General features: G+C 46.3%; 4 protein-coding genes, 1 long non-coding RNA gene, 1 other non-coding gene and 1 pseudogene across 24 annotated transcripts in view; 4 read left to right on the forward strand and 3 right to left on the reverse strand.

Annotated features, from left to right (window-relative positions):
• Positions 1 to 12,745: 12,745 nt before the first annotated feature.
• On the reverse strand, positions 12,746 to 107,847 carry SV2B (synaptic vesicle glycoprotein 2B). 5 transcript variants are annotated; one of them, XM_028502264.2, is made up of 14 exons: positions 107,672 to 107,847; positions 88,959 to 89,037; positions 55,368 to 56,227; positions 44,696 to 44,876; positions 44,212 to 44,363; positions 39,745 to 39,878; positions 39,487 to 39,576; positions 37,621 to 37,731; positions 36,740 to 36,828; positions 34,209 to 34,373; positions 27,446 to 27,579; positions 24,956 to 25,156; positions 21,179 to 21,338; positions 15,868 to 18,911 (listed from the first exon to the last, which is right to left on the reverse strand). In XM_028502264.2, the coding sequence occupies exons 3-14, from the start codon at positions 55,816 to 55,818 to the stop codon at positions 18,728 to 18,730; spliced, it is 2,052 nt and encodes a 683-aa protein (XP_028358065.1). In that variant the 5' UTR covers positions 55,819 to 56,227; positions 88,959 to 89,037; positions 107,672 to 107,847; the 3' UTR covers positions 15,868 to 18,727. The 5 variants fall into 5 exon arrangements, with proteins under 5 accessions (XP_035869014.1, XP_028358065.1, XP_028358062.1 ...); XM_028502261.2 differs by lacking the exon at positions 107,672 to 107,847 and adding an exon at positions 106,951 to 107,450; XM_028502260.2 differs by lacking the exon at positions 88,959 to 89,037.
• LOC114488703 lies at positions 85,694 to 85,795 on the forward strand. Its single transcript, XR_003683816.1, has one exon. It is a non-coding gene; the product is annotated as a U6 spliceosomal RNA (small nuclear RNA).
• A 45,569-nt stretch (positions 107,848 to 153,416) lies between the features above and the next one.
• Positions 153,417 to 155,032, forward strand: LOC114488657 (annotated as a pseudogene).
• A 12,738-nt stretch (positions 155,033 to 167,770) lies between these two features.
• On the forward strand, positions 167,771 to 391,699 carry AKAP13 (A-kinase anchoring protein 13). Of its 13 annotated transcripts, none has more exons than XM_036013131.1 (38): positions 167,771 to 168,005; positions 224,252 to 224,295; positions 245,027 to 245,174; positions 256,491 to 256,787; positions 264,920 to 265,103; positions 277,242 to 277,440; positions 279,991 to 283,120; positions 286,648 to 286,784; positions 316,547 to 316,622; positions 321,672 to 321,808; positions 325,151 to 325,521; positions 327,647 to 327,700; positions 331,650 to 331,715; positions 333,514 to 333,709; positions 336,146 to 336,254; positions 344,634 to 344,676; positions 345,542 to 345,674; positions 351,904 to 352,078; positions 362,240 to 362,307; positions 364,392 to 364,458; positions 366,372 to 366,507; positions 367,885 to 367,997; positions 368,588 to 368,740; positions 369,329 to 369,579; positions 371,952 to 372,077; positions 372,195 to 372,312; positions 372,939 to 373,187; positions 375,742 to 375,818; positions 376,394 to 376,575; positions 376,694 to 376,776; positions 378,917 to 379,111; positions 379,559 to 379,720; positions 380,282 to 380,352; positions 380,838 to 380,882; positions 383,497 to 383,547; positions 384,250 to 384,699; positions 386,029 to 386,368; positions 387,147 to 391,699. In XM_036013131.1, exons 2-38 carry the CDS (start codon positions 224,263 to 224,265, stop codon positions 387,194 to 387,196), a joined length of 8,475 nt encoding a protein of 2,824 aa, XP_035869024.1. In that variant the 5' UTR covers positions 167,771 to 168,005; positions 224,252 to 224,262; the 3' UTR covers positions 387,197 to 391,699. The 13 variants fall into 13 exon arrangements, with proteins under 13 accessions (XP_035869024.1, XP_035869019.1, XP_035869016.1 ...); XM_036013126.1 differs by having other exon boundaries at positions 167,781 to 168,005; positions 383,500 to 383,547; XM_036013123.1 differs by having other exon boundaries at positions 167,781 to 168,005; positions 368,591 to 368,740.
• LOC118497732 lies at positions 192,246 to 201,737 on the reverse strand. The gene is made up of 3 exons (XR_004900263.1): positions 200,014 to 201,737; positions 195,691 to 195,694; positions 192,246 to 192,256 (listed from the first exon to the last, which is right to left on the reverse strand). It is a non-coding gene; the product is annotated as an uncharacterized LOC118497732 (long non-coding RNA).
• A 3,228-nt stretch (positions 391,700 to 394,927) lies between the features above and the next one.
• Positions 394,928 to 413,071, reverse strand: KLHL25 (kelch like family member 25). 3 transcript variants are annotated; one of them, XM_028502423.2, is made up of 3 exons: positions 412,873 to 413,071; positions 397,891 to 399,690; positions 394,928 to 396,718 (listed from the first exon to the last, which is right to left on the reverse strand). In XM_028502423.2, exon 2 carries the CDS (start codon positions 399,677 to 399,679, stop codon positions 397,910 to 397,912), a length of 1,770 nt encoding a protein of 589 aa, XP_028358224.1. In that variant the 5' UTR covers positions 399,680 to 399,690; positions 412,873 to 413,071; the 3' UTR covers positions 394,928 to 396,718; positions 397,891 to 397,909. The 3 variants fall into 3 exon arrangements, with proteins under 3 accessions (XP_028358224.1, XP_035869027.1, XP_028358223.1); XM_036013134.1 differs by having other exon boundaries at positions 394,928 to 397,754; XM_028502422.2 differs by having other exon boundaries at positions 394,928 to 399,690.
• Positions 413,072 to 562,768: 149,697 nt separating this feature from the next.
• The window catches only part of AGBL1 (ATP/GTP binding protein like 1), a 161,018-nt gene continuing 147,070 nt past the window's right edge, over positions 562,769 to 576,716 (forward strand). The window contains exons 1-6 of the mRNA XM_036013551.1: positions 562,769 to 562,873; positions 567,295 to 567,393; positions 569,283 to 569,346; positions 571,066 to 571,212; positions 573,128 to 573,259; positions 576,560 to 576,653. Coding sequence (XP_035869444.1) covers positions 562,769 to 562,873; positions 567,295 to 567,393; positions 569,283 to 569,346; positions 571,066 to 571,212; positions 573,128 to 573,259; positions 576,560 to 576,653 — 641 coding nt within the window. The remainder of the gene's footprint in view (positions 562,874 to 567,294; positions 567,394 to 569,282; positions 569,347 to 571,065; positions 571,213 to 573,127; positions 573,260 to 576,559; positions 576,654 to 576,716) is intronic.

Here is a 576,716-nt window from a genome sequence, read left to right on the forward strand (position 1 = left end):
GGTGTTCCATTCAATTCTTTGTCCCAATCACCAAGAACCTGGTTCCCTGTGCCCACCTATGACACACAGAGACCTCATCTCACCTCTAGGGACCCAGTCTCACCTCCAAGGGGCCCCAGGCGACTCGCAAGAAAGTACTTCTCAGACCATCCCAACAGAGGTCCCCTTTCCTGCCTGAACCGAGCCCCTGGTTCCACATGGATCCTCTGGAGTCTAATCATGAGATCAGACTCAGCGCCAGCGGCCTGCTGCCCAAACTGTCCTTCGTTGGACTAAACCTGCCCTTCCAGTAGGTGCCACCCGCTGCTCTCCATCCACGCTTAGACCCTCCCTTGTTAGACCAATGCTAGGTCCGGTTCACTGACCGCTTTGAAGTTCAACACAGGAGGAGGTCCAAGATGGCGGCGGCGCCGGAGGACGCTGCGCACCACCGCCCCAGCCGGTAAGCAACACCAAACACACACGAACGTGGGCAGCAATTATTCCTGCGAGACAGCGGAGCCCTGAACAACCAGCCTGGCACAACGAACCAGAGAAAGAGCCGCACAGAGAGGCCTGGGAAGCCGAGGGAGCGGCGGGACCTCTCCGCGCTTGAGGCTGCATTCACGTCCCCTGCCCCAGGCGGGGCGGCCGGATGTCTACCCCAGGGGCCACGGCGTACCTGCAAGGTGGACTCGGCTTGTCCCAGCTACACGGCCTGCAGTCTTTGGCCTCGGACAGAGGGAGCAAGCAGAAGCAACAGGGCGTCACCACAGCCGTGGGCCTACTGCACTGCATGAGCGACAAGGGCGGCGCCCCCTGTCTGGCTGGTGCCCCGGGTGTCCAGAGCGCATGCTCAGCTCCCAGCAGCTTCCCACAACCACCCGCGGAACACGGAGCCACACCGAGGTCGCTCCTACACGGGTCACTTTTAGTGCAGCAAACCAGAGACAGAAATGGCACGGAGAACTCGGGAGACCTCTGGGGTTAGAAAGGCTGCTACTCCCCCTGGTGTACATCCCCTCCACCTCCACAGGGTGGGCAAGGCCTCTATCCAGGTACTCTGGCCTGCATGCAAGGTCACTGGGGTGTGTTTCTGGACACCTGGCCAGAGCGGAGCCCATTTCAGCCTGGACAAAGGGAGCAAGCAGAGCAACAGGTGTTATTACACACACCTGGTCTCCCCGCCTCAAGCCGCTCCTGTTTGGTGGGCCAGTACCCTGGATGACTTAGGCACCTGCCCAGCTCATACTGGCCTGGCAAAACCTCCTGGTACACAGTCTACACAGAGTTAGCTTCTATATAAGGCCACTTTTCCAAGACTGAAAGAGACAGTTATTTTGCCTAATTCATATAAACTAACATAGCAACCAAATAAAATTAAACAGAAAAATATCTCTCCAATGGAGGAATAAGAAAAATCCCCAGGGGAAAAAAATCCCAAGGAAATGGAAAGAAGTAATTGCTTAATAAAGAATTAAAAGAAATAGTCATAAGGATCCTCATCAAACTTGACAGTGGAATAGAGGAATTTAGGGAGAACTTCAACAAAAAGAAAGTACAAGAAAGAACCAAGTAGACCTGAATAATACGATAACTGAAATGTAAGTGAAAAAAACTAAATTAAAGGAATCAATGCTAGATTAGCTAATACAGAAGAAAGGGGCAGCAACCTAGAGATAAACTAGTAGAAATCAACCAATCAGCACAAACAAAAAGAATTTTTAAAAAATGAAGATAGCTTAAGGAGTCTCTGGATTAACATCAATCACTCAAATATTTACATTATAGGGATCCCAAAAGGAGAAGAAACAAAGGAACAGAAACTTTATTTGAAGAAATAATGGCTGAAAACAGTCATAACCTAGGAAAGGAAACAAATCCAGGTGCAAGAAGCACAGAGTTCTAAACAAGATGAACCCAAAGAGACCTACACCTATTGTTGTTAAAATGGCCAGAGTTAAAGATAAAGAGATAATCTTGAAGGAAGCAAGAGAAAAAATGAGTACGTACAAAGGAAACCCTATAAGGCTGGCAGCTAATTTTTTCATCAGCAACTTTATAGGCCAGAAGGGAGTGGCAGAACCTCTTTAAAGAACTGAAAGAGAGGACTCCACAACTAGGATTAATTTACCCAGCAAGAAATTCAAGGAGAGATAGTTTCCTGGACAAACGAAAACTAAAAAAATTTCATCATCACCATTAAATCAGCTTTCCAAGAAATGTTAAAGCGTCTCCTTTGCATAGAAAAGGGAGGGCCAAAACCAGAAATAAGAGTATAGGAAAAAAGGAAAAGTCTCACTGTCAAACCCCAATATTCTATAAAAACAGAAAATCAGACATTTAAAAAGCTATGAAAGATAAAAGAAAATAGCATCACTCTCAAACTATGATAAAGTACAATAAGATGCACAACACAAAAAGATCTAAAATAAGGCATCGATGACAAAGCATGTACGAGGGAGCAAAAATGTAGTGTTTGTAGAATATATTTGAACTTAAATGCCAATCAGCTTAAAATAAACTGCTATAGATAAGAATAATATACATAAACCTCATGATAGCCACCAACCTGAAACCTACAGAGATACACAAAGAACACAGAGAAAGGAACCAAGACAAAATACTGAAAAACAATGGCAAACTACAAGGGAAGAGGATCAATAGAAGAAGAAAGGCACAGAGGACAACTTAAAAACAATGAACAAAAGGACAATAAGTACATACTCATCAATAATCCCTTTCAGTGCAGATAGATTAAATGTTCCAATGAAAATACCTAGGGTGGCTGAATGGATTTTAAAACATGACCTGTCTATATGCCGCTTACAAGAGGCTCACTTCAAATCAAAAGACACAGACTGAAAGTGAAGAGATTGAAAAAGATACCACTTACAAATAGAAATGAAAAGAAAGCAGGAGTAGCAATAATTATGTCAGACAAAAGAAACTTTAAAACAAAAAGAAAGCCCTGGCTGGTGTAGCTCAGTGGATTGAGCGCAGGCCTTGAACCAAAGCATTGCAGGTTTGATTCCCAGCCAGGGCATATGCCTGGGTTGCAGGCCATGGTCCCCAGCAACCACACATTGATGTTTCTCTCTCTCTCTTTCTCCCTCCCTTCCCTCTCTAAAAATAAATAAAATCTTTTTCAGAAAAAGTTCCCAAAAGACAAAGAACATCACGATTATAAAGCAGTCGGTCCAAGAAGGGAATATACAGCTGCCCAAAAGACATATGAAAAGAAGCTCAGTCTCACTAATCAGGGAAATGCAAATCAAAACCACAGTGAGATATTATCACCTGGAACTTCTTAGAACGGCTATCACCAACAAATCAACAAATAACAAGTGCTGGCAGAGGATGTGGAGAACCCCACAAAGGAACCCTTGTGCACTGTTGGTGAGATTGTAAATGAGTGCAGAAAAACAGTGTGGAGATTCTTCAAAAAAATTAAAAATAGAGCTGGCGTACTATTCCACCAATCCCATTTCTGGGTATTTATTAGAAGAAGAAAAAAGGAAGGTCACCAGTTGAAAAAGGTACATGCATCCTTTTGTTCCATTGCGTCATTCCTGATAGTCAAGACAGAGAAGCAACCTAGATGCCCATCAATAGATGAATGGATAAAGAATGTGTGTCTGTACATGCAATGAAATATTATTCTGCAAATAAAAAATAATGAAATTTTACCATTTGTGACAACATGGACAGACTTAGAAGGTGCTATATTAAGTGAAATAAGTCAGATAGAGAAAGAAAAACACCATATAATGTCACTTATATGTAGAATAAAAAATGAATAAGTAAAACATAACAGAAGCAGACTTATAGATATTGCCAAAAGGGATGATAGAAGTAAAAAAAAAAAAGATACACATTTGATCTAAAAAGTAACTAGTACTGTGTGCAGCCCATTCATTCAATAAATACTTGTTTTAAAAAAGATAAGTTTTTGAAATAAATGAGCCAATATGGCTCCTTCACCACATTTACAAAACCATACACTCTGTGCTACGTTGGGCTAAAACATTTTAGACCACAAAATTGACTCAGCAGGACTAGCCCCATGTTCTGTGTGTCATTGTCACTGACAGAATCTGCAGATGGCTTTACTTTTCCTGCCACAGGCACAGTCACACGAATATAACGGGGAGGACTTGATTACTTTTCCAACACACTTGCTGGTCTTCTCAGGGAAGAGAGGATTTACACTCAAGACCTGTCCACCCTGAGAGAATCCTTGGCCATCGCTCAGCAGATTCCGATGCTCTGAAACCAGCAGGACACCAGCCCAGGTAACCGATGCTGAGGCTGAAGGCCTTAAACCTCTCCATGAAATCGTTTACCACCTACAGTCCAGCCAAATGATTAACCATCACCCGGCCACAAAAAGGTACTATTAGAAAACACTGTTAGAAGTGTAAGGCAATGTTTCAATGTAAGAAAACTTAAAACAGCAACATTCAGAATGGCCTAGATACTCTAGACGTAACTGTGAAAAAGTATTTATGCAATAGAATATAATGAGCAACATGAAAGCCATTATTGTACTAGTGTGTTGGGAAAATAACTTTTTTAGTTATTGCATACAGATTTTTTTATTTTCTCATTTTGACCAACACTGTCCAAGAGTTTGAACAAAAAAGAATTGTGTATTTCCTGGCAGCTTTTGTAAAGCAAGGAAGATAACAGCCATTGAATATGTACTACATGCTGAAGGATGCACTACCTACAACATTGCAATTTACCCTCACAACAAACCTACAAAGATGGGTGGTATTATCTCCTTCTTTGAGACAACACAATGTGACTTGCTACAAATGACTGTAATAGACCAAGCTGTGGTTCCAAATCCTTACTCCACCCCCATACTCTTACCCTGTAAGCTTTCGTGCCCCTTTGACCCTGGGTTCAGCTATGTAGTTTGTTTTGGCTGCTGGGATGTTAGCAGGTGGGATGCGAGCAGAGGCTTCTGGAGATGGTCTTGTTCTTCCACTTTGGCCATCACCAGCCTAGTTTTCTGGTTCCAAGAAGGCACAGGAAGCAGAGTGACCTCAGCTGAACTAAGCCAAGATCAGCCTACCCCTTACACACCCAACCCCCATACCGTCCCACAGACACATGAGCTACCTTAACCCTTGGTGTCATATGCTAGTGAGACTTGGGGATTGTTTGTTAGTTAGGTTTAACAGAAACAGTGACTAAGTCAGAACTGAAACTCAGACTTCGCACTCCAAATCCATACTCCTTTTTCTGTGCCAAACTAACTAGCACACAGTCTGAGACTTTTACTAAAAATCACCCTTGATAGATGGGAAATTGGGTTGAGCCAAATGAGATATTAAACAAGGTCATCTTGGGCACCCTTTCCCTTTTCCCATTACAACCTTTCGCACTCAAAATATCCACATTGGGATGGCGCACTCCCTACAAATGACAATGAAGCTTATTAAAACCATTTCAATGCGAGAATTGCCTGAAGTTTTGACATCGGACTGGACATGGCTGGAAATAAATTTTACATCTGAATATCTGCTATTAGGGAAACAAAGTCATACTTGTTAAAGATCTAGCAGAGAAATGATTGGAAAGAGAAATAGCTAAATAAATTGTGGTATGCTCAAACAATGGAATATTATCCCTCTATCTTATATAGAAAAAAGCTCAATATACACATGCATATTTTATTATATTGTCATGACAACAGAGGAAAGTATGGAAGGACACGCACCAGACTGTTGCATTGGTTACCATGGCGGACGGGGAGCACAGGTGTGGGAGAAAGATCACCAGCGTGTAGTTCATACATCTTTATATCGCTCTGCTTGTTACAGCTGTCATACAACTGTGAAGCCATCGTGTCTCTGAATATGTTTTTCTCCTCTCCCCTGGTTCTCCCATTATACATACAGAGTGCACTTGATAGTTGCCTACATTTCTCTGAGACTCCCTTCATTTTTACTCATTCTTTTTTCTATTTCTCATCCTGTGTTGTTTCCTCATTCTTTTTTCTGCCACTTCAACTCTTGAGCCCCTCTAGTGAAGTGTTTATTTCAGTTATTTACTTTGCAATCCCAGAATTTCCACTTGACACTGTGTTATACTTTCGATTCCTGGAGTATTCCCTCTTTCGTGTGACACTGTCACCACACCGTCCTTCACTTCTTTAATCCGGGTTTCCCTCAGTTCTGTGAACGCGTTTGTAATGGCTCTTTTGAAGTCGTTTGCTGTTAAACCTGACATCTGGTCACTCTCACAAGCAGCCTCTGTTGACATCTGCACAGAAGAAGGGAGCCCCCACCTCCCAACCACATTCGTCTGGGACTTACCCTTCACAGCAGATACTTGGTTGCACGATGGGAACCGCTGGAGTCCTGCCCTTCCTGGGAAAAGCCCTCCGACTGGAAGCAAAGAGGGAGCCCTGTGTGCCTGACCGCAGTCATCCGGAGTCTCCACTTTGGTCTTGGTTCAAATGCTACAAACTCTCCCCTTTCTTACCAAATTTTCATGGATTTTCTTGAATGGATCCCCCCTCCCAACACACACACTCATTGTTTGCCCTGAGGGCTATTTCCAAAGGCTTTAAATGGTTGGGTTGGGTTTGTTTTTTTTTTTAAGAATAATATTCACCAGTTTCGCTGGTGAGTGGATCATCAGGTACCTCTTGCTGTCATGCTGAAAGCATCCCATTAACCGGCCTTAACATTGGTAATGCATGAAAATGTCAATGAAAAAGCAAAAGATCGGAGGATATTGTACTCCGAACCTGATTATTTATAAATGTAGAAGCTGAGGCCCAAAGTCAAGGGGCCCGTCCCCACCATCCTTTCTTGTGTCACCTCTCCCCAAGGCTGTGGCGTCCTGGGGAGCCCAGGCAGACCCAGGAAAGGTGTGGCAGGTGCAGAGTAAGGGGAGACATTGAGAACCCTCATGCTGCCCCGCTCACCCTCCCCAGGTCAGCTCCCACAGTGGGGACACCTCATTTATGTGGCCCAGAGACCCCAACACTGCCAGCTACATCAGACATCCCTGCGTAGCCCATTCCCAGGTTTCCTTAGAATTGCTGCCTTTAGTCATTGCCTCTTAAATCTTGTGTTACTAAAGATAACTCTGCTTTGTTTGACAAAAATGCATCTGGAGTACAGGATCTTAAAAAGAGAATCTGCCCAGATGGCAGCGATATTTAAGGAAATACCATTTTCCAGTTTGGGCATCTGTAACCCCCTCTGATTTCATTGCTATGATTTTTTCAAACTCCCTTTCTGTCCGTACAGTTCAAGTTGTCAGGGGAAGTTTCGTGGTGTAGCCATGGTAACCATGAAGCCTCACTACGCTAGTCACCGCCACCCTGCCGCTCATGCACACACATACTTCACACACTTTACCCGCAATCCATAACCCACTCAAACTCCAACAATCATTTATATCCTGAAAATGAGCTTAAAATAACAAATACCAAAGTTGTATGAACCTCCACATGCAGTGTTTTCCTCACTGTGTCTAATTACTATTCACACTGAAGGTAAAAAAAAAAATTGAGATGGCATCCAGGAGCAGGCTGCTTGGAGCGGGGCACTGTCATTGTAACAGACGGGGAGCAAAGCGTCCGTGCCTTCCCCTCTTTGCTAGGAAGGGAGGCTGACTTTGAAGGTGGCTTTAAAAAATCTGCTCATTCACGTTTGTTTTCCCTTTCCTTGCAGTAATAATTATTCTTGGCTAATAATGTTGGTTTTAAAAGCACATAATTAGTACTTCCAACACTATAATTGAATTTCCTGAAATTGAAGACCTGCATTCTGCAACCCAAGTCCCAATTATCTGACCAAGAAGAATTCCCCCTACATTTGCTCTAGTTGGGGCCACACCTGGGGGGGTGTCCAGTGCTCAGGAGAGTGGTGTCGGGGTTGATGAGCAAATCCGCCTGCAGGGGCAGGAGACCACGTCCACAAGCAGGTCTATAAATCATATCTGAAAACCAAGCCCTGGAGAAACTCAGAGTCTTGGATCTGCAGAAGTGTGTAGAATTTTAAATCTTAAAGTCTGTATTTTATGTGAAATCACCTCTGAAGAGCTGAGAGAGTTATCCTTAACCGGGGAGACACCTGACCCAAGCACCGGCCACTCCTCCAAAGCAAAGGATGGAGGAAGCATCCTCACTATTTGTTCTGAGGTCCGCCCCCAGCACCCTGCTCCCCACGGTAAAATGTCTTGTGCGAGAAGCCCTCCCAGTGAGCGAGTCCTATCTGCCTCTCACTCTCAGTGGATTCTTTTCCTAGGGGTAGCCCACAGATAAAGGCTTATGTGAGAGCAGTTGTTTTTTTGTTTGTTTGTTTGGGGGGAAGGGGTGGTAATTCTAGGCACCAAGGGAGAGGGAGAGGCAAAAAGAAGAAGAAACGCTCATGCGAAGACGCATCTGCATTGTCTAACTGGCCCTTACTCTTGGGCCCCTTAATCACATCTGAAATGTGTCTCTGAACCACCTGTCTGGAGCCAGAAAGGGAAAAGCATTGTTCCCTGGGTTCCTGTCCCATATGGGCCCAGGGCCTCTCCCACGGCACATGAGCTGCCCCTATTCCATTTCTGAGTTGAGCATCTGGGAGCTGTTCTTTGGGTGTGGCATGTCAGGTGTCGAAAATGCTCAAGGCAAGTGAGAGGTCCCCGGCATGGGCCTGAGGGAAAGAAGGAGCCATCAGGCCCCACCTGCAGGAAGCCTGTGTGGCGTGAGTGCCACAGCAGCAGTGACTAGAATGAGAGGAGAGGCCAAGAGGGTCTGACGTGGAGCCTCGGGGGTATGCAGTCCACCCATCACAAAGCAACAGTCCAGGCCAGGGGTAAGTGGATGCTGTTCTGAAATCCCCCCGTCATTCCTTAGGTGTGTGGTAGTGAAGATCTGAGTCTCCATTTCTGACTCAGTAATACCGTGTCCCATTTCCCTCTCTAGCATCTCCTCCAACTACTGCACTGTGCTTGATCCCCATCCGTCAGAAACTGCCCACCCCCTCAGGCACGAGTTCTGTCTCCCTTTCATCCAAGATTCTACACCTGTTCTGTCGCCCCCTATTGGAGGAACCAGGATCCTGAACACACTCTCCTTGGTCCCTAGAACTTCTCCTGATGACCTCTTTCTTGCTCTGTGGTCTTTCTGACCACCTGCTGTCCCCTTCTGACCTGGCTTTGTCCCATGTCCTGCCTCCTCCTCCCCAGCTGTGCTCTGCAGTCTCCACCATCTAATTCATTCTCCCTCCCCTCTTCTCTTTCCTTTAGGCTAGCTTCCATGGGGAAAAAAAAAATCCTATATGCAGTATAAATTACATCTGAGAGCTTGACACAAACGCAATATTGATTTTTAAGCAAGATTATATAAATTGTGGATAGTCTATAATTTTGCTTGCCAAATGATAATAGACTGTGAAGTAGAAATTCTTGAATTTGAGGCAGGCCAGAGAAAAAGTAAATACATAATGATCGAATCATGAAAACGTGATTCTAAAGAGTTCTATTGGGGTCTCAGACATTGCCTTCAGACCCAATAAAACCTTAACACCGGCGTTTGGGAAGAGACGTGATTTCTGTGAAACTTCACCCTGTCGTCCTATATATCTTCTGCACATAAGAAGCCCAAATTTCCCTCAGTCAGTCTTTCTGTGGTGCATGGGCTACGTTTGTAAGTTTTCTATATATTTCTAAGGTTCCTATAAACTGGATCACATGTATAGTAATCTTCCATGTTTCTTAAGGTTTTCTCCAGGCTGCTGACGTGGGATTCCTGACCCTATTAAGAGTTTCACCTGGTTGTTTCTGAAAGTTCACAAGGAATACCACTTGTTTGCACATGTGCTTTCCTCAGGTTCTTCTGCCTGCTTCGGTGGTCCCGCCCCCCTTGCATGTTCAGTGCTCCCCCATAAAGCCTTTCCTCAATATGGCCACTGTTAGGGCTGTTGTTCCACTCGCAGTCCCACAGCCTCCACTCCAAGTGCAGGGAGGTGGCCAGTGACCCATCTCTGAGCAATGTCATCTTCCCTCCCCTTCCTTCCTCCAGGCCTGGTGCACACATCTGGTCTCCGTGCTTCTCCAGAATTCTGCCGTGCAGACTAACGCCAGGAAGGTCCACTTCCTGAAACACACAGGACTTACACAGATACATTTCCAGATCCTGCACCCAGCTGTCACTTGTGGTCTCCCTTCTCTGCATGTTCATTGTAGCTGTGGGACGTTCTGGAATGGCACAGTTCCTTCTGGCCAGACTTAGTGTATGTGATTTCTCTGCTACACTTGCTGGTCCCTTTCTACCCATTTGGCTTCAAGCAGAATTATCTGTACTGAATAGATGAAACACTTTTTCCCCCTTAGAACTACAGATTCAGGGAAAGGCAAGGGGCTGGAGAAGCAACCAACATTTACAGACATCAGGCGGCAGAAGAAGACACAGAGAAGCCTCTCACTTGCCTTAGCTTAACCATCAAATAAACGATTGGACCTTGGGAGTGTATGGCTGCAAAACAACCCTCTCTCCTCTCCTTCTCCTGCTCTTTCCCCTCCTCTTCCTCCTTCTCCTCCTGCACATTTTTCTACCCCCTCTCTGTCCTCTTTCTTCTTCTTCTTCTCTCTCTCTCTCTCTCTCTCTCTTCCCCACCCCCCACAAGTCCTGGTCTCTCTGATTACCTTCCTTCACTGGTATCTCCACTGGTGTGGCTAATGAAGTTTCTTGTCACTACCTTGTGGGTATCTCAGTGCAGATCCGGACATAAAACTAAAATTCATCTTCACTACGAGTACTTCCTTTTTTCTTTAAGTTATAGCCCTGAACCCCGATTGCTCTCGCTATGACATGTACAGATCGCCCGCCACTTATCTTCCTCCAGCAGAAGCCACTGGTCAAGAACAAGCAAAGCACGCCCTCTCAAAAGGAAACATAGGTGACATCACATGCATTTTCTTTCTTTCATTCTAGCAGGACTCACACGCAGAAAGTTCTATTTCTGTGTTTTGCTTAGCGTGCCTGTTCCCACTGTGGGAAGTCAAAACCCGGAGGGACCTTACAGCCGTGTGCCCACCTCTTCCATTTTAAAGATGAGGAAAACGGGGGTTAAGCAACCAGCCCAACACCTCACAGCCTTTTCCTAGATCACGCAAGTTAGGCCTGGAGCCAGGAACCTCTGGGTTCCCAAATGAAGCTTCTCCCGATGTATGTGACCGCTGTTCCGTGGGTCAGTTTGCTGGAGAGACTTGCTCCCGTGAGCTTGGCTAGAGCAGTGTATTTAAATACGGTTAAAGTCAGGAGCCATCTTCCCTACCTGGAAGAGTTCAATTTTTGCATAGACCTATTGTAAATATGCAAAGCACCACTCACTTTGGTTTCCTTGTTTATAACACTTAATCTTCACAAATTCCCAGGCACAGCCAGAGGTTTTAACCTACATGCAATTACCCAGCAATGGTAAGGGGTGAGGGACTGGTTAAATAAGCAGGGGTTAAATGCCAGCTGTCTGCCAAGATGGTGCCAGGTGTGTCCACCTGAGCATTTAAAATAAATGTATGCTGAAACGGAATCTAGACAATTGTCCCCAAAGATGAGGAAAGTCTATTTCAGGCGCAAGCCTATAATGATCGTTGAAGGGCATCTTGGGCCCTCCAGCAAATATCTTCTGGAATCATCTCCACATTCAGACGCCTCCTAAAGAATAGCGGGAAAATATTCGATATTTTGCAAAAGCTGTTTCATGTCCCTTGGTGGAAACTGGGGCAGAGGCTAAACTTCCCTGGAGCACAGACCCGTTTTTTCTAAGGTAGCTACTGCCCTCTAGTGTTGTAAATGGAAAGCAAACCCTATGCCTGGTAGATTCTAAATCCAACCTCACCAAGTTTTTCAATTAATGATGCCTCAGCGGCCTTGGTCGGTCCTTGGGAACCACTACCAGACAAGGACGCTGCATTGGGGTTGAGAACTTGTTCTCCCAAGATTTCCATTCAGTGAATTCACACGGCCACACCCATCCCTGTTAAAATACTGAAACGCTTCCATACCAATTGGCAGAAAGCCACTGCCGGAAGTCCCCTGAGTACCTCCACCACCAGTCAAGAACCAGGACCCTCCCCTGAGTCCCCCAGCCCAGGGCTCTCCACCATCCAATAACCAGAGCCTTAATGCTCAACAAAGCAGAGGCCTCCGAGACCCTGCCCCAGGGCCATGGCAGCAGCGTGAGGTCAGCGTTTGGATCAGCCCAGTGATTAAATCTTTAGGATTCGACATTTTAATTCATCTTAAAGAATGGCCCCTCGCCATTCAACTACGGTGTTTATTCATCTTTCTATCCATCATTTATCAAGATTGACATCCCAGATGCTAGGCAAATCACGATGCACAGGAAAAAAGACAAGTTTGTAAGATCATGGTCCTATGGAACTGCCCACGCTTAAGATGGCATTTAATTTAGCTAATATTGTCTCCATGGCCTGGAAACATGAGCAGCCAGTGACTAGCCTACACCCAGCCTTCTCTGGGAGGAAGTTTGGTGGGGTGGGCACGCTGCACTGTTCACCTGGCGATAAAGGGCCAGCTCCACCTCTTAACAGCCTTCATGGTCTCTGGCGAGTTAATCTACCTTTCTATATTTTAGGTTCCCCATCACTAGAGGGAAGAAGTAACATATCACTAAGTTATTCTAAGAATTAAAGAAGGAAGTCTTCAAAAGTCTTTATCAAAGCCCTTGTCGTACAGTAAAAGTTCCCCACAAGTGTTTGCTAGTATTTGGATCACAAAGTATTCAAGGTTAAAATTTTTACTTGCCACTCACCAAACCAAATGTTTCTGCTACTTTCATACACTGAAGTGCAAAGAGGCGTAGCCATCCCACTCTCCAGGGACAGTCAGGTGGAAAAACATGTCAAGGGGCAGGGACACTAGAGCGTGAAAAATATGACGAGAAAACAGAGATTACTTCGGTCACTTCACACTCACCGCATTAGCTTAATCGTGCAGTAGCTGCATTCACTGGGCATGGTGTCATGTACAGGCTCATCCAAACAGCTCCAGGTGGGCCTATGGGCAAGATTAATCCAACCAGTTGTCAAGGCGCTGAAAGCTGGGGAATGGGTCCCTTTGCGAGTCACCTACACACCCCCTTCTCAGCATCTCTTTCCTCTCCGGGCTGGGTGTCAGCCCACTTCATCAACAGCTGTGATATTACAAATGCCTGCCCTCCCTACCAAGTATTCTTTGCAAATCATAGAGCACTTCCCGGGACCACTGTGGAAAGCTGGTGACGTGGTCTTCATCACCTTTGTTTCGAGATAACGCTATGTCATCACTACTACTCAGCCTGGCACATCTGAAAAGCGGCCAGTGTCTCCTGTAGTCAAAGGACTGAGACAGCCCTTTTTGTAGCGGTGATGCTAAAAAAAAACTCAGAACCACTAGTCAAACATTCAGGGAAGACTATGAGTAGTCACCCACATCTGGATTCTTTCCACCGCCCCCCGCAAACAGGCACATCTCTAGGCTCCCCGCCCACCAGAAGGAATAAAACCTCTAACCCCACACAACTGCTCACTGGGACCCAAAAGCCTAGTCTGCACTTTCTGAGTTTACCTTATGGTTTGGGGATAGAAAAAAATTCTAAATATTTATAAGTATAAATCAGTACAGAAAAAAAAGAGCCAGCAAACTTTAAGAAGAGCTCTTCTTAATGCCTCAACCTGCTTTATCTGCTTCACCCATTATGTCCGGAAGAAAGAAGTATGGTAACAAATGATGCAGACACTCTCCTAGTCTGTTCGGTTTGGGAACCTCCAGGACTCAAATGGACCAAAAATCTGGGACCTAAGCTCAAGCAGAAAAATACCCTTAAATCCTCCTCTATTCCTGAAACCTGAAAGGCACAGGTCAGTTATTTTAATATTCGGCCCATTGGAAATGTAGCAGAATCGACACGGCAAATCTGTGTTTATTATACTTATACATATTTCGCACTTTCAAATTTTAAAATATATGTTAGACTTTTATGCCCTATGCGAAAAAGAGCTCGAGTCAGAACTGACTAATCCATGACATGTATTTTAAACAATAAAATAGTTTTCATATCGATCTATATGCTGTGGGGTATATATTTTTTTATTATTACATGTCACACATACCTCCGTCTTCCTTCCCCAAACCATGATTTTTCAGTAGTTGAGCTACCTTTCAAAACCATCTATTAGACTTACTGGATGCCCATGTCTGTTCAGGACGACCCACAAAATACCCTTTTCCTGCATCCCTTGTCACAACCTCAGTTCTGTCACACATCTCAGCCACGTGCTGTCTGTGTCCTGATGGCAAATCTGCAGCTTACAGTTCCATCGTCCCACGGTAAACTACACGGAGTGCAGGTTTCTGCAGGTTTCTGCAAATTGCCCTCATTAAAATCATTAGGATAAATACCTGCGAATGAGCTATTAGCAATCTACTCCAAACTTTTGTTAAAGTTGGGATTTCTTGACTCACCCAGACTGACTCCAAACTGGAAAAAAAAAAAAAGCTAAACCATAAGACACATTTTGAAGAGGTAGAGTTTCATCACTTTCAAATATATTTGCGATTGAAAGAATTTATTTTGCAATTATTCAGGAGAAGCACTTTCATGAATAAGAGTCATTTATAATGGTTCATCGACTGCTTACCAGTTGTTTTTCCGAGCATTTTTAAGCAGTCCTTTGCAAAACAGTCCAAAGTCTAATTTTCCCGGAACGTCATTTTCACTGGCCTTTGTTCCTATCCTACTGAAATCACACATGCTGATTTAGAGAAATCTGAATTCCTGAGATTATATACGTACACGGGAAGTGGGGGGGGGGTGACAATTGATTTTGAGTGGCATGCTCTTCTGAGCCATGGTCACTGTGAATAAGGCCACCACATGAACTGTGGTGGAAGACACCTCCTAAAAGACAATTTGCTTTGTAAAGGAATAGATATTTCTGGTCACTAAAACTATATGATATTTTAATCCACCAGGACCAGAGGTAAATGAAAAGCTAAGCTTGTGTTCTCAGGTGAGATGCTCATCCCCCAGTTCACATCTTGAACGTTCTGAGGGTAGGAACTGCGTTATGGGCCTGCCAAGTAGGTCCCCTGTCCATTCTATAATTAGCACTGACTATAAGCACTCGTATTTCTCCCTTTAACCTCTGTGGATAGCTCTGGCCTCGGTTTCATTTCATCATTCACCTTTTTGGGAACCTCACTGCTGGCGCAAAAGTCATGCATCTAAATTTCCCCACCGTGCCTCTGCAAATGAAACACAATGTCCGTTCTGCGTGTCTCAAAGGCAAAGGCTCTGCGTGATTTATTCCCAAATTGCTCTTAGGGCTGTGAGTAAATACAACGCCGCTACCCACAGAAGCACGAAGCTTCGGTCCACGTGGAAGGAAAAGCACTCAGAGGCAGGGACCTAATATAACACAAGACCCAGGGTAGCCGTTCTGAAAACACGTGTTGGATGAGGTCTAAGTGGACTTGTTGAATGAATGAATACTGATTTTTTCTGGCCCTCCCATTCATTTTAGGTCAACCAATCAAGTGAGGTTTCAGTGACTGGCCTCAGGAAATGGAAGGTGAGGGTTGGTCACATTGTCCCACTCCCCAAAGACTCTGTGGGTGGCCCTGCAGTAGGGTATCAGTGACTGACAACTCAGCTCAGAATTACAGAGAGAGCACAACAAGCCTTGTGACCCACTCCTAGTGCTACGCCTCACTTTGGACACATCGTTTAATCTTTCCAGGTCCCCCTGTGCAAAATAAAGTTAAAGGAAATGATTCTTGATGCTCCTCCTAGCTGATTAGATCGATGTAGGAAACCGGAAGAGATCTTAGCATCTGAAAATAATCTCTAGCCTCAGTTTTTCAAGGTTTGTTTACAATTATTTTTATTATTTTTTAATGAACGAACACAAGGTACCAGGAGACCCTGGGAACGGGGTGACTTGTAACATGACCTTGGGGCTCATGTGCGAAAGGCTTCACAAACTGACACACCCCTTCCACCAATTATTTTCAATAAAACGAAAGATCGAAAATCAGCATCAGAAAAGGACACAATACAGTTAAGACTGTTAAGAGTAACTACTCCCAAACTGGACGTCATAAAATACATCGTGAACTGTGAACAGATTCGCTCAATGAGGGAGAACCTCATTCCTTTACTTCTCCACAGATGCCGTTGGGAGTTCCTCCGGGTAGAACACAAAAGGAAAAAGAGGTGGATGGCCAGGAATGCTGTGCATTACCCCCCTCAATGTCCTGCCACTGAGGCTGCATGTCAAGAAGCATTTATCTCAGCAGGAGTGATGGCATTTGAGAAGGGGGCACATTCCCGTGCCAGATGGCTTTCCGTGGGGAAAGCCCACAGACCACAGGTGGGATGAGAATTGCCCTTGGTTGTGTCGGTGGGTGGTGTGACAAGCCAGGAAGGTAACACGCAAGTTAGCACTTGGAAATCAAAAGGAGCTTACCCTCCCCAAAAATTATCATAGCCACCCCAACACTAACAAAAAATGTATCACGTTTTAGATTTACAAGATCCACCTGCACTAGATACGTAGACTCTTAACTGCTTTGTCAATTCTTTATGCGATAGCTGCTCTTTGAACCAACGTAAGGGACGTAGTCATCCCAGGCTCACACAGCTCTCTTGTGTGAACTAGCCACTATATTTCACATCTTAAGACTGTGGCAGGTATATTACAGCTATATTACATTGGGTCTCTCGTCACTGACATGGCGTTTCTGTCAGGTCGCTTCTATAAAGCACTGAGAGAAACATTAAAACACGGTGGTCTATTTATATATTGGGGGGTATCAGGATGTCAAATCCGAGTAGATGTGTCTTCAATGTACATGGGGAAAAAAGGGGGTAGATAAAGAGGTGAGAGACAAGGAAGCAGAGGAAACATTTCAACCATTAAAACTGATCTCAACTTGAGGGTAGAAAGTTACGGCAGAATTTACTCTCTCCCCCTGTCTGCGTGTTACTCGAGGGAACAACAGAAAGATGGCCTGAAGCTGTGTCGGGACCCAAGCATTTCTCTAAAACTGAGAAGACACTTCAGCAGAGCCATCGTTATTCTGTTTTCGATTTTGGAGACTTCTGGTATGGGCAATGAGGCACCTTTCCGCATTGAGAGTGCCGCTCATCAGCTCAAAGCCTGAGTTCTCACAGGCTGACGGTCACCCGGTCCAGGTAAGTTCACTGCCAGGGTCACAGGTTCCCAGCTCCCTGTCCCTTCCATGCAGAACAATTCTGGTGGATGAAATGTTGATCTTTTTCTACACGGTGAAGACTTCCGCCTGTGGCTGATCCTTGCCAAAGTAGTTAGTCCTAGGTTCCTCCACCTGCCCCCAACTCGTGTTCCAAACTGGACCTCAGGAAAGCGTCTTCCTAGAGCACTCAAGGAAAACACATTTGGCATCCACGAGACTCCCTGCTCCCTTGTCAGTGACATCTGACTCCAAAATCCTGAACCCAGACCCATAGCATAGATTTCCCATGGGACCTGACCATTATAACAAATCTGGGTTGCGTTTTGCTGCCAAAAGGAACAGGAAGAACTTCCACTTTGAAGAACTGCGGCTATACTTCCCCGCCCCTCCCTCCAACCCACACGTTGTCCACCCTGTTGGACTCTCACCGACAAAGACAGCGCCAGAGGCTACTGAACGCTTCTCGGGGTGTTTCGGGGTGAGCGGCAAAGTCAAATGCCAGTACTGCAGACGGTGGAGCGGGGGGTTTCTCAAGTGGTCTGTGTAAGAGGGGAGAGCTCTCCACCTACACGAAGAGAAGTGCCCGGATTAAGTGAGCTGCACAATGGGAGCTTGCGCAGTGCCTCCTCCCCACAGCAAGTTAAATGGCTCTGGGAAATTGTGCTTGCATTTCATTCCAGCAGACCCAGTTTCCCGGGGCCTCACACACCGAGTCCTCCCGAAATATGGCTATAATGCTGGCAAAGATTTGCAGACCCTGTTTCTGCAAATTGAACCCAAATACAGTTATGTACAAAGTTAGTTTACAGAATACCTACCCCATTACGTTTCACTGAATAGATCAAAATAGGAATCAATATCATTCGTAAATTTTATCATCTAATCATCCTGAGAAGCTCAGGACACTTGGTGGGAGGGTAGGAGGTTGCTATAGATAATGCACAGATATTTGGTTTTCTATGTCAGAGTATCTTCGCCGCTATTGGGCCAATTTTCAAATGGAAAATGTGATGGGTGATTTTTTTTTAAATGCAAAAATATATGTGTTTTATACTTCCAGCCCAACATTCACAGGATGGCTCTAACTTCTCGTCAAGTCAATTTGGTAGGCCACTGGGCTCCAAGGACCTTTTTGAAAGAGCTTGAGTGTTCTCAAGCTCTTTTTTTGCATTGCAAGTACGTCCTTGCACCTCACTTGTGGCAATGCACACTCCTTGCTCTCAGCATGTGCACCACTGGAGGGGGGTTAGTTCTCCTCCCCTGCCTTGGGCTGGGGAGACTTGAAACCAAGCACACAGCTCTCTGATTATCAGGGGTGGCCCATGACCCCCCAAATCAGTCACCTGAGTTACAAACATCTTGAAGCTGAAATGGGTCCTAAAACTACGGGTCGCAACATCAGTCTCTCCTCCGGTGCTATCCAAAGTCCTCTGGATGGCGACAGAAGTGTGGACGCATTGAAGGTTCCTGGAAAAGGTTCTTCCAAGGTTGCCTCTCCCTGCAGGTGGCTCACATCAGGACCTGCTCTCGAGTCTCTGGCAGACGAAGGGCAATCAGGCCGCCCCCGACGAGAGAGGTAGCAGCCAGAAGGATGGGGACCACTTTGGTTATCCCAACAAAAGAAGCAAAGATGGTGTTTCCCAGAATGGCTCCAAATTTGCATAATCCATTGAGGATGCCAAAGGCCGTTGCCCTGTAAAAGAAGAAAGCATGTTCTGAAAGACGCCAGCTAGGCTTTGTTCGATGAGTAGGACTGGGTTCTTTCCATTGTTGTGGGCGAAGGTATACTGAAGGTGTGGGAGGGATCTTTTCCCCTTAAATATAAAAGTAATACATTCTCATTTCAGTCAAATTAGAAAATAAAGAGTAACATGAAGATGCAACGATATATAACCTCACCACTAGAAAGCAATCACCGCTATTAACATCGTGGAGTATTCCCTTCAAACTTGTTTCTTTTTCTTTTCAAATATATCCTTTTTTAACATTTTCACGGGTGTTACGGGAGGATTATGAACTGCTGAAAGGGTGAAGGATGATGCAGAAGGTGTAAATGTTCCCCCTACTCTTGACCCTCTTATAAATTAGACACTTATTGTCCCTAAATAGTGTTTCCCTAAGCATAAGATTACATTTCCCAGACTCCTTTGTTGCTGCGTATGGTCATGTGATTAAGTTCCAGCCAATGGGATGTAAGTGAGGACTCCCGAGAAACTTCCTTAGAGGTGTCATGAGTGGGCCTTTTGCCCTCTTCTCTTCCCTCCTTTTTCCTTCCATCCCACTTCCTGGCAGGTACCTGGTGTCACCTTGGACCGTGGTCGAGATCATGAGAAGGAGAATAAGACAGAAAGAGCCTGCAGTGCCTGCTCTGGACGTTTACAGGAAAGGAAAATAAAATATCCACCTTCCTAAGGCTACAGTGTTTGGGGGGCTTCTGTCATCCGTGGCAGAACCTAACCCAAATTACTGTCCCTCAGTCCCACTTCCCAGGGACTGGGACAGTGACCTATTATTGACCTTCTGTCCTTCCTGGACTCCATCTGTGCCCAGACACAATATTCCCACATTCTCCCTCCCCAGCCGAAATAAAATGTTTCTTTCTCAGACCACAAGTTTATTAAGGATGTGGCTAAGTATTTATACTTTAAGTTCTTTTTTACATTTTCTTTTGGGTAACTGTACCACACTCGACCTTTACAATTACTAGCTGCCTTTCTAGTCTTTTGTTTTCAGAATATTCTTCGATGTTTTTACAGTTTTCCCTTTTCCAAATAAGCTCCAGGTTAATTTTTTTTCAAGTTCTTTGGGGTTGAGAGGAGGATTCATACAATTTTGAAGGGGCATTTTTAAGTTAGAGAAAGTCTAAAGAAGATTTGACATTTTCGTAAGATTAAATCTTAGAATTCTATAAGGTATATCCTGACATATATTCAAGTCTTCTTTTATATCTCTCAGTAAAGCTTTATAGTTTTTTTCAGTAAATGCTTCACCTTTCTCATCAGTTTGATTCCCAGATATTTTATGATTTCTGCTGTTATTAAATGGATTTCAATTATAGTTTTAATTTCTTAATGTATTTTAAAGTTTATACATTATCCAGCTTGTTCTATTACTAACCACCTTACTAAGTTGCTTTATTGTTTCTAGTATTTTCTTTAGTTAATTCTCTTGTGGTTATTCCATATAAAATCCCACCCCATGCTAATAACAATCACTTCTCTTCCTCTTATTTTTATTTTTGTAAAACTTAGGAGTTCTTTGGTTCAGGGGGTGGTATGCTGTACTTTTCCATAGCAAACCACATCCCAGTAACTCAGTCACCAATTTAGGGCTTTTTTCCCCCCAGAATTCCATTTGCCTGCTTTCCACACCACTTCACAGTCCTTTTTGACCACAAGTCCCCTTTATGTGCTATTGTTCAAATCCCCACTTCCTCCTCTGTGAAGAGAAATAACTGCTAAGTCAAGGCCTTGCTCCACTGCCTTTAAACCAGGTCTCTTCTCACATGGCTTCTGCAAAATAAAATAAACCCTGGGCAGCCCGTCACACTCTCCGCAAATGCCCCAGACCGCCACGCCTCATCCACCTTTATCTCCCTCCACCTCTCCCCAGTCCTGTGCTTCCCTAGCTCTTCACCTTCTCACTTCATCTCCCGTGGGAAGTTCATTCTCACCTCTTTTTGATGATGTGACACGTATGGTATTGCCCTCTTATTTTCTCTCCTAGACACGGTTTACACTCATCCTTTGCATCTTGCCATTCACTGCATCCTATTAAGCCTTAGGCTACCCACTTCCAGGTCTGTGCCAGCTCCCAGACAGGAAAAACTCAAAATCCTAAGACACTTAGTCCATGGATCTCCAGGAAGATCAAGGTCACCATGGTGCAAGATCGTAGAGCAGGTAGATTTCTAGCTCAAGTCCAAACGAGTGCCAGCGAGCAGCCCAGGGAAGAACTGACCTCTGGTTGGTGGGATACAGCTCCACCGTGATCACGTCCAGCGCATTCCAGGCAGCGATGCTGGTCCCGCAGAAGAGGCACTGCCAGCCGATCATCGCTGACTCGCTATTGCCAAAAAACAGGAAGAAGCAGCAGACCGCCGAGATCAGCATGGAGCCACCTGTGGAGGGAGGTCAAGGGCCAAAAGGAGCATGAAGCCCGTGCCACAGGCAAGGCTGTTCGCCACAGGTCTTGCCCCATCTTCCATCCTCACAGGTACACCTGAAGTGACAGGTTACCATAAGCAAAAGGTCCATCTCTCCACAGAGAGCACAGCTTGCACCCTCACGTGGTACCCCGGCCATGGAATCAGAGCCCTCTGCCTGGGTCACATCACCAGAGTTAGCCTACGGGAAGAACTTCAAAACTGTCACTCTGCATTCCCAGCCCAGAATAACTAGGGACAAGGCAGGGGTGTGGGCTAGTCAGCAGTCTATCATATGCCAAACATTCTTCTATATGCTTGAGACATGTTATTGTATTTAAAAAAGCAAAGTCTTCCTGTGGAACTTACATTCTAGTGACAACATAACTGTAAATGGGCCACAGAAGGCCAACCTGCTTATTCTCCATCTACGCCCATCCCGTCCCACACATCTGCCATTCTCAGCCCCACTCTGTGCCCCGAGGAGGTAAAAAAGCAGGTCCCAAACAACCAGCTGGGGTTTCAGGCAAGAGTCTCCTCCAGGCATCAGGAGCCTGTGGGAGGGAGGACTTCCGGTTGACAAGAAGCCAGAGGGCTGGCCTGGCATTGCTAACAAGTGCCTCCTGGGAGCACCTCCGCGGGGAAACTTGCCCTCACACCTAGCGCTAAGCCCTGCTGGCCAGCTGGGAAATGATAATTGTGCATGTCGATTGTGCTGCTTCTTAGAAGGGGCAGGGCTGTGACCAGGTGGCCTGGTAGCCTTTCCAAAGGGCTAGGAGAAAATTAGAATGCGAGGAGACTGGCATCGGCTGACCCATGTATCACCTGCACTCACGTGTCCCTCAAATGGCCAGCTGTGGGGCCTGGCTTACAAGAAATGCTGACAAATGTTTGTTGAGGACACATATCATCATCAAAGAAGTCAAATGCTAGTCAGGGAACTGACCTTTCCACCATGTAAAGTCTTCCTTTTGCATGTCTTTCTGGCCCACTGTACTTCTGCTCTCATAATTGTTGTTCCTCTTGTGATTGAGAAGTCTAAGTTCAGATCCCAGCCTTACCTGTGTGACCTCGGGACAGTCATTGAACCTCTCTGTGCTGGGTCACTTTCCCCATGTGTAAAATGTTGATAAAAAATAGTACCAACCTCACAGGGCTATTGCGAAGGTTACATGTGTTAACATTCACAAAATGCTTGGAACACAGGCCGACCTATAACAAGCACTTCACAGGTGTTAGTTAAAGGAAATTTCTAGTTCATGCCTGTCTCTCCCAACAGATCATTTGCTCCCAAAGCACAGGGATGCTGTCTGTCTCAATTACTACTGCGTTCCCATCGCTGACTGCACGGCCCGGCAGAGGGTAAGTGCTGCATAAATAAGTGTTTATTGAGTGAATAAATGAGGAGTAGCAGCCTCATCAGAAGAACTTCCCTTCCGTTGTTAACAAGACACTGCTGCTGCCCAGGCAAGGGTGCAGGAGTGTAGGCAGGGCGGAGGACGCTGCGGCAGATCCACAGTGGGATCCGTCTGAGGACCGTGGATGAGGCTATTGGAGAACAGATCACCTGCACCCCACCGAGACAGCCACTGAGCATCCACTATTCACTGAGAACCAAGGACACCAGTTGGTCCATCGCGTGCCACTTAGAACCTCACTAAAGACAGAGGGACACAGAAAGGGCTCTTAACTGGCTTGCCATTTAGTTCCTAACAATCTAGATCAGAAACAAAATACATGCATTAGTAAAAGAGAGCTGAAGAATGAGCACATATTAGTTCTGGATGTCCAGCTTGGGGAGTGTGGCTTTGTTCGGCATTATAGAGATCAAGGATATATGCACGGTGACAAGAAGGGCTTCAGAGGTGAGGAAAGGATGGACATTCTTTCCCTCCCTGCCTGCTTCCTGCACCCAGACTTCCCTCTGCGCCCACGTGGGAAGTGCGGCTGGCCGTGGGAAGTGGGCCACTCTTGTTCACACATGCACCCACCCCACCGATTGTATACATCTCTCTCCAAAGAACTTCCTCAGCTACGCCAGCACCTGACCACAGACTTCACTGTTAGACCCTGGAACCCAGAAAGGCCAGTGACAGAACGGCAAAGAGTCACAGGTCTGCTCTCACACACCTTGTCTCATGGGAGCAAGCGGAGGCATTGGTTGTGACCATGACGAAACAGAAGCTCAGACAAGGAAAGGAAGTGGTGCAGACTCGTAAGGTGAAGGTCGGCCAAGATGGCCAGCTGACTCCCTGCCACGACCTCATGCACGACACCATACTGTAGCACCTTCTGCTAGAAAGCGGGGCACTTCAGACTAATCTAGGAAAGAGGCCATTTTTGCAGGTTCTGGTCAAATTCAGCAGCACTGGTTAAGCGACAACGGTGTGGCAGGCCAGGGGCTGGGCACGGGCAGTACAGGAGTCACCAAGCCCCAGCCTTCCCCCCGTGGGCTTCAGGTCTGACCAGGGCACTGCCTCTAACGGAGCACACGGCTCAATCCGCCATGCCTAAGAGATGACGCCACCCCCACCCTAAGGTCAAAAAAGCTAAAATCACAAGCATTTCTTGTGCTCACCATTCTGAATATTCATGATGCTATGTATAATAATAATTTTCAACAGGAGCCCAACACTGGGAAAAAATTGCCTTCCCATAGAGACCTGGCCGATTTTTTCTTCCCTAACAAAATGTCTATGTGATTTATTCTGTTTCCCTTTGAGCTTCGTTGCTAGGAATCTTGGAATTAATTTTACTGAGCAACTACATCCCTAGGTCAGATCTTACGGCACATTAATCAGTGTGCCGTCTGCTTCCCCACCCCTGGCCCTGACTCACATTCTAATATACATTTCCTCTGGCCCTGGGAGTATACACTTTGCTTCCTGTTCACCTCGGGCGGCATGAGTTTCTGTAATAAACTGCTCCAAATCCTGGCAGAGTAAAGCAAGACACACACGAATATAGCTACCTTTTTTGAGAATCTGCAATGCACCACGTACTACAAGATGCTTTGAACACATCACATTCAATCCTCACAAACACCTACCAGCCAGTTAGGGGTATTCCCGTCTTACAGATAAGAAAACTGAGGCTGGAGAAAGTAAAAGGTCACGTTCAACATCAAACAGCCTGTCGGTGATAGAATTCCTACGCAAGTCCTGCCTGACTCCCAAACCCGAAGTGTTATCACTGTTCAATAATATGCAACCTTTAAAAGCATCAGACAAAACCAATGCTCATGTAAGAAAGAGCATTGTGTATATGTTTCTGGAAATAGCCTTACAAAGCATGTGGAGTGGATATGCTTAATGTCCCTCCCAAAGTGCTAATAAAATAAGCGACTGTCAGACTCGTTCAGTCAGGAAGTGGAGACGAGCCACTGGCCTGAACCGGGACGGAAGCCTCAGACCGCCTCCCTGGAGCCCTGGGATCTGGTCCACGTGCCTCCGTGACTCCGCGCCAGCAGGTTCCATCTTACCTGTGCAGTTTCCTGTGCCAGATCTCTTTAAGACACTGACAAATTCCACTGGACCCTGTAAGTCACCGCCTTGGCCCCCTGGAGAACAGAGGTGGCGTCCCTGCCCACTCACCGATCATCCTGAGCCTTCCCATCCTATCCATGAGCAGGGCAGAGATGATGTTCCCAGGCAGCACGGACAGGCTGCCCAGGAAGCTGACGAGGTAAATCAGGAAGTCGTTATCTTGCTCGAAGTCCATGTGACAGCCCTCCTTCTGCTCCAGAAAGGTCGAGTTGATAAAGCGACAGTTGATGAACTTGTGCTCGTAGAGGTCTGGGGAGAGAAGGAAAGCTCAGGTTCATGGAACGTGGAGGGGCAGTTACGGGGAGTCAGGCAGAGCCAGGATGAAGTTATGCCCCCTTCCAGCAACAGGCTGCACCAGCCTCTGGCAATCGCAGAGTCTCAAAGTCAATGTGGCATTTGCCAAGGGATGAAGCGAGAAACCTCTACCAACGTAATGACCTGTTCCACTTCTGACCAGCGAGGGAAAATGAAACATTCGCCGAGAGGCTTGTTTAAATACATCATCTCTCGAGCCACATACCAGTTCTCCCAGGCTACCCAGCTTACAGAAGCTGAAGGGAGAAGAATTGGGGCCAGACTGAGTCAAACACTCCAGAGCCCATAGGGAAACCTGAACATTCTTCAAAATAGAAATAACTGGGCCAGTGGCTTTCAGGGCGGGATGCAGTGTGCCAGGGCAGGGGAGATAAACAGGGGAGCACAGAGGATTTTTTTAGAACAGCAAAAATGCTCATTAAGATCTGTGATGATGGACACACTATACATTTGTCCAAGCCAACGTTCAACACCAAGTGTGTGATGTGTAACACACACAGAGTTCATAGTGCTGATCTGGACATAGGGCATGTAGTTCAGGGAGAAGACTACAGACTTTAGAGCCAAACTGTTGAGAAACCAGAGATACAGTGTACAACACTAAGAATGAACCTCGTTGTAAACTATGGACTTTGGGTGACAATGATGTGTCAGTGCAGGTTCATCGACTGTAACAAATGTGCCGCTCTGGTGGGGATGTCGACACGGGGGAGGCAAATTCTGGGGGTGGGGGTTTATGGACACCTCTACCTTCTAATTCTGCTGTAAATCTAAAACTTCTCTTAAAAAAAGTCTTAAAAAAATAGAAACCATTTGCTTTGGAATCAGACAGAAGTAGCATTAAATAGGCTCCCAGGAAACCCGGGTTTGGGGCACTGACCTTGTTCAACCGCCCTGAACCTCCACCTACAAAGTTGGAGGAGTACCCCTGTTATCTCCATGGCTTCCCCGCTCTGATGTCTCAGGACTACGACTGTTTGTAGACAAAGTAGCATCATTAAAACTTGAAAGAAGAGCCCTGGCTGGCGTAGCTCAGTGGATTGAGCATGGGCTGTGAACCAAAGCGTCGCAGGTTCGATTCCCAGCCAGGGCACATGCCTGGGTTGCAGGCCATAACCCCCAGCAACTGCACATTGATGTTTCTCTCTCTCTCTCTCTCTCCCTCCCTTCCCTCTCTAAAAAAATAAATAAATAAAATCTTTAAAAAAACTTGAAAGAAGAAAAGATATGCCAGGTTTCCATGATAAATAAGAATGCACAGAATTATTTTTATATTTTTTTAAGTTCTGGCTAAAACAATCATTTCGGAAGGCTAAGTCCTGTGGTAAGATTATTCAGAGACACAGATATGTGGAGACCAGATGTTGTGCCTCTGACGCTGACATCATGGAAGAAAAAGATGTTACATAACCATCCCTCGGTGCTGATGCCAGGGAGAAAGCGCTGATCTGGACATAGTGCATGTAGTTGGGGGTGGTGGGGGGGAGATTACAGACTTTAGAGCCAAACTGTTGAGAAATGAATCCAAGCTCCATCAACTTGTTAGATGTGGCTCTGGGCAAGGGACTTCAGCCCCAGTTTTCCTTAGCTGTAGGATGGAGCTATTGGGACAGTTCTCACTTAAGACAATGGAGGTGAAACCGCTGGTGATGCTCAGTTAGCTTCCTTATACCCCAAGTCCACTTGGTATGATACTAACATATGATGACAGTAGTAAGAATCGCAAGGAGAAAGAGTGGATGGGGTTTTGTGATTTTTTAATCATGGATATCATAAATGGTGTGATTTTAAAATATTATGATCCTTTCACTTCATGCAGGAAGCTTGAAAGTGTGCCATTTTTCTCTTTTCATTTACTGCTGTGATACCATGACTCTTGTATTTGGCCAGTTTCAATGAGGCGAGGTCTCCAAGAAAGCACTTTGTGGATAAAACACAGCCCTCCTGGAATGGCATTTCATCTGTGTCCTACTTCGTTCTAAGGACCATTTGCAGAGAGTATTGGTCTCACTGAGATCAGGACACTCACCCAAAACTCAGATCCCTTGGTGAAGACTGTGCAGATCACCTGTGCCATACCTGGGGCGAGAACCCATCCTAAGTCTCAGCACTTCTCTCTGTGTGAATATTTTACTACTCCTAATGCTTATGGCTGAGTATTTTGGTTCTTAGAGAAGATTAGCCCACCCCCTGACAATCTCCCCAGTCTGTGCTTGTTCTTACCTGTGTTATAAAAGATGGTAGATTCAATGGTGCAGTTTTTGAAATAGGTATCAGTGGATGTAACGTCTTCAAAATAGCACTCGTCAAAGAACGTGTCTTCAAAGAGAACGTGTTTAAAGTACATCTTTGTGAACCTGTGGAAAAGAGGTTTGTGCCCGAGTGATCCATCCAAGAAAAAAGGAGGCTTGAGAGCAAAATGAAACACAGAGAAAGGCAGAAAAAGGAGAGCTGCGGACCAAAACGTACTGAAACACTATTTTTAACCTAGACTAGTTCCCCTTTTCTGAGCTACTGGTTTTGTCAATGAGGAAGGCTTCAGAAGTGTGGAAGTTGGTGTCCAGTGCCGGTGCACTTGGGGCACTGTGCATCGGCCTGGTGGTCCCCAAGGGCAGGCCAATGGACCTTCTGCATTGGAATCATAGAAAGGCGAACACAGTGAAATAAAAACATCGGTAGCATCGCACTTTATGAGGAGTTTTAAAAACCTGCAGGCCCCTCAGCTGGTCTTAGTAAGTTTAAAAGCAATAGATTTGGGAGAATCTTCATTTTTTAAATAGCTGCAACAGAGATGTGGGGAAATAGGCCCTTCCATGCACATCATTAATAGAATATAATTGGTGCCGCCTGTTTGGAAAGCAAACTTTTGCAAAAATTTTCAGGGCGCAATCCCTTTGACCTAAGAATGATCACCTCTAATAATTTATCCTACATGTATTTGCTCATACATTCAAAGAGATACACTGGCAGAGGCTCGTGGCAGCATTTCTTATGACAAGAAGTGACTATGTGATAGATGAGAGGTGGATAGACAGATACCATACAGTGGAACGCCATACGGCCAGTTACAGTTATTAGGTAGCTCTACATATCTTAATATGGAACAATCTTCAAGATGTATTATTAACCAAAAAACATCAAGTGCCATGTAGTGTTCACAGCCTGTGACCTCTCATGGGGAAAGGAAGAATATGAGACACATGCCTCCAAATGCAGGGATGACATCTGGAATGCCACACAAGGAACCGGCAGATGCCATGGCCCTGGGGAGGCTCGATGGGGGTTAAGAGTGAAATAAACCTGCCCTGGCTGGTGTGGCTTAGTAGACTGTGCACCGGCCTATGAACTGAAAGGTCACTGGTTTGATTCCCAGTCAGGGCTCATGCCTGGGTTGCAGGCCAGGTCCCCAGTAGGGGGCATGTCAGAGGCAACCAATCCATGTTTCCCTTTCACATCGATTTGTCTTTCCCACTCTTTCTCCCTCCCTTTCCATCCCTCTAAAGATAAAGAAATAAAATCTTTAAAAAAAAAAGAAAAGAAATAAACCTAATTGGTCATTTGTACCCAGTGTAGGTATTACTTTTTCACTTAAACATATAACATTTAATGGGAGGAAGCACCCAGGTGATTAAAAGGTGCAGCCACATTTGGGAGCCACTGCACTGCTCCAACCCCAGCATAAACTGAAGAGGAAAGAACAATATTGCATTTAAAAAACATGCACTTGAGAAACGTTGACATTGCCTTCCATTGGTTATATGTCCTAAGCTTGGCCAAACTTGTGATCTAGAAAGCTCTGGATATGTTTTCCGATGTGAGCAATTACAATCCATCATGGTACCCGTGGATGATCATTTCGTCTATTCATTTCCATGTTGGGTCTTCAGCACACACTTACTGAGCACAGTACTGTGAGTACAGAGAGGAAAGACATAGGCCCTGCCCTCCAGTGGCACTGGGACGAAAAGCGAACAGGCAACCGTAAGGCAGCAGGACTCATAGTGATAGAAGGAGCACAGGGTGCTGAGGGTCATTGTGCCTTTTCAGGGCCACCAGATAATTCAGTCCAAGACCATATACAATGGCCAGCTCCCTCACCCTTCATGTTATATGTGGTCTGCTCAGAACCCTGACCAGAGCCACTTACCAGTAGCTTCTGAGAAAAGACCTCCCACCCAGAAAAAGGCCTGGGCAAGTGCTTCTCAGAGGTGCCCAGACCACCTGCACCAGAGTAACACGGGAGGCTACTATGGAAGAGGCAGTTTCCTACTGTGCTCTCTTGAACAATAATCCCCAGAGTCCGATACCAGCTGATTATACTTAAAAAAGAATGAAAGTCATTGATCCAGAAAGCCAGATTATCTTGGATAATTTTTATTAGGGTCAAATCTACTACAGACATTAAAAAAGAGACCTCCGAAAGCTGTTACTGACCTCTTTGGATTTCCACAGAAAAACTAATTGGTCGCCTTTTGTTACAGGAAGAGGCCTCTGATTTCAAAATAAATGTAACTTGTACACTGGATGTGTTTACTCAGGAAAACTATTTCTAAAGATTATCTTAGGTCTCTGCCTTTCTTAATATATCATTCTCTTTAATATAGCAATAGACTGCTGATGTGGCCTTCTGTGATATTTTAATATTCTGGCAAAAGGGGGTAGAAAGCAGTGCCATAAATCATAATGCAGACAGACCTTAAAACTTATCTCCAAGTGAGTTATATAAAAAGACAAAGTTACAAAGAAAGAGATAAAAGGAGAGAGGGCCAAGGTCTATTTTATGAGTCTCCATATAAATCACCTCTTCCAATCTCTAAATTATATGCAGAATGGGTCCAAGAGTTTTCATTCAGGACACTTCAAAGGTTGAAAAAAAAAGTTAGTGAAAGTATCATGTGGAACTTTTCTTGTAAGGAAACTGAAGCCATCGACAATCCAAAGTCTAGGGCAGAATATTATTATGAACATCATACTTCTGTTACCCTTCAGCCCAGGGCTTGTCCACCAGATGATCTAAACTATGCCAAAAGTCACATCTATTTAGTCACCTTGATGGCATCACCCTCAAGAAGCTTGGCCTAATGAAAGAAATAAACAAGAAAACTGACCGTTACGATTTAGTGGTCATTGTATCACTATCATAAAGTCACTATATTGCTATAAAGTCACTTCAAAATGGGCACATGTGATCCATTTGAGAAAAACAGGAGATGATTGATTCTGAAGGACAAAAATGAAAGAACCTTCCCTTAATGGTGTAAAGGATGTCAACCAAAACATAGAGTAGATGTTATACGTAAAGGTAAGACACCAAAAGCGCCCCACCGAAGTCGGAATTCCCATTAGCGCTGCTTCTATCCATCCCTGAACTTGACATGAACAAGGCAATACAAGAAGAAGCAAAAAGAATAAAATTATAACGATAAGAAAGGAAGAGATAAAACTAAGTGGAGAGAAATACAGTGTTTAACGATCGGAAGATTCTCCAGTATAAAGATGTCCCCAAATGAATGCAGACATTCCATGTAATTCCAGTCACAACCCCAGCCAGCTGTTTATAATGGAATTTTAGAAACTGGTCCTGAAAATCACACAGAAGAGCGCAGGGGAAAAACCAGCCAAGAAAAACGTTAATCACTCAGTGGAAGAATCTAGTCCTCCTGGAAATACAACTAAACGGGGAGTTATGGCAGATAAGTCAGTGTGGCTTTGCTAGAAGAAAAGACAAACAAACCCATGGAACCAGAGCACAGAAGCCCAATAATACATGTAAAGAAGACTGACATATGATAAAAGCATTATTGCATATCGTTAGGGGAAAGACAGGCAATTTCGTAAATGTTGTAGAGACGACTTGCTATTTGTGTGGAAGGAACAAATTAGTTCCTGTCTTGTGTATACAGGCCGCCTCCAGAAAAATTAAGGACCCAAATGTGTAAAGGCAAGCTTAAAAAGCTTAAAACGTAGATTAAAAGCATGGAAACTGACTCTATGACTTCAAATGTGAAAGATTTCTGAAGAGCCAAAAGGCACAAGCCTTAAAGGGAAAGACAACAAATTTGGCGTTTAAAAGAAATCTGCACGAGCAAGGATTCCATAAAACAGAATTTAGAAAGGAGGTCACAGACGGTCACAGCCGAGGGGAGACTAAGGAGATATGACTGCTAAGTGTGACACGGTGTCCTGGAGGGGCTTCTGGAACGGAAAAAGAAAGTGGGTAAAAATGAAAAGCATCTGAATACAGTATGGACTGTAGTTAATAGTAATGTATTCGTATTGGTGCATTAATTGCAATGCATGTACCATAGTAACATAAGATATTAATAATAAGAAAAACCTAGGTGTGGGGTAGATAGAAACTTTCTGAACTATTTTTGCAATTCTTCTGTGAATCTAAAACTGTCCTGAAATTAAAAGTTTATTTTACAAAAAACAAACCACTGTCAGAAAAATTTTAAATGCATAATTAACTACTGCTTTCTATGCCTAATTTTAAAGAACTCCTTGCTAGAAACTATCCGAAATTCATCTGTTGAAACCTAACACCCAATGTGATGGTGTTAGGAGGCAGGGCCTCTGGGAGGAGATTCGCTCATGAGGCTGGAGCCCTGGTCAATGGGATTAGTGCCCTCATAAGAGAGGCCCCACGGAGGAGTGCCTTGAACTTGGACCTCCACCCTCCAAAACTGGGAGAAAGAAATAAATTTTCATTGTGTGTAAGCCCCTCCATCTGTGGTATTTTGTCATAGTAGCCTGAACAGAGTAAAACATCAAGCAAATTAATATGAAAATGATAATCCAATAAATAAAATAAGCGAGGCCCGTGAACAGGCATGGACATGGAAACTGGAATACCAAATACCCACTAGCTCCAGCTCCTCAGGCCTGGAACCCAGGAGGCGCACATACACACCTCCCACCGCCGGCTCTGCCGTACTGAACCAGGCCTACTACCGCCTCCAGGGAAGTTCTTGGTGGTGCCCCAGTAAATGGAGCTCTTAGCAGTGTGTAACATTTCAGCCTCGTGCGTGAAATCAGCCACTTCTCTTCGAGGTGTGTGTTCGCCTTCTTTCCCTCTCCACTCTCCATGTGCCCTACTGTAGATGCCGTTCCTCATTTAGGATTTAAATCTTACAAATCTAGTTTTCACCCTGAGCTATTCACCCCTGGTCTTCAACGAGAACTTATGAGAGCTTTTCCCCTGCTTTCTGCTGGCCCCTTGTCTTGTGTGACGATTACTCCTTGACATTCGAGCTTCTAACCCTGAGCAGCACACAGCAACTTCCCTTCGAGCTGTGAGGACAATTCGGGATTATCACATTACTTCCTGGGTCCCGAGTTATCACAAACAGGAAGCACATCCACTTGCCTTCCAGGGAGGCTGAAATCCACTACATCCCCTTCTTCTATCCTAACCCTCGTAGAACCCATCCCTGCGAAGCAGAAAATTCTTCCTAAAGGGAGAGGGTAAGTTAATAAATTACTTAGTTAATGCATGCTCTGGGATGAAAAGCTATCCTGTTCTTAATTAACAACAAAAAAAAGGCTGGCCTGACATTTTTGTTCAGGGTTTCAAATACAAACTTTTTCTTTTGTCTTTCTGTCATTTCCCCAAAACAACTCAAGAGTTCTGAAGCAAAAGCAGCCTGAGGATGCAGAGCCACCTGAGGATGCGTGAGATGCACGGGGAGGCTGCAGATGGTGCTTGGGGAGCAGGTCGAAACTCCTCTGTGTGCTTTTGTTCCTTCCCGGGGCCCCACAAGAGGCTGACATTTAGGTTGCAGTCAGATCTCCTTTATTGACCAAATCTCTGGGTCAAGTCGGAAGCCCTTTTTATACAAAGGCATTTCCCCCAAGTGCAACAGTCAATAAAGTAAATAACTTTTATCTAAATTTTAAGTGAGAGAAGTGAGGATAAAAATCAAGGAAGGGATACTGGTAACAAAGGGAAAACTACCCACTCAAGCAGAAGAACATCAATTTCACTTTCCAAAGAGGCTTATGGTTTTCAAAGATGGGGTGCTTTCTCACTGAAGAACAGCAGATGGCAGCATAACTCAGAAAAAGAAACCAGGCTTGTTTATTCCTTACATCAATTTCAAAGGTTCCTCATCTTCCCAGGAGAAAAACACCCTTTTTACTCAACAATTTGCTGGAGGAAAAATTATGGGCTTCAAGTAGTTGTAATTTCAGTATCCACTGGCTAAAAACCAAATATGTGAGCCCTGATTGGTGTGACTCTGTTGGTTGGGAGTCGTCCCGCAAAGCGAAAGGTTGCTGGTTCACTTCCCAGTCGGGCACGTGCCTGGGTTGCGGAACAGGTGCCCCGTTAGGGGCATGTGATAGGCAACCAGTTGATGTTTCTCTCTGAAATCAATGTTCCTCTCTTTCTCCCTCCTTTCCCCTCTCTCTAAAATTAAATGAGTAAATAATCTTTAGCAAAAAAATTTTTTTAAATGTAGGCAAAACTTTTCTAATACTTTACTCATCGTTCCCCCAAAGGACAACACTATGGAGGAAGACAGGCCAGGCTGATCTGTCCTTGAAGGTAACATTGGGTAGAAGAATAACAGAAGATAGTGTCATGTTAGTCTGAAAAAGTGTCCAGAATCAAGGAAAAAGCTCAACAACCAGGCAGTGGGTTGGTTCGGGGACCTCAGCAGCATGAGCTCTGGTGGCATTAAAGGGCCACAGCTCCCTCTGTATCTCTATGAAAGGTGTGAGTCTCAGGGAGGATGATCTGGGTGGCCCTTCACGATGCCTCCATCCTTGGACAGATCAGCTACAGCCAGGAGACCACGCATGAGGGGAGCCAGCCCAAAACACCAAGACAGAGCCACCAGGTGGATTGCTGTGTCTCTGGCAGCCATAAAAATAAGTTCTGCTGCCACCTACTGACTCCTTATTTTTCTGATGGCTCTCTCCCAAGAATGGTCCCCAAGGCCTCTGACCCTGATCTAGGGAAGGTCCATGGTCTCTCACTTACTTATCGTTCACCAGTTTCCCATGTTGGTGAATCTGATTTTCCATCGTGAAGTTGATCGTGGCACCGTACACGTGCTCACCGAAGAACACCTTCATTTTGGACTTGTATTCTTCGTCTTGAAAATACCGGATCATGTCGGGGAACCAAACTGTCAGTCCGTAGTAGCTGGAAGAGAGAAAATAGAGCATTTGAGCAGCTGTATCCCTTCGGCGAGCAGAGTCTGCCTTCCTGATTGGAGGTAGATAACACTCATTTTAAATGGGTTAATGTGGTCCATTGTTAGAAAATCTAATCATATAACATGGCCATATTAAACAGATCAGAGGAAAAAAATCACAGTCATCTCTATAGGTGCAGAAAAGGCATTTGATGAACAGACAACATTTGTTTCTGATAACACTACCCATAGATTAGGAATTGATGGACACTCCCTTAACATGTAAGAAAATACATATCGCAACTCAAAAGGCAAAGTCTTACCAATGGGGAAACACTAAAGACATTCCCACTAATGTCAGAAATGAGACAAGGACACCCATTGTCACCACGACTACTGAACACTATTTGCAGGTCTTAGCCAACTCAGTTAGACAAGAGAAAGAACATAGAAACTAAAAAAGCAAGAGGTAAAACTACTTCTGTTTGTAGATGATATGATTTTATACCAGGAAAGTTCAAGATAATCAACTAAAAAAATGGGCCATTAGACATATAAAAAAGATGCTCAATCCCACTCATAATATACAAAATGCAAATTAAAACTACACTGTGTTACCATTCTCACCTACCAGATTGTCAACACCCCCAAATTTTGCCAAAACATCCTGGTGGTGAGGCTACGGGTAAACAGGTGTCTCTTACACTGCTGAAAAAAGGACAGAATCGTACAATAACATATGGAGGATGATTGGTCAATGTCTAAAAAAACTGCTTATGGATTTACCTCATTTGAATCTATAATCCCTCTCCAGGAATCTATTCCACTGATGAACTCACACGGCACAAAGTAGCCCCAAACACAGTTACTCATGGTGGCACTGTCTGAAAACTCCCCAAGAGTCTAGCAATAAATCCCTGGCTGAAAGAAGTGAGGTACTTTTCTGTGGAGTGCGGTGCACCTGTGCTACACTGCTGTAAAGAGTGAGAAAAATCTCCATGTATTCGTGGGAGAGATCACCAGCATATGTTACGGAGTTCAAAAGCAGATGCAACGATGTGTTTCTCTGAATAAGAAAATGAGGAAGAAATAAGTATACATATTGGCTTAAATCTGCAAAAATAAGCACTGGGATGGTAAATAGGAAATAAAAGATGATTGTGTATAAGAGGCAAAGGGGAATATGTAGAGGTTGTTAGAGCCGAGTTCACTGGTCCAGGAAGTGTGTCTTTGGTCACGGGTGGCTGGCAACAAAGCAATATCACCGATGGGAATGTAAAATCTCCCTGGAAGTTTCTAGTTGATGACAGTAACTTACTGAGTACTTAAGATGTGCCAGAAACTACTGCAGGCACTATAACATACAATTAAACAGCCGCATGCTGCTTGCTGCAAGTGGGCCCCGAACCTTGCGTGGAAAGAAGGGTCACGTTATTTGAAGGTGAATGAAATGACTGAGGTGAGAGCTTGCCGTTTGGGAGAAGAGCCAGCTACTCACCGGTCATATTATATTTCATTTTCCGTATCACAGGGCCCATTATTGCAGAGTTTCCCCATCTTCCCTACTTAACATTCACAGTGGCGCTGATGGCTGCCTCCTCAGCACTCACTCCTGGCTCCTTCTCTGGGACGGGACACTTCATCTTCCATCAACCCTCAAGAAGACTAATGAGGCTGTCAGCTCAGAGGCAAATCCTCATGAGTCTAGAATCACCGGGAAATCACATGCCTTTGCCAGTGATCACTTTAGTCCAGTAATTATCCATTTTTGTTCTTCTTGTGGCACACACAAACTAATTACTAAAATTCTCCGACACACCAAAAAAATATATTTTTCACCAATCTGACCAAAAACATAGGTATAATTTTGATTCATTCACACTAGATAGCCATTGCTGTATTGGCTGTTATCTTTTTTTTTTTTTTAATTTGACATTCTGAGGAATAAGAGATCCATGTCCCTGACTAGATAGTCAGGGGTTCCACATTTTAAAACTTCCTGCTGCACACTGGGTGGACATCGTTGGTTTAGCCCTGGGTGTGTGGCACACGTCTCCTGAGACCTTTGTCACTGTTCAAAAGGGCGGCTCTGCAGACGGTCCTTGTGACAGAACGCCAAGAGGGGCACAGGCCTCTCACACTCACAGTGAGAACCAGCCAGAGGCTGAAACTTCTCCGGCAGCCCAAGGAATTCTTGTTACAAGAGTAAAAAAATTCCTCGTGGCAGACACACCTAGAATGGCTTGCCTGTTACTTGCAGCCCAAAGCATCCAATCTGATACAGACTCCATGAGTCAGAACCAATCATAATCCTCGATTTATGGAGGGGGCACGTGGAGCACAGAGAAGTCGGTGAACGTAAGCGAGAACTTACCTTAAAGCCATGGTGAACCAGACCACGGCCAGAATCAGCGTGTTCATCCGGTAGGGCCCCAGCACACAGTACAGAGCGTTATCCCAGACCTATGATCCACACGGGAGAAGGGCTGTTAAAGGAACCTCATTTCTCAGGCTTTCTAGTGAGTTGTCTAGGGGGTCATGGAGAGAATGGGCAATGATTATCTCCCAGAGTGGCGATTCTGTTCCAAGGAAAGCCTTTTCTCTTCTTACTGGCTGGCCTTGACTTCTAAAAGTCCTATAGCATCTTTCCTGGGAATACAATATTCCATGCATGTGAGTGGGGATTTCAAGGCACTGGACAAGCTTAAGTACTGAGTTCTGCCCCCTGCCTGCAGGAATGGGCTGCTATTGCAAACACTGCCTGACCACACACCCAGGCCATCCAGTCTCGGCAGGCTCTGGCCATCAGCTGCCTCGGTGCACAGCAGCCGACTGACGGGCCTGCAGGAGCCACTGCTCTGCAGAAACGGCCTTGCCCTTCGTGCAGACTTTCTCAGAAACCACTAGCAAACCTCGAGGGGCCATTTATCGCACTCACTCTTGTCTTCCTATGGATTATTTAAAAAGAAGACGCTCGAGAGAGATGTTTACTCAGACTAGACATTTTACCTACATTCAGAATCTCTGCCTTGGAAATGAAGAGCAAAGAGAAGAAACTAAGGTTTACAGAGTTTCCGGCTCACAGCAAGAGAGAGGGGGTCAAGGGGCTCACGCCCAAACATCCCCATGCAGGGCGCCTCTTTTCCATCGCACTGGCTTAGGTTGATGTGGGCGTTCAAGGCTTCTATTCTTCATCCACTGAGGTTACAGGTTTCCATAGACCCCTCCCTATCCACCCCACATCCCCAGTCATACCTGCTTGAATGTGGTCTTGAATCTGACCAGCCAGCGCTGGTACCAAGTTCCCGTTGAACTCTGGATCTCAATGAATTCATCCATTTGCTTGGGAGTTTTGATGTGGGAAACCTGTAAAGCAAAGATGAGCGAGAGAACTTTATCCCCACTTTGTATCAGACCTTTCAATTGTCGGTTAAATGGAACGGACGTTATTAATTCATTGAGGGCGAGAAGTGACCCTGCAGTTTGGTGACTCTTGACCAAAGATGCATGTGGCATCTGGTCGGGGTACTTATCCCACTGTAGTCAAAAATGAATCAGTCTTTTCACTCCATCATGCCTCTGGGACGTTAGTGGGCCATCATTCACTGAATCCCATTTGTATCTGATTTTCTCACAGTAGGGTTGCTGCTGCCTTAAAAGTCACAAGTCTATCCTCAATGGGTGTTAACATCACAGAAGTCTAGAACCTATGCAGGAAGTTGTGTGTGTGTGTGTGTGTGTGTGTGTGTGTGTGTGTGAAATGGGGTTTGCTATGTAGGACATTTTAAAAATACAACAGGATAAGAGAAAGTATGTCTTCCTTCTGTACAGCAAGGGAAACCATCAACAAAATGAAAAGGCAACCTACTAAATGGGAAAAATATTTGCACATCATGTATCTGATAACTAGTTAATATCCAAATACATGAAGAACTCATACAACTCAAAAGCAAAAAAAAAGAACTGATGAAAATGGGCAGAGGATCTAAATAAACATTTTTCCAAAAAAGGACATACAGATAGCCAATAGGCACGGAAAAACGGTGCTCAGCATCACTAATCGTCAGGGAAATGCAAATCAAAATCACAATGAGATATCACCTCACACTGCGACTATTATCAAAAAACAAGAAATAACAAGTGTTGGAGGATGTGGAGACAAGGAGACCCTTGTGCACTGTTGATGGGAACGTAAATTGGTGCGGCCATTGTGGAAAACAGTATGGAGGTTCCTCAAACCATTAACATTAAAACCACCATATGATCCAGCATTCCATTTTGGGTATTGATTCCAATAAAACAAAAACACCGATTCAAAAATATATATGCACCCCCATGTAGGTGGGGGAGTTAATCCGGGAAGGCTTCTGGAGGAAATGGACAAATCCTGGTAACCAACAGGACATCTTCATGGAAACTACCATTTAGTATTGTTTGAACTTCATAAACTAACAAGAAACAAAATTCAGGCTAAAAGCCAATGGGGGTAAGAGATGGGTAACCTGTTGTTTGTGGCCTTGTAGGCTGGGACAACCTTCTTGATTTATAATTTGCAACATTATCTCAAGAGCCGTAAGAACACCCCAGCTGTCACAACCAGTCATTTTATTTCTAGGCATCGACTCTTCAAAAACAAACCCAGAACGTAAAGAAAGGGGAAGGAACCGTTTGTGTAAAAGGCTCACTGCGGCAACATTTATGGTAAGAAGAAAATAAAATGGGAGACATCAATCTCTAACCTTAGGGACATGTTTAGGAAAACTGTGTTGATGCTCTTACTATTAATGTTCATTAAAAGGATGGTTATGAACACTATGAGACAACACATGGAATGCTTATGAGAGCTCTTAAGTACAACGTGTCTGTAAATACATGTAATTATGTTATTCCCACATGAATACAGCTAGCTTCCTTCCCTTGTTGAATAATTATCAGTGCCAAGAGGGATAACCATCAAAATGCAAAGAATTAATTACAATGCAGTGACAAGAATGTCAGGGGTTTTATTCATCTCATGACACATTTTCTGTGATGTGCTTGTATAAAAAATTATTTTTCAGCAAACCAAACCAGGAAAGTGGAGAGGACCCCTCTTGCTGGCACAGGTGGCCACACACTCACCGTGAACACCTTCTCCGGGGTCCCCTTAGCTCTCATGTTGGTGTCATGGACTTGCTTGAGAATCATCCAAGCTTCGTCATGCTTGCCCATCTGGCAAAACCAAGGAAGGAGACGTGAAAAACCCTCTGCTGGTTAGTGCAGATACCGAGTCTGAGGTGAAGGGAGGTGGACTTGTAGTGATGTCCACCTACAGTGTCTACGGGGCAGAGGAAGCAGAGGTGTCTCCTGCTCTCACCTGGGGCGGGAGCACTGGCTCACCTCTAGCAGGAACCGTGGGCTCTCTGGCATGAACCTCAGGGCCACCATGGACACGGTGCAGGGCAGAGCACAGACGATGACGAACACTCTCCAGCTGTGGTAGTGGTAATGGGTGCCCATGCTGAAGCCCCAGCCTGCAGAGAGGAAATCCAAGGATCTCAGACACTATCTTAGGGTGACCTTGAAGCACTGGCTCTCCAACTGCAGGGCACAAGAGCACCCCCTGGAAAGCAGGTTCAAAGGTGGACTTCCTGCTGTGCCCCAAAGCTTGTGATTCCACATCCAGGATAGGCACGGGGAGTCTGCATCCTTCCAAGCCCTGAGTGGGCCTGGGCTGACATTTACAGGCCTTCAGTGAGAGTGTAAACAGAGGCAACATCCCAACTCCTACACAGCCATTGAAATTCAGGTTAACAACCTATTCAATAACAGATGTTCTACCCCCTGTCCAGCACTGCACAGGGCCCAGCCTTATTTTCCCTTATTTTCCCTCTCCGCCCCCTCTCACAGAGAGAGGAGCCTGTGCTCACATGTGTGCACACACCATACACACCCCCACGATGACAATGGGCATCCTTGCCATGATCCCTTGATTTTAGTGGAAATTCCTGGGTCCTGAGACCCCACAGCAGGATCAGATGTCATGGGGTCCTGGCCTCACGGATCCCTTGCTTCATGGGAAGAGGCAGCTGGAGGAAAGCTAGAGCATGGCCTTCTATGACCAAATGTTTCAACAGAGGGTTCCTCTTACTGGGTCAAAGGGCAGAATCAGCTCTAGGTGATCCCAGCACACAGGGTTCATGAACACACTTCCGAAACCATTGTCAGTCATTATATTATTTTTGTTATTTAAAGGAAGCTGAGCTTCTCTTTTCAAATAAATTCTACCATCATTGAAGCAAAGCAGTGACCAGGTCCTATTCTTCTTTCATTATTCAAAGTATTTCCAAAATTCATTTTCAGAAATTGTTTTAAGAATCCACAAAACACTATTTTTTATGTAAAGATGTTATTCACTTTTGGAGAGAGGGGAAGGGAGGGAGAAAAAGAAGGAGAGAAACATCAATGTGTGGTTGCCTCTTACACGCCGTCCACTGGGGACCTACCTAGCCTGCAACCCAGGCATGTGCTCTGATTGGGAATTGAACCAGCAACCCTTCAGTTCATAGGCTGGCACTCTATCCACTGCACCACACTAGACAGGGGCATAAAACATTCTTCAAATATCCTCATGGGTCACAAATTTCCCTTGTTAGGGATCGGTCACATGATGGAAAGAGCCTGGAGTTTTGTAGTCCCACAGATCAGAGTTCAAATTCTGGTTTTCTCACATTGTTATTGCGTGGGTGGGTTTTCACAGCTGTAAAATGCAGGCGATGATTGATGCCTGCTCAGATGTGACGAGTGAGAACACTTCCAGCAGCCAACTCACCTGCTCGCAAGGTAGCTCTGATTTCTTTAGAAATAGCTGCTTGACATTCAGTGCCAAAGATTTCTAGCAAAATAGGTGAATATCAGCAGAGATCAGCAAAAGAACTGGGTTTTTTTTTAACCAAGGTTATAAACTAAAGAGACTGATTTTCTCATGCCACCCAAAGTATCTCTGAAGACCATTCCAGCAGCATTTTTTCAAAAAACAAAACTTTATAAATAAATGTATTGAGTTCTGAAGTTAAGAAGGTAATCATTATTTGACTGTAAAAATCACTATCCCACTGTCTTAAAAAATATCCCACAAGGCCAACTGCAGTGGCCCGCTGAAATCTTGAATTCTCTATTAATAATCCCCACTGTGCTTTGAGTGGTTCGTCTTGCTGTGGACTGCTAGCCAATATCTACTGCTTCTGCAGATACTTCTGACTCTGTCAGTACAACAGAAGGACGAGTCAGAGGGAATCCCAGACGGGGAAAGTGGAGCGGCAGCAGCTTTGACACACGGCACACACGTCATCCAACATTCACCATCAGACCTCTCATACAGAGCGGCTTCCTCTCCCTCCCATCTCGCTGGGGTTGGGTTGTCTGCCTTCATTTTAATTAAGAAGCCCTTCCTTTCTCCTGAGAGTAATACTGGGAAGATTAAAAACCACAGCCATATTTATTACTCACATCCAAAAACTATTCTGGCAGAATTAGAAGCAAAATGGACCAAAGCCATAGGGGCCAATCTCAACAAGATAACAAGGGAAGGGCAGAAGCTCGTGTTTATGAAGTATCCTGTCTCAGAAAGATTTTTATGATAATAAGTTTAAATTATCCCAAATCCAATATCCTTTCATGCCCCTATGGTTTTTATGGTGATTTTAGTAATCTGCACTTACCAGGTTTATGAGGCACATCCTCGGGGCCTTAAATTAATAAAATTAAGTGCTGAACTGCCCCCCTCCGCCTCGATACATGGGACGGCCATTCATTTGGAGACAGATTGCTCTGCTCATTGGTCCTTCAGCCTGCCCCACTTTTCTGTGTCAGGACCTCACCAACAGCTGGTGGAGCTGACTGCAATGAGAATTACTCTTCCATAATATATATACATTTTTTTGCTCCTGAGTTCCCAGAAAAACATTCTGAGTTTTGCAATTCTCTTTCTCAATGACTCAGTCACCCAATTCCTGGGGCCAAGACCTCCCATCACTTCGTTCCTGCAAAAGCAATTAAGCGGGTTGCACAAGCCGTGCACAAACATCAGCCTCCTCTCCGCAGTGACCCCTGCATTCGTCCTGCTATGGGCGTGGGGGGTGCGGTTGAGAGGATTAATGTCTTAGGCGTATTGAGAAATACCGTCAAATGTCTGCTTCGCTGCGGACAAAACATCTGGTCCTGGTAAAAGGAGGCTTAAAATAAATCATCACTCTTGTTTCACTGTGATTCACGTCTACCATACACTTCCAGGATGGGTCTCCCCCAAGGTAACGCCTGTTTCAGTTGAGCCAGATCGTCTAAGAGGCTTGTTTGTTTGTTTGTTTTACTTATTTAACAAAGTGTGTTAAGTGTTTATTATATGCCAGCCCCTGTGCTCAGAATGGGGTGGATGCTATATGTACTCTCATGTGGCTTAGAACTCAGTGAGCAGTCTACATGTTCTAGTGCTGTGGTCCTGCCAAGGACTGACACCACTCACAGTAGCCTATTTTCACACCTCTCCTTTTCTTCCCGTCTTACTCTATTTTCTACTCCCAACACTGCCTCCTATTGACCACCCATTTCCTTCTTTATTCTCACTTCTCTTCCCTCAGCTCTTCGTAAGAGGACTGCATTTTTAAATGCAGGATTTCATACACACATACAGATAAAAATCACAGATTTCATACAGGGATACAAATAAAAATCACCTTGTTCATTCGGGGTAAAATATCTTATCAAGAACCCTGCTCTTGACCAGTAGTGGTCAGTCAGCAGCTATGCAGCCCCTCTGCCATGGGGTCAGCATGCTCCCCATGTAAATGCTTTCATTGCTACCTGTGGATCAGAGACATCTGCCAGACTTTACAGGAAGGAGAAATGTCCACTGCATTACACCACTAAGATTTCAGGGTTTAGAGGGTTATCAAGCTAATGCCCCCAGCTTCATCCTAACTAATAGAAGAGGCATCGTCTACACTAAGACTTCTTTAAAAGTTATAGATGGAGCCTCTGTTAGCTCCGAACACACACAGGGCCACATTTAAAACAAGGACACCAAGAAGGTGAATGAGTAGAGAATGGTCGGTTAGCTTCAGCTACCCTATCCCTCCGCAGGTTCTAAACCACGGCAAAGCCTACACCCATAATCAGTGGTTTTCTGAAAATGACTCTGAAGGAGGCTGGTGGTATTTCTTGTCTGGGATACTGAGAAGTCATACTCAAAATCAAACTGATGCCTTCTCCCTACTTCACTTTTCACAAAACCAACAGTGAAAGTTCACATTGCCAGGTCTCTGCCTAGAAAATCTACTTTTACAATTATCTGGGATAATAAAATTGTCCTGGCTGAATCAGGACCTTGTCTGTAGGGGCTGCTCCACTTCTGTAGTCGTCAAGAGTACTGCAAAGCAGCCGGGGCTGGTGGGGGAGCAACAGGATTCAAGATCATGCCAGCACCATGACCCTGGCCAAAGCACCAGCTTTGTTTGGCTTCTGTTACCTCATCTCTAAGATGGGGTTACCAAAGCCTAACTTGTTGGGGGGTGGAGGGTTGAGGAAATAGGTGAAATCCTTCCAAATAAAAAGAAGAAGGGAAAGGAGAGAATCAGAAAGGAGGAAGGCGTGGGTTGGGAAATGGGGGAACAGGCTGTATTATTTTCTGAAACACAGGTACGGAAATCAGCAATGTGTCTCTAGTGGTGGAAGTTTTTTTTTTTTAGAAAGATTGAATTCATACAGAGGAACTGTGTGAATAAGGGCAATAAGGCTGAGGACAGAGAGTGTCACCGGGAGGCAGTGCCTTTGAAACAAGGCCTCTGGGGCTATTTTGAGCCACATGCTCACCGTAGTGCGGGATGATGCTCCAGGCCATGGCAGAGGCATAGATGCCCCCTGTCATCCAGAAGATGCCCAGCCAACTGAGGTGCTCTCCGCGCTTCTCCCGAGACAAGAATTCGGAGAAATAGGCAAAAACAATGGGCAGAGCTCCTCCAATACTGTAGGGGGAAAATGCCAGAAACAAAGAATCAAATCATACACTGAAAACGGTCATAGCAGAAACCAAGTTGCCTATACCCGACCCTTAGGCTCTGGGGCGAAACAACTGGATGAATTTCAAAGACTGGCCAGGGCAGTGCCAGGTTACATTGACCTTCTGCGCACTGACTTTACAACCTAACGCTTTCGAAGGTTGACTTCAGTCTAGTATCTTGGAAGTCAAACGAGAACCCAGTCCAGGGTTTTCCGGAGGTACCCCTCAGCGCTGGAGTTCCAGGATGGTTGGACCATTGGTCTAGGGGGGTCCAGCTGAAGCTCTGAGACTACATACCCTATGCCCGAGATGAGCCGGCAGAAGAGGAAGGCTCCATAACCCTGCACAAAGGAGGAGAGGGAGGCGAAGGAGGCATTGAGGGCCAGAGACATGCTGAGAACTCGCTTCCTCCCCAGCTTATCGGCCAGGCCCCCCAGGATGAAGGCCCCCGCCATCATTCCCAGGTAGACTATCAGCCCTGTCGGGAAAGAGAGGGGAGAGGGTGGAGAGAGAAGACAAAACATGAGAGACCATGCAGTGTTCTAGAAAACCCGACGCCCCCTTTTATACATCCTAGAAATTCTGTATCACCAACATAAAAGGTGGAATGCAACGGATGTTCGTGGCAAATTAGAAGTTATCTACGACTTCAACTTCTTGGGAATGCTATTCAAAAAGACAGTCTCGCATGTTTATACATCTGCATATATACTATCAAAGGTAACCAGAACTGGGTTTGATGTTTCTTTCTTAAATGCTACACTTCTAGATGCATAACATGCAGAAACAGGAAATGCTGTGATTTCATTTTTAAGTGAGAAAAAGTGTTTTTGCTGCAAATCTCCTTACCTGTGGGATCATATTTAAAGAGACAGGTGCTGGTACAGTTTAGGAAATGTAGTAATTAATATTGCAATAGCTCTGGTCCTAGGTGGGGCACTGGAAACATTAGGGTGAACACTGTGTAAAGCATATGATTGCCGACCACCATGCTGTACGCCTGAAACTAGTACAAAACAATTTCAAATGTAATCTATAATTGAAAACATTTTTAAAAGATTTTATTTATTTACTTTTAGAGAGAGGGGGAGGGAGTCAGAAAGAGAGGGAAAGAAACATCAATGTGTGATTGCCTCTCACACGCCCCCTACTGGGGACCTGGCCCACAACCCAGGCATGTGCCCTGACTGGGAATTGAACTGGTGACCCTTTGGTTTGCAGGCTGGTGCTCAATCCATTGAGCCATACCAGCCAGGGCAAATTTTTTAATTTTTAAAACTGTAAAAAGAGAGAGAGAGAGAGAATGTCCAGGGAGAAGTGGCAAAGTGGGTATGGAGAACACTGGGAAGAAAGAAAATGGTACAAATGAAAAACAACAATTGCCAACAAGACCCACCGCTTTATTAAAACACCCAAATTTTATTAAATATCCAAAAAAGACCTTTCTTAGCTACAGCCAGTTTTCATATTTCTTTCAGGAATGTGGAAGAGAGTAGCAATGAGCTGTTCTTTCTCAAACACATATAACTACTACTTGCCTTAGAATAAAATCAGTTCATTTAAGCTCTCGTATAAAAGTAGGCACTTTGATGGAGTTCCAGTGGAAGCCAGCATCCTTAGAGAGGTGGCAAATCTCCAGGAGCACGTGAATAATTCCTTCCTATTAAATATTGAGCGCTTACCAGTCACCAATGACCGTGCTAAGTATATATGGTATTGACTAAACCCGTGGAGGAAACTTTGCACCATGTCTTTCATGCAGAGAAAATGATGCAAACAAGTTTCCTGAGTAGCCCTGGCCCAGCCTTGACTGCAAATCAAGCAATGAATGCAAATTGTCTTCCACAGAAAGGACCTGCCAATGTTTTATTTATGCAGATGTGTGCCCGGGAGGACCCACAAGGAGCAAAAAACTGCAATGAGCTAGTTCAGCACTTGGAAGGTAGGTCCCCAAAAGGAGAAATTGAACTACGCTGTGCTTTCTCTTCCCAACAACAGATTGGTTTCATTTTATTTATTTTTATTTTTTTATTAAGAGTTCACTCTTAATGTGCAGCATATTCATAGTTTCAGGTGTGCAGTATAATGATTCAATATTTGTTTATATTGTGAAATGGTGACCCAAAGGAGTCTAGTTAACATCCATCACCATACAGAGTTACAGAATTTTCTTTTCTTGTGATGAGACCTCTCAGCAAATTGCAAAAATGCAAAATTGTGTTAACTATGGGCACCATCCTGTACATTACGGCCTCATGACTTATTTATCTTATAACTAGATGTTTGTACCTAGATACTCCCTCCAGCCACCTACGCGCCACTGCCTCTGGCAAACAACATGTGCTTTGCATCTATGAGCTTGGCGTTTTGTTTTGTTTGAAGATTCCACATATAAGTGAAATCACATGGTATTTGTTTTATTCTGCCTGACTTATTACACTTGACAAACATAATGCCCTCAAGGCCCACCAAGTTGTTGCAAATAGCAAAATTTCATTCCGTTATGGCTGAATAATATTCCATTTCTCGAGGGATGAACATTTGGGTTGTTTCAATACCTTGGCTATTGTAAATAATGTTGCAATAAACATGGGGGTGCCATATTTCCTTCTTTTATTTACTTTTTTAGATAAGTTTTTTTAAAGATTTTATTTATTTTTAGAGAGAGGGGAAGGGAAGGAGAAAGAGAGGGACAGAAACATCAATGTGTGGTTGCCTCTTGTATGACCCCTACTGGGGACCTGGCCTGAAACCCAGGCTTGTGCCCTGACTGGGAATCAAACCAGTGACCCTTTGCTTCACAGGTCTGCACTCAATCCACTCACCTATACCAGCCAGGTTCCTTCTTTTATTATTTTATTCCACTAAATGAAAAGAAATGACAACCAGGTATTGTCAAAGATTTTTATAAACTAGGATTTTCTTCACTCACTTGCAATGTAACTCTTCACTCTCTATATTGCTCAAAGTCACAAAATATGCTATTTTCTTTTTCTTTTCAGTATATGATATTACTTCATGAAGTATGCCTGTAAGTCTACACGTATTTACCACATGCCTGTTATTAGGTAGGCAGCCTTTCAGTTACTGGGGATACGATGGGGTGCAAACACAAGGAGATCCCTGCCTTTGTGGAGCTTACATTCTAGCTGAGAGAAAAGAGATAAACAAAGAAGTGAGTAAAATATATAGTAAGTGGGCTACTGGTGTTACAAAAAAGAACACAGGGGAGGGAAACAGGGAGAGCCGGGGTGGAAGGTGGCAACTGAAAATAAGGCGGATCAGGAAGTTTTCACCAAAATGGGGTATGTGGGCCAAACCTACGTGAAGCTGAACATGGGGGTATCTAGGGGAAACCGCCGAGCCTGTGCTCCTGGGGAGGTTTTTCTGCATGCTTGGAGGGCTCACAGTGAGGATTTCCCCCTCTCCCTGTGTCACCAGTTCCTCAGCCCTGAGCTTGGAAGATGTACTGAACCATTTCCCATTATATTAGGTCGCTGACGCTTGTGTTTGAGAAAATGAATCATGATCTGCAAACCCAACTCGTAAAATGTGTCACGCTGTATGGTAATAACCTGGGGATCAGTGTTCCCTGCTACCCTGTGAGTTGATCAGCCCGATCTGGCTCTGACCACCCAGGGTTTCCAACATCTGGTTCCCTGCAGACTGAATCTTGCTCAGTCTGAGCCATCGCGAGTTATGTCTACAGGACGGCCTTACTCACTGAGGAGGGTATCTTAAAACCATCTTCGGCTGCCCTATGATCCATCTCCAGCAAGAAAGTCTGAGTGAACCTTCTAGGCCAGTGGTCCCCAACCTTTTGGGCACCCGGAATTGATTTCATGGATGATGATTTTTCCATGGCCAGGGGTGGGGAGGGGATGGTTTCAGGATGAATCGAGCTCATTACATTCAAGCTCATTCCTGCTATGTGGCCCGGTTCCTAACAGGCTGGGGATCCCTGTTCTAGACCACCAGTTTGCAGTGCCAGCAACAAACACTGTGCCAGCTATTAAGCTACTGTCTCTCAGTCCCACAGCCACCCTTCCAGCCCCTGCTTTGTGTGTGCTTTGCCAGCCACTCCCCGCTAGGCCCTCCACCAGGGGGCACTAGACAGAAGCATAATGGTGAGAGAAGGAAGAAAGGGCCTGTGCTCTCGGTTTCATAAATCTCACAGCAGTCACACTTCCTCACCCCACAGCAACAATGCAGCAGCTGAATCCGGTTAGCAGAATCAGCCACACCCTGCCCTTCTGTCCTCACCCACACCAGCACCAGCCTGCCAGGGCCTGCTCTCCAGAGACCTGAGCTGTAGTTCCCTGAGGCCCCCTTCTCTGAGCTTCTAAGTCATAATAATTCCAATCTCTTCCCTTTATTCTCCCATTCCTAGAGGTGGCAGCAGCTCCCTGCATTCAAGGCCTCAGTAGACTTCAAAAAAAAAAAAGCATTTCAGTTGTCCAGTTAATAATTTTTACATTAAATCTATCTGTTGGAATAATTGGCATGATTTCCATTTCCTGAATACAACCTGACCCATCCAGATACGTAGAGAAATGGATGAATCTTAGAGGTTGGCTCCAAATCCAACCCCTGACCTTAATTGGATGAGGCCGCTGAGCTCCAGAGAAAGGCGGTCACTCTCCCAGCACCTAGCTGCTGGCCCAGGACCCTTATCCATGGCCCTTTGCGTCTCCTGGCTCCAAGCCTGGTGTTTCTCCTCCCAAACCTGACTGGGAGGAACTAGAGAGAACCCAAAATGCTCTTCTCAAAATGCTGTTGCAGAGGACCAGGATATGCTGCCCCAAAATATACCACATGTAAAGGGATTATTTTGAGCCCTGCCCCTAAAAGCAGACTTAAACTCAATCACCGGACTCTTATCAGCCCAGGCACAGCACCAGGAGGAATCTACATAAGAAATTCAGGAAAGCAACTTTATCTTCCATTCGTTTGCCTCATCTGTTTACGTCCCCACAGTCTGCCACCCATGAAGGCCGACAACCTTTTTCCTTTCTCTCTCCAGATGTGTTATTCTCTAGCTATCTGAGCCCAAGTTCTAACCATCCTCCCAGTTGCCCCTGTGCATGCGCGCTGTACCTGTTAATCAACTCTTTTTCTCTTGGTAATCAGTCTTTTGTCAATTTAATTCAAAGGGCCCTCAACCATGGAAACTGGGACACGGAGGGAAGAAGCGTTTCCTCCCCTGAGCCGTCTCTGGAGGCTATGAACAGGGAGAGGGAGCTGAAAAGATGGGCCAGTCCACAGAGAAGAGGAGGGTGAAATCAGCAATGCCTCTGCAATGGCTGGGCTAATAAACTCATTTAAAATCTGTCTTTAGCGAAAGGAATTAAGACAATAACTTTGGAAAATTGGAGTGCAATGGAGTTATCAAAAATTAACATTAGCAGGAAGCAAATGAGGGACTAGGAAAATAAGAAAGCTAGAAAGTGTATCAATTCTTCAGTTCCACTTGTAAAGCTCAGTGGCACAGGGGGGTGAGTTCCCCTAATACTCTTGAGCTTTTTTTAAAAAATATTTTATTTATTTATTTCTAGAGAGGGAAGGGAGGGAGATAGACAGATAGAGAGAGATAAGAGAGAGAGAGAAACATCAATGTGCGGTTGCTGGAGGTTATGGCCCGAAACCCAGGCATGTGCCCTGGCTGGGAATCGAACCTGTGACACTTTGGTTCGCAGCCAGCACTCAATCCACTGAGCTATGCCAGCCAGGGCTCTCCTGACCTTTTTTAAGGAAATTAAAAACCATGGTAGCTACTTGCAGCATAGGGAGGATGGGAATGAGGAGGAGGAGGTGACGTGGTGGGAAGGGCTTTTGACTGGTGACACCACCACAAAGGAAAGGAAGTGCCCATCCCAGGAAGAGGGATGACCCACACGGAAGATGCCCTGGAAGGCAGAGGCTGGTCTGGAGAGACCATCTGAGTCACAGTCCCGCAGGGTGACCACGGGCAACCAGCCCATCCGTCTCCTCTCATCACGGCTCCCGCTTTGTGAAATTCAGATAATGGTGCTCACTTGCAGAGCTCTTACGGTTATATAGGACAGTGGGCTGAGAGTATCTAGCAGGATGCCTGGCATAAAAGTAAATGCACAATTAAGTAAAAGTCACTATTGCTGTTTTAGAATTGGCAGTGGCCTGAGAAAGACACAGGATTAGAAAAATAAAAATAAGTTGGTGGTATTTTAAAATCAAACAAACTATATATTAAAGGAGTTTGAGGAAAGAGGATACAGACCAACGGAAGAAACTTATTTATAGCAGCATGCCTTTTAAATATATCTCCCTCGCTCCTTACCTGACAAAGCCAGATTCCAACAAAAAGCTCTTTTTGACTAAAATATTTTTCAAGTTTTCTCTAACAAGACTTTTTTGGGGAAAAAACTTTTCTAAATTTTTTGCTAACTCTTATTTAGATCTCTTAAATTCCCAGATTAAATGTCACCTCTTGAGAGAGGCATCTGTGATGTTTCAAACTAGGGCTCAAGCGACTTTTCCTATAAAGGACCAGAGAATAAACATTTTACTTGTAAAATGTCTAGTATAGCCCTTGCTGGTGTGGCTCAGTGGATTGAGTGCCAGCCTGTGAACCAAGGGGTCACCGGTTTGGTTCCCAGTCAGGGCACATGCCTGGGCTGTGGGCCAGGTTCCCCAGTGGGGGACCCTCAAGAGGCAACCACACATGGATGTTTCTCTCCCTCCCTTTTTCCCTCCCTTCTCCTCTGACTAAAAACAAATATAATCATTTTTAAAATGTCTAATATAACATGAATGCAAGGTAAGAGTTCCTCAAATTATAGCTCCTGCTGGTGGTAATGTAACCATTACACTTGGCTCTAAGGAAAGGTGACAGAGGCCGGAGCAGGCCCGGGGAAGTGGCTGACTCTCCAGCGTCACTTCCTTTCGTTTCTATGAAGAATCAACATGCGAGGAAATAAACCTTCCGACCTCGGTGCTATACAGTGGCCCACGGTGAACTCGAGTGCCAAGAAGAGGCAACACGGGGCACGGGAGCTGCATCAGGAACTGCAGCTGGGCGTGTGTTTCTTAAGGTCTCTGAGCAGACAGTCCCCCTGTCACACACTTGGGGGTTATCATGCGGACCATCTCACGGGGTCACTTCAAGATCAAATGAGAGCCTCCATGACAACCACTGAAAACCTGTCATGCACCATGCGGATGTAAGCAAGACTTTTGGGTACAATTCCTTGTTTTCTGTTCATGTTGGTCAGAATGTGTGCCAATATCCCCGCCACCTCCACGAAGACAAAAAGGAAGCCGTTTGGGGAGAGCTCCTTCACAGCACAATAAGCAAAAACCCTGACATCTCAGCTGCTCGGAGGGACCCAGGGTTTCTGTGCAAACCACCTACTTCTCTACCTGGCTGCACAACGGAATCACCGGGGAGCTGTTTAAAAAATGCCTGTGGCCACACCTCCCTTAATTATTCAGGCTTAATTACTCGAGAGCAGGGTGTGTGTGTGTGTGTGTGTGTGTGTGTAACAGCTCCTCAGTGCTGTAATGGGCAGGCAGGGTTGAGAACACTCATCTAAAGCAATGGTTCTACGTAGAGGTCATTCTGTGCCCCCGAGGACATTAGCCAATACCCAGAGACATTTTTGGTGTCATAACTGGGAGCTGGATGCTACAGGCATCCAGTGGGAGGCCAGGAAGCCTGCCAAATACCCAACAACAAACAGAACAGGGACCCCAGAGCAAAGAATTATGCAGACCAAAATGTCATTAGTGCATGCTGTTGAGAGAGGCCACACGGAGGACTGGAGTAAAAGAAAGTCAGCAGCCCCAATTGGTGTAGCTCTGTTGGTTGGCCATCATCCCGCAAAGCAAAAGGTCATGGGTTCAATTCCCGGTCGGGGCATGCGCCTGGGTTGCTGGCTTGGTCCCCTGTTGGGGTGTGTGCAAGAGGCAGCTGATTGATGTTTCTCTCACATCAATGTCTTTCTCCCTCTCTTCCTCCTCCCTTACCCTCTCTCTAAAAATAAACAAAATCTTTTTTTTAAGTTAAAAAGAAAGTGGATAGCTGACTGTACTATAGGAAATGGCTCAGGACTATCTCTGGTTCCACCGGCTCTCCAGAGCCTTGTCACTCCCCCATCAAGGCATGGAGTCTATTTCCCTCTCCCTGGAATGCGGAAGGTCTTTATGACAGCCTCAGCAAATGGAATGTACAGGAAATGACACTCCTGACGTATTTACTGAGCACATGTTTTGTGCCCGGCCCTGGAGCACCGAGTGGTCCCTCCGCTCAGGAACTGACACTGTGAATTCAAAGCTAAAGGAAAAGTGGCTCATAAATCAGAGGTTCTGCCCTGATGCTCACCTCGAATTTGCATGTAAAACAATGAAAGAATAATCTTTTGTGACAGCAGAGTAACACATCCATCTCTGAGCAGCTATGCAAATTCAACTCACAATGGGTTCTAATGAACCCACCCAGCTGACATCCTCAGTGTCTTCCACAGACTCCCGTCCCCAGGGTCCCCTGTTAGCTTCTAAATCACGGTCTGAAGCATAGAACTCCCTGTGCCTTCCCACTGCAAATGGTAAGAAAAACTAACAGCCAACAAAATATACTCCAAGTGGAGAGACCCTTCCAGGAAATCAAAATTCTGAATGCAAAAATGGAACTCTCGCCTGCAAGTGGGTTGTCCTGCCTTTGGTCAGCATAAAAACAGGACTAGTCCCCCAGTTCCAGCCCTAAGCAGTATTCTTACAACTATGGGAAGATGTTGGTATTAATTTGCTAAATACAGGCAGAGGATAAAACGGCACTAAAATCCTCTAACCACCACAGTGACTATGAGGGCTACATGAGAAATGCTGGTCTCATGACACCCTTCAATCATCCGCTTCCCCGACCCACTTAGACATTCATTTTGTTGACTACAAGTGGGGCCCCAGTAGTGCACAGAAGTCTATCTTTGCTCAGATGTCCTGCCTCTCCATCTTGGGCCGAGACATACCATCTTCCTGGCAAACGCTGAAAGCAAAATCACACAGATGTGGGCTGTCCAGATTAAGACCGTGTTCCCTTAGCTCCCAGCATTTGCCCTGGGAGACAGTAGAAGCATCAACCAAGCCGCTGCTCTGTTAACGAGGCTGCTGGGCACCAGGGTGGCAGGGAGACCAAGAGGGCATGAAATTGTTACTGACATTGCCAACTGGGACCAACAGGGACCCAGGGTTTCAGTGAGAAGACCACAAAACAAATGAACATCTTGGGAGTGCTTAGATCAATGGGAACAGTTTGTTTTGCATTGGGTTTGGGGGTTTGTTTGGTTTCGAGTCCTTTTAAAAACATCTATTCAAACTTAAAGTCACCTAGCAGAATTTTTTTCAATAATAATTTAAAAACTCTAGTACAGTTCTGCGGAGTTTAAAAACTCTGAGTAACACTCTGCTTCTGAAGTCATTGCTTCTGTTTGTGTATACGTGGTCTCTTTTGTTTTTTCCTACCAGTGGTATCGACACAGTTCTAATCATTTTAAATAGTCCTTATAGTTAAGTAGGAATGGATAAAACCATTTTTAACTCCCCCCCAGGATAATTCTTAATGCAGATTTTTGAAATGTTTCCATCCCAATTTTATTTATACTGACTCACATACTATAGCCTATAGGCTAAATCCTGCCCATGGCCTTTCTCTGTAAAAAAGTATTATTAGAACGCAGTGATGCCCATTTGTTTACATATTGTCTATGGCTGCTTTTGTGCTACAGAAGCAGAGCTGATTAGTGGTGACAGAGACCATCTGGGCCCACAAAGCCTAAAATATTTACTATCTGAGCCTTTGGAAACAATGATTGCCAGCCCTTGCTGGAAAGCAAGCACTGGGGGCCAGAATAGCACAAGGTACTTCATAGTGTGTATCCCTACAGTAATTAAATAAGTCTGTGTGTTAATACCTGCTTGTCCTGCTAGAGATACCTTCTTTGAGAGCAAAGGATTTTATCTAGTTCATTATTTTCTCCCCAGGGGCTAAACACAGAGACTAGCACAGAGGATACAAGTAACAAATATTTGTTGAATGAATAAGCTAAGTTGCTAGAGAGACTTGGAGGTGCTGAGGGCCATTAAGTATGTTTCCATCTTGAGTCGGAACCTGACTCACAGGAAGTTCTCAATAACTGTTGGTTTGCTAAACAATCAAGTGCACAGACTCTACATGCAGAGAATGGATGTGTTTTGCAGGACCATTAATGACCAAGACAAATGCTTGTCTGTGTTATAATGAATCTCTCCCGTGCCACGCTATTGGTGCCCATCCTTTCTCTAACTTCACAAAATCCTCTCTGCTTCAAGCCCTGATAACTGACACTTGGCTCGGAGGGTGCTAGTCTCATCACTGGTTTGCAGAGCTGGTCCTCCCTCCTGCAGAATCCATCTGTGCTTCACGACGTGGTTCCCAAAAGTCTGCAGGGGCTCCGTGGGTGTGCTCAGCCTGGCATTCATCCCCAAGACACACGGGCATTCGGCCCACAAACACTTATACATGAGACAAACCAGGGACAGATCAGATTCTGGAAGGACACACAGAAAAGTACTAAGTGGAAGAGACCCCTGGCCTGCCACTCACAAAATGTATCTGTCACTTGGATATGGAAGATGGTTTAACAGGAAGAAGAGAGAAGTCAGACTCTCAAGGAGGCCACAAGATTTGGAAAAAGAACTATGAGCTTGAGAATCAGACAGACCTGAGTAGAAATCCAAGCTCCGATACTCACCAACTATGTAAACTTGAGCCAATGAATTAATTTCTCTAAGACTAAAAACACCTTCAAGGCAAACTGTGTGGAAAATGATAATGTTGAAAGGGAATGGTGATAGATTTAAGGCGCCTAACAGTGACAGGGGCTATATCATTGCACTGCTCTTTCCCTTTCATATCTCACTGCCACGCAGAGAATGCTCTTCGGAAATTTCCACTTACCAAGCATTCCTTTCTTGGAGCTGGACAGACACATGTCCTTCTCTGCACTCGGCAGGGCAAAGCTCACCACAAACACCTCCACCCCATCGGCCATCAGGGCCAAACCCAACACGAAAAAGAGGGTCCACTGGAAGCGCCCGTGGCCACACTCATCAATGATGGTCTCGTACTGGTGAGCCAGCTGCTCCTCGTCTTCCATCCTTTCGGCCATCAGGTCTGCCCGGCCCCGCAGGCCGTCTTCCCTAGAGGGCGCCATCTTGGTCTTCTTGACCTTGACATCGTCTGGGTGAGGGATGCCTTGGTACTCGCCCTCGTAGATCTCATCCTCCTCATCGTGGCCTTCGGTGACATCACTCTGCGCGTCCTCTTCTGGGTTGGACTCGTTGCCACGATAATAGCCGTCGTTGTGGGCATAGCCCTCGTAGTTGTCCTGGTATCTGTAGTCGTCCATTCCTCGGTGCCGGGACTGCCTGGCTGCCTCTTGAGCTATATCTTGCACACCGTGGGACCGGTTCGGGCTGTTTCAATAACCATCATCCATTTTCTGTGCAGATGTTTAAATGTGGAACTTGTTTGTGTGACTTCCTGGATAGAAGTGACTGACACCTGTGTTTTCTCCCAGTGTCTCTCAAACAGAGCAGAGTTGTGTGAAGGCAACTGAAGAATCCTTTTGCCGTCCGTGTGTATTGGGAATCTTTGGAAATTTTAGAATTCTGCTCGAGTCTCCTTCAGTGACCCAGAGATCTTACGTTGGGAGATGTTGATGAGAAACGGGTCCAGCTGGGTTCCTTGACAAGGCGCCGGCAGGACGCAACAGCTTGCTGGCTGGCCCGACTTGTTCTGTTACAGAAGGTTATACCCTGGGGGTACAGAGAAGGGAGCAAGAAGAGGATTACACACTAACAAAATCCCAGCAAACACTCTGAGAATTAAACAAATATATTTACTAATGCCAGCACTTAGTGTGCAAGGCGTAGGAAACCTCGATGAGACATTTGGGTTTGTAGTAAATGAGTGAGGCTTGAGTCGGTGAGACGAAGAATAAGGGGAGAAAGACGAGGGTCAGCGAGGTCTTTGAAGTGTTGATTTACCCATAAAAGGAGTCAAGTCTTACTTGAGAATAAAACAAAAAGCGGGCAAAGGATTTTTCAGTGCAAGATAATTCAGTGTTGCAGATTTTCTGTTAAAATTTTTCAAGCCTTTGGCAACAATTCAGATTTACCACAGCTCAGCTTCTGTTAGGAAAATGCCAGCTTTTCTGACTCAGTTATAAAGGGGATAGACAATTTTACATCTACAAATGGGTGGCAAAGAAATATCCAGGACCATCTTTCCCAGGGCCCACCTTACATTTAAAACTCAGCCTTGTGTTTTGAGGGGCACTGTGACCTTGTACTTGGGCTTAAATAGGCAGGACCCATTGCTGAAGACCCAGAGCCAGAGAGCTTGGGTGTGAAACTTGATTCTGCCACATAATTGCTGTGTCTTTCTGAACCTCACTTTTCTCATCTCTAAAACAGAGATAACAATAGTACTTAACTCCTAAAGTTGTGCATAAAAGTGGTGGAACAGTGCTAGACCTGCACGATAAATGCTATTTAAACTTTATCATTATGGTTTCTCCTTATATTTCTACTTCCAATTCTGGAAATCAGGACCCAGTGTTGTCAGAGCCAAGACCCCGCATCCCAATTCTAATCATTGGGTTCCCCTGTCGACTCCTGTATGTCCAGTGGCCAGGCACACCTTGCCCTAAACACCTTCCCAGAACCCCAGTTCTCACTAGGTTTGGAGCCACCAATTAATATTGATGACTGTGCTAAGTGTGTCTCATCTCTTATCCCCAATTCTCACAACACGCAGAAGGGGAAGAAAAAGGTATTTCCATCTTTATCTTACAGACAAAGAAACTGTGGTTCAGATTGAGTTAAGTCAAGGCCACAGAGCTAGGTCAAGGTCACAGAGCTAGGTCCAGTGATCCCAAAGTCAGTTTCCTCCATAGTCCCAATGCTTCCCAAATGCTGTTTCAAGGTACTGTCACTTTAGATTACCTGGGAAGCATGCAGAAGGGCTGGTTCAAGCTCAGAAATCCGAGTTTTTCCACGGTTCCCCAAGAGGCCATGAGGCCCAGCCACAGTCCCCCAGGAGTGGAGGCCAGGCTCCTCCTACCTCCCTTGCCCTCCTCCGACTCTCCCTGCTGCCAGACCCTCGGACACAGGTGGATGCTCAGATCTCTTCTTTGGAGCTGCCGGAAACCCAACCCCCAGCAAAATCCACCTGCCAGAGTGTACATATGCCATCAACCTTTACAGGTCCCCTTGTCACACCTCAAGTCTGCCCTGTCATTTCATCAAGCTCGGCAGATGTCACCTGACAACAAGACTGGACACACTTGCACACTTGTCCTTGACATGGCAGCTGGACTCCTCCCCCTGCCCCCAGCACATCCCTGGGTCCCTGCCCAACACCTGCCTGCCTGGCCCTGCTCACCCTCAGTCCTGAAGAGATTCCAGTTCAGACAATCACAATGCATTTGTGAATTCAAATAACATAACTCATTTCTCCCTGTGATATGCCCAAGATCAATGGCCCTCCAATGCAAAGTGGGCCAGAACCACTCAGGATATTGGGAGAACTCGTTAGAAATGCAAATCCTTCCCCCCATCCCCAGCCCCAAAGACTCTGAATCTATAAAGTAGGTCTAGGACACGGAAATCTGCACTTCCCAAAAGCACTGCGAAGAATCCAGCAGACTGCACTGCGAGAAACTGCTGTGAGAGCGAGCAAGAAATACTTACTAAGAACTGATTCCCACTTTATCCTTTTCAATTTTCCATCACCCCCAGTAAATAAATTGTGTTTGACCATGCTGGCCCAAGCCATGTCAGATTAATATTCTAAATCTGTTTTTATTATATCCACTTAGGGACCACAGGAGGACTATAAATCACATGTAAATGGCATGAGAGTTTTGCAGAGAGCTATAAAAAACGGAGAAAGAATGCCAGCTGCCAGAGAACTGGTGTGTTATTTCCATTCGGGGGGCTCTGCGAAAATGTCATGAACCTGAATTAGGAGAGTTGCGGTTCCAAAGGCACTTGAGGGAAATACCACGCAGGGCAAAGGTCCTGGGGACTTGCTCTACAGGAAGAAGTTGATCTTCCTCAAAACTGACACCACTCACCTGCTCCAGTTAAAGACATAGCTGTGAATGTCAGGTGCAGTGGAGGAAGAAGGAATTTCTGCTCAATATTATTGTTATCCTTTCTCTCTCACTGAGAAACACCAAGTTATGTTCTCAGCACTTTCTAGAGCACCAACGATTAATCATTTTCAGTGTTATGAGTTACATGGTGACCACCCCAGGAAGACAAGTTGAAGCCCCTATCCCCAGAACCTCAGAATGGGAACTTATTTAGATAGATATGGGGTCTTGATAGAGGTAATCCAGTTAAGTGAGGTCATTAGGGTGGGCTGTAATCCAAGATGGCTGGTGTCCTTCTAAAAAGGGGAAATTGAAAAGCAGAGACAGACACTAATATAGAGGGGAGATGACGGGAAGACACAGGGAGAACACCATCCACCAGCCAAGGAACGCCTGAGGCTACCAGAAGCTATGAGAGAGGCATGGAAACGATTCTCCCCCACAGACCTCAAAAGGGACCAGCCCTGCTGACATATAGATTTTAGATTGTTAGCCTTCAAAACTGTAGAGATGATACATTTCTGTTGTTTAAGCCACTCAATTTATAGTATGTTGTTATGGCAGCCCCAGAAAACTAATACATTCAACAACATTGAGAACCCTAGAACTTATCAACCAAAGAGCAATAATGACTCATCCAGAGCTTAACTACTCACTGAGTACTTAGGTGAGCATTTGACAAGCAGAATCTTACGTATTCTCATAGCCAACAGGGCAGCAAGGCTATTCTCCCCATTTCACAGATGAAGAAACTGAGGGCTAAGATGTCTCAAGAATGTGCTCAAATTATACAGAGAATTAATCTTAGGATTTGATTTGAAGCCAAGTTCAAAAAAACAAAAAATTAGGGGTGATGTACGATGAAAGAGCCCCAATCTCCCAATCTCTCTTGCCCTTGAGCCAAGGCAAGGTTACAAGCTGAATTCCTGAAGAGCTAAGATTGACATTGAGGTTCTGACTCCCAGGTCACTGTTCACCCAACCTCAACAAACATTCCCCAGGACCATTGGTGATGGAGGCATTGTAACAGACACGACATGGCTTGATCTCCCTTCTCAAGAGAGCTACCTCTCATGAGATAGTAAAACAATACAAAGCATCAAGCAGTAATAAAAAAAGACAATCTTAATCATTAATAATGTTATTTTTCATTCATTGACTACTTGCCTTGTGGCTTGGTTCCAGGCCCTATACCAAGTTTATCATGTGCTTTACATCTTTTAACCTGGACAACAACCCTGGCTGACTCCAGGTTCAAGTGCTGACTCCACAACTTCCTACTACCTGTGTACAAGCTATGGACCCCTTTGGGCCTCAGTTTCCTCATCTGTAAAATGATTATAATGGTACCCACATTGTGGGGTCATTGTGAGGATTCGTTGTGATAATCCATGAAAAGTGCTTATAGCACACTGCCTGGCACAGACAGACATGATCAGTACAAATTTGTACTTATTATCATGTTTCTTATTGGCATTAGCATTATTAGCTGAATGAGTGTTGATTGGTAAAATGTAGCCAGGATCTCAGCTTGAGCCCAAACTTTCTCTGCTTGAGACTTGGGGCCCATCCGGGCTGGGCTGGGGAATCAAGTACAGAGAAAAACAAACTGACATTTAGTTACACGTGAAAACAACTGCCTTTCAAAAATGTTCTAGTGCTAATCTGTTAAGCATTCTCCTCTCTTACATCCTATTAACCTCTGAATCTATGCTATTCGTTTCAAAACCACGGTGTGGTAAACACTTGTTCCTGATTAAATATCACAGAGAACAAAGCTAAAAATAATATTATCATTCAATGATGTAATGTTTCCCAAAAATCTGTTCTGTAAAACAGTAGACCTTTAATAGGCTCACTTAATGGGGGAAAAAAAGAATTCCAAGTTGAAGAAACCTTGGATACTCTATGGCCAATCCTCTGTTGGAGATTTATAATGCACGTTGCTATAGTGAAGACCGTGAGGAGAGCTGAATAAAACCTACTTCGCACCACAATGAGCTACCGCAACACACCCGTCTGAACGGCTGCAATAGAAAGTCAGACAACAGTTACGATGTGAAGAACCAGGACTCTCAGAAGTTGCTGTTAGGAAGGAAAAATGGTTCTGCCACTTTGGAAAACAGTTTGGCAGTTTCTTAAAATGCTAAACATATTGCAAGAGCAACATTAACAAACTGATTAGCCATTGTTTGGTGACTGGATAGTTTTTAGATGTTTAGAATTGTTCCGAGCGACCCCATGGCACTATGCACACGTCTCCATTATCACTTTATATTGTAATTATGTAGGTGTCTCTCTGCCAGAGGATTCCAGCAATTTCAGAATAGCTAAAACAGGGGATTTTTGCTTATTTTTGAATTCCCAGCACCAAACACAGAGTCTTTCAATACAGCAGGTCTGCGAAAATGTTTGCCCAATAAAAGAGGTTAATAGTTATTCAGTGCCTGGCCGAAAGTCAGTCAGAAATGGCCCAGGAGCCGGACCTCCCCTGCCCATGCTGTGTGTAGGCCAACCAGTTTACCGTTGCTTTAAAAGCCTGGTCAGCTGACATCCTGAAGACACCACCTTTCACAAGGAGTCCTTCCCTCTCCCTCCCCACTGGCCTTCTTTGAACATCAAGCTCCCAAATGAGATTGTCCGGTCCGAGGTTTCTAAGGACTGCTTGAGTTATTCATTACCAACTTCCTGACTATAAAATATATCTTAACCACCTGCAGTGCCTCCTGGAATGCACTGCCCGAGGGTTCCGGGTAGGCTCCATCAACCCGTGGGCTGAGAGCACCAGTCTTTTATCCTGGCTGGTACAGGGAGACAGTGTCCCTGAGGCTTCAAGCCATCAGTGGCTGCCCATTAGTACGACATCAGAAGTACGTCTCCCTTCTGAAGGTGCATACGTGATGCATCATTGTGTCGTACGCCTGAAACAAATATAATAGGGTGTGTCAAATATCTTTCATTTTTAAAAAGAGGGGAGGAAAAAAGAAGTACTTCTCTGTTCTTAGCTGAGTCATCTGTTGTGTTAAAAGAGAAATCTAGTTTCCCTGGTGTGAGAAACAATTGATTATTAAATGAGAACCAAACCACGTGATCTTTTTTTGGAGGAAAAAAAATATTTTAACACCGTGTTGAATCTTTTAAATTAATGCCTGCCTTAATTGGAAAGTTCGGGATTACTCTTTGTTTTAAAATACAAAAGCAAGATAATGTATGGAGAAGTTCATCAAAGCATTATTTAGAAAAATCAAAACTGGAAAATAACCCACAAATTCAACCACAGGGGCTAGGTAATAAACGTTAGCATGCTTACACCGTTGAATATTATGGTGAAATAAAAGCCACGGTTTTTTAACTACTTTACTTCTCAAAAAAGAAAATGATCATACTCTAATAGGTAAAAATGCCAGATAAATCATACAAACATTGATCTCATTACACTGTTTCCAAGATGTTATATAAATGTATTTACATTATGCAAGTGTCTCTGGCAGGAGTCTCTGAAATGCTTATTTTCTCCCTCTCTGCTCCTCTGGGTCCCCAAGCCAGGCCAGTGTTGTCCGCAGTGTGGCCCTCACACCACCTGCGGGAGGACCCCTTAGTGCCAGTTCCATACAGATTCTCGGACCCCATTCCACACCTTTGGAAACAGAAAGGGACAGAAATCTGCTTTATTCACAAGCTCTTCAGGTAATACTTGTGCTCACTCAAAGTCAAGAAGCTCTGGCCCATGCTGTTCCTCCTCCAGCAAGCAGTAAACAATTTCTTAGGGATTCAAGAGCAAGGCCAAGGAGGTCCTCAACCAAGTCCTCAGACAAACCAGACTCTTCCAGGAGCTGGGCTAGAAAGAAAGGGACCTGTGCTTTGACTTGTAGGGGTGGTGCCCAAGCCCTGGGGGAGGGGCACTCGTGGGAGGAGAGTGTGAGTTCCCTGAGAGGAGATGGAATGCTGTCCCTATCACAGCAGCACCCTGAATGAGGGACAGCTGTGATGCTCGACAGAGGCTAGTCAGTCACACTGTGGGCCTGGTATCAGCAACAGGGTCCCACCCATAAACAGAATCAAGAATCATTGAGTGGGTCACTGTATTCATCCAAACCAGAGCTGCCCAGCGGATGAGGGCAAGCCTACTCCTGCAGGCAGCACAGAGTAGCAGAGAGGACGAGCAGAATCCCTGTGGCTGCAGCCATGGACTAAGCAGGCACCCCCTCTGTTTGGGGGATGACTTCAGTGGTCTGGTGGAGTGCCGAAGGAGGCCCTGAAAGTGACTGATAGTGGCCATCTTACCAACCCTGCTGCAACTCGATGAAGAAAAATGGGTATTTCTAATGCCTTCATGTGATGTTGTAAAGCAAATTCTTGTCCCCTGTATCCGTGGCACAGACAGATATCAGTTTCGCCACTTCAAGCTTGGATAATCAGTGTAACTTGTTTGACCTTTAGACTTCAGTATCTTCACGTGTAAAATGAGGAGAATGTGGGTTTCTATTCATTGCATTGTTATATAAGAATTAAATGAGGTAATGTGTTTAAAAAGCTTGGTACAGTGCCTATCCCCAAGAAAGAGCTCAATAAAAATAACTAGTATTATAAAATGCACCACAAACTGATAGGCATTTGCATGTACTCACTAACCTCTGTGTTAACGAAAACCAGAGCCAATGAAAGCCTTCCTCTCACCCCACAAACAGCTAATCCGCAGGCTTCTTCGAGGAGAACCGCTGGGTTTTCAGTCCCCGACCCTGCGGGGCCTTGTTCTGAATCCCCTCTGTGCCAAAGAAATAAGGTCCAGAGACCAGCCTTCCACGCCATCCTCAGGTGCTTCTACGCTGCTCACCAACTCCTGCTCACTCATGACTAGCGACAGGACTACTCTCCCCCAACTCACTGTGGGGGACCCCCACTCCCTGAACCTGTTTCTCAGATCTATATGTAATCCATAGTGACCGTACTTCTACTATGTGGGTGTACTGCAATGTCTCCTCCCATCAAAACGGCCCTGTGGGTGTTTCACCTCCTCAGAGTGGGAGCTTGGATGCTGCGGGCGCTACCTGCGAGCACTGTGTCGGAGACTTCGTCCCCTCCTTCAGCAGGTCACAACCTGCGTGTGTTTAAATCAGTATACCGTTTCTGTCTTCTCAGCACAGGTCCCATGGTTGTCCTTGAAATCGTCCTTCTGTTAATTAACCCAGTCCAGTACGTTCCAGTTCCTATCTCCATCTCCTAGTCCCTGGAATCACTCGGCCTCCGGGCTCAACTGACCCTGTGGTCCTCCTCTGCCCCCAACTCTGGTGTATTACATCTCTATAATTAGTCCCTCCTTCTCTCCATCTCACCCCTAATTGAGCTTTGGCAAAGTATAAACTTTGTAATTAAAAAGGGCTAAAATGTTGCCAAGAATGCAGATCTTCGTGAGAGAGCCCAGCATTTTGTACATGTACAGTTCTGGGATCCGCTCCAAATCCTAGAGTAACAGCAAAAGAAATGGGGAAAGGAAAAAAAAAACCTTTATGAGCTTGATTAGGTCCTCCAGAGCTTTCTCACACAATCTCATTTAATCTTCCCAAAGACCTGGGGGGTGGGTTTGGGTGACAGGAGCTCAAGGAGGCCGACAAAAATGCCCAAGGTCACACACCCAGGGAGAGGCAGAGCTGGGTTCAAACCCCGGTCTTTACCGCGCTGCCCCTGCCGAGGTCTCTGGGTTTCCCCACATCACCGAGGAACCTCACACGCTATCTCCGGCTGGCACCTGACGGGCTCAGCTAGCTGGGTGACAGAATTCCTCGACAGGCTTCTTTCCACAGTGCGGCTCTTTCCTGTTGAAATCACTCCTACATATTTGGCCAGGAAAAACATCAAATGATGTCATCATTTAAAAAAAAAAAAAACACCTCTGCGTAAGCCCGCCAAGGCAGTATGCACATGCCACCATGACTGCTGCAGCTGGCTGCCTAGATCGTAAGCAGCTTGCGGGCAGACTGCGTCTCCCACTGGTCTTTGTCCCCCGTGTAGCAGTCGGCAGGGCTCTGCATGGACAGGCACTGAATAGATATGTTACCACAGGAGAAAAATGAACAGAAGATTAGACTCCTGCTCAGCTGAAGCCCAGAGCAGTGGCAACCCCATAACCCATCACAGCATCCTTTGGCTCGTCCTTGGATACGAAAGGGAAGTCTGAGAGAGCTATGTTTTGGAGTATTGAGTGCAATAGAAGGCAGGAGAGCGCCAAACTGGATGACAGGAAGAAGATCGTTTTTCTAAGGCAAGCATTTTCACTGCCCTCCTATTCCTGAATCGCTTTATTACAGAGGGTTGTCATACACAAGGAGGGAGAAAGATTCAGAAGACCCAGCAGGGGCATTTTCATGGGCGCCTCGACCGCTACTAGAATCGCTCTAGAAACAGATGGTACATCCAGCAACAAGCTGCGTGAAGGACACCTCCTGCTCGGGTGTCTCTGGGCTCCACCCCCTGAGCTGCCCGCCGCTGTCACCGGAAGCCCTGAAACCAAATTCACGATGCCTTTCTGTGTTCCTGAATATGCGACTGTCATGAGCAAAATGATGTTTGGAAACTTCCACCTCTGAAAATCAACTAACCCTGGGTTGTTCTCTTTTCAAAGGGAAAAATGATACTTTTCATTAGGAACCACGTAGTAATGATTCCCCCTAGGGATCTAAGGAAAAAAGAGGTACTTTGCAAGCTGTTGTGCGTATAAATAGAAGTGTAGAAACACAACTTTTCTCAACAAGGAGTGGTGTCTGCTGGGGGATTTGAAGCCAGCTGCTCAGACACCAGTGAGTCTCAGCTACACGGAGACCTTAAAGCTGCAGCTGCTTCCACCAGGCTCAGCGACCGCGACCAGACTGTTGGTTCCAGCTGACCCAGCAGACTCGGTGGACATGCCCTATGTTTGCATGAACTGGATGAGTCACTGCCTCATTGGGCACCTGACCAAAGAGGCCACTTTCAGTTTCAGGGACTAGAAGGATTCCCTTACGGAGCCTGTTTTTTGCTCTTGACTCAGGGCGCTTTCCACACAGAGGTTCTTCAGCCTCAGCTTTTGAAATGTTCAGCAGAAAAATGGTTCACAGAAAACCACTTATGGTTCAGTTCCACGTCTCCTAGTTATCACCTGGCCCATGGACTTGCTCCCTTCTCACCCTCTTGGGCCTCTCTGAAAGACATCCCTGAGGCTGGATCGCAATCCTGTGGGAGCGATGTAGCTAAATAAGGGATCCTAACCTTAGAACATCAGATTTTCAAACTTCTAAATTGATCAGAGGTCCCGTTTTCCCTTCTCTGGACATCCCTGACTTTAAACTTGCTCTTTCTGTAAAAGAATCAAGCCAAGAGGAATGATTAAAAAGTACTAGATCTGGCCCTGGCTGGTGTAGCTCAGTGGATTGAGTGCAGGCCTGTGAACCAAAGCATCACCGGTTTGATTCCCAGTCAGGGCACATGCCTGGGTTGCAGGCCATATCCCCAGTATGGGGTGTGCTAGAAGCAACCATACATTGATGTTTCACTCCCTCTCTTTCTCCCTCCCTTCCCATCTCTCTAAAATAAATAAATAAAATCTTTTAAAAAATATTTCTTAAAAAAGTCCTACATCTAATATTTATAACCTCATGAGAGTAATAGTTGGCAAACCAGAAGCCCACACCAGTATCCTATGAAAGAAGCAATCCAGTAAGAAGGTGTGATCCCAAGCATTGACTGAAGCTTACTGTAGTAGGCACTGGCTCGCTGCACCCAGGATTCCACACCCACCCGGACTGAGGCTCTCATTCCCCAGCCGCTGTGAGTGTGGAGTGCTCTGAGTCCTCCCTATAGGCTGCCTGGGACCAAAGGGAGTGGCCTCACCCAAGGCCACATCCTTCCTAGAGCACCACGAAGCCAGTGACTGAGAGATGCAGGGATACAAAGACCAGGCCCCTTGCCCCAACACGGCCAACTCTACTGGGCCTTTCCAGCTCCAGCATCCCCATCCTTCCCCCCGCACCCCATGATGACACTCAGCCCACCTTCTCCCTCAAGCCAATCCTGCATCTCACGTGACACAGGCATGCTCCCAAGGGCACTCATCCTGTGTGTTAATCCCCCTCCGCTTCCCAGGGAATCCACCTGCAACAGGTATTATGTGCCAAGCACTGTCCTCAGCATTTACTTGTACTTAACTCTGAGAGGTAATTACCTTCATTGCCCTTGTTTTACAGATAAAGTGGTGACTCCAAGATTTGAGGCCTGAGATGTTGGAAGGCCGGATTAGCCATGAACTGAGATGAAAAACCCGTGGGTGGAACAGCTTTGGCTAAGATGGAGCATGATGGGAAGATGTGGATTGGTGCAAGTTAGTCTTTATTAGGTGGTAGCATCGGGGAGAGACAGTATTGGCATGTGGTTATGGACACATATTCCATGGCCAGACCACTCGGAGTTCAGTCTCAGCTCTACTACTCTTAGCCGTGTGACCTTGGGCAAGATACTGCACCTCTCTGGGCTTCATTACTCTCATCTATACAATAGGGAGAATATTTATACTTACTTCATATGGTTGCTATGGCACTTAAATGAGTAATATATATATTACTTGTATAAAACTTGAGCTTGACTTAGAAGTGCTTACCACAGTGGTTTTCACGCAATATGCACCATATTAGTGAAAAATAAACACTACACCCTTAATTAAGGTTGATATAAAGAATTCATATACAATATGTAGGGGAGGAAAAAGTTTTCCTAGACCTCTTAGGGTCCCTGGCTTGTCCTGAAAATTAAAATCAAAGGCGGCTAGAGAGGGGGAAAGCATACAAATTTAGTTACTGTAATTTTACGTGACACAGGAGCCTCCATAAGGAAATGAAGACACAGAGAAACAGCTAGAGGATATTCATATTCAAACCTGAGGATATTCATATCAGGTTTGACAAAGAATGGAGGAAAGTGTGGTAAACTGGGGGGAACTGAGCAAGGCTTGTGTGCTGGGATTTTTCCCAGTGTTTGTCCTCAGAGAAAAGAACCCTCCAGTTGTGGGGAGGGCACCTCTCGTATGAGGTTTTTGTGGCCTATTTCAGGGGAAAAGGACAAGGGCCAGAGAAGAGAAGATGTCAGAGTGACCTTCCTGATGCTGCCATTTCTCAAACTCTTTCTGCTTAAAATATTCAACACGCCAAGGAGCCACATTTGGGGACAACGTGTCCCGAACCCCAGCAGGCACATATTGGTGCCCGGGAAGGGTGATTCACTGCATCTAAAGATTCGCTTCCCGGGGGAGGTAAACCTGAGCTTGACTTTGGAAGGTGAACGGGAGGTAGCCAGATGGATAGAGTGGCAGAGAGTCCAAGACAGAGAGGCCCACAGGACCATTTCCCCAAAAATAGAGCCAATAAGTAATAAAAGCCAAACATGAAAGGGTTTTATTGTGTCCATCCTTCTCTCTGATACTGGGGAATCCATGACAGGTCCAAAGAGAAAAGAAAGGCTTTCAATTATCTGTGCAAAATAAATAGACCCCAGTCCAGTCCATCTGACCTTGTCAAGCAGCTGTCTTCCCTGAGTGGTGGGCTCTCACTACTGACCACGGGAAACCCTGTATCGACAGACTGGCATTCCCAAAAGCCGCCCAGCAGTGCCTGCCGATGGCCCTGAAACTTCCTTCCTTACCCTCCAGGAAGAGTGTTCAAAAAGTAATCAACAGGAACTGGCATTTACCTCTCTTCTAATTATATTTGAACAGGCTTCAGGGCCATATGGCTCAATAAATATCCCTGAACGCTCTACCTGACTGTTCTTATCAATTCTGCTGGAGAAATAGCATTTCAAAGGTCAGAAGCTTGACTCTGGCAGGCAGATCAATTCTGCCTGGATCTCAGCGAAATGGGCCACACAGACCGCACACAGAGGTAAGGCACTGACTCCCTCGGCAGGAACCTTGCTGTTCGGTGAATATTAAATATCACAACTTCTATAAACAGTAGAAGAGGCTCAAATTTGTGTGGGATCAAGGCACTTCCTGGATTGTTATGTACTTTAGACACATGAATATGGAAAGTCGGAACCAAAGGTCACACATGGTGAAGAAGAAAGCCAGGCTGTGAGCTGTCAGACCTGCCTGTCTGGCTGGGTCACCCACCCGCAGCCCTCGGCCCACAAGCCCAGCCCCGTCCAGTCCTCAGAGAAAAGCGAACTCAGCCACCAGGCTGCCGCACCAGCCTGAAAGCAGTAAGTCCATTCTTCTTATGATGTGCCCGACCCTGTGCTTGGCTAGAATCCCCATCATCCCCTCCTTGGTCTCCCCTGTAGACTCACCCCGTGGTGACACTTTTACTCATTAACAGTCACAAATGGCACAGCACACATTTTAGTGCAATTTCATGTCAACAAGCCTCTCTAGGCATACCTTGTTCAGCAGGCAAAAAGCATTCCTTGGTATTGAACTACAGAGCAATTCAAAACTTTGCTGATTTTCCCTCTTCTCTATCTCTGGTGTTTATCCAAGGCATATGTGCTGGACACATCTGGGAATGTTCACTGTGGTTTTATTCACAATCACCCCAAAGTGGAGACAACTTGACTGCCCGGAGGCATTATTCCAACTTTATCAAAACAGGAAATGAAGTTCATGAGGTCCAGAGATGGGAGTGGGCCAGCCCAGGGTCACACATGTGCCAGACGGAGCGGAAGGGGGAAACCAAGGATTCCCCATACCATGTGTGTTGTGGTGTCAATGTCTGTCACCCTGAAGTCACTGAGCCAGATTTCCCTGCTTGTCTATCCTAACATGTCTGTGTCCCTGAAACATTGTCTTCTCTCTCACACACAAGACAGTAAACAAAACTGCCCGTGACCGATCCCAGCTGACTTGGCCTAAATTCAATTCTCTCCTCCACTGGCCCAATGCTCCAGCATCCCTGTGCCCTGGCTGGGTTCCTATAAGAAAGAAGCTCTCTGATTGGTCTAGACCCTGAGAGTTAGTTACCTAACACAAGCATGGGCTGCAATTTCCACACGTACACTAAACAAAGAGGGAAAACTTCGTGGGGACTCATGGTTATAATTTAGGTCTGATATATACGTAATCAGGCTGTCTCTGAGATGATAAGCACATTCATTTCATTCACATCTAGCCCAGCCACCCCTTGTGTGGTCATTTTACATGGACTTCACTGGAGAAGTTGTTCTCCTGTTAATGTCAGTGGACAGGTATGAAAGCGGAGTGCTTTTGAGAGCTAGGATGTGAGACAACTTCGAGAAGATGAAAGCTGCTTCTATTCTTTGCTGGCAAGACATCCTTGTGCTTTCCTCACATATTTAGATTTCTTCAAAGGCCTTGAAATGTTTTAAATGCATGGCGGGGGCCCACTCTTGGATCTGCCTCTCCTTGCTTAGGCCTGGCAAGGGAAGTCACCATCTGCTCTGCTCCTAGGAAGAGCAGGGGGCACAGACGGTCTGGGTCTTCCTAGGGGGGTTCCCTGGCTCTGCAGTTGTTTTCATTTTCCTTTTTTTCTTAAAAAATACTCAATTTGGAAAATGTCAGTGAGGGCAGAGCAAAGTTAGCCCAGCCTCCTTGGATATAAGAGGCTAACGGTACATGTCAAGTCAGCAGGCACATTTTCAACAACCCGATGCTGAGGTACCACCATACGGTGGGGCACCAGGCAGGCATGGCAAACACTCCCTAGACAGGTTCCCTTCCCACAGCACCAGCAGGGCTCCTTCCATCTCCCCGCCTTCTCAGGCTCACCTCTCCTGACTCCCCCACTCGTGCACTTTGACGAGCTAAACAGGGCACATTTGCAAACACAGGTGCCTAGGAAGCAGATGCCTCACAGAGTACAAGTGATCACTACATATTAACAGGCAGAAAAAAAAATTAGAGACCAGATTTGTTTCTTTTCTTTCTTTCTTTCTTTCTTTCTTTCTTTCTTTCTTTCTTTCTTTCTTTCTTTCTTTCTTCTTTCTTTCTTTTTTTTGCTTCAGGGAGGAAAAATGGGGGTGAAAATGTTTGATGTCAAAACAGCCACAAGCCTGAAAGTGACAGGTTTGAAGAGGCCAACTCACCGCATCCATCCTGCTGGTCTCCAGCTCCTGCACAGCAGGTACTTGGAAAACAGCACAGCTTGGTTCCTAGCTAGGAATCACACACTAGTCCCTACGGCCCATCCCACAAAAAGAAGCTGCTGAAAGTCAAATATCGATCCACAGCAAGAAAAACTTCCTGTGATTTTTGCAAAATAGAAGAAAATATCACTTGCTTTCCCCTTGTCTTCCTTCCTTTTGTAAAAGGAAAAAAAACCTGCCAAAAATTTTAGAACCATAGTAGGAGCAATTCAGTGACTATTTTCTTACACAGAAACACATCAAGAATGTCACGTGTCCTCACACACAACTTCATTAATGTCTTATCATATCCATTGTACAATACATATTGATATTCTCTCATTTTGTATGAGAAACTTGAAGTTCGGAGAGGCCAAATGTCACTTTTAAGACTGACTGTAGACCTTACCATGGAAACACCAACTCAAGAAGTCATATTTACAAAGACCAGCAGGCCAAGGTCTAGTCAAGAAGGGGGTTGAGAGGAGCTGGGCAAAAGTTTGGTCAAGGAAGGAGTCATTGTCAGTTGAAACTAAAGGAATAAAGCAATATGAACCAAAAGAAATTCAGAGTACCAACTTTAATATCAAACTAGATAGAATTTACAGTACAAATTATTATATGCATAAAGACAACATATACCGATAGAAAACATGCTAGATTAATAAACTATAACGGTCATGAACATAATGCTCTAAATAATACAGTATCAAAATGGTTGATGCACCATTGATAGAACCACCGAGAAGTGGATAAACCAACTGCTGTGCCAGAGATTTTAAAACTTCCTTCCCAGAAAAAAATTAAGCAGACAAAAAAAAGTTGTACTATAGAAGAACTAAGAAAGTTTGTGTGTAGAGGTGTGTTGATACATATGAAACATTTGCAAAAATTTACAGTGTACCAGATCACAACAGAAGCATCAAACATATTAGTTTCTGATTACAAAGTAATAAAATTAAAAATCAACAGTATGCGTCTGAAAAGTAATAAATATTTTGTCTCTGACAGAAAGATGAAATAGAATAGAAAGTTCAAGATACTTGGGACTGAATAAAAGAGAAAGTCCTCAAGTAAGTATAACTATAGATAAACTTAGTTACCAAAAGCCTACAGCAAAGAACAAGATAGTTGTATTAGTAGCAGCAGTAGTTGTTGTTGTTGTTGTAATAGTTGTAGTAGTAGTATGGTATTGTAGTTTTAAATTAAATCCAGATATAGTGAGTCAAAGGTAACCTAACCTTCAGTTTTGTGTTTTTGTTCTTCTTCAAAAGCTCTAAGCATGCAAACACCAGCCTCAAAAGAAATAGTGTGCTTTGTAAAGATGAAAAACCCCAAATCCCAAGTGCTACTTCCTAGTAAAGGAATGTAGAAAATATTAAATTAGATATAATTTACACTCAATAAAAATTATTCAAATCCACTTACCTTTGTAGGAAAGAGAAATTATTTATTGCCACAATTTTAAAAAATCAAATTATTTCAAGATTATCATGTTTTTTCAGCCAATGAAACAGTATTTGAAAGGTATTATCCTACAAGCCACAAGAAGTTTACTTTAAATACTGTGAAATATTTTTAAATGTTGGGTTGTATAACAGAAGGAGGTGCCTTCCAGAAAATAAACCCAGGGTCACTTGTTTCATATGCAACAGAGACTTTCAGCACAATGGACAGCGACCTTTCAAACTGCTGTTTCCTGAGGCTGATGAGCCTTGTCCTCCTATCTGCAGTCAAGTACAAAACTGTGGATTAAACATGAGACTCCGAAATGCATCTTTTACTGAGGAACATCTAAGAGCATTATAGACTTTATTTACCCATGCATAAATCCACTGAGAAATGAGAAAGAAGAATCCACTTGCAAATATGGAGAAATATTTCCTCAAGCAGTCACACCAGATAAATGATTCGCCTCCAACAATATGCCACAAAGTGTAATGTCAGTGTTTTATTTTAATGCCGTGTTCATGCATCCAGGGATAAATGGCTGGGAAATGTTAATACCTGTCAGTTTTTTCTTTAAAATATGCCTTGTGCATGACTCTGGCCTTCTCCCCCACCAATTAATTATAAGAAGAGGGCGTGTTCAAACATCTTTTTCTAATGCAATAAAAGAATAAGTGTACTTTTAAAAGAAAAACAAGCTCCAAAATAAATCTCTTTTGTGTCACTGGTTGATATATCATGTTTCCAAATTAACTGCCTAAGAAAGATGTGTCTCATTCTTTTTAGGTAAGCATCTAGGACCTTTTCACATTTCTATAACTTGTTCAATAACTCTGCTGGTAGGTGTGATGACTTCCTTTTAAAAATTAGAAAACCAGGTCTCAAACAGGTCAGTTGATTTGCTACAGGACGCCTAGCAAGTAGATTGTGGAGCTGGACTTTTACACCAGCTTTGACCAACTCCATATATAAAGCTTTTGCTGTTGACCATGATGCTGCTCCTCTGTGATATGCCTTACAAATAATTTTTGTTCAGTAGTTTATCTCATAATGAAACATAAAGAAATAAATTTAAACTGTATCATTAGTTGTACATACATAATTTTTCTTTTAAAAACTATGTTTATGACAGTGAGTTGCTAAACAGTTCTCCTGAGAACTTGTAGTTACTAGCTATGGATGTAATAAAAGAAATTTGTCCCAGACTTCTTCCACTCCTTATTTCACTGATAAATGTCCAGAGTGGCCAAGGCATATTTTGTAAGAAGACATTAAGTAAGTACTTCTATGCCAAACTAATTCTTATTCAGAGAAGAAAATAGTGTAATAGTCCCTAATAAAGACTCCTCCTATTTCTAATGATGAAGATAGAAGAGAGAGGGGGCTGGGGTCCAAGGACAGCCTCAGACAGGTGGGAGCTTGTCTGAGGAAAGGCCTGGGGACCCCCATTAGGGTTTTAGGACAAAGTGATGATAAAACATGGGTTACCTTCATTGAATGGCTTAGTGGAGATGAGATGGGATCTGGAGCAAAGCCAAGCCACCACAACATGACTTTTGGCAAGTTCCTTAACCTCCCTGAGCTTTAAGTTCCTCACCTGGAAAAAGAGGGTCATGGGCTCTCTGGCAGGGCATTGTGGGAGTACAATGAGTTACTGGCATTAGGGTGGGGATGGGACAAATGCTTGCCAGGGACATCATCCTAGTCACTTTTGCAACTCATCAACTTCACCTTTGAAAATGCTCAGTACTCTTTTCCCCAGAAAACCTTGAAGGACACTGACCTCAGGGTGTGAAGAGCAGAAACGTTTTTGTTTCATTCCATTTATTTACATGTGCTTTTCTGGAAGGAACCAGAATATAAACTCTGGACCAAAGAGACCAGGACTTCTCTTCAGTGTGCGGGAGACAGCGGCACACCTTACCATGTCAAAAGAACTATATCAGGAGCCCTGGCTGGCGTAGCTCAGTGGATTGAGTGCGGGCTGGGAACCAAAGTGTCCCAGGTTCGATTCCCAGCCAGGGTACATTCCTGGGTTGCAGGCCAGAACCTCCAGCAACCGCACATTGATGTCTCTCTCTCTCTCTCTCTCTCTCTCTCTCTCTCTCTCTGTCTCCCTCCCTTCCCTCTCTAAAAATAAATAAATTTTAAAAGAACTATATCAGAAGTCCAAAAAAAAAAGCCCCAGAAATGTACTTCACATTTTTGTGAATTAGAAATGAAAATATATTCAATTTCAAAGAGGTTATATTTTGTTCCCTAAATGTCTTTGAGTTGATAAATTCAACTGGATGGACAGAACATCTGTCCCAGAAGAAAGCTCCAAGGAGAGGATAGAATAAATTCCAATATCATATCTCTTTTAAAATGAATGCAACTTTTATAAATATTTATCTTAAGTGGACTCAAAATAACTGTGTTACATTAACATTAATAGACCAAGTGTGTATGTCTATTCTCTTGGGTACATTGATGCAAAATAGTCTGAGAAATCTCGAGGCACCATGGTGACACTTTGACTTTGAGTTTTTAAGCAAACATTTGAGGGGATGAAAGGCAATTGCTTCTGACTGCTTGAATTCTGAATAAAGTGGTGAAGGTCAGATAGATAAGTTGGATGCCAACGATAAATTGGAACATATGGCTTTGAAGTAACAGATAAGTCATGAGTCAGCACTTTTCAAGCTCACAAAGGAAGAAGCAGCTGACAAGCAATGGAAAAAAAAAAAACAAGCTAAAGAAGAAAGAAATTGGGGAACAGAAAGTCCCGGGGTGATGAATCACAAGCCAATATAGACTCCAATAGCAGGACCTTCAGCAAAATTCTACAAAAAAGAGACATTTTAGAGAGCATTACCAAAGCCAACATCTTCCACCAAGAAATAACTCATACCTATTCATCAAATTTCACAATAGCTGATGTCCATCACTCATGATGCCCAGGTTACGGTATCAATAGGTAGAATTTATTGAAAAGTCACTATGTACCAAGCATTGCACTAAGCATTTTACAAGCATTCCCTAATCCTTGGAGGTGGGAACCACTATTACCACCATTTTTCACAAGAGAAAACAAAAGCTCTGAGAAATTAAACAGCTTGCCTAAGGACACATAGCAAATCAATGGTGGTGCCCAGGTGTGAACCTGGAAATGTGACTCAGAGCCCATACTGTTTTTTTAAAAAAAGACTTTATTTCTTTATTTTTAGAGAGAGAGGACGGGAGGGAGAAAGAGAGGGAGAGAAACATCCATGTGCAGTTGTCCCTCATGCACCCCCTACTGGGGACCTGGCCTGCAACCCAGGCATGTGCCCTGACCAGGAATCGAACTCACAAACCTTTGCTTCACAGTCTGGCTCTCAATCTACTGAGCCACATCAGCCAGGACTGTACTTTCTTCTTTCATTTTGAATACTTACACATCTCAAATGTAAGATTGTCTAGAACCACCTTTATGACCGGCGTGCTGATTTTAAAAATACATTCAAATTAAAAACATACTGGCACTTCAAAATAAACTCAATTAGGAGGACAGGCTTGTATAAAACAGAAGGTTGTTTCTCCTATGACTGATTTAAAGCAAGGATCAGTTCAAGTGCTTTTCTTTTAGAAACCTCTCAAGACAGAAAACCATCCATCTAACCACTGTGGTCAAACACCGGCTTTGCTTCAGGTTCTGCCTTAAAATTAGTACCTAGCATTGTGTCAGGCACATAGTAAGTGCTCAGTTAATGTTAGTTGAGTGTATATAATACATGAATAACTGAATAGAAGGTATCTCAAAAAGCTCAAAAACTAGACGTTCCCATCTCAAGAGTCTCCATTGATGATGATAGCATTGCTGATACTATTCAGGTCACATTCACGAACTTGAGTCTCTTGGAGGCCACTCAGCTTTGGTTATTCTGAGCCACCACGCAGTGCCAAGGCCCAGCTGGGCCACCTCTCACATTCGTGCCACTGACCATCAGGTAAAATGGGCCAGCGCTGAGTCACAGCTGGATAAACAAGTCCAACCGCCTGCTCTGATGGTAGAGGACAGGAGCACCTCTTTGGGGCTTTCATTTTAAGGTGTTCCACTAAATTTTCTTGTCCCTACCACCTTTAAGAATGCCATCTTTGAAGGGGGAAAACCCACAATTCTGCTGTATAGTAGTTAACCACAAACCAGGCCCAGAGAATACAGAACTGTCAAGTTTGGAAATTGTCACAGAGAATTGCCATTCATCTATATATCCAGGTGCCCTAAGATTTCTGCTATTGCTTAATGCTTACTCATTCAACAGCTTCTATTGAGTACCTACTGTGTGCCAGGCACTGAGACAAGGCTGGAGAGGGTTGCTACAGATCCTGCACTCACGGAGTCCCTATTCTAGGCAAGAGAGAGACTACAAATACATAATTGTGTAAAAGCAAAGGAGAAGGCATCATTTGGAGTAACTTACCAAGGACTTTATCTCATCCTCAAAAAAGACTTCTCTAAAGAGGTGGCCTTCAAGATGAGAGCCAAAGGCTGAAAATGAGCTAACCAATAGCTATGATCACCATATAATCCCAGTTCCATACAAATTGGGGTTAAATTACCTAGATGACCGTGGGTATGGCTGGCCTTCACTTGAACTACCCAGGTACTGCAATTTCACTTTCTGTTGTGAACTGGCGAACAATCCAGTGGAGAATCAAAGCAATTGACCAGAAAAACATTTTTGCCTTAATTATAGACAAACTTCATGAATAGTAATTAGACAGGAACTGTATATACAGCTGATTGGGTTCTCCACATCAGCTGGTACACTTACATCCAGTTTTAATATCCAGGTTAAGATCGGACTTGTTGTAGGTCAAAACTTTGAGGCACAGTCCTCCAAAACTCTTCACTCCACATGGCGAATTTCATTATAGGCTGTTTCCTTGCTTGTAAGATGTCATCTAGCTTTCCCCATAGACTCAGTTCCACTGCTGAATCACTTTTATTGCTCTTCACAACCATTTTGCTGTGTAATGGCCCAGACATTCGTCAAAATGACACAGGAAATGAGAGCCCCAGTCCCAAAGCTGTATGAATGTCAATGAGCAAACCGATCAAAGAAGCAAAGAAGACATTCGCTTGTGATTAACAGAAAAACAGAGGGGGAGGAAACTGACTATTTGCCAAGGACAGGAGGGAACACAAATTGAATTTTCTTCCTGGCCTTTGAAAATGTTGACATTTTCATCTGCTCATCATCTCGACATGTCTTATTCTCACAACTTGCTTAACACCCTGGATAAGTGCCTGGGGCCAAAAAACATTATAGCTGCAGTCCCATCGGGACTTGTTTAATTGCTGACATTGTTAAGAAGACACTGTATCTACTTTCATCTTTTATGAAGTATCTAGAACACTTAACATTCACAACATTGTAAACTCATAATGCATAAGAGAGACTTGAGGAATGTGTCTTATCTATCTCTGTAGCCCCATATCCAGCACAGACTTGTCCAAAGTCTTGTTAAATAAAGCCCCCTATAGCTCTTGAACATGAAAGTGACATGCCAAAATGCCCATCATCAGTAGGAAAACTGAGTGGAAATTCCTGGTCTCTGGAGTCGGATGAGGCTTTTGAATCCTGACCTCTGTTTCCTAGTGACATGACCCTGAGCAAATGGCTTAACTTTTCTAAATCTTAGATTCCTCATCTATCAAGTGGAGATAATTATCACCTACATCACAGGGATAAGGTGAGAAGCAAATCGGATCCTGCACATAACATGTCAGCACTTACTAGGAAATAAGAAAACGTTCATTCTCTTTCCTTTGCTTAAAACACACAACATATCAGCGTGTGACATGTCAGTGATATGGAATTTCACTGACATGTCACTGGTGTTTTGTTTATTAGGAGAAGAAAAGTAACAGGGGAGCCGACCATGCTACTTTTGATAACACAAATACTTTATTGGAAAGTTACCCTTTTCCAGACTTGCTTCCTTCATGACAGAACAATGCACTACATATTCACGTGTCTGAAGCATGCACCCCTATAGCAACGTAGCTACAAGGCCAATAGAGGGGACTCTGTATATCCGTGCTCTGAGAGACCCTGTCCCATCATTAGTCTCACCTTCTCTGATGCAGTGAACATGAAGAACTTCCTGGAAATCCACTGTCCCTTGTCATCTGTTTTTGAACTACGGGGTGGGAAAGGTCTCCGCCATCTCCAGATGGAGATGCTGGGTCTCAGCCCACCTTTCCTCTGTTCAGTGTATTCCACTTACGCTGAATCCTACAGTGGAGACACCAGTGACACAAACGGCTTTTTGCTGAGGGACTGGCCAACTCAGGAGTGGCCTGAGCCATCTTTAAATGAGCTACATAGAAACGTCACAGATTTGGAAAGCTATTTTAGAAAAAGCTTCTCTTCCATTATCACTACAGTAAGACTCCATTTGCCCTGAATTAAAATCTCCTCTATGGACTCCTCCCAACACTATAAACTGCCCGAGATGTCCAGCAGTTCAATGCCTGCTGGATCCCGTCTGATGAAGAACACTATTTAATGGGAATCTGAAGGGAAGTAGGATGGCCTTTCATTGCAGTTATCACAATGCGGTATCATCTTGGTATTGATTTGCTCAATTGCTGGCTGCCGGCACTTCTCCACTAGAACACAATGCCCCTTCAAGGAGGCCTCATAGTCATCTCAGTACATTTGGTGGGCAATAATAACTATCAAAATAGCAATACTTATATAACGTTTACTTTGGGCCAGGTACCACCTTTGGTGCTACACATATATTAACCCACTTAATCCTTTGGGGTGGAAATGATTATTATCCTCAGGATCTTACAGATATGAAACCAAGGTACAGAGAAGTTTAGCACATTGCCTAAAGTCACACAGCTAATATGGACTAGAGCTGGGAAAGACTGCCTGAAGTCTGAACTCTTAACTGCTCTGTCCTCCTGCTTCTATTTGTTGGAGGGAGGGCAGGAGACTTATTGGAAGGAGGCACAAAATAGTAGGTTTGGGGATCTTATTTCCAGGCCCTCCTACCTGCTCATGCCTCCCCTCCTTTCCCTCTGTTGTGAAGCTCCCATGTGCCACAGGAAGAAACAAGAAAAGATTCACTGGGGACAGCCATGCCCTGTGAGGGGAGGGACTGGACTTGCACGGTATGACCTGGAGAGGCTGAGCTGTGTCTCCTATCTCTGTGGCACCAGTGCCCAGCTCTGAATGCCTGATGAGGGAGTTCAGACTCTCCCCTACTCCTTCTTTATTTTACTGGGCTGCAACGCACACAGAATGCACTGTGTCCACCACAATGATGCCATGTTAATGCACAGTTTGATGGGTTTGGACATTTAACCGCAATCACAATCACGATCATTAGTATCACCCCCCACAAAGGTTTCCTCATTGCTGAAGATCGTTAAAGTGAAAGAGGGGTGCAATCAGATTGGCATTGTGGGGAGATGATTCAGAGAGGGGGCTGCTCTAGAGGGCCATGATATCTTCTGCTATCTCGGTTTTTGATCCAGGAAGCTACACAGATTCATGAACAGCCAAGCACTCCCTGGAACATTGTTAATTCACAGGTTCCATCAGAATGGCAAAAGAAAAGAGAGCACAAAAAGCAGCACTGGTCTGTGTGGGTTAAGCATAAGGTTTTTCAGAACAGGAAGAGATGCCTCTCACCAAAGCCGCAGCCACCCACGTGCATCACGGGGAGGGATGGTGGCCATTGCAGCCGAATCCGTGTGCTTTATGATTCAGGCACAGCCTCTGAGTCCCACTCCAAGCAAATGCCCTGAGAAAATTAGCTGTCAACTTGACACATGACCCAAACCAGCAGACCAAGGGAGTCGAAATTGTCTGACATCAACTGCAGTCTATTGCACAGGCCTGGGCTGCTGCCAGAGTTGCTGCAGTGGCAGAAGACAGCCTGGTCCAGACATCCAAGACCATCTACACTGCCGGCCTGGTACTCCCACCAGCTCCAAACCCCAGGCACCCAAAATCTCTATGCTCAGAAATAATGATACAAAGCTAGTCTTGTGAATTACTGACAATGTGCTTTATAGCACTCGTTCAAGTGGCATTAAGACCCAGGTCTGAGTGGTTTCTGTAAACAGGCCCTTTCCACTCTGCTCATCATCCTCAAATCCCCACAGAGAGCCTGGAAGAATCTGGGGACCACTCCTTAGTCCCCAGGCCCTGGAAGACTTCATCAAGTGGAATTAGCCGTGTGTTGCTATTCAGTGTGAATGTTTCCCAAAGCCAATTGCTGCATCTGCTGAAGCTCTAGGTAACTTCCATGAAAGCCCATCCTGTTCATCACAGCTTAAGGGAAATCAGTAACCTCCTGTATGTACACATTAATTAACACAGCAGAAATAGGCTTGAGTTAATTACAGTGGCTTCCTCATTTAAAAAAAAAAAAAACACCCGAGAAACAGGCCAGCTGCCAAAGAAGGCTCCGCGTCAGGGAATAAAGCGAGAATAGTGGAGAAAAGCGCCCCCTCTCTCCACTGTGCCTCTGCCTGAAAGTCAGCCTTCTGATGAGAAGCAGAAGGTTTATGGTCAATGCCTTGGAGCTGGCCACGGGCTCAGAAAGCCTCTCTCAGTCCTGTCCACATTACATCTCCCCATGGAAAGGCCCTTTGCCATTAGACAAGCTGTGTGCATCAATTATTAAGAAAGGCTTATATCGAGGGGGAAGGAAAAACTGCATGCCATTTTTCTAGCATTCGACATTTTTTCATTATTTATCACCAGCATCCATCCATTTGGGAAAGAGCGAGACATTGCTCTTTTTAAAAAATCCATGAAAGCTTCAACTTAGGAACTAGAGAGCTATTGGGCAGTGTATTCACCATGGTCAGAAAGTATACACTGACCGCCAAAGTCTCTGAGTTTTCTTTTTCTGCTTGAAACATGCTGAGGAGAAGTATATTGAAGCAAGCTACATTCCCCAAACCATCTCAGTCCTGTGTTTACCCTTCCATTCCCTAAAATAAATACATCAGCCGAGAATCTCATGTTGATCCCTCCAGCTAGTTCCTGCAGGTGTATAAGCATTAGGCGGCTTCATCCAAGTGAGATGTGTGTGGTCTGCCGGCATTGCCAAGAAGTACTCCCGGAGTAAATAACATTTTCATCACAAAGAAAATGTGCAAGCAGACATTCTGTAGCAGCTCAATACTCTACATTCTCCAAGAATGTAATATACACAATGTTGGACCACTCATCACTGCCCCCCATGGACAGAACACTGGGTTTTTTAAGGAACGTAAGACAGGGAAGACGGTGACTCTTTGTCCCATAACAGAATCTTGTGATAGAGGGCACTTTAATGGCAACTATTTCAATAGTCACCAAAGCTGGGTGTGCATTAAAATAGCCTGGGAACATATTTGAAAGGCCTCTGAGACAGGCCTAAGACCCAGGCATCTGAATTTCAACATGTCTTCTCCAAGTGATCCTGATGGACAGCCCAATTTGGGAACCTCTCGCCCAGAACAACATCCCAACCAAGGGGTCCTACAGTCTTTGCCTCAGTGCCAACCCAGACTGTCCCTGGGCAGCACTACCTGTTGGGAACTCCCAGCCACTGGCCCTGCCTGACGTGTAAGGAAGGGAAGCCTCATCTACAGTCAGAAGGCAGCATATCTTTGTTGCTTTCACCTGAGAAACCATATTCAGGAAGAGTCACACTAAGATCCAAACTGCAGGCTATGATAAAGTAACGATACTTGTATATCCTTAACGTTATTTTATCGGAAATGGCTTCATAGCGAATGAGATCGCAATAAGAGCTGAACTAAACACCATTCTAGAATGAATCTTATGGTCCCTATGATGGATATGTTTTGCCTTTACCTTGTCTGTGCTGGGAACTGCCGGTGCACCTGACTGGGCAACGCATGGACTCACCCCTCACATGGACAGGGACTAGGCTTGGGATGCCAAACTGTGAAGATGCTCCTGAAAAGGTCCGGTCTTCCTGAAGAAGGGCATGTCCCTAGTCTGCAAAAGACCCTACATGGCACCAGCAAAAGATCTCACAAAGCTTCAGGCCATTACTGGAATACCTAATTCTTTTTTTTTAATATATTTTATTGATTATGCTATTACAGTTGTCCCATTACCCCCCCCTTCATTCCCCTCCACCCTGCACACCCCCTCCCACCCACATTCCCTCCCCCTTTAGTTCATGTCCATGTGTCATAAGTTCTTTAGTTTCTATATTTCCCATACTATTCTTGCCCTCCCCCTGTCTATTTTCTCCCTACCATCTATGCTACTTATTCTTTGTACCTTTTCCCCCTCTCTCCTCCTCCCACTCCCCTGTTGCTAACCCTCCATGTGATCTCCATTTCTGTGGTTCTGTTCCTGTTCTAGTTGTTTGCTTAGTTTCTTTTTGTTTTTGTTTTAGGTGTGGTTGTTAATAATTGTGAGTTTGCTGTCATTTTACTATACATGTTTTTTATCTTCTTTTTCTTAGATAAGTCCCTTTAACATTTCATAAAATAAGGATTTGGTGATGATGAACTCCTTGAACTTGACCTTATCTGAGAAGCGCTTTATCTGCCCTTCCATTCTAAATGAAAGCCTTGCTGGATAGAGCAATCTTGGATATAGGTCCTTGTCTTTCATGACTTGGAATACTTCTTTCCAGCCCCTTCTTGCCTGTAAGATCTCTTTTGAGAAATCAGCTGACAGTCTGATGGGAAGTCCTTTGTAGGTTACTGTCCCCTTATCTCTTGCTGCTTCTAGGATTCTCTCCTTCATTTTAACCTTGGCTAATGTAATGATGATGTGCCTTGGTATGTTCCTTCTTGGGTCCAACTTCTTTGGGACTCTCTGAGCTTCCTGGACTTCCTGGAAGTCTATTTCCTTTGCCATATTGGGGAAGTTCTCCTTTATTATTTGTTCAAATAACTTTTCCACTTGTTGCTCTTCCTCTTCTCCTTCTGGTACCCCTATAATTTGGATGTTGGAATGTTTAAAGATGTCCTGGAGGTTCCTAAGCCTCTCCTCATTTTTTTGAATTCTTATTTCTTCATCCTTTTCTGATTGTATGTTTTTTTCTTCCTTCCAGTCCACTCCATTGATGTGAGACTCAGCTTTCATTCTTCCATCACTATTGGTTCCCTGTGCATTTTTCTTCATTTCACTTGTTGTAGCCTTCATTTTTTCAACTAATTTACAACCAAAATCAACCAGTTCTGTGAGCATCCTGATCACCAGTGCTTTGAACTGTGCATCTGATAGGTTGGCTATCTCTTGGTCACTTAAAAGTACTGGCTCTGGGGCTTTCATTTGTTCTTCTGTTTGAGCCATCTTTTTTTTTTTCTTTGGTCTGGTTGCTCCTGCTATGTATGAGGGGCGGAGCCTTAGGTGTTCACCAGGGTGGGGCAACCCAGTTGCTGGGTTGTGATGCTGTCTGTGGGGGTGGGATCCAAGAGGGAACAATGGTGTTTGCTCTGCTCTCCGTGGGACCTCAGTCCCTTCCTCCACTTCCCCAGAGCAAACTGGGCCCCTCTGGTGCCAATTCCTGTGTGGGTGGGCTTGTGCACCCCATGGGACTTTCCAACGACCTCTCCTGTGAGGCTGGGAGTCTCTCTCTGAGCCTCAAACTCCACAGGTGTTTTCAATCAGTGCCCCAAGGCTCTGTTTCCCAGTGCTAGATCCTGGGTTGTGCGCAGTGCCTCACTTCACAATCGCTGCCTCGCTGGGTCTGCTGGTTGCCACCACTCGGCCAGGGTCTGCCGGCTGCCGCTTACATGCCCAGGGTCCGCCCACTGCAGTCTTGCACGCCCAGGATGCCTTATGCACCCGATCCCAATGCTCTCTGCACTGTGACCCGCGCCCGACTGCCCGACTCCGCCCCTCCTACCGGCCTGGATGAACGTGTCTATTTAAATCCCTTGGTTGCCCAACTTCCATACAGTTCAATTTTCTATCAGTTCTGGTTGTTATTCTGTTTCTATATTGTTATTGTCCCTATCTTGGTTGTGCGAGGAGGCACAGTGTATCTACCTATGCCTCCATCTTGGCCGGAAGTGGAATACCTAATTCTGCATCAGCAGTTCCACACTTAAGCTGTGCTTCAGAATCCCCTACAAAATCTACCAAAATTGCAGTTTCTAGAGTCTCAGTGTGGATGTGCTAAAGCAAATTATTTTGGAAATAGGGTGCAAAAAAGGACTATTTTTAAAAAGGTCCCCAGTCCCAGAAGTAGGGTTTAAGAATCACTATGGCCCTGGCTGGTATGGCTCATTTGGTTGGGTGTTGTCCCACAAATCAGAAAGTCACAAGTTCAATTTCCAGTTAGGGCACATGCCTAGGCTATGGGTTTGGTCCCCAGTCAGGGTGCATATAAAAGGCAACCAATCCATGTTTCTCACAGGAATGTTTCTCTTTCTCTCTTTCTCCTTCCTTTCTGCTCTCTCAAAAAATAAATACATAAATAAAAATCCTTTTTTAAAAAAAGTCACCCAGTATTATCCATTAAGAAGGATTTTAACATAATAAAAATGTCTCTTAGCATTTTCTTAAAAATATAGAATGCTTCGCAAGTTTGTATGTCATCTTTTTGCATGAAACCTCCATACTTCTCTCTTTAAAAATAAATGACACCCTGGCTAGCATAGCTCAGTGGATTGAGCGTGGGCTGTGAACCAAAGCATCGCAGGTTCGATTCCCAGTCAGGGCACATGCCTGGGTTGCAGACCACGGCCCCTAGCAACAGCACATTGATGTTTCTCTCTCTCTCTCTCTCCCTCCCTTCCCTCTCTAAAAATAAATAAATAAAATCTTTAAAAATAAATAAATAAATGAGCATGTCCTCAGGTGAAGACAAAAGAAAGAAAGAAAGAAAGAAAGAAAGAAAGAAAGAAAGAAAGAAAGAAAGAAAGAAAGAAAACACTATGATTCTCGCTACTCTTTAGGTACGAAAAGTACCACCCTAATACTTATAGCACTTCTAGCTTCCATCACCATAACAGCTCTATTTTTAAGAAAAGTTGGGGGAAGTGTGGGGAATCTTAGCATTAACATATGTTCATCTAAGACTCTATGGACTTCTGTTTGGTGCCTGTGGCCATTAAGAGAGCAGAGAGACATATGTCTTCGTGTTTGTCAACATCCAGCAAAGGCTATAACGAGCGAGGAATCCGTTCTATTGTGCTTAATACAGAGGTGACCAGCAGTCACCGAGGCAAGTCAGAAACTTGTTTAGGACAAGCGCATGCACGCTCTGGCAGCAGAGGGTGTTTGGGGGCACAGACATACCTGGTGTGTGCCCCAAACCTAGTGTGGTTAATTCAGGAAGCTCAGGGGGGAAAGACTAGATGAACATCAGCCCTGGTCTCTGATTTTTGTTGGAGGTGATCAAGAGAACAGGCAGGAACAGCATAAACGAGCCAGTGCTAGCTCGGGATCAGCTCCAGCCAGGAGTGTGTGAGAACTCAGAGAACTCGGGAGAGGTACACACCTGGGTATGAAGGTGACATTCTTGTCCTGTTTCTCTGGGAGAATCACCAGACCTTTGGCATAGAAAATCTTTACACAAAACGCTAAAAGCTGCGCTCACTTCAGCAGCACATATACTAAAACTGGAACATGCAGAGAAGACGAGCATGGCCACTGCACAAGGATGCTCAAAGCATGATTCATTATAATTGGTTATCCTTTGTCTTCAAGAACAGATATGCTCTGTTCAACCCTCCAGGTATTTCTTCAGGAAGGGTCTAGGATCAGAGCAAACCCGAATGACCCCTTGCAGCACCTTTCTCATCAGAGGAGGCAAAGATGTTCCTGGAGGAGAGGAGGATGAGTGACGAAAAGAAAGTGGCAGAGAGGCATGAGGGGAGTTCCATGTTAAGAAGTGCCTCACTTTGCAAAAAGCCCCGAGGCACATGTGGACCTTTCGGAGCTCAGAGAAAGCCCCCAGGTGTGATTCCCGGGGAAGCTCACTGCAGCCATCCCAGCTTCCAGTGGAACACAAACCTGGGAGAATAAGAGACACCCACACGGAGGTGGAGAAGAGGAACCTGAAGACGCTCTGGCCAGATCTGGTTGCCATGGTGTCAAGCCTTGCCCAGGGACCCTGCAGCCTGCGACTCAAAACAGTAGGGCATGTATTTGCACGCTGCAGAGAACAGCCAGCAAGCGCTCGCCTGCTGGGCAGCAGATGAAAGCCCTGCCTCCTGCCCCCTGGCCTGGCGTCCTTTGCAGACCCTCGAGGGGCTCGGCAAATTGCCATCTGCAGGTTTAAGCAGGAAGTTCAGACTGCTGGAGACATTCTGTTCATGACTGTGTCTGAATAATTTAACACTCCCTCCAGAACAGGCTATCTTAAGAATTTGTCGATTCCCATGCATTTCAGTAGACAACCTCAAAAAAAAAGAGAAAAAAATGGGTGGGGGGTAGAGAGAAGAAGTTCCCACACACATTGTCTGAGTACAGTGGCACGGGAGCTTGGTGGCCCAATGTTACTGCTTTTCCTCTAGAGTCAAAGCCTTGTGCTCACTGGTACATTTAACTCAAGAAGAAATGCTGCCCTTTCATGGCTCATTAGCCCTAAAATTAAGTCTGTGCTGCATGCATGGGACGTGGGAGAAAATGCCCAGTTCTTCCCTGTTCACAGGAGCCCGTTTCCACCATTACCACCTGTTCTGTATGTCACTGTAGGCCAGTCACTTAACTCTTCTGACCCTCAGCTTCTCTACCTGAAAATTGTGAGTGATAGCACAGGCTCCCTCATGGCCTTCTTGTCCCCCACCTGCATTTGAAGTGGTTACGTCCACCGTGGCTCTATGCAGAGCACTTTTCTCGTCTGCCTCTCCTCTGTCTCCCGCATTGTGATGCTCCTCACCAGTCAGTCATTGGTAGCCGCCTCACCGACCAGTCTGACTGTCAAGGTGCCACAGTGCTTGTGTCCAGGTGGCCCTTAACTTTAAGGGAATAGTCCAGTAAGAGGATTTAACCCTTGTCAACCAGTAATGCTTACTTTACTTAATAATGGCCCCAAAGCCATTCACATAATTTTAATACAGTATATGGTCATAATTGTTCTGTTTTACTATTAGTTATTATTGTTAATCTCTTACTGTGCCTAATTTATAAATTAAACTTGACCATGGGTATGTATATATAGGAAAAAAAACATAGTATATTTAGGGTTTGGTACCATACTCAGTTTTAGATACCCACTGGGGGTCTTGGAACGTATCCCCTGCAGATAAGAAGGAACTACTATATTTATTTTGCCAATAACTCTGTGTATTGAAGGCCTAAGACCCTCAGTAGATTCATTGCTGTATATGTCATGCCTGTTAAGTATTTCTGAAATGACTTGACCCCGAGGGTCTCATATATACTGTCACTATGATGGTTGTGCCCCTGTTTGAAAGCGGCAGGACAAAAGGCTCACACCTGACAATATAAGGACCTCACATAACCATCAGGTGATGGGTAGGTGGAGGTTCCAGGCCCTGGGTCACTCCCTACCTGGTCCCCTCACTGGTTCTGACTCTGTGCAGAAAAAACAACAACAACAACAACAAAAAATCACCACTTAGAAGCTGCAAAGTTAGTTTTCAGGGAAGGAACAGAACAGCTTTCGTGTTCTGACACCTCCTCCTGCTCTCCCATCCCACCTTCTCGAAGAACAGCCTCTGAGGATGACTCACTGGTGGGAGAAGATGAAAACAGCTCCTGGAAGGGAGCCGAGGATCCCTGCCAGATAACAGAGCAGGGCTGGTGATGCGATTTTTCCCCAGAGAACAGAAAGGCGGTATCTGCCCAATCTCAGGTTGGATTTGAGCCCTTGGGAGGAACCTGAGAAAGATAAGTGCTCACAGGTGTGGGCTCCTTTTCTTCCCATGAATATGCTCGAATACCTGTGGGTGATTTTCTCTGCAGAGCACCAAATGTCATTATTCACTCCCTCCTCCCAAGACTCCTTACAGTCCATAAGATACGTGTCATTTTAAGGCTTATAATGAGGAAAAGAAGAGCTCAAACAACTACTCCTGAAACTGCTAAGGCTGGCAGAGTTAACATAGAAATCCCGGTAGACCCCTGGGACTACTTCTGTGCCTCAATATGCAGGAGTTAAAATCTGAACTTGGCTTATAAACGCATCGTGCCGGAGCCCAGCAGAATGCTTAGACCAAACGCCTCACTGCTCCTTCCTTTCCACCCACCCCAACTCCCCAAAGGCATCTCAGCTCCCTACCCAATCAGACACCCTTATGGGCTGTTCCTGGGCCCATGCTGTGTCTGTTACACTTCTGGGGTATTTCCTTTCTCTGTCATCCAAGAAGCTATTTGTTCCATAAAAAGAGCTTCTCCCCCTCCCCCACAAACAAGGAGGACAAGGTGGATAATCTGCTTCCTAAACACCTACTGAGCCTTTCTGCCAGAGGATGCTGTAAGACCGGCTGGCCAGGGCTGTGGGCATGCGGGTCCAGAGAACAGAATGCCTTCCCCGCAGCCTCAAACATCAGGCGTGGCCTAATGAGCTTGTTCGGCAACGGCCACAGCAAGGGTGCAGTGCATCTGTTTCCAGCCTGGCCTCTGCTGCTTAGTTAGAACATCCCAGGAATGCTTAAATTCACCTCCCACACTCCCCACACCATCCTGTCTACACTTTTCTCTTTTCTCTCAAAATAAAGCCAGCACCCAGGGCAAGGAAGGGTAGAGAACATCTCATAAGCATCTACCATGTGTCTAGCTCAGAGCTGGACGTTGACATTCACAAGGACACTCCAGGGTACACACAGTCATTATTCCATTGCATAGAAGGAGGAACTGAGGCAAGCTCAGAGAGGTTAAGCAACTTACCCAACATCACACAGCTAATGATTGATGGATCTAGCATTAGAGTCCAACTGTTTCTATTCCAAAGCCCATGCTATGTGACCTAGAGGACAAAGGATCAGAATGAACTGCTCGACTGGAAACTCCTTGAGAACAAGAGCCAAGCCTTAAATGTCTCTCTATTTCCCACAGACTAATCAAAGAAAGGGCCCTCCAGAGGTGATAAAAAGAATGAATGAATGCATTCATAAATGAACAGTGTAATAAAATAAGAGATGTTTCCTTCTTGAGGTGGTTTGTAACCTGATATGCTGATTAAGTTTTATGATAAAACCAAATTCAGAGTGGCACCAGTGACCAAGAAATGTTAGCTTTCGCACGCAGCAGAGAGAGCAATTGGAAAGGAAGCATGGCGTAATGAAACTGTCAGGGCTGCTGGCCAGAATATGCTCCAGCCTCAGATAACTACAACTCAGCCTTTGTGATGCTGAGCTCCCTTGCTTTTCACACAGAGCAATAACACCCTCTTCCTTGACTCACCAAGTGGAGGAAGATCAACTTCAAAAATGACAGTGTGCAGCCCTGGCTGGTGTGCCTCACTGGGTTGCAGCATTGTCCCATGAACCAAAACATCGCAGGTTGGATTCCCAGTCAGGGCACATGCCTGGATTGTGGGTTTGGTCCCCAGTCTGAGTATGTATGAGAGGCAACAGATTGTAGTTTCTCTCTCCATCTCTCTCCCTCCCTTCCCTTCTCTCAAGAATCGGTAAGCATGTCCTCAGGTGAAGATCAAAAAAATTAAAGTGTGCAGCCAACATTAAGCTTCAGTGTAACTAAGGTGGCCCACTGGCCATCATCCTAAAGTGTTCCCAAAGATGTACGCCTTACCTCAGGGAGGATTACTGTGGCCAGCTGAATAACGGCCTCCCAAAGATGCCCATGTCCTAATCCCTTGAACCTGTGACTATGTCATTTTACAAGGCTTGCAGGCATGACTAAGTTAAGAATCTTGAGATGGGAAGACTACGCTGGGTTACCTGAGTGGACCCTCTGTAATCATAAGGATCCTCACAACTAAAAGAAGAAGGTGGGAGGGTCAGAGTCAGAGAGAAATGGAAAATGCTAAGCGGCTGGTTTTGAAGATGGAGAGCAGGGCCGCAAGCCTCGGGATGCAGGTGGCCTCAACCAACTGGACAAGGGGAAGAACAGGTTCCCTCCCAGGGCCTCCTGACAGAGTGTAGCCCTGCTGACACCTGATTTTTAGCCCAGTGAGTCTTATTTGAGCTCGGATCACCAGAACTGTAAGATAACACATGCATGTTCTCTTAAGTAACTAAGTTTATGGTAACTAGCAGCAGCCATAGGAAACAAACTAAGTCCAAGGTCTGGCTCTCCCCCTCAATCAGGTTCCATTACCTAACTCTTCTAGGCTATCAACCAAGGCCACTTGGCTTATCTGCAAGGAGGAATCTACCTGTAAGACAGAATCCCCATTTTGGCGTGACCAGCACCCCTTCTCCCAACAGGCAGACCAGCACGGGAAGCCCACCCACACTCGGAAGGACGCTGATGAACACCTATTGGAGGAAGCAGAGGCAGATGAGTCACCCTGCTCCTGGGCTCCAGCCCAGAGCCCGCAGCATTCATGCCCCACGTGGGCATGATAGGGAACCCAAGACTTGGAAAATTTTAGCTTAAGGTAAAAAGTTATTAAGTCTAGCAAGTGAAGTGCATGTTAAAGTTTTTGTTTCAGAAACTACAGATAAGGCCCTTCCTGGCTCCTGGGAAAACAGCCGACCTCCTGGGGCACTGCTAGGGATTACTGCCTGAGGATAACTGGAGGCATCCGGGCCTGTGTGTTCCAGGGAGAGACAGGCAACCACCCGCCCCAGGAATAGCTAACTGCCCAGGACAGGAATGTTGCAGCTTCTGAATCTCAAAGCCCTCACCGCACCTTGTCTATCGCCAGTGCCCCCACCCGTCCTTCCTGACCCCGCCCCTTATAAAAGGTCTGGCCTGGAAAGAAAAGACAAGATGGTCTGTTAGGGTGTGAACCTACCATCTTCACATATGGTAGGCAATCTGAATAAAGCGCCCATAAAGATTTAATCGCTGTCGTTGCTTATTGGGTTTGGTAGTGACAGGCAGCCTGAATGCCAGTGTCTTTTCCAGTTACAGGCACAGCTTTGTCAAGAGAACCAGCATACCTGAGTCTATTGGCCACAATGCTCTCTCTCAGGCAGATTTTGGAAAGGACTGGCAATGTGGTATTCAAAGAAGTTCTTTTCACTGTGTATACTTGGCTGACCAGCACCTCTTATGGGTGTTAGATGTGCTCTTTCTTTAGAATTGTGACTACTAAAAAAATACTTTTAAAGCACTTAGCATTTAAAGCACTTAGAACACAGGCCCAGCCAAAAGTAGGAAGTCAACTAATGTTAGTTATTATTATCGTCATTATTATTAATATATGCAATCCAGTTATATTCAAGTGTGGTATCCTGGGGCCGTTTTCTCTCATTAAGGTGGTATTATTTTACCACTCTGCTCTTTATGGCCTGGCGTTAAATATCCAGCTTCTCCCTCACCCCTTTCACTGACTGCACAATGGATGATCTGCAGGATCTGTTTCAATAAATCAGCAAATGTGTGTGAAGCCGTGAGTATAGTGCATGGCATAGAATGGAAATGTGCATCAAGTGCTTAAATTCGCACTCATTTCCTCTCCATTACGGGCTGATTTGTGTGCCCCCCCCCCCCAGAATTCATATGCTGAAGTCCTAACCCCCTCCCAGGGCCTCAGAATGTGACTGCATTTGGAGACAGAGCCTTTAAACAGGTGATTGGGGTACATGAGGCTCTCAGGGAGACCCCCAACCCAATCTAACTGATGTCCTTATAGGAAGAGATGAGGACACACAAAGAGACACCAGGGATGTGCGCACACAGAGGGATGACCTTGTAAAGAAGGGTCAATAGGCTGCCATCTACAAGCCAAGGAGAGAGGCCCTAGAGGAAATCAACCTGGTGTCCCTCTGATTTTGGACTTCCAGCCTCCAGAAATGTGAGAACAAACTTCTATGGTCTAAGCCACCTAATAGCTTGGCATCCCCAGAAAACAAATATACTCTCCTTTCAAGAACAGATAATTTTTTTGTACCTCTGAACATCAGAAAGCTGTCGCATGATGGATGCGACTTAAAAGAGGTCTCCTGTCCTTCTGTGGGCCTGAAAAGTCTGTTTTGTGAGGGAAGAGCTCACGTTTTCCCACCAGGACTTGGCCGCTGTACCTGGCACTCGGGAGAGGGTTTCTGGCTTCCTGAGGAAGTGGGTGCATTAGCTTCACAGTCCCCACAAGAGGCCCGCATGCACAGTCGTGCATTAGAGCCTCGCAGAGGAAACACCATTGGCACTGCAGATACAAAAAACTGTAAAATCACAAATGACAGATTCGTGACTTCCCTGAGGGAATAAATAGCAAGAACAGATGGGCCCTGAAACTGGGAGGTTTCATTTAAATGTTAATAAATAACATTTTGATAACTTAATGAACGTGGTAAGAAAAGAATAGCAAACCAGCACCAGCAAGCCAAAACACAGTTTGCCCACCCTGGTGTTGGCCCATAAGGATGATTTTTCCCATAAGGAGGGGCACAAGGTTACATGGCAAAATTATATCCCAAGGATTTACAGCATCCCCTCTGGACTGGCAAAGATGAACACGTTGCGAGGGGTGGCATCCACAGCAATACAACGCACCCCATTTTTCCTGTGCACATCTTCTGGGCCCCACATGGGGCAACAGTCCTTCCAAGGCCCAGGTGATTTCTGGGTAAAGGGGTAACTTACAGACTTGCAGGCGACAGAGAGCAAGGGCACTCAGAGGTCAAAACCATCTCCCCTGGAGACTGCTTGTTCCTGGCCAATCCAGCCTATTCCCAATTACTCTCTCCTCGCTCGTCTCTGGAGACCTTCAGAGGAGACATGCCCAGGAGAGAGAAAATAGCACTGGGCAAGAAGACCGAAGGATCATAGCCGCACACTGACCATGAGACTTCAGATGAGTGACGTAGCCTCTCTGCAAGGTGAGGATAACACGTCCTACCTTGCAGGGATTTGTTGGAAAGAGCAAACAAGGTCCCCTCCTTAGAAAATGGTAGGCAAGTAACTGGCATTCGACAAATGCAAACCACTCCCAGTGGTGCCCCCAAATAGCACAGCGTGCACAGGGGGCCCATCAGTGAACACTGCGTGGCTCTGGGCTTTCTTGGTTATTCCTGGCAAACAAACGCAGGTTCTCTGGTTTTACGGCCCTCCCACACTGTCAGGCTCTCACTTCAATACATCTGCGGGAAAGGACAGGATGAAGAACAGACAAAAGGTTGGAGACGATGAGCCCCAGATGCTAAGTATCTTAACTGGGACATCCAATTTTGTGAAATGACTCAGAGAGACAAAACAAGCAACCAGAAAAGCAGCAGAAAGGACGGAGAGGGAGCCAGGACTGGAGGCGCCGGCTCTGCAGCAAGTGGGCTGGCATGAGCACGCAGGCGACTGGTGCCCCAGAGGCTCACAAGCCAAAAGGCGGAGCAGCCTCAGCCCAGCAGGAGAAAGCTGAGCAGTTCAAAAGGATTCTGAAGGGGAAATTAACCCCAGGTAGCCCTGCGTTCCCACATGATTCCCCAGGAGGATGTCTGGGGATCCCATCTGTGAGCGCCATGAACTGAAGTCTTAACAGAAGGAGAAAGGACATATTGGGTAAACACGTACTCTAAATCAGGCTCTCTTCTTGTCTCACCTGCATCCACAGCATCCCCGGCCTAACGGGAAATAGACCTGTGAAATATGCTTCTAGGACCTGACACAGTGGGCGTTTGCCAAACAGAGACTGTAGAGCAGATACCGGGTACAAAGTCTGTGTAGTCAGACTCCTGGAATCAATGGGAAAGCGTTACATTTAAAATAGGATTCATATAAATAGTTGCTTTCTTGAGGGGGGTGCAGAAGGGAAGGGAGTGGCATAGAGGAACGGATCCCCCTATTGGAATGGAGACCCACGTGGTGCAAGCGAGCTCCTGTCCTGCTATCGTTTGCTTCCATTTTTAAGCCAACGCCTCTCTCTTCCCTTCCAGTAAGTGGGTGCTCCGTGTGGTTCGCCCAGCTGCTGACTCCACCTTCAGCAAGCATAAAAAAATAAATAAATAAAACGGTGAAATTATGAGAGAATATAATAGGCATGAAAGACACAGGTAGAAAGAGATCCCACTCAAGAATTATGGACAACTCTAGAAGGCAAATAAAACGCTAGAAACGAACATGAAGACTGAAGGTTTGCTCTGTCACTGGCTTTCAACCCTTCGCTGCCTATTACGAGCACTGGCAGTTTCTTCGAGAAATTTAATTTCCCAGCCCTCTCCCTAGTGTTTCAGTTTTAAATATTCACTAATTGCACCAATAAATTTGGGTAATTTCAAATTCCCTTGCAAATCCAAGGCTTAGAATAAGTCATAATTTGTGTATTGTATTAGTTTATAACAGCCGGAGCCAGGAGGGAAATTTGTCACTTGCTAAATTCAGGCAGGTCACCAAGTGGCCCAGATGGAACCATGAGAACAAGTGAATTGCAGCGAATTGCTTGCCGTAGCTCTGTACTCGCATCTCAAATGACAGGGTACCTTAGGCACTGCTCACCTTCTTTCCTCACCCACTTTAGCCATTTAATCCCTCCCTGAAAGCAGAGGGATTGTCAAATTGGAAAAAGATGTATCTTTTCAAAGATAGCTCTTACTGCTGGGAAAAGCTCATTCCCTTAGAAATGCCAACCCTTTGCTCCTTGCAACACTTTGCTCTGTGCCAGCATTTTATGTATGTATTCTGGACCCCGCCTTAGTCTAAAAAGTGGAGCAAGTTGGCCGAGCATCCTGCAGAGGATTCCATCTGCTGCCGGCCAGACAGAAGCTGAGGATTAGAAGTAAAAGCCGGAGCCCCAAGGGGATCAGCCAGCATACCCACGCCCCCAGGCCTAGCCTCCTGCAGAGAGAGCTCATCGCCCAGTGCATAAAATCTGTGAGGCCACCAAATAGAGCTGAAGGGAGGAGCGAAGGAGCTATGAGAGGAGCCAGAAGTGGAGGAAAGAAGTAGATGAATTTTGTTTATTCAACCTGGAATGTGTGTGAAGTGTAACAACAACAATGATGCTGCGGCTACTGATGATGATGCTGATGATGATGTCCCTCCTTGGAATTGCTCTGGTTTAGACTGGCCCCTCTGAAGCTGGTGGCTTCTGCATATGCAGTTTTCTGGAGCCGTGTTCAGCCCCACTTTGGTCCCCTCCACTGCTAACTAAAGAACTTCTCAGAGAGGGACCCCTCCAGACCCACCAGCTGTCCATGCATCCAGCCATTTCTTCAGGTAGATGGCCCCCTGTCATGATCCCGCTACTGCTTGAACAGCCCTGGGCTCCTGTTTCTTCCCTATGCTTTATGCTTCCTCTTAGGGAGCCTTCAGCACTTTCCTAAGCTCTCAATGAATGGAACAAAAAGAAATGTTCTTCCCTTGGCACTGTACTGCTGTCCTTCTTTCCCTGATGGTGCAGAATGCTCCATTAAGCCTCTTTTTGCCTGCCAAAATTTCCAGACCAGAGCAGGCACCAGGTTCTACATCTTCATATTCCAAAACTCCAGGGTACGTGTCAGGCCCTCCAAACAGCTCCCTTCCGTAATCCAGTCCATTCTACTAGTATCACAGGGGAGGGGAGTGTCTGCTGGCTTGCAGGTCAGCAAACAGCCAGGTACAAGACACCACCAAGCCCCTCCCTTCGAGCATCCCCAATCTGCACAAGGGAGTCTCTGGTAGTCCCTTCATTTGACTTTGTGGGGAGTGAAAAGTCTTTTACCTCAAGCAAGTACTTCCTGTAGGCCCAGATTCCAAATATTCTCATTTCCCTTTCCATCTGTATACTTATACAGACCTGGGAGCTTGAGTTGAGGGCTCCAAGGCCAGTGTTGTTACCTCTTGCACATTCATGAGGGATCCCTGTTATTTGTGGCTCGCTTTAAAAAACAGAGTGCCTAAGCCTTCTGATTTTCAGATTTACACTCTGAATGTTCATACTCAGACAAGAGAAAAGTCCCACCCTGTTACATAGTTAAGTTGCTTTGACAGATTGAATTATCATTTCCAATTCTTCTCCCCTTATGTAATATGACTATAATCCACATTCCTAGCCATGCAACACTGAAATCTTTCCCATTGTGAGAATATACTTCCCACCTCACTGATGTTGGGTTTGTCCATGTGACTGAACTTGGGCAATGAATGTTAGTAGACATGATGTACATAGAGGCTTTAAATGTGTGAGTACAGTTTAGCATCCTCCATGGCTTCTTGTCATTTACCATGAGAGGAACATGTCCCTAGTAGTAGCCTAGTAGCTGGACAACAGACATGTGGAGTAGACCTGAACCTGATGTACAGCATGAAGAAGAATATCTCCAGTTGACTGTAAAACTCATGAGTGAGATAAATAATGTCCATTGTGGAGCCACTGAGATGTCTGGGGCTGTCTGTTATGCAACATTAGTATTATGCAATAATAGCTAACTAATACACTTCCTATATGCCCAACATTTTGCTAAGCAGTACATTATCTCTATTTATTTATCTTAGCAATTGTATAATATAGAACACTATTAATATTGCCTTTGTTTTACAGATAAAGAAAATGAGGCACAGAGCATTTGAGCACATTTAGTATAAGCTTCTATTCCAATAATCTGACTCCAGAGCCTACAGTCTAACCATCGTGGAACATAAAACATAAGGAGAGAAAGGTGTAGCTCTGTGTTCTTCTGAGTCTGCACTCTGGTGTTGACCTTGAGCGCAGAGCCACAATGATGCTTATGAGCTCCCTACCAACACAAGCTTGGCCAGATCCCAAGAGCTGAGGCCATTTTTCCAGCTCTGTCAGAAAAATGAGACAGGCTTCCCTTCCAGAATGCATGACCCTTCTCTGAACTTTGAGGAGGGGATGCTCCATGGGGAATTCTACCCAAGGAACAAGGCTGCCTTTGTGAAGTGCACTCATCTGACACTCTGCACAGCCTTGCACAGCACACATCATTCTCTGCCTATTTCCATTCTCTCTAAGCAAATATCTCTGGATGTTTCTTTTGAATATTATATTATTTCACAATTGCCAGCTGCTGGGATTATACAAATAACCTGATAATAGCAAAGCAATATGCTGTCCGGTGTTCAAACACACCACACAAAACAGAGCAGCCGACGGTGCCAGTTCTCATTCACAGCCGGCAAATGGAAGCCACCCACGTGCTCCCAGTTTCGAGAGAACAGAGTAGCAGGCAGTTTAGTCCCAAGATGTTTTACTCTTCAGCTTCCAAGATGTTCTGTGCACAGGGAGAATGCGCAAGTCATGTTCTTTGGCAGAACAAACTCATCAATGTAATTCAACAACACACTGGGTTTTTTTTTTAACCGAAGTTGGTACCCGTGATGGGCAGCAATGGGGCTTACAGGTGTCCAAGTTATACACAAGCTTGCAATTCTGAGGGCAAGGACCAGGTCTTCTTTACTTACCACTAACTCCAATGCCTAGCACAGTGGGCAGTGAATAAATATTTGCTGAATAAATCGATGTAAAAGGGATTTAAAGGGAGTGGGGACTCAATCCTTGAACTGTGCATGTTTTAATTCTTAAAATACAAAGTTAGGGCAAGCAAGGCCAGGGTTATGCAAACTGGAAGCCCTTTAAAAATGAAGGAAATATGGAGAGACAGCCAGGCTTAAAAAGTCTTTGACACTCACCAAGAAAGCTAACACTTTGTAATCTTTGCTTCAGCAAGGAAAGCCAGCTCAGTGTGTGTGGTGAACTCTGTGGGCTTTGCCCACCCAGCAAGCATGTCTCCTTCTTTTACTAACAAGTCCCCCATTTTCTGTGAGGGAACCCCTCTTCCCTCACTGCATGTAGGACTCAGAGTGGGGGTGGTCTCAGGCAGGGGTATGTGACCTCAGCTGGGCCACACCAATTTCTCCCATTCGAGAATATGAATCTTGAGCTGAGCACCCAAATCCAGAAAGCGGTTGGGGGACTCAGCCCCTTTGGGGGTGTTTCTAAATAGCCTATTGGTTAGTAAGGGAGCAGACTGGACTTTTGACAGACAGACTGCAGACTTTCCCCAGAACACTCGTGGAATTATCACCAGTCCTGGAGCACTCCCATTGAGTCACAGTTTTGCTTTTTCAGTCCAACGTCTCTCCCTGAACCCTTCACTGGAGACTAGCAAAGAGCAGAGGGAAGAACTCCAAGCTGGAAACAGAGGTTCTGATCACACATCTGCCACAGGAAATAAGTGACCTCCCCTCCACAGTATTAAGGGGCTGGGAGTAAACAGCGACAAAGGAGCCTTGTGTGTTGAATCAATAGAAATTGACCCCTGGAAGCCCTGGGCCTTAGCAACACAAAGCTCACACTGCCAGAGCCAGCGAGGCTTGGAGTTTAAAGCACTTAATCCCCTGGCTAGATGACTCGGACAAAGAGGATTAACCCTCAGACGAGAGTCATCATCCAAATATAGAGCAATCCCCAGCACAGTATTAGAAATGTGAGGCACCCCCACCTTCTTTTGCAAATTTTTTGTTCTGTAACTCTTTTGGTGAGCTGATCGATGAACTCACCAGCACCCAAAGTCAAGGTGCTAGACCCTCTCCGCATCCTTCCACCTTTCTCTGTTCTCCAATCCAGGGCTTCTCTTTTGAAATACGCAGGTATCTTTAAGGCACCCCAAGTTTGGTAAGTAACTAACCATGGAGAACCTACTGTGTGCCAGGGACTGTGTTAGACACCAGAGCTGCAGCGGTAGACAAGACCACACGGTCCCCGCTCTCAGGGAGTTTCAGTCCAGTGGAAAAGCACCTTCGAGTACCATGTACCCTCTAAGCACTAGACAACCATTATCTCTTCAATAAATGCCCCCCAGCAAACCCATAATAAGATCTAGAGAAAGTAGATATTATTATAGCCATTTTACAGATGAGGAAACTAAGGCCACTGTGAAAACCGGAGGCCACCAATCCTGTGATGTGAGAATTGGAGACCAGCACAGCTCCTCGGCCAGAGACTGGCCAGCACCACCCAAAGAAGAAAAAAAACAAACCAGTCACCCATCATGGGGAGTGAGAGGAGACCATAGCTCAGCACCCCACCATTTCCACATTGCTTCTAACCCTTTCTAATCATCTCTCCTATGTTCTTCTTGAGTTTATCTTCTATTACTTTAATTTTTAAGTTACTGCCTTTACATTGCTTTCCTATAGCTTCCCTTTCCTTAAAATTTAATTTTAATGCTTTGCTTGTAAAAAAATAAGTGTTTACATTTAATCCATGGACCTTTCAGTGACTACAGGTGGGATGCATTTACTCCATATTATCATCAGGGTAGGAGTGGGACTGAGTCCTGTGTACCCTTCAAGGCCAAGGTTAGGAGTTCCTGACATTGCCATGACCCCTCCAGCCCACCCCTGGGCCCAGCACTCTGCCCAGGGCGGGCCGTCCCACAAGGCCATTTCCTCCCTCCAAAGCTGCCTGCATGCCAGCTGGGCCCCATTCCTCAGCGCCATCTGCTGCACCCAGGATCAGGAGAGAGGCCATAGTCCGATTCTATGCATGGCAGGAGAGCAGGGGCCGCAGGCTAAACAAAAGCAACCTACCTGGGCCTAGGCTTTGGGAGCCAGCAGGGGAAACCCTACGGGACTTTTCAGAGGAAGCTGTTGAGGGGCCTGGCAGGGCCCTCACATGCCTGTGAAAATGAGTTGTGGATTTCTAAGCATAATAAGCAAGAGGACCCAGTCTCTGATTTCCTGTCCACTCTTGACCTCTACCCTGAGACAACCTGACATTGCTGCAGCCCTGATTTGAGCTCTGATCCTCTCTCTATCATTAACGTACTGCAGGGCCTTAACTACCTTGTTTCCTTCTCTAGATTCAGCTCCCTCCTTTGCTTAGTAAAGAATTTAGATTCCTGCTTTACAAGGTCCTTTCAGCTCTGAAACACTAAGACATTTCAAATAAGTCCTTCCATTGCCTCGAATTTGTTCTAGACCTGAAAAGGAACCTGTCCATGAAGTAATTATGCAAACAAAACCCGCACACTTGGGAATGATGATGGATGGCGCATTTACCCAGGGACATGTTCTGTTCCTTCTCCTTAGCAATACTCATTTGCAGGTTTCTGTCATGGAAAGACCTTGAAAACTTGTACTATCCCTGCTTAGGTGAGTTTTAGAACCCAGGACTTCTGCCAACATATGTATCATCTGGAGTCAACACAGGCAGCTCCCAGCTTGAACAGCCAACTTCCAGACCCAGATACCTGTGATTCATGGAGGCCCCAGAGGTCTGGCAAAGTTACCTTCTCTTGCGTCTATGAAAAGCTGGAAGCACAAGAAATGAGGGTGTGCATTGACTTCTCCTAGGGTACTTTTATCCATGATTTCTCTGGGCCCCAGGCTTCCCATCTATAAAATGGAAATGAGAGAAAGGATGTGGCCTATGTTGATGTTGCTTCTAAAAGAAGTTCAGGTCAACACCATTTCTGAGAGATTACACAGTAACCGCTTAGGGGAGAATTTTCAATTGCCTTTTGGGAAAAAAAAAAAGTTAATAATGCCTGCCACTGTCTCTACTGCCACTCAGGACAGAAGCAAGTACTAACTACTGAAAGGAACAGGAAGTGGGAGGAGCAAGAGTTACAGGAAATAGGAAGAGTTATAAGAAACAGGAAACCAGGACCACAGGCTTCTGTGTGGTGAGTTGAAGGAAGAAATCCACAGTGTAGCTCTTCACTGCTAGAGCAGGAAACATTGTTGAGTGAGCTGTAATCAACAGTCAGGACAGCAAGGGGGATTTAACCTTTGCTGAGGTATTTGAAAGCTCCAAGGGTAAGTTGGGTGGATGCTCTTTGATCTAGAGGAGGCCAGAATAACAGCAAAGGCATGGAAGGGAGGTGGGAACAGAAACTGTTAGCTACTGAGTACCTACTGTGCTGAAGACTTAGCTTATCACTCTCACTTAAACTCTCATTTCTTGTCCAGGCCAGTGAGGAATAACTAGGAAGAGGCTTCAGCAATAGAGCCATCATAAGGGCATTTGTTCATCCATGGAGCCAATATCTATCATGTGCCTGCTATGTTCCTAGAACAGGGAAGACAGCAGACTTTTGCAACAGAAGACACCATGGGGCAGACTGACTCAGAAATTTTCACATAGAATTCCAACAAACCACGGGGCATTGCAGAGCTGAGCTAGTGGGGTTGGCTTGTTGCAGAGAATTGAGGGCTGATTATCATCCACTTGTGTCATTTTGAACATCATGGGCCCCATGCAAATCACCTCAACAGCACTGGTGACATTAAACAGCAGTTGCTCAATTCTTTTTTCACACAGAATCTTTAAGTCCCTCAGTAAGTGTGTTGATCCCTTAATTAACATTTAGACTAACATACTTCCAAGTCCAGGAGCATGAAGGGAACTGAAGAGTACTTGAGTGTTATTACTACCACCATCATAATCATCTTCATCATCATTATCATCATCATCATGACCATCACCTTACAACTGAGGAAACCAAGGCTCAGAGATATTAAAAAACTTATTCACCTTATACATCAATGAAGTAATGAAGTTTGAGTTCAATCCTAGCTCTCTCTGATATCAAACCCACTACTCCACCCTATGCCCCACATGATAGGCCTAGTACCCACACAGAAAAATGGAGGCCAATTTGCCATGTCTCTCATACTTCCTTCTGGGCTTCAATTACGTTTTTCCACTATTGCCCACACACAGAGGAGGCTACTTGCAACTGCCCTCTGCCAATATCATTGCAAACAAAACTCTCGCTCACTGTACTCAGCCACACCACGGAGAGGAAATGAACAACACGTCAAGTCTGAGACTGAAGTCATGCCAGCCCTCCCCTCTTCCTATAAGGCTATATTGCCTACCTCTCTCCTCTCATAAAAGGGAACACATTATGCCAGATACTGTAGATATGCGACTCTTTTTCAGGCAAGCTGAGGGATGATACTCTTCTACTTCACATAAAACCAATTTAAATAAAAGTCTCCCTTTTTTCAAGATCCTTCCTTGCTCCTGCTCAGTCTTAAATTAAGAGCAGTACAATAATAAACCAAGAACATCACACCCCTGAATTTCAGCCACCTCTCTCCAGAGGATTTTGTCTCCTTTTTTATAAGTATGAGCTATTTTTTTGGCTTCCACTCATTTCTCTGTCTTGTCACCACACATTGCTTTCTGTAAGATATAAGTGATTGGAGCCTTCACATTTAAAGTCTGTTTTTAGACCATGAGATCCACAATAAGGTTCCCAAGAGACCTTGGAAAGAAGGGGAATAACTTCAGGGAGTTACATTGTAATATCCACAGAAGCAAAGGTTTGCAGTCCCCTCCAATGATTAAATGGTTCCATTCATTCAGTCAATAAAAACTCATGGCTGGCGTAGCTCAGTGGATTGAGCCCAGTCTGCGAACCAAAGTGTCACAGGTTCGATTCCCAATTAGGGTACATGCCTGGGTTGCAGGCCATGGCCCCCAGCAACCGCACATTGATGTTTCTCTCTCTTTCTCTCTCTTTCTACCTCCCTTCCCTCTCTAAAAATAAATAAATAAAATCTTTTAAAAAATTCATTAAGCACATACTATGCCCCACACAATATTCTGGGCACTGGGCACCCTAGTGAAGCAACAAATAAATATCATTCTGATGATACTCAAATGTATATCTCCTTCATGGGACTGTGGCTTCAAACCTGAACTCACACATACAGATTGGGTGTTCTACTGGAACCCTGTAACTCTTTCTTCTCCATCTCAGTAAAGGGCAACGCATTTCAGTTGCTCAGGTCAAAATATGTAAAGTCATCCTTGACTCCTTTCTTTCTCTTATACCCTAAATCTAACCCATCAGCAAGTCCTATCTTCTCTATCATCAAATATACCCAGAATTTGGCCACTTCTCACCGTCTCAACCACTATTGACCCTGGTCCAAGCTGCCATCAGCTCTCACTTGGAGCACTGCAGTAGCTTCATGATTGATCTCCCTGTATTCACCCTTGACCCCCTAGGGTCTATTCTAAGTTCTAAAACTCAAGTGATCACTATGAAACATAAATCAAGTAATGACAGCCTGTGCTCAGAATTCTCCAATAGCTTCCTGTCTCACTAAGAATAAAAGCCAAAATCTATACAAGGCCCTACCAGCCTCTGTATTACCTAGCTCCCTGCTGATTGTCTGATCTCATCTTCTATCATGCTCCTCCTCTCTCAGTTGCCTCTACATGAGGCTTCTTGCTGTTCTCAGAACATGCCAGTACCTTGCTGCCTCAGAGCCTTTGCACTTACTTCCTCTGCCTGGAAATGTCTTTCCCCCGGATATGCATTATATAAAATGCCCATCCCCAACTCTATCCTACTTCCCTACTCCCTCTCAACCAGACACTCCCCGTCTTCCTTTCTCTCCTTGACGATCTTTCATCACCTGATATTACACATTTACTTGTTTACTCACATATTATTTTTCTCCCCCAACTAACAAGAATGCTTCACAGGGATAGATCATGTTATTTTTTTACTGTTGTATCCCTGCCTTTAGCATGCCTGGCACGTTGAGAACACTCAATAAATATTTGGTGAATGAATGACTATCTAAACATATATATGTCTAAGGTAGGTCAGCCATGGAAACAGAGAAAAGAAAAAGAAGTGCAGGCATTGCCTGTTCAAGCAGAGCCCAGGAAAACAGGAGCCTTAGCCAAGAGGACTTTAAATATTAAGGTCCCTATGGTAGAGAGATTGCAAAAATATCCCCAGTTCTTCCCTTCCCTGGATCCATGTTCTTTATAATGTGACTATGTAGCTCCTCTCATCAAGAAGTGGGGTCTAAGCCCTGGCTGGCCTAGCTCAGTGGATTGAGCACGGGCTGGGAACCAAAGTGTCGCAGGTTCGATTCCCAGTCAGGGTACATGCCTGGGTTGCAGGCCATGACCCCCAGCAACCGCACATTGATGTTTCTCTCTCTCTATCTCCCTCCCTTCCCTCTCTAAAAATAAATAAATAAAATCTTTAAAAAAAGAAAAAGAAGTGGGGTCTACTCCCTACTTCTTCACTCTGAGCTGGCCTTGTGACTTACTTATGTCAGTAGGTAAGGATGAAGTAATCGTGTGCCCGTTACAAGTTCAGGCCTCAAGAGGCCATGTGTCTACTCTCTCTTGGACTCCTGACCTTCCATGTGAACGTGCTGGGATCTCCTTGTGGAGGATGAGAGGCCACATGGAGCAGAGTCGAGTCATCCCAGCTGAGGCCATCTTAAAACAGCCAGCCCTCAGCCACGCCATAACAGACCAAAATCACATGAGCAAACCCAGGTGAGATAAACCAAGCGCAACCCAGACACGTGAGAAAATAAAAAATGGTTGTTGCCTTAAGCCCCTAAGTTTTGGGGTGGTTCGCTCCATGGTCCCATTAGCAAGATCACCCCCAGTGTGTGTGATCAATTCTTAGAGCAGGCATCTAAGCTCTCTCCTCTCAGTACATGTCCATCAACCAAACCTTCTCCTTGTGGTTTAGTTCTCATAAAGGGAAATCTGTGGGAAGAGGGCACACCAGCCATGCCACACAATGTCTCAGCCATTGCAAATCAGTAGACTGGCATGCAGGTGAGCAAGGTCACTGTCATGTGACCCAGAGACAGATCAAGTTTCTGAGGCAGCAAGACTAAAAGCCAAACCTTGGATGGGGGAAAGTCACAGAAGTAAATGTCATCTTCTGAGGTGACTGAGGGGACAACAACCAGCCAGCTACCCTGACCGTGACCCAGCTTCACCACATGCTATTTCACAGAAACTCTGACAGAGTTCTCAAGCACACAGCCCTATTTCTGTCCATGAAGCACTGCAGTAGCCAGCCCCACTGCACCAAGGATGCAGGATCTATCCTGTGGGATGTAGCTCTCAAATCCCAAAACCATGCCGTTTGGAGGAGCAAAGTCTCAAAGGGGCAGAGCAGTGAACTGACCTCCATATCAAGCCTGCAACATAGAAGCCTCAAATAAATCCATCATATTATTTATATAAATGCATCCCGTGGTACACCAAAGGTCTGTGCACTTCCAGTTGATTCCAACCCCTTTCCATAACCATAGAAACTGCTATTGTTCTCAAAGAAAAAGGAGTAGTAACTACTCCTCTTTCTGCAGGACTATTATCTGCAGAAAAGGAAAATATCTGCAAGACTATTCAATAAACTGACCCTTGCTTTCATCGTGGGGGAAAGGAAACAAACATGCCATGAAGGTTCAAAATGCCCAGAATGCTCTTCCTCAGACACCTGCCTGGCTCACTCCCTCACTTCCCCAGGGGTCTGGTCAAATGTCACTTATCAGCAAAGCCTTCCCTGACCAAGCTGCATAAAAAAATAACAATCCTTACCCTGCTCTCTGGCAGTACTCCCAATTCCTTTTACCCTACTTTATTTCTCTCCATTATAATGCATCATCGGCTGATACACTATCTAGTTACTCACTTATTTGTCCATTATCTTACACATACACACAAGTTAAGCTCTTTGAGGGGCTTTATTAATTCAATTCTGTATTCCCCCCTCATAGGACAGTACCTAACACATACTAGGTAGTCAACGAGTGAACTGCCATTTCTTAAGCACCTACTTCTGCCAAGCAATTTATATATGACAATCATCTCACAATGAACACATATTTTTAAATAACTTCTATGTCGTTATTAGAACACCTTTATCGCTAGCTCTATTTTACAGATCAGGAAACCAAAGCTTAAAGAGATGCCAAGTAACTTGTCCAAGACACTCATCTAAGTCTGTCTAATCATCAAAGCCCACACTCCTTGCGGTGGGCCAGGCTGCTTCCCAAACACCTTGATGGTTCTGTGACAAAATGCAATGTGATACACATCTATGGCAAACATGCATGACACTGGATTTTCATCCCCCAGAAAAGATCAGTACTAACAGCTTTAGTTGTCTGTTATTCCACCCACTTAGAGATCAGGTCAGAGCTTTCCTTCTGAACTGGGCTGGTCAGGCAGACAGGTGAGGAACCTGAGGAGGGAAAAGCAGAAGTTCATCTGCTCTGAGACTGCCTCAGAATATTCCAGAATCCCTGCCTGGCATAGGATGTATTCCTCCTTTGGTGTCAGCCTGTGTCCGTGCCTCCTGGGGTCTCGTCACACACTATAAATGACAGCCCTGTTGTGACCTGTAAAGCTCTGCCCACCCGGTGGCAGTGATGTTGGAGGAATGGGAGCGTGATGCGGGTCACTCACAGGCAAGGGGCAAGGGACAAGGGAGGGACCCAGCCCTTACTGAAATCCATGCCCTGTCTCTTCGATGAGGGCTTTACGTCTAAAATAATCACCGCCACAATGAATCCCTGCTTCCTCTCTGCGCGCACCACTCTCTTTTCACACCTGCATTACTGAACTTATCACACTTCCTTATCACAGGTGTTTTTCCCCCACCAGGTGTGAGCTGCTGGGAGTCTGGACTGTGTTCTTTTCACCTCTGCACCCCCCAAGGATTCGTCGGCCTCTAACACATACCAGGTGCCCAGCAAGTATTTGCTGACTCAAGAAAGATGCAGAATGAGCCTGTATTGTTATCTGCTGCATCAGCTGGAGCAAACGGGACGAGTCACCTCTTCCGAAAAGGGCAGGAAGCAGAAACATAGAAGAAACCACTGCAGACTAGAAGAAACACTGAACTGGAGACAATGCCCAATTCTCCCTCATGCACACACACCTCTCATCCCTCACCTGCCACTCCCTCAACCTCAAAGCCACCCACATTTACCTCCCAACAGGCTTTTTTTAAAAAAACAAAAACCTAGCAGGCATTCCCCAGTGCTCCACCCCACCACATCGGAGCCCAAGACGCAGGGAAGTTACCTGTAAACAGAGCTAGTTTGCATCTGTGATTTCTGGTTAAAGGATCGTGTTTCAGCAGCCCGCTGAACCCTGGACAGCAGAGACATCTAATACCCGTCTGCGGAACAAACAGCAGCGCTTCGCTCCTCCCTGGCTGAATGCATTTGCTCGCCTATCCCTGCAGAACAAATCACGTTCTTTTCCTTGCGCTGAAATCCATCTACAGACAAATCCTCTGTGTCCGTAAGAAACCGCTCCCACTCCCGCGGAGGGCGCCTGCACACACAGAAGAAATGCACACTCACAAACCCCAACCCAGAGCCACAGGGTGTTAGAATGTTTCTCATCTGTTCTTCAAGAACAAACCCACAGCAACAACAAATATTCTTATTTGATCTCATAAGAATAGAATAGAAACTAAAAGCGGTGGCTTAGGGAAGCGGAGTTAAAAATATCAGTCGACTAAGTTGCAGAACTGTATATATGGAGCTAACAGTTCACACAGGGTGTTTGAAACAGCCCTTGGAGACGCCACCTTCAGAGAAGCGCGCAGCCCCGGGCGGAGGGCAAGTCCTTGCTTTTCCAAGGTTCTCCCGTCTTTTTTTTTTTTTTTTGCCATTTACTACCAACATTCAGAGGAGCCCCGCGGGTATGTTTCAGCCCCGGGCAGGCGAGCCTGGGAGCCCCTACTCCGCGCCCCCGCAGGTCTGCACGCACTCGAGCGAGCAGCATCATCCCCTACCTAGATGGGAAATCCGGGGGCAAAAATCCTCGGACGGCGGCCACCGAGTGCGGGCAGAGCAGCGTCTTCCCTGGCGATCCCGGCAGAGGCAGCAGACCGCGAGTGTCACACACCTGCAACACGGCGCCCACACCGCCGCTGCCCGCTGCCCGCCCCGCCTGGCGCAGCGCGGCAGCGCGCCCCCGCCACGCCGAGCACAGAGGGCCGGAGGCTCCTGAGGCTCCTGCTCTTCGGGATCAAATCCTAACCCGCTTTCTTCCCGGCCTGGGCACTAAAGAAATTCGCTGCAGCCGGTTCTTTGCTTCTAAATGCCCTTCTGATTCCAGGTGGAGTGTTTGGGACAGCTTGCTGGGAAAGGGACCCGCCAGGGTCCCAGGCTTTGGATTTGCAGACCAGTGAATGTTAGACCTCTTATCCCTCGAGTTTCAAGAATTTCCCTACACAACTTGACTATGGCAGTCACCTCACCTAGGGCGAGGGGATTGCATTCACCAACTCCAAACTAGGACATGTCAGAAGACAGAACTCACATTCCTGGGAAGGAGAATCCTCTGATGGCCCCCATCCACAAAGTATCTTCCATCACAGAAGTAATTAAATTGCTCTGTCCTTGTTACTGCATACGGGAACTGAAAATAACCTACTTGTGGAGTAGAGGGAAGGAGGAAGATATGGAGGGCTTAATGCATTAACCGAATTCCTCCACCTGTCCAACCTTCTAATCCCCTGCCCCCACCTCCACCCACAAACCACCCACAAAAGTGGCCAGCAAATTCAACGGAAAGGATCCTTTTAGGAACAAGGCTCCTCCCAGGAGACAGTGAGAAGCAATGAAGCGACACTAAAATCAGAGGTGAAATCAAACAACGTGCCTCAGGTTCCTGGCCTCCTCCAGGGTATGGAACTACATTCCTTTTCAATAGTGCTGAAATGGAACCAGGTCCTGAGAGACTCTTCCTTGTTCCCCACCCAGCACAACCTACCATCATCATAAGGTCTCCATTTCCACCTCCACGTTCTCTCTACAGTCAGCACACTGCTGGCCCTGTCTTCTGTCCCCTCCCTACTTCCGGCTCCATCACCTCTCACCTGGATCACCTCAAGTCCTTCAACTACTCAGCCTCTAGACTCATTTTCTTAAAATGTCAATGTGATCTTAACTCTTTCCTACCTAAGACTATGCGTTTGCTTCTCAATGCCCTCAGAAAAGGCAAAAGTCTTTTAGCACATCTCATTTAATCGCCAAAGAGCAGGCCCCTGCTGAACCCCACAGCTTCACCTCTCCATCACCATCTTTTCCCCTGTACTCCAAACATTTAACTACTTGCACATGCCTCATTCTCTCACCTTCATGCCTTTGTATACATTGTTCCCCATACCTCCTAGAATGTTCTCTTCCTCCCAATCTTCCTATCCCTCCCCAGTGCCTAATGGTCCTCAGTTGTCCCATCTGTTTCTCCAGGAAGTCCCCCCTCATCCCCACAATAACTGAGATCTCTCTGTTCCATGTGCCTAAAGCCACCACAATTTCCTCTACCAACACACCCAGCACATGTCACTGAAGTTAGTTGACTAATGTCTGTCTTCCTCACTAAAATGTAAGCATGTCTCTCTTATCTGCCAAGTGTGCACAGGATACACAGCATCTAGTATCTACTTGGTCAGTGTACCTTAGTACACCCACCATCCAGATTAATATGTCGAATAGCTCTGTCATTCAGAGGTTTCTTTATGCTCCTTCCCAGGCCATAAGCCCTCACCTCCCAGATGCAACCACTACACACATCTTTTAGCATCATGCTTGTTCTTGGACTATATATAAATGGAATCATACAGTATGTATTCCTTTGTGTATGGTTCCTTTTATTCAAAATAATATCTGTGAGATTCATTCATACTTTTACACAAATCAATAGTTAATTCTATTTTTATTGCTGTATAGCACTTCATTGTCTGAATACAGCAAAATTTATTTATCTCTTCCCTGGAAGTAGAGGTAAATTCTTATTGCTTCCAGTTTTTAGCTGTTAGAATAAACACTGTGAATAGTTAATGGACATATGCATTCTTTTCTCTGGAGTGTATAACTAGGAGTGGAATTGCTAGGTCACAGGGTAAGTGCATGTTTTGTTTTAGTGGCCACTGCCAAAACTTACAGTCCCACCTGCAGTATTTGAGAATTCCAGCTGAAAAAAAAACCCCTGAAAAACCAACAGGTCTTCTTTGATCCACATGAAAAGTGAGGTCACAGGGCAGACCACTACTCCCAAAATTGGAGAGAGAGACAGGCCAATACAGAGAATCACCACTTACCAGAGCAGAATCCCAAGAGTGGAAACCTCCACAGGAACCAGTGCCAGACCAGGAAAACCTAAACTGTGATTGACGACTTGCTGGAGGCTCAGTGTAGACAAGTCTGTGAGATAAAAATTCCAGGAGGACCCAGTTATCAGGGGACCCCCACACTTTCGTAAGTTTTTTTCTTTAGAGGCTCAGCCAAGTACTCACAGGGAAGACGACAAGAAAAATATCCTATGCTTCCAGAAAGTGGAGAAGAAAATGTGGCCATTTTGAAATATGCCAGAGCATTCTACTCTTGCTTACAAAGCCTTGTCTCAAGATAAACTATTTTGTCAAAGCAAAATAACTTATAAGGATTTTGTCATAGCCTAACCAACAATAGGAAAGTGGGGTGGTGCGGGGGGAACTCCAGCCCCTTCCAGTTATCCTGTCCCACATCAGGGGGCAGGGACTGGGAGACACTGGTAAAGTTCATAGCCAAGGATCACAGGCTCACTAACCATAGGACGGCAGAACGGGTCTCCTCCCCCCCGCCACCTCACCACCACATCTTTAAAAGCCTCTTCACTGCAGTTTCTTTTACTCAGTACCTCATGTCCAGCTTTCCACAACAACAAAATTAGAAGGCATAATATTAAAAGGCAAAAGTACAGTTTGAAGAGACAGAACCACACTCATTTATGGCAAGGTGTGGAAATGATCACATTGTGAAGTCAAAACAATTGCGATGCACATGCAACCTCTCCTAGTGGAAAAAGTAGGCAATATGCAAGAACAGATGAATAATGTAAGCAGAGATGGAAATTTTAGGAAAGAATTAAAAAGAAATACTAGAAATTAAAAACACTGTAATAGAAATGAAGAATGTCTTTGAAGGGCTGATTAGTACTTAGTACGCTGGGCATGGTTGAGGGGTGGGGGCGGGAAATCCCTGAGCTTGAGGATATATCAATAGAAACTCACAAAACTGAAAAAGCAAAGAGGAAAAAAAGGCTGAAAGAAAAATAGGGCCCTGGCTGGCATAGCTCAGTGGATTGAGCTCAGGCTGCGAACCAAAGCGTCGCAGGTTCGATTCCTAGTCAGGGCACATGCCTGGGTTGCAGGCCACAGCCCCCAGCAACCGCACATTGATGTTTCTCTCTCTCTCTCTCTCTCTCTCTCTTTCTCCCTCCCTTCCCTCTCTAAAAATAAATAAATAAAATCTTTAAAAAAAAGAAAAAGAAAAATAGGAACAGAATATTCAAGAACTATGGGACAACTACAAAAGGTATAATATGCAAGTAACGGGAATACCCAGAGGAGAAGAGAGAACAAAAGAAATACTCAAAGAAATAATGACTGAGAGTTTTCCCAAATTAATGTCACCAAACCACAGACCCAGGAAGTTCAGAGAACAGGCGAAATAAATACAGGGAAGAATCTACACTTCGCCATGTGGACCCTGCGAAGACAAATTCATTTGAGGTGAACCCCCAAAAGGAACTTATCTGCCGAATTTATCATGGTCCACCCAAAGCCCAAAATGTGTGAGAATGTAGCAGCCATCTGTGGACAGGGTCTTCTTACGTACTCTATGCACCAGGAACAACCTTTGCCCGAATTGTCAGCCTACCACGCTTTCTCCACTCCTTCGCGGTACCTAAATCTTCCACCTTCCACTTAGAGACTGAGCCCCGCCCTGTCCAATCAGAACTGCTCCTTAATGACCAATCAGGAGGCATAACACTGACCAATCAGGACAGCACAATTCGAACCAATCCGAGTGAACTTCGGTACGTGATTTGCATAAATCCAGTGTGGTCAGGCTCCTGGGCGGGAACTTTTCTGACAGGACCCACGCCGCTATTTCTCCCGGAAGCACACCGTCGGTTTCTTCGACCGCCCGATGTGAACACTGTCCCCGGGGCAGAGTTTCTCCTTTTTACTCCAGTGCCTTTCGGACTTGTTTACAGGCACATCGTACGCAAAACGACGGAAAAACGAAACTGAAGAGAACATCTTGAAAGAAGCCCGAGGGTGGAAAACACTTCAACCCGTTCAGGAATGAGGTCTAAACTTCCATGCAACTTCTGCTCAGAAGCCAGGCAAAAAAAAAAGACGGAGGGAAATATTAAAAGTGTTGCGATGGGGAGGGAAAAAAAAAGAAAGAACGAAAAGAGCCAACCTAGCATTCCGTATTCCGAGAAGTTATCGTGCAAAAGTAAAAAACGTATACTTATTTTCAAACAAAAACCAGAGGAAACGTGTTGCCAGTAGACTTACCTTGCAAGAAGTATTTGTGGGAAGTTCTTCGGAGAGAAGGGAACTGCGGGAGCTTCCGGGGTGAAATCCGCACGTGGCGCTGCGCATGGCGGGCAGGGAAGGGACCCAGGCCGGCCACTCCGCGCTGGTCCGTGGCATTGTTGAGACGCGAGGGGACTTACCCACGAGGATTGTCTTAGGCGCCACCGGAGGAGCCGCGCTGCACACCCGCCCGCCGGCATCTGGACCGTTTCTCTGGAGGCCTGAACGGGATCCCGTCACGGGCCCTACTGAGCGTCTCAACCACCCGAGGGTCTCTCCAGGCCGCGCCCGCCCTCAACAAGGACTCCCGCCGTGGGAGCCGTGGGAACGGTGAGCGCGGCGGCGTACAGTCCGAGGGGGCGGGGGGAGGAGATGAGGGGCCTGCCATCATCCGGGTCCAGCTCCATTGTCCGGTCCCGGTCCAGCACGTGGTCCGCCGGCGGCCAGACATTCTGACGTAGGTCAAGAAAGCGAGAGCGTTACAGAAGGAATGAATGAAGGTAAATAAAAGCTTTTTATTTTTCTTATTTTGTATTGATCTTACTGATAACAGCTTGTTAAAAATAACACCAACAAGATAGTTGATTACATATGCTTATTTATTATTATATATAATGCACAAGTATAGATTCAATACATAAGCAATAGCATATATTAGTGTATATATGTATGTAGAAGTTTGCATATGCTTATTTATTATATATAATGCACAAGTATATATTGAATACGTAAGCAATAGCATATATAAGTATAGTATATGTATGTATACGTTTACATATGCTTATTTATTATTATATATAAAGCACAAGTGTATATATATTTAATACATAAGCAATAGCATACATAAGTATAGTATATATATGTATGCACGTATAAGTGAGTTGAATGACAGTAATGATACAAGGGACAGAAGGAAGGAATTAGGAATATTTTGTTATTATAAGATACTTGCACTACCCATGAAGCATTACAGTGTTATTTGAAAATGGACTTGGATTAGCTGGATGTATATTGTAAACTCTACCTAGACTACTAAAAATAGTAAATACAGCCCTGGCTGGTGTAGCTCAGTGGATTGAGCACGGGCTGTGAACCAAAGTGTCGCAGGTTCGATTCCCAGTCAGGGCACATGCCTGGGTTGCAGGCCACAGCCCCCAGCAACTGCACATTGATGTTTCTCTCTCTTTCTCCCTCCCTTCCCTCTCTAAAAATAAGTAAATAAATAAATTTTTTTAAAAATAGCAAATATGTGTGACTGATATTCTATAAAAGAAGAGAAAATTGAAGTATATAAAATGCTCAAAACCACACATGCCAGAAAGAAAAAGGGTGAAAACCAAAAAAGGAACAAAGAACAAGGACAATGCATAGAAAATAAACACAAACATGGTATGTATTAAGTGCAACCCTATTGCTAATCACTTTAAATGTCAATGGTATAAATGCAACAATTAGAGGATAGACATTGACAGAATGTATCAAAAAACAAGTATCAACTCTGTGTTGTCCACAAGAAACCCACTTTAAACATAAAGACACAAATAGATTAAAAGGGATAAATAGATGAGCATACAGGATTTTTAGGGCAGTGAAACTATGTTGTGTGACAGGTGTGTATGGTGGATACGTGTCAATATGCATTTGTCCACACCCATCGAATGTTCAGTATCAAGAGTAGGTGATAATGATATACCAATACAGGCGCACTGATTTTAAGAAATGTACCAGTCTGGTGGAGAGTATTGATCATGGGGGAGGCTATGCACATGTGGGGTTAGAGGATAGATGGGAAATTTGCGAACTTATGAGCTCAATTTTGCTGTAAACCTAAAACTATTCTGAAAACAAAGTCTCTTCAAAAGAGAAAAATGTTTACTTTTAATATCTCTGCATTCTCCAACTTTATTGTTATGAGTATGGTTTCCTCATAGGTAAAGAGAGGTAAAATATGTTGAAATTCTACCATTCCCCTCCCCTTTTTTTTTAAATCGAAGAGGGGGAAAATCAAACTGACCCGTTGGGCTTCTTTCAAACGTTAGGCTTACAAGTCTTGAGTTTTTGATGGTAGTGCTCTCCTGTTCTTGGGCACGGGTTGAACTTGTTTTGCATTAAAAACATTGAAAAGGATTGCAATCGTCCCGTATTTGCATCCAGCTGGGTCTGTGCTCCTAGTCTTCCTACCCTATAACCCAAAAGACAATGATAAGTGTGACTTTGTGGCTCTCTTATGCATAATGCAAAGCTTTATTGATTTCAAAGGAACTGATGCTCTCTAAGTGTTCACAGCAAAGTCAATAGCAAAACATTAATATTTCATGGCTTTGCTGTTCATGTGTTAGGACACTCAGACTGGACTTCCTGAGTCACAGGGAGATGGCAAAGGCAATCGGGGACCACAGAGTCTCCTCTGAAACTGCTGAGTGCAAAGTACTATCTCATTTCATGTATACGGGCCATCAAAGATTCTGAGACATGGGTAAGATACCAAGATGTGTTTTTAGCCAGGAAGCATGTTTCCATGGCAATCATAGTCCTGTGCCTGCCTTTCTTCCTCCATCCAGTGTGTTAAGTCCATACTGTGCCTCTGTGGGCTTTGCCCATCTGCAGTGCAGCTGGGGCCTCAGCTGCTTTATGAGCTGCTAATAATCCTGGAAAGTTAGGCCAAAACCCAGACAATAATGTTCACAGTACTTATCTTGTGATTGCTCGCCATTATTTAAGAACCTGTTTTTAATTTGGAGACATTCATAAAGATTTCACAAGGAAAGTCATTGTTAAATTATTTGTAGCAGCAAAACACTAGGAATTACCTTAATATCCAACAAGAATAGATTTTAAAAGTAAATCATGGTATTTGCACATGCTCCGAAACCATTAAAATTACTCTGGGAGATCACATGATCAGATTATCTTGGAAAAGGAGGCCATACAATGTGATCCTGATTTTAAGTCTAAAAGGTTGAGTGGGTGCTTCAGAGAGCTGTTTTCATGCAGTTGCACCAAAGAGGCGTGACTGCGTCTATCTGACCTCACCACTGCCACTCCAGATGTCCAGAGCCCAGGCTCCAGCTGGGCTCACAACTGTTATTGACCAAAGAAGCAGGGCAGGCCACACAAGATAATTCAGAAGGAGACTAGCAATGTCTTAGGGAACAGATGGACAACACTTGTGCCTGTTGATCAGCGTGCCAGAAATCCACTAGCTGATCTCTGTGGGTGTTCCTAGTGCAATGGTAGGGAGAGAACACCAACTTAGTTCTTTGGCACTGGTAATACAAGTGCTTTCTCATGTGGGATACAGTGGTCAGTAGGGCCTGACACGGCTCCCTCATGGTTCTCCATTACCAGCAACAGATGGTGCTTGCTCAGGCAGAGGCTGGGCAGCAGCTCATCACTGGGTCCCCTCAGTGCTACATAGTCCATTCCTTGGCAAGTGGCTCTTGTCCTCCTAGTGTACTCCCTGACCCTACCCCCCCGGACTGGGGATTCCGCAAAAAGATATCCTAGCTTCGCTTCTTCTTGTCTCTTCTCTTGTTCTCTTCTTCTTCCTTCTCTTTCATCTTTCTCTTCTCTTTCTTCCTCTTCTCCCTTCTCTTTCCTCTCTTCTCCTCTCTTCTCCTCTCTTCTCCCTCTCCTTCTCTTCTCTCTCCTGCTCTTCTCTTCTCTTCTCTCTCTCTCTTCTCTTCACTGAACTATTGGAGCAGGAACTTTCAAGACATTCACATCCCAGATTAACATTAACATTAACAAAACATTAACAAGGCTGTTAATTCTGACATAGGTTGCACAACACAATGTTGAACTTTTAAGAAGTGATGGAGTGAATGGGGCGGGGGGATGAGGAATGACCCCACTATAGAGGACAAGGGAATACAGTGGGGGAAAGTACCTAGAGAATAATATCTTAAAATGTGGATCCTACTATATAAATATGTACATAGAATAATATTGGAGATCTATGTACCCTTAACAATCATTACAATCATTATCTCCATGTAGAGGGATGAGAGATGAGTTTTAGCTTCTGCTGCTATATTTTCAAATTTTCTGCAATTAATATGTATGTGAAAATAGAAATGTATTTTATGTATTAGCTGCCAATGGCAGCCTGTGATGTGAAAAATCATACATAGTCCAAATTAAATTCCTTTAATTGTCTGCTAAAAACAGTATTCACCCCAATTAACTCAATAAAAAAGAAATTGTTGTATATTGAATACTAGACAGCCATTAAAGAGACATATATATTCACAATAAAAATAAAACCTCAACAAATTGTATAGTTAATATGGATGCAGTACATTCTTTGTAAATTATACCTCAATAAAGTTGATTTAAAGAATAAAAGATTTCCAAAGGCTTGAAATGAAATGACCAAAGAGAATTAACATTTTATTGGCAGATAATGATACTTACTGAAAAACAGAAAAAAATGTAATACTGCTGAACACTTGTAAAAAATATTTTAGTTAATACTTCAAAAATCAACATTGTACAGAAGATGGAAAGTAACATAATCACATAAAACATTTTTATCCTTAAATAAATACAGTAGTCAGACATACATTGATCAATACAAGCAGTACTTTCCATGGTATTGAAACAGATATCTATTTCTTCAACAAAGCACCAGATGAGGAAGTCACCTTGTATTTAAAGTCCATGTGCATAAAAAATAAGCACTATAATCACATACTTACAGTTGAATTTGCTCAAGTTGAAGGCATTTATAATACAATTACACCATACTCATAAAAATAAAAAATGGCTATGTTAATTTATGCATATGCTCATTTCATTTCCCATTTAGATTTCACCTAGTTGATATCATGAAGATCATGTTCTGTTCATCTTTTTTTCCCAGTGCCTAGCTTGGAGTAGGATTAAATGGGGAAGTTTTTCTCAAATTTTTCCATGCATGGAGAGCTTAATGCTTGTGCAGCACAAATGTGGACCACTGGGTTTAAGTAGATCAGATGTAATTAGTATTAAATATTACATATGCTTATTAAAAATATTACATATGCTTATTAAAAATTAAGAGGAATAACATTTTATCAGTGACTAATAATTGATGGAGGAGAGAAGATAGAGAATAGAATTGGTAGACAAAAATAAATTATAAAAGTATTTTTGAAGTAATACTAGCATTATTATGTTATAAATGAATAAATATGTTTTTAAATCATAAAAATAAATATTTTAGTCCTGATCAGTGTGACTCAGTTGGTTGGACATCATCCCTCAAAGCAAAAGGTCATCAGTTCAATTCCCGGGCAGGGCACATGCCTGAGTTGTAGTTTCGGTCCTAGTTGGGATGCCTACAAAAGGCAACTGATCGATGTTTCTCTCTCATATTGGTGTTTCCCTCTTTTTCTTTCTACTTTCCCCTTTCTCAAAAAGTAAATTAACTAAAAATAAATGAATAAACATTTAAAAGTAACATGAGTAGAAACATTTTATCAGCTATAGAAATGATATCCTTCATGATCTTTACCAATGTCCCCACATTTGGTTCAGTGTCCTATCGTTTGAGCCATCTGTCAGGTTCTATATCATGTCTTTCTTCCTCTTATAGTTTACTTTCCTTCTCTGTATTGTTACTAAATTCAAAAATCCCAACACAGAGTCCAGATCACCAGGAATGGCAGTAATTGTTTGATGTCTGTTTTATACAAATTTGAGAAATCAAACAGAAAATGAAGTAGTTTCTCTGTGGAAGGTGATAGGTAGGTTTATGGCCTTGATGCTGGTGATGATTTCACAGGTGTATATTTACTCCCAAACTCATTGAACTTTTTACATGTCAATCATATCTCTGAAATGGTTTAAAAAATAACTGTAATTTAATTAAACACATATGAAGTGATTTCTCATTGAATACTACTTGCACTTCCCTTTTGGATCTGACGTTGACCAGCAGTCATATCTGAGGCCAAAGGGTGAATGTTTCTGCTCTGAAGATGACCTTGAATCCAGACCTTTTCATGCTTTCATTGACTATGAATCTAAGAAAGTATCATTTCATGTTCTGTTGGATGAGGATGTGGGTTTTTTCATATATAATGCTGTATCTTGTTTTTCTTCATTTCTTCTCTAACAAGTGAGGAAAATCATTAACTATTGGTAAACAAACTCCCAGCAATCAAACTCTGCACCACAGTTCAGCCTACTGAAGAAATCCTGATATCTTGTCCCAAATGAACATGATAAAAGTACTTTACCTCTTGTAGGAGAACTTAGACCCCTAGACCCCTAGTTTACACTATTTGAGATACTGAGATTTATTAACTAGAGTATAAACAGTATTATAAAAATTAATTTTAATTTAATCCCTTATTCCGGAGATAAACATGTACCATTCCCACCCAAAATACTGTATTCACTGGGGAAAAGCAGTGTTGCCCTAACCTTGTATTTCCCCCATCAGCATGAAAAGATGTTCATGTCGAGGCCACAGCTTGTTCTTATTCAATTTTCAGTATTTCCCTCAATGAGAAATGAAGATTAGGAGGCTTACAGTTAAGTACCAATTATTCTTTGTGAGAAAGCATTTTGTGGTTTGACACTCAAGGGCCACCTCTTTGATTCATGTGACAAAGTTCTTTCTTGCTGTAAATTAGCTGGTGCTCCATCAATATTTTTCCCAATAACCCTACTTAAGTCTCCATCATGGCCCACAAAGTATTATTGATTACATTTTTTAAATCTTTCCTCGTGCAACATGCAATTTCAGGAACAAATAGAATAAAAAAATCATTTTGTGCCTCTTCATATGCATACCTCAGTAATTCCCACTATTCTCCTACAGTAGTCTGAAGGGTGGCCACTCCAAAATATTAATCCCTGGTTGGGGCACTCACAGAAGGCACCCTAACCCCTGAAATTCAGGGAGTTACCTTACCTGATAAAGTTCTGCAGAAGTGATTTGAGATAAGGAGATTATCCTAGATGATTCAGATAGTCTCTAATGCCATCACATGCTTCATTATACATAGTATATCGGGCACTTTACAAATATTTTTATTTATATAATCTTCATAGCACTCAGAGTGGCAGATATTATAATCCCTATAAAGACTCAGAAGATTTAAAATTTGTTCAAGGTCACACAATGACAGAATTGGAATGCCTAAATACATGTACTTGCCACATAAATTCTGCACCCAACACACTGGGTAGCAGTCTCTTAGCTCCAGGCAGAGTTCAGAAGTATCTGTTTATCACGTTTTTCAGTCTCTGCCATCTGCATTTCCCCTTAGCTGCAAGTGAAAAAAGCTCTCCCACCTATTTTATTAAACTGAATATATTAGCATTATTTGAACAGCCATTACCACTAAGAGTTCTGATACAGAGATAGCCTCAGGGGTTATTGACTTGCATAGAGTTCTTTACCTTCTTGCTAAACCATCCCACACTGACATGCTTTTGTGAATTTAATTTTTAATTCCTCTGTCTGTTTTTATTGTTTTCCTGCCTCCTACCTTACTTTTAGATTATAAAATACCACGCACATTTTGCAGATGTTCTTATGTTGGTTTCTAGGGCAACACTATTGACATTTGGGGCCAGATAATTCTTGTTTGGATGGCGGAGTTGGACTGTATAATTTAGGATATGTATCAGTTTCCCTGGTCTCATTTTCTAGATGCCAATGACATCTTCCCCATCCTCCTCAGTCATGACAATCAAAAACATCTCCGGACATTGCCAAATGTCCCCTACTGGAGGAAGAAGAGGCAAAATCACCCCAGTGAGGAACCACTGTTCTAGGTGAACACACACATGCGCACATACTCACTTCTAATTTGTTCCTTCTTACAGTGCTGTTTAAAGGAGGAAACAGCCCCAGGAATATTAAACAAAAACACAGAATTAAATAAGCTCTGAGTGATACTGTGAGAAAACCACTATTAGTAAAATGTGTCAGCTTTAGCCCATAAAATCTGTGACTGTTTTTTTCTTTTTTGCCCAGAGGCCTATTTGATTTTATCTACATTTATATTTCCAGAAAATTCTGAAGAACTGATGTCCTCAAATAAGTGATAAAACAAAAAAATATTTCTACATATGCCACTATGGTGGTCACCTATGCTCTTATCATGTTACTGGAATAGTTCATCTGCAAAGCCAATTATCTATAAATCTCCACTTACCTACAGCAGATAAATTCTACAATGTTTCCATTCTTCCTGAATCAATATTTCTGTTAATAATTTTTAAAAAACTAATTAAAATGTTACTATAGCCCTGGTCAGGTTGCTAAGTTGGTTGGAGCTTTGTCCTATGCACCGAAATGTTGCAGGTTCCATCCCCAGTCCAGGCACCTACTGAAGGCAACTGATCCAAGTTTCTCTCTCTCTCTCTCTCTTCCTCTCTTTGCCTCTTTCTCCCCTCCTCCCATCCCTTCCTCCCTCTCTCTAAAATGAACAATATACTTACATGAGGGTTACAAAAAAATGTTACTGTAAAATTTTATTCCTTCTCATACATTTTCCCATATACCTGTTAGAACTACTTTGAGATAATAATAGTTCATTGATTTTTCTTTGCACAGTTATCTTTACCTGTTCAAATTCTGACTCTCAAATAGGATTGTTCTGAAAATGTCTGTGAGGCAAACAGCATGATGGTCTCCATCATTTAGAAACTTGCTGCCAATGTGCATTTTCAGCTAGTGACAGCAACATTCAAAAAGCATTGATTTCTCTCTCATAAAAACTTTGTCAATTTTTTCCTGCTCTTCAGTTGTCATCTCATTGAAAAATGAAACTACTGGGAGTTCTTTTATATGCCATTGTTTGTACTAGTATTAGGTTGTCTGGGGTCGCTGACCAGGAAACAAATCCTTATCGGTGGTACTGATGGAGGTGCTGTGTCACAGATGCCTGTATTTTCAATTTTATTATGTCAATTTATTCTCGAAATAGCTGAAGCAATTAAAATTCCAACAGTAGTGTTTTAGAAATGCAGCTACATCTTACACACGAGTGTTTAATTATACTAATAACATTTGGAGACACATTACATTTGATGTTCTCTATGATCCATGAGGATTTTTTTCCATTCAAAAAAATTTGGCGATGAATAGATATAGGTCTGTGTACTATGTCAGCACTCTGTCAAGGAGATGCAATGTCTGCCAATGAATGGTTTGTGTAAATTCAAGCAGGAAGCTCCAGTATGCTTGATCTGAATTTCAACCTTCTTCCGCGTTAACTCCAAATGACCTGTTTTTTGCAATTCACTGCTAGTTGGAAAGTGACTTTGATAAGATTATGCAATGAATTTTTATAGAATCCAAACTCACTTATTTGAGTCGTGCGTGTACATGTGGTATACTCATACCTTCGTTCCCAACACAAGAAGTACTTAAATAGAGGTAATCTCTCCAGAAGACTGGAATGAGATACAGCAGCTGCTCTTGGATCACTACATTCCACCTGAGGTGCATGTCTTGTTCCCTAGGATAACTGAGCATTGGACCAGACCAATGGACAGGCAAGGCTGCCTGTTTCAACAGCGACACTGTGTGGCGGAATCAGCAACAACAGTAAAAAATTCTGGACACTGCAGTTTTCCCATTTTTTTCTGCTGGAGACAATAGTATGCAGGAATCACCGAGTACCACTGGTGGGAAAAGGGCTCTTGTGATCACAGAAGAGTGGATAACAGGAAAAGAAAAAATACGTTCTCACTATTAGTGGTATTGGTTAATGGAATGACTTAAGCTAAATATTCAAATGAATGTATATCTCAGACTGCTAGATAATAAGCATGATAACAAAGGCCGAAAACTTTTGTTGAGTATCCTCTATGAGTCAGGCATGTGAGGTACTTTGCATATATCATCTCATTTACTCTTCACATCAAAACCTATAATGCAGGCATTTTTCATTATCTGAGGAAACTGAAAGGTCAGAAAAGTTAAGGAATTTGCCCATTTTGCACTCGCCGTGGTACGATAAAGTGGCTGTTTATACCTAAAACTCTCTACTCCAAAGTCTATGCTCTCTTCCTGTTCCAGACAATAAGGAGAAAATAAAAGAAGCCAATGCCCCCAGGAGGGAAGAAATGAATCTTTTATTATATTCTCTGACCCATGTGGGTATGGAGGGGTCAGGGAAGGTCTAAGAGGTTTGACAGCCCAAGAATTCTCAACTAGTAGCCTTCCTACTAGTTGAGAATTCCAGTTTTTAACATCACTATCTCCAGTCCAAACCTTACAAAATATCAACACATTTTCACCCTCAATTTCTCACTGTGTCTGCTAGAGTGCATCAATAGACAGCATTTTCCTTACTATAATGTGTCACACTGATTGCCTGGGCACAACTTGACTTAATTTACCTTTATGAAATAGGATAGAACTTTATAAAGTACAATAGCTACATTAAATTAATGTGACCCAGCCATCTGCTACAAGCACAAATGTGTGTAGCAATGGAAAGAGTTATCTCTGAGGAAACATTTTATTTTCTATTATCCTCACTAATGGCCCAACATAACTCAATGCAAAGAAATCTCATCCTGATCATCAAAACTCCTCATCTTTACATTTTTGTCCCCAGGAGCTTTCACATGATTAGGTGTATGTTGATCTGGGATCATTTGATTACAAGAAAGAAAAACACAGAAAACTAATTCAGGAGATATTGTGGATTTGCTCTAAAATAATCCTTTCTCAGTTTTCTTCCATGGGGCTATATGAACTTGGAAAGCAACAAGTGTCCAATTTTTTTGTTACAAACATTAATGGAATCCAATGTGTAAGTGTAAAAGGTAAGGTATAGCTAATGAAAATCAGGAGGTGGAAAGAAGAAGAGTGAGAATGTTATACAAAATGGGGGGGAGGGCGAGAAATGACAACATTAGCAGTTAATGGAACAAAAAAAGGTTAAATGACAACAATAGAGGAACAAAAAATGATAGCATAACTATAGGAGGAGAAGGGCACAGGGAAGGTAGAGAGTGGTATGTATTGGTTAGTTAGCTATTTGCTGCATAACAAACTACCCCAATACTCAGTTTAAAACAATCATTTATTATCACTCACCCACATGCAGATGAACTAGAGTTCAGCCAATCTAGGCTGGGTCTGGCTAGATGGCTTTGCTTCTCCCTGAGAGTCTCTAAGTCAACTGGGATGGCTTTGACCCACATTGTTTGTCCTCCTCCTAAGACCAATGGTCAGGTGACGGCTGAAATACAAGACGGCACAGCCTGTTCCACAAACACTTTTCTAACCCCTGTTTGCATCATGTCTCAAACATCTTATTAGCCAAGGGATTTCACATGGCTGAGCCCAAAGTGGAAAAGTGAAGTGTGGAGGTGGGAAGATCTGCAAAGCCTCTATGCCCGGCAATGGGCATAGATATAGAGAAAGGTGAAGGATTGGAACCAATGGGGGGCAGGAAAATTGGGTGGCATCAGAGGCAAACTAAATTCTACCAAAGCAGAAACCAATAGATAATACTCTACTGGATGAGTAGTATAGTGGTACTAGTTTATTATTTGGAGAAGCAAATTAAAACTCATTAACTTTTTAGAGAACCAAAGTTGAAAGAGAGTTGTTTCCTACTGGAGATTGGCATCAAAGTGGAGAGGGGTGGGTTAAGGCTTATAACCCTTTTGTTTGTTGTTTGGATGAACTGAATGGAGCCTTATGCAAACCAAACTGCACATCCTATGAGTCAGGGGAGTGTAGGCCCCTCGTTTGGAGACACAGGACTGTTTAGTGCAGCAAGAGATCATTCATGCAGGAGGATACAACAGGAAACAATACTCTAGATTTTCATAGGGACACGTGTTTGTGTAAACACATAAAAAGATCTGGAAGTATACCACTGACTGGTTGTCTTTAGGGAAAGTAAAAGAGAATTTTAGCTTTCCATAGATATTTGGGCTTTTTAAAACAATATTTATGTATTTATCTAAGCCTATATTTATATATGAATCATGTGTTTAAATGATAAAAGGATGGTGCACTGCATTCTTTGTCTTAACCATGTATGTTAACCCAAACCAACAGTATCTATTCATTTGACATCTACTAAACATCTTAGGTTCTATCTTGGCTCAAGTTCTGTCACATTTCATAGACTTATGAAAATTCCGCCTCCCCCCCCACCGGGAACATCACCTGGATGTGTCTTTGGGGGACATATAATGTGGGAGAATTGTTTCTGGTGCCACCCACACCCTCACCTCCACCCCAACACATTGAATTTTAAGTGCTGAACCTTGAGGAGCCACCAGCCTTCTTCACTGTTGCGCGTGGGTCACCGGCCAGCAGTGACCACGGAACGCTGTGGATGGCTCGCCGAAAACACGTGAGAAAAAAAAACACGCACAGAAACAGACCAGTTTCTGTGGGGAAGTAGGGACGAAATGGCCACCCACCCTAGTGGGGAGGGCCCCGATTTACCATCCATACCTGCTTTTATTGAGCTCATTTTGCATAATAATTCAGGTAAAGTACAGTACTTATCAGGGGGAAGTAAGGAACTATAGAAAACAAGGAACTCTGCCAGTCTGTTTTGAGTCGGGGTCAAAGAGCTGTAAGACTTTGAGGAACAAACTAACTTCCTCCTTGGACCCCTCTCATTCAACTGAGAGCATTCTAAACAAAGAAGGTTTCACAGTAATTTACATGTTCTTTCTTAGGCCTGATCACCCGGGGAATCCGTTCTTTTCAGCACAGAGCTGCACCACCCTGTCATGGTTTCAGGCTTAGCACGGGAACTAAGGCAATAAGGAGATTTTCTCCCAGACGATGAGAACTCAGGCTATGTCAAAGCCGAGGAGCGAGGGTCCGTCACCCTCTTTTGCTGCAGCCCCCCAAGTCCTTCTTTTGGGGGGCCTCCCAAAGTGATCGTGCCTGTCTTAGGTCATTCCCCCCGTGGGGAATCTTACCCGTCTTTGGCTAACCAACCAAGCTTTTTGGGGTTCAGTTATGAATAGAGCAGCAGAAGCAGCATTCCTGCCAGGGAGATAAGCTTTTGTCTCCTTGCTGGCTTACGGTTCCAAGGGCGTTCCCTTAGCCTTAGCCTAGGAGGGGGTTTCAGCTTCTGATACCAGTCAGGGCGGTTCCCAACACTTCACCTTCATGCTATACCTGCCCTGTCCATGCCACCAATGAGCAGTTTAGCTCAGTCCCTCTCGAATTTTTCCTTATTTTAACATGTTTACTGAGAAAAGTGTGGAACTGGAAGTAAAGGTAACTTCAGATCTGACTTGGCCACTTATTTACAGTTTGAAGTCAGCATTTTATTTAAGTGTCTTGTGCTTCTGTTTCCTCATGTGAAAACTAGTAATAATAATAATGATTGTTATTACAGGGCTACAAAATCTCAAAAGGAAATACAAACACTTAAGATAGTCTGCACAAAAAAAATAGAAAGGGATAGTTTGTCTTTGGAAAATATTGAAGATTAGCTGAAAACGGAGGTAGTATGGGTGTAATACTTGTTTCATCGCTTAAGTTATAAAGCTTTTAGGCTTGTCTTCCCTCGATATCTTGCTTTGAGATGCTATGAATGCTTATCCCAGCAGATGGCAGAAGAAAACTGAGTCAAGAAAAAATTGCTTGGGCATTTCAATATGCACTGAACCCAGATGAAGCAGTCACACCTTAATGAGCAGCCTGATAATAGCTCTAGATATTGACTTCACTATCGATATGGAACTTCCCTAACAAAGGCGACCTGAAAAGTCAGGCGATAATCACTGTATCAAAAATACTGTGCCATTAAGATTCACTTATTCAAGAATAGACATTCACTGAGCATCTCCAACTTACTTGAGATGGATGAATAAAAAATATTCCAGAGAGTTCACAGTCTAGCTAAAATCAAACAAGAAATGACAATTTACATTTCACAGGGCTATCCTATAATGACAGCATCACACAAATCTGACTGGCTGCCAGCTTCAGGTTGCCTGCTTTATGCCATCTTTTTGCTATGGCCCCATCTCTCCAGCGTGACTGTATCCACCCAAGTCCAGTTCAACAACCTCCAAGAGAACTCCCTGTAGTCTTACTTATCTCAAGTTCATCCTCAGGGTAATCTGTCTAAAATGCTAAGGTGATTATATTATACACCATCTGCTTATAAAGAGTTAATGGCTCTTCACTGACCTCATAACACCCATTCCCCGATATTCTTTATAAGATCTTTTGTGAGCTGACCTCTACTTTCCTCTCCTGCCTCATCTTTCCCCATCTTCCCTGCCATCTATATATCAATCCAAGAGATTGATTTCCCAAATGCTTTTTCATCCCTTAATGGTCTTTGGCCAAGTTGTCTTCCACTCTACTTAGAATACCTTAAAACTAAAACTCATTCCCTCTGACCAGCTATTTCCCTGAACCTGTCTAACTAGTGTTTATCCTTTAGGTGTCAGATTAGATGTTAGTTAATTTGAGAAACTATCTTTGACAGTACAAGATCGGGTTGGATAATCCTGGGTATTCCACTATACTACTTCCATCTTCCTAGCATTTGCCATATTTCATCCTACTAGGTTTGCATATTTGTCCCTGGCTACTGTAAGCTCCTTGAAGATGAGGACTCTCTTGTTCAATAATCTGTCCCCATTTTGAGGCACACTTCTTGGGACAAGGCAACACGATCAAAATCAATTGAGTATGCATAAATAAATCTGAAAGCACAATAGATACCATCAGGGTATCGTAAGATTTTGGGGGCATGAGATTTTAGGAGAATAGATAGGTCTTTCTGTGTATGCCAGCCACAACCCTTTTCATCAAGAAGTTGCCAGCCACACATGCTCAAGACAAATTTTTGGTGCTGTAGGCCAGGGATATAGAGAAGGTCACCTAATCAATCTTTTCATCTACAGCAAAGAAGGCCTATAAACTTAAAAAATGGTCATTGTTATTATTTTACTTTTCACAGTGCCTTCTTGTGCTATCCCAAGTGATAAAATGCAGATTGATACAATACACATTTATTACCTCACAGTTTTGAGAGATCAGGAATCTAGGTACTGCTTAGTTGGGGTCCTCAGCTTCAGTGCCTCTCACAAGCCAGGAATTAGGTGACCTATGGGGATGAACTCAAGGCTGAGCTGGGGCAGGATGTACTTCCCAACTCATTCAGTGGTTGTTAGCAGTTCCTCACAGGCATTGGACTGGAGGCCTCAGTTCTTTTCTTTGCAGGATGTTGCCCGGAAGCCACCCTTAGTTTCTAGCCATGTGTCCCTCTTTAACACAGCATCTGGTTTCATCAAAGCATGCAAGCTGAGAATGTAAGAGAGAGAACAAGAAAGTGGCAGCAAGTGACAGAGTCCTAAAAGGTAGAAAGGACAGTCTTTTGCAACCTAAACATGGAAGTGATATCCCATAACTTTTGTCATATTCTGTTCATGAGAAGCAGGTCACTAGGTTTAGTCCGAACACAAGAGGAGGAGAGATCACAAAGGAGTAAGTACCGGGAGGTGGGGAACATTGGAGCTATCTTAGGAGTCTTCCCACCACTGGGTCTTACCATGAGTCCAAAAATTCTCTTTCCAGTTTTTCCCAGGAGGCCTAGCAGGACCTCAGGCAAACCAGAGTCCAAATGGCCCCAACTTCTATCCCTCGTTCCACCCAGACCCACTAATTTTTATTTTCCAAAGTTGTTCTACTGTCCTCTAATTGTCACATAATCAAATTTAGCCTGTGCTTTCAGAAAATAAAAATGGCAGGCAGACAAAAGGAAAGCCTGTGTGATGTTAAAGAAGCATTAAGGATGCTGCCAGTTTCCAAAAGAAATTCTACCCTTGGTAAAAATAAAATCCTTATTCTGCTTGTCTAGTGAGCTTGATCCAGAGCCCAACAAAGGGGTATTCCAGCTCACACTCACTGAAACTATGCTGTTTTTCTGAAGGAGTTATCTTGACCCACAGCTGTAGCTCAGCTCCTACAGATGGACTTAAAAAGGAATGACAGTTCTTGGTCCAAAGCAATAAAGAGACAAGTGAGTCATAACAGTCTGGACTCTCTACCAGCATAAGCAATTCCGTGAATCGCCTATAAAAACCCTGCCTTTCTATCCCAAGCCGTTCCAAGTGCCAAAACCTCCCATTCAAGAGTTTTATAACTAGGCCCTGTGCTCTGAAATGTCACTGTTCATAAGAGAGCCTATGACCTCTGGCCATACCCAAGCCCAGAGCCTTCAGTAGAGCATGGTTTGATAGCTATCTGAAGAGAAAAGGGCTTGGGTTTCCTGTCATTTATTTCTATTCTACTTTTAATATGTGGCTTAGCTTCAGGCATTTGCCCTCTGCCCTCCCGGCTTCCAACTTAACCAGAAGTAAAACAGGCCCATGGTCTTGTGCTTTGAGATTTCTTGAAATAACAAGAGTGGTAGCAAATATTCAGAAAGGACTCACTATGTGCCAGGCACTGTTCTAAGATGTTTATGTTGCCAATCCCATGTAGGAGGTTTGTACAGATGAAAAAATGGAAGCACAGAGAAGCAAAGTGACTAACTGACAAAGCCACAGTTAGTAAGGGATTTGAAAGTCTCCAGTACCTCTCCAAAGTACATCTCGTCCACTGTGCAATGACGGAGAATAACATAAGCCCCCAGTGAGAACAAAAAATGAAGTCAGAAATGTGTCTCCTTTTAATGAAGGAGAAACTTTGGAATAAACACGTTAGCTCTAAAAGCACTTTCTTTGTTCAGGTTCTGTGTTAGAAATGCCTTTAATAAGAAGTCTGAATGTACATGCCTTTGAACCAACCCCAAACCATGAGCTGACAAATCAGATTGAATGGAAGGTCCCTTTTAAACGATGATCTGAGATCATTTGGAAACAGCAGATTTATTCTGTTCTCTACTGCTATGAAATGACTTTAGTTAAGAGAGACTTGCTTTACTCACCTTAATTGGAAATCTCTATGTTTTTAAAGTGTGTTTTCATTAATAGAGAAAATTCATAAACTATGACTAGGTCAGAAGATAATGGTAGTTCATAAGTTAGCTGTACAATATATCATTTCAAGCATAACTCAATTTAAAAATTAGTTATTCAAAATAAACTCTAGAGTATTTTCTATGTACGAACAGCTGCTGTAATGAAAACTATCTTTCTTCTTAGTCCATGTCATGTAGGGAATCTAAGACCCTCCCCAGGAAAAGGGGTGGACATGTAAGCACTGTCGCAGTGAGGCCACTCTGTCACCCTAGCCACTGTGATTGCTTCCGGGGTGGTCACATGGCTGTAGCTTGGCCAGTAAGAACCCCAAACTTTTGCTAGAATTAGTGAGAACAAGGTGTTTTTATACTGGGCTTACTAAGCAGGTAAAATACAAGCTGTAGTGGCTCCAGGCCATCACCTTAGGGACGACCTGCCTAGAAAGAAAGCCAATATAGAAGAATGCAGATAGAAACAGATGCCAATAATTTTGTTAGAGCGTTTAGACCCAGCTGTACCTCAATATCCTCCTATGCTTGCGGTTAAGTGAGCCTATTAATCTTTTTGGGCTTAAGTCTGTGGTTGGGGTTTCTGCCCCTTGCATCTTAAAGAGTCCTGACTAGTACAGAGAAATAGGTCAGTTTCCACATCCTGTTCAGTTACTACTGACCACAGCAGGTAGTGTGCAATGACACTCAGGAGAGCTGGGCATTTCAAAGCCACACCCATATCCTGGGAGTGTCTGTTAAAGCAATTCAACAGCTTTGCACACAGCTGGAGCTGACTTAAAGAACTAGGAAGGCCCGCCCTATGGCTGAAGGTCATGTAACACAAGTTAGGCAAAATTACCACATACCTTCCTCTTAGAGGAAATAACCATGATCGAAGTATGGTTATGAGTCAGTAACTGACTATAAGGGCTTTTCCCTCCAGTAATATCTGAATTAAGGCAGAGAGCATAAGCATAGCCCAGCAGTTGGCAAAAAAGTAGCTACATCTTTCTTGATATTTCCAGTGACTCAATTCCTGAGGAACAGGCCCCTGCAAGTTAGGAAGAAAGCTTCCTAGGAGAATTTAATGTTTAAGTAATTGGGAATTTCCTCCTCTCTATCAGTCAGTAATTCTGTCTTAGCTCTTTCATGTTGGGCTCAATGTAACTCAAGCACCCTCTGCAGGAATTCCCAATCTGCTGGACTTTAGGTCCATTTTTATTTCAAAAATGCTATTACTTTATATACGTACAATACATAGAGAAGAGTGTATAAAATGTATATTTATGTACGCTTTAAAATAATAATAAAGCCACAATGCACCCTCCACCTGCACTAAGGAAAATGTTCTGTCATGTGAAAGTCCACTGTGTGCCCCTCCCAACTGCATCTTATTTCCCATCACGTCCCAGAGAATGAATCACTACCCTGACTTTAATGTTAAGCATCCTTTTGCATTTTTTCAAAATGTAGCTGTAATACAAATGTATGTGTCCCTAAACGATATATTATTTCATTTCTAAAACCTCAGTAATAAACACACCCCTAACCATGAAAGGAATGAGCAATATCATGCCTTTTAGATGAAGGCTCCCAGACGAGAAAAGCTGAAGAGTCTCCGGCTCGCAGTCTACCTTCAACTTCCACCCGTTCTGGAGAAGACGGTAGGGCCAGGTCATGCGAGTGAGACCTCAGAAACACAGAGCTTGCCATATTTGGGGCACCAGGCAGAGATGCAGTGTGAGCCAGGCACAGGATGTCCAGTGTTCTAAATGGACCATTGAGTATTTTCTGCTTTGAAACTCGTGATTTATTGCTAGCTCCCGGGAGTTAAGTGTAAACAGGAAAATCTGTGGAGTGAAGTGTCCTCGGCACATCTAAGCAGCAGTGCATCAGTCCTTGGTCAACATAAGCCGAGTTGAGAAACTAGGATAAAACTCAGACACGCTGTTCTCAAGGTGAAAGAAAAGTAAATGGCAAGGGGGAGCTTGCTGATGGCCCCACTCAACCAGTCTCTCAAGTTCACTTCTCCAATCTGCACAGTTGCCCACTGTGCAAGCACAGCTCTCACTCTGGAATCTTCTTTTTCTGTCTTCCACAGAACTCCTCATCTTTTCTGACCAGATCTCCTAATTTCTGTGCCTCATGTCTCTCTTGGTTGGATCCCTCCTTTTGGGTGGGGTACATCCTACTTGAGATGAGCTTCCAGAGAAAGGTTGCACAAGACATAAAGGTTTGGAGACCATATATGCCTAAAAATGTAGTTTTTCAACTCTCCAAGTTAAATGATAGTTTGGGTATAGAATTCTAAAATAGAAATCGTTTTCTTTCAGAATTTTGAAGGCACTGCTCTGTTATCTTCTTGCTTTCAAAGTTGCTGTTGAAAAGTTGAAGCCCGTTTTTGTTCCCAATTCTTTTTATTCACCTTTTTTTTCTCTTTGGAAGCTTGTAGAAATTTCTGTTTGTTACAAGTGTTCTGAAATTTCTCAAAATGTGCCTTGTTGTAAATCTATTTTCATCCATTTTGCTTTACATTCAACAGAAACTTTCAATCTGGCAATTTACATTCTTCAATTCAGGGAAATGTTAAATTATTTCTTTGATGTTTCTGCCCCATTTGTTTTCTCTGTTCTCTCGTTCTGGAAACTCACATTATTTAGCTATTAGATCTCCCGAACTGATCCTTTAATTTTCTTATATTTTTATTCCAGTTTCCATTTCCATATTTTTTATTCTACTTTCTGGATGGTTTCCTTTTCTTCTGTTGAGTCTGTAATTTCCAGAAGCACATTTTTGTCCTCTGAATGTTTCTCTTTTTTTTATAGCCTCTTTTTCAAAGACGGCATGTTTCTCGTAGTCACGGTATGTTCCTCTTTCCTTCTGAGGATTTTAATGACAGGTGGGTTTTTGTTGTTGTTATTTTTTATGCTACTAATTTTGTCTCCCTAGTTTGTCTCTCTGTGTTCAAAGTTGCTATTGTTTATTTATTTGCTTTTTTAAAAAATCTCAATTTATTATGGCAGAAACTTTTCTCATATGTGAAGTACTGTTTTAGTCATCTACTCATAATAACCATTAAGCTGATTGGAAACTGAGCATGTGATAAGCTTTATTGACTTTAAACTTCACTGTAGGATTGTGTGGGTGATACCTTTGGGGGCAAAACCCTGATGTCAGTATCAATAGATCTTTCCTCGTGAGCTGCTCGATTTCTCAAAGAAGAGCTTTCTGATCTCCTGCCCCGGTGTTGGTGGTCTGGGAGCCAACCAGAGGAAGAGGGCAAAAGGTCCCTTCATTCTGAATTTAGTACATATGGTCACTTAATCTCTCTGTTTTGGGTACAGTTTTGGCATAGAAAAGTGCCCACACCTACAAATATGTCTGAAGTACCCCATCCAGAGGCCCCCTGTTCTATCCTTTCAGAGGCTAACCCTGCCGGAGTGGATAAAGGGCAAACCATGGCAGGACAACATGGCTTTCCTGTCTACAGTTTATGGAGTTCAGATTCTTCAGCTACATGTCTATGGCTCTAGTTTATTAGTCCCCACTAACTGCTGGAAAGTTCCACACAAATGCTGAAATGTGGTTGATGTGTTTAAATTCAGGTATCCTCCAAATGCCCTTTGTAGAAACACCCCTACAAACACTGTGAGAAATGCATGTGAATACCCTCTCCAGTTGGGGTGAAAGGGATAGAGAGTCCTTGGCTTTAAGTAAGAAAAGAGAAATCCCTATGTTAAATGCTGTCTTGAAAAAGCTCTCCTTTTACTCAAGTCCATTCCATCAGAAGTTTCCTCCTGTGCTTTCTGCCATTGAAAGGTTTTCCTGTAGTTAAAAAGGTCCACTTGCTGCCTCTCTAGGGATTCCTCTGGCCAGATATTCCATGCCCACATAGCCATGGTGAAAATGTTCATATAAGTCATTTCTTTTTTTGTTTTATTTATTTATTTATTTTAAAAGAATATCTGCTGAATTTTTTTAAAGATTTTATTTATTTATTTTTAGAGAGGGAAGGGAGGGAGAAAGAGAGAGAGAGAGAGAAACATCAATGTGCGGTTGCTAGGGGCCATGGCCTGCAACCCAGGCATGTGCCCTGACTGGGAATCAAACCTGCGATGCTTTGGTTTGCAGCCCGCGCTCAATCCACTGAGCTACACCAGCCAGGGCAAATCATTTCTTTCTAATAACAATAGCCTGTGAATTTAGAAAGGTTAAGTATTGTTGTTATTATTGTCACACCCCTCTTGCAGAAGTGAAAACTTAGGCTCAGAAAGGTTGCACAATTATAAAATGGGTGTCCGACCCACGGCGCAGGATGGCTATGAATTTTGTGTTGGGCGGCCCAACAAAAAATTGTAAATTTACTTCCAACCTTTTTTTTGCTCATTAGTTTTCATTAGTGTTTGTGTATTTAATGTGTGGTCCAAGACAACACTTCTTCCAGTGTGGCTGAGAGATGCCAAAAGGTTGGACACTCCTGTAAGATCAGATCATATGCAACAAGTAAGACCAGCGCTATAACCCACATAGTGTGCCCCCTAAGCACCACTATCCACTATATCACTCTAAATTAAATTAACAGTTACCTTGGGACATATCTACTTAGATTTTCACAGAGCAATTTCAAGTAAGAAAGAACTTATTGACCCTGAACAAAAGTTGAGATCTCGTTTCACTATTTGTGCCTTTGCTGTTATGCAAAAAATATGAGCAGTTCATTTCAAGGATCTGGAGCTCTTGCCCTTGAACTCTAACACTGAAGCCACCATATGATGTGGTAACTGAGTTAACAAGTGAGAACTTATGCACAGTGAGAACTTATTCTGAAGTCAACGATTGTAACTTCACGGCCAAACAGATGCCCCACAGTTTCCACTTTGCTCTATGTGTCAGTCAGACCAGCTTTGTCGTAATGTCTGACTTCTTTGTTTGAACCTAGCATAGTCAGCATGAGAAACAAGTCACAACTGTACTGTCCTTTGAATTGTACTTAATTACAAAGCAATTTATTAGTATTGAAGAAGGACACTCATTTTATGGAGCTTCCAAACCCCTGAGGCTCCCTGAGTTTGACTCTCTAGATTACATCAAAGATGTAATCTGTGCCTGGAAACATCTAGTGAACAGAGCATGTCCCAAAAGCCATGTGTAAAATTACATTTTTGGAATTTGGACTATATTTCCCCATATGGAAATTGTATTGTGCTTTTTAAAGGCATGACTAAATGAAGAAATAAATGGACAAATCAGTTCCCAGGTCAGCACACAAAAGCCTGTGAGGCTTGTTTTTAACCCATAATATGCCTAGAGTATAATGCTAATGTTAATATTTCTGATACATTTGGTCCTGAGCATTAAATGTTGTTCCTATAGGAAGACACATACTCCACATAGAAACACCTCTGATGCCTAAACAAAATAAGGAAGGACCTTTTTGTATGAAGCTTTGTACTAAGAGCAATATGCATTTATTGAGTTCTAGCAGTGTGCTCAAGTAGGTGTAGGGATAGTATGGGGCATAGCTCTCGACCTCTAGCAAGTTAGAATGAGGCCTCATAACCAGTTTCTTGGGGAAGGAAGGGTGTCACCCATGAAATTCCCAAATAAGAGCTATCTCCTTTAAGTACAGAACCTTTATTTATTTGACCTGTATATTTTATCTTTAAAATATTTCTGAAATCTATATTATAAAACATGGTTTAAATATTTCTTGATGATTCTAGGCCAACATTGTAGGTATCTACTTTTAGAATATGAAGTAATGACTACAGGGCATATGGAAGAGTATGTGGATGTTTACCCTACATTAAAGAACCCAAGTCCAGTCTAATTATTTGGGGGGTTTCAGTTGCCACCTTATTTTTGCCTTTATTGTTCCAACTTCACCTCTTCTAAGCTGCTGTTTCTACTCTACTGTGAATTAGAAAATTCATACTTTGTAAGAGGCAGGACTGAAAGAAAACAACTGAGTGAGGGTCTGACTTTCAAAGGAGCTTTAGGGTCTGGCCTTTATTACTTAATTTCTGACAAGCTCCCAGGTAAAGCTGGTCCAGGAATCACACTTTGAAGACTCTTTACAGCTTCCCTGATGAGTCATCTCTACAAATACAGACATTTCTTTCTTTGTTCCAATTACTCTCTGAGTGGGGGCCAGTTTAAAGGCTTCCAAATAAGCCTTCACTTTGAGAGGACGATTGGCCCAATATTCCCAGCCTTTCCTTTCCCCTTCTGGACAAGCCCTTTCAGAACCCTATTTTCATCTTTGGAAATTTTCCAAACATTCAGTATAGGATCATATTCCCTGGCCCTAAATTTGTATCATTTATTTATTTAATGAATGAATAAATAATATATGAACACACTTATGTATTACTCAGCACTCCCCATAAACCAAGAATTACTCATAAACTTTCATATATTTCCCTTAATCCTCACACCCACCTTATGAGCTAGGAATAAATAGCCTCTATTCCAAGCTGAGGAGATTAAATGGCCCACTTATTCAAGGTCATATTTAGTAAATGACATACCTTGGATTCCAACTCAAATCTTCAGATCTCAAGGCCAACATGCTTTCCATTACACCACAGCTACTGACCCATTGAGAACAAACTGAATATTTGGGATATAAGGAAAGAAGGCAAGGCATAGTTTTAAACAAGACAAATCTATGACAAACATAGCGGCCCTTTACCCCACACCCATGCACAAGACAGACAATGTCCTTTCCTGCTGCATATATAATCCTCAGATTCCTCTTCAACCGAGTGTCTCTAGTAGTCAAAACTAATCAGTTGCAATTGGCACAGAGTACAATCCCATATGCTTCAGCTTCACTTATTTGGAAATTTCATTTTGTGGTATCCCACTTAGAAACATTCCACCTATAAAGTGGAAAGTAAGATGTGATTTGAAAAGGCAGATAGATAATGTTGGGGAAGATAGTCATTCAGTAGGACTGGCAGATTATACCTTATCATCAGTCAGTGGTTCTCAACCATTGGCAATTCTGGGTACCAAGGTGGCGTCGGGAAATGCCTGGAGACATTTTTCATTGTCACAACTGGGCGGTGCTACTGGTATCTAATGGGTAGAATCCAAGGATGCTGCTAAACATCCTTCAATGCACAGGACACTTGGCCTGACCCATGGCAAGCAATTAGCCAGCCCAAAATAGCAGTGGTGCCACAGTTCAGAAACCCTGCTGTCACTCACATCACAGGACAAGGAGGGAGCAGCTCATCTCTTTGCAGATACCCGCTGCTTCTCTCATGTTAGTGAAAGAAAGTTGAGGGAACTGAAGCCACTGTTTCTGGTTCACACATATATTGCAGAGGTCACACTGGTTTCGCTTACTTTCCGGCTGCAGGACCCTTCTGTTTTCTTCCTGCCCAGATGACCTGAAGAGCCATAAGATAATAAACATGAACCCTGCCTTTTTTCTCACAGTTTCTTGTCGCTCAAAGCAACAGTAAAGAATATTTAAAAGAAAGGGGAAAGTCAATGTGGGAGGGGAAGGGAAGGCCAGAATCACCAACGAAAACACCCCTCACAGCCGGACTGCCTCTCTGTGGGTGCACACCAACATGAATGCTCACAATCCTTTTCTTCCTACATTTTAACAACCTGAAGACTCTACTTATGGTGTCCAGAGCAGTGGAATTGGCACCACCTGGCATCTCCTTAGAACTGTTAGGTCTCAGACCTCCCTAGGCCTCCTGACTCAAAATCTGCATTTTAAAAAGATCCCCAAGTGATTTGTATGCACATTCATGTTTGAGAAGGCCTGCTCTAGGGTTTCCAAAAGGCAAAATAAAGCTGCAAAGTGAACAGCTGCAAAACAGATGCAAAGCTTAATCACGTGGGTTAACAGATGACTTCTCAGGGGGATTTATGACCCTCTGTGGACGGTAGCTTATAATATAGAAAACAGAAATTTGAAGGGATATGTGCAAAAAGCTAACACCATGTTATATCTTTTGTAATTGTCCTAAAGGGACGCACCTTGGGGTAGTGGAAATATAGTGCCTTGCTCCTAAGTCAGTTTCATGTGTCCAGTGAGTGCTCAAGTGTTTGTTTGTTTGTTTGTTTCAATAGAGAACAAAGGTGGAGTTTATACTGACCTATGAAATCAGAGAAATTAATTTGATCGGTATTTTCAGTACAGCATTTCACAATACTTCAATTTGGTAACAAGGAAAAAAAGAGGCAATATCGTGTTTTTAAATAACCTAGGACATAGGGTAAAATGAATGAGTCAGGTTCAATTTCAGGTCCTCTCTCAACTTACCCAAACTGGCTTGACTTCATATTACATTCATTCCATACAAGGCCCCAGAAGCTGTGTGAAGAACTTCAAGGAAGGCAGAAGCCAGGGCTGCGAACCACTGCCTGAGATTAAGTGTGCAGGCAGCCCCTGATAATTGAGATGGAAAGGGGACAGAGCTGGGGGAGGGGAAGGGAGGGGAGTATTGAGGATCTGGAGGAGAGAGTCAGAGAGACTAAGAAGCTGGGCTCACCAGGGAACCCAACCCAAGCCACAAGGAGGGGGAGGAGGAGAAGGGGCGGGTCCTGTCTGACACACACTTGCAGGACAGACCACACCTCTGCCAGGCCAAGGTTTTCCGAAGAAAATGTAATGCAGTCCCCAGCATCTTTCCCACGGCTAGGCAACTGTGGCCTAGTACAAGATGAACAGTCCCCGAGTGTCAAGACTCAGAAGAGCAGATCTAGGAGAGGCCGCTAGAGGCCGCGCTTGTTCCCCTTAACGGAGGAAACCAAAGGGCCCCGAAGAGATTTGCTGCTGGCTTTGTTCAGCCCCCAACACCGACACTGGATTGTTTCCTAACATCCGCGCGTCCAGCTTGCGACTCTCTGTGGACCAGATTTGGAAGAAATCGACCAAGGCGGGAAATGAAGCAGAGGTTTCCAGAGGCTGTCCAGCTTAAAAGAGAAGCGTTCAGAGGCAGCTGAACTCTTTAGGTCCCTGGACATTTTTAACTGTGGAATGCGGATTCAGATAAAGTCCTGACAAGACAAGCAGGAGAAAGTTGCTCCTAAAATATTCTTGAGAAATTCTGAACCAATGGATCACAATCTCGCCCAGGGCAGGAAAGTCCCAGGGAAGGAAAATCACCCAGCATTTGTAAGCACCTTCCCAGGTGTGCGCTTAGTCCTTTCTACGATCTGTTGTTCAGTGACTTCACAAGCCAGTGGAGCAAGTATAAACTATCCCCATCTCCCTGGTGTGGAAACTGCAACTGGGAGATGTGAAGTAAGTTTTCAGGGCCAGGTGGTAACAAAGTGGCAGAGCTAAGATGCATCTTTCTTTGATTTATTTGTGAATAGATAATAGAGTCACATGTTTCAAAAATCCTAAGGCATAGAAAGGTATATCATTCAAAAGTCTCTTGTCCCCACTGACCCCAAAATACCCAGTTTTCTTCATTTCTCACCTCCTTTGCCACATACACAGGCATTCACCATCATTTGTCCCATGTTGTAAACTTTTAGCATTTCTTTATGCATTTACCAGTTAACAAGAATGTACTTATTTTTCCTTCATTTTTACACAAAATAGTGCATTCTATACATATAGCTCTGTGCCTTGTTTTTTTCACCTAAGATACCTTGTAGATCATTCCATATCAGCACATTAAGAGCTTCCTCATTCTTTTATTTTTATAACTACCCAGTATTCCATTGTACATAGGCATACGATACTTTAATTAACCAGTGCTCTATTGTTGGATATTGGGTTGTTTACAATCTTTTGTTACTATAAACAATGTTACAGTGAATAGCTTTGAACTTACATCATTTTGTACATGCCAGAGCCAGGAGCCACGTCTTTCTAGCTCTAAATAGTTTGTTCCCTTTACTCCAAAGCTAACACAGGACTGGTTATATACGTCAGCTCTGATAGATAAATGGCCATATCTCTGTCTTCCCCTCCCCCCCAATCTTTCTGTTTTCCTTTTCTAGTTATGAAGCCTACTCGTACGTGGAACAGCTACAGAGACTCCGGACAGAGAGTACTTGCCATTTTATCTCTTTCTGTGGTTGCTTCACTTCATTCTTTAAATACCAAGAGTGACTATAACTGGGCCATGCTGGAGATAAAATCTGCAGATGTTGTTCTGCATAAACATGGAATTTCTGCTACCAGTCGGATCACAGTTTCATATGTATGCTAGGGAAGCTCAAACCCAGCATATCATAACCTACACCAGACTTGGATCCTAGCTTAGAACTGGAGAAAGATGAGCTAGAGCAGCCTGTATCTGCAGAAGCCAGCATCTACCTCCATTTCTGGTGGTTGACCTAAGTAACATTAAATGATTGGAGTCAACACATCAGACAGCTGCAGGGAAGTCTACCCTCTGGGAAAGATAAAATGCATCACCCAAGCTTTTATCCTTGTCACCTGTGGTCATTTTCGTCATCTCTTCTATACTTAGATTTTTGGATTCACTCTTCAATATATATTTTTATTTCTCAAAACAGGATTCAGCAATTAGAAAGAATACTTGGTGCATGGGGGGGATGAAAGTCACTTATTTTTTAAGCATGTGATTCCAACTACCATCTGCATGGTTAGCTTAGAGGTTTGTTCACTCTGTTTTGGATGCCGTTCAGTTTAAATCCTCATTCTTGAGCGCTTACTGCACACCAGTCTCTATGTTGATGAATGACAGAAGGCCCAGGTGCTCCTGTCCAAAAGGAGATTCAGACACACACCAAATAGTTTCAGTGCAGAAAAAGAGATAAAGTCAAAGTGATACAAGCTATAATATAGGTACAGAAGTGAGCCCAGGGTCTCATCTAGCTCAGAGAGGGGGTAGAGAGTGGGGGAAGAGAGAAGTGGGGTAGTCAGTTCAGCAAGGCATTTGGGAGAAAATAATGCCGAAGTCAGCCCTGGAGGTGCTCAAGCAGACAAGGCAAAAGGAGAAAGCAGCACAGACAAAGGCCCAGCCTGGGAAAGAGTGTAGGGTGCTCTAACCAAAGGTACCTTATTTTTTAAACACTCAAAAACTTGAATAACAAGCTAGTAGCCCACATGGAGCAAATTTTAAAGAGGAAAACTAAGTAAATTTGAATTTGATTCCACAGTCCTTAAATATTAGCCATTCCTCTGTTCTTCTGTAACAAGCTCACTCCCATCCTTTTCTCCACCCTTGGAAACATATAAAGCAGAGTTCCAGGCAAACCCTTCTCTCTCAACTGCCTCTGCCCTCCTATCTCTTATCTCTGACCCATGGCTGTTTTCTGTTCATCATAAGGAAGACCTGAGTTTGCCTTTTTAAAGTTGCCACCAGTACTCTGAACTGATACAATTCCTGTATCTTTCCTTCCAGCTGTTGACTGTGAAGGGACAAACCAGCCCCTGCTGGCTGGCTCGATTCGTTAGGGCATTGTCCCCATGCGTCAAGGTTGTGGGTTTATTCCCCGGTCAGGGCACATACAGGAATCAACCAATGAGTGTATAGATAAGTGAAACAACAAATTGATGTCTGTCTTCCCTCTTTCAAAAAAAAATCAATGAAAAAAAATAAGACAGGTCAACAGCCTTCTGGAAACTCATACGACAGCACCAGCCCTTTTCCCCCAAGAACGGAGACGCTGGAAAGCTTAAGATGTAATGTGCCAGTGTCATCATCAGAATAATGGCCACCTTGTATCTCCAGGCAAGAGTCTATGTGCCAGATGTGGCTGAGAAACAAATTTATCAGGGACTCTCTTCAAAGGTGATTTTACAATTGGTCTTCCAATAATAAAGCTCCTTAAAGCTCGCTCCTTCAAGGTGTTATCTCCTTTAATCCCCAGACTTCCCTCTGAAAGCCAAAATTCGTGTCTTTGTTTCAAATCCTGGCTCTGCCACCTACTATTTTTATAATGTTGCTGAACCTCAGTTTTTTTTTTAATTTAAATGCTTCTACTTTCAAGCAATTTAAGATGGAAGACCTAATGAAAGTGTTTTCAGTAAAGGTATAAAATAATCATAACACATCATTCCTCCAAAGAACAGAAAGAAAATCTACAGACTGTATTTTTGAGGTATATTTCTTAAACAAGGCTATGAATATAAGAAAAGAATATATGAGAGTAAGCCCAAGTGTTCATTAAGGATATATTTCCTAATGTGGACTGTACCCACTCAGAGCTTCCTGCCTCACCCCCATGCCCATGAAATCATCAGAAAAGGAAAGAAACGCTTGGGCTCTAAGAGCCTGTTCAATTTTAGCTCTAGGTGTGAGGGTCATGGGAAGTGGCAGGTTTTTGAAATGCTGACATGCCGACACTTAAGCACATGGCTGGATCCTGTTATAGCTCAGAGAAAGTGTATAAAGAACTTGGCCCTAGGTGAGATTTCCAAAAATGAAACAATGCTCAGGATGATATAAGCAGTGAAGCTTGGGCATGCAAAGGCTGGGGTTTGAATTGCAGCTTCACACTTGTCAGCCGAGTGACCTTGGGAATGGATGAATAATATATTGTCAGTTTATACCCGATCCCTTTGCTCACCTGTAAAGAGGAGATAACAGCATCCCTTTCACAGCAGGGTTGTGCCGCTCAGCAAACGTCCACACCCTTCTCCCTTGTTGTCAGAGGGCTTCTCCACGTGAGTCTATAGGGACTCCCAACTCAATCCTGAACACCTAGTAAATTGTTGGAAATCCACTTCCATATGTCACTTTGTGTTTTTTTTTCCAGTGATCTGTGTTAGGATTATTTCCGAGCTCTGCACCCTGTGTCTGCCCAGGTAGAAAGAACAGCTCCTACTTATACAGTTTGACCTCAGCTGGCATCCAGAACATGGCCCATGGCAGAGCGGTCACCACCTCATACTCTTTGCTTCCAACCCCCTTTTTGTTTCCAGCAGTGATGGGCTTTCATCTTTCGGGAAAATGCCTCCATCTCCAACTGGGAATACCCACTTCCTTTAGTGCCCATGCCTGGGACTGTCGGTCTCTGTCTATTTCCTACCCCTCCGCCTTTGCTTTCTCTTGCATTTCCTGAGGCGTTTCCCCCTCCTTTCAATGACTTTCTGGATTTCTCATTCGCTTTGTGTTGTTTTTCCTTTGCTGCCTCTTGGGGACCAAGGTTGAAACCCCACTACCCTCTTTTTCCATTGCTCATCCTGCTATTTCTGTTCCCTTGTCCCTTCTCTCAAAGTAAAGCAAGAATGAAGTGCCTTGAATACACATCAAACCACTTGACTGGAGGCATTAAGATTAATAAATATACAACAATAGATAGCAACAATATTTGTATTTTATACAAACTGATACATAAACATAAAATAGAATTATGGAAATTATTAGTATTAAAAACTTCAATAAAATTGCATCTTGATAGAAATAACAAGTGTTGGCGAGGATGTGGAAAAAGGGAACCCTTCTGCCCTGTTGGTGGGAATGTAAATTGATGCAGCCACTTATGGAAACAAAATGTAGGCTCCTCAAAAAAATTAAAAATAGAAGTACCATATCACCCAATAATTCCACTTCTTGGTATTTATCTGAAGAAAACACAAACACTAATTGGAAAAGATAAATGCATACCCATGTTCATTGTAGCATTGTTTACAATAGTCAAGATATGGAAACAATCGAAGTGTTCATCGACAGATGAATGGATAAAGAAAATGTGATATATAAGTATAAATATTATTCAGCCATAAAAAATGAACTCTTCCCTGGCTGGTGTAGCTCAGTGGATTGAGCACGGGCTGGGAACCAAAGTGTCCCAGGTTCGATTCCCAGCCAGGGTACATGCCTGGGTTGCAGGCCATAACCCCCAGCAACCGCACATTGATGTTTCTCTCTCTCTCTATCTCCCCCCCTTCCCTCTCTAAAAATAAATAAATAAAACCTTTAAAAAAAAATGAACTCTTACTGTTTCCAAGGATAGACATCATGTGAGGGCATCATATGAAGTGAAATAAGTGAGACAGAGAAGGAAAATACTGATTTATATGTGAAATCTAAACCAAAAAAAACTAATTTATAGCTACAGAGAACAGAACAGATTGGTGGTTGTCAGAGGTGAGTGTATGGGCATGACTGGAGTGGGTGAAGAGGGACAAAAGGTACAAACTTCTAGTTATAAATAAATAAGTCCTAGGGATGTCATGTACATACAGCATGGTGACTATAGTTGACAACACTGTGTATTTGAAATGCTAAGAGAATAGATCTTAAAAGTCCTCATCACAAGAAAAAAACCTTGTAACTATGACAATAGATATTAACTTGACTTATTGTGGTGATCATTTCTCAATGATCAAGTTGTAAATGTCAAGTCATTTGTAAATATGTAATATTTATATGTAAATATATGTAAATATCAAGTCATTATGTTTTACACCTGAAATATAATTTTATATGTCATTTATTCCTCAACAAAAATTACATCTTCATACAATTTTAAAATAATAAATATATCAATACTATTTTATGACATTTTATACTCACTGATGGTCCAAACCAGTGAACACTTCAAAGAAGCCACGCCCATTTCTGCAGCACATGCCAGGCACCATCCAGAGTGAACGGTTTTCTTGGTCTAGTTCTTAACCGCTTTCTTTATCCGCTTTCTTATGCTTCATTTCATCCAGGTCCAAAGGTCAGGGGCAAGACCACATGCAAGGGAGTGAGGATACAGGAAATAGTATGAGAGCAGACACAAGTGGACTAAACTCAGGATTCAGGGACCAGAACAGAGGAGGTTACGTTCCATTTCTTTTGAATGATCAGAATCTGACCCTTTTGCTTTCATGGTCTAGTAGGTCTCCGAAGTAGCAAGTCTTTCACTTTCTTATCCTCAAGGGCAGGAAGTAAAGGGTGCTAGGTGAAAGTTGCCTCTAATGGGGAACCTGACACCAGTAACAAAACACACATACACAGGCCTCCCTCTTTCCCTTCAGAATCCCCTACACTCTGACCAGGTGGTTGTTCAATTCACCTTGCATCTAAATACTGCCTTATGACAATCTTCTCCTGTAAATAAAGAAAACTATTATTTCTACAGCACATGCCAGGCACCATCTAGAGTGAATAGTTCCCATCTGTTCACATATAGTGCTCTTTACCTTGTCACAGCAGTATGTCATAGCACCGTCATTTTCTGTACAATGCCAGCATAGAAGATCTTGCTCATGGGAAGTACAGGGTAGATGTTTGTGGCTTGTCAACTATGCCCTTCATAAATGACTCTCTGACTTTGCTGAGTTTTGCCTCTCTTCCTTCAGAGAGGGCCTGATAATCTCTGGAGAGGTTGCTAAAGCTTGCAAAAAGAGGAACCAATTAACGAATGCTTTAGGGTTCCTGTAGTCTGAGAGAGAAGAAGGCCTCGTGGCAGAAGCTTTGCTGTAGTATATCCCAGTTTCAGAATGTATCTGCTATCTATCTGGAAGCTGAAAGAAACAAGAAAATAGGAAAGGAGATCAACAAATACTGTCACTACAAAACATTTGCTCAGAAAGGCCTCCTCTCTTATCCTAGAGACCAGAAAGGAAGTAACTCCTCCCTTTGGAAAATAAGACTCCCAGAGCTGGGAGACACCCATGGCCTTGGCCCAAAGCTTGGGAAGGCCTACATGTAGCCTGTGTAGGAGCCCTACGCTAGAGGTGGCCTGTAAATGGTGAAATGGTGAATGGTGGGGGCAGGGGGAGAGGATGAGTGACAATATGAGAGAATTTGAGAGACGTTGTTGTGCCCTACCCACAACATCCTCATGGCACCACAGGTAGCCAGGTCTTGGTGCTAAATTGAGACAGGAGAAAAGTATTCTACTGTAAACAAGTCATTAGCTTCTAAAGAAGCCTGATTTTCCTAGAGAATTGTAATAATAACTACAAACATTTATTAAGTTCTATCTATGTGTAAGACATAGCCATAAATCTTTCCATGTATTACCTCATTTCATCTGTACAACCCTTTAATGTGGATTCTTTTATGATCTTCATGTAAATGAAGAAATTTAACACAGAGAGGTTACATGATTTTCCCAAGGTCAGACAGCTAGCTGGTGGTGGTGAACCTGGGAATGTGGAGGGAGAAACGTAGGGCCTACATGAAGGGAAACTTGGATTGGAATCTTGGCCCCATCATCTATTAGCTGTGTGACCTTTTGCAAGTTCATTAAACTCCCTGAATCACATTTGCCTCATTGGAAAAATCAGGTTAATTGGGCCTACATCATAGGGTTGCTGTAAAAGTTGGATGAGTCTTAGAACTTTGAGTTTCCTGTAGCTGAAGGGCTAGTAATTTGGACCAACCCTTCTGCTTAAAATAATTAAGCATACTGGATAATTTTTCTTTTCATCTTCATAAAAGCATCAAAGAACTGATGAAATAATAATAATAATAATTCTGGGCCTAAACCTAAAAGAAAGCAAGAGCCCAAAGAAGTAAGCAGAGTACCTAAACCACTTTTCCTCTGAAGGCATTTATAATTCTGTATTATCTGATTTATAAGTTTACCAGCAGTTTTGACGGTTTTGATGGAGTCTCAGGACAAGGGGGAGCAGAAGTCAAATCCAGCTGATTGCCAGGATTTCCCCAGGCACTTTTACAAGTACGTGTGAAACAGAAATAAACTGCCCTTCCCACAACATCCCCATGGCACTGCTGGGAGCCAGGTCTTGGTGCTAAACTGAGTCAGGAGAAAAGAAAAGAAAGAAAACCTGTTTTTAGGAGATTATAATCATGGGCCAGCACTTTCACATATTAGCAGCCTAAATCTGCATCACTGGTATGGTTCAAAAACTAAAGCTTTGAATATAAAATGGTACTACATGATGAATATGATGAGAAAATGGGAGAAGAGACACCGACAATTCGGTGGAAGGGCAACAAAGGCGGAACAATTTGCGGAAATGCTCCAAACACCCAAGCACACCTCATTTTACAGGAGTTGTTCTTTCCGTTGTAAGCATCACCATGGTCTCCAGAATTGCATGGCCCAGGTTCAAATCCTGACTCTGCCACTTACCAGCTGGGTGACTTTGGCTAAGTCATTAATCTCTCTGCCCATTTTCCTCCTCTGAAAAATGGGGGTAATTACAAAACCTCCTTGTGGTTTATTGTGAGGATCAGATGAGTTCACAACTACAGAATGTTTAGAGCGGTGTCTGACATACAGGAAGTAATTATATGGTAATCGGGTAGTACTGATGATGATGATAATTTTCTGAAGTGATCATTTCCCCCTTATTTATTTGGAAAGATTATGTTAATCCTTCATGATTTGGCTAAAACATTACCTCCTCTGTCAGGCTTTCTCTGACTCAGTGTAACCACAAAACTTTACACATACGCTTCTCCTGGAGCTCTTATCACAGCCTATGCAATGACTTGTTTGTTTGGTTTTTGTTTTTTTTTTTATCTTTATTTATGGATGAGAGAGAGAGAGAGAGAGAGAAACATAGATTTGTTGCTCCACTTGTTTTGTGCATTCAGTGCTTGATTCTTGTATGTGCCCTGACCCAGGATCAAACCTGCAACCTTGGATTATTGGGACGGCGCTCTAACAAGGTGAGCTACTCAGCCAAGGCCTGCAATGACTTTATGATGTTTCTATCTTCTCCCTGGAGCTATCAGGTACTTGATGGTGGGAACTTAGTCTTATTCATCATTATATTCCCAGTTGCTAATAGAGAGCTTGACACATAATAGATGCTTAATTAATATTTGATGAATATAAAAATGTAATGATGACTTTAACTTGCCTCATGGAATATTTTTTGCCTAGAACATTTTTTTAGTCTCCTGATGTTTATTCTTTATTAAACAAAAAAACCCATAAAACATTGTTCTCTCCCTTGAATTGTTTCTCTGGAATATATGGTAACCTTCCTATGAGCAGCCCCCATTATCTAATCTACGTCATTTCGTTCTGTACAAGATAGAGGTGTCAGGAAAATGACTAAATTTTGATAAAAATGATATTGGCAAACAAGTTGGGCCGATGAGTCATGAGATCAGTGACTGAGAAAAGTTCACAGAATTCTTCCTGCTCAAGTGGGGATGTAGATTTGCATCAGCTTCCTGGTTTGGGTGTATTCATGGTGAAAACACTGAACTCAGGATTAGAAGACTTGGCTTTAGGTGCCCAGATTCACTCTTTATTTGTTACATGAATTTGAACAAAATCAAGACTCCCTAAATTTCACTTGCATCGTCTGTTAAATGGGTTTAATGATACCTACCAGATAGTGATGTTGGGTTGCCAGAAAGACAGAGATTTTCAACCCTTTTCATCCCCTGGCACACATAAACTAATTATTAAAATTCTGCAGCACACTAAAAATATGTTATATTCTTTACCAATGTGACAAAAATTAGGTTTAATTTTGACTTATTCTCTCCGGACAGCTATTGTGTTGGCTGTTGACACTTTTTTGTTGGATGATCTAAGGGAATAGAAGTCAGTGTCCCTGACTAAATGTCAGGTATTGCATATTTAAAAATTGTTGTGACACACCAGTTACAGTTGCGGCAGTAAGGTAATACAAGGCATGTAAAAAAGTTTCTTCATCAATGGTCAAGCTTTAAAAGAATGTAAAAATGGTAGATTATGTTTGCCTATGCTAGAAAATGCCCAGTTATATTCTGGATGGCAGTTCTCACCACTCTGTGGGTGGCTTCTCTCAGAAGAGGCCTATCGATTTTATAAACACAACCAAAGTACTTCACCTGGGAACAGACAATCCTCATGGAATTCAGAGACTCTCTGTTTCAAGACTTTGTCAAATCACTGAGCTTGAGTCCAGAGAAAACAGCCTTGGGGGACCTGTTTGGGAAGCACATAGAAGAGCTCATGCTTTCCCCATGACTTGACTTGCTCTGACACATCCATCCACCATCCCAGGAAGTCGTGGGCAGCCCCAGCTTGGGATCTGAGCAGAGGGAAACCTCTCTGACATGACGTGGACTTGAAAACCAGCTCAGAAGACAAGAGAACAGTGTTGGCCAGAGAGTAAAAAAAATTCTTCCCAACCAGGAAAAATCCAACCATAGGGGTAGGGCGTTAGAAGCTGCAGAGGGTACCTCTGAGTCATTAAAGACCAGACTCCAGTTCCTGGATTTAGTGACATATTTTCTCATCCTCATTATTAATCTGGCTGAACTCTCCCCTGTCCCTTTTAGAAAGCCAGAGACATTTCATAACAGAATGAAGCAATTTTATTTTGGCATTGCTTTTGTCCATTAAGACCATATTCTTCAGCCAGGAAACAAGTTACACATTCGTGAAATTATAAAACACTAGAACTTGGAAGGAATTTAGAGAATGTCAGTTAGAGCTCACGGAAGCTGAGGCCCAGAAATGAAGTGATATGTCCATGGGTGAGAGTGAGTGGGACCAGAACTCAGGTGTCTTCACTCCCAGCTCTGGCCTACAGAACTCCACCCTCTCAGCCTCCCAGCCTTGAGAATCCAGATGCTTCCATTTATCAGCTGCGGTCCAGAGAGAGGGTGGATCTAGGTCATAAATGCAATCTGCTATCCAAACAACCTAGTTCCACTGCCAAGGCAAATCGTTTTGAAACCTCCTACCAAGATAGGCTGCATGACATCATTATCTGTCTGAAGAAAGTTCCGGTTGTCATCTCATTCATTAAAATTACATCAAGGATCAAATATGTTCACCCATCCAGTTCTCTTCCTCACCAAGTCTTCCTCAAGAAGGCTTTTTCTTATGTATAATTTTTTCAAAACTGTCCTAGAGGATAAAGGAGCTGGGTAAGATGCTAAGACTTTGTCGACCATGTTTTTTTATATTCCAGTTTAACTTTTATTTAACATCTGAAGTAAATAAATAAATACATACATACATAAATAAACACTGCTATGTGCCAGGTGCACTCTATTTGGTGTCCCATTTAATCCTCTGATTTAGATACTTTATCTGCAATGTGCAATTGAGGAAGCTGAGGCAGGAGATAACTTTCTCCAGATCACACATTCAGCAAGTGGTGAAGCTGTTGTTGTGTTATTCTGCCTCCAGGAGCCACCTGGTCCATCATGCTGAAGATTATGTGTAGTTTATGTACTTGTATAAACTATATGTATATATTACTTAATGCCTAACAGACATACACATAATGTCCATTTCTAAGCAATACCTTGAAAAAGTAAGTGTACTTTGCATAGCAAAAAAAAAGAGTTAGCATGCACTTAGGCCCCTGTTTCACTGAGTCTTTCCATGAAACTTTCTAATGAAGAATGTTTCAATCATTGAAATCACCATAAAATCAAAGGCAGAAGATTCTTCATTCCAGTGTGCTAGAATCACATCTGGATTTAACTTGAGTTCCAGTGCATTCTGGGCCACATAAACCTGCCCTTTGTACTGTACAGAAAAATAGTATCCCAACATCACCAAACTCCAAACTAGTTTATAACAACAAAACGTTACTATTTAGCCCTGACCGGTGTGTCTCCATTGGTTTGGCATCACCTGAAAAGTGAAAGGTCTCCAGTTTCATCCCTGGTCAGGGTGCATGCCTGGGTTCCGGGTCGGGTCCCTGGTCAGGGTATGTACAAGAAGCAACTGATCAATGTTTCTCTCTCTCTCTCTCTCTCTCCCTCCCTCCCTCCCTTCCCTTCTCTCTAGAGATAAATAAAATCTGTTTCTTAAAAAGTTACTATTTAGTAAGTGATTGCTGTGTGCTAGACACTTATGTGCCTTTTTAAATTAATTACTTCCCAGCAGTCATAGGAGAGAATTACCATTATTAGCATCATCTTTATATTTAGCTAGCTAAATTCCACCCAACAAGTAAGAGACAGAGCCATGCCCATAACTGCCATGCTACGACTTCACCCAGCTGTAGAGAATAGGACAGCATAAGGTTTTCTGTTTAGAAACTAAGACAGGCTTGGGAGACTGAAACTGCAGACCAATGTCCAGAGGCAGGAGCCTCACCTTCAGCGTCCTCTGTCCTCAGCTGTGGAGGTGGCAGATCCAGTGATCTAAGTAGGCTCCAGTAGGAGGTGGCGCCGTGACTTGTTCTGTGGTGCCATGGGGCATCTGAGGGAGTTCCAGTTCTTGTGCAGTGCAGCCCTACCCAGAGAAAAGTAGCCTTGCCACTCTAGAGGAATTGCCAGAAAGTTCACTCATAGATAAAACTACGATAACAGGGATGGTCCCCACCTTGTGTGGACGAGAGTTTCAACTCTCCTACCAACCGGTCAGTCTGCAGAGATGGTTTGAATTTGTTTTTGCTACCAGTGCCAATAGTAACAAGTAATAACACCAGCTTGCGATTGACCTCATTCAATTGCCCAAGAGTCTCTTGACTTATCTCATATCCTCCACACAATGCCTTCCTGGTGTGCAGATGTTGGGGAGGCTACCATCCCACACCAGGAGATTTTTCTTTCCACTTCTGGGCTTCTGCTGAGGCCTCTGCTCCCTGCTAATCTCTGCCTTCAAGAACCTTCCTAACTTTTCACACCCATCTCTGCTCACACCTTCATGATCTACCTTGGCATCTGGCAAACGGGCTATTATTTTGTTCATGAGTGTTTTTTTAAATGGCCTGTTTTGCATGTTTTATTTCCCTTCGTTAAGTCAAGGACAAGGATCATGTCTTTTATTCGTTTGGCTTCCCACCCATAACAGATAGCATTCTCTTCATGCACAACATGTCAGCACACCTTTGTTGACTGACTTTTACTTCCTCTGCTCAGCCTCCAACATAAGGAAGAACATGCATAGGCAAAAAGGAAGGAGAATAAGGCAGAGGTCTGAATTTGCCAGTCTTCCAAAAAAGAGGTAATTCTCTCTGGGAATTCTCATTTGGGTTTCTTGATTGTCAATCAGATGTCACTCAAGCATTGATTACTTTTGAAAACAAGCAGAACTAAGACTCACTGAAGACTTCTAGGCCAACTTCCTTGCATATATTATTTCAATTAATTCTCACAACCATAAATAGCAATACATGTTTTTCTCATTGCAGAGATGAGAAAAACGACTCTAGGATGTTAAGTCATTTTCCCAAGGCCTTCTGGATTCAAAACCCAGCCTAATTCCAAAGCCTGTGGTTTCTCACTCAGCGGTACAGCCCACAGTTCCACCCCAGGGTTTGCTTCCCTATCCTGTCCCTTCCATTCCTTTTCTTTGTACATGACAGTTTTACCTGCAATTTGTATGATGTGGACTCCAAGGGAGATTGATAGTAAACTCATGAGCAAAGGGATCAGGGAAGAGGAAAAATGAAGAAAGTTTTCTGAGCCCTCCACTTATGCCAGGCTGTATGCTAGCTAGCTTCCTTCCACAAGGTTATTTATTTACACTTCTTAATGTATCATCATGCAAATGAGAAAAACAAGGCTCAGAAAGACATATGACTTGCTTACAGTTGCACAACAAGTAAGCGGTGGGGTCAGGATTCAGCCCCAGGACCATCTGATACCAAAGCACAAGCATGGAGCTTCCTAGAAAAAGAGCGGCATTCCACTAACGCAGTAAGCTCTATTTTCAGAATTTAGGACTGTGGCCTTCAAATGTTATCAGGCTCACTGGGTAATTTGTCCGTATGAATGGAACAAGACTCTAAAAGCCATGAACTTTTGACATTGGTGATGTCAGACACTTGTGATGTGGCTCACTGGAGCCCACGGAGGAAACACAGGAGGTCACAGGCCAAAATTACACATCCAGCCATCCTCCAGGGGCTGATTGCCTATGAACATGCTGCTCGTACATTCCGTATGCTGACAGGAGACCCTAGAAACCACCAGTCCCACGGAACAAGCTTCTTCTCCGAAGACAATCTCCGAGGGAGAAACGTGTGCTTAACCATCCTCTGGGAATGGAGCACCCTGAATCAACATTACACACGGTGGATTTTTTAAAAAAGCTTTTAGAGCAGAGTGGTTGTGGAAACTCATTCCTTTCTCCACTCTGCAGTCATTCGTTTCCTTCTGGCAATCCCCTGAATTTCCTCTGAACCCCGCTCTCCCCTGCTGTTGGGAGATTGTTTCTCCTTCTGACTCCCAGAGTAGGTAGGTGACCAGATGCAGCCACTCAGAGCCATATGTCCCTTTCCTGATCACAGTAATGTGTCCAGATGAGCATGCAACCCAAAGACATGCAATGACATGTTTGCCTATAGGTAGAGGGGCACTGTCTTCCCTTCTGTGTTTGAGCCTGGCATGATGTTGGCCTGGAGTCACCTGCAGCCTTTTTACTTCTGTGTAAAGCTAAAAAATAAACTCACCACAGAGGAAAGCAGAGAGAGCCTGGTCTGGACTGAATATCTGTGTCCTCTAAAATGCACGTGTTGAAATCCTAATCCCAATGTGATGCTATTAGCTGGTAGGGACTCTGGGAGGTGATTAGGTCATAAGGGTGGCTCCCTCATCAGCAGAATTTAGTGCCTTTATGAAGGAGACCCTGGAGATCTCTCTCAGTACTCCTGCCATGTAAGGACACAGCGAGAAGACAGCAGGCTAAGAATGAGGAAGCCAGTCCTCATCAGACACTGAATCTGCCAGAGCCCTGATCTTGGACTTCCAGCCTCTGGAACTTGGAGAAACAAATGGTTGCTTTATAAGCCACCCTGTCTATGCTATTTGTTTACACAGCAGCTCACCTGGAGTAAGGCAGACATAAAATGAAGATGCTTGTATCCTAATGACATTTTTTGACCCCTAAATCCAGCCTCGCTTATACTTTTCAATGTCCTGATGTAATAAGTTCCCACTTTTGCTTAAGCCCATTTGTGTCTCTATTGTTGTATCACTTGCAAGAGAAATCATCCTGACACACGGCTTTTCAAGAAAAGTCACTCTCCCTGGAGCCTTTGGGACCTGCCTCAGAGTGAATGACAGTGTGATAAAACTAACCTTTTCACGTCTTTGCTTTAACTGTCACCTCTGCAAGGTCTTTTCTGACCAATGCATTTTCAACTGTGGTTTTCTCAACCCAGGAAGCCTTGTCCCTCTCCCCTGCTATATTTTCCACTTGTTACCATATAATATACCAGTTATTCCGCTTATTTGTTTTGTTTATTATCTGTCTCCCATCCATGAAAAGTAAGTCATAAGAGCAGGGTTTGGGGGGGGGGTCTGTTTTATTCATTACTGTATCCCCATTGCCTACACAGGGCCTGGCCCATGGTAGGAGTTCAGTGAATACTGGCTCAACGAGTAAGTGATTATTTGGATAAGAAGGCATTCCAAATACACTGAAATCTTCCCAGGTTGTTCACAAGAAACAAGTAATTCAGAATGGCTTAAGTGAAGAAGGGGAGAAGAAGTTCAAGAGAGAGATGGACCAGGTGCTGACAGGCCTAACCAAAGTATTTATCCTGAGAGCTACAGGAGCCATTTGAAGGTTGTAAGGAGAAAAGATTTGGGTTTCTTGACAGCGGCTGCCAGGAATACTCTGTTAGGGCTGCTCATCTCCATTCTTGGGACTTGCTCTGGCTGCATTTGGCCCCGGAGCAGCAGCTGTGATTACTGATGGCTGGAAAACAGGGTCTCTCTGGTATGGAATTCAGGCGACTGTAATTACAGATAATGGGACTCAATTTGCCTGTCAGGAATTTGCACAGTTGGCTCTATCAATGGAATTTAAATATTTTACGTCCTGCTTGTGCACCGAAGTCAGACAGCAGAAAGAGCAGAAGTGGCCACAGTTTTCTATCAACTCATAAGTTGGCCTTGGAAGTGGTCCTGGCCCTTCCTCGAGGAGCAGGCTTTCCCTAAGCAAGACCAGTCCCTAACCCCTCTACCCTCCCCCTCCCCTGCCTCATTCTCCTTGCCCAACTCCCTGAAAAGGTTTAGAGTCACTTTTCTCAGGTACCAGGCTTGGGGAGCTAAGGAAGCAGGACCTGCTGCTACAGTGATACTATGCCATTTTTTTGGAGTCCATGGCTAGTTGGAAGAACTGTATCCACCCAGATCTCCCACCCACCCAAGGCTAAACATACCCTTACACTTCAAAGACTGCTGCTAATTTTTCAAAGAAGTGGGGTTTTGTTTTGTTTTGTTTTGGTGCATCTACTTCAAGGATGAAGACCATGACCAGTATTTAGGCTGTCAACATTCCAACATATACCAACATCACTCAGAAGGGGCACACAGTTATTGTGAAGGGCCCCAGCGGCACCCTGCAGAGGGACTTCAATCACATCAATATAGAAGTCATTCTCCTTGGAAAGAAGAAGAGGCTCCATGTTGACACATGGTGGAGAAATGCAAAGGAACTGGCTACTGTTGGCACTATCTGCAGTCTTGTGCGGAACATGTTCAAGGGGGTTATAACAGGCTTCCGTTACGAGATGAGGGCTGTGTATACTCATTTCTGCATCAGTGTTGTAATTCAGGAGGCTGGTTCTCTTGTTGAAATCAGGAATTTCATGGAGGGGAAATACATCCACAGGGTTCGGATAAGGTCAGTATCTCAAGCCCAGAAAGCTGAGTTTCTACTTGAAGGAAATGACATTGAATTTGTATCCAGTTCAGGTGCTTTGATTCAGCAAGCCATGACAACTAAAAACTAGGATATCAGAAAATTTTTGGATGGTACCTATGTTTCTAAAAAGCAAACAGTTCAGCAGGCTGATAAATAAAACCTAAGTTGTTCGGCTGTAGAAACAGCAAGATGCCAGATGATTCCTTGACTTTTTTGTGATATTTTAAAGATGTGGTAGAGGCCACATGTTGAAAAAATTGTCTTGAACATGAATATCTCATCTCTACTTAGGACAATTGTCTTATAAGTTCTTATTTCACTAGTTCATTTGTTCTGTTTTAAACAATTAATATTAGAGAGAGAAAAAGGTAGAGGGAGTGAGTGAGAGAGAAACATCAACTTGTTGTTCCACTTATTTATGCATTCACTGGTTGATTCTTGTATGTGCCCAATCTGGGAATCAAACCCATAACCTTGGATTATTGGGACAAACCTCTAACCATTGGAGCTATCTGGCCAGGGCACTTCTTTTTTTCCTTATGCTCCTTTCTGGTCCAGGGCCAACCAAATTTATTTGCCATTCTGGCTTTGTCTTTGGCTCTTGTTTCATTACTGACTCCTCTATTTATCTATTTAACAAGTACTTATATAGTATTTGGCCCTATATTAAGTAATATTCTGAATGTTTTATGTAATAGTAACTCACTTATCTTCTGTAACAAACATATGTGATAAGCACAGATAAGGAGGTTATGGTTATACCCATGTTACAGATGAGAAAATGAGGCAGACAGTAGTGGAACTCAGACTGGAACCAGGCAGCGTTTCTCCACAGTCTATGCCATACTTCACTTGAACTTTATAAATTCCAACTTGTCTCTTTCTAATATCTAACATAATTTTTTATTAACCACTTTCATTGTTCTAAGCACTTTAGATGGGTGATCTCCTCTAATCTTTAAGACAACCCAAAGAGATAAATGCAGATAACAGAACCAAGTCATAGCCATTTAAGCACCTTGGCCAAAATTATTCCAATAATTAGTGGGACAGCTGCTGAGCACAGAGCCAGACGGAACTCTTCATCCTCTCTCTGTTGCCTGCTCCTCCCCTGTACTGACTGCTTTGGGATTCTCACAGATTGAGTCAGTCCCTGGGACGCAACCACCATGACATTAGACACACCCGGGACCCGCTCAAAGGGAGCATACAACAAACTGCCACAGTCTCACAGGAATGAAATTTAAATGTGCCGTCTACTCTGTAAAGCCACATTCTCACTGCTTCAAGGGGCCACTTAATACAAATAGCTCTAATAAGTACATTTGTCACTTATGAAATGTTTTCTAACATGCCAACCACTTCATATAGAATATTCCTAATCATCATGACAACCCCACAAGATGAGCATTATTATTGCTTATCCACAGATGAGAAATCAGAGGTTCAAAGAGGTTAAATAACCATCACATACTTATTCGGACATGCTGACTTCAAAATCCATACTTTTCTACTGTACTTGGCTTCCTCTCTTGTGAGTCAAATCTAGGACAAGCCTTTCCGAGGGCTTGGAGAAAATATATACAAGGTGGAAGAGGGTTGGTGGAATATTCCTTTTTTTTTCTTCCTTCTTCCCTCCCTGCCTCCTCTCCTCCCTTCTTTCCTTCCTTCCTCTTTTCAATGAAGAAAAATGACACAGCAAGTAACAAAGCTAGCAGAACCCTACTCTTGGCCTCCTGTCATCTTTAAAATCCAAGTTCTACCCATGCACAATTATGACTGCTGACAATAAAATCCCAACCCAGTGTGAATCAGCAGAGAGAAAAAGCAAGAGAGGGCAAGGCTGAGGCTTGGCACTCAGAGTTGGCCCCAAAGTTATGAGTCAGAGAAGTCTCTGAATAACCTTGGGCCAAGTTAATCCCAGGCCAAGGCTTGCCAAGGTACAGCTGGTTTCACAACTCCAGAGGACTGGAATGGACTGCCCTGGAGAGAAAGGGCAGTTCCCCTGGGCCTGAAAGAGATGCACTGGGCAGGTCACTGGAGCTGTGGTAGTTGACTAAACATTATTGGTACCACCATGGCAAAAGACACTCCTACAGTCCCACAGGTAAAAGTGTGCTAACTTAGTTCTGCTCTTCACTGTACCAGGCCCTCAGTAAAAGCGTGTCTAATTCATCCAAAATGGAAGCACAGGTTTATTCAGATTGTTATACAATACCTGCCATGTGAATAGCCAAAAATAAAATGTCATTACAATTGACAGCATGCTATACTAAAAACAAGGCCGTGGGTTTGTAGAGACTTAAGAGAAATGAAAAAGGTTTGCACAAGTTTGTCCTTTGTTCAGGTCCACCTGTCATCTCCATGTCCACTTCTCTTTCTGAATCTGAATTTTGTGAGTAAATCTGGGGTGGAGTGTGTGTGTCAGAGGGTATCAGGAACACCTTGTACTCCAGACAGACCTAGGCTCCTGTAGGTCTCAATAATACCCACTTCTTTCTTTTGAAAGACAGAAATTAGGAAATGTTCACCTTACACAGGCTCTCCTACAGAAAGACAAGGTTGTTGTTAGAATCATAAAGATCTATCAATGAATCCCAACCCTGCTACTTCCTGGATGCACGGATCTTAGGCAGCTCATTCACCTGTAACAAAATCGAAGACTTATACTGGAAAGGTATCGAGAACATTAAATGAGAAAATGCATGTGTAAAGTGTGCCAAACAGTGTTTGACTCACAGTTGATTATATCTGGGCCACCCAATCTCCTGGACTCACCTGTACTTCTTTCTCGCTACCAAGTTCTTTTGAGAGCCCTGGCACTTTCTCTTCTTCCTAACATAGGACTCATTGATCAGAAATGCAATGCAGGGCATTCTGGGATACACTGTGTTCCAGAAACAGAATGGGTAATTCCATTTTTCTCTGATGAAATGAAAATGATAAGCACGCTTTCTGTGTCAGAGACTGAACCAAGAACTGGGGAATATATAAATGAGTTGTGGGTCTCAACTGAGAGAGGGAAGCAGACAAATAGGACTATTGTTGTAAGATCTATAAGGGCAAAAGTAGACTGCTGTGCACACCCCAGAAAGAGTATCTAAATGGGATGCTCAGGAAATTCTCAAAGGGCATGTTTTGCTGGGGAGTAAGGCGTGAGGGACGTGGGGGTAGTTGAGAGCCTGAAAGGCAAGCAGGCAAGCAGGAGTAGACCCAGTGAGGAGGGAGGGTGGAGATCGCCTCTGCCCGTGCACAGAACAACACATTCTCAGGCACAGAGTGCCTAGTCACCATTGGTTCTGACCTGCAGGACCAGAGGGATTGTGGGGGAAGGGGAATCAAAGTAGGTGCTTGGAGGTCAGGGGGAGCTAAGTTATGCAATTTAGGCTTTAACATGAAATGTGCAGAGTCTTTGAAGCAGTCCAGGTGGGAAGGTAACATGGCCAAATTCGCTTTTTAAAATTGCCATGAAAATTTGTGTCCACAGATAGGACTTGTTTTTATGAATTCATGACGCTACCTAATACCTACCCTCACCCCTCCATGGAAAAGAGAAAGTTACATCTTCAAATATTAAAATTGTCAAAGACCCCATGCTGGATGGGTTTAGGTTTCCTTTGTTAGGGGTGAGGGGGCTTGGACTTGAAGAGAAGAATCAACATGACGGTTCAATTGTTTGTCTCTCTTTTCACCCGCAGAACCAAACCTGTGGTTGTCATCATGTGCGCTGGAGCTCTGAAATTTTTACCTGATCTGGGGACAATGATTTTCACTCTGGCAAACAGGTTCTCAGAGGCCTCTCAGGCATGAGAGAGCATGAGGGCTGTAACCCAGCCCTGAAATTTATTAGCAGAAGCAGTGTAGGACTATAAAGCCTTGCTGTTAAGTCACCCTGGTGTTTGCCTTCTATTTCTGGCCCTAACCAAAGCTGTCAGCTTCTCACTTTCAAAAGCATTTCATTTATTTAATTAAAAAGATATTACGATTGTGAAAAGCTTATAGAAGTGCTCTGAAAAACCTGATGACCTCATTTTTTGGTAGCTCCACAACATTTGTGAACATTTGTTTTTAATCACGGACACTTCTTTTGATCAAATTTACTGTCAGGGTTTTGGAGTTTCAAGGGCGCTTTGTCCTACCAATCAGGATCCATTTATCTGAGGCTCTGTCTCTAACCTGAACACACCACGCCCATGTATTATAAAAACCCCACTAAGCCCAGTAACAGGCAAGATCTGGAAAACTGACTTCGAAAGTGGATTAAAAGAGAAAGCCCAAACTTTCTGTGTTGCAATCCTGTATTGCCCTCATTCACCAGAAGACTTTTCTAATATGACATTTGTCTTGGCAGATAAAGTGTCGCATACTAAGCAGGTGATAAGTGGCATAGCTCGATGGAAACATTTGGGAAAGCAAGTCAGAGACAAATGACAAGTTGGAATGTGTAACTGTCAGCACAGACAAGCCAAGGTCCCAACACAAAAGTTATTTTGAAGGCTCCTCTGTGTCTTGGCAGCTCTGCTGAAGCGAGACAGGCCTGGGCTTACATTTAAAATCTGTCTCCTTGTGAGTGTGAGTGTGTGTGCCTGTGTTTTACACAGCTGCTGTCTTTCTGTCACTGAATACTTCAAGTAGAAAACCAGGAGGTAGTGTTATACTTAAATGAAAAGCGAGAGACGAAGATCTTTGAGAGAAAAAGAGAAGTAAAGCAGATTTTCAAATAGACCTGATATCCACGTCAAGAAACTAGCTAAAATTACCCCAGCTACAGAGTGTCTTGTGTCACAGCTTTGTCCTTAATGTATGCTGAGGCCAAGGCCTCTCCACGTGGACCTCCAGTCATAGCTCAGCTGGGAATTATACACCCACTGGGGTCTGCAGGTCAAGATTTAAGTGCATTAACAGAGGGGCTCCTCAAGCTAATGTGACAGAGACCCATCAAATTGAAGCCAGAAAGGGTAAAGAAAACAAAATCATGTAGCTCTTTTATAAACTTCAATGAAGTTCCACAAACTGAGCTGCAGATGTGAAATTTTTGAAAATTTAAGAGACAGAGAAACATTGACTTGCTGTTCATTCCACTTATCTATGCATTCATTGGTTCTTTCTTGTATGTGCCCTGACTGGGGATTGAACTCACAATGCTGGCCAATTGGGATGATGTTCTATCCAACTGAGCTACCCGGCCAGGGCCAGGTGTGAAATCTTAAAAACATTCCTTGATGCCAAAGTTGAGGATGAATAAGTTTCTGCATTTAGGCAATTTTAGCATTTGCAAGGCACTTGCTTTGTGTGAGGGGACATGGATGTGTAGGTGGAGGAAAGAGAGAAGTGCAGGGCCAGCTTTCAGCCTGTATCTTTCATGATTTCCTAAGCTTTGAAGGTCTTGATTTAGAGCTATATCTGACTGTGAGAGCAGCTCTCAAATAAAAGTGAGACAAAAAACTGTCTTCCTGTAAGTTGGTGACTAACCTGACTCCTCCCAAGTTGGGAGCTTCACGGCTGTGATATTCTTGAGCTGGCTTTCAGGCCCTGTGGAATCAGCCAGGAGGAGATGCAATGGGAGGTATATTCTGAGCAAAGGTAAGCACATCAACAGGGTCAGGAGAGACGCCAGAGGACATGTTTTGCCATGTGAAGCTAGAGAATCAAAAGCATTTGCTTTAGTCTGGTTGCTTGGGGCAGGGCAGAGGGAGGTATCAGAGGTCTTATAGGTTGTAACCCACCTGGTAACATTTACTGAAGGGTGGAAATTAGCAAAAGAAATGAATGTGGACTCTGACTGGTGTGGCCCAGTGGATTGAGTGCTGGCCTGCAAACTGAAAGGTCTCAGGTTCAATTCCCAGTGAGGGTACATGCCTGGGTTGTGGACCAGCTCCCCAGTTGGGGGCATGCAAGAGGCAACCAATTGATGTATCTCTCACAAATTGATGTTTCTCTCCTCTTTATCCCTCCCTTCCCCTCTCTCTAAAAATACATAAATAAATCTTAAAAAAAATGAATTTGGGAGAGAAGGTGATTGAGACGAGCATCTGTGGATTTTGCCTTCCTAGCATCCTCCCACCTGCTTCTGTCCACAGTACTTCAGTTTTCCTCCATGAAATACTAATGCACTTTCCAAGAGAAAATGGTTTCACGATCAAACAAGTTTGACAAATATGGAATTGACAAAACTAAGCAGTTTTTTTAATGTAGTACTTCTCAGAGCATTAATATGTGATGATACTATGCACAGCAAGGGAAGGAATATAGAATAAAGGCATTTTTTTTATATTCCCTTAAACAGATAATGCTTTTCTAAAGAACACCTCCAGAAACTAATGTTTCAAGGAAGACAACTTAAAAGAAACTAGTTTAATACGGGCCAAACAAACCCTTGTGTTATGATGTAATATAGAGGATATAGTATTATCGCAAAAAAAAATTAACCTGATTCTACCAGTGATGGACCAACTGGTAGACAAATCTAGGTTGTATAATACAACAAATTACAAGACAATTGACCTAGACTAAGTCAATGTCATGGAAGACCCAAAGAAAAAGAAAAGGAAAAATGATAAGGGAAGCTTTATAATTTGAAGGAGTCTAAAGAGACATTATTAATAAATACAATGCATGGGTCTTCATAAGATCTTCTAGGAGAAAAACAAGCACAGCCCTAAAGATCCTTATTGGGACAAATGGTGACGTTTGCATGTGAACTGTACATTGATTAATAAAAAGTAGGAAAAAATAAGATTCTGTCTCAATCATATTCTAATTGACCAGTTCTTTTCAGAGGTACTTACATATCTGGGAGTTTATATATTGTAAAATAAACAAAAAATTGCTATATTCATTCCATGGATTTAAAAAAAGAAAAAAGAAAGAAAAGCTAGTTTAAGCTGTACTGAAACTGTAGTTATTGGTAACAGTTATGTGCATATAAGGACTTCTGTTCTTTAATATTACAAGCTCCATATAATTTTGGGATAAAATATTGTATTAGAGATGAAAACAAAAATTTTTCAAAATCTGCCCAAGAAAACCCAAGTTTAGGTCTCACATGAGCTGTTGGAGTCCATTTCCATTAAAGAGGGTTTAGGGTTCAAAAAAACATGGTGTTTCTCTAACTCCAGCTTCAGAAACCTACCATTATAAATAATTGGGGATAATTATGAGAGCAGCTGAGTAAACTGGAAAAGGCTGGGCATAAAGAGAAAAGCAATCAGATGAAATGTGCAGTCCTTGAGCCAGCCCATAAATCTCTCCGGAATCAGAGTAACAGCCCCCATCTTCTCCATTGGAACCTCCGCTTAAAGTAAATACGGAGCCCAACCTGACCAAATCAAAAAATAATGTTACCCCCAAAAGTGACTCTGGTTTTCTTTTGCAGTTATTGGGAGGAAGTCTCTGGACTCTTCTACATCCTAAAATTGAGTTCCCTCCACTGCCAACTGAGAAATATGGCAATCACTTATTTTTGAGGTCAGGGTATTTCCTTAATCCTGAGGCTTTGGTGATTCCCTTCCTTTCATCAACCCCACAGCCCCTAACTCTTCTACCATCGGAAATATAATGACTTTAGAAGCCTAATTTGATCCCATGAGCAGACTTAAAGCAAACCTATTATTGGAAAAGGCCATCATGGAGAAAAGCAAGGGTTTCAGAAATTAAATAAATTGTTCCATCACTAAGTGGTACATCTGGCATATATTAATTAAAGGCTAGGGAATCGCTTGAGAGCAGGAGGCTAGGTGGCTGCCATATCTATTGGGGGAGTCAATACATGACAATACATGACAACATGTACTTTTTGTTGGAAATAATCCATTACAGTTGTGGCAGAGTCCATGTTTTCTGATACTTCTCTAGTAGCACTTTTTCTGTATAATCAGATCTATACCTGGACTGTATTTTTTTTATTGTCTGTAAAGTAGGAAGTTGAGGAGAAAGTTAAAGTGGGTGGAGCACTTGCATTGTGCCAAGCAATATGATAAGGGTCATGCACATGTTGTTTTATGTATTTGTCATTGTATGGCTATTAGGTGGGAGTGATCACTTTACCTACAATGAACTTGAGCATCCAGGGTCCAAACCCAGCCCTGGCTACTTTTAGAGCTCTGGTCTTTCTGTCTAGTACCAGAAGAACTTACATCAGAGAGGTTAGGTACTCTGACACCCTAACAGCAAGGACATAAACCAGCATAACCTTTCTGGATGACTGTTTAAAATGAATATACTTCAAGGTCCCTAAACCTGTTAATATTGTCTGATCTGGTGATAATCATGATAATAAATGTCATTTACTATATATTTATCTGTAACTCAGCCTATAATTCTAGTTCTTTTCTTTGACATTGCTTTGTTTGTGCTGCAGAATTTCTGAAACGTATTACAGGAATATATTCTAAACAAGGGATTGGTTTAGCCCTTTACTGAGCATCTACTGTGGATAGGCTGAGCACTCACAATTTTGAATGCAGAAGGAGAGCCCCGGTGAGGGAAGACTTAGCCAGTGTGCTATTCTAAATTGGATTTAGTGTCTTTCCCTTAGTTTTCAACCCTTGGAAGATAAGCTGTGCCAATCAGGTAGCTATGTGATTTGGAGCAGATTACTTAATGAATTACTTTAAGAAGTGGGATAAATAGCACCAGTCCGGGGTTGTAAAAAATGAGTTCATGCAAGTGAAGGAGGCATAGTATGGAAATTACGGCCCCACGTACATGCCGTGGTTCGAAACCAACTCCAAGATAGAGACTGTATCAGAATCAGTGGACCAGATGAGCTGACCTGTATGGCAGCCACCAGTCACATGTGGCTTTTGAGCATTTGGAATATGGCTATTCTGAATTGAGATGTGCTGTCAGTGTCAAATACCCACTGGATTATTTTGAGGACTAGTATGATAAAAAGATTGTAAAATATCTCAATATATTTTGTATGGGTTACATGTTAAAAACATAATAGTTGATGTATATTTCATGAAATAAAATATCCTTAAAATTAATTTTACTTTTTTTTCTTTTTAAATGTGGCTACTAGAAAAATTTAAATCACATATGTGATTCACCATATATTTCTACTGGACAGCATTGGGCTTGACACTGAGGAAGTTTCCCTCTGCCACTTAAGAAGTGAAAACTTCGCTCTGGACTGCAAAACCTCCTACCTGGAGCCAGGTATCTCTTAGAGATTCCTGTCTCCCCCACCCTTATCCTCACCCCCCACTTAAATCCAGGCTAAGTACATGATGCTAGTGTGATCTAAGATGGAAATTTGTTCTCAACAGACTGCTTACATCTTTTGAGGGTTTCTCCTGGCCTCTCGGAATGAACACTGCACTCCTTAGCAAGGCAGTGTAACCTGGCTTTGCCTGCCTTCCTTCAGTTTCACCTGCTACCTGTTTTTCTCCAGTTTCTTGTGTGTATTGCATTTCCAACATAGTCTATATGTTTGCATTTGCTCTTCCTTTTTCTGGAAAGGTCCTCTGCTGCTTGTGTGCACATATACCCAAGGATTCTACACTCCTCCACTGTTCTTTACTGGGTTGTCTTCCAAGACCTACTTTATCTGTCATGTCTTCTGAGATGCTGCCCTTGAACTTTATCCTCTGAGTATGTATCCTCCTCTTTGTGCCCCTAACCCCCTACCTTTCCCATTGTGAGGGGTACTTACATTTCAAATGTCTTGCTGGTTTCTCTGACTGTTTCCCTTACATGACTGTGAGTTCTTTAAAGGCAGGAACCTTGCCCTTTGCCTCTAATGCCAGGACCATCCCTAAGGCCTGGGACACAGAAAACTCTCAAAAGCTTTTTGCTAATTGAATTGAGAAACTGGTCAGGGGACTGACCAGGGCTCATCAGCTCATGGATCATGTATCAGTTAGAACTCTTGTGGATGAAAGTGACAGACACTTCCACTCTGGCTTTATTGGCTTCCTTGATTGAAAAGTCTATGTGTTGTTGTTGAAGCTTCAGGTATTGCTGGATTCAATGGTTCAGTAGGTGTCACCAAAACATTGTTTTTATTTATCTCTCAACCTTTCCACTGTGCTGGCTTTATTTGAAGAGATTCCTTCCTCATGGTAACAAGATGGCTGAGGCCTGGCTGGTGTGGCTCAGTGGACTGAGTGCTGGCCTGAGAACTAAACAGTCAGCAGTTCAATTCCCAGTCAGAGCACATGCCTGGGTTGTAGGCCAGGTCCCCAGTAGGGGTGTACACAAGAGGCGACCACACATTGCTATTTCCCTCTCTTTCTCCCTTCCTTCCCCTCTAAAAACAAATAAATACAATCTTTAAAAAAGATGGCTGAGAAGCATATCCTTGCATGTTCCAGTTAAAAATAAGTCATCTACCTTGAGAGTTCAAACAGAGAGTAGAATTTACTTCTGTTAACCCTGACTGGTCTGTTTGGGGCCTTATGCCCAGCTAATCAACTAATCATTTTTGCCTGTAGATAAGATGAATTGATTGTCCCAGGTGTGGTCATGTGCTGACGCTATGGAATTGGAATTGAGGTCTCAGTAGATTTGACTTCACCCAAGCAAGGGGCTAAAAGTGGAAGCTCCCTTAAAGTAACATCAGGGAACTGTTTGTATCACAAAAGCAATGACATGGTCACTGTCGTGAAGGAAGAGCCTTGGGGCAAATTTGTTCTGATGCTGCTTCTTTTACAAAAGTGGACAGTGTAGGAACCATGGGTCTCCAGAGAAATTTATGTTCTCACAATGGTATTGTTTTTCCTTTGTTTTGGCATTTCCAGGCACTCTCTGTAAAATGGGGTTTATCCTTGTGATATTTTTAGGTACTGTAAGCCATGTATATCAATTAGAGAGATATAAGTCAACTAGAGAGGTAGTTCAGAGATACAAAATCTGTTTGTTAAGGCCCTGGCATCTTTCCTAATTTGTAAACTCACTAAAACTGAGAAATTTACTAAACTCCACATCTCTTTGTGGTGAAATGGGGCACACTGGGTAGAGATATTTGGTGTGCTTTGGAATAACAAGTCTTTAATATCAGGGACCCTCAGTTTGAGGACATCTCATAGTAGCTCTTTCTATACAAATTCATTCATGCAAAACTTAATTGAGCTCCTACTGTTCCTACAGGCACTATGGTAGAGAGAGAGAGAGACCCAACCTGTAAACAAAACAGACTTCAGGGAGCTTACATTATAGAGGGGGAGATAGTCAACTAACACAAAATAAATAAGATACTTTCAGATTGGAATAAATGCTATAAAAAATTGAAAAACGTGAATGAGAGGGACTGAGTGAGAATGGCTTATTTTAGCGAGGCTGGCTGGGGATGTCTTTTCTGAAAAGGGACATCAGAGCTGATGCCTGAATGATGAGAAAGTACCAGCCACGCAGACAGGACTTTCCCAAGGAAGATGAGGACTCAGCTGTCTCAGCTGCTCCTCGAGGTGGGGTCCCAGACCAGCAACACTACCAGCTGGGAGCGGGGGTGTGATAGAAATGGAGACTCCCAGATTCCACTCCAGACCTACTGAGTCAGAATCTACATGTAACAGAATCCCCCCGGTGATTTGTGGGCACAGTAAACCCTGAGAAGTGCTGGACTCTGGACCCTTTCTGCACCCCACTGGAAAGGTATACATTCTGGAATGAGGCAGGAAGCAGAGACCATTGTCAGCAGTCATTAGAAAGATGGCAAGGTAACATTTGCTGCTGCCTCTGTAACAGATCAGCCAGACTCTTAAGAGCACAGTATTATTACAAGTTGGGGTCCAAGCCAATTCTTAGATGAGCTCTCTTATTTTACAGGAGACTGAGGTTCTTCGAGGAGCTCCTTTGTGGCAGAGTTGAGGATCTAGGATTCTAGGAGTCCTCTCTCTCTGTGCCACCTTTTAAATATTGACAAGGACAGGTTAGAGTGAGTGTGGAGGAGGGTGAGCAGCACCATGAGGTGATTGGGAAGACTTCACGTGAAGCACTGGAAATGTTTGGTATTGGTTTTTCATTCTGTGAGGGCGAACTAATAAAATCTCTGTGGGAACCAGGTCCACTTACAGGGAAGCAAATTTCTGCTCAAGGCTAGTATCATTTCTGAGGTTTAGAGCTACTTAAAAATGGAAGTGCCTGGCATACACAGTGAGTATTCACAATACTCCCTTTCAAGTATTCAGTCATTGATTGGTGGGGTGCTTGCGTGGATCAGGGTCTCCAAAATGGCAGTCATTTGCATCTTTGCATTTTTTGGGCCATACCCCATACCACAATTTTTTAAAACCTGATATAAAAGTACATGTATAAGTACATGTAAAGTACACTAATCTTAGGTGTACAGCTGGATGAATTTTCACATGTCTATATTTTTGTTATCCATCATTCAGATCAAAATACAGAACCCTTCTAGCACCGTACCCTGTCAATAACCCCTCTCGCCCCTAAACACTTCAATACTGTTGAAATACATACTTCAATAACTATCAATTTGCAAGTCCTTGAACTGCATAAGAGTTTCCACTTTTCCGTATTTGTCTTTAAGTGGACTCATTTTTTAAAACAACTCTCTATTTGACGAATTAGTTTCTTCCTGTACCAACAGACCACATTTTATTTCTCGAATGCCATCAGATTTCTGAGGTCCTTTGCAACTCGAAGACTGTATGATTTTGTAGTGATTGGGTAGCCTAACGTTCTTGGAATACATTGTCACAATCCTGGTGCGGTTATAGATCCATCCATTCATCCATATACGTAAACAACTTGTTGAATATCCAGCAATGGCTCTACTAGGCACTGGACACAGAGCACACTAAACTCCACCTTCTGATGTTAAGTGGAGGGAAACAGAAGAGTAAATCATTTCAGTAAGTGCGGAGAGTGCAGGTAAGTGCCAGCACACAGACGAACGGCGGTTTCCGGAAGGCGGAGACGAGAGGGTGGGTGGGCATTTTCCAGGGCAGTCCCAGCCAACCACCCAATTTCAATCACTTTGCTATCACTTCGCAGCTGCACAGCAGCGGCGAGCAACCTCAGCTTTCCTTAGCAACCTGTGCGCACCGCCCAGGTGCCTCTCTATTGGTCTCAGGGAGCTTGACGGGCAGCTCTGCTGTGCAATCTCAGCTCTAAACCCTTGGCTCCGCGCTTACTCATGGGAGGGTTTTTCGGCGTTACTGCCCTCCCCTGGTAGCCCGCCCATCCCCGAGCGGCTGGCGGCGCATGCGCGGGGGGACTCTGGCTGTGTGCAGGGGCAGCGCGGAGCCTAAGCAGCTGCTGCGGACAAGCTCCTGGGCTCGGCGGAGACCGCAGTTCTTGCTCCCTGCCTCCGCCGCCGCAGTCTCAAGCCGTCGCCGCCGGGGGAGCGGCCGCCTATTGTCTTTCTCTGCGGCGAAGGTGCGGAGCTGCTCCGAATCCGCCCGAGGGGGATCCCCGGGCGCCGCACGGTGAGAGAGCAACTTAGTTGGTGGAGTTGGGGGAAGTTTTGTGATTTGAGGAGGGGTCGGGCGGGGAGCGCCGGCCCCTCCCCTGCGACTGCTGCTCGGGGCGGGGGAGGGGAAAAGGGACCTCGGGGGCGGGGAGGGGGCGCTGAAGCTGGCCGGCTGGGATGAATGGGCGGTGGCGGAGCGCCTCCGCCCCACCCCCCAGCTCTGCTGCCCCCTCCTCCCGCGGCGTCCCACCTCCCGCATTGTCTGCTTCGTGGCCGCGGCGCGCGGTGCAGGGCCAGCAGCAGCCCAACATTGGGGGCGTTCCATACATCCTTCCAGACCTGAACCCTTAGCCCTACGTTTCCCTCTGCGGCTCCGCAGGGGTCAGGGAGCGTCGGCTGCTCTGTAGGTGCCTCTCGTTCGACCGAGTCTGCTTGCAAGTGCTAGGGACGCGAGGGAGCAGCTCTCTGGGGCGGACTATAAACATGCCCGGCCGCGCCCGCCTTCGGGGGGCGCTTTTGGAGCCCGCTCCCGGGGGGCGCGGCCGGGGATCCCTGCGGCTTGGAGACATGCGGTCGAGGGGATGCCCGTGCAACGGACTCCACAGTATACCGCCTTAAACTGCAGCCTTATTTTGAGACCAACCAAAACTTTTATTTTTTGTCAATATGGCTTACGGACACTTATTTTTCAAAGTCAGCGAGTATGTGAAGAGCTTAAAAACAGTACGGGGAAAACCATCAAAATGTTTTTTCATCAGAAGAAACAATACATATTTTTTAAAATTTTGATTTTTGGAAATAGTTCTTGGATCAAAATGGTTCCATCACATTTACCTTACTGTGAACTTAAGATTCACAGTGCAAGTTGGATTGTATTTCTGGGGTTCATTGTTAGCTTTTGCATTCAGTGAAATTATTTTGAGAGCTTATTGCCCCAGGCATATAGAAATAAAAGAAAAAGCAATGTGCCCTTAAAAAAAAATTCCCTGTCACTTTATTTTCAGAAGAAGCAACTTACTCTGTTTTTCTAGAGCATTGGGTTGCCCAGATCAGGACAAATACATACTGCTGTTTTTGAAAGATGATTTTCTTTTTGAGTTTGTAAAGGAGGTAGGATCAGCTGACATAAATCACTGTTAAGAGTTCCTGTAGTCCTTCCTGGTCTCTCTGAGATTTGCAGACTGCATTAAAGTACAAGCCTTGTTAAGTTTTGAGTGCATGAGTCTGCTGAATTTGGTTTCTGTAGCTTATCATGTGAGAATAATTGTGTTTAAATACTCCAACTGGAACTGGCTTAAATGTCGATCAAATTCGTAGTGGAACAAAATGACTAGGATGGTTAGTATCAGTTGTTACATCCCTCTGCCATCTATAAATTCAAAGAAATTTGAGAGAGAGTGTGTGTGTCGGTTTGCTTTGATTTATTTCTCATGTTAAATGAGTAATATAGAGAAGTGTTCTGGGTTTTTTTGCTTGGTTGGCCTCATTTTGTTTTTAAAAAGCCAACTTTCTTCACCTGACAAAGCCAAAGAAAAATGATGTCCTTATGTCATAAGCATTGTACCTTTTTCTTTAATGCTTATATCAAGTATAATGCATATATCAACAAATAATAAGCATTGTACTTTAGAACTAGAGCAACAAGGTCACTTGCAGGAGTCACAGTCCTTGCTTTTAAGGCTTTCCTGTTTGGTCGTGTGCACCTTGTGCAGGGGGATTGTGGGGCATGAGGCTGACAGGGTTGGAAGGAGCTGTCAGGGAAGGAGAAAATGTAAACACCCACTATTACAACATAAGGTGACAAATAGGCCATTTGCTTTCCTTCTCTCAACTGCGATAGCATGCTGTACATACTTTTGTTTTAGGGTTACTCACACTTGGTTTATTTGCCTAACTAATGGTAACTATGTATGTAGTAGAAGTGAACTCCTCCTCTAGTCTGATTCCACGAGGCTTGTGATGGGGCCTTACTATTTAACTTTGTACCCTCTTTGCCAGGAAGGAATCTTAACACAGTGCAGGTGTTCAGTATGTGTTTGAATTGGGTGAAGTGCTTTGTGCTCACTAGTGCTAGTGCACATAGAACCACTAACTCTGGGGACTTGTCCAAAGTGACAGTTCACTGGCAGGTCTCTGATGGAATTTACTTAACAAAGTTTCTAATTTTTCTTTTTACTCTGTTAATTCTTGAAGAGGTAAGAGGTTTATATAGTGCACTATGGATTTCAAAAAGTGGTTCTGATTTAGAAATTTTGTCCCTGTCTTTTGGTGAAAGGATTAAGATTGCTGGACAAGTTTATTCACACTCTGTGTATTCCTCAGTTTAGAACAGACCTTCTTTGAAGGTAGAGGTAAATTCGAGTTCAAATCCCCATACTTCCACTGACTAGTGTAGCCTTTAGCAGGTCATTTAACTTCTCAAAGCTTGGCTTTTCTGTCATGGCAGGTGTAGTAGCTACTTTACTGTGTTTTTAGGAATAAATGGAATTGTGTGCCTAACATTAAGTGGGTGTCTGCTACCTGGTCGTTGTAATGGTAATAATTTTGATAAAGTTTATATGACTTAAAATGCATTTTTAAAAGTCTGATGCTTTGAGTGTAGGAGTTTAGCTATTTCACAAATAAGGAATCCTGAGAATAGAGTCTTAATTAAATGCAGTTTTTTTTAAGGTGTTACTTGGACTCTGTTAATAGAAACAACTTTTGCTTTTTCAGTCACTTGTTAGTCTTTGAGTGGGACTTGCAGAGCGGCTTGGTTGGGTAGAACTCCGTGCGTTTAGAGCGTTTAGGAAATGGAATGTTTTCAACATTTGTGGTGGAATATCTCCGTTACTTAGATAGCGCCAGCTTTCCTTCCTTATTTTACCTTAGTCTTGAAAAGTAATAGATAGGGATTATGACCACATTTCTCAAACTTGCTTAAGATAAAATTGGAGTGGGGGTTAATATGGTGTTGTTAGTACAATTCATACATGAACAAATCACTCACTTCCCCTTCAATATAACCTTTTTTGAAGGTGCCACCTTTTACGGAAGGAAGCAGTGATTTGAATGAGTCACACCAGCTCAGTTTAGAATATTCAGAAAACCAAATGGAAGCTATACATTCTAGAAATACTAACCTGCAGTGGACATTTTTGTATATTGAGTCTTATATTTCCATTAAGAAGATTTTAAAGATTTTAAAATATATTTTTAAAGATTTTATTTACTTATTTTTTGGTGGGGGGGAAGGGAAGGAGAAAGAGAGGGAGAGAAACATCAATGTGTGGTTGCCTCTCCCACACCCCAACTGGGGACCTGGCTTGCAACCCAGGCATGTGCCCTGATTGGGAGTCGAATTGGTGACCCTTTGGTTTGCAGCCTGCACTCAATCCACTGAGTCACACCAGCCAGGGCCCATTAGTTTTCTTATAACATAAGGATTTTATGTTTTACTTCGTATCTTATAAATGAGGGTTTTTTTAAAACATAAGGTTATCCATTAGTTTTATAAAATAAGGATTTAACTATGAAGGATTATAATAAGCCTTTAAAAATTATATTTGATCACACTCACAGATTGAGGGGGAAAACATTCTTGACAAAGTCAGATGAACAGACTTGGATTTTTGATAATCCCTTTTTGAAAGTTAACATTTACACGAACCTGAGCAGACTTGGTTATTACTGGTCGGGACAGGCGTCCATTCGGAGGCAGCACCCCTTAGTCACTTGCTGTCCGGCCATCCCCCCACTGTGACTGGAGAGAGATGAGGAAGCTGTTAGTGGAAGAAAGTTTGTTTCATCCCTGTGTACTCTCATTTATGGTCTTGTAGTCCAGATCGATTGGGACATAATAAGTAGAAGATGATGGGGAAGGTGGATGTCAGTGTGTTTGTGTGATGTGGGTATGGGTGGGTGGTGAAGGAAAAGGTGTGAGTGATTCATGATTTATATCACTCTGTACGCTCTTCTATTAGAAATCAGCCCTTTTCAATTTTGACTTCGGATTACATCATACACCTGTATTTGTCGATAGCCTCTACCTCCCCAATGGCCAGTTATTCCTGAACAGTTAGGAATTAAAAGAGTATGTCCCACTGTAGTTAATTTGTCTTCTAGACAGCTCAAGATGTCACGTTAGGGAAGAACACCTAGAGGTTATGTAAAGAATTCCACAGGACCCAGGTGATTCTTGATGGTGATGGCTACTAAAAGCACATGATGTGGAGTCACATACCTGACTTCAGATCCAAACTTTATTGGCCATTTGTCCTTGAACAAGCCACTTCATCTGCCTCAGACTTACTATCCTTAGTTATAAAATAAAGTGAACTTAATATTAATCTTGTCTGCTATGTGCTGCTGTTGCGAAAAACACATGGGATAAATCACTGTGCAAATACTGTGTTGTTTTGTAGTTTTATTGGTTGGACACTGGTTTGGATAAAATTCAAATCCTAGTCTAAAAGGGAAAAACATCAGCTAACTTTATTTGGTTTTCTTTAATTATAAAATTAAAATATTATGCAATTTCTATTGACATCCTTCTTGCTTGGATAAATTGATACTTTTTACTTTTGGTGCTTCTCATATTTCCTTTTACAACATATTTTGTCGTGAAATGTTTTGTAGAAACTGTAAAGAAGTTTTAGTTCACAGTGCTTGCTGATAGATCCCAGTTACTGTGAAATCTCAGGAACTGACATTGGACGCCAGTGATTGAAGTCAGGTGAAACCACAATGAACAGTGAGCAAAGCATGCCAGAATATTTCAGAAGAGTATGAAAAAAGATAGTGTAGTTGTGATTCTTTTAAAATTTCAGTTTCCTGGTCCATTGCTGGTATATAGAAATAAGATAGAAGCCCTGGCTGGTGTAGCTCAGTGGATTGAGTGTGGGCTGCGAATCAAAGTGTCACAGGTTCGATTCCCAGTCAGGGCACATGCCTGGGTTTCAGGCCATGGCCCCCAGCAACTGCACACTGATGTTTCTCTCTCTCTCTCTCTCTCTTTCTCTCTTTCTCCCTCCCTTCCCTCTCTAAAAATGGATGAATAAAATCTTAAAAAAAATAAGATAGAATTTTGGATGCCAACGTTGTATCTCACAGCCTTTCTAAACTCACTTTTACAACAGTTCTAAAAGCCTCTTCATAGATTCTTTGGGATTTTTCTATATAGATAATAATATCTTTGACAAATTCAGGCAGTTTGATCTCTTCCTTTGTAGTCTGTATGCCTTTTATTTCTTTCGTGTTTTTTCCCCTTGCTTTATTGAACTGACTAGGCCCCTCCTTATGATGTTGAATAGGAATTTTGAGGGAGGACAGCCTTTCCCGATGAAGGGGAAAACATTCAGTGTTCCACCAATAATATGATGTTATTTATAGTTTGTTTGCTTGTATTTGTAGATGTCCTTTATTAATTTGAGGAAGTTCTGTTCTATTTCTAGTTTGTTGAGAGTTTTCATCATGAATGGTTATTCACTGATGCCACGGTTTTTCTGCATCTTTTGAGATGATTGTATGTTTTTTTCTTTTTTACTCTGTTGATCTGGTGAATTACACTAAGTTTTGGATGCCGAAGTAGCCTTGCTTTCTTGTGATTTCTCAGTTGGCCATGATATAGTCTTTATATATTGTTGGATTTAATCTGCTACTGAATCTTTTTTATTTCTTCCATTTGTCTCCTATTTAGATTCATGTAAAGTTTGTTTTGATCATATGTATAATACTTATCATTTGCTAAAGTCATTGTCTGTTAACCTCATTATTTCTATTTTCATGGGTGATTTTTCTCTCATGGATTACATTTTCTTTCTTCTTTGCATGTCTGTTGATTTCTCATTGGATTCTGGAAATGATGACTTTTAAGCTCAATGTGGGATTTTGTATTCTTTTAAAGCAGGGTTTCTCAACTTTGGTCTTACTGACGTTTTGGGCCAAATTACTCTCTGTTGTGGGGTGCTGTACCAAGCACTGTAGGATGTGTAGCAGCATCCCTCGACCCAGTAGATGCCAGTAGTACCACCCATAGTTGTGACAACCCAACATGACTACAGATAATGCTAGATATCCTGGGGGAGGGGGAGGGGCAGCAAAATCATCTCTGATAAGAATGAGAACCATTGGTTTAAAGAGTATTGGATTTTGTATTGATAGGTTATTCACTTGCTACTTCTGAGACTTATTTAAATAAAAATTGTTTTTAAACCACATATGGCTGTTTATTTCATACAGGGTCTGAGGCTTCGTTTTAAACGTTTCCAGACTGGTCTAGAGTAGCTTGTAGTCTAAGCTTGTTTCACCCCATTACTAAGGACATGAAAGCCTCCTTGGTTTCATTGAAGAACTGGATGTTCTCTGCTCTGACTGGTCAGACTATGAATGTCCCCCAGCCCCATGGGAGCTCTGAGATTGTTTAGCTTACAGTTCTTGGGTCATTCTTTGCCTGCCCTCAGAGATTTTTTACAGTATGCGTGCATGATTTCCTAGTCACTGACTCAAGGAGGCCTCTGTGCTGATTTCTGGAGCGCCTTCATGCAGCTCTCTAGCTTCTGGTACCCTGCAGTTTTTGGATTCCTCTGCCTTCCCAAACTCTTACATCTGATTCTTAATTCTACTAGACTGCCCTGTGCTCATGGGGTCCTCATTGTACCGAGGTCCCGTATGTGCCTGTAGGCTGAGAAAGCTGGTGCAATCGTGGGGCTCCTCTCATCTGTTCCCCTCTGTTAGGGATTGCACTCCTGTTCTGCTGGTTGCCTAGTGTCTTCAAGATGTTGCCTCATATATTTTATCCATTTCCCTAGTTGTTGCAGGGAGGGGTGTGCCAGGATAAATCTGGGTTCAGTTACTTCATCGTGATTGGAAACCGAAGTCCCAATAAAGCAGACTTTCCTGGTGGTGCTGAAAGTCTTGGTACAGGATTCATTAAGTCTTTGGGGGATAAACATCAAAGTAACATTTGTTAAATGCTCTCTGTAGCTTAGCCCTTATTCTCTGGGGATTACCAAAAAAGTAGGTATCTTCCAGTTGAGGAGGTACTCACATAGTACATACATATGATTAATCAAAGATATGAAATGGTCTGATGGTGAACAGAAAGGTCATGGTGGTCTAACATTTCCATATAGGAATGATTTTTATTTTTACATTTTCATGTCTTAGCATACGTGTGAAATTCCATTTTAAGACAGAAAATGTCATTGGGCAGAGTATTGGCTTTTTCAGATGCATTTGGTGACATTTTGCTTTGTGGCTTTGGGTAAGTTCTTTGCCTCTGAAGTTCAGTTTTCTCTTTTGTAAAATGGGCATATGAAACTTGTGGTATGTAGGGTTGCTTGTTACTTGAGTCAGTATATATTTGGGTGCCCTCTGTACATTGGGTGCTGTCTTAGATGGTGGGGATTCAGTGACAAATAACAGGTCGTTGCTGCCATCAAAGAACTGCCGTTCCAGCTAGGGAAGCAGAAAATAAACGAGTGAACAGAGTTTCGGTGATGTCTGGTGGTGATAATTTTAGGAAGACTATGAAGAGTATTGCAGAAATTGGGGGGAGGGTCAGACACAGTGTTTCGGAGGAGAGAGAATTGAGCTGAGATCTGAAGGAAGTGGAGGGACAAGCCACTTGAAGATCCCTGGGTATTCCGAGAAGAAACATCAAGTCCAAAGGGCTTCAGGAGGGAGTATGAATGGGGAGGCTGGTGTGGCTGGGATGCGGTGAGAAAGGAGAACTGAAGGAGATAATGTAGTGTGTGTAGGCAGAAGCCAGTCCAACAGGCTGTTAAGTACGATGGGAAGAACTGAAGGGTTTGAGCAAGGAGCGATTTAGATGTTAAAAGTTTCCCTGGGAGTGTGGAGAGCAGGAGTGGAAACAGGAAGACTAGTCAGAGTTTTTGCAGTAGTAGCCCAGTCTGGAGAAGATGGTGGCATTGTGGGGAAACACTTTGTTACCTTTTATGAGCTGGAAGAAAATGTTTTTTAAACCTCTTTTGATATTTGGTGCACAGAGTGTCCAGGCTGAGAATAGTACCCAGAAACTCTGGATGTGACCTTGCAGTTTGAGAGTTATGTAGGAAAAAAATGAGGCAACGAGGGGAGAAGTAGAGTTCTCACTGTGTATTTGGTCACATGAGGCCCTTGGGGCCCGGCTGAGGTTCTCTCTCTGTTTGAGGATTAAGGATGTATATGGGTCAGTGGACAGGAATGACCTAAGCTTTTGCCTGGGCCCTCCTGCCAAAATGGGGCTGTATGTATGCCGAGAACATAGGATGGTGTGTATTTAAAAGACTTTCCCAGTCCTGACAGACCTTCTGAGACAGGCTCTTTTCTGAAAGGTATTTTCTAGAAAGGGGAGTCACTACACGGAAGAAGAAACTCTTGCTGGGCGCCCACCTGCATATTGTGTGTTCATTTACATTATCCTAATTCCTTACAATGACTGTATACAATAGTATTTCCCCATTTTTGATGAGAAAACTGGGGTGCAGAGATTTTAGTTTGCTTCTCTCAGGTCAGTAAACTGTAATTTTCATCCAAGACTTTGTGACTATCAACATACTCTAGTTTTATTGTATATGCCTTAAGTCACATTTCTCCCCACTGATACAAGTATGTCCAAAACAGCCAGTTCAAAATTCCAGCTTTTTATTGTTTTAAATAGAAAATCACTGCGGTTTGCCCTTAAAGTTTTCCTAGAATTCTTAAAAACCTGAAGGCCTTTTGTGCTTCTCCCTTGAAAGTAGCAGAAACTTGCCAGTATAGAATTGTATTTCCACATACAGGAGCTGTGTAGATCAACATTAATAATTAACATTTACACACTCTTTCACATCTTCAAAGTGTTTTTGCAAACAGTTAATTAGTTCATGTTTAACCTATTTTGGAAGTTGAAAAACCAGTTTTTTAGGTTCATTTTAGCAGTACTGAAGTGTTAGGGGGATAAGAAGTGAGAAAAATGCAGGTACACACCATGCAATATTAAGTATCTTTCTTCAGTTTCCAGCTTTGTGCCTAATCTGGCTTATTACATCAAGCATTTTTGAGGGGACAGGGTGTGTACATTTGCTTCATGCAAACGGGATGGTATTGTGTAGACTGAAAGACAACTGGGTTCAGGGTAACTGTGGAAAGACTTGGGTGACTCAGTGATCTGTACTGCCGCTTTCTTTTCTGTGGCCCCATCAGTGTGAATCGTCCTTTATTAATTCCTGTGGGGGCTTGGAGGGTCAGGAAGTGATTGGCGCAGACTCTTGGCAAAGGAACAGAGTTGTTACACATGCTAATTTCTGGGAAAACATTCTTTTCTTTTTCACTCCTGGTTTAGGAGATAATAACCTGTAACTGAATACTTTGCTAGTTTCCTCACCACCACTTGTCACCTGATGCCATCTCCTCTCCCCTGGACCCCCAGTAAAATGGCTTTTACTTGGCAAGGTTGTGTAGTTGGAAAAGGATTGGGAAGGAGACACTGGTCCCAGTTCAGCTGTGTGACCTTGAGCAAGTTACTGCTTCTCCTCTGCCTTAGAATTCTTTTGTTCTGTGAAATATGTGTTAGTGACTCATTTTGCATTGTATCCCAGAAGGGTGGCTGCAAGAGAATATAAAGCCTATGATCTTGGACAAGAAATGGGACAGAGGAAGTTCTCACATGAGTGAGGATTCCCCAAAGTTGCATCGACTTCTTCCTTCCTACTTTGAAATAACTGATTTATTTTCTTACTGTTGTTGCCAACCACATTACTATACTTTAAACATCTTTCTTTTTCTAATACAGAGCAATAAATAGAACCCTTTAATAAATACTGAGTCTGGGTGACTTCCTGAGACAGGACATGCAGGTTCCTTTTTGTCATTGCGTGTAGCCTGGTCATTCAGAGGAACCTGCTCATGAATCTTGTTCTGACTGACCTTGCCAGAGAAATCTTAGTAAGTGATGGCAGAAAGGAGAAGAATTCTCAGAGCTTGGCATGCATATTTAATTAAATCTTTATCATGAATGGGGATCTGCTCTTTTAATGGGTCCAGCTAGGAATGGCCCTGAACTTTTCCTTTTATCGAGTCTTTCTTTCCCCCCACTTTCCTTCACTTCTTGAAAACCTGAAAACTTAAAAGTGTGATGAGATGGCTTTTGAACCTTTTTGTAACATTAAACACACCCATGTTTTAGCTTTTAATCCTTTTCTATCAAGATTTATGGTAACTTGAATGATTGTTTTACAGCTGACCTTGAATAATGCTGTATGTGAACTATGAATAATTGATAATGACTTACTGAAATGTTAAAAGTCACCCTTTTATACTAAAGGTTGTCTGTAGGAAACATTTATTTACTTTCGAAAAAGAAGACTTTTTTTTTTGCCAGGGTAAATTATGTATATAAATTAGACACGATAGAGGTTTTCTTCTGAAAACACCTAGGTGTTTATGACAGTTATAAGCTACAGAAATAAATGGATTTTTAAATTGAATTTATTGTGGTTACATTGGTTAATACAATTATATAGATTTAAGGGGCACACTCTATAAAACATCATGTGTACACTGTATGGTGTGTTCACCACCCCAGGCCATGTCTCTCTCCATCACCATTTATGCCCCCTGTTCTGTCTCCTGCCTCTCCCTGACCTCCTTTTCCCTCTGGAATCACCATAGTGACCATACTCTTGTCTGTCTACCTATGAGGGTTTGTTTTGTTTTTGCTTAATCCCCTTTAAATGGATTCTTTAAAGATATTATGCCAGCAACTAGCATGAAAGATTGTTTTTCCTGTGTGAATTAGGTGTTTTGGGTCGTACTGTTCTTAGTCACCTCGTTAACTTTTTCATATAGTCTTTCCCCGCTGTCATTTCCTCCCTTTCACTTAACTCAGTGGGATTCATTTGTCACCTTGCTCACTGACTAGGTGTGAGGATAAGTATGTCCGTATTTTCTCCTGGAGCAGCGATTGCCAACCGGTGCACTGCAAGAATGTTTAAAACATGCAGTACCTGACTGTTTAATCAGGGGGCACTGACCTCTTTTCCCTTAGATTGTCAAATAAAAAAATGACAACAGCCAACACAATCCACCTGGTGTGAAGGAATCAAAATTATACCTATTTTTTTTCAGATTGGCAAAAATGTTGTTTTTTGGTGTCCCACAGAATTTTAGTTATGAGTTTGTGTGCCATGAGATGAAAAAGGTTGAAAAAGCTGTCCTACATTATAAATTCCTGGAGGGCAGATTTTTATCTGCTTGTGTGGCTGTGTTCCCAATGCCTGGAGTTGTGCATAGTATGTTAGTTGTTACTTGGGAAATACTTGGATTGATGTATGGCGGAATGAATTTGTGACAAAACTACGTCTAATTAATAGTATACGCATATTATTAGACTGTTAATAAAGTCAATCCTATTGAGAATAAACAGATTTTAGTTTTTTTTCTCCTGGAATCAGTTGCAGTTTGGTTCTGGTGAGTGGAATCATCCCTTCTGGGGAAGAGATTCCCATGTTAAAGGGAAGGTTGGCCAGTGTTGACCAAGTCTGGTGGTAAAATCTCTGTAGCTCTCTTCCTGGTTTTTGTGCTTGGTAACGTAGGTGTCTGTCACTTTACATGTTAACCTGTTCGGCAGCTTCATCACTGATGTATGGGTGATTAATGTGAGAATGTAGGTGTGGCTTGCCTAATTAAAAGAAATGTTTTATAATTTAAAACTTACTCAAAATAGAACAGTAGAACTGATCCCTATATACCCATTACCCAAATTGTAGAAAATCAGTAAGATTTTGCCATTCTCTGCAAGTCATTTTTTAAAAATACTAGTTTTATTGAGATATAATTCATATATGATAAAATGTACCCATTTCACTTTTTTATATTCTTTTTTAAATGATTTTAAAGATTTTATTTTTATTTTATTTTTAGAGAGGGAAGGGAGGGAGAAAGAGAGAGAGAAACATCAAAGTGCAGTTGCTGGGGGCCGTGGCCTGCAACCCAGGCATGTGCCCTGACTGGGAATCGAACCTGCGATGCCTTGATTTGCAGCCTGAGCTCAATCCACTGAGCTACACCAGCCAGGGCTTACATTTCACTTTTTTTTTTTAATCCCACTTTAAGTGCTGTGACTGGGGATCGAACCCACAATCTTGGCATACTAGGGACAGTGTTCCAACTAACTGTGCTATCTGGCCAGGGTTATTCCTACTTCACTTTACTATATTTACTCTGGTTGTCTTGAAAGTCACTACCAACTGCTATCTTCGCAACAGTGATTTTAACATGGCATTTCTACTCCAGTGTAAAATACTGTAAACCAGGAAATGTCTGTAAACCATGGCCTGGTGTGTTTCCAGGGTACGAATCAGACAACTGTAACTCAGAGCAAATGAGTGCTGAGTAGTCTTTTTTCCTTTCAACAGAATCATTACAGGAATAGGACCATAAACCTCATATTAAGCACTTTTATATGAAATTTGAGGTTTCTGTCAAATCAGACATGGAAAATTAAACAAAGCTGCACAAATTACTGATCTGTGCAGTTTTTGAGTTCTTCTGTAAGTTTAGGCTTTTTTTTTTTTTTTCAGATGACTTTCTCTCTTAAATGTTAGTACAAGAATGTTATGATTTATAAAACATTATGTTTGGTTTCATGTCAGTAGATTTTTTCACCTCCCCTTCCTCCCCCCCATAGAATTTAGTGATTTCTTTTTTCCCACTGAGGATCTGTTTTTCTTCTTCAAATGCATTCCTGTTTATCTTGATTTTGGTGAAGAAAATACCTTCAGGTAATTGAATACCTTTATAAATTTTGTATTTCCTTAATAATTCATTCGGCAATGTATATAAAAAATGTTGCTTCCTAATTCAGATCATCATCTTAAAAGCCTTCATGGAAAGCCCCAAGAACAATCGACCCATTGTTTTTCATGGCCCCACTTGTATATATTAAGTCCTAAGCTCATGGATTCTCTGAAATACCACACTTTTTTTCGCCCTCTCTGTGGTAAAGCACTATTTTGGCTGCTTCGCCAAAAGTGCCTGTGGCAGCCTGAAGAGGACCACTTTAATAGTGAGCTCACCGGGATGTGTGCCCGTAAGTGGAGAGTTTTCTGTCCTGCGTCCAAACAAAAGTAATGGTTCATCCGAGTGATACCTCAGGACCCAAAGACGAATTCAGAGGGAATGTTAAAACTGTTCTCTCCCTTCAGCCCCGATCTGATACCTGTTGAAATCTACAGGGACAAGTTCACGGATACAAGAGCTCTCATTTATTGGGGACCTCCGTTGAACTCTGCGTGTTATATCGATCAATTCTCACCTCTGCAGGGTGTTTTTATGATTTTGCCAGAAGAGGAAATGGAGGCTCAAGGAGCTGGAGTAATTAAGTTTAGGTGTCGTTCATCCAGCAAACGTGTAGTGAAGGCCTGCTGTGTGTCCTGCACACTGGGGGGTGTCAGGGATCCGGGGATGGATGGATACAAGTGAGACATGGTCACTGCCCTTGAAGCACTGAGGATTTTGATTTTGATTAATAGGATGGTGACCATAATAATAGGAATGAGTGCCATCAAATTATTGCTTTCTGTGTGCCAAGCTTCGTAGCATGTGCTCTCTATGCACTTATTTTATTTTAATCCCCACAAGACTCCTTAAGAAGTGGGGTCTGTTATTATCCATACCTCACGGATGAGGAGACTGGGACTCCTGGAGGCTGGCTAACTTACTCAGGGTCCCAGAGCATGTGGCAGGACTGCGATTTGAACGTGGGTCTAACTAACTCTAGGGCCCAAGCTCTTTTTTTTTTTTTCACGTGCATCAAGAACATTTCTAGCAACAGCTGAAATAAATCACTGTGTGAAGGGACATCCATTGTGAGTTATTTGGCAGAACTTCATGTAACTTTCAGTTTGCCAGTAGATTTATTTATTTTTATGGTTAACTTTCTACTGTATAATCTCTTATTCTAGAAGTCATCACGTAGTTTTCATGAAAGATGTTTTTTTGGTCATATTTTTATTAGTCCCTCTAGAAATTCAGTAATTACACATATACCAAAAAAAAAAAAGTGCACATAAGAATAAATGACACTACCTAGACTTTTTTGAGTACAATTTTGGATTTTTATCTTCATTCTTGAAAATTTTAGAGGGGTGTGTGTATATTTTATATATATATGCCATCACATTCTATATAATTTTGAGTATGAGATTATAAAACATTTCATGACCATCCCTTTATATGGTATCAAGTAACCTACATAATTATTTTAATAGCTATATAGTATTTTATGTTATGTTTTTGGAATCACCTTCAGTTCACTAATTTTCCTGTTTTTGAATATTAGGTTGTATTTTCTTTCCTTCCCTCCTACCCTCCCTCCCTCTTTCCCTTTTTTCTTTCTGTTGTAATGAACATTGCTGTGATGAACAACTGTATATATAATCTTTTTTTTCCCGATTTACCTCTTTCTCACAGAAATGGAATTGCAAGGGCAAAGGGTGTACATTTCAGCAGCTTCTAATAGATACTGTCTAGTTGCTACAGAAAGCTTATATCCTTTACTCTCCCACTGGTGCAATACGAGTGGCTGTTTACTATTTCTCCATACCTTGAGGAAGTTTTTAAAAATCGAGCATTTTAAAAGGAAGTTTTAAATGCCATACTAGAATTACTGGTAGAGTTGATGGAGTACTGGCCACCAATTACAAATGAAAGAACTCCATATTTATAAAAGAATATGGAGAAACTCATGAAGTGAAGTCACTACTCTTTTTTTAAAAATCTTTTATTGGTTGATTGATTTTTAGACAGAGGGGAGGGAAGGGAGAAAGAGAGGGAGAGAAACATCAATTTGTGAGAAATACATCAATCTGTTGGCTCTTGAATGCCCCGAACTGGGAACCTGGCCTGCAACCCAGGCATGTACCTGGCTGGGAGGGAACCTTTTGGTTCCCAGGCTGGCACTCAATCCACTGAGCCACGTAAGCCAGGGCCAAAGTCACTACTCTTAGTGTTGAAAGGCACATGGAGGAAACTTGCAAATAAAGAGAGTCACTGATGTGTGTTTTTGATCTACACCTGTCAGTCCACATTCACTCCATAGGGAAGTGTTTGAGGTGAGATTTATAGCAAGAAGGTTTCCTTCTACACAGAGTGCTCCATGAGAGATGATCTGTGGCCATTCTCTTGCACATCCAAGTGCATATGAGAAGCTTTTAAAATTAATGTCATTTAATTTAATTATGAACATGCACAATCTATATATGTTCCCCAAATCAGTCATGTGTTGACATTATAGTTTAAATAACTGAGAGAATAAGCCAATTAAACATTGGACTGAACTCTTGACTTGTAAATGTTAATACAGCCAAACATTTTTCCGTGAGCCCAGGATGAGGTCGTTGGTATCAGCTGTGATAGCAATGATTTTCAATAGGGTTATGTTTGTCAAAGTGGTCTGTACTGTAGGTAGGAAGAGGCAGTTGCATAGGAAATTATAAGTCAGACAGGCGGTGGTACACTGTAGTGTCTCTGTTCTGCTGGGCGTTGTTAAGAGTATTATCTTGCAGATCTTGAGTTTGTTCTTGGTTAGAGAAAGAGCTGGTGTAGTACATGAATGTATCACTAGAAGTAGAAGAGGTGATTCATGATGACTATAATAATGTTGTCCTGGACCAGGTAGGTGATCATTCAATTGTGAGAGGACTTTGCGATCCTCTTGGAATGTCCCAGTTTTTTGCGAGGCGTACCTGATCCTTGAACTGTTCACGTTTCATTGATTTATCTGGGCATTACTTTGGTCAGGTAGGAACCCTCTATGTTGTTGTTTGAGAACATCCTCTCTGATTGGCCCAAAGGACCTCTGTTTTGGAAATCAGGTGAGCTCTTTTTTGGAGGGGGCGTGGTCAGGGAAGCTCTTTTATTTACTTTTTCCTGTTATAGCCACATTATTTGGACTTGAACCTCAGAAGTGTGCCATCCTGCTTTCTCACTCTTTCTTCCCTCTGGTAACTTGAGCTATGATCTGTTTGCCAAAGAAGCTAGTCATTTTTATCCCATCATTCTCTTGAGAAACTGCCCTTTTGGAGATACAGAAAATGTAGTAATAACATTTTTAGCAGGTCAAGCAAGAAATAGGATTTCAGCATCTAACATTTCAGAGAATTTTTCTCTTTGAGTGTCATTACATTCTCTTTCCTGTTTTATGAATCTGGACATAAGCATAACAGGCTTGGTATATCAGTGTTAGGAGTTAAATGTTTCCCTGCAGTTATTCTGAGATACATTTGACAAGACTTAATGGGGAGCAAAGTAGTAACAGAATGAATAATGTGAGAGTAATAAGAGAATAAGAAGAAAGTAAGGATGCCATATTAAATTGGAGAGTTGAAACTCACCAACTGTGTTAAAAAATGATAAGGGTAAGTTCTGATGAAAAGCATTTTGTTGCCTAGGACGGAGTTGATTGTTGGTGGTCAGACATGGGGTTAAGATTCAGTCAGTTTGGGTTCTAGACTTAGTTTGATGGTAATGACCTTGGGCAAGTCACTTAGACTCCCTCCACCCCCAGATTCTGCCATCAAAAGTAAAGTGAGTGCATCCACTTTCGTTTATTTGTTTTGCTTAGTCCTCTGCCCCCAAAGGTAGTCTCAAACCCTGAGGTTCATTAGAATTACATTAGGTGCAAAATGGGGTTGGAGAGGGCCTGAGGAAGAGATCAACTTGTCCCCCACAGAGAAGCTCCACTTTTTTTCTGTTTTACTTTTGTGGGTTTCCTGTAATTTTCTTCCTGCGGTGGCCAGAAATCAGTTTGGAAACATCTACACTGAAACATCTTGAAATTGCCTTTCGATGCTAAGATTTGGTGTTAATGAGTTAATGAATACCCACCCGTTGTCTTCGTTTCCGGTGTAATTCTCTCAGGGTCAGGGAAGTACTGACTCAGTTGCAAAGTAACTGTGCAGCACAATGGGTAATTGTGGTGGCGGCTGACTCCTTGGGTGTGTCCTGATGTCAACTGTGTATGCGCCGTTTCTCAACTAAGCTATTAGAAATTAAAGTGCTTTTTATTTCTCCTAATAAAAAGGTAAAAAAATTATAATCCTTGTTTATCAAAACATTTATACCACCTGCTACTTTTTTGGAGCATCTGCCTTGGGGTATTTTAGGTACATGGTCGCACTTAACTCTGGATGGTCTTGTGAAGGAGCTGGAGGTACCTGCCGTAGGTGAGGAAATAGAGGCTTTTCAGCAGCTTCTTCTTGGTTTTGCCCACAGCCTGTCCTAGAGGTCATCTCGTTGTGAAGAAAACATCGCCTGCTTACTGTATGCCAGTAATCTTAATTTTTTAAGTAAAAAATTAATTTTGGTGAAATACACGTAATGAAATTTGCCAACCATCTGAATCATTTTTAAGTGGACAGGTCAGTGGTATTAAGCACGTTCATATTGTTGTGTGACCATCACCATCATCCATCTTCAGAACTGAAACTATGTACCCATTAAACAACACCTACCCCTGGCCCCCGGCCCCCACCCCCCACCATTCTACGAGTACTTTCTTTCTCTAAGAAACTGGCTTTTCTAGGTACCTTATATATGTGCAATCATACAGTGTTTTGTGAGTGGCTTATTTCATTTAGTATAATGTCTTAAAGGTTCATCAGTGTGTCAGACTATCCTTCCCTGTTAAGATGGATAGTATTAACACTGTATGTTATGTGAAGTCTGTCCAGAAGGCATCCAGCCATGTAGTATGAAAAATAGAGTTATTTATTGAAGAAGATAGAAGAGACAAGAAACATTGCACATAGGACAGTGATGCCCCAGTCCCCTTCAAAGTAGGCACCTTGGGACCTCACGCAGTTCTCCCAGTTGCCATCAGCTGCCCAATCGTATTTTCCTGAATCTCATTGATGGTCTGAAATCTGTTCCCTTCCAAAGGTGATTTTTGTTCTGGGAAAAGCCAGAAGTTCCAGGGAACCAAATCTGGACTGTAGTGGGGCTAAATCACCCTGGATGACTTGATGTTTCACCAAAAAACTCTGCACGAGACGTGATGCATGAGTAGGCATGCTGTCATGATAAAGCTGCCAATCACCAGTTGCCCATAGCTGTGGCCTTCTGAATCATCCGAATAGTTTCTGCAGAGGAATGTTTAAGCGTAACACAAAATTTGATGCAAATTCATTGCTCTACTCAGTCATTTTGAAGGTGACGGCCACACAGTACACCTGCTCATTCAGTGGCATCTGCCACCCCCACTGACTAAATACAGTGAAGTCCTCATTGTTCACACATGTGCATTCCAGTCCGCTCTCCTTGCCTTCCAGGTTACACTGATGTCACGCAAACCATTCTGGTTTTATTAACAATGGCCGGACTTTTCCCAGACAGACCTTGTACACCACATTTTGTTTATTCATTCATCTATGGATGGCGACTTGAATGACTTTACCCGCTGGCTGTTGTGAATAATGCTGCTGCAAACATAGGTTTGCAATATCTCTTCAAGTCCTTTCTCTTAATTCTTTGGGATTCTGTTCAGCAAACAGTTGAAACAGCATAATATGGGCAAGGTCCTGAAAGAGCCGGTGACTGTGGGTTCATATAGTAATTCTGTTTTTAAACTTTTTTGAGGAATGACCATATTGTTTTCTAGAGCGCCTACACCATTTTACATTCCCATCAGCAGTGCATAGGAGTCCCAATTTATCCCCGTCCTCTCCAGTATTTGTAATTTTTTAAAGTAGTCATTCTAATGGGGGCGAGGTGGTATCTCATTGTGATTTTAATATACATTTCTCTAATGACTAGTGATATTGAGCACCTTTTCCTGTGTTTATTGGCCATTTGGAAGAGTGCCTGTTGTTCAGCTTCTTTGCCTGTTTTTTAGTTGTGGTGTTTGTACTTTTGTTGAGTTGAAGATGAGCAGAACTTCAGAATAGGCCCTTACAGGGAGTCTACAGGCTTAATTTCTCATAGATTAATTAGTAGTAGGTAATGTAGCATAAATGTAGCTCAGGGTTGGGGAGATTTCTAGGATGGCTTTAGGTCAGAGGCTACTGCTTGTGTTAGTTACCCTTCTTGATTCCATCCAGGGGTGCAGAACTCTTAGATTGTCTGAAAGTATTATTTTGGATCAGAAGGACGTTTTCCCTTTGGGAGAGAAGAAAAGGGAGTGGCCTTGAAGTCATGTGGAAATGTCCAGCACTGTCTGTCTCATCCCAGGCTCTTGGGTTATTCTGCTGAGCGCATTAGGTGACCCAGAAGAAAGCAAGTGTGCAAGCACCAGCCGAGAAAGGGGGCAGCACTTGGCCCCCGACACCTTGCACAGGAGCACAAGTTGCCACAGTTTCATCCCTGGGTGGTGAGAATAGCAGTGCGTGTTGTCAGGCCCTCTTGTTGGGAATCTTCCACGGAACACGCTGCATTCTACTTGGCGCTTTGCTGACCCGGGAGAGCCTCGCAAGTGTTTGTATTTTCAGTGTTCCACGTTCATAAGCAACTTGACCTTCTACTGTTAAGATGGTTTAACATTGTCTTTGCAAACTCGATTTGAAATTACATGCATACCTTTATTTACATTACACATTATACCTCTTTACTGAAGAGTGTGTATATATACATATTTATTATACTTTGTTATAATCATTAAACCGATTATTTTCATCACCTCAGTGGACATGGAAATATGACTACCTGTTTTAGCCCAAAAAGCAGGGAAGGGAGGTGTAATTCTTTTATATTTTGGTCTTGATTTCAGCTTAAGCTTTATTCCCAGATTTCTCTCGGAATTGCTCACCGTGCCGTCAAAACCAGTCTTCCTTTCACTCAGCACTGCAGTGGCTGGTGTATAATTGGAACTTGCCTTTCAGATTTGTACTATGTAAATAGACTTTGACAGGGGGCATATTTAAACTGTTGTAAAGTTGCCTTTCCTTTCTAAAACTGTATTTTGTGGTAGAATTGAATTGCTAATTGTGTGAAGGAGCTTTAAAATGAGGGGAAAACAAAAAAAAACGAGAACTTACAAATAGTTGCACAGTAAAAATATAGAAGAGGAACACCATCATTTTGCTTTTTCTTTCTCTGAAATAGTCAATAGCTTTTATTCCGATGGTAATTAATCAAAAAGATATCCTTACATAAATAGAAATGCAGTGAGATACAGATGGTGATGTGCAGAATGACGTTGGGAAATAGATTTAATACAGATATTACAGGTAGAGAGTTTTCTTTTATTGAGCAATTTGCAAAGAAAGGGAGCTCCAGAACTGGATACACAAGTTGGTGGGCTACATATTTTGTTAATTGTGATGTTAGAATGCCTTATCTTGGTGTGGATGCATTTCCAAGATGAATGGTTAATTTGATTTTGCTTTTTTTCAATGTCTGTCTTTGAGCAAACAGCAAATTGAAAAGATGTCCTCACTCTGAGACTGTTGGTATCTGTTCGAGACTTCCTTCTTTCAGTCTTGCTATTGTGTTTGGGAAGTATGTGACTGGATGCAGTGAAAATGGTCTTGGAGGATGGTCAGTGTTCCCTTTTCTGAAGTCGATGCTCTGCTTGTGTCACGGGAGATGGCAGCCTCATGCTGGGGGAAACCCTGGAATATCAGTGTGACAGGAGGGGCTGTGTGAGGTTTTTTGGTTCTCTTGGGTTGGAGTGTTTCATTTGTTAAGAAACTTGTTAATTTTCCTTTGGTTATAGTCTGCTGAGATTTCACAGAGAAGTGACTTTTTAAAGTGACTTTAAAGAGACATAAGCATATTGATTATTAGTGGCTAAGAAGTGACAGGAGGTTTCAGCACTGTAGTTCACCATGTGTAGTAACTCTTTTCGTGAGCTTAGAATTCATGGATCAAGGCAGATTTGTAAACAGAAGAATGTTGTCAGTATGGTAAATGTCAGTAGAAAGATCTGAACAAAAACATGTGCACAGAGTGAGGTGGAAACAGATGACAGAGCAACAGGATCTGCCATGAGGAGTTGGGGCGGGAAGGACGTTGTGAAACCCTGAGAGCATTAATGAAGAATGGGGTGGGATTACCCTTCTGTAAACTCAGAGTTCGCTGGACTGCCTATTTACGTAAGTGGACACTTAAGAGTTAGTCTAAACAACTCCACTCATTGTGCAGTTTTTGTTTAGCCCTCTACTCTGTGCTTGGGGAAGGAGTTAAAAAAGCTATATATGTGGTCCCACCTGAGTAATTTTAGGGGTGTGCTTTGTGAGCAGCTTGAATAATTGGTTGGAGACTCAGCTATGGGCAGCCAGGTGCTATGGCAGGCTCGTGCCTTTTTCTTCATTGTGTTTATTTTTCCCCCCTCCCTGCTGTTAAGCCACTTGGAAATCATCCATCTCATTAATGTACAGTCATACCTTATGCCTCTCCCCCATAGTGCCCATGGGCATGACTGATAGCCACAATAATTCTGGGGACTCCAGTGGTTAATGAGTATGTCCAAGGTGCTTACTTTCTTCTACAGCTAACTAGTTTTTAGTGGAGAAAAGGAAATTTGAGAGAAGTTGGGTAATTTGCTTTAACTTGCTGGACATGTGAAGTGTCCAATTACATCTATTGCGACTATGGGACTTTTGGTGTATGTTCGAACATTGGAGATGGTGTCAGGGTCATTCGGCAGAAATGAACCCTTCTGAACACCAGTGTGTTCACTCTGCTCCACCCTCACCGAGGCCACAGTTTTCCTCTCCATTAAAAGGTAGTAAATTTAGGCATCCTACACACATGCTCCCTTAAAACTCTATTGTGACCTGAAAGAGGTTCAGTCCACAAAGGGTTCCAAACTTACGGAACTGACATTTGTTATCTGTCATGGGGTTTGATGTGTTAGAGTCGTGGAACTGGGCTGTGCTTCAGTAGGAAATACGGGATTTTGTTCACCTGTCAATTTAACTGCCTTCCTTGGTTCCTTCTCAAAAGAAGATTATTGCTTAACTTGAACTGGTTTTTGCATTAAGTTGTCCTCCTAAGTGTGCTAAGGAACAAAAGGTAATTTTTTCTTGCTTTTTATCGTTTACTGATTGATATTAAAATCTAGACTGATATTGGAAATACTAATATAGTTATCCTAAGTAGGAACCAAGCTTCTTTTGAATATATACCAGGTGAGCTTTCAGTAGTTTTTGGACTTTGACATTGCATACTTTTCAGGTAACTTTTCTTATATGACATAGCTAGCTCCTGACCTCCTTCAGAATGTATCTCTGGTTCCTCCATTTTACCATCAGCAAGATTTTCTAGCATTATGTTCTGGTGAAATAAAGTATTCCACCTCTATATCCCAGTTAGGGAATTAGTTTTAATTATCTCAGCTTTGAACTTGCATTTGTCTTTTCTATCTCAAGAGATGGTCAACTGCTTGCTTTACAAATAGCTGGGCAATGGTCTTCATATTGGATACAAAGATAATTACGCTGTACCTGTTCATTTTTAATTGAATTTATTGGAGTGACATTGGTTAATAAAATTATATAGGTTTCAAGGGTACAGTTCTGTAACACATCCTCTGTATATTGTGTTGTGTGTTCACCACCCAAGTCAAGTCTCTTCCCATCACCATTTACCACCCCCCGCCCTGTACCCACTTCCACTGCCCCCCATCTGCATCCCGTCTTTGAAGTGGGAGGGGTAACAGACTGGGATAAAGGGCCCGGCAATTGTTTGTTTCCCAAGTCATGGGCCAGCTTTTCCAAGAGGCAGTTGTGCAGATAGGTCTTCATAAAAATGAAAGTGACAACAGACTGCATCTTGAGGCAACCACGGCTCTGTAAGAATATTGTTTCAAGAGTTAGACACTCTTAAGCCATCTAGAAATGACGTAAGGATGTGAAAGATGTGTCTTCTTTCTCCCATCCTATTCACTCTTTGCAGCTCCAGAGAGAAAATGAGTTGCGCAGTTTCCCTTCTCATTGCCCTGCTAATAACCCTCAGGCAGTGATACTTAGCAGCAGAATATGACAGGCGCATATGTTTGTCACTGACAGAGTCTTGGTTTAATTAGAGCCTTAGTTGACTTTAATAAGCATATTTTAGTCATGAGTGATATGTGTGTCAGAATTGCTAAATTGATCTTGAATTGCAGCAATACAAGTTGAATGTCAAAAGAAGAGGACATTGATGGCCGGTCGGCGGAGAGGAAGTCCACACCAGATTTGGAGAGTAATGTGTCTAGTCTTGGATTGTCAATTTTCAGAGGCGCATTGATAAACCAATTTGTCTAACTGTTCAGCTGGTACTCCTGAGCACACTTTGAAACCAGAAGCCCCAGCCAGGTTCCCCAGGTGCTTCTGCAGAACCAGCTCACCGTGACTGACTTCAGGCCTTGTTCCTGGCCACATGAGCAAGTCTGGCTTTTTACTACTTTTCCTTAACGTGATTCTCTTGTCTTTCCTACCCACGTAAAGATCACAGTAGCACCTTTTTCTTTCCTAGAAGCCTGCCCTCAGGGCATGGTACCCTTATTTAAAGCTGGGAAGATCAGAAGTTGTGTCTCAGTCTCTTGCAAAGTCAGGCACTGAGCCTCAGTGAGGATGATGTCTCCTTTTTTCCCCAGGGTGGCAAGTAGGTTTCAACGGCCATTTGTGGGTGTGTACCCATGCCATTAAGGTCTTGTTTCTAAAAGGGGCTTCAAAGGTTTATTGGCATTACAAACACTATTTAGCCTCCCTGCAATCTTGCATCTCAGAGATGGGAACTTGAGGGTAGCACAGAGGGCTGGCACACCTACCGGAATGGAAAAACCAACGAACACCTGAGAAAACACACCGTCAAACATGGTGCAAGAACAACCAGTTGCTCTCTTCTACTAGGTGATCATTGTTTTTATTATCTTACATGTTTGCGCTTGAGGAGGAAGGGAACTAATTTTTATTTAACACCCAGGATGTGTCAGCTAGTGAGCCAGATGCTGTATAACTATCTCATTTTTTCTCACTTTACAGTACTATTCTCACTGTAGGGCAAGATGAGGAAACTATGGCACATGAATGAAGTATTGTTACTAGCTAGTGGAACTGGAATTTGAATTCAATTATGTCTTGGCTCAAAAGATCTTGTATGACATTTATTTTATGACCAGAGAAGAGATTGCATTTCTTTTGTTTCAAATGGTCTAACAACCACCAATTCTTTTCTACCTAGTTATTTACTTTCATACTTCTCAGGCCCTTGATCTCTGTTTTCTCTTTTTCCCTAGGGGATTTTCTTGAGCTCTTCATTTCCTTGCATTTCTAACTTAGCATCATGTGCTCCTTCTAGAGTTTCCCCAGATGATCTTCCCCCTTCCTCTCTCCCTCACATGACTGATGGTCCATCTGGGAGCTGTTTTTCAGGTCAGGGAAGAGGAGAGCATGGGAGGTAATTCCCTAAGCTGTTTCTTAGTATTTTGTTTTTATTGGACTAATTTGCTTTACTGGTTGACCATCTACTGGATTGCTCTTGCTGACATGATGTGGTGCTAGGTGGCCAGGGAAATAGTAACCTCTCTTCCGGCCCTCGGGAAATTTCGGAGTTGGTTTGGGAGTTCAAGTATGCACAGTTGGCATTGTGATAAGTGTTACAAGGCCATAGATTTTCTAACCAACCAACTAACCAACACCAACCAAAACCAAACACACTGCTCTCCAGTTAGAGGAGGAGGGGAGCAAACATGCATGAAATTACTCCAAGGAGGCTGGGTGGCTCTCAGCCCTGGCTCGGGATCAGAGTGTCCTGGGGAGCGTCTAATTCGCTAGGTCTGGGGTGGGGCAGGAATCTGGGGTTCTGACCGACACCGGGATTTATGCCATCAAGAAGAGCCTTTTATATTAGTTCTCAGAAGCAGGTTTGTTTTTATCTTCTGAATAAGCCTTTGCATGTTCCCTGGCCTACTGTGAAGTGGCAGCAGTTGAACTTGGAGTGCCTTTGGTCTAGTTCGGTCTGCTCATGTAATCAGTGATCGACTTAAGCAGAATTTCTGATGTGGAAGTAAATTGTCTTTCTGGGCGTTCATTGCAGAACATAGTAAAGTAGACTTCATTTATATGGATATCTTTGTGGGGTAAATTTCTGTGTACCAGGCATCATGCTTGATAGCTTTACACTTCTTAGCATAGTGTTTATAATAAGACCTATGTGAGTGGTACTGTCGTTACCATATTTTGCATATAGGAAAATGAAAGGGTTTTTTTTTTTTAGGCTTAAATTTTTGCCTTAGGTCTTAGAGCTAACATATTAAGGACCCCAAATGCAAATCCATGTCTGCCTTCAGAACCCATCCTTGAACTTTGCTGTGCCAGGACCAGGCCAGAGCTTCAACCGGGTTCTCCTGGTGACACTGAGAGGCAAAGGTCACAGTCAGTGACTAGTCAGTCGGCATTTTTTAGCATCACTGGGGAATGTGACTCTGGGGAATGGAATAACCGTAAGTGTGTTACTTTCCAGATTTTCACACTGACAGTATAGAGGCCCATGCTTAGCCCAGGACAACAGCATTGTTCAGAAGGACATTTGTTATAGATTTAGGAACCAGTGTTTCAGAAAAATCTAAGATACCTCCGGTTTTGCCAGTATAGTGATTAAGAGCATGGGCTGGGAGCTGTTTACATTCATCTCTTAGCTCTGCCAGCTCTGTGGCCCCAGGGAAATAACCTCCCAGTCCTCAGTTTTCTCACCTGTCAAACAAGGATAGTTCCCGGATCTTCCCCAAAGAGAGAGGAGGATGCAGTAAGACAATGTGTAGTACTTAGCAGAGTATTTTCTATTTAGTAAGCTTGAAATGTTGCCTTACTGTTGTGACTCAGTAGGATAGCTATGGCCGTATTTAATTTAAAGCTCATATAGATGCCCTGAGTGGAGGTGGTCAGGCGATGGTGTGCTCGTTACTTTGCCCCTTCGTGTTGAGCAGGCCTGTGTCGGCAGTGCTAAGGTCCGTGTCCAGCCTTTAGGCAATATAAATACACTTTAGAAATATAAAAATTCTAAATTCAGAGATACTTTTAAACATTTCACAGTGGTGTATGTTTCAGAATATTCTTGCTTGTAGGTAATATGAAAGTGCATTAGGTGGTAAGAACATTGATTACCACATTTTCTTAACAGACACGCCTTCGGGTAGATGGGACTTGAAAATACGAGGTGGAGTTGTGTGTGCTTTTGTGTTGTATTTGGTTGTGTGGAGGCAAAGCAAAAGAGATATCACGTGGTAGTTTACGTTCAGAAGGGAGGTTTGGTATAATCCTGCAGATCTGGGGGTTGGTGTATAAAAAAGATGCCTTTAATGTTAAAATGACCTTTAAGAAATAACATTTATTTAACCAAACCCTGTTTTGTTTATTTTTTTTTCTATAATATTTAAACTCATCCTTAGTTTTCAAGAGAAAGTCATTATGGAAAACTTACTGCATAAGGTGGAGGTGGGAAGCCATTTATGTTTTTTAACAAGGGCTCAGAACTGTGCAAAAACTTCTTTATAGGATCTTCTGAATAAATGATTTAATTAGCCATTATTTGTTTTTTGAGATCATGAACACAGACTGTTGGACATCGTTGAGGGGCAGCATGCTTCTGTTATCTGCTGTGGTTGGGTCAGAGAGAGGGCAGTGGAGAGTGCAGTGCGCGGGCCCAGGTGGTTGGAAGCCTGTGGGTGACTTTCTGTGCAGGGGTGTGTGTTCATTACCTTCCCTGCACCAAAAAGTGACCGAGCACCATCCCACCCCCATCCTAAGTTCTTCTGTCTTAACGTTGGTCCTGCACTTTCTACAACCACGGCAGGAATGTCCCCCTCGTTTGGTTGCATCTGGATCAGCGCATAAGCTGGAGCCAACGATTTCTAAGAGTTTTTCCAGGTCTGAGATTTTATGATTCCTTGTTATCATCCGATAGTACTGTAATAATGACTGAAATTAACAGCTGAGTGCTTGAGAAAACATTTCAAAAGTTCTTCAACTGATAGAAATCCCTCTTTTACTGATGGCTTCTGAATATTATTGAGAGGTGGTTGAGCTGAGTGGCTCTCTCCAGCTCTTTCTGGGATCCCGCATTTGTGAATGCTGAATGTTACATACCAGATTAGTTCTTATTTCTTCCTTTTCAGTGGACTGTGTTTATTTGAGCCTAAGAACAATAGAAAGCAGCTCTCTCTTTTAGCTGTCTCAACTCATTCTAACCTCATTCCTAGCTTTGCCTAACTTTATAGTTTGTTTTGGCTGCAAAATTCTGCCCACTTTTTATTCGTTATAAAAATGTATTTTTCCTTTGGTGAGGGGGAAAAATGCAAGGTATCACATACTTATTTTGGATTATCTTTTCCCCCCATTATTTTCCTAACCCCTTGAGCTCTGTTCATGCCTCTGCCAGTCCTCCAAAAAAAAAAAAAAAAGTTGGCTGAGTTTGAGGATAACTGAAACATTTTTTATGTAGGAGTGGTTTGTACAATGTGGGAGGTTTCTACTGAATTCTCTCTGAAGACATCATTCAGTAGCAGTTTACTGGTGATAACAGAGATTACTGTTGATGTCTTCATTATTCCGGGAAAGTTCTAGGTTTAGGAGTCTGTTATGAATTTGGGCTTCAGCAGAGAAACCGGGAAAACCTACTTTGTTATTTGAAAAAGACCTAGGTAAATATAAACCTCATTATATGACTAGATTTTTATTCACTTTGCTTTGCAGAATTGGACTTTATTAAGCTGTTAGAAGGTGGAAAAAAAGGATCTATGACCTGCCAATATTGTCACAGACGGGCCTCTGTCATGCAGAATCCCATTATTCTGAAAGAGCAGAAACTGACAGAGAGGGTCTTTGGGTAGATTTCCAGCAGCTTTGTTTCTCAAGGCTGAACGAATTTGCTACCATATTTTTATAAGTACTAGGGGTGGGGCTATCTCCTTCCCCTGCCCTGCCCAGTTATACAGGTGATAAATAAAATTTGGCAAGTATATAAAAGAGAAAGTAATTACCTATAATCCCATTACCTAGAGATAGTTAACATTTTGGTTTCACTCTAGGCATTTCTCCCTTATATATGGTTTAAGAAATACAGAGTAGAGACCTGGGGAGTGCGATTGATGGTGTAGAGGCTCGTGCTGAGCCTAGGACAACAGCATTGTGTAGAAGGACATTTGTTATAAATTTAGGAAGCTCAATGGCTTGAGCTCAGGGCTGTGAAGCAATGGGTTGCCGGTTTGATTCCCAGTCGTGGCACATGCCTGGGCTGTGGGTCAGATCCCCTTTGGGGGCACCTGAGAAGTAACCATACACACATTGATGTTTCTTTCCCTCTCTCTTGCTCCCCCTTTCCTTCTCTCTAAAAGTAAATAAATTTATATATATATGTTATATATATATATGAAATACATAGTTGAGAAGATTAGATTTATATGCAATTTTTAAAAGAATGTTCTTGTGTTGTACACTTTTTGAAAGTTATTGTAAGGGATAGCATAATTCTATTGCTTGGAGCTGTCAGTGTTAACTACTCTATTAGTAGATATTTAATATTCTTTTCAAAACAAGTTTTCCCCCTCAATTCCATCATTATTTGCATATAATAAACTTATTTGGTTAAAGTTTGGACATTTTCAAGTTTCTTTATACAGATTGTTAAATTTTATCCAAAATGCGTATGACCACTTTATATTTTATGCCTGTCATCCGAGTATAGAATCTTTTGCCACATCTTTGTCCGCAGTGGGCGCTTTCACTTCCCTACCCCTTCCTTGATTTATAGGTGGAAAACTACAGTGAGATTATACCTGTCTCAGAGGGGCTGTGGCTGCCTAGTCAGTGCATGAGCTCCTTGGCCTGTGTTTAGTCTGAACCCAGTTCTGGGACTTCATGACCATCCTTTATAAATATTAGCTAAGCTTCCTAAATACGTGAATGTTTGTGTTAAACCAGATCTGGAGGGCTTTTATAAAAGCCAGGTTGTCATTGATAGTTAAGCAAGCATTTGGAAATCCCCTGTGGAGGAAAAAGAACACCCAACAAAGCTATCCATGTTTATGGTGTTGCCTGCCCATCCTTTATGTATGTAGCAATTACTGTGGCTGGACCAGTTTGTGCCTCCAGAAGAACCAGTCCAGAGCATTCTCACCTTCCCTTCATCAAAGCAGACAGCTGGGTCATCTCCTTCCCATGGCCCTGTCTTTTGACCATCGTGAGCAGATTCTCAGCTAGTTTACAGGTTACAGACTTCTTTAGGCATCTTTAGCTGCATATTTGTTGGCCATATTTCTGTTTTGTAGGTGAAACATTTTCTTAAAGTTTTCTTTTTCTGGGATTTATTTGTGTGCTCTGGAATGCTGCTGTTACTGTGACTGACCTTATTATAAACTCATGGATCCTAACAGGAGGGACCTGACTTGGATAGTGAAGAGATGCAGAGTCTTAAACAAGCAGTTGTCATTACAGGTAACAGAGCTGCTTATGATTCATAGAGAGAAATTGTTCTCTCTGGTGTTGCCACAGTAAGTGTTTTCTTTAACCAGCTACCACTTATCCTGAGGTCAGCCCGGTACCCAAAAGGGAGGGGAGAGTCCAAGCGCTGAGTCACAAAGATGTCACCTGGGTGGCGCATCAAAGCTCCCACACGCTTTCTTCTTCCTAGGAAACTCCTTTCTCACAGCCATTCTATTTTACCAGGAATGCGGTTTGAAGAAGTTTAGCTGTCTCTTGTCCTGGCTTCTAAAAGTGATCATGACCATTCAAAAGCCAAGAAGTAAATCTGGGGATGGATTAGTGTGGTGGAAATGAACAAAAATCTAGAGTGGTTTAAACTCTCTAGTTGGATTTCACTAAAGCAGTTGATGTAGCAGTTATAAGAGCCATATATATATATATATTTTTTTTTTTTAAGTATACTCAATGAAAAATTTTAACATGAAATGTATCACTCATTTTGTCCAAATTATCCAAAATTCAAATCAAGCGTATCAGAGTCTTTATCAGGTTCCTAGCGTTGCTGTGACAAAACTCTACAGAACTGGGTGGGTTGGAACAACAATAATGCATCATCTCGTGGCTTTGGAGATCAGACGTGCAACAAAACCAAGGTGTCCGAAGGCCCCCTTCTCCCTCTTAAACTTGCAGAGGACGAGCCTTCCTGCCCTCCGCTGCCTTGGTGTTCCTCGGCTTGTAGGTGCGTCTCTCCAGGCTCTGCCTTTGTTGTCGCACCGCCACCTTCTCTCGCGGTATTTCTGTATTCTGGATACAAATCTTTTTTTATCGGGTACTTGATTTGCAGATATTTTCTCCTAGTCGCTGGCTTGTCTTTTGCTTTTCTTAATACTGTCTGTCTTCAGTTTTAGCTCTTAATGTTTGTCTGTGATCCACGTTTGGGTTAATTTTTATGTGTGGTGTGAGCTAAGAGGTTTTAAAAAAATTACTTTTATTTTTTTAGCCATGTGACTATCTACTTGTTCTGCTACCATTTGTTGTTCCATTCCTTTAAGCTCTGTTACTACTACCTGTCAGTCTTAGATAATGCTGATGAGCAGCAGCCTGCCTTTTCTGAGTGGGGAGAGTGGGGAGAGTGGAGGGGTGGTCTGGGGTCTTAGCCTTACTGTAGGGAGGCCTTGCCCCATAGTTTGCTTTGTTTAGTTCAGATCCTGTTAAGAAGACATCCACAGGTCTTCAAAAACAATGAGCAGAGTTTTAGCCAGCTTGGATTTAGTTAAGAAATTGCTCTGTTATCTCCTTTTTTTGAGGGTGATTATGAAATCTTATTTGAACACACAGTTCAGGTCAGATAAGCCTAGGACAGTGTAAGCTGACTTAAAAATAGTTCTAACACAAGAATGATGAAGCCCTTCTTAAAACATTTTCTTTTTCCAAACAGTTATTTCTAACCATAAAAGTAAAAGATATTTATTAGAGAAACTTCTTGAAATTACCGAGGCATAAAGGAAAAAAGCTGTCCTTCCCCCATCCCTGCCTTCTTGGCACCGCAGCACTTTGGATTCTGTGGGGCTGGTATCGGGACTCCGGAGAGCACAGTTCCTTGGAACAATATTTGGATTTGCTGATGGATTCAGGCCTGTTTTCCTGTGTGGAAGAGAAAAGGTTAGGTGCTACTATTTGATGAGCATCTATTTTAAGCCAGGACTCATACTTCACAGAGCTCTATGAAGTATTAAAATTGTGTTAAAATTATATTAAAATACTATTTAAAAATTATCCCTCTCTCTAGCCTTCCTACCTCCCCCTTCTCTTTCAGAGGCTTGGGTTAAATAATTTGCCCAATGTCATTCACCCTAGTGAGCAATAATGTGAAAATCTGGGGGGAAACTTAAGGATCTTTTAGTTAAAATGGTTACCCTGGTGTTTTGTTTTTTGTTTTTTAAATGGTTTGAAAGGCTTTAAAAGAAGAAGGGATCAAGTAGTTCTTCTTTTGTTTCTTTTCTGGCTCCTGTGGCCTGGCCTCCCTTTTATTCTCTATAAAATTAGAAGTTCCAAGATCCCCTTATGTCTTGCTCAAATTAAGGATTGTTTCTCTTCTCCTTTCAGTGCTGTACTTGCAACTTTGAGAGCCTTAGTTTTGGCCGAGGTGCGTGTTAGCCAAACAGAAAGGTGAAGGAGAGAGCTGGGGTTCTTTACGAGGAAAAGGCCTTCAATTGGGTTGATTCCATCAGCAATTTTAATGTATTGAACACCAACTAATAGCTAGCTGTGGATTAGTAGGCAAGCCACTCAGTTTCCTCACCTGTGAAATGGACTAGCCCGCCACAAAGAGCTTTCCATGGTGTACCAGCACTCCTAATTTCTTGTTTTAGTGGAACTATGAAATAAAGTGTCTGTGGTATGGTCAGACATATCTGCCATAGGGACCAGTGTTAAAAACCTCTGTCTTCTCCTAAGTACTCCTAAATCATGAAGTCATTTGCGTTGTGTTAGTAGGTAAGAAGAATCAGTTCTAGTGTAGTCTGCCTTCTCTGGGTGGGGGGAGGGGAGAGAGAGAGAGATGGAGAGAGAGAGAAGAAAAGAGATTGTGATCCTGGTGCCTACTTTTCTTCCTCCTTCCTTGGGGAGATGTTTGACAGTGAGGGCCTTCTCGACAGCCAGGACTTCCCCGTTGGTGCCCCCACTTTATCAAACAGCATGACTTATTTCTAATCTGTTGCTTTTGCAGTTGCCATAGTATCCTGTCTTGAAACAGAAAGGTGGCTGATAATAGTTGTATGGACAAGCAAATTTTCTTTTTCTACCTCATTGACATTTGCCAGCAGAAATTTTTTTTTTACCTGATGATTCAGGCCAAGACTTGGGGGTGTAATGAGTGCAGAGGGAGGAGGAGTGTTTGGACTCTGGACAGTTAAAAGAAGAATTCTTTATATTAACCCAACTTACTCTGTTAATCACTAAGCTGTGTTGCTCAGTGATTCAGGGCTTTCCACTTGAGCCAACTACTTGTTATATAAATTGTATTTATTCCTGATGAATGCTTTGTTTCCGCTGAGCACTAGAACTCAGGCTAGAGTAGAGCTTCTTACCACTACACCAAGCCCATTAAAAACAAACAGACAAAACAGAAAACAACCAAAGGTCACGGTTTCCAGTGATTATCCTAACACATTTGGACCAGTTAATCAGCATGCAGAATGATAAAAAGTGGTTTAGGAGGTATGCAGAAGAAACCTGAAAGGGAAATACCAAGTGGCTTATTTTCATCTCTTTTACTTTAATAAGTGCCAACAAACCTTTCTTTGACTTGGTTGCAGAAGAAATCCACACAGGAGTAAGAAGTTGTTTATAGAGGAAAATCTTTACTTTGAATTGATATTTTTGCTTTTCACTTGTTCAGAAAAATTGGGAAGAAAAGCTGTGAGTGGTTGAGTGAAAAGTAACCAACAAAACATAATCCTTTCAGAATATCTAGGTGGGGACTACTGAACCGGTTTTTAATCTTTTTCAGAAGAGGAGGCCACATAGATTACAGTTCAGTTAAGACGCATTGAAGTTAACCCCAGGGTCCCAGCAGTACCTCCTGGTGAGTGGGTTTTGTTCCAGGTGGCCTTCTGCTTTCCCTGTGGGATGTCTTACTTCCCGGCCTCCCGGCTGCTTTGCCCCGGAGTATTCTTTCACCACGAAGAAGACGTTAACTCTTCATATGGTACAGTCATCATAGCTGTTTTTGAAAACTTTTACAGCTGAGGGAGTGAAGGTAGAGAGAATTTGCACAAGGTCATATCTATTGTTTTTCCATTTGATGTCTTGTCTTCTCCTAAAATACATTAAGATTTTATTATTAAACACTTTTTCCCTAAAATATTTAAGACTTTAGAGGACTTATTTTTTCCCCCTCATCTTCCATATGCTTACTCAATCAGAGTCCTTGTCCCCCTGATCTCTTTATGTACTGGGACATTATCTGATCAAACAGTTCTGTGGAATGAACTGCCTTGGGGTTATTTGTGTTTTTTTAGGAGATGGTAGATAATTTTGAGGACTACTCAGCACAGTTGTGGGCCTTGCTTTTGAGGCCGTAGGATACCAAGGGAAGTGGGGATCACTTGGCACTTTGCCACGGAAAGAGCTCCCAGGGAGAGTGGTAGGCTGAGATGGCATCCCTACTAGTCAGCCCAGAGAAAACCGGCCCACATGTTCTAATTTTGGAGACAGAAAGGTAAACTGATTCATCTTAGGATTTTTAGTGGTCATTGAAGGAAGAAGTCTGTTATTTAGGATATTCTGTGCTGAAATATCATCTCATTCTGCTTTATGTGCTTGTCATGGTGAGAATTCACTTAATTGCATCTTCCTTCAGGCTCCCACAGACCGTTACTTACCTTTATTATTTATAGTCCTTACCTATGTGCTGATTTGGGGAGAAAGACCATTAATAAATTTCAATCAGTTAATGAAATTAAGCCAGAGTCGTGGAGAGCCAAACCTTATTTGCATCTGTCTCACTGTAATGCCACCGCACCCGACATTTTTCCTTCTGAGTATTTAGACTTAGTTGTACAAGTGCCATGGTGGGTGAGCAGCCTGCTGTTGCTAGAGGCGTGGTGGCAGCCAGTAATGATGTAGACAGTAATTTGGGGCTGGAGAGTTTGGCCTTATTGTGAAAACACAAGGGGTCCTTCGAAGGCTTCGATCAGAGGATGGCCACACAAGTCATACCCAGATTGTGCAAGAGTAGAACCTTGTGATGGTGTGGAGGCCAGGTTTTGCTCAGAGGCAGGGAGAACCATAGGGAAGCTACAGTCTGAGGGAATGGCCGAGGACTTGGGTGGCAGAGACAGATCAGGAGACACTGTAGAGGTAAAACTCACAGGGTTTGTTGAGGTTAAGGAGAAGGAAACAGTTGCCTGCGAGCGTGAAGTGAGACCGTTAAGGAGGATGCAGGCCAGAGACCGGGCGTGCAGAAGGTGCGGTCGGCGCGGAATGTGTCAAGAGCAGCCTGCATGTAAGTGATAGTTGAAGCCGAAGGAATGGGATGAAAAAATGTAAGTTGCCTGGGTTGCCTGGCCAGGTAAATGCGCCCTTTTCTTCTTCCCCACTCTGCTCAGCTCTTCCTAAAGCTCTGGGCTCTGAAGAAGAGAATTTAATGTAAAATCCGTCGCATCAGGTAGTCATTAGACATTTTCAGAAAGGGTCAAATAAGTGAAAATATTTTACATTGGTAAAACCTTCCATTGCAGCAGTGGAAGGACAGATAGTCAGGGGTTGAATCCCAGTCCAGTCCACCACTGAGCGAGCTACTTCTTAGGGCTCCACTGCCCTTTTCTGTGAGATAAAGGAAACGGGAACTCTCTTATCAGCATTTCCTTTCGGCTTCAGCTTCGATGCTGTCATTCCTAGAAACGGGTCTCAGAAGCTAAGTGTATCCTAGCAGCAAGTATACAAAACAACATTAAAGTGAGATAGTTGGTGTTTTACCATTTTTATCAGGGAATGTTATAATAGCTTGATTATTTAATGCAAGAAAGAAGAGGTTTTGGGAAAGGGTATGGTACTGGGAGCAGAAATCCAGCATGTAACCCATTACAGCCCTCTGGTGTCTGGGGGGACTCCACCTGGTATTTTAGCATGGGGTTTTTGAGGTGTGCCTTCTAAACTGGAATGTGTGATAGTCACTCACCTGTAGCTAAGTTTTACAGTGGTTTTCATGAACACTGTTTTTCTATTGCTCAGCTGGACTTTTTCCAGAAAATTGACTCAAGGGGGAGGTCATTTAGATAGAGTTTTCACCAGTGTGTACTAAATCTGTTAACTAGTATTGGGGATCCGCTGCATGACCATCGTAGAACAGGAAGTCCTGCTGGGAAAAGAGTCAGGCATGCGTGAACCCACGATGCTCACTTTTCCACTCTCAATAAATGGCACCATTGCTGGCCTGTGTCATGCAAGGCAGAACTCTAGAAGCCATCCTTCAAACGCCTTTCTTCCTACTTCCTATAGTTATACATTTATCAGCAAATGTTTTTGCATTTAATATCCTTACTATCTGTTGTCTTCCCCCTTCTTCCATCGTCATCACTCTCACCCCAGCCCTAGCCATATGCCCTTACTTGAATTATTGCCACGCCTTCCAGCTGGAGCCCCTGTATCCAGTTCCTTCCTGCCTTGTTCCCTGTACTGTCCATTAGGTAAATAAGCGATTCTTCTACAATAGAAATGTAATCATGACTCCTACTTTTAAAATAAGGACCAAAATAGTTGATGGGGTCTAGTAGGCCCTAAAATGGTCTGGTCCCTACACTCTTTTCCATCCTCATCTCACAGTATTCCCTCCTGTTCTCTTTTTTTTTTTCCACCATATTTGTTTTCTTTTAATCCTTCATATTCCCCTACTCTCAGGTTTGCTAGGCTCTTTGTACTTGGAAGATTCTTCTCCTTGATTGCTGCTTGTTTCTTCGCTCTCAGCCCAAACAGTCCCTTTCTCAAGGAAGCTTTCCTTTGACTTACCAAACAGGTAAGACTCCTGTTGCCTGTTTCCACAAGACCAGGTAACTCTGCTTTGTAATATTGTTGCGCCTTTGTGTTTATTAGTGTGACTGTTTGATGTTTGTCCCTCAGTGGACTCTAAGCCCTCTGAGAATATAGATGAACCTTCAGAGGACTCAGCATTTTCTCCGCTGCACCTGGTATGTCTCCGAGCACGTGGTAGGAACTCTGATTATATGTTAAATGACTGTGGGCTTTAGGTAATTAGAGGTCACAGAAGTACCACTCTAATATGTATAAAGTACAGAGTTGTGTGACCTGGATAGAAGTAGCTATAATTCTGTAAGGAAGCCAGAAAAATGGAGTTGCTAAATAGTGGGGACTGATGGCATTGAACTTGTGTGTTGGATGTGTTGGATACTGTTATTATAGACCGTGCAAGTTGGTCAAACCCTTGGAAATGCAAGTCAGGTAAATGAGAGTTTTTTTTTTGTTTGGGAGCAAAGTCAAGGCCAAATCAAACAACGTGCGGGAAGACTTGAGCCATAGTTTCCGTGACTTCATTGGCTTTTGTTGTGCTACTTGACAGGACTTTATGTTCTTGATTCTGCTTTCTGAACTGTAAGGAAGGAATGGGGAAAGGGGTAGCCAAAACAAGGGATATGTAGTCAGAAAATGGCAGAGCCTCTGCTTTGCTGTTTAAAATAATAATAAATTAAAAAAGAAAGAGTTCTTCAGTAAAATGGAAAAGGGTATGGACCTTGGTTTGATTCTTAACTCTCTTAACAGCTGTGTTAAGCACACAATTCAATGCCTTTTAGTGTATTCAGAGTTCTGAAACAGTCACCACATTGATTTTACAATTTTATCATCATCACACCTTCCACCCCGAGCCATTATCTTGACATGAGCATTTAATAACTGTTTTATCTTGAATAACTCACCGAAGCTCTCTGAAGCGCAAATTCACTTTTTTTTTTCCATTTGGTCTCTTTTAACAGCTATCAAGAAATTGAGCCATATTATCCCCTTCTTTGACCCAAGAACCTTGATTCATCTTGTTATGGAGGAGAGATTGTTGGCTACCAAAGTCACAGGTCTCATTCTGTGTATGCTAATATGATAGGTGTCCTCTCTCTCCTCTTTGTTCCCTTGGGTGTTTTGATGTAGCAGTGTTGGATTCATTTGTATCCGTATTTCATCTTGGTACCTTTGGCCTCTCGTGTATCTCGTTTCAGCCACTCAGGGATTTTGGATCTTCAGTCTAACTTTCAGTATATTAGAATGCTTAATGGCTCTTAGATAGTCTATCTATGTAATCATTTTGTCATTAGAGATTTCCAGACCTCGATAAAGTGCTTTTCAGTCTCGGACAGAGGTGGGATGGGGAAGAGATGCATTTGCCTATGATGCAAACCTTGTTTCCTGTAGGTGTGCATCAGTTACTCAGTCCACCTTGGTGCTGAAACCATTACAGGGGCAGGGATGGCCGTGCTGGGAGGTGGGGCACAGTCTCCTCCTCCTGCAGCGCTTCCCCAGACTCCTGGAACAGTGCCTGCTTTAGCCCAGAGGGACAGCCTGTGGCTTTAGAAGCACAGAGGGAAGGAAGCATGTGCTGAAGGAGAGAGAATTTTGGTCATACTAAAATCTAAATTTTAGTCATATATCGGAGGCCACCAGATGTCTTCACTTTTGCTCCCAAGAATATAATGGGAGATTTGGAGATCATGGGAGGTGTTTGTTGAAATTTAGACACGCTATCAGTCCAGTGGATGAAAAAAGTTGCTAGGAAAAAAACGGAACTCTTGTGTGTCTTCTTTGTCACTATATGCTGGTTTTCGCTTCTTGCTTCCCTTTCTGGGGCTCACAGACCAGCCGTTCACCAGTTTGTGTCTGATATTCAGATAAACTCAGTTCATTACAGTTTATGGAATCTATTTTTTTTCTTTTTACTGCAAACTAATCTTCCAACTCTTGTTCTAAAATAATCTTTTAGGACTCAGAAAGTATCTCTCTCTGGCCTGTGACAAACTCCTTTCAGTTAGATGTTGGCACTTTCTTCATATCTTGGACTGTTAAAGTTTTCTTTGCTGTTACTTCTTTTAGTTCATGTAGCCTGAAGTTCATTCTCATTGGTGGAAAAGGAGGAAATAAAATAGATAAGGATTTCTTTGATGTACTCTCTTTTGTACACCACCACCTGACCATTAGGTTTTAGATCTTCCTTACTTGTTTTGTCTTGCTTCACACTTAGAAGAATAGAAAAGCCCTTTTTGTAGTCCATGACATTTTTCTAAGCTTTGAGGTCATTTTTGGTGTAAAGAATCATAACCTGCTGCCTTTCCATTCTAAACTAAGTTCTCAGAATCAAAAGTGTTTAATTGTTTAGTCACCCAGATATACACACTGAACATTTTAGTTAAACAGGCCTTTCTGCCTTGGGTTGGACTCTTAATAAGGTGCCAGAGATGAAAACTAATCCTGACCGCTCCTTGTTAATCAGAATCCAAGTGATGAGGACTGCAGTGCCTCAGAGTGTATAGGAAACGTACTGCCCCCACTTTCTGTTTTCTTACGGCTCGGGTTTGCAGCTTGTTGCTGCCAGGGTGAGTCCAGTCACCTCATGGGAAGTTACTGGCTATGAGCTCTTCCGGAGCTCATGAACCTTCCCTGGAAGGTCCACGAGGTTATGGCTCTGGAGAGGTGTATTGCTCATTCCAGTCACCACCTATAACAATAACCGTGATTTATTATCTACAGGGTGCCAGGCACTGACTGTAGCTAAGCTTCTACTTACATTTTCTGCTTAATCCTCCTGAAGGTGTTGTAAGAAAGTATGATCTGCTTTTCTTTCTTTCTTTCTTTTTTTTTTTTTTTTGACTGACCAGGAACCTGAAGCTTAGAGAAGTTAAGTGAATTGCTTCAGAGTCATAGAAATAATTGATATCGGCATTTTAATCAACCTTCACCAATAATTTATCTAAGATAGCAGGAGGCACACCTAGAATTCCAATCTAGGTCTATTTGACCTCGAAAGTGAGTGATTTTTCTCACTGCCATTGTGGGTCTGTTGTGGTGTGGTATTGTGCCAGGTGCTTTAGAGAACAGGAAATTAAAGAAAATACATTCTAGACCTTTAAAGGCTTAAAAAAGAAAAGAGTGGGGAGAGCCCATTAAGAGTGCCTTAGAAGAGAGGACCCTTCATTCTGCTGAGAAGCAGTGGGGCGAAGCTGGTCATCTGTGTTCAGACTCGGAGCCGCAGTAGAAGTGGGTGGGCATTATCTGACTCAGCACCGTGGTGTCTTGTCGTCGTCCCTGACTCCTTTGAGATCGGGACGTCCCTCTGCCTGGACATAGTTCTTTCCTCAGACTTGCCCAGTGCAGGCCTCTGTTGCACGGTAGCAGACAAAATGATCTGCTTTTATGTTAGGCTCTTCCACGTACTATGTCTGCCTTTAATACAGAACTGTAGCCCTGGGTCAAGGATGACTTGGAGTTGTGACTGCATTGTTTCATTTTAGTGAATGCCCTACTTGACCTTTCTAAGTCAACGTGTCATGAAAAGAGATTTGAGTGTTTGCCAGGTAGAAGTAGGTCCCTTCAAGGGGTGAGGCATCTACTTTAAGCAGTTATTGGGGGGGGGACAAACCCACTAACTGTTAAGTATCCCTTCAAAGTAAGTATCCTCCTTATCCTGACTTTTAATAACTTGTGCTTATTATGGAAATTCAAAATATGTAGAAATTAACTCATTATGGGAATTTTAGAACTTGAAGTAGAAAAACAGAAATCACCCAGAATCTCACCTTCCAGGAATAATCACTGAATTTTCAAGCTGTCTGTATATGAATGGGACAGCGAATGTATGGCTTCATCTGAATGGAGATTGGCTGCCATCTGAGAGCCAGAAGTTTGCCCTGTGAGTTCAGTTAACTGCCTGCTAAGGCAAGCAAAAATTAAGATCCTTTGGACGAATAGAGTATAGTCCAGAGTCACCACAATATCCAGGGTACAGTGTACAATTACTCAGATTATGGAGAAACAGGAAAACATGACCCATTCTGAAGATAACACAATGGAAATCGATCCCGGGATGACCAAATTTTGGATTGAACAGATAAGGATTTACTCTATCCTAGTATTTACTATACTCAGCTAGTATTTGCTGTACTCAGGAAGAACTGTTTGTAATGAAAAACTACGCAATTTTGGCACAGAAATGAAAATGTGAAACGAGAAAAATGATCTGAAATAAAATTTTTACAGGATATGCTTAACGGAACTGAGATGACAGGAAAAAAAGAAATCACTGACCTTTTAGATCAATAAAGAATGATCTGATCGGAAGAGAGAGAAGAGATTGAACAACAATGAGCAGAAACCCCAGAGACCTGTGGGGCAGTTTCACAAAGGTCAGCAGTGTACATGTAATTGAAGTTCTAGAGAGAGAAGAGACAGTGAATGGGACAGAAAAAAACTCTTTGAAGGAATTGGGATAAACATTTCCTAAATTTGGTGAAAGAAATCATTACTGTTTGACGTTGTTTATAACGAGAAAAGCGAAAAGGATGAGTGTGGGGCCTGGGAAGACTTGAGGCTCGAATGGCCTACTTTCCCCCAAATGTCTGGTCTTGACAAGCCTGACTGATTTCCACCCCTGTAGTGTTTCTTTCTGGGCCCTACAGATCGCACTGTTATGAGATCGGGAGATTAAGTTGCAGCCAAGACTAAATTGCACAAAATGGTGGAATATGGTGGTTTTTTGAAACGTGCCAGGGCTGGTTTCTTTTGGAGGTCTGCAGCGAACACTGGCCCTTTTTGTGTGTGCTGCTTTTCCCTTTGCCTTTCTTCTTTGCTTTCCTTCCCTGCTACCCTCTTCTTGTTTCTGAGAAAGGGCAAAAAGGAGACTGATGCATTTGAGCTGGACTGGCTACATCAAAGGCAGTGAGTTCTATTGACACCCGAATCAGCTTTGGCAGAGAGCAGCCTCTGGGGAGGCTTTTGTTGGGTCTCTGCCTTTCTCTCCCAGATGATGTTGGTGGCACTGCTGGGAGTCACTTGGCAATGAGTCGTCGTTAATGTGCCTCGGCTGAAACATGGCAGCCAGAGTCCTCTGATTCTGACCTCATCACTTTTACAAATACATGCTTTTACACTGACACACAACTAGTGTGCACTGATGAGGCATGCTGATTGTTAAATACTGTGTATTAGGCTTCATCAGACCAGTGACCATCAATATGTAGACTTCTCCCTTGCCTGTCCCTCCTGTCCCTGTGCCCATCCATGTGTGTGCCCCAGGGTGTGTCCTACGCAGGAGTCAGGGGTCTGGTTACAGAGTCTGGGAAGTAGCACAGTCGAGAGTTAACAAAGAGAGAGCTTTGGAGTCCGGGTGCCTGCAGAGTCTGTCACTCTTGAGCAGGGTGTCCTTATACAAGTTCTTTGAATCCGATGTCCATATATTTGTAGAATGGGGATAATAGCTACTTCCCAGGAGGTTTTGAAGCTTTAAAAAAAAATCTGTATAGTAATAAGCCTTCTACATAATTATTTATTCCTTTGATTTCCTTCTGGTTTCATCATAACCAATTATTTTAGGTCATTTCTAATTGTGCACATGTTGTGTGCCATTCTGTTTCAAGGAATGGATTTTGCAGAGGGAGTTGGAAACTGGTAGTTTCTTATTCATGTATCTTTACAGGGTGAAGAGTGAAGCTCAGAGGTCCCAAGATTGTACATCTAGTGTGTGGTGAGGCCGTTGTTCACCCATATCTGAATGTGAATGAAGCAGTGTCTCCTTGGAGACTTCATAGCCGAGTCTTTAGATTCCCCAGCTCTGGGGTGTTCTTTTTGCTCTTATCTGCACGCTCTCTTTGCTCCTCGCTCTGACCTGGGATAGTGATCAGGGTCTGTAAGGAAGGTTGTGGTGTATGTGTCTGTAGTCTGTCCATCTTGCTTTGTAATTGCTTTGTTTTATGATTTTTCTCTTCAGCTTTGTAGCAGACTTCAAGACTGCTAATTTCCTGTATGAAAAGTCAGTATCCTTTTCAGTCTATGCCATGCAGTGATAGGCTGGCCTACTCCTTATTACAGTTTGTGAAATTTAATATAGTATTGATAAAAACAGTATCATTGCCTTTCACTGCAATTTTGAACATGAAAGACTCTGTGTTCACTGTCTTTAACCTTGGGTACTGGTTTTGAAGCTTGATTATTCCAGATTTTTGTACACATTAGAGGGAAACCATTCTCAGAAGTTCTTGTTTCTTATGTAACAGCAACTCAATGTTGGGAGCAGCAGATTGCAGCTGGCGGATATTAGCCTGTGTTTGTGCAGAAGGGAGTCCATCCCCAGCTGATTCTCAGGCCTGTAAACATTTCCATTTGAATGTGGGTAGGAACATGTTGGTCTGCTGAGTTGCTTTACTTGTTGGCTAACTATGCAGCTGACTTTTCTGTAGGCCACTATCTACTACTTTGGAAAAACAGAATAGGGCACATCCGTAAGTTAGTTTACAACGGTAGGTTTGGGGAGAGATGAAGCAGATGAATAGTCTGCCGAGAGGCCTTGAACAAGCTTACGTCTCTGCCTTCCTCTTCTGCCTTCAGTCTTTTAATTAGTGAAATACTACATCCTCCACCAAGACTTTTCCATTTAAATGAATGAGAAGAACTACTCGTCCTTCTTGTCCTACTGTGTTCAGTCCCCAACTCATGAAGTCACCCTGTCTCGTTTGTGTACCTAAGGTAGCCAGTATTCTGGGTGTGCCATTATGGCGTGTTCGAGATAGGAGGAACTTTCACAACTACGTACAGTCCAGCTCTGTCCATTCACAGTATGAGAGGTCAGGAGCCTCGCTGCAAGCTAGAGGCAGTGATGTAGTAGTTGGAGGTTAAGAGCATGGGTTTTTGAGTCAGATCTGGGTTCACATTTTGGCTCCCGCTATTTACATGTTGTGTGACTTTGTAAAGGTAACTTTAATCATGAACCTCTTCTTTTGTAAATGGATTAATGTGAGGATTAGCAGGTGCCTGGAACAGAGTAAGTGCCAGTGAAGATGATGTTGGTAGTTGATAAGCCGTAAGATGTCAGAACTGTAGAATTAGAGTGTTCACTTTCTGGATGAACCAACGAGAAGAACACCTATTGAGTGAGACAGGAGGCTGCAACTTATCTGTCCGTTAGTTACATGTATATTGTGTGGTTCTCGAGGGATATGAGTTTGGAAAGCCAGGGGGTACATATGTTTACCACCTGGTATGTGTCCAGTGTGTGTTTGAGAAAGAGAGAGTGGTGGGTGGGACATAGTTTTTAAGACGCCCTTGAGTTTCAGAAATGGATTTTTCATGCCAGGAGGCAGCTTGTGACAAGAGGGTGAGATCAGTTGGTATATTTGGAGCTTGTCGCTTATCCTTGCACTCTGTTCTCTGAACATTTTCAGTGTCCCTATTTCTGTACGAGCGGATGAGATAGAAAATGACCAGGTCTCTCCATAGAAATGTCACGTGCCAGGCCAGGGAGGGAGGAGCCCAGGGCAAGGACAACGTGGGATGGAGCCAGCAGGCAGGCTGTAGCCTTCATCTTTGCTTAGCATTTTCCTGTAGTAGTATTGGAGCAGCTGCGTTCTGTTTAAAGCTTCGAGAGCTGACTTCAGAACATGATCTTTAGTTTGGTTGTACCAGCATTTGGGAAGGGGAACAAAGGAAAAGAAAGAGGAATTAGAAATATGTTTTTTAAAACTATGAAAAAAGTTGACCCGTGAATTTTTATCTCATGGGGTAGGGGCTGGGACTGGGTTGGCCTGTGGTTTTTACCATTCTGCTTCCTGCTGATGGAGAGCCAGCCACAAAGACAACTGTTTGGACCCAAACAGTTTGATTGTTGAAAACACCTTTTTCCTCTTAGAGAATTGGTATTTCTGAGGCTTTAACTTGAAACTTCCAAAGTGGTGCTTTATTCAAGTGGGATCTTACTTCCTAAGGATTCGGCTATGGCTGGGCAAGTAAGGAGTAAGGACTCTTGTTTCCTGGTTTCCCATCTTGCATGGCTGTTTTTTTTTTCCTTGTCAGGTGTCCTGAGTGAGGTGTGCCTGTTTACTGGATTGCTGTCAGTGACAGACAAAGCCTTAGCACATCTCTGTGGTGTCTCCGCTGTATCCCAGCAGTGCTGCGCAGAGTTGACCTACAGCAGTTCTTAGAGGCCAGTGCTTGGTTAACTCAGTTTCTGACCGGGGAGAGAGGCCCTAGAGCTAGTAGCAAGGGGTTGGACTTCAGTTCCCTTCTTCCACATTGCTGATGTACAGTGGTCATGGCAGTCCATCCTCTCATCAGTTGGCACTGGATGGTCAAGGTGTGACACAGATTTTTGGAGCAACCTTGGTTCTTCCGTCTTCCAGGTCAGTCTGGATTTTGGCCGTCTTCTAACCATGAATGACTGTCCTACACTGAGCCAACTGTGTGCTGTGTGTAGGGGGTGTTGGGGGCGGTCCAGAGTGGGGCCTATTTAATTTATGTATCGAGTCAGCCAAGATCTCAGCTCTCTGGAGAGTTTATTTGGACTATTTATAGTTTGTTGTTCTGTCCACAGTCTCTGCCTGGAGCACACACTCAAGTATTCATTGAGTTGGATGAGTCCCCTGTATTGCCTTTCATACATCCCTTGTTTGCACGCTTTCTGCCTCTTTCTTCCCCTCCCCTTCCACTTTGAATTGCTTTCTGGATGGCCTGGGCTCTCTTGAAGACACAGGCGCCTGCTTCTCACTGCTGCCCTCACTCCCAGGCAGCAAGACCTGCAAGGGGACAACTTTCCTTGTAGGATAGTGTGCTTGCAGATCTTCATTCTTTTTTCCCTAAATTAAAAAAAATATATATTGTAAAGATTCTCAGGAAAAGTATTCAGTTGAACTGTGCTTTATGACTCTTGGGTCTTTCGACCATACCATGGATTTTATGAGAGCACCTTTTCTGAATTTCGAAGTGATAAAACTTAGAGGAAAGGGTACTGTGTGGTAGAGGTCTGTTTCTCCCTTAAACATGTTACATATTCAGCATCTCATGCACACACACAGTCGTAGGGCCTGTTTCTGCTCTCACCGAAAATGGCAGTCACCGTGCAGGTCTGTTTCGTGCCGTTGATCTCCTCACACACAGCGGGAGGTGCTCAGATGTTTTAAAGCAATGGGTTTGTCTTTCTCATGACAACTTTATTTTTTTTTTTAACTTAGTTCAGCTGGGGAAATTAATTTTCCATCTCTGCATTGTTTGGGACATTATTAAAATATGTGGCCCCCTAAGAGTTTCCTGTTCAGAGGAATTCCGACAGTTTGAAATTCAGGGAGTAATCTCTGAAGTTTCTCGTGCATCAGTTATGTCCAATTCCACAGCAGGTATAGTACCAAATGTTATTTCCAATTCCACAGCAGGTATAGTACCAAATGTAGACTGGCAGTAACTTTTCAATAATTTGATGAAAAACTGCCTTTTTAATCATTCTTTTAAAACCATTCTCAGTGAATTGATCAAGGCAGGAGAAACTGCTGACCATGATTTTTTAAAACCTTGTAGTCTATTTTAAACTCAGGTGAGATCTAATCTTACCCATCATGTTAGTATTGTCGCCACACATTGTGTTTGTTTTGCGAGGCAGTATGTCTGAATTGAAAGTGAATTATCTCTATTAATAGCCAAGCAGAATAAGCCACAGCTCTTGTCAATCACCATTTTCAAAACGCATACAAACGTCCTCTTCTTCCTCTACTGTGTGTGCACTTCTGAGCGTAGCAGGTTCGGGTTCCTGCAGCACCAGCTGGTTGAGAGGTGGAGAAACAGACTGTTTCATTGAAGACAATGTCTCAAAATTCCTGTGACAGAATAACCATTTTAACAATTGAAAACATTGAAACATTTCTGTTATTTGTTTCTAACACCTCTTCTGCCTGCCACTTAGGATAATCTGATAGTGCTTTTGTCCCTTAACGTGTCCAGAAGCTGGGCTGTGTGTCACTGCAGTAATTCCTAAGGGAGTAGCCTCTCCAGGCGCTGGGCTTTGTCCAGGTGAGGTCATCCAGCTCAGGAATGTCCACATTTCTGCCTATATTTAGTCTTTCCGAATGATTTATAATTACTTGGGTTAATCCATTGGGCTGCTTGGTGTTTGGAGGATGAAGGACCTACAAAGGCATGAATTTGGCAGTCTCTTTACCGGATATCTATTTTAACCCCCTCTGAAGTTAATTTACATGAAGCCCAGCTGTGTGTGACTTTTTCTAAACTTAAAGTCTCTTATTCTTATAACCGTAGGGATAAGAGTGTCAGCACTCACTGAAGTTACGGCCTTGCTCTCCTGTGTCGCACCTCCTGGCAGCCTGCAGTTCCGTTTCCTTTGGATAACAGGATACAGCTGGGAGCAAAAGTCTCGCCAGTGGACGAGCCACCATTTGGAGTTTTCTTCTCCACATAGGTCTTTGCAAAGCAGCATAAACCATTTTTGCAGGAAACCACAAGCCTGTGTGTGTTGAACACCAGAGGAGAATTGAAATAACAGGTGCCTGTGTTCCTCTTCCTAGGGACAGCAGCCACCGAGGGTGAGCCTGAGCACAGTGCTGAGCAGCTCCCGGCCTTTCCCTCTGCTCTGAGACTGTCCAGTCAGGTGCCGCTGCGTCCCCCACGCTGGTTCCGGTTCTACCTCTCTGGCCCATTCAGCACGTTGAGGAGGCTGGGTTCTTAATACTTGGCAGGATCCATACCGCCTTTAATAAGCTACTAGATAGATTAAACTTAGACTGACCTCAGACATTTTGATTTTGATTTTTATAGCTGTGGGTCCTTTGCCATCAGACGGTACAGAAGAATGCTGATTATTTTCTGTTTCTGCTGTTCATATCAGTCAGGTATTTCTTTAGTATTTATTGGGCGCCCAGCTTGTGCCAGATGCTGCAGCAGGAGCAGCGGGGGTGTGGAGTGCTAGAGACATCTGCAGTGTGGTGGACTAAAATAAACAAGTTAAGGAGAAAAGGCAGGCACAGAAATAAAAAGAGAAAAAATGTAATACATTATGTGACTTATTACAGGTTGTGTGGGTTAGACTATCAGCAATAATCCTAATGCCCAAATCATCAAGGGTAGACGGCATTGTCATGAACCGAGGGGTGAGGACGGGACTGAGCACGGTGCACGCAGCTCGTGCGCAGAAGCTGGATGGAAGGTGCAGGAGGGGAGCAGAGCGCTAATACAGCTGTGTAGATGATGCCCTAAACACTGGGCACAGACAGCAAAAGGGGGGGTGGGGAGCACGGATGGCTTCTGAGAGTTTGCCAGAGTTGTAGGGCACGTTTAATAGAGCACCGTCTCTGGACGGGGTGGGGTCTGCATTTCCCTCACCAGTACCCTTTCTTTAGAATTAGGGGGCAGCTCAGCAGCTAGGATGGTGCAGGAGACGTGGCAGTTGAATGTGATAGAAGGTTAGTGCTCCTACCAGGCAATAAGAACAGGAACTTACTGAGTATTTTCTTATTGCTTATCACTGTGTTAAGTGGTTTACACACATCTTTTAGTCTTGTTTTTTTCACCCATTTTACGGATGGGAATAAAGCTTGGCACTTAAGTAACTTGTCCCAGGAATTCAGTCAGTTACAACTGAAATCCAAGTCTGTGTCCTTCTCAGAATTATATTGCCATTTTCATTTTTATCTTTACATTTTTCTGCTAAGGCTTGTTAGGAATTCCTAGATGCTAGAAGGTTGTGTGGATTACAAGCTGCATGAGGCCTCCGCAGTCATCTGCTCCTCTGGTGTCTTCATTATTCATCAGTGGCCTGCAGAGAGGCGGTGTAAAATAAATATAATACTGAATTTTTTGCAGGGGAGAGGTGTCGAGCTTAATCTCTAAGATGCACATGTGTGTCTGTGGATGCAGGGTCTGGGCTTAGGGGCCCCAGGGTGCAGGGCTCTCCCACCTTTCAGCTTGGGAGGTTGGAAGCTCTAGAAAAACTAAGATGGGTTAATGTGTCCCCAAAACTGTAACCACGTTTTATTTTTGAGCCTTTCTCTCCCTGTCTTGACTCATGGCAGATCTTAGTGCCATCTCCTAGAACTTCCTAAGGGAAACAGGTTGGTACCCCCCAAAGAGCCTCTCTCAAAGATTGTTTACTACTGCCATCGCTGAGGGGGAACCACAGAATGTAAATAGCACTTAGGAAGGTTGAGTCAGAGGTACTGGTGGAGCATGGGGAGATTTTCTCAAGCTGATAAGGCCCTGGCACTCGAGTCTGCAAGCAGAGGCAGGCCGACTGGCAGTGAGTCCAACTTGGGGAAGAAGGGTGCTGGGGGCACCTCTGAGACCCCTTCTCATTCTAAAGTTCTGTGGCTGATGGGATTTGGCCAGCGTTTAGGATGCGGACCCCAGGGCCTGTGGAAGTTGATTGGCAAGCCAACCTCCCCTCGCAGTACCTCAGGGGAGCTGCAGTGGGGTCCCCGCTGGCCTTACTGTTTGTAACACACAGCAGATCCATTGCTCTCTTTGGGTTTGAGTTCAGGCTGCGTGATTATAGACTTCTTCCGGCGCAGCCTATTGTGAATCTTTGAACCCGGGCTTGTGAAGGGATGAAAATTTGAGCTGAGCTTAAAAAAATGAAAAAAAAAAAAGAAAAGAAAAACAAAGCAGAGATTTGTTGAGCAATGCCATAGCCATTGTTTGGCTGTGATTTCTTTAGGGTAGATCTGTACACAGTGGTTTGTATGTTTTCTTCTGTCTTCCTTCTTTGCCTTCTAAGGCCATGCAGCTTTGAGGTATGTGAATTCACATGGGTGCCTCTTCTGACTCCTCTCCCCGTGTCTCCTGCTTGCGCTTCTCATTCTTCTGTATAGATCTTAACAGTTGGCAAGAAGGGGGCGCTAGAGGGTGGAGGGATTGAGCAAAAAGGAAAAATGACTCATGGAGGTGAACAACAGTGTGGTGCTTGCAGGGGGAAGGGGGCATAAGAGGTTAAGTGGTAACGGAAAAAAAAATACAATTAAAAAACGTAAAACAAATAGCTCACGGTGCTGTGTTGACTCCTGGCATGCCGTTCCTTCTGCATTGTGCTTCTCTTCTTGTGTCCACTTTGCGGAACTTGCCTTGGGGGTGGCCTCTTCCAGTAAGCTCTGCCTGGGCCTCCACCTTCCAGAGAGTTTATTGCTCCTTCCTGATTCCTGTAAAAGTTTTATTATTATATTTGTCATACTGCAATATAACTATCTGTTTACATGTGTGTGTTCCTTATTAAGTTGGTAGGTGCCAGGTGGTATTTATCCCTAAAGCTCAGCAACTAGCTGTGCACATATAGTATTCTTGGGGCTCAGAGCCACAAGGTTACCTAGTGTGAGGCAGATATTATGCACATATGTAAAGAGAAGGAGGGCCACAAAAAAGGTTGTGGTGTACTCTCCTGTTTCAAAGACGGCTCTGAGATGAGTGTAAGAAAGTCAGGTTTCTGATTTTTAAGTTACATTAAATTTCTCTCTGAATTACCATGAGAAGAGTTCTGATTTTTTTATTCCACGATAATTATTTTGATTATTTGCGTGTGTATGTTTGCCCTAAATTTAGGATTGTTCTGCCTGTTGAGTAATCCAGCATTGATAAAGAATAAAGTAAAGAGTGAATGTGATGGTTTATTTTTTTTTAATTTATTTTTACTTTTTTTATTTGCTGTGTTGTTTCCTTTTACTGTCCACGTTGTCCTGTATTATGGGACTCTTCATTCTCTTCCTGTCCTGCCCACCTGCTGGAGGTCCCCCTCCCTGTCTCACCGCACTGGTGACCAGTGCTTTGCTTTTTTCGTGGTGATTAGTGAGTACCATGCCATGTGATCCTGAGACAGAGCAAGACTAACTGTACTGTCAGAGAAACGAGACATGTAATGGGTCTCAGCACCCTTGTTCCCTAAAGTGTGGGCCGGGATTCCAAAGCAGAAACATCGCCAGGTCTGCTCTCCTGACGTGGAGGGGGTGGGGTGGAAAAAGAATCGCTGTTATTTAACAGGGTCTCCAGATGATGCTTAGGTGCACCAATGTTTGAGATTCATGCTAAAGCTCGGTTATTAATTAATGCAGTGTTTTGACAGTTGTTCTCTACCTTTTCATAACCATAAACTTAATCCTGCAGTCCAGCTAGACTTGGAAAAGGTAAAGAAAATGTAGAGCTCAATGAACTGCAGCGATAGCCTGAGGATTATAGAACATTCCAAGCAGATAGGGGTCAAGGGGTGCTCTCCTGAACTACAAAGGAATGGTCTGGTGGTTCAGAGAAAATGCAACTCAGATTTCTTGAGGTGGTCCAGAGTCAGCAGCGGTGATTTTCTTGCTGGTCTTGTCATTCCTGGCCCCAGAGTGCTCCATGGCTGTCGCAACCCCCATGCCATCCTTCACCTGGCCGGAGACCACATGCTTGTCATCTGGCCACTCAGCCTTGGCCGTGCTGGTGAACAACTGGGAACCATTGTGTTGGGTCCGGTGTCTGCCATGGACAGATGCCAGGACCCGTACACTTCAGGGTGAAAATCTCATCATCGAAATGTCTTCCCTTAGATGGACTTGCTGCCCGTGCCACTCTGCTGTGTGAGGTCCCTACGCTGGCACATGAATCCCAGAACAGTTCTGTGAAAGCAGGAACTGTTAAAACCAAATCCTTTCTCCCCTGTGCTCAGAACACAGAAGTTTTCTGCTGTCTTTGGAAGTTTGTCTGCAAACCGCTTGAAGGAGATGTGCCCCAAGGGCCCACCCTTGGCAGTGATGTCAAACACAATGGGGTGACTGTGGTCGGGCAGGAAGCTCTGGTGTGGCTGGGTCTGCAAGGCCTCATGAGTGCAGAAGGAGTCAGACATTCATGAGGCTCCTGCACAGTTTTCTCAGTCCCTTACTTAGGAAATACTTGGTACATGTAGTCTTTTACACTTTCTGTAGAACCTGACCTCTGTCTGCACCAGGAAAGCCTGTTGGCCCTTAGACCCTGCTTTTCCTTCCGTGGTTCAGAATTCCCTGCACACACCCCAACCACTACCTAACTTGCGTACAGCCACCAGCCCAGGCTTCTCAGGAATGAAGGAGTCTTTGGATCCTGTGATTTCCCTGGAGGAACTGCTGAACACTGACTGTTGTACAAGAATTCAGAGTATGCATTGTCATTTTCATGTCAGCCCTCACCCCAAGTGTTTGTGGGTTCCGAAGGATGTATTACAGTGCAGTCTTAGCAGGGTCCCTGGTCGTGGGGATCTGTTTGGAGCACAGTCTGCCATGCAGGTATCCTGTAGGTAAAAATTTTCTGCTTATGTTTGGCTAGATCCTGAACAGCTGCACTCCTCATATTGAGACTGAGGGTGGTGGTAGGGGGTGGTTTGCACATCTTTTTTTTTTGTACATTTGGAAACTCCCCTGTTGTGGATGACAAAAACCATGTCCACTGAAGTGATCGGTTTGTCAGACCTGGACAGCTAGTTCTTAGGAAATGGGTGGAGATTGCCAAGCTAACAGGTCAAGAGAGTTTGCAGTTTGCAGGATAATTACCTGGTACAGTGTTGGGAGCCTTTGATCCCTCCCCCCCCCGTCAAACCATGGACTTTTCATTAATTGTGGAGTTCTTGTTAAAATCTTCTCTAGTATGTGGGTATGGCCAAAGAATAGTGAGTTTGAGACACACATTTTTGTTCTAATTGCCTTTACTTTATTAGCTTTGGGGACCATTAATTGTATATTCAGTTTGCACATGTAGGGAAAAATGTCTTTTTACTCATTTTTTGTTCAGTTGTGATACATTGAATGGCTGAGGACTTAAAACAGATGTGCTGTGCATAATCTTTTCTTCCTGATTACAGACTTCCTATCTGTTCATTGTTTGAATAGTTGTGATTAAGAAACCGATAATTTGGGGATGGAAAATTCCTTGTAATTCCCAGAAATATGTATACTTAACATTTTGGTATTTGTTCCTTCAGATTCTTGCCTGTGATTATTTTGTTATATATTTGAATTGTATTTTACCCACCAAGGTATTTTAGGACAGAAATACGTCTCTGGCGTGCCTGAAGCCTTTCATTTAACCATTTATGGTTTTCAGTGTATTTTACTTGGTAGTCCCCACTAAGACCCAGAAGCTCTGCAAGGGAGAAGAAACTGTGGCTTCTACTCTGTGCCTGGTAGTGTGCTCAGGCATTTCACTTGGATTATCTCTTAGTTTTTCGCCAGCTTCACAGCATAGGCAGGAGTTAACTCTCTCTTTATACACATGACGAGGAAGAAGCAGACAAGTTAAGTGACTTGCTCAAAGTTAATCAGTGAGGAACTTGGGATGCCTACCCACTTAATTAGACTTCTTGTTTAGAAAATATGGTGTAGCACCTTATGCCTTTCCTGTATTGAGAAGTGTTTTTTAATGGAAAATAAATTTTTTGAGATGTATATACCTGTTGAATGAAGACACACTGCTTCCTTGACTTAAAAAGTAGCTTATTGTTTTTTTTTAAAAAAAAAAACAACATTTATTTGTTTTTAGAGAGAAAGGAAGGGAGGGAGAGAAACATGGGTGTGAGAGAGAAACATTGCTTGGTTGCCTTTTGTACACCCCTGACCTGGGACTGAACCTGCAACCCAGGCATGTTCCCTGACTGGGAATAGAACTGGCAGCCTTTTGCTTTGTGGGATGATGCCCAACCAACTAAGCCACATCGGTCAGGGCTAGGTAGCTTGTTAGTTTTTGACCAGAAGTTGGTATTCCATGACCCAATGGCTGAATCTAGCCTTTGTCCTTTTTGGAAGTGTTATTAGAACATGGCCACACCCCTTCATTTACATATTGCAAAAGACTATCTGACCTGCAAAACCTGAAATAATTACCTTCTGACTCTTTATAGAAAATGTTTCTTGACCCTTGCTGTGGACACCAATTTTTATTTAGGTGTGTAATTTTTTTTCCAGACACTTTGGTAGTTGGAAGTGCTTTCTTCTCCCAAACCAGTCAAACTGCCATGTCACTTCATCCCTAAGTTTTTGTGTGATCCTATGCAGTGAATGCATTTCTACATAGTCCTTTGCAGATAGCGTGAATTACAAAAAAATTCCAAAACTTTGCTACTGTTAACCTTTGTAAAGCACTGCACACCCAATGCTGACTAATTCTGGCACACTGCACTCTATGAAAACAGGCCAAAGATAGCTGATATTAAAGTGTAGGTAGAGGTTATAGCCAGTCTTTGCTTCTCTAAGCAGCAGTACCCTGGGACTTCATACACATGGGCATCATGAGGGAATGTAGATTTGTGTAGCTGTGATAGTTGCATTAAAGTTGGGTGAGTCTTGCCCTGGCCAGTGTTGCTCAGTTGGTTGGAGCATTATCCTGTAATCGGAAGGTTGCAGGTTTGATTCCTGGTCAGGACACATACCTGGGTTGAGGGATTGATCTGGGTCCAGGCACATATGGAGGCAACCAACTGATGCTTCTCTCCTGTATCAGTGTTTCTCTCTCTTCCTTCCTCTCTGTCTAAAAAAATTAATAATAAAAGAAAGTCCTTGGGTGAGAATAAAAACAAAGAGAAGAAGGAAATATGGAAACATTTTTTAAAAATTGGGTGAGTCTTCTTTTGACATCAGGTGAATTTGTTGTTTTTATACAACAGTAAGCTATTAAATTTGTATTTTTTGAGCAATTTGAAAAATGTAAAATGTGGGAAGAATAAAAATACTTAATTACTGTGATTGTTACTGTTTCACATCCCTCAGATTTATGACTCCTCAGAGCTCTAGCTGGTTGCTACTGAATGACAGAGTTATGCTTTTAAAAATTTTTTAAAGATTTCATTCATTTATTTTTAGAGAGAAGGGGAGGGAGAAAGAGAAGGAAAGGAGCATTGATGTGTGAGAGAAACATTGATCAGCTTCTCCTTGCACACTCTCAACCAGGGACCTGGCCCACAACCCAGGCATGTGCCCTGACTTGGAATTGAACCGGTGACCTTTTGGTTTGCAGGATGATGCCCAACCTACTGAGCCATACCAGTCAGGGCGACAGATTTATTCTCCCAACAGCCTGCATTGCCAGCACAACAATGACCTGTCCCTTTGACCAGTGTAGAAGGATAGGCACATTGTCATTCCTGTCTAATCCTGATATCAGAACAACTTGCCTGGGTTTAGAGAGTTTACTATTCCAAACTGATCAGGTGGCATCAGCCCTTCCTTAGAGCCACTTGAGTTTCACCAGCTCTTTTGTACAGATGCAGTGGGAGCCACTCAGAGAAGTTGATGCTTGTGGTCCTCACACACATAGTCATCTTAAATTTCTTGGCAAATGAAGAAGCATCAGAGGACCAGTAAGTCACAAGTATGTCTCCATAGATTTCTGCAATCCTTATGGGGATTACCAAGGTTTTAATTCATGTTTCAGTTTCCACTAATATTTCTTCTGCTTGTGATGACAAGAATACTTGAGTTAGTTCAGGCAAATTGGTTCATAAATTTATGGATTTTTTCAGTCCTTTGTCCCAGGCAAGTCTGAACAGGACCTGGAAAGCTGATTAAAAGGCCAGTGAGCACGCTGAGCTTAATTTCAAATTAAATGGATTTTAATGTACTGAAAAACTACTCAAGTGCTTCAATCTCTCTTTTTAATCCATGCTTGAATCTAATGGACTAGAAATACTTATTTTCCTACTACAAGATTTAGTTATTGCTACACTTCTCAAGCTTGACATTCATGGTGCATTTCTGCAGGTGATCTTAACACCTAAGGATGCAAAATTACTAAATGAAGGCAGACGGGAAAGAAAGAGAGCGCTGAGCCAGGAAGTCTGTTACAGTGTGTGGGGTGCACCAGAGAATGACCTGGGGCGGGCGCAAAGGTGGTCTGTCAGTCATTGTGGGTGGGGGAAGCCACCTGGCCGTCAGCATCCTCCTGCCTTGGTCCAGTGGCTCAACATTGAAGCCCACTCATCATTGGGGGTCAGTGGTATAGCAGCCTAGTTATGTTTTTTTTTTCCTAAGTATGTTAACTGCTTTTTAAGTGAGTCCTAATCTCAGACATAAACATCCTGACCATACTGGAAGACCTGTGAAAACTTTAAAATTGAGAGGGTTTTATTCTTTGAATTATGTGCTGTCTCTAAGGCATTGCCCTTTATTCTAAACATTTGGTCATTGATAACGTATTTATTCTGTTTGGATTTCAGTGAATTGTTAGTGCTATTTTGTGATCTGGTAGAACACAAAGTGTGGGATTTTATCTATTTTTTTTGCACATATGAATTATTGTACATTACTGTTTATATTGCTGGTTAGTATGTGCTTTAATTTAATTTAGTTACCTATTACAGATGGGTAAGATACTTCTTTAGATCAAATTATAATGAAATTACTTGGGCCTGCTTCTCTGACTCTTGTGAAGATGGAAACAGCTTATTCTCAAATTTAGGGTGTTTGGCAAAGGACCTGACCTTCTGCAGTCCACGATTCTGGACCATGATATTTTAGCTTAGATGAATAACGAAGTTCAACTTTGAAGAACATGCTATTCTTAATATTCAGGAATGTATTATACAATCTTGGAAGTTTACTTTAAAGTTCTTCATAAGATTTTTGTGAGAATTCAGTTAGTGAAAGTAATGATAGTTTTTTTTTTTTAATTTTAAAGAGGGCAACAACTTTAAGTTGGAAGCCAGCTGTAGCCTCCCTTTCCTGAGAGTAGGGCAGAGAAGAAAAGGTATAGTGGTCCACTGCCACCCTCTTTCCTTTCTTTTTCTTCCTTTTTTATTCATTGATTTGAGAGAGAGAGGAAGAGAGAGGGAAAGATCGACTTGTTGTTCCACTCATCTGTATATTCATTGGTAGATAGATTCTTTTATGTACCTTGACCAGGGATTGAACCCATGACCTTGGCATATTGGGACAATGCTCTAACCAACTGAACTATCTGGCCAGGTGTTTTTTTGTTTGTTGTTTTTTGTTTTTTTTAAATAACAATTGCCACCCTCTTTTCCCCATGCTCCTTGGTGGGGCTGGGAGCAACATTGGGTAAGGGTGAGGGATTATATAAAGCATAACTGAACATACACTGTTTTTACTGTAGTGATAAACTGCTTTTAATATCCTGTTGGTGGTTGAAACGGTTTTGGTGACAGTGAAACCTTTTTTCTTTCTTTTTTTTTTTTCAATCAGAAAATTTTTCTCTCCACTTGAAAAGATTGAATCTGGGCTACAAGGAGTTTTGCAATCTTTGACCTTCGTGCCTTCCGAAACCTCTAAGGAAAGCTGGCTGGGTATCCGGTGATCTCAGACTTCTGATTGTGCTCAGGCAGCCATGCTTGGCATCTAGGACTTTAGGTGGTTTTTATATTTTTGGTGATAACTTTTAATTTTATTCTTACTTATTTCTTCTCCCTTTTCTTTTTCAGTGTCCTGGGTCATGAAACTTAATCCACAGCAAGCTCCACTATATGTGAGTAAATCACAAAATTTCTTTTCATTTTGTACTTACCTATCCTGTTTACTTGTTAAAATAAACCCCGCTATGCTGTCATGTTATTATCAGAGGAATTTTTAACCATGTACACATGAATTTATTGGCATAACAAACTTCAGAAATTGAACTTGAGTTAGTAAATATTAAATGACTAATATGTGCATGGTTCTGAGCTGAGTACAAATAATATAATACCTGCAAGACTGTGAGCTGAACTAGTCAGGGCGATAAGATGCACATGTAAAGTAATTGCATTGCTCTGCAAAATGATTTTGTGGCTTTTACTTCCAGTGCATTTCTGTAAAGGTAGTGTGGTCTTCCTACTGCCCGTGTGCATTACCCTGTGTTGCAGCTAGGTGGTGCTCTGTCATTGACTCTAGGAGCCTGAGTGAAAGCTGGTGTGCCATCTGAAGTCAGGCAGGTCACAGGGACTTAACGCTGTTTTGATGAAGAAAAGTGACTGTTAAGTGACAGTCCATGGGTGAGGTGTTTAATTCTCTGCTCTTAGAGAAAAACGTAATACACACACAAAAAAACCAAAAAGAGTGTGTTGAAGTTTTTCTTGCAGTTTGTATTTTGAACCTGCTAAGGGTGAGTATCATCAGCAAGAAAAACTATTAGTAAATAATGAAAAACACTGGATCCTGAGAAATATTAAAAAAAAAAAAAAACCCTCACAATTCTCATAGCACTTAATGATAGAGACTTGCATAAAGTCCTTTTTAAAAATAAGCGACCCGAGTTTAATTTTCCATTTCACGTGTTTTAAAAATGTTAAATGTTTTACTTGAAATAAGTTCAGATTTACAGAAAAGTTGCAGGAATACAACTCACGTCTGTTCAGCTCTTATTAACATTTAGTCACATTAGGTTATCATTCTCTGTATTACATATTTTTTGAATCTCTTGAAACTTGCAGACATCATACCCTATTCCCCTAAATATTTTAGCATATATTTCCTAAGAACTAGGACATTTCTCTTTCATAACCACAGTACAATGAACGAAAACAGGAATTCTAACATTGATGTAATACTCCAATGTAATGTAAGTCCATATCCAAATGGACTTACCCCAGTAATGTCCTTAATAGCATCCTCCTCCCACCCTGTCCCCAATCCAGGATTTAATCCACGATTCCACGTTGTATTTATGTCTGTTTAGTCTCTTAATCAGGAGTGGTTCCTCTGCTTCTCTGTCTTTTGTCACGTGGACTGTTTTGGAATATTATAAGCCATTTACTTTGTAGGAGTTTTGGTTTGTACGATGCTTTCTCCTAATTTTGGCAGGAATGCTACATATATGATGCCCTTATTGGTGTATTGTATTGATCCCTTGGTTATTGTAGTGTTGCTTTTGCATAGCAGAATTTATCTGTTCCAGTGGCAGTGGAGATGTAAAGGAGATGCTGTGATTGTTCATTTCCCCCCTTAATGTTCTTTCTGGTTTGGAAGCACCTTTTGCATAGTGGATCTGCCTGACATGGGACATCCTTGTTCTAAGGTGTGCCCTTGAATGTGAGTGAAAGGGCCGATGTGAGCAGAGAGCACATTGTGAGTGGTTCGTTGCCTGAGGTGTGAACAGAATGTTGTCTCTGCCCTTGTGGGTACACACAGGGTTTTTGAACAAATGTAATTCTTAACTAAACAGGTACAGCCATACTTAATATGGAACATAGTAGTCACTCAGTGAACATCTGTTGAGTGAATGAATGAAATACAGTTTAGACAAGGCTATATAAAATATTAGTAAGCTGACCTTCTTATTAACAGAACAACTGCTTTTCTTAAAGTTGCTCGTTTGTTTCCCAGGTTTCTTTATTAATTACTTTATGTGGGCCCAGCATAGTTAGTGGTGCCATCTTTGTGATTGAAGGTGTTGCTGACAAGGATAAATGTGCTAATGATGTCTTTATTGTGCATGGGTAGCTTCCCCTTTGCAGTTGTAAGGAAATCTGTACAGCATGTCTGATAGAGTTCTGTTGTACAGATAACCAGTCTCTCACCTCGTCATTAGCAAATTGAAAGTCATACTAGAAATAGTGCCTGTTATCTCTTGAGTCCTGAATTACTTACTACCTCTAGTCCTAATGGGACTTACGGTCTGAGCCACTTGTTTACGTGACAGCTAATATGTTTTTATGAACACAGTACATGTGCCCTTTGGCTCCATACCCCTTCTCACTGTCAAGATAAAAGCACAGACTTTTCCCAGAAGGGGCAGGGGATGAGGACTGCTGTCAGATGATAAAAGAAAAAGGCAGGCACATGAAACAAATGTTGGTATTTATTTATAAAGCAAACAAAATAGGCCCTACACCACCCACACACTAAGCTCTACTGACCTAGCAACCTACCAACTGGACACTAGCAACAGTAAACAAATCCTCCCCCAGACGAACAGCTGAAAAGGAAGCAAGATTTTTAAACTTCCGAAGGAAGGGGAGGGGAAGGAAGAGGAAAGGGTCTTTGGATGCCTCTTATCTTAGGTTCCAGGCTTATTCTAGAAGAGATCAGGCCCGGCCTGAAGCTCTATAAGGTACAATAGGCGTCAAGAATAAAGAGGCCTGGATTAATCCCATACTTCACATGCCAGAGGCAACCCTTCCTTTCCCGTCATCATTGTTCTGGTTGTGACGATGAGCCCAACTGAGTGTCCCACTGTCAGGTCTATGCAGGGGAACAGTTTGATGGGTCATGGGAATCACTGTGTTTTCCAGGTGGTTGAGCCCCGTCTTCTGGAAGAGTGAAGAAACCGAGCTATAGACCAGTTGAGGGATTTGCCTAAAGTTTCATGGGGATTGTGATAGGTCCGGTCAGGTAGCAGAATCTGCAAATAAAGAGCTTAGCTGGTGTTACAAGCGGCAGGCCATTAGTTGGCTTGAAGACTCAATAAATGGGCTAAATAACAGGAAGATAATAGTAAAGGGAAGATTGGAAGAAGAAAGGAATATTTGAAAAAGATAACAGTGATCTCTGTTTTCAGAATAGTGAACAGGTAATGTCTTTGTCGGCTGTAGACACATTGGAGAATAGTTTACAGATACTACTTGGAATCCCTGTTTAGTGGAAAAAGGAGTAAAAAATAAATTGTATATTGTTTTTTGCATGTCTGTGCATATGAGTTTTTTCCATTTTTTTCTTTGCTTAATCCCTTTACCTTTTTCACCCAGTCCCCCAACCCTTCTCCCTTCTGACAGCTGTCAGTCTGTTCTCTGTTGTCTATGAGTCTGTTTCTATTTCGTTTGTTAGTTTAATTTGTTCCATTAGCTTCCACATATAAGTGAAATCATATGGTGCTTGTCTTTCTCTGATGGGCTTATTTCACTCAGCATAATAGTCTCCAGGTCCATCCATGCTGTTGCAAAAGATGAGATTTTGTACCATGGCTTTTTTATCCACTCATGTACTGATGGGCTCTTGGGCTACTTCCAGATCTTGGCTATTGAAAATAACGCTGCAGTGAGCATAGGAGTGCATAGTTTTTTTGAAATGTTTCTGGTTTCTTCAGATATATTTTCAGGAGTGGAATTGCTGGGTCAAATGTTGGTTGTCTTAAGCCACTAAGTTTTGGGGGCAGTTTGTTATGTGTTAAGCAGTTGATAACTAACGTGTGTGTGTGTGTGTGTGTGTGTGTGTGTAGGGAGAGGGACCACACATGCCTGTAGCTGTTTTTACATCTGTCTCCACATGTTAGATCATTCACTGCGCATACATTCATCACCCCATAAAACGACACATAAAATGCCCATCATGGCCTTGTAACAGAAAAGCATTTTTCTTGCACATCACAGTTGCTGCAGCTCTCTGATGCTTTTCTGTATTAGAATAATGTTCTTTCCTGGCTCCAGAATGTTCTGTGGGCACTGGCACTTTGTGGCTAATGGTACTCCAGGGCGGGTGGCCGTGGCTCACACTGACTGAGGAGGTTTATGTTGCTGATGATTCGTTAACTAAAATGACCATAAGAATGTGCTGAAAGAGAGAAAACTTGGGGTGCATTTTTTCAGATTCTTCAGGTATAAATTTGTTTTCTGTAGTCCACTGAACACATCTCTAGGTCTCCCTCTGGGAAGACAAAAGTCGTTTTCCCTTGCATTTTATCATTCTTCCTACGGAATGTGCCTCCTTAGCTGGAGCTGAAATAACCTGGCTAGGCCTCTTGCTGGGCTGTTAGGCTACACATCGCTCTCACAAAGAGAGCGTTATCTGCATGCCGATCTCTTAAATGAATTACCTGCCATTGCCTTAACAATACTTGTCTGATGGGTCAGCTCCAACATTTTGTAGACTGGTGGCTCTTTCCAGCCAGATCTGCAGACTGTGTTTAAATAAGGACACTTTATCTCTAGTGCCAAAAGAAATAAGGAAATCAAGTGTTCCTCAATTTAGCTTTTGATGATTTTATAAACCAAGAACTTCAGTTTCCTTTTGTTGGACTTTTTAGTCTCCAGAAATTTGTTTGGAAGTTCGTATGCGTTGCATTTGCAGATAGCATTCCCTTATTTTTTCCTTGGCATTTTCACAGCAGATGAAGATATATCGATCAGGGCCTGTCTACAGGATGCTTATACAGTAACTGGTGTTTCTCAAGCATCTGAAAAATTGTGGGAAGCGGAGTTGGAGTTAACACTTCCATTTGGCCCTAGAGAAGTCTTACTATCCTAGGAAGACCAAAATGTAATATTCTTGTACCTTTAATTCACTCAGTAAGTATTTGTGAAGCACCCGTTAAGCCAGTGGAAGATCTGTTCTTCAAGGAATAGATTCTTTCACAGGGGCTCGGATGTAGGAGGTGTTAAATGACAGCATAAGCAATACATGTTCAAGAGCTAGGTGAGCTATATGTGTATAGTTAGTGATGGTCCATAGCAGAGCAAGAAATGAGATATCGGAAGAAATGACTGGGAAGCCTGCAGGAAAGACGGAGCCTCTATTGGCCTGGATTGGCCAGCTGTGGAGAGAGCAAAGAGCAGAGTAAAAGAAGTGAATCCAGCCTTTGAGGTAAGGCAGGGGTGTGCTTTATCAGGGGTGGTGAGGGGTCTGACTTGACCGGAGAGGACAGTTAGTTCACCCTGGAGAATACTTGGAGATGAGATTATATCGAGATAGTTGCTCTGGTCATGACAGTAGTCACTAGCCACAGTGACTATTTAAATCACTTAAAATGAACTCGAATAAAAATCGAGTTTCTCTGTTGCAATGAGCTTCGTTGCCACACATGGCTAGTGGCTATGATTTTAGTGCACATGTAGACAATTTCCGTCATTGCAGAGAGTTCTGCTGGCCAGCACTGATATAGGGAATATGGGGTGTTACACAGTAAGGTGGAGAGCAACTGGGGAACTGTTGACCACGCACAATGATAAAGGGTGGCTTGCTGACGGAAGTACCCAAAGGACATTGATGGAGAGGTGCAGAGTAGAGGAAGAGCAGTGAGGGACTGCCACGGGTGCAGGCCTGTTACCACACTGCTCTGGCATGCCGAGTGGGGTGTGAGAGTGATGAAGCTGTCCCACAGGAAGAACACAGGGATGACCACTGAGGATGCTAGTAGGGAGGCAGAGGGAGAAGGGTATGGTGCCAGTAGCGGGGAGCATGTAGGAGAAGGAGCTGCCTGGGAAGCCTGAGGGAGAACAATTCCGTCTTTACAGCAACTTCAAAGTGGGTAGTGGGCATACAGTGAAGGGTAATCTGTAAGAGACATTGCACAGGTGGTGGGTAGAAACTTAAAAAGTGTCTTTAAAGAGACCCGTCTCCTTTGTTTTGACACAGTGTGAACGCATATAAACATATTGTGTGGCTTCCTCTTCTCTCTTCTGCATATCGTCGCACTTGTGTTCATAGCTCTTTCCCATGTTCCCTTCCCTCAGAAACAGGAGAGGAACTGCCATGTACTGAGTACCTTCCACGTAGGAAGGGACTTACATGCATTATCTCCTCACCCCTGTGTGGCCCGCATTGTACAGGAAGGAGCAGAGCAGCAGAGGTGAAGCAGCGACTGGGACTGCAAACCTCTGCTCTTTCTATCCAATCTCTATGAGAAGGCTGGTTTCACTCTCAGTTCCTTGAGTTGATAGCACCCTCTCTTGACCTGGTAACTTGAAGCCTGATGCTTTTATCACATTTGCATTTAGCCGGTGTCTTCAGCATTGAATTCCACTTGCCATTCCTTCTCCAAACATAAAAATATAGATCCCATAAAAATTGTATGCTCACAGCAGTAATTGGTATGTGGGGTGACCCAACTTCCAACTAGATTGTTCTAGAAGTGCTGGTTCCCAAAGTGTGGCTCCTAACCAGCAGCATGGGCATCACTAGGAACTTGTTAGAGTTGAAAAATTTCAGGCCCCATGCTGACCTCCTGAATGAGTGCCTGGGGTTGGGGCCCAACCAGCCATTTTTTAATCATCCCTTCGTCTGATTCCTGAGGCACCCTGAAGGTGAAGCATGAACTAAATGGACAAAAGGGGTAGTTTTGAAAGTCCCTTTCTTATGCATTGAATTGGAGCAGTTCCGGTAGACATAGGACGTTCAGCATGGCTGACTATTAACCCTTCAGCTGTGGGTGACCGTGAAATACGTGGGAAATCATACGCATTAGGTAGGATGTTATTTCAAAAGAACAGATCCAGGACTTCTTTTGTAAGCCTAGACTTCTGAGTGAATTATTACTAGATTATTGATTAGAGACGATAGCAAGATGTGTACAATTGAACACAGGCCTGGTTATCTCTTTATTAGGAAGTAGTAATGATTTGCAATTGTCAGTTAAGGGAGTTAATGCTTCATGCTGTTTTTCACAATATTTTTTATGTCATTTAAGATTTCTCATGAGTTCTTCCTCCTGTTGCCAGGAATAATTAAATCCTGACCTGCTTTGTAGTTAGTTAGCGCAGGCCGTGACGTAGATGGAACTGATAAGAGCACTAGGGTTTTGGAGTGAGGTTGTAGGTAGGTCAGCTTTTGTAATGTGTTTTCGCACAGCATAAATAAAAATGACATTTTGAAGCCAGCAGTTGGGAGTTTAAAACTCTCTAGCTGTGGGCCCCATGGTGAGTGAATGGGCGCTTTGGGTAAACCTGTCCCGGCTCTGCGTGTGATGTGTGCCAGCCAGCAGCCTTCAGTCATGTGAAACAGGTTCCCCATCTCTTCTCTCTAACACACCGTAACCTCTCTCCAAAAACACACACACACACACACGAGAGAACCATTAGTCTTACAGGATTCATTTTCTGCCGCTTGTCTCTGTGGAGCCGGTCCTGAACCTTGACCTCCTGTGGAATCTCTCACTCCTCCCTCCACACCCCAAGTACTCCCCGCAGCCTTCACTGTGGCACCTCAGACACTCCACATGAACTGGCTTTTGTTTGCATGCCTTTTCCCATTTACTCTACAGTGTGTGTCTTGAGGGTAGAGACTGTGTATTTGAATTGTTTTAATTGCTTTCTTTTAAATTTCACCTTCTATCATAGCATGTCGCACATAACACAGGTGCTCAGTGTGTTCGGTTAAATAGCATTAAAGCTGCTGTTGAGGGAAGGCCTTTGCCCCATGCGTGGATGGTTATAAATCAATGTCTGGCCAAAGATGAGAGCTTTTGGGTAAGATTTATACCCCCAAGGGAAGGCCACTGTAAATCATGAGTCAAGAGAGGAAGCCACACAGGGGCTTTGTGACTTGGAAGCAGTGACAGAAGTGTTGCTTTGCCTTGACCCCTGAGATGGGGACTTGAGGAAAACTTGGGACTGATACTTGGTAAAAAAAACTGAATTTCAACCCAAATCATATAATACTTCTGCCTTGTGTATGGTCTGTATACTTAGAACTTTCCATGTTTGCTTCTTTCTCTGTTAACCTCATTTTATTGTTCTATGAATTAGTAGGAATTGTTTTCTTATTTTAGATAGGGAAACTGAGACAGCAAGATTTACAAAGTTCTAGTCTGTTCATTATGAGACTAAAGATTTTCATTGCCCTCTTTGGAACTTGCTGTCATTTGAGATGAGGCTGTTCAGTAGATTCATAAATTCAGCTGCTGAATCTGTAATTCAGAAATCCATACTAGCTCCATCCAAATAAAACATGAGGAATGTATGTAAAAATCACATTTTTTTTGAAAGGTACACTAATTTATTGATTAATGATGGGCTAGTGTTGCACATCTTTAGTACTTTTTGTCATTCCTACACATTTCTTCTCCAGAGATTCTGATTGTTTCCTTTTATGTATAAGGAAAGTATAAGGACAGGGAGTATAAGGTCCCTGTCCTCAGTACAGATAACATCATCTGTACTTTCAGAGTTGTGCGTGTTTGTTTACTCTTTTTTAAAGTAAGAAAGAGCTCATGGCCCTTGTGAATCCTCAGAGTCCTTCACAAAGCTCTGTGTTTGGATTAAGTGCCGACCCTGTGTGATATACGGAGCATCTGGCAGCCGGGGTGGAATTCTCAGCTGTCTCCCTTTGTTATGTCCACAGAAGGAAATGTGAGTTTTATCATACTACTCAGGCAATGTTACATTCCTTTTTAGGTCCATGGGACGGACCCACCGATCTGATGGTGGGCTCGCTCGCTACCGTTCCTGTCATCATCTCGCACTGGTCACAGGCTGGGGGTGATCTTACCCTGCCCTCTGAGTATGAGTCCCCTCTCGGTCACGTCTCGCATCTCCAGATTCTGCTGTAACTATTCAGTTTGGCTGACGTTGTCTAGTTCGTCCCAGCGCATGTGGGGAAGGGATCGTGGCAGTGGGATGTTAAGAAGCTGTTGCTGTGGTGTCTCTCCTGCCAGGAGCTTCCTCCGCAGATCCCCATTTTTGCAGATCTCTTTGAAATGGGCTATTTTATCCTTGACACAGGGTATGATTATACGTTGTTCATATTTTAGTAAGTCTGAGAATTAAATGTGGATTTTCTCCTCCTCCTTGAGCCAAAAATGGGCTGACAATGTACATTTCCTAGTCAGTTCCCCGGGGGCAGGATGTGATGCTGCTGGTTGGGGACAACACGGTGAGAGACCCTGCGTAGAGCAGAGGCTGGGGCTCAGGAGTCCAGTGGACGTGGGGTTACAGTCCTGCGCTAGCACCGAGCCAGCTGTGGGAGCCCGTGACCCTCCATCGGTAAAATTCAGAGGAATAATACCTGTATTAGAGGTTTTTTGTGAGGATTATCTGTAATATGAAAACAACCACATCTAGCATTCATTGAGTACTTACTAAGCACAGGCACTTTGAGCAGAGCCTCTCATGTGTCCTCCTCCACTCCTCAGCAGCTGGGCCCTGCCGCGTTCTCGGTGCCCCGTGTCCCTGCCCTTCCCTGCCCTGTGTGAGAAGGCTGGGAAGTGAGCAATGCACTGCGGATAAGACTTTTGTAAAGTTCATTTCTTTTCTTAAGAAGGACACTTTAAAAGGAAAACTTTAAAAACACTGGATATTGATGTGAAAAGATGTTATCAGCAGTGCTGGATAGAAAAAATTTTACTATGCTCTGAAATGATAGACTAGTTCTTCTCACCACCCCTAGGGTTTTTAAGTACTGTGGATTGTTTAATGCCGGCATGGCTATTTGTTATCAGTTAGAAAGGTTAGCCAGCTGTAAGAAAGCTGTATAATTTACCTTAAAAACGAATCAGTTTTTAACTCTTTTTCCTCTCCCTTATGACTACTTTTCAGAGTTTCATAGAGCCAGTCTTGCTGTCTCGTGAAAATTCTTCATGCATATTTAAGTGAAACCAAAAAAAATTGTAAGATTTGTTACTTTATTTAGCTTTGTTTGAGAAATAACATGCTTTACTCTTAAGACACTTTGAGGAAAGACATGGAAAATCTGAAATGTGGGATGTTTTAATTTACCTGGGGGTGGATGGGAATATTTATTTTGTGCCTGTTGTTTGCTAGATACTTGACCTATCTTACTAAAACACCAGTACTTTTATGTGGTTGTTCAGGGATTCCCTGGTAACCCCCCCACCCCCCCTGCCCGGTTACCCTCAATCGGGGGGCCAAGTGTCCACTCAGGAAGGGAAGGCATTGTCTTGTTTCATGCTTTCCTGTCCTGCTGTCACCATTAGTTGGGTGACAGGGGGATGTGACAGGTAAAGGGAGCAGCATGGCCATGGCCAAGCAGTGAGACTAGTAGTAAGAGGGAGGCTTAAACACCGAGGTGTGTTCCCGAACCATCAGTTCTGGGGTGTACCTTAGTGAGCACTGAGGGAGTGAGGAGGCCCCTTGAGGGAGCGGAGGCTGGAGAGGGAAGCAAGGGCTCCGCTGTGGAGGGCCATTTCTGCTGCGGATTGCAGGGACATGCCCAGGAGTTAGCATGGTGTCCTGTCGTCCATCCCAGAAGTTCAGGGGAATAACTCACATTGCATTTTAAAGAGTCTTCTGTCGCTTCCTAGTATGTGGGGGGCTAACCTAGAAGCCTGGGGAGTGATGTTGAGAGGAAAGCCAAGGGAGCTGACCGAGGAAGCTAGGTGAGTAGGTGCAAGGTGAGTGAGAACAGAACCCCATTTTGACCAGCTGCTGTTCTCTGGGAGGGGAGGGAAGTAAGAGATTGATGTATTTAATCACTTCTAATTCTTCCATTAAATTCTTATCAAGAATTAATAAAAATTGTCTGGCCAGAGTGGCTCGGTTAGTTGGGCATCGGCCTGTAAACCGAAAAGTCACCAGTTTGATTCCTGGTCAGAGCACATGCCTGGGTTACGGGTTTGGTCCCCAGTTGGGGCACATTTGTAAGGCAGCCAATCCATATTTCTCTCTCACATCGTTATTTCTGTCTATTTCTTTCTCTTTTATGATCTCTTTAAAATCAAAAATGAAAATTTAAAAAAGAGTAAAAATTAAAAAAAATAAAAATTGTATATTCTCCACATTTTAACCAAATATCTGGTCCAGATAGCAAAGGGGAGACTGTCTCTTTAAGTGTTGACCTAATTATTCTAGCAGTTCCAGACAGTTGTGAAACATTTGTGGGAGGGAGTGGCTGGTTTTTTTTTTGTTTTTTAAGTCACCAGCCAACACCCTCCAACCAATTTAGTTTGCATAACAAGAATAGACTGAGCAACAGGGTTGTACACTGAAACAAAAAGCTTAGACTCTTAAGATTTTTAAAAACTCTCTTTTTTTAAAGGAACTTTTCCTTTTAAGGACACCATAAATTAAATGATTTCCAAACTTTTTGTAATTTGATTCCTTTTCCAGCTGAAGTTTCAAGATCCTTTCCCATTAGGGAGAATGGTCTCTAAAACCACACAAAACTCATTAGATTTTTGAGCGCCATCTGCTGGTTTTATTTTAATGGACCAAATAGGTGGTGCTTGGAAATCTTTAAGAATTTGCATATATTTTAATGTTACAGAAGTATGAAGCTGGGAGGCAGTATAAATTTTGATTGTTGTTAGTGATAGTGTTCAAAATAATCATTTTGTATTAGCATTGGGAAAAGCTTTGCTTTGGGCTAGCTTATCGACAGGAGATTACAAATGAAGAAAGCATGTTATAGGGATGTCATTGTCCCTTGTCTTGGACAGAAGATTAACCTGATTGAAATAAAAGGTAACTTTATATACTACATATTTTCTAACATTGAAAGCAACTGGTCTGTGTATATGGAATGAATCTAGTTTATGCCAAGGATCAAGAAATTTCTCAGTGGATTTCTGTTCATGTTAACTGAGCTACTACTTTGTGGCATCTTCTAAAGAAAGCTTTATGAAAAGGACTTTGCTGGACTGTCTGGAGAGTTGGTTTTATTCTGAGGGGAGTGAAGAGTATCTGAATATTTTTCCACTTAAGGAAGAGACCACCTTATCTCAAACAACCTACCACACCTACCTCAGACACACTTGAGCCCTTTACCCTGTCTTATTCTGTGTAACAGAACTTTTCCCTTGGTGCTACTTTTTATAATTTGATTGTCTTACCTAGTAAAAGATAGGCTCTCTGAAGGCCAGGAGCCTTGTCTCTTGCATGTTTATTACCTCATTCTTAACACTGCTTGACACATGTTTGATGATCGATAAATATTGTATTAAAAATTCCATTTTGCCAATCAAATGAGTTATTGGTGGTTATTGTCAGGTCTGTAGCTATGAAGTGACTGATTCTGTTCTTTCTTCTGAGCCCATGTTTTTTTCTACATCACTATGCTGTGTGGTGGCAAATACTCCATCAGCGAGTGGCGTGCTGCATTTAAGAAACAGAAGGTGCTGAATAACAGTGAATGCCTGTGTATGTGGGGTGTGCACACATGCACAGCCACTCTTACACACTTCGTAATGGTGTTAATTGCCCAGAAAAAAAAACAAGATACTCTGAGAACCATACAAGCTACTTCATACAAGAAGGGATATTAAAAGCAAACAAACAAACAAACAAACAAAAGAACTGAGCAGCCTTGTCCAGTGATTTGGGGCTTGGGATATATTTTTTTCTCTTCTGTTCAGTCTTCCATTTTCTAGCCTAATGGCAACAACATCATATATTTATGTCAGTTCTTATCTTAAAAGTGCTTAGGATACTGTTTTGCTGCAACCGTGCCTTATAAATTTGCCTTTTATTTTTCTAGAACACTCCAGTAGATTAGGCAGCACAGATGTAACTCGAGTGTCTTCTGGTAATTAAATGTGATCTTCTCCTTTTGGGTTGAATTCCAATGTAAAGAAGGCCAAGAAATGGCCCTTCTGGGTGCTAACAAGGATAGAAGGGCAAGAAGATTGATACTTCTTTGAGGTTTGTCAGTATTATATGGTATTTTATTAGTTCCATTATATCCAGAGTTTAAAACCATTCAGATTGGACAGCTGTTTCCTCAATGATATTGGTTGAGCTTGCAGCCTCTCCCCTCTTCCCAAACGCCATCCCTGTCTATACTCACTGCGACTGGAATCTGTTTCAAACAGAATTTGAAATCAGGTGGGAGAGAATTCTTGTTCCTCTGGCGCCTTCCAATGGCCTGTCTTCGAGATGACGCTGTGTTAAGCCTCCTCCCCTGACGTTTGCTCAGCATAGCGTCCAGTGCCTCCTCTCATTCCTGCAGTACTTGATCCTGGCCTTTTATACAGCTGCCATTTATTGCTTCATGGGTGTCTTTCTCCCTTGAAAGACTGTGAGCCTCAAGAGGGCAAGAACTGTCTTACCGCTCAACCTCAGTATCAACCATAGTACCCCACTCAAGTTTACTCAGCCAGTGACTAGTCAAGTGAAGGGAATGACAAGCAAGACAAACTTAGTATTTTGCTTATAGGTAGCATTTTAAGGTTTTTGCTTTAAAAAGGATGAAGTGTTTTTGTTTCAACTTCACAAACATTAATTGAGCACTTGCATGTATCAGGCCCTCTGAAGAGATGCTGAGAGTACTGAAGGAGGTTCAGTCTCTCCCCCAGCTTCCCTGTAAAGGCGGAGCTTTCAGAATGTGTGTTCCTCCCCAAGGGGATCTGTTCTGAGCTCTGAGCACATTGGGTGTGGCCATTTCTCCCACAGAAGCTCTCTTGCTCCAGCCCTTCAAGGCCGAGTTTGAGCATCCATCTCCTGTGCACCTAGAGATGCTGATGTTGATGTCAATTGTAGCGCATATCTCTGGGCACACTGTTTAGGTGCATGTTGGTCCAGGCTTCCGGAGGGCTGGCAGCTGGAAGCACTTCTAGTACCTGGTTGGTGGCAGAGATAAACTATATTCAAAGGCACTGCATGCTTGCTTAGCATGAATGGATGAACAATTTAAAGTTATGGCAATGGGAACAATAGAAAGGGAGGTAACAAATGCAGTAATTAACCTGCTTGATGGACTGGAATAAAAAATTTATACTTCCAGTAAAAAATAATGAAGTAATAGAGTAAGTAATACTAACTGAAAATGTTTAAAGCAATAAAATATTTTATTTATTTGTTTGTTTATTTATTTATTTATTTATTTAAACATCAGTGTGTGGTTGCCTCTTGTGTGCCCCCCACTGGGGACCTGGCCCGCAATCCAGGCATGTGCCCTGACTAGGAATTGAACTGGCAACCCTTTGGTTCGTAGGCCAGCACTCATTCCACTGAGCCATTACCAGCCAGGACTAAAGTAATAAAATACTTTAAATATTTTAAGTCTCATTGACTTACCAACATTAATGTTTAATATATTATTCTTACTTGCAAATACACTTGGTACCAATAAGTCACTCGAAAGATCTTTAACTTCCATTAATCCAGTCTAGCTTTCTACCTAATTAGTTCAGATTAACAATTTTACTTTGCTTAGATTATACTTTCCCGTAAGGCTTTTGTAGTTACTGAGGGTATTAAAAAGATGGTTAAAATAAAGAGAAATCTGAAATGTTTTAGACGGTGGGAAAGTAACTGGATCGTGAATCTAGGATGTGATATTTATTTTAGTTTAGCAAATGAGCTCTGTGCAAGACTCAGAATGAAAGGGTAAATATTAATTTTTTGGTGACAGAAGGCTCAACGGTGGCTGCCAGTCTTTAACAGAAATATGGTAAGTCTCATAATCCGGGCATTGAGGCACTGGGATAGATAAATGGTATGTTGTGAAAAGACCTCCATAAAGGCCAGAGAAAAATGAAATGGTTCTTGAGTTTGCTGCTTTTCTGTCTTCAGACCTTTCCTCCATTGCCGCTTAAAAATCAATCCTCTCAGTGCTGCAAGTCCTTTAACCCTTGCCCCGCTGGTGCTGCTGGTCCTCCGTTCTCTGATTTCTCCTCTCCCTTGGCTGGCATTTCCTTGTTGGTCTGCTTCTCCACATCAGTCTCTGCCTCCTGCCCTGTCCTGTGGGAATGCCACGGTCTACTCCTTGGCTCACTGTTGCCACGGAGAACCCATCTACTCTCAAGGCTTCGTAACTTAGTGCGTGCAGCCTGTCACATTGGCCTCACCAGCCCAGACCTTTTCTGACAGCCTGTCCTGCTAACTGCCCATTGGATACGTACTGTCTACAATTTTCCATCCTGCTGGTCTGGGAAAATTGACATTTAAAGCCTACTGTCCTCTTTCTCACAACTCATTCCCTATCCACTTCCCTTAGTGGGAAGCCACCTGCTGTGTTAATGTTGCCTCGTGTTTACTCCTGTTCTTTGTCCAGTCCCCACCCACTCGCTTACCACACCTCAGCAAATTATTTTCAACCGAATGCTGTTCTCACAGTTATTTCTTTTTAAATCACCTTGCTACCATAGCAGTTTAAGTTTTGTTACCTTACACCATGTCTTTGTGATATTTTCCCCAAATGGTTTCCTTGTCTCTTTCTCTTTTTCCTTTTTAGGGTGCTGCTGTGAGACAGACCTTTCCAGAATATTTGCTGCTTTTAACATGTCATGCTCCACCCCTCTCCCCCCAATTTTCTCCCAATATTATACCACACAAAGCTGTACTCTTTTTTCTTGCCTACTTGGGTTCAAATGTGAATCGTTATTTTTTAAAATTTGGGAAACACAGGAAAGCATGGAGTATATTAAAATTGGACTCAGACACCATCTAGGAATAAGTGCTATTAAAATGTTGGTGTCTCCTTTTCTTTTTTCCTTCTTTTCAGATGTGTGTTTTGAGCAGTTGCTACTCATTCTAGACAAAGGGGCTATTTCAGTGAATACAACATGCTCTCATGGGGCTTACATTCTGATAATAACAGTTATTTATTTATTTATTTATTGAGATATAATTGACATATGACATTGTATTTGTTTTAGGTATGTAGCATAATGATTTGGTATATATGTATACAGTGAAATGGTCACCACAGTTTTTAAGTTTAGTTAACACGTCCATCACCACATACAATTACAACTTTTTTTTTATTGTGATGAGATCTCTTAAGATCTCTCTCAGCAACTTTCAGGTGTGCAATACAGTGTTCTTTCTTAACCAGTTAAATCTGCAGTCACTGAGCTGCACTGTTGCATCTGTTATTACACATTACATCTACGAGAATTCACATTTATCGAGCATTTATTATATGCCCTGCACTGCCATCGGTACTTTACTTTTATCAATCACGTAATTCTTAAATAACCCAATAAGGTGAGTCTGATTGTTGACATCTTCTAGGGCACAGAGAATTTAACATAGCCCGGGTTAAACAACTACAAAGTGATGTACCACACTGGGATGCAGGCATAGCCCCTCCCGTCAACCGCTGCGGTACCCAGCTGGAGGGTTAGAAAACAGACTGACTTAAGGTGGTGATAGCATTGAGCATCTGTGAGCAGAACTGTGGCAGCATTGTTTTCCGTAACTTGAGCTGCTTTGTACCTGCCTGGGGTTTGCTCTTCTGTCCAGCAGCAAGCTCGCACTTTTATGCCTCGTAAGCAGGGGCCCCTGCCGATTGGGCCTGCTGTGGCAGACCCCACCGTCTGCTGACCTGCTCTAATGAAGTGATGGTGATAAAAGGGTAGGGAGGCTCTTATTTGTAATATTTGCCGACTTCAGTGATATAAAGGCCCCCATGATGGCTGACTTCAGGCTACCGATGCCACGTCACTGAAGGCAGAGACGCATGCTGGTAGAAGACGTGCAGCAGCAGGCCGTTGTAACAGAATGCCTGCCGTGCAGATGCGACAGCTGTGCTCGAGTAATGAAGAAGTGACGAGTTCGGAGTATTTATTTTGTGTTCAACAGTCTAATTGTAAGCTTATGTAATTTAATTTTAAATGATGGCCTCCTTTACCAACTGGCTTTCAGAATCCCTGAAAACAGGAAGATCAACTCTCAGCACCCCATGTGGGCCGGGCCCAGCATCCCACTGCGATTATGCTGCCGTTCCTGGGGGGTCCACCCTCCACACCTGAGGGCTGGCACTGTCTTGGCACCTGAGACATCAGTGCTGCCCCTCTGTCAGCATTCATTCCTCTCACAAAACTTCCTGTCTTGTTTCCCTCATCTCCTTCTAACATCCTGTGTCCCAGGCATTCTCTCTTCCGCCCACCGCCGCATGCGTGTGGTTCACTTTCTCCCAGCCCTCGGATGCCTGTCTCTTCACATTCTATTTATCCCTCACTAAGTACCGTCCCCAGCCAAGGGAAGGCCTCAGACATAACTAGCATCTTGGGGCATGGAAAGTCTGCCAGCTGGAAGTTGGGCCTCCTGGCAAGAAGAAATCCTCAATCTAAGAAAGGAAGACCTATTCCTAGAATTTTTAGGTTAGATATGTAAGTGGAAAAAAAATTTCTTTTTACTTAACATATCTTGTTATACTTAACAAGCATATATAAAGGTGATGATAGTATTACCAATACAGTATATATTGTGTCACATAAATAAGTTAAAATGGGAAAACTGATACCCTGGTTACCATTTAAAACTCTGTTTTTACTGGCAAATAAGTAATTGATTGGTGGCATTTAGGACTACAGTGCTCCATTTTGGAGACCACCTGTACTTATAAGATGGGGCCTAATGTAGATTTTCTTTTCTGTTTGTTTTGTGTCACCCGTCAGCAAAACTAATCAAGACCCTGACAAAATTGCCAGGTTCAAGGATACGTTGCTCATTAGTGAGAAAACATGGAACATCTTTGTAAGGATGGCACGCTGTTTCCTCAGGTTAGGTTATTGGAGAAATAAAGATGTAGATGCATTCTTCGCTGGGGTTGGGACAAACTAAAATTTAAATCAAGAACGTCTCGAAAATTGCCCTTGTTAATAAGTTTAGCTGTTGTGGTTAGAAACACGACAGACTTTTTAATTGGGCAGTCAGATTGATTTACCTGTGTATTGTGTTGGGCTGGTCCCTCCTTTGGGCAGCAGAATCATTTACCAAGGATATCCCCCAAGGAGGGTGTCATCAGTGCACCTGCCTCAGCAAAACTGTTACTTAGCTCTGTTTTTCATCTTTATTTTTTAATCACCCCTCTGCTTGCTTAATCTTTCAGGGCCAACTCAAGTAATACTAGGTGCCTGGCACTTGTGCAGTAAAATCACAGTCCTGCGGGGGAAATGCAGGGGAATAATTTTTGTTGTTTGCTCTTAGTGACTTTACTGGAATGCAGAGAATACTCTGGGGAAAAGAGGTACTTTGATTCCAAGTGCCTCTGGAATCTAAATCTCAAGTGACTTTAAAGTGATTGGGCCTCCTGTGTTCCATTCTATGGTACTGCGTATTTTGGGTAGTTTGACTTAATGTTAAAAAAAAAAAAGAAACTATTGAACAGAGCTATGAAAGCAACTTGAAACTTACTTTTGTCTTGGGAATGAAAAAAGAGGTTGATGTTGAGAACTTTGTTAAAAGGATTTCACTTGCCTATTAGCCATCTCCCCTACCCACAATTAAAAGAAGGCCCCAGAGAGGAAATCCTTGATCTAAAAAAGAAAGCTCTATTCTTAGTATTCCAGGTTAGATACCTAAGTGAAAAAAAAAAAAGCTTTTTTCAGTAAAAGTCCACAGTGTATATAATTGACGTTTGAGGCCGTACAGCCTCTGTGGCAACCACTCACCTGTGCTCTGTCTTGCCCATTCTAACCATAGACACTGTGAGCAAATGGGTGTGACTGTGGTTTTCTTTCTTTTTTTTTTCCTTTTTTTTTTTTTAAGATTTTATCCATTTTATTTTTAAAGAGGGAAGGAAGGGAGGGAGGGAGAGAGAGAGAGAGAGAGAGAGAGAGAGAGGAACCACACATCAATGTGTGGTTGCTGGGGGTCATGGCCTGCAACCCAGGCATGTACCCTGACTGGGAATCGAACCTGTGACACTTTGGTTCGCAGCCCGCGCTCAATCCACTGAGCTACGCCAGCCAGGGCTTTTTTTTTTTTTTTTTTTTTTTTTTAAAGAGTGACTGGTTTTCAATAAAACTTTATTTATTCACACTAAAATCTGAATGTCATATAATATTCACACATTGAAGATATTTATTTATTTTTCCCCCAAACATCCAAAAATGTGAAATCCTTTCCTTGCTATGAGCCATAGGAAAAGAAGCAGAGGGCTGGATTTGGCCCACAGGTCATAGTCGGTCAGCCTGTCTGCTCCAGAGGATGACGCCTTAGAACTGTGACGACACCTTTTTGTCAGGTCGTCATGGTATTTCAGTACCTTGAGAAATTGGCTCTTCTGCTGTGCTGCAGACTTGTAACTGGTCATGGTTTATCATGCCAAAGGATAGTAAAAATTTTTACCAGCCTAAGTTTTTAAAAAATGTTTCCAAGAAAGGGACTTCTGTACAAATCTGAAGTATAATCGTAATGACCGGATTCTGTGCTCTTCCTTGTGTGAGGGTGCTTTGGAGCTTTCCAGTTCAGCGTGTGTAGTAAGTTACAGCCTCTGTGCCATTCAGCCTGACTCCTTCCATGCTGCATTCAGCGGGTGTAAGCGCCTACCGCGTACAGGGCTTTGCGAAGTATTTTGAGCTCTGTTTCCACAATCAGCCTATTGGAGCATTTCTGTTATTGGACTTGATCCTGGGTTTGACTGGAAGATGTTCTCTTTTCAGCGTTCAGTAAAACACTGCCTGCCGCTCGATTACGTATCCGGGCTGAGTAAGTGGTGGCCACAGGGTGGCATGGTTCTCTTACTGACCTGGCTTCCTTGTTGTTAAAATGGACAGGGAAAGGCACACTATAAGTAATGAGAATTCTCTCCTGACTTAATGCTAAAATGGCATGGCTTTCTCTAAATTGGTTTCTCCATAGTGCTTTACAGATTTACACAATACTGAACCTCATTACTTTAAAATGTTTTGTTTATGGGTATAACAAGAATTACATGATGTTTATGATTGGGAGAATGGTTGTTAGGACTGTATTTCATAGAATATGTTCAGTTAAAAAAATTAACATAGAAAACTGCTAAAAGAATATTTCCAAATACTTGCAGAGCCGTGGGCAAAGTTACTGGCCCAACATTTTTGCTGGATTTGGAGGGTTTAGTGGCAGGGAGGATAAAGGGGAGTAGGGATTCCAGATGGTCAGGAAACACACATTGTGAGAAGAGTGTCCCTCCCATCCTGAGAGATTAAGAATATTATCATAAAGCTGTGCATGGTCCAGGAGTTTTCACATACATGGTGGACAAAAATAGGTTTACGGTTGTTCCTGTGGAAACGAACACAATAATCAATAACTATAATACACGAGGACTCTGTGTTTTGTGTACTCAGGGCTGTAGATCTCCTTTCCCCCACCCAGTGTCAGCTGTAAGGAGAGAGGGGATCACCTGCGTGTGTGTGCCCCAGCCTGTGCTCTTTGCCCTGCACCACTGCCAGGCCAGCTCTGTTAGAGGTATAGAGGTACCCCCCTCCCCTTGCTGGAGAAGGGGTGGATTAGCATGGCTTTCTAGGGTGTAGAGTGTAGAGAATTATTGCTGCAGCTGGAACACAGAGGTTAAGAAATTCTGAATCTAGGCTGTCACTCATAAGTGTACTTCCCCATCCTCTGACTTTTTATTGGGGTTTCCTTGAGTTCTCCCTTTTCCCCCATTCATCAAGTAAATATACCATCTGTTATCTTGTTAGTTTACTTGTTTATCTAACCACCTGCAATAAAATGTAAGCTTCAAGAGGACAGAAATCGTATTCGGGGGTCATTTTGTATTCTCAGTGCCTAGAATACTTCCTGGTATGTGAGTGCTCAGTCAGTGTTTATAGTTGTGTAAACCTCCTAGAACGTGGCACAGTTAAATGGTACATTTGATTTTCCCTTGAAGTGGATGTTTAGTAAAGGCAGCCTTGCCGAGAGGAACCTGACTAACGCAGCCTTGCTCCATATTTCCCTCCCCAGGGCGATTGTGTTGTCACTGTACTGCTCGCTGAAGAGGACAAAGTTGAGGATGATGTAGTGTTTTACTTGGTGTTCTCGGGTTCTACCCTCCATCACTGTACCAGTACCCGGAAGGTCAGTTCTGATACGCTGGAGACCATTACTCCTGGTGAGTATGCGAGCGGAACCTTTGCAAACCTTGATCAGTTACTGAACATGTTCTTTTGTGTTCATTAGTGTGGGGGGATGGGAAGACTGAATCAACGTGAAAGAACTGTGGTCACATCTTTATTTTTAAATACATTTTAAAATTAAGTACTGTAGTTTGTTCATACCTTGCTTGTTGCACAAAAACCTGAACCCAACTAGAAATAGATGAAATAAAGCGGTGTTGAAAGTTATTAAAAGATCCAGTCGGGCTCAACAAAAATATTAACGTGGACATGCGGGGAAGACCGCAGTGCGAGCAGAAGGCGAGCTCTCTCCTGTGGTTGCTGTGGTGGGGCTGCATGTCCGGTTCTGCACACCAGGGCGGTGTCGGCAGGGGGAGGGCGGCCAGGGGCCTGTCCCTCGGCATCTGTGAGGGGAAGACTAACAGTCTCCATAAAAGCTGAACTTTCCACAAATTAACAAGTTACAGTTCTTGGTGGAATGAGTACCTACTCCCTGTTGCAGTGTAAGTTTAACAGTTAGAAAAGGAAACTGTTCCTTGTTAAATTTTTTTACAATGTCATTAAATTATTGCTGTACACAGAAATGGCTGATACGGTAATGGCTGTCTCTTGACCTCTGCATCTGAAGTGCACTGATTGGTGTTTGGAGAGGGGCTTCTTTCCTTAGTGAGCTTGCTTCACAGTTGACAGATTTTTGTCAGAATACAAGAGAGGCCCATTTTAGGGGGAACCCCTAAAAAGTGTTGACAGTTGAACTGTTTTTCTTTAGAGAATGAAATGGATTTAATTTTTATGGCAACATTTCTTTACTAGTGTTTTTCTATAATACTGGTTCCACTTTATTGAAATAGATGATGTAAAAAGTTATTCAATATCTGCTCTCACCAGTATTGGATCAGATTGTCAGTTTTTCTCTCTGTGCCATTTTATATAAGTTAACTTCATATCTGATACCTGCCAAATTCTGGAAATTATGCCACATTCAAGAACTGGGAGTATGACAGTTGAAATCTGTCTTTATCCTTCTGCTTTTTCAAAATACAGGATTCAAAGATTCTTGGCAATTGTGTGACTATCCTGCCTCAGATTTTAAGGGATAGGAAATTGAACAAGGACTTCAGGATAGATACTGATTTCTTTTCTAAGGAGGATTGAGTGTCCATCTTTGTAACTGAAGCCGCAGTCCTCTTGTTTCCTGTGATGTAGATCGTGCCAGAAGGCTGGTCTGGAGAGAGGGCTGCTCTCCAGCAGGTGCCTGCGGTGTTGCCACACTAAACATTTATTATGTGGGGGTGAGGGTCAAGGGACAGCTCCTCAGCTAGGTAGCATCTGGGCTCTGATTAGGAAGGAGCTGCAGGGAGGTTTTATAAAATTATTCCTTCCTGAATTATAAACAATTTCGGAGTTAATGTTTAGGGGTGGGGAGAGGGAGAGAGAGAGTGTGTGTGGGGTTGGTGGGGGAGAACAAGAAAGCATCATCTATGAGGCGGATGCAAGTAGCTGTGAGAGAAAGGACAAACGTGCCCTGGCTGTGGTCCTCAGTCACGAGTACCAGCAGAGCCCAGCCTCTTGGTGGAGGGGGTATGCTCCGTGGCTCCTTCACCTCCGCTGGCAAGGTGCTTATGTTAGGGTGGGCTGCAGGCACTTAGTCTCCTTGGATTTACAAACCGCTGTGCTTGTATGACAGCCTAGAACTCTCGGTTTGTACCTGATCCCTGTGTACTGCCTCCTGCCTGCCTTTCTGAACTCCAGCTCCTGTGTCTTCTTCGACTTTGGTTCTAACACCTGTTCGGTAGGTCTCAGTACCCGGTCTTTTTCAGCAGTACCCATATCTCAGGGTCCTTTTTGTACTCGAGGACTCCTGTTCCCTTGTCCTGCCGACCCCAGCCAGCCAGAGTGGATATTGTACTCTGCTGCTTTCCTCTAATTTGATCCAAACCCTCAGAAATCATTCCTGACCCATTTGCCTTGGGCCCAAGTCCTAGTATAATCCCTGCCTTCTCCTTCATTTTCTAATAATCAACTCTCCTCCCCTTTAATTATGATCTTACCCACTTCCCCTCTTCTCTGTCATGCTACAGGACCAACAACATGTCCCCTGTGCCCCCCAGTTTTGTGGGACATGTAGCTACCTGCCTAGATTCAGTCAGGCTGCTGCTCTGAGATGCCTGATCACAGCAGAGGTGACAGAGGGCTAGAGTCCCCGAAGGACCCTCTTGTACAGGCAAGCCAGGTGAAGAGTAAGGCAGCATGGTGACGTGTGTCTCTGAGGCCCCTAGCTGGCGAATCAGCTGTGTTAATAACTGTGTAAGCCCAGGCGATTTCTGAGTGGACTCCCTCGCTCTGCTCCTCACGTATGAGGTTTTCCTGCTCACTTGTCTCTCTGAGCTGCTACACCTGCTGCAGTAATTTGTGAGAGGGTAGGGATGGGGCATTTGGGGGTTAAGTTAGTTTTGAATTTCTTGTTCATACCATGGAATTAATATCTTAGTCTGCAGTTAAACTGCCTTAAGCCTATTTTTATGGACGTCTTATACTTGGCCCTTACCTTCCTTTAGGTCTACTCAGGTATCAGTTTCTCAACCAGGCCTTTCCTGTCCACCTTGTAAATATACACCTCCCCCCTCTCTATCCCTTTTTCATCTTTGTTTTTCTCCATGCACTTACCAACTTTTACCACATTACGTGTTTTATTTATCTTGTTTCTTATCGGCCTGTACTAAAGTATCAACCTTCATGCGGGCATGGGTGTTTGCCTGTTTTGCTCACTGGTGTGTGCTAAGAAGGCTTGTTCCAGGAATCCCTGTCTCGCGATGGAGCAACATTTCCACTGTGTCCAAATTCATCCTGAGTTCTCAGAAGCCACTCATCTAGAAAGGTCGTGCATGTGTGTGTGGGCACACAGATCCACATGCACTCATCTGTACACACACATGCACCCTCTTTCTTTTGAAAAATGCAAAAGGAGCCTCTGCCTTCGTTAATTGAATTCCTGGCTCGGGCAGGAGTCTGTGGCCTCGCTGCAGAGCGCCCTTTGGGGATTTCTGTGTGTCAGTTAGCTGTATCGATGGCCTCAGGTTTCCTGTCTGCTGAGGGCCGCGTCAGATCAGCCAAGAGGCTTCATGGGAAGTCTGTACTTTCTTTGCCCATCCCAGCTGCTGGACAGATGTGCATTCTGTGTGTAGCTGCTGTTGCAGCCGCCCAGGAGAAGGGCGTCTCTACAACCTCACCGCTCACGTGTGGGCCCAGCTCTGCCGTTGCTGCTCATTGGGGCTGACTGCGGGGAGGAAAACGGCTTTGTGTCTTGTTCTTGTCTGCTGACTATGGCTTTCATTTGAGTTTTCCGTGTGTTTTGCTGTCCGTGTTTTGTGATATTTTAGATTTTACTAAAACCAGATGATTGCTTGACCTTCCAAAGGCAGCTGCTTATTGGTGTTAGTCTGTAACCTTTTGTTTGGAGGTGAGAACAACACGTTTCTAAATTATCTCCTTTAAAAAAAAAACACTTCTTGGACTTCAGATACTGAGATTATTATTTCTTCTATTTTCTCACTGTTTTGCTTGTTTTCTTGTGAGAAGCTTCTAATGAATTGTGTATGTGTTTAATTATGAAGAAATTGTAAAGGCTTTTAAAAGTAATCTTTCCTTGAGTTACTGCCATTGAGAGGCCGAAGACATAATACGATTCCCCCTTTGTAACAGCATATTCAGAATGGTAACCTGTTAGGGGATCGTTAGGTGGAGACTGTGTTTTTCTACTTTATCTGCTTTTGAATTGTTTGAATGCTTTATAGCGAGCATGTTACTTTTCACATACATAGTAATTTTTAGTAAAAACATTTTGAAGACTGTTGGAAAACAATGTTCTTTCTTTTGAAAATAAGGTTATCTTTGTACTAATTAACACTAGACAAAGACAGCCAAGTTTTATTTTTAAAAAAATCAACATTCAGAGTACCCATGAATTGCCTGAAATGCAGCCTGAAATGGAAATACATCTCTAAAAGCAAAAGGTTGCCTTGGTATAAATGAAAATATCGCACTTTTTTCCTTCATATAAAACAAATAAAACAAATCCAACTCCAAATCTCATTTTAACTATACAGTGATTTTCCTCTATAGATGAAGCTGAGATTTTTTTTTTAAGACCAACATAGGACTGGTAAGTAATGTAAACAAACCTGAGTATTCTTGGAAGGTAATTTAGAATAGAAAACGAGACAGAATGTTTAGTGGATGCTGCATACCATTTCCGCGAAAGGCGTTGGGCAGACTTATCTCATAAAATGAAATCTTTTTTCAGGATGTCTATTAAATACTTTTAGAATTCACAGCAAGGGTTCTCCTGTTTGACAGGAAAACTACAAACACTCAGTGACCCAACATTTGACTTAGTTCTTTTGTATTTTTCTTTTCTTTCTCATCTATCAAAGGGGAGATGCTATATAAAGTAGTTTTTCACTTAAAGAAGGAAAGAATGTATTTACTATGATCAGAAGTGCTTTGGGTGTAATTAAAAATCAGGGCTCCCTGCCCAGGTCTCAACAAGGGGTCCCAAGTGATACCTCAGCATCTCTCCGTTTTTGTGACCCAAGCTCTGTTTCTGGCAAAAACATACTCTTTATATGTAAGGCATAGATATACATCCCCAAATACATGGTATGCCTGCGGTATTAAAATTTTGTGGGATGGGGCAAATAGAGGAAATTGTCTAAAAAACTTTTTTTGGGGGGATGACACTGAGTAAAAAGGTTGAGAAACACTGCTTTAGCATAGAGGCTGGAACTTAGTAATCAGACTTTTAGCATTAACTAGCTGAAATGTACATGGTGAGATTCCTGTACCTGCTCTCCCGCCTTGCTTAAATGCTCACGTACAAACAGAGACATTTCACACACACGGCTATCGGCACATCTGTCCTTTGGCCGCCAGAAACCTGCAGTCAGTGCACACGTCTGCACCTAATCCTCTCTCCTGGTAGAGTCGGGGTCCGAAGACTGGAAAAGCAAAAGACAAAATTCTTACACCATACTTTGGTGGCAGACTGAAGTAGTGAAATGCAGTGTTTTTGCATTTTCTGCCACTAACTGCTAATGCAGCCTTTCTGTCGGAAGGTGGTCTGAGGGGGACAGGACTGGGCGGGCCCAGCAGGCACTTGCTGGGAGAGCCGGTTGAACAAAGTCCCAATTGTTTCGTCCTCAAAAGAGAAGGCTGGGATAGGATGTGTGCCACTTTTAGCCTAATAGGAAATGAAGTAATTCTTGGGTCATGCTTCAGCAGTTTTGTTTATCTGTAGCAATATTTCGTTTCCATGGGAATGGGTGCTTCATAGAGTGATAAGGAGCCTGTGGAAAAGCTCTCTCAACCTCAGGAGCACACACCTCCTGACCTGCAAGCTTAAAAAAGATTTGGGTTAGATGCTTTGAAGAGGCCCATCAGCAGTTAATTTTTTGTTTCTTACCAAGGTGCCCCTTGTTGTGTTTCTGCTTATTCTGCATTCGTCCCCCTTCCCTTAATTTTTTCAGTTCTTCAGTGCCAGAGGCAGCATTCAGCTCAGAAGCATCGCTGGGCCGTGCTGCGGAAGCTCTTTGTAGAATATTAGGGATCTGTTTTCCTCCAGTGAGCTGAACAGAAGCATTTAATAGCTAGTACTAGTAACAACTAAAAGTTCTAGATGCCTGTGTTATGCCAGGTGCTTTGTGTACTGGCATCTCTAATCTTTCTAACAGTCTGGACGGCTGCTGGGGGTGGTGTGCTTTCGTGCACAAGCCAACGGGCTTCTTGGTTGTGTGACTTTTCCAGGAAGACCCAGATGGTCTGCAGCTGAGGGTGAGATTCAGACCTAGTGTTTTCTGAGTCTCCAGCTACCTGCCAGCATGCTGTGGGACCCTGCACGTCTACTCCATTCAATTAGGAACAGATCTCTCTCACCCCATAATTTACTTTAGGTTTGTTTTAAATCAGCTGGACCTGGTTGTGGGATAAATCCAGAAGGCAATTTAAAAATTGGAATTACAGTTCAGGCCATGCTTCTTTAACAGTTTATCTCTCTTTTTGCCCCCTCTCTAAATTCCCTGGGTGTACCTCCTTCAGAAGAAGCTCAGCCGGTTTTTTGTTTTTGTTTTTTTTTTTTCAGAACTTCCCTTTTTAAAAAAGACTTGTGATTTTTATTTTCCTATGTTACCAGAAAATTGAGTGGGAAGGAAAACACCATGGAATTGGCTGAAAACCTTGCTGCTTATCTCTCCATTGCAGCTTCTGTTTTCACATAAAAAGAAGTTAAATGGTGGTGATTGTATTGAATTGGACATGGTTCCCCATCTCGTGTCTTTGCAGTGCAGATGTCAACACCGCTAATACCTTGCACTCTGTCTGCACAAAGGCAGTCATGCGGCTGACAGCCCCTGCAAGTAGTTGTGTCTCTAGAGCTGATTTATGGCAGCAAGAGGCCTTAGGTGTGCACATGCAGTGATTTTAGTTCTATTGCTGAGTCCATACCATGTAACCTTGTTTTTAAAGTGTTGATTTTTTTCCTCCTCTTCCTCCTCTAGATGTTTAATCTGAAAGGTTGTAAGGATTCAAAAATAATCTTAATCATATGAGCCTAATAGAAAGTGTTACCATGAGCGAGGAGCCCTGCCAGCCTGTGTGGTTGATTTCCAGACTGCAGGGTGAGGTATTTTTTGGTCTTGGTCAGTAGTAACTCTTCCAGTTGATTCTAAGTTTACTAGAGACTAATCCAAGAAACCCTCAGTTCTCCACTCCTCTTTTAATCCTCAGTTTTTCTTTTGAAAAAGAAGCCTATAATCATATCAAACAAATTACAGATTTGCGGCCCAGTTCACTTAGGATGATTCATAGTTTCTCCTTTAGATTGTGAGTTCATGTCTGAAGGGGAACTGTTGGGCTGACCATCAGATAGCTTCTCCTACGTATCTGTTTCGTGGCCTTTCCTGACATTCTGCCTGTTCTAATACACAGTTTTGTTTTCACTTTACACAAAACGGAGCTGTCCATAGTTCCCCCACTCACCCATCCACTTTCTAACAAGTTCTTCTGCTAAAGCAGCAGAAAGAGATATGTGTGCCTGCGTTGCTAAACACTCGGGCTTGTACACACATACAATGACCCTCATCTTCTTCAGTTTCTCTCCCCCTTGCGTGTCCCCACCCCATGCCAGCCAAGTAAACAGCCGTTTCAGTGATTCCAGGTAGATTTCTGTGCAGATACCTTGCTTCTGCACTTTTTAGTTTAGAGTTAGGTCGTATTGCTTCACCGTGGCTTTTTGCTCTATGTGTGTGTGTGTCTGTCTGATAACGTTGAAGAACTGGGATGTGGTGTGGACCGTGTGCATATCCAGAAGGTGATGAATAGTGCAGTGAATGATATTCACTTGTAGTGGCATTGTGGCTCCCTTTCAGGTTCGAGGTTTCAGGGTTCTCACCTTTGCACCAGCTTGGGGAAGGAGACTAGTAAGAAAGAATTCGGACCCTTTAGATGGGTAGGGACAGCAGACAGTATTACTTTAGGTTAGTCTAGTATCTCTCGTAAGGCACCCAAGTTTCCATTTTGAAGATAGTTCAGTTTGGATCCCAGATTATTCACATTATTACTATTAAATTGAGAAACCTGTGGTTTTTGCTTTTATTGACATTTACTCATATCTACCTCAAAAGACTGGCAGAAATTTATAAATTAGTTTAATCCAATGGGAAACTGCTATAATTCTTGGTTAGATTCATAAGTGAGAACAGCATTTTTACGTTACATTAATTCTTCTGACCGAAGTACATACTGCTACAACTATCTCCCTATCTGTCTTCCTACCTACCTACCTACCTGCCTACTCACCTGCTACTATGCATGTTCTTTTGGGAAAGATAGTTAAAGAATTTGGAGGACTCTTCTGAGTTACAGCTCTTCACTTAGGAGACTATGAGAGGATCCGGATTTAAAAGTGGTGGAGAGGTTGCCATGTACCTCGGGCCACATAGCTAATGAGGAAGAAAACAGATTTAAACTCGGGTCTTTCCTATCAGTAAACATCTGGACATAGCCAAGTTAGTATCTTCCTGGAACTGTGTTGTGGGAATTATTTCATCCCTTGGGCTCACCTTCTGCTTCCATTTTTTTCTTTTTGAAACTTTCCTGTTCCTGGAATTCCTTCTTGACTTCTTCTCCCTTCTCATCTTCTGCCTGGTGAAACGCGCCGGCTTCTACAGCGGGACAGGCCGTGGAGCCTGTAGAGGCTGCTCGCTCTGCTCGGGATGAAGAGCCGAGGCCCAGTGGGGCAGAGGTGACCTGAGGTCACATGGCTCATGAGCCTTTAGCCGGGCTGGAACATCATGTTTTTATTCTGATCCTCTTGATTCGTCCACGCTCCCCGTGTTTCCTTTTGAGCTCTTCTTCTTCTGTAAATACTGGATGCAGAGGGGACTGTGGAGCAAGGAAATGGGCACAAATTCTAATTCCACCTTTTAAGAGATTTATAACATAGGGCAGATTACTTAATATTTTTGTGCCTTGGTTTCCTCATCTAGCAAATGGGGAAGATAATAGCATCTACGGGGAAGGGTTGTTAATGAGGAGTAAACGAACTATTACTTGGAAAGCTCTGAGAATAGTGCTGGGCCCAGAGCAACTACTATGTGTCTGTTAGATTAGGTAAGATGGAGACCTCGCATCTCTGTTCCGAGGGTCGCAGTGACGTGCCCCTGGGAGCAGGAGGACCTTGGCGACATGTTCCCACTTTTGCCCGCAGGTGAGACGCGCTGCTCCCGTCCCACCAGCCGCGCTGTGTGTGTTTCTCACAGGCCCCGTTCCACTTGCACGTGCTCTGCAGTTTCTACGGCTTGTTTGATTCCCCTTACAGACCGTCAGCCTCTGAGGGCTGGAACTCTTCCTTGTCTCCGTCTTCACCTTCCAGTCAGCTCCCCAACCTTGGCGGGTGTCTAGCTGTGATAGAAGAGTTGAAAAGAAATGCTTCCCTTCTGTTGGAAACATGCCCAAGCCCACGGCTGCCTGGGTCAGTTGCCGTGTTTCTGCTGACGTGGCTGTCTTAGGTGATGTGACTGGCTGCCCTTCAAGGAAGATTAAGAGTTTTTCCTAATTTTACTGCATATATTATGTAAATTCATACTATAAATATTTTCACATATAATATTTATATATTCATTCATTCATTCTTTCTTTATCTGAGGGGAAGGGAAGGAGAGAGGGAGAGAAACACTGATGTGAGAGACATTGATGTGAGAGAGAAACATCAGTAGGTTGCCTCTCGTATGCACCCTGACCTGGGACCTTAAGACACTCTCTGACTGGGGACTGAAGCCACAACCCAGGCATGTGCCCTGACTGGGAATGGAACTGATGACCTTTTTAGGATGCTGTCCCATCAACTGAGCCACACTGGTTAGGGCCTTATTCATAATATGTATTGAGTTGAAATGCATACATGGGTGTGTACACACACGCACGCGCACATACACACGGTGCTTCAGTTTCTTACAGCCTTCATGGAAATAATTCAGCTTGGAAGGCAGTGGGAGTGTCTGGTAGAGTTGCGTGTTTGCACGGAGACCGATCTTGGTGGTTCATGAACCTGTTATTCTTTGTTATTTTTGCCTAATAGTCATACACTGGCTTCTCATTCCAAGTATTGGGCTCCTTTCAGGCAGGAACAAAGCTCTCCCTTCCTCTTTTGTTTATAAGCAATGTGGCACAAAACTCTTCTCCTGTAATATAACAGGCCCTGTCGTTTGGCCTCCGACTTGAATAATGGACCCTGCTTCTTAACCTGTGTAACCGTGAATCCTCAGTTCTCTCGTCCATTATGTGAGGAGAATACCTAGCTTCTGAATTCGCTGTGTAGAGGAAATGCCTGGTATGCCATAGGTACTGGTTAGTAAATACTTGTTTCCACTCTAAAATGACACAGCAGTGAGAGGTTCCTTTTGTTACAGGGTAAAGGGCTTGTGGAGGCCACCGGGAGAAAAGCACGTGTCAAATCAATGTACTTCTTATTCTCATCAGAAACATGGAAGAAAAAAAAATACCGTTTTCTCTTATAAAGACAGCAGAAAGCTTAGTTTGTTCTGCCCAAGTCTGAAATTTCTGTTGGCCTTTGCCCGTGGTACGGGAAGTCGGTGTCACAGGCCACAGAGAGCGTTCCCGGGGCCTCGCTCCACCGTGGACTGGTGGCCCCTGTGCATGGGTGGATTCAGCGGAGCCGTGGTGCACGGGTGCTTGCGGTTCATCAGGCAAGGCAGCAAAAACATCAGCTCCATTTTCTTTATTTTCTTCTCATCAGAAAGATACGGAAGAAGAAGGATGATGTTAGCATTGTTCTAGTTGAAGTCAGTGTCTGAAAGTTGAGGGAAAACTGTTTCAGTAAGTATGTTCTGCATATTGGAAATACTTAATTTTGTAAGGATAAAAATCCACACGAAAGTCTGATTCCCCAGCAGGGCCTCACCCACAGAAACAGTTTTGTGAAAGCCTTCTGGTTTTACTCAGGTGGAGCTCTTTGGGGTGGCGTGCAGGTCGCTGCTTCCTGCCGCTGTTCTCGAGGTCTCTGCCCGTCTGTGCCATGGATGCCACCGTCATTGGCATGTCTGCTGCACCTCAGCTGGGCTTCTGGCCATGGCATTGTGTCATCCCTCTGGGAACCAGGGATTCCATCGACATCCCCATTGCCTTGTGGGAAAGAAACTGTACCTGAGAGCAGAACTTGTTTTCTTGGCCATGGCTTGCTAGTGATAGTGGAATGAAATCTAGTAGTTTTGTGCTTTTCAAGGTGCTTTATTTGATCGATTGTATTGTGATTATAAAGCAAGTACTGAGGAGCCTCTAAAATTCCTCTGGTGTAACCTGTATGAGCGGCCTTTAACCCTGGTGTGTTTTCTGATCTAAAATTCAGTTAATGGGTATTAGACTTCCTACTGTATACAAACCTTACAAGATCCTTGAGCTTCCATTCTTTCAGTTTGCTCAAATTGAACAGCCATAGTTGAGTATACATTGCGATATTCAGAGACCATTCAATGCCAAACGCTATGCTATACGCACAGTGACAACTGACATACAAAGTTGTCTGCTCTTTGGTAAGGGAGCTACTTTGCATTTGCGAACCATAGAGCTGGAAGTGGAATTTTAGGCAGTTTGGAAGATTGCTGTCAGAGCTAAGAGAAAGGAGGGGCTTCTTTTAGGAAGGGGAACTTGTGCGGCCTACGAGAGGAGCAGAGAGGACCACAAGTGGCCCTTTTCCTCAGAGGACTCTAATCTGTCTCCTTTGCCCCGCGTGTCTCCCCTAGGTCACGACTGCTGTGAGACCGTAAGGGTGCAGCTGTGTGCTTCCAAAGAGGGCCTTCCCGTGTTCGTGGTGGCCGAAGAAGACTTTGAGTTCGTGCAGGATGAGGCTTACGATGCAGCCCAGTTCCTGGCAACCAGTGCTGGGAATCAGCAGGCACTGAACTTCACCCGCTTTCTTGATCGCTCAGGGCCCCCGTCTACAGATGTGAATTCCCTCGACGAGAAGGTGGCCCTGGCATTCCGGCACCTGAAACTGCCGGCAGAGTGGAATGTCCTGGGAACAGACCCGACTTTGCATGGTAAGAACTTAAAAGGCCCACAGACATATGTTGAGTGTGCAATACTTAAGTTTTTTTATGGGGCTGCTTTTATATAGTCATTGCCATTAAGTCTTCCCCAGTGGCTGAATAAATCTCTCAGTCACTGTAGCCAAGTGGCCTTGATGGCGTCGCTTCTGGGTTCTTCAGCTGAGCTGCTAAACCTGCTCCTTCAGGGCAGTGACCTGAGGGAGAGCTGCTGTAGCCGGGCTTCTCTCCCTCACTGCAGGGAGCGGCAGAGCGGCAGAACAGGGACCTTTCTATGGGTCCGGTTTCAGGCTGCTCTCTCGAGGGTGGAAGGGGGCCCATCCTTCATGAGGAGAGCAGGAGGATAGCTCTTTGTACCTTTCTTGGTACAAAGACAGGTATTCTGAAGTTCTCTACCGAATCCGTGGAGCTGGAGGAAAGGAATGTGGGGAGTGAGGGGCCTGGAGCAGGCTGAGCTCTGAGACAGCCGGCACTTTTGTTTGTTCTCTTTTTTTATTGTTTGTGTGTGTGTGTGTGTATGTGCTTGTGGGTTTTTTTGTTTCTCTGTTTCTTTAAAAATTATTATTATTATTATTTTAACTGACACTTTTCAAACCAGGCTATTTTCACTCTTGCTTATTTACCTCTCTCCATGAGAGGTCACTGAAGGAAGGCCTCCACTTTTTAAAAACACTGATGTAATAGGATCTATTTATGTTCCTCTGAGTCAGATAGGGGTTTTCCCACATAATTTTTCTTGTGGCAGATGACATCTACTAGATATCATGGGTTTTTATACATATATACATATATACACATATTTAAATGAAACAGTTTATACCTGAAGTCCATAAGTAACATCCTCTTTCCCTCCTGAGTTCAAATGCAGTTGAAAGATTTAGGAGTTAGAGATGAAAATGTTTTTTCCATCGCTGATGAAAGCTACATTGGAAGACTGACATTAGGCCTCCTACACGACGATTTGCTGTCTTCTCTAAAGAGCTGGACAATCACAGGACTTCCCTCCCATGTCCACCCAGCTCTGGTCACTGTGTATTTAGGGAGAGCAGACCAGAAGGCGCCATCTCTGCGGGTAGCAGGTCCGGAGGAGAAGTGCCCAGAGGGCATGCTCAGTGTCTGCTCCCACAGACCCATCGAGTGAGCATGATCTTCCTCCCGTGGAAGATTGGCGAAGGGGTATTTCCCACCTTTGCTTCTCTTACATCCACTGAATTTAACAGAACCAAAGCAGTCTCCTGCCCAGATGGCTACAAAAGAAAGTGCAGATGCTAAAATCAGGAAAGAAAGCATTTGTCCTTTCCTTTTTTCTTGCTGTTGCAGTGTCCAAAACCCCTCTGCATTGCTAAGACCTAGAGATCACAATGTTTGCCATTGTATTGGGCATGCGCACCTTTCCAGAAACCTAAGGATGGGGCTCACTACCTCTGCCCTACTGTTTCTGTATTTGTGCAGAAATGGTTGCTCTGATTGCCATTTGTGAAGCGGTCAAGATGGATTGCATTAGTTATTTGTGGAGCTTTTATGGGTTTTGTTTTTGTTTTTGTTTGTTTAAAGAACGCACAGGAGTTGGATGGTTTGTTTATGTTGCCGTGGTTAACAAGAAACACAGTTCACCCTTGAACAACACGGCTTTGAACTGCGCAGATCCACTTACACACATTATCTTCGGTCCACGGCTGGGAGGCCACATAACGCAGAAGGCTGGCTGTGTGGGCAGTTGGTGCCCCCATCCCCCTGTTGTTCATAGGTCAACTGTGTTAGAAAAAGCACAGGTCTGGAACTTTTGGCACATCACTTCCCCTCTCTGGCCTTAGCTTCCTTGTGTTTAATAGGGAACTGGCTAGCTTTAATATTTTTGTGGACTTTCCATGTGCCTCTTAAGTTTCTGTTGTATAAAATTGCCCAAGTGGTGATAGCACAGGCCAAATCAAATTTGGACACTTAGGGAAATGCATTAAAACCACAGTGAGGTACCATTACACACCTACAAGGAAAGCTAAGATTAAAAATACCAAGTGCTGGCAAGGATGCGGACCATCTCACATATTGCTGTGGGGGCTGCGGAAGGATACCGCCACTCTAGAAGGCAATTGGCAGTTTCTTATCAAGTTAAATGTACGTTTAGTATGTGACCCAGGAATCCTACTTTTGCATATTAATCCTAGGTTCTTATAGTAACTCAAAAAAATCTTTGCACTTATGTGCCTATGGCAGCACTATTTATAGTCACCAAAACCTGGAACTAAGCCAGATCTCTCTCACTGGGTGGATGTATAAACAAACTGTGGTTCATCCACACAGTTGAATAATACCCAGCGTTAAAAATTATTGTCGTGTGCAATAGTTTTCTATTTCTAAAAACTTGAATGCATTTGAAATGCACTGTGCTAAGTAAAAGAAGTCAGTTTCCAAGGGGTATTTTGTATATGACTTCACTTATGAGATAGTCTGTCAAGGGCAAAATTACAGGCACAGAAACTAGATCATTAGCTTCCAAGGCTGGGAGCGGAGGAAGGGCTGACAGGAGAGGGGTATCATGGGGGAATTCTCTGGGTGTTGGAATGGTTTTGCATTTTGGTGGTGGTGGTTATAAGAACCTATGTATGTGTTCCAAATCATAGGATTGTACACCCCACAAAAGTGAATTTTGTTCATAAATTTAAAATAATTAAAAGAACAAAAGGAAAATGAACAAGTTAGATATATACTTTGCAAGGTGAAATGCATGGAAAGCTCTTGATTATACTTGCCTTTGAGTCAACCACTGGGATGGGGAATCTGATTTCAAGGGCTAGCTTCACATTCTGCAGTTTTTTTTACTGCATTTGTGGATTAGAATCTATAAACACTGAGTATTTAAGGGCAGAGAAGCTTCAGGTAAGAGGCTCTTGCTTGTTCTTGAGGGGCAAAAGTAGAGGAATGTTGTGCTCACATTGCGTTGTACATTAAATACTTTAAAAGGTACTTAAAGGAGAAAGGTATGAAGTAAGCTGTTGCCTGGGATAATACTGCGGGTAAATAGGACACCTTGTTTCATAACAGGGACTACTTGCTGTTGAAAGTGAGGATGTTTACAGGTGTTCCAGCCTAATGCTTGCACAAAGGAATCACGTAAGATGTATGTTTAATCCTCACACTAATTGTTTGGATGCAGAGCGTTTTAATTTTTTTTTTCTCTCAGGTCAGTGGCTCCTTTGAAAATAGCTCATGTTTCTCCTATGGAGAAAATACATACAGGCCTGCAAAAGTGTACACATAATTTCAGGGATTCATGGCCTCCTTCAGCTGTAGCAGTGAACATGACCTTAACTCCTGGTTTGGATTTGATATTGTAAAGTGGAAAGAACATAGGCAGTGCAGTCAGTTTCTTTATATCCTGGCTTCGGTGCAAGAGTTTGTGCAAAATGCTCGCCTCCCTGATTCTCAATTTCTTCATGTATGAAATGGAGGGAAATATATTTGGATAGTGTGTGCCAGTTAGCAGAGCTCTTCCTTCTGAATATACCAGGACCAATACACAGTAACCTTGTAGAGACAAAGCTTTGAGGTCTGATGAGGGAAAGTAACGAATCTTGTAAAAGGATGAAACAGGACAGCGGAAAAAGGAAGGGCACTTGGACTTGATGCATAACGAGACTGTATTTCTTTTGCTTTCACTTAACTTCTCAAGTTAAGTCTCGCTTTAAAATGAGCGAGAGGGAATTTGTCCGTGTGAGTTCTGACAAGGGTTCTCTCAGCTTTAGCTACCCGAGGCAGCCTCTACACTGGACTTCTTGCCTTAGTTCTGCCTTACCTGCAGGAAGGATATGCCTGGGTGGAGGGTTGATGGTGGGTAAAGATATCTCCCCTCTCAGTTACCAAGCCTCACTTAGTTGTTTTAGCTTTTTAGTGCCTTGGTGGTTAGTGAAAATGATGAATTAAGATTTCCCCCCCTGAAAGAACCTGATACAGCGTCCATCAGCATACCTCTGGGGTAACAAGTTGGGCCCATTGAAGACTTGTTCTGAAGAGAACAAGGAGGAGAAACAGTCTGGGGGAAGTCGCATTCTTACTCAGTCGTGGTATTGTGTGACTAAGTGGAAAAAAAAAAAGATCTGATCCTCTTTGGGGGCGGGATTTCTCCCCACTAAGAAATTTGGGTGGAGAGAAGGATGAGACAGGTTTAAGAATGCTAAAGACAGCCTGTGCGTCTCAGCTCTGTGGGTCTGATGTTGGGTAACGGAGCCTCAACTGTAAGAATTTGCCCTTTTAGTTTCTATGCGGCTTCCGAATTGTTCCATAGCTCCTCATGGGAATTTGTTCTTAGCTACACTCACTAGTGTTTGTGTATTTTTTCAGCTATTGTAGCTGATAAAAAAAAGGAAAATAAAATATAAAAAGACTACTAAGGGATTTTTTTCCTTCACAGAGGAATACTATCTTGACTCTAAGACAAGCAGTTTCTAGTAAGAGCAGGACTTGAGCTCCACAAGCTTTTGTTGCCTGTCAAACCTTGATTCTGTCCCGAGATCACATGTGTCATTTTTCCAAAGCCTCTTGTTCTCTGTCCCATGGGGTGTAAGAGTTCCCAAGTCATGTGGGATCTCACATGTACCTGAGCAGCGGTCCAGAGGAGTAGGAAGGACGGTGATTTTGGAATCTTAGAGATTCAAAAATTGCTATGAGCAGGGCCTCTAGGTGGATTGATGGGGTAAGAAAAGCACACATGGTCTTTGATTACTGTATTGTTCACAGAACTTCAAGCATTTTGCTTAGTCAGAAAGTCTCACAGTTTGAAGCAGCAGCCATCCAGCATCTCATCAGGGCTGAATGCCCACTGGGCACACAGCTTTCCCTGCACATCTGGGCAAATGTGCGTGGGAGGTGCTTCCAGCCTCTAAGAAGATAGTGAGTGGGCCTTAAGACATTCCCTGCTACCTTCTCTGTGAGTAGGAGCTGGGGCCACATGGGGATATTCCCAGTTGAGCATGGTTAAACAGGAAAACCAACCAGCCAGCATATGGCCTGTGAAATAACATGACAGCATAAAGGAAATGGAAAAGTATGGTGAGTATTCAGATGGAAGGCTCTCTGAGTATAATTGTCTTTAAGAAACCAAAGGGAAATTTAGAAGAGATTTTCCATTTATCCTTTTCAAAAAAATGGAAGAAGGCTGACCTGTAATGAAATTAGAGAAGGAAGCAGCATGGAGAAAATAGGTTTAACGAGCATGTCAGTCAGGTTTTACCCAGAGAATCAGAACCAGCAGGAGGAATAAATGTGTATTAAGATTTATCACACGGAGTGGCTTGCACAATTGTGGGCGCTGGCTAAACAAACCCCAGATTTGTAGGGCAAGAATAGAAGGTCATGAGCAATCTTGACCTCCCACCAGCGTGATCCAGAGCTGCCGTCCTACGAGAAGGAAGGAGAGACCCTGAGCCGGACACAGGCGCAGTTCGCTCCAGCACAGACGCAGGCTGTCCTCCACTGGCCGACTTCTCTCTCCAGGGGAAACGGCGGCCCTGCCTTTAAAGCCTCCAGCGGATTCAGGCCCACCCAGATTATCCGGGATAATCTTCCTTATTAAATCAGCTGATTAGGGGCTTTAATTACATCTGCAGGAGAGCCATCACAGTGAGGGCAAAGAGGGGAAGGCAGTTGGCTGAAGTGATGCGAGGACATCCAGAATCCAGGGCATAATCGAATTCAAACAGGGACAGAGGACCCAGTTGACATCACAGGAAATGCAGTTAGGGATCTGAAAAACACAGCTGAGTAACTCTTAGGGTAGAAGATAAATACTAAATGCTCATCGGATGAAAAAAAAAATGTAGATACAGGGAGGAGAGAACAAAGATTGATCCAAATTATGGGCCCTCTGGAGTTTAAACTGATCCAAAGGAACAGAAACAATGATAGAAGCTACAGTGGATAAAATGTTTATTACTGGAGGAAAACACATGACAGGATGCATTTTACACCACAACATTATCCTGGTTTTTACAAATAGAGGCAGGGTGCAACAATGGAAAGGGTATGGTTTTTAGGCTCAAGATAGATCTTCATTTGCAGAATGAGGTGAGACCTTGTCATAGGGCTGTTTGAGAACAGAAAAGCCAGTACAACCCCTTAGCCCAGCATAAGGGTACTTAGCAGGCCCTCCCATGTGTTACTTTGCCTGTAGTCTTTGACTGCAGAACGGGGGTGACCTAAGAGCAGACGTGGTGCCTGCTGTTAAGGAATGTGGACTGAGATTTGGGGAGGATACAGATGCTGGAATTGGGATGCCAGCTTTGAGTAGGTAGGTGTATGGTGGTTGGAACTCTGCTCTAAAGCTGAGCTGACTCAGAGCAACTCAGGGATCATAAAGGGTGGGGATGGAGAGAAAACTCCTTTAAGGAGGTGTCACCTAGTAAGGCTGGAATTAACCAGTAAGAAATCACATAGTTCCTGGTCAGTGCGACATTAGCTTTTTTTGTATTTGACAAGGATGTCAGAGTGCTTGGGAACAGCTTAGGCACGAGTCAGATGGTGGTATTTGATCTTTTCTGAGGGGTCTTTCTGTCCTTCCGCCTGCCTGGCCACCTGCTGCGAGGTGTTGATTATTAAAATCTGTGCCTCCTCATGCAGTGGTTTCTTCTGGTTGGTGATTTCTTTCCAGCCCTGTCTCTCTGCTGAGCCCTGTAAATCTTGAATTAGTCAGTATGAATAGTGCTGCAGGGAAAATAAAATAGGAACGGTAGCTTTTGCTTCCAAGAAAATTTACCTTGACTATAAGGAGACTAAACCAACCCACACGTGACATTAGAAAACACTGCAGTTCAGTGTAAATCACAGATTCAAAGGTGCCTTCATTCTCATTGTGCTGTTCATATGGAGAAGCAGCGAGGACTTCAGTGCAAGGGGACATGGTGGGTTCCAAGAGGTCTCAGACTGCTCAGTGAAGAAGTTGAGGCCCAAGGGAGGCTGTGGAGAAAGGGAGATGTTGGCAAAGCCGACTCTCATGGCTCCAGGGCACCATTCCATTGCAGTCTCTGAGTGGTCCACCCAGAGCTGGGAGATGCAGCCTGTGGGGCATCAGCTCCTGACATCCCAGGTGGCACGCAGGAGGGCACCTGAGGAAGAGGGCCAGTGTTGCTAGAATGTAACCTGAGGTCCGGAAGGACAGAAGAGAGAGCAGGGAAAGGGAAGCACTTGGCATTTATTGAGCATCTACTACAGCCAGTTGTCATGCTGGCATCTCACTTACCTCCACCCATTTGTTACCGCAGCCCTGGGAGGAGGTGCTGGCATCCCCCTCTGGGGACAAAGAAGGTAAAGCTCAGAGAGGTCAGATGGGTTCTGCCCAGCCCTGCAGATGGTGAATGCCAAATCTGAGCCCAGATTTGTCCTCTCTCTTCACCACTTTCAGAATGACTCCTCATACCAGCAAGGAACTTCCCTTCGACTGACAGAAGCCCAAACACTTGCTTTTTTTCTGAAGCTATTAGTATTATTATCTTAGCATTAGTCTTTCCTATTATGCCTGGAGATGCGTTTCTTTCTTTAACCAAACAAACAAGAGCTAATAGAGCCAGCAATTTCATTTGCCCTTAATATGGGGGAATAAAAAGACTTGTGTGTCCTTAATAAGCAGAACCTGTTCTCAGTGTTCAGCTGGCCAACTCCTGTCTGGGTGTTATTTTTTTTAAATAATTACAGTCTTTCTCATACACCCATGTAAGCCTTAAGCCCCAACAACCCTTCCCTTTGGATCCCCATGTTGTGAGGCTACATCTCCTTTTTTTTTTTTTTTTTTTTTTTAGGAAAAGGACATATGTGTGAAGTCACCCTTATGAATCTACCTGTATCAGTTTGTTGGACAAATGCATTCAATCAGAATATAGAAATGGCTTGATTCTCTTGTGGGACTGTCTCCTGTTAGAGATGTTGCTTCTCATACCTTTTCCTAGCTCTACTTTGTTTTTACTTGAGAGCTCTTCCACCTCGGCCACAATAAAATTGTTCACGTCGTATGTTGTGGCCCTAACTTCGGGGTCTTAGGTATACTTGGAGGCAGTGGTGTTTACCTAGCTTTTTGTGTTGGTTTGTTTTTTCTTTCACATTCTCTTCTTGCTTATTTTTGTGCTCTCCCCCATTTACAGATGGCAGCCCCCGAGAGACGTTGATGCATTTTGCCGTGCGGCTGGGACTGCTGAGGTTGGCTTGGTTCCTGTTGCAGAAGCCGGGCGGCCGCGGGGCTCTCAGCATCCACAACCAGGAAGGAGCGACACCTGTGAGCCTGGCCCTGGAGCGGGGTTATCACCAGTTGCACAAGCTTCTGACCGAGTAAGTGCTCCTTCTCCCTTTGTCCCTGCCCTCACCACCAGCCCCACCCCTGGTTCGTGATAGTTCCACCCACTTGGCATCTCAGTATGCGTTTGCCACGAATTAGAACCTCAGCTCTCTGCCTTGCCTTCTGCTGGAAGCTTGTGAGCCTGCTCCTGCTTGCCGCTTCCCTGCCTGCAAGTGCCATACGTAAGTCACATCAACGTTTTCTCTCTCCCCTGCCTCCCTGCCTTCACTGCTCCTTGCCTCTTACTGTTACTGGAAACCCAGGATAAGTCTTGTCTTTGGGGATGGCATTCCATTACCATGTATCCAGTTTATCCCAGTTCAGTACAAGGGGAAACAGTTTTCCTGGGCTGTGCCTTTTTTCTGGTGTGTTTTAGAGACTTGAAAGAATTTGTTAGAAATGAAATACTGTAAAGCAATAATTGCATGCAGAAAATATATGGAAACACTGAGGTTTGTCTGAATGCAATGTCTGTGAATGAAATCAAGAGCAATGGTTTCTTCACCTGAGGAGCAGTAGCAAGCAACCGAGTTGCCCTGGAGATGTGCAGTAGGAAATCCTGTCTGTGTGTCTGTGGGTTCAACTGTTACACAGTCTGACACTTTAGAGAGTCTTCTAGAGGAAGGCTGTTAGTCAAAACATTTGCAGAATCTTTTTTTTCTTGTGTAAACAAAAATAAATGTATTAATAACAGGCAACATTTTTCATTGGAATATTTATATAGGCAGAAATTACAAGTATAGTTTTTCTTATTTAATATATTTTTATTGTTTTATGATCACTGTCATCTTTCTACTACATAATCTAAATAATAAACCCTATTGTATCTGTGCTCTTTAGCATTTAAGGGGCCCTCGTAAATTAAGTCATTATTCCCAAATTCTTGCGTGTTTTGCTCATATTAGACTTAATTTAGTTGCGGTTTATATTTTATCATTTTTAGCTGTGAGTGTGGGGTACTCAGCACAGGCCAAGAAGAGATCTCAGAATGTAATGATACTTATGTTATATCAACAGGTGTTTTGTTTTGTTTTTGCTTTACCTGCCAAGCTTATAATTTTCCCAGCGGAGCCAGACCAAAGGTTGTTTGCAGAAAGCATGGGAATGGGCGCTGCAGATACAGTGACGGTGGGAGGGACGCTCTTCATCTCAAATGAGCTTCTGATACTTGAGCCCTCCTATGACAGTATTCCAGAGAGTGATAGGCTCCATTCCTTTGTACTTCCCATCTGGCCGGTGATTGGATTCCCTCTGCTGTTCGCTTCGTGGCCTTAGGAACACAGGCCTTGTTCCAGAAGTTGAAATACTTAACTCAGTATAAGTATCGCAAGGCTCAAATGCAGTTCCTCTAAATGTGATCTTAGAGCTCAGAGTTTTTTCTGGGAAGCAGAGTTGGTTAAGGCTTGCCGTGCAAATGGGGAAATAAAGTGATTACAACAGTTTCTTTATATGTTTAGTGAGGATGTCACAAGACTCGTTGCAGCACAGCTGTCAGGAAACTAGAGTATTTGTTCTTGGAGAAGAGTTTTTGGCTTGCTTCATAGTACCACCTCTGTTACATGTGGGAAAACCACCCATCTCCTTTTGAAGGGAAATAAGTAAGGGAAAGCCAACTTCAGAAACCTCCAAGTAGAGGACTGTAAGGAGAGAGCATGAGCATGGGGCTGCAGATCCAGCCCTGAACTTGGATTCTTCTGGCTATTCTTCTAGTTTACTGTTCTGTGACCTAGAAAAAGAGCTCTGGGTTATACATAATTAGCAGTTTAAAAAAGGTAAGGGGTGATTTTACTAAGTCCCTGAGTCTTACTGAGATAGGAGTAGACTTTGCTCGAATTTCAAGTATGAATGATGACTTACTTTGTTAAATAAATGAAAGAATACATGGAGAGTGCATAGCACAGTGACCGGCCAAAATGTTACCTCTTATTGCCCTTTTCTGAATGTTCCTTTCCCTGCTAGGCCTGTATCAGTGTTTCATCCATTAAGTAAATTTTTCTAAAATCTTGAAATATTTTCAGGCAGCATTTGGATGTCCCTACTTGACAAGAGTTTGAAATGATTCCCAAATGTAATAGATACACTTTAAAAGAATTAGTCTGGCCCTTGCTGGTGTGGCTCAGTGGATTGAGCGCCAGTCTGTGAATCAAAGGGTCCCTGGTTCGATTCCCACTCAGGGCACATGCCTGGGTTGCGGGCCAAGTCCCCAGCAGGGGGTGCTTGAGAGGCAACCACACATTGATATTTCTCTCCCTCTCTTTCCCTCTGAAAATAAATAAATAAAATCTTTTAAAAATAAAAGAATTAGTTTGGCTGTCTGGCACTTGCTGTGATGTTGATGTGTCTGGTTGATAGAGCAGGGAACTTTAGATCGTAAAGGAATTGTACAATGCTGCTACACTTAAAGAAAGAGTACTACTTCTAAGGATTTTAACTGTGGAGTATTGACATAAAAGTGGTGGAATAGTTCATTTGCCCAAAGAATGAGTACAAAAATATTTGTCTTCATAACTTTATCTCATTTTCGATATCAGTTTAACAAATCTTTATTAAAGGCTTGCAATGCATTATTGGTATGTTGTAAATAATATTCCATTTCAACTTAAGACAGTCTTTCTGAAATAGACATTATCTGTGTTTTACTGATGAAGTATGGAGGCTTAGAGAATGAAAGTACTAGGTTTGTCATTGTAGCAGAGTGGCAGAGCTGCCGTTGCAAGCACACCTGTGGATCCCGAGGCCTGTATTCTTCCCTCTGCAAAAATCTGACAGTCAGGGGAGGACTCGGGAAGAGGCCACCAGGATACAGATGACTAGCACTTACTTAGGAAAGGGCTCTCAGCTTTCCATTTAGTTCCAGACTCTGCTTTCCTGAGGAAAACAAGATTGTCAGTACCCTAACCCGATGTTTACATTACCCATGATAATGGGTTTAAAAGTATTGCTGGTGACATTATGCTGTCTCTGTACATTTCGTCCTCATGACAGCCTAATGAGAGAGTAGGGCAGATGTTATTATCCCTGTTTTGCAATTGAGGAAACAGACCAGAGAGGTGAAGTGAGTTGCCAGTGTCATAAGGCTACAGAATAATGGACCCAGGCTCAGGCTTGGAGTCCAGTGATCTGTCCAAGTTGAGATGACACATGTGCACATGCCGGGCACAGACCCAGGCTGGCAAACACGGCTGTCAGGCGTGGTTTATTATAGTGGGCGGGGTTGGCCCCTTCCAAAGAGTTTGTGTCTCTAGGTTCTCAAGTCCTTCTTTTGGCATATTTGCACTTGAAACCTGGGTCCAGGGTCAGAGGGTAGAGTCACTACTCAAGTGTACATATTTCACAATGGAGCTGAGCACAATTGAGCAAGATGTTCAGTTAACATAATGATTGCCTTTTTCGGGTCCTCTTCAAGGGCTTGACACCTGGTGCAGAACAAGTTTGGAGCTTTTGCTTTTGCTTAGGAGTGGAAAGAATGAAGTAAATGTACAAACTTACCTTCAAAGTAATAGCCCAGATTTTTTGTTACTTCATCTGGCTTAAGCCCCATCCATTTGTCTGTCCGTCTGTCCATCCATCCGTGTTCCTGTCCTCCTTTCTCACTATGTGATCAGGCTTTTGTGTTTTGGGAAAGATAAAGTGATAGAACTGAGGGGAAACTAGAGAGAGGAGGAAGGACAGTAACATTAAATATTGAATGTGCTGCATTGGTGCTTTACGTGTGTTCTCATTCTTAAAATTTCTCAGCAAACATCCCAGGTGTGGTCAGATTAGTACGGCCAGTACTGGATTTTTCTACAGATGAGAAAATAGAGAAGCCAAATACCTTACCCAAGACTCTGTAGTCAACAGTTGCCATTATTCGGAAGCCTGTTTTTAAACTTTATTGATAGAATTTTATGAGGACTCATGTTTGGTGACATTCTCAGTTTTTTAACCAACTAATTTGATTACAATGATTTGTAATAGATCTAGTTTTCAGTGATTTTTTTTGGGGGGGGGGGTAAAATTTTCACTGAAAATTTTTGATGTTTCATAGGGTTTTTTGTTTGTTTGTTTGTTTTTCCTCCACCATTCAAATAGTAATTTCTGATTTCCCTATCTGGCAACTTGCTGGAAAATTGCAAAATGCACTTTCTGAGGATATTTGTACTTATATAACTGTGACACCAGGTGCCATTTATTGTGTCTGTGCTAGGCATTTTCCATGAATTCTTGTATATTTTTGTCCTTTCCCCAACACTTTCACAGTGGGCATTTTATCTTGACTTCACCAGGCAACCCCCATGGCTGGTAAGTAATGGAGCAGTAGTTGGAATGAGGTTGTAACTCCCATGCCCATGAATTTTTACACGGGTGGGACCTTTTTTTTTTTTGTATTTTAAATTTAGGTTTGTTTTAGTTAAGTTTAATGTTAATTGTATGCTGTTTTTCAGTAAGAACAGTCCAGTTTCTGTACCTGTGGCTCCGGTCTGATAGCCCACTAGTGCAAATCAGATTCCAGTTACACGTACTGTTTGTTGTTGTTTGTTTGTTTGTTTTTCCTGGGATGTTGTAACAACATGGATTGCCGTTGGAAGTTGGCTGTAATGCCACCATTCCGTAGGTATTGTGTATCCTTTTGTGTGCTTCTTTTCCCTCCCTGCTCTAGGCAGGCGAATGGTCCCAGCCTGTGAACATTTAGGCCTTAGAGTTTTTTTCAGGGTTGTGAAGTTACACATCTTAGCCTGTGATAACAAATACTCTGTGGTAACAGCATGTGGTTTTGGAAGTTTTTCTGACTGGTGCTTGCCGGGCAGCTCAGTTGGTTAGAGCGCTGTCCTGATACACCAAGGTTATGGGTTTGATCTCCGGTCAGGGCACGGACGAGGATCAACCAATGAAAGCATCCATAAGCAGAACAACAAATCGATGTTTCTCTCCCCCTCCCTCCCCTCCTCTCTCTTTCAAAAATCAACATATAAGTTAACTTTTAGAAAAATTGGGAAAATGTTTCTAACTTCACTATAGATCTTAGTGGAAGAGAACATGAACCCAGGATGTTGGACTTGGTATTTGCATGTAAGCAAATGAAGGACCAGTTGGTGCCTTCCTCCTTCTGAAAAACACAAACCTTCAGTAACCATTACACATTATTTTTATTTGGTCAGTTTTGAGGTTTCCTTAAAGGTATATACAAATAGAAAGGATGACTTGAAAATTTTCAGTATTTGACCAAATCTGAATATTATCAGCATAGAATGAAGTTGTCTGTGTTGAGAATAAATGTGAAAAAGTAAAAGTATAACTAACCCTACAATTAAATAGTTCTGTTTCAGAACTTTGACCTTGTAGTGGATGAACAAGGATTTCTGAGCATCACCAGCTTTTGCATTGCTCTTGATTCTTTCAGGAGTGCACTCACTTTTTACTGAAATATCACCAGCACATCAGTGATAGTTCTGCCTAGCTGGGTGACAGAAAACTAATTCAGGAGAGTTTTTCAGGAGCATTTCTTCTAGAAGGAATTTTGTACTTAGAATTCTTGGTTTAGTGAGTCTCAAGAATGGTTTAATTGTTAATTGTGTAGTTTTTCAAACAATCGTTTTGACAGGGTTTTGTCCATATATACCTGTAGCTAGTGAAGTCTGTTGTGTTGACATTTGATTAGTGAAAACAAAATGTATTTGGTACCTCATTTTATTCCTAACACATTTCTTCATACATTTAATTCTGGATTTTGAATTACTTACCATAGTTGTTACACATGAATTTGGCTGTTTTTCCTTTTTGTAAAATTTGCAGTTAGCAGTGATGACATACATTCTCCTTTTAATTTTTTTCTTATTAGATATGAATAATTTACAGATAGAATATTTCTGAAAAGGCACATGGCACAAGTGAGATGATATATATAAATTAAAAAAATATTCTACATAATGCTTATTTTATATAATTAATAGTTAACAAACTTCATCAGAATTAGTTTGTACAATGTATAATATCTATAATTCTTTTATCATTTATTTTAATAAGCATTTAATTGGCTCAAAAGAGATAAAATGTTCTTCTGAAAATTATAGGACCAGTGCACTCTCAATATTCATGTGTATTAATTCTCAACCTATTTCTCTATTAATTTAACCATTTGCAAACTCTTGTTTTATGCATAGCATTAAGTTTTCACAATCACTAATTATTGTAGCATTTTGCTCTTACAGTAAATATACATTTGTGCTTTAACTGACCAGAAGAATTTCTGCATAGAAAGCATATAAGGAGATTTGCCCTTTAAATTTTGTAGGGAATGTTTACAGAATACTCCTTACTTTCACAATACTTTTTATATCGGTGATATTGCTGCACTGATACAATGGTAGCCTGTGCAGTCTCTTGATCATTGATCATGTATACATGTTCAGTAGGCCTTAAACGTTTGGCTTTATTAAAAAGGGTGAAGCTGACCTCGAGTGCATCCCTATTGTTTACCATCTAGGAGCCTCTGTTTCCTCATCTATAAAATGAGAAGTGACAGTGTGGACCTCATGGGCCTGTTAGGATTAAATGAGAACATGCTTTGTGAAGTTCTCAGAAACTTAGCATGTCTCCTTTTTTGGAGAGGTAGGAAAGAAGATTCCCTGGAAATAAGATGATCACTCAGCCTTATCTGAGTGTGACATGTCTGCACCACTGTCCACTTTCTGATGGACTTTTTCCTGGTCAGCCCACCCCACAACTGTAACACTATCCCTTGAAACATGAGGGAATTACAGCCCCGTTTTCCTCAGATTGGGGGGGAGTAAAGAGTGGTAGGGTGATATGGGGGTAGCTGCTTGACAGTTACCCCACAAGCAAGGTTCCTGTCCTTTTGGTTTGTCTCATTCTCAGAAACTTCCTCCTTTTTTGTTCATTAGAACTGTACCAGCCCAATGGTATACCCTGTGTGGGCACAATTTATTGAGCACTTTGGGAGAGCCAAACACTATCCCAACGCTTCACATTTGCGTTCATTTGATCTCACAACAAAGCTGGCATTCCCGGTTTACAGATGAGGAAATTGAGCTTCAGAGAAATGTAAGTAAGTGTACCCATCGCCACAAAACGGAAGAGAGAATAAGAATAGCAGTGCTAAAATGTGTAGTGAATTTGCATGTGCATTAATGCGTAACTCATCTAGCAGTGAGTTCCCTGCAAACACCTAAGATAGAGAGCGTAGCCTCCTGTTCATTTTGAGGTGGATCGGCGATCCCACTCTTCTTCTGCTTTGAGCCTCCCCAGCTCCTTTTTGGCAGAGTTGTGATTGAGTGTGTAGGGTCTTTGATGTTTGGCACTGTTTCGGTGGTGTGGTTTCAAGGAAGATACTGCAGCGGCCCTCAAATAAGGAACTAGGTGCTGCATTTCCTGTCCCAGACAGACTCAGCAAAACACGCCTTTGGGCAGGACCGACCTGGCAAAGCTGCAGCATGATGCCTAGACCCAAGTAGGATGGGCTTGCGATATTCGTGGTGCTTGGGCAGCCGTAAGTGAGTACAGACTGACGTCGTCTTGGTCTTCCTTGTGTATTCTCTGACATTTGATGTGACTTTTAGTTGTACCTCACCAGGATGTATTTTTAACTCCTCCCTCACCCCCCCCCGCATGACTAGTGTTGTTAGTACCGGAAAAATGTTTTTCTCTGCAGTTGATTTGACAGCGTTTTACAGTATGTTAACATCCAGCCTGAACTTTTCCGTGAGTTGCAACATGCTGGACAATGTAAGAAGCAGAGGTGGATCGGTTATTGATTGCTGCATAGCAGGTGGAACACTGGGAATTAGTTGAATGCACTCTGGGCTTCATGAATTTTGTTGTACCACGTACGCAAATCTTGAGTTTGGGGGCTAGCTGTGGACACTCAGTTTGGATGCTGTAACCCATCTCTGAGGAATGGCCTCTTAATTTGTATTTTTCTACAGTTGAAAACTTGATGTTGATCCTATTAAATTTATGGTAATGAACCTACTTAACATACCTGATTAGCTTCTCATGAATACTATATCAGAATTACAGTTTGTATTATTTGAATGTTGTCAGAGTTTGAAACTGTTACAGAGCAGCTATCGCCATGGAAGCGGAAAGCCTGGGTACCAATTCTGGCCTTTACAGGTACTCACTGTGCACCTGGGCACATTGTCCCTTAAGCCTCAGTTTTCTCATGTGAAAATGGAAAGACACTGACAACTGCATCAAAGTTGTTGCAAGGAATACTGATAGTTAATATTTTAGTGCCATTATTTTGTTTTACATTCCCCTCATTCCTGTTGCTTTCTCTGTACAGCTGCAGTACCCCAGCTGCACTGGCTGGCTGGTTGCTACCTCAGGCAGGACCTTTGTTTTTGCACTTGCTGCACCCATTTCCAGACACATCCTGTCCCAGTAGCTCACATGCTGGCTCTTTCATGGGATTCAGATCAGGTGTCATATCTCCTCAGAGGTTTTCCTGACCACCTATCTGAAGAAGCCATTCCACTCTAAGGAATTTTCTGCCATAAGCACCCTGATTTATTTTCTTTAAGGCTCTTACCTCTACTTGTAATTACAGCCCACTACAATATTAGCTCCACTATAGTAGGTACCTTGGCTGTCTTATTTCCTTATTGGCATATTTCTAGCATCTAGGAGCATAGTAGATAACTACACGAGTACTTGTTGAATGTTTGAATGAATAAGATGACAACCTAGATAATTCATTTTCTGGGCTTAGGATATTTTGAGTTAACTTGAAGTGTGAACTTAAGAACAACATAGAGAAGTCCAGGTGCCAGGCAGAATGCATTTTTAATGCAATGGCACACCATCTGTAGTCTTATTTTTTAATGACCTTTGGGGACATTTTATCAATAATAGAAAAATGCCCATGTGGACATTTTAAAGCAAGCATTCACATAGAACCCAGTACATTTTTGTGTGCTGAGAAATAGTGTCTTGGTAATTGCCTCATGTAGACGCAGTTTCCTTCTGTTTCACAGGGTGTAGAATTGCATTTTAAGCTTACACAGCATAAGTTAAGAGTCTCTGTATACTTAGGCTATACATATCTTCTGGACTGTTTTGTATATGCACACCCGTTTAGGGATGGGTGCTAACATGAAAATGATTTTACTGGTTAAGATAGAAGTGTTCAGTAGACTACCTCTTAGTACCTTTGTAAAAAAAAATGTAAAGCAACATTTTGCTTGTAGCATTTCTTTAAGCTCATTAATTCACAGAAGTTGCTGTACTAAATTGCCTGGGAATAGATTGCTTAGAATGAATTAAGAACTTCCTATTTTAGCCCTCATGTAGCTCTTAGTTGTATGAAACCTTGGCTGGTTTGCTTAGACTTTGTTCTCCATCTATACATAGAATGTTGACCTTGTTACTTGGAAGATTAGAAATGATGTTCATAATGAAAGTGCATTGAAAAACTAGATACTGCTTTACAGTGTATTATTTTAATTCCACCCTATGATTAATTTCCAGTATTTTACATTTCCTTCAGGGAAGTCATGTCAGTACATTACTGTGATCTACTGCTGAGGTTTTAATCATTCTTTAGGTACATGGGGAAGGAGCCTGTCCAGAAGCAGGTGGAAGACTATGGGCATCAGGGATGATTACTGAAGCAGGTACCGAAGGGGGACAGGAGCAGACAGAGCAGACCCACCGTTTAGAAGAGGCATCCTTGAACTTAGGAGGAATGGGCAGAGGCATCAGTTAGTATACGAAGATCATTTTAGCTCCCATTGGATGGCCCCAAGCTTCTCACTAGGAGGGGAGAAAAGGTTACCTGCGAATGAAGGAGGCAGGGTAAAACTTGGGCCTTTGAGGAAATTACAGAAAGTGTAACCCCTATGGGGATGAATCAACACAGCGATTTTCACCCAGTGTGTTGAGAATTTTTCAAACATGGTAATACCTGACTGTTTAGACGGGGGCACTGACCTCTCTTCCTTTAGATTATCAAATAAAAAAATAACAACCAACATGACTTCACACGGAACAGAGCACTTCACGGAGCACTTCACACAGAGCAGAAGACGTATTGGCTCCAGTGTCGCCCCCGCCAAACTGCAACCTTCATGTCTGCTTTATTTTTCTGTGTAGCTTTCACTGTCTTCCAAAATACTAGGTGTTTTATTTAATTTGAGTGCTCTTACCTCCCTTGCTAAGGGTACATAAGCTCCAACAGGACAAGGATTTTGTTTGTATCACCAGCACCCAGAGTAGTGCCTGGCATGTAAATATCTGCAGAATGGTGAGGTTTGCCCACCCCTGTGGGCGAGATGGGTCTGAGGAGGGTCAGTAGTCATGGAAGTCAGTGGGAGAACAATTGCGATGAATAGTCTTTACTCAGTTTGTTGCTTCCAGACCGCCTAGGAAGCAACAAAAATCCACAGGGGCAGTGGATTGGGAGGCTGAAGGGTTATTAGCACTCGGAGGTAATCGTGGCCACAGAAGCACATTCCTCTGGAGGGGAGAGCGTGGGAGAGGTAGATGGTAAGCATGTTGTTACAGCAGGGAATTTCCCGAGGTTTAGATGTTTAGAAGGGAAAGAAAGGTTTGAGATTTAATAGTGGCAAGATTGGTAGAAAACTTAATTTTGCTGGGAATGGACTGTATCACTTTTTTAATTGTTTCTGCCTTGACACGCAGCCCCATCTGAGCTTGTATTTGGCTCACACTGAAACATGGTATGCAAATTACGTTTTGCTGTCAAAGGCCTTTTCTTATTGGAGTGTGGCTACACATGTGAATCTAAGTAAGCAGACATGCCAGTAATGTTGGTCAGACAGTTAATTAAGCAGCGTCAGTGACAATGGCAAACCAAGCTTCAAAGTTAAGTTTCCAGAGAAGCTGCCGCTCCCACCTATGGTAGAACTGATTGACTTCTTAAGTGAGTCATTCAGTTGAACTTGTAAGTGACTGTTTTACAGGAATTTTTCTGTTGGACGTCACTTTATTCAGAGTACAGCCGCTTGGTAAATACATAAAACATGTAGCATATCATGCGCTGACTTCATTGTAAGCCGCTGATGGGGAATCCCTCTTGGGTGCGAACACTGTGGTGGTTTCTTTTGGGGCTGCCTGAATTGTTACCCTCTGCCAGGTTGTGATTCTTTAGTTTGCTATGGCTTTTCCATTCCAGCAGATTTTTAGCCTTCAACTCCCACTTATTCTCTGGTGAATGGTTAGTGACAGTGTTTTCTCTGCAAAATCATACCTATTGGAAGGAGAGTTGTAGGAATGTTTCTCTCTCATTTTTGTCAGTGGGTAACATGTTTATTTCTTAATTCTTTAGTTTCTTCCATTTTAAATATGCTAATGATCTCAAACATAACCTTCCTCCTTCTCCAGAATCTCTGGGATACTTTATCAATCTACTGGTTTCTCCGAGAGAACCACAGAGCGATTTCATGTTTTGAGACCTATCTCAGAATTTTTTTTAACATACCTGTACCTCTGTTGACTTTATTTGTACTGAAGTTGTGTTTGTAATGATACGAGTTGAGTGAAGTCTGTCTTTCAGTGAAATAAATTTAACCTGAAGTTTTGGAGCCAAAGTGCTTCATTCGAAATGGGGTTTGATGATTGTATTGACAAGTATCACATGACTCGGCATTGTGGTAGTTTTTCTCTATGTAGATGACTTTGAGAGTTTTGAAGGTGAACAGAAGTTGGCGTGCTCTTGCCCTGCACGGGTGGAGTGTGGGTTCTTCCCTTCCCAGTGGAATGGACTGTAATTAGTGTGTGATGTAACCCGTTTTAAGAGAAATACCTAATGATAAACCTTGCTTCTATTGAAAACCAGGCTAGAGCTATTCATTTTCCTTACATTTCCTCATTATTTGGTTGTTAGCATAATATTAACTATTTTAAGATCCCAGACTTCTTTTTATCTTGGTCAGAATCCTCAGGGAGGATGGTTAAATAGTTTTTATTTAACCCATTTGTGGTCTCTTGTGACGAGGATGGAGAAATTAGTTGTGCGCCCGAATCACTGGGGATCTGTCCAGACCCGGCTCCTCCTGCAGAGCCTCCAAGAGCAGCCTGGCTGGCAATTTGACGTAAGACTTAGAGGGTTAAACCCGTGCCTGGGAGGCGGGAGGCATCTGTATTAACCGGAGATTGCTTGCTTGCAGGGAGAATGCTGGAGAACCAGACTCCTGGAGCAGTTTATCCTATGAGATCCCGTGTGGAGACTGTTCTGTGAGGCATCACCGCGAGCTGGACGTCTACACGTTAACCTCCGAGTCCCAGTCACATCCTGCACCCCCATTTCCTGCAGACAGTTGCTCCGAGCACATTTTTAAACTTATGAACATCCAACAGCAGCTAATGGTGAGGAGGACCATTTCCATTTTCAGGCTTCTGTGCCCTCACTCCTTCCCCCAGTGAACCTTGCTATAATTAAAGTGAAAATGCTTCCCTCAGAGATTGTGAAACCCGTAAGGAAAGCCGTTTTAGCAATACTCAATGTGACCACTTAACGGATGCAGAACTATCATTGTGGTTGTAGCAATAGGGGCCGAGGCAGCTTTTCATTGGCTTATTGCCAGGTGTCTGAAATACTGAAAGAGATACACAGACACCTTGTAGGTACAGAAATATGTAACAACCAGAGCTACATTTTCCTGGCATGAAGGCAAATTTGCCTGTTTAATTTTATAAACTTGTTGGTTTAACTTTATAAAGCTAAGTGAACAAAGTAGCTTCTGATATTGTAGCTAAAGAACAGAACCAGATCTACTCAGAAAAAAGCCTTTTCACAACTATTTCTGTGAATGATGATAATGCTACTATACTGAAATCGATAGCTGTATGGTAAAAAGAGCACTAAAAAAATAAAGATTTTATAATCCACTCAGAGCCTTCAAGATGAAGTTGTTGCCAGAGATAAAAACATTACAGACTCCCTGGTAGTATTTATTATGGGTAATATAAACGTCACATGGATACATCTCTCCTGGCCATAACATCTGAAAGGCTAAGTTTAGATCATTTTTCCACCCAGTTGATTTCAGAGATGATTTGATTTGGAAAAATCTTGACAGTAATTTCATTTAAGGTCATCCAGGGTCAGCTCAGTGCCAGAGGCCTCTTTGGGAGCAGGCATCGTTCCTGGGGCCAGGCCGACGTACTCCGTGGTGGGGCTGCACGAGGAGCTGCCTCTGCCTTTCCGACCCATGTCTGCTCCAGAGCAGGGGTCATTTTGTTTTCCTCTGCCTGACTTCCAGGGACTCAGATTTTCCTGTAGAGCTTTTCTTACGGGAAAAATCACAGTCCAATGGAAAATACCAGTTTGCATGTGTCAAAGGTACCTGCAAGGTATGGGACAAGAAATCATGAGAAATGAAAGCTGTCAAACGATGCATGGGTTAGGAACGTCTACCATTTCTCAAGGAACACCACTTTTTTTCTCCAAATCTCTGTTCTAGAATGTTCACCCTTTATTAAATTTAACTCGTAATTTTTTAGGAAACTGTTACACTGTTACTAGGAATGGAATCAAGGTCGTTTTGAATATGCTAAGGAGCATAGCACAGGCACTTTTAGGAGAAATCCATTTTCCTGGTACTGTCTCACTGGAAAGACTTTAGTGAGCATAACCTATTTTACATTTGTGGGTGTGAACTCTTACCATAGGCCCAGTGTGTAGGCAGGAGCAGTGTTCTGATGGTGGCGTACTGAAAGTACTTGGTATGTCTCCTGAGTGGGGAAATGGATGAGAGGACAGTGGACAGTAACTGTGCATGAAATTATCGCAAAACATCACATAATGAGTTAAGGGCAAATAAAAATAATTTTTATGTACCGAACAGGGTTATTACAAGAATTCCTGAAATTGTGATATAAAGGTACACTTGCCTTAAAGATCATCTGTAGTTGTTTATTCTCCATTTTTCCTAAGCCTTGTCTACATGTGTATGTGATTTCTGCATAATTATAACTTTAGATCAAGGATTGAATTTTTTTCCACATCATGTTATAATTATTTTTTTCTGATTCACTTTGGTCTTCGTAGTTAATATTTTTATAGCGCATGGCATTTTCCGTCAGTTTGATCAACCGTGATTATTTTAACCATTACCACGGAGTGGTTATATCTGTTTACATTTTTAAAAATTCTTTAAAGTTGCAGAAACTATTTTTAATATGAGCTAGAATATTCTGAAGCCACAGAACACTCTGAGAATAATCAAGATTTAGGTATTATTAGTTGGATATTATTTAGTTAGTAATAGACAACAGAGGAACTGATGTTATCGGAAAATAAAAGAATATCTGCCATGCCACTGTTCTTGAAATTAAGACACAGAACTAAAATTGTTTTAGCTAGATTGACTGGATCATATTCTGGGGCTTAAAGGACACTGTGCTTTAAGAATTTCAGTAAGAAAGTAAGTAACTCAGTAAGAAATTGGGGCCCAGAGCTTCTGCCTGGGCCTTGTGATTATAGGACGTTTACCCAGCTGGTCGGGGTTTGCTTCCACTTACACGTGAGGCAGGATGGAAGTCACCTCTGAAGACTTGATTAAAAAATGTCTTTCTCAGTTGCCCATTTGAAGATAGTCACTGTGCTTTGAAAAAGAAGGTTTTTGATGCTCAGTTTTAAGCTGCTTTCTAAAATACGTTTGTAACACAGAAAATGGTCATCTTGTGTATTCTTGACCATTTTTATCATTCCAGTGGATATGTAGCTACAAGGGAGGAAAGGGATATCAGGAACCAGAGAAACTTTATTCATATTTATTTAGATCAGCTTATTGTGTGACCTAAGAAGGGCTGGGGTGGTAGTGAGTTCTGTCCAACAGGGTTTGTGTTTATAGGTGTCACTGACCTCTTTTCCCATGAACCGTTTTTTATAAACTATCTTTCCTTTCCTCTCAGAAAACAAACCTCAAGCAGATGGACAATCTGATGCCCTTAATGGTGACAGCACAGGACCCTTCAGGTCTGCCCACTGCCCAAGACACAGATGGCTCACTCGTTCCCTGCATATCCATGCCCACAGACAGCCAGCAGCTTTCTTCCCCTGCAGATGCTGAGAGCTCCCCTTGCTACTCAGGGACCACCGTGGGGCAGGGGGAATGTTCCTCCGATTTACCCAGCGTGGCTGAGGAAGAGAATACAGACTGTTCCTGTAGGAAGAAAAATAGAGGCATGGAGAAAAAAGAGGAAGAGACGCAGCCAGCACCTACTGTGGACTCTGAAACTGTGTCTGATCCCGACAGCTGCCTTCAGAGCATGTCTGATTGTGGAGGGAAGGGGACAGAAGGTCTTCCGTCCTGTGAAATCAGAAGTGAAGAAACTAGACCCAAATCTGCTGCAGTGGCCACAGCCCACGAGTCTCGGAGCAGTGGAGAGAGTGTCCTGCCAGGAATCACAGTCATGGAATCAGGCACAGCCAAGCATTTCCCTGGAGGCGAACTGGTAGTTGTCAGTGCAGCAGTCGATGCCAGCGTCCCAGAGGCTGCAGGAGTCTCAGAACGTGGTCTCGTGACCCCGGATACCACCACCCAGAAAAAGGTGCTCGAGGTTGGGCAAAGTACAGAGGAGAGACTTGAGAACTCTAACGTCAGCACCCCTGGAGCCTCTGATGTAAACGGCACAAGGAAACCTGTGGATAAAGCCGTTGTTTCAAACTGTGTTTCTGCCACCAGGCCCCTGGGTGGTGACAAACCTGCTGAGTCTTTTCTTGAATTGAGTAATGGAGAAACCTCTATTGAAAAAACTGCAGAAACTGAAACTTCAAGACTTTGTGAAGGGGGCGTGGGTGCTGCAGCAGATCAGAACCCACTCATCGTTCCAGCTGCTGCAAATGACAAGATTGCAGACGGCTTCCAACCACACACTCCCTTAGCAAACACATGCGGGACAGTGTCGCTCACTGGTTCAGCCTTCCCTGGGCCACAAAAAGATGTTATGCCAAACCAGAAATCAGAAGCGAATTCATCTCATGTTCAGAGCCAAAACGGCAAACCACCCATCTGCTCTGCAACTGGTGACGAGAAACTTTGTGCTGCCTCTGCCCGTCGACAGGGCACAGTGACTTCTGGGGGTGCGTTAGCTTCGAAGCACTGTGATGGCGTAGTTACCCAGCCTGGAAGCACCATCACAGGACTGCCCGACGCGCAGCATGCACCCACTGCTGTCTTCTCGGAAGTCCCACAGGCTAACCAAGCCACCCCTGACTCTGTAAGAGGCACCCAGGAAGATGTGGGTTTTAGTCCTCTTGAAGTTTCAGATAAAGAGGGCCAAGCAGGAGGTTTGAACTTGAAAACATCTTTAACAAATATGCTTGAGGTGGTTCCGCATCCACATGCCATTTCCCCCAAAGCAAAGGAAGAGTCAGTGCCAGACCAGGCCGTGTCATCAGGCAGGACTTTCTCTCTGGCTGGGAGTCCAGGCAGTGAATCAGTAACCAAAGATGACGCACTTGTCCCCTCCCAGAAAGAAAAGGGAACAGCAACTCCTGAACCACGTACCGCTACAGATTGTAGAGATGGCGGAGATTCGAGTGATCCAGATAAGCAGCCACTAGAAGACAGTGCAGCAGGCCTGCCCACATCCACTGCCCTGGATCTTCAGCCCAGCATGGGGAACACCAGCCCTATAGGATTTGGTGGGGAGCAGGAGGGTGCCTGCCTTTCAGCAGCCCCAGAAGTTCTGAACATCGAGGGGGACACTGACTCTCCCGGGCTACATATGGGTAAGGCCCCTTTGGCTTCTGATTCCAGTTTGACTGAAGGAGGAAGAAAGCTGGTGGTTCCAGAACACTCTGCAGCTCAGGGACAAGACAACAAGTTCAAAGCAGTGATTTGTTCCTCCCTTAAGGAAGACACTTTTCCTTCGGGAGTGTTGCGAGAAGAGCAGAGAACAGACCCTCCTAAACAGGAGTTACCAGGAGCCCACGGAGAACCTAGCTCAGCTGCCTGTGCCGAGGAACGAGTGCGTGAACACAGTAACTCACGGGACACACCCTCAGCCTGTCTGAACGCAGAAACTAAACATAACAAGGAAGTGGCCCCACCAGTCTCACTGCTGACTGAAGGTGGGGCTGCACAGAGCCCGGTGCCACCGGGAGCAAGTCTGGCCGCAGACCCAAGCCAGGAAGCCTCGGGTGCAGAGCAGAGCAGCTCACCTCTGCCACCAGGCCTATTACCAGGTGGGTCTGAGGCTCTTCATTGCAATGGAGCTTTCGCTCTGAATGTTGGCGTGGAAAGCACTCAAGCCCAGGGGAAGACCGCTGCTTGTGAGGCGAGTGGAAATATGGCATTGGATGTTGCCGTGGTTAATGCTCTACCAGGAACTGTGGAAGCCAGGAGAAAGGATTTATCACGCCACGCACAAGACCTCCCGATCCCAGGAGCCTCATTGAACCGAGAGAACAGTGTGATCCAGGGTTTGCCAGTCGTTTTACCAGACAAAGGTGAGACTGACTTTGCAGTTGCTGCACCCCCAGAGGTGGCGACTCTTGGTTGGGAGAAAGGGAAGCGGGAGAGAGCCAGCCTCGGCTGTAGCATGGGCGACGCCGAGGGTGCGCAAATGAGCGATGACGCACGTCACGTCCTACCGCAGCCCGTTGCCAGAGGGCTCCCCGCAGAGGCAGGGCTCTCAACCAGTGACGACAAGGCCCCGTGCAGGGACAGGGGGGCTCCCCCTGCACCTTATGCTGTGTCTGCTGGAGCCGGACATCTGCCTAAGAGAGCAGACTCGATCGAGGAGGCTGCCAGCCGTATAGTGGATGCTGTCATAGAACGGGTCAGGGCCTCAGGCGCCCTGCTCACCGAGGGGGAAATCAGTCACGTGTCACCGGCTAGTCCTTCAAAGTCAGGTCCAGGGACTGAACAGCTGGAGAGTGCTTCTGCGGGGAAAGAGATCGCTCTCCCGCCTGAGGAAACCACACACATGGGCAGTTTTCATGAAGAAGCCCCTGGGAACCCCTCAGAAGGTATTGCTGGAAGGGAGGAGCCAGAGAAGATAATTCAGCCTGGTCAAGGACGTGAGCCGGCAACAGGTGAGCAAAGCATAATACAAAATTCACAACTTGAGAGCCAATTTCCCTTGAGTCTCTGTGATATGCTGGTAGAAATACAGGTGTCTTTGTTGTCCAGAGGTCTTATGTTCCTTGGGTAGGTCGCCAAAGCTAACAGTCGCCACAGTCAGAAGAGGCACATCACCTCAGGGTCGAACGGATTTTGCTTCCTGGTGTACACTCCTGGCTTCATTGTTGAAGTCTGCAAAAGCTCGTCTGTCACAGTGGAGCAGTTGCAGCCTTCCTGACCTGCAACACCCTCTCTGCTGGCTCCCTGGTGCTCTGAAATGTTGAAGGGATTGAGCAGGTGCCTTAATGCTCATGGCTCAGCCCTGTTCTCTAGAGCCATCAAAAACAGTGCTAAAAAAGTGTTGTACTTACAAGCCTAAAACTCCTTCCTCTCCGTGTCATCCTAGTCTGTGTTCTGAGCAAATTTAGAGTCAGAGTGGTTTCATGAATAGCTGTAAGTGTCTTTCTAAGCCAGTGTCCCAACATCCCAAATAGTGGTATGAGGTCATTGGTGAGGGTTGGGGGAAGGGAACTCCCTCCTTTTCCTGCTTGAGGAGCAGACCTCCCACCCCGTGGCCTGCTGCTTTGGGGCAGCAGTCTGGGAATGCAGGACCCTGCACCATGCAGGGATAGGATGCAGGATTTCCGCCCCAGCCCAGTCTGTGAGCTGCTGTCATAGGGCCGACGTGGTGTCTGCTTATCTTGGTGAAGCAGCTGCACCGAGCTGATTGCTCACACAGCAGCCGGTTCCATCTGTGGGCAGCCATGTCCAGAGAGAGCAAAGAGAAACCACCACTGCTCGGTGGAAGTCAGCTCTCTGAGTAAAGCTTCTTGCTGGGGGTGGAGGCCGAAGCTGAAACTGGAGTCAGAGTCGGTTTTTACTCCCGAAGCCTTTCAAGGTCAGGGCGGTTCACTTTGACACTACCACCTGCTACCAGGTGTAGACCGAGGACCTGCCTCCATGCTCGCCCCCAGGCTTTTGTAGGTAAGAACTAGCCTGTTTTCTTTTTGTTGTTTGATTGTCTTATTGCTAATTTTTGAAAATCCCTTTATGTGTAATATGTGTTGAGGGTGTAGGGGTGGGTTGTGTAGACAATTGAACAAATAGAACAAGAAAAGAAGTTGCTAAGGAAATGGAGCAGTGCAAACACGATTGTCATTTTCCCCGATTAATCTTTTTTTAACCATTTATAATTACCACCCCCCCCCCCACCACCAACTGAGAGATTTAAGAACCCTGTGGTAGTATGTTTTGGTGATTTCAGTTTATTAATGTTTTGGTTGTTAGTGATAGAACTTTGTTGGCTGCTGTCTCAGAATTTAAATGAGAAGGTCTCCGATTTTTAAAACAAGATACAACAACAAGTCTATTTTGGGGGCCCTGGCAGGTTGACATTTCAGAGGAATGGGCAGGGCTGTAAGCTGATGCCTGGCTGTGTTCCTTTCACTCGGGCACTGCGTCTTTGGCCACATGGGCTGGAATTAGTAATCAGGACTTAACCCGAGCAAGTGAGAACTGGATGAGCTTTGTGTCTCTAGTGCCCTGTGAGCAAAGGTGGACTCTAGGGAGAATGTCAGACTTTGATAGTTATTAGCACATAAAGACAGTGAAGATGCTAAGAAATGGTTTTTTAAATTTCAAGGTTTTAGGAAGGAAACGAGATGAATGCCATTTCAGCTGTACTTCTGGATTTGGGGTTTGTTGATACGCGTGGGCGAGCCTCTGGTCCTGCTGCCAAGAGGAGTCATGTGTGCTCAGGGCTCATGGTCCCGCAGCCAGTGGTGAAAATCTGTGCTTTCTTCAGAAAGTAGCCTGGATTGGGGAAAGTCCCTGGTCACATTGCCCTGGAGAAAAGCACCTGAGTGTGATCTCAGAGCAACAGGGTATTTTTCTAGGAAGTGTATATTCCATCCTGAATATAACCATCCTGTTTTGTGAATGAAGAGACATGACTTTAATTGCTGGTTTGGAAGGAGCCCTGTGGCCCTGGCTTCTGCTTCTTTCTATACGCTGCTGTAGACCAAGCCGGAGAGAAACTGGAATGGGCGAACACAGCCTGCAGTCAGAGAGAGGGCATGTGGCCCTTCACCCATCGAGAGCATTGATCGCAGTGCCCTGGGCAGTTGGGGGTCAGTGCCTGAGGCAGGCCTGGCGCAGAGGCTGCCAGCACCTGGCAGGTCTCGGTAATCACTGTTTACCACTGTGACTGGTTGCTGCTTGCCAAACATACGTATTATCAGTCGGTGGGTCTAGGATAGCAAGGTTGTGCCAAAAATCACATCCCCAAATAAACAAAATGAAACTCAAAACAATGAAAAAAAAATACTCGGACTCACTTTGAATTATTTTCAGTCAAGGAATACTTCTAAGGGTATTACTTGGTCAGGGTATCCCTTGGTCAGATTTTCAAAATTCAATCACATTTTTTAGGACAGATTTTGGTTCTTGGTTTTCTTGCCTATTTTTAAAGTACTAGTGAGATCATATAAGAGCAAAGAAAGATAATGTTTGATTATAGAAATGTAACTTGGCTAAATCTAAGGTTGACCTAAGAGCATATGTCACAATGCGCTCTTAGAACAGAATCCTCACATAATTTATTCTTTGGTGAAAGCAACCTCTTTGCTTTTTGGTGGAGGTGACAGTTTTCTCTGCCAGAGCAGTGGCATTAATAACAGAAAAGTTTCCACATGGAAGTGAGACAATAGTTCCATTTGTAAGTGTTTTATCAAGGTGAATTTGGCTGGTAAGTCACCAGTCCCCTTGTAAGAAATACCAAAGCCTAAATTTGCTTCGGACATTATTTTATCACTTCCTTCCTGTATTTGCTTGACCATATGGTGGTCAGGTAACAAGAACCACTACGCTTTGGTCTGTGTTGAGTATAATTCTAAAGAAGACACGTACAAATTTTTTCTTAAAAAAAAAGGAACTGCTAGTTTGTGGCTGTGTCTTGGTTTGGGAAGAAACAAAAGTTAAAACAAAAAAATAACTTACTAGACTAGTTCAGTCTTATCATTGGCAATTCTGTGTAGATGAATGTATGCAGTATTTTTTTAAAGAAAGACTCGCCCCACAGCCTTTATCTCATTCTCAGTGGTCCTTTCTTTCCTGTCCTGTGCAAAGGATGATGGTCAGAACGGACCACCCAGTTTCAACTGTTACTCTGTTACCTGCGAGCTTGTGACTGTGCTTTTCCCCGTGCAAGTCAGCACCACACTCAGATTTGTCATGAAAAGCCAGCAGCGAAAATGGAAGTTCAGCAGGCTTTGCACTGGGCCTTCCCTTAGCTATAAGACCCGTAGGAAGGCTAGGGAAACCACACAGCCATGTGATAAAGGTCAGAAATGACACCAGCTCCTGAAAGCAAAAGCATTATTTTTCCGTTTTAGCCCCAAAGCAAAAACAAACAAAATACACAAAACCTGGCGCATGTTGTAGAAATAGGCACAGAGATCAATGTTTCATTTGTACTTTGTAACCCCCGTGTTCTCTTCAGAAATGCCGGACACCAAAGCTGACGATGAAGTGGATTTTCTGAGGGACACCAGGGGGAGTTCGGTTTCTGAGGAGGTGGCTGTAGGCGACACAGCCGCTATGCCTGCGGTGGCCAGGCAAGGCCCGAAGACCCAGGCGGTAAGTGGCCTCGAGTCTGTGCCAGCGCAAACTGTGGTTGGTCTGGTCTGGTGCGTCTGATTTACGTCTTGTTTTTTTCGTTTTGGGGATTTTTTTTTCACAGTAGTATTTTCTCCCTTCTCTCTTGTTTTATTACATATAAACCTGGATGTGTTGTTACAGTTAAGCTTTCATAAATGGTGCGCATCACAGGGCAGGGTTCCATAGTGGGTCTCTCTGAAGGGATCCCCAGGAGATTGTAATGAGAGAGATGTTCCCTGTGATCACAAGACTTTCGGTTTGTCATCAAGTTTAATGTGTCACAAAATGAGAATTACCACCAAAGGGATCTCTTTTTTTTCTTTCTATGGAAACTGACACCAGTACAAATGTGATTTTAACTTACAGTTCAACATTATCTGTGTACAAGATGAAGTGTGTCCTATTTAATGATGGCAAAAATGCTTAGTAGTTTTTCTCCTAACAGCTTTATTGAGATGTAATTCACATACCATAAAATGCACCCTTCACGTGAAGTTTGTAATACATTTACAGAGTCGTGCAGCTGTCATCACTGCCTAATTTTAGAACATTACCGTCACCCCACAAAAGAAACCCCACCTTTATTACCAGTTCACTGCTCCTACCGCCCTAGCTCCCGGCGATTACTAATCTGTCTCCGTGGATTCGTCCATTATGGAACTGCGCATAAATGGAGTTTTACAGTATGTGGCTGTCTGTGACTGGTTTCTTTCACTTAGCATACTGTGTCCAGGGTCACCCGTGTTGTGACATTGATCAGTATTTCATTTCTTATTATTAACTAATATGCCATTGTATGGATATACCATGTTGTACATTGGATTGTTTTTGGGCCATTGCGAATAATACTGCTTTGAATACTTGTATACAAGTTTGTATGGACTTATGTTTTCATATACCTAGTAGTGGATTTCCTACATCATATGGTGATTCTGTATTTGATATTCAGTAAGTTTTAAAAACTGGTTTTCTTAAGTTTCTTGAAACTACTTTTCTTCTCTTTTAAAGCAAGGAAACTTGTAGAGAAACATTGTTTTCAGTTTTAGATTTCACACTGGTTAAAAATTAAAAAAAACTTTTAGAAGCTGAAAATCAGTTTACTGGACTAAATCATATTGCCTCTCAAAAACTCACTGCCTTGTGGAGACTAGATGATGGTGCACTGTTTTTGTTCTTCACAGGGCTAAGTGGCATATTTTCTTAAAGTTACACCTGTAGGTAAACAGCACTGTACCCTCCCAAACTGGTTCACGTATATGAGCTGTGATACCAGCCTCGTTTTATTGGAGTGCAGTGGCAGGGCGGTGCTACCTGCTGCGACCCACTCCTTGGTACAGATGTCACTCATGACTAATGTCTGGGTGGCTACTTGGAGAGCAGGCATTATTCAGACAAATGTTGCTTTTGCTGCTAGGGCAAGAAAAGTGAACACACCCTGCATGGGTACATGTGTCTTTGTTTCCAGAAGCCCCTAAAAAAAAGAGAAGGAACAAACTCACATCCTTGAATTCAAGTGCTTCTGTTCTCAGCCCTCCACCTACACATGGCGGGGGTTAGTGTCACTGTGTACAGCTTGATGCTCAGCCGCGGACCCTTTGCTTTCTGAGGAGAGATACCTCTATCATTAACTGCATCTGGTCTGTTACAAAGAAGAAAACAAAACTTTTTTTTTTTTTTTTTAAATAAAAAGTCCCTCATCTCTTCCCTGTTCTCTTTTTTCCTCTAGTTGTAGGCGTTGAGAGAGATAATACTCCTCTGGCCTGGTCGGTCAGCATGCCACACTTTATAGATAAAAGAATTAGACATTCAGAGAGTCACATGACTAGCTCCAGATGAGGCCCAGCTACAGTGAGAGCGCGGGGCTTGGTTTCTAACCTAGGACCTACACAACAGGGCACATTTCCTCTGGACTGTCACCCCGGGCTCCGAGAAGGGTGGCGATAGGTGAGAGCGTTGGAACTTGTTGATGAGGGATAGCTGTGCCTCAGGCTTTGTGTCTGCTACCACTTCATACAGTTGGAGAAAGCATACGTGGAGGGATTTTTAGTTCTTGACGATCGTCAGGTATAAATAGTGGCGATTTCTGTGTTCACGGGGGTGTAATGATGTGAAATCTGACCACTTACCCCTCCTGCCTGATGCTTTCCCAGGCTTGCCCTGTTGGCTCCAACTGAAAGGACAAGCCACAAGGCACGGACACACGCTTCAGTTTCTTCCCGCATTCCACTTTCTCTCTCCTCCCCATGTAACTCTTCATGCGCCAGACTTGCCGTGTAGGTGTTCACTAGGTCAGGAGAGAGAAGCCCGCAAACTCTTTTTGTAAGGGGCAGAGCGTAAATATCTTAGGCTTTTGGGGACATATTCGTACAGTCTCTGTTACAACTGGTCAACTTTGCTATTACACTGTGAAAGCAGCCAGAGGCTATATGGAAATAAGAGTGTGATTGTGTCCCAATAAAACTTTATTTGTAGACACTAAAATTTGGATTTCATATAACATTCATGTGTTATGAAATGCTCTTTTTTGGATAACGTTTTTTTAGTCATTTAAGAATGTGAAATCTACTTTTAGGTTTTGTCATAGGCTGTACAAAAACAGACAGTGGGCCCCTGGCCGTAGTTGGTGGGCCCCTGGCCTAGAGGATACTGCGTGCATCAGTGGATGAAAAGAAAGAAGCAGCAAGGAGACTTGTTTTCTGAATTGTGTTACTGGTTTTGTAGTGGGGGCTCTAGTTACCAACTGTCAGTTAGGAGGCAGAGAGTTCCAGTTCTCTGTCCCTCCAAACTGGATTTTCAACTCAGCCTCTCCAAAGTTCAGTGCCCTCATCTCTATTTATCTTCTGGCTTTAACCTCTGGAATCTGAGTGTGCAGCCGGAAGAGGGTTACTTGAGCTTGTGGTTGTAGCTGAGGGTGGAGTGGCGTTTGTATAATATTATTTAATCCAATCTTTCTGACACATGGCCAGTCCCTGTGTTGGCCTTGGGAATAGGCCAGTCGTTGCTTCATCGAATCATTGTTTCTCTGAGTCATCCTCTTCAAAGGTAAAATGGAAAGAATTTGTACATCTTACTGCCTTGCCGCTCTCTTGAAAACCTAAAATAGCGATGCATTTGTGACAATTTTCTAGTAGGCATAAATACAGAATCTTATATTCTTTTAGGAGTCTTCCTGCTTGTTAACCTTCTCTAAACATATTGTCAGTGTGTAGGGACGTCTGTTGAGTGTGGCACGCCTAAATATTTAAAGAAAAACACATTTGGGTTCCTGTTTTCTTTAGTCCGGCAGTCTGACATCTGTCACACAAACTGAGGAGTGGTTTCTCATTCCTTAACTACTTGCTGTGTTGTGCTGTAAATAAGCCCTAACTTTAGAGGTTAATAATGCTTAAAATTGCCCTGACTGGCGTAGCTCAGTGGATTGAGTGCGGGCTGCAAACCAAAGTGTCACAGGTTCGAGTCCCAGTCAGGGTACATGCCTGGTTTGCAGGCCATGACCCCCAGCAACTGCACATTGATATTTCTCTCTCTCCCTCTCTATCTCCCTCCCTTCCCTCTCTAAAAATAAATTTTAAAAATCTTTAAAAAAATAATGCTTAAAATTATGATGGATGAAGGAGTTAGGCAATGTCGGGATTAATGCTTGCTTATATTTTCAGAGAAAACACCCTTATGCATTAACTGCTGCAGGTTTCTCCATAGGGGGTGGATGGTCCTAACAGATATTTCTTCACTAGGTTGAAAGTTGTTCAGAGTTTAGGAGTCCAGGTTATTTAGTTCACACACAATATGGTCCATTCCCATTAGTCATTCTATCAGCATTTTATGGTTGTGGTTTGTTATTAAGTATTGCCAAAGGGTTAATATTAAGTTACAATTTTATATTCAACATTATCCCCTCTTACACACGTCACTGGCTTCAAGATTCTCAGATTGCCTCTGTTACCTTCTTTTTAACCCCTCAATGAGTTAATATATGTCAAGCACTTAGAACAGAGCTTGGCACGCATTAAGTACAGCTTAGCATTATTATTATTAATTAGTGTCATAACCCAGATTCCAGTATCATTTTCAGTCATTTAAGTAACCAGTGGCATATGGTGGCTCCTAAAACAATCAAGACTCAGTTTCTGCTTCTTGAACATTATTATTTTTTTAAAAGATTTTATTTTTAAAGATTTCGTGTGTTTATTTTTAGAGGGGAGAAGGGAAAGAGAGAGGGAGGGAGAGAGGGGCGGGGGGCAGTGAGAGAGATCATTGTGTGGTTTCCCTTTACGCGCCCCCTACTGGGGACCTGGCCTGCAACTCAGGCATGTGCCCTGACAGGGAATTGAAGGGGCAACCCTTTGGTTTCCAGGCCGGCGCTCAATCCACTGAGCCACACCAGCCAGGGCTGTTGAACATTATTATAAAAGCTTCAGGAATAGCATCAGACCTTAACTTAAGATGGGATACCTGAGGCTTGTTTTACCCCTGAGACATTTAGAATTTCAGTGAACCTTGAAGATTATCTAAAGTTCAGCATCTTTACTTTAAAATAGAAAAATGAATGCAGCATGGTTAAATGACTTGCCTCATTTCTCTAGTTAACTCTGTAACTAGACTAGGACCCCACTTCTATGTCAGTAATGTTTCCCCTATATGTACTATGGTTTCAAGAACAGTCATCCCAAGGTTACACTTCTGGGGAATCCAGTTCACTTGGATGGGTTTCAGCATTTTAAACAAATACCCCTGGTTGATGCTTATACACACCAAGATCCTAAAGCCATGACATTACCCTCTGATGCACTGATAGTTGGAGAAATTCCATTGGCCATTTTGACCAAAGCTAATTCACTTTAAAATAAGTCTCATGTTCTTATTATAACCTATTTACCTTCAGTGAAATACCACCAAGATGGTATTTGTCTAAAGAGTTTGTTTTTGGTACAGAAATGACTGATGTTCCAAATCTGCCTTTTATTGTCTAAAGAATGATATGACTAGGTATAGAGATGACATTGAATCCTTTAGTCCTGAAGAGAAGCCTCTGTAGATCATTCACCTTAGGGATATGCTCCGTGGTGGCCAGACACGAATTCTGACTCCTGTCTCCCTGCCCCACGCTGCAGACCAGCATGCTTCGTGTCCTGCATGAATCTTCTCTTCAGTGTGTGGCCAAGTTCATTAGAGGGAACTTGCCTCCCTGGGTTATCAGTTCATTGAGCTCTGCAGTAATTCCTTTTCCAAATGCTCGTTGCATAAGCTTATTAGCCATGTGGAATAGTTAATTCAACAAGCCAGTTGATCTTGTCAGGGTGCCCAGGGTCCTAGCCGCCAAATACACAGAAGCAAATATGTTCAAGCTCAACTCTAATATCCCATATGTTGAGTGCGTATTAGGTTACTGGGAAAGTCTACTCTTCATTTAAGAAAGCGTGCTCTTTAGTCAAGAATCCTGCTCCCCTTTCTAATAGCTACTCAGCCAAACAAAGTAATTGAACTTCTACTCTTTATTATTTTTACAACAATATTAATATTTGTCTCTTCAGGGTTGTGGAAAATGCAGGGTTGGACAATTTCTAGTCATTATCTTCTTCTTAATTCTCTGTACACTTTTATTATTTTTACGGGAACATTATGTTTCCTTTCTCTTGTCTCAAGGGGGCGAGCTTGCATTTCCATCCCTAGAGCAAGAGTCTGGATAAAAGCTTTTGTTCTGTGCGGCTCTTCCCGCTCAGCTGCCAGGCGGCAATGGGGCAGCTCCCAGGCTGTTCGGTAGCTCCTTGACCAGCCACAGCACTGCTGTTCAAAACAGCTTACACACCCTACCCTCTTATTTAACAGTTTTCAGGGTGTTTTTTTTTTCTTTAAAGTCCTTTTGAAAATGTCCTTGCTATCATATTTACATGCATAGTTTTGTGGTGTATGTGTCACCTAGGAAAAGGCGAATGGCCCTGTCTGTGAGTTGCCAGTAAGACTCTCCCTAATTATCCGTTTGGCGTCCAGAGCTAGAGCTAGCTCAACCACAGGGAAACTTCCTCCTCAGCTTTTTCATACCAATTTTTTGGAGATATTCTTTCTTGATGTCTCTTCTGAAATGGAGTTTCCAGAAAATTTCTGCACATGCTCTTCTAGAGTAGATAGTTGCAAAACAGGAGTGTCTCAAAGAAGAAGGCCAGACTGAAAAGCAAGCCACAAGCAGAAAGACTATAACCTTAGTGTAAAAATATCTGTAGGTAATATACGTAAGGGTGTAATTTAATCTTCTTGCTATATATTTTTAAGTGACCTTGAGCTATTTAATTTCTCTAGTTGGGCTCTGCTTTCTTCTTTGATAGCTGCTAGGTAATTTCTGAAGTTCCTTGTAGATCTTAAGTGTTGATCAGTGTATGATTCTAAAATGATTGGAATAAATTCATAAATGTTGGAGTATATATTTTATTTATATATTGGACCAAAAGGACAATTAGGAGGGACTTTTTGAAATTCTACTTTCTTTAGCAGCCAAATTCTTAACTAATCACTTTGTAATGAACATTTTCCAAGGTGTTTTTTTCCTGAAGTCTTAAAATAAATTGTGTTAATACTCCACTTTTTTCTTTCAAAAAACTGCTTAGTTGTAGGTCATAGGTTCATTTTGGAGGGGCATGTGTATCTTTTTCCCTCCTTTTGGGACAACAGAACCAAATCTGATTCTTATCACTCTTTCCACCCTTTTTTTTTTGGCACTAGTCATTTCACCTTTGTTCTTTTTTTTTTAAATACAATTTATTTAAACAAAACAAAAATCAGTTCAGCCATTTTTCTTCCCCCACCTCTGCCTGTGACAACCACCAGTTCTCTGTATCTGTGAGTCTGATACATATGTACAACACAGAGACACACATACACAATGTTTATCATTGTCTGACTTGTTCCACGTAGCATAATGCCCTTGAGGTCCGTCCAAGTTGTTGCAAATGGCAAGATCTTTCTTTTTTGTGGTTGAGCAATATTCCTGAGTGTGTATCCATCAGTATATAGGGTGCGGCTAAAAGTAGGTTTACAGTTGTGAATAAACAAAACACAGACTTATTTTTGTATTATTAAATTATTTATTAAAACTGTGTTATTTTCCATATGAACAGCTGTAAACCTGCTTTTGCCTCCCCCCATATAGATATGTCTACATATCTCTGTACGTCACAGTTTCTTGTATCCTTTCACCCATCGATGGACACTTAGGTTGTTCCCATATCTTGACTGTTGTAAATAATGCTGCAGTGAACATGGGGGCACGTATACCTTTTTGAGTTCGTGTTTTTGTTTTTGTTTTTGTTTTTTTTGGTTAAATGCCCAGAAGTAGAACTGCTGGGTGATAATGGCCATTCTGTTTTTAATTTTGGGGCAAAACTCCATACTGTTTCCCATAGTGGCTGCACCAATTTACATTCCCACCAACAGTGCACAAGGGTCTCCTTTTCTCCACACCCTCACCAACACTTGTTATTTCTAGTCTTTTTGACAGTAGCCGTTCTAACAGGTGTGAGGTAATATCTCATTGTGGTTTTGAATTGCATTTCCCTGATGAATGCAATATATTAATGATGCTCTATATTAATGATATAGAGCATCTTTTCATGTACCTATTGACCATTTATGTCTTCTTCGGAAAAATCTTTATTTACATCTTTTGCTTATTTTTTAATCAGACTGTTTGGGGCTGTTTGTTGTTGTTACTGAGTTTTGAGTTCTTCATATATGTTGGATATTAGCCCCTTATCAGGGATATGCTTTGCAGTTATTTTCTCCAGTTCATATTCTTGATGGTTTTCCTTGCTTTGCAGAAGCAGCTTTTTAGTTCGATGTAGTCCCTCTTGTTTATTTTTGCTTTTGTTGCTTTGCATTTGGTGTCAGGTTAAAAATTGTCAAGATCTATGTCAAGGAGCTTACTGCCTCTGTTTTTCTCTAGGAGTTTTATAGTTTCAGGTCTTATGTTCAAATCTTTAACCCATTTTGAGTTAATTTTTGTATATGGTGTAAAATAGTGGTACAGTTTAATCCTTTTGCATGTGGCCGTTTACTTTTACCAGCACCATTTATTGAAGAGACCACCCTTTCCTCATTGCATGTTCTTGGCTCCTTTGTCATGAATTAATTGGTCATGTATGCATGGACTTATCTTTGGTCTTTCTATTCTGTTCCATTCATGTCAGTGTTAATTTTCATATCAGTGCCACACTGTTTTAATTACTATATCTTTGTAATGTAGTTTGAAATCAGGGAATGTAATACCTCCAGCCTTGTCCTTTTTTCCTCAAGATTGCTTGCTTTTTAGGATATTTGAGATCTTTTATTGTTCCATACAAATTTTAGGATGTTTTTGGCTCTATTTTTGAGAAATATGCCATTGGTATTTTGATGGAGATTGCATTGAATCTCTATGCTGCTTTGGGCAGTATGGACTTTTTAAACAACATTAATTTTTTTCCAACTCATGACCACAGAATAGCTTTCCATTTCTGTCATTAATATCTTACACTTTCCAATATGGAAGGCTTTCACTTCCTTGATTAAATTTATTCCTAAGTATTTCATTCTTTTTGATGCAGTTGTAAATGGAGTTGTTTTCTTAATTTCTCTTTCTAATGGTTTATTAGTGTATATGAATGCAATACATATTTGAGTGTTGGTTTTATATTTTAAAACTGTTTATTTGAATGGTTTTTTGATGGCGTCTTTCATGTTTTCTATGTATAATATCATGTCATCTGAAAACATTGACCATTTTACTTCTTCCTTTCTAATACAGGTTTTTGTGGGGTTTGTTTGGTTTTTTGGTTTTTTTTTTTTGTTTTGTTTTGTTTTTTTTGCCTAATTGCTCTGGCTAGGACTTTCAATACCATGTTAAATAAAACTGGTGAGAGTAGGCATCCTTGCTTTGTTCCTGATCTTAGAGGAAAAACTGAGTTTTTTATCACTGAGTGTGAAGTTAGCTGTGGGCTCATCATATATGGCCTTTATTATGTTGAGGTACATTTCCTCTTTACCCACTTTGTGAATTCTTATCCTAAGTGGTTGAATTTTTTATCATTCTTATCTCATTATACTGACAGCCAGAGATAGAAATGAGGCATAATAAAAACTTGGAGTCCAGTAAACCAAGGTTTTAATCTCAGTTCTGCCAATTGACCTGCCATTTGGAACTGTTTGTTTGGAGGCTCAGTTTTCTCATCTGTAAATTTGGGATAATGATGTCTGCTTCAAAGGTTGCTTGTGCTAGCATTGGTATACTGTCTGGCACATAACAGGCATTTTATATGTATTAGGTGTAATTCTGATCTCATTTTAAATTAACTCAGAATTATCAGGGTCTATGGATGAATGGTTTTCGATAGGTGATGGTTAAAATAATCTGGAAAGAAATTAACCATCTGTAGCAGGTCACACCGGTACTCATGGAAGTTACCATGTCCCTTTCCACTTATTCTGAGGGTGCCTCAGCTGCAGGCCTTGAGATTGGACCAGGGCCTGGACCTGTCTGGAAGAGGGTGCATAAGAGGAAGCACCAGCCCTCTGTATGAGGTGTAACCACTTTGTGGGCATCAGGGCATTCGTTCTAAGAGTCTGAGGAGTGTTTTCTCTTAATCCACCCTGTGAGGCCAGGGATTGTGGGAGCTTCAGACTGACTCGTCAGCAGGAGACAGAGCACACATACATCCATGCATGAGTTCCCTACTTTAAACACTCACAACAAAGATTCCGGAATAAAGCAGGCTGTTAGAATGGATTCCCTGCCTGTGGAAGTTACTGTTGTGCATTTCCAAAAGTAAACCGAGCCTTTACTTTTCAGACGTATACTGGTTTGTGTGTGGCACACTGTAATAGAAACTGGGAATGCCGTGAAAGGCAAAGTGACTAAGGTACATCCCTAAAGGTCTTTTCTGTCGAGAGAGACAAAGTACTGAGCCGGGAGTTGACACCTGTGTCATGGGATCTTCAGAGCAATGATCTATTGTTGAGGCCTGTCTACACCAGTGTTCTCTTTACTGTTTACTTTTGGTGGCATCGCACCATCAGGCCTTGGTGGATTACTAAATGTTGCACTCAAGGGATTTTTCCCTGGTGATAGCATTGCTGGCCTTAAAAGAGGAAGTTGATCTTTTTATTCCAGTTCCAGAAACTGATGCGTGTGTCATGATTGTGTTGCCATGGAGCAGCTCCCGGCCTGGTCACCATCACACACACAACACAATAGGCTGTGTTCCTTCCTAGGAGTCATTAGGTCTCCCTAATGGGATGGGCTGAGGGAGGAAAATAGAGCTCTGGCCCTCCTCCCTCACAGCGCTGAAACCTGGTGCCGTGTCTGCTTCACATCAGGCTCGGTGGATTGTTTTTCCCCGTGTCTGAGACTGTTCTTTCCTCCTTGACTCAGAAAAAGGACTTAAATCCTGGCTTTCCTGGCATGGAACTTTAATGCAATTGCTGTCCCAGATAAACGTATTAAAGGAGCACCTGAAGCTGTGAGAAGAAATACTGTTTAAAGATTGGCGTATAATGTAAGGTGCACAGTGCTCTCAGTTCTGCTTTTTAAGTCAAAAGACTGTATCCTGTAGACTTTGAGAAACAGTTTGCCCCTGGCACACCCCTCTCCAGCCCTCAGAATCCCCTAGGCTTCTGTGAAAAAGCCTAGGAGGTGCTGGTCCATGGTGAGTTCAGATGATTGGCATCTACTGCTTAGTGTCACAGGTACACAGCCATCTGTACCTGCTCCCAGTCCCTGGAAGAGAGGAAGGGGTGCAGGCTCATCAGTGCCTAATAATGCTGTATTTTCTTATCTGTTTTATTCCTGTTAGGGGCAGTGTCTGCACTGTCCTGTGTCTGTTCCTTGGCAAGGCTCTCTGGGAAGGAGTGGGGTTAAACAGAAATCCAAGTAATGCATGCCCTTTAAGACTGTGATCTCTGAATCAGCCTTCTGTTCTTTAAAGCTTAGACTTACTCTGTGTGTTGTCTAATACCAGCCATTTATTAGTGGATAAACATGTAGTTTCCCTGATGATGTGAGAAGTTGCCTTAATTCTTCCTCCTTAAAGCTCTAGGTAGTGGGAGCTTGGAGCAGGAAGGAGGGATGTACCAGAAAGAACAGGGAAGTTGTCAGGGTTAGGGAAGCAGCGGGTAACTAAAAATAAGTCTCTACACAGCATCTGCAAGTCACCAAGTTGTGAAAGCACAAAAGACGACAGCTGTGATAGACCCAAGTTGTCTGATTCTTCTTCCAGCAGTTGTTCATCTAAGGTTTTGCACCTTACTGCCCAGCACAGAGTGGGGAAGATGCGACTGTTCGTAAAATGAGATCTTAATAAAGGGAGCAAGGGCTACTTGACTCTTCTTCCTATGAAAAGGATTTTATTACATAACTAATTTAGTACGATACAGGGAGATAGTTATACAAATCTCTATATAAGTGAAAAGGTGGAAATTGTCAAATATTTTAAAAAGCAAAGCTCTTGCTTTTAAATATATATACTACTCAGGAAGTTTCCACAGCCACTGCTAGGCGGAGGCGCTGCTAGACCATTGTTGATGTAAAAGACAGGACTTTCAATATTGGCATTTATTTTCATAAAACGAATGGCCCTTTAGGAAGTTCTTTTTTATAAACAAACAGTAATTAAAACATTTGACAAATGCATGCCATTTATTTGTACAATTTAACAAGTCAAGCTTGTAAAAGAAACATATTATTCCTCCTTGCCCAAAGCAAATAAGCTCTGATGACCACAAAGAGTAACTGAGCTGAGAGAGACCTTCGCTTTGATAGGGAAACAGAAAGTGTACGAAGTCTTCTACCATCTTTTCAACTTCCATTCCTGTGGCCTGTGAGTCTCCATATTAGCTGCCCCAGGAGGAAACTGCCTAATAATGAGATTAGACCATTTCCTCTCCATGGAGCCTTGGAACATGCGAATCCTCGGGGAATGGCAGAGTGTTCAGGTAGTTGAAGGTAAAACCTTAAGTGCTGGAGCTGCGACTTGGAAATCTGTGCTGTGGAATATTTCTGAAATATCTATGCGCTTGGCTGGCTTATTAAACACTGAACAAATTGTTTCCTCCACTGGGTGTATGAGAAGTGTCATGGTGGCCATCACTGACTGCTCTTTAATGGAGATGAGCATCAGTGGACACCAGTCCTACTAGTAGCACAGGAACTTGCATTAAAGAATCCCTCAGGTCAGCTTACCTGTTGGTCATTTGCCCAAGCCTCTCAAAAATGGAATGGGACATACCCAGCCTTCTGGTTGGTCTCTTAGGAAGTGCCCTTCAGCTAAGTTCCTTTGCACAGAGATTGTGGAAAAAGTCTTTTCTTAAAGAATTTTATTCATTCTCTCCTCAGAAAACTATCTTCGCTTTCCTTCCTGCTATAGTTACTCTTAATTCATCAGCCTCATTCAAACCATTATGAAATCGTTTGGGCCCCACTTCCCGTGTCAGTAAAAGCATTGGCTTTCATCACTACAGTCTCTCAGTGAGAGAGCCTTCAACCCAGGTCCAGTTGCCGCCTTCTCCCCACTCCCAGATTTTTCCTGTCATGTTTAACATGTTTGCCTCCTTAAACTCTGATGTGAGGGGTCCGTGCCCTCATCTTCCCTCACCTGAATTCATTGGTGTCCTCACCAGTAATCTCTTTCTACCTAACAACCCAGCAGTTCTCACATTTTTTGGTCTCCAGATCCCTTTATACTTTTAAAGTTTTTAGGAACTCCAGGGAACTTTTGTTTATGTGGATCATATCTACAAGTATGTACCACCATTAGAAATGAAAACTGAGACATTTAAAAAACAGTAACTCATCTATAAAAACAATAATAAACCCATTGCTTGTTACTATAAAGAGCATCTTTTATGAACAATTACTTTTTTATAACAAAATTAGAAGAGTGGCATTGTTTTTTAGTCTAACTTCTGTCTTAATAGAAGTCAGATTCTTAAAGCTTTATGGAGTCAACCTGTTGCATTTGTTTTGGCTGAAGTAGGTGAAGAAAATCCAGCCTAATACAGATATATGCTTGGAAAAAGGAAGAATATTGTAATAGTGTTCTCAGATAATTGTGATGTTTCGATACTAGATCAGAATCCACAAATGGTAGGCTCTTAAAAGTTATTTGCAATGTGGAAGCATAGAACTTTTTATACTCTGGTACACTGAAGTCCATCGGTCTGTCTTGTACTTTGAATGGATCTTTCATCCATGCATGATTTTCTAACATCATTTGTCAGTCATTTAGGAAATATTGATGTGTTGAGTAACCCAACTCTTCCAAATGTTGAATTTTTTAAATTCTGCAAATATCATAAAAATCTCATTTGTTAATATCACCACCAGTCTAGTCAGAAATATCTTTATTGTATTGGTAAATGGGCACGTTCACAGTGGCAAATACAAGTTTTCCAAAATTCTCATTTTCACTTGAAAGTCTAAATTTTACCATCAGTGAGAAATACTGCCAGTTGTTTATCTTAAAAGACAGGTTCACTTTGTTCATTTTTAAGAAAATACACCAGCTCTGAATAAGCAACGTTTGCTAGTCGCTCCTCCTTTCAAGTTAAAATGTTCCATGAAAAAGTGGCTGACTCAGCTTACAACTTAAAACACTTGCTCAAGTGATTTTCCTCAAGGAAACTATCATACCTTGTGTGCAGAAGCATTTTATCACTACTTCCCCCTTGTCACACAGAATATTAAAAAGATGCCTACCTAAAGGTTGAAATGTAATGAAGTTCATCTTTACAGCTTCGTCAGGGACATTCTATGTGGAGATGTTTCTGTTTCCAGCTGTGAGTGTACGGCAGTGAGGAATATGCCTACTAGTTCCCTTTGCTAATATTTGATTCATGCTAGGGCCTGAGAGTGCAGACATCGAAACAGCACAAAGGGCGAATAACATCCTGGCATTACTGTCAAAATAGTTGTGACTCCACATGTGCCCTGAGAAGATCTCTGGGACCCCATGGTTCTGCAGACCATACCTTGAGAAGGACCGCTTTATCTCAGGTTACGGATTCTTGATGAAAGCAAATGAAATAGCTCTTCAGTTTTTAAACTTGGTAGTATGGCGTACATGGACTTTACAGTCTGGCTTCCGAGGCTGCATGTACGGCCCTACCAGCTATGCTGTTCCAGTCTACAGTCCAGCTGCCACCCTCACCAGACTCCTTGTTTCCGTTCAGATCCATTGCTGCGCTAGCTCATTGGTCCTTTCTGCCTGAAATGCATCCTGGGAGCCTACCTGGGCACTCTTTCATTCTTCAAGACCCTTTGCAGGTGTGCTCTTCCACCTGTGCTGTGCCCTTTGCCCACTCAGCCTCCTGTGTGCTCTTCTCCTTGCCCACACTGGAGCACAGAGCATGGCACGGTGGCGTGAGCCATGTGTCCTGCACACAGGGGACTCTGCTGCCTTCGCCTTGTTTTCATGCACTGGGACCGGCCACACTATCTCACATGTGATGGGCACTTATGATGTTGGATGCGTGGCGAGTATCTTGAAAGCAAAAGAACATAGGTAGAACTTTAAGACTAATTTCTAGTTAGCTGACAGTTTTCTGTGATACTTCAGTAGCCTTCACATGAGGTTATAACTATACTCTTCAGAGTAGAATGACCTTACAGAACCAACACAAACTGTCATATATTTCAAAGAAGCATTCAGGGTAGGCAAAGAAGTTCTTCCGCTTGTTGGTTAATTTCTGCTATTCCTGTTTATTGATAAGGTCTGACTTCTCAAGTCATTTGTTTGTAGTGAGCAGAGTAGGTAGATCCCCCCCCCCCTTTTTCTCTAGTCCTTACCTCTGTATAAGAAAACCCACGGGTTATTTAAAGTTATGAATAAAGGAGCTTCTGAGTCTAGATGGCCTGCACTAGTTAGACCTAGTCCTGAGATGTATTGCCTTACCTGAAGGATTCTTTTCAGACTGACATGGCTATCTGTGCATATTCACACAGGAGCCACTTGTTGAAGGCTAAGGCCAAGAACCTGTAGGAAATCCAAAGAAATAGGAGATGCCTTGCTCCAGGAGTCTCGTACAACAGACACCCAGATAACGGGCGGTAGTGGATGTGCTACGTGTCATCGGAGTGCCGAGGGCAGGATCAAGGACACGGAGGCAGCCAGGCGTGGAGTGTAGACCGAACACAACAGTTTGACTCATGTAGACTGCAGTAGAGCAGTCTCAGAAGGAGAGGCGAGGGAAGAGACCATGAAGAGGCTGTCGTGGAGCTGGGAGTCTCCCAGAGTCACGTGTGAGGGCCAGAGAAATGCTCTTTATCCCAGTGGGTCGGACTGGGATTCCAGCCTTCTGGGTGGGGATAGTTCAGGACGCTGGAAGTTCAGTTCAAATTAGGCACTTGGGGATTGGCCAGGAAAAAATATCTATAAATATATCTGTCTTATATTACTTCTTTCCCTTTGCCTCAGATGAAGAGGCTTTTTTCTTCTTTTTCCCAAGGCTGACTCTTTGGTCTGCGTTCCCAGTCCTGTGTTGACCTTTATGAAGTATTGCTCCATGAAACGGTTTGGCCCTTGGATGCTTAGTAGCTCCTGTAGTCTTTGCTTCCGGGGATGCTCCCTACCTTCTGTGCTTACAGAAGAAAGAAAACTTAACTTTTCTCTCTTTCTGCCTCATCATTGTCTCAATGGAAAATATCGTCAGAGGGAACATAGTGGTTTCGTGTTGAAGCAAAGCCGTTTCATTCTGTCAGCTCGAACTTAAGTCATAATTTCAGTGACATTGTTTTATCTCATGTACCCTTATAAGCTGATTTAAATATCTCTCTTTTTAAGTAAGGCAGACATGTAATGGTAATAATAAAAAAACAGAATAACCACACTTGCAGGACTTAATGTAGGCTCTATACAAAGTACTTTGCATGTAATAACTCATTTATTCCTCATGACATTCTTTTACCCATTGCCTCTAGTATTTTTGTTCCCATCTTACAGGCAAGAAACGAAGGAACAGAAAGGTTATGTAACTTGCCCAAGGCAGACTGGCTCCAAAGTCCCTCCTCTTAACTGCTGGGCTAGTAAACAGAGTCCCTGTACAGTCAGTCATCCCTGCATGTGACATGCCCTTTGGGGACATCTCCCTGGTACGTGTTCAAGTAAAGGGGCATTTCTCCTTCCCCGCTCCCTTGTCTTCCACTTATTTTTTTTTGGCAACAACTCTTCCAAAACAAATTTCGACATTTAACCTGAGGTAAACACAGTTGTGTTGTACTTCTTTAAAAACCTTTTAGACCATCGGATTGAATAAAATGATTGGATTTGAATTTAGTACTCACGAGTGAAGTGATCAAATAAAGTTCCAAATAGTGGTCTCTAAATGAACAAAACCAGCCCTGGCTTGTGTGGCTCAATGAACTGAGAGCCGGTCTGCAAGCCAAAGGGTTGCTGGTTCAATTCCCAGGCAGGGCACATGCCTGGGTAGTGGGCCAGGTCCCCAGTTGGGGCTGTGTGAGAGTCAACTATGCAATGATGTTTCTCTTCCTCTCTTTCTCCCTCTCTCTCCTCTCTCTAAAAATAAATGAATAAAATCTTTCAAAAAATTAATGAACAAAACCAAATTTAACTTTTTGGGGATACATGAATGTCAACATTGAACTGGAGGTAGTGTTTTAAAAATTGGGTTTTGTTGTTGTTGTTGTTGTTTTGACAAAGTTTTCTCTGTTCCTTTGCCTTGTCTTTTGGACAGTTGATAAACAGAGTGAGTTGTCCTCTGCATTGCTTGGAAGGCATGACTGTACAGTGGTGTGTGTTCGCCTAGAGGGTGAGGGAAATTGTCCATGGGAAACTGAGTCATTTTTTGGCTTGTCTCACTGTGCTTAGAGCTATTCTTTTTGCCATGAAGTCAAAAATAACAAGAATAAGTGAAGTAATTTCCTAAAGTAATATATTTTTATTTTATATGGGATTTCCCTTAGGACAGGGTTATTTTGAAAGTGAGTTTTCATGTCTAGCCAGGACCTCTAGCCTTTAAATTTAGAAACCCTTTTTAGGCTACTTGCCTTTTGTGTATATTAACACTGACAAAATTTTCTCTCATTGTTTAATTAACTGTATCTGGTCAGGGTTATGATTGGTTGTAAATGAGTATGTATAATCAGCTAGTCATCTAAAACACCGTGGGGTGTGTGGGGCACTCTGCGAGAGAAACAGGAGAAGTGCCTGTTGCCCTGTCCTTGGAGTCTGACCAGTGCGCAGCACCAAGGGACAGCACAGTGTGAACTTGTCCCTGGACACAGAAGTGGTTAAAAAACTGAAATCTCAGTTTAATGAAATGCTGACAAAAAAGCTGAGTGTGTTTAATGACATACTTTCTAGCTATACTTTCTCAAATTAAGAACCACTTGTCATTTGTATTGAAAAAAAGAACATCCCTTTCTATCCTTTGACATTTGTACAAAATCAAATATAAGAATACTGATGATGTGAGTAATGAATTCTAAGTTTTCTTTCCTTAAATTTTAACTTACATTTTCTCCGTGATAGCTTTATTTTATTTTATTTTATTTATTTTTTTAAGTTTGGGAAATTCTCAAGTGGCAAAATAAGACATGTGGCGGAAAGATAGATTTACAAAACTGAAGGGTAGTGCACACTGGTCTCATGAGTTGTGTGACCTTGCACAGCTGACGTAAACTCTGTGCCTTCCCCTCATTTGCAGAGAGCAGTGTTCACCTTACAGCTTTTCGTGGGGAGTAAATGAAATTGTACATGTGGGGGCACCTTACCAACAGGAAGAACTCAGCAAATGGTGTTTTTGATAAATCTTGCCTCAGAAGACCTTAACTAGACATTAAACAATCCTGTCACTACTTTTTCTACTGAAACAAGGCTTCTGCTGTCTCCCTTTCTTCTCTCCTCCCTCCTTCTGCTCCACCAAGCTGTTGGTAATTTTACTAAAGTTTATTAACATTTGTGGGCTTGTTCCATGAGATTTGTTTCCTGTAAGGAGCACAAGTTTGGGAAGAGACCTTTTCAAAGCTTTGTGGTTTTTTTCCCCTGTATTCTTCCATCTTTTTTTTTTTTTTTTTTTTTTTTTTTTTTGCCATTGTTAGCTCCCAGTTAAATGTTCTTAAGGTTTCTTCTTGCAAAGGCGATGAAGGGATAAAGCAGTGGAGTTGCTTGCTGCTGTCTACTGCTGATTTGACAAGAGCTGCTGGTTGCTCACCCCTTAGGTCTTCCTCTTCTCCTTTAACTCTTTTAACCTCCTCGGGACCTCCAAATCTGCAAGTCAATGAAATGCCAGGACCGGTAGTGCTTGAACACCTGCGCCGAAATTAAAAAGGAAACCCTGATGGAAACAGTGCCTTTTCAGTCATTGTAAATAACTTTCTTCTTTCTCCTCGCAAGGACTCCAACATCATATCTGAAGCTTTTTTTTCCCCTGCAATACACATTTTGTTACTCTAAGCAGACTGGAGTTGCTCAAGTGGAAGCTAGTGTTTCACCTATATTCTAGTCAATTTGGCAACAAATGTGTAACTCAGGGTGACTCCCAATTCTTCAATTAGTGAAATCATGGATTAAGGAAGATTGTCAACTGGGGTAGACCTTTCCTTCTCATTTCATGTGGAAAGTGGAGATGGCAGATATTATTATGCAAGAATTATACTGCATGTTTCTACACCAGGTTTTGAGCAAATTCTCAATTCCTTTTTTCTTCTTCTTCTTCTGAATCTACCTGCATCCTAGGAGCTGTACAGCAGGTAGTAAAGATTTCTTAGTCACAGACCGATGGTATCAGATCAAGAAGGAATTTCAGGTATGATCCAGTGTCCATACCCTGTAATTTTTCAGTTTCGGAAACCTAACTCCAGAGGGTCAAAGTAATTATCCCAGGTTACTAGGTAGATAGTGGCACACCCAGGAATGGAAAGAATCCCTGATTTTCACCCTACTACCAGGTGTTCCCTGCAGAGACTAAATTAATCAGTGGTGAGTCACTTCACCAGTGCGCAGTCACCCGGCTGCTGTTTGGTTTCCCAGCCTTGAGTGTTCTGTGGAGATCTTCAGCATACCCACTAGGTGGCGTCCTAACTCAGAGACTGTGCTCTGGGACTTCGGGCAGAGTTCCGCCCTAACTGGAACAAAAGGAGCCAAATAGAAGCGACCTGTAAGAATGTTAAATAATTTGGGTCAGGTGTTAGGTCTTGTAATCAGATAAACCAAAGGAAAATTTAATTATGAACAGAAATGATGTTATAGTTCAATTATAATGCACACATATTTGTGTACTTTATTTTCTGGAATTTTAAGAACATATTTTGGGCCTGTGGTATGAACAGACTAGAAGCACTGGCTGCTTCTGTTTAGAATTTGGGACCCCTTGTTGTGGATGGAGAGTGGATGGAGGACACGGAGAGAAGGAAGATGCAATTAATTTCCTAAATAACTATTATTGTAAGTAACATATATTACATATATATACACATATATATATACATACATACATATATATATATATTTATATATATTTTTTTTTTACTACAAGTTCCCCAAATTAAGGGAAAGAGGAAACATTCTCAAAACGAAAATTTGTGACTCTCAGCTCTAGCTTGGATTTAAAACGATTGGTTGCGGTGTTTCAAAATTCTAACAGAATAACTGTTCAGTGGTTCCAGATGTTTTTGATAAAAACTTGGAATTGTCACATCAGCAGCAAAAGCACAGGACTACAGAGTCTGTCTTCTGTCGGGGAGTGGTGAGCAGATCCAGAGGGGAAAGAAAAACAGACTTTTTTCCCCACCCAGAGCATTTTGTTCTCCAAGAAGGAACAGAATACGTAAGGACAATTCTAAATCATTTAAATATGTTTATGGGTCCAGAAAAAGCAAGAAGTCTACATTTGCAGCCTGTAGCACAAAGCCAGCAGACAGTCAGAAATGAAATAGGTTCATCTATACGTCTCAAAACAGTAATCTAGGCCATTTCGGATCATTATGTTGTTATGAGACAGATTCCTCTCTAATTGCATAAACTTCTTGAGGACAGAGACCTTGTTATTTTGTTTGCCCTCACTGCAGGGCACAAAATAGCTGTTAAAATCAATATAGATTATGTACATTTAAGTCAATAGTTAGAGGAGGTTGGGCATAGAAAGGCTTTATTGTGATTAAAGCATCTGATCCCTAGAGAGATGCCTGGGAACCTTGGAAGCAGGAAACATTCGAATCTAATTAAGACAGAAGGGAGCGGCAGCAAGGGATAAACCATATGAGGATGGAGGGGAGGCAGCTTTGTGCCCATGTAGGGAGGAGGGAGCGTTCTGAATTACAGCTTGGTGAAAGTTCCTACAGAAAAGATAATAAATTAGTACTTATTCTATACACTACAGCCTGCAGGATCTTTTGATTTGTGCCTTAGACCACATAGTTTCAAAGTATTTGTCAATTGCTAACCAGGTTCCCACTCTTTTGGTAAGCCTGAGCAAGATTTTTATTTGCAACTCTCTAATGTGTCTCTAGTCCTCTTGTTTTTACTGGTTTCCATTGTCACTGTAATGAAAAGCAGCCCGTTTCAGTGTACATGTTGGTAACATCACCGTCACCGACCGAGGCTCCCCCGGGGCCCCGGGGGCATGTGGGGAAGGGGAGGCTGTCCACACCGGTGAAACAGTGAGGGGTGGGGAGTCAAAGGCCCTGGGTGGGTTGCAGCTGTTCCAGATGAGGAAGATGCTTGGGTTGGAGCAGGACTGGCTGCGTCTCTCTCCTTTGAGCTAGTTAGCCACTTGAATGCCTGGCCTGAGGAAATGGTGACTCATCAGACCCTCTACTCCCCTTGTATATGCAGTTCCTAAACACCCTCCTCTCCAGCTCTGCTTGCAGTGTCGGCAGAAATTCAGGTATTCCTTCTCTTTGCTTCCTTTCTGTCGTGGTCTTTGAGCCCCTCATTCACACTCTCCAGGTCCAGCCAGGACTCCTGGACGCTTGAGGGAAATCAGCAGCCTTATGCTCGTAGGAGAAAACCTTACTTATTTTTTCTCTTTCTCCACTCTTTCCCCCCTTTGCTTCCCTCTGTTCCTCCTTTCTCACCCAAATAATTTTCAACCCAAGTGAGAGAATGTCTGAAGTGAGAGAATGAATCCTGGAATAGGCCTGGCACTTGAGAATGTTCCAGAGGGTAGGGACTCAAAATAGCAGAAAACAGGCCAATGAAGTAACAGGCACGTACAGAGCTCAGTTCGTGTGAATGGAAGCTTTGAAGGGGGCGAAGTCCCAGCCAGGTGACTTTCTTAGTCACAAAAAGTGTTGACACGTACCCATTCATTTTACTCCTTTCCTCTTTAATTTTCTTTAAAGCCCCCTTCCATTCATCACCCGCCCCCCCCCAAAAAAAGCTGAACAACTGATGATTTTTAAACCTTGTCAGACACCTTTGTAGACATTCTGGATCCTAGAGACACAATCCTGAAATACTTGGCTAACATTTTTCTCATGTTAAATCATTGGCTTGCATTTGGCAAGGAGACACAGTGTGTGCCTTGAGTAGTTTCGATTTTCTGTACTTGGTGGGACAGATAAGCGTGTTGTATGTGTCTGTGGTGTTTAGGGTGACTTCCCCCTCCCTTTTATTACCATGCTGCCCTGACATCAAAGCACTCTTTGCATCTGGGGACTCCTGACAGAGCCTTTTTCATCGGGGGCAGTTGGAGGAGGAGGAGGAGGAGGAAGTGGGTTGGAAAAGGAAGCCTTGTTTTTCTCCCCTTCCTTCGTGGGTGAATCATGTTCCCACCACTGCAATTAGGTTTTCAAAGCTCCAAGGCTGTTGGTCCAGAGCTGAAAGGGCAAGTCCTGACGTTTTTGAGAGTGAGGGGAAAGCGGGGAGGGGGCTGGGGTTGGGCAGGGCCAGCGCCCTAGCAGCGAGGGAGGGAGGGAGGGAGGAGAGCAGGAGGAGGGGCCTTTTTTTCCTCCTTTTCCTCTGCTGTCATTACATATTTTCAACTTAAATCAGAACCAAGCCCGACTGCCTGGTGAGCAAGACAAACTGGAAAGGCTCTTTACTTCAGACAGAATCTCTAGGCTGCTGCTGCTGCTGTTGCTGCTGCTTTTTTTTCCCTGAAAAGAAAAAAAAATTGATTTGTCTTTTTTTTTTTTTTAATGCAACAGAATCTAATGGGATTTTTTAAAATGTCATTCCTTTGAAATACAGTTGTCTTCCCTATTTTCCCCTCTCTTCCTGACGAAGTCCGTACTGGATTTTTATTGCCTGCTTTGGTTTCCCCCCCACGTGCATTGGCCGTTATGCTCAGCCGGTTCATTCTTTATGTTTCTGCTGGAGTTATCGCCAGTGATGGAAGTGGCGTGTGCTTCTCTTGCAGCCAAGCTCTGCCTACAAGTATAGCATCAGGAGGCATTTACTGTTTATAGTATGAATTATAAATTCATCATCCCAGTGCTCTGAAGTTGTCAGAAAAATTCTCGCTCAGTTCTAGGAGTTGGATCCTGCTTGGTTTCTTTTTAATTCATTTTTGGACGCTTTGAGAGCTTCATAGAGACAGGAGCCGGGAAGGCACAGGTCTCCTCCAGCTCGCCGTGAGGAATTTGGAACTCTGGACTAGCGTGAGTACGCTGGCCCCCCGAGTTCCCAGTGGGCACCTCTCCTGTGTTTTGTTGCCTCTCGCCTGCACTTGGTCAACATGTATGAAAGGCACAAGAGACGCTACAGCCTCTGTGACATCTCCAAGGTGGACAGGACTGTGGATGTGGTGCTGCTGAAGGTAAGGGGGGTGCTCGACACACTGCCGGGCTCTCTGGCTCTTTTTTCTCTTGAGCCCAGTAGCTGGGCCCTTGGCCACCTGCGCTGAGAGAAGGGCTGAGAAGTATATGTGAGCATTGCGGGACGGTGGTTGGATCCGTGACGTCTTACAGGGATATCTGAACAAAAGCAGTGGGACTTGAGAGTTGGCACTGAGTCACTATTGGTTTAAATGTCATTTTATGTTGTTTAAAATGCCTTCTTATGCTCAGGAGGACCTCATACTCTTGGAAATCTCAGAGGGAGAAATTCATCTTGAAAGTTGCTCCGTCTGTCCCTCTGTCCCCGTCATCCCCGCCCACTCCCCTCCCACCCCAGCCCCCTCTGTCTGGGTGTGTTTCTCCGACAGTCTCTCCTCTCTCTCGCTGCCCCTGTTTCTTAGTCTCTCTCTCTGTCTTTTGTCTGAGCCTTTTCTGTTGTTTCTTCACTCACAGCTCTTTAGGGGAAAGAGAGACAACATTTATTTCCTTTGGAAGTTTCTGCAATCAATCCACGTATTAAAGTGGCGAAGTGGTCCTTTCGGCTTGGTGTGCGTGGTTGTCGGGTCTGGCCCGGACTCTGTTGATAGCTGTGTTTGTTTTCCCAGTGTTAGGTGTCTAGGCAGGATGAGGGCGGAGACGAGGGCCAGCTAATTGCTCAAGGAAGCATCCTTCAGCCTAAAATTAGTAAGAACTCCTCCAGTCATAGGATGGGAGTCTGGGAATATTGTATGACTTATGGGCTGCTTTTTGGAAGTTTAGCAGTTTTCTGGCAAAAGCAGGGGAAATTGGAAGACTACCAAGTGCTTCAGAGATGCCGAAAAGAACCTCAGTACCTGAGCTGGGGAGCATATGGAGCTGGGGAAGTGCAGGCAATGTGGTAATGCACTGTGCTGGTCCAGGAAATAATGGAGCTCTTTTACTGATTTATCAATTCAGTATATTACTGGATACCCCCTAATTTTTTTCATTGGTCCACTGAGGCCAAGAAATGGACCCAGAAGGCTAGACCACGGAGCCAGTGAAGAGCGTGCTGGACGAGGGGCTCAGCCCAGGGGCTGTGATTGGTGGGGGTGGTGTCCTTACCCCTCTGCCGTCGCTGTCAGACGGTGGTTGGACTTGCCAGGCCTAGACTGACAGCCGTTGGCAACTTGGCATTTCGAACGCGTTCCAAGATATTACTCACTTTAGTCTCTCTGAAACATGATACCCTTTTTGAAATCACACTGTTCTGAAAGTTTTGTCCTCATATATTTAGGAGAGCCAAATTTTTAGGACCTTCATATGCCCAACAATGATTTTACATGTCTAGGGGGACAGGAAAAGAGGGAGGGGAGTTAGGAAATCTCAGTCCAGGTATCCTGAGGAATAGCATGCATCTTAAGATGCTGCAGCATGCAGAACTCTGTGCTCCGACGGGGCGGGGAAGCCTGTTCGAGGGGCTGCGTCGCACAGGCGGACTGGCCTCGCGCATGCTCTCCCTCGGTTGTGACGAAGCACTTCGACAGGCCTGGCTCGCCTCACTAGGGCCTGTCTGGCAGCCGCTGACTCCCCCACTCTCATATGCAGAGCTTAGGGGTTCTGTGGGCCGTGGTGAGTGGAGATGACCCGAGTGACAAAGATGCGATTCTTCTTGCAAGGCCACAGCTCGTGGAGGATATCATTGGTTTTTTTAGATGAATCTTGGTGTATGCCAAACTGCCTACTACATAAAAATAAAGGATTTTCAGTAGAGAAAATGTCATTTCTCGGACAGTAGACTTTTTTTTTTTTTAAACAAATAAGTATACACAAGGAGCCCAGAAAACAACCCATTTCCAGCATGGGATCAGTGTTAATGACTGTTGGATGTCAGGTGTAGTGCTAAGTCCAAGGGACACATGATTCCTGAAAATCTTCATATCGCTTAAGGACAGGCAATAAAGGGAGAAATAAAGTACGATTTATTGTGAGTGGTGGGACAGAAATAACGAGCTGTGCGAGAAATAGCGGGAAGACGTATTTGAGATAAAATCTTTCTCAAGTGCTGACATTAAAAAATACTGATCTCTACAGGATAAGAATGTGCTTGCTCTCCCAAGGGAAAGAACGAACAGCAAATACAAGGCCCTGAGATAGGAAAGAACCGGCAGAACCATTGTGGCAGGAGCATCCTGAGTTGGTGGGGAAGAGAAGAGAAGGCTGGAGGCAGAAGTGGGACCTAGAAAAGCAGGGTCTTCGCAGCCAGGGCGAGGGGTTTGCTTTGTGTGGGCACATTGCTTCTCAGCTCCTGTTGACACAGGGTCCCTCTGGCAGCGTGGGAACCCGTGAGGCTGCCATTGTGGTGGTCCAGGCATGCTTAGATGGTTTCGTGGTCTGAAGTGGGAAGAAGTGGATGGACATGAGATACCGGCGTCAGATTTTTACATTCCTAGACTCATTTTGCATATGGAAAACCAGATTCAGATAGTCAGCAATTTCCCATTGCTCCTGTGTAATAGCTGAGAGGATGCACCCCCAGATCTGGGTGTTTTCAAAGTGCACGTGTTTTCTTGCTATTCTAGACCTTCCCTTTGAGCCGACCAGTTCATTTTATTGCATGAATGTGTGTATCAGTTTTTATTTACATAGATGAATGTGCTTTTTTCTATCTTAAGCATTTTGTGTTGGAAGAAGCCTTACAAGTTAATCACCTCTTTCTTGGTGAAGGACTTCCTTCTCTAAAACTTCAGACAGGTGCACGATCTCTTGTAATTTCAGTTTGTCACATGGTGTACCGGCGTTTCCCTGCAATTCTTTCTTAAAAATTGGTCAGAAGTATTCTCCAATTATCTTTCATTTTGAATTTCAGTATCTTTAATCAGTGTTTTTTTAAAAATTATGGTATTGAGCCCTGGCTGGCATAGCTCAGTGGATTGAGCGCGGGCTGGGAACCAAAGTGTCCCAGGTTCGATTCCCAGCCAGGATACATTCCTGGGTTGCAGGCCATAACCCCCAGCAACCGCACATTGATGTTTCTCTCCCTCTCTCTCTCTCTCTCTCTCTCTCTCTCTCTCTCTCTCTCTCTCTCTCCCCCCTCCTTCCCTTCCCTCTCTAAAATAAATAAATAAAAAAATTTAAAAAAAGATTGTATAAAAAATAATAAAAAAACTGTATTAAAAAAATTATGGTATTGGGTATGTTTGCCACTTGAATTCTCATGTATATGTTCTCACTCCACTTTTATTGGTGGAAGTTGGCTTTTTATATGAAGGAGTTTGTGATTTTTTCACATGTTCATTAAATATATCTAAGCAAGCACTCAGAGCAAGGTCCCTAATTCATATTAAATACTCAATGAGTATTTGTTAATTGAATGAGTCAATCTTTTAAGATTTTTGAGTAAGCATTCATACACATCATGTTATGTAAACTGTGTGTGATGTACTGATAAGGCTGGTATAAGTAAGATCACAGAGGTGAAGTACGACAGCAATCGCAGAATTGAGATTTGGAAGGTGTCACTTTGGTATTCCACATTTACAACTCAGTCCCTCCCACTGGCATCCTCATAATCCACTGAAGATTAGCTTCGAAATTCCCATCCTGCGTTACATACCCATACTTCGGTCACCTTGTTCTGCACTCTGATCTGGTCCCTTTGTTGCCAGATCTGTATAGCTGGTTTTGTGATAGTTCTTCTGCGTTAAGTAAGGCCTTAAGATTTTCCTCAGGCTGCATACATTGCTCTCTGTCTTCAGATTAGCTCTTGTTTCCCATCGTCAACCCTCAACGCCTCCCAAATCTTACCTCCTTTCTGAATTTTTTTCTAAATAGTAACACAATACGTTAATCATATTCCTTGTCGCCCACCATACCCCCAAACCCTTCCATACCCCCTAAGTACACACATGTCATTTCTCTTCTTCGCTATGTGGCATTCCCTTGGTTACTCTCTCCTAATGCTTGCATGGCTTTGCACTCTTAGCATGAGTGGTTGGTAATGATGAATCACATGCTCAAATGGGATATGGAAGGGTTTTGTTAGCCTGTTTCCCTCCGCACCCTTCACTAAGCTAGTACTGACCTCCCAAGTTAGTGAATGACAGGACCTTCCCCCCATGCAGATCACCAGGTAACTTGTGATAAGCATTGCTGAGACCATTCTTCACAAAAGAGGATAGCAAGGACCAGGAATTTGTTAAAACTAGCATGCCAAGAAGAAGAGGGTCAGAATCTAGGATTAACTACTGATTTAAACTGATTTTAGTACAGAGGGGGCATTTCTTTATAATTTGGGGTACTGGCTTCCTCATGTTACTGATGATTTACTGAGCACACACTTTGTAGCTAGTAGTGAAGAGCATCAGATAAGTGGCTAAAAGACTTGCAACCATGTTTCATGTGCACAAAATGAAAGCATTTGTAGAGGAGGACCATCCCCACCTCCCCTGCCCCATTCATGAAGTTTGGGCAGGCCATGTGGCCTCATTCCCTAAAGCTCAGGAGTAGCAGCTTGCCAATGAACTTCATTGTTATTTTCCAGAGAAATATACGTGCTTTGAAAAGTTTGCTTGCTCAGAGAGACTTCCACATTGTATCCAAAGATAGGGAGGCTGAGAATGGAAGACAGCTACACCATCTGCTCAGTTACAGTCTGATTCCCTGAAATGACTTTGACTCAGATGTTGGCTTTTGTGTCCGGATGGTGGGTTTTTGCTTCCTTTTGTTCAGCCTTGGAACTCTGGCTGGATCTCCTGAGACAGTTGCAGAGGAAGTAAATACGGGCAATGGCTGGGAAGGCTGGGTGTGACCATGAGCTGTATTATTAGGATGTTCGGATATAAACAGGAGCAGAAACGCTGCCAAAAACAAAAGGCAGATCCCCTGTGCACTGAAAATATGTACAGCTCTATTTTCAGACTGATGGGAACACGATGTGGGTGTGGTTTATGTAATCACAAGGGGTCCCAGGGAATGAAACGTAATGCTGGGGCGGGGGGGGGGGGGGTCTGGCATTTCTTCTGAAGTAGCTTCTCTCATCCCATGCGGCATATGCGCTGCACCTCGCCAGAACTGGGGGTGCGGGATACCTGTGGTGTCCATGCACTGCTTGTCACGGAGATCACGGGGATGCTGTGACCACAAGACTGACTTTGTTTTTTGGCTAAAGATTCATGAATGTGGTCAGAGCCAGAAAGTCTGTTTTGGTAACTTGTCCCTCCAAAAGATGTGGATATTTAATGGCGGAGTTTCTGTTTTCCTCATTTTGAGCTGCTCGTTATACAAAATGCGTGAATCATCTTGAACTCTTCTCTCCCTTAAACATTCATTTATTTGCTGATCCCGTATTAGACTAATAGACTCCATCAGGGGGAAATCTGGATAGAGGGGCTCATAATTATCATCTCCATTTTCCTCTTAAAGCTCAAATTATTAGCAGTTTCAGCACTATTATTGTCTCTTCCTCCTTTGCCTCTTAATCCTAATTTGGTGATTGGAATCTTTAGCCAAGTCTGGTTTCAGAGCTGGCTAAGGAGCACGCTGGTAGTACAAAGAACCCGCTTCTTTGTTAACGTAAACGCCTCCGTCTTAGGGGTCATTTTCTGGAGAAGAGAGAGTAACCTGAGAGCAGATGTGTCACCACGTCCGTACTCAGGGCCGTTCTTCCTTCCTCAGTTTATACGCCTTTGGGCTTTCTATGCCCCCCCCCAGAAATGTCTAAGGAAAAGGTCTCTAGTATGGGTTAGAATGATAGGCAGTAAAGTTGTTCATGATACTCCTATGCCATCTTTTCAGTGTCTATGGGATCTATAATAATGCCCCCCTTTAGTTTCTGATACTGATAATTTGTAACTTTTCTTCTTGGTCATTCTAGCTAGAATTTTACTGATATCATTGATCTTTTCAAGGAAGCCACATTTTGATTTTATTGGTTTTATTGTTTCTCTGTTTTCCATTGCATTGATTTCTGCTCTTTGTATCTTTTCTTAAATCCTATTTGCTGCTGGTTCTCCCTGGTTTTCTAGTTTGTTTTTTTTTAAGATTTTATTTAGTTTTAGAGAGAGAGGAAGGGAGCAAGAAAGGGAGAGAAACATCAGTTGGTTACCTCTCGCACATGCCCTGACTGGTAGTCAAACCCACAACCCAGGCAGGTGCCCTGACCAGGGATTGAACCAGCGACCTTTTGCATTGTGGGAGGATGCCCAGCCAACTGAGCCACTCTGGTCAGGGCTCTAGTTTTTTAATGTGGTAATTGATATTATTGATTTGGGATCTTTTTTCCTAATATAAGGATTTAATATTATAAATTTTGCTCTAAGCACTGTTTTAGCTGTATCTCAAATTCTATAGATAATGTTTTATTTTTATTCAGTTCAAAATATTTTCTAATATTTAACTAATATCCAATGTTTCCTTAAGATTTCTTCTTAGATCATGGACTTCTTAGAAAAAATTTTTAAACTTTTAAAATATTTGGCTTTTTTCCCCCAGATATCTTTTTAATTCTGATTTCTAAATTTAGTACTGTTTAAACTAAAGACCATGCTGTATATGCTTTTAATCCTCAAATCTGAGACTCATTTTATGCTACAGAATATGGTCTGTCTTTCATGAGTATTCGAAAAGAAGATTTATTCTGCTATTTTTGGGTAGAGTGTTCTGTATGTGTTTGTTGCATCAAATTGGCTGGTAATGTTTTTCAAGTTTTCTATATCCTTACTGATTTTGTGTCTACTTGTTCTATCACTTACTGGGAGAAGACTATCAAAAGTCTCTAATGATGATTTTAAAAATTATATTAAATGCAATAAAAATTACGTTTGTATGCCTAACTCTTATCATCTCCTAAAAGCAGTCGGTTACCTTAATTCAATTGTGAAAAGGTATCTTTTCTTAAAATAATTTTACCCACTTTTCAATAAAATTTTAAAGAAAAAAAATGAAGTGATGGTATAGTAGATATTCTTGCAGAAGTAATCCCACATCACTTCTCTGTCTGACACTGTCTGTTTCCCTTTGTCCTCAGATAAACCGAGAAAGCTGGTGTACGATAGAGCCGTGTGCGGATGCGCCGTCTCTCTTGCCCCCCACGCAGAGCCCAGGTAAGCAGGGAGTGCCCACTTCCGGTTTGCCCAAAAGCCTGTGTCCAGGACATCTCTGCTCTAGAGCCGCAGCCGCACTCTCACAGCAGACTGTTGGGTTTGGGGTCTGTCCTTTCTCAGCGTGGCATGCAATAAAGCAGAGGGACGGGGGTGGGTATGGTTTGGGTTTGTAGGCACTCTGTGTCACGATGGACAGTGAGCACATGTAATTACCTAAACTAGTAGGAATGCCTCACGTGGGATTTTGTGATCTGTTCATTCATCCGTGAAGGCATCTGTGCATGTCCATGCGATAACACTGCCTTAATCTGGTAAAACCACAAATACATACACAGTTAAGGACTAAACTGTGGCTCTCAATTTTGGCTGCACATTAAAAGTATCTCAGCAGGGTTCTGCGGTGGGGGGGATGGACCAAAAGGTGAAGGGAATTCAGAGGTACAAACTCAGAGCTGTAACATAAGGAGGTCAAGGAGGTCATGGGGATGTCATGTACAGCACATGGAATACAGTCACTACTATCACAGTAACGCTGGTTGCTAGGCTTCTCGTGGTCACCGCTTCGTAGTAAGGTCTATAAATATCAAGTCACTATGCTGTACATTGAAACTAACATAGTATTTTATATCAAATATAATTAAAAAGAGCTTTACATTCCAGAATGACATTTTTTTAAGAAATGTGTCTTGGGAGCATTAAGATACGCTGATGCCTGGGTCCTGCCCCCAGAAATCCTCCTGTAATTGGGCTGGGGGTGTGGCCTGGGCGTCAAGCTCTTTAAAAGCTTCTTTGGTTCCTCTCCTGTGCAGCCAGCTTTGGGAGGATTGTCAGGAATTGAGTCTTTCCCTAAGTGAACATGAGGTCTTAGTAACAACTGATGAGGGTAAAATGCTCTTAAGACCTTGCTTGGTAGTAACACAGCACGTGGCTAGTGGTGCTTAGGTGTCCCGGCTGCTTACGAGGTTTAGTCACTAATTCGCTGTGACAAAGACGTGGTCGCTCCTGTCTTCCTGCTCTGTTGTCTTTGATCTCCAAAGCTTTTCCCACTGGCGGGTGTCGTCCGCGTGCCGCGGTGAGTAGCTGAGTCCCACTGCCTGTCCCTGCAGCTGCCATGGGAACACCGCCTGTCTGCATTCTGGGCCCCTACGTCCACTTCCCCCAACAAAAACACCTCCTGTTCACCTTCCCAAACTTGAACTGCTTTGGAATTACTGAGCCTCCAACTGGGCTTTCTGGGAGTAGTTTAGCTGTGACTCTCTTGCCGTAGCATTACATTGAGAGACACACTTCTATCTCCAGAGCAGTTTCTTACTGATTCTCAGCTCTCTGAGTTTACTCCGTAGGAAGTGCTGGGAACAAATGTGGAAAGTGTTTTTCTCTGCTTCTGCCGCACGTGGAGGAAGAGGTGAAAGGATGTGAGCCTGCGGTAGTTGTCTTTAGGGTCTCTACATATGACGATTGACCTGCTCCCAGATTTGGCTGACACTCCCTCATCTAGCCCCCTGGAATCTTTTACTTTAAAATATCTACTTATTCCATTCCATAAGCTGGGGCTTTTTCTAAAAGTCCAGTTACTCCCAACCTCCCAGGCAATGGCACTCTCTGCTCTGGGAGGTTGAGTGGGGTTGCCTCACCATTTGAATGCTCACAGGATGTTTCTCCACTTGGTGCCGTTTAATTAACTCATGAAATAAGTGAACTTCTGAGCCCCCGAGCCTTTCCCCAGGGCATGAACTGTGTTGGCCCCCTCCATACTCCAGCCCGAACATATTGACAGTTTTAGAGTGATTCTTTCTGACCCTCCATTTAACAAAGTCCAGTATCTGGGCTATGCTTCTAAACTTCAGATATGAGGTTTTTTTATTTTAGGCATTGCTTTTTGTGAATTCTAGACACGTTTCCTTCTTTTACTTCTTGAGCACAGCTTGGGACAGCAATAGTGTTAGGCCCAATGAAAGAATGTCTTTTAAAATTACTTGGTATATTTTTAAGTTCTGGATAAGTAAATACAAGATTACATTATGATTAGCAGGGTTCAGCAAAGCTAGTGAGTGCTACTGGTACATTCCTGCCCTTCCCCAACTATGATCTGTTTGCATACATGTAATTTTATACCTGAATGACTAGATAGCATCTTTAAAAGTACACATTTTGCTAGCTGTTAAAAAACTAATGGCTCAGATCACAAAAGTTCCTGACATTTATTTATGGGTCATAAAACAGGTCTGGCACACCTCAAGGTAACGTCCTGACTGGGTGCTGGTGGAAGCACACATCAGTGGTTAATGAGGCCTGAACTTTGTTGGGCGTGTTTATCCCACGCCTGCTCTGTGCTGAGGGGCAGGGTTCTGGTGCTGTCTGCACAGATGATTTCTAACTGTCACTGCACCTGTTTCAGGGAGGTGCTTGTCACCTCATTTCACAGGTATGGAGTCTTCAAGGGGTAAATATTACTTATTCCCTGGGATGTTTCTGCTAATAAGTAATCAGACCTAGAATTAACAGTCTTAAGCCTGAGGCCAATGCCCAGCCTTCTCTTCCCCTTCATGTGCTGCTCTCTTTTATTCATCAGAAAAAAGGAAAGATTTTACTAGGTTTGAAAACTTACCAACACATGTGCATTGGCGTGTAGGTTAGCTTTGTCCTTGCCCTCCCCCACTCCCATTTGTGGGGCTTCAAAATGGTTTAAAGCCCTTCGCTTTCCCTTTTTCCTGGTTCCCACGATCCCCCTCCTCCTCCCCGTCTCAACAGTCACCTTTCCGTCACGCAGCAACCCCTTATCCCGCACTCGGGCGGTCGGCCCTGTGGTCCCTGGACCCCTTTTCTGGGCGAGACGTTCCTACGAGGGCGAGTCTGGATCTTCCCTGTGAACTTTCCATCCAAATGTCTTGAGCTGGTGTGTTTTCCTGTCGGAATCTGGACGTGGTCTGTCGGCCTGCCAGCTGGCCGGCCGGGGCTCGGCACAGTTGCTGCGACAGCCTTTTCTTTCCTTGGCCAGCCCCCTATTTTCCCCTCAGCCACAGAGTGGAGTTTTGGGTTTTTCCGAGCATGGAAGAAGTAGAAAGCTCATACGCACCAGCCCCACCTGAGGTAGTAGTGCGTACTCTGAAATGCGTGTGGGAGAGGACCCTCAGACGCCCACCATTTCCAGCTGGAAAAGGCAGGCTATTCCCACAGAAATAGCACACTCAGACACAGTTTGGACACCAAGATTAGAATGAACTGATGTCATTTTTTTCGTTATCTGAAACATTTTCAGATCAATCTGTGGGCCCAACTTGACCTCCCATGGTATCCCTTGTGTATTTCTGTGTTGAAATTACCTCTTACTGTGTTCATTTCCACTACAAGATTGTAACCTCCCATGCACACACTAAACCCCTCTTTTTTTGCACATTCCCCGGTACATAGTCAAATGCCTAAGTACTAGAAAAAGTGATTTTGTTGCCACGAGATTCCTGACCTATCCCAATATGGTGCCTCTTTCTTCCTTTCCTTAGGATTCCTAACTAATCCAGAGCAAATAATTCACTAATGTTCAACTGTTAATTTAGGTCAAAACAACTTCCTCTTTTCCTTAGTGTGTGCACATGTACACACTCATTGTCGTCACATGCCCTCTAAGAATTAAGAGAGACTACACTGGGGGCAGTCTAGTCCAATCCACACCTCCCCTTCTCCACAGAAACCTCTCGACACAGTCATTGAGCCTTTGCTCCAGACCCTCTGCTGCAGCAACACTCAGGCCTTTACGAGACCCAACCCCTTGCCCAGCAGCCCGGTCACAGTGAGGCCCTGCGCCTTCCGATCTGCGGGGTCTGTTCTGCCTGAGGAGCAGCAGCAGCGTCCTCAGACACGTTTTCTTCCCGCTCCTCTAGCAGCGGGCGGGCGGGTTTCGTGTTTGCACTGCTGTGACCTCATTCCCACGCACGTGCTTCTGTTTGTGTTGTAATTTAAGCATTAGCTAGGAACAAGCCCAATGCTGGGGGTGCAGCACAGCCATCACCCGGTGGCAGACCTTCCCTCATTTTGGATTCGGGTCTGTTAATGGAGCCTGAAACGATGAGTGTTTTTTGTGTGCCATCACCTCGCATTGTCTGCCGAGTAGCCGGGTGATCTCCCCTGTGCCTCGTCACAGCAGCACCTACAGATGTGATGAACATGCATATGTGTCTCCAAAGCACACATAAAAAATGCTAACTAGATGATGTTTCACTTTTCAAAACTTCTTGAAGGAGGTTGATATCTGCCTGCTTCTGACTTTCTTTGGGTTTTTGGTTTCATCGTGTGCAAGCCATTATGACTCTGGTGCTGACAGGTCACATGTCCATTTGTTTACAAAGGTCTTAGGAGAGAATGGGTTAAATTCCTTGCTGATTTTAATATAGTCAGTCTTTAGAATTCCTGGATGCACCAGTGTAGTATTTCTGTTGGAGCCCCTCTGTCTGGCACTCCAGTCCCTGTCCTAGTTACTGAGCTGAAAACAGAAGCTAGATGACACATTTTCTTCTTCAGCGTGGTGTTCCCCACTGTCAGATGTGTTTCGGTATAAGAAATTTAAGTAATCACATTTCTGTTCTTACTCATTTGAACCCATAGTTTAATACACTGATGTTTATTCGATATGCTTCCCCTCTTTTATCTCAGTGTCTTGATAAAGTAACAAGTTTCCAGAAACAACTCAAAACAAATTGGCCACAAACCCTATCACATAGTTTCCAATTTTGATATCCAAAGAAATAAAAACCTCTTAACTACCGGGAGGAAAAGATTTCCATTTGATTACCTAACTATAGATGGAACAGTGGGTCTAAATCATTTCATCTTTTTGTACCTGTCATTTACATGACAAACTCATGGTGGTTGTGTAGTAGCTGTATCAACCTAGAATCAGAGTTGAGGAGTTGAATGCTGCTAATTTGATTGTGTCCTTTACAGCTTCTTAGTAAAGAAGGGGTGTAGGAGGAAGGTTGGTTAGTAGATTTAAAAGGCTGATTGCTGGAATGAAAAGAAACTGATTTTTTTTTATGAATAAATTTTCTTTTTCAGAATGTGAGAACTTCCTGGATGTTGGGCTGGGCAGGGAGTGCGCCCCCAAGCAAGGCGTACTTAAAAGAGAATCTGGGAGTGATTCCGACCTCTTCCACTCGCCCACTGAAGAAGTGGACAACATCGTCTTCTCCAAGGTAGTTAACCTCTGCCACTCTTGCCAGCGGTCGTCATCCGGCCAACCTTACAGGGCTTCTCTCTGGCTCTTAGCTGATCCGAGAGAAGTGTAAAAGCTCCCTTTCAGGGCAGGACGCTCCAGGTTTCCAAGGGGCCTAGAAACAGACATTGGCCTTTATTTTCTGCAGAATCATGGCTGGGTACATGCAAGTTTTGCCACTCGCTTTGAAGACTCAAGAAGTGGAAGTGAATTCAGTCAGATGACAATGAGTGCTTTTCAGTGGGCAGGAAGGACCATGGCTCAGACTCTATGATGTCATGTGTGTAAACTAACCACAGAGTCATTTCTGATTAATGTGTTTAGGCGTGAAGCTCACTGTTGAGCTTGGTGATGTCACGCTGCTTAATTGGAACCTTCTAGATCTCTGCTAGGGAGCCCCAGCTTTCTTGCCAGTGAAAGGCCAGGCACATCCGCATGAATCACCTCGTGTTTTTCGTATAATTTGAGGGCCTGTAAGAGGCCAGGACGTGGGGGCGGTTTGCTCATATTCGCACCCAGTTGCAGGGAGTTCTGCTTTGTTTCCTAAGAAAACTAGAACGCTTTCCCACCACAGGGTCAGAAGTAACACTCAGTTCTTCCCCACAGGTGGGCGTCTTAGTAGGAGTGGGCAGGGGCAGACACGCTGTGGCAGCTGGGGAGCAGCTGTGTTAGTGGATGATTCCATTGTCCGAGGACCATGTGATGATGCTGTGTTGCAAAGTCCTGATAGAAGTTGGGAGGCTAAAGGTTCTGGGTTCTGGTCCAGAACGTATTTAAGTCTGTGAATGCACCTTCAAACACTTTTTCGTCCCGGCGGTTCTCGTGTGTCCATTCGGCCTTCCCCAGCCCTTCTCCACCTTGTTCCTCTTCCCTGTGCTCATTATCTTCTGGAGGCCCCTGGAGAGATTGCAGCGCGTCAGGATTCCGGTCACCGTCACTCATCACGGACTGTGGACCTGTTGACTCAAGGGATTCCGTAAAGTAAAAAATCCACACGCTGGAAAGGTGTGTCCTTCTCTGAAGTTATTAGGAAGAGGGAAAGCAATCGGACTTTTTTTTTTTTTAAGTAACAGAACTTGGGTATTTACCACTGTGATTTTGAGGTTTTCATCTGTGAAGACTTCTAAAATCTCCCCCCCGCCCCCACCTCCCCCAGGGGAATGCCATTCTGCAGAGGTTCGGCTCTGAAAGTAAATCAGTTTTGTCTGAGATAAATAGGTTAGATATTATCTGTGAGTGCCTGCTTTAAGTTTGAGTCATCGGTGTCATGGATACCTACGCCATGTTTTGGTAAACATTTCTGTATGTTTGAAAATTTTCATAGTGAAAAGCTTTTTAAAAATGGAGAAGTCTTCATTAAGAAACACTGGCCGCTCCCTGGCGCGTGCGTGGCGCCTTGTCTCTGGGTGTTCTCTCTGCAGAGTTACAGTTGGGCCTGCCCACCAAACGGAATGATCTTCCCAGCTCTGCAGTCAGAATTTGCTCTGGTTTACCTGCCTTTTCAGACTGCCGAAAGCATTCACAAGATTGCTCATATCAGTGGCCACTGCTAGATTTAGCAATTTTTTTTTCCCTCAAGATGACTAGATACAATTTTTTTACTCCCCAAATTAAGTCTTACCTACATTTCATAGCAGCCTGCCCCAGGAAAACCAGAAACGGTGGTGCACTTGGACCTTGTTGTGCCCTCACCAGAATGTCTGCTGGCCTCTCGGAGGGAGACCTGGAGGGTTCTTCTCTCCCAAAGTTTGTGACCAGTAGAGGTTTTGCAATAAATGTTTTCTCTGGCATTATTAAAACCAAGGGTTTACGTGTGAAAGGAAGAGGAGAGAGACCGGCTGATATTTATTTTCAAAGTACTTAGTACATACTGGGCACTGAACTGAATTTTCTGCGCGTGTGATCTCACTTATGATCGTGGCAACCTTGTAAGGTGGGGGTTTTTATCCTCATGGTACTCCTGAGGAAATAGAAGAAATCTGTTCATTTGCTCTGATTTTGCCTTCAATCTCCCAACACCTGCTTTAGTAGCCAGCGATTTATGCAGAAGGGGCAGACGGGCCATCAGCACCTTCCTCAGAGGTCTGGCCGCTGGTCACCCACATGTGTGCTGTGCCACATCAGCCTTGTCTGAGTTTCTGCCCAGGCTCCAGCCCTCTGCTCCCTTCTCTGAGATACAGTCTGTAGGAAAGCCACTGCAGCATGGGTGGTGTGTTGGGTCACTTCCTGCCACCGTTGGTGGGACCGACTCTACAGTGGTCCCTGTAAGACAGCCTGCAGTGTTGGTTCCCAAACTGTTTGTCTTAACCTGATATTTTCATTCCTTCTCTGTCCTGGTAAACTCTGTGACTTTTTGTTGAGTGTTAATGAGCTTCGTGTTTATTCTTACGGATATTGGCTGGTTTCTAAGATCTCAGCACATAAAATTGAGATTTTTGTTTTTAAAGCAAAAAGAGATCCTGAGATTCTCTGGGCAGGAAGAAAGTATGATCATAAAATACGTGACCTGGGCCACCCTGTTATCCAAAAGGCTAATCGAAGCCCATAGAAAATACTGGTAGGTGCTTCCTCTTTTCCCAGAGGTGAAATAAAGCCCGTGGTCACCCTTTTGCTGTGTGCAGTGAGAGCACCTGAGACACGCCCAGGAGATTCCAGGTTTGCAGCGTTATCAGTAACTGGAGCCACCGTGCTGTGCGTTATGTCTCCAGAACTTACTCGTCTCAGAACTGAAAGTGTGTTCCCTTTGACTGATATCTCCCCACTTCCCCTGCCCTCCAGCCACCATTCTGCTCGATGTTGCTCTGAGTTTGACATTTTTAGATTCCACATATAGGTAAGATCATGTGCATTTGTCTTTCCGTGTCTGGCTTATTCCACTTGGCATGATGCCCTCCAGGGCCATCCATGATATTGCCAGTGGCAGGATTTCCTTCTTTTTTGAAGGCTGACTAATATTTTCTTTATCTAGTCATCTGTAGATGGATACTTAGGATGTTTCCGTATCTCGGCAACTGTGAGTAATGCTCTGAGCATGGGAGTACAGGTATTTCCTTGAGATAGTTACTGTATTTCCTTGGGCTGAGTACCCAGAGTCAGGTGCATACAGACACACACACACTTCTAGTGTTGAAGCAGATGGCCAAAAGATAATCCCTTCATTTCAGTTGGTGGTGCTGACTGCAGGCGCTGACCTGAATTAGATTTTTCACCTCCGTAAGAAAAGGAACATTAACGGACTTCCAGCCGCCGGCTCAGCCAGGCATAAAGGAGGCGCTCTGCTTGGTCCTGCTTTCCAACCAGCTGTGCTTTCTCCCCATGACAGCCCGAGGAGGAGCAGTCGGTCTGTGACATCACCGGATCCAGTTCCTCCACCGATGACACAGCTTCCCTGGACCGGCATTCGTCTCACGGCAGTGATGTGTCCCTCCCCCAGATATCGAGTGTGAACAGGGCCAGGGACCCGCAGTCTCTCGATGGCTTCTCCAGCCTTGGGGTGGGGGTCGAGGGTCGGGAGAGTGAGAGTGAACCTGCCGGCTCAGGTGAGATGGAAGAGGAGGAGATGGACAGCATCACCGAGGTGCCCGCGAACTGCTCTGTGCTGAGGAGCTCCATGCGCTCTCTGTCCCCTTTCCGGAGGCACAGCTGGGGGCCTGGCAAGAACGCGGCCAGCGATGGTGAAATGAACCACCGGAGGTGAGACACCAGGCTGCGTGTTGACTCCCTCTGTCTGCTTGTTCCTGAGAAGTGTCTGATTTGGGGCTGTCACTGGTACCAGATTTGAGGAGGCACTGTGGTATAGAAGAACACAATAGCCCTCGGAATCCGGAAGGCCACTGTTCAGACTCCAGCTGTAGACCTTTGTTTGTAGATGATACCCTTGGGCAAATCACTGGGCCCCTCTGAGCTTTAATTTTCTCATCTGTAAAACACCTGCCATTCTGAATATTTGTAGTAAATATTACAAGGAAGATAAGTCTGTCAGATAGCAGGTGTTTAATCAGTGGTAACATGTATTCATGCTAGGTTCGTTAATGAAATTCATAGATTGCGAAATATCGGAGAGAATAATTTGTCGGTTTTAAATTAAAAAATACTGTAAACATAAAATCATATGGTTTGAACACATCTAAGTTTTAAAAGTGCATCACAGGAATTGTCATCTCTTTCTAATGCAGAAAGGTTTGACAAAGCCTAGATTATGAGTATGTCCTCAACAGATTATCAGCATTGTTGAATATCATTAGGTTATTGGTGCTTTTCCATGTGTCATCCAGTCTTTGGGGACTTTTGTGACTGTGACCCAGCCATAGACCTCCCGACCTTCGGTTGGGAAGCAGTCTGTGGGAGATAGGTGGGATTTGGGAGCTCGCCATTGGCTGCCTGGGTGAACTTAAGCACACGGTTCCAGCTCTGAAGAGCACGTGCCATGGCACCTGCTGGGTGTGCAGAGGTGTGCTTACCCCAGAGCCTTTCTTAAGGGGCAAAGGAGCTAGTGGCGGAGGTGGACGCTTGTTTTCAAGCACTTCGCATGAACAGTATCGCTGCAGCAATGATCGCTTCCTAAAAAATTTTTTTGACCTCTTTATAGTATTTTGGCTCTGATTCTATAAGTACGTGTAATCTGATGAGATTACTCACTCATTCCTTTACTCAGCCAGCATATACTGTGCGTGCCCCGCATGCCAGGCTTTTCTGTGTTCTGCATACACAGAGGGGCACGAGCCCGAGTTCCTGCCTTCGTGGAGCTCACAGGAATGCCTTTCACTTTCCTAGTCGCCGCTCCTTTCAGACGCCTTTAATAGCACGTTATTTCGTGCACATCGTTTCACCCCATTTTTGCAGGTGGGACTGGGGCACACAGTTAGTCACACCTTCCCAAGGTCAGCAGGACCCCGCTTTCTGGACTCCAGGTCAAGTGCTCTTTCTGTGATTCCATGTTGATTACTTGTTCTTGGGTGGAGTTCAGAATGCTTACCTTAAAAAGCAGGACTTGCTTTATCTGCTGGGAAGTTTTTTGTTTACATCTGACCACCTAGATTATATAAAAAAAAGCAATTTCTAAAAGCTTTTTATTTTCAGCTTTATTGATGCTGTTTTGGGGGGTTTTTTTGCTTTTGTTTTGTCTTTAAAGCATTCACACCAATAAGTAAAATAAGGATGTAGGGAATGGTCCTTACAGCAGGACATTCTTGCTTTAGGTGATAAGAGTGTCCAGAAACACAGGTGTATTTTATATGTAAACCAGTTTTCTTTTTAACCCACCATGGATCCCTTTGCCATGACCTTGATTTCAGAGCTAGATGGGATTTTATGGATCATTTGGCTCAGATGAGGATGTTGAAGCTCAGATTAAATGGTTTGCCCAAGATTAATTACATAATGCTGTTTTGACTGCACTAAGACTAGAACCCTATCATCTACATCGTTTATACTTTCCACATATTACTGTCATGGAACCCCCTGTTGGAGCGTAGCTTTGGGGTTACCCCTCACCACTGCCACAGTGCCTCTGCGGATAATGGGAGGAGAGTCAGCCATCACTTTAACTGGTTTGACTAACTCTTACAGTATTATCTGCGTGTGGTGTGAGCTGGAACTTCAGGTGCTAAGAAAACTCTTGGAAAGTTTTGAATGGCCTTTCTTTCTCCTTATCGCTATACTTTGATAATTTACTGAACCCAGCTCCCTGTCCTCTGAGTGACTGTACGGTTTCTCTTCGGGGGTTGTGTCTCTTCCCAGGGTGATGTCTGCATGTGTCATGCGTTCGTGTCCATCGTGTTTCACCGCGACACTGACCTCTCCCACCATTCATTTTCAGTTCAATGCGTGTTCTGGGGGATGTTGTCAGGAGGCCTCCCATTCATAGGAGAAGGTACAGAGCTCACTAACTTGTTGGACTAACCATGTTGCCTCTGAGCATATATATACTAACAAGCATCTCATTATTCTGCTTATTCCATGATTAAACAGCTGTTCTGAAAGAAGGCTACATCTGCTTTGAGCAAATAGAATATAGGTACTTAATTGCTGATTGTCTGTTCCCTAGGAAATGGTTTCTCGAATCTGTGGTTTTGATAACAGGGTCTCCCCAACTTTCTCCAGAAGATTCTGAAGAAATGTTTATGCTGTGCCTCTGTAATACCCTAGGGAGGACTTTTTCTTCCTTTGCAAAAAAAAAAAAAGTGGGGTAGAGAAGAAGCAGAAATACATGTGAGCCTTGCACACACAGGCCCTAAAAGATTTTCAACACCTTCTTCAATGATTCTCTGGAAGTCCGTGTCCCTGGGCCGCCCGCTCTCCCTTCCCCGGGCGATGTGGTCGCTCCTCGTCACGGCAAGACGCACCCGCTGGCCTCTTGGGCCCTCTCACTTTTCAATTCCTTCACTGTTTTTTGTTAGGTAACATTTTGCAGCTGAAAATTAGTTATAAGCTGAAAAGTCATTTCTACTCAAAAAGCACTGATTTGCTTTAAATTTTTCAAAGGCTGAGTTCTGCTTTATTGTGCAGAAGTCTTTAGTGACCTTTTCTGCCACTGCCTGGAAAAACATTTACCAATCCAGAAATGATTGTTAGATTTCGGTTAGCCTCTCCTAGGAGGAGACATTTATAAAGAGATATTTTTAACATTAGCTGAAGGTGTTTGTGGAGAAGCAGGCAAGTGATGATCTTTTCCACTGTGTCCTTTAAGTGGCTGCTTCCTTTAATTCCAGAGTTAAGTGCCTGGCTCTCTATTAAAGCCCTTTTAGTATGAACTTATGGAAACCCTGCGCTTAAAGACTCTGGAAGATGAGGAGCTGCTGGGTACAGTCCAAGGTAGCATATAGATACAGCTGTCCTAGCCACGTCAGCGAGAGTTTCACCCATAGTCATGTTCTGTAGGAAGACGAGGAGGCACACTTTTACACTTTGTATTAAGTCCTAACTGGTAAAATTGAAACATTCCAACAAGTATTAAAAGGTGGAGGAGGATAGTTGTGTTTTTTTTAATGTAGAACTTCCTAAATTTGAAAACAAAGCCAAAGAGCCATGAAATGTGACCTGCTCCCCCCGCCCACTAACTGAGGAACTGGGGACATTAGGGTGCTCTCAGAAATACTCTTAGTTGTGGAAGAAGTTTTCTGCTGCAAGGAAGGGCAGTGTTTCTGCTCCTGTGGGACCGTCTGCAGCTTCCTGGGGCCTCAGAAAACCAGCATGTCCCTCTTCATGCCTTCCTGGTGCCCTTCAGTCTCTCCACTTTAAATTCCATCCCGGTCTCCCACATATTTTTTGAGAGGAAAGGGATGTTTAAATCAGAAGGAGAGTTTTTTAATATAATAAAATTATATATATATAAAATTTATAATTTGACAGTGTGTATACAGTTCCCGATTAACCACATTCTATTTTTTAATAAGAAGTTGGATATTTAGATATCATATGTATTTTTATTAGCAGTTTGGAGATTTACAGTTAATACTTTCATTTTATATTTTTATTTTTAAAGATTTTATTTATTTAGAGAGAGGGGAAGGTAGGGAGAGAGGGGGTGGGGGGGAGAGGGGGGGGAGAGAGAGAGAGAGAGAGAGGAGAGAGGGAGAGAGAGAGAGAGAGAGAGAGGGAGAGAGAGAGAGAGAGAGAGAGGGAGAGAGAGAGAGAGAGAGGAGAGAGAGAGAGAGAGAGGGAGAGAGAGAGGGAGAGAGGGAGAGAGAGAGAGAGAAACATGGATCTTGCACACACCCCAACCAGGGACCAGACCTGCAACCCAGTCATGTGCCCTGACTGGGAATTGAACTGTCAGCCTTTGGTTTGTGGGATGACACCCAACCAACTGAGCCACACCGGCCAGAGCTGAGTTAATAATTTTAGTGAAAGGACTTGTGAGTCTTGTGTGTGCTTGCTTCTAAATTATATCAAGGCTTACTTGTACTCACAAGTCAGTCTGGTCTCCCTTTGCAGACACGAGGTGTGCCTCAGCTATGTATTTCTGCTTTCTGCTGCTTCACTTGGGAGCTTTACGCTATTTATTTAATCTTATTTAAAATGTTTTAAAATTTAAAATACTTTAAAATGATATTAAAAATTCATTTTTAGAAGAGTCATAGGGGTAGCTGTTACAGTTATTCTCCCACCATTTTCCTTGTCTTCATCTCGAAAACCCTTATTTGTCAACTAAAAAAAACGTATTAGGTATAGAGTAGGTGCTCAGTTATCCATGGGGAATCTGTTCCAAGATCCCCAGTGGATGCCTGAGATCATGGATAGCACCAAACCCTATATGTACTGTGTTTTTTCCTATATATCCTACAAACATATGATAAAGTTTAACTTATAAATTAGGCTCATTGAGAGACTAATAATAACCAATAATAAAATAGAACAGTGATAACAATATACTGCAATAGAAGTGTTACATGAATGGCCCTGCAGCCATCATTAAGTAAAGTCAGGGTCACCTGAACACAAGCATTGCGATGCCTAGACAATCAATCTAATAATAACCGAGTCAGCTCCTAAGCAGTCGACTAATGGGTGGGGAATGAGCCCAGCGTGGAGATGCTGGACAAAGGGACAACGCACCTCTGGGTGCGATGGGATAGAGTGGGACGGGCGAGATGTGGTGCCACCACCCAGGCACATACTTTAAGACTTATTTCTGTAATTTTCCACTTAATATTTTTAAACTTTGGGTAACTGAAACCTTAGAAAACAAAACTATGGATAAGGGGGAACACTGCTGCATTCAAGATAGGGGGCCCCTGATTGTCTGATGAACCTCCCAGTTCTAAGATTCAGCAGGGTGCTATGGTTTCACCTCTGTCGTCCCCCCCCACCCCTGCCCCCGGAAACAAAGGGCTGTCACTTAGAACTTGGAGGCCCAAATAGTAGCAGTGTATTTTTAAAAGGTAGCTTTTCTTGGTCAAAAATCCTGACCTATTGATGCAGTTTCCTTTCCCGAGTAAGTGATATTTTGAATTGGTTATTTTTTGGCTGTGTATATGTCCTTGGCCTTCCCAACCCCAGATTTTTCTGTCCCTGCTGCTTGAGAACGAATGTCAGTGCTGAGACAGACAGGGAAGTAGATGAACAAATGGATTTTTAAAATTTTGGTTTGAAAACTAAAAAAGACAAATTTCTGAGTATGATAGAATTTCTTTTAAAAAAAGGAGGAAACTGAATCCCTTCATTATCATTAAAATGCAAGGAAATGTCACCGTTGTTGTATAGTTTATCTTCAGCATAAGCAAGAGACTTGAGAGTAGGGTTTGAGGATGGATGTGGTTCTTGACACCGCTTTTATGGAGGTCGGTGGATTGTCCGGCGTAGAGGGAGCCTTCCTGGAAACACATGACAAACGCTGATGACTCAGTGAGCCTGCCACCAGTGTGGTGTGTCACAGTTCCTTCTAGTTACGCTATAGAAGGTGAGGGAGGTGTGAGAGTGGTGGGAGGTGTGGGGGTGGTGGGGTTCACAGAGAGGTCATCCCCAGTAACAGAGGGGGACACCTCCGTGAGGGGTTCTGCAGAGGAGGCCACGCGTAGGTGGGCTCTCAGTGCAGGGCTCTCTAGAGGGAACTGGGTTTCAGATCGGATTTGCTGCCCCGTTAAGAGCTTACTTAGTCGTTTCTAACACACTGTGTAGGTAGACATCAGTAGAACGGTTTTAAGATTCCATGGTATTTGTTCTCGCCTTTTTGTAAATCAGTGTTGCATTTCTAGTTTTTTGATGTTCATATAAGTCCATCTGTCTCTAACTGTGCCCTTCTCTTTTTAAACCCAATAACCCCATCCCTGTTTCCTCTTTTCTCTCTCCATTTCTATTTCTGTCATTGATGTCATCCCCAGTATGAGCTGGTGTCCCTCTGGTGTGCAATACTCTACTGCCCTGAGCGCTGACTTTAATTACAGAAGGTATGGTATTGTTCCGTGTCCAGCAGCCGAAGGGGAAATCCTGACATAGGGCATGTGGGCTTTGGCTTGGAGCTGGCTTCTCAGTGGCTGGATTGCATATGGCGGCCTGCTTTGCGTGTGAGCGCACTGTCCCACTGCCTCTGCTGTCGGCGTCGCCGATCCAGTTGAAGGGTGCAGCCGAGAAGTCTGGTGTTGTGCCCTAACGCATCATCCTGTGTGTCTCCGGTGGCTGTAGACTGGGTGTTTTCTGTGCACTTGTCTGCGTGGTACGCTAGCCCACGCCTCTCTTTGTTTAGTCTGCCCTAATTCTGATCCTAGGGATTCCCCGTCCTGAGGAAAACATTGACAGAACCAGGGCAGCTCACTAGCTGCCCTTATTTCTATTATGCTACCACATCCACCAGTCGCTTTCGAGTCCACATGCACACACTCTTCATTTCATGGTCTTTTTCTCCTAAGCAGGCAGATTTGATTACTAAAACATTTGCAGGATTAAGTTGTGTGGAAAGCATAGATGTGGTTTTCTTAGGTTTTACAGATCATTCACAATAAAAACGAAATTTCTTCTTCATTAGCCCGTCGTCTTGTCCCTGGTATTAAAATGACTTTTACAGAGACATTACTTGTAGGTAGTCATGATTTACGTTCTCATATTGAAATAGAAAAAGAACCAAAAATCCATTGTTTAATACAGTTTTAATTTATAGTAATTTGTGAAATAAAAAAAAAACACAAATACAAGCCTTTTTAGACTAGCATTTGTGAATTGTTTGTAGCAATTAACTGTACAGTTTTGAGCAGAAATAAGTAAACAGCTTCAAACACAATTCAGCTGTCTGTAGCTGAGGACGTGGTCTGCTACAGCTCTATTTTGAGGTCTTACTTATTTTAAAGAAGCTTCCCCTGCAGTTGTAGCAGATAAAAGTCATTCTGCCTAGCAACCCCAAAAGGGATAGATGCTAACATCTCTCTCTAGCCACCTGCTTATAGAAAAATGCTTTTTACTCTGCAAACCACAAAATTCTTTATTCCAGGGATCCCATTTTGGATACTGAACCCTAAGATTGCCTCCCCCCTCAAGATTGCCTCCCCCCCTCTTTGTCAGTATCAGGACAAAAAATTAAAACTCTTAGACTCAGCAGCTTTTCAGCTTCTGTTCTTCAAGGTGTCCTATGTGCCTGTCTGCAACTAACAGTCCTCAGGAAGCCTGGTGAGCCATCGTTGTCTGGGCTGGCGTGCACAGATGGTAGTGCTCACGGTAGCACTTGGGCTTTTCTGGGCAGGTGTATGGCTGTGAAGTTACAAAGCTCAGCTAACCTGTCGTGGAACTTAAAGCTATAAAGGTCCACTTAATGGCCTCAGGGGCAAGTCCGAGTCTCCCCATTTGCCTTCTGAAAGTTACTTACCCTCATGTTTTCTCCATGCCATGTAGTTACTTGGCATTAGCAGAGTTAGATTTCAGCAAAAGATCAGGGGAAACCACATAAATAAAAGATGAATAAGATCATATGGTCTGTCCATATGATATATTGAAAAAAATGTGAAAAAATGACCTTAGATGGTTTAACATTTGAACACGTTGAATTAGGTAAGGAAATCTCAGTGCAGCGTTCTTTCCCAAGACCTGTGAGGGGGAAGGCAGGTGGTGCTCGTTTGTGCTGTGCCTCTGCAGAGAGCCTTGCTGGGTGCGATAGAAATGATAGACGTGCAAGAGAGATACCACTAAAGGGGTATTGCCTCCTCCTTTCTTTCTGGGACTCGGAAAGAGAGTGCACTAACTCTCATGCTCTGTGTTCAGTTTCAGCCTAGAAGGCTTGGCAGGAGGAGATGGTGTCGGAAACAAACCATCCTCATCTCTGGAAGCCGTCAGCTCTGCGAACACCAAGGAGCTCAGACACCCTTTCAGTGGTGGGGAGCGGGGTGACTCTCTGGTGTCCCTTTCGGAAGAGGATCTGGAATCAGGCCAGAGAGAACATAGGATGTTCGATCAGCAGGTAAGGCTGAAATGTGGACCTGGAGCCAATTTGGAAAACCTTAATTTTCTCTCCCTAAATACGTCCTCATGTTACCATGAGGCTAGCAGCTATGATTACTTACTCATTACATAATCCACTCAGTCTAACGCAAAATAAGTTTTTAGCACTTAATACTAATTAAAAAATAGGATTAATCTGCATAGATTTAAATATATGTATTAAATACAATACTATCCAAGAAACTTCTTTTTAAGCTATGAAAGTACCATGGATATTAAATCAAATGTTTTCTTCTTTTCTGAGGACTTCTTTTACCACCCCAATAGTAAAATGAGCCTGGAGGTGTGTTACATACCATTATTAAATTTCCCTATTTTCAAAACCATGTCACAGGTTTCTCCTTCCTGGAAAAAAAATTCCTCATTCTTTATCTCATCACGTTGTCTAGGAAAGGACGAGTTATTCTCTCCTTCCTGTTGCTGCCAAAATTCTTGCGAGAGCACCTGCACTCCTTGCCTTCCTCTCACCCCTAATGATGCCTTGATGTCCGCCACTGTCACTGTCTTGCAGATCTGCTCTTGAAGGTCATGGGTTTCCTTGTCTACCAAAGCAAGTGACCTTTGCTGAGTTCTCATCTTCTCAGCCCTGCATTAACACTCACCCCTTCTGACAGTCTGCCTGGGAGCTTTTGAGTTGAGAACCCCCAGGCCTCTTTCTTGGGCAAAGGAGACCTGGGATTAATTTCTGAGAGGATTCCAGGATACATATCCAAATGAAACATTTCTGACTAAACAAACAAAAATGTTCAACACCTGTCTCTGAATAGGTGACTAGAGTTTTAAGTAGCAATATAGTGAAACATTTTTTTCTTTCCTATGGAATTTATTGGGGTGACATTGGTTAATTATACAGGTTTCAGATATACAGTTCTACACTAATTCATCTGTATATTGTATTGTGTGTTCACCACCCCAAGTCAAGCTTCCTTCCATCACCATTTACCACCCCATACACTCTTCCCCCTCCCCCTCCCCCAAAACATTTCTAATTAAACAAGGAAACAAAAATGTTCAACAGCCTGTACTTTGAATAGGTGACTGAGGTTTTGTGTAGAAATGTCTTTTTATTTCATCCTACTACACAGCAGTGACGTGACCAAATGTAAGCTTGGCACCAGGGGATCCCCTTAGTAATGAGTGCATCACTTATAGCCCTGTGAAGGCCTAATGAAAAGAATAGTTGAGGAAATGGAGAAGCCAAAGGACTTACCCATGGACACAAACTAAGGAGCAGGGAAGGCTGGAGGGAGGGCATGCCGTGTGGAGGGGATAAAGGGAAGAAAAAAAATGGGACAACTGTAATAGCATAATCAATAAAACATACTTAAAAAAATCAAATAGAAGGCGGAAAGAGATTTTGCTGTGCCTCACCTTCCAGGACCTCTGTTGACCTCGAGCTTTTTATCTTGTGTGCAGCCTCAGAGCTGCGTGTATCTCTGATCTGGACACAATGCCTGCAGCCAACTTCCTGTTGAAAGTCTCTGCCTTTCCCTGAGGTCATTTTTCAGACCTCACAGTTGTATTGGAAACATAGCAACTGTGCGTCAGACTCCATGGTTACACAGGAAACAAGCCCTAAATAATCAGAAGTCTTCAGTGCTGTCCAGTGGCGTTTATGCTAGTAACGGATTTTCATTGCTTCCCTTTCAATGTGTGCAAGTCACAAAGGGGCAGATTTTAGCTACCTTGAAGGGAAGGGATTTATCAGAATTAAAACTAGTTAACGATTAGGATGGGCTCTCAAAAACAGCAGATACGGGCTGGTAAACACTGAGTGACTAGTTTCTGGAGTGCCATTGCAGGGCCTTCTGCAGCTGGTTGGGTTACAAGGCCTTGCAGCCGCAGTGAGTTTGCTGGGGAGTTAAGTTATCAAATTGCAGTCAGGCTCCAGTAGAGAAGCAGGCAGTCTAATCTTAGAAGAGGAAATGGAAGAGATTTAGGCTTCTTTCCAGATACAGGGCTGCTTTGCTTGTGGTCTTGAAACATTTTTACTTAGATCTCTGTTTCCAACTCTTTAAGATCAGAATATTATTACTGTACTTCCACAAATGAAATTATTTTTATCTGGTTATGCATGCAACAGGTGTTAATTAAGCACTTACTAAGTTTGAAATGTTGTTGGGTACTGTCAGGGATACGAAACCACGGTAAAGGATGCATGCTCTAGTTACCCCCAGCTTACAGGGGAGAAAACGAAGGCTCAGAAACGCGGAGCAAGTCTCCGCAGTTGAGCAGCTGTGGCAGGGGCTGACTGCGGTCCACAGCTGTCTGACTGCAGCTCTTAGGCCTGTGTGCCGCCTTATTCCCAACTTGGGCTGGAGTGTACCGTTCTGTGCTTATCTGGAAATGCAAGAGCAAGTACTTAGAACCTGTTCTTCGTTTTCTTTCTTTACAGACCTGTCACGGATCTAAACCACAGGGATTTAATTACCGTACCTCAGCCATTTCTTCTACATTGACAAAATCCATCTCATTAATGACCATCAGCCATCCTGGGTTGGACAGTGAGTATAATACTACTTTTGTAAAAAATTAAATATGCTTTAAATACTTTTTCTGTCAATTTTCTTACCTTAAGACCCTATCGCATGACCTTCCAAAATTCCCTTGCTTTTTCCTCTGAATGAATGGCTCATCATTTACATAGAAAAGGTAAGATAGAATTCAGTTCTGTGGTCTTCCTTCTCTTGCTACCTAAAAATCTCCTTAATACATTAATAAGTTTATTATATTTTGGAGGCCTAAACCTGACATATTTTTTAAAACTTTATTTTGTAATAATGTTAGACTTTAAAATTAGTTGCAAAAACAATACAAAGAATTACCATATATTCCTCACCCGGAGTCCCCAAATGTGAAGACACATGATGCTCTTACGTCTCAAGGATGCTCTCTTATTTTGCCACAGAGCCATTATCCACATTTTATCCAGTGTTATTTTTCTGAGCTCTTCAAAGATGTCAAGTTCATGAAGGACAAAGACTGAAATAGAGTTTTAGTTAAGCGAGTGCCAAGGGGATTACATCGGAAACTGATAAATGCCACTGCATGCAAATCAGGGTCCACTGGCTATGAGGTCATAAAGAGATGTCTGGCGGCCATGAACTCGGGCCTTTTGCAAATGAAAGATGCTCAAAAATACATTTGCATTGGATGCAAATGTTTGTCACAGAAAGGCAGCGTGCTCTTTGGAAAACCCCACTTTTTTGTATTATTTTTAAAATACTGATTTTTCCTTTTTAAATGAGTTGCCAGTGTGAGGTCATGATGTAAAGATTTAAATTCTCAAAAAGGTGGAGCGGTACATTACATTCTTTGCTAAAAGAGCAAGAATCTAGGAGGCTGAAGCAAAGGGAGTAGATAAACTGCTATTTCTGGTGCTTCGTCAGTGTCCCCTGACAAAGCCCCTGTTCAACAGTTCGGGACAGACAGAAGTAGCTGCCCTGAGTTCATGGGATGCTCTGGCTCCAGCCATGACTTCCTGGATTTAATTCCCACAGTGGAGTTAAGACATGTTGGCCAATTCTCTTAACCTCGTTCTCCTTTTTATACGATTACTACTTCAGATACAAATCTGGCCTATTTGAGTAAAGGTGCCTAACGTCACTTATTCTCAAAGATACAGGCATAAACTCACAGAAACAGTGTCAACTGCTTTTGTTGGGGTTTGGGTTTTGTTTTGATTGGGCTTTGGTTTAGAGGTTTTGCTGGTATAGCATGGAAATTATTTTAAGAAAATAGTTGATAGTGGATTCAATGGGCCTGGTGTGCCAAAGACAGACAAGAAAGAGCCCTTTGGTGAGACCTGCCAGCCCCCCGTACCCTCCTTCCAGGACTAGCCGGTACAGTGGCCTGGTGGAGACTCCGTTCCAACGGCAGCAGACACCCAGCACCAGCAGATTATGTCCCAAAGAGAGAGCTTTTTCCTACATTTTGTCACACGTTCTCTGGCCTTGGGCATGAAATACTTCATTATTTTTCCCCCCAGAAAGCGAGATTTTTTTTACTGTGTTTTCAGTTGCTAGCCAAACACTATAAATAATGTGGCTGACTCCCAAGAAACACTGCCTTGGAGTGCCAGAGGGGCTGGTTCGTGGAGCTTTGCCTCCTGTGGCCAGGCTGGTTTGTGCTCAGCTCACTGAGAGACACTGACAGCTGCCAGAGCAGGGCTCTGAGTAAGTGTTCAGTCCTTTTGTTAGAATAGGGCGTCTTCATCCTAATTTACAGTGTTCCTTGCATGCAGGTTTGGAGCGAGGGTCAGGAAGTCGTTGACTAGCCCCACCTCCTTCCCTGTGTCAGTGTGTACTCTAATTGGAGGACAGTCACCTCTTTTATCGCCATTTCTCCTGAGTCCCTGCCCTTACACAATTAAGTTAATTTTCCCAACTGTATTTTTGTATTTTGCACCAGAAGCATGGTACATTCTTTACAAACAAGTGTAAAAAGCTGGGCCGTTGAACAGGAGACTAAAACTTCTGTTTCATGTGCTGTGCTTTTGAGCATCAGCATAACTGGATAGATAGTTCTAGATCTGCCACAGACTCAGCTCTCCAATTGTAGATCGATTGAGTGCTGCATGAGCCATCTTTGGTCATGGTCTTCCTAGCTGAAACGATCATGATTACTGTGCACACAGTGATTTTACCGTCTAAAGTGTTCGGCACACTTCACCTGTTTTAACTCTCATTTTATCGTAAGCCCACTTAGTTCCTTTGGGACCTCGGGCTAGATACTGAAACACTTCGCCTCAATTATTCGAACTATTAAACAGTGATAATAATGTGATATGGTTTAAATGTGGATTTCCTTAAAGTCCTTAGCATGTTCCCTGCCTTACAGTAAGGACTTGTTGTCGTTAGGGAGTTCGTCCCCAGTGCCCAAAACAGAGCCCAGGCCCATTTCTCTCTGCCCAGCTTCAGCAGTGTGACGGAAACGAGGACAGGGTCCCTCGTATTCTTTAAGTGGCTGTGTCTCATGGACACCCGTGGCTAGGAGCAAAGTGCTTTTTGAACTCAGCCCTCACTCACTGGTGTCCATCTCGCTCCCGTGCTCTGTCCTCTTTCTTTAAAGAAATGAGCTGCTCCTCCCACCGTCTTTCACGCTTACACATTTCTGAGAATGTACTGGGCCGCTGTCTGGAATGTCTTGTGTCATTTGCCAGATGAGAAAAACAGACAAACCCCTACTGCCATTTCTAAGCTGGGATCTGTTGCAGAAACCCATCGATGTGGAGGAAAATACTGAGTAAAGATGGTGACTCAAACCTTTCTGTCATTTTCTGGGGTGCCAGGTAGACTAGCTTATTGAGGGACCACAGTGGGTGGGAAAGCTTCCTGACTCATGTCTTGGATTTGCTCTGTTGGTGGGAGGAACATGATGGAGCATCTTGCCTGCTCCTGCTGGAGAATCAAGGTAGCCCGGCACTGCCTGTGTCATGTGGGAAAGACGCCAGGAGGGCTCGCCCTCACCCTCCTCTCCCGGAAGTGTGTTTGCATCACTCCTTCTTGCATCAGAGAGGATTGGGTGGAGGCTCCCAGCCTGCCAGGAGACACTTGCATGGTTTCCATTTAGAATTTAAAGAGTCAAGGTCATTGTTGCTGTACAGAATACTTCCGTGTTTAAACTTGTCATTGCTCTTACCCAGAAGGTGCCTACAAACTGTAAAGAAACTGCTTGATTGATTCTCTCCCTGGAAGAACCCTAGCACATTAGCAGGGATAATGTTACAAGGAGAGTCATACCCATGAGATGTTTTCCCTTCACAGGCTTCTTTCATGAATTCCTTTTTCCCCTTCATTTTGCTTCTTTGTCACACGGAAGGGTGTTCATCAGGGGCACTTGTCCTTGGGGTCAGTCGTATGCCCTCACTCCCTGTGTGGGAATCGGCCAGGTTCCTTATGCATGCCTCGATGGGAACACTGGCTTGTGATCAGAAGGTTTCATTAGACCATGGTGGTGAAGTCCGTCCGGAGAGCCGCACTGTGCCATTTACATGTGCGACAAGCACCAGATCTGAAAAGATAACCCACGTGGCCAAAGATCAGGGCGCACCTCTGGGAAGTTAGGCATCAATGCTGATGCGGATATTTTATCTCTACTTTCTCTGCTAATTTCCTGTCTTATTTTAAACTGTGGCCAGTGCGATGAGAATGTAATGGAACACACGTATTTTCTTACAGTGCTTCTAGTTGGAAAAGGTGACACAGACAGATATATCAGGGCATAAACTGAGTCAGGCAGATGGAGTTTTTCCATTGGTCTTTTGGTTGAATTGCAAGGCTTGAATATGTACATGGTTATTATGTGATATATTACATATGTTACATACATACACATTTTAATTTGGGGATAAATAATATCAACATCGAGACCAAAAGAAAACGAGGGATCCGCTCAGTGAGTTAGTACTTGGAGACGAGGACTGAGGGTGTTGGGCTTGTTATCTGAGGGCAGTGGAGGGCTGTAAGTTGACTAAATCGATTCATTACTTGAATGAAACACTTCATGCAGACCCCACTGGAGAGCATGTTGGGTAGGAGAGGTGGGCAGAGCATTGCAAAATGCAGATGGGAGCATTTGGTGTCCTGAACTGGGGCCTGGAGTAGTGGCAGCAGGGAGAAGCTGGTGTTGAGAAAATTCCAGAAGACAAAAATCCAAAGGACAGAGTGAGCTGTGATGTAAGGATTCCCATTGCTGTTTTGAATAATGAGTTAGATTTAGGTACCACTCCACGAAGTGAAGGGTTATAGGCGGAGGAGCAGGTCTAGAGGAAAGACAGGTTTACTTAGGTACTTGCTCTCTTGGAGCTGCCTGTGGGATACCCACCCCCACGAGAGCAGTTAGGTGAACTGGTTGTGAGCTCAAAGGACAGACCTGGCCTGAAGACAGAGGTGGTGAGTCACCGGTATGTATTGTGTACAGACTGCAGTTAAGAGGTGGGAGTGAATGAGGAATTCAGGGTGAGGAGGAAGAGAGCCAGATGCAGTTTTACTTTGAAGGGGAAAAAAACACCTCTGGCTATAAATTATAACCGTTAAAAATAATTTAGACCCTGGCTGGTGTGGCTCAGTGGATTAAACACTGGCCTGCAAACCAAAGGGTCGCCAGGTCAATTCCCAGTCAGGGCACATGCTTGGGTTGTGAGCTAAGTCGTGCTTCCAGTAGGGGGCGTGCGAGAGGCAGCCACACCTTGATGTTTCTCTCCCTCTGTTTCTCCTTCCTTCTCTTCTCTCTAAACATAAATAAATAAAATATTTTTAAAAATTTAGTTATCATTTCATAATCTAACAAGTTCATATTTGTTGAATGAATTTTTTAAAGCTGTGTTAGAATCCTACGTGTTCGGAAATAAAGATGAAAATGTGAATAAGTTGCATTGTTTGCCTAGACAGCCTCTCCGGGAACCATACAGGCCAGTGACACTGTTCTGTCCCGAGTGGGTTGGAGGTGCCTTCAGCGTCGCCTTGGTGTAATCTGTGCCTGTTCTAATGACCCCTGTTAACCCATTTCTCAGCCCTGCCGCCACCGCCGCCGCCCTCGAGGCAGATCTCCTTCTCCATCAGCATCTCTCCGCTCCTCCTTAAGTCTAAAACTCTCTTTTCTCTGGGCTCTTCTCATTCCAGTGATGAGGAGGAGGAGTTACAGTGTAAGTAAGCAACCATGGGAGCCAGGGGCTGCTCTCCCACGCCTGACAAGCACTGAGAATGCTCTTGGCTTGGCACTAAGAGGTGGTTTGGGGACCTTTATCCCCCTGCATGCCCTTGTGTCTAAACCATTTGTCGTCATGCTTTGCAAATTAATTTGGTAAGACAGTTTTGGTCTTCTGTACACTGTGCACCCTGATTAATCCGGTGGCCTGATTGCAGGGCACGAGAGTCCGTCCCGGGACGCAAATGCCCCCCCAGGCACCAGCGGTGTGTTCCCATCCCACTGAGTGCCTTCCGTAATACCGAGTGCTGGTTTCACAAAACTTTCCGTCTGATGATGTCATCCCCATCGTTCCCCATTTCACTGACTTTGTCTCGTGGGACAGATCTCTGGGTGCCCACCTGTGCTATTTACCAGCTAATGTTAATTTTTTTTCTTCTCACCTTTTCCTCCTATTTTCTTTCCTTGCAACTTTTTTTTCAGTCCTTTTTCTACACTGTGGGTTTCAGATGAATACGTCCTTACTTGGCGATACCGAGTTTTAAAACTTTACAAGGTGTCAGTTTTAGTAAACTTGGAAGGGAAATGAATCCCTCCTTTCATGAAAATTAACTGTTTTCATTTGTGCAAGATTTCTACAGTATTCCAGGATTATTATTTTTAATGGAAAATTATTTCTAATATAAAGCTAAATAATGAATTGCCTTCATTTCATATAACTCATGAGTCCCACGCAATTACAATACCTACATGAGTGAGCACCTTAATTCTCAACTGCTTGCTGACCCTGAGTGTCTGCAGTATTTATTTAATCATTTAATATTTGAATATTACAGTTTAATATTTAAGCTCTGTTAAGCTCAGGGTGACATTTTTGCATTCTTCTTAAAGTACCTTATACACAGAAACACAAAGTGTAGTTAATTTCCTTTTAGTGCAGGCCTTGCGTGTGCAGTACTTTTTCATAATTAAGAGAGATTTGGTAAATAGGCACACACACAATAAGATACTAGTCTCTACCAGAATCCACTTACAACTTCGAGGGTTCAGAAATTCTTGAAGTTCTTTCATCTTGGCGTATTGATGATGCTGTGGAAAATAGGTCAGGGGGCAGGAAAAAAACAAAGGTGCCAGCAGATTTCTTCTGCCTCTAATAGAAAATTATGGTGAACTCATCAGAGTACAGGGGCTGGAAGAAACCTTCGAATCATATCCCACCTTCCTCAAAATGTGTTCCTTAAACTCAGAACTACCAGTGAGAATTGGGCACGGGGGGCAGAGGAAGAAAAAAGAGGTGGTTTTAGGGTCACAGAAATTTAGGAAACTCGGGCTGGAGCGGTTTTCAAGTGGTGATGTGGACACTGCAGATTTGCAAGGCAGTGTCCGCTGCACTGTGTTCACAGACCTATGAATAGGTGCGCTTCAATGCCAGGTTTTTTTGCTTCTGTGAGTACTTACATCATGGAAGTTGCATTGGCTCTTCTGTCCCTTTCAGAGTGTCAAACTCACTTTCCCCGGGGCCATATCAGCCTCACGGTTGCCTTCAAAGGGCCGAATATGATTTTAGGACTATATAAATGTAACTACTTCTTAACAGTTAAGTGAGAGCTCGGTGCTGCCACCCGGTAGAAACAAGGTACCGGGCCAGATAAAACAAGGTGGAGGGCTGGATGTGGCCTTGTGTCTGCCACCTGTGCCTTAGATTCTCTGAAAACCTGACCACACTAGGAATTTCAGAGCCACAGTGGACTAATGACTTTTCAAAAACCTCATCCAAAAGATCATAGTAAATGAAAAAAAAAATTTTCAGCAATGACAAAGTTGGAAACTGTCATAGGAGCCATAGATTCTCCTACTGTTCAGTTATGTGCTGTTTTTACAGTTTTTAATTTATTCAACCCAAATCTACTGTTAGCCTATCTTTGGCCAGGCTCTCTGCTGGTTGGTATTTTTATAGATTTCATTTTCAGTTTGTTCATATATCACTAGTGTGGTAATTTACTAGGTACAACAGAATCCTGGCAGCCTGAGAAAGCTTAACACCACTTGTAACGTTCAAGGCTCCGTTGGGTGGAAAAAGTTTTAAAGCCACTGATCTAAACCATACTTTGGGTTTGCTTTTTGTTGTTGTTGTTGTTGATTTTTTTTGTTTAAGCTAAGGCCTCCTGAGGTTAACATGCTGATGATTTCACACCTAGACTGTGCCAGACAGGGGCAGGGGGCAGGTCCTGGATCTTATTCTTAATGGGCTCATCTGCCCCCCTCACCTGGCTGTTGTTACTGTGCATGATCAGTAAAATAGAAGAAGAACCCCAAGTATGTAAAAGACAAACTGTATAGAAAGCAGTCTTTTTAAAGACTCACAGAGTTTAAGTTTCTTATGCATTATTCCCACCTGTTAGCTGTTTACTTAATAATAACTACAGTTTTGCATTTCTGTTCAGAATCTAGAATGATTTGGGAGCTTAAGCATTAAAAAGAGTGGTATTCCTTCTGTTGTTCTACTTAGCATTGCCCTGCTGTCTGACTTGGCCTTATTTTAATGACCTGCTGCAGTTTATGGCCTGGTGGTTGTGGGAGGGGGGAGAATGGGCCTGTGCTACTCACTCCATCCAGCACCAGCCTGGAGAGGACCTGCACGCCTGCGCCAGCTCCTCCTCTCACAGGGAGGAAATGGACTCCTCGCCCCAGATTGGTGGCATGCCCCAGACCCTATAAGCCAGCTCAGACTCTTCTTACTGTCCCTGGACCCTTGTCCTGGAATCTTCAGGAGCATACCAGATACGTGTTGGCTAGATTTTCAGTGTAGAAAGAACTACCTGAGAATGAAATTAACAGAATATATTTAATTTCCCATTTCCTAGTCTTCCTGTGACATCATCTCAGAATGATGGCCTGTAGGAGCTGAACATTTGATAAGAACAAGAATGAAACATGTCTTATCTTAGTTTGAACATTAGGGGAAAAAAATCTTGATTTGGGGTTTGTTCAGTTACTTGGATCCTGGATTAAACTTCTTTATTGGGAAATTCACTCACCATCACAGTTCTAATTTGGGGGTTTCTGGTTTAATTTTTCTTCTACCAAACCCTTAGCAGGAGAAGGCACCGTGCACTGACTTTGAAATGCTGTCTCTGCTTTTTATCTCAATCATTGTAAACATTTTAGACATTTTCTCTTTCCTTCAGGTACAGTCCTTTGGCTCTAACATTTCTCTGCCATTTTTTGTTTCCTAGATTCCCGGCCTTTCCACAGCACCAGTGCTAACCTGACAGAGAGGTACTGGACATTTATTTGTTACTCTTTTTCCCGAAGGGAAATGAAGGAAATCCAGAATGGATTATGACATTTAACTGAATAAAACTACATTTGTGGAGTTTGTTGGGTTCTCCCTTTCTTGAGTGATGAACCTGGAATGATGGTCAGAAGTGGTTGGTAATGAGACTGTGCCCTTTCTAAATGTCTTCAGTGCTTTTCCTCTGTCATTACTCTTTCAAGTGATGAAGGTTATTGTGTGCATTTAATCGTGTGAGAAACACTTCTGTTTGACTTTATGAATGTTTGTACTCTTTGCTTATGGGGGTTTTTAATTTGTAAGTCTAACAACGGTTGGTTTCAGGGTGTGTGTGGGGGGGCTGGTATTCCCCCTGGTCCTCCGGGACTACGCTCTAAAACCCTCAGTGGGTGCCTGAAACTGTGGACGGTACTGACCTCTATAGATACCATATTTCTCTGCACGTATGAAGAATAGTGTTTAATTTGTAAATTGTGCACAGTAAGAGATTCACAATAAGTAATAAAATCGTGTAGTTCTAACAACATATTGTAAGGAAAGTTACATGAATAAGGTCTTTCTCAGAGTCTCTGACCGTACTGGACTCCCCCTTCTTGTGCTGATGCGGGATGATGCAGCACCTTTGGCGGCAGAACATGGGCACTGGGCTGTGCTGTTCTCAGACGATGCTGTAGCAAAATGTTCAGCAGCCTCTGTCCATCTCTTGTTCTGCCTCCCGTCTTCCGTGAGGATATAAGGACTTGTAGGAAAAATAGTGTGTGACAAAAATAGTTACAAAGAATTTGGTGGAAGACATTTTAATTTTTGGAAAATAACTTATGTAGCCCGTCGTTTTGTTTTTTAATGTAGTATAACAGAAGAGAACTACAACTTCCTGCCCCAGAGCCCCTCCAAGAAGGATTTTGAAGGGAAGAGCGGCACGAAAGTGAGCCGCACTTTCAGCTACATCAAGAATAAAATGTCCAGCAGTAAAAAGAGCAAAGTGAGTACCATCGTGGGCATTCCTTGCGTGACCCCTCAGTCAGTCACCCGGAGGCTCCTGTCACTGTCACAGCCTGCCTGCACCCGAGAACTAATGCAGGGTGAGGGTGCATGGGAGTAGATTCAGAGAAACGCTCTGAGATAGCTTATTAATGGGAGAAAAATAACAGCAAGAAAAATAACAAGAGGCAATACCACTAACGGAGTTTTCACCACGTGCTAAGAAATTTTCACACATTATCTCACCTGTCTTGCTTTTGTGGGACTGAGACACTGTGTCTGGGTGCGTGTGTGGCTTTGATGTGGAACCAGAGGTCCAGGTGCCGGAATTGGTCATCGGGTCTGCAGTGCAGCTGCAGGGAGTTATGCCAAGATCCGTGGACGGAAAATACTTACATTTGGGTTTAGAGGTCAGCAAGATGGTCCCACAGAAAGTAACAAGAACTTTTAAGACAAATGTGAATTCTTAAATCTCTTTCTAACCAGGAGTGTGCTGCAGTACATCCTCTGTAGTGCCTGAGGTTCAGATAACATGTGTACACATCTTTGTATAGTTGTTAATTTTTCCATGCTCATTATAAGAATAATTAAAACATAAAAGTAAGAAAACAAAAATCACCTATAATAACCCGGCACTGAGATGACCGCCCTTTTAATCTGCTTTTAAACTGTTTTGTTTATTTATTTATTTTTATTATTATTTTTTTTTTTTTAGCGAGAGGGGAAGGGAAGGAGAAAGAGAGGAAGAGAACTATCAATGTGTGGTTGCCTCTCACGTACCCCCTACTGAGAGTACAACTTGAGTCGCAACCCAGGCATGTGCCCTGATTGGGAATCCAACCGGCGACCCTATGGTTCACAGGCCAGTGCTCAATCCACTGAGCCACACCAGCCAGGGTGACTTTTAAACTGTATTTTAAAGAGAAAGAAAGAAAAGGAGATAACAGATCAATTCCCAGTGCTGGGGAAAAACTTTCAGCCTCCCACTGCAGTGGCCCTGCATTTATCTTCCCGGCCAGCCTCCCACAAAATAAGAAAAAAGTGAAAAATACTGGAAATCAGTTAAGGAGCTCCTGGCAAGGAACCACTGTGTACACGTGTGTGTTGAGGGGGCACACACACAGGTGCACACAGACACACTCAGAAGCAGGGGAGTAAACGCTCAAGGGTGTTGCTGTCAGTGGGCACCTCCCCACACTCCTTCCCATGCCCTGCCCCCAAACAAACCACGGGCTTCTTAGGCCCTCAGCTAAGTGGGGTGGTCGAAATATAGCTGATGTATTTTCCTGGGTTTTGCAAATAGCATCTCTTTTAGAAAACACCAGGTTTGCTCAATAGTCAGAGGAGTTTTTCCATACAACCTGCCACCAGGGTTGGTTTCTCTCTTCACTTCCGTGGCCCAAGTGCAGGGTGGATAGGAATGGGGCCGTCAGGAAATTAGAAAACAATGCAGAGAATCTAGCAAGTGGTATCTAGAATAACTACATGTAGGTATTAACTTCATAGCCTTGTTTTATAAGTCAAAAATAAGGTTAAAGAGGGCAGAACGCTTGGTGGTATGCCACATACGGGCAGCAAGGCTTAGAACAGAGCCGTGTGTATTTTACTTATCACTGCTGGCTCGGACACTGGTTGGCATCAGCAAAAGAAAGTCTCCTTGGAAAGGTCGCTATAAATCAGCCAAATGTTAGAGTGACTTCTGTAGTCTCAGTGTTCTGCTGGGTGCTAACACGCAGTCCCTTGAAGAATTGTATGATCTGTTCATATGATTTCGAAATGTTCTTAAACTGGAATATCTCCCTCAAACAAACGGATAATCGGAAGATCAGTAACTAAGTGGAGGTTGCCCCCCCTGTCAGCTCCACAGTGACCCTGACTTCCAGGTGCAGGGGTAAATTCACCGGCCATGACATTGCTGAGGTAACACAGACAGGCGTGAGCAGGATGAGTAAGCGTGAACTTAGGTCCTGGAGCCTGACCTTTAAAAGTCATCCCGGCCTCTCTGCTGTACCACCTGCAGCACAGAGCAGCCTGCTGCAGGTCACAGAACTAGGTGACATTAAGGCAGAGCCTCGCACGGCCTGACTTCCAGCAGGTAGTACTCTTCCCCACTCCCCCTTAAACAAAACCTGCTACTGAAAGTATCTTTTTTTTTTTGTGACTCCTCTAATAAGCAAAAGACTGCCGCTTTGCTCCTGGGAGGGTGAAGAGAAAGGGCAGGAGAAAAGAAGGTAATTTGTGTGAGAGGGAAGTCTGTCATCACTGGCAGAAGCAGTATCGGCTGACCTCTTATCAGAATGACAACATTCTTTTGCAATGAGATGGTTCCTCTTTCCCTCTCGGCTTCACGGGGTGACCTTTAGGGGCTGGTGCTATCTCTAGCAATGGAAACTCAAAAAAAATGACAAGGCTCTGAGCCTAGATTGCAGTCTGTTGCATGGTGTCAGGTGTTTGGAGTACCCTGGTGGCCACATATATGAAGACGTTTAAGAGTCACCTTTCATAATTGTTACTAGCTAACTTGAGATGACAGTGTTTTAGAACCTCCAGCATAATAGCTTGGCTTCTGCCGATGTACCGAAAGATAGTAAGAAATACAGGAAACAGCAAAGTGGCACATTTTTAAATTACGGTGGATGCCCTGTGTTTATACACCGCCATGCCGCCCAGAGTGTTGCCGTGCAGAAGTGCTTCATTCCCTGAATGACGGCACACAGTGAGGGAGCGTTCTGGTGACATCACACTAACTCAGCTCACTTCACAGCTACTGAAGACTGTTACTTCTCGGTAATGTGAAAGATTGGGAATGAGTGCTTCCTTTATGAAAATGATATGCTTTTTGCTTTGAAATTACTTTTTAAAGAGATACTATTGGATCTCATCTAATCTGCTTTTATTCATTTATTGTGCAGTGTAACCATTCCTACTTTTTTCTTAAAGGAAAAGTTTGAGCATGTACTGCAGATTATATTAAATCACCACCTCTAATTCTTCAAGCCTTTAAGAATGGCTTGGAAATTTCTACTTCCCTTACAATTAAGCATGATATATAGTCACACACAATAAAGTAATTTGTAGTTATTAACTGAGATATAACTGGCATGCTAACTATGTTAATTTATAATATGTGATAACAAACAGTTGTTAAATTATATTCAGAGGATCCCAAAGCCAGCCACAAGGTGGCAAATGGTTCGCCTTCCATGGATAATCCAGTTTGTCTGTAGCATTGGGCTGCATATGTGTAGGGTTTGAGAAATTGAGACTAATCCTTCACATGTCCTTTTAAGAATTAACCAATAACTGGCATGAGTTAATAGATAAATATGTGGGTGTATTTTTAAAGTGGAGAGCCTAAACAGGAAGTACAACAGGAAGACTGACAGTTTCTGCTTTTGTCGAGTTTTGTACCTTTGAGAGATAGGACTGTTTCCTGGTAAATGAGTTGCTTGCCACAGTGTTCAGACAGCAATGAGCATGATGTTCTCCTGCGTGGAGAGAGTGCAGGGGCCCTCTTTAAAGCAGCATAGCACACTGGTTTTCTTTTTCTTTTTCCAAGGCTCCCCCCTCTGCAGACAACTAGGAGATGGTTAGAAATGTTTTTAGCAAGTTCTTAACTTCACTCATTCCTTCTTTGATTAGAACTCTGCAGCATGACAGTTGCATAATCACAGCGTGTTCCACGTTTTAATCGCTTGTCTAGATTGGTAGATTTTAGAAGGATGAAAAATTATTTTTTTCAGAGTATCCTAGTGTAGTTGTTGTCTGCACCTTCCCCTTTACACACTTCTAGCTTCCATTTCCCGGCACAGGGTGAAAGCTTTTTGTCAGCTGTTAAACAGGGAAAAGTCAAATTTTAGGAAACAGCCCATCGCTGCTTACCACAGGCGACTTTACTAAAAAGTTTCTTAGGGAAACGTACTGCTTTTTCTAAAATGAGGTGTTTGTTTTTCAATAGGTGAGATGTGTTCCCTCGCTTCCAGTGTTTAAAAAGTGGCTTCAGTCCACACCAGAGTTCCCATCTTGCAACTTCAGCACCATGCACACATTTTGGGGAATTAGTTTTGTTTCGTTTCCTGTGTCCTCTGTCCTCTGTCACTAGGGTAGCTGGCTTCACTGGCAGCATTCGAACAGTTGAGCTCGTGTTGAGGAAACGAGCAGCCTCAGCCCTCCTCCCTCCTTCCCTTTCTCAACCAGTCTCTGGCTTCCTCTGACGGCTTCTCTAAGGGTTCTCTGATGGCAGCACGAAGCTGCCGGGCTCTGCCCTGCCGGCATGAGCCCCTCCTTCCGTGAGAGCACACTTCCTGGCATGGGGGTCCGTCATGTCGGTAAAATGGGGTCGGTTTCACGAAGTGCCCCTCATCACAGTGCGATTCATAGGACCAAAACATGATGAGGTAAGAGCTCGACTTCTTTAAAGCACTGAATTCTAATACCTGGAGACAGAGACTGTGGAGCTTGCTGTTTTGTTTAGTTTTTATTCTTGGAAGGACGGTGTTGGGTTGCTGCAGAGGAGGCGGATCGTGTTTATTTTGTGTTCAGACTTGAAGAGCGTTGTGAGGTTTGAGAGGAGTTGCGTGGATGTGTTTGCCTGTGGAGCGTGCATGAGCTTTCTCGAGCAAAAGGTCAGATGCTTTTCAGTTGAACATCTTACACATGGAAAAGCCTTCAGCAAAATTTAGCTAAAAGAAAGAAGTTACTTGAGAAACTCAGTTTTTGTTACTGATTTTTATTAGAGTTTTATGTACTTGAGCAGTTACTAATTTCCACTGAGAACAGCTTCCTGTTTTGTAAAGAGAAGTACATTAGTTTTTCTCCCTTCCTCTGTTGTTACTTTTTTATACTTCTAAAGCGTATCAGTTCAGCGCTTAGATCTTCATGCGCCTTCTACTAGAAAGAACCTGACGTGAATCATAGCCTTAGCAAACATGCATCGTTTCAGTTCTGAGTAGGAAGATGGGATCTGCTCATCATTTGCTATGTGACCTTTTGTGAGTCAACAAACCTCTCCAGTTCTTGGCAGTAGACCAGCACGAAGGGGAGCCAAGATGTAGAGTTGGCCAGCTCTGGATCTTAAGTCCAGCCCAGGCAGTTACTGTTGTGTGGCCGCAAATGCAGTATTAGACCTCTCTAAGCCTCAAACTCCTCAGATGTAAAATAGAGATAATAACCAGTACTCACTACTTCATGGGGTTGCTACAAGAAAATACATGTGAGTTGCTTATGACAGTGCTTGGCACATAGTGACTATTCAAAAAATTTAGCTGTTACTATTTTTATCTTTAGTTGTAAAATGGGACGCTTAATGCCCACCCTACCTACTTCACAGTTGTTGGATCAGATGAAATAATGTATGTGCAAGGCAGTAGTTGTCATTATCACTGACTCTGGGGCACTCGTTTCCCAGGAAATTGAAGAGTGCCACAGTGCTGTCATATTCCCTAGAAAATGGGTATCCCACCATTCATGATTATGACAACTGTTAAATGCATTCTGCGAATTGTTGTTCATGGTCCATTGGTTTGAAAGGAAATCATTCCGTTGATATTGATTAACCAGCCAAATGGCCTGCCTGGCAAGAACCATTCATGGCAAGCATAGTTACACCCCACAATCCCAGCCTGCCAGGAGTAGTGCGCCCCTGAAATGTCCCTGACTGCCGCAGATGTTTGGTTAGGATCTCTAGCACTCAGCACTATTCATTAAGTTTTCCGAGTTTAAATTCCTCCTCCCCGTTGGAAAATTGGGCCAAAGTTAACATCTGTGAACTTTGCAATTCCAATTAGTAACAACTGAGCTTGTATACGTGGGGGGCATTTAACATTTCTGGCCAGAGTGAGGGAGAAAACCTCAGAGGCGTGCCCTCACTTGAGATTTGTGATTGGTGTGATGTTTTTTTTTCCTGCTATTCGATCATCTTTCCTCTTGCTCAGGCCGCTCCCAGAATTTCTGCCGGCCCTTCGTCTGCCCCTGCCTGCAGCTAGCCCTAAACTCCTTGCCCATTTGCTGTGTGGGCTGGGCTTTGGCTTACTAAGGAGGATTCTTGGCCACTGCAGACATGTCCTACGCTAACATTAGAAGCCTCTTTCCGGTGTCTAGTGCTGCAACCTTCCTAACTTTTGTTCAAAGCCGTCGGCAGCAACCTCTGCTGACCACAGGCCACCTGGGTTGTGTAGGGCAAAGGAAGGTCTGTTGGTGTTCAATGAATTGTTGATTGTTTTCTTTGGCAGGAAAAGGAAAAAGAGAAAGATAAAATTAAGGAGAAGGAGAAGGATTCCAAAGAGAAGGAGAAGGACAAGAAGAACCTCAACGGCCACTCTTTCAGCTCCATGCCTGTCGTGGGCCCGATCGGCTGCAGCCAGTGCACAAAGCCTTTCACCAACAGAGATGCCTACGCTTGTGCAAGTAAGAGCTGTGCCGCTTCCTCTCTCGGCTCAGGGAAGCTCCTTTCTCATTTCCTGTCCATCCCACTCCCTTATCTCTTCCTCGTTTTGGGGGAGAAGCGGTCCTTTTTATATCTTTCCTTAAACACCATTGAGGAAGAACAGTCCTGATGCAGAACATGGAGCCTGTGTTTTTTCAGAGAGCCCCAATTTCAGACATTCCACCGCTTGTCCCTAAGCCTGCTCCAGAAGTCTGTGTCCATGTCAGAACCATCTCTGAGGCACAAACCTTGAACCCCCCAGTAGGCCCATGTTAGGTCACGTGCGCTCACTTTTCTTTCTGGCACTTGGGTGTGTGCTTCAGCCGTCTGTCGGCATCAGGTCGTGCAGCCCACCAAGGGAGAGGACGGTCCTACGCAGGGCTGTTCCGTGTCGAACTATCGCTGACCCGCTGAAACCATCTGAAAGCCGTCTGTTAGCTGAACGTGGTCCCTGGCTTTGATAAGATGCTACCCTGGGACAGAGGTCAGCGAACTGTTTCTGTCAGTGACCAGATAGCAGATATCTTAGATTCCGTGGCCACCAGGACTGGACGCTGCCAGGTCAGTGTGAAAGCAACCAGAGGCAGGACATAACCCGACAAGCGTGACTGTTCCAGTGAAACTTCACTTACGGACAGTGAAATTCGCACTCCGTGTCATTTCCATGTGTCATGGCTTATTAATTCTTTAAAGTTTTTCAGCCATTTAAAAATATTGGTAGCTCTCCGACCATATAAAAATAGGCCACAGGCCAGCTTTGACCCCCAGGCACTGATTTGCAGGCACCTGTTCCAAGACATAACATCTAGAAATTTTGTCGCACAGATAGAAAGTGACCCTCTTTGTCGCATATACCAAGGCAGATCGAGGAGGCTTCTGTGGTCAGACGTGTGCAGAGCCTGCAGATCAGCCCCCCAGGCCCCGCCCAGTCGCCCCCAGGGCTGGGGCCGTTGGCATCACGTTATGCCTGTACCCGTGCAGACTGACTAGTGCGTGATTCAGGCTCCCAGGAGCACTTCTCAGACCGTGATGTCATGACGTCATTTCCTGTTCAGTCCTTTGTGTGGAGTATCCCAGTGATTTGTTACTAAAAATAGTTCTCTCTTTGGAATTGGAAATTCTTACAAGTTTATTTCAGCAGATTGGAAGTTACTACAATAATAATTTCCAGTCTCTGCTGTCTTGACTAGAAGACAAGTGTGGAGTTACAGCTACCACATAGCCCGCAGCCTGTCTTATCTGTGCTACAGCTGTTGTGACTTTCTAAGGGACGGGCTGTGTCACCCGTATTCTTGTAAAATGACTTTTGTGGACATATATACCCCAGATGTTGTCTGCAGCCCTCGTTGTTTTACTGTCTTATGTGAAGCACAAAAACCTCTTGGGGGCTGTCGTCTAAATCCTTATGCATCCTTGTGGGCAGGTATCGCTCACACTTGTCCTCCTTTGCATGCGACTCACCAGCAAGCTGAGAATTCCAGTGTAATAAGTTTTATGTGACCTCCAGGGACAAGAGACTGTCACCGTGCTGAACCCCAGTGTATTTGTTGTGGAGCCCCCGTTCTGATAGGACCATGTCGAGGACACCCGTAGAATGTCTCCAGTTTCTTAGCAGCTGGACACAGCCCACCTCTCGGTAGTGGGACAACTTGGTTGCCTAGCGCAGTCTCAGCAAGCACTTGTCTGTCTGTCTCTCTACCATTAACATGTATGTAGCCTTCTCATGCAGGGTTGATATATTTAACATAAAAATTACGTAGGTGCCCTGTACGGTACTGATAGAGAGCTCGTTCTGGGTCTGAGAGAAGTCATACCTGCCATTTTCTTGTTCTCTGGTTAGTTACTAGTATTGTTATTTGTACTTACTGTCGTAGAGTCGTAGTTTCTTTGTAGCACTTTGTGTAAGTCTCTTCTTCCCTCCAGAAACTCGTGCCACAGGTGAAGTGAAGCTGCCGAACACACAGGCTGAGGGAGGCCCCAGCATATCTGTCTGTACACTTGCCCCATTTCTCTTTTCAGTCAGTACAAGTGAGAGCTGGAAAATTTTCCTCCTGTCTTCCAAAGAATCACTTTGTGAATCCCTTCTGCCAAGTGCCCGTTCTCCGTCAGGGGAGCTCTGGTCTTGGAGAACTGTATTTCTTGATTGGCGGTATGAACTTGATAGTGAAGGAACTTCATCAGTAAAGCAGACTGAACACCTGCTTTCTGCTATAAAACAGAAAAAAGTTCGATAAAATATATTCTTTTAAAAAAAGCCTAATAACAAACAGAGCCCACAGAAAGGAAAGTACCCGAGGGAACTCAGACTCATAGCAACGAAGAGCATCCCCCTCATTTGGGGACAGGATGTGTGGCTTCAGGTCACACAGTGGGTGCTGGAACTGAGCCCCTGAAAAAACCAAGAGTTTTAAAGACTCACACTCATGCTGAAGGGCCTAGAAAAACCCCGCCCTCCCAGATGTTCAGAAGCAGCAAGGCAACAGGACCCTGAGTGAGAATTCTGCACCACACATGAAATCTGGGGTTAAAACGTACACCCTCCATTGGTGCTGGGAACCCCACGCTCAGAAATGTTCACCAGAAGTTTCACGGAATCCCAGTCCAGGAGAGGAGAAACCCCGAGGGCTCCCAGCTGCAGCACACACAGGACTGCACCGCAGGGTCACTTCGACAACGCAGGGCGTCGGGGGCTCCGGTGGGAGGGAAGGAGCCCTACGAAGCTGGAGCTGGGCTTACGGTAAAAACTGCACAGGCAACGTGCTCAGAGGTAGACCACTGTGAGGAAGAGGTGGCAGGGCCCAAGCAAGAGAAGATGTTGAGAATTGTTAAAAGGTTAAAATGAATAGAATCCTCAATGAAAGAACAGGGCATCCTGCAACTGAGGTGTAGATTTAAGCTAAATAAAACTTGAAGAATAAAAGCAAGGCCTTGAAGGATCTTCACGGAGATCTCTCACGTGTTTCAGCGTTCTGCTTCATCAGTGGGTTGTTGTGATTTATATTCTTGTAGAAAAGGAGGAAATGGCTTTTCCTGTGTCACTTGGGTTAGTTAGGGGAGAGCTGGGTGCCTAATCCAGGGAACCCTGATGACTTCAGACGGGGTTTATATTTTTACATGTAATTATCGATAATTAGGCCCTTGAGGTTTTTTAATTGTAAATGAAGTTACTCAGTAAAGATCAGTTTCCTGAACTCTTCAAGGTACTGTGGTTGATAGTGTGATTCATTCAAAAGTGGTCTGTTAGCAAATATTTATTAAGCAGCAGTGTATGCCAGGCACCTTTCATTCCTTTTTGAGGGTAGGTGACATAGAGCACTGTGTAAATTTAAGGTGTACAACATATTAATTTGATACATTTGTACAAGGTAATCTGATGGCCACTTCAGCTGTGTTTAGCGCCTCTCTCACATCCTGTGATTATCCTTTCTTTTTAGTGGTTGGAATAATTAGAGGCTCCTTTCTCAGGTTGCTTACACAGCGGCTTATAAAAAAGAGGTCTCAACGTATAATCCTTGGTACTTGCTCATGGCAGCATTATTCATACTGTGGAAAAATGTGACCTACTCATTAGGTCATATTCATTAGGTCAGACGGAACACCGGGCTGACTCTGAGGAGCGCGGGATGGATCAGGGGTCAGCAGACGTTCTTGCGAAGGAGCTGACAGCAGTGTGTTGGGCTTGTGGCAGGAACACAGCTGTGGGCGGGACCAGAAGCTAATGTGGCTGTGCTCACAAATGGAGGCGGGCTGGACGTGGCCCGAGGACCGTACCCTGACAGCCACTGGGGTTGGATCTGCAGGTGCAAACAGGTGTCCTAGACATGTGGGTGAGTGGAAAAGGCCGTAGATGCTGTATGTATTCCGCTTTGTAGAAAACAAGTAAACGGTATTCGTTTATGTAAATATACAAGACTGTCTAAAAGGATATATACCAAACTGGTAACACTTTGAAGAAGGGTATTAGGAGAGGAGAGATTGAAGGGGACCAAGATTTTATTTTATACTTTTGGGTTATTTGAATTGACATGGTCCTTATATGTTGTTTGTATGAGTAAAAAAAAATGCAAGCCTTGGCTCACTGATAGTTTCCGAAGTTTTTCTGGTGGTCCGCTGGTCTCTGACTCTGGAACTTAGTGGACACTGAGCAGAATTATCCCTGGAAAAGAGCCTGGCGGAGCCTTGAGGAGAGTGTGCCGTGTGGCTGTCACTGTTGCTGACAGCTCCTCCGGAGCAAGAAGCAGTGGAGGTGATTCTGCTGACTCTGGGTCCTGACGTGTCAGAGAAGGTTTAGGGACAGAAGAGGTGGAAAACCTGTCTAGAAGACCTAGAGAATGGTTTTCTTTGTGCTGTTGAGAGCAGTGGGTGTGTGGTGTAGGAACCATTGGTTGATGGTAATAGTGAGTGGACGACTCTCCCCATAAATAGCTCCAGGCAGCTTTTCAATTTAAATTCGGGTTGGAAAGAGCTGTCTCATTTATGTTGGTGTGTTTTGCCTTAGACCGCCCGTTGGTTTTTCTGTATTTGTTTTTTCTAGGTTAAAATGGTTGAATTTTACCCTGTTTGGCTGTATTAGGTGTTAGTCCAATTAACAACTCAATTAAACCTGCAGGTGGCATGGGATTGGTCTGTCACACAGCACAACTGCACTGTAATGCAGGAGAGTGGCATTCAGGTGTGCAGAGTAGAACAGTGTGCTCGGCCTGCCACTCACAAAAAGAAGAGGGGAACTATCGAGGCTTGAGAGGAGAGGAAGAATGTATAGTCATCTTCCCAAAGAAGCAAAAGTACTAAAGTAATTGGCTGATTCTCTCCAGCTTCCTGAAGAACAGAGCCTGCAGTGAGTATTTGCATGAAGCCCCATCTGTTATCTTGGCCGGAAGTGGAAAATATGAGTAATCGGAGGACTCAGAATCTTGTTCCTTTCCCTCCCACCCCCTGTAGTGTTCAGGATCTTCCCAGGAGTCTCAGTAAACGCAGCATCCCTCCAGTTAGTTGTTTGCCTTCCTTGTGCTCTTAGCCTTCCCTGTGGTTTAGCAACTCTGCTTTCTGGCCCCTGAGTCTCGGACCCCAAGCAGCCGCTCAGCCTGTCTTGACTCCTGGTTTAGGAAGATCAGGAACATAGTGTACATCATGCTGTACATCATGTGTTGTGATGGCCGGTGTTGATCGGCTCCTTCCAAATGTCTTCAATCACTTCCCTTGACCCTCCTGCATGCAAATGCTAAGAGATTTAATAGGATAGAATGTTGTAAAGCCAATCAACATTGACTCCATGATGGCCGGTGTTGATCGGCTCCTCCTTCCAAATGTCTTCAATCACTTTCCTTGACCCTCCTGCATGCAAATGCTAAGAGATTTAATAGGATAGAATGTTGTAAAGCCAATCAACATTGACTCCACCGGAGTCAAAAGCTGAGTCCCTTAAGAGGACTAGATAGAAACAGTCATGATCACAGGGCCTAGGAATAGCAAGGAGCAGAGCCTCCAATATCTGATACAGGTCCGTTGTAGCCTGTTCCTGGGGGTGTGGGGGACGACAGTGAATACAAAGGCAGAAGCTCCTCCTCAGGACCACCTCGAGTAATTTAGTTCAGGAGAACCCTGGCAGGTCCTTTTAGGGTCGGGGCACTTTAATGAGGAAGGAGAGGAGAGTGTCTTTCCAATTCCTCTTTCTTCAGTTATGGAAAGCTGCCCTTGAGCAGTCAGCTGTTCCTTCCAGCTGCCACACAGAGTGCGGTCTTTGGAGTGCTTGGCAGAGTCCTTCACAGGAGTCTGTTATGTTTGGGTTTTTGGATCTGGCCAGTGGCTCTGTTCCATTTGTTTTAAACAGATGTAAGATGATACGAAGATGACCGTTGATTCACTTTCTGTTGTGTTAGCAGCTTCTGAGTACTTTTGTGGATGGTTGTTTGTCTTGATTAAAAAAAAACAAACAAGTAGACCAGCTGCAGCCTAAGTAGGAAGCATAAGAGTTTAAAGTATGTGTGATGTTTCAGTTTTGCTTTGGATTTTACCTGGAAAGACAGCTCTCTGGGTAGGTGTTTTCTGGCCACTTAAAGCACATTCCTTATGTGAGATAGTAAGATACATAGAGTTGATTGAAGAAAAGAAATTTGTTGTTCAGGGAAAAGGAACATGAGAGAAGAGCCTAATCAATAAAGTCAATTCTTATTTCAGCAGAGAGGGCAGTTTTATTTTTGTTTTGTGCTAATTAACCGAATCATATTTATTTTCTTTCAAATATACCAAATATAAAAACACAGGTTGAAGTCCTAGTATCTGAACTTGATGATGATCCTGAGCCCCACAGTAAGACAGGAAAAATAAGTGTATCTGCATGTTTTGTCTCACGCCGGCATTTTGTTTAATTTTTGTTTACCAGTATTCTTTTGAAAAATACTGTTGTGCGAGCACTTCAGCTGAGATGATTTGGCTCTTTTTTGTGGCTTTCCTCTTGCTCTGCACATCAGCACTGTGGTTATTACATCGGTTACCCAGAAATCTTGCATGCCTTAGTATCTAACTGTCAGTCCAGACCCGGCTATGCCCCACACGCCCCAAAGGTGTTTAACAAGAAGTTGCAAAGAAGAACTTTGGAACGTGTGTATCTAAATTGCTCATACTTCAGTGGTTTTTGTTGTCTCTGCTGTTTCAGTTCTCTTGGTGAGGTGTGAAATGGTAGGAAGGAGTCACATCTTTCTGTCCTGAAATAAAGTAATTCTTTAGCCTGTGTCCTTAAGAAGGATCAGAGAATTTTCACCAGGTTGGGGTCGCTGCTCAGATCCGTGTCTAGTGAGCGGAAGAATCAGAACTTTTTAGCATGTAGCCTGATCATCAGTGGCCTGAGGGATCAGAAAACCCCCTCCTTCTGAGCTCTGACCGTGTAGAACCCGGGGAATCCTTCCCTTGGTGGGCAGTTCCTGCGTATTCACACCCTTCTGTAATTTCAGTTCAGTTTGGCCTGGCCACTCCTCTTAACTCTCATAAAGCTGATTTTCTTAAGCTAGTCTCTCCAAAAGGGTAGTTGTATTTTTTCTGCTGCAAGACGAAGAATGCACAGTATATAATAGTTCACCAAAAACTTCAGCTGGTTGGTGGCAGAGGTTAAAGAGAAAAAAGCCACAACAGATAGATGATAGTCCCAGTCCTGTGGGGTTTCCTTTCTTTTCTTTTGTTTGTTGCCACCTCATAGTGACAAAATGAATTGAAGTCTGGGCTGTTTGCTCTTTAACTTGGGAGAAATCTAATTAGGGGTTGGCCCTGTTCCCATAAACCTCTGTGCCAAGACCTCTTTGAATGAAAGCATGTTGTTTACTGCTATTAGGAAATCTCCTTCCAAAAAAATAAAGAAGAGGCTAAATAATTCTTTGCCCTCCCTAACAACATGGTATGGTCTGTGGCAGAGAGCTGAAAATGTATTAAATGTGTCTCCGAGTCTTGTGTTCTTGGTAATGATCTGTTTTCCAAAACAGAGAATAAGGTTTTAGCCTCAGGAGTTTGGCTGCTGCCTGTGGGGCCGAAGCTTCCAAATCACCCACACACACCACTAAAACCGTCGCTGTGAGTTAAGTCCCGGGCAACCGGGGAGCAAGTTGAGTGGTCTGCAAGTAGGTGCTTGAGTACGTTAAGCAGATGTCGATGCAAAGTATTTATCCCTAAGATCTGTGACCATGTTATAGAATGTACTAAAATTTCTCCTGAGCAGTGGGTTTGGGGACATGTCTCAAAAAAATGAATTTGTATGGAAAGTTGTTTACTAGAAGCACACTTTAAACATGAATCCTGCTTTTATGATTCACCAGTTGGGGTTTGAAGTCTCTGACATTGGCCCGAGAACTTGACTATTGCTGAGGTCTGTTTGAAAGTCCTAGCACCACTCCCTCAGAAATCATCATCAGTTCATTAATTCGCTGTAGGACTGTGGGGCTCCTTGGGAGGAAGGAAACAGATGCGGCCTGACTACAGGCTCTGCTTACAGCGTGCGGGGTGGCCACTTGTGTACATCAGCATTAGTGGCAGGTTTTCAAGCCAATCTGTTTCCTGTGTTGCCCACAGGTGCTTAAAATGGTATCGATCTTCATTAAAATGAAAGAGAAAATGCTGTTTTGTAAGTGGAATATAAGACAATAAAACCTAATTGAAAGTTGTTTTAATTTGTCATAAATGTGATTTATTTTAAGAATAAGGAAATGTGTATTAAGAAACCCACATAGCTCCCTGGCAGTCTGTTCCTGCAGAAGAGAATAGTTGAAGCGAGAAGAGAGTGTTGACTGAGATAAAACCTCCCAGGCTCTTCCTCTTGTTGCTGTCCTGAGTGAGCCTCCCCGAGGAGAGGCCCTCCTGCGGTCATTGCTAAATGACCTTGGATGTCTCTTTTGGCTTGTTAACATCAGCAGAAGGACCAGACTGTGAGTTTCACATGGGCCGGAACTAGAGGACTCTAGCTAGACCCGAGCTATCGCTGTGCCTGGAAGTAAGAGGCCCAGAACAAACCCTCACCCTGCCTGCCCCTCTCCCACCCCTCTGCTGACACAAGGAGACTCAGAGCTCCTCGGGTTACCAGGCCCCAAAGGATGAACCTTTCCTGGTGATAATTCTGATGACTTAGAGGTCGAAAATCCTCCTGCATCGCAAACCTCATGGGGCAGTCTAGTGGATCTACTTGGGAAGATTATCCCTTTCTTCAAGAGATGTTGCATCGAGTCTTACAGCATCACAGACAGAAGGAACTTGGGGGAAATGTGGCCTTTCATTTTACAGGTGAGGAAACAGACCTGTAGAGAAGGGCCTTGCACAGGGTCACGTGACCTAATTAGCAGAGTCAGGACCTAAATCAAACTCGGTTTCACAGCTGGTCTTTTTGTATCCCTTTGAAAAAGTCGTTGATGTTTCACATACTATAATCAAGGTCGTGTCGGGGCAGTTGGCTCTTGGGGAGAACAGACAAGTGAACGGGTGCCATGAGCCAGGCCCTGCACCAGAGAGCCACATTGAAGACTCAGCGGGAGGCGAGGGGCCCCTGCCTGCAGGAGCACCCGGGACAAGGAGCACCCGGGAGCGGTCGTGTTGGGGGAGAGATCTGTGGGCCTGGTAGGCGTCGACGAGCAACTGCTAAGGAGGAGATGGGAGAAGTCCTTCGGGCTCTGGGCTCTGGCAGCTTCCATCCTAGTGTCATACCCCCCTCCCCATCATCACTCCACTCCCGTCACCCCCACCCCACCCATACGTATGAGCTAAGAAAACAGAAGCAGGCAGCTGACACAGGCAGGAGCTGCGGTGCTTCCTGAGTCTGTGGGAAGCGCTGCCTGACGAAGGGCATCTGGCTGATTTTCTCAGGGAGCCTGTTCCCCGGAGAGGCCGTTGTCATCGTGTGTCCCCACAGACACACTTGACTGGTTTCCACTTCACCTCTGGCCTTTTGGCTCAGCGCTGGGGTCTGACTTCATGGCAGCAGTGAGTGTGATTGCTGACCCTTCTGAGGCACACAGGGCTGGGTGTCCACGTCACTGGCCCTGTCTGGCCAAGAGAGTGACAAATAAGAGTTCAGATAAAGTTGTCCTTGGCAAATTGTGGTCTCTGCTTCATCATCCGGGAAGTTGCCCGCTCTTTCTTGAGTCAGGCCTCCCAGAGGTGCTTCGGGTCATTCTCATGACCTTTCTTCTGTGGCTCTGGACCCGGGGCAGGTTGCAGAACCCTCAGGGTAGGTAAGACCCCAGGCACAAGGACAGAAACAGATTTTCAGGTTCATGCTCTCCCTTTGACACAGTTGTACACGGTTCATAGCCCCTGTCAAGGGGCTTTGTTTATGAATTTACTTGTGACTTAGACTTACGTTTTGGTGGCAGACACTTTCAGTTTTAGTTTTAGTGTTGGTTGCTGTTCAGCTTCTTGCTTGAGAAGTTCCAGACTTCTAGTCTCTGTTAATCGGAAATCCCATCTGCTCTTGTTCCTTCTCTTCCAAGTGACATCACACGCCTGCTTCCGAGAAGGAGGCTGCAATCTGTGCTTCCATTCCGTCGCATTCTGATGTGGGAGTGAGCTCCCTCCCTCGGAAGTCCACAGGCTGCGGGGCTGGGTGGCGGGCTCTGGGGTCTGGGGTTTGTTTCGGTAATGTCACCTTGGGCTTGTTGCTTTCCTTGCAGACTGTAGTGCTTTTGTCCACAAAGGCTGCAGAGAAAGTCTGGCCTCCTGTGCAAAGGTCAAGATGAAGGTAAGACATTTCTGGCTAAAGCAATAAAATCTTCGGAATTGGGAGAGTTGGAGTTGGGGGGGGGGTTTTGGTTGTGTTTTTTTTGTTGTTTTGTTTTGTTTTGTTTTTGCTCATTTGGTACCAACTTTGAGACCAGACTAACCAAAAAAAATCTTTTTTTTTTCTCCTAAGTAATTGATTCTCTTTCTAATTAATCCACTTGGGAATTTGTGGCTTTTGGGAAATGGATTCAGAACTTCTCCACGTTAAATGTACCTTTCTCTGGGGTTCTCTTTGTGTCCCTGGCCACTGCATCTGCAGACCTCTGTGCTGGCAGTTCTCACATCCGCTGCCTCATGGGAGCCCCTGAGGCCAGCAGCGGGGGCCGGGAGCTGTGGAGGGTTAGCTTAGATGCCTGTCTGGCAGCACTTTCCCCCGGGTCCGTGTCAGTGGCTCTGATCAGATGACACAAGGATGGGGCATGTCAGCCGCGTGGCAGCACCTGAGGTGCACCTCTTCTTGGGCAGCCCTTAAGAAAAGAGTATGGGTTTGGGGGCGTACCTTTCAGGCAGCCTGTGTTTTGGTCCCCCAGAGTGTCTCTTTGTTGCTGTGCCTCCAGCTGCACCTATGCAAATGCTCACTCAGGTGCTGTATGCTCATCGGTAACCAGACACATTTACGTACTTGAACCAGCATCAGCACCATCTCACGGGCTCACTGGGCCCCACGGTCAGAGGTTCAGGTCGGAGCCCAGGGTCGGCACTGCTAGTGAGTCCTGGGCAGTGCTGCTGCTGCTAGTCCGAGGACCACACTGCAGACGCAGTGAACCAGGGGAAGAGCAGACTTCTGCGTTCTGGATCTTACTTAGCCTGTGGACACACATCTGTGTGGCTCATGAAGTATTTTTATTTCAGTTAATGCAGTTATTTAAAATCTCACTCCCCCTTACCCAGCATTCCCAATTCTCAGCTTTGCTCTTTTTTCCTTTTTTTTATACTCTTAATCACTTTCTCAGAGCCTATGTTTAATAGTCTGTATTTATTAATTACATTTGTTTTTTTATGGGCTGACCCTTCCCCCATGAGAACATAAGTGCAAACTTGCCAAGCAGTGGGTCAGGAGTGTTTCTTGGGTCCACTGATGGATCCTAAGCACTCAGCGGGGTGCCTGGCTTTTGGGTCCTTCACGTGTCAGAGAGACGGGTGGCCACTGCCTCCTGCAGGCGGGAAGTATATTTCCAGATGGCCTCTCTCCTCATCCCCACACCTTGCCTCTCATTTGCTACCTGCCTGGCCTTTAATGAATCAAATGAGATCTTGCCTGTTTGAACTGGGTTTGAGTGTGTGATCTCTGAGGAGACCCGTCCCTATTGTGAATGTATGGTATACTAGGTTCTGTAGGAAAATAGTGACATACAGTGTCCCCCGTGTAAGAGAGTACAACCTAAAAGGGAAGTCCCATTTTTATTTGGAAGTGACTTGTTCTCCACTAATGAGTTACCCCAGACTAGCTGCTGCAGTCTGTGGTTTCTCACACGAAGTGAGTCTGTTGCAAGGCTACAACAAAAGTCCTCACTATAAACAGCACTTCACGTAGGAATTAGTTGGCACCTGATACATGCTAGTCACTGGAGAAGTCGAATGCAGAAGGCACAGCAGGTGCTCAGGGACCCGCGTGCTGGTGGGGCAGGTGGGCAGGCAGACGATGACCACAGACGAGGAAGACACTAAGTGGAGGGGTACGCAGCATCCTAGAGAGATGCCGGGCACTGCCTTGGGGAGAAGCAGGAAGCAGGATGGCTTTGCCAGAGAGGCAGTGCACAGATAATGGATGCTCAAGAGAAGACTGTCAGACCTGTGAGGACAAGATGATTCCAGGCACAAGAACGCCGAGTGTGTGGCATCGGCGTGCGAGGCGGGTTCAGGGGACAGGTTGGGGGTGGGGGGGTGACTGGCTGGGACGGAGGGTACTGAGGACCACGGGCAAGGGGGACTGAGCAGGAAGGTTAGGAGCACCTGGCTGTCTTCCCACTCTAGGCTTCTTGAAACTTGACGGAAGAGAAATCGTAAATGCAGTCTTCACGAGTTTGTTTTCTTTCCTCCCAGCAGCCCAAAGGGAGCCTGCAGGCACAGGACACGTCTTCGCTGCCCACGGTCATCATGAGGAACAAGCGTAAGTGGCTCGGGCCCTCTCATAGCTCTCTTTCACGCTCAGGTTCAAAACCTGTATCCCATTCATTTGTTTACTGATCAAGGTTTGAGTACCCATTTTGTGGTAAGTTGTAGGAGGCTGCAGATTTTTTGACCAAAATCTTAACATTCTACCATGAAACTCTCTTGGAAGATTTCTAGTCAGTGTATTAGCTTAAAAGACAGCACCATGGTCCTGTGTGTTTAAGCAGCTGGCCCCTGCGCATCCTAAAATTCCTCTTGAGTGAGTTGGCAGTCATACTTGTTTGTAATGCCTCACACTTGAATGTATCAAATGAGATCTTTCCTATTGAACCTCATTCTGCTTCTCCAGCCCTTCACGGATCCCTTTCACACATCCTGCTTGCTCCCGCTTGTACTTACCTCTCCACCTTAATACTCGTGTGATCATGTCTGCTTTCATTCATGCAGTTCTCCTCAGCGTAGTGTCCTCTCTCCTTCTGACCTGTCCACGTCCTCACCAAGATCCAGTGTCGCTTCCTCCATCAGATCTGATCTGCTCACCCCGCCCTGACGCTGAGGCTGTGCCCCCGGCTCCTGCACCCTTGAGTGCATTCGTGTTTCTCTGAGCCGCCTGCAGCCTCTGCTGGGTCAGGCCCCCATCTCATCCTCCTGGTGTGCTTCCTGCAGGAAGGGTCTGGTCATGTTGTAGTGTGGCGTGTTTCTGGTGTTTCAGTGTGTCACCTTCTTCTAAATAGAATTGGAATTGGAATTAATGGTTTTATGGAGCTCTATTAAAGGCAGAAACATCCTGTTAATACTGTGAAGTCATAACAGCCACCCCAGTCTTATTTCCTTCGGCTCCTGGGGATGGGCCGATAATGCAGTTTGTGTCTGGGGCAGGAGCTTGCTTACCAAGGAAGAATAATTTCCTATGCAAATGCCAGTGTGACCACGTTAGCATAAAATTGGGGCTCCGGGTTTCTCTTTGGTCATGTTCAGCAGAAATACACAGTTTGAGGACAAATGAGCTGTGTTGCATTAAACAAGCCTTGCATCTTCCTCATCTGTAAATTGAAGGGATTGGTCAAAATCTGTGTTCTGAGACAGCATGCAGAGGAACCACAGGGAGCTCGTGCAGTGCATAGCCCTCCCTGGGCCCACCCGCAGCAGGCGGGAGGGCTGGCCCTTTGCACATCCAACCGGCGCCTCAGCCGTGCCCTGGCAGGCGCTCCCAGTGGGTGCTGCCTCCGCTGTCCTGCCACTCTCTCAGTCTCGTTTTGTTTTGATTTAGTGTAAATGTTGGCATACATAATGTTTCCACACAATTCTTAATTCTCATTGACTGGTCTCCACCCCACCCTACAGGTATTCACTCTTTTTAGTTTTATACTTTCCTTTCTCAGTTTCCTTTATTAAATTTTTTTATTGAATTAATATGAGATTAATTTTTCTTTAAAAAAATTATGACTTTCCTGCATGTTATTCTACACCTTGATTTATCTTCCCCCTTACTACATTGTCTTCAAGATGTGTCGATTTGTGGAGGATGTCCTTATTTTTTAAAACTACATTGCATAGTGTACCATAATTTATTCATTGATCTTCTGGTCCTCATTGCATCCATTGCCAGTAATTGCTTTTACCAACAATGTTACACTGAATAACTTTGGACATGTGTCATTTTGAGCACAAACAAGGAATCTATGGACTAAACATATTCTGAAACGGAATTACTGCATCAGAGTGTTTACACATGTACAGTCTCAGTGGATATTGCCACATTGTCCCCCACAGAGTTTTTTTGGACCCTTTTATGCTCCCAGGGCAAATCCGTTCTTCTGCAGTTTGCCTCCCTCCGGCGTTTGTCAGATGAGTCAGGACTGGAGTGCACGGCTCAGCGGGGCTTCACCTGTGTCTTCTCTCCCTTCACAGCCGCGCAGCCCAAGGAGCGCCCTCGGTCCGCGGTCCTCCTGGCGGACGAAACCCCTGTGGCCACCATGTTTTCTCACAGGCGGTCCCAGCAGAGCGTGTCACTGTCCAAAAGCGTCTCCATACAGAACATTGCTGGGTGAGTGGGCCCTGAGAGAGAGCACAGCTGACATCCAGGCGACAGGAGCATAATAACTATATTTGGCAAAAGAGGCTACTTATATATTTTTTTAAAAAATGTGTAAGATAATGAATGGGCTGGTGCACAACTGAGTGATTCCGATGAGTGTGAGGATTACATTGTGATGCCCTGTCGTGGCCACCGCTTTATGACGAGGGTCCCCTTTCAACGCCAAAGGGTCCCCTTTCGATGTTGTGGTAGGTTATCCTGCACTTTTGTACCCCAATGGCCCGCTTCTGAAGACCCTGCGTTCGAAAAGGATGATTTCTAAATCAAAACAAGATGTAGGAGGGGCAAAGATGATTACATTCTGAATTGTTAGTTGCAGCCACTTACATATTTCAGGTGTCATACTTTTCTATTGGTTGGATGAACCCGGTCTGTTTGTTTCTGTTATAACTTGTTTTCCAACCTTGCCTCTTGCCTCTTAAGTTGTTTTCGTGGGAGTGAGTAGTGGGCCGGTTGTTACGGTGAGGTTCCCACCCACTCAGTGGCACTGGGTTCCTGTTGTGATCCCTGCGGAAGTTGCTGTGACCCCCTGAATGTGGAGGCCTCAGCTGTCACATGGTAGCCCAGGGCTGACCCTGGCGTCATTGGCTTTTTGGGCTGAGGTGCTTGACTTGCAGGCCTCAGAACACCTCTGACGTCTCTCTTACCCTTGGCTGGAGGAGAGTTCTTACCTAAACGGTGTGACTCTATTTTTGTCTATATTTTCTGAAGCCTCTGTGCTGGCTGGTGTTTCCTCCTCCTCGAGAAAAAAAGTTTCCAGTATTTTAATTTTTTGTCTTTGTATTCTCATCATCCAAAGACCTCCTTTTCAAAGTTGTTACCAACATTTGCATGTAAAGTTGGTCTTGACATACAATTTAAAGTTGCAGTGACTCTGTCTTGCTTTTATGTCACATCACAAACACTTACCAGGTGCCTGCTCGCTAGCTGATGAGTTGGGGCCAAGAGAGGAAAAGAATAACTAATGTTACCCCCCAAAATTTAATATTTTTTTACAAAAAAAAAAAAGAACACTCAGTCTGTAGTTATATAGAGAATAGGAAGAGATGTGTAGTGGTTAGACAGCGAGTTTCAAAAAGAGAACTTTCCTCTGTAATGTGTATATAGTCTCGGGGGAGAGGGCTGTCCTTCCTACCTATCATTTAAAAAATCCAAGGTTCAAGAAGTTTAAGTTTGCAGTGATGCTGAATGCCTTTCGTTGTCAGTTCTTAGTGCTGATTTCCTGACCTAAGTAATTTGTCTGCACTTGTGACGGTGCCTCCTGCCAGCTGTCAAACCACAGCTCCTCTGTCAGAATGGATTTGACGTGCTTCTCTTTGTCCCCAGAGTCGGCAACGACGAGAACATATCGAACACCTGGAAATTCCTGTCTCACTCCACAGACTCGCTAAATAAAATTGTCAAGGTCAATGAGTCCACAGAATCACTTACGGATGAGGGTAAGAGGAAGTTACGGCCTTTTTTTCTGTAGCGATTATGTTATTTCATGATGTAGAATGCAAGTGTTGACGGAATAATAGCGTCTGCCGCTTCCTTACTGCGAAGATTCTCTTAAGTTGTCTGTAAAGCATCATGTGCTTTATAATAAACTGGTGATCAAATCTGCCCAGTTGTTAGATAGTTGTCCACTGAAGGATGTCATTGCTTTTAACATGGTTGTGTGCTAGTACAAACTCTTTTCCTCCCAGACTTTCAGTTCTGGCTCTCCTGGCACAGTTGAAAGCTTGCTCCCCTAAACAGGTAAAGTTCCCAGGTCCCTTCCAATTGCTCCTTCACATAGGAATCACATCTTAATCACATTTCATTTGTGTGATGGTTCTCACTCTCAGCCAAGGCCTGGAGTGTAGAGCGTGCTGCTCCCAAACAGGAAATGATTCTTTTCTCACATTAGACTATGGTTCTGTGCGTATCTCCTGGATTAACGAGAGTGTTTGTGTCTTAGGAAATTATCACACCAAGGAAAGTCCAGCATAGACTTTTTAGAGGTCACAGGCCACGGTCCTAATACTGGTTTTTCTGATATTTTGAGGAGTAGGTACAGATATGAATGAAGGACAACTGTTGGGAGACTTCGAGATTGAGTCCAAACAGCTGGAAGCAGAGTCCTGGAGCCGGGTAGTGGACAGCAAGTTTCTGAAACAGCAGAAGAAAGACGTGGTGAAGCGGCAAGAAGTGATCTATGGTGAGAGTCTTCATGTGCTCTGCCGACATTTGGCGCGCTGTCCGGAATGTTTTACCTGGTGATGTACTGGGCTTTGGCAAGTCAGTCCCAAGTGTGTAGCACCTCAGAGATTTTCTTTGATGTATAGAGACGTGATCTTATTTCTATCCTTTTTTTTCTATTTAAAATTATTTTCCTTAATTGTATTGAACAGTTTATTTTATATGCGTGCTTATTTATGCAACAGGCCTACAAAGAAATCTCTTGTGATAGTTTAATTCCTCCATTACACTAAGAACTAGACGCTGAACAGTCATTTCTAGGAAATAGGAACACGGAAATTGTGAAAGGTTTGCATTCCAGTGAAGACCAGTGTGGAAATCACTAAAGAGTGATGTAATCCAATATCGCTGTGGTTGGCCACTGAAAAATGGAGGATAAAGAAGATGAGACCACTTTAGGAGAAAGACAGCTATTGACCCAGTTCTAAAGGTTAAATTGGGCTTTCCCCATAAGACTGATGGGGATCTTCGTAGCAGCAGGCGATCTTGGGGGGAGAATCCTAGTAGCCGGGTCTTCCTGACCACTGAGCTTTGTCCCCTCCGGCAGAGCTGATGCAGACGGAGCTGCACCATGTCCGCACGCTCAAGATCATGAGCGACGTGTACAGCCGGGGGATGATGACGGATCTGCTGTTCGAGCAGCAGATGGTGGAAAAGCTGTTCCCGTGTTTGGATGAGCTGATCAGCATCCACAGCCAGTTCTTTCAGAGGATCCTGGAGCGGAAGAAGGAATCCCTGGTGGATAAAAGCGAAAAGAACTTTCTCATCAAGAGGATGGGAGATGTGCTTGTAAATCAGGTGAGCCATGGGGAGGAGGGGCGCTTTGGGATGCAGCCACCGTGCATTCGCATCTGGGCTGTCGCATGTCCTCCCTCTGTGCCCTTAGGTGAGGTGTTTCTCTCTCCCAGCCTCCACTTCCCTTTCTGTAAGTGAGGGCAGTAGCATCTCTCCTAAGGCTCTTTTATGTACATATATACACGTTCATATATATACACACACATACACACATGCTTGCATATGTATGCATGTATGGTATATGTATGTAAATATATATATTACATATATAAATGATACATAAAGCACCTAGCGTATACAGTAGATACTTAATAAAAGTCCGTTTTTCTTCCTCAGAGTCTATATTATGAGAAACAGTGTAGCTTAACAAATCAAAAAAATGTTTATTGGAAGTGCCTACTTCCCTTCTGCCTAAAATCAAAAGGACCTCACTTACCTGAAAGCCACCTGTGCATAGAAAATGTAATGAGGAACCCTCTCTGTAAGATATTTTATAAAATACATCTTACTGATATTTTCATCAAGGTGTGGTACGGTTTGAGTCTTACTCCAAAAACAATTTGGCTAAAAATTATTTTGATACTTTTATGTGCGTTTATCATAGATAGTTTTTAATGTTTCTTTTTAAAACTTTTGGAGTTTTTTTTTAATGTTCCTAGTATAACCTTTACAGGCTGAGGGGGCATACTCTCCCACCTGACTAGCTCTTTCCCCCAGAGCATCTGTGCCTCAGTGTAGATGCAGGGGCTTAGTTGCTGGAGCAGTTGCCTGGGAAGGGGAGGTTTTGTCCTTCCCTTGTGTTCAGGAGTCCGACCCTTCACCTCATTCAGTTGTTCAGTCCTTTTTCCCCAGTATTTACTGGGCATCTACTAAATGCTCCTTGGAACCACAAAGCTAAATATGCCTTAGAACTCTGCCTCAAGTGCTCTAGAACTAAAAATAGGCACGTTATACAAGAAATCCAAATATTTAGCACAGGTACCTGCAACAGGTAGGCCCTCAAAGCAGGACTCGTCAGCTCTGCAAGCAAGGACCTCTCTCCCCAGACATCCCTCTGCCCTCAGACCTGCACGGGTGACTCCTCTCACCTGGGCTCGTGGTGTCTGTAGCACCTTGGACCTGTGCACGTCCTCTAGTAACTTCTTTGATGGCAGGACGCACACCTCTGCCCGTGGGGTGCCGGGGCCCGACTCACCTGTCGGGCACGTGCCTGACGGCGGGAGCAGCGCACTCAGAGCTCGCTGCCCCAGCCTCTCTGTGGGTGAAGGGGAAGAGGAGCGGCTCCCCGCAAGGTTTTCCGTACGGGTCAACCCTTGCTGCCCACGGAGGGTTTTAGTGCAGTGGGAATCGATGCTTAGCATGGAGCCCCTCATTGGTTGGCCCAAAGGGAGCCGACGCTCAGAGGAACCGCTGAGATTGTACACATGTGGGAGTGATTTCAGGGTGGCTGTCCTGAGTGCCCCGAGAGAAACAGATCCCTGGGTTATGGCGGCTGTTCTAGTGTCTCAGCTTACCAAGGTGAAATTTTTAAGACTGACTGTCTCGTGAAAACCTCCTAGCGAGTTTTCCTTGTTCTATTACTACAATTACGACACAGAACACATTTTGCATTTCTTATGTACACAGTACGTAGATGTTTGTGTCTGTTGTTATAAAAATATATACAGCAGCTTTATGGAAACAATTCAAATGCCATATAACCCGCCCGTGGAAGGTGTGCGATTCAGTGGTTTTTAGTATATTCACAGAATTGTGCAACCGTCACCACAGACAGTCTGGGAACGTTTTCATGCCCCCGCCACCACCAAGTGTCGCAGCCCTAGGCAACCACCCGTCTGCTGTCTGTCTCTGTGATTGTGCCTGTTCTGGACATTTTATAGAAATAAAGTAAAACAATATGTGGTGGTTTGTGATTGGCTTTTTTATTTAGAATAATGCTTTCAGGGTTCATCAGTATTGTAGCATGTGTGAAACCAGTGTCTCTTTTCCTGCTGTGGCTAATATTCCATCATGTAAATATGTGTGTGTGTATATATATACACACTTCCCACATTTTATTCATCCATGTATCCTTGGATGCACATTTGGGTTATTTCCACTTTGGGGCTGTTATGAATAATGAATAATGAGCATTTGTATATAAGTTTTCATGTGGACATACGGTTTTATGTCTAGGAATGACATTGCTTGGTTAGTTAGCTTCTCCAGGAACTGCCACACTGTTCTCTAAAGCTTCCGCACCATTTTAATCTTTTGGAGCAATTTTTGAGGAAGCCCTCTTGGCTTTTACAGACAGACTGGTGACTCTGTAGAAAACAGTAATACACGTTTAGCACCTGAGCTACGGCCTAACTTCTGCTCCCTTCTCTCTGCAGTTTTCAGGGGAGAACGCAGAACGCTTAAAGAAGACATATGGCACGTTCTGTGGGCAGCACAACCAGTCCGTGAACTACTTCAAAGACCTGTATACCAAGGATAAGCGTTTCCAGGGGTTTGTAAAGGTATCGAGGGGAAACATGAGCATCCCCGGCGTTGCCCGGGATGTCGCGTACCCTTGGGTTTAGTGGAGCCTTCGCCCTCGGGTGAAGCCTCCTGACCGCTCGTTTACCCCCTTGCAGAAGAAGATGAGCAGCTCAGTCGTGAGGAGGCTCGGAATCCCAGAGTGCATACTGCTGGTGACCCAGCGCATCACCAAGTACCCCGTTCTGTTCCAAAGGATACTGCAGTGCACCAAAGGTGAGCTGCCTCCTCCCCGTTCAGCCCCGCGTGCCGGTGTCCCGAGCCCCTGTGCCCCAGAGACCCTATGGAGGAGCTCTTTCCTGCTCCAGTGGGTCTAAAAGAGACCCCGGGTTTTACCTGAAAACTGTTGGTTTGAATGAAAACCTGAAATACTATGCAGGCGGACTCAGGGCGGATGATAGCAAGGAGGGAAGGAACCACGTACTGATCCCATCCCGAGTTCAGGGACCTGAGTAGCTTCTCCCTTGTCACTAGACGGAGAGAGAATTCCCACCAGTTTTCCCCGTAAGTGCTAGAACGGCTGCTGTTCCTTATTTTCTCGGTACTTGCTGGCTTCTCTTCTGGCTAATCCTGCTCATGGGCAGTTACATTTAAAGATTAGTAAAACAAAGACAAATAAATGGTTGCCCCTCTTTCTCCTTAAAAAATGTTTGGTTCCTACTGCTTGAGAAAGTAGCATGTAATTGCATGTTATCTGTATCACTGAAACTGTCTGACTTTACCTGGAGTTTAACTGAAGTCTGGGCGAGGCAAGGGGACATGCCCTTGGATCCATGGGCTGAGGGTAGCATCCCCCTCCTCCTGCTCATGTCTGAAAAACAGAATTATGCTTTCCTTCTAAGACAACAAAGCGGAGGAGGAAGACCTGGCTCACTCCTTGAGCCTGGTGAAGAATGTGATCGGAGCTGTAGACAGCGAAGTGGCCAGTTACGAAAAGAAAATGCGTCTCAATGAGATCTACACCAAGACAGACAGCAAGTCGATCATGAGAATGAAGAGCGGTCAGATGTTTGCCAAGGAGGATCTGAAGCGGAAGAAGCTGGTGCGGGACGGGAGTGTGTTTCTGAAGAACGCGGCGGGAAGGTTGAAAGGTAAGGCTCACGTTTGAGTCTGAGCGGCACCGGACGACAGCCAGCGAAATCCACAGATTCCTGTTAGAAGCCCCCCGGCAGATTGCTCCTGGGGAGCTCACATCCAGACACCACCCAGCAGCAGCAGCCCTCATTTAATTGTTCTTAACCTGCTATCAGAGAGGACTGGTTTAAGGTAGCTTATCGAGTCATAAAATACAGCAAGTTTACAAGGAAATGCAGTCGGGTCAAATGGAAAAGGAGGTTTTAAGAGGCAAAGCAAGGGGCAAGATTGACACAGAAACACAGGTGGTAAGGAGGTGTGTTTGTCCATAAGGGAAGGGTGGCAGGTTTGGGATGGGGGCTCTGGCAAAGCATCGGCGCCATCAGCCAGTTCACAGGGTCGGTGAGAGGAGAACTCTGCATCCCTTGCTCTAAGGAGGTGTCAGAGGGACTTGCAGCTCCTGAGACCTCAGAGTAATGTAGTTATTAACTCATCAGCTGCATTTATTAAACTTGACGGTATTTGTGCCTTTTATCTTGAAAGAAGAGAGATCATGAAACACAATTGCATTTAATTTGGCTTTAATTTTTAGTTTGCAAATGATTAGCTACATCGAGTTAAAGAAGCTACGAGGTTTGTGGATTCATCTGTACATTTGATTTTTTAAAAAGTAATTCTTTTCATCGAACCTGTACTCTCTGGGCCTGTGTGGCAGCTCTGACTTCCCCAGTGGCCCAGAGTGTACCCCCTTCCTCAGTTGCTGTGCACAGAAGCAGGCAGGCCCTGTGCCACCAGCTCCACCTCCACAAGACTGAGGGGGCGGAATGCATGCCTCTGTCCCCCCCAGGGTGGGAGTGATGCGCTAGGCGCTGTGGTCAGAGAGGACCAGGGTCCTTAGCTAGAGCCTCCCCGTGCTGAGACCACACAGTGAAGCCCCGGCGTCAGACGGGTTCAAAGGTGAATGAAGCAGGACCCTCCGCCCCTACCCACTCCACCGTCACGTAGAGGCGGGGAACAGAATGAAGAGACTGCTCTCCAGCAGGACTCTCTCGGATGTCCTCGGGGCCTGGTTCAGGGCGCTCTGCCGCTGCCCCTTTGCAGCTGTCTGCAGCAGACCGCGGGGGGCTCAGCCACACCTGCCCCGTCCCGTAAGGAGCTGAGCTTTCTAGCGCCGCTGCTACCCAGGGCTAGCTCTTTGTTCTCTTTCCTTTACAAAGCACTTTATTTATCCATTCCCGAAATAACAACTAATAGATTCCAGCTGTTGGAATAACATTGCGGTCAAGCCCACGGCGGAACGCTTGGTTTTGGGGCCTGAAAGGCCGCCAGTGGGGAGGGGAGCTGGTGTCGAGTCCTCCTCACCCGTAGTGAACGCCTGCCAGGGACAGCCAGTACTGTGTGGGGCGCCCTGCGACGGGATGGGGTTTCTCTGATCCCCCGGCACCCATCCTAGCAACCTCAAGGTCCAGTGAAGGTGGAGCTTGTATTTTAGAACTTTTTTTTTTTTGGCAGGCACATGAGTTGCTTAAATGTAAGCTTTAAAAAAAAAAAAAAAAGAATGGAACTAATGGTAGTGCATGGAAAATTACTCATCTAGGCTGAAAAACTTGACCTGCCTAGAAATCAGACCTGTTTGCTTCTGTTTTCTTAAGGGCTTTGCAGTGAGTTCCGCGGAGAGGGGCCTCCAGTGGCGGCAGAAGCGGTAGAAAAGGCAGGAGGGGCCTCACCCCCCCGCCCCCGGGGGGAGGGGCTTGTCCATGTCAGTTCTGTTCTTTCCCCAGGGAATCGTGGGCTCCCCTTTCCAGAGGGGCCAGGCTCTCAGAGCTCAGTCGCTGCCTCGGCTCCAGAGACGTCAGGCTTTGTCCTTAAGGGAAGGAAGAAAGGTGTCACTTTGTGCTCCTAGAGAATTAGAGCAAGAGTTTGTGGCATTCTTTCTGCCCCTAGGTCCAACTAGAGGTGTTCATTTAGGTTTTCTTTTATTTCACGTGAGAAGCAGAGAGGGCTCTTTCCGTGGCACAGAGGAGGGGCTGAGGTTGACTGGACACGGCGCCGCTGTGCCCACGAGCCTGTGGAGTCAGGGCGGTGGGCGGCCCTTCCTGTTCTCCGGGCATGTGAAGCCTACCTCTCGTTAGCTTAGACATCCTTCTGCATCACCTCTTGGCAGCTGCCCTGTCTGCTATCCCACGCCTTTCCCATCGCTACAGTCGGGAGAGGAGGAGTGCTGTGACCTGAGCGTTTGGTGGGCTGTGTCGCTGTGTACTTCTCTTCAGGTCCTGCTCTTCGGTTGTATTCTTAGAGTAGTTTATGCTTGAAATCTTGCCTTGTGGGCTGTCTCTCTCCAGAACTAAATACTTATCCTTTTCCACGGCAAGGCATTGGTGGTAAGGATCCCAGTGTAAAGTGCCTCTCAAACTCTACCGACCAGACACGGGCTGTGGCCGGATGTAGGACGGCTGCCTCGGAGGAGGGTCGTCTCTGACCCGTTCTGCTCTGAATTACTAATAGAAGTGCCCTGATGGTACCAAACGGCTAACTAGTCACTGTTCTCTCTTCCCTGCCCTGACACGACAGAGGTTCAAGCAGTTCTGCTGACTGACATCCTGGTTTTCCTTCAAGAAAAAGACCAGAAATACATCTTTGCGTCATTGGTAAGCGGAACTGTTAGCGGTCTCCTCTTGATTGTAATTAAGGATAGTGTTCAGAGCAGCTAGAGGTGACTGTTGAGCATAAACGAAACACTGTATTTTTGGCCTCCCGTCCACTCAAAATTACCTGGCTCAGGGCACATTCCTCTGAGTAATTTCTTGTATACTCTTAACATTTTCTGTCTGCGCCGCCCCCCCCCCCCCCAAATTATTTTCTGTTAACTTACAATCCTTTTGAGAGCCTTGGGCATGCGATCACTGGGGTATTTCTCACATGTTATGCCCCATAAATCATGCTAATTGATAACGTTGCCACCCAGATTCTGTGAGAACGTGCGAGGGTTCATCGTGTAGAAAACATGACTAAAACCTTTATGGCCATAAACTGTCATTTCCTTTACGGAACTCTTTTTCTGTTTGGTAAAATGTGAGTGAAATCGTGAGGTATCTCTCATTATCTGTCCTACTTCCGCTGCTGTTTGTTAGCACACACGCTTTTAAAAGGCGTCTGGTGTGCCCTGAGATTGAAGTCAGGAGGCTGTGTGCGTTTCTCACTCCCGCCCTCTCCCCCTTTCCAGGACCAGAAGTCCACGGTGATTTCCTTGAAGAAGCTGATCGTGAGGGAAGTAGCGCACGAGGAGAAAGGCTTGTTCCTGATCAGCATGGGCATGAAGGACCCGGAGATGGTGGAGGTCCACGCCAGCTCCAAAGAAGAGCGGAACAGCTGGATCCAGATCATCCAGGACACGATGAACACCCTGTAAGCTCCCCACGGCCCGGCCTCCCCGTGCCTCTGTGGCTTCAGAGTCTGCTGGGCAGTCCCCAGCGTCAAGGGTGTCTTAGGAATGTTTCGTTCTGTTTTATTTTGGTTCTTTTAGGAACAGAGATGAAGATGAAGGGATCCCTAGTGAAAATGAGGAAGAAAAGAAAATGCTGGACACCAAAGCCCGGGAATTGAAAGGTAACGCCGTTGGGAGGGGTCTGAGGCCCTCGTCCGTGGACGGTCTGCTGTTGCAGGAGACTGTGGTTCCTCCCAGGGCCTGGGTCCCGGAGCGGCCCCGGCAGGCCCCCGGGGACAGGGAGATGGAGAGCTGTTAACAAAGGAGAACCCTGTTTGAGCTGACACGGCCCTGGTACCAGACAGCTATGAGAATGTGTTGAACCCTAGATGGAAGGAATATTGATTCTCTTCTTTCAGTATCAGTGTTCTTGGGCCCCTTGTCGTAGAAGAATTTTCAAAAATCATGGTCACATCTGAGACAAAAACAGGAAAGGAAGGTACTTGAGGAAAATAATCTTCTAGTTAATCTGCTTTTACATTAGTTACCTGGGTTAATGGTGCTGGACACTCACACGTGAGTTAGGAGGTGGTCTGGGGAGAGGGTGTCCAGTGATTATGCCTGACCACTGCTTACTAAAAGCCCCCGCTGTTTTGTGTAGTCTTGTCAGCACCCTGCAAGACCTGCATTCTCATGCCTGTTGTGCAGCTGAGGAAGCCGGGGCCCAGAAAGGCCGAGCAGGCCAGGCCCAGCCGCCGCTGGTGGCAGAGCCCGGGTTTTGCTCCCTCTTTCTAAACAGCAGAGCCTGATGCTCATCTGTTTGCCGGTGCTTACTTAATGTTCTGCAGTAAGCTCTGGGCTTTGGATAGCGTCAAATAAATGTAAGCACCCAAGGAGTTCACTCAGTCCTTCACGCTGAACAAAGCGATAACACTCTGTTTGGTGGTGGGGCGGGGGCAGGGAGAGGTGGACAGACTGAAACCGGGGCCAGACTTACATCAGATGTGTTGGCCTGTGATGAGGACGACAGGGGTAAACTGCTTTTCACGTGAAGGAAGCACCTGGCCAGGCACCCTGCTCGGTGGTAGGGATGCAGAGATTCCTAAAACAGAGGCCCTGTGTTGGGAAGCCCACACTCTGGCCAGGGAGGTGCACGTGAGTGACAGGCCACCAAGTGCATGGCGAGGCCCGAGGGCTGTGGGAAAGGCCTTCCCGTGTCCGCCAGGGAGTGGCCGGGTAGGACTGTCGGGGGGGCCGAGGCTAAGGGTTGGGAGATTCAGGCAGCAGGTCTTGAAAGGCAAACAAGGGAATGATGATACACTGTTTTTAGCAAAATTTAAACTTAAATCTTTGAATTAGTATTGAAGCCAGTTGGGAGACTTGCTTGAGGGAGTTGGGGAACCTCTGGGAGTAGAAAGACCAATAGGGAGGCTTGGGAAAGGCTCAGTGAGAAATGGGCTGGAGGGGGTGGACCCGAGTAAGAGGTAAGGACCCAAGTGACTAGGAGAGTGAGCAGGTGACCTCTCCCGGGACTCCAGCTTGAGTAAGCTAGAGGGCGCAGACCTGTTGGCCTGAGGAAGCGGTCACAGGCTGCAGGGAGGTGGTGGGAGGGCGAGAGTGAGATGAGGTTTCTGACACGCTGAGAACGAGGCTTCTAAGTGGCGGTCACCGCTGGACAGTGGGGCACGTTGATCTGATGCTCACGAAGGAGGGTAGGCTCTGGGACACTTTCTGTGGGCCGTCAGCACCTGTGAAGTAATTGAAGCCGTGGGAGGGAGGGAGATCCCCAAGAGGAAAGTGTGTCAGGGACAAATGGCAGCCCAGATGGAGCCAGGGGGACCCCAGAGGTTCCACTGCAGGTTACAGTTCTGTGCTGAGAGAGGATTTTAGGAAGGGGACCAAAGATGTCCTCAAAGGAGGCAGTGAGACAGCTTGAGGGGTGGGGGGGATCATCCGTGCTGGAAAGGGTGCCATGAGAGACCTCCGTAGGTTCTGTGAGGGAGGGCGGCCTTGGGAGGAGGGGACGTAGCGATGGGCGGAAGCCAGAGAAGCAGGGGAGTGAGAAAGTAGCAGGAAGCAGGGCAGTGGAGACAGAAGTGCAGTGTGTGCTGTCAGAAATTCCGCTGTTCGCCTAGAAAGGCCCAGGATAGTTTTTACCAGGTAGAAGTTACAGAATGAAAACTTCGTTCAGCCGTCATGATGAAAAATAATAAAGGGGAAAAAAACTGCTGGTATCCTCTGTGCTGTCCCATAAATTACCACAAGGTGGCGCGTGGGTCTCAGCAGTCAAATCACCAGACCTTTTCTCTGTCCACCCTGCAGAACAACTTCAGCAAAAGGACCAACAGATCCTGCTCTTACTGGAAGAAAAGGAGATGATCTTCCGGGACATGGCTGAGTGCAGCACCCCTTTGCCAGAGGAATGCTCCCCAACTCAGAGCCCTCGAGTCCTCTTCCGTGCCAACACAGAAGAGGCTCTCAAAGGAGGACCTTTAATGAAAAGTGCAATGAATGAGGGTAATTTCTGTTCAGTGTTGCCCCTTCTGCATCACCTCCCAACGTGGTTTATACACGAATATTACTTTTTACTGTAAAACACACACATACACAGAAAACAACACTTCAGTTTTGTGAGTTCGCAGGTAGCATCTTGCTGCCACTACCCAGGTTAAGAAATAAAATGTGGCAGACACCCTAACCCTTCCACATGTCCTGCCCCCATCAAAGCTCCCCTCCCTCCCTCCAAAAAAGAACACAGATTGTGATTTTTACAGGAGGCACTTAGGTTTCCTTACGGTTTTGTGGCCAGGTGCCTCTTCATAGACGCTCTAGTGCAGTCTTGCTCCTGTTTTTTGATGGCTGAAGTTTAAGGTATAGCTCCCCCCGTCCCGTTCTTTTCCCCACAATTTAACTTCAAGGGATCTGGGGTTTTAATGTGTAAAATTTCATGTTTTCTTTCTGCAGTGGAGATCCTTCAGAACCTGGTGAGTGGAGGCCTGGGGGGCCCGCTCGGGCAGGCTGTCGGCAGCCCCGCTGGGCAGGAAGGCGCGGTCGGCCCCGTGTCCTTGCCCCGGAGAGCAGAGACCTTCGGCGGATTCGACAGTCACCAGATGAACGCTTCAAAAGGTAAGTGACTTTGAAGCCATGTGCTTTTATAATCGGTCCTTGACGCTCCTCCTAAGTAGCTAGCTGCTAAAACACTCAAGAACTTCTGTCAGTGCCACGTTGGTTTTGAGCAATAAAGACGTTCCTGGATCTCAGCTACGCTGTAGTCAGAGGAGCAGTAATACTTCTCTTGTTGCTCCTAGTTGTTCTGCATCAATAAAAATTAATAATCACCTAGCTGCCACCCCATTCTTTGACTTCTTGTAGGATTCAGAAATATCACATCCCTAAGCTATGTATCTTGTATTTTTTTAAAGATTTCTGTTGTTTTTTAAGATTTTTATTTATTTTTAGAGAGGGAAGGGAAAGAGAGAGAGAGAGAGAGAAACATCAATGTGCAGTTGCTGGGGGCCATGGCCTACAACCCAGGCATGTGCCCTGACTGGGAATCGAACCTGCGATGCCTGGTTCACAGCCCGAGCTCAATCCACTGAGCTACACCAGCCAGGGCATATATCTTGTATTCTTTTCTTGGCTAATCTGTTTCACAGCCTCTAAAAACAAATTTATTTCTTTGTTCAGGAGGTGATAAGGAAGAGGCAGATGATGGCCAAGATCTTAGGAGAACAGAGTCGGATAGTGGTCTGAAAAAGGTATTCCCCCACCCCCCCGCCCCTAAAATACACTGAGACCTTCTTAGCACTCCCTCTGAGTTCACCGTCCATCAAATTCATCCACTCTGATCTCATTTTGCATGTCTGACTTGCTGTTTTCATTTTCTACTTTATTTTAAGAGGAAAGCACATTTTTAAACACACAGTACAGTCAAGAGTTCACATATTGCTGGCCACTTGGTCTCTCTGGCTTAGAGCTTCATGTGTACATCCAGAGCCTGACCCCCTAGGGCCCTGGCAGGACCAGTTTTGTCAGGAGGTTTGTTTAAATGCCCAAACCAACCTGGACTCTTCACAAGGCGTGAGAACCAGCTCAGCGTCAGATCCCCCCTCCCCCCTGCAGTGGGAGGCTGTGGTAGGAGAGGGCGGACGTGGGACGCCACAGCACGGCCGAGACACACTCGAGATGCGGCTCCTGCCTCAGGACCTCCGTATTTTTAAAACGCATGTTTTTTGTTTTATAGGGTGGAAATGCTAACCTGGCATTTATACTTAAAAGAAACAATGAGGTAAGGACGTTACGAGCTATTGAAGAGTATGATTGTATTATAATTGCTAGGTTGGGAATGCTCATTTTTGTTTTGCTGGGGTAAACAGGCCGACTCCTGGCCGTGCTCTGCGTGCTTCACCATGCGGGTGTCCCGTCCTGCTCTCCCCCGGCCCAGGGCGTTGCCTGGGCGCTACCCCACTGCTCTGCCTGCTGGTGGTGTGGCCTCTGCTTCTCTGCTCCGGAGAGGACTCCTGCTTTCTCTGTCCGCCGGCTGTGAAGCCTCCTCAGAGGCGTCTCTCTCCAGTGCAAGCACCCGGAGCACAGTCTGTAGCCGCCTTTCCTGCCACCCGAGCCTGGGCCACAAGAGCCACTCGTCTGCAGTGTGGCGGGTTAATCTGTGGGCAGCGCTGTGAGGTCATTTCTTATCCTGCAGGGCCTCACGTGGAGCTCCCTTCCTTGAGCCCTGCTCTTCATATAACACGTGTGTCGCTCTGAAAGTGGCCTCAGTGTCCTGCTCGTTAGAGTTCGGGCTCTGGTTGGAGGCTTTCCTGCCTTCCTTCAGCTGAGGCCCGCCGGTCCTGCAGGGCACCGGCACTTCTTTCCCTGGCTGCCCCTCCCCGGTTCCGCCTCCGGAAGAGTCCTCGAGGCCGCCGTGCCCTGCAGACTCCGTTTCCTCTGCGCGTGCGGTTCTGCGTGTCAGGGGACTGGAACCCTGCACACGACAGTGGCCTTCGGGAGGCGTGCCTCTCGGGGCCGCCTTTGTGTTTCTTCGAGCTCTCTACCTAGACCCTAAATTCCTGGGAAGTGTTGTTTTCAGATTCTACATTAATGGGACCTTTCCTTTTTTCTTCTAAAGCACAGAGGGGTGTCGTTTTCTCTTTGTGGGCGTGGGAGCCCACACACCGCAGTGCCCTGAGGGAAGGCCCTTCCGTGTCTACCCTTCAGTGGGACGGACCTGCTCCCCTGCACAGCCCGTTGCTCCCGGTGTCTGCTGCTTGAAAGTTAGCTTTTTGTTGACTTTTCCATGTGGCGGCCTCTGCCCTGTATTTAGTGAGAAGGGGCAGGGAAGAGACAGAACAAGACCAGTGTTTTCCGGGCATTGCGGCCTGGGCTCCACACTGCAGATGCCCAGCCTTCTGTGACACCCCCTCCCTCTGCTGTTAACAGTAAGCTTAAGTGAGGGGTTAAAGGCATTCTCAGATATGCCTAAGCCTGAGAAGTACTTTTTGTGTGTCTTAAGTATCGTAACAGGAATAATGTATTCATGGCAGAAAATTTGAAAACTGTCCAATAATGTACACAAAATAGAATAGGGAAACATAATCTCGCCACTGAGAAGTAACTGGGGTTAAACATTCAGTGCTTCTGTTTCCAGCCTTTTCTTCTACGTAACACACATTGGTGTGTCTGAGTGTGTGTGAGTGTGACTGGTATAAAAATAGTGTTACACGGCTTGTATCGCTGCTCCCCGGAGCGTCCCGTCCTGAAGCTTTTTTCTCACACACATTAGAAGCATTTCCCCCGAGCACATTGATTCGGACATGCTCAGTCACGGGGGCATAGTGGGGTGTCGTGCCCCAGAACTTATGTAACCTCTCCAGGGGTGACTGGTTCTGTCTCTGCTGCTCTGCTGTCTGCGTGACGCAGCCCAGACCTCCGTGTCCAGGCGTGCTCCCCACCTCTGTGCGTGCTCTGCTCCCTGGAAAGGAGGTTCCTCGGATCGCAGCCCCGCCGTCGGGGCCCAGGCTCCTCCTCGCCTTTCTTCACCGGCATCGGGGATTTTCATTTTTCGATTGACATTTTGTTGGTTTGAGGTGTTCCAGTGGTATCTCTGTATTTGGCATTGATGTGATTTCCAGTAAAGCTGAATCATTTGTAATACATTGTACAGTTGACCATGTGTAGTTCTTTTATAAATTGCTGGTTTGCATTCCTGGCCTGTCTTCCTATGAGAATATTCATTTCTTATTGATGTATGAAGGCTTCTTTAAATCAAGTAATTTTTATTTGACTTTCTGGTCAGTGTGTCCTTTTTGCCTTTTAATTGTACGTTTTACATAGTGAAAGTTGAAGGTTTTTGTGTATGCGTGTGGTTTCTTCCATTGCATTCCCTGTTTTAGGGTCAGGAGGACATTCTCCTATTTTCTCATAGTTCCTTTTTCAATACTTGGCATTTTAATGTATCGGAATGTTTTTCTTGTGTGAGCCAGGATTCAAACTTAGATTTTTATAATGATTTAGCCAGTTTTCTCAGGAAAATTCATTGAATATTCTCCGTTGATTTACACATGCTCCTTCTATCATATACTAAACTCTTACGATTTGCTTCCAGGCTTTCTTTTCTGTTCGATGGGTAGGCACGTCGTTTTTGTGCCCGTCGCTTTAAATAATCGGAGCTTTCTCTACAGTACCATGTGCCGATGTCCCTCCTGCACACAGTCATTTGTTTGGTCTTGTTTTGTTTCTCTTGGCTAACTGGACCTGCTTTTTCTCTTGGTGCTTTCAGTTTGAAAGTACTTTGTTCCCGTGCAAGCACCTTGCTGTGCGTGGGGAGGTTACCCGGTCAGCTGGCTGATGGGTGGCGGGCGTGCGGCTCAGTCCTGACCAGACCTGTCCCTGTGTTCCCTCCACAGCAGGTGGCCCAGAGCATCGTCCATCTCCACCAGCTCCTCAGCACTCTGCAGGTGCGTGCCTTTCCCTCTCCCCCTTCACTTCCTTCTTTCCACAGGGACGGTCAAGAGGGTGCATTGGCCTGGACTTTGCATTTGTAGGTTTCTTATGAGTGTCCAGGGCCCTCGGTCTAGAGAAGAGTGGCTCTCGCGATGAGGAGGGGGGTCACAGGACGCAGCGGTTAGGGTGGACAGCTGGTGGATGGCAGTTCTGTAGCAGCCATGCCCCAGGAGGCGCCAGCACGCCCTCGGGCCCTCCTGTCACTCCAGAGAGGCTTTGTTTAGTAGGGTTACCAGTGTCCCTGTCCCGTTTCTCTCCGTGCTGTTTGGATAGCAGGGCCCTTTCGAAACAGCTGTTCTTTATACTTCCCGGGAACATCTTCCAATTCTGCTCACTTTCGTTCTTTAAGAGCTAGCTAATCCCATCCTACCTGCCCCCACCTGCAAAACATACTCCACACCAATGCTGGCGCCTGCAGACTGCACGTGACCAAGTCTGACAGAACGCTGAGTTCCTGCACCGTGGGCGTCCCTGTTTGATGACTGACTGCCCACAGTTCTCCTGGAGTGTTCTTCCCAGACCAGCTTTAAATGAGAGCACAGTGTACTCTGTCTAGCGACTAGTGCCCCCAGGGACTGGGTCAGGGGGACAGGAAGCAGGAAGCTCGCTGTCCCCCTGGCCAGAGGTGCATCTGTCTCCTCTGGTGTCTCCCCCAGGGGGTGGTGTTGCAGCAGGACACCTACATCGAGGACCAGAAGCTGCTGCTGGCCGAGAGGGCGCTCACCCGGAGCCTGTCCCGCCCCAGCTCGCTCATCGAGCAGGAGAAGCAGCGCAGCCTGGAGAAGCAGCGCCAGGACCTGGCCAACCTGCAGAAGCAGCAGGCGCAGCACCTGGAGGAGAAGCGCAGGCGGGAGCGCGAGTGGGAGGCCCGGGAGCGGGCGCTGCAGGAGCGTGAGGCCCGGCTGGCCCAGCGCGAGGAGGAGGTGCAGCGGGCGCAGCAGGACCTGGAGAGGGACCGGGAGGAGCTCCAGCAGAAGAAGGGCGCCTACCAGTATGACCTGGAGAGGCTGCGCACGGCCCAGAAACAGCTGGAGAGGGAGCAGGAGCAGCTGAAACGGGACACGGAGCGGCTCAGCCAGAGGCAGATGGACCGCGACGCCTGTCAGGTAAGAGCCCCGAGCAGAAGGGGTTTGCTGCACCTGTCGTGGGTACAGTGAAGAGCCCTCGTGTGCAGAGCACCGGAAGGAGGCCGGCCAGCCAAGACGTAAAGGCTGTTTCTGTAGAGTATCTCTTACACTAAAAGGGGCAGGTGAGGAAGCGGGTCTTTTTCTCGTTTTTTCATCTCCAAGAGGCTGAGAGAATGGAAATGCTGGGGATTTGGTCAGGAAGTTGTCAGAGACTTGGAGCTGACGGGCACTTCCGCAGCGTGTCTGAGACAATTTCAGGGGCCACCCCTCCTGCTCTGTGCCATGTAAGAAATCAGAATTGTCACCCCCTGAAGGGACCTGCAGCGGACGGGGTGGGGCAGGGGGTGCACAGCACGGATTAGGGGCCACACAGTGCCTGTGAACACCAGGCAGCAGTAACACCAGGCAGCAGTAAGTGGCTCTGATGCGTGTGGGTCACAGTAAGGACAGGCGGTGGGTTCAGGGGGTGTCAGTTACAGGGAAGAGCCGCCACCCTCTCCCCAGAGGGAGCAGCTGCTCTTCTGTGGAGGGGTTCTCCTGCTTGGGGGTGCGGGTGAAGACTTCCTTTTCCTGTGGCTGTCACTCCCGTGGGAAGGAGGCTTTTCCTTCCGCAGCCACTGGCTCCCGCTCTTCTTTGCGTGAGACTCGGTGGCGGCTCTGGGACACAGACACTCGTGGCAGGTGAAAAGCCTGAGCACACAGGTCGCTTGTAGATGCCGTTTGATTGATTGATTGACCTTGGACCGTGAAAGGAAATTATACTCCCATCCTGTAGGAGGCGCAGTTTCGCTGTCTGCAGAGGTCCTCTGTCACCTGAATGGGGGGAGCAGCCAGTGGCTCTGCACTGCTCCTCCAGGCACAGGACGGGCTCCGCCCCCAGTCCTGTCAGCGGGGCTTCCACAGGCTGGAGAGAGTGCGTAGTAGGCTGCTCGTCTTCCTCTCGCTCCCGCTTTGGTTTGCATCCCTGTGGAAGTCAGTTTTCAGATCAGCAGCTCCCCTGTTTCTCCAGGGAGGGGGGGTTCTTTTTTAAGCTGCCTCATCCAAGGTCCTGTTAATTCCGTACGATGCTGATGTGACGCACATATAGTGAATACGGTAATGGTGTCCAAGGTGATATTTTTAACATTTTCGTAGATACTACTTGGGGGAGGGCAGGAAAGGAGTTCTGCATCTTTCTATATTGAGGACCGGGGAGCCCAGGGAGGCGGGTCGCACCGCGCTGGCCCACCAGCTGCCCTGGGCCAGCACCCACCCGGTGGGCCCCGGGCGCCGCGGCCTCTCAGCGACCCCTTCTCTGCACGTGTGCAGGTTTCACATCGACACACCAAGCTGCTGAAGATCCCGTCCTTCCTCCCCAACCCCGAGGAGTCCCCCTTGCCTTCTGCACCTTCGATAGCCAAATCGGGCTCGTTGGACTCAGATCCCTCAGTGTCCCCCAAAAGGAACAGCATTTCTCGGACACAGAAAGATAAGGGGCCTTTTCACATACTGAGTTCCACCAGCCAGACCAGCAAAGTCCCAGAGGGTCCGAGCCAGACCCCGGTGCCCACCTCCTCCTCTTCCACCACACGCCTGTTTGGGTTACCAAAGACAAAGGACAAGAAGGAGAAGAAGAAGAAGAGCAAAGGAGACCGCTCGCAGCCCCGTGGTGAGTCACATGCCTGTCTTCCTGTGGCCGTCTTGTCTTGGGTTCTGAGGAGGGGGTGGGCATGGGACAGGCTGACGAAAGGGCTGTTCAGGTGTATGAAAGCCCAACCACCTGACTTCTCACCCAACCCACTTGCTCTGCCCGAGAAGGACTGAGGCAGTAATTCAGCGAGCCTCTCGGAGCCTCCTCTGAGGCACTGTGCAGAGTAGAGGGCGGTCTTTGTTTTCAGGTGTTTGTTATCTAATTAAGGGATGTAAACCCTCCTAAAGGGGGCACTTTCAGTCTTTCCCACCTTCCTGTGTCCACCGAGTCCAGTGATGGATAATAGTAACTCGCACTCGGTGAGCATTCCGAGATCACGTGGACTCCTCGAAGGGACGGTGGGGAGGAGGCGGGGCTAACTCCAACACGGGCCAGGAGCCTGCAGCTCGGGGAGTAACTGGTGTGCCTGCCCTCGCAGAGTTTGTGACTGACCGCTCAGCCGGGCATCCCCGTCCTCACCCCCCCAGAACGATTGCACGCTCCCTCCATGTGAGGTCAAAGAGGAGTTTGTTGCTGGTCTGTTTATGAACAGGAAGTCCAGTGCTTCTTCAGAGGGAAAGGAAGGAGTGGGGAGTGACAGGCATCGCTGGACCTCACTCATGGAACTGGCTAGGGAACCCACGTGCGGGCTGTTGACGGCCCACCGGGCCCGTCATCTGTCTGTGTTTGGGGACCGAAAGAGGGTGTCCGCCTCTTTTCTGACTCTCTTTTCCCTCCTCGGTTTCCCCATTTCCAGACGGCCCTGCATCAGAGGTGCCCACAGAGGGTGAAGAGATCTTCTGCTGACCCCATTCCTCTGCCGGCAGTGTCGCCAGCCCTGCCCCCCTGCGTCCCTGCGTGCCCACTCCGTCCCGTCGACACCGTGCTCCACCAGCGTCTACTGCTCCGCGCCACCTCGGGCCGTGGACCTGGGGAACGAGTGGTCCCGAGCGTCAGGGTGGGTAAGGTGGCCCCAGACTTACCCACCCAGGTCACTGCCCTCGACTCTCGGGCTGGGGCCGGCCTACCTGAGGATGTTACCCTGAGAAGAGTGTCCCCCGAAGTCCAGGTGCTGGTTTGGGACATGTCAGGAATTCCTAAAAGCTGAACGAACGTTTCCAGATGAGGGGCGCGTGCTGGCTTCCTTTCATTCTGGGGAACACACCTGAAAGCCGGACGGCAGGCAGTGTGGACTTCCTGTGTGCGCGTAGACGGTAGCCGTCGGCACCGACGGGGGTGCGGCAGAACCGTGCACCTTCGGTCCCAGACACTCCCTGCAGGTGGCTCGCAGGCGCTCGGCCTCTCGCCTGCTAGGCCCCCGAGGCGGTGTCGTCCCCCGCCCGCCTCACCCCTGTGGACATGGGTTTCTCATTTCATTTCAGAAGGGATGACAAGCATTTGTGAAAACCAGTGAGAATGGACCTGGTGCGTTTCAAAACCATGAGAGCTGCACCAGCTTGGTTTTGGTATTTCAGTCACAGCCTCTAGCGATCTCATTGGTCAGTTCCGGAAGAAACTCTGCACTGGCTTTCCAAGGTGTTTGCCACGTATTCCCGGCACAGATGAAGTAGAGAGGCCTCCTCACTGTTACCCTTGCAGCGTGACACTTTCTGGTTGTCACTGACCATTCAGAAATGGCCACGGCCTCCTGGCAATGTTCCTGAGACCTTGTGCAGTACCCCCCGAGAGCAGTTGCTCCTGCCTGACCCTCCCTGTGGGAGACAGCGGTCCCCTCCACGTTCCACCAATAGGGACCGCATGCCCCCCCCGCAGGGAGCTTGTCCCCACCCTGTACTGGGACAGCTGGCCAAGGAGGAGGGCCAGTGAAGGTGTGAGCTTCCACCAGTGCAGACAGAAGAGCCGGTCCAGGCGTGGCTTGCGAAGGTTCTCATTCTGTGTCACGGGGCCTTGGCAAAATTTAATTTCTTAAAAAAAATTTTTTTTAATTTAAAGGTTTGTTGGTTCTTACACTCGGATGCTTGATGATGCCTGTGTTTTATGCCACCTGTGTTTCATGTTCTTTTCCCTTCTCCTCCTTTTCCTTCGGCGTTGGCATCTGTGTCTGTTTTCAGCTTGTCACCGGCTGGCAGGTGCAGGACGGTTCATGGGTGACGTTTCCCTCCGAGGCCTCACACGCCTGCCACGCTGGGAGCTCCCAGGGGGCGAGACTGGGGACAATTCTCTGCTTTAAATGTGGCCTTTGATTCCTGCTTTCGCCCCTTAGGAGCCGGGTCTTTGACCATACTTTTTAAAAACAAAAAAAACCCCTGTAACTTGGTGCTTGTTGATGAATTGCAAGCTGGCCTTGCAGATGGAGATATTTATCTTTCAGTTTATTTGAAAGAGGTCTGGTTTAAAATTGTTAGCCTAGATTTGTTTTATTTATTGTGTGTGTCTGTGTGTGCCTGTGTGTGCCTGTGTGTGTCTGTGTGTGTGATAAGGGTGAACATACTACTCCAACGGTTTCAACTATTACCTGATCACTACGGAGAAGGAACAGCGGCCCGCCTGCTCGCTCCTCGGCGTCTGTCAAAGTGCCTTGAAGGCCCCAAAGAAATTACCACTGGGGGAGGGGTCCCTTTCCTTCCCTCCTCCCACCCCACCTCGTTCTTTGCTCGAGGGATGTCTTCCTGCTTGAGAGCTAAGAAACTGGCCGCCTGTGAGGGACGTTTGCCTGTTTTTGTCATTGAGATTTCTTACCTTTCAGTAATAGACTTTAGGGAAGAAACTGAGCTTTCTCTTGAAATCATGATGTAATACCCCCACGCCCCCCCCCCACCCAAAGACCCTAAACAGCAAAAGCTACGTTGCTTGCTTCCTTCTGCCAGGCCCCCAGCTTCAAGGTGCAGCTGTGGCTGTGCTGGCTTTCCCAGGAGCCGCGTGGAACTCCGTGTGTCACTTGCTGGAGGCAGCCCCCGGCTCCGTGTTGCACAGAGAGAAGTGCTCTGCCAGAAGGGGCCCTGGCAAACCTCCTTCCTCTGGGTCGGCGTGGGCCGGGCCACCTGTGCTCCGGGCTGCAAACAGGAAGGGCTTCGTGCCCAAGAGGTTGGCGGTCACGAGTGCCCTTTGCAGAGGCGCTGCGGGCTCTGAGCACTGGACCGGGCCGCACAGCGCGGCTGGGGTTTCGGCCCCACAGACCCGTGCTCTCCACCCGCCGTGGTGTCTCCCCTTGGGCGTGGAGCTCAGGGCTTCAGCTGCTGCACTTGTGCTTCTGGCCCCGAGAACGGCTGTGGCCAGCCAGGCTGAGCCCTGTCTGGGAGCCTTCCCCATGACGAGCGGTTGTCTTCCAGGGCGACGCGGATTCAGTTCCCTGGGGTCGTCCCATGTGAGAAAGCTGTGCTTCTCCATCAAGCCCCAGAAGTCAGGTGCCCCAGATTGAGTTTAAGTTTTGGGGGGTGGAGGGAGACAACCTCCCAGAGTCCCCAGATTTTCAGAACCTAGTAAATTTTCTGGAAGGAGGGTGTATCTTCTCTCAGTTACATCATCTCAGTGGCTGTCATCCTGCCTGGGTGGCACGTGCACTTTGCAGGCCGTCAGCAAGTTGGCTTCATTGTGGTGACACCTGTGTCGACTGGTTTCTTCTTTGAACATGGAGAGAGTTAAAAACATGCAAATTGCTATAATTCAGCCTTTGCCAACACGCCATCTTCTCCCCTCACAAGGGCTGTCTGTGGGCAAGGCACCTGTGTCAAGATGGTTTTTGGAAAGGTACGAACCTTATCCCTTTTCCTCTTATGTCTCAGGGTAATGCCACTGAAGGTCGTCCCTTCGCTCGTCTGCTCCCTTCGTCCCCCGCCCTCCCCCCCACCCCGGCGTGAGTGGCAGTGAGCACAGATGTGTAAGAGCCTTGGGGTTTGTCGGACCCTTCTTGAGTGGAGGGGAGATGGCGTGGAGGGGTTAATAACATAGGCTGTCGGAAGTAAAAGTTAGAGCCACAGTCTTAGAGGCCAGAACCTGATCCAGAAGTTTCAGTTTACTGAAGTGGTTCCTGTTTCATCCTTCTGTTTCCAGGGCTCTTTACCTGCAGCTGTTTCTTTCTTCCCGAGGATTTTGGAACAGACATGGGAACGGCAGTTTACTTTGGCGTCGATGGGTGGCCGGTTGTGCCCAGAGGACAGCCAAGCCCTGGGAGGGCGTTAGAGAGATGGTCCTGGTGGGCGGGCTCCCGTGGCCATAAAGAGGATGGACCGCTTGGAGGGGACACTGCAAAAGGGCATCAACATCAGCCCCTGTCCCCCGCCACCCCTTTGCTTGGATGCCCGTGCAGTGTGGAGCCGGAAATGTGCCTGTGGAGTGCGTGGTTGGCAGAGGTTGAGAGAGAGGTGTGCCTGCCTGCCTGCCTGCCTGCCTGCCTTTAGCAGGGCCGGTGGACATGCACACGACCCAGGTCCCAACTGGCCGGGTGCCAGCCTGTTTGCTCTTCTGACCGGCCCTCAGAGACAAGGCTGGGGGCAGAGAGTTGGTTTCGGTTCGGTTCCTCCTTTTTCCTTCAACATAGCACAACATTCCTCGTTAACCAGAGTTTAGAATCTACTGCCTGCTGGCCAGGTTTTAAAATGAGAAGTATTTTAATGCTGCCATAAAAAGAAAAAGACAAAACAAAGGCTTCTTTCCATGGCCTCCTGGCTCAATTTAATTTGTCAGAAAGATGACAGGCCTTGCAGTAGTTCTCCATCTCGCTAAGGTTTGAAGATGGGCAAACCCAAGTGGCTCAAGTCTCTCGCACCACAGACGGTGCGGACCTGCTGCACACGCCCAGTCTGAGTCGGCCGGTGCCAGGGCCTCCCTGCTGGGAGCCAGAGGGTCTGCGCCCCCGGCCTCTGTGCACCCCGGGTCTGCACCCCCGCTTGAACACCTCTGCCTTTGCAGCCGCCTGACCGGAGGGCAGCGAGAGCGCTCCGCCAGGGACCCGCCCTGTGGCTGTGTTCAGCCTGTGGTTTCCTGTGTGTCACGTACCCTGTCACCCCGCCGGGGGCGCGGGGCGGCGCCAGGATGTGCGGGAGGGTGATCGCACACACCTCGTACCTCTGCTTCTGCTCGTCGTTTCCGATGCTACGTGAGCATTTCTGTGCTAAATCCTATGAAATAAAAAGTGGTTAAAACCAAGATGCTGTACAGTAATTTGTAATTATGTATAAAGTAAAAAGCTGTTTTAAACTATAAAGATTTTTTTTTTCAGTGTTTTCTGGAATTTTACCATGACATACTGGCTTTGTATTTTATTTATCTTCTTATCTTAGTTACTGGCTTCAGATTCTTGTAAAATTCTTTTCAACCCTTCCAAAAAAATAAATGTCCTCTAAGTCTTCACTGTGGCTGCTGTGTGCCTGTCCGTCTGGGCTTCCTGGGGGGTGTCTCAGGATACTCTGGGTTCCTTGTAAAAGGGGTAGCCCCTTCCCCAGCTGTAACGAGAGCCTTTCCCCCAGTGAACACTGTTTTTTTGTTTGAGGACAGAAAGCAGGAGATCCTGAAGCACTGAGTGTCTCCGTGGGGACTCCCACTCTCTCCTACAGCCGGGACTCAAACCCCTCAGGGTGCCCAGTGTCAGAACTCTTTCCAGTTAATGAAGTAAAACTGTCCTTTGCCGTGGATTCTACGATGTGAAAAGATTAACGTTATATTGCCTTTTTGGCCAACTTTCATCACCCCATCCCATCCGCCAAACAGGGCAACTGCCAAAACCTAATTCAGGAAGAAAAATCTTATTTGCCTGGAGCAGGCTCCCTGGGGATCGACGGGATGTGACCGCAGAACGCTGGAGGCTCCACTGAGACATTGCTGAAACACCCCCGAGGAGCTGTGCCTGCCCCTTTAACAGGCTCCTCCGTCCCCTGGACCCTGGGGATTGTGCCATATGGTGTCAAGCAAAGGGGCCTGGGATCTTGGCATTGCCACTTGCAAGCTCGTCACCCAACAACGGAAAAGAAAGTCCTGCCCTAGTGCCAAGTGTCCTTCCTTTCTCCGTGAACTTGGAAGTGCACCAGTTCCTTAAGAGGCTCCTTTGGCCTTGGCAGTAGCTGCTTCCTACAAGCCAGTGACACCCTGGTGCCCTCTCGCCCACTCACTGTCCTTGGCTGTCACTACAGCTGCACCAGTCCCCTACCCTCCTGAATGCCCGTCCCACAAAGATGCCTCAGCAGGGCCAGGAGAGCGGTTCCCAAGGCCTCCCGCGGTCCTTGGGTCTGAGCCAGGGGTCAGGCTCTGCCTGGGAAGGAAGAAGAGCGAGGAGGTTCCATCCATCCTTCCAGAACAGCAGACGCACGAAGCTCTGGGGCTCCAGGAACACTGGACAGCCATGCCGCAAGGCTGTTGCCCCTGCCAGCTCCCGACAGGAAGTGCTGTGCCCGGAGCCACTGCCACAGCGCAGACCTGGCCCCTGAGTGCCGTGCACAAAAGCGGCATTTTTCTGCCTGCGGATCCCCATGCCCAAGGGAGAGCCGTGCTCCACAGACTGCCTTATGAGACTGGGTGTTGCAGCAGAGGCTCTGCCCGGACAGGAAGTGTGGTAACCGATGCCACAGAGCAGAACAGAAATCTGAGTCAGGAATAAAGGTGCCAGCGAGGCCAGCAGAGAGCCTGCCTGGGAAGGAGAAAATGCGGTGGGTGCACGGGCTGTGTTTTGTCCTCAGAAGCAGTAACGAGCAGAACCGAGGTCAGCCGAGCTGTAGGGCCTCAGAAATCAGACTGGGAACTCCTGTCGCTGGGGGGGGCCAGTCACCTCGTCCCTGAGCGGCCTCGGGTCCTGGATGCTTTGTCAGTGAGAAGGATGCTTAAGGAATTGCCCCCATTCCTTCAGGGGCCTCCTGGTCACCTACAGGGTGGCGAGGTGCTCTGCCACCCTGTGGGTGTCCTGAAGGGGGCGCAGTGGGAAGGGGAGTTGGGCTTGGGAGGGGTTGTGTGTGCCCCAGATTCAGGGAATGCGGGCTGCGGGGCCCCACTGGCCTCCCCACCCCCACCCGTCTCGTCCCTAACGGCCTTCGGTATCCACGTTACAGCCTGGCCCGTCCCCAGGCCGCTCTGGCCTCCTTTCATATGCTAATTGTTGCTCTGTGCAGCTAGAAATAGTCCCCACTGAAGTTGGGGCTGCTCCTCCCTCCGGGCGCCTTTGTGGAACTTCCCTCGTTCCTGGGAAACTGTATCTGCAGGGGCAGAGGGGAGAGGGCCGCCGTGGGAGAGCTGACTGGGGCGGGGGAGGGGGGACAGAGTGGCTCCTGGGAACAGACCAGCTGAAAGCCAGGCCTGCTTTGTTCTCCCTGCGGAGTTGCCCCTTCCCCCTGGGAGGGTCCCTGCACTTCCCACCCCACCCCCAGCTTCAGAGTTGGAGCTGGGCAGTTGCCCGGGCAACCTCGTTCTACCCAGCCTTGCCCTGTCTTGTGTCCGAAGGAGGGGACGCCGGCCACCTGAAACGTGGTCCCCGGCTCTACGGGAGTCCGGCTGTGGTGAGGAGGAGCTTGCGAGTGTGCTGGGGGGGCCCACGCCAGGAGGGGCCGCGGACAAAGGCCGGGGACCACCAGGTGCAGTCAGCGTCTCAGGAGCTCGCACCATCAGGAAGCCGAGGCACGCTTCTTCAGTCAGACTGCGCTTTCCGAGCGGGAGCTGAGGTCCTCCGGCTGCGGCAGCCACGTCCTCAGGGTGGCTGGCGACGTGGAAATCCAGGCCGAGGGAGGAGGAGGAGGAGGAGGGGGAAGCACGTGTGCCACGGGGAAACCGCAGCCCCCATGCTGAAACCCATTCGGCTGCTTGTGTCCCAGCCGCCAGGGCTAAGCAGGAAACGTATTTCTAGTGGGGTTTCCTTTGACCCCCCCCCCCCAAAATCTGGAATGCTTTCTTGCACAGCTCCTTAGTTGGAAAGTTACACAAGGATGGGACGAAGGAGGTGGACACTGTTGAAGAAAGCACTGAGGTACTTCATGTGCCTAAGGAGGAAAGACACCCACCGTGCAGGAGCAGAGCTGGCTGGCATCTGGGCCCGGCCGGCAGCGGGTCCCCACCTCCCTGCACTGTGCACCAGGGGGGACAGCACGCGCCTGCAGAGGCCCGGCCTGGCCCCAGAGCGCAGCTCAGTCAGCCTCTGGCAGTCAGGGCCGGCACCGGCCTACACGGGGTGCCTGAGCCCGTGTTCCCCGCGTGCGCGTGCTTGAGTTCACGGCCGGGGCGCAGGTGCTGCGGTGACTGGTGCCCGCTTGGAGTCACTACACCTGCCTCAACACGCTTGTTACTTTTGTGCAAATGAGTATCAACTGGGAGCTCCCAGTGCACAAATAGGCCCACGGAGATGAATGGAATGAATTTCCAACCAACAGTTCACAACATGGGTTTCCCAGGAAAGAATGCCTCTCAGGAGAATGGGAAGCACAGGATTCTACAGGAGAATGAATTCAAAGGCTTCTAAGCTGCTGAAATCGTCTGAATCAAGGGAACGGGTCTCCCCGCATTCACAGGAGGGGCAGACCCTGAGCCCTGGATGGTGGGGTGAAGACAACTCGGCCCGTGACTTTGTCCCCCAAGAAAGGCTCCGGAGCCCACAGAAAGCAGGAATGTTCTCAATTCATTTATTAAATTAGAAACAGAAAAAGGTATCCACATTTGAGGAAAGCACCGTGAGGTCCCTTGTGCTGCGAGAAGTGTGCGTAGCTCAGCTCAGCAGCCCAGCAGGGTCAGCGGCTCCTGCAGAGCTGCCTCCCGCCACCTCAGGCCCCAGGAGCAGGGGCTTCCCGGGGTTTTCCAGCAGAGCCATCTCCTGGGACCAGAGCCCACGGCAGCAGGGTGGCTGAGGGAGCACCGCAGCACAGGCAGGCCCTGACCCAGAGGGTGTGTGCGGTCTGAAGAGGAGGTACGCCCTCTGCTCCAGAAGGTTCCACGGTGGCAGCTGGTGTTCATCAGTGGGTGAGCCTGGCAGGGTCCGAGTCCGCCAGAAGCCCAAGGGCTAGTGCCCTCACGGAGGTCCTGTGAGGGGCAGGGCCGAATGACGAAGGCAGCTGGCTCGTAACATGGCCTCACTTTGGAGCCTGGCCCCAGACCAGCCAGGCAGCACTGCACGGAGGGCAGGTGGGAGCCCCAGGTCTTGGCTGAGGCACAAGGGTTGCCCCCACCTCCAGTGATTGGCACACCGGGGTGAGCGAGCGATGAGCTGGAAACTGGGACCCTGGGTGTCAGGGTGGCCGCTGGGAGGAGCAGATCTCTCCAGAACCCCGGATGCTTAGGGAGAGACTGATGAGGGGGTCCCGACGACTTGGAAGGTGGAAAAAAAACGAACAAATGTCTGGCAGTTCTCCTGGGACCGTGGTCACTTTGTGAGCTCAGGGCAGAGGGGCCAAATCCAGGTACCAGCTGGAAGGCCAGGATGCCAGAGACCAGTGGGTGCTGGTTGGGGTCAGGGGTGGTGACCTCGTTGCTGGCCTCTACCCTGAGATGCATCCAGCACTGTGGGGTCTACAGTGGGCACCCCGGAGTCCCTCTGGGTCCCCAGCTGCTTGTCTTGAAGGGGAGGGCCACAACCTGCAGACCAGCGTGGTCCCATCAGGACGTGGGGTCATGGCTGCTGCTTGTGGAGGGGAGGCGGTCCTTGTCTAACAGCATGTGGCTCTCCAGGCCCTGGGTCCTGCTGTGTGACTGGCAGGACCATGTGTCTGCACCTGGGGCACGGCTGGCCTGGCGGGAGGTGGCAGAGTCACCAAGGGCACGCCCACCTCTACGGAGGAGCCCACAGGAGATTTCCTCTATAAACCCTACAGTCTGGGTGTCATCTGCTGGTGAAGCTGCGTGGATGCCACTGAGATCACCCTACACGTTCTGCCCCTTACACAGTGCGGCCTCGGTTTTCTCCCTGGTAACGTCTGCTCTCAGTCCTGCTGGGCCCTGTTTCCCTGAGGCCTGGGACATCCTCTTCCGGTGACATTACAACGCCCACAGGGAAGCCCCGAGTCAAACAAAGTTGGGCCCTCGGTGCTGCCCACCCCCGCTGCCGCCCCGCTCCAGCTCTTCCCGGCCTGGCCCCCAAGCCCCCTCCAGGACTTGCTGAAACCTGCGACCTCAAAGCTCTGCACACGTGTCCTCCTGGAGGCTAAAGGAGTCCTGGCCTTACTGCATGCCCCGGGGAAGGTCCCCTTCCCCCAAACCACTGTGCAGTGGAAAAAGCCTCAGGCAGACACGCGCTGGAGAGGACTTCTCTTGTCTAAGCTCAGGACATCCCCCAAGACCAATGCTGCCGGCCACTTCACTTGGAGGGCTGGCCCGGCGCCGGCTGAGCTTCCGGCTGTGGCGGGCAGGGACAGGGCCACTCTGTGACAGTGAGGGCTGCAGCCAGGGACAGGGAGAAACGTGCAGAGCCTGCAGGGCAACAGAGAGAGAGAGAGAATGGGAGTCCTGCCCATGTTGACAGATGCCCGAGGAATGTCTCACAGCGACTCCGAAAGGGAAAGAAAACCGAGCCCTCTGGGCAGGCAGGCTCAGTTCTCCAGACAGTCTGCATCCCATTCACCTAGCAGGTAAGAGGCAACGCAGTCCCCGGGGCCTGCTCCCCAAGGCCGGGTACCACCCACGGCCTCCAGTGTCGCCCAGGCCCGTGGCACCAGCACAGAAGCCTGGGGCGGGGTTTCCCGGAAGCTGCACCCTGGACCCACGCAGACCTGCGGCCTGGGTGTGGCCATCTGTGTGGGAGGGAATCCGGCCTTGTCCAAACAGGCCTGGCCTTTGCCCTGGCTTCCGGGAGGTGCTCTGCATCGCACCTGATAGGGGTGGGTTGGCTCAGGCTGGGGTGGGGACGTCATGTGACCTAGGGTGGGGGCTCTGGGTCAACCCTGTCCCAGTGGACCTGGAGACGGTGAGGAACCACGTGGGCCGTCAGGTGATCTGGCTTGAGTGCCAGGGCCCTGGTGACCGTTCTGGACATGAAGGCTCCAGTGAGCATCCGTCCCTGGTTGGCCACGTTCTAGGCGTGTCGTCACTCACTGATGCTGGGGGGGGTGGAGGGGGAGCGCTGTCCTGACCCCACAGGGAGAGGACGCAGTGCTCATACGGACACTTCTCGTTTTGACCTCCCCGCGCCCCCACGCATCTCTGGCCATGGCTGACCTTAATCTGGACTATTTCCCTGGAATACACCACAACCGTGAACACGCCAGCCTCAGTGCATTCTGGGAGGCCCTACAGTGTCACGTGAGTCTGTGGTGGTCCCGGGGGGCCCCTGCCCTGCAGCTGGTGTCAGGAGTGAGGACACTGTCGCACGGAGACCGCGCCTCAGACTTTGCAGGTTGGCCCAAACTCCTCATGGAAGTGTCAGAAGGCCTCTGGTCACTCTGATGTGTGGCCATGTCTGGCCATCTCTCCACTGGGCAGAAGGGTTATCCGCTTTGCTCAAGGTCAACTGCAGGGAAGGGGCAGAGCTTTGGCTCTGAAAGAGGGTCCCCGAGTCCCCCAGTCCCTGCTGCCCAACCCGGCCGTCCCTGGAAGACAGTGACCTTCACCCAGAGCGGGAACAGGCCCCGGCTGCTGGCGCTCACCTGGCTCTGCGGGGGCTCCTCACGCAGGCAGGTGCTTCCAGGTGCTGACGAAGGCCGTGGGGATGAGCGAGTAGGGCACGGTGGTGATGCAGCTCCACGTGTCCGCCGTGGGGTCGTAGCAGTCCAGGGTCTTACACCTCTGGGTCCCAAAGTAGCCCCCCACCACATAGAGCTTGTTGCCCGAGGCCAGGGCGTGGCAGGACATGCGCTTGGCGGTCATGTCCCCTATCCGCGTCCACTGGTTGCTCTCACAGTCGAAGCGGTAGGCGGAGGCGGCCGTGAATTCCGTGTCGCCTCCCATGATGAAGATCTGGCTGCCCAGCACGGCGGCACCCGTGTACCGCCAGGGCTGGGGGCACTCGGCCTTGATGGTCCACCGGTTCTCCGAGGGGTCGTAGCACTGGACCTTGGACACCATGTCCCGGTGGATGCTGGTGCCCCCGAAAACGAACAGCTTCAGCTTGGCGCTCACCACGGCCGCGTTGCTGACTCCGTCCCTCAGCGGGGCCACCATGGTCCACTTGTTGGCCCCGGGGTCGTACTTCTCCACCTGCTTCAGGGAGACAGAGGGGGAGGCGGGGAAGACGCCGGCCAGGGACGTGTGCCCCCCCACCACGTACAGACAGTTCTCCAGCTCGGCGGAGCCGTGGCCGAAGCGGGCGATCAGCATGGGGGCCGCCTTGGCCCACTCCTCGTGGACGGTGTCGTACACCCACACGTCCTTGGAGACCCCGTTCTCGGAGCCCCTGCCCCCGGTCACGTAGACCTTGCAGCCGATGGCGGACGCGCTGAACTCCTTCCGGGGGCTGGGCAGGTCCGCCTTGGGGATGATCTCCTTGGCCTTGTGGTCCACCTGGTAGATCTTGTCGCACATGAAGGTCTGGCCGCCCAGGATGAGGAGCGTGTGGCCGGCCTTGCGCGGCCGGGCGCAGGGGCTGGTGACCACGCCGTCGTTCTGCAGGATCTTGGCCTTGCAGTGCAGCGCCTCGTCTACGATGAGCCTGGTGCGCTCGTCCACCGCGAGCAGGGCCTCGCTGGACGCGGCCTCCTTCAGGCAGTCGGACGGCAGCAGGGCCAGCCGCACGCTCCGGAGGAGCTCGGGCAGGTGGGCCTTGCGCCCTGCGAGGTCGTGCTTCACCCACTGCAGGACGGCCTCGAAGACCACCCGCTCGTCCTCCGTCTCCAGCTCGTCGCTGGAGATGAGGTCCAGCAGCATGTCTTTGGACAGGCTGTTGAAGTCCTCGCTCTGCCGCGCCGCCTCGAAGTGCACCAGGCACATGCGCCAGGAGACCTCGTAGAGCCGGCGGCACTGGTGGGCGTCCGACAGCAGCATCGTGCCCAGGCAGTTGGAGGGGCAGAGGCTCTTCTCCAGGAACTCGGCGGCCGCGTCCCGCACGTCGTGGAACTGCAGCATGTCGCCGGCCTCCAGCAGGGACTCGGCGTTCTCCTCGTTGATGGCGATGCGCGACGAGTAGGCGAAGTCCAGCAGCAGCTCCAGCACCTCGGGGTGCAGGTTGTCCTGGAAGTTGACCGTGTCGTCCCGGCTCTCGCGCAGCCCGTGGCTGAACATGGCCTCGAAGTAGCGGCTGGAGGCGGCCAGCACGGCGCGGTGGCAGGGGAAGGCGCGGTCCCCGGCCCACAGCGTGACGTCGGTGAACATGCGGTGCTTGCGCAGCGTGTTGAGGTGGGCGAGCACGCAGTCGGGGTGCGACGCCTTGTGGAAGAGCGTGATGTTCATGGACCCTGTGCTGCTCCGCGACTTGCGGGTCTCGTGGACACTGACCGACATGCTGAGCCAACCTGCAGGGACAGGGCCACAAGTAAGAGGGGACACTCCCGACACCCTGACTTCACGCGCCCTGGCTCCCCCGCTGCCCGGCCCTCTCCCACACCTCTCGGCTCGGCTCCATCCCTCATGTCAACCAAAGACCTCACTGAGGACCACACAGGCAGCAGAAGCTGACCTTCACCCCTGCCCTTGGCAGACTGGTTTTGTTCTCCTCCCTGAGTTTGCATCAGCTCTGGAACCAAACACCTCTGGCCTGGATACGAGCCACCCCGGGCTGAGTTCAAGCTGTGCGGCCTCCCATGGTTACGAGAACACGCAAAGGGTGTCCCTGGCCTGGTTAAGCCAACGTCAGGGCAATGCTAAGTAGCATGTGTGCTTGATGGCATTCTGGCCTCTGGGGACGCTGCTCATGTGGCCCCTTTCCACCACAGGGGGCAAGGCTCAGAGAGCAAAGGGGCTGCCTGAGGGGCTGGAGCAGGGTTCCACATGGGCTGTCCAGTGCCAGGCCCAGTCTCTACCCTCTGCTGGCCCAAGGAGGCCGATCCTGCAGGGGGACTCGAAATGGTGTCTTCAAGGACAGGCACACCCCCAAGCACAGCCTCACACCCCCAGGGCTCCCAGCGGGCCCTGCCATGAGCGGGGCTCGAAGCAGCGCTGGCCAGGCCCCCAGGGTCCTTCCCTTAGACAGATCCCGGAGAGGGGCCGTCACAGCCCAAGTGCTCAGCGTAGAGACGTTTTCAGCATCTGGGGTCTCAGAGACCTCTTGACCCAACTGGGATGCATGAGGGTGTGGGGGTGAGGCCAGCTGACCACTGACTCACACCGGCTCAGTCCGTAGGTCCCAACAGGAAGCTGAGGCCAAGGCCCAGATGACGGCGGCACATGCTGAACAGTGCAGCAATCCAGATTCGCCTCAACCAAAGGGGCACCATTGGAGCCGCCCAACCTGACAGAGGACCCCAGCCTCCTGGGCCACTTCGAGCACTTCCCCCGCCTCCCCTGTCTGTGGTCCTCTGCCCAGCTGGGACAAGGTTCAGAGTGCTGGTCCCTGTGAACAGACGCAACCTTGTCACCCATTTGAATATGGGAGATTCCAAAGCACTTTAATCAAAAGTCCAGATAACGGGATGACCGAAGACCCCACCCACTGCAGCGCTATGGAAGCAAGTGGCTCAGCCAGCCAGGCAGTCAAAATCACACATTTCAAAAAACAGTGGCCAAAAAGCAAATTGAATTCAGTGTCTTGACTCCCAAAGCCTGTGATGTCTTCCGGTTAGAAATGAGGAAAAAAAAAAACACTTAAAAAAAAATTTTATTGAATGCATTGGGTGACACTGTTTAATTGTCTTGTGTGTTCACCACCCCAATTCAAGTCTCCTTCCATCACTGTCCCACCTCCCCCCATCCCACTGCCCCTCTTGCAATCGCCATACACTTGTCTCTGAGTTTTGGGGGGGGGGGGGAGTGGCTAATCCCTTTACTTTCACTCACTCCCCTCTGACAGCTGGGGGTCTGTTCTCTGCACTATGAGTCTGTTTCTATTTTGTTAGTTTATTTTGTTCATGAGGTTCTTACATATAAGTGAAATCATATGGTACTTGCCTTTGACTTATTTCACTTAGCATAATACTCTCCAGGTCCACCCGTGCTGTCACAAAAGCTAAGATTTCCTTCTTTTTTATAGCTGAATGGTATTCCACTGTATAATTGTACCACAACATTTTCTTCCACTAATATAATGGGCACTTGCTCTTCCAAATCTTGGCTATTGTAAATAACACTGTAGTGAATATAGGGGTACATATATTCTTTCAAATTAGTGTTTGGGTTTCTTCAATATATTCCCAGAAATGAAAGAGCTGGGCCACAAGATAGTTCCAATTTTTACTATTTTGAGGTATCTCCATACTGCCTTCCACAGTGGCTGCACCAGTCTGCATTCCCACCAATAATAGTGCACAAGGGTTTCCCTTCCTCCACATCCCCGCCAACACTTCTTGTTTGTTGATTTATTGATGGCAGCCATTCTGACAGGTGTGAGGTGGTATCTCGTTGTGGTTTTAATTTGCATTATCTGATGATTAGTGACACTGAGCATCTTTTCACATGTCTATCGGCCATCTGTATGTCCTCTTTGGAGAAGTGTCTATTCAAGCCCTTCGCCCATTCTTAAATTGGATTCTCTTTCTTTGGTGTTGAGTATTACAAGCTTTTCATAAATTTTGGATATCAATCCCTTATCAGATGTGTCATTGGCAGATGTGTTCTCCCCTTCAGTGGGGTTCCTTTTCATTTTGTTGATGGTTTCCTTTGCTGTGCAAAAACTGTTTAGTTTGATATAGTCCCATTTGTTAATTTTTTTCATTTGTTTCCCTTGCCCAAGGAGATATATCAGAAAGAAATATTGCTATGAAAAATGCCTGAGATTTTCCTACCTATATTTCCTTCTAGGATTTTTATAGTTGAGTCTAACATTTAAGCCTTTAATCCATTTTGGATTTATTCTTATGTATGGTGTAAGAAAGTGGTTTAGTTCAGTTTTTTCTGTATGTATCTGCCCAGTTTTCCCAGCACCATTTATTGAATAGGATATCTTTTCCCCACTGTATGTTCTTGCCTCCTTTGTCAAATACTAATTTACCATATAGGTGTGGGTCATTTCTGGGCTCTCTATTCTATTCCATTGATCTATATGTTTTTATGCCAGTATCATGCTTTTGATTACTATAGCCTTGTAGTATAGTTTGATATCAGGTAGTGGGATTCCTCCAACTTTGTTCTTCTTTCTCAAGATTGCTGTGGTTATTCAGGGTCTTTTATGGTTCCATATAAATTTTGAGTATTTGTTCTCATTCTGTGAAATTTGCAATTGGTATCTTGATAGAAATTGTGTCAAATCTACAGATTGCTTTTGGCATTATGCATATTTTAATGACGTTAATTTTTTTTCTTATCCATGAACATGGTATATGTTTCCAGTTACTTGCATCTTCTTCATTTTCTTTCTTCAGTGTCTTATGCTTTTCTGAGTACTGGTCATTTACATCCTTGGTTAAATTTATTCTTCAGTATTTTGTTTTATTTTGTGATGTAAATGGGATATTTTCTTAATTTCCCTGATAGTTCATTATTCGTGTATAAAAATGCAACTGATTTCTGGATATTTATTCTGTATCCTGCTACTTTACTGAATTCATCTATCAGTTCTAGTTTTTCAAGGGGAATCTTTTGGGTTCTTTATAAACAGAAGCAGGTCATCTGCAAATAATGATAGTTTTACTTCTTCCTTTTCCCACTTTGGACGCCTGGTCTGATTGCTGTGGGAGCGGACCAGCTCTTTTCGCCTCTCCGCCCTTCCTACCAGTCTCAGTGTGGCTCCTTCTGTAAATCCTTGGTGATGAGACTTCTCTTTGGCTAGTCTTCAGCTGGTTAGGCAGGTTGCTTGCCCTGTATTTTAGTTATAATCCCAGTTTGGTCCTAGGAGGAGGTGAGTGTAACATCCACCTACTATGCTGCCATCTTGGATCCCCATTTTCCTTTTTCTTTTTCTAAAGTCTATCGTTCCCTCTCTCCACTCCAAGTCAATTTTCTCCTTAAGCCATGATCTGGTAAAGGAAAGAAGCAATTTCATGCTTCAGTGACATTGGAAATGAGTGTCCAGGTGTGTGTTCTCTCTCTCTCACTCTTTCCCTGTCCAAGAACCAGAGAAGCCACAAGCTGATGGAGATCAGAGCTGCCTGGGCAAGGCCCCGCTCCTGGGCCTGGGCAGGGAAGGCACAGGGCTTGGGCCTGCCCTTGCTGTTCTGGCCACCAAGCTCCAGGCACCACGGGCCACTGGGCTCTGGGGTCAAGAGGCTGGCCCTCAGTGTGGGGTGATGCGTGCAACCAGCAGGAGGGTGAGGGCAGGACACTGTGGTCCCCCCCTTGGCACCGGCCCTGAAGCACCTCTCCTTTCCTCTGCACCTCGGTCTTCCCTTCTGTAAAGCGAAGTCCCTGTCCTGCTCAGGCTTCTGAGTGTCGCTCACTCGCTGGCAGTTATTTACAGGCACAACCTTTGAGCCTCGCCTTGGGACCAGCATCACGGAGACAAGAGGCTGCACTGGCCTGGCCCGTGGGATGCGCCCCACACAGAGCTGAACTGCCCCATGTGAATTCCGGACCTTGCGATGTGTTTCCCCAAATCTTGCTGCGATTGCTAAATCCTCACCCTGGTGTAATCATCAGACACTTTCCAAAATGTGGCCATTCACTGGGTGACTCATCCATCCTGTCCCCACTGTGCCTGGGCACCTGCTGGGGGGCAACTTGGGAAGACCCCCCATCAGGGCTCTGACGCTGAGGCTCTGCCTCAGTTCCACTCTCGAGCACCTGCATTACCGAGGTCCCTGCCTGCTCTGGGCCCCTGAGCACCTCACTGCACCCGCCCCACCGCTGACCCTGAGCCCAGCCAGGGAGTGAAGCCATTTCTGAGCTTGAACTGAATGTGGCCCTCAATGCTTGGGCTTGGACACCGTCCGTGGTGCCGAACTCCTCTTGGATTCCCTTTACAGGCAGCCCTGTGCTGCAATGCCAGCTCTCCGCCTTATTAACCACAGGCGTGTAACCAGGGTATCATCAGTGCCTGCTCCTGGGGGAGCGGGCTCCATGGAGGCTCACAGGAGCTGGCTGCTGGCTGGCCAGAGTGGACGGCCTCTGCCTTTCCTGGTATGGTCACATGTGGACACACATACCCTCCAAACCCATCAGGCAGGGGCCCCCCTGGGTTTCTGGCCCTGTGCAGCACACTCCCTCCATCCTGGTCCCCCTTGGAGGGTGCCCCAGGTCCTCACGTGAGGCAGCTGGCGCTGGGGCTGTGGGGTGTGAGCTGGACCCCAGCTCCCTCTGGGGTGTTGTTGATAGTGCTGCCCTGAGAGGGATCTGGGTGGGGACTCCTTCTGGATGGGGGAAGGGTGGGGCAAATCAAGACGAAGACTGAGAAAGCACCAGAAAGCAAGGCCCACCCGTACAGAACAGCCGTATTTGCTCGGCGGTGGAGGGCATGTGGTGACCTTTCCAAGGCCAACACTGCTCGGTCAGCCCGGGGCCCTGGAGCTGACCAGTGTCTCACTCAGCACCTAGATGCCTGCAGGCCGACGCAGACTTCCCACACAGGTGAAGAGCCAGCGACACACCCACGCAGGTTCCCACCGGAGACGACTGTCAGCCCGGGCACCTCCGAGCAGAGGGCATCTGACTCAAGTGCTGGCTACGTCCAGACTTGAGAGAGGTCGAAGGCTGGGGTGGTGGCTGGTGCTGCCGAGATGGCTGGGATGGTGGGTGTGTGTGGCGGCTCTGTCACGCGAGCCAGCACAACGCCCTGCTGCCTGCACAGACACCTGACCGTCCTCAGGAACCTCCACTCTGCTCCGTTCAGATGCAGGTCCCGTGTTGACCACTGGGCCCGGGCACATCGCTGGGCCCCGAGGGTTGGCTGAATGAGGCCCCGGCCCACCACCAGTCAGCCGGTGCCATCCTCCCAGCCCCCACGATGGGCCTGACACCCAAGACAGGGCAAGGAGACTCTTGTCCACCACGTTTGGTGAACTGCAGGGCACGGAGCGGGCTCCGTTCCCAGGGCTGCAGACGGGGCTGGACAGCGGCCAGGAGCAGGGGCGGATGGCGGCTGTGCTGCCCACGACGGGAGCTGCAGGGCGAGGCAGGGCAGGGCCTCTGATCCCTGCTCGGTCTGAGCCCATCTGCCCCTGGATGTCCTTCTTGCCTGCTTGAGAGGGGTTTCTGTCACTTGCCACCAAGGCTCGCAAGTAGTACAAGGACTCACCAGATTTAGAGATCAGGGCTGCTCACCGTGACAAGGGCTCTTAGCTGGGTAGGTCCCTCCATCCTCTCCACCCCCAGGGCGGCCACCCAGACACCGAGGGAATGGGTGTCATGTGCTGATGGTCAGTGATCCGCACCAGCCACACACCCAGCCCAGGAAGTCGCTAGATGCACTAAACAACCACGTGCCCCGCTCACTTCCCCCCATCCTTGGATGTTAACTAAAAGGACAGGGAAACCAAGTAGCTACCTGGTAAGACCTTCAGAGAAGCTCCCCAGGCTCTCCCAAGATCCTAGCAACTAAAAGCCAAAGGCCACTCTTCTGAGAGAAGAAGGCCCCAGAGGCGGCCACAGCAGCCCTGAGGAAAACGGTCCCAGTTCCCCCGAGCCCGGGGTCAGGGACGGGGCCCCTGAGGACAGCTCAGCTGTTGCTGTGTGACCTTGGCAAAGCTGATTTGCCTCCCTGGGTCTACTTTTCCTTTTTCTCAGCCAAAAAGCGATGGTGCAAACAATCGCTACTTTATAGGGCTGTTGTGAGAATCAAAGGAGACGGCAGGCGATGAGCATTCGGAACGTCCCGGGCCTTTATCACGCGTGCCTCCTCCGTCCGCTGTTTCATTCTTGTCGCTGTTGTCACCGCTGTGGCTGGATAAGGAACACGGCAGACATTCCGGCCGCTACTCCATCCCTAACCTCCGCTTTGAATAAGGAGGATTTTCACTGTCTGTTCATCTTGAAGGGGTCGGACTTGTTAATGAGTGTGTAGTGTTTTCACAGTCAGGAAAAACACTAACGGTTTTCGTCTAGCCATTTGGTCTGGGTTAGTCCCACAGCTGTCATGGTGAAGGACTTTTAGGCACAACTGTCACCCGTCACGCACGGGCAGGGCTGCAGGCGGCGGACACACTGCTGTGCTGTGGCTCCAGTGCCAGCCCCACTCCGGTGTCTGGGAGCACCTCAGGGAGCCCTCAGGGTGCGGCGTGCACCCTTCCAATTTCCAAGTGGAAAACAAACTAAGCGCCCTATTAGGCAGACAAATCTAATTGTTAATTGAAAGGAAAATTAGTATGACCACTGTAACTGAATCAGGGCCACAGATCATTCCAGATACAAGTGAATTATCGGACAAAGGGTCCTTTCTCTAGAAGTTTCTGCCTTTCAATGGCCCTTTCTTTACAAAAAAAAAAAAAGATACATACTTTTTAAAAGGTATATGTACCCTGTTTTTAATTTAAAATGCAGTGGATTAGAACTGTTTATATTTTTGCTGTGTATTTATTTTGATTTTGTTTTCCAGCTTTTTATAGTGAAAGATGTCACACCGGCAGTACTGTTACAAGAATTATATAACAGGCACCTTCTGCTTTCATGTGGTTAGCCTGCTGGTTGCCACTGCGCCGCGCCCCCCCCCGCCCCCCCAGTCCTCCGCCTCACCCCAACCTCGCCTCACCTCAATCCCCAGTTCTCCTGCAGGGGATGGGCCGGCCGTGGCGGCTGGCCCAGGGCAGAGCATGGCCCAGGGCAGGGTGAGGATGTTGCTTCATACACTGCTTGGTAATAAATGGCGTTCCTCTTCAGGTAGTACCAACATGCCGGTACATCAGACAGTTCCCCACAAAGGGTAGGCCGGGTGGACGGGCCAGCCTACCCCCTGAGCTCAGCCCCCAGGGCAGAATCCCAACACCTCCCCACCCTGACAGAGTGCCTGCAACCTGGTTCCCACCTGCTGTGCTCAGGTCATGACCGACAGACAGTGCCACCACACCGTCCCTGCCAGGCAGGGAGTCCTGAGGTCACCCTACACGTGGCCACCCCATCGGCCTGCACCACAGCCTGGGCGGGGAAGGGAGGTCCCGGCAGACCCGAGGGGCGGGCAAAGGCTTCAGTGCCTTGTTTGTCCACATGCTCCAGCCTTTTTACTCAATGCGCCCGAGTGTTGAGCTCAGGTCAGGAAGGGCAGCCTGGTACTTCAGCTTCCATGACTGACAGAAAGTCCCAGGCTGACGGCAGCCCCGGGTGGTGGGGGAGCCAGAGCTAGCCCTGCAAAGCAACAGGTGTGCGGCCACACTGCTCCTGGAGGAAGGGTGCGGGCCATGCACTGTGCCAGCCTTGCCCAGAATGACCGGCTCTGCTTTCCCAGAGAGGTGAGGGGTCAAGGCCTGTGAAACCCTACTCAGCGGTGAAGCAACACTGTGGCTTCGGGCAGGGCAGGAAGCCAGATCGGACACATGACTACCGTGGACCCATCTCACACCAGACCGAATCCTTTAATCCTCGTCGCAATCAAGCCTGACAAGGTTCCGACTGCTTTGCTCGGGGAGGGCTAGGTGAGACTGCAGCAACGAACACCCCCAGACCTCAGTGGCTTTACAGGACGGAGGCTTATTTCTTGCTCATACTACATGCATCGTGGTTGCGGTGGAGGGGCGGGGAGTGCCTCACCCACTGTCACTCCCAGGGACCCAGATGGCAGAGTGGCCACCATGCCAAAGAGAAGGGAGAAAGAGCTCTCTGGAAAGTGTGGCGCAGACAATGCAGTGCTCGACCAGGAAGGACACGCATGGCTTCTGCTCCCGTCTAACTGGCCGAAACCAGTCACATGACTTCACCCACCCACGGGAGGGAGCATATGCCCCACTATTTCTGTACTTCGCAAGTAAGAAAACCAGCTCGGTGGTGAATGGTAACGACAATACTACTAAACATAGAGAGAGCGACCGAGTGCTCACAATGTACTAGGCGCTGTTCTGAGAGCTCCCTGTGCTAATCCCCAGCGCAGCCTCGGGTGCAAAGACTGTTTGCATTTTACAGCTCAGGGCACTGCACCCGGAGAGGTGGGCAGTTAGCTCCCCCACTGTACTGTGCGGTGAGCCCACCACCACCACCACCAGGCAGGGGAAGGGGTGGCATTCGGATCCAGGGCCTCCCAAGGCCGGCAAGGACACAGCAGCCCTGGAACTCTGGATGCCAGATGCGAGCCCCACGGCTTTCTAGAAAAAGAGCTCCTGTCTGGGGCCCCGCTCCCGCCCAGACACATCTGGCCTGGCTGAGGGCAAACCTGCCAGGCAGCTCATCAAAGGAGCAAAGCTTCTCTTATCTTAATTAGGATATTAATTCCATTCCGCCTAGATTGATCTGTGGTGAGTTCTCCTTGGGGACCCAAGGAGCAGGTGGAAAATGAGTGAGGCTGTGGGTGCCCCTCCAGTCCCTGTGTCCTCCTCTGAGGGACCTGCTGACGGCAGGTGTCTTCACTGCTGACAGAGGTGGGTGGGGAGTGACACCGAGGCACAGGTGCCCCTCCCTCAGGGCAGCCTTCCCCCAGGACTCGCTCAGCGCCCCGCCTCCTGGTGGGAGGAGCCATCCAACTGGTCTTGCAGGCACCTCCTTGGCAAAGCCTGGTGCGCAGCAGGCAGGAGCCCTGAAATCTTCTCCTGGGCTCCCTTCAGTCCCTCTCGCCTCTGGGAGCTCTTTGTCCATCTGTCTTCTCAGAGGCGGCCGAGGCTCCATGCCCAGGAGAAACCGCACAGGCTAGGTCCCACTCCATCTGTCCTGGGGTGCAGGAGTGGGGCTGGCCTAACCGCTCCCCCACATCGTCTGCTCAGCTCCCTATCCAGGACCAGTTAGGAGCAACCTGGGGAAACAAGCCGCCTTCCTCTGGGCCCAGTGTGTCTCTCCCTTCACCCAGTCCTCTGGCTTCACCAGCCCCTCACCCACAGGCACACCCTGCAGTGCCTGCAGGCGCTTCTCATGGGCGCCCCAGACACAGTGGGCAGAAGCAGGGAACTGAGGGAGGACTGCCCTGTAGCTCTGGAGTTACAGGGAAGTCTCACTCGGTTTCCACCCACCAAGAAAGGAAAAGAAATGGAGCTGGCTGACTGCACCCCTCATCCTACAGGTGAAAAAGCAAAGGGGTCCCAGAGAGGGACAGTGATTTGCCCAAAGCCACACAGCACGTCAGAGGCCGAGCAGGAACTGGATTTCCGATTCAGCACCCCCTCACTCTGCGGGCTGCTGCTTCTCAAACTTTTCCTGCCCACAAAGGTTAACGCAATAACTCACGGCTTATCAAACTATTAAACACCGGATGCTGCAAGAACTTGAGAGATTTCACAGCAAAACATGGGCTGGAAGCACGGGCACAGAGGAGCATCCACCCATTTTACAGAAGAGGAAACGGAGGCCCCAAAAGGTAAGGGGACCTACCTGAAATCATACAGCCAGGCAGGGACACAGAAGGACTCCCCCCCCCCCCCCCCCCCGCCACTTAAGTGTTCTTTCTGCCCACAGGTTCCAGGTGTGGGGGTTCCGACCACAGAGCTGGCAATTTGACCAGTGGTTCAAGGAGCCACACATGCTCGTCGTTTTGCATGAAAAAGGCACCGACAGGGCTTGGAAGGAAAGATTCAGCAGTGGGCCAGGGCAGTCTGTGGATGCCAGAACAGCAGCAAGGGGACGTGCCTGGGGCCCCAGGAGAGGGCTGGTCACAGGTGCACAGGTACAGGTGAACCCAGGCGCAGTTCCCCAGCCCATGCTCTCCCGCTGAAGAGACGGGGCAGAGCCCTTGGTCCCTGAGTCCTCTCCCTGGCCTCACCGCCATGCCGCCTCCCTCCCGGCTCCTAACAGCTGAAGGACTTGGGGTTGGTCTGGCAGGGTGCGTGCCTGAAAGTGACAGGTATCACTTTTGCTACCTTCAGACTTAGGATGGGGGCAGCGCTGCTCAGGCTAGGGGGTCCAGGGCAGGGGCTGGAACCTGCTGTGGACACGGGGCTGACTTCCCTGGCCTGCGGACAGACCCAGATTACCCAGGGGCAGTCCTGCGAGGGTGCTGGGAGTAAAGGCTGGGGGTGGGCACTCTCTCCCCATGGCCGGTGGTTCCAACTACGTGTTTTCTGGCTGGGAAGATGCCCCAACAGTCCTGGCTACCTAAAGCAATTCACTTAGGAAACTTAGCACATTAAACGGAAACCAGCATCTCAATCAGCCCAGTAATTGGCTTGTGTCTGGCCACTGTGTGTTCTCCTGCCGGCTCTGCTGGCCCCCTCCCTGGCCAGGCCACACCCACTCTGCCAGCTGGTCCAGAGGGACCAGGGGATCAGGCAACAGGCCAGTCTTTGGGATTGGGGTAGGGAAGGGGCGGTTCTCCCAGGACGCCCTGAGCAGAAGGGCCGCGTCCAGAAGCCATCCATCTTCCCGGGGCCGCCACAGTCCCCAGGGGACCTTTCCATCACCTTCTTCCTCCACTCTCTCCAAGCTTAACCTGCACCTGCCTTAAGGTCAGCAATGAATTTGTCTCTAGGAGACGTCTGAGTGGCTGGTGGAAGAAAGCAGCCGCCCAGAGCCGGGAAGATGGGCTCTGGCGTGCCTGTCTGATCTTTACCTAATCCAGGCATCCTCCCTCCAGAAAGTCTTCACCACCTGCGCCCCTCCTGCGTGCCCTCCGCTTGCTCCCCTTGCTGCCCTCGCCACTGAGGAACTGGGTACGCACACACCTCCGTGTGTCAGGGCCCCTGATCCACAGGCCAGCACGCCCTCACTTAGGGGCTCCCTGGAGGCCGGGTTCCAGTCAAGACCCCTCACCAATCAATTAATAAATGAATGAACAAACTACCCACTAAATAACACTCTACGATGCATCATAGCGGTCAATGGGAGGAACTGAGCCTTTCACGGCAGACCAGGCGCTCCCAGGCCGGGGCAGCCTGGCTCTCTTCTTCCTGCTCTCCTCTCTCCACGCTGAGTTCCCGCAGGTTTATGATGCCATTAAGGGGCCTGCGGAGCCTGCGCCTCACCCACGCGGCTCCTCTCTCTGCACCACAAACAGATCCGGCCCTAGCCTCAGGGTGAAGGCTTCTTCCCTGTCTACCTGCCTGTTAACAAACTCCCTGAAGTCACTTCCTGGCACAAGGAATTACCGCAGACGGAGCCGGAGATGTCGGACGAGGCTGACTCCGTCGGCCCCCACAGGTCCAGCCTGGGGACCCAAGGACGCCTGCCTGGTCCTAGGACACCAAATTGGACCCTGTGGGGTGGACCTTGTGTCCTGCCTGTCCCCAGCCCCCAAATGCCAGCCTCCATCAACATGCCCTAGGAGTCCTAACTGCACTCTCAGGCCCATCAGGCCCACCTATGAATGGGGAGAGTGAGGCCCAAGGTCCCAAAGGATCTGACCTTAATCACGGTCATCAGAGTCTGGTCTGAGATAAGAAAATGGGGTTCTGCCTCTCCTCCCAGTGCTACTGACAACTTCCCCCCTTCTGTCCCCCGCCCCAGTGAAGCCTAGAGGCCCAGACAGCTGGCTTCTCTGTCCCGATTCCCGATTCCCGAGGGACGGCCTATACTCAGGGGTCCCTCACCCTGCTGGGAGCGAGCCAGCAGGCCCCAAGAACAGCCAGACCACACCTTCAGGGCCCTGGGCCTGCCCCCACCCCATCCCCTCAGATCAGCCCTGGATATAAAGTTTTCCTCTGCTCAAAGGAAATGACAATGACATTGGGGGGGGGGGGGTCTGGAGCGGTAACACAAAAGTGCCCGGTGCCCCTGGAGGTACAGTCTCCCAAAGGAAAAGCTGCTGAAGCAACCACGAGGGTTGAAAGGAACCGTGGGGGCCGTGCCCCAGTGCGTGGGGTCCTGGGGCCCCGAACAAGATGCAGGGAACAGGGGAGCCGGCTGGAGGGTGGCCGCCCCCGGGGGGGGGGGGGGGGCGCAAGTGGGTGGGACTTAGCGCGTGTGACTTCTTCTCTGCGACTCCACTGCTCTCTAAACAAGGGCAAGGGGCCCTGTCAAGTGGGACGCAAACGGCCGGGGTCATAGGGGCGGCCAGGGTGGCCGGGTTGGACTCCTCTGCACGAGGCAGGCAGCCCTCTGGCCCTCGGTGTCAAGCGCGCGGGGACTTCGCCCGGCCGCCCGCCGGGCCGCTCGCAGCCTCCTCTTTCCAGGATCGATAGTGTATTTTTTTTAAAAAGAGAGTCCGCGGACTGAATGAATCAACCACTCCCAAGGGAAACAGTTGCTGCTCCCGCGCGCGCAACATCCATTTACGAAACAATTCATTCCCTCTCCCGGAGCTCTCCGCAAATGCCCTCGCCGCCGGGTCCTCGGGCACGCAGGAAGAGCCGGCGTCGGGGACACGGTGGCGAACCACAGTCCCACCCCACCCCCCACCATTGTCCCCGCGACTCCAGCCACCCCCGCCCCCGCCCCGGATCCCGCGGTTCCCCGAGCCCGGCCCCGCAGAAGCTCACTCAGCTCGGAGCTCCCACGGGGGATCGCGCAGGACCTGATGCGAGTCCGGGGTAGTGACAAGTGCCCACGCCGGCGGCCCGGCTCCCAGCTCCCCAGGCCCGAGGTTGTGCCCTCAGCCCAGCCCAGGTACTCACCGCTCGGGGCGCCACCACCCGCCGCCCTTTCAGCCCGGGGCCCGTCGCCGCGATCAGAGACCCCTGGCTGCCAGAGCCTCCGAGATTCTGCCGCCGCCGCCGCTGCTGCCGCTTCCCTCCCCCGCTCTCCACAGCTCGGGAGCCGCTGCCGCTGCGGTCCAGCCCGGGTGCCACCAACAAACTAGTTACTCCGGCCTTCCCGCCCCGCCTCCAGGCCCGAAGGGCACCAGCCAATCAGAGGCGGCGCCTCTGTGACGGATGGACGTGCGAACCCGTAGTGCAGTCCGCAGGACGATAAAGGGATGGGCTCCCCCAACGCACCGGTACCGTGAGGGGGCGGGGCAGGGAGAGGAGGACTTCGACCGGATTCTTAAAGGGACAGGCGTCTGTTCCCCGCCCCCTCTAATGCGCCCAGGAAGTTTGGAAACAAAACCCAGCGGTGTTCTAGACCTTTCTGAAAGTGGGAGCTTTATAAATTGCAGAAGCCCCTTCTGCCACTGGTCTGCAGAGCTATATTTTTATTTGCCAAAGTGTGGAGGAAACGTTTTCTTTTTACTCTGGGCTTGGTTCAGTGTTTGGGATTTTCTGCAGCCCCTAACCCTGCCTGTATCTGGAATATGTATTTTTCAGGGTAGTGAAGCGCTCCTACCTGTGTCACCTCTAAGTTTCTTTTGCAAGTAGACCTTTAAGTATTCATTCCTTCATCCATTCATCAACTCATTCCACAAACGCCTGAGGGACGTGCTAGTCTGGTGGCAGGGATGATCTGCAACCTCTCCTTACCTCTGGGTTCCACCATTTCAGGTTGCTGGGTATCACGTTTCTTCGTCTGCACAGCGTGTGTTGACCCTGAGTAAGAAGATACCCACCAAGAATGGCTCCTGGTGGCTCACTGAGCTCAAGTTTAAAAACAGCCTAGCAGCCCTTTTTAAACGGGGGCCTCTCAGGCAAGCCAGGCTTCAGGAGAAGCCTGCACTTAAACTGACCGCTGGCCACACTGAACTGCCTGCCCCGCGCTGGGTTCCTGAAGGCTGAGCCATCCCTCATGAAAGAATTCCTGAAATCCTATGTCAACCTATATGACTGAGAATTTCCCCAACCAATTGCAGATGCACACAGCTTTAGTCTCCTCCCTCTTAACATCTTCCTGACCAATCAGAGCAGCTTCATTCTGACCAATCAGGATAGTGCTTTTTGGACCAATCAAACCTGAGAATTAGGAGTCCTTATTTGCATGAGGATGGACCAATTAGGGACTGGGGCGGGAACTTCCATGTATATAAGTGAGCTGCCTGTGGCTGGGAAGTGTACCGTCCCTTTAAACTAGAGACTACATTTGTGTCCCTGATGGGACCTGGGGGTGCCTGCCACCCGGCTGCCCTGCCAGGGGTGCTGTGAGGTTCTGTGAGGAGAGGGCATCCCCTCCGCAGGGCTCCTCCCAGCCATGCTGTGAGCAGAGGAGCACCTTGCAGCTGGACCTCCTCTCCTGAGGGGGGCGCCACTCCTGAGCACACCGCGTTGCTGGCTCCCCGCCATGTTTTTTCACGCTTGCGCTGTTTGCGATGAATAAGAAAGTGTCCTTCGCTGCACCCCGAATTGGGGGTTTCTGCTGGCATTGAATTGGCACCAGGGACCATCAATTAACACGTAGCAGGGGCAAAAAGTCCTCATAGAGTTATCTTCAAGACTAACGGAGGTAAACTCCTGCAACATGTAAGTGTGCAACAAGCGTCCATTCTTTAGTCCCTCACACTGGACATGGGTGACACTCGTAGGTCGAGGGTACAGAGGGTAACGGTCCAGTATAAGAAACTGTAAGAGCTAAGCATGGGGTGGGGAAGATTCCCAGGAAGTGTTACGGAACAACAAGGGGCCAAGGGGGTCCTGGGACAATATACTGTTACCCGAAGGAACCCCCCAGGTCCGTTATGTCCACCGCCAGAGGAAAGGCGTCTCTCAATGCCAGAGATTCGTGGAAAGGAAAGGAATTGTTTATTTAATGCTGTACAGACTTAAAGTAGTGACCTAATGTCTTCATCAAAATCCCAAAGTCCCTTAAAACACCCACAAACACACACAGTCCTTCCTTCCCCCCTGTGCCCAGTCTGGGGTACTGTATCTCAGGGAAAGAAATAGAAGTCTATGGCTCAGGCAGCCCCCGGTTCTTCCCAGTAATCCGTCTCGGCTGGGAGGCCTCCCTCGGTTCCCGGCACCATCAGCTGTGTTGCTGGGATCTTTGCTAAAGCTGGGTGGTGGTTCCCCCTTCTAAAGCTGTGGGGGTGTCCACTCTGGCAAAGCTACGAGGTTCTCCACTGCCCCAGCTGCGTGGTCCTCTCTGCACAATGGCTGTGGGAGTCCCCACTCTGCCAAAACCGTGTGATCCTCCCCTCAATGGCCGCTGCGTCTGGGTTTAAATCCCCACGCCAATCTTCCTCTGCAGCCCCATTTCCGACTCCTCCCACAATCACACCTGCCAGCACTCTCATATCCTTCCAGCTTTACTGGGCTGCCATTGTGAGTCTGGGCAGGCGTGGCCCCATGTCATGGAGCCAGTCATCTCCAAGCTCTCACGCAGGCGCTGTAACTTGGGGGACCTGCCTCCCAGTTACATCTTGGTGGGGAAGTTCCATTCCCCTGGTTCAGAGCATGGCCACAGCTATTTAACATATCTGTGCAACCAGTTAAATGTTATAGATATGTTAACCCAGAGGTTAGATGCAAAGCTGTTGCTATGCAAAACAGCTCTCAATGGCCCTGCTCCACGTGTCCCTTCCCCAAGCTCACACCTGTGGGGGAAGAGGTGAGGACATCCTAATATTTCCTGAACACTTTGAGTTCTGGACTCCATTCCAAATCCCTATTTGGGGCCCCCCTCTTGGCTGCACCCTGTTACAGAAGGACAGGCCCCACTGGCCACAGGTTAACCTAGGAGGTCAAGAACGAGGAGGAGGTGCAGAAAAGATTGGGGGGAGGAGGGGGAGGATTTTGACTGGTGCAAATGGGAAAGGAGGGCCCAAGGGTAGAAAGCTGCTTAGACTGGACAAGAGAGATTCCGGGTTTAAAAGGCTGTGAGATGACAGGGAAGACACCACCAGGGAGGACAGCTGTGTGCCGTGGTGTGGGGGGCGGGGAACAGTGCGGTGTGGAGGCAAGCAGCCTGAGATCTTGGCTTGAACCCTCAAATGCTAGGTAGAACTGGAGGCAGTCCTCCAGTCTTTTTAAAAAAATTTTTAACTCAGGCATTTTTTTTTAATTTAAAAAATGGGTTTTTTTAGAATTTTATTTCTTGATTTGCGAGAGAGAAACATTGCATTGTTGTTCCATTCATCGATGCATTCATTAGTTGATTCTTGTGTGTGTTCTGACCAAGTATGGGACCCACAGCCTTGGCGTATCATGGCAACACTAACCAGCTGAGCTACCCAGCCAGGGCAGGTTGCTTACGCTTTTGCATGTCAAACCCTTACAGGTGAAGGGAGGATTCTAGTAACTATCTTGCAGGCTTACTGTAAGGATTAAATAAGAGAACATATATAATGAGCGCATCGCCTTAGAAAGTGCTTTGTATACATTTGTCTCCATTTGGCCCAGAGCTGGAGACTTTTAAGGCAGAGTTTTGCTGATTGAGAGCAGTGTTGGCCAGAGGCGAGAGCTGGCCAGGGTGCTGTTAATGTGCCTTCGAGGGGGAAAAGGCAGCCGCAAAGTAATTGGTCCATTAAAGAAATGACACAGATCCCATTTGTAGTTTTAGCATCTGGCCAATTTTCGGGAGCTAGAGTGTTTATATAATTGTTGGTTGGATGAAGCTTCACGTACAAAATTGATTTCGTAGCAAGTTCATAACCGTTGCTTATTATTATTCCATTCAGGTTGTCTATGAGATTATAAGTGCCAACCATCTAAAATCGGAGCCACATTATCATCCCCCACACCTCAACTCCAGTGCTTAAATTAGGTACTGAAATATATTAAAATAAAGTATAGGCAATGGAATGAAATCCAAATGAGGACACGGGTTGACTTAATTGAATTTAGGTATGGGCTGGAGGGAAAAGAGGAGATGAAGCTGGCTGTGCCATCGGGCTCTGTCCTTCCTGTAGACCAGAGGTGGCAAACACAAGGCCCGTGGGTAAATCAGCCCTCCACCTTGTTTTATCTGGCCTGGCACCTTCTTTCTACGCAGCAGCAGCAGCGCTGAGCTTCTTCCCCCTAGTTAAGGAACAATTACATTTATACAGTCCTAAAATTACATTTGGCCCTTTGAAGGCAACCGCGAGGCTGGTGTGCCCGCCCCCCCCCCCCCCCCCCCCCGTGAAAATGAGTTTGACACCCCTGCTGTAGACCCTGGAGCGTAACCACTCTCTCAGCCTTTGACTGCCTGTGTTTTAATGACTCGTTTCTTTGTGAGGCCACCTCATTGCCTAGGGAGTTCTGAGAAGGGAGGGGCCATGACGTCACTAACTCCTTGGTTCCTCCCACAAGTTTTAGACACTGTTGAAATAGTTTGAAGACATCTTATGCCAGTTAGTATTTACTTTTGCTGCGTATGACAGAAAACCCCAAATAACTGGACCGTTAAAAAGATGGCAATTTGTTTATTGCCCATGCAAAATACATCTAAAATTAAGTAATCCGTGACTGTTTGGCAACTCTAGAGTTATCAGGGACATGGGCTCCTATGTTTCCATTCTACCATCCTTAATGCTTGGTTTCCATTTGCACATTTGCCTTATGGCCCAAGGTGGCTGCTGGAGCACCACCGCTAACATCCATTTTCCAGACAGGAGGAAGGACTAAGAGTAGAAGAGCAGCTTCGTGCCTTCCAACTGCATTAGCTCCGTTTCAGCAGGCTGCATGCAGCAGTCTCACATGATGCTTCCCCTTGCACCCCTGCTTTCCGAAAGCCCCTTAGTGAGAGCAAATCTCCACTCCCTTCGGCCCTCTCCCAAACCACTCAACCAAAGCCAAATCCCATTATTGGGCCTTTCCAGTACCCCAGTACCGAGCTGCCCCTTGGTGCCCCCGTGGTGTGTGGACTCCCTCACTGCCTCACTGCAACAAAAAATAAACCCAAATTGTTGACCTACAGTGTTCCTGGCTGACAGTACAAATATATAAATATTCACAGTACGAATACACCCGCACATTTTACCCACGGTTGGGGATTGAATCGGCTGTCTCCTCTACCGGAACGCAAGTTCCCTGAGAGCAGGGGCTGTGTTTTGCTCGCTGCTGCATTTCCAGACCCAGCTGGCTCACGGAAGCCTCTCCATACATATTTGCTCAGTGCATTTAGAATGAATCGAATATAGCTTCAGGAGCAGGGTTCGCTGCCATTAAGTAAGTAGGTTTCGATCTCCTGATTGGAGAAGTTCAGCCAAGTCTTCAATGTTCGATTAAGCTCCCAGAAGATAGAACCCCTGGTCAGGTGGGGCTTTGTCAGCTTCAGTTCCCAAGGAAAGGGCCAGGTGGTCGCCACTGTGGGGGTGCAGCTGGGATCAAGGTCCCTGGTGAGCCGCCACTTCTGCGTGGGACGTACATAAGGGGCAGGGGCCTGGCTGGGCCTGGCAGGGACAGAGTCTGCAGGGGCGAGAGCGTGTCCTGCCTCCTTCACCCGGGGGCAGGGTGGGGACCGTGTGAGGAGGAAACCCTTTGGACCTTGCTGCCCCTACCCCATGAAGCTGTATGTACTCAGCGTTCTCCATTCTAGCGGTGTCCATGAAGCCCCTGTCCCCGAGGAAAAGCCAGTAGACCTTGACTTGATGGAGAAGGCATGTTCGTGCCCTGCACCATGCAGTGCGTGCTGGCAGTACGGGAGGGGTCGGGGGGGGGGGGGTGCGGCGGCTGCCTGGGTCTGTGCAGCCCGGCCGTGGGCACATCCTGACAGGGAGCGATGCCAGCTGTGGGGGAGCCGGGCCGGGGGGCGGGGGTGGGGATGGGCTGCAGGAAGGCAGATAAGAGAACATCACAGAACAAATGCCTCCTTTTAGCCACGTTGGCCAGGGCCTGTCCCCCTCCCTTCCTTCCCAGAGTCCAGAAGGAAAGATGCCGTGAGGAAGAACGGTTAATCAGCGGCTGTTGGAGATGCCGAACAGTGGGCATAGTGTGCTGTCTTTGGGGTGAAAAGAGGGAAAAATCAGAAGGTATACTTGTAAATACCTGTGTGTCAGGGAAGACACACTGTGAGAACAATCAGAAGGTGAACCTACCCACACCCCCACCCGTACACGCAAAAAAGACAGGAAAAGAAAAACGAATGCAAAAATCAACCCAGTGGTCCCCCGTGAGTAAGGAGGGACTGGGGGGGGACAGAGGTGAGGACAGCACTGGACAGTGAGACAGTTGGATTTCTCAGCCATGGGAATCTATCACTTCTTTACAAAATAATTTTAAAATCAAGCCAGAGGCTTCAAAAGATGAAATAAAACTGTATATTTCTATGTACAGGTTAGGATGGGGAAGAGGAGAGATAAGGGAGATTCCTTACCCCTATATGATCTGGATTTTTTAAAAAAAATGTGTTCAGGTTTTCTTTGGATAATTAAAAATGATGCTTAAAAATAAGGAAGGATGGAGGAAAAGCAGGAAGAGAAATGGCATTTTCAGAAAAATCTGGGTTTGTATCCTGGCCTTGCCATTTTCCGTGTGAGAACAAGCAGGCGGCTTTGCCTCTCTAAGCCTCAGTTTCTCCATTAGTAAAATGACGATGGTGATACCAATAATACTAACATTACTACTAATTATGGTTCCTACTTCCTAAGGCTCTTGAATAGGTGAAATTAAGACAAAAAAAAATGTGTAGAACACTTAGCTCAGAGCCTTAAGCGGAATTAACCCTAAAGATACCAGTATCAGCAGTTACGGCTAAATGGTTGCCAAGGAGAGTCCCTGGGCTACTTACCCTAAGTGACAAATGAATTCTGGTTATGTTTTGTGATCTCATAACTTTGGTGGTGATCTCTGGTAACTCCCCAGCTGGAGGGGCAGGCGCTCTGGAGTTCTCCCTTGCCACCCCCGAAAATCTGTCCCATCAGAGCTCTGCTGTCTCCTGGTTTACAGGGGGAGGAGGTGCAGCCGGGACGGACTGCAGGGTTCCTGGGCCTGGCTCCGGAGGAGCTGCTCTAGGAAAATAGCATGCTCCGTGGAAGTTTGTCCCGTGCCCAAGGAGTCCATGCGTAGCTGGGTGGAAAGGTTATCTAGGAATTGTTTGGAGGCCCCAGGCTTTGCGCATTGATGTCCTGATTTGAAGGGTTTTTTTTTTTTTTTTTATCAAATGCGGAGCTTGTTCCTGGCACAAGCAGATCCAGAGGGAGTTCAGTAGATCCAGGGGGAGATGGGGCACAGAGGTGAATGAATCGTAGCCCTCCTCCTTAAACATAGCATGAGTCACGCCTGGTGGTGCAGGAAAGACACAAAGTGCCAAATGAAACTCAGCATGCTGGAGATTCACATAAATGCTGTGGCAGAGCTGGGGAGGAAAGGGGTGACTTTGGAGGCAGCTTTTGTGCTGGGCTTTGCTGGGTGAGCAAAATCCAAAGGGTGTAGAGAAAGCTTCCCGGGATACCAAGAAAGAGAAAATAGGAAGATTGCAGGGGGAGATTCCAGAGAAGGAGAGGAGTCCCTGGGAGGAATATGGAGTCTAAGTTAAGGGCGGGGTGGGGTGGGGGGCGGGGCAGGGGTGGGGAGAGGTGAGAGGACTACCCAGAATGGGAAGAGAATGGCTGACTCCTGTTAACGTCACTCACACAAAGGCTTACTCAGGACACTGAAACGCAATGAGCTATCTTTATGTGTCACTATGGATGCGTCTGGAAAACATGGTGCTGAACTGGAAAAGCAATTCGCAAATAGATACACGGAGTAATATCACGTTTATATACATTGTACAATCTTATAAAGTGATACTATAATACATACACTGTTTCAGATAGTTTTTATTTTGTAAACATACAAGCACCATGTATACCTATACACAAAATAAGTTGCAGTGTAACAATATTTGAGAACCTCAATGATACTGGAGATTTTCTGGGAAAATATAGGTGGACAACAGTGAGGGTTGCTGGGGGGGGCATAAAGGGACTAAAAAGTAATGTAAAAAAATAGAATAAAGAGTAAATTCAAATGTTAAAAATAAAAGAAAAAACCTCGAAGACACTTCACCCAACAGAATGTACAGGAGTGGGCAAAAGTAGGTTTACAGTCATTCGCATGGAAAAGGACAGGCAGGGCACGATTGTTACTGTGGCTTTACTAACCCTGTTTTGTGCGCTCACAACTGTTAACCTGCACATTCTTTTTAAGTGCCCTTGAAACAGTCACCACGATGGATTATACCTTAGAGGAAAGAAGAAAACAAAAAGCAAAAAAAAAAAAAAATCCTTCAACAACCAGAAGAAGAAGAAAGGAAGGAAGAAAGAAAAGAGAAACATCAAACAGTATGTGTTTTCTGACCTCAATGGAATCAGACCAGCGATCACTAACAGGAAAACAATCAGAAATCTTCATACATCTAATTAACACACTTCCGTACAATCCATGGATTGATGTAAACAATGTGTCATGGAGATAAACTCAGAGCGGTTCATACGCAGCTTCCTCGTGGCTTCGTGGTTGCAGAGGCCTCCTTTGTTTGGTCATATCAGTGTTTATTCAACTCGTTCCTACTGGTGACATTTAGGTCCTGTCTTTTGTAATAAAAAAAAATCCAGCTGCAGTGAATAGCCTTGGGCATATGTCGTTTTCGTATTATTGCCAGTATATCATTTGCATGGATTCGTGGAAGTGGACTTGCTGGTTAGAGAACAAATAAATGCATGTGAGATTTGGGTCCGTATTGCTGAATTTCCCTTCTTGGCATTGCGCCCTTGTGCATTTCACAGGGGGGCTTCCCAGATGAGGGGCTCTGCCTCCGTGATCCCGTGGGCTGTTGCCCATTACCCTGGGCCCCAAGTCCCAGAACTCAGAGTTCTTTGCCCTGGAACATTCGGTTGCTTTAAGGAGAAGTTGTCTGGGTGTCTGCCTGGAGGGAATAGGGATCACTTCCAGGTGTCCGTGTTTCTACACGTGTGCATGAGGCGGGGGCTGTGAGTCCCCTTGTTCCGTATGTCCATCTTCTCTCGTTTTCCATTGTAGTCTCATATTTCACTTGCCCCAAGTGTTTCTGAATCTCGAGGCTCTCTATGGGTCTGCCCGGCAGGCGGAGATCCTTGCAGAGTGTAATGCCGGCTGCGTTGCTCTTGGTGGGAACTTCCGCTCCCTCAGTAGTTCTTCTGTGTCTCTGTGGGGTCCCTGCCTTGCAGAACTTGGCTGCAACGTCTTGCCTCCTTGTGTCTCGCCTCTTACTCTCTTCTGTATGGAGCCTTAAACCTTTCGTATCAAGGTAGGATTCTTTTTGGGGCTTAAGGTTGGAGGGGAGATAAATCTTGCATGTCTCTCCATCGTTTGATCCAGAAATGTGCCAAGAATGTGTAGAAAACACTGAAGCAAGCGCAGAGTGGGAAGGAAATGGTTAGGAGAGATAAGGCCCTTTTAATAAGGGCTACTCTGGACCGTATTCAGTTCCACTGCATGGTTTTTGAGAAACACAAGTGAAGGATTTGGCTTATTTTGAAACTGATTTTGGCCCTGGCTGGGCAGCTCAGTTGGTTAGAGCATCGTCCCAGTGCACCAAGGTTGCAGGTTCGTATTCCTGGTCAGGGCACGTACAAGAAACAACCAATGAATGCACAGATAAGTGGAACAAATGAATGCATCTCTCTCTCTCTCTCTTCCTCCCCCTTCCTCTCTTTCTCTCTAAACATTGCTTTTGCTTGTCAGGTAGGTGTATCTTTGGCTGGGCCACCCAGGTCCTCTACACATAAAGGATCAATACACAGCTGAGTTAACTGTGAAAATAAAGCAGATCTTATGCCTAACATTTGGGATATGCTAAAATATTTGGTTCACCTACCTCCTTCCTGACATATATATGAGGATTTAATTTTATTCTAAAGCAGTAAAACAAAACAAACAAATAAAAAAATACCCACAAAACATCTGCAGAATTCTACGATGCTTCTGACAATTTCCTGGGACCCTCGCACGTGCCATAAGTTTTCTCAGATGCCTTCCTTCTTCTGAGACTAAGAGAGGAAGTGAACGTCACTTGTACCATCTCCCCAGGCTCAGGCTCAGGTCAGGAGTTGTGCTGGGACCTGGGACGGAGGCAGTCCCTGTTGTCCAGGAGTTTACGGTCTGCGGAGAGACAGTGCTGCAGAACGATGTGGTGTGTGCTGGTGCAGTGGGATACACAGATGAGCCCAGGATTTAATCACCGCCGCACGAACACTGTACATTTTTGTGCACGCTCACTTGGCAGCACGCGTGTTAAAACTGAAGCCATACAGAGGAAACTGGCTGGGTTCCTGAGCAGAGACAGCGTGGAACTCACGAGGCACTCGGATTTTTGTGCGGCTGCCACACGAGATATGGAAATGTGTCTGGACTTGGTCCCAAAAGTCCTGTGTTTCCTCCCCCTTTCTGTGTTTTCTTTCTATTCAACAAGCCCCTCAACCCTTTCTGGGTCTCCGTTTCTCCATTTTTTAAAAGCAACGGGGAAGGTTCAACGATGGGGGAGGCCCTTCCATGCCAAACGTTCCGTGGGGTAACTTCCTGCGAGTTCCTGGTGCGAAGCCAATAGCCTGGTGAGGACATTCCCGATTCTGTTGCAGAGCTGGCTGGCTGGATCCATGTAACCAGCCAGGGTCTTTGTTAGCTGTTGGTGTTAGCTACGGGAAGCGCCGTCGTGGAGAACAAACTCATGAGTGCGGTGATTGGCAGGGGGCATTGTTTGCTCCTTATTTCTGAAACCAGAAGCGCTGCCTGCTTGTGCAATGCTGTCTGGAACATTCGTGCGGAGCAGAGAAAGTGCACGCTCCCAGATACTCATGGGCCATTTCAGGCTCCGGGGTAAGCTGGGGAATCCATTCCGGGCCTGTTAAAACAGCCTGACCCTTGGAAATGTGTTCAGAAATGCCCAGCGAAGTCCCGAGGAGACCCGGTACTCCATAAAAGGTAGTCGGTGGAAAGATAAAATGTGTGTTTTGGTTTAAGGAACATTGGAGATTGAGCATCTATCTACCTTCTTCAAGTTCATGCTCGGGTCAATGTGAACCCTGGTGCGTGTGTCATTTCAAAGCGAGATATAGCATCGTAGCCACTCCTCAGTACCCCACTTGGGGTAGAAATTGAACAATGCTTTTGGGGGGGATTGGTTATTTTTAATTGTAGTAAAATAGATGAAACGTAAAAACCACACTGATGATGCAGGGACATATGTAGGGAATCATTTGGCTTTTCGAGATGGCTGCAGGTAGTTCTCCTCCTGTCTCAAACCCCTCCTTCAGCCAGCGATGTGCTACACCTGTTATTGATAACAGTGTGGTTTGCCAGACACAGAAATTTATGATAAACAGTTCAGTAGTTGAAATCATGAAATTTGTGCATAGGAAAATTTTTAAAAGATTTTATTTATTTTTAGAGAGAAGGGAAGAGAGGGAGAAAGAGAGGGAGAGAAACATCAATGTGTGGTTGCCTCTCACATGGCCCCTACTTGGGGGCCATGGCCTGCAACCCAGGCATGTGCCCTGACTGGGAATTGAACCAGTGACCCTTTGGTTTACAGCTGTTGCTCAATCCACTGAGCTATGCCAGCCAGGGCTGTGCACAGCAATTTTATCAGTGGCCCACATGAATGGCCCTGAAGCCACTGCAAGTTCCCTGCTGCTCAGCGTGTCACAGGGGGCTCTCCTTATAAAAATATTAATTAGCCTCTCAAGACTTGCTCAGCCATTTCTATTCATAGGTAGCTTATTATGTATAGAACAAGTGTAGGCATATTTGAGGCATTTTTCTAACTGTCTTTCCTAAGTTTTTATCCTGTGATTTTGTCTTTGCCAGGAAATGGGACAAAGGTCCTTCTCCGCTGAAACCCCGGATAAGCTGCCTCCGTTTCCCCACTGCAACTCGGAAGAAGAGAAAGTCAGCAGAGACAAAGACCGAAAAGCCAGCGGTTTTGTGTGACCACGTCCCGACATCCCCTTTGCACGGGGCTGAATGCCGTCAGTTCCTGATTCCCGGCGGACAGCAGGAGGTAAGAACAATAGAATTATTTTTTTTTAAAGATTTTATTTATTTATTTATTTTTCCTAGAGAGGGAAGGGAGGGAGAAAGAGAGAGAGAGAGAGAGAAACATCAATGTGCGGTTGCTGGGAGCCGTGGCCTGCAACCCAGGCATGTGCCCTGACTGGGAATCGAACCTGCGATGCTTTGGTTCGCAGCCCGCGTTCAATCCACTGAGCTATGCCAGCCAGGGCAGGACAATCGAATTATTTACTTACAGTTGTGACATTAGTAGTTCTGGTGACATGGGCATCCATCCTTGCTCTGGCTTTGCACATTATTACCAAAGTCTTCCATGGCTCAGCCCAGATTTCTGACTTTTTAAGATTCAGTTTTCTTTCTCTTTTTGTACCCCAGTGTTTATTGATAAATATGCGTGAAAATACAACAGGACAGTTTAACACCGTTCAGGGAAAGCCAGTATTTATGGAATAATGACTTAAGGATTCCTGCCGTGAACTCTGTTCCTTTTTTGTCACCCTTTTCTCGTCCACGTGCTACCATGGGAACTGCCATCCTGATGCCATGTGGCTGGCCCTGTGGCCACAACTGATTGGTCCATATCCATCTCCCAAGATAAACTGGGCCAATTAGAGGTTGTTCCCAGAGTGTCAACGGGGAAGGCAGAAAGTACTGCCTCTCCTTCTCAAAACTTGATTGACAAGTCTCAGGTCTGCGGGCTGTTGGCCGCTCTGTGGGTGAAGGCGTGCAGGGCCCAGTTTGCAGCCAGAGGGAAGAGAGAAGCTGATACAATCAGGAGGAGGAGAAGGTGTATTTGCTTCCAAGGGCTTCCCGTGACAAGGCTCCACAAACAGGGTGGCTTCACACTACAGAAGTGTATTCTCTCACAGTGCTGGGCTCAGAAATCCGAAAGCAAGCTGTCAGCTGGGCCGTCCATGCTCTGAAGGCTCTGGGGGGCCTTGCCCCTCTTCCAGCTTCTGGTGGCTGTCGCAGTCCGCGGCATTTCTGGGCTTGCAGATGGGCTTCAGTGTTCCCACCCCTGTCGTCACGTTGCATTCCTTCCTGTGTGTCTCCACGCCGTCCACTCCATGTCTGTCTTTTCTCACCTCTTATAAGGCCACCAGTTCGATGGAGGCCGCTGTGACCTTATTTCAGTGGAACATCTACACAAACCCCACTTCTGAGGAAAGTCACAGTCTGAGGCTCCAGACAGACATGAACCTTGGGGGACACCGCAAGGCACAGCACAGAGGGGGCGGCCTGATGTCACCTGGAACTCGGGTTCCCACGTGCTCTCCCGACCGCACCACACTCCCAGCTCTGGGTGTTCCAAACCAGACCTCTGTCCTTGACCATAAATCCTCTTTGTGTGTAGGTCTAGTTCAAGCTGAGCGGGTGCTACGTAATTACAAAATAATTTTCAGCTTCTATAAGATAATACAGAACACAAGGGCTACTTTTCTATTAGCCGCCACTCTGAGGAAAGGATTAAGATCTTTTTCTGCGTGCCCTCGTATGGGTGGGTGCCGCCTTCACCGAGCACGAAAGGGTTCCTTTCAGGGTGGCTTGGGCAGAGCAAATCGTTTCTCTACGTCGTCAAAAACGAGGCCCACGGAGACTTGGCCAAGCACGTTAGCGCACAGGTGTGCGCACGGCCAACTTCCAGGCAGCCAGCCTGATGGGAGGCCTCGGGCCGGGCCAGCACGGAGCACCAGCCACCCGCTCTGCTGCCCTGGGAGTCTCTGGGCTCTGCACTTCCCCGTGCGTCCGACCCGTTTCTAGGCTGCAGTTCCTGCTCGGTCACATGGTGGCTGGAGAAGGTCCAGGCATCTTATTTGGTTACAGTGAGGCCCCGGGCCAGGAAGGGGCCAGCTCCTCCTAAGGTCTCTTTTTAACGGCCAGGAAAGCCTTCCCAGGAGTCACCCAGCAGACTTCTCACGTCTCATTGGCCAGAAACGCGCCACATGCCCATGACTGACTCGGACCTGCCAGGGCCCACCCCTTGGGCTGGGACTGCGATGAACCCCCTTGAAGCACACGGCCGAGCGAAGGGGGTCACGTGCGGGTTCAGAAGAGGAGAGGAGAGGAGGGTGGGTGAGAAACGCATGTCGAGTGGGCAACTGGCAGGGTCAACACCTGGCAAACCTGTACATCCAAAATCGCAAGTGACCGGAAGGCTCTTCCTCCAGACGTTTTAGGTCTCTCATCTCTCTCTCTCCCTCTCTCTCTCTCCCTCTCTTTCTCTCTCTCTCTTACTCTCTCCCTCTTTCTCCCTTTCCCTCTCTCTCTCCCCCCTCCCCTTTCTCTTTACTCTCTCCTCTCTCTGTATCTCCTCTCTCTCTCCTCTGTGCTCCCCCTCCTCTCCCTTCCTTCTCTTCTCTCACGACTGCCCACAGCTGGATTTCTTGGCCAGGTCCCTTCAGACGCCTCCATGGGTGCCCCACAGCAAAGAACCCCATGCCCCGCCTTTTCCCCTGGGAGAAGGGCCTGAGAGGGTGGTTCCAAGCTGGAGCGGGTTTAGCTCCACGCCGCCAAGAGCTAACTAAGCAACTGCTCAATGCAGTGACTCGGCAAAGCTGCCTGCTCTTTGTGGCCAGCCTCCACCCAGCAGCTTCAGGCTCCAGAGGAGTCCGGGAGATGCTCCCCCAGGCCTTGTTGCCTCAGTTGGGAGCCACGGCACCCAGGCAGCAGGAAGCGGTTCTCCTCAGACCCAGTTTTCACAAGGGGAGCCTCAGCTCAAGTTTCCTGTGATTGGGCTGGGGCAGTTATTTGGGGTAGGGGGTGGGGTGAGAAGCTTGCCCCAGGCCTCATCTCATCCTGAAGCTTCCTGCCACTCAGGAAAGGAAAAGAAGACTTTTTGTATTTGTTATCTCATGGAATCATCCCAGCAGCCAATGTTGTGGGTGCCTGCACCCCAAATTTGCATTTAGGAAACCTGGAGTTCACAGAGCAAGAGTCATGCACCCAGATCACAAATGGGACATTGGGGACAATCGTGTGATGGAAGATAAAGGCTAGGGGACACGGAGCATGCTAGCTGGGAGGGCGGGCTGAGTGGTTGTTCCCTGGTGTGGGGGATGGACAGCCTGTGGGCACAAGAGTTCGCAGAAGGCATCGCCCAGGGAAGACGGAGGGGAACCGGATAGGAGATGAACGGGCGCCCTCTGGTGGCCACTACTGGAAAAACAGGTGACGAGTGGTGTGCCGGGGGAGAGCTCTCACCAGGGAGGCTCTGCGGACTGGGGTGGCCTTGAAGGAATGGTTCTCAGGGAAATAGGAAGGCACCAGGGAGAAGTTTCTGGGAACTGGGAGAAGTGTTGCCTGTGGTCACCTGTGGATGTAGTACTGGAGCGCGACGTTGTGGCCAGGAGGAGGAAGCCGGTCATGGCCAGGAAGAGAAAAGCGTGCATCAGGGTCCAGGACTGAGGCGGGGAGTGGGAGGTCCCGGGGAGCAGGAGTTGAGCGGGCGCTAGAGGTCGAGGCTGCTTGAAGCCCCTTCAAGCCCTGTGAGCAGCGGGGCCTGAGAGTCCAAGACAAGGTCAGGACCCGCAGAGGCCTTACGGTCTGGGGATCCAGTTCTCCATTTTACAGCCCTTCTGGGGGTGGGGGCTTTTCTCGCAGGATCCAGGGGTGGGGGGGGTTCTGCTAGGCGGAGACTCCGTGTGCAGAAATGAGTGTGGGGGTGGGGCTGGGCACCAAGGCCCACCCCTTCCCTGCAGCGGGAACTCCAGGCAGGGCTCCCGTTTGGACAGTCTCTGCCAGGGTGAAATGCATTTCCTTTGTACTTCAGCTCCGGTCCTATTTTCAGACCGCTTCCTAAGTAACACGTGCAAGGCGTGACGACGTGAAAGCACTTAGCAAAGCCTGATACTCGCTCAGGGCACATCACTTCCCTCCCTCTCTCCCCGCTTCTTATCATTATCTGAGTCTCTGCTGGGCCAGACGGCAGGCGCTGACTCCCAGGCTGTCCCAGAGTCTGAAGAGCTGCTTTCTGCAGGTCATTGCAGAGGCTGGGTGTCCCAGGGCCCTGTCCCCGATAGGCGGCGCACTTCAGCTCTTTGAGTTCAGGGATGCGCAGGAGCGCCCTCTGGCGGCCACAGCCCTGCATGGTCTCAAGCCTCAGGCCTAACTACCAGGCGTCCTGCACAGCTGACCTGCGCCAGGTCAGCCTGGGCTGCTTAAGTGTCCCACTTTGGACCGAACCTTGTCTCGATGGCCCCGCCAGAATGGAATTTATTGTTTCATCTGCGTGCATAACTCAAGGCTAAGTGTGAGGTAGGTCTGCAGGTGGTTTCGCCAAACGGAGGGGAATACACGTAGCTTGAGCCTCCTTCCTCAGACGCTTTGCCGTTAGCTCCAGGTGGCAGCAGTGGGTCACGGCCCCGTGCCTCTGAACTTGCCATCACAGACTCCTTCCCAGTTGGGTGGCGGGGAGGGAGCGACACAGACTGACCTCCCTCCTCCACGTGACCCTGCTTTCCTTTCCTAGGGCTGATCACGTTCATTAAAATCCACGGCACGTTTCCAAGTGCATTAAAAATATATTTGGTTTTATGCTGCGAGTGTCTTCAAAAACTGAGAAAAAAATCCCATGGTGCACAACTCCGACCCAGGGATACAGTTTTGCATTCCCACCATTTGCAGGAAATGTCGTTCAGAGCGCTGCAGGCTGATGTATGCAGTAGCCCCAGAGAATAGACACGTTCCAGAAATACCACACTCTGCCCGCTGCCCTCCCGGCTCTCAGAATTGCCTCAGCATCTTTCACAACAAGGGGAGGCTTTGCCTGCTGATCTGGGTGGGCCGGGAGGGCAGGGGAAGGCCCGTCAGCCTGGGCGAAGGGTGGGCTGGTCCCTCAGTCCAGGCAAGGTGCTGCCGGGTCTCACACACGGGGCATGGGGACCAGCTTTCCTTGGCAAGTGCTGAAGAAATGCTGCGATGTGGAAGCCACCCTTAGCAGTTGAAGGCTGTTGCATGTTCATGGAAAGGTTTGCCAGCAATGCCCGATTAATGTGTTTTAAAAGATTTATACGCCAGCTCAATATTTTGACAGACAAGCAGAAATAACTGTGAAGACCCCTGCATCTGCCTCCCCTTGTTGATTGCCTGGATATTCACACTGCTGCGTTGGAAATTTCACCGATCTGAGAATTCACGTACAGGAGAAGATTCTGTCTCCCGGCGAAGGTAAGAGACCGCTTTTTGTTCCTGAGTGGAGGGCGAGGAAGGAAAACACAGCTCCCACGACCACGGAGGGATGCCATTCCTTTCCGCGTCCGAGGCTAAATGCCACCCTTTCAACTGCACACAATTCTGTAAGAGTATGTTGCTTTTTTCTCGCTACTTGCAGTATGGCTGTAGCTGTAGGGAGGTGAATGGCTGGGATAGAAAACCTTGAATAGGGGTTTTAGCAGGTTGTACCAAAGAGCAAAGATAAGGTCCGCACTTAAGGACTCTCAGATCTCCACTGGTCTTCGGAAAACCACAGGACTTCCCGGAATGTCAGTGCGGTGGGGGGGGGGGGGCTTCCTGCCTACAGGGGGAGTTTGGAGGCGGAGGCGGGCCTGTTGAGAAGACCGAAGAAGCTGGGTTAGTGTTGCCAGCCCACTGAGTACTGGGCTGAGGCTCCCTGAACATTCGGGCCCCTCACTTGGCCGGGTCCCTGTGCTGGGTCTCCCTCCGTCTGCCACCTGGTGGCCACTTGGTCAGCTCTCACTTCCAGGTCTCGGCTCCAACCAAAATTATGAAAAGCAAAAAAAAAAAAAAAAAAAAAAAAAAAGTCCCTTTTTGGTGCTAACTCTCACTTGAAGTGGCATGAATTTCTGACCGCCTTCATTTATTTCGCTTTGTCCGTCCTGAGCGGGGCTGCAGAAATATGGGAATGGCTGACGACAGGACGGAGACTCTGAAACACGTCATCTGTAGATCGGTTGCCTTCCCACAGTCTGACAGACTCAGAACTCCCAAACCCACCGGTCCCGAGCACTCAGATTCGGGGACGGCGGAGCTGTGTCCCTCCGGCGGCAAGTGCCTGGAGCGTTCCTGGGCTGTGGGGACAAGTCAGTCTGTCCCGGAGCCCATGAGCTTAAGACAACGGGTCTGTTTTCATCTGTAGGTACTGTGACCCTCACACAGGTCATGCCCACAGCTGTGACTGATACCAGTTGGCAGATTAGTATGTGGAGTTAGTCACTGAGGGCAACGGAAGGATGACGGGGGGGTGGCTTCGTCCATGAGCCCCGCCACCCCCCACCATACCCCCGGCTGCTGCAGCATGCTCTGCCCCGGAGTCATGGTCTGGGATGAGCGGGCAGAAGGGCATGAGGACCCCGAGGACCCGGCCTGTCCCCAGACTCAATAGCACGTGAGTACCCTCGCACTTGGATAAAGTGAGGGCAGGGGACCCCGAATTTGCTGCTGTCAACACCCTGCTTCCTGTTGGAATGGGCAACTTCATCTGTAGACAACAAGGAAAGCCTGCTTCTTGCACAAGTGTTTTTGTGGAGCAGGCGTCACGCTGTCTGAACGAGCGAACAAAATGATAAAGGAGGCCCTTATTTATTTGCAATCCCCCACGCGTCTTATGCTCCTGCAGGCCAAGCGTTAGCTTCTTTTCGTCGTCGTGTGTGATATCCACCGCAGTTCCTGACTTGTGTAGAGCTCGGGGTGGGGGTCACCGGGCAGAGCATCCAGCAAATGGGATGGAACTTTATTCATGCGTGTGGGGCAAAGAGCCTCACATAAAACTTGGCTGAAGATGTAGATGTGGGTGGCCAGAACCCTAGAAATACTGAGTAACGCCAGGTAGCTAAAAAAGAGAAAAAGAAAGAAAATGAAAAAAAAAAAAAAAAAAAAAGTGTTCCCTCTCATGCAATGTTGTGCGGGCTGAGGATGCAGGATAACCAACACCCCAGCAGGTGGCACTGTTGATTCATGTTTGTAGGCGCCACGGCCTGTCTCCATGGTAACAAATTTACAAATTATGGGCAGAATTGGCCTTGTCCTGTGTGTACGTGTGTGGATGTGAAGTAGTTTTTGCACGTTCAGAAAAGTGAGCACTGTGCCGCAGGAACCACTGATACGCAGCGAAGGGAAAGAGAAAGAGAAAGCCCTGAGTTGGTTGGAGCCTTGTGCGGTTTGGTCCCCGCAGATATCAACCAAAGGGTGCGCGCACGGGTGGGCGGGACGGCAGGTTGGTGTCTGTGTGTCTGTGTGTCTGTGGCTCCCTCCTTCCTCTCTCTAAAATCAATACGTAAAAAAGAGAGGGGGGGCCAAGGAAACGTTCTCATGCTGGGCACAGCACTAAGGAGCCCAGAGCGGAGAAATGGCTCCTGTAACACAGCCACGCGCTCCCTTCTTCGCCTGGCCCGCCGATCCTTACGCGCTCTAACGCCGGCTGCAGGGGTTATGCAGGGAGCTGGGATGGCCTGAGCTGTGGGTGTTCCAGGGACGTGGTGACGGAAAATGTTACGTAAGCCCAGACGTGCAGTTACTATGTATCCACCCTTAGGATCACTCTCTCCTCAGGGTGGGTGTCCCACGCTGTCTGTATGAGTGTTTCCAGAACGGGCTGCTGCCGGCCCTTGATCCCCCTGCCGGGGGCTGGGCGCTTGCTCCACATTCACTGTGCGGGTGGCCCTCTCACCTGCAGGGGCGCAGCGGCGCCTTACCGCGCCTCTCTGGAGAAACCACTCACCGTGTCTGAATCCCACTCTGAGCTGTGAGGGAGGCTTCCGGACACGGCTCTGCGTGGGTCCTGTCCAGTCAGGTGCCACACCGGTTGTACCGGAGGAGCTCGTCTGGGTGTTTGCTCTCCGGCAATCCCAGCCTGTTCAGTGGGGAAGGTCATTCTTAATTCCAGTTTGCAGGAATATGCTCATCATCGGCATTTTTTTTTTTTTTTTACCTAAATAGCTGTTCCGGACATTTCCTAGTGTACTTTTTAAAATGGAAAACGTTTCAAAATAATTTCAGAGTTAGAGTTGTAAAAGTCGTGCAAAGAATTGCCCTATGCCTTTCACGCACTGTCCCTCAGTTTTGTCCCCCGTCCTCATAGAGATACGTAATTTTTTTCTGATACTTTTCAGAAAAGTTGCAGATATGACATCAGTTTATCTCTGAATACTTCATTCAGTGTTTCCTAAAAACAAGGGCATTCTCTCTCCTAACCACTGTACCATTATACAAAAGCAGGAAACATGAATACGATGCTATTATTTAGCCAGTAGACTTTAATGAAATTGCATTAATTGTTCCAAAAGTGTCTTTCATATCATCAGGAATTTTTTTTTTTTTTTTTTTTTTTTTTTTTTTTTTTTTGCAGTTTGGGAGCCAATCCAGTATCACCTATCGCATTTAGTGGTTATGCATATTTAAAAATTACCTAAGTTGCTCTTTACTTGAGAGCTGTCTTTGATTTTATTTGTGTTTTTCTTCCCTCGCTCTTGCGGGTCAGTGGCTTGCAGCTGGGATGTTTTCTGTTCCTGGGAATCATCAAGGGTTCTTCAACGGCCAGCAGATTTGTAATGGAAAATTGATAAATCCACGCAAACCTGCATTCAAACCCCAGACCTGCCAGTTTCTAGCGGTGAGCCTCTGGGGACGTTGCTTTGCCTCTCTGAGCAGAGCTGCTCTGCGTGAGGCGTCGATAACAATCTGATTCTCGGAAAGTCAGTCTGAGGGTGAGTGAGATCATGTTTAATAAGCCACAGGGCTTGGCCAATGAAGCTGTGTAGGCAATTTCCCTCACCCACCGAAGGAAATTCTTTTACATCAAGAATATCAAAAATACTTGAGGATGTGTTTATTATTTTCTTAGATTCGAACCACAAAGTGGTTTGAGTATAAATGCCTAAAGACTCTTCGTCACCTCAACTTGTTCAGCCATTGTGAATGTCAACCTACAAGTTCTCTGTAACTGTTTCTTGAAGTTTTTATTTTGGGATGGTGGTAGGCTCACTCACAGTTATAAGGGGCAGATAGCATGCACTCCTTACCCACATTCCCCATTGGCAACATCTCATGAAACTCTAGTTCAGCATCACAGCCGGGAGACTGACCTGGATACAGTGGGGACACAGACATTTGTGCCCCCACAGGTGTCCCTCCCGTCACCATTTATAAAGCCACACCTGCACCTTCCCTCCCCATCTGCTCCCGAACCCCCTGTCCGCCACGAGCCTGTGCTCTCCTTCCATACTTGTGTCATTTCAAAAACGGTACATAAATGGAGTCACAGATGACATAACCTTTGGGTTGACTTTTTTTTCCCCCCCACTTGGCACGATTCTCTGGAGAAAGATGTTCCTTGTTTGTGGCTGCATTGTATTCCTCGGTGCTCTAACTGGAGCTTGCTTTCTTGGGTTTAGTCGGTGACACGTGAGGAGTCATGAACTCCCCAGCCTAGAAAGTAGTGGGCGGGTCTGTGTTTCCACCGGAAATGCAATACTTGAGAAAAACATATCTTCACAGTAACTAGAGGTCAGGAATTCTGTTTTATTATTTTCAAACAATAAAAGGTGATATTAACATGGAAGTTTTTAAGAAACAACGCTGTTGAAATATGTTTTCCCAATAATTGCTGAGATATTCTGTGGTGACATCTCTAACAATACGTAATGTTGATGCATAATTTTCTTCAAAATTCCTGAATCTATAAAACTTAAAAAAAAAATGAAATCCAGAAAAAAAAATTGATTGGCTAATTCCATGAATCTCTCCTCTGTTTTATATTTTCTGCACGTATACCTTTGCCTTCTCTCGGTGAGGAAGTCGGGACCTAAGAAAGATGCTGTCACACCCCCCCCCCCCCCCCCGAGTAGTGTCTGCAAAGGCAGCTGTGATTGGCAGGTGAACTTCGGGCCATGGAGGAGCTGTGCTCCCGTTTCAGACTGATATTAAAAATACATGATGCAAAAAATTCGAGTTGTGCCACTGCAGAACACGCAGGACATTCAGCACTTAGGCGAATGAATGAAATATTTATAAGTGGGCACTTGGCTGTTCCTCCCGCACCTAGAAAGTTTGCATATCCGAGCTGACCTCCCAACTCTTTCTTGGCATCTCATTGCCACTCTGTAGCCGGCAGTCCAGGGAGCCTGCTCCCCTCCCACGCTCTGGGACCAGCATCCAGCTGCTCCCACGGCCACAGTCCCTTTCGACCCAGCAGAGGCAGCACGCAGCAGAAGCGAGTGCAGGCCCAGGGCGGCAGGCTGGCGGGCTGGGGTCTGTTTTGCATTGGGAGCACCTTGAATGTGTGGTTTTAAGGATGCCCCGAGTTCACCGGCGGGAGGGTGATTTGCTGCACATTCAAACCTCAGGCATGTTTCGACTGCCCTTTTGTTTTCTGATTAGGATTCTCACCGGGTCGTGTGTTTTCTCTGTGCGTCTGCGCCCCTGAGTGCTAGCCCCGACGCACCTTGCTCCACCCTGGGAAGACCTGGAGCCCCAGGCACGGGCTGCGGCGTTGTCTCCAGTGACATCGTGGCTCTGGGACACGGAGGGTCTTTCTGACCATCAGGTTTTCTCACGGGCAGGGGTGGGGGGGCGGGAACAGCCCTTTCCTCGCGTCAGGACAAGTGAGCAGGCACACGCGTGATGAGTATGGATTCAGCTCACGCGGTCCCCGGGGTTACGGGGACTGTGGGCTCTGCCCAGGGACCTCGGGCCCTCACCCTGCTTTCCTTCTGGCTGGTGGAGAAAGAGCCGGTGTTTCCCTTGGAGCCTGGTCCCTTCTCCCCAGACTGTCCGTCACCCGAGGGTGCGGGGGGTGGGGGGGCAGTGATGGTGGTGCCTGGTCTGCCCACCCCAGCGTCCTGGTCTCAGCCAGACACCTTGTGCAGGCGGGCTGACTTTCCCCTCAGGCCTCCCCTTGGGGGATCCCTGGCCCTAGCAAAAGATCTGCACACATCTGAACCCCGAATATGGGATGAGCTCAAATCTTTTCCCACAGGGTGCCTACCTACCCCTCAACGCTGGGCGGCTTTGTGGCTTGGTCTCCAACATTCAGTGTCAATTCCCAGTGGACCTCTAGGGGGCAGTATTGCCCCACTCCTCCTGCCTGTCCCCTGTGGTGCAGGGCCTTCAACCCGCTCCCTGCCACGGGATGGCCGTGGCCCCAGCTCCTACAGCTGCCATGGTTACGATTTCCCCTTTTCCCGCGATAGCAGCCACAGGTCAGAAGCGCCTTCCTGCATCTGTGCCCGGGACTTCTGGGAATCTGGCTTGGCGTTTGGCATAGCCTCTCTTTTATTGTGGTTTTTGCGTTGAGTGTCACGTGTCTCTACATTTAGTTTTAAGTTTCTGGGGAGAAGGAATGCGTTTTTATTCTTCTCTGATTCATCACCATTTCTGCCAACGCACAGCCCCCCGCCCCTCCCTCCAGAGTCTCCGCGTGTGCGTGCTGCTGACGGGGCGAGGGGGGCCGGGCAGGGGTGTGGGAGCCGTGCCTCCGTGTTTCTGCGTGTGCCCCGGCGTTCTGAAGTCCGTGCAGGATGGTATTCCCAAGGGTCCGTCACGTCTAACCCTTCTGTTCCCTTACCTATCAAATGGAGATAGTGGTACTTTAACCGCCTCCTTGCCCCCAGTTTGAAAAGGACACACTTTCCCCATAACCTCCTCAGGGGCTGAAGGATGAAAAGGATTTGAAGCCCAAGAGGTACCTGGCGTCCCTCCCGAAAGCCTCTTGCTCCAGGGATGACCACGTGGGTGTGGGTCCCAGGCCGGGTGCACAGCATGGCCCTAAGGTCACTATTGCAGCCTGACGCTGTAAGGGACCCGCCCAGCTGCTGCTGAGAAGGACCCCGTGAGGGTGCCAGGGGGCAGGCAGCACGTTGCCCTAAACCTCTGAGCTTTAAAAGGCCGTGGTTCTCAGCCCTCCGTTTGTACACTGTTTTGAGATTTCTCAAACACCCTCAGGTCTCTTTTCCATTAGGTGGTTCACAGCCGGTGGAGGCAGCCAGGTCATAGGACAGGGTGCTGCTGCCCGAGCCCCAGAGCCGGCGGATGGAGAGATCAGGGCACCAGAGGGAGCCCCTTGACACCTTCTCCGCTAGAAAGGGGTGCTGGGGGCAGGAGGACAGAGTGAGTGGGGTGCTGTGGGCTTCCTAGCAGTGCCTTGCCTTGTCCCCATGTCCCTGTCACCCACAGGAGTGGTGGCTTGCTTCATCATTTCATCGCTGCCCACAGGGCTTTGCTTATTCAAAGTGTGGTTCGTGGACCAGCCACGGCGGCATGACCTGGAGTGTGTGGCGGTGTCCGCCCCAGCAGACCCCAGCCCTTCCGTGTCGTCCATTTTTATTTCCACCAATCCCACCGTCCACCCCCTTCTTCTTCTTGTCCTCTCCTGGTCAGGGGGACCCTCCCAGACCTGCTTTCTAAGTTTCGTCTGGGAGCAAGTTAGAAGTTTGAAAAAGGCCTTTTCAGAAGTGCCTGGAATTATTTTTAATAGCCTCTTGAAGAAGAAAAAAAAAAGAGAATGCCAACAAGTCAATATTATGCGCAAATGGAAGTAAAATTCCACTCAATGGCTCCCTGGCTCCGGTTTTGTAGAGTGCAAATCAATGAAGGGCCTGGTGATTTTAAATGCAAAGGACGCTGCGCTTCCAGGCAGCCGGTGCAAGGATGGAGGCTGCGTCTCACTGTTGCTCACCCTGGAAGGAAATTAGCAAAAGTGCGTAGACCTCCAGCCCCCGCTGCGTTAGCCTCCAAGCGGAGGACGGCAGCTCATTAGCATACGGTGACCCCGAATGTCAGCTCCTTCCTTGCAGACACTCGGAGATCCACTAGATGGCAGCAGCCACTAAGGCATCGCACACATCGTCCCAGCTGCATGGTGGATCTCCTCCCAATTACAAAAATCTGCAATCGGGAGACCTGCAAAGATCCTCCATTCTAGTCCCGCTCCTTGTCCTTCCAGAAACGTCCACGTCAGAGACAGTGTGGGCGGACCGCTCGCAAAGCTCGTGGGGCAAGGAGCTCCCCAAATCACACGTGTTTACTCTGTTGATTACTTATTTGCTTAAGTCCCCTTCTCCCAATGTTTTGTTCTGGAAAATTCAAGCCTATCGACACACTGGAAGATGAGCACCTGCTTGCTCTTCACTCAGCTCCGCCTGTTGATACCACGAAGCCCCCTTTGCTTCCTCTCTCGCTGTTTCCTGCTTTGGGATAAAATGGTTGGAAGTACGTTGCAGACACCCTAACACATCACCCCCCAGTAATTACTCAGCCTGCGTCTCCTGATGAGACCGGAAGAGACGCCGGCGTTGGGGCTGCCTGTCACTGCCAAACCCAGTAAGCAGTGACAGCGATTGAGTCTTTTATGGGCGCTTTATTGAGGTGGCCTGAGAAGATGGTGGGGTCGTGCCCCAACAGACCACCTTGTCTTCTCTTTCCGGGCCAGACTTTTTATAACGGTGGGGTTGTGGGGGGTGGGGGGGGTGGTGAGGGCTTTGAGATTCAGAAGCTGCAACATTCCTGTCCTGGGCAGTTAGCTGTTCCCAGGGGTGGGTGGTCCCCTGTCTCTCCCTGGAACACACAGGCCCAGATGCCTCCAGTTGTCCCCAGGCGGTAATCCCTAGCGGTGCCCCAGGAGGTCGGCTGTTTTCCCAGGAGCCAGGATGGGCCTTACTGGTAGTTTCTGAAACAAAAGCTTTAACATACACAGGACTTGCTAGACTTATATAAGTTTTTACCTTCAGCTAAAAGATTTTCCAAGTCTTGAGTCCCCTACCCCTATCACTAACAATGAAGATGAAGATGTTCTTTATACATAAGCACAACATTGTGATTGCACTCAAAACATTTAGCACCGATATGTTAATATTATGTAATTTGCAGTCCATTTTAAATTGCCCCATTAGCTTTAGGAACGTTGGTAGGAATTTTCAGTCCCCCTCTGGAATCCATTCGAGAATCATAAATGGCATTTAATGGTCATGACTCTTTAGTCACCTGTTTTTTCCAGAGCTGCCCTCTGGTTTTTGCAGAGGGCTTTTTTTTTTTTCCAGGACTGATATTTCTTTTTCTAAAAACGTTTTAAAAGATTTTATTTATTTATTTTTAGAGAGAGGGGAAGGGAAGGAGAAAGCTTCGGGGGAGAAAGATCAATGTGTGAGAGAAACATCAGTTGCCTCTCACACGCCCCCTACTGGGGACCGGGTTACAACCCAGGCATGGGCCCTGACTGGGAATTGAACCGGCGACCTTTAGGATCGCAGGCCGGTGCTCAGTCCATTGAGCCACGCCAGTCATGGCAGGATTGATATTTCTTAACAGTCCAGTTCAGTTGTTTCGTAGCACATCTGATGCTCTGGATTTGTCTGATTGTTCCTGATTTGATTGCAGTTAAATATTTTGGCCAGACTATGACCTGGACGATCCGGTGTGATAGTGGCACAGATTCTTCCTTAAATTGCTATGGTGGTGCCTTGGACCTGCGGGAGGCAGAAGACCCCGATTCCTGGTCTGAGCTGTGTGACCTCAGAACAGACACTTGACCTCACCCACCCCCAGTGTCCTCGCTCTCGTCTGTCGGAGAAAGGGTTTGAGTTCAATAATGGTCACATCCCCCGGACCCCAGTATTGTCCGAGACTCAGTTCTGCTGTTGGTGAGCAGGCGGCTCTGGACGAACCTCTGTCCTTTGTGCCCCTCTCCCCTCATCCGTCCAGTGGGTTAGTGACCCCCGGGGCGTCCAGCTCCTGTGGGGACGCTGTGATGGCGAGAGGGCTGGCTCAGCTCATTTCCTGTCCAGTTGGAGGGATGCGGTAGGCGAGAAGGCAGGCGTGGGTGGTGGCCTGGAAACGGGGTGGACAGAGGGAGCGAGTCCAGATCAGGGTCTCCTCTGGGACGCCGCTTGGTGCACCCGTGGGCCTCTGCTCTCATCCATGCTGTGTGTGCACACCGAGACGTGCTCGTCACCCCTGGTGTGACTTCTGGGTTCCCTGTCGCTTCTCACGCCTGAGGTGTTTCAGTGCTCGCTCCCCTGCAGGGCCCAGGGAGGACCAGGCTGGTTCCTTCCGTGGGTGGGCCCCACGCCCGTCACCCACTGGTTACAGCCCAGTGGGCGTGTGCCGGACGTGTGGTGTGCAGGGCTCCATCCTGGTCTGAGCCTCCGTCCACACCCGGCCACCTGCGTCTGGTCACGGGGGAGGGACCCAAGGGTGGGGTGGACAGCTCAGTCCGTCACCGCCGTGGGAAACAGCCTGGAGCGGCTCTATTCACAGGCCGGTGGCACCATCTTCAGGGACGGAGGGCAGCTTCTGATCGGGCTCTGCCGTGAGCTAGGAAATCAGAAAACTCAGTCCCTTGTTAAGGTCCTCCAGCGACAGACGGAGACAGGCTTTCTCATCATGAAAAGTGAGTAAGACCCTCCACAGAGTCAGATGCTAGGCTCAGGTTCCTTTCTCTGAGTGCAAAACGGCGTTTTTTTCCCAGGGTCACAAAAAACAAGTGCCCCTTTCTGTTCAATCGTGTCGGCATGAGGGACCTGGCGGGAGGGCTTGCCACTCTCACGATGGAGGGTTTACTGAGTTTCCCGCAGCCGAACCTCTCCCAGGTTGTCTCCACACAGCTGTCTGGCTTTCTCCCGCACGTGCCGGGGTTCTGCGGGGGATCGGCCGCCGTCCCAGCGGTGTGGGCGGGTGGGAAAGGGGGTGCGGCCTTGGGCGTGGGGTCTGGTCAGAGGACACCGAGGTGCTGGTGTCGACAGGTGTGTGCCGGTCACTTCCAGTGCCTTGTGTCACTTGGGTTTTCCCAGCAGCCCTGTGGGGCATCTTGTAAACAAGGAAAAGGAGGCTTAGAACATCAGCTGTCTTGGCCAAAAATACAGAGCTGGGATGCAGGTGGAGTTCTGTCTGGTGCTAAATCCCGGCGCTGGAATTGTCGACGGCCCTCCCGGTCGACTTCCCAGCTGGAAGGGGTGGCTTCTAGAAGCTGTGTGTCGGGGGGAGAATGTCTCCAGGCTTGGTTCGGGAGGGGGGTGGAGGCGAGAAGAACGGCCCAGCTGGTGGGGCACAGGCACCAGGGCTCTGCTGTGAGCAGTGGGCGCTTTGGGTGGAGGGCACAGCGGGGAGGACAGGTGTGGGGATGGCGTGGCATCCCAGCACCAGCTGAGAGGCTCCCGAGCTGGGCTTCCTTCCCCGTGGGGACTGCGGAGGCCCAAATGGGAAACAAACCCAGGGGCTTGCTGAGTAGACGCGGTACCGAGACGCGGGTTGCTATTAAAGCTGGAACTGCGGCTCCCTGAGCTGCCAGGGCTCCGCCTGGGCTCCGAGACACTGGTCTGGTCTTTGCGTGATCCCTTCCAGACTATGTCTGGTTATCCTCTCCGCCCCGATGGAGCACGGCGGGGCTGAGGGGCCGGAGGCAGGGTGGGTGTTGTTCCTGGTGTATCGACAGCCAGCATTCCTGACCCTTGGCGAGCTCTGCAGGACCTGCCTCGGACCGTCTGCCATTGTAAAGTCATTCTGTGTGGTCAGACCGTGAACTTGGACCCACAAAAACGATGGGAGAATGCGCTGACCCGGAGGCACATTAACTCTGTGGCCTTGGGTAAGTCACTCTCTCATCAGGCTTATCTACAGAAATCAACAAACTGATTCTAAAATGTCTTTTAAAAAAAGCAAAGGGACTGGAATAGCCAAACACAGTTTTGGAAACAGAAAGAAGTCCAAACACAAAGCCACGGTAATGAAGACCATATGGTATTGGAAGAAGAACACAGGCGGAGATCCGTGGAGGGGAATGGGGTCCAGAAATCGGCCACACGTAGATGGTCCATTGGTTTCGACAAAGATGTCAGATCAGTTCAATGGGGAGAGGATGGTCTTTTCCACAGATGATGCTGAAATAATTGGATACGTATATGCAAAAGAAACCCCCCCAAAAATAAACTTGGAACCAGACCTTAGCTCTATGCAGAAATGAAGTCAAAAACCATCCATTGTAGATGTTAATTTAAAACGTAATACTGTACAACTTCTCGAAGAAAACATAGGGGAACATCTCCGTGAGCTTGAGTTAGGCAAAAATTTCTTACAAGAACTATAAAACAGCAAAAGTATATATAAATGGAACTCTATCAAAATTTCAAAATTTCAAAAGATCTTCAAAAGACTCTGTTTAAGGAAAGGAAAAGACAAGACAGTTATGGAAAAAATGTTTGCAAAACACATATCTGATAAGGGACTCGTGTCCAGATATTAACTATGCAAATAAAGAATTCTCACAATTCAATGACAAGAAAGCAAATCAACCAGTTTAAAAAAAAACGAGGAAACGACTTCAGCAGACACTTTACCAAGGAAGTTATATCCTCCACACTCCATCTGAAAAGTGAGTGTGCGAAAAGGTGCTCAGCGTTAGAAGTTATCAGATGAACGCCCATAAATTAAAACCACGGTCAGACAATACTCCATCCCTGTTAGCAAGGTGACCCATCCCCCCAGCCCAGCGTGACGATGCCAGGGCTGGCGGCTGTCATGTATGCTGCTCTTGGTATACAATGTGGCACCGTCACCTTGGAAAATAGTTTGGTGGTTTCTTATAAAGTTAAATGCATTTATTTTATAGTCCAGAGGTCCCACTCCTAGGGATTCACCCAAGACACATGAAATCACACACCCATGCAGAGGTATGCACGGTTTATGTATAGAACCAACCTGTATGCAGATGGTGGTGGTGGTGGTGGCAATAGGGACCGCCCCAAACTGGAAATCGCCCAGTGGTCTATCTGCTGGTGAATGGGTAATAGATAATGTGGTGGATTCCTGCCGTGACACTGTGCTCATCGATACAGAGGAAGAAGCTGCTGGAACGTACAACAACATGGGTGGATTTCAAGTGTGTGGCGCGAAGGGGAAGAAGCCAGACTCAAAAGGCTGCCGATGGGCATGCCCCAAGAAGGAAGATGCCGGAGCCACCTGGAGGGAAGGGGATTCTGTGTACCAGGGGCCCAGTGCCACCCGGGGCTCTGGTGTCCTCCAGACAGGGGCCGGTCCTGCAGTCCTCGCCGGGGCTGAGGCCCGAGTGCATTCCCAACAACACCGTCCCTCTGGGCTCCAGGCCTCACATCTTGGTGCCTTTTTGTCCGCCAGCCGCCGCGGCTGCCAAGTGGCATCACAGAGACCTTTCCTCGGAGCTGACAAGCGAAAAACCAATACTCCCCTGTCAGGCCCAGACGCCTCTCGCAGCACACCCCTGAATGGTCATTTCAAAGGGCAAGGACGAGAAAGGCAGCCTGAAAAGCTCCCCTGACAGGAGAGATTTAAGAACGTGGAGGGCTTTATTGGGCTGCACCAATACTGGGCGGACACTCAGTGACAGGCATTCCGTGGCTGCTGACGGTGATAAAATCCTCGGCACCTCTGTGCTGTGCCTCCTGCTGGATCTGATGCTTCCCTGGCAGACAAAGCCCCCCAACGAGAGCGGCCTCCTCTCTGGGGGGTCGGCAGCTGCAGAGAAGGCACTTGTGTCTTCAGAAAAACAGGTCCACTTTTGAACTACTTTCTTCAACACTGAGAAAGCAAGGAGCCCTTTCATCTTTCTTGAAGGCCTTTTCTGCTTCAAGCTCAAGTGAGCTGGATTTGCAGACTTCCCTGGCTCCACCCAGACCAGGCTGGTCCCTGAAGAGTCTCAGACAGAAACTCAGTGTGAGACAAAGAGCAGTCTCAACTCGGAAAGCCCTCCCCATCGTTAAGTCTTTTCTTTCTCCGTGCACAACAGTATCTGAGGGACGGGGTCTCGAGAAATAGAAAAAGAAATGTCTGTTTTGGGACAACATCTATTTTATCACATTTTAGGGAGAGTTGTTCATTCCTTTTCCATACCTTTCATGAATTTTCTATGATGGACGTGGGACTGGAACTGATTCTTATTCCACCAGCCTGAAAGTTCCTTGAGCACCTGGGGTTTGTTTGCCTCAGTATTTCCAGCATGTAATACTGTACTTAGAGTGTAGCAGGCAGAGAGAATGACATTACTATTTAATGAGCACCTACTGTGTACTCGGTCGCATGGGAGATGGTTTATGCAAGTGTATGTGTATATACATACAAGTGTGTTGGTTAGCCAGTGCAACAATAACGCTGTGTAACAAACCACCCCCCAAACTCCGGAGCTTAAAAACGCCTGGATCCCTTATTATTGTTCGTTTTGCCTGGGGTTTGGCTGATCTGAGTTGAGCAGGGCTTAGCTTGGTTGGGTAGCTCCTCTTACGGGCGGTCTGAGACCTGGCACCAGCTAAGTCATGGAGGTGACTCTGGTCTAGGGGTCTCTTGTCTTCCTGGAACCAGAAGTCCAGCCCAGGCGTGATCTTCCCTTAGCTATGTCAGAGGTTCAAGAGACCGAGTGGGAATAGGCAAGTCCTCTTAGGCCTATGCTGGGGACTGGTGCAGTGTCCACCTCATCCAGTCGGTCAGAGGAAGTGGCAGGGCCACACCCTAAGTGATGGAGCGGGGAAGGGGCGGTGAATGGGGGCAGGGGAGCCTCAGGGTCACGTGGCAAACAGGAGGAAGAAATGAAGACAGGCAGTCACGCCCTCCACAGCCGTGTGTCTCCTCCTGACGCCAGCTCCGTGTGCTGGACGCGGTGCCGTTCCCGTTTTGCTGGTGAGAAACCCAGGTGGAGGGAGGCCCTTCTAGGTTCCAGAGCTCACGCTCTTTCTTTCGTGGCGTGTCCCCGCACTTCAGAAATTCATGTCGTGTTTGGGCTAATAAATAAAAGACAAGTCTGTGTCCTGGCTGGTGGCTTTGCTGGTTGGAGTGTTGTCCCATACACCAACAGGGTGCAGGTTTCACCCTCAGCGGGGGCGCCTACAGGGGCAGCTGGTCAGTGTTTCTCTCTCACATTGATGATTCTCTCTTCTCTCCCGTCTTTCTAAAAATCAGTGAACACACACATCCTCTGGTGAGGATAAGAAAACAGAAACAAAAAACGCCAACGAGTCCAGATGAAAGTCAAACCGTCTTCCCGAACTAATGTCCAGCTGGTCTGCCATTGTCCTCGCGCAGTCGTCCCGATTCTGCGTGATCCTCACATCCTGGTGTCAGTCAGTGTTTCCCCAGCGGGGCCGTGTCAGGCCCTCGGTTACGCCCTGCTCTGTCTGGAGCAGCTGGGTGAGAAGGCGCACAGACCGGAGACCCCCAGGACAGCAGGGACCCTCCACCCACTCTTTTTGCCAACATGACCCTGTTTGCTAGCGGACCCCAGTATAGCGATTTCAGGTCACTGCTGGTTGGATTTCTTAATCGAAACTGATTATGTCCAGCGTAACAAAGTGTGTCCTTCTAGGGCAGCTGCTTAATTCCCTAGCCATTCCCTGACCCAGGATGGCCACGTGGACGGTCGTACTACTGTGTCTCTCAGCACTGGCTCCCCTGTGTGTAGAGAGTGAGGCAGGAATCGAGAGGTTGGCACATTTGGTGGCCCTGGGGGCGGTCTCATGGAAGAGCCGGCCGGGGTCTGAGATTTCGGAGAGAAGCAGAGCCAGCTGGCCAGCGCTGATTCCGGAAGTGACATTGTCCTCTGTAACTCACTGAGGGGCCCCGGGAGGTGCCCCGTGGGAGTGTGTGCGTTGCCACGTGCCGACGTTGTGTCTTTCCTGTTGGTGAAGCTGTTCCCCTGTCTGCAGAAGAGCGAACTGAGGCAAATGCTCCCTGGGACAGCTCTCCCAGGCTCAGCTCTCAGTGGGGCCCTGTGCAATAGAAGCATCTGGAAGTCGGGGGATGGCTCTGCCTCACGGGGCCCCCTTTGCCTGGGGAGGTCTACCGTGAACCACCACAGCCATGGCCAAGGCTGGGGACAGGCGCCTCTGGCTCCCTGACAGGGCGCAGGCAGAGCCTCCTTCCCTCTCCTCCGAGTCGCTGTGAAGGCTGTTCCCCCCGGCATTTCTGGGGAGCTCAGTGGCGCCGTGTTTTTTCGAGGAGGTGGCCACATCGTTTCACACATGATCAAAAAATCTTTTTTTTTTGGAGGGGAGAGGGATGAGCTGTGATTTTGGAAATATCTCGGAGCATCTGCACAAACGCTGGTCAGTGTATGGGGCTATTGTACCATCGGTCATCTTTATACACTTACTCCCCACTGCTCTCGTAACCCCCTGGAAGCTGAGGACGCAATTAGTTTCTCAGCCATCTTTCTCTTTACCCTGGATAGTTCCTGTAGGATTACTTGTAGGTACTCACATCTTTTCTTTTCTTTTTCTTATTGATTTTTTTTTTAGAGAGAGAGAGGGACCGCAGACAGAGAGAGACATCAGTTACTTCCATGTATTCATGCACTCATGGGTTCATTCTCGTGTGTGGGATCAAACCTGCAACTGGGCATTGGGGATGACGCTCTAACCAGCTGAGATTCCCCCCCAGGCCACGGGTGCTCAGATTATTTGTCAGAGTGCACTAGTGATATCCTTCTGGTCTTATTTCATTTCCAGTGCGGTGTCTTTTAGGAGCTGGGTTATTGGATTGAGAGAAGGTCACGAGGGAGGGAAGAAGGGCTGGATGAAAAGAAGCAGTACATTTTGATTGTGGACCAGACATTTGACATTTCCATGTCTTATTTTATTGACAAGGCCCCTGAGACTTGTGAGCCTGAGGCTGACTGTCGGTGGAGAGTTGGGGGGGCCTGGTGGTGGTGAGGTGGGGTGGGCGGGGTCGACTGGTTAGCCAGGGACCGAATCAAGGACAGTGTTCATGGCACCATGGTCATAGTCAAGGGAAGGACAGTAAGAGTCCAAACCCCAGGTGCCGGTGTGGGGAACAGGAAGGAGAGTCCAGTTCCTCTCCCTTTGGGATTCCTAAGCCCCCAGGCATTAGACGTGGGGGACTGCAGCCTTTACACTAAGGATATCCAGATTTCAACATTTGTGCAAAGCTGCCAGCTGCCTTGGAAAGGACCCACAAGATAAGCGGTGTGTAATTCCAGGCCGTGACATGAGTAATGGTTAGCTTTGTGCAAAACAGAAGTCCCAGGAAGGAGGTTTGGGCCTCAGAGGAAGGAGAGAAAATAACCTGAATTATTATAAATGAAAGACAAGATTGCAGAGTTAGATTAAGAAAATGGGACAAAGAGGGATGACCCGCCTCTTCAGAGGAGTGGTTGGAAAGGAGGAGGGACCATGTGCATCGCAGGAGCCCAAATCCACCCTGTGTGCCTGCCTGCCTGTGTCTGTCTGTTCCGGTTGACGCTGGGATTCCTCTTAGGAAAGGAAATATTTTATTTAGCAAAATACCCTGCTTGGTATGGAAGATGAGATGTTGACGGCATACTTTAGTGAGAGTCAAGAAACAGATTTACCCACATTATGAATATGTAGCACTTTGGTGACAGCGATTATAAATAAGAGAGGAGCAGAGAGAAGATGGGGGGAGGTGGGAAGAGGGGAAGAGAGATGCTAGAGCATTACTGGCCTTTGAGAAAGGGAATGATGTTTGTCAACTGGAAATGATTTACATTTCTGTGACATAGTCCCATTTCCCAATATCTTTTGGAAATCTGCTACCTCCAAAATTCTAATGAGAGACGTGTGTGTGCATGTGCGTGGGTATTTTAAACAGACACAGATACCACCAGTGTTCTGGGTTCCTTGCCCAGCTTGATGCCGTAGGCAGGGAGACTACAGGTAATGGTGAGTGACATTATTCATCTATTGACCTTACTCAGCTACAGGAACTTGAACCTGGAAGGGACGCTGAGATTATAAACCTTTCAGGAGCACCCAGGACTCTTGGGGGAGAATCCTGGATTTCCACAGATCAAGGAGTGAGTTTGTAGTGGGTCATCTCTTTTAAAAATTTTTTAAGACATTGATTTGAAAGGGAGAAACATCGATTTGTTGTTCCACTTATTGATGCATTGATTGATTGCTTCTTGTACGTGCCCCAGTTGGGCATCAAACCCACAACCTTGGTGGATCCAGATGATGCTCTAATCAACTGAGCTACCTGGCCAGGGCATATTGGGTTAAATCTTACCCTTTGGTGACTGGCTTCTATATCTCAGCTTCTCTGTTTTCATCTGAGGTCTGGCTTACTTGAGTAAGATGCACTAGTGCACTGACACTGACCAGCTCTGAAACATGGGAGTCCTGGGCCTGTGGGGGAAGCCTGAATTCTGGGTCTGATTGCTGAGGGTAAGTGTATCGGAGGCCGGAGTCATGTCCTGGGTCCCCCTTCCAGCTGCAGTTGGGACACCTTCCTTGAGATTCCTCCAAACTGCCTTGCTCCAACATGCATCAGCTGTTCCCCAGATTAGTGCTGCACAGACTTCAGTGTGCCTCGGAACTACCTGGCTGGCTGGGTGATGGGTTTGCTGAGCCCCGTCCCTGAGGCCAGGGACGGGGCCTCTGTGAATAAGGCCAGACATTCGCATTTCCAACAAACTCTCAGATGCTCCTCCTACTGGTCTGCAAACCACACTTGGAGACCTACTGTTCTAGGCCAAGGTTTCTTAAACTTTAATGTGCATGGGAATCGTCTGGGAATCCTGTTAAAATGCAGGTTCTGATTCAGGTGTGGGTGGGGCCTGAGAATGCTCTGATGCCAATGCTGTTCACGTAAGGACCACCTTTGAGCAGCGTGGCCTTTAGCCTCTGGCTGCCTGAAAGTCACGTCTTTCTATCCCCCTCGGAATGGGTACCTCCATCCCAGGCTGCTACTCTCAGCTGCTTTGCACGGGCCTGGCTGTGTCTTAGTCCTTGCAGTTCTGCTGTTCCCTTCCCAGTCTGCCCCGCCCCACGGCCCTGCGAGGAGCTGAGCTGCCCAATCAGCTGTGAGAACACCTGTTCATCCCAATCGGAGCGCTCCTGGGACAGTTAAGCCTTGTCAGGCCCCGGCTCTGGCTGGCTGCTGCAGAGCTACGGCCAGCTGTCCCTGCCCTCTCATCCCCTAGGGCCTGCTTTGCCCTCGCATGCTGGCAGGGGCCACGCGGAGTGCCAGCTGTTCCTTTGCCCTTGAACCAGCCCTGCTCCCTTCTCCGCTGGCTTCCCCGCTGCCCCAGCCACTCCTGAATGACTCCATACTTCCAAAAAGGCCTGTTACAGTGGGGCCCAGCAGCTGTCCAGACAGGAGGGCAGGGGGATCTGGGCGGTGGTTCAAAACAAGGAGGGGCCGACAAGATAGAAATGACGGAGAGAAGGAAGGAGGAATGAGAATTAATGTATGCTTCCTCTGAGACCTGCCATTTGTAGGGCAGGAATAAGCAGGACATCAACCTAATATGCAGCACGAGGGACTTGCTGTGGGGGCGGGTTCTTGTAGGGTGGATTAGTGGGAAGGGAAGTGGTTTGAGATTCCGGAGACCCGAGTTCTAGTCCTCATTCTGACATTAGTCAAGACCCCCCCACCCCGATGTCAGTGTTCTCATTTATAAAAAGAGCAGTTTGATTAAACCACCTTCGACAGGCTCCAGACCCTCCCCAGGTGATGGACAATTCTGTTAGGCCAGCTTCTGTCGCTGAATGTAATATATATGCCGAATGCCCCGTGTAAGCAAACATTTGACTATAAGGACCGCCTCTCTTCTTTCCCAAATGATTTTCTGTATGTGCCCCTGACGGATGACTGCAGTGTGAAGGAGTAGTGAGAAGCACGTTAGGCTTGAGATGTCTCAACCCGTTCCCGAGTGCCTTCTGTTTCCCAAAGCAGCGGCGGGGGGCCTTGCCCCGAGCTCCATCCTGGCCCAGCTGGAGGGGCGGGCCTGGCCCTGGGCACGGACCCGGGCCAGGGCACACTCTCCACTGCGGTTCATTTTCAGTCGCTTCTGTGCAATCACACCAGGTGCTTATAAAATGAAAATGGGATCATCAGGGGAAGCAGGGAAAGCCTGGTGGCTGTGCACTTTGAAAGACCCAAACTAAAATCCCTTCTTCACTTGTTCGAGGCTCTCACACTCCGTTCACTGTCGGCATCAGCCCACCTGTCTGTCTTCTACTCGGTTATATGGCAGGTCCTGTGCTAGGTTCTGACACCAAGACGGAGTCCAGGAGTGAGTCTCGGTGGCCCTTGTCCTTGGTGAGCCCCAACTGAGGAAAGGAGACCAATGTGCAAGTGGGTTGATTCCATGAGGCCGTGACCTCACAGATGCCTGACTTTGGGGGTGTGGCCTGTGCCAGAGCACCAGGGGCTGCTGGCTCCAGGGTTTGGGTGGTGGTTTCTGCAGGATTCCTGGAGCTTTTCTCCTCTCCCATGTTTCATTTCCTTCCTTTGGAATCCTGCATCTCACTTGCACAAAACCAGTGCCACCTGGCTGGGTCCAATTCAGTGCCATGAGGATGCGGTGGGCAGTGGAGACAGGCTGCTCGGCCCCCTCGGGCACCTGTCTGCCGGCCAGTTCCTTCAGGAGATGGAGCCAGGTCTGCCAGGAGCCAGGCGGTAGATCCCTTAGTCCCCTTCCCTCTTCCCACCTGCGTGTCCCCCTGTGCAGGAGGACTGCAGCAGAGTCCGGCTTCTCACCCAGCTTCTCCGGAAAGCTCTTTCTTCCCCCTGGGGGTGCACATTTTCTCTGGTCATTAGGCACTCCTTGGTGTCCATCAGATGCTCTGAGACTCACCTCGGAATCTCTGTGGGGCAGCTTGGTCATCGTTCAATACAAAAGGGCAAGCATTATCCATGCCCACCTCTTCCCATCTGCCCTTCTTGGAGTGACGCCAGCCAGAGGAATGTGAAAAGGATTTTATTTAACTTCACTTTTATTCATTGTCAAGTCTCCCAAGCAGTGAATGAACTCCTCTGCTTTTGGGTTTGGTACGGGAAGATAAGATTCAATAAGTCTGAAAAAATTGGGGAAATATCTTCTAGAGTTTTGCTTTGATCTTCTCGGCCCCCTCAAAAGCCTTCACTCTCTCTCTCTCTGCCCGAGGTGGCAATCCAAACCCTTACTCGTGGCATTCAAGGCTCTATATGGGAAGTGGGCCACCTATCTGGTTATACCCCCCCGCCCCCATTTTTCCCTCCCCATCCTCTGTTTTAGCCACATTGGGTGACTCTCTGTTCCCCAAACGTTCTTCCTCTTGCTTTGTTCATGTTAGGCCCTTTACCCAGGATGCATTGCCCTCCCCCTTTTACCTCTTCAAATCCTACTTGCTTTGCAGGGCCTCCTTCTGTCCCCGGTGTCAGGAAGCCTTCCCAGCTCTCCCAGCTGGAGCAACCGTGTCCTTCCTGCTGCTTTCCGGGCATTTGTGTGCGCTTTCTCCTCCTTTCCCCATTCTAACGTGCATTCTGGACAGCTTGTGCATTTTCCTCACCACATCACCTTTCTTATTTCGGTTACCAGTCACTCAAGACAAAAAAAAAAAAATGAGGAGGCATTCAGAACTCCCCTGTGTGCTACCTCACACAACACCCCTGAGCAACACTGCTGATTTTACTTGCTAAATGCTCCTCGAATCCATCCTCTCTTCTCTCGTGTGATCAGCTCGATGGCTGGGCCCCCCACCCTGCTTCAGGGGTCACTACAACAGGCATCCGGGTGCCTTGCTGGGGTCTGCTGGGCTCAAAGCCGTGGGCCTCACAGGGCTGGCAGTTTTGTGTTTCCCTCCCCCATTAGTCCGGCAACTTTGCCAGTGGCAGCCCTGCCATGGTTACGGGGGCCTGGTGCACAATTAGGTGCCTAATACATACTGTGGGAAGGAGGATGACTAAGGGATGTTGCAGCGAGATGGGGCAGGGGCAACCAGCTCAGCAGGGGGTGGGGGTGTCACCTATTCATGGGTCCTTGACTCACAGGAACCTCCTGCTTCCCTCTCTGACCCTGTTTACTCATCTGCCAAATGACACCGATAATCTTATTTCTAAGGTCTAATCACGAACCCCGCCCCTCCTCTGAATTCACTTACGTTTGTCTCATGGTTAAGCAAACACCGTAGCTGTAATGTTTTGGGCAGCGCTGTTCTGCAACAGATACCTCTCCCCTCATTAGCAAGTGGACACGGCCCATTGCCGAGTGGGTGGGACGCAACCCAGCAGCCTTGTAACCTGGTGTGTGACTCGCTTTCCCTGTTGTCCCCTGGTTGGGCCTCAGACTCCACGATTCAGATGCAAGTTGAAGAGCGTGTGGAAAATCTGCTGAGACATGAAAATCGATAAATGAAGGGGAAGCAACACCGATTTCGAGCTACAAATAATACAATTCAGGGCATGAGGACGCATGGCTTCCTCCTTTAAAGACTGCGAGAGGTGGAGGCCTGAAGTGTTAATACAGTGGCTGAGGGAAGATGACAGGGATGACTACGCCTTGACATTTCTCCCTGTGCAATGGTTAGGGACAAGTGCTCAGAACACAGACCCCCCCCCCCCCCCAGACCCTCCCTGAGCTCAGATTCTCTGTCCTCCCGCCCCCTGAAGTATGTGCAGTGGTCACTGTCATTGGGATAAGGGGGTCATTGCATCAACGTGTCTTGTGAATTTTTAATAATTTTATCCCAGACCATTCTTGCCCACAAGAATGATATAACATTAACAATGGCTGAGACTTCTTAAACTCCTCCTACTTGTCTATTTCCAATTTCCTTACGGAAAGAAATTGCAACTTGAAGGCTGTCAAATTCCAAGCCCCAAGGCCATAGTTTTCCTGGAAAACAGACTCCTCCTACTAGGGAATCCCATTTTTTTTTTCCCCCTGTGGGGCTTCTAAGTGCGGCTGGAGCTATGGGGTGGTGAGCAGCATCGTCCCGCTGGTTCGGCAGAGCCGTGTGGACGTGGTTAAGGTGTGCGGGCAAGGGGAATGGGGCTGTGCATCATTCACGAAGCTATTTCTCTCAGGGGAGTAAAGTGAGAACACGCCGCATAAAATAGAATAACGTGGGGCCAGATGATGAATTGCCCCGGGGATGGGCCTGAGCGCACTGCGTGGGGCTGACCCCGGGGCAGACACCACGAGGCGGAAACCTCCATCTGCGTTTATTCCTCCTTCTTAAACACGAGCGTCGACCTCCTTTCTCCCTCGGTCTCCTCCGTCACTGTGGAGCGCCTGCTTCTCGGTTCCGGCGCCTTGCTCCCGCTGTGCTGGAGCTGTCCTTACCCTTTGCACGAACGGCCGCGTTGTGGACGATATCGAATAATCAATATGACACACCATGAAGATTTTTCCGCCATACAGTCCCCGTGCGAGGGGGGTGTGTGGAGCTGGTGGGACCCGTTTGGCCAAGTGGGGTAACGGAGGGAAGCCATTGATCTTGGTCAGAGAAGGGGGGTCCACGGAGCCAGAGCGCCGAGGCTGGGCGGGGGACCTGCGTGTCCAGGAGGAGGGAGGTCGGAGAATGGCTGAGGTCCGGGGAGTGTTCGGAACAGGAAGGGGCCTCAGCGTCTCCCTCTCAGGTTCGGAGGTAGGAGCATGGCCAGGGAGTTGGATCCCCGAGTGCACAGGTGGGGTTGTGTCTCCAAAGACACAGCGTCTTTCTTTGACCGGTGCGGCTCAGCGGGTTGGACGTCCTCCCACAGGCTGAGAGGTCACCAATGCAATTCCCAGTCTGGGCACATGTGGGTCGCAGGTTCGGTCCCTGGCTGGGGCGTGTGCAAGAGGTGACCAATCAATGTTTCTCTCTTACATCGATGTTTCTCTCCCTCTCTTTCTCTCTCCCTCCCCCCTCCCCCAAATGAATACTTTTAAAGAAGACACAGTGTCTTGACACCATGGAGTGGGTCTCGAGTAATCCCTTATAACAATAGCGAAAGAATCGATGCTTATGAATTTTTCAATAAATTGAAGTAGATTCAAGATGATTTTTCCATGAAAACGTATTGATGGGCATTCTGATGAGAAGCCAGTCAGTGGTACAGGTAGGGCCCCGGGGACCCCAGGGACTGAGTCACGGATGCCACGTCCCACAGTGTGAAAAGCCTTCTGTTAACAGCTGCAACAAGGAAGTATTACGGCAGCATTTCACTTCCACGGAAACGTTTTCATGGGAAGAGGCCACATGGGGAGCAGCCCCTGAGCTCCCTGTGCACTGAGCTCCACCAGTGGCTGATTCTCTCGTCCTGGCGCGAGGGGGGCGGCAAGGTGAGTGCTTGGATGTCTGAGCTGGATCAGGACGGAGAGGGGCCCTGGACTCTCACTCTGCAGTGGCACCTGCCTGTGCTCCACGTTCACTTTGCATCAGATAAGCCTCCTGTCTGCCGGCTGCCTGCCTGAGACTCGACACCTGGCCGGGGGTCTCCTCCATGAGACGTGCCTCTGGGTGTCCGGGCAGAGGCTGACCCCAGGCGAGGCAGAGCAGAAGGCTGCCTGCGGCTCCGACCTGCCCGCGCGTGCAGAGTTCTGTTCTGCTGCAGCTGGGAGGCCACCTGTACCCCCCCGAGAGCCCGCGTCTCCCGTTCCAGCTCATCAGATGGGCTCTATTTTCAGGGCCCGTCCACGGCCCCCTCTCGCCTCATGGAACCTGGAGTTCTCCAAATGCCTGGTCGCAGCTGTCGCCGAGGTATTTCCAACCCTGCTCAGCGTGTACCCGAAATCCGGGGAGCAATGCCGAAACAGAGGCATTTGGAGACCCACCAGGATACAAATGGAGCTACTGACATTTGAGGTGGGGGCGGTGCGACGTTTGCCCAGGATCTGGGAGGAACAGAACCAGAGGACGCACACAGAGCATCCCTCAGGGGCCCCTCGAGCTTGGTGGTGTTCCGAGTCTCATGCACAGGGAGAAGGGAACGGGGCAGGCCCGGTGGGCAGGGATGTGCTCTTGACCAGTAGAAACAATGAAATTCAGAATCCTGCCGGTGGAAGGATGTTCCTAGATCTCAGAGGCCCGGCTGCGACAGGTGGGCTGGGAAAGGCAGATGGAGAAGCTGCATGGCTGCGTAAGGACTGGGGGCGCCGGGCAGGAGGGTGGCCTGTGGGTGCACAAACCGGAGCTCCCTCAGACTGCTGTCACCAACAGAAGTGGGCTCTGAGGCACTGGCTCCGACCCCAGACCCCTTGCTGGCAGGTGAGGCCCCCTGGGTCCTGTGAGTGCTGGGTTTGGAAGGCCGAACTTTGGAGTTACCAGAGATGGTAACTCCCGGCCCCTGCGGTAGCTCCAGCCTGCGGGGATGGCCGACCTTCATCTCTGTGCAACGTTCTAATCATTTTAGCTCTCCTCCTGTCCTAGGGGCCACTTCCAAAGTTTTGATGATTCTGTGAGAGAAGACCTTCATGCCCCGCCCCCCCAATTCTGGGCCATGGTCATGGGGTGCATGCTTGCACCTGTTGCTTGAATGCAGCGCTGCCATACACTTGCTGAGGGATTTTGTTTCCTTAACACGTGGCAGCAGGTATAGCAGGGTAACCCAATAAAGGAAATCCTAGAGAAGTGGGGGCTTATTAAACACAAGACACCTGGGCAGATTCTGAGGCGTCCTGCTCCGTGAGGTGCTTGTCTCACGGAGTCACTGGGCTGCAGCAGACGGGCAGAGAATGAAGTTGAGGAACCTTGCCTCTGGGGTTCTCGGGGGGCCAGGCCATCTATGCGTCGTCACTCCAGGTGCCGCTAGGACACCCCACACCACTTCCACACCTCGCTGTGTTTTTATTTTAATTTTAATTAATTTATTTTTTTAGTTCTTAGAAAGTTCTTTTTTTTATTTTTAAATTTTATTTTAATCATTGTTCAAGTACAGTCTTCTGCCTTTTACTCCCATTCCAGCCCACCTACCCATCCCTCCCCACTTCCCTCCCATTATCACCTTCCCCCTAGTTTTTGTCCACGTGTCCTTTATACTTGTTCCTGTAAACCCTTCCCATTCTCCCATGAAATTCCCTCTTCTCTCCCCTCTGGTCACTGTCAGCCTGTCCTCTATTTCATACCATATGATCTCACCTTTAACAGGAACCTAAACAACAAAGCAAAGAAATAAGCAAAATACAGTCAAAGACACTCACTGTGTTTTTAGAGGCACTCCGCCATCCAGGCGAACTGGGCAAGGATTGCTACCAGGATGTGTTTTTGCTCCAAAAAGAGGAAAAAGGCTTGAATGGAGGACACAGGTGTCTCAGACTTACTCAGTTCCTGCTGCTCAAATCATTAAGCATGTTTCCCACCCGTCTTGTGTGTTTTTGCATAATCCCTGTAACATGGGGGCAGGTAGAACTTTGTGTCATAGCTATAAAATGTGCGATAGTTACAATTAGCTTTATTCCCTGAGGTGAAGAGCCCAAGACCCAGTAGAGAAGTGACTGTCTCAAGTCACACATTTCATCCTGACAGAGTCTGGGGCCTTAGATCCTATCTCCTCATCCTCAGGCACATCCATTTTTTTTTTTGCTAGACTCAAATTATTAGAGAGAACCGAGCCTCTTCATTTGAAAGTAATGGGGGATTCCAAAAATAGCCTCAGCAGTACTTAACAAATTTGAAAGACCAAAGGAACTGAGGCCAAAGAAGACAGAGACAAGCGAGCTGTTTCATTGTATAAATTTCCATTAACTTGGGTGATAATAATTGATGCCACCTTAATACGCTTCTATATATTAATTAAAAAGACTCGAGATTTGGTAAAAGGTCAGGGTGACACATTGAATTGTCTCTCCAGTTGTGCGAACTCCAAATGAGACTCTCATTATCACCATGATTTTGCAAAATTGATTAGATGGACATAACTGCATTCAAGCGTCCAAGGCTGCATCAGGACGGCCTGCTAATAAGCTCAACCCCTCAGGCTGTGGCTGCCTGGCTGGGCACACAGTAGGTGCTCAATGAGTGCTGTGGGCTGGCTGGATCGATCGTGGTTTCAGTCCGCCTTTCATCCTAGGGAGCATGGTGCTTTAATGGGTTTGCTCAAATGACATTCTAAAAATGTATCAGCCTATAAATGTAAAGACTCTGTTGGAGGACTGTGCAATCTCTGTGCAATCTCACAAAAGGTACAGAGAACAGTATATAATAACCCCCCAGGTGTCCTTTCCCGGCCTCAGCACTCATGAGGACCCCGTTATTTTTGTTTGTTTCCCTCACACACACACACATGTGCTTTTTTGGCTGGCAGGCTAGAAAGGAGGTTCCAAACATCATGTAATTCACCTGCAAATGCACGTGTTTGTATCTCCAGGAGACAAAGATTTTAAAAAATGTATAACCATGATATCAGCACCACAATAAAAATAACAGTTATGCCTCAGTCTCAGAGGGTACGTCTTTCACGTTTCATACCCCATTATGGCCTCAAGTGGTGTTCTTTTGGTTAGATTCTTCAGATCGGATTCTGAACAGTGTCTTCGCACGGCGTTTGGTGGATCCAGCTCTTACATTGTTTTCAGCCTTGATTAGGTGCTCCTCCTTTCCGTACAAAACAGTGTGAGGGCTGGAAGTCTGATGAGATTCAGTTACTTAAAAAAACTTCATACATAAAGTTGTGTCCTTCTTCAACTTACCACATTTTAGAAAAATTCCATTTCATAAACATACATTTTTTCTGAGTCCTAGTTCTTGGACAAAACTGATAACGTGAGGAACGTTTTGAGACTATGATGTGGAGACGAGGCCCTTTTGGACACTGAAGTCACAGCCGTGCAGGACACTGCCACTGGCTAAGGAAAGGGGGCTGTGGGCGTTCACCGGACACCGTATCACAAAGCCCCTCAGGAGGGGTTTCAGAGCAGAGCCGAGGCCCTGTTCAGCCCTTTTTTCCCTCGTCTTACACACCATTCTGTGGAGCTCCATTTTATTTTGGCAACAGAAAACCTGAAACAAAATTAGCAAGAACAGGCAGTTTGGAACCATGAAAAGGGATGGATGACAGTGACACGATCAAGTGGAAAACAGAAGAACAAGGAGAAGCAAAAACAAGGACGAGAGAGGGCACAGAATCGCGCATCAGTCAATAGGGAAGAAATCCTCTTCCTTGTAGGGAATGCACTCTGTCTCATCTGTGTACTTACATTGTCTCATTTCTTTATCACATCAACCCTGTGAGGTGCGGACTAGTGTGTTCTGGGTTAAACCTTGGCCCCTGGCTGGGTAGCTCAGTCGGGTAGAGTGTCATTATGATATGCCAAGTTTGCAGGTTCGAACCCAAGGTCAGGGCACATACAAAAATCACCCAATGAATGCATCAATGAGTAGAACAACAAATCAATGTTTCTCTTCCTCTCTCTCAAATAAATAAATTAAGAAAAGAAACATTCAGAAATGTTCCTCAATCACCCATCTTGGGGGAGGAAGCCCCAGGAAACGCTGTCCCCTGACTGGAAGTGCTCAGGCAAGAGTGTGACACACAGAATAATTGAGCTCCTGCCTCCCTGCTTACAAGGGCAAGAAACCACACGGTGTGTTTTGGAACATACTGGCTTCCGCATGCAGTGGGAAAAATGCAGACTTCGTAATCACTTTAAACAGCTTCACGTTTCTGGAAGATTTATGTACATCGAAGTACAGGTATAAATGTTTATAACTTGGCACTCCTCAAAATTTTACAAACCAGAAAGGCAGAGATGTCACAGCAGTAGGGAAATTAATGGATGGATTTATCTTGGAGAATTATCTGGTGACAATTCAGTGAGATTGATGCTGCCTATTCTCTCTGTCATCTTGGATCTTCTCTGCGGCTTTCTAGAATTTTCAGTGAGGCATCTGACTTCTGCGGCTAGCCAGCTCTACTCAAGAATCTAATTGTCTGTCCTTCTCTAAACTCAAGATTGGATCAGTGGATGTCCCTGTTCCATCCTAGACATGACTGTGACTCAAAGAAATGACCTCTGTCTTGGCCTCTTCCTGCAAAAAAAGAACGTGGTTGGAGCCCTTAGGTTGGACACATTCTACCTGATGAATGTCTTACCCAGTTCTTACCAAGGGTTGGAGATGTGGGGAAGGAGAATACTGCGTCATCAGAGGTGGCACCTTTGAAGTCACCCCAGCGTCCTGTCACCTGACTTCCAGAGCCCCCCTGGGAGCCAGGAAATGGAGAATTCAGGTTAGGGGTCACCCTCAGGCGCATCCCACATAGTTTGGGGTGATTTAATGACGGGACAAAACAACTCTGCACAATTCATGGAGCCCTTAGGCCCTCACCACTATGGTGTTCATAGTGGTGACTCCGAATCAGCCAGCAATGACTGTTTCATAGGGAAATGGTTAAGAGAATTGAAGAGTTCTCCTGCTTCAAGAACTTACCTTCAGCTCTCTGGAAAACGATTCATTTCTTGTGCATTCCAGCTAGCCAGTTTTATTCTCTTGTGCTTTAAGGTCGGGGGAGGGGGAAACATCTTTTGTTTCACTGGCAGACGAAATTCTGGCCCATGCGGACAGAGTCTTACCTGGCAGGACCTTTCTCCTGCGTTTTCCAGTTTCACAGCGTACTGATTCTTTGTTCCTTTCTCAGACACACCCGTTCATCAACTAATCCGGGTTTCGATTCCCATGTCTCCAGCGCCATCTTTTTCCAGCACACAGAAACCCCCTCACGTGAGATAAACGGCATTATGTCAAAAAGAATTGGCTTAGCGTGTCTTTTACTTTGGAAGAAAAGGAGGTAATTAGTTTGACATATATTTTTTCCTCGGCGAATGTTAATGTCATCTTCGGCGAGGCAGGAAAGGTGAATGGCTGTGCCCAGTCACTGCTCCTGGGTCTTGTGGCTCTGACATTACGTGAAAGAAGTCTGGGGAATAAAAGGGCCTCAGTGGCATGGGTGGGTAAGCTGGGTTCTCAGGACTGCAACACGATCTCAGAGACTTTGCAATTCATACAGCTCTCCTGAAAGGCTGCCAAGAGGGATAGTTTCAATAGATTGGTGGAGTGAGGAATTAAATGTAGATTATTCTGGAAGGGATTGGAATTTAATGTAGCATTGGAACAGGTTAAATTCATATCAATAAAATGCTAGGCGGATGGTGAGGCTATTTAATTGCCGGCACACAGAAGACGCATAACATTTCCAGAAAGGGGGAATGCAGGCTGGGCCGCTGTCTCGGGCTTCTGCGTGCACTTTCACAGGCAGCCTGGGAACTTTCTGCCGTCCTTTGGAACCGGAGGCCGCGGCAAAGCTGCGATCAAATGTGATGGATTACGTAGCCAATTTGCTTGAGGTTTGTGGTTCGTTAATCCAGCCCTTTGAATTTCAAAGAACTGATGTCATTTGGAACGCACATCACAGAAAATTAATGGGATTCCTTGGTCAGAAGTGAAAACTAAGACAATGTGACAGAAAAAAAGAAAAGGATTGGCGTTGTTAACGGCTGAGGAGTGGGAAGCCCGGATTCCAAGGGGAAGGCCCCCCTAGCCCATCAGAGGCCCCCTCCTGCCCCCTAGGGAGTGTCCGAGGGAGCCCTCTTTGTGGGCCAGCCCTGCCAGGAACGAGAAAGCACAAAGTGTTGCTTATTCCAGCGGTTCGCAAGAATTCAGCAGCATGAGAGGCCGTGAAACGTTTTACGGGACCTAATTCAATAGAGCAGACAGGACAAGTTCCTCCTGTCTCCAGTCCCCCAGCCTGCCACCCTGTCTGGGTCACGCTGGCAGGGCGGGGCTGAGGCTGCCGGGAGCCCTGCCTATCGGGGAGCGGTGCTGACATCGGGTGCTTCCCACGGTGGACTGGACTTGGGGCGGAGTGGCAGGAGGGAGACTGAGTGACCGCCAAAGAGGCAGGCTGGGAAAGCGGGCGAGGATGAGGTCTCGGGAAAGATCCAATGAACTAAGTGAACGGGAAGGGAATGGACCTACAAGGAGCTGGCGCTGTGCCTGCTAGCTGGGTGCTAGGAGCTGTCAGAGTTCATCGGGCAGTTACAGCGACTGTGTGTGACAGCAATAGAAATACAGCCCCGGTGCAAAGTGGGTTGTCCAACAAACGTTTTCTGAGGAAAAGCAAGACAAAAACCAAAACCCAGAAACTGTGCAGCTGGGTGACAGCGTTGTCCTTCCTTTTCAAACGAGGAGACTGAGATTCTAAGGGAGTTCTGTTTTTCCGGCTTTGCGCACTGCAGCAATGCTCCTCACATGTTAGCTCGCATTGCTGTGATCCCTGACTAAGCCCATTGCCTCAGAACCTCTGCTTCTGGGAGCGCGTGTCACCCAGAGTGGGCAGACCGGAAATGCCCAGGAATTTCTGATGAGCTGGCGGCTGCTGGTTTCATCCCTGGCTTTCTCTCTTCCACGTCTGTTCTGCTCTAGCTTACGAGCCTGCTTCTGGTTCCTTCCACACGGCCCCTTCCTTCCACTGTGGTTAGTCCGGCTGTGCCCAGCCACTCCCAGAAACAGGGTCAGAAGATGGCCAGTCCCAGGTTAGGCAGGAAGCCTGCCTGACCTCTGGGCCGGATCTGAAATGAAGTGACTCTGGGGGCGGACCCGCGTGTCCCCTCTGTCCCTTGAGTCCTCATCTGTGAAATGAAAAGGTGTTGTTGGTCCAGTCCTCTATACAGCCCTGCCAGTTCCTACATTTTGTGTCCCCATGAGTGCAGATGATGGCAATTATTAGTGAGTACTGTTCTGCTGTAGGACGATGCTTTAATTTTTTGTCCTTATTGGCACTGACATGATATTAAGACCCCTGGGAGGAAGAGTGTATCAGAAATTATGGATGGGAGTGTACTCCAGAGGAAAGGGAACAGTGTGTGTGAGCCTCTAATTGTTTCGTGCGGCCTGCTGTATACTTTGTATACAGTGTAATATCACATACGCACCAGAGTCTCTAAGAAGGAGCCATAACTTCCCTTTCACAGGGCAGGAAGCTGAGGTCTACAGAGGTCACGCAACTCTCTGGAGGTCTCAGTGCTGGTGTGGGGCAAAGCCAGAGTCTGCAGGGAGGGTGTCTGACATTCAGGTCCCCTCTCGGAAGGCAGGCGGATGCCGGAAGAGGGGAGGACAGCTCCACCTTCACCACGCACAGGGGCGGGAGCTGCCCTGGGCTGGAGCCATGGTCTGTCCAAGTAAGTTGTAGTGAACGCAATAGGCCATAAGTAGAGAACCATAGACCCTCTGGTCTGCCAAGTTCCTCTGCATGAGGAAGCCAGCTTTTCAAAAGATAATGAACTTGGCCTCTAAGGGATGTGAGCAGGCAGCCGGTGGCAATGTTCCCGTTTAGATCCTGCATCAGCGTCCGTGCCCCTCGCCGCCTGTGACTGCTGGCGAGGCAGCGGCCTCCCAGTGAGGAAGAAATATCCGCCTTGCCTCGGCCCTGAAGTCCGGGAGTAATTATGGCCATTTCGGTTAGGTTCCCAGGCTATTTTCCTTTAAGTATTTATACTAAGCAGGTGCTTTTCTGCTCATGAGCTCTCTTTCTCTCAAAAGGATATTAAAATGGGACTTGGCTCTGTTTCAGTTGAAGTTCTCGGATAATAAAGGCCAACCACTTCCATATTGCAAAGTGCGACGAGGGGGGACTCGAAAAGGAGATGGTCGAGGACCCGTCCGCGTAACCGCGGGAGGGTATTAAAAGGGGCGTCATGAAGAACAGGACATAAAATGCTGGAAACGTGGAGAGGCGTCATCGGCAACTGGAGAATGGCTTTGGAAAGTGCTGTGCGGTGATTCTCAGCCTTGTCGGTGGAGGACCAGCGGCTGTTTTCTTTCTGCTCCCAGATCTCTTGAGAGGAATGCTAATGGCATTCTGAAGAGCTTGGCGTGTGTCCCCTGGTTCTCGAGAGCCACGGGGCACTGGGTGTCCTTGTCTTCTTGGGGAATCTGCTGAGCGGAGGACCTCGGCTGGAGCCGTCTGCAGGAGACTCAGTGAGCAGAAGGCTGTCTTCGGGAGCCAACAGAAGCCCGCTCGGTGGGCTCTGGATGCCAGCGTGTCTCCTTTGAAGCCGTGACGATGCCCAGTTTTATCCAGCATTTTGGTCCCCGGCCATCGTGCGTTGGCATTAGAAGCGGTCTCAAATGACAGCTCACCCCCGAGCCTCCCTCCACCCTGGGCTCTCGGCCCCTCCAGTTCTTGCTGCCTGGGCTGCTCTCTGAGGCCTCCAAACAGATGTTCTAAGTGTCACCTGTTCCAGCAGATCAGTCCTCCACATGCTAATCCAGCCTCACACAAAGAAGTTCCCTGTGTCAGGGTATAAAGGCACCGAACCTGGACTTTCTATGCTAATGGAGTTAATGGAGACATTGGCCACCTCCCAGGCCCCTTCCTTTCCTAGGCTGCACCTCCGAAGCCTCTCTCAGTCTCAGTTGGGTTACACCTGCAGTTCTGTGGTGGATTTGGGGGCAGCCGGCATTCTGTTCCAGGGGTGTCCGACCTTTTGGTGTCTCTGGGCCCCGTTGGAAGAAGAATTGTTGTCTTGGGCTGCACATGAAATACATTGTGGCACTGATCACTAAAAAAATCCTCATTATATATTTTTTTAAGATTTTATTTATTTGTTTTTAGAGAGGGAAGAGAGGGGGAGAGAGTGAGAGAGAGAGAGAGAGAGTGAGAGAGAGAAACATCAATGTGCGGTTGCTGGGGGCCGTGGCCTGCAACCCAGGCATGTGCCCTGACTGAGAATCGAACCTGCGATGCTTTGGTTTGAAGCCTGCACTCAATCCACTGAGCTATGCCAGCCAGGGCTAATCTCATTGTATTTTAAGTAAATTTGTGATTTTGTGTCGAGCTGAATTCACAGCCATCCTGGATGCATGCAGCCTGCGGGCCGCAGGTTGGACACCCCTGAAGGGTGTGGCATGGTTTCTCTGGTGTGGGGCCCTCTGGCCCAGCAGTGCGGGGGGAGTGTTACGAAGCACCCCGAGGCAGAGCTGGCTGTCTAAGGGAGTAATCTGGTCCCCTTCTGTCAGGAAGCTTTCAATCCCTGGTTCATAACAGGTGCCCAATGGCCACAGCGAGGCCCACGTGGAGCCTGCTCAGTTCCACTGGGGCACAGGGTGGTCAGGCGGGCTGCACCGGCGTGAGCTCGAGCAGATCCGAGGACGATAGGCAACTGCCCCCATCTTCCCACTGTCGCCTGCCCAATCTTCCAAGAAACAGACAGTGCAAGAGAGGCTACAGCACGCTGTGGGCCGTGCTGTTTCTCAAACGGTTTGCTCTCAACGGTCAGAATAGGTAATGATGTAGAAAAAGAATGAAATGGTGACAGAAATGCACCCGTTTGCAAAGTGCTTATACAGTATTTATGGGCCAGATACACCGTTTAGCGCCGTATTTGGGGAATGATTGATGCGGGAGCCATACCCCGGGCTTTGATTTGCGGGAGCCGGTGACAGGTGGAGAGGGCACGCCCGCGCGTTGACAGGAGGGGCAGGACAGCTCTCCTCCGCCGGAGCGGCCAAGGAAACCGCCTGCTGTGCTGGAGCCCTCTCCTGACCTTGCCTCTTTGTGATTCTGCCGCATCCTCCCTTTTTCTTCCCAGCTCAGGAGGCATTTTCAGTGCAGCCACTGCAGCACAACATCGGAGGAAGGCAAACCGTGGGATGTTATCTGGGCAAAGTGAAGTTTGGCGGGGTGCACGGGTCCCAGCTGAAGCCCGTGGGCAACAGACACCCAGGAGAAAGACCAAGGTCATTGCAAAGTCAGACCTCCCCGGGTGGAAACCCAGTTCTGTGACTTCTCTGCCCTTGGCCTGTCACTTAACCTCCGAGTCTCCCCTTCTTCATCTGCTACAGGAGGGGCGATCCTGCTGACAGCTGCAGGTTTGCTTCCAGAAGGAAATAAGACACTGCCCGTGAAGGGTATCGCATCCTCACCCTGGCTTCTCAGCTTCTCCACCTTCTCATCATCGCCAACCTTTTACCGCATAGACTCCCACTCCCCCTTCCTTGCTGGCGCCCTGCATCTTGTCGCCCCCAGAAAAAGCACCTTGTGGGAAATCTTAGTTCTAAACTTCGGGACCTCTGACCCTTTCCGCTTGCTCAGAACCCTGCTGCCACGATGCTTCCACTGGAGCCGGATGTCCTGCCCACGTGTCTCTGTCCTGGAAGATGGAAGCGGAGTGAATGTCCTATTCTTACACCTTCCCCCCTCCCACCCTTCTAGAGCAGCCCTCTCAAAATTTAAATCTGATCGATCATGTTCTTCCTCTGCGTAAGGCCTTTCAAAGATTTCTAAAGTGTTACCCAATCAACCTAACAACTCCCCCATAAACCCATACAAGCACCTACTATGTGTCCGCTGCCGCGATGGGTTCCATCTGTGAACAAGAGCTCCTCCCCCTCTTTGCATCGTCCCTTTACCAGTCGAGGCCTCTGCCCACCAGCCCGCGTGCTTTCATACTCCAACGAAAACCATTTGTTGAGAACCCACCACGTGTCGGGAGCTGTCTTGCTTCACCTTGACCATGGAGTCGTTTGTCTTCATCTCTCTGATGATGAAACTGAGCTTCCAGAGAAGTTGACAAACGTGCCCCAGACCACACAGCTGGTGCGTGGCCGCACCAGGAGTTGAACGAGGCCGCCAGGCTCCTCAGTGCACACGTTTCCGCCAGGTGGTCCTGCCCGGGCAGCTGTGGGGCCCCGGCTCAGCCCCACCCTCTTCCCATAAAGCCACCAGGGCTCACCCCGCAGTGTAACACAGTGCGCTAGACCTTGAAGTCACGCGGCTGCCCAATCAACTCCTCCGTAGAAAATCTTAGGCTGTTTCCCGGGGGAAAACCCGTCTTCTGGGCTCTCTCCTTGTCCGGGCTCTCTCCTGCCAGTGTCCTTACCTGGGGACTCTGGTTTTACGTCCGTTTCCTTCTTACTCTCTCCAATAATTCCTGCTGGTCTTACCACCTCTGTTGCGGGTGAAGAAGAAAAGTAGGCTAAAGGAATTTCATTTGTCAGGTAGTGAGCAGTGGGATAATGACTTGGTTCCAGAACTTCTGCCCAAATGTTCTATTTCATTGCTCCTTGTAGACGTGGGACTGTCGCGTCTGCCTGTGGAACTCTGCAGCAGGAGGGTGCAGTAGGCTTCGTCTTAGGTAATGTTTGTGGGATGTTGGTGGGTACACAGGGTTGTTTGTAGCGGGAAGAGCCGTGAAAGATACCAAGTCCTGTAAAACGCCCACCACCGCTCCTGCATTGAGTAGGGCTCAGGGGTGATTCTGGAAATAGGAGCACTGGCCAGGGGCGGGGGTGAGGAGGTCAAGCACTGCAGATGGGGAGGTGTCATGTAAAGAACTGAGACTTTGGGGCTGGTGTCCTGGGTTTGAAATCCCAGAAGGTAAGTCAAAAGTTAATAAACGTCCATGTCGGCATCTGTAATGGTGGAGGCAGTGATAATACTTACCCGATGAGGTTGCTGAGTAGATTAAATGAGACAGTGCACGCAAGAGTGACCTGTAGGAAGTGTTCCGTAGATGTTCACTATTAATAGCACGACACAAAGGGCATAGCACTGTTCCTGGTACAAGCAGGTTTTCCTTTGCTCCTGCTGCAAGAAACCAGGCTGGAGTTCACCTTGTCTGCAGCATGGAATCCTCTCGCCTCATGTTCAGGTCTTGAGGGGGTGACAGGGAGACGTCTCTAAAGCTTGCAGTTGCCCAGACGACAAGGCCAAAAAAAAAAAAAAAAAGATTTGGTCTAGTTTCAATTTAAGACCTGCTTCTTCCAGTGAAAAGGTGCTTCCAGATGGCCCCGTCAGTAGGGGCCGGGAGAGGCTGCCTGCTGGCCCCTGGGGTTCTTTGGATCCATTGCAAAAGGACTACTGCCAGCGCCTGCTCTTGGGCCACGGTGCCATTGCTGAGCAGCTCTTTGTCCTGCCCAGCGGTCTAACCCTCTGCTGGTCCACGGGAGTCAACTCAGGATGGTGCTTTGGGCACAAGAGCAGGTCTAGGTGAGGCAGACAGGGCATCGAGAACGGTGGCTGATTTGCTAGTAATCACCTTTAAAGAAATGTCTGAAGATTTAAATGACTTTAGAGACCGGTGGATTAAACAGATACTAAAAGACTGGTTAGTGCTAGCCCTGGCTGGCATAGCTCAGTGGATTGAGCATGGGCTGGGAACCAAAGTGTCCCAGGTTCGATTCCCAGCCAGGGTACATTCCTGGGTTGCAGGCCAGAACCCCCAGCAACCACACATTGATGTCTCTCTCTCTCTCTCTCTCTCTCTCCCCCCCCCTCTCTGTCTATCTCCCTCCCTTCCCTCTCTAGAAATAAATAAATAAAATCTTAAATATATATATATATATATTAAAAAAAGAATTAAAAAAAAAGACTGGTTAATGCTGTCTTGCCAGCCATTCCCACTTGTAGGTTTTCATGATGACTTTATTTTTCTGTGACTGTCTCCCCACTGTGTGCACAGAGAGCCCTCTCTTACTGCGGTAGCAAGGGACCAAGATTATTTTGGTCGATCTTCTGGGACACGTAGAAGCCAAAGATGAGGGGTTGTCTCTGCATTATCTCCGATGGTAATCAGTAGAAAATCCTTCCCAGGATTCTGGGCTGCAAATCCAAATGGGCCAGGCTGCCCGCATTGGTTAAAACTCTCCTCTTTAATCACCATTAATCACATGAAACTAATGGAAAGTTTCAGGGACAGGAGCCTAGAAAAGCCAGAAAGACACCGAGTAATACTACTGCTGAGAAAAATGGAAGGATGATCTTCCTTCCATGTAGGCACTGGGGTGTAAAAAGACTTTGAGTGCTAAAGCAAGTGATTTTAATTGAACCCTTTACTTCAGATATTTTTTATATCTGCTAGAGCTTATCATGCTAAAGCAAGATGTTAAGGGCATTCTTTAAAGCTTATATAAGAGCTAAGCTCCTTTCTGGATTTTTTTTGGTGTCATTCCAAATGAATGGGGTCAGTGAGAGAAGAAGTCAAAAAGGGTGGGAGAGAGGGGTTATGCTTGCTGGGGGGAAACAGAAGGATCAAATATCAGACCCAGAAATGTTCCCAGGGAACCACAGCCTAAGGTTAAAATAGGGTCGCAACTGTGTTTTAAAACAGCCTCCTCTGGAATCTGTCTTCTCCTGCTACATGGAACAGTCAGCTCTTCTCGGATTCCTTCCAAGGGGTCCGAAGAAATTCTCGGGGTGCCCCCGTGTATCCTGGAAAGACCTGTGCTGAATTCCTGAAGGCACCCAGCGCTTCCCTCCTTTCCTGCTGGTGTCCGTGGAAGGCATGAACTTGTCACCTCACACAGCCACAGGGGCCTCTCTGAGGCTGGCTTTCACACAGAGATCAAAGAAGCCGTTCCCCCTGCTTCCCACGCTCTGTCACTGCAGCCCTTGCAGTCCTCTCTGGCCCAGGCTTCGACCTGGGGGGCTGGACCACAGCACCTTTTGAGTGGCCCAGTCTGAAGAGTGTTTCAAGCATTTCTTTCTTTGATTCTTGCACAGCCTGTGCGCCGGCTCACTCTCCTCTCTGAGGCGGGGGTCTTCTAGGAGGCTCCTTAGCCTTTGATGCAGGTCTGGAGATGCTTCCTTTACTGCTCCCCGGACTCTCCAAGGTCTCTTTGAAGCCCAAGTGAGCATAGCTTCAGCTTCAGCTTCAGCCGAGCCCCCTCTGACTGTAACACTTGTTTTTTTTTTTTTTTCTTTCATCCTTTCTAAGCATGCTCAAAAGCTTGATGGAGCAAAGAGCAACAGTGCAGGTACGGGGTGGGCAGACCAGCTGTTGTTACCTCAGCTAGAGCTTATGTGCTCACGGGCTGACTTCAGTGCTGATCTGAAGGGCAAATAACGCCAGGATCCGTTATAATGTGTTGACCCTGAGAAGGAATATCCTTGTGCAAAAGGACTCCTGTGGCCAACTGGGCCCAAATTCATAATCAGAGTCTAGCAGCTATTGTTTACAGAGGCCCGTCATATCACGAAAAAGCTGCAGACTTAGTGGCAAAGCCTCCTGCACCGAGTTTCTACCTGCTGAGCCAACCCTTAATAAAGGAGTTCCCAGAATCGAATTTTCACCTGTCTCATCCAATCAGAGCTGCCCAGCTATATCTTCAATTGCAGATTTGCTAACCTATCAGCAGTTCCATAAAGACCAATCAGAATGCATGAGTCTGACCAATCAGAACAGTGCTATTTATACCAATCAAACTGTGCAAATTTGGATTCCTCATTTCTGTAAAAATGGAGCAATCAGGGACCAGGGTGGGCACTTTCTCTGTATAAGCCGGACTCCTCTTTGTCACTGGGGAGTGCACTTCCGATTGTCACTGGGTACTGCAGACTGTTTACCTGAATGAAGTTTCTCCTTTTACTGCACCCCAGATGGGGCCTCCTGTTGGCATTAGATTGGTGGCAGCCCATTTTTTATGACAAATATTTTTTGCTTCCTCTTGAGTGATGCTCAAAGGCTGGCTTGGAAAGACCCTAAAAAGGAGCAAGGAAACTGGAGAAAGGAAGGAAGAGTTTTTACATAAACTTGAAGAGACTTACTGGCATTTCAGGACCACTCCTCTCTTTTTGGATAGGCACTGCTGAGTGGCACCAAGTCTCAAACCCCACTGGTCCTCTATCTAGGCCAGGCGCACATGAACTTGGGAAAGTGGTAAGGAGTCCTTTCTTGTCTCAGGGGTGTCACTGAGCTGGGTGACTGTGCCACAGGAAAAAAACAAGGTATTTTCTGTGTACAAACAACCCTACAAACTCTGCAGATACCGTGTTCCTCTACCGCCTGCACAATTTCCTATCTATTCCCAGCCTGGCCTCCAGCTCTACAGTGTTTGTCCCGCCTCCCCTCTCCAGGCTTCTCCTCTGCACAGTCTCTCTCTGCACACACAGGATCTGCAAAAGCATCCTGCCCTTCAACCTCGACCTCTGCACCCTCTGTTGTTCTTTCTTCCTGGATGAATGCCTTCCTCCCACCCCCGTCTGTCCAAATCCTGCTCACCCGGCAGGTAGTCAAGATTAAGAGCTTCTGCCATCGAAACGTGCCTCTGCCCAGCCAGAAGTTGCCTCATTTGTCTGTGTCCTCCCATAGCACCCTGCACTCTCATCATGAAAACTGTTCTCTGTGTGTTGTAGTGATTAAGCATGTCTTGTCTTATCTTCTAGTTGTAAAGTCCTTGAAAACAGTTAGTGACCTTACTCGTATCTTCACAGACTACCTCGCACACTGTTCTGCTCATGGTAGGTTCTTCCAACATGTCTGTTTAAAAAAAAAGATGTCTGTTTCGTTGAATCCTTTTGCCCGTGGTCATGAAAACACACCCCGGGATGGTTAGGAAGACTGGGCCACACAGTGCACGTGAGTTTGCCCTTGTCCCTAGGGGAAGCCAAATTGAGGTGGGGACTCAGATTCTAGGGACAACTCAGACAATTCCACAAAATGAGTTTGGTTTGTCATAGTCACTTATCTTTGATCCAGTCTCTTTAAAAATGTTTACTGAAGAGCGAGCTCGCGCGCGCGCGAGAGAGGGAGCACTTTTGAGATGTGTTTCAATTAATAATAAGAGTGTTTGGATTATGCACAACGGAGTCCCAGATCAAACCGAATGCTCCTCACTTAAGCCAATAAGCATGCACCAGGCAAGTGTTTGGTGACATGTAATATGCCCTGTGCCCTCTGCACGTGGCATGGAGGGGTGACTGATGAGGGCACAGCCCCCGACCTCACAGGCACCTGCTACTTCCCGGCACACGAGGACGATCCAAACGCGTTCCAGCCTCCTGGGGCCCTCAGTCCTCTGGGGGCGCAGGGGAGACAGATCCGTTAACCTACGATTTCTCTGCCGTGTGGCAAGGGCTGGGAGAGGAGTAGGCACAGTTTGAGTAAGGGTGCCAGGGAGAGGAACTGAGCGCAGAGGGAAAGGGGGTCTTGAGAGACAAACCCCCGGGGAGGAGGGGGGGGACAGGGAGAACCCGATGGAGTCTTCCGGGCATGCGCGTGCGCAGGGAACCCGGAGGCCTGGGAAGGAGACGCACACGGAGGAGCGGGCTTCGGGGAAGCGGAGCGCACATCTGAATCATGAGGCTGCTTGGCATCCTTCCTTTGCCCTAATTCTTTCCTTTTTTCCTCCAAGCCTTTAACTCTGACACACTTCCTGTCTCTTCCTTTCATTTGTCAGCTGTGAGTATTTTGGTTGGACTCAAGGGAAACAGACAGCTGGTGCGGCCTTCGCTGCTTCAGGAACACCAGGGTGTTTATGTTCACACTTTCCGTCCGGCCCGCGGAGTGGGCGTGCGGGAACGCGGCTCGCCGTTCCGAGCCTTTGCGGGTGGGGCGGGCCATGGTGGGAGGGGCCTTCCTCGAGGTCAAGGTCAAGGTCACAGTGGTGAGATCCAGGGAGTGTAAGTGATGAAGAGAGTGTATGTGTGTAGTGGGGGAGGGGACAAGCGTGGGGACCGTGGGCAACCGAAGTCATTTGACATCTGGGATGATTATGCCAGGTGGCTGGCTTGAGGGGTGTGAGTCCACTCTGATTTTGTAGGTGTTAATGGCTCACCCGGGTGGGTTACAGAGACCTGGCTTCCCCATCCTAACTATCCTCAGGACCTCCCATGACCCAGAGCAGTATTCTCAGCCTTGGCCACCCCTAGAATCACCTGGGAGTGCGGAAAACTACGGACCCTGGAGCCACCCCGGGGAGATTGGGTTTATTTGGTGTGGGATGAGGTTTGGGCGTCAGGACTTTGGAAAGCTCCTCTGGCAACTGTGATGTGCAGCAAAATTTGAGAACTCTTGTCTTAGAGCCTCAAAGTATGGCCAGTGAGGCAGCACCCAGCATCACCCGGGAACCCGTTAGAAATGCAGAATCTCAGGCCCCACCCTAGACCGAATCAGACTCTGCCTGCATTTCCGTAAGATCCCCAGGTGGTTCGTGTGCATTGTGACGATTGAGAAGCCGTGTTAGATCCCATGTCCCTGGCAGGCGGGAACTGGCCAGCAGCTTTGCTGAGCTTGTTATGCCGGTCGAACGCCGCCGAGTGGTTAAAAAGCATGGATTTGAGGTCAGCTAAACCTGGATTCAAACCCTGGCTCTTGTGCTATTAGTTGTGAGGCCCTGGGCAAGTCAGTGATTTCTCGGCACCTCAGTTTTCTTATCTGTGAAATGGGAACAGTAGTATACCCGTCTCACAGGATGGCTGTGAAGAGGAATTGTCCGTGAAGTGCCTTCCACAGCGCCTGGCCCACAGCGAGGGCTGTGTGTCAGCTGTCATTGGGACAGTGAGGGTGTGCCGAGTTCATCGTTAGGCCCGAAGGGTTTGTGTCCAACTGAAGTTCCTTGGTGAGTGATTTAGTGAGTGACTCGGGGAGAGGGTGAACTCTAATTAAGTTACAACAATATTTTGTTTTTATTTTCTGATAAAATCACCTCCCAAAGAATTTCCAGCAAGCCTTACCCGAGACTGGCAGTTACTGAAAAAAACCGGTCTTTTTTTTATTTCCTGATAGTGTCAGAGATGTATTCTGGGAACTAGGTGTTGGGACATCAGACACAAATCTCCTCCTGTGAGCTCGGCAGGTTACAGCCCCTTGGGGAGCCCATTCCCCTGTCCCCAGGGCAAGCCAGCCTGCTTCTGGGAAGCTGCTTCAGTATGGGGACAGGCCTGCAGCCAGCCTGGAGGTTCTTGGCCCAATAAAACACAGTCTTGAGGAGAGCCTGGCCTCAGTGACTCATGACTCTAAGGAATATAATTCACATGTCTAGATGAGATTCTCCTATACTTGCTGGACACTGTTGCAACAATGAGGGGAGTGTTACTTACGGCCAATCAAGATCATTAGTCAAAAGCATGACCTCAATTCCAGCCAATCAGGCTCTTCTCAGAAGAACTGGACCTTCCACCGGTTTCCTGTTATGTGTGAGTCACTAGGAGGACGTGGGTCGGGGACTCAGGTAGAACAACCTGCTGGGACTCTAGGTTCTTTTGCTTTGTAAACCCAGGGACATACCTGTTGGAGAAGAGTTTTGCCAAGTGGAGCCAGGTGATGCCACCTGAAAACCGGATTTTGTGGTTGCTGAGTTGAGGACTGATGCCTATTCCATCCTTCTCCTGGCCACCTGCCGTGCACTGAGCATATTATAGACTTGGGATGGTCATGCTACACAGAAAACGCTGCACCTTTGTGCCACTCGAGTTTTTATAAGGATCTGCACTACAGATTCATATTCTTAAGTCATGCCTATTGAACATCTGGCTGAGCTAATGTTCCACAGACCCCAAAATTTAGGGGCTGCTTGGAGACTTCTGACTTCTGCAGCAGCTACGCCTCTGCTGTTTATATTGCTTTCCATCCATCCATCAGTCACTTCATCTAACTCGGAGTCGGGGCTATGTTAGAGGCTCGGTTCAGGGGGCCTCTCTGAGGCAGTTGCATTGAAGCTGAAGCTTGAAGCATGAGCAGGAGCCCGCCTGTTGAAGAGCGGGGAAGGGACACTGCCGCTGGAGGGGTGTTGCGAGCAAGCCCACCGCAGACACGGAGACAGGAACTCGAATATGCGAAGCCTCCTGGGCTGAGGCCCCGGTAGCAGGTCTGGGTGTATCCCCCCGGGCCATGAGAAGCCATCGAAAGTTTCCCAGCCAGTTGCACATACACGGAACGGAAGAAGGTCTGTGGAGAAATAAAACCGAAAGGTCAGATGTGTTTTCCAAATACAGCCACAAACAACCCCATCTGTTTTTCCAGGAACCCTCAAAGCTGCCATCAGGAGGTGAGGCCCGAGTGCCCTCCCCGGGAACCGAGGCAGGCGGAGGCTGCTGGGAACCAGCAGAACAGTGGGGAGGCCTGGCGCTCCTGCCCCAGGGAGCTGGTGGGATGTAAGGAGGCCAAAACACGAGGAGCTCCCTGTAGTTGCTCCTGTGCCCAGACCCAGCCTCTGCATTCTCCCAACCCCGGGTGCCGGACACGAGAGTGAACAACAAGCTTTTAGATGATTCTAGCTCCCAGCCCTCAAGACATCATCAGCCCGAATTCCTGATCAACAGAATAGGGAGAGCAAATTAAGGTGGTTGCCTTAGGCTGCTGAGTGTGAGGATAAGCTGTTAATGCAGCACCAGAGAGGAGGTCGGGGGCACAGGCGGCAGGCTGTTGCAGTGGCTGGGCAGGAGAAGGTGATGTCTTGAATACAGAGTCGTGTGTGTTCCCATCAGCTGTCAGTCACCGCAGGAGCACAGCGGTGTCAAGGGAAGGTAGATTTATTGCTTGGTGCAGCCAGGGGCCTGCGCACCATGGGGAACCTGGAAACCAGAGCATTTAGAGAAGGGTGCTTAGAAGGTTTGGGGGGCTGGAGTTTATCGTTGATGGCCTTGGCTGGAACCGACCAGATTTTATCTTGGAAGCTACCTCGGGCAGTGAGGGGTCTTAATCGTTGGAGCTCACGAATATGTATACAGACCGTGTTGCCTGTCTCCAGGGTCAGCCTGTCTGCTCTGAACCTGGGATGCCGGGTCTGCACGAGCTGGCATTGAAAGCATTTGTGCGTTCAGGAGCCCGGGCTGCCCGCCGTGGCCGGGTGCAGCGCAGACGGCGATCTGCCTGGGAGGCGGGGCGCATTCTGCACGTTGTGGCTTCTGTTTCAGTTCTAAATTCTCCTCAACAGCTTTGCTGCCAGCTGTTCATTTTGGGAGCGTGATAGCAATTATGTTTAGGGGGAAAAAAGCCTCCTGATCTTCCAGAGATACAAATTGAACTATTGAGAGTACAAATCAGCAGTTTGCAAATGCTTTGGTCTCGGGATATCTACCCACCTAAAAATCACTGAAGACCCAAAGGGTATGTTTGAGTGTGAGTTATGGCTGTTAATATTTACTATATTGGAAACGAAAACTTCAAACATATTAAACATATTTAGTTAATAGCATGTATTTGTATTAATTTACTTATAACATCCATGACCTTTTTTTATGAATAATGACTTTAAAACAATCAGCGAGAAGAGTATCATTATTTTACATTTTTTTGCAAATCTCTTTGATATTCTGGCTTCATAGGAAAATGGCTGGATTCTTATAGTTGCTTCTGAATTTAATCCGTTGTAGTATGCTTTTCCGGTTGGAGCTTCTGAAAAAAATTTGACCTCCTACAAACACGTAGTTGGTAAAGGAGGGAGTGTTCATGAGCCTTTCTCAGATGCTGGAGGATATCCTTCTTTGATACCATCTCAGAAGAGGTGGTCTTCTCAACGTGCTTTCTGTACTCTGTCGCATCATAATCCATCGCTCTGTCTTACACTTTAAATGGGTCTTTTACCATGTGAGATTCTTGTATTAACTTTATTGGTCACTTGCAAATATTGGTTTACCACACATCACACCTGCAAGTCTTCTAAACGTTAGTACATTTCATCACACAATATTTTAAAATACCACGTTTGTGAAAATCACTGCTGACCTGAAAGCTCTCAGTCAAACTTGTTGCTGGCAGATACATACATGTTCCTCCCCAAATTCTTAATTTTTGCTTTAGGTTTGAATTTTATCTTTGGCCACACATACTGTCAGTTGTTTTTCTGTGAAACGACAAGGCTCACTTTATTTTTGAGGAACTGTGCATCAGATACCTGAGTCTGAATAACTGGCGTTTATTAGTTCAACTTTCAAAGAAAAATGGTGTTCTGTGAGAAAAGCAGCAGCTAGTTTAGCTGGTCACTCAGATGTGGGCACAAATGCTTTCTCTTGAGCCCACGGTTATGCTTTGCCATGCAGCATGAAGCACATTATGTGTGCTTCTGTTTTGCCATATGCAACATTAAAAAGACGTGCATTCAAAATTCAGTAACTACTGAATTACTACTCGGTTACTGCTCAACTACTACTTCATTAAGGACATCTCCAGTACAACGGGTATTTATGTTAATGAGTGCGCAGCGGTAAAGAATACGATGTCGCCACACTGCCTCGATTCACGCTAAGGTGTCCACTGCTGCCTTTGCCACATTAGTGCAAGGGTCCATACAGTGAAAATGGCAGATAAGGTCTTAGTATTATAATAAAAATAGATTTGTCCTCGCAGATTCCCCAAAAGGATCTTAGGGACCCCCAGGAGTCCGTGGTCCACATTCTGAGGTCTGGGATATGCTTGAAAATAATACAGGGAGGAGGAAGGGGCTGGGGTATAGAGGAAATCCAAGTGGCCATGAGTTGATAACTGTTGCAGTTGGGTCATATGTACATAGAGATTCACTACACTCTTCTGCCTACTTTTGCATGTACTCAAACTTTTCCATAATAAGAAGGTGAGATGAAGAAGGTTGACCCCTAGGACTCTCGTTTTAGGCTCTGAGTGCTCAGATCCTGCTGTCCTCTAGTGCTCTGGTCATCGCCCGGGATTAGCAGGCATCAGGAAGGCAGAGGAGAAGAAGGCAGCTTTAGGGTTTCCTTGAAAAAACAAACAAACTAACTAAGATCTTATCCTCTCTCCGTCTGTTACGATGGGAGTTGGTAGGAGGGGTAGTGATCAGAAGAAAGTGTAACTTCACAGAGACGCGGGAAGCCTCGTTTTGATGACCGTCTGTAAACCCCACCCACCAAGGTGTTCGCTGAGATGGTTCAGAGTGTAGACGTCGTCTTGTCTGAGGCTGGTCTAGCGGGGAAGGACGTAACCCCTGGAGTTCAGTCAGCCTGGATTCCGGTCCCTGCGCCTCCCCGAACTGGCTGTGTGACCAGAGACGGACTGCTAAATTCCTCCAAGTCCCAGTCGCTCCAGGTCTGAAATGGGGAGTAAGAAAAGCGTCTTCTTCACTGGCTTGGAGGGAGGCCTCATGAGGCAAAGTGAGCAAAGCGCTGAGCACACAGCAAATCCTCAGCTGAGGCTGGTTGGTTGTTTTCCCTTTCACTCAATTCTTGCCCCGCCCTCTGGCGGACTTGATGTCCACCAGTAAGATGCAATGAAGAAGGGAAGCGGGAAGTGGTGACTTATGCAGGTGACCACTTGGCTCTAGGAGTGGCAGTTTTGATTGGCTGTGTGATGCTGAGTGCCAGCAGTTACCCTTCCTGAGCATTAGGGGGTCCTTCTTCTCCTCCGTATCAGCAGGACCCGGGACGGGGGGCTTCGTGTAGGCCCTCGGTAACCGTGATCAATAAGGGAATGTGCGTCAGATGGCGGTGAGCTGGACAGCACAGGCCTGTGTCCAGGGATCGGCTGCAACTTAGCTCCAGCCAGTTTTGCCAGCTAGAAGTATGGGCTCAGTGTTACCAGTGTTTCTAAGGGAATCCAGAAACCTTATTTCTTTTTCCAGTGACATCTCCAGGTTTAAAAAATCTTGACAAAATTAAAATGTGCAAGCCACCGGTGGGTGGGTGAGGCGGATACATCGATCTGCAGGCTGGATGTGGTTTGCAGGCTGTGGCTTTGCAAGCTCTGCAGAGGCACCCTGGACGTAGAAGAAGTGAGGTGGAGGCCCAGACTGACCCAGCAGTGTTTGCCCGGCCGTGAGCTGGGCTGGGGGTGCCGATCAGGGCTGAGAGGAGCCAAGAGCAGATCTGGGGTCAGACCTGTGCCAACGACAGACACCACCCACAAGCAAACGGGTCATTTTGTATTATTTGCCTTTTTGTTTCGTTTTTACTCTAAGTCCCATTTTCCATGGCAAAAGGCCCCATTCCAAACCCTTATGTTCCTATGACTTCAGCCTCAGGTGCATGTGCCTCAGGCCCAGTGGGAGCCGAGCGCCCTCCCTTTCCCAGACACCCACCCAGAGCATGCACTGCAAGGCCAAGGTCAGGCCCAAATGTGTTTGAAACTCTCAGAAAGGAGGAGTTCCTTAGAGATGCCGTCTGCAATGCCAAGGTGGCGGGAAGAAACCCACCGAAATGCAGCTTGGTCCTGCTTCCCAGAGCCCTTGGGTGCTGAGTCGTGAATCCAGGCGCATGTGGAGAGTGGGCTGGTAGTGGGATGTCGGAATGTTCGCTGCAGGGCTTGGCTGATGCCCCGAGGGGACCGGATTTGTACCCGCTGCCCAAGGCAAACTCTGCAGCCCCAGGGCACGAGCTGAGTGAAGGGCTCCTGGGGGTGCCTGGGGCTGCTGCTCCCCAGCTGGGTTCCCAGGAGGGAGCATTTGCAAACGGCCTTGCCTGGCAGGCAGCTATCTGCAGGACAGGTAGACACAGAGAGCGTGTCCAGCCTCTAGGTCTAAGCCTGGCAGTCGGTGAGGTGCCCGTATCCCGTCCTAGGAAGACTGGTGGGGCTGCCGGGATTTCACCGCACACCGTGTGGTGTTCGTTTCCAACTGCCTGTGGCTCAGGGTTGTGCAGCCCGGGAATGGCAGAGATGACCAAACCTGTCTCCTTTCACTGCCTAGAGAATGGCCTGGAGGAGACAGTGGGCACTACCGTGTTCTCAGCCAGTCTGCAGGTGCCACAGAGATCCCCGGGCCCAGGGAGGTTGGAGGAAGGGGCCTCAGGGGCGGCTGCTCTGGCTGGCCGGTGGGCTTGGTAGGGATGGTGAGTTCTGCGGCTGAAGTGTTGGTCCAGCGCCGGTAGGGAGGAAGGACCTGGGGACTCCCCTCTCTGTAACAGCTTACGGGTGCCTAATCCTAGATGCTCAATTACTTCTGACTTTTTTTTGTCTCCGCCCCACAGAATCTGCAAGCTAGTTTCCACTCTTTGCAGTGCTGAGCACAGTGTATGGTACACAGTGGATATGCAACATTAAAAAAACGAATACCACGTTGTGCTCACCGTGCATCCATGTCTTGTTTAGTCTGCACAACAGTGCTGGGAAGTAACCATCACTGTGCACGGGAGGAAACAGAGGCTCACGGAGGTGAGACGTGGTAATTGTTGCAACAGTGTTGGATGTTGCCTGAGCCCTGTGATCCTGGAAGACGGTTAAGGTTCAAGAAATTCCCCTGCCTCCTCTCTGATACAGTGAGGTCAGGGCATGGGCCCCCACTCACCCTGTTCTTCCTACCTCCCCGCACCTGGTTCTTTCTAGCCCAGTCCACCCATCGCATAGAAGAAAAAAAAAAGTTCCTTTCGCCTCGCCTTGGAGACATCTGCAGATCTCCAGCCAATCAGAAAGGCCATCCCTAGTTGACTCTTCCTTGGTGTGGTCCCTCACTTCCACTTTCCTCCCTCCCTCTCCGTGGCCATGGCCTTGGACTGGTTCCTCCCCAGTCTCGTGCTGTTTTCCCTGGAGTGGCTCCCAGTGGCTCCCTTTCCAGATCAGATGCTGGTCTTCAGGCCCCCACACGCATTCAAGCTCTACCACCGAGACACCTCGGGCTCGTGATCCAACCTCTCCCAGCCTCATTTTCCCCTCCTGCACAGTGGGAGAGATTCATGTGAGGTTCTATAAAGACCGAGGGAGGGCCTCAGAGTGACGGGGATGGAAGAGACACAGTGATAACAGCTCAATGCAAGGTGAGAGGCTGAACTGGATCATTTTACCTGAAAGGGTGTTAAGACAATTGACACAGGTTGGATTTGGTCTGAAGACTTTCAAGGTTCTCTATCGTCGTTTTGTTAATCCCTTCTTCTGGTCTTGTCTTTTTCTTCTCGTGCATCTCGGGCATCCTGACTCATCTCCGTCTTGTGACTCCTCAGTCGGCCCTCTTGGAAAACCCCCACCACGCATCCTCCTGGGTCAGAAGCTCCTCTCCTTTTAGGCTCTTTCCCAGTTCCACCTCCTTCAGGAAGCCTTCCAGACCTGGGCAATCACACCTGCAAGGGGCCCTGATGCCCTCAGCACAGGAACCTTTCAGCAGAAACCCCTGGTCCACGGGGATTTTTCATTCTTCGCGCTGGTTGTTATCCTTCCCCTGACCTGATCGGTAAGACGGCTGGTCCCGGAGCTAGTAGGATAGAAACTCTACAAAGGCCGGATTTTTGCTTTGTCTTGTTTCACTCCTGAACCTCAGAGCTGAGAATTCTCGCACGTAGTAGACGCTTAACGAATTTTTAAGAAGGACTCTTGCACGAATGCCTGTACTTTGTTGCATGTCTCATCACAGCATGGGATATACCGCCCTGCAGGCGGGCGTCCAGGAAACGTGTGTTGAAGAAACCGATAGATGGGTGGGTGGGTGGATGGATTCGTCGGCATGAACATCACCAGGTATCGTGGAGGGTCTGCTGCCTCTTGCGGGAAAGTGGGGTGGCTGACCGGCTGATCGGTAGCCACAGTTATTTGGTAGCGTTAGGATGTGGACTCTCCCGTGCCTGCAGGAGAGTCAGTGGAATGTGTGGCTGGTGTGACAGCCCTTAGTGCGGCATTTATGAGCCTCTCATGCCCCCTCCCTGCAGCGTGTCTTTGGAAGTCGTTCGTACTAGATCAATTTCCTCTCCTTGAACGAGGCGTCACCTGGCCTGCGCAGTGGCTGGCCCGAGGAGACCTCCGTGTGACAGGACCGCGGGAGGTGAGAGGAGGGGCAGGCGAGCCTTCCGGGTCTCTCGTTTCCCCGCGGGGGCAAGGTCGGGATAAAAGGCCTTTAGTGTGAGAATCTGACAGGGAGCCCTGACAAGCTGTCAGAAAAGCATCTCCCGGAAGACGGCAGACCAGTGAAGTGCAGGTTGACGATGAAAGGGAGGGGAACTTGTGTTTTTGAACACCTGCGACACGGTGTGCTAGGAGAGCCCTTCACACACGTTCTCCCGAGAACTTTAGAAGCCACGCTGAGCGGTGGGCCATTGGACCCTCGGGCTCCTCAGGCCTTTCGTCCACACTCGCTGTCCCCCCTTCCTCATCTCCCAGCCTCTCCGCTAGTCTTCCCAGTTAGGTCTTGTCCCCATCACCCCCTTTAAACAGTTTTTTTTAAAAATTTCTTTTTAAAGATTTTATTTATTTATTTTTAGAGAGGGAAGGGAGAGAGAGAGAAAGAGAGAGAGAGAGAGAGAGAGAGAGAGAGAGGGAGAGAAACATCAATGTGAGGTTGCTGGGGGCTGTGGCCTGCAACCCAGGCATGTACCCTGACTGGGAATCGAACCTGGGACACTTTGGTTCGCAGCCCATGCTCAATCCACTGAGCTATGCCAGCCAGGCCCTTTAAACAGTTTTTATCAAGGTCACCGATGACGAAATTTGCCAAGACAACTCCCCTTCCTCGTGCAACTCCATTTCTCCACAGCACCGGGCCCAGCTGGCTCGTGCCTCCTGGAAGACTCTCACCCCAGGCTCCTGTGGCAGCCACGGGGTTCTCTCCCACCTCCCTGGATGTTCCTTCTCCGTCTCTGTTGGCTCCTCCCTGCCTACCCAGATTCCAAATGTGGGAACACCCTTTAGCTCCCTTCTCTGGCGAGTCTCTCCCCAGGGGATCTTCATCAGCTCGTCTGTTTATTGATGGTTCCGGAGTTTACTTCTTGTGCCCAAGCATTTCCCTTGAGTTCTAGACTTACACATTCCATTGCCTTTATTTGACATTTCTACTTGGATGTCAGATTCACGCTAAAGCTCGATGTGGTCAGAATGGAAGTATTGATTCCTGCTTTGTATCTGATCCCCCTTCTAAAGAGAGCAACAGAGACTAAGTATTTGATCGGCCTTTTTTTTTTTTTTTTTTTTAACTCGTTCAGTATCAAGCGCTACAGACTTTAGAATCCTGGAATGGGACGTGGTTTGGGGATTTGCCACTCAGATACCTTCGCTTCACAGCTGAGGGAGCGGGAATCCAGAGAGGGGCAGGGATGGGGGTGAGAGTCTCACAGTTAATGAACCGCAGAACTGAGACCAGAAGCAAGGCGTCCTGACGTCTAGTTTTTATTTTACTGATATATATTTTTCAACATGTGAATTTTTTAAAAAAGACTTTATTTATTTTTTAGAGAGAGGAAGGGAGAGGGAAAGAGAGGGAGAGAAACATCAGTGCGTGGTTGCCTCTCACGCACCCCCCATGGGGACCTGGCATGCGCCCTAGACTGGGAATCGAACTGGCAACCCTTTGATTTGTAGGCCAGCACTCAACCACTGAGCCACACCTGCCAGGGCTATTTTACTGATATTTTTCACTTTTTTGAGCACCTGCATTTGAGGAAAAAAATGTCTTTGTCTGCTTACTTTATTAGTTGGTCTTTTGGCTCCATTCATTGCTTTCTCCCTAGCCTGACAATTTTTGAGCCTGAGTTTATTTCACAGAATTCCACAATCCAGGCCAGAAATGGTGCCCTGGCTGGTGTGGCTCAGTGGATGGAGTGCCGACCTACGAACCAAAAGGTCGCCAGGTCGATATCCAGTTAGGACACATGCCTGGGTTGCAGGCCAGGTCCCCAGTAGGGGGTGCTGGAGAGGCAACCACACATTGATGTTTCTCTCTCTTTCTTTCTCCCCCTTTCCCCTCTGTCTAAAGGGAAATAAATACAATCTTTAAAAAAAAGAAATGGTAAATGTGTTGCTCCCTTCCAGCCGTGCCCTCCACAGCCTCCTGGGCAGACACCATTATTCAGTCATGATGCTTTTTCCCGCTGCGTCCTCATGCAGCCTCTGAAGGCTTCACGGTGCCGTGCTCTGGGCAGTGCTGACCAGTTGCCCAGAGCTGACTTGAAGATGAGACCCATTTGTTATTCACCGCCTGACTCTTTTCTTCTTCAGCACCTCAAGCTCTGTCCATCCCCATCTGGTCTATTTTTCCTCCTTAGAGGCTAGGTAATTTGATCTAGGCTATTAGAGAGTGCGTGTGACATGTTACATTTTAGTAGAAACATCTAGAAACAGTGCCAACCCCAAAAAATATAACATTAACAAACGTGAGGACCTGGGGCGAGCCGTCTATCTCTCTCCAGTTACATCAGACAAGACAAATGGTTTGTGAGCCCCAGTTCAACCCTGAGGAGTCTCGCTGTCATCATCTACTAGATAACACTTTACATAAACCATGCTGGCTGCTCTACATCAATAAGGTTGGAACCCCAAAGCGATTCAACCCTGGGAAGCCGTTAACTTTTCCAAGTCCCCCTTAGTGTCCCCGGGCGTTGAGGCTGTACGTGGCCTGGAGGTTGTAGGAGAGCACACAGCCTTTGGAGTCCGAAGGGCCTGTCTTTGGTCCTGCGCCTGCCCCTGACTCGTTGTGTAATGAGCTTGGGCGAGTGACTATGTTTTTCTGAGGCTCCTTTGGACCCCGCGGTGTCCTTGACCGGTTCCAGTCATGGTGGCCGGCGTGTAGTAGATGCGTACCAATGAATGCATGGGTAAGAATCCAACCAATATTTGTTGAGCACCTACTGTGCACCAGCAATGGTATGATGATAAGGTGATAAACAAGGCTGAGAGAGAGAGAGAGAGAGGGAGGGAGAGAGAGAGGGAGGGAGAGAGAGAGAGGGAGGGAGAGAGAGAGATGCTGTCCTCATGGAACTTATGAGGCTGCTTATTGCCTCTATCGACGATTCAGTGACATTTGTCACAGGCTGCAGCAGCACTTGGGCCTCACTTAGGGCTTCCAGCCCCCCCTCCCCCCGCATGCTGTGCCCCTGGAGAGACACACCACCTGGGGAGAAGGAGCATGGTGTCTCCCACGCCACCGCAGGATGCCCTTGGAGTAGGGTGGAGGCATGCGCCCAGGTGTCAGGTGTCCTCACAGGACCAGAGCTGGGCTGCGGAGGTGCTCCCCAGCCTGGCGAGAGGCTCTTACCTGGAGGTCATGCTGCGTCTGCGTCCAGGCTGGGTCATTTCCTGGCTCCCACGGAGGCACATGGTGCTGGGGGTTCCTGCCGAGTCGAAAGCCGTCCAGGCAAGAACTTCCCAGGAAGGGCTGTAATTTCTTGGTGGGGAGTTTAATTCTGTGGTGACAGTGCAGGCTTCTGTGGAACGAATATCATGTCAGTGCTATTTAATAATACGGTACCCACTGACCATTTAATTACATGGTGATTGTCACTTAGTGGCTGGGTAATTACATAGTAAGTACCGTCTAATTTCAGGGTAAAGGGTAAATACATGATTATTTCAGCCTCCTTAGGCACAGTATAGGTCACTCAGGAATTAGGTTTGGATCGACTAAGTATAAATTACCTAGAAATCTGTTCTCGGGTGATTACCCCTGTCATCTGTCTCTGACAAAGCCCTTAATGTTACCATACAATTAAAGAGAGATTTCAAGATTTGGGGCCTGAGGAACTTAAAGGGACTCTGCTCCATTTTAATCAACCAGTACCTGTTGTTCAGGAGGTGTGGCTGGGGTAGGGAGCGGATGGAGAGAGGAGCCTCCAATGCTACCCTTCTCTAACCGGGAGCAAAGGTTTCCTTATTAGATGCAGACAGTTCAGCAGTTGATGCTGAAACTCAAGACCAATGACATCACTAGATGGGGTCCCATCACTATATGCGGTCCAGCCTTAGCCTCCATTGCCGCTTGCTGTGAGCTCTGGGCTCCAAAGAATGTTCTTAATTATGGGCAACTGCCCCCAGAGACATGTCCATTTTAATACCTGGGACCTGTGAGTGTGACCTTATGTGGGAAAAGGGGTCTTTGTAGGTATCGTTAAGTTAAGGAACTTGACATGAGATCCCCCTGGATTATCCAGGTGGGCCCTAGGTCCACTGGCAAGTGTCCTTACAAGACAAAGAGGAGACACAGGCCAGAGAGGAGCAGCCATGTGGAGCAGGGAGCAGAGATTAAGGAATACAGCCACAAGCCAAGCAATGCCTGGAGTAGCCAGAAGCCAAAAGACCCCCCAAAACAGTCTCCCCTGGAGCCTCTGGAGGGAGCCCAGCCCTGCTGACCCCTTGATTTCAGACTCCCAGCCTCTGGTCGTTGTGTGGCGCCCGGTTTGCGGTAATCTGGCGTGGCGGCCGCAGGAAGTTAATGCAGCCTGCAGGGGCAGTAGCGCAGCAGGAGCTCCTGGCCTCAGGTCCTTCCTTCCTCCTGGTGCTGGTCGTGCTGGAGCCGGAGACCAGACAGAGAAGAAAGACGACAACCCAAGTGTCATCTCGTGTCTCATGTGTTGAACCCGCAGCTCTGCCGACCCCAGAGAGGGACCCTCACGGCTCTCAGCCAGAGACCCAGGCGGCAGCCAGGGCCCGCCACCAGGCGTGCCTGAGGGAGGCCTCCTGTGTTTGCCGGATGCCCCCCCCCTGGAAAGGGGATGTACAGCAACACATTTAGAGTTCTTCACTCGGAAGGAAATTTATGATCCTCCCGGACAAATACAAAACATTAAGAATAGGCCCAAACTCCCAGATCGCAGATATAATCACCAAGTTCTATTTCCTTCCCATCTTTTCTGTTAGCCATAGCTGCTTGTCCGGAGAGACAGTGGAGAGAATGATGGGGAGGCTTTGGGGCTAGGCGGGCAGGGCTGACAACCTGGCTCCACCCCTCAGCCGCCGGACCCCGGCTTCCCGTCTCCAAGTCTCGGTTCCTGCACCCTCCAGGCTGGGTAAGAAAACTTACACTGCAGGCTGTTGATTTAATGAGGTAATACACTCAAAATAAGGAGCGGGGAAGCTTCTGATCGGTCAAAGATAGCTATTATTTCCATGCTGAATGTCCAGGGCAGTGTGAAATAAGCATTTCCTGTGTTATGATGAACTCTTTAATAGATGTTTGTAAATGGCCTCATCATAGACCATTAAACAGATGTGGCAGGAACAGACTGATGTTGGCAGCTGCATGGCCTCCCCACGGTTCTTAACCAGCTTGCTTCTAATCGCACGGTCCTCCACCCCCACCCCCCCACCCGGAGCTTCTTCAGCTGCCCCTCCTCTTGCCCTCCGCTGCCTTCTTGCCCACCCCCGACCACGAGCTCACTGTTGTGGGAGCCATAGAAATTGGCTGCCCTGGATAAACACCTGGGGTGCCTTAGGCATTCAGGTTTAGATAAACAAGCACTTGGAGGCAGAGAATAAGGCCCCCAAATAGCCCATCTGAGATTGCACTTAGCTTTATGATCCTGCAGGAAGGAGCGACCCAGCCAATAGAAGGATTAACAAGTAAAGGGTTGAAAAGACCCTCACTAAATAAAAATAACACGAACCATTCTCCAGGAGGCCTCCTGAGTCCTTATTGCAAATGAGGTCGGCTTTACTTTTACAGGTTTTGAGTCATTTGCTCCCATAGCCCTCCTCATTCGTGTAACAACGCTCTCTGCTCAGTTGCACGCGGAATTCTGCACACTTGTTCCTCCATCTGCCAGCTGGGTGATGGGGAAGTCACCATTGCCAGCAGCTAATGGGGCAACCGGGGGGGAGCTTCCAGGTGGCGGTGTTGCTCAAGATTTCTCTTCCCCGTGAAAACCAGCCATCTCCCCTCCTCCCCCATCACTGCTAGAAATGGAACCTGCAGGACCCTTCCATTGGCATTTTCTGGAAAGTGTGAGCAGAGCCTCCACCTCTTGGTGCTTTAGCATTTGCGTGGGACCAGACAGCAAAGCCCTACCATTACCAAAATGCCTGAAGCCGTGGAGAAATAGTTCTATAGAGACAGAACTGCTGGTGAATGGTGTGAGCAAGTGGCTGGTCCACCAGACTGTCAGGGATCCACAATGATGTCAGGCTCGCCTAGGATACAGACATGGAGCAGGAATGATGAAGCCAGTGGGCTACAACGTGGGGAGAAAATCCAGACCAGGGCCAGCAGAGCTGCTCCCTGAGTCCCACCTGCTTGGATTTAATCAATACCTGAGAGAGGGGGAGGGGCACGGAACAGCAAACCCACACCCATGTAGAAACACCTCCTTATCATTTGCACGTTTTTGTGTGAACCAGTGTTTAAGTTAGTAGTTTAGTCAATGGTCTACTATGCGTCCTGCAGAGATGAGCACTGTGGCATTAGAAGCATCCTTTGGGTACTGCTAAAGGGAGGCACTTAAACTGAGGGGTCTTCCCTTGGTAGTGACAACCTTGGTCTCTGGCGTGTGCAGAGCAGGGAAGGATTCACCTTGCAGAGTGACAACTCGTCATTCCTCCGAAAAGCCTTGTCACTCTACCAGAATAGTTATCACCGAAGTCACCTGAGTGCCACCTGATGTCGAAACTGTGCATTTCTACCTTCCCTGTGGTCCTCTTCTTCTTTGACCTCTCAGCAGCGATGGATGTCCTTGGGACACTCTCCTTCTTTGCCTTCTGTGGCATTCTTTTCCTCTACCCCCTCCTCCTTCTCTGTGGCAGGCTCAAGCTCCTCTGCAGAGTTGCTCAGTGTTGGGATGGTTGAAAAAATAGGCATCGTGTTATGCTGCTGATATTTCTGTGTCAATTCCTGCATGGCGAGTTTGTGGGCACACTGTGTTTAAAGACCTTCAAGGACACTTCTGAGCTCTCAGATGAGGTGCTCAGTGACTGCTGATACTGCTCTGATCCTGGGATGATGGGATTTGCTCATGACACCTGAACTCCTGTCAACTACTTCCCTGCCTATTCCTAGAGGAAGGAGGACTCTGAAGTCGATGTTGAGACAGAATGCAACAGCAAAAGGAGACAGTGCTGCTATATAGCAGAGGTTGGAAAGAAGTCAAGTGGGGTCAAGTGCTTGGAGATCATCCAGACACGAGGAGGTGACAAAATCACCAATCATTGTCGCTGCTCCTCTAGTTATTATCTGAGCTCAGGGTGTGGTAACAACAGACATTTATTTTCTCACAGTCTTGGAGACAGGGAAGTCCAAGGTCAAGGTGCTGGCAGATTCGATTCTGGGTGAGGGCGCTCCTCCTGGTTTGTAGATGGCTGCCTTCTTGCTGTGTACTCACACGGCCTTGTGTGTGTGAGTGTAGACCTCTCTGTCTTCCTCTTCTCGTTTGAACATTAATCTGATCAAGAGGGGTCCACCCTCATGACCTCATCTGACCCCGATGACCTCCCAAAAGCTCCACCTCTAACACATACCATCACAATGGGGGTTAGGCTTTCACATAGAATTTTGGACAGGGAGGGACACATACATTCCCTCACATCCTTCTAATGTTGCTTGCTCATATTGACTAGATTATCGCTATGAAGCATCAGTATTACTTGTGCCATTTTTACCATGGATGAATATGTAGTTAGGGTTTTTGTTATTGTTGTTGTTGTTAACTAGGCTGAAGAGCCAGGCAAGAAACTGAGTTGCTTGAAATTTCAAGCTCCCCACCCTGCGTGTGTTATGATGCCGAATAAAAGTTGTCTTCACCGCTTGCTGCAGAATATAAACAAGTGTCAACCACCTTAGCAAAGAGACATCGCTTGATTTAATTGCAAATTAAAAAACATAAACCACCTTAAACGTGGAGCTAATGCCACATCAAATCAATACAATAATTGCGCCAGGGCAATTGAGAGGCGCGTGGCGTTTCTGCACCTCGCATGCCAAAAGGGGCCAGGCGCCAGGGGAGTGGGGGAGCCCTGCTGAATGGTAAATTGCGCCGGACCAGCTTTCTCTTTGAGGGTGGAGCGGACAGACGGGCTAACTTCCTCGTTGTCTGTGGCAACCCGGAGGCAAGGGTCTTTGTCCCGGAGAAGTAGTTAATGGCTCCTTTTGTGTGGTGGCTTGGAGAAGTCTCACGGCAAGAAAGGGACGCTCGCGAGCCCTTGCAACGCTTTGTGTTCAGCATCGATTCTCGTGGGGCCCAGCAGTTATTTCTTCGCCGACCTGACATATAGTGGCAGCTCAATTATGCCGCTGGAATATGTCTGATTGACAGCCCCCGAGTCAATGGTGCTCTTTTGGGCCATTCAGGTGACACTGGCCCTTTGTTCAGCCCTGGAGCAGGCGGCAGGCACCAGCAGGCTCCACTCCAAGTGGCTTTTGTTCCCTTAACGTGTCTTCAGCCTTATCCCAGGGCTGACCTGGGATGAAAGGTGGGTAATCGCCTTTGTCACGAGATGTGAAGGGTACAGAGAAGGCTCCCAGGCCCAGACAGCTCTCCTCTGTCATCCTGTCACCCCTTGAGATCACTTCCCGGAGACACGCATTCCTCTGAGCGTCTGAGCGCCAGTGAGAATGCAGTTGCCCTTGGGAAGGATGAACAAATTAAACAATTAACAGCTATTAATATTGCAATGTCAAGTTGATTCAAGAGGAGACATCCTAGGTGCCCCCATGAGGGGCTCAGGAAATAATGCCTGATGGCGTGTCTTGATTACTTTGTCAAATTGGCCAGTCACCTAGCAGGAAGCTGAGGGACGGAGGCAATAGTGGGTGTAGGCCGGACTGTGCCTGGGTGGGTCCCCCTCACAGTCCTCTAGTCCCTCCGGCCCCTGCTTGTCCATACTCTAAGCCTTTGCTTCCCCATGTTTCCTCTCCTTGCATTGCTTTTCTTTCAGAACAGCACGAGGTTATCTCCCTGTAGGTCTTAGCTTAAAGCCCCTTCTCAGAGAGCCTTTCTGAGTCCCTGGAGCTCCCCGTTGCACTCGGCTGTCCAGGCCGTGTTTTACTTCTTTATTTATGTCTTTTATCCCTCCTGGCACATGTCACCTCTGGGTATTTTCTTCTACTCCTTCCTTGTGGCATGACCACCCACGAGAGCAATGCCTAGTCTGTCTCGTACACCATACCTAGGATGGTCCTGGCTCACGCCGGCTCTCAATAGATAAAAGTCAGTTGAGTGAAAGACCGTATGCCGGGTCCTAGAATTGGATGGGGAGGGCATTTTAGCGCAGAAAGCATGGGGGTGGAGGGAGAGAAAGACCAAGAGGGAGAGAGACAGTCTACGGAGAAGAGCAGATGGGACCGGAGGACAAGAAGCCTGCATCAGACAGCAGCAGAGCTCGAAAGGCACGTTTGCAGTAGGGGGCCGTCTCGGCTTCTCTCTGAGCCTTGGCCCCAACTGTCAGGCTACAGAGTTGAGACTTGATTCGCTGAACTGCAGGTTTGGCAAAGGAATTCAGCCTGTGAGTGCGGGTCACCTGAGTTTGGCACGAGGGTGAGAGATTAGAAAGATGGTTTTGCTCCAGCAGGTGTGTTCACGGAGCATGCTCAGTTGCCTTCTCTGTGTGGAGGAGGTGGGGAGGATGGAGGGCCAGGCCCGGCCCGGCCCTCGGGACAGACCACGTGGGACAGAGCAACACCCTGCTCACTCACAGTGCCCACGGCTTTCAGAGAGGGCACCTGAGTCTGACCTCATCGTCCAAACCGTGGTTGGTGGGGGGAGGATCTAGAGGTTAATTCATTGGAATTAAAGTCAAGACCTGTCATGAGGAAGGGACCACTCTGGGTGGCTGTGGGACAATAAGGAGATTGTGTGGACTCGGGAGCATCTGAAAGGAAGGCACGTCGCTCCCCTGGGAGCGGAGAGGACTTTCTCAGGACTGAGGCTGGCCTTCCCTCTAGAAAGAGCCTTCCGTCCCACCCTGATGTGCACACGATTCGTCCATGGCTGCCCTGGCCTTGGAAGAATTTCCCATAAGTCAGCGTTTCTCAGACATGTCCATCAAAGGTACCACCCACTGGGAAGAACCCAACGCAGTCCATTTCGAGCGTGACATTTCCCAGAATATTTTTATGTTTATCTGAAAACTATTTATGTGAATTTTGCCTTTTATATTCATATCTGCTTTAGTAGCAAATAGTGCTTAAAATTACCAGCGGGTAAAAAAACACTACAATTATCTTTTCTTTTGCCGTAACTGAATCGTTGGATAACATGGATTTTTTGGAGAAAACGCGTCCTGTGGGCACCAACCTCATGTGCAGGAAGAATGATGCTAAGTGGCCTGTGGCTCTGGCCATCCGTGCAACCTGGGGGGTCACCCCGCCAGGCCTCAGCCGTGGTGCCCGCTGCCTGCCGAGAACTGTTCCCAGGTGGGGAGGGTGGGCTTGTTTCCTGGGAGCCGAGAACCGTGAGGCGGCAACGGGAGAAGCACTGGGTTGCGGTGACTGCCGTCAGGGCCCTTGTTTATGAGTGTCGCTGGGGCTGGCAGATGCCTCGCATTAGCATTATTTAGACATTAAGAGAGTCTAATTGGAGACTAACATGTGTCCTCATCACAGTTGACCTTATTTATGGAGTGGCTGACATCTGAATGTCAAATTTGCATGAGCGAATTCTCTCCTCTGATAACCACTTTAATATGTAAATAACCGAATTGCGGCAGGAAAAAAATATACGCGATATTCTGATGATTGCTGGGAAGAGGTGGGAAGGGGCGGCTTCCTGCCGTACACGGAGACTGGAGGGCTGGTTCCTCCCTTTCCTCACGGGCCATTGGCTAACAGATTGGGCCAGAAAGAAAGACACGGTTTACCTCAAATCAGCAGATCTGCGGAGAGTCCCTGCTTTGTGGACCTACTGGCTAAGTGCTGCGGGGGAGATCAAGGTCAGGGAGACAGGTCTGTCTGCAGAAAATCTGAAGCTCTTATAAGGTGACATAAGAAAGGAACACCAATCAGTATGTTTCACGGTGCCATAGGATACAGTCGTAAAGGAGAAGTACAAGCGACCCGCCTTCGTGGTTCTGTCACTTGGGGGAACCTGAAAAGGTGTGCACTGAACAGGGATGTGATGAATTCTAGCAGCCGGCCGGCCCTGTGACTGTGTGTGCCTTCTCAGAAGCTCAGAGTGTCTGTGGAATGAACGCAATAACGCTGACCCCGAGGGTGGTGGCATGGTACATTGCGGCAGTATTTTAACATAAGAGCTGGTGCTTGGGAGTCCAGGAGACCAGGGTGAAATCCCAGTAATTATGTGACCTTGGGCAAATAACCTAATTTCTCTGAGACTTTGTGTCCTTGTTTATGAAACAGGTATATTAATAGTGAGTTATATATTATAATAATTTCACCTGTAAGTCTGTCCAGTTTCTTAATGCTCTTGAGCATCACAGAAGTGTATTCTGGAGGTCAAGCCTTCGAGAAGTGTGTTCAAGGATATTCAGGAGCACCTGGCTTTCTTGGGAGGGCTGGAGAGGCAGGTGAGGAAGGCATGCTTGCTGCCTGGAGCCTGCCTTACACCCCAACTCTGCTCCCGTGGCAACAGGCACCCCTCCACCACCACGGTGTGGGGCACTGCAGCCTGCCAGGCTGGTCCTGGGCGTGGTCACCCGCATCCCTGCTGCTGGATGGGATGTGTTCCCAATGCCACCCTTGCTATGGTGGCTTCTGCCTTGTGGGCCACAAGCTACCCAAAGAAAACCTTTTGGGTGCATCTGATTGGCAGAATTGGGCCACACGCCAGTGCCCTGCTGGCATGGGAGGTTGCACGGTGAGCTCCAGAGCTCTAGTGGCGGGGAGGAGAGTTCTTAGAAAGCAGGGAAGACCCTAAACAAAGAAAAAAGGCATTGGAGGTGTGGAGTGCCAAAAACATGACTAGTATCTCTCCAAAGTAGCTTATCAGGTTCTTGTGAGGACTACATGATACAATGGATATCAAGCACTTATCTTGGTGCCTGGAGCAGTAAGCAAGCAGTAAATGCTAGCTATTAGTATTATTGACTATTGGTAACAAATGTGGAAACACCTAGGACAAGAAGCATGCAGTGAGTGTGGCTATAAAGGCAGAGGCAGACGGTCCGTCAAGAGGCTGCCTAAGGGCCACCCATGGATGTAGCACAGCCCATGACCTTCCCTTTGCATGGTTGGCTTTGAGAGGTGACTCCATGGCATGTAGAGCCTGAATCTGTCCCAGAAGCAATCCCCTCCCTCCATGTAGTAAGTTACTCTGTTGAGTTACAGTGAGAAATGTAACCGAATCCTGTCCATCTCTTACCTGACCGGCCTGCCCATCACCTAGACTCATCTCCTGCCCCTATGGGACAGGATCCACGAGAACCCGTTTGCACCAGAAGTTTGCTTGGTGAGTGTGAGCTCAGGACCTGGAGTTCAAGCGCAGAGGTCAGGTGGTTGAGTCGTTTGGCCCATTCAGCCCCACGGTAGGGATTCGGAACACCCTGGGACTGGACAGGTCCTATACTTACACCAGCAAATGTTGGGAACTGCCCTGCCTGGTATCAGAAGCTGTAACCCCCACCTAGCCTAAGGCTAAGGGAATGCCCTTGGACCATAAGCCAGCAAGGAGACAAAAGCTTATCTCCCTGGCAGGAGCGCTGCTTCTGCTGCTTCATTCATAACTGACCCCCAATGCTTGGTCAGTTAGCCAATGACAGGTAAGATTCCCCAAGGGGGGAATGATCTAAGACAGGCACGATCATGTGGGAGGCCCCCAAGAAAGGACTTTGGGGGCTACAGCAAAAGGGGGTGATGGACCCTCGCTCCTCAGCTGTGATATAGCCTGTCACCTCATCGTCTGGGAGAAAATCTCCTTATCCCTTGGTTGCCTTAGTTCCCTTGCTCCACCTAAGCCTGAAACGATGACAAAGGGTGGTGCAGCCCTGTGCTAGAAAGGGTAGGTTCCCCGGGTGATCAGGCCTAAGAAAGAATATGTAAAATCCTGTGAAACCTGCTTTGTTTAGAATGCTCTCAGTTGAATGATAAGGGTCCAAGGAAGAAGTAAGTTTGTTCTTTAAATTTTTACAGCTCTTTGACCCTGACTCAGAATAGGCCCTCAGACTTCATTGTTATCTATTGTTTGATCCTTACTTCCAGGCAATGTTTAATGAGCTTTACCTGAATTCCTATGCAAACGAAACCAATAAAAAGCCTCTCTGGAGTGGGAACGGGGTGCTCTCCCCACCAGAGAGAGTGGCCTTTCTGTTCCTACTTCCCCACAGGACTTAGTTGTCTCTGTGTATGTTTTTCTCGAGCGTTGATGAGCCATCCACAGCGTTCTGCGGTCACTGCTGGCCGGTGATCGCTTCAAGCAAAACCCCCGATCCAGTGGTGTACTAGGAAATGATTGTCCATAAAGGCCTCAATTTGTAGTTACATGCCAATTCCTGTAGTGTAAATATGGCCACCGTGACCAGTTTCAAGATACCAACCTGATGTGATGTCCCTGTGTGAAGAGCTGGAAAGAGTGCCCGGTGCACTCTGAGCCACCACTGCTGGGTCCAGCTTGTCACGCCCCCGGCCCGAGTAGGGACGGACTCTGCTGGGGGTGGTCTCTTGAAATTTCACTTTTTTTGGCTTTTTTAAATGAATTTTTCCCTCTTCTTTCCAAGGGCCAGTTGTAGAACATTGGACTAAAGAGAAAAGAGAGATTAAAAGAAACTCAACAGAGTAAGCCACGACTTGAAATTCTAGTTTTTTCTTCACTGTAGTATTTTTTCTCCGTTGACTTGTGTCACATGAAATTGATGACGGCCAGCCACGGTTACCTATAAAAAGGGAAAGTTTATATATGATTCCACATAGAACATTTCACATTATATACGTAAAGTTTTATGGCTTACTCTGCATATGTAGTTATATCATAAACATTTTCCCATGTCATTAAATTGTCTTTGAAGGCATGGTTTTTAATGGCTGCCTTCTAGTAAATTGGTCATGTGGCCATCATTTGTTTTACTGTTGAATATTTGAAAACTTCTCTCTCTTTTCTTTCTTACATCCCTTTCCTCCCTCCCTCCCTCTTTTGTTTTGCTTGAATAATGCTGACGTAAACATTCTTGTGACATGAATTTTTGTGCTCACCTCTGATTATTTCCTGATGAAATGTAGGAGAGGGGTTACTTAGGTGAGAAACAGTTTGAGCAATTAAAAAAGTCTCGATACATGAATGCTCTCCCCAAATTGTGTTCATTTGCCCTGCAACCAGCCACACCTGCACGCGAAGGTCCCACTGCAAAGCTGTCATGGGCGCGCAGTGCCTTTCCTTGTGTTTCATCTTCCCCAAGTGCACGGGGGGAAATGGCAGAAGTAGAGTGTTTTGTTCACACTTTAGAGATTTACAGTGATGGACAGAGAGAAGAACGAAGGGAGATTTTGCCTGAGCCTGTCTTCTGCCATTTCAGGCCATCCCTCTGTCCATGACCTCCTCTTAACCCTCTCACCTTCTCCGACCTTTTCTGTCCATGGCGCGCCAGTGGGTGGCCCTCACAGGTGAGTGAGCCTGTGCCGGATGGCCGCTCAGCTCTGATTGCTGTCATGATGGAGCCGAATTACTCTCATCTGGTGGAGGTGACTCAGCTATGCAATCATAACACATTGTCAGGAGCAGACAGAACCGGTGTGGGTGGCTCGTCAGGCCCTGGGCGCCGGGCCCTGTCATGTGGCTGCCACTTGCTCGTTTCAGTTTATTTCCAACTTCATTATGTGCAGGCCAGCATTGCCAGCCTGGCTTCTAACATCCACCTGTGTGCTGGGGGAGGGGCTGGCAGGGCGGGGGAGGACAGGCAGGCAGACAACGGGACAGAAATGTCACTCATGGGTGGGCAGGAACGGCGTGATAACGAGGTTGGGGGTGGAGGGAGGGATGAGCAGCGAGTTAATAAATCCTCCAATTCGGTTCCTGTCGTCCAGGCTGAGCGCTCAAACGTGTGGGGACACAGTGCCGTCTTCATCCCACCACCAGTGGAGAACCAACAGCTGATGGTGCGTTTGAGCCAGAAGAGGGTGGACTGTGGCCCGTTAGGGGAGAAAGGGCTCATCTGACCAGATCCCCAGCCCCCGATGGCCCGAGGACCCGTGGGAGGAGTTTTCTCTCTGGCTCTGGCCCCGCAGCTGTGTCCTCTCTTCCCTGGCTTCCGGGACCGAGTGGCAATTACTTGCTGTTCCAGGTCACAAGCTGGGCTGGGCAGGCTGGCTAGACCTGGTGAGTCCCTCACACCGGGTGACCCTGGAGGAGTCATGCCAGGAAGGCTTCACCCTCACTTCCGTCCTTGCTTGTCCCCTTCTTCCGTTAAGTGCAGAATGCCCGGGCCGGGGGCTGTGCCTCTCCCTCCCAGCGCTGCCTCCCCTCCCCTCCCCAAGAGGCCCAAATACCCTCTATTTCCAGCTCTTTTTATGCTGCTCTTTCCCATTTATAGATCTTCTTCCCAGCTGCCATTTTATTTTAAATGAGGGGTGAGCTGATATTCAACAAGGTTGATTTCACAGCCAATCAGTACAACACATGTGACAAACATCTGTGAAGACAAGCGTCTCAGGGAAGTTAAATAAGGCTCCGAAAAGGACTTCCTAATGTTAGGCTCGGAGGCATTGGATCCAGAAGGAGACCGAGATGATGGAATCAAACTAGACAAGGAAAAGGTCCTCCATGAGTCAGCCGTCCATCGGCTTTTCTTATGCGTAAGACTCAGTGTTGGAGGTGGAGGGAGACACTCAAGTGTCTAGATGTTATAATTTACTTTAGAGAGAGAAGAGGAAATTAGAAAGAAAAGAGCAAGTGGCTGACATTTTATTTTTTTCCGTTAAAAAATTGTTTTAGCGGAATTTATTGGGGTGGCATTTCAGACAGATTATGTAAGCTCCTTTCACATGCTGGACTCCAAACTTAAGAGGGAGCATGTCCCTGGGCACTGCTGTCGAGCTTGGTCTGGGAAGTGCAGCGGACGGCTGGGCGTGGGCCATGTTGACCGTGCGCGGTGACAGATTGTTACCGGAACAAAGTCTGTGTGCCCGACACTTCGAAAGGCCACGACTCCCAACGTCAGGGTTTGGTTGGAGTAAGGGAAGGCTTGTGGGTCAAGAAAGTGCCCGCTGAGAAGGTGAGAGCCCTGGTGGAGCCTCGCACCCATCTGGGGACAGGAATGCAGACCTGCTGACTTTTAATCGAGGACTTGGAACTCGGCCGTTTATGGTAGAGGGGCCTCAATGCCAGATCTTCCTGGACAGTGGACCCTCGGCTCCTGAAAGGGTTCTAGTGTCCAAGTTCTGGTTCTGTCCTGGTGCTTGGGTTCTGTGTGTGGGCATGGGGGTGGGAGGAGATGAGACTTCGGTTCTGGGTCCAGCTGGAGGCCAACGTTCTCTCTTCCGAACGTGATTTGGCTGCAAGCCTGGAGGTTCTGGTCTGTTGTCTCTGAGAAACAACTCAACAGCTCGTGTCCAACACAACAGGACCATTCTGAGCTGGTTTTGCGGTTATCCTACAGCCAATTGCAACACGGAGGGGGTGTGAGCGGTTATCCGTGTTAGCGCCTCTAGCAGTTCCTTCAGCGAGATGAAACTAGTTTAATAAAGTTTCCCGCTGGGCAACATTTCTCCACATTTTTCTAGACCTAATTTATCCACTCCCCATCCTGGTCAGGCTCTGAGAATTTACAGAGTGCAATATTCTTCCCGGGCCCCTATCATCTGACTGCTTTATGTGTTTTTCATTGAAGCTCATGTTTCATTTAAAATGTCAAAATACTGCCCACACATGGCCAGAACCCAGCCGAGAGAGTGGAGTCACTTTGCAAGACCTGCCAAATGGGGTTCGGTGCTTATCTGATCATGAATCATGAAAGCTTTGGGGACAGATGGTGTAATCATATCCAAGAATAATGCCCTTTCAAGAGCGATGCTAATTGGATCACATGGTGGGGGAGTTTCACATCTGTCACATGAGCGATCACACATGGCCGGGACTGTTTCCTCCGACTTCGGTTTGTTTCTGTGTCCGGGAGTGGTCCGAGCTTACTGCAGCGTGTTCGGTAAACACTTGCGGGTGTTAACTGCATGGATTCATTCACTCATTCATTGAGTCACTCATTCATTCATTCATTCACTCACTCACCCAGGACATATGTTCTCCGTTCCTTCCATATGCCAGACACTGTTCTACCTGTTCTCACACCATGAAGCTTTCCTTATACCTGGGGGATGGTGAATAATAAATAAGTAGAGCAATCCATCAATAATATAAATGCAGACAATGGTAAACGCTATGAAGACCACCAGTTGGGTAATCACGAGTGTGTTTGGGTGTGTGTGTGTGTGTGTGTGTGTAAGTGATGGGCGCAGCGATGCAAATGGGGAGTAGGTGGTGACATTTCTGCTTATGTCTGAATGATGAGAGGGAGCCAGGTGTGTGGAGGAGGTGCCTGGAAAAGACAACAGCAAAGACAAAAGCCCTGAGCATGAAATGGACTTGGTGTGTTTAAAGGTCAGGGTCAGTGTGCCCAGGACCTAGTTGGTGAGGCAAAGTAGGGCAGACTGGAGTCTGAGATATAGTCAGCAGCCTATATAGTAAATCTCTTCACTATACTTACTTATAGTAAAGAGATGGGATTTTATTTCAATACACCCTAACATCAGTGAACACTTACTCTCTGTTGCTCGGCATAGAGTAGTAACTCCTTTGATCCTCGCAAACATTTTATGAGGTAGGTGCAGTTATTAACTTCATTTTATGGAGCAGGAAACTGAGGCACAAGGGAGTGGAGATTTGAACTGAGATCAGAACCCAGGACTTGGCTCCAGAGCTGTTCTCTGAGCCATACCATTAAAACAGGAGCCGCTGGGTGGTTTGAAGAAGGGATGACATACCAGCCTTACATATCCCAAAGGTTTCCCGGGGTTGGGATAGATGGGCGAGAAGGGAAGCAAGGGTGGGGGAAAGGAGTGGAGAGACATGGGGTGTATTCTTGGCCTCACGACTTCAGGTGCACTGGGTGTGTCTGGTGAGGGCCAGAGGAGTAAAGTGAGACTCAGACTTCAGAGAGCTCAGCAATCCCAGAGCTCACAGTTGGATGGTCTGGACACAAGCCTGTTTGTTTGTGGCGTTGTTGGCTTATTCATGCACACAGGTGTGGGAAAGGAAGCCAGGGAAAATAAGTAAAGGAAGAGAGGGAAGAGGAACCCTAGAAATAAAAGTTATACTTCAGCCTCTGTACTAGGAGCTAGGGCAGCTTCACTGTACCCTCTGCTCAATGTGGTGTGTGGGACAGCAGAGTAAAGACAGCAAAGCACAGAAAAGACATGAACCCTGGTGAATCTGGCTCTCGGGGTGAAACCCCTTGGTACACGGGCAGGTCAGCTTCTGGAGGTCTTTGCTTCCATAGAAGCTCATGGCGACCAGGTTTGTCCAGTTGAAAAGTTTAGTCGTTCTGCCTTCATTATTTTTTTTCCTCCAAGCAAATTTATTTTCCTGCAGTAATTAGCTTATGAAATGTCTTGGGACTTGCTAGCTGTTCGACGTGAATTTGCACTTTCTCATGTCAGCATCACTGACTTGAATTTTTTTCACCTGGGCGGACAAGAAGACTATGGTGGCAATTGTCATCCATGATACTGAGCAGGCGGACCAGAGGAAGATGGAGGAAAAGAGGGTACCTCAGAGGAAAATGAGGAGAAGGCAGGTAGGCTTAGAGAAAAGAAAATTGTGGTTACTTGGGGAAAAGCCACAATTTTGAAGAAAAGCGAAACTGAGAGATTCATTGATGATAGCATTAAATATATTACAAAATCTTGCCATTTCAAACGCATTCTTCTTTTAGCTGTCCTAGTTTGTTCATTCACACATCCATCATTTTCCTCACTGGATTTTCATGGTGCATAGCCCACAGGTTGTATTGCTGGAGAGGAGGAGAGGCGTGCCCACCGGCCACCGCCTGCCTGCCACATATGAAAAGGCCAGGCTTCCTTTTCCACCTGAGAAAAAAACCAAGACCCCATCTAATGTGCCCTGTAACCCCTAGGGAAGAGCAGCCTCAAGACTCCGAGGCGGGGAAGATGGGACTTGAAGTCACTCTCCAGCGGAGAAGAAGGAGGACCTTGGGCTCAGGAGCTCAGTTGCAGAAAGGGTAGTTGGAGGGGTACTGACCACATGCATTTGAAAGAAGCTACCGCCCTATTTAGCCCACAAAATACTTAGGATCACAGCAGCTGACAGTATTCATGCAGGGGACTGGAACAAAGAAAGTCTGTAGCGGAGTCACAATGTTCATCCAGGGAAATAAAAGACTGGGCTGTTCAGGATCTATTTTCTGGGCAAGGTATATATATTTTTAACTTTCATAATAGGCACCACGAAGGTCTGAAGTTACAGAGGGGCTGAGCTCCCGGCCACTGTGGGAGCATCGAAGGTGAGGTCCAGCAGGAAGGTGGTGCTTTTCTAGGTCTCTGAGATCCCTACGCATGTGTCTGTAATCTCTGCTATAACGTGGACCACATTAAATGACCAGCTAACCAGCCTTCTCTGTTTGGCTGCAAAGTCTGCAAAGCTGGGCATCACATCTTTGTGCCCTTTTTACCCAGCACGATCCCAGACATATAAAGCTCAATAAATTTTTTGCTGAATTTAAATGAGAAAGCTTGCTTCTCTTGTACAGATTCCACGCTCAGCGAGCAACCTTTTGGCAACCCGACGTCCCTGGTAGCTGCCACCAACGGAGCAAATGCCGGGTCTGTCAGATGGATGCGAGTGTCTGGGCCGCATGACAGTGCATTCATTTCTAGCAGTAAATTAATAAATTGGAGTCCTGGTTTGCACATTTGAAGTTTGTTGAAAAATGTCTCGCTTATGGTCATAGCTCAATTATCCAAATACGGATGATCCTCCTAGCCTATTATCTGCAGACTGACTTTTATTTATCTTGAATTTGCTCTCTTCTTCAGCTCTGCCCAGTCTCTCTCCTCCTCCCGTGCGTGGATAATTGAAAATGGGCACTGAAGGCAATCCAACTGGAAAGGTGGATGGGAGTTCTTTAAAGGGTGCGCTTAGGGCGGCATTTCACAAGGGCCAAGGGGGAAAGGATTGGAGGTCGCACGACGTCACTTTCTCCTTATTTTATTGGTCAGATGAGTCACAGGGCCAACCCACATTCAGCAGAAGGGAAGTAGGCTCCGACTTTGGTGGGAAGAGCAGCAACCTGATGGGGTAAAGGGGCCTGCATGCAGGGAGGAGGAGAGCTGTGGACAGAATGTCAGCATTCCTTCTTCCCTGGCATTCAAAAGCATGCCTTTCAGCGGACTGTACCGTGATTTTTACCCGTTGTCCTTATTTGATGTTTAGATGATCTCCTTTTATGCTGTCATGGCCTTTGTTACAGAAACAGGGATTTTTGTGCACTAATCCAATTTTGTGTGGGTTTTTCTTTTTTCATTTAAGAGTTAGAAGTCATGGCCTTGCTTCAGAGCCCAGCTTTATCACTTACCAGCTGTGGGTCCTGGGGGGAAATCACTTAACATCTCCGTGCCTCAGTGTTCTCATCTGCAAAAAGGAGACAAAAATGGGCCCAGCTCATCTCTTCCTGGGACAATTATATAGGTACTAAGTATAAAATGATCAGTAACTGTTGATCATTTTTCAAAATATTTTATTTATTTATTTTTAGAGAGCGGGGAAGGGAGGGAGAAGGAAAGGGAGAGAAACATCAGTGTGATCGAGAAACATGGATTGGTTGCTTTTCGTCTACACCCCGACCAGGGACCAAACCTGCAACCCAGGCGTGTGCCCTGACTGGGAATCGAACCGGTGACCTTTAACTTTGCGGGACAACACCCAACCCACTGAGCCACACAGGTCAGGGCCACTGTTGATCATTTGTAGGAAGAATTCCTAGAAGTGATGCTATTAGGGGTTCAAGAGGTATAGAGACATTTAAGATGCTTGGTATATGTTAATGCATGAGGGAACTGTGTATTAAGTTAAGAAAACCAAGTTCCGGTTTCAGAGTCCAGTGGTTAGTGGCTCAGTCTTTAGACCAGGAGCCGGCAGACTGCTGCCCAGGGGTGGTTTTTGTCAACGGGTCTCACTGGAACACAGCCCTGCCCTTTCGTCTACGTGTCCTCAGTCGCTGCTTTTGCGCGTTAACGGCAGGGATGAGTTGTGGCAGAGACCAGCTGGCCCCAACAGGGGAGATGTTTACTATTTGACGCTTTATAAGTGTTCCGACCCTTGGTTTGGAGTAAAGGGGCCTAGGCGCGAACCTGTGCTCTGCCCCGCACCTTCTGTGCTGGCGGCATTGTGCTCAGTGAAGGATGCTTCTCTGGTTTTGATCTCCTGCTGCCGTGGTGGGTGCTGGGCAAGGAGGCAGTCAGCTGGCTGTGCACCAAACAGAAGGGCTCTATAGAGCTGCAGCTGCTTAAATGCCAGGTTTTATGTGCAATGTGTGTGTGAATATGTATGTGTCCGCATGTGCATGTCTATCTGCATGCACGTGTATCCGTGTATATACATGCATGCATTTGTGTATATGCATGTGTACGTATGTATGTTCACACGTGAATGCATGTGGGTGTGTGTATCCAGAGGACCAGGGGAGTAGTCATTCTCCCTGAGCAGCTCAGAAAGTTTTCTGAACTTGAGATAGTACCGTAGACCTGCCTGTTGCTGAGCAGCGTTGCCAGAGGAGGCCGTGTGAAAGCCTGACCATGGGAAATGTGTGAAGCGCGTTGTCACCAGCAGGAGCCTTTCCAAAGTGCCTGCGAGGCTGGCCCACAGCCAGTGGCATGCCCTCCCCGTGTGCTGCGCCCCTCCCACTTCCGAAGCTGGAACCTGGCTTCCCTCTGCACGCCTCACGCCGCCTGAGTGAAGAGGGTTCCTCTCCGTCGTCTCATGGCCCAGAGCGCCGTCCTGTGCTCTCCAGTCCCTGGACTGTAGCAGGGGATGGGCTAGGTTCTGAACACGGTCGTCCGAGCAGGACGTGGGTCAACTTGGAGACTCAGTGTGTGCTCTCTCCTCTGATCCCTGCAGCAACGCTGTGAAGTAGACCTCACTATCTTCCTTCGCAGATGGTTTTATGTCTATCTCCCCGCAAGGGCTGGAGCTGGGGTTCCATCTGTGCGGCTCTGACAGCTGCTGCTTCCTACTGCCCCAGAGAATCGGTAGTCTGGCGGAGGAAACGCCACGGCACACACATTATCGTTAAAGTCCGCATGAGATATATTCCATAGAAGAGGTAGATAAGTCCCAGCAGAATTCAGAAAATAAGAGGGAAATCTTACACAGATGGAAGCATTTGACCTTGATCTAAACTCTGTAGGACTAAGAGAAGAGAATGTGTTTTTTTTTCCTCCAAATCTGAGGTCTCCTGTAAAATTAGGAGGGGGAAAGACGGCAGCGTACGTCGGGTTGAGTTTGGGAGGTGAATGATGATCTCTAATTACCTGAAGACAAGAGGGAGACTTTGGGCTGTGAAAGGAGCAGGCCAAGCACAGGTTTGCTTCAGGCCACAGCTCTGGAGGGACCCAGGTGCCACCGTCTTCAGTGGTGACTTCAGGAACAGGTGCATCATCATGGACCAAAGACAACAGGTTCCTCATCACTTCAGGCGGGTTCTCTCTCTCAGCTCTCACAGTTGCCTGGCACCTGTTGCATCTGCTGACGATGGAAGCAGAGGGAGGGTCGGGTTAGGCTGTGGGGGCCCCGTCTGCCCGGGCCAGCCCTGTAAGGGAAGACATGTTCTTCTGCATCACTCTTCAGAGAGGTCTTGAAGATCAGGGAATAATACATCAACAGCATTGACAGGCCTTCACAATCTGTCTTTTTAAATTTTTTTCTAATTATAATTTGTATTGCATATTGCTTTGTTTTAGTTTCAGGTATACGGGCATAGTGGCAAGACAATCACAGTTCACAGAGTGTTCCCCCGATGTTTCTGGTCCCCATCTGGCCCCATGCATCGTTGTTAGAATATTATTGACTAGATTCCCATGCCATGCTTTAGATCCCTGGGACAGTCCTCTGACCACCAATTTAACTCCTGAGTCCCTTCCTCCTCCTTTGCACCTAGCCCCCACCCCCCACGCTCCACTCCTCTCTGGCAACCATCTGTCTGTCCTCTGTATCTGTGTTTCTATTTTGTTTGTTCATTTATTTTGCTCTTTGGATTCCACGTATAAGTGAAATCACGTGACGTTTGTCTGGCGTCGACAATTTGGGTGTGGACAATGGTTCCCAGCCTCCACACCTGTTAACCGAGGCCCCCAAGAGATGCCTCTCTGGTCGAAAAATGCTGGTGGGGCATTTCTCATTGGAGCGCCATGATGGGCAGTGAGACCCATGTCCATGGGCCTAGCCCAGGATGTAGAACAGAGAATGTAGGGAAAGTCTGTTGAATGAAGGAGAAAGAATATGTGGACACGAGCTGAGTGTCTCGATCATGAGTTGCTGAGCTCACCACTGAGCAGATCTGAAGCATTTCATTTGCAAAATAAGATTCTCTGTGTGGAGATAAGACTAAAGGCCATTCAGTTGGCCTCAGGTAGTCTGATTTCATTGGTCTTGGAAGGAAGCTGACAGCAGTGTTTTCAAAACTCTCCCCTGGTGATTCCAAAAAGCTGTTGGGACTGAGAATCACTCGGATGGAATCCAGTCTGAATTCTCCCAACTTACAGGTGGGGAAACTGAGGCCCCGAGAAAGGCTACAGCTCAGGAGCCTTATGCCATGAAATGAAATGCAGAAAACGTGCTCGGTGACTTCTGGGCACTTTTTCATTCCGTGTCCCTTGCTTGTCCTTCCTCCATGTTTCTGGGCTAAGAGATGGAACTGAACATGGACCTGTGCTTGGACCAAACGCTCGCCCTGACCGACTCCTCCTACCCAGCCCTCTGTGACCCTGTGGCCACCCCTTGTCCCCCTGCCTGTCTCCCAAGTGACTTGGGTTCCATTTTTATGTTGATATAATATCCCTTCTGGAATGTCATGTCTGTTTCTCCCGTTCTTTCTCCTGGAAGCAAATGGGAAAGATTTATGGCTCCTTGTAAAACCCCAGCCTTGTTTAGAAACTGCTCGTGATTGATTAAGTAATAAAAATGCTTTTAGGACAGGGAGGTAAATCTCCCTGCTAATTGCTCTGTGCTTTGCATTAGAACCTTGTTGCACCGCCTCACGCTCTCCAGGGCTGGACACCGTCATAATTTCCGTCACCCTGAAAAGTCACATTGGAGCCATTGTCTACAGCTTTCTTCCAGGACCGAGACGGTTATAAGACACAGGCAGATAATTAACGGGCCCATAAACATAACCAGCAAAGCCTTGGAAGCAAGAGAGCAAATCCCTTCTTCCCTCTGAGTGTGAGTTCTGGCGCTCATCTAGGTGTGTGGCCTCCAGCCAAGCCCCAGAGGAAGGGGCGTCCCTGTGGGAGATAGAGGGGCCTCTCAGCCTGCATTCGCCCCTTCCCTCTTTCTAGCACAATAGTCTGGGCACCTAAAAGATGGGTAGGGTTTGAGTGAGACTCCTGGCTTTGTGCCAGAAGGGGGCAGCACTTGCGTCCCCCTGGGGAGAGCCCGTTCCGGGGCAGGGGACAGGGCACAGCGAGCACGTGGTGTTTGGTCTGGAGCCTGGATTACGTGGCTGACCACCTGGGCCCTGAAGGAATGCAGCGATGCAGCCATCACCAAATCAATTCTCAGTCTCCATCAACACGGGCGTTGTATTTTCATGCAGCCTCTGCGGCTTTTAAAACTTAAAACTCACAGGTCAGGGAGTTCTGGCCAAGATGGAGGCGTAGGTAGAAACCCTTCACTTCCTCTCACATCCAAAGGGAGGATGACAACCAATCTAAAATCAATCAACAACCAAAAGCACCAGAAAATCAAACTGCATGGAACTCTGACAACCAAGGAATTAAAGAAAAAATCAACCAGAACAACCAGACTAGTGTGCCAAGACAAAGAAATATGGCCCAAATGAAAGAACACAGCAAAACCTCAGAAGTAAACGATGAGGACATTGCCAACCTATCTGATGGAGAATTTAAAGCCCTGGTAATCAAAATGCTCACAGGACTGATTGAGCTTGATCAGAAAATGAAAGAACAAATGAAAGATACCCAAAATGAAATAAAGCAACATATTCAGGGAACCAACAGTGACAAGAAGGAAACCAGGACTGAAAGCAATGATTTGGAACAAAAAGAAGGAATAAACACCCAACTGGATCAGAATGAAGAAACAAGAATCCGAAAAAATGAAGGGAGGCTGAGGACTCTCTGAAACAATCTGAAATGTTCCAATATATGAATTATGGGGGTGCCAGAAGGAGAAGAACAGCAGCAAGAAATTGAAAACTTATTTGAACAAATAATGAAGGAAAACTTCCTCCAGCTGGTGAAGGAAATAGACTTCCAGGAAGTCCAGGAAGCCCAGAGAGTCCCAAAGAAGTTGGACCCAAAGAGGAACACACCAAGGCACATCGTCATTAAGTTACCCAAGATTGAAGACAAAGAGAAAATCCTAAGAGCAGTGAGAGAAAAGAAGGCAGCCACCTACAAAGGAGTTCCCATAAGGCTATCAGCTGATTTCTCAAAAGAAACCTTATAGACAAGAAGGGGCTGGAAAGAAGTATTTGAAGTCATGAAAGGCAAGGACCTACATCCAAGATGACTCTATTCAGCAAAGCTTTCATTTAGAATGGAAGGGCAGTTTAAGTGCTTCCCAGATAAGGTCAAGTTAAAGGAGTTCATTATCACCAAGCCCTTATTATATGAAACATTAAAGAGAGTTATCTAAGAAAAATGAAGATAAAAATATGAACAGTAAAATGACAACAAACTCATAACTATCAACAAATGAAACTAAAAGAAAAGAAAAACAATGAAAAACAAAAACTAAGCAAACAGCCGGAACAGGAACAGAATCGGAGAAATGGACATCACACAGAGGGAGTTCAGTGGGGAGGGGGAAGGGAAGAATAGGGGGGAAAAGGTACAGGGAAGAAGAAGCATAATTAGTAGGCATAAAATAGATGGGGGAAGATAAAAAATGGTATAGGAAACAGAGGACTCAAAGAACTTATATGTACAACCCATGCACATGAACTAAGGGGTAGAGGGGAATGCTGGAGGGTTGGGGGCAGGGTGGAGGGGGGATAAAGGGGGGAAATTTGGAAAACTATAATAGCATAATCAATAAAAATACATTAAACTTAATAAAACTAACATACACATACTGAGTAAATATATATACACATATATATATAATATGCCATAAAATAGTCTCAAATAATAACACTAATACTACTAACAAGTACACTCCCCAATGAAATGTAACATCTTTATTTGTCCTTAGCGAAAAACTAACTTACAATATTCCCCCTGTACAAAAAAAGTAATAGGTAAACTGCACTTTGTTGAAAAACAAAACAAAAAAAACCTCACAGGTCAGTGGGCACAAGATAGTTCAACAGCTCTCCTTGCCCCTCTTCTGACAAGGGCAGTTTTCTTTTTTTTCCTTTCATCTTCATTCAAGGATATGTTTAATAATTTTAGGGAGGAAACGGGAGAGATAAAGAGAGAGAGAAGAAACATTGCCCCAACCAGGAGTCAAACCCACAGCCCAGGTATGTGCCCTGACCAGGAATTGAACCTGCAGCCTTCTGGTGTATGCGACAATGCTCTAACCACCTGAGCCACCCACCAGGGACTCTCCTTTTGATTGAGATGCCCTCGAGGATAAGGAATGGGGAGTCTTCTTTGCTTTTGCATCCCTAGCACCCAGCAAACAAGTGCTACTTATTAAATATTCAGTGAATGAATGAATGAATGAGTGAGTGAATGAATGAATGAATGAATAAATGACTGTGAAGGAAAGTGTGTGCAACTAACTACAGGCAAGGATGGGGCTGGAGTCTGAGGTTGTACCCTAGAAGCCGGAAGGGATCAGCCTCAGGGGAAGGAGCCAGAGAAACCAAGCGCAAGGGCAGGGTGCGGCGTGCACTGTAGAAATCGCCGTGGAGCGGGAGAAAACCCGGCAGACGTAGGACAGGCTGTGCAGACAAGATGGGCACTTCTGTCTGTCGTCCTGTGTTTGCATTGTCCATACGGCAGCCATTAGCCATATGTGGCTCTCAAGTGCTGGGAATGGGGCTAATGTGACCGAGGACCTGAATTTTTAATTTAAAGAATTTGTAATCAAGTTTAAATGGGCACAGGTGGCTATTAGCCACCATATTGGATAGTGGACTCTATTATCTCCAAATTGTAAGGAGCGGTGTTGTGGGTCCAGGAGAAAGATGTGGAGATATTGCAGGGAATGATATTTGCTGTGCCAAGTGGTAGTTGGGAGGGTAACTGTGGCAGCCGGAAACTTGACAGCGAAATCCCAAATTCTGGGTGTGGGCTGCTCATGTGGGTGCAAACTGGGTGGGGAGGAAATAGAGCCACAGTGTCTAAAAGGCTCTTTCATATTCTGACCTATTAGCTGACTTGCAGCTGGAATTACTTCTTCACTAGTTTTTTTGGTCAGAAATGAAACAACCGTCCAGAAATGCTCTTGGCTTCTCTGGCATCTGTCCCCGTCCAGGTGAGGATGCCGTCCGTTTCTCCTTCCAGTCCTTCCCGCAGAGGTGCGTGGGTGAGGCGTCACTGGGGAGAGGTCGAACCCCAGCCAGCCAGGTCAAGTGGGCGTCCCACGAGCACTCACGGGAAGTTAACCCAAATTCGCTCTGGCAGGGGGAGGGTTTTATTTTGCTGTTATCGTGTACTTGTAATAAAAATGCCCTTTTTAATAAAAATCAATGACAGCTCTACATACACAGGCGATGTCGCAGCGTTAATAAAGCGGACCGCGCATTAAATCCAGCTTTACTACGCAGTGTGCACCATTTACGGCTTGTGTTTCAGGCCTGATCTTGCTTCCAATGGCGAGTGAAATGGCCTCAAACAGCTGTCAGATGGTGTGAAATGAACATAGGCACAGAGTAAATAAAACTCAAATGAATCCTGAATGTTTCCTTCCAGCAGGGGGGCCAGCTTCGGGTGTATGGCCTGTAAGCATTCACACTACATCACTTACCCTTTCTCCCTCCGTCTCCCCTCCCTCTTTCCCTCCTTTACTCCCTCTAGTCTTCTTACCATGTGCATCTAACTGAAGAAATACAGAAGAAATCAAAGGCACCTTTTACTTTCTAGCAGCTTGACTATTACACTGTGGATATTACACATTAACTGTATGTACGACATAGTTGTCCACTGGCTTGCTGATGTTTCAGGGATACGGGTTTATGATTTATCGTTGTACCATTTCCTCTGCTGCATTGCCCTGCCTCTCATTTTCTACCTACAAAACTCCTACTCATCCCTCAGGACCCAAACCAAATGTTCCCTGCTCTCTGAAGCCTTCCTGGACCCCCCCTCCTCGCCCCCCCCAGGCAGAGTCCCTGGCTACATCTTTCGTGCCCCCATCCTGATTTTCCATTTTCCAGGGAGGGTGGTGATCCTGTACAGCCCGCAGTGAGACTCTCGTCTTTATTTCTCTGGCTCTCATTGTGAGAACTTGGAGGGCAGGAGCTCTGACGTGCAGATTTTTACATCTTCGGTGTCTCTCGCTTTGCCTAACACAGGAGAAGCGCACAACAAGTCATTTTTTCTAGGTGAATTTTGTAACACGTGTAAGGCGGCATCAACATGGCCGCATGAGGTGCCGCAGAATCAGGAGGAAGGGTGTGGGTTATTCTGTCTGACGTGCCATTCAGCTAGGAACCTTTGAAGGTCTTGATTACTCAGAATGATGGGCCTCCGTCAGCCACGCTCCTTCTGCCTTGTGGCTTCACCATCTTGAACACCTGGCTTCCAAGCTCACCAGGTGTGACTTCATCCAGCTGGCGGATGGGAAGGGACCGGGAGCGTTGCCGCGAGATGGTGGGAGGAAGAGGAAAGTGCACACACTTTAGCACACAATCCGTCCTCTGTGACTCAGTCACATGGCCACACCCAATGGTCAGAGACACTGGGGGGCACGGTTTCGCTGTGTGCACAGAAGAAGTAAGCCTGGTGCTCACATAGCCAGTTTGCACAGACAGGCGGGCCCTGGAATTCACGTTCAAAACAGTCCTTTACTCATCATGCCCAGGCACACCAGCTGTCTTGATTCTCTCTGTGCCAGGCAAATTCCCTGTTAACATGTGCTGTTCCCTCTGCCCAGAATCTTCTTTTCCAGGTATCCTTTACCTCTTTCACCTAGCCCATGCGACTCCCCACCACCAGTTCCTCCGTGGCCCGATACCCTGCATGTGTGTGTGTTTTTTTTTTAAAGATTTTATTTATTTTTAAAGAGGGAAGGGAGGGAGACAGAGAGAGAGAGAGAAACATCAATGTGCGGTTGCTGGGGGTCATGGCCTGCAACCCAGGAATGTACCCTGGCTGGGAATTGAACCTGGGACACTAAAATATTTTATTTTATTTATTTTTGGAGAGAGGGAGAGAAATATCAATGTGGTTGCCTCTCGCATGTCCCCTACTATGGACCTGGACTGCAACTTAGGCATGTGCCCTAACTGGGACTTGAACTGGCGACTCTTTGCTTTGCAGGCCAGTACTCAATCCACTGAGCCACACCAGCCAGGGCACCCTGTGTGTGTTCTTTGTAGCACTTTGTACTCACTGTGGTAATACTGTACTGACCTCTGCTAGGCTGTACGTTCCATGAGGGCACTGCCCCTTCTTGCAATGCAGAATTTGCCAGTGGTGGTTCCTCACTGCAGCCTGAGGCTCCACCCCAGGGGCCGGAAGCCCAGGTTCCTCTGCAGGGCAACCTGACAACCCCATTCTCCCTCCCGATGATGAGTCCCAGAGACAGTTCTCCCATCTTCTACCAGTTTTAAAGAGCAGTCTCGGGGGGAGGGGGTGGATCTGGCAGTTGAGATGCCTCAGGATCAACCCCGCCCCACGTGCAAACGGAAGACACCGCATGCTCTGTGAAGACAGCCGCTAATAAGCTCTGTCCCCCAGTGGTCAGGTGGAAAACCGAGGAGACTTCGGAGCCCAGTGACTTTCCAGTGTGTGTGACCTCGGGAGGGTCCTGAACTTCCATGGCTTCCGTCTTCTGTGCAATGGGCGTGGCAATGCTGATGAGATCACACACCCCGTGCACAGCGGGGCGATGCCTGAGGCACAGTTGGAACTGCGTGTGTTCTCTTCCACTGTCTGTTCTTCCTCTGTTTTCTTCTGCTTTATCCTAATGTTTCTTTTTCTCTTCTTACTTTTTTTTTGAATAATGAGGATCTTACAGGGATAGCTACGCAGTGGCCTTCTTTTGCGTGCACCAGAGCTCACTGACCGTTCCCCACCTGCAGGACTCTGACCACAGCCTCGTGACCCCCCTTGTCCACTCCACTTCCAGGAAGCCTCATATCTGGGGGGGGGGCATGTGGCAGTGAATCTCAAGTGCATGCCGTTAATAGGTTAATAGGTTTCAGGGGACCCGGCGTGGCCCATATTTAGACTATAATAATGACTTGTGCTTTAATTGGTTTTCCCTCATTTGGGGGCCAGGGGAACATCATTTCCTCAGATTCTCAGTAGGACCCAGGGGGAGAGTAACCACGGAATTCTGCTTCAACCGGGCTGGGCGTGGAAACACGGATCTCGGTTCTTTCCCACGGGCAGGGAGCCCCGACGTGCGCCGGCTGAAGTTCCAGATGCAGTCCCCAGGGGGCGTCTTTTGGCGGAGTCCTCAACAACTGCGTGTGCTCTGTTCCTAAGGCATCTATGGCAATGCGCTCTAATGGAAATTCCGATACTGTATGGACGGAGGGACCAAACATTGTCATCTCATTAGCTTGGTTTCCCAGCCTAGTGCAAGGACGACTGTATACAGCACTCTGGGGGTGACATGACCGGTCCAGGAAATCCTGGCAGCGGCTCAGGCTTTTATAAAGGAAGATGGCAGGGCTGTTGGTCCCAACTTTTGATGTATGACCTAAATGAGGTAACGGCTCATTTTGTCAGCGCCCTTAGAGGGTGCGGCTGGGCAGACGGGGAAACAGGAAACGATTCTTTGTGACGTTCAGTTCCAAACAGTGTTTACTAACACCTGCCGCAGCTTCAGGGGGCTCGTCCCTTGTAAATGCTCCAGGGCCACACGTGTGGGAGGTGCTTTTACTGTCTTCTGGCCTCGATGGAGAATCATTTCGGGGGTGTCTTTCCCACACAGGACAACTTGGTTCAAGGAGGAAAGGCCAGAAGCCATTTAAAGTTGTTGACATGGCTCTTTTTATAGAGGAAATAACGCCTGCCCCTGAGTATCATTGCACACAGTTTCCTGTGTACAAAAATGATACCATTAGCATAGTAGGACCTGGGATGAAAGTCTCCACAGTGCCTCCTGCTGGCCGTGGCATGCTGGCTGCACCCCCATGATGATTTCAGAATGTTCCAAGAGCTGTCCTCCACTTCCCTGGTCACTTTTTTTGATAAAGTATGAGTAGGTGGGTGAGCATTTGCCTTTTGTAGAGCAGAAAAGCACATTTGCCTTTGGGTTGTCAGTGTCCTTGTTCCGTGTGATGATTGCAGACTCCTTAGAAGGAAGCAGCATACATCCTTGTTTCCAAAGGAGCTTTGGGATAAGAGGTGAGGGCAGAAGGCCCAGAGTAAAGTTTAGGTGATGGAGAGAAATGGAAACTTATTCCTAAAATACGGAACAATTGGGTCTCCTGGGACAGTCCAGGAAAACGTGACACCCCATGTCTCTACTAATAGCCTGATTTATGCATAGTGGAAATGACTGGGAGCATACGGCCTTCTGGTCTACCACACAGCCGTGTGGATGGACTGTGAATACTTGCTTCCCTGCCCTCAACTTGGTGCAGGGGGTGTGTGCATAGACTCTGGATCCTGGGTTTGGGTACAGATCCCATCTTTTACTTGCTCGTTATGGCACCGTAGACAAATTAACCTCCCTGTGCCTTGGTTTCCTCTATGCAGAATAATAACAATATAGGTTCAGTGTAAGAAAGTCCTAAGCAAGCAATGCAGTGAGGTCAAACAAAGCAGCATTTGGATTTTATCTTTGCCAGTGACTGCTTTTGGGCCTTGAGCAGATTATTTGATCTGTAAAGGGGGTGAGGACCGACAAAGATAACATGTGCTCTGTATTTAGGTAGTGCCTGGCACAGAAGTACTCAAATAAATACTAGTTTTATTTAATACTTAATAAGATTGTTTTAATATCGCTTGAACAAAATCTAAGGGCATGTTGGTGGCATCCCATGGTGACACCAGGAGGTTGGTATAAGACCCTGGGAGCCCGGTGAGGAGGCACCACCCACCTGCCTCAGGCCCAGGAGCGGCTGCAGCCCCCGGGGGAGGCAGAGCCTGGCGAGGAGCAGGGAAGGGCGGAGGCAGGTGCCGCTGAAGTGAGCGCTGTCTGCTGAGCGGTGCCTCCCAGTCTGCAAGCAGGCTACCTCTGTGTGTCACCTGTAGCCCAGGGACCTGTTGAAACCATCATTTAAATTTCTGAAAGCCTCCACTCTGCTGTCCCACGTTGAAACGTGGCCGCATGGGTGCCAAGGGAACGTCTCAGGTGCAGGCTTGAATCCAGAGGCAACAGGGATTCTGAGACAGGCACTGAGGCTGTAGGGAAAGGCAACTTTCGCTCCCAGGCCCGGGCTGCAGTGGGCTCAGAGGAGCCTTACCAGGGTCTGAGGAAAGGGAGCCAGTGTGTGTGAGTGTGTGTGAGAGTGTGTGTGCAAGCACACGCATTTCAGACATGCACTGCCTCGTCTCATGTTTACAGTGCGGCCCCATCTTTCCAGGAGGAATGGATTAATAACTGACATAGGCATTTAATTAAAAATGTGTCATCACCTCATTACTGTCTTCTCCGAGGATGCACAGCATCATGATTCTCTTTCGTTAATAGAAGTGACGTCTGTGTGCACCCCCAAGGCCCACACGCCTGCCTGGAGTGGACGTTGCAGAAAGGGGGCTGTGGAGAGGGAGGCCTGGCTTGTCTTGCCCTTATAGGTCCTATTCCAACGTGACAAGCAGTGCACCTGCTCTTGCGCTCTCCTGGTGCCATCTTCCCAGCTCAGCCCCGTCCGGAGCTCACCCTGCGCAGTGGTGGGGAGCCACGGTCTACATGCCTGCAAAGGCTGCTGGTCCTCTAGGGCAGCTCCTCTCCAACTAGATCAAGAGAGGATGCGGAGCCCGGGGGGGCAGCGATGGTCTCCAGCCCCGTGTTCCCTTTCAAGTGGAAGTGCAAGGAAGCAGAAAGGCACACGGAGCCCCACCCCCCGCAGCCCCAAGAAGGGCCATGAATTATTCATCCCCTAGTCTGGGCTTGGGGCTCACAGCGCCTCCTCTTTCTGTCCTGAAAGGCAGCCAATGAGAAAGGCACCTTATTCACTGGTTGAATTAGTGCATGAATGGCTGGAGGATTCATTTCAAAGCCACACTTAGAAATGGCCTATTAAAAAAAAAAAGCGGCCCAGTTTGTTTCAGAAGCGACACTAGAAATGAATGAAGGCTCTTCTGTCTCCGCTGGCTGTTAAAAAAGCTTCACTTCTCACAGAGCGACTATTTTAATTAAATCAATAATTATGTTTTATTGAATTCAATGCTCTTCAGCAGAAATCTGTGCGAGCCTCTGCCTTTTGAAAACTTAATTTAGGCCAACAGTGGGTTGGGGGAGGGAGGGGGCGCTGGGGAGGGAGGAGGTGGAGACAGCAGGAGGGCAAGTGGCTGTTGGTTCGCACCTGTGAGAACAGACCGTCCCACCAGCACTGACAGAGGCACCATGGGGATCCAGCTTCTTCCCTGGGGAGCAGGTAGATTTTTCTTTTGGGAGGCGGAGGTGGGGTGGGGGTCACTCTTTAAACCCAGGCTTTCCAATGGCACTTTTTATTCTGGCCCCCGGACGCCTTCATTCCCTCAGGCAACCGGCGGAAGCCTCCTTCCCTTGGCCTAGCTGAGGGCTCCACAAGTTTGTACGAGTGTGTGGTAGAGCCTTTGGTCTCTCTCTCTCTTTAATCCTCACCAGAGGACATGCTTATTGATTTTAGAGAGAGGAAGGGAGGGAGAGAGAGGGAGAGAAACATTGATGTGGGCAGGGGAGAAACATCCATAGGTTGCTTACCTTTCATATGGGCCCTGCCACCTAGGCATGTGCCCTGACTCCGAAATGAACCCGTGACCTTTTGGTTTGCAGAACGACGCCCAAAAAACTTCACCAGGGCTGGTCTCTGTTTTTCAAAAGTACATTCTTATACTAGATGAGGGATTACTGCGATAACCTTCTAACTGGAGTTCCTGGCCGTGTTCTGGGGGGTCCCCTAACTTGAGGCCCTCAAATTAAACTCTCTGCAAGGGGGATCTGACCCAGTCACCCCTCTCCTTCATCTCTCCAGTGGCTGCCTGGTTCTTGCAGGCAACAACAAGGCGTGGCTGAGGGTCAGCTGCAGCCCAGTGCTGACACGTGGAAACAGAGCCCCAGATTGCCACATATTTTTATTTATTTTTTTTTTGCCAAGAGAGCCTGGCAATCCTGATTTTTCTGTGAAATTTGTCAAGTTTCAAATATTGGCTACTTTGGTAGGTAAAACAATTTGCTCAAAACAGTCACCATGACTACCAGGCCCAAGTTGCAGGAGGGATTATATTAATTGACACAGGGTTGGTTACGTGACATGTTTTGACCAATGAAATGAGGGTGGGAGTCACTGCACGGTTCTGCCATCTTTCTTTTCCCTCTTCTGCTAGAATTCCCACCCCAGATGGTGCCTGCTTCTTCCACCTTTGTGCCAAATGAACAGGCTGTGGCATAAAGCTGGGGTCAACCCACAACAGACATGAACATGAGCAAGAAAGAAAGGTTGCTGAACACCACTAAGATCAGGAGTCACTCGTTACTGTGTGTGAGCTGACAGATACATCTTCTAATTAAAAACAGAATGGAGCCCTGGCTGGTATAGCTCAGTGGATTGAGCGCAGGCTGCGAACCAAAGCATCGCAGGTTCGATTCCCAGTCAGGGCACATGCCTGGGTTGCAGGCCACAGCCCCCAGCAACTGCACATTGATGTTTCTCTCTCTCTCTCTTTCTCCCTCCCTTCCCTCTCTAAAAATAAATAAATACAATCTTTAAAAAAACACAGAATGGGACACATGCTTCAAAGTAAAACTGTAAGTCCACGGGTCATCAATTTCCAACCTGTGTGCTGTGGAATCACATCCAACTTTCCCATCCTGGCGTGTGGAACTTTTCCCCAGCTGTGCGGACTCAGCTGCCCTGACCCCAGCCCACTCTCCCCTATTACACCCTTAGCGAGTCGCTGCACCCAGTGGGTGCCTTGTGTCTGCCTGTACACAGGGTAGCCTCAGCCTGGAATAGCCTCCTCTCCTCTTTGGCTAAATCCTTGACCTCAGGATGCAGCTCAAGCTCTAACTTCTCTGAACCAGCCTTCTTGCTCTTATTCTTCCCCACCGTCTGGCAGGATTAGGTTCACTTTCTACCTGCCTTCAGAAACTCTTCAGATTCTGTCCTCTATACCTCTTATGACCCATTTTTGTAATTGTTTATCTGCCTGTTGTCTGTCTTTCCCACCAGCACTGTGAGCTCCCTGTGCTCGTCTTGCTGACTCCTGCCACCGGCCAATGTTTAGTGAAGGGACGAAAGTTTCCCTGAGAAGCAGAAAGTGGGTCAGTGCATCTCCTAGGGCTCTAACCGTAGTTGCATAGATGCCTGAGTGTAACGTGCAGTACAAAATCCTCCAAAGACATCCGAGATGTTCTCAGGCATTTCATGAAGAAGACTTGACGGTAACTTCAGGCACAGTTTAGGAGAGTGGACAGTTGAATTTCATTTCATTGGGGTGCAGAAGTGTGCAAAGAGTTGGAAACACAGACAGCAAGAGGACACGCAGCCCTGTGACCTGGCGAAAGTTCACACAAAACATCATGATGAGTGGATCTTGTAGGCAGGTGAAATACCCTAGCTCCTTACATAATGCCTCCCTTTTCAGGAGAAAAATAAGGCTAGCTAGAGGCCGGTGAGGCACAATGGAAAATAACAGAAAGAAGCAGATACTCCGTAGGAACAGTTAAAGCCCCTTCTCAAATTAGTGGCTCTCCTAGGCCCCCAGCCTGACTCTTGGGTGTCTGTTATGCAGGTGGATGGGTCTGATGAAGACCACGCCTCCCGATGCCTTCAGCAAACAGGGCTGGTGCTGGAGGGACATGGGCAGGTGTGTGTGGGAACCATGGGTCCTCTGGGGAGAAGAGGGAGTACAACTAACTCTTGTCTTTGGAGGTTCTGCAACCCTAGAACATCTCTGTTGGCTTGAAAAAGTCTCTACAGAGATTGTTGGAAGGAAGAGCCAGGGTCCCCAACTTATCATGAGGGGAGGGGGTTCTGGATTGGCGGGTTGTAATGCCAGGGCCTGGACGATTGCTCCGGAGGGGTGAGTTTGAAGCCTGGAGATCTTCGGGGCGTAGCCTCCCTGAGGAGGTGATGCTGTTTTGAGCTCATTGGCTGAACACGTAATTTTGAAAGCTGGGAACTGAAAAAGCTGTCATCTGGGATATGCAAGTCTGGGACTATTACAGATTCTCTGGACGGACCCGAGAACACCATACTGCAACCGTGACAACACAAGGAACAGTGGTTCTTTCTGGACAGTGACACTGTTCAGAAACCATGAAAAGGGCTGCCCCAAATGGACACCTTCTAGTGGGAAAACTTTCACCCATTCACTGAACTTCTAGTGACCGCTGACTGCTTCTTTCCCTGCATTTGGAACGAGGGCCAACTCCTCTGGACCGAATAAGCCCCTGGTTTCTTAGACGGTTCATGGGCAGTGGCATGGATGTGTGTTACGAGATTGATTTTCTGTTAAAAGTGTTTGCAGACTTGATTCCCGATACTAGACATGTAATCCTTAAAACACAGTTCTTTAAGGGAGGCACCATCATCATTCCTGTGTCCTTTTCTTTTTTAATCCTTACCTGAGGACATTGTTTTTTTTTCATTGCTGAGAGAGAGAGAGAGAGAGAGAGAGAGAGAGAGAGAGAGAGGGGCATCAAAGTGAAGATGTGAAGGAAAAACATTGATTGGTTGCCTTTTTGTGTGTGTCCCAACTGGGGATCAAACCCGTAACTTGGTTATGGGCCCCGACCAAGAATTGAACCTGCACCCTTTTGGTCTACGGGATGATGCTTCAACCAACTGAGCCACACCAGTCAGGGCATCTGACATTTCAGGGCATTTCATATTTAACAGATGAGTAACTGGAGGTACACAGAGGTTAGGTAACTTGCCCAAAGTCACACAGCTGTTAAGTTTTTGGACCAGCCTTTAAATCTAGGCAGACTGCAGCCAGACAGTAAAGCGTTAACTGGGGTAACAGAAGTAGCCTTGCCTGTCCCTGAAGCTGATGAAAGGGTCGTGTGGGTTCCATTAGATGTGAAATGCAATTCAGTGACTTAGCTCAAGGCCGTCTAGTTCAAGGAACAAACTTGTGTGGAGCACCAACTCTTTTTCAGTTGTTGCACTAAGTCTAGGGATTCAAAGAACAAGTCACGCCCTTTCCTCAAGGAGCTTTTGTCTAAAAAACGATTCTGTGCTTTTGTCTCTATTCAGACAGCAACTAAAGCTGATGGAGGAGCCTGGCTTTGTAAAGGAAAACGGAACTGGGGAAAAAAAAAAAGCAGCCTTCACGTTGCCTGCCCTGTGCTGACAGGCCCCCGCACGGAAGGAAGCATGTGATCGGCCGGCCAGGCGCCCTGCAAGGGAGCACTCCGCACAGGTGGGTTTGAATGCCGCCTTCATTATGGTGTTTGCAAAGTGTGCCCACTGGAGACAGTGTTCTCCTGCGGTTTAGAAGCCTCCCTTAGTGCTAAGTGGGTGCTCAGGAAAATCAGATTGGTTTGCCATCTTTATGAGAGTACTGTGTAAATGTATGCCTCAGTCCGTTCATGCTGCTGCAAGAGAGTACCGTAGACTGGGTGGCTCAGACACAGCAGAAATCTACCGCTCACAGTTCTGGAGGCTGGCAGTCTGAGAGGGAGGTGCTGGCAGGTGCAGCGTCTGGTGGGGGCCCGCCTTGTGCTCCGTAGACACCTGTCTGCTGGCTGTGTCCTTACCTGGCTGCAGGGAGCTCTGCGGAGCCTCTTTTACAAGGACACTAATCCCTCTCACCAGGGCCCCACCCTCGTGACCCAATCACCTCCCAGAGCCTCCGCCACCACATTCCATCATTTGGAGGGTTAGGCTTCAACACAGATTGGCATATTTTTGTGATATAATAAAAAAAAAAACAAGCCCTGCCTGGTGTAGCTCAGTGGATTGAGCACGGGCTGCGAACCAAAGCATCGCAGGTTTGATTCCCAGTCAGGGCATATGCCTGGGCTGCGGGCCAGGTCCCTAGTGGGGGTCACATGAGAGGCAACCACACACTGATGTTTCTCTCTCTCTTTCTCTCTCCCTTCCCCTCTCTAAAAGTACATAAATAAAATCTTTAAACAATATAAAATAAAAAAGAAACGTTCGGTTTTGTGTCTGGCTCCTGGCAGAATCACTGCAACCATTAGAATGTCTTGAGTGATGAGCGTGTCTTTTGCTGTGCTTTATGAGCTGTTGTCTGACCATGCCTGAGTTTGCACTAAGGCGGTAGCTCGAGGTGGGGACTTGACAGCTCCAGGATGGGGCCCGGCTGCCAGAGGGGCTGAGCGTGACTGGAGGGTCAGAACTTTCGGGCCCACCCCCTAACGTCTGGGGAGTGAGTGGGCCAGGTGGGAACCTGATGCAAAACAAGGATCGGGGGCAGCAGGGACCTTGTTTTTCTGCTTTCCTACAAGCTGGCGGTGGGTGCCATCGAGGCTAGACCTTTTTGAATGAAACCAATTAATTAGTCTAATTGGTCTTTGCAAGTGCCAAGTATTTCTTCATTGTTATACGAAGCGCCGCAGAGAAGAAACCAGAAACATTAACCTATGTCTTGCCTTCGAGAAGTCACACGTTTGTTAGGAAGATGAGACTATGTGTGGGAAGCAATTATTGTGTCAGGTGGCTGTGTAATGAATTACTGAGTTGCGCAGAAATGCTGTGCGGTGCTGGAGGGCAGCAAGTGGACGAGCCAGGGCGCCGTGGGGTAAATCACAACATGTCCTAGTGGGGAGAGGCCTTGAATGTCTCCCTCGTTTTCTGAAATGGAAAGAGTCACGCCAAGAACTCGGGCCACGTGCTAGAGCTCAAACAGAACAGGCTGTCAAAGCAGTTCTGGGTGCCTGTGCACCTCCTCCTGGGGCCACACGCTTCTCTCTCAAACGAGATGCCTTCTTTCCGGAAATCAAGTGGGTCTTCCGGTGAGGAGTGGGCAAGCCCGGAGGAGGCTGTGGGTGAGAGTGCAGAGTAGAGGGAGGAGCAGCGAGAGCGAAGGTGAGGGAGAGGCCAAAGGAACATTCGTCCAGGAGGGACATGCACCAAGCCACCCGTTCTTGGTCCGGCCCAGTGGCTTACAGGCTGGGATGGCAGATCTGTCTGGCCCTTGCAAGCCCTGTCCAAGTGTCTTCTCTTCTCCGAACATCCGTCTGCCCATCCCAAAAATGCTGACTGCAAAATAGCCCACCTCACAGGATGATGGAGAGACGCTTAGGGGCAATAAATCTGCTGAGGTGTGAAGACACGCTCACCAGACACTTCGGATGAGTTCTTTCACAAGGATGGCCGTGAGAGTCTCGTTATCGGCATCAGTTAATCCTCCGCTCCGGAGGGCGGGTTTTGACAGGCTTCACAGAAACTCTCCCGAGGGTCCTGCCCCCCCAGGTACAGACTCCGCCGTGGGCCGGGGAGTGTCTGGGCGTCTGCAGAGCCGGCCTCCCAAGTGCGTTTCTGCACCTGCAGCTGCTCTGGGAAGACAAAACACGCTCACTAACCCTGTTTCCCACATCTTTTGCTCTGTGTCTCAATGACTTGATTTTATAGGATAATATCGCACACAGTTACGGCTCCTCGGAGGGGCTGGGGGATGCCAACCGTGCTGGAAGGGGAGTTGCAAGAAATGAGTTCTTGCCTCTGCCACAGACCAGCTGAGCGACCTGCGGCAAGTGGCTTAACCTCTCTGGGCCTCAGAAGGTTCAGACTAACGTACCTCTAAGGCCCTTTCTGACCCTAATGTTTTATGAGCCTAAGAAGGCAATGCGGCAAGAAAACGGGTTTTGTTCCCCATTCAGATGGGCCGGATTGAGAATGACTACATTTCTGAGCCTCATTAGCTGTGTCTGTCCCCTTGGGGAAGTCACTTAACCGCTCCGAGCCTCTGCTTTTCCATATATAAAATATAACGAGGGAAAGAAAATAAAGCACTTAGAATAATGCCAAATACACAAGTGCATTTAGTAAATGTTAGCTCCTTTCCTGACCTTTTCCTTTATCTCTAGCAACCGAAGGACAGTGAGTCTTCCGGTCCTCCTCTCCGCCTGCCCTCTCTTCTGTCTCCTGTACACACCTCCTGGGCGTCTCTGTGGCTCCAGGTCCTGAGCTGGGCATCGGAGATGCACAGATGAATGCAGCCTGGCCTGGGCTCAGTCTGATGTGGGAGAGTGCGGCCAGTTATACAATGGCGCTTCTGAGCCACGGGAGGAAACAGATTTGGCCCCAGAGGAAGCCCTGGGAATGCTTTGCACAGGAGTCGCATTTTGGCCTGGTTCCTGGTGGAGCTTTGCAGGTGCAGAGGAGGCTGGAGTGTGTCTGTGTGGGCACGTGGTTACGAGTGGGGGCATTAGTGATGGGGCCAGGGCTTGGGGGAATGGGCAATGCTTTCCTGGGGCCAGAGGTCTGCAGTCTGGCAAGGGCAGGCTGGAGCTAAGACATGACCTTCCCGAGGCCCATTTCCATTGTGCGTGTTTCCATGGGTGCATGGTGGGGCCGCGTGGCACGGATTGGTTCCCCAGCCTGGCCGGCCCAGGTGGGGCTCCATGGGTCCCTGCACCCCAGAACCAGGCCACGGTGTCAGTAGAACCAAGTCTGGTTTGGAAAGTGCCTGTCATTCCAGCAGCACCGTTTAGGGGCCTGCAGAACAGAGTCCACCGACCCTCCAGCCTCGGCTCTCTCCAGCACTGCCCTCCCCCAGAGCCCTGAGCTTGCATCCTGACTGAAGGATGGTGGGCATTGTAATGAACCTGGAAGCCCACCCAGGCCCGAGTGACAGAACCTGAGTGGCAGGGGAACCAGCCCTTTCCCTTGCGGACGACCTCCCAGCCCTCAGCTCAGCAGTGCTAGCTAACCTGAGCAACCAGGAGGACCCCCTGGTCCAAGCCCCCATGCCCACCTTGCTCCTTCAGCATCGTGGGCCTGCCTTCCTGAGCATCTGCCTGGCCCCTGGGTTCAGTTTGGGGAGCTGCTCTTTTTTGTTCTTTTTCTCCAGCTTAACTCTTTCCTGCTGTTTTCTGGAAAAGCATTAAGCGGGAGGGCTACTGGATTTGGGCTTCCTCCTGCAAATACGCTTTGTTACCGACTTAGACACAGAGTCGATGAAAGGGAGGTCAAGCCTTTGAAGCGAACCGCTATATTGCTCATTTGCCTCGAAGTGCTTGCCATTTTAAACCAGGAAAATAATTGTATTCGATATATAGGAAGCATTTCCCCTCCTCCTCCTTCTTGGTCATGATTTAAGAAGAGATTTCCTCCCGGGATGGAATGTATTTGCTTCATCCGTGCTTAGAGGTGGTGGCTTTTATGTCCCATGTCCCCAAGCAGAAGGTCACTCAGAGGGGCGAGGAGGACTCAGGTGCACGTCACCTGGAGCTGGGAGCCACACAGCTCAAAGGCCTCCATCTCTGTAGGCAATGAGGATTGCCACTCAGAGACGGACACACCCCCTCTCATCTCCCGGGCAGCGGCCGTTCTGGCCTGCCTCTGAAAATTCAAGCTGCAGGAGTCGATAGTGTCTCACAGCTTTCCCGACAGCTACCGTTGTCGCCAGAGACAGAATAAAGACACAACGCGAGAGAGCGGCTCTACGCTGCCTTTAATTGGCTCTTCAAGTCGTTTTCCTGAGATGGATTAATCACAGGAAAGACACCGTGTGCGAGCACCGCTCACAACACCGGCCTCTCCCGGCCATTTTCCAGAGTGAGGACATCTGCACCACTCTCGGTCCGTATATAACGTCCCCCGCTGGATTTGATGGGGGGCCAGGCAGCGGGGCACACCCATCCAGGTGCTGCCTCTCAATCCCTGTCTGGTAGACACCTGTGGCCTAATTCTAGAGGCAGGCTTTCTTTCTGCTGGTGGCAAGTGAGAGACCCCCAAACCACCTTTTGGCAGGTCCTGGCAAGGGTTACAGGAGTACAGGTGTGACTCCTACTCTTGCCCAGGGCTCTGCGTCGGAGCTTACGATTAAAATCCTATTTCTTATTCAAAGAAGCGTCTGCATCAGTATCGATCTCTGCAGCAGCTGCCGGTTCTGTCGAGGGAGCACGCCGAGCGTACCCGCCCCCCTTCTTGGAGTGAGTGAGCGAGTCTGAAGAAATGCATTGGACATGGCAGGTCTTTTAATTTTTGCTTTAAAGCGTTGTTACTTGGGGGGTGCACACCACGGAGGCTCAACTTCCATGAAGAATTTAAGGGTAGAATCGACTGAAAATGCACACAAGCTCATCTTACACGGAAAATGATATGCAAATTTGAGCTTCCATTCATGTAAATCGCTGTAATGAGAATTGGTTTCAACCAGGCAGATCAGATTCTGCGGCGTCTCTCTTCTCGCTCCCTTAATTTCCGGTGGGAGTGGTGTGCAGGCGCGCGAATGATTTCCCCCGGATTCCTGGGAGGAAGGAGTAGGTGGCCGGAGGGGCGGGGCTAGGCGGGGAAGGAACGCAGGGAGGGCCGGGAGACCCCTGGGCTCCATGGCTTCAGTGTAATCCTCCTCAGGCCTTTCGGGGGCTGGAGTCAGGCTGCAGCTGTGGGACAGAGGGTGCTGGCTTCTGGCTGGCTGTCCTCCGGAGGCCACTCATAGTTCCCAGGCACAGGGCTCTTCTAGCTTGGTCGCTTCCTCCATCAGCCATCTCCAGGTGTCTGTCTCTCCAGCTAGCAGCCTGCTAGCAGAGTGGAGTCACCTAATGCAATGGAATTGAGTGAGTGACAGCTCATCACTTTTGCCGTTTTCTATTGGTTAGAAGCAAGGGACCTTCAAGGGCAGGAACACCTGGACGTGGAAATCCTGGGTTGGGGGAGTCACCTTAACAGTCTGTCTATTATACTGTGACTCATGAACTCCATCCCCAAGCATTCTAAAAGGGCTCACTGATGTCAACTTTCAAGTCACCCGGGAAGGACATCTACTGAGAGTCAGTCCTTCTTTACCCTTCAAATATTCTCGGCTACTTCGGGTGTTCAATAATTCTCTAAAATGTGCTGATGTCTTTGTTGCTATCAGATGACAGAAGGTAGGAGAAGCCTTAAATGTCACACGCTACTCTGAGGGGCCGCATCCCAGCTGGTCACCATGGTGATCCTGGCTAACTGCAGATCATCATTTCTTTGCGTGGGAAAGGAGGCCGGTTAGCGAAGAGGGAAGGTCCCATGACAGGAGGGGCAGGGAGAAAACTGTGAAGGGGACAAGGGGCTTTGTCACTTCCGTGGATCTGGCTTCCTACTCACAGGCAGCCGGGCTGTCAGGGTGTTTCGGCTCTGTTCAGGCGGCTCAGCAAAAGCGTCGGTCATCACGTGTCCGATGGGAAAGTCCAGAGTCTCTCACGTGTTCATGGAGTCCTGCGCATCCTTGTTCGTTGTTTAACTGCTGAAGAGAACCTTCTATGGCCTGGGGGGTGGGGGAGATAGCTCGTGTGTCCATGGAGGGAGAAGGAATCTAAACACGAACATGACCTTAACCTGTGTCCCTTCCCTGCTTGCCACTTCCCACTGGGACCCCATTCCACGTAATGGGAAATAAGACTGTTGGATCTGGCCCGAGTTACCCCCAAGGCTCCCTGGCGAATGCTCCGTCGCTGGCACAGCAACCCCTTATCATGTCAAGTATGCCAAACTCTCCTGCACAGGCGTGCCGTTCACACACTCCTACTCGTGTCTGGCTGGGCCGCCGCTCTGCGCGCTTCCGCCTGGGACTCCTCTGAGGTCAAGTGCAAGGACCACCTTCTCTGGGAAACTTTCTCCAGCTTCTCTAGGCAGGGGAAGTTCTCCCTTCTCGTGTCTCTCACGTTGCAGCTGTTACAGTCAGGTCTCTCCAGAGAAGCTTACATGTAGGTCTGTCTCTTCCACTACTTCCTGTGAGTGAAGGGCAGGAACTCTATTTTTTTTCACCCTAATCTCTTTGAGGCCATCCTAGGGTTTGATGATATTAACTGTTGATTTCTATCGAGCATTTATTATCCATCAGACACCGAGTTACACTTTTCACATGCACTACTCATTTCAGTAAAAACAACCCTTTGTGTCGGTTACAATCCACGTTTTAGTGATGGGGAACTGAGGTCCTGAGCGTGTATGTGACTTGTGAAATGTCACACCACTAGAATCGGTAGACCCTGGACGGAAATCTAAGTTGTCTGCCTCCAGAGCTTTGGCTCTGAGCTCCTATGCTATGGTGTTATGCCTCCTCCTTACTACAGAAAGGTGATTACCACATGTTTGTGAAGTGAATGACTGAATGAATATGTCACGGGCTGGCGCGTGGCCTCGTCCTCAGAGCCCCTCCCCACGGAAGTCATACCCCTCTTCGGTTTGGCACCCGGTCCCTGCAGTCCTGGCTGGGAGTCTCCGCGGCCTTCATTGAAGCAGAAGGACGCATCTGGGTTGGCGGCCTTGATGGCTGATCTTTCCGTTTCTCCCCCACCCCACGCCGGGAACCTGACCTCAGGAGCCCTTTGTTCCAGTTTGTTGGTGACCTGATACTTCAGCTCTGCGGCCCAGCAGCCGCAAGCCTCCGGGCTGGCCCAGCTGCAAAGGCCTGATGGACGTCCCACACCTGTCAGCACCCCAGGTCTGGCCCCTGACGGGACCAGGATGAGCAGGTCTTGGCCCTCTCTTAGAAACTGTGTCAGGTGTCCATGGCAACAAAGCCCCAAGTCGAGCAGAGAGCTGGCCCCTTGCCTCACGGGGCCAAGGATGTAGTGACCTTTGAGCTGCCGCTTGCCGACAAGGCTGGCAGTGCTGGCATGTGGCTAGCCCAAAGGTGAGCTCTCCCCTTTCACAGGAGGCCACTGGAGCCCGGCGTATTCTGCCAGCTACTATGTGCCTGGCGCCGTGCTGGGTGCTATGGACACAGCGGGCCCCTCTGGCCTTTGAGGGACGCAGAAGGTAACGGTGAAGGTGTTCCCAGAAGCGGGTGACTGCAGCATGCTGTCGTCAGTCCTGTGCTCTACGGGCCTGGGGCCCGGAGACGCAGAAAAGGGCGTGTTCGATGCTGCCTGCAGACAGCGGCAGCCCGAGCAAGCTTAGGGCGGTCCTGCACCCGTCCCAGGTGGAGCTCCTCCTCCTCAGCTTGAGAAACCATCCCTCCAGGTCCACTCCATCCTCGGGGACAGCCGTCCTATGCCTCTGGGGGCTGAGGCGTGTTGAGTGGGGCCGGTGCCCCTCTGCTGCGGTGTCCGTGATAGCGGCGCGCGGCTGTCATCGACCCACACTTCCTCTGCGCGGGCACCGTGCTGAGCCCTGCGCAGGCGGGGCCTCGGCGCGGCCTCGCCGCCGCCCGGGGCACAGAGGCGACGTCTGTGTCTGTGCAAACGTTGCCCCTTTCAAGGTGATGACATCACACTGAGAGACGTGCCGGCACTCTCACGGTCCTCGCCTCTGGCTGGCCCCCAAGCCAGCCTGCTTCACCTCCCGCTGGGGCTCCCTGCTGTGTCTTCGTAGTCCGTGTTGAGGACCCAGGGGAAGGAGCTTCCACTTGGCTCTTGCATTTCATCTTGTAGGCCGTGGCCCATCACTCAAGGCTGCTGAAATCTTTTTGGATCCCACCTGGGTCATCTGACATGTTTCTATCTTTCTCTCCTGGGGCGTCGTCAGACAATTTGATAAGCAGGCAGCCCTTTATGCCCAGCCAAGTCATTGATAAAAATGTTGAGCGGGGAAGAGCCAGGGGACGGAATTCTCCGGATGCTGTCAGGTGACTCCCGCGACGTCGGCGTCAGTTCATTCATCACTGCTCTTTGCGTGAGGACGTTCCGCTCGCTATCGAGTTCTCCTAGCCGTGCAGGGCCGCGCTTCCTCCTCTGTCCCCGATGCTCAGGGTCAAGTGCTGGTGGGGACGGGCACGCTCAGCTGCTGTGCTCCAGCTGAAACTGCTCCCCCCCAGTCCCAGAACTGGCGTCTCCCTAGGGCGGAATCCAGGGGCAGGGGTGGCGGGGCTGCTGGGGTCTCTGCAGAGCAGTGTCAGGGGGTCGGTCCTGGGGGAGCAGAAGAGGGACTTGCGACAGATGGGATGGAGAGCTGCAAGGAGCGAGGGGTGCACCCGAGTTTTGTGAGAAAGTCGGAGGTCAAGACCAGCACTTTGTTTCTGGTCTGGCATTTGTGTGTATCTGCACCGGCTGGTGGGCTGTGGCTCCCAGGGGTGGAGCTTTTGGGGGTGGGGGGTGGGGAGACCACTTGAGCTGGGCCTGTGAGACAGGTGCGTCACCAAAGAAAGAAGGAGTGCATTCCTTGCCTTACTTCACGGAGGGCTACCTGAAACCGGCATTCACGGTGCTGCAGGGAGAAGGCCTCATTGTGTGGACAAGAGGGGCCCCTTCGTGCATAAGGTTTCTCTCTCACCTCTGCCCTACATCATCCCAGCGAGCAAAACACCTAGAGACGTGCCCTCAGAGGTTGTGTTCATGAATTCTCATGATAAAAGGTGCTTTTTTTCTTTTTCCTTCAGGTATATGTTGTGGGGGGTGCATTTATTTTTCCTTCCCATTGTCTCTTTTCCTTATTCTGCAGCCAAGGAGCATGGCATGATCTGCACCCCCACCCCCCCAAGACAGTCATGTGGGACAGCTCAGTCTTCCCTGCGTGCCTGGACCTTAGAAGACCAGAGGACCTGCGTCCCAGAAGCCCCACCCCTCACAGAAGGTGGAAACGCTCAGGGGGCCTTTCCTTCTTCCCTCCTGTCCTCAGATGGAGTGGGGCCTGGGGGGAGATGGAGCAGCTCCCTAAACTTGAGGTATCACCCAGGCTCCCAGCATGGGAAGTGTTCCATTCAAAGCCATGAAGAGGGGAGGTGACCAGAGGGCACGGACCCCATGACTGAGTCCTAGAAGCTGAGGGCTGGGGCGGGCAGGCCTGGCTTTGAGAGGCAGTGCCTGAGCTGCTCCCCAAACCCTGCATGGGGGTGCTGGCTGGGAGCCAAGGCCCTCCTGTGCAGCGGAGCTCTTCGGGGGGGGGGGGTCACAAACAGCAGGGGGCTCACGCTCCATTTTCACAAACTAACACTGTGCTTCCAGCGGGCGGGCACTAGTGATCCGCCCAGAAATCGTCAGGCAGCGGTCACATGGGCTGTTGGTGGCAACGTCGTCAATAGGGTCCACGTCGGGGCTCCCCGAAGTTCAGTCCTCTGGCCGTTTTGTTGACTAGCTGCGAATCCCTGGGGACTCGGCAGACACGCGGGTTCTGGTTCGGGAGCTTGGGGGCTGGGCCTGACAAGCTCCCAGGGGGCGCCCCCAAGTGAGTCTGGGAAGCAGGGCCTGAAGGAAGACGGGCACTCAGGTGTCGACTCAGAGAGGAGGAAGCGAAGGAGGAGACTGTGGACTCTCTGCACTGGGCTGGAGGAGGTGCAACGAGGTCCAGGGGTCCAGGCGTGACTCCTCCCGGCCCGGCGTGTCTGTGGTGGCCGGAGGCAGCGTGTGCCGTGGTTAGTGCTGCACTTTGGTGCCAGTCTGCCTGCGCGGGGCCTGGCATGTGCTCCTGGGCTCTGTGCTTGGGGTTTGACATCTCCGTGCCTCGGTTTTCTGCTCTGTAAAACAGGGGTGGGTGGTGTGGCGACGGTCGTGCTACCGCTGTGGGGTTGCTGTGGAAGTCAGGAGGTTATGTAAGGGACCCAGTGCAGCGTAGGGAACGTCCACAGCAGCTCTTTGCTTTCTCAGCCAGAGCTCCTGTCCCTCATCCTGGGACCTCAGGGGGCCTGGGCACCTGTGCCCTGCCTGCCACAGTTGTGCAAGCACTCTTAGGTCTCTTGTTACCCGGGAGCCGGCAACAAACCAAAATAAAGGAAGGCGGGGGGACAGCGGGGAGGGCCAGGCCTCTGCAGGGAGCCTGACCGGGTCAGCTGGGAATGCCTGTCAGCCGTCCAGGGTGGCTCCTGCATGGGCCTGGAGGTGGGAGAGTGACTCACGCTGGTGCCCTCTCCACCCCCACGCGCCCAAATGCTCAGCCCTCCCCGGGCCCAGGCTCACCTAATCCCCACCGTGGGAGTCGGGGGCCGCTGCGCCTGTGCCGAGGGCTAGGGTTGCACGGTGGTGACTTCACACTCAGCAGCATGTGCAGCTGAGGCCTCGGTGCGGCAGTGTCCCGCAAGGCGGGCAGCGAGGTCGGCTTGGCAGCCGCTGCTCCTCCACCCCGGCCTGGCCGCAGGCAGCCGCTTCCCCGGGACACCAGGAGGGGATGGCAGAACAAGAAGGCAGCGGGCTGCAGGTCCTGCTGCACACGCTTCAGGTAGGAAGAGGTAGAGGGGCGCCCGCCCCGGCGGGCTGGGTGTTTGCGAGCCAGGCCTGCCCTGGCTCCCGCAGGCCCCTCCGGCGCCGGGGGCCGCTGTGCTCACCAGTAATAATAGCTCAGGAGTCAGCAGCAGCAGCAGCAGCAGCAGCAGCTCTCCTCACCTTGAGGCTGACCCAAGTGATGCTCTGGCGTTTAAATATTTAACGGGACGCTGTTGATGAGGGCTCTGCTTCAATTATTGAACCTGGTGGGATCAGAGGCTCGGGCTCAAAGATCCAGGTTCGCAAGAGATGGGAGAAAGCCGGAGAAAAAGCCTCTCTGGCAAATGAGGACGTGCCGAAGCTCCCCCTGAACACGGCAGAACCCCTGCGGGAGCACGGGGCCCCGGAGGAAAGGGCTAGCAGGGAAGTGGACTTCTCTGGGCTCCTCCTGCTAGATGTCTGTTCCTGGGCCCCTGAAGAGTGGTCTGCATTCCAGCTGCCCGGGGTTGCCTGCTAATAGGGCCTCTTGCCAGGTGGGATCTGGCCCGCAGGCATCAGAATCGCCAGGGGCAGGGACCTGGCAGTCTGATGCCCCACAGGGTGGTTCTGTTCATTCCGAATTTTGAGAACTCTTATCTGTACCCTGGAATCATCCGGGGACCGGCCCACCAAAACTCAGATTCAATTGGTCTGGGAGCCACCTGGGCGTTGAAATTTTGAAAACTCCCCAGATCGTCTCAATGTGCGGCTAAGGCCAAGAACCAGTGCAGGTCGACCTGGGGAGCTAGAAGCTTGGGCTTAACCAGAGGCGGAGACTGCCAGGCCTCGGAGGGGCCCAAGGGGTCGTCTAAATCTGAGGCCCATGAACAGGGGTCACAGAAGATGGACTTCTGACACCACTGATTTAGAATGTAAACATTTTGTATGTACGTTCATTTTCCCCTGCTGTAAAAAAACCTGCCTTTGTTTTCCTCCGATTCTTAAGGAGATCTATATCCCTAAAAAGTTACAGAATGAATAAGTCTAGCCTTCCAGTGTACAGATAAGGAAACGGAGTCTCGGAAATGAAAAGGCCTCGCCAAGGTCACGTAATTACGTCACCAGGGAACGGGGACTAGCCCCAAACAATCTCGAGATCCGGCGGACATAGTCCTGGCCGGGTGGCTCAGGTGGTTGAAGGGTCATCCTAAAAGGTTGTGGGCTCGACTTCCCGTCAAGGCACATGCCCAGATTGCAGGCTCTATCCCCGGTCTGGGGTGTATATGGGAAGCGACCAATTGATCTTTCTCTCTCTTAGAGATCTCTCTCTGTCTCTCCCTCTCCCTTTTCTCTCTCTCTCAAAAAATCAAGAAACAAATCCTTGGGCAAGGATTTAAAAAAAACAGGCCCGGTTGACTTACCCGGTGCGTGGCAGACGAGAAAGCATCTGGGCTAGGAGTGTGGGGAATGGGAGTGAACCTCGGAATGAATCTGCCGTTGCCTTGGAGGCCGCCACTGGTTGAGCTCAAGCTCTTGAACCCCCACCAGTGGGGATTTATAATTGATATTTAGAATGATCGCTCCAGGGCACTGCAAGATTCTCAATCAGAGAAAGATTTAATTATGTTCAATATACCCTACTTAGTCCCCAATTAAGCAGAACATTAAAATAACTGGAACATGCTTTCCCTGTGCACTCTAGTTGGCCAGAATCTGGCTGTAGAATTACTTGGGTCCCTGACCCAGCCCGGAGTCAGCCCCAGAAGCACCTCCATGATTCCCATTCCTGTCTTGATAGCACCACTCTGATGTAACTTTAAAAAAAGGAGAGAGAGAGAGAGAACTCAGAGCAGGTATTTAGCGGAATGGTATTTCACAGTGGGTTTGGGACCCTCTCCCCAGCCCCCGTGGACTAGGACAGCCCAGGGTTTCTGAGAAGGGGGTTAGCTGAAACACTTTTGACTGGAGATCCCAAAAGTCTTCCTAATTCAAGCCCGGCTCTCTTTCCCTGGTGCACAAAGGCGACGGAAGGCTTTGCATCGCCCCTCAGACCTCTGGGGAAGACAGTGGGTGCGTCTGAACAGAGTGGGAGCTCAGGTGCAAGCTCCCCAGAACGACCCAGAACACTGACAAGGGAAGGGAAGGAACAAAGGACAGAAGACCAGAAGAATCAACCCACGGGATGACAGATTTCCCGGTGACATGATAGAAGTCCCTTATTACAGAGCATCCCCACGTCTGCCTCCTTGGGGCACGGTGACACAGCAAACCGGGGCATTATAAACGACCGGTTTTCGGCCTTATTACCTTTGCCTGTGCAAATGGGAAAGGTATTCAGTGATTTTTTTTTCCTCTCTCCGTTTAAACTCAGCATTATCTCTGTCCTGCAAGTATGCGAGTCGGATTTCTACCCAGACATTTTCTAAGTCCTCACTTTTACAGCTTGGCTTTGAGGCAGAAAATCCGACCGAGCCTCGGGGGGCCCCGGGGAAAGGGGAGGCCGCCTCCGGCACAGGTGTCTCCCCCGTTCTTGGCACCCACCGGCGGTGTATCCTCAGGCAAGTCCCCCGAGCCCTCGGAGCCTTCATTTCCATGTCTGCACAAGGGGCAGTAAAAACATGTTCCTTGGCGCTCCGTGCGAGGATTAAGAGACTCCATTTGTAAAGTGTTTGTGAGCCGTAAACGGCTGTTCAGATGACCGCGGGCGGCTTCATGATTTCCCCGGTCGAGCACGCAGTGGAAAGACTGGGAACGCTTGCCTACGCTTTTCATCGACCTGCCCCGCTTTTTTCCTGGGTGGACTCCAGCACGCCCGGAAAAAAAGCAAAGGTGTCTCGTTCTGTCCTGTGCTCACCTCTCCGTGTGCTTTGAACTAGCAGGGGAGGAGTGGGGGAGGAGCGGGAGCTGCCAGAGGAGCAGGAGGGGCGGGGGGTCTCTGTGCCAACCCTCACCCTGTGGCACCCCACAAAATGCTAGTTCAGTTCCCGATCACGGCAGGAAGCGTCTGGAATTAACGTGGTCAGCTCTGGCACACTTGGAGCTGTAACAGGCGCCCATTTTCGTTGTTTGCCTTTGCGCGGGGTCGTTTTACGTGATAGCTGCTCCGACGAAATCCCAGGCCTGTGCCTTTGCCAGAACGTGCACAGCCAACTCCTGTTCTCAACGTGGGCTCCGGGAAGGTCATCTATTATGGATCGCGAAGGAGGCTGCAGGCTGCGGGGCTTCCTGTCTGGAGTTAGCATTGAACTTAGATAAGAGAAAACCGGGGCGGGGCGACCACCCCACACATCCCCTTGGACTTGTTCCTCCGATGGTTAGGTCCAAAGACAACAGGTGAGCACAGCCCCTGGGCTGCAGAAAAGAGGTGGGCAGGAAAATGATGACTGATACGCTTCATTCATAGCGCTTGGGAGATTGGTTTCCGAGACACGTGCTTGAAATTTCCCATCCTAGAAATCTCCATGGAGGATGTGGGAATATCCATCTATCGCGCATCTATGGGCCCAGGTGGAGCGGAAACAGCGCTTTCTCCTTGGACGGGAACAGGAAGGTTTGGCCAAATCGAGAGAAGAATTTTCCTCTTAGACAGCAGACACTGTGTAGGCTCTTTAAAGATCGTAGGATTTCTCTCTTTGGTGAAGCTTGAGGCTTTTGGAGGGTTTTTTTTTTCTTCGTTTTTTTTAGACTTCCATTTCAACCGCAATGCAAACAAACGTGCAAGCAAACTGAAATTGGTCTTAATTTCCAGCATCCGTAGAACTCAAGGCAAAGGAGAACCCCGTAAGGACAAGCCAAATGGAAAAGGGACAGAGTCGTCAAGAAGTCGCGCCTGTCAGAGTCCAAGAAGTGACTTGGTGCCGGTCAGACTGGACAGCAAAGGGGCCAGGGGGGCAGGTGTGTGTGCTGAGCTGGACAGTCAGGAGAAGCCTGTTATCTGGTGTTTTGTGTTTTGAATATTTGGCTGCCTTCACAGTTTCTTAAGTTCCTTGGAATTAGAGATTGGAGAAAACGAGCGTTTCCCGAGGGCCCGCTCTATGCCAAGTTTGCACACCAGCACCTAACAGCGCTGTCTCCGCCACCTGTGAGGGAGGTGCGGCTGCTCTGTCTCTCAGACTAGGACAAGGCTCAGCTGCTCAGGACTCAACGACGATGGAAACCTGAGAAATTCCTGGTAAATTCCTAGAGGGATGTGAAGTGGATCTTGGCCCCCCAAAGTCTTTGCACTGGTCAGCGTTGCTTACAGAGGGGGTACCCACTCCTTCTTGGCTTCGAGGGGTATGGATTCCCGGTAATGGAGGGGAGGCTTATTTAGAATTAAAAGAATGTTCCACATTCTATTTTGGTATGTGGTTTAATAAACTCTTGGTAAAGGAAGGTAACACTTTGGATTTGGGTCAATGAGATAGTTTCAGTATCCGTCTGTCCATCACTTTCTGCGTGCTAGAAGAGATTCCGAGAAGACTGCTGTGTAGGGTGGTACATCAAGAAGAGCAAAGTCGTTTGAACTGTGACTCAGCCACTCAAAACTTACATGACTCAGAACAAACTCCCGAACTTCTCTTTACTGGGATTTCTTTATCTGCGCAATGAAAATTATAATACCTACTCACGGGCTTCTTATATGTGTAGAGAAAAATGCATGTAGAAAGGTAAGCGCAGTTCGTGTCCCAATAAACAGTCAGGTAATTAAACACAGCTCCTGCCTTCATGCAACTACAATGTTAAAGGTACAAGGGAGGAGATAAAAATATTTGTAGATAAAGGTTGCCTGTCGTGAGAGCCGTGGCATAGGTAAACGTCAGAAGAAACTTCTGTGGCAGTTGGGAGAAGAAACTCCTCCTGGTCGGAGATTCAGGGAGGGCCTCGGAAAGCCGGTCCGGTTTAGCAGGGGGGAAGGCGTGGTCACCGGGACAGGAGGGTGCCCGTGAGCTTCCCTGAGTCTTAAAGTCCTGGAGAGTGTTCAGGAATTGCCATGGAATGGACTCTGATTAGCACAGAGAGTCCATGGAGGGGAGGAAAGGAGGTGCCCGCATGCTACGGAGTCTTCAGTGGCAAGCTGCAGACCCGGCCACGGCCTTGAGGATGGCTGCCCAGCCCTAACTGTGCCTGATGGGGGTTACAGGACATTCAGCCAAGGGGACTGTTGTCAGGCTATGTGGACTGGGGTCATTTGACAGGACTACATCACTGCTTTTTTCTGGTCGAGTAATGTGATCCACTCCCCCCAACCCCGCCCCTCCATCCCGGACCTGCCTTTTGTTTCAACTGTTAACTGTGTTAACCTCCGTTTTTTTAAAAAAGATTTATTTATTTTATTTTTAGAGAGGGAAGGGAGAGAGAAAGAGAGAGAGAAACATGAATGTGCAGTTGCTGGGGGCTGTGGCCTGCAACCCAGGCATGTGCCCTGGCTGGGAATCGAACCTGCGACACTTTGGTTCGCAGCCCGAGCTCAATCCACTGAGCTACGCCAGCCAGGGCTAACCTCCATTTTTAATTGGGAAGAAATGCGGATTATTTTAGAGGCAGCATTTAAGTGTCCTTGTGTCAAAGCTGCTCTGATAACATGACTGCATTACAAGGATGAGACTCGAGGTGAGAAGTCCCATCCTCACTTGGGAATTGAGAGCAGCTGGCATGTCCATCCTCGAACTCAGATTCTGGATCTGACTCTCTGCCCGGACACCCACCTGCTCAGGGCAGGGGGTGGGGGACCAAGGGCCACCATTGCTTTGAGTTCTCATTAGAAATGTGGCATTGCTGGAGACATGTTGAGGCAAATGGGCAACAGAACGACCCACGTCCACAGTGGAAATCCATAACCTGGCAACGTTTCCTCCACAATTTACTCAGTTACTAAAACTGGAGCCACTCTTACAAAAGCCAAACATAGCCTCCGTCCGAGCCCTGGGAGCTGGGAAAGTATGCAACCAAGGAGAGGAGTTGGTCCAGGTTTCCAATTACGTGTAAGCGTGGGACAGGCAGCTGCAAGTCAAACAGACTGGGCGCCCCTTCATATTTCAGAAATGCATGCATGGAAATGCATCCTCTTGGGCGTGACCGCCATACCCCTTTGCCAGTCCTGGAGTGAAGGAGGTTGAGGGTTTGTGAGCCCTGTGCTTTTTAACAGAGTGAATACCGCATGGTTCCTTCAAAGCATAGGTTCACAAACCGGGTACTCATTAGAGGAAAGTGTGTAGGATGAGGGAGAGATCAACAGCAGAGGTGCTAGGGATGAAGGAATGAGCAGAACAAAGGGTGAGGAAGAAAATAGAATGGCACAGAGTGTGTGCTCAGTGCTCATTTTTTTCCTTCTCTCCTCCCTCCCTCCGTCTCTTCTTCCCTCCTTCTCTCCCTTCCCTTCTTCTTCCTTCTCTCCCTTGTTTCTTTCCCTCTTTTGTTTTTTAAAATAATATTTTGGAAAGCAAACCCATCCTCGTAATCAGCATCCAGAGGAGGAGACTCTCAGCATCCCAGAAGACCCTTGTTACCTCCACGTGCAGTCGCTGCTCCCCCAGTGTAACCGCTCCCCTGATTTCTACACCACAGATCAGCCTTGCATGCTTTGTACTTCCTGTAAAGGGAAACCCACAGCCAGCCCCCCGTGCGTCTGGCTCCTTGGACTCAGCATTGCACAATTCCGCCATGTTGTTGCACGTGGCTGTAGCCTGTTGACATTCTTGTTGCTGACGAGCATTCCATTGTGTGACTGTACCAGTATTGACTTATTCATTCTAGACTTGATGGTATTCAGGGTAGCACCGCTATGGATATTCTAGTGCATGTTCTTGTGGATATATGTATGCATGTCTATTGGCATATACCCAGGAGTGGAGTCAAGTGGCCACAGGTACACCAGTGGTCAGCTTTAGTAGATAATGACACCTTTCAAAAACGGTCGCTCCAAAATAAACACTTACTAGCCATTTAAATACCATTCGCTTGTGAGAGTACTGGATGCTCAGTACTTTCATGTTTATTAGTTCAAAGTGACTTGAGATTCTTCTCATGGAGGGACTTTGTCAGATTCATATTTTATATGTTCATAAAATAGTGAAAACCATTACAAACAATTATTAAACAGTTCCTGCAAGCCAGGCGTCCTCTCCTTTAATCCTCACAACCACCCTGTGAGGCTGGCAGTGCCATCATCCCCATTTTAAAGCTCTAACATGCAAGATTGGAGAGTTAACCAATCCCCAAGGTCACACAGTGAGCAACATGGCTGGAATCTGAGCAGAGAGAACCTGACACCCGGGGACGTGCGCTCGTCAGGTGTGTTAACTCTCTGAGGAGAAGGGGAGGCATGGAGAGAAGGTTCTGAACAGGTTTTTCTGGGTAGTAGGCGTCTGCTGGGGACAGTGGAGACCACCCCTGCTGGGCACATCCAGGCAGGATGGCAGCTGTCCCCATCGGTCTGCAAGGCCTGGCCAAGAGGGCAGAGAGCTGGTACCTGGAGCAGGGGCCAGCACTCCCTGACAGATGGCATGTATTTTAGGCTTTCCGGCCTCAGGGTCTCCGTCTCAACTGCTCAACCCTGCCCCTGTAGCTGTCGACAATATGCAAATGAGTGGGCGAGGCCACAGTCCAGTAAAAGTTTATGTGAAAACCCAGGCAGTGGGCAGGACTTGGCCAGCGAGAGGTAGTTTGCTGATCCCTGGCCTGGAGGCCTTCAGGACACAAGCCTGGTGGGTGATGGAATGGGAAGAGAGACTCACAGAACCTGGAACTCGTGTGCAGGGTGTCATCTCCCGAGTCTCGTCTGCGGCGGCCTCCTCCAATGTTGTAGGTGGACACAGCTCTGGTGTCCATCCTCCCTCCGGGGTGGGCTTCCAGATCATCTTGGCAGCTGTCGTCAGTGTGATGGGCGACTGTCTTGCAGAAGTCTGAGCTCAGCAGCAGCAGCACCAGCATGGCTGGCGGTCAAAGCCGCACTCTTCAACCCGGGCTCTCTGGGATGCGGATGGGTGTCCCCCTCGCAAGGGTCTTAGGGACAGATGGGTTGGGACGTCAGGGTAACTACATTTACTAGATTCCTTTACTGAAAGATCATCAGTCTTCTCAAATCTTCTCAAACAATTATGGCTTCATGCTGTCCGTTTAAATGGGTTTTACTCAGAGGGGACGTCCCTGACAGCCCAGTGAGCCACACACTCTGGGCCTGGCCTCTCTTTTGAGTCCCTGCACGGCATTTACTCTCTGGTCCTGTTCGTGTCCTCCCTCCGTCCACCAGGGTCGGAACCGCATCTGTCTCATGCACCCATCTCCCTAAAGCGCTATCCAGCACTTGGTAGGTGCTCAGTAAATATTTGTTGATTGAGTAGTAAAATGAATGTGCATGGTATATTAAGTTGGGGGTATACTATATAGCGTTTCCAAACCATCTGGGAGATGAGATAATTTTTATGGCAAAACCCCACTGGTAGCACACAGGACATTAGAGTGGAATCCACTCGGGAGACAATGGTCATAGGCCGGCGCCATCTTAAATCGCTGCTGTACATGGCGGTTGAGTTTCTCCTGGTCGAAAAATGGACCGATGGCATCTTGAAAATATTCTGATCTGAACGGGTGCAAAATGAGTGCTATTGGGGGTCTCGGGTCATTCTGCTTGGTGAGTTCTGCCATTCGAGGATTCTTCAACCTTCCTGTGAGCTTTGCATCGACACGAGTTCTGGTTCTTACTCGGCTGTCAGAAAGAATATAAGGACAGATGTGGAGGTTTTGAGAGAGGTTCTTCTAGAGGTTTCAGAGAGCCATTCTGCTTTTGATCAAGAGGCCAGATGGCGATAAGGACAGCCTCGGCCTCGGGTTTCAGATGAAAGGCAGGGTTGGATTTCACACTTGGGGTATCTGATGCAACTTTCCCGGAGGGACCTGTAGGGAAGGCAGCGTCTCCAATAAATGTCAGTAATGCATCCTCTCTCCGTCCTTCCCCCACCAAAGAAGAAAACCCCAGTGGATGTTCACATCCCTTATCTCCAGCTCCCACCAATCAGGAGAGCTCAGTGCCCTATATTTCAGACCCCGAGGCCTCTTCGTCCCATCCCTCTTCAAACTCACATTGATCCAAGTGGCTCCTGTGACAATGCAGGGATCTCTTACTTTTCACGATAGCTAAATGAAGAAGGGGCTACACGCAAATCCCATTTTTCTCCTTGACTTTCAGTATATAATGAAAAAATGTACATTATGCATCCTCATACACACAGGTACATAGCAGAACATATATGGAATATGTGCTAAAGGAGAAAATTCTCCAAAGGACAGCTAAAATCTTGGTCTGAGCACGAGGCTAAGATGGTAATACTTGAGGGCAGATGAGTATTAAAATTCAAGGAGTGTTTTTCCTGGGAGCTGCTCACATTTGTGGAGCACTTGCTGGGTTCGAGGAAACACTCTGAGCATCTTACGTGTGTTATCGCACGCAGTCCTCACGCCACTCCCGTGAGTTACCGCGGTTACCTCCATTTCACAGACGAAGAACCCAAGACCCTCGGTCATCTCAAGGTCACACAGCCTCTCAGTGACAGAAGCAGGATGCACACCCAGGCACGGTCTCACTGCCGATGGCCATCACTCATCAAGTTTCGGATTCGCTTTTCCTTCTGCTTGCCCGTTTCACCACTCAACTTTTTTATTTCCTGATTAAAGAAGGAATACACGTCGTTATTATAAAAAGCTAATGAATCTATAGATACAAATTATAGGGAGTAAAATTTCCCCCATCAAATCCTGCTCCCTAAGACAAGCACACAAGGCCTGCTGTATGTTCTGTTAGAGGTTTATATGCCCATAGCGGTATGTATATATATATTTCTATTGCTATATAACTGCATCTATATCTATATCATTTCCACAAACTATTATTGAATTTGCTTTTCCAACATATAATTAAACATCTTTCAAACCCCAGCTTATTCTTTTGTGGTAATAATATAGCAGTTTAGTGTATACATGTGCCATAATTTAAATAAATAGAAGTACATTTTTCTTATAGTGTTTCACTTGAGCTTGACTTTGTTTTTATTTTTATTTTTTGATGTTACATAAGTTATATTTTAATAGTCGACTCTATCAAACCTTTTTTTTTTCATGAATTATTTTTGGCCACAAGGTATTTTTTCCCCATGATTTAACTCTTATATTTAATGATGTTTAAATTAATTCCTTACTGTTGTCTGTTTTTCTTAAGTCTTGTGGCTGCATGGAGCTTCTCTGGCATACCGCACTTCCCCAGCATGTGGGCCACAGGTCAGCAGTGAACCAGAATCTGTAAAAACTGACCTAGAAGGTTTGACAACAAATGAAATGGAAAATTTTTAACTGAAAAACAAACAAAAAGCAAAACTAAGAACTCAGTGGCTCGGTTTATCTTGGCCAGAGATGCTGAACATTCCCGAGGAATTCAGACCATGAGGCCTCCTTGCCTCTGTCATAAAACCAAGAGACAAATAATGACGATAACGGCTAAGTTACCATCCAAACAGCAGAGGAGGACGGAGGTAACGAGAAATAGGAGAAGACGCAAGAAGAGGAGGGGAGAGAGGAGAGGAGGGGAAAGGACAGACCTTTGTTGAGCACGGACTACGTTCCAGGCCCTCTGCTCTGCCCTGCCTCCCGCAGCGGCAGGGCTGGTGGCGGCCTCTGGATGCACACGCCTCTATGGATGGATCGGTCCCCCAAGTGTAGAGTTCAGGGGTGACTCAGCAAACTAGGGTCTCTTATTCTCTTCTGGACCAACCCAGTCTCAGTTCATCTTATGGCTCTTTCCGTCTGTTCTTGGCATGCAGAGAGTTCTCAGGCCCAATTTAACAACCTTCGTGGAAATGGGTGAGTTTTACACAGACAGCTTTTATTTGGTGTGACTTACACGTCACAGGAGGTACCTGAGGTGGTGCCAGTAGTTACAGAGTGACCTGCCATCTGGGTCCTCCATCTCTTCACATCTCCCTTGAGAATGACTTCCTTCTTTCCTTCCAAATGTCTTCCTCCCTGGGCTGTTACTTAATTCTGGAAATGGCACCAGGACACAATTCATGTCAGCAACAGTGTGCCAACAAACGTGCTCGGTCTGATGTGTAGGTAACGTGTCCAGTGCACTGTGGCCTGGCATTCTCTTGTCTTTATTGGTCAAGCGCTTGGGCATGCAGAGGGAACTGGATGGTTCCATATTCGGTGCCCGTGGCGCTCACACTGTGCACCCTTGCCTTTGTAAGGTTGCTTTCGGGCAGGCTAGCTCCCATTACTTAGGACGTACATCCATTTGGATGCACCCAAGGTACCCATGGTCAAAGAGCTTTTCATGCATGATGTGCTGGGGGGTGCATGAGGATGGGTGGCTGATATGATGCTGACCCTTGGACCTGCCCTGAGCCCTAATCAGAGCTAGGAAAGCTCCATCTGACTTTGGGATAATACGCACCTTTTCACTCGATTCCGGTGGTTGTCAACTAGGGATAATTTTGCAACAAGCAACGGGAATCTGGTACTTCATTTCTTCCATCCCCCCTGGAAGGGGGAGCGTTTCATGGAAGGTAGACACTCCTTCCTTGAATAGCCTGGTGCAGCTCGATCCTTGCAGACACCGGGCAATGTCTGCAGACAGTTTTCCTTGTCATAACTGTGGGGGATGCTGCTGGCTCAATATCCTGTAATGCCTAGCATCCCAGTGCTGCCAAATGTCCCGCAATTCTCAGCATCCCTCCCACTACCGCACCCCAATGAAGAATTACCCAGCCCAAAATGTCAATGGTGCCAAGATTAGAGACCTCCTCTATTCAATCAACCCTTTATTGTTTTTACTAATTGAGACTGGAATTTAAGATGGCACATTACCAGAGAGCACAGTGTGATTCTGTCCAAATAATACTTTCCCTGAGAGAGAGAGAGAGAGAGAGAGAGAGAGAGAGTGATGCCCTACTGACCAGGTGTTGGGGTCGCTCATAGAAGAACCAGCCGGGTGGGTCCCAGGACAAACATTTTCTCCCCAGAGCCACCTCTCCTGGCTGCCCCACCCCCACCCCGCAGTGTGCTGTGGAGCCAGGAGAACCCATTGTCAGCGATGGTTTGCTTTGCTTTGCTTCCATGTGTTTCTGAGGCCAGAGGAACTGTTGGACTCTGTGAATGGCTCATGCCTGGAGGGCAGGAGTATTATAACTCACAAAGGAGAGGAGACCAATTAGAGTTGATTAAAAACAGAACACACTGTGGGAAGCATTTGAGGCTCCAAAATCATTGAGCGAGCGATGTATGCACGCCAAGGTCCAGACCTGCCAGAAAATGGAGGTGGACACAGGGCCCCACAGCTCGCAAGCCCATAAGAGAACACAGGACGAGGTGAAATTGGAGAATTTTGCAAACACTGGTGACCCTCCATGACGTCTGTCTTGTTCTGATTTCCTCTGCATCCTGGCGGAAGAGTGGAGAGGTTAATTTTGGTCTGTAGTCACCACACATTGGATGTAGCTCCAGAGAGAGCTGAATTCCCACCCTAGTTCTAGCACATACAAACTACGTATTTCGCCATGTCTGAGGCACACTTTTTGCCCAAATTTTTGAGGGAAAAATCAGAGTGCACATTACGCATGGATTGTACTAATTCTGTATCTTTTTTAAATTTTAATCATTGTTCAAGTACAGTTTTCTCCCTTTTACTTCCATTCCAGCCCACCCACCCATCCCTCCCCACTTCCTTCCCATTACCACCCTCCCCCTAGCTTTTGTCCATGTGTCCTTATACTTGTTCCTGTAAACCCTTCCCATTCTCCCCTGAAATTCCCTCTTCTCTCCCCTCTGGTCACTGTCAGTCTGTCCCCTATTTCAGTGTCTTTGGTTATATTTTGCTTGTTTCTTTGTTTTGTTGTTTAGGTTCCTGTTAAAGGTGAGATCATATGGTATTTGTCTTTCACTGCCTGGCTTGTTTCACTTAGCATAATGCTTTCCAGCTCCATCCATGCTGTTGCAAAGGGTAGGAGCTCCTTCTTTCTTTCTGCTGCATAGAATTCCATTGTGTAAATGTACCACAGTTTTTTGATCCATTCATTTACTAATGGGCATCTAGGTTGCTTCCAGCACCTAGCTATTGTATATTGTGCTGCTATGAACATTGGGGTGCATAGGTTCTTTTGGATTGGTGTTTTAGTATTCTTAGGATAGGGTCCCAGCAGTGGAATTGCTGGGTCAAAAGGCAGATCCATTTTTAGTTTTCTGAGGAAGTTCCATACTGCTTTTCATAGTGGTTGTACCAGTCTACAGTCCCACCAACAGTGCACTAGGGATCCCTTTTCTCCACAGCCTCTCCAACACTTGTTGTTTGTTGCTTTGTTTGTGATGGCCATTCTGTCTGGTGTGAAGTGGTATCTCATTGTGGTTTTAATCTACATCTCTCTGATGGCTAGCGATATTGAACATCGCTTCATGTGTCTTTGGATTTTCTGTATGTCCTCCTTGGAGAAGTGTCTGTTCAAGTCCTTTGCCCATTTTTTAATTGGGTTACTTGTCTTCTTAGAGTGGAGTCATGTAAGTTCTTTATATATTTTGGAGATTAAACCCTTGTCTGAGGTATCATTGGCAAATATGTTTTCCCATACAGTTGGTTCTCTTTTTATTTTGATACTGTTTTCTTTAGCTGTGCAAAAGCTTTTTATTTTGATGAGGTCCCATTTGTTTATTGTTTCCTTTATGTCCTTGCTCTAGGAGACAAGTCAGTAAAAAAGTTTCTGCATGAAATATCTGAGATTTTCCTGCCTACATTCTCTTCTAGGACTTTAATGGTGTCACGGTTTATATTTAAGTCTCTTATCCACCTTGAATTTATTTTTATATAATGTGTAAGTTGGTGCTCGAGTTTCATTTTTTTGCACGTAGGTGTCCAGTTCTCCCAACACCATTTGTTGAAGAGGCTATTTTTATTCCATTTTATGTTGCTGCTTCCTTTGTCAAATATTAATTGACCGTAGAGACTTGGGTTTATTTCTGGGCTCTCTGTTCTGTTCCATTGGTCCATGTGCCTGTTTTTATGCCAGTACCAGGCTGTTTTGATTACAGTGGCCTTGTAGTATAGTTTAGTGTCAGGTATTGTGATCCCTCCTACTTTACTCTTCTTTCTCAAAATTGCAGCAGCTATTCGGGGTCGTTTATGGTTCCATATAAATTTTTGAAGTGTTTGTTCTATGTCTGTGAAATAAGCCATTGGTATTTTAATAGGTATTGCATTGAATGTGTAAATTGCTTTTGGTAGTATGGACATTTTGATGATATTAATTCTTCCAATCCATGAACATGGTGTGTGTTTCCATTTGTTTGTCTCTTCCTTGATTTCTCTCCTCAGTGTTATGTAGTTTTCTGAATACAGTTCTTTTACCTCTTTGGCTAGGTTTATTCCTAGGTATTTTATTTTTCTTTTTGCTATTTCAAATGGGATTTTTTTCTTGATTTCTGCTTCTGCTGTTTCATTGTTGGTGTACAGAAATGCCTTTGATTTCTGGATATTGACTTTGTATCCCGCTGTTTTGCCAAATTCATTTATTAGGTCAAGCTAATTCTGTATCTATACGTTTTTAATTCTTTTATTTATGCTTGTGCGTTGAAAATGTAACTCTAGAAAGCAATAGTGATATCTATGCAAAATAATACTCTGCAATATGGCAATCAGTTTTGTTTCTAAATATGAATAAAGAAACAGTTGAATTAAAAAATTAAAATGAAAGATTTTTTTTCTGAAAGTTTGGGCCCAAAATGTGGGCGTGCCTGATGCAGGGCACAGTGTGGGATGGCTCTCAGACCCAGCTCCTTTCAACCTCGGATTCCTCATCTGTGAAGTGAGGGAAATGGAACCTGCCTGTTGTGAAGGCGACCGCAGGCAGCTGCTGTGACTGTGTGAGCTCAGGTGCGCGGTGGGTACTCAGGTACCTCTGTCCAGCCTGCCCCTGAGGCGGCGCTCAGGCCCCCCGTCCTGCCAGAGTGCCGAGCTCCTCCGGAGCGCTCTCTCGGAAGCATTTGGGATGTACGTCCGAGTGCAAGCCACGCTCTAGGGTCCCCCGGTGGGAGCAGAAGGTGGCTTACTCCCTTTGCTTTACTGTTCCCACTCCACCAGCGGCCTCTCCTTTCCTGTGGTTGGTAGGGCTCAGGGAGGGGAGCAGTGGGCAGGAGGAGGATGGCGAACACTTGCCTCAGGTGTCCTCCGTGGTCCGGAAACAAGAGTCTCTAGGAGCAGGCTGGCTGCTGATTCGTCCTCACCGTGTCTCTCACCGAAGCTCTCTCAGAGCCTCACGCAGCCACACGGGCTCCAGTTCCAGAGGCTCGTATATAGTAATGCCTCACCTTTTACAGCCCAGTCTGCCCCGATCATGAAAAATAGCTCTGAGAAGAGAATTAGTAGACTCAGGCCAGTAGTGTGCTTGGGAACTGGTTGTGTGACCTCTGGTAAATCACTTCATTCTTAGGCACCTTGCTCTCCCATTTTCAATGTGGCTCACTTGACCTTGCTGAGGCGTGAGGCTCCTGCTGCCCACAGCAGTGGGCCACTCTGTTTTGGAGCAGGCCTAGCGGGGTCAGGCAGGGTCAGGTGGGTGGGGGAGAGCCATGAGGAGCAGCCACCGCACTGACGATCCCCAGCGGGGGTTTGCCCAGCAAACAAGCCCCGGGTTTCCCCAGCACAGCAGAGGTACGAAAACGCTGCCCCTCTGAGCATTGCTTCAATGACTGGCTGGGACAGGTCTACTACCTTTCACATGCCAGGGAGCAAGACGCGAGGAGTGAAGGGAGCCACCTGCATGACTGGCCCAGGCTTCCCCTGTTGGCAGTCACCAGGGTTGGAGGAGGACAGTCCGGGTGGCAGCAGCGCTTGGGTCGGTTCTGTGGCCAGGTCCCTGGTGCCCCTTGTTGTTCGGGGAGCCCAGGAGTCCGGTTCTCTGCCAGTCTGAGAGGGCTCCAGGGCCTTCCCTCCTCACCTGCTTGACCGTTGGTTTCTCCCCTTGGATGGGTGAACTTGGGGAGAGGGGTGGGTGGTGGCGCGTCCTGCTGGGGCAGTATGTATACATTGGATGTACTTCTGATATTAAACCACGTTAAAAAAAAAAAAAACCCAGCTAAAGCCATTTCAATCTCAGGCAGCTTGATCACACGTAAAATTTCTCTCCCACGATTCCTCTTCCACAAATCACCTGTAGTTGTGTCCATTCTGTTTCATATCCGTTCATATCTGGTGCTGCGTTTTCTTTCTTTTTCTTATTTTGGAACAACCAGTCCTTGGATTTTCCTTGCCTACTTTGCATATACAGTTGTTTCCCTCCACCCTTATTATTTCGGAGTAGTTTTAATTACAGATATTGATTAAAATTCTCCACGCTTAGAATCCTTTATTCCCAGTGGAAACTAAAAAGTAAGCAGTTGGGCCTGCCTCATACACTGGAACCTGGTGGATTGGGAAATTTATACATTTTGTAATTTTTAAAGTGTTTTTTTCCTCATGGTAAATTTTCCAATGTGGCGCAAAACATATTGACTAATAAACCCAAATATCTTTAGTGCCTTTGTTAAAGGAAGCCAAAAGTCGATGAACTTGTGTTCAGTAATTGGTGTTTCAGTACGATATCTTGTTTGGAAATGATGTTGATGGTCAGTGGATATTTGTTATTCAACTTACCTCAGTCTATCTTTTAGGCTGCAAGTTACCAAAAAAGACTTTGGAAACTATTTATTTTTTTAGGTAGACATACCGTAAACTCTAACTATTATTGAAAAACTCACTTATAAACTTTTATCTTACATCTATTTAGTTCCCTTTCTCTTAACATTTATTGAGATTATTCATGAACATTTTATGAGACATGAAACAGTTAACGTATCTTCAGTTTCTTGCTGACAAGTTCTGTAACAGAGAAAATATAAGCCTATTGGACTTCTAGTAAACCCAGGTGGAATAGAAGAATTACATGTATGCTATGACTATAAAGAACTTTTCAATACCCATTCTGGAACCAACGAACTTAAACTCACTTTTGTTTACCAAAGAGTCTTCTACGTGATGTGAACTTGAAAAACTTTTGGGTGCATTTTTACATTGGAGGCTGAACTCGGTCTGTGTAATGCCTGTTCGTCTTTAAGCTGATTAAACAGAGATTTTTGCAAAGTAATGTCATTGGAGGAAGGAAAAAAAATCACACATCTGTAATATGCATACATAGATATACACAGACATGCAGACAAACATAAACAGGGGTCCATGGCCTTTGTTTTAAAATTTTAGCCATGAGATAGGTATGGAGACACAAAAGTCACTAGTTTATGAGAATCCAGTTGGATCCAAATGGTACTTCTGCCCTGGCTGGTGTAGCTCAGTGGATTGGGCATGGGCTGCGAACCAAAGCATCATAGGTTCGATTCCCAGTCAGGCCACATGCCTGGGTCACAGGCCACGGCCCCCAGCAACCGCACATTGATGTTTCTCTCTCTCTTTCTCCCTCCCTTCCCTCTCTAAAAATAAAATAAATAAAATCTTTTTAAAAAATGGCGCTTCTGGTAGATGGAGTGAGTTAAGGTCACCTGTTTAGATGTCTAAAACCTTTTGCTAATATTTGTGAGAGATTTTTAAGATTTTAATAGGTGTGAATTTCCAAACTAGCATTTCCTTTACTTCCTTGGCTGCAGACTCCTGTTTGTGTTTGATCGGGCTTTGCTGCGCGCAGGTGAACAGACCCCACCTGTGGGAGAGCAAACGGCATGTGTGGAATTGCCCCACCCAGGCCAATGCAGACGGCCCGTGGACAGAAAGGCTGGGAACGACGTTCGGGTGTTTATATCACTTCAGATCCTGTTCCGTGCATTCATTTATCCCCACATCTGCGTGTCTAAACAAAAACAGACACGCTGTAAATGCAGGTTGTACATGGAGTAAAAGTCCTGCAGCATTATCATCGATGCACATTATCCCACGGTAGTATGGCAGTTTTATTTAGTGTTAGACATGCAGAGTGTCGCCTGTGTTTCACGATGAGCGGCGGCGATGGAGGAGGGAAGATGGTTGCAGACAGGTGTTTGCATCCCGTGGGAAGGACTGCAGTCACACCGTCGGATCACGGCGGTGCGAGATTCAGCCTTGTTCATCTCCCGGCGCACGTAAACCAGCCACTAAAATTCTGCCGCACACCAACAAACTTTTTTTCCTTTGGAGCTGACAAAAAAAAGGTATAATTTGTATTCATTTACACTGGACAACTACTGTTGTGCTGGCTGTTGCCATTTTTTTTTCTTTGACAATCTAAAGGAAAAGAGGTCAGTGCCCCTGATGAGATAGTCAAGTATGGAGCGTTTTAAAAATTCTTGCGGCACACCCTTTGAAAATCGCCGGGTCAGAGGGTCTATGCGTTTTAAAGGCTTTTGATTAAGTGTTTCTAAATTGCCCATCCAGAAGAGTTGTAGCAATTTAAGCTCTCTGTAGCAGTGCGGAAGAATGCCTGCTTCCTCTCCCCCTCGCTAGGGCTAGATTTTATCATGCTTTTAAATCTTCGCCCATTTGAGAGGGGAAAGATGGTAATTTGTTTCAATTTGCATTCCTTTGATTACTAATGTGATTGAGCATTTGTTTTATAAGCCTGTTAGCCATTTGCATTTCTGCCTTTGTACATTGCCAGTTTATTTCTTTGGGGCAAGAGAATCTTTCACCGGGAGGAAACCCTCCCCTAAGCTACTAGGATCAGATTTATAAAACTGTCTTTTGTTCTCCTACTTCCAAGATATGCCTCCTGTTGGAAAAATGATGAAGCCATCCGAAACGAGGGGCTGGTGTCCCTTTAGCAAGTGGTGTGTCCATCAGCAGTGGGTCCAGGGACAGAATTTCGGCTTCTTGTCTCAACGACTAGCTCTTACCTTAGAGCTGCCTCTCAGGTTCATGGCCGAATAGTGGCTTACGTCCCTTTTAGAGGGCTAACCGAGGGCTTCCTTGTAGTCTAGCTATTAGAGAGTCTATGTGAAATAGATACAGTAGGTATAATGTAGTATATTTTATATTACACAGTGTACTATATTCTGTGCAGTTTATATCATGTCGTTTATGTCATCTAGCTGATGATAGATGAGGCATTACCCTCTCCTATTCCAGGTTTTAAGCCCCCGAAAGACAAGGAGTATTTCTTGTTCATCACAGGTGCCACCCAGTGTGGGATGAATAGAGAGAGAGGTAATGCCACTTCCCGGGAGTGCCATTTAATTCCAGCAGGTTTTGAATTTTCTGGCCCTTCTTCAGACTTGCTGGGTAGTGTTCGGAAAATGACCCAGGTTGATAGTGCTCCTTGTTTTACACATCCAGAAGGAAGGGCCGGTGATATTCACACATCAGGCCTGTTACACTGGTTCTTGGAAAACGCTGGAAATTATCGTGGCGGTAAAAAAACAATTAAGAACACCCTGCACGCCAGTCATTAACTATACGTGAAATAAAATGTGTGCGTTCCACTGACATTTCAAGGACTGTATTTGCTAATAACCAAGGCTTGACAAATTGACATTACTTACCAACTTGGCCGAAATGGGAATCCAATACCGTTTCTACTCTTGTTGAACAATCCAATTAAGGGACTCTTTCTATATACAACGTGCGCCACTTTCCCACGTGAAATGTCAGGGCGGTATTGTACTGGAAGTAGGAACCTGGCTATTTGGCGGTGGTTCTGCCTCTTCAGGCTGGGATGTGGCGGGGGGGTGGGGCGGTGGAGGGGTGCTCACACTCTGCCTCGTCAGGGGTCCAGGGGAAGGCGCTCAGAGGTGGCGTTTCCAGCTGAACCTCAGTCCACGTTTGTTGCTCAGCCTGCAGGAGACGCTCCCCGGTGATGACCCAGCGGGGTTCTCGGGGCTCTGCTTCTGTGAAAAGCAATGGCAGCTCAGCGTGCTGTGACCCCCCTGTTGACCTGACCCCAGCATCTCGGAGATACTCGCACGTCCCCAGTGAGAGCTGCTTTCTGCTAGCCTCGCTGCAAACTACAGGGAAGGCCGAGGGGCCCAGGAAGGATCTTTGCTTGCCGCTGAGGCACAGTCAGTGTCTTGCATTGGAGGCTTGTCGGAGCTGCTGCGCTTGCTGGCTCGGGGGTCCCCGGGACGGGAACGTGGCCAGGAAGGTAACTGTGGGCCGGCCGAGCTCTTGCCTGCTCGCTTCGGAACTCCTTTAAGTGTGCTGACTTATTCCGCCGCCTGTCTTAGCAATGCCGCGGCCTTCGGTGACTCCCTTTCTCAGTGAATTCATTCCCCGGGAACCTTGTTCTGGTGGGAGTCTCGGTCAGGCTGGCCTTTGCTTGCAATGCCTTTAGCTCTCTTACCCATCTTCATGTGGTATGAGAAGGGTAGGAAACATTCTTGCTGCTTTTTTTTTTTTTTTTTTTTGCTCCTGTTCACCATTGGACTATGTGCCTGGCATGTGGAATGAGGGGCATAAGGAAGACCTGGGGGTAATGTCTTAGCTACTAAAAAACAGCTATTTCCAAAGGGCACAAGCAAGCCGCTTTGGTTTTCCTGAAAATATTGTTCTCGAAAGGTGCTCGAGTCATTCTCTCGGTGGTGCTGGGACATCCATGTCACTGCTCATCGCACGATCCAGATGAGCACCGCGAGGGCACCGGTGGCGGACCGAGACTGGACGGACGGAATTTTAACAGCGGGGCCTGCACCGTCCCCGCCGAGACCTGCCTGTTAAACACGTTGCCACTAGGTTGTGCTGCAGTACAGACACGGCCGGCAATTTCTCTGCCGGCAATTTCTTTCATTGTTTCCTTTAAAAAAAAAAATTCAATTCTTCTGCTCTCCGGTGCCTTCCAAGATCATATCGGAAAAGCCATCGCCACCACTGTCCTTTGAAATGAAGAACCTTTGAGCGACTCTATTGTGGCTTCGTGAAGGCCTGAGGCAGTTTTGCTCAGAACGATTTCCTCCCTCTGCTGCCTGGGTACCACTTAGTCGCCCTGCCCCCCCCCCCCCCCCCCCCCCCCCCTCCCGGCATCGGGCGTCCTGGGGCGAGGAGTGATGCTTTGCTCCTCCGTTTCCTTACCAGCTCCTCATTTCCTTCCTGCCCCATCAACGCTGGGAAGGCTCGAGGCGCTGTCTGGGGCTCCCCTCTTTCCTTTTGTCCCAGGATACTCTTCCCAGACTACTTACCTCAGCCACATGCCATCCATTTGTGAGTGACGCCCCCACCGGTGACTCCAGTCCTGACCTTCCCTTCACCCTTCAGACACCTGTCTCCAGGGTGAAGGTCCCGGTTACATAGTCCTGCCTGTGTCTGGAAATCTGACTTCTCCGCTCGACTATCTACAGACATTCCAATGATAATGTCTGAAACTAAGCTCTTAATTTTTAAAAAAAAAAAAATCCAAGTCCCATATTTCTTCCCAGGGAATGACATCAATATCCACCAGTTCTCTAGTCCTTTTCCTTGATTATTAGATTTCTCTGATCTAATGAGTCAATAAACTCTACAGGCTTTACGTCCAAAGTACACCCCACCTCTCCCCAGTTCTACCTCCTCCGCTACGGCTGTGTTTCAGCCACAGTCGTCTCTTGCCTGGACAGACCCTGCAGCCCGTTCCTCGCCTAGTCGTCAGGGTGACGTGTGTAATCAGAGCGTGACGCTTCCTTGCCTGAGATCCTCCCGCACGGAAGGAAGTAAATAACCAGCAACAGCAATAGAACCTCCTGTGCCGCTAAAATAACAAGCCGGGAAGCCAGAATTTACGGAGTGTCCTTGTGCTGGATTATTTGCATTTGCCCTGTTACTTAATTTAGGGTTCGTCTCATCGCCGTCTTTGTGGGCATTATTACTCCAGTTCATTCCAGCTGAAACAGAGCGAAACCAAACCAGCAAACCAATACACAAGAAACACGAGGCCCAGGGCGATGAGAATGACGGGCGCATTCTCATGTACCACTACCGCTTACCAAAGAGTTAGAGCTGGATGTGAACCGTCGTCGTCTCCCGTGCCGACGTCCACGGGTGACCTGTTTGGGTCTTCCCAGTCGCTTTCTCGGAACCAGTCATCTCTCCTCGTCTGGCCTCAGGAGTGCGTTCATAGAGGTCTCTGTGCTACGCGGGCCCTTGGCCTAACGGTTTATCAGTTGCCGTCATCAGTCTTGTTGAAGACTTTCCCTGGGTGACTGTGTTGATTCAGGACAGAGGTGGCCGCGGATCACAGAACACCGAAGATAGCCATCGTGGTCTTCCTCCCACACAGAAGCCTGGAGGTAAGCAGCCCCGAGCTCTCAGGGGACCCCATACTCGTGTCGCTGGTGTTCTTCCTGCTCCGACCTTGAAGTCCACGGTGTCTTCCTCCAGGTCATCCCATGTTCCAAGGTGGCTGCAGGGAGGCCCTCCTAAGACTGGTCTGTTACTACGGAAGGAGGGGAGGAACCAGCGTTATCCAAGTTTTTCTCCCTGCAGTGGGGGTCTGAGTGTGTAAAGAATAAAGCCTGGGATGAACTGGCGGTCATTCCCGTCGTCCCCCGTGACTGGCTCTGTTGTGTGGGGCGAGTTGTGTAACTGCTGTGGGATGGGTGCTGTATGCCATCTTCTCACTCAAGTCCTCCTGAAGCCCCCCAAAAGAGATGTTACTTCTATCTCACAGGTGAGAAGACCAAGGCTCGAAATGTGTGAGCGCGCATCAAACAACGTGTAATACGCAGTGATGAGCACCACACGCAGCGTGCAAGCCCTTCTCACCCCATCCTGATCCACAGTGTCCTCCTCACTGTCGGACGGGAGCCTCGTCCTCCATTCTTCCCGTTGTTGACGTTTTCACAGTTTTCTTTCGTGAAAGAAAACCCACGCCCGATGTGATCAGAGGTGATGGGAGAATATCATGGGGCTTTAAAAAAAAGAAAATGTCTGAAGCCCAGCCCTAGGGACTTCTGATTTAGTAGGTCTGAACGGGTTTGAGAAACTCGTAGCTTAAAAAGTCGATGCACATCTTCACGGTGTGCCCTCCTGGCCCAGAGGAGTAACTTCTAGAAATGCTCTGCTGGCCTCAGTATGGCGGCATCTTGGATTTTTTAAAAAAGTCCTTGCCCATCTCAGTGCTTGTGTGTCATGTTAAATAGCCTCCCTGACACTGTTACCACCCTTCTAGGGTGTGGCATTGTAATCCTCCTTCCCAGGTTCACCTTCAGGAACTCCCTGTGGGTCCTCCCCCTGGGCTCCAGTCTGTCGTTACAGGCACTGCCCACGCTCCGTAAGAGCCGCTCTCATTCCGGGTGCTGGGCTCTGCCATTTCGTCTGGCCCTTGCTTCCCCCCTGTGCTTCCCTCCGGGGTGAAGGCTGGAGGGGAGAACGAGCAGACATGTGTGAAGGTTCTGTATCGGCAGCTTGGGCTTCGGAGAGCTTGAGCAATATTCCAGGCATATCTCCCCTGTGTTTATGCTGACAAAGGCTGGCTTCGCAAGGACTGCGGCACCGCATACGCTGTGGGCCCTCTGCAAATCAGCGCCAATGACAACATTGTAATTACGCTTCGAAAACAAAGGCAGCGAGAAAGCTGCATTTTAAATATCCTTCACTGGGTCGCTCTAGGGGTGCCTGTGTAAGTTCAGGGCTGGAGAGCAGGTGCAGAGGTTAAAAATACACTCGACAAAGGCAAGAACCCAGTGCCTCCTCGCTTTCTGTCATATCTGTTGTGAATGTGAATACTTTCTTGCAGGCCTGGACATTAAGGGAGGGGATGGGGGCTGGACAGGGGAGCTCATGGCTTGGATTCAGTTCACAGTGCAGCACAACAAGCATGCAGAGGACTAAAGCCTGCCTCTTGTCTGTTTGGGGGAGGCAGAAAGCAAATTTGTACTCATAATCCACGAGGAGCTTCTCAATTAAAAAAAAAAACTGTTAAAAAAAGTCTCCTAGCCCTGGCTGGGTGGCTCAGTTGGTTGGAGCGTCTTTCTGTCCACTGAAAGGTTGTGGGTTCAATTCTCAGTCAGAGCACATGCTTGGGGTTGCAGGTTTAATCTCTGGTTGGGGTGCATCCAGGAGACAACCAAATGAGTTTCTCCCTCTCTCTCCTTCCCTCCCTCTCTCCCTTCCTATCTCTCTGAAAATCAATAAATACATCCTTGAGTGCGGATTAAAAAAAGGGTCTCCTACATAAAATAATAATAGCAACCCCCACTTGTTTAGTGTCTACTACTCACCAGGCTGGTGACCAGGCACCTTATACCCATGACTTCTGGTCCCCCCAACAGGAGTGGGGGTGGGTGTTGTGTGGTGCTCCAAGAGTCTCTGAGAGGCACACAAGGGCACATAGCCACAAAATGACGGGACCCGGGTCTAGACCCACCGGGTCCCCGGTCTCCTCTTTTCTCCAGGTGGCACCTGAGATAGGGGCTTGATGATAGTTCATTGGGTTGCAAGGAAGTGAAGTCCACTTCTGGATTCCATCCACACAATGTAATCCATACTATGGGTTTAATAAAAGTAATTTGTACTTAACTCCCGCTTGCACGTAGAAGGGAATTTATTACAGAGGTTTCTCACCCAACCCGAAAGTGGGTCTGCGTCTCCTGAGTGAAGGGGAGCCAGGCACTCCCTTGTTTTTGCCTTTCTCTGCACCTCAGCTCCCTAATTAGCCAACGGGTTTTGTGGTCATTCACCTCCACATTCATTTTTTTTTTAAAGATTTTATTTATTTATTTTTAGAGAGGGAAGGGAGGGGGAGAGAGAGAGAGAGAGAGAGAGAGAGAGAGAGAGAGAGAGAGACATTAATGTGCGGTTGCTGGGGGTTATGGCCTGCAACCGAGGCATGTACCCTGGCTGGGAATCAAGGCCTCAGTATGGCGATACCTTGGTTCGCAGCCCGCACTCAATCCACTGAGCTATGCCAGCCAGGGCCCACATTCATTTTTAATTCACTCATTCACTCATCCATTCGCTCCCTCTGTCACACGCTCGCCATTCAGCACACTGAGGGCGAGAAGCAAGGCCTCAAAGGCAGACGCTCCCCTTGGCCAGGGGGGTAAAAGCTAAACACCCAGGCGGGGCTCACTCACTTCTGCCGACGTTGTTTTACTTCCCACCGCGTTGTGCTTGAGGCTCTCGTACGTGTCACGATGCCCCTTTGCCTTCTTTGCTTCACCAGTGAACATCAGTTGGCTTCAAGGCACAGTTCCGTATTCTCTCCCTCATTTCTCCTCTGCAGCACTCTCCCGGACCCTCAAAGCACGTCCCAGTGGTGTTCCCGTAATACTCAGTGGGCCTGCCACTAGCCTGTGAGGTACCGTGTGCCGATGAGGAGAAGGTGTCCCCTCCTGGAGGCACTTGATCGTCATGTTCTGGAAATTGTAATAGTAGGTCTGCAGGTCTGAGCTGACTGGGTGGTAAACAAGGCCCTTGGACCTAGAGCCACCGAGCAGAGCGTAAGCTTCTTGATGGGAGCCGGTGACTATGACCCACCTTCACTGGGGAGCGGCCTCGGCCATCTGGCTGCATGTCTGACTCCAGAACTGTGACAAATTACATCTCACTAACTGCGTAGTGCCCCTAGTGCCCCGTAAAACTATCGGCATGCTGTAGGTTCTCAGTAAGTAGCTGTTGAATCAATGCAAAAGTGACTGAACTACAAGGCCTGAGTGACTCTAAGGCAAGAAGGTGAAGTGCAGTAGAGATATCTCCTGAATACAGGTGCGGACCCCGCCCCAAGAATATTAGGTGGTTCGGGGCTCATGTATTTTTCACTCTCCACGTCCTTTTCTTCTATCCTTATTTACCTGCCGTTTTCATTATAGAAGCAACCTATGCGCATGTAAAGAAAATGAGAAAGTTGGATAAGCAAAAATAATTGGCAAACCCACTCCTCAGGAATAACAAGCATTAACATCTGCTTCCTCAGATATTTTTCTATGCAAAAACTATACATCAGTGTGGGCTATTTTTTAAGATTAGGCAGATATGTAAATGACAAAGAAATAGCCGAGCCTTGGCATAACCTTAAAAATTAGAGTTTCAAACATTGTACCTCCTTGGGAGATGCTGAGTTCCCTATCTTGGATGTATTTTAAAAAAAATATTAGAAACTTCCTTGTTTGCATGCATTGGACAATACCAGCATGAGAAAACCTCTAAAGCCTGAGATTCTGATGCATTAGGAGAATTCTCCTGGATTCCAGCGGGAACCCGTGTTTCTAAAAGCGTCTGCTGTGTTGGGAGCCAAGATACATAGTGTTCTCCAGCCCCGTCTTCACCAGCGCAAAGCTCAGAGGCAGCCTGTCGGATGCAATCTTCGAGCACTCTCTCACGCTCACTCACGCTTTTCAGGTTGACAGGTGAGTTTTCGTTCCACCACGAGTCTAGCGATGCCTAATGCAGCCATTGCACAAGTAGCATTAAATTAGTGATAGGATGGAATGAAACAAATTGGGCTTTTTGGAAAGGGGGGACTTGCACACAAGGCCGGACTGGAGAGAAAGGAAGCCAGAGAACGTTTCAACTCTAAATGCAATTTACTTTGCAAAAAGGAGTCGGGAAATTCCAGCCCTTCATACCGAATTATCGCACAGATTTGCCTCTGAATGTGAGCTCCCCCTCCAAGGACTTGTCTCCATGTTCCCTCTGCTTCACCTCTCAGCAGCCAGAATCCACCGCCGGTGGCAGCAGCCACCGGAACAACCTGATACTGTCCATTTCCTGACACGGTGGCAGGAAGTACTGACAGACAGAGTGTTGTAGAAAGTACTGTTCCAAGCACAACCAAATGGGTACGCGGTTATGAGAAATAGGGTGGGAGAGAATGTAGATGCTCTCAGGAAAGCTGAATCAATGTATTCAGCTAAACATTGATTCAGCTAAACAATGTATTCCTAAATGTATTTCTCCCTCCAATGTCAAGGATTTAAAGAATATGTGTAGATATTTCCCCATAACACCTCAGGAGATGCAGCTTTCTTCCACCCCTTCTGCTCCAGCACAGGCCACACACAGTGGCTTGCTTCCAAACATCTGAGTAGGGAAAGAGAGCAATAGTAACTTTGCACTGGAGAAAACCAGCCCATGTCACTCAGCCCAGCGTTGAACCAGTTGATGACATCATCCGTGATGCCATGTGGGTGTCATGCACCCATGATAAGTGGCAGGAAGGGCACTTCCCCTCTAAAGATTCATAATCCCAGGCTCACAATGAGACAAACCCACCCTGGGGGCCATTCTACAGGACACCTGCACGTTCATGCTGAAGATTGTGAAAGGAAAGACTGCGGAACTGTCCCAGATCAGAGGAGATTAGGCAGACGTGACAGCTGCACGCAGTGTGACCCTAGATGGGCATTTGGGACAAAATGGGGACGTTAGTGGGACACCCTGGTGAAATCCAAGGTGGCCAAAGCAACGTCGGTGTCTCGGTTTGGACAGACGTGCCACGCTGCTGTACGATGGCGACAGTGGAGAAACAGGGTGACAGGTATCTTCGCAGCTCTTCCGTAGATCTACAATTGTTCTACATGCAAAGTTCATTCAACTTTTTCAAGGATGTGCTTCCTTTTTCCTCTGTGAAAATCCCTCTTCCATTTCATTAGGGGGCTTGGCCCGTGCCTCTGATCCTGACCCCTCAGGCCCTTTTAAGAGAATCAGTATGTTTCTTACAAAGGGCGTCTGCATTCCCAGTCACACAGCGCTGACACCAGACTTCTGAATTGTATTTCTTGAGAGTGAAAGGTTAGAACAATCATTCTTCGCCAACTGCTTGGCAGTTGACCACAGAGGCTGGGAAAAGAGGAGGCTCATAATGCTAACCTAATTAGGTCTGAAGTCCCTCACAATAGTCTGTATAATCGTACGACACAATTGTAATTATCCCTGGTGAATGGACATAAAACTGGCTGATGTTTAAATGGTAGGCTGTATTTTGTGGAGGAGTGAATAAAAAAGGCTTTAGAACCTGTTTGATTAGCCATCCCTCCAGAGGGAAACAATGACTTTGCAGTGTCCCTACTGACTGATGCCTCCTGCTCTTTCTGCTCGTTTGGTTAATCCACATCTACCTGGCAAGAGGGAAGAACGTTGCTTTTTCAGTCATCATGAATCTGGTGCTTTATTTACATGGCTGGTTGACCTCCTTCAAGAAGATGGGAGCCAAACTTGAAGACAGAGCCAGAAATAACTCACAGGTTTTAAAGGAGGTTTCCATCCAGAAATTGGGGTAGCTATGCCTGACCCAAGTAGCTGCCACCTCTGTTTGGAAAGAAAACCCCGCTTCCTCATTGTCCCTCTCTGTTCACTCTGTTTTCATAATGATGCTTCTTAGGATTACATTTTCTCTCTCCCGGACTTCCCATGGACCATTTTCATATATTAAAATCAGTTTGGACTTGTTGATATTTTCGTGTTCTCTTTGGCTTATTTAGCAGGTGGATTGAGACTTCCAGACTGGTGGCATCCTTTGAGTCTTCCTTATGTATATTCTTTATGTATTAACAGGTATCAAGCACTTTCAGTAACTGACAGAATGGGTGGATAAAAGGACAGAGAAATGAATAATCTGTCAAGTGGCTGTTTATAAGGGAAGTCAGGACCCTCTGTGCCTACTTCTTGGTGACCTTCCATCAGTGATTTCCATTTCATCCTTCTTGACTCTAGGCAGGGAGACACCACTGGGGCTCTGGTACTGGGGCTTTGGGTGACCAGCCGTGTCACTCAGGTCCATTGAAAGGATCACAGTAGAGAGCAGCTTCCATCACCAAGACATTTATTTGACAACTCAACGTAAACACAAATCCCAGAAAGGAGAATTGAAACCAATTTGTGTTTCTTAAGCAGGGGCTTGGAACTAAGAGCTTACTGAGTGTCTCCTGAGTTTTTGGACCTGAGCCCTGCCAGTTAGAGGAGAGTTGCCTGATGTCCTCTTCATGGGTCATGTGATCCTACACAGCTGGAGACACTTTTCTGGGCCATTAAAATTGTGACTTAACTGGCGAACTGCCAAACATTCAGGGCTTGGTTGCCGGATCTTGTAATAGGCTATTTTTCCTCCCCCCGTCCCATTATAATCTCTGACCCTTGAAGCCTTGATCCATACTGGACCTGCCACCTGCAACCTTTGAAGCTCTGTCTTCTATTATCTTTCCCGTTTATTTAACCTCTCAACTCTCGTCAATTTTATCTCAGTCTGCTAACACGGATTTTCTGGAATCTTCTGGTTTTCTTGAGTGTGAACTATAAACAAGATAAAATATCATCAGTTTGTATTAAAAATTAATTTTATGTAACTTTCTCTTACCTGCTCCCTCTACTTGATGAAATACAGTGTAGGCGCTTGAAGAGCCTGGTGTGAAATGATAAATAACCAAAGGAATTTACTTTCAGTAAACCCAGTGTCCCTATGGAGTCCCACTGTGACATCGGGGGATCTTTATGGGTCCAGTGTGGGGCGTTCGCGTTTCCAAAGAGTCATCCAGCACATGAGCACATAGATGGCGGCTCTGCATAAATCTCACAGTGCTTTCAACAGAAGTTCTTGCTGGGGAGAGGCGAGCCTTCTCCGGGAAAATATTTTACAGATGTTCCCACCCACGCATGTAACCTAGTGATGGTTAAATTTTGAACCTCTTCACTACAGAAAGGATCAACTGGTTACAGAGAAATAGATGAAAAATATGTGATTAACAAGTCTTTAGTCTTTGAGTGACCTGGAATGAAGCTATTGAGCAGGGGTGTCCAACCTTTTGGCACCTCTGGGCCACACTGGAAGAAGAGTTGCCTTGGGCCACACGTGAAGTACATTGTGACACATAATCACAAAAAATAATCTCACAATGTTTTAAGTACATTTATGATTTTGTGTTGGGCCGCATTCGTAGCCATCCAGGGATGCATGCAGGCTGCAGTTGGACACCCCTGCCAGAGTATTAGGACAAGAATAGGACGATTAATTTATTTCCAAACTGCTTTCTGCTTACCACGTGCATTGCGGTGATAATTCATATAATAAATCATGTAATGAATTCCTGTTGAAACGGGCCACATCTCCCTGAGATTTTGGATATAGTGGTTGGAAACATTTGGCTTTGAAGATGAGAATTAGGCCACAAGTCCCCGCTGAGGTTCCTCAGAGGCGGCTGGTGTGGGCTGCATGGTCCACCAGGCTCATGATGTGGCTCGACATACTTCTGAGATGTGCCTGGCGAGATGAAGAAGTATGTTGTCCAGGCAGGATGAGTGGTCTCTTCTCATAGAAACTCAAAGTTGAGTTTGGACAAGAATTTTTCTGAGAAGCTCACCAGCCCACTGGCCTGCAAACAAGGAAGGAATTTTTAATGTCCAGTCCTTGGTGTCTTTGTCCTGAGGGGCTATTGACTATGTGTATAGGAAGTGACTCATCTAGAAGTATAATGGCTTTGTGTTTTCAACCTTGGCCTTAGGCTGTGTAATATACTGATGCCTTGTTGTTACTGTTTGAGTTTTTCCATATATAATATTATGCTTATTTTTGAGGTTGAAGGTTGGGATCCTCCTGAAAGGTGCATTCAGTACCAGAGTAAATCTTTCATGAACGAAGTAGATTCTTATATAGAAAATGAGAACTTGGAAAATTGCCATAGATGTTGGGATGGTAAATCCAGTGCCTCCTGATCTCGCTTCCTTTGGCCTAGAGTTTGGCAAGTCTAGACATAATGAAGGGTGACCCTGGGTAGCACAGGAAAGGAGCCACCCACCGGAAGGAGGCTGGCCAAGGGTGCAGTGGAAAATCAGACCTCTTGGGAAACCTTCGGTGGAAGATACCGGAACTCTACCGTGTCAGAACCGAGCCAGCCGTCTACCAAACCCGCTCCTTTTCTTTGAACACAGCAGCTGGAGTCATGAGCAGAGTCATGCCCTGGGCCTGTAGTTTGCTACCTGAGTAGCTTGGGAGGAAGCTGGAATCCTCGGGAGCAGACAACCCTCCTCCAGCTTTAGCTGCCCCTCTCTGTAGTTATCCCCAGCTCTGCCCCCAGCCCTGTAGTGTTTGGGCTTTCTCATTGTATTAATGAGGACCACAAGTTTCTATATAGGTTATGCTAACTCATCCACATGCCCTTTCCTTATTTCTCTCTTTATCTCTGCCTCATTTTTTTTAAATAAGTGAAAAGAGATCACCTACTAGAGCTGGAGAAGCAGTGAATGCTTATGTAGCCAGATAGAGGGAACTGGTGCATATTGAAATGATCTCTATTACTCCTACTGCTACCAAAACTTGAGATAAACAAACACTCCCCAGACCGAGACCTGTGAGAACTTGACTGACTTGCTCACAACTGCCTGACATGGAGCAGACACCCAGTACATATTTTCCCATTATGTCGACTCAGTGCGTTCAATAACTGAGCAATCACAGGCCAACAATTGGCATTGAAACAAAGAATAAATGTTAGTCTTTACCTTCTGGAATGTGCTAGATGCTCTCCTTCGATATAACAGAACCAATTGCTGTAGAGGGAAGTTAAGTTACTAATCATTCCAAAATAGATGTAATGTCTCATGCTAGACCAAAGCTGCACTCTTAATTTAATTCTTGATTGTTGATTTATTGTCAAGCAATTGAGTGAATGGTGGACATAACTATGGAACAAAATCTGCTAAATTCAACCAGTTTGTTATTTAACCATGTGAGTGTGTATGTGTGTAAGAGAGAGGAGATCTAATTGATCATGTATCTAGAAATCACACTCACTAAGTAGCCTCTGGCCCACGATACCAAAATTAGAAAGTTGACCTCTTGGTGTGAGGTCTTCTGTTGACCCCAGGGTGACATCATCGGGTGCCACAGGGTTATCGAGTTGGCCGGGGCCTGAGAAATCATTGCTTTTTATTTCCTTAGTTGCAGCATGAGGAAAACAAGTAGGGGCCAGAGAAGTTAAGTGATTTATCTAAAGTCATCTAAAGTCATAATGAAAAAAATTGGGTTAGGACGAGGTTTATTGCCTCCAAGTCTGATGTTTTGTCTGCTCTCTATCATGTTGTCTTCTGCAAAAATCAATAAGAGAGAAACTCAGTAAAATCTTTGTGATATTTTGCAGTGTACATGGTTGGTCTGGATCCTCGGTGCCTTGTTTTTGTTTTACTGTCAGGCGTTTCAAATTCAGTTTTTAGAAATCAAAGATTCGATGCTTTTTATTGATCGGCTTTTGAAATTGGTTTTCATTTCAGTTACTATTTCTGTGCGAGGAATCATCCAGATCTCAGTGGGTTAAAACACCCCTTGTACTTTTCTCATGATTGGGGAAGGACTTGGCAGGGGGTCTCTTGCTTGATGTCTCTTGTGCTTTTACATGGGTAGTTGGCTGGGGCCACCGTTCTCTGCAGGGTTGGCTGCTGTGGACATCAAGATCACTCACTCTTGCAGTTCACAGCTGATGCCAGCAGATCCCAGCTGAGCTGAGAGCTTGCTTGGGGCTCCCTACCAGAGTGCTATGTGGGTCTTTCCATGTGGCCTGGGCTTCCTGAGGGCGTGGCTGCCTTAGGGTAGTCAGTACTCTCACATGGCGGCTTGGGCACCCACATCGGGGTCCCAGTGGGTTAGGCCGCAAGTGTGTAGCTTTCCATGGCCTAACCATGGAAGCTAAGAAGTGTTACTTCTGCTACATTCTGTTTGGTAATAAGAGAGTCCCTTGGCCAAAGTTCATCAGTTCCACCACTTGGCGGTGACTCTTGTTCTTGAGCAAATTATGCAGCTTCTTTTGGCTTCAGTCTCCTCGTCACTACACTAGGAACATTGATATTTCAATTGCAAGATGGTTTTGAGGATGAAGCAGTAAATGATATCTGAAGCCAAGTGGCCCCTCGGTGGTAAAAATCTTGGTGGTGTTGGTTGTATGGGAAGCCAGTTAATTCGTAGCCTGATGCCTGTTTTTTAACCGCCTGGTTGTACAGGATATCTCTGAAAAGCAGCTTTTCAGAATGGGACAGGGCATTCCTTACTAGTTTAGAGAGTACTCACATGGTAGAACAAAGCTGTGACAGCTGTGACAATGGGGGTCCCTGAAATGAGAGACGCAGGACACCAGAAACAAGCTTTCTCTGTTTAATAATTCTGTGTTAGGCCAGCTTGCTAGGAAGTAGCTGGGTAGGGGACCTGAAAAAGGGCCTCCCCTTAGTGTGTTTGGAAGCTGGTGGGCTCAGTGACCTCGCCGAGGTGGGACTGGGCCTTCCTGTCCCGGGTACTTTTCGTCTCTCCTGTGCGTCTCAGAGGTCGATGGATTCAGAGAGGATGAAGGCGGTGACAGGCAGCGGCTGGCTGGGCCAGGAGGCAGCCGCTCGCTTCCGCCCCGCCGGCGCCGAGCCGTGGCTGCAAGCGCCTGGAAAGGGTCTTTATCTGCCGTGTGTAGCATCCACGCAGAGGAGCTGAGAACCGTGTGGCACTTCTTTTCAGTAATCCTTAATTCCAGCCTGCGTGTTTGTGCCCTCGTTAGTCAACCGTGCTGTGCAGAGACGTCACCTTCTTCTTACAAACGGAGATGAATCCAGTTTCCCTTTGAGCGCCACTGAAAAGAAATCAGGGAGCCTTTCAGGAATGGGACGCCACTGATTGCTGTCGTTGTTGCTGTGACTCCGATTCTTTACCACTGACTTAATGACAACAAGGGTGTCAGGGGCATGACACGAAGCACAGGATTCCCAGTTGTTTCCGCCCGGGGGACACAGCCTCACTCGTTCCACGAGTTTTGTGTTTTGGGTTTTATTCCCCCCCTCTTCCTTCGGAGTATGCTGCTACATTGGGAACAGGATGACCTGGGTGGAAACCGTTTTCCGGGAAGACGCAGATTATTCCCGTGTCGCCATGCACGGTCACGGCGCACGGCACCCAGTTTACATAATGAGGGCAAACCTCTCTGTTAGGTGCTCCACTGCTTCCGCTCCATCCCCCGTCACAGGGAAACACGTCTCATTCCATTTCACTCACAGATGTCTCCATCCATACGTTCTAAAGCACCTCTTTCTTTTGAGATTCATTTCAGCCTTGACGGGAAGTTGCTCTCCTGCCTAAACCGCATTTGTAATGACGATGCAGCATCTGCCCGTCTCCTCTGGCATGAAGACGGAGAGCTGCCGGTCATCGTGTTTGGTGCTCTAACCGTTTTTTCGTAACTGAAGTTTTTGATTAGGGCTCCCTCCCGTCATTCATTACCCACTCCAAATTTAATAAGGTCTCTTATTGGACCCATGGACCATCTCCAGTGAGTGTGCAAACTGCATGACGGGAAGAACAAATTTGGTTTCGGCAATATGGTTTTCCCGGGCTATGAGCTGTGTCCTGTGCTCTTGGCTCACGAGTTCGGGCGAGATTCCCACTTGCTCTCCAGAGACCAGGAACTGGAATTTCGAGGGCTTGTTCGTTCCGTCTGTGGGGACAGAGGGGCAGCGTGTAAGCCTCCGTTTCAGACGTCAGGGCTGTCACCCAAAACGGGTTGTGGGTGGGCTCTTCGTTCCTTGTCTAGTAGAATTGGGCCTTCTGCCTCCACTTTAAGCCTGCGATGACATCGATGTTCCCTGTTTATTAACACAGGGCTTGGCACATCCCAGGCCTTCTGTGTGTGCCGGCTCAGTGGCCGGCCTGGAGGAATCACCGAGCCGTGGAACGTGTGAAGGTCTGTGACAGTGTTCTCGCTGCAATATGCTCTGAGGTGAGTCCTGTCATCAGAGGCTCCAGCAGATGGTGTACCACGTCCCATTCCATTCCCTCTCATCCCATCGCACCCCATCCCATTCCATAGTTTACTGAGCTCGGTCCCGTGCTACGATCTGGGGGTACCAAGAGGAACGGGGCAAACTACGTGCTCCAGAGGGGCTCCCGTCCGAAGAGGTATGGAAGATGAATACCCGCTGCAAATTCTTTTCTAGTCTCCCACCTGGAAGCCTTATTCCCCCCACCTGACCCTAGCCCATCACCAGTGACTTGACTGACTGGAAGCGGTTGAACTTGAGAAGCTAAGTCAGAAGAGGTTGCAGGTTGCACCTGGTTCTCTTGGAATGCTTGTTCTGGGGAAGCGGCTGCCATGTGAGAAGTCTAAGCACCTTATATCGGTCATGCTGGAAAGACCACCTGGAGGCCATCTGGTCACTGTCCATGGTGGGCCCAGTCCCCCCACCTGCCAAGGTGACACCATTGCTGCCGTGGCACCAGATATGCAAGGGAAGCCGTCAAAGACCCTCCAGACCAGCCGGCCCACCTGCCAGCTGGATGCTGCCCAGGGACCTCACCGGACACCACGGAAAGCAGCAGGGTCTCCCAGCCACGCCTGGCCCAAATTCCCTACCCACATCATAAATTAGGGAAAAGGTTGTTGTTTTAAGCCTTTATATGTTGGTGTTGTTGGTCACCCTGCAAATGGACAACCCGAACAGGGAGGTAAGAAAATAACCAGGGTCTAGTAAGGATTCTAATACAGGCATGCATTGTGCAAAGTGGGTTGTGGGAAATCAAATGCAAACCAAGTCATCCTCTTCTTAGAGAGGCCAGGCCACACTGCGTTGCACCACTTCAGGGGGCTCCTCTCCGGTTTCAGTCTTTGTGGATACCGGGGTGTGCACACCTGTGGCGGTTTTGAGTAATAGGTGTGGGGAAGGCAGGTTAGTTGGGAAACTACATTGAAAGGGCATTTGAGCTTGGAACTGAAATATAAGCGGGTTTCATGGGAAGGAAGCAGGAGGCGAAATCATACTGCAGCAGTGGTAGCAGCATCGTGAGCACAGCTTTGAAGGCACAGATTCCCCCAGTGATCCTGGGGCACCGTCACTGGTCCTGTGTGGTCGCCATGTGCAGTACTGGGGTGGGGGGGCGTGGCTGGAGATGAGACCCCAAAGGCTGAGTGATGTGCAGAGTCTTGTTGACATACCATCCTGATGAGTCAGGAGGAGGAAGGCAACGGGGAGACAGAGAATCTCAAACCAGGGGAGCAACAGACTCGAAACAGTATTGGAAAAAATTGCAGTTCAAAACCCCACAGACTGCGAAAGACACTGTTTGTTCTTCCGACTGGCTGCCTCTCCCTGAAAACTTGGCAGATCCATATTTTTTATAGGAAAGTCTTAAACAACAGGGGATTACTCAATGATTCGTTTAAAAGAATCGTTAACAGAAAATTGAGGCCCATCGTATCCTGCTTTCTTTAATTGCTCATTTATTATTACAGTGGGTGAGATAACACTTTGTGTTACTCTTTGAAATAGTGTAAAATATTTATTGGTAAACATAGCAGTGCAGAAATTAATGCCAGTCGAGGTTTTGTGGAGCTTTTTCCCCTCCACTGATGGCCATAATTTTTACTTAGAGAAAAGCAATATTGTGCTGATCCATTCTGGCTCAGACATGAGAGCATCATGAACTCAACATCTGCGTGACGATATTGTCTCTTAGTTTCTGTGGGACGGCAGCATTCTCCTGGTGGGCTCGTCCTAGAGCTCATTTGTGAAGTCATTTTTTTTCTGTTTAATAGGAACATAGTGCTTAAGGAGAAGGCACATGGAGGTGGGAAATTTTCTTTTTTGCCCATCACACCAAAATTCCGTAACAAACTATCCAAATAGAAGCAGCTTTATAAGTGAGCGTATGTATTATTTTATTTACCTGAAAGTCCGCAGGTAGGTGGTTCCACAGAGTTGGTTCAGTGGCTTCAGAATGTCACTGGTGGCCCAGGATTATGTTCTGAAGATGGCAATGTCCAAAGAGAGAAAAGAATTATTTTTAAATTTTATTACATTTATCAGTCTGGCATTGGTGAATAAGTTATGCAGGTTTCAAGCATACAGTCCTATAACACATCTCCTGTATATTGCCTTGTGTCTGTCCCCCACAAAGTCAAACCTCTTCTTTCACCATGTATCTGACCCCTTAACCCTCTTCTATTTCCCTCCAACCCCCCTTCCCTCTGGTAACCACCATACTCTTGTCTGTGCCTGTGAGTTTTTGTTTGTTTGTCTTGTGTGTTCATTTGTTGCTTTCAGTTTTATATGCCACATATGTGTGAAGTCATATGGTTGTTGACTTTTTCCATCTGACTTATTTCAATTAGCACATTTAAAGAGAGTTTGTTTGTTTGTTTTGCTTTGTTTTCAATGTTTTTCCTTAATTCCCAGTGAAAAAATCTTTTCTTGAATCTCTCACCAGACTTTTCTACTCAGATTTTCTCATGCAGATCTGGAGCTCCTCGAAACCAATCACGTGCACAGCAGAAAGGCTTAGAGGAGATGAACTGGGGGGGCCTCCCGGGGCGGGGAACAGAACACTCCATCAGCCACTCCTGTCCCAGACCTGAAAGCAGTTACACAGGAATGTTCACGGGTGCACAGCCTTCTTCCCAAGGGGTGGTGATTCAGTGTATTCCCTTTGCCCAGCTCTCCATTCCTTCGGGCAAGTGCAGAAGAAGCACATGAGACAATGCTTATTCTCAGGGAGTTTTAGTGGACGTTGTAATAAAGCAGGCAGCTCCTTGACTTGAGAAATTAATATAATAAAATATATGGATTATCTATTACACCCTAGGAGATGAGACTACGGAGATGGATAAGACCTGGTTTTTGCCTGCAGAAAGTCGTAATTCCCTTCACCAACTGACTGCTTTATTGCATCTGGTCACATTGGGAGCAGTCTGACCCCCAGGGTCAGCAAGCTCTATCATGCTTTGCACACGGGCCACGGCCTAGCTAGAACACTCCCCCCACACTTGTCTGCATGGTTCCTCAGGTCTTCGCTCGTGGACCTGCCTGGGTTAAATGCTCCTTCCAGCATTCTCCCAGCAGTGATGCTTATCTTTGTCCCAGCCCTTTACCATCCAGGGTCCTCATCATCCACCGGCTGCTCACCTATGAAGGCAGGTTGGGTTTCAGTCAGTTTGTATTTTTGCTGCCTAACCTGGTGACTAGAACATAATGGTTTCCGACGCACGTGTGTGGGATGAACGCATGAATAATTAAATGAAAGGAAATTAAAACTGGATCCTTTTCTCCTCTTTAATCAGTTTCTACCTTAATAGTTTTTCTCTTTTTGTTTTTTCCTTTTTAATCTCATCTTTCCATTTCCTTTCTTCTTTTCCTTTTCTTTGCTCATAATTCCTAGTTAACTGATACATTATATTCATTAACTAATGAATCTGGTTTTTTTACAAGTTACACAACTTTGCACAGACTTGCTTTTACCTTTTACCTCCTCCCCTCTTCTCGGAAAGAAGAGCAATTATTGGGGGTGCAGGAGGCCGACCTAGAAACATCAGTGTTAATCATAGACACCATTGCAGGGACTTTGTGTCCTACTGTGAGCAGTCTTTGGGTCCACTTTCAAAGAGCCAGAGTCCTGCCATGATATTATGGTTCATACTAAGAAATACGTATTTTGTTCATTCCAGTTTATGGCCCAGAGCTCCTGCACCTTTGCTCTTTCCCAAGTGATGAGAGCTATAAAAGCATCTTTTGTTACGTTAGTAAGGGGACTTTGGGACAGCCCCTGGGGACAGAAGGGGGCTGGTTTCCAGGATAACCAGGGACGCGAATGGTTCGAGGGCGGGAACTTTCAGGCACCCACTCTTCCCCGCCCCGCCCCCCCAGCTTGAGCTCTCCCACTAGGTCCAGTTGTACCCCCTTATTCTCAGGTTTGCTTCCTGCGATTTCAGTTACCCACAGTCAACTCTGATTTGAAAATATTAAATGCGAAACTCCAGAAGTAAAAAAAAAAAAAAAAAAAAAGCGTTTTACACTGCGCGCCATTTTGAGGAGCGTGAGATCTCGCGATACCCACTCCGCCGCCTGGCGCGTGACAGCCCCCGCGGTCCAGCGTGTGCACGCTGTACGCCGGTCTAGGCGGTAGACACTTCCTGGTCGTGCGTCACGTGGTAGCCCGCTGGCTCATCAGGCGACTGGTGCGTGCGTAACTCAGGACCTGCGTGCAAGTGATACTTGTTTTTACTTGATAATGGCCTCGAACTACAAAGGTGGTGATGGTGGCCGTACCAGTCTGTGGAAGGCAAGCTGGAAAGTGCTTCCTTTACGTGAAAAGGTAAAAGTGCTCCATTTAATGGCGACAGAAAAAGTCGCACGCTGAGGTCGCTGAGATCTGTGTTGAGAACGAGTCTTCTGTAGGTGAAATAAGATATTTCGAGAGAGAGTACATTAGCATAACGTATACATTGTCATACTGTTTTATTATTAGTTATTGTTAATTTCTTTCTGTGCCTAATTTATAAATTGAACTTTACCATAAGTATGTACGTATAGAAAAAATAGTATATGTATGTTTTGGCACTATGCACAATTTTAGGCATCCACTGGGGGTCTTGAAACGTATCCCCCATGGATAAGGCGACTACTATAATGAAACCTCCTCAGAAATCCCAAAGGTCGGGGTTCAGAGAGCTTCTGGGTGAGTGCACAGCAGAAGCTGTGCGGACGGTGCTGTGCTGGGGAGGGCTTCGCACCAGCTCTGTCCCGTGCATCTCTTGCGTCTGCCTGTTCCTGAGTTACATCTTTTCATTAGAAACTGCTCATGTAGCAAGGAACGTGTTTCTCTGGGTTCTGCGAGCTGCTCAAGTGAGTAGTAGAACCCGATGGGGATGCTGTGAGAGCCTTCCATCGGCAGCCAGCTGGTGGGAAGTCCAGTTAACAACCTGGAGTTGTGACTGGAGCCTGCAGTTCGGGGGCAGGGGTTGCAGTCTTGGAGGACCAAGCCCTTCATGAGTGGGTAAAGAACCCACATGTGTGCACGCACACACACTGGAATATTATTGAGCCACGAGAAAGAAGGAAATCCTGCCATTTGTGACCACGTGAATGGGACTGGAGGGCATTATGCTAAGTGAGATAAGTCAGACAGAGAAAGATGAATATTGTGTGATAGCACTTCTATTTTGCAGGAATCCCATAGAATATCTACATAATAAGATTTGGTACTTCCCCTAGGTTACTCTTGACAAAATAAAAATTCTTCCTTATCAGTTGGGGACGTTTTTTTCCATCAGAACACTTTATTGGATTTCTGTTTCTGCTCTCAGCCCTGCACTTAAAAAGAATCTAAACCGGAGTTGTCCAGCCCGTAGCCAATGGGCTGCATGTGGCCCAAGATGGCTATGAATGCGGCCCAAAACAAAATCATACATTTATTTAAAATATTAGAGTTTTTTGTGATTACGTGTTTTAGTGTATTTAATGTGTGACCCACGGTAACTCTTCTTCCAGTGTGGCCCAGGCATGCCAAAAAGTTGGACGCCCCCGAACCTACTGAAATAATAGAACTGTGCTGCCTTCAACCCAAAAGCCCCCTTTCCTTTGCTGTTTCTGCATAAATCATCAACGCTTATTCTTTTGCCCATCTTACTGCTACAGAAGGGGTCCTCAGGGGCAGGGTACTGAAGGTGAAATAAGGAGGCAGAGTGCCTGGGACCCTCATCTCAGTAAGCTCCCTCACGGACATTGTTTAGGGAGTGCCCTTCCAGATATTTTTTTCAAAAAAATTTATTTATTTATTTTAGAGAGAGAAACATTGGTCTTGTTTCACTCGGTTGTGCATTCATTGGTTGTTTCTGGTATGTGCCCTGAGTAGGCATCAAATCTGTCACCTTGGCACCTTGGGGTGGTGCTCCAACCAACTGGGTTGGAGCTACCCGGCCAGGGCCTCCCTTCGGCCATTTGTTGTCACAGGAAGTCTTTCTCAATGGAAGGGAGCTCACAGTCCTGTCATTTCAACGTGCACCCCCGACTGTGCCGCCTCCCTCCTTCTGCATTTCGAATGAAAGGGCGTGTGTTCTCCTTGCAGAGCTCCTCTGACAGGGCATCCATCCTGACCATCCTCCAGGTGCTCGGAGACCTGCTGTCTGTGGGTGAGTAGGCAATGCCATCGTCCCTCCTGTGCTGGGCATGGGGGTGTGGGGGCGTGGGGCTGTGGTGAAGCCCAGGAATCTGGGTGGCCTGGGGTTTTGCTCAAGTTTTTCTGTGAGACAGAATCACCCACCCATCTTTTTTTTTTTTTCACTGAGGTTGATGAGTGCAGGTGTAAATGGGGCTGGTTGTACTTCGAGCTCTTCAGTCTTGTTGCACACCCTACGGTGACCCAAATGTAGGAGGAAATTAGCTCCGGGTGGTTGTTCTATGGCATTTCCTCTCTGAGTCCGAGGAGCTCCAGGCATCTGCAGCTCTTCTCAGCCCTCAGCAGTTTGACCTCTCTCTTCCCGCTGCTTCCCTCGCTGTGGCCTGTTTTAGACCCGGGTATTGGCAGCTCCTACCATGTGTCACTGGAGACAGAAACATGAGGCAGGAGCTGGACCTAGCAGTTGGTAAGCCATCAGGTTTTCAGAGATAAGATGACAGAGTCGGCTATGTTGGAATCACCCGAGTTAAATGGGGCAGGCCTGTGTGAGCTCATGTCCATGTGAGAGTCCTGGAAAACACAGCTTTTTGGATGTTCCAACAGTCACTCAGTTTCCATTCCCTGTGTGCCAGCTGCATTGCATTAGGAAGAAATATCAACACCAAACATCCATCCCTAAATGAACGACACTCCAAAGCCTCAGAACCTCAGGCTACAGTTCCAGGAGGAAGGATCCATTCACAGGGAGGTGTTCCCATAGTGTGTGCTGCCCCCCAATGGCGGGGTGACTTCCCTGCAGTCTTCTGAGTGGGGTGCCCTCCTGTCTTGGAATAGTGCTGCGTTTAATTGGTCCGGTGGGATCTGGAACTCTTAGAATGAAACCTTGCAGTTCTCCTTTGGATCCAGGCGCTGAGTATTGTTCCATTACTAGAGGGGCTGCTTTTCATTAGGGTGAAAAACCAGACGGTCTTCTTTGCTGGTAATGTCCCACCCTGTGGGCCACCACGGTTGGGGTGACCAGGCCCAGTGCACAGAGAATCACCCAGGACCCCTTCCAACTTGAAGTGTAATCACTGCTTTCGAGCTTCACCTGGGACAATGTGTGTGTGTGTGTGTGTGTGTGTGTGTGTGTTGGGAGGGGGGGTCCCTGTTCAAAACTCTTCTTAGGTACAAAGATCAATATACTTCATCCGAGCCCCAGACTTAGATGAGATAATTGGACATTTGTCTCTCAAAGGATTACTCCAGTTGTTTCCATCTTTTTCCTGCCGTCAGTTACTGAACTGTACACCGACAATAATATTGTTCTAGATAAGCTGTCATCCCAATCCCTGTTCCAGATAATTCAAACCTACAGCAGGGGGATACTGTATTTCCTCTTCTGTTAAAGTGCATGATTATACATAAGCCCATGTGCATGTTTATGTACACGCAGACACAGATGCATCGGTACATTGACGACTCCATAGATCCTTAGGAAAGTGGATTCTAGGTTTCCTTTTTGACAGGGGCTACAGGTCAATACACCTAGGTACTTAAGTATTCTATTGTTTCTACATCTCATCCTCCCCCACCCCGGCCCCTGACCTAATAGCACGACTCTAACACAAGTCGATTCAAGAACTACACAGCTTTGGTGTTTGGGGTGAAACGAATCAATCCTTGCGCTGCTTCTAGCTGCAGGGAAATGAGAGTGGTTTTGGATGGCTCAGCTCTCCCTCTTTCCCCGTAGGCACAGATAGGAGGATCCGCTACATGATCAGCAAGGGGGGCAGCGAAGCCCTTCTGCAGACCCTGGTGAACACAGCAAGGACTGCGTCCCCCGACTATGACATCCTCCTGCCCCTCTTCCGACTGCTGGCCAAAGTCGGCCTGCGAGGTACCCACACCCCCAGACCTGAAGGTGGCGGGACGGCACTGCTGTGTTTGTTCCTGTGACAGTTTGGGAAGCTCTTGTGGAAAAGTGCAGGGAGGAAGCAGCAGGAAGGTCCTAGACACCTGAGGGTGACGGCAGGAATCCCAGAGTGGCCAAGACAGATAGGGGGCCCTCTCTCACGGAGCTTGTGTTCAACTGGGGGGGGGTGTAGAAGGTAAACAAGAATTAACCAGCTGATGGCTGTAAGGGAAAGGGGTGATGTGGCCCTACGGGGTGCGGCTGGGGAGGGGTGACATTGGAGCACAGACCTAAGGGATGAGAAGTCAGCAAAGCAAAGAGTGGGCCAAGTGAACTCTTGGAAAACACCGCAAAGATATGCTACATACCCTCATCATAAATAACATCAGCTCGGAGGTCAGATCTGGGGTTCGTACCTGGCCCTGACGCTTAGTACTTGACCTTGGACAAGTTAAACTTTCTGAGCCATGGGGTCCTCGTCTACAAAGCGGAGGCATCTGTGCTTAGTTCCGGGGTTGCTGTTAGGGCGGAGAGAGGTTCTGTCTGTCTCGTGTTGAGCACGTGGGTGGAGGGGCCTGGCAAATGAGTCCCGTAGGTCTCACAGGGAAAGGGAGGAGAGACGCAGCAGGGCTGCAGTTTTCAGGAGATAGACCTGGATGCCATTCTTCTCATAATCCCCTCAACACAGCTTCCGTCGCCAGGGAAGTGTAGCCCTTGACACTGATGATCAGGTTGCCGGGGCCTGACCCACAAGGCCCGAGCCGACAGGAGGCTGTGTGCTCCCGGGGTCGGGGGCAGAGAGGTCTCTCTTCCCGGTGCGAGGGGTGGGGTGGGTCTGATGAGTTTGGCCTGGGTCTCTGTGCTGTTGTCCTGTGGTCCAGAGCCACATGTTGATAAACCAGGTTTAGGGTACTTCCTCCGTTTTACACATTGTCACTCGGGATGAATCTGATACTGATTGTACTCTTGCAAAAACAGATACGACTCTTCGAGCCTTGTAGTTTGGAAAGGGTATCAACAAATGTGAGAGGGCCAGGAACATATCGAAGAATAAAAGGGATTTTCCCCTTATTTCTGTTCTTATTCACTATTTACTGAAGTAATGATGCCTAGCTCACAAACTAAATATCAGGTTATGTGGATCAATAATTTAGAGAAGTTTGGGGAGTATACGTTATTTTCTTAGAATTGTGTTCTCACTTTTTATTGTAAAATTATCATATAGAACGATGACCTCATCTACCTATTACTTAGGTCTAATCACTGTTCACATTTTGTTATATTTTCTTTATTTTTATTTGAAATGTTTTAGGGAAAATTATAGATGGCATTTTGCTCTTAAATACTTTGCAAGTTCATTTCTTTGAAAAAAGACATTTTCCTATGTATTCACAACACCACGATTTCAAATCTAACAAAAATAGCAATGAATGAATAATTCAGACTCATTTCAGTTTCTCCAAATGTTCCCAACAATGTCTTTTACAGACGTGTTCAAAGAATAATCCAATCTTTGTCCATGCACTGTATTTAAATGTCATGTAACTTACACATCCTTAACTCTAGAAATATCTTAAAGGAAGGAGTTTATACCCTACTGAACTCATTCATGTCTGAGGACAGCCTGAAACATCCTTCACAAAAGGGTTGCGAGTCAGACAACCCACAAAACTTCATGTAAATGTTAATAACGGACCGTACGTGTACCCTGAACTAGCTTTCCTGAGCTACCTGCTTCCAGTGGGGACATACTTAGTAGCATTTTACTAGATCTGAGACGTCTCATCAGCTATGATTACCTTCTTCCTGCCATCGTCTTTGCGTTTCTGTCCCCCACACATTGTACAGCCTTCAGAACTAATGTGCAACACATCTGAGATGGACTGATCTGTGTTCACAGATAGAAAGTTTGGGCAGAAGGCACTGGAGTTGGAAGCACTGGATGTGACATTGATCCTGGCCAGGAAAAACCTGTCCCGCAGCCAGAACCTCCTGCACTGTCTCTGGGCTCTGCGTGTGTTTGCTTCTAGTGGTAAGCGATTCAGCTGTGGCCTCCTGGGTGGTGGTGGGGGCTTCCGAACCGGGGCTGGGACACCTGGAAGCCACTTGGGGGTGCGGTTGGAAGGAGGGTGTGAGTAGAGAGCATACGTGGTCCTAAAAAGATTAACCGTGTGGAACCTCATGTTCTGGCAGCGAGAAGTTTTTTTCTTCATCTCCTGTACAGCTAGGTAGAGCTCTTGGGCCTGTTCCTAAAGTTAGATGTCAGGATGTTTTCCCCTGTGAACCACGTGTGAGTGCCCTAGGTCTCTCTGTTAGTACTACAAGGTGAAAAAGACCTGTGGCAGGAGAGGGCAGGCTTTATTCAGCCCTTATCGTAGGCACAGCCCTGGGCGATGCGTCGCACCTGTCAAGAATGACCCTCTCGTCACAAGGCTCCCCACCACGTCCCTGAGGCTATTCAGGGATCACAATATCCTTTACCACATTTCGTCTCCTGGTGCGTCTCAACATAGTCCTTAAGGTAACCAGATATATCACCGCCCGTGAAACATCCTCATATGCCGTCCGCTGATTTGGATTATTTCTGATCGTCATAACAACCCTATATTTAGACTTACCACTCTACGGCCAAGAAAAACAATGAAGCTGAGAAGAGTGAAGCGATTGCTTGAGTTTATACAGATGAGTCACAGCGGCTGAGTTTCTGACGCCAAACTCATGTTTATTCTACTCTCCAAGTGGAGACAGTTCTCATTAGTAGAGTAGATACCATACCTCCTATCTCACATGCAACGAGCACAGACTTTTAGTTCACCTTTCTAAGCCCCTTTCCTGCAGACGGAAAGGGACAATTATTTAGATGTAATGCGCTCCAGAGGAAGGACTGTGGGCTTAGATCCAGCAAGACCTCTGTCTGACTCTGATTTCATCGCCTGAGGGCGGTACGGCAGGGGCACTTAACGTGCTCAACCTGAACGTGTTGTCCCCCCGGAAAGGCGTAGTAGTCACAAGAGCTCACAGACGTGGTAGGTGGGGAGAGTGAGAGAATGTTCACAGGCGCGCTTGTCACATGGTGGCTGCCCAGGGAGCATTCGTTTCCCTTCCCTGCCCTGTTCTTTTCCTAGTCCTTTGAAATGATGGGAGGGACACACACACGGGGAGTGCAGGGGGCGCCTGTCCTCCCTGACTGTGCAGAACGGCTAAAATAGTAGGTTCCCAGTTCATCTGTTAATTCTGTGAACAAGCACGGAGAACCCATGATGAGAACTTATTTGTAGGGACTGACGAGATAGATTCCTGACTCCATGTTCACCGACAGAGCTTCTGCTTTGACTCATACATGTCACGTGTTATGTGTTGCACTCACTTGTGCAGAAAATCGGCACATTTGGGAGGGGCTGAGCGGCTCTGTCCAGACCCGTCTCTAGTGAGGGAAACTGGAAGGGAGGAGCTGTGGCTTAGGCTGAAGGACGGCTCTCGTTCATGAGTAGCCAGAAGGGGTGCCTCCCCCACTTGGGGCTTGCCAGCAACAATTTCAAGCACCTCATTTTGTTTTCCTAAGGAACAATTAGGCTGAATGACGTGTCTTCCTCATTATGCGTACTGGTTGTAGAGATCCGGAAGAGTGCCTTCAGCGGGGAGCTCGGACAGATGCTGCGATTTGCCTGTGGGTGTGAGGAGGTGGCCACGTGTCTCATGTTCTAAGACTGCATGTACTGTACCCACGAGCTGCTTCATCAGAGATTTTAAAAATCACACTACCAGGCCCTATGCATTGACTGTACTGATGAGAGGCAAGCAGAGTTCATAAAGCCTACGATGGCTGTCTCTTTGGTGAATTGTTAGTCACCGTTGAATGTTCCAGCAAGCTTTCTAAACAGCTCCTATCTGCAGAAGGAATTGGCTGGAAGCAGAGCGGGTCTGTGACAGCCAGTGAAGCCTTTGGCAGCTCTCAGACGGCCAACGGGGATATTTATAGAGCTGTCAGAGGTCTGACCTTGGGCAGGCATCCAGCAGGGAAGGCTCAGTGAAGATTTCTTATTGTTATCCTCCCCCTGTTCCAAGTCTAATGTCTTCTGTGTTAGAAGTTCTGCTCCTAGCACTCTTCTCCTCCTTCACTCTGCTTAATACCAGCATGCTGCTGAATTCTGTGCCAGGAGGTTGCTCTAGCACGTGCTCCCGATTTGGAAATGGTGGCCGTGAGAATAGAAGGCAGGCAGGCAGGACGGAGATGTCCAGTCCCCGAGTTCTGATCCAGGGAGTCGCCGCCTGCATCAGCCTGGGGAGGGATGTGTGCACGGAGGACATGCCAGGACACACGTTCCTTGTAGAGCCGAGACATCCGCCTCAGGCTCTCTCGGAGATGACTTCGGTCAGAGCCTTCGAATTGCCACATATCCTCCTTTCCCGAGGCTCGGAGCGAGCCAGTACAAGCCTCCCTCGTTCTCTCTGCCTCTCCACGACCCCCTTGTTCCTGCTTGTGTTCCTTGGAACCAGGCTGGCTCTGTGTTACCGGACCAGTGCGGTGGAGGAAAGAGAATACCTTAGGTGGAGAGTCATACCTTAGAAGATAACCTTCTTCCTTTGTCACAGTGAAACTTTTGCCTCCTGCCAAACCAATTCAATTCTGTATCCTGTAGATTCCTTTTTTAAAATTTTTATTTTGTTGACATGGCCAGGGCCCTCCTAAAGTGAGCTATGTGGCATGGGGTACTGGGGATGTTGCAGGGACATGAGGGAATCATTGGGGGTGAAAGTGACATCCAAAGAGTTTGTGTCCAAGCCAGTGGGATGACCTTTGAGTGTGCCTGTGTGCATGTATGTGTGCATGCACACACATGTGTTTGTATGTGTGCACACATGCCGATATATCTACATGCCTGTGTGGGCGTGTGCATGTGTGCGTGCACACCTGTGCGTGTGTGCATGTATGTATCTTACGGGAAGTTGGTGGGTGGTGAAACAACTTGAATTGAAGTCATTGCCAGGAACACAAAGGTCTACTTACAGAAAAATCTTCTGTTCAGCAATTGCCTTGACTACACTGATTCAGTGGGGAAGTGCAAGGGACCATCAGAGAATGAGAAGTATAATGTGATGGCTCGGACCCCCTTTGGGAAGAGGGTAGTGTGAGAAGATAATGCGGGCTATGTAGGCGAGCTTTATTTCTCGCCAGGGATGAAAAGACCAGAGAGTTTCTCTGCTTTCAAGCCGCCTTTGTTCAGGAAGCTGAGGCACCTCCCCTCCCCTGTCTCTTAGGTTCACTCGGTCGTGCTGAGAAAAGTGCCTGGTTCAGATAGCTCAGTAACCGCTGTGCTTTTGTCCTCCCCAGTCACCACGGGAGCCATGCTGGGGATTAACGGGGCAATGGAGCTGCTTTTCAAGGTCATCGCCCCTTACACCAGGAAGCGTACCCGAATCATCAGGTACGGAGCGCTCCAGTGAGCACTTTTGCCGTTTGTGGGTGATGGCCGCAGAGGTGGAGGGGG

This window comes from Phyllostomus discolor, chromosome 12, assembly GCF_004126475.2.
Source record: "Phyllostomus discolor isolate MPI-MPIP mPhyDis1 chromosome 12, mPhyDis1.pri.v3, whole genome shotgun sequence".
In the NCBI taxonomy this organism is placed as follows: Eukaryota; Metazoa; Chordata; class Mammalia; order Chiroptera; family Phyllostomidae; genus Phyllostomus; species Phyllostomus discolor.

Bases quoted from the DNA above. Each gene is read 5' to 3' on its own strand.
- SV2B (XM_028502260.2), bottom strand. From the start codon at position 55,818: ATGGACGACTACAGATACCAGGACAACTACGAGGGCTATGCCCACAAC. The intron at 27,580-34,208 runs GTAAGTGAGAGA...TCTTTTCCACAG, and splicing joins GGGAAACTGGTGAACGATAA to GTTCACAAAGATGTACTTTA. The intron at 25,157-27,445 runs GTAAGAACAAGC...TTCTCTCCCCAG, and splicing joins TACCATCTTTTATAACACAG to ACCTCTACGAGCACAAGTTC.
- AKAP13 (XM_036013131.1), top strand. From the start codon at position 224,263: ATGAAACTTAATCCACAGCAAGCTCCACTATAT. The intron at 316,623-321,671 runs GTAAGCAGGGAG...TTTCTTTTTCAG, and splicing joins GCCCCCCACGCAGAGCCCAG to AATGTGAGAACTTCCTGGAT. The intron at 336,255-344,633 runs GTGAGTATAATA...TTTGTTTCCTAG, and splicing joins CAGCCATCCTGGGTTGGACA to ATTCCCGGCCTTTCCACAGC.
- KLHL25 (XM_028502423.2), bottom strand. From the start codon at position 399,679: ATGTCGGTCAGTGTCCACGAGACCCGCAAGTCGCGGAGCAGCACAGGG.